This window comes from Culex quinquefasciatus, chromosome 3, assembly GCF_015732765.1.
Source record: "Culex quinquefasciatus strain JHB chromosome 3, VPISU_Cqui_1.0_pri_paternal, whole genome shotgun sequence".
NCBI lineage: Eukaryota > Metazoa > Arthropoda > Insecta > Diptera > Culicidae > Culex > Culex quinquefasciatus.
Window position 1 is genome coordinate 139,882,593 of NC_051863.1, and position 507,347 is coordinate 140,389,939.

Consider the following 507,347-nt stretch of genomic DNA (forward strand, 5'->3'; position numbering starts at 1 on the left):
TACGGTAGTCTAACTTGTACGTGCGTCAAACGTGTTCTGAACTGAAATCCCTCTGGCCAGTTGTCGCACTTACATCAATTTTCAGGGAGTGACAAGATAGCACGACAGGATTGAAACTTCTTTTATATGTAGAGTGACAAAAATTTTCGGAGCTTTTTTGATTTTCACTGAATATTTCAGGATTGAAATCGAATTTTGGGGATCTGTGAAGGTCAAAAGGTGAGGTATTGTGAGCTGCCCAAAATGGCGTTCTTAACTCAAAATGCACGTACGACAAGTTAGCACGACGGCGACGATATGTGCTCTACGGTTAAATTCTAATTGGAGTGAATAATAAATAAAAATATAAATATTTATTTTGAATCTAAAAATTCTGTCAAGTATAGTTTTTTTCTATATCCTAACTTAAAACATATTCTTTTGAACATGAACAGTTCTTGATTATTTTAAAGAAGTTTGATTTCTCTGATTTTGAGAAGATGATTTTGATTAATATCAATGGATTTTAAAAAGAAAGACCAGTTTCATGAATACAAAAAGATTTCAAAAAAAAAATGTCTGAGCGTTTTAACATCTTTCCAAGCATTGGCAGTTTAATTAAAATATTTAAAAAAGTTGTTTTAATTATTTATGTAACCAATTTTTTGACACTTCGGACAACTATAATTTTTTGTATTTTTTTGTTTGAATGAAACTTTTCAATGACCACATTTTGCAAAATTGTAAGGAATTTCCTGCTCATTAAAAAAATCAGGGATTGTCAAGCTTGGTCATGACTTCTACAGATAAAAAAGTGAATATTTTAAACAGAAAATAATTTAATGTGACTATAACTTGAAAACTGTGCTCCATAGGATTTTTATGATTTGCACTTTTTGATTGCAAATTTAATTTTATATTTGAAAATAAATAAAAAAAATGCTTTTTTCTACGTTATTTTTCGAAAAATTGTCGACATTATCAAATGAATTTCGACAAACTTGTGCCATTGCTAAAAAGATGCAATTTTTGTCATTTGAAACATATTCAAAAATAATGATTTTTTAAATTGGTTTTTCAGCCAAATTTAATATTTTGTGTAAAGACTGAAGTCTTTGCAAAATATCTACAACTTAACCCAATACACCAAATTGATCAGAGAATCCGTTCTCAAGATACACATTAATAAAAATTTTAATGGCTTTTTTGTATGGATAGCTGCCAAAATTGTATGGACAAACACATAGTGCTAAATATCTTCTTTGTTCATAGAAAAGGTACCCACAAAGTTTAATCCAAATCCAATCCAAAACAGAAATTTAGTAGGTTTTGTTAATTTATCGTTATCGTTATTTCGATAATTCTATCAGCGATAATGTTATCGACGATAATGGACGACAGCAATTTTTTATTTTTTTCCGTTTTTACCGTTTTTTTTTTCAATGTACTCAAATTTTTATTTTTTGCAATATGGGTGTCAAACGGAGCGAAAATTGTGGTGCATTTTCACTTTATCAGAGGCTTTTTTTTTTGAAAATACAAAAAAAATTGCAATAATGCGAAAATTTTAATTGCTTTTTCCCTCTACCTGATTGTTTTTACTCATATTTCCACAACAAAATATTTTTTTCGAAAATTCTTAAATTTTCATAATTCGCGAACCGAACGAAGCGAAATTTCAAATGCATTTTCACGATTTTAATTTTTTCTGTAAAAAAAATTTCACATGATATCGATTTTTATGGCAATTGTTCTAAAATTTCCGTATTTTGCAATATGGGTATCAAACGAAGTAATATTTTATGAACCATGTAAAATTTCACTTCGTTTGATAGCCATATAAATATTTTGAAAATTTGTGTATTTTCGAAAAATACGATATTTTGTGAAAATGAGAGAATTTCACAAACAAAGCTTCGTTTGAATCCCATATTGCAAAATTAAAAAAATGTTGGTATGTTCGAAAAAAAAAAGATATTTTGTGAAAATTGGAGTGTTTAATAAAACATCTAATATAGAGAAAAGGCATATAAAATATTGCTTCGTTTGATACATATAATGTAAATTATGATATAATGTAATATAAACTTGAGTATTTTTGGAAATATATGATATTTAGAGATTTTATTTTTTTTTATTTAAAAAAATACTCTAATAAAGTGAAAAACATGCACATTTCTTTTTGTTTGATACCCATATTGCAAATAGGAAAATTTGAGTTCTTTCGAAGAAATACAGTATTTATTGAACAAATTATTCTCAATATTTATACTTTGAAACTTACTGAAACTTAACAAATTAGTCATCTCCCGTAATCGACGATAAAATTATCGATATAATGATAACGATAAACTATCGTTATGGTTTGACGCGAATACTACCGACGATAATTTTATCGATTAACAACCTTGGGTTAAATCATAATTGGCGTTAACAAAATCTAATCAGTAATTTGAAAAAAAAAAATAAGAATCGAACATTTTTATGATATGGGTGTACAGAAATTCTTTTTTGCAATTCCGCTGTGAAACTGTCAACTTTTCCTGTCCTTCTGAAGAAATGAAACGGCCTACTTTTTCCTACCAAAAATAACAGAATCGAATAGCAACACTTTTCAAAATAAATGCTGAAAAGTTCTACTTTTCAGCACTGAAATGAGTGCTGAAAAGTTGAACTTTTCAGCACTTGTTTCGAATAGTAAAACATTTCAACATTTTTTTATTTAAACGATTTATTGGAAAAATACATGAAAATTTGACTAAAAATTTCATTCAATGGGTGTTTTTCGGAATTGCAAAAAATGTTGTATGGAACTCGTTGCAAAACTTGATTTTTTCAACACTCGTCGTATTTATCCAACTCGGTGAACCTCGTTGGATAAATGTACGACTCGTGCTGAAAAAATCCTCTTTTTGCAACTTGCTGCATAAACTACTATTTTGCAATTCCGTCGTGAAACTACTTACATTTCCTGTCATTCTTGAACGACGAAATAGCCTACTTTTCTGTACCAAAAATAACAGAATCGAATAACAACACTTTTCAAAATAAATGCTGAAAAGTTCTACTTTTCAGCACTGAAATGGGTGCTGAAAAGTTGAACTTTTCAGCACTTGTTTTGAAAAGTAACACTTTTCAACATTTTTTTGATTTAAGCGATTTATTGACAATATACATGAAAATTTGACTTAAAATTTCACTCAATCGGTGTTTTTCGAAATTGCAAAAAATGTTGTATGGAACTCGTTGCAAAACTTGATTTTTTCAACACTCGTCGTATTTATCCAACTCGGTGAACCTCGTTGGATAAATGTACGACTCTTGCTGAAAAAATCCTCTTTTTGCAACTTGTTGCATAAACTACTATTTTAATGTGAGTTCCGAATGATAGTAAAAAGCAAGCAATCCACTTTAACGACCCCCGGGGTTTTTGTGGTCTCTGTTGCAAATTTCTGCACATTTCTAGGTGCGAAGGGTATGTGTGGTGAGTCACTCAAAACCTCTTTTACGCAAATGGACCGACGTTTTACTTCCCCATCCGATAGAAGGCCAGGAGGATAAGGTGGGAATCGAACCCGCGCCCCTTAGCAACTTAGGGATCGGCAGCCGAAGCCGCTAACCATCGCGCCACGAGGCCCGAATGATAAATGATAGTAATAATAAAGTTCTCTTTTTAAGCCGTCGTTGACAGTCAAAAGCTAACTACCTCAAAAATGGTTGTCTCAATAGTGGATTGGCTATTTACACCGTATTTTACAGGCATTATATTGGGTTTTGAATTTTTGATTTCTATCAGAGTTATTCATTCGCAATAATTTTAATATTTTGATAGTATTAGAAGAATTTACAAACATAATGCAAAAAAAAAAAAACATTCAAAATAACAAAAAATGTTAAGCTCTGTAAATCTACTCAAATTAATTTAAAATTCCATCTAATCATTATTTAGGATAAAAGTAAGCTAGGAAATTAAGACCTGTGCTTTACTATAATTCTGTTCAGATAACAAGCCTTTAATCAAGCATATAATATCGCACTATAATAAATCAAACCTAGTTGCAAGGTAAACCAAACACCTGATTGGCCCACACACAAAAAAAAAACCTACTTAAGCATGGTTCCTGACCTCACATTTCATCAACCCAATTGTTTCACCTGCGAATGCCGCACTGTCAAGCGTGCTATAATTTACCACTCCACCACCGGTGTGAGTGCTATAATTTTTTGAATCGCGATTTAATGGGCCGCGCTGTGGTTTGAATTTCGGCACTGTCATATTTGTTGATTCCAATCTCGGAGGGACCTCCAACGCACCAATAGCCAAATCAACAAACGCTCTCTTGGTTGGTGGTTCTGCGTTACAAGATTTAATGCTATTGTTTATGGGTGCCATTTAGATTGTCAATTTGCGAGGGGGTAGAGAAACAAAAAATATCCTAACTAGATTCAGCCGATAATGATCTTGTTTCCAGGTGGAGCTAAGGCGTTAAAAGCTTTGACCCTTTGGGATCCAACTTTGTAATATCTAGTCTTGTACAAATTTAGGGACTTAAAATTATCTTCAAATCGAATTGAGTTGGTAAATGTTGAGAATTCTAATTTAGATGGTTCGCAGATTCGGTTTAGTTGTTACTTTTTCAAGACCGGTATCGAAGTCGGAGTTTAAAATCTTGAAAAGTCAGAGTCCTAAAACTAACTCCACAGTCAGGTTTCAAAGGGTGCAGGTATCCGTACACGCATGTGTCACCCACATTTCCACCGGGCAGCGCATTCCAAAGTCGGTGGCAGCTTCATACGAGGTAGCCAATTGACCTATGCTGGCACAGCACGCAAAGGCTATCAATTATGGTTCCACCTAATTTGCCCCCTTAGCGTGGCGTTAAGAATTCGACGACCGTACTTCCCGTACAGGTTTCGGTCCACCGCGCGGTCCAATTTGTACCTCCGAAAGGCCACCGCCGATGATTTATCGAAACAATCAATTTATTGAGCGATCGAGCGCACTTTTTTATGTCGAGGGAGACTTCAACGACTGAGGGTTCGTCGCCGGCGGCGAACCCCTCCTGAACAAACTGATTAATCGCGCTCTGCGTGTGATAGAACTCTCAAGAGGGGGCTTGGCTACTTTGTAATGGTGTTATTCTCGAGTGACTTCAAGTCATTGAGCCGGACCTGGGATAATCGACATCTGCTAGGGATCTAGTCTGATTAATTTATTCATAATGTTTGTGCAATAAACATGAGTCTATATTTTTTATTGCAACTATTACACACATTTTTCTAAAACTCAATCCCACTTCAAATAAAATCAATCTAAGCCAAGTTGCTACCCTCAATCCATCAGAAGTGCCTCCCAAGAACGCAAAATAAACACGTTCTTAATGAAACTCCCCCTTCTTAAAAAAAAACCGCTGTCCTTGAAAACTAAAGGTGTGTCTTTCTAAAATGTCCAAATCGTCCGTCTTTTGGCGGGTGTTCCCGGTGTGGTGGCGGTTAAATTTATTGCTTTTATTATTCAGTTGCGTTCACCTAAACGCCAAAATTAGAGTTTCTTCTCTTTGTCCGATGACAGCAGGACCGGGGTCTGGACGGGGTGGGCTTCCGCATGGCAGAACTTTTCGCACCGGAACGAGAGCTGTGTTTGCGGTTTTAGTGCCCCCTCTTGCTGGTGTTGGCACTTTTTTATGGTTGGTATAATTAAGAGATTTTTTTTCTTCTCTTGCTTTTGGGTCTAGCGCCAGGTTGGGTGCGAAATAGCTTTGGGGTGCAGACAAATGAGAGCAGTTTGATGGATTCTTGGGAGGTATTTTTATGAAGTTTAATTGACAAATGGCTGTTTTTGAAGTGATCGTAGAGGTTAATTAGTGCAAAACAATCCATATACAAACAAAACGATGAATAGAATACCAATGCTAAAAAATCTGTACGTGTATTTCTAAAATATGTTGAATTTTATTTCATATTATTGTCAATAATTCCTCAAAAAATCAGGGGGAAATAAAATATTGCTGAAAATATAAAATTTCCTTTAACAATCTTGTACAATTGATTGGACACAATTTGAAATACATTGTATAACGTTCAAATTTGTACGTTTAATCCTTAGCAAATTGGACAATATTTGAGTTTTTAAAATTTTGAATTTTGGGACCATTGATCGGAAAAAACTATAAAACTTTACGGATATTTTAAACATAGGTTCATTGATATTTAGCAATTTTTTTTTAAAGTAGCATTACTGTACTGTCCCTTTTGGTATTAATGTCCATTATGCATTTTCATGTATCTTGAGTTATTGATACAGTTCAGACTCGATTATCTGAAGGCCTTGGTAAAATTTAACTTCGGTTAATCGAATCAAGAAAAGACATTTTTTTCGTTGTCTTATTTTTTAATATTGACCTTGAGAATGACCCCAAAACTTAGAGTGTTAAAATTCAATATGGCGGCCAAAATGGCGGTGATGAATTATTGAAAAAATATTCTTTTAAATTTAGTAGGCAATCAATCATTAATATTTGACTAAAATGGGTTTGCAGAAATCGAATTTGATAGTAATAGTAATAAAAAATACGAAAATGTTTTTTTTGTTCTAATACGATTGTCCGAAGTCCCCTACTAAACCTGATAATCGAGTCTGGACTGTAAAGCAATTTGTGTTACTTCAAAAATTTTGCAAGTTGGACTCATTTTTTTTGTACCCCACTCGACCTTGACCTCACATGAAAAAAAGAGAAAGGCTCGTGAATAAAAAAAAAACTTGGAGATATAAGAAAGTTCAGGAAAAATGAGAAGAGTATTACACATATGATATTTTGGAAAGTAGGAGTTCTATTTGTTCCCACATGGCGTGGCTGGAGCAAAATATTATCACCATCGGAGATTTATACATAGAAAGTTGTGTTTTATCGGGCTGAATCAGAATCTATAAATATGAAAATATTCTATCGATGAAAATTGCGTATTCAAATTTTTTAAGGATTTTGATTTTTGGTACGGATTTTTGATTGATCTGGCCTTATAGGTGGATCGATCATTAAAAAATATTGTTTAATCAAATTTGTAAAGAAATCTCTCACCTTTAAAACGCTTATTAGAGTTTGTAAATCCGTTTTGATTGTCAAAAGATATTCCATTTTAAAAAACAACCATATTTTGGCTGATTCAAGGTCAAACGAAGTTCTCATAAAAGACGGATGTCTTTTATCTTTTCACAATCAAAACGGATTTACAAACAAAAGATGAGAGATTTTTCTTCAAATTTTACATAAAAAATATTTTTTATGGATCGATCCACCTATGAGGCCAGATCAACTAAAAACCCATACAAAAATTAAAAACCTTAGATTTTTTTAAAACGAAGTTTTCACCGATAGAATATTTTCATATTTAGAGATTCTGATTCAGGCCGGTAAAACACAACTTTCTACGTTAAAATCTCCGATGGGGTATCTTGGTTTATAATATTTTGTTCCAGCCACGCCGTGTTCCGTCTTTTGAAATAAATGCAAAAAACATAAATTCGAAAAAAAAACTTCTGTACATATTTTTGAATATATTTCAAAAGTAATTTAAAAAAACATTAAAAAGGCCACCAGTTCTGAAAATAAAACTATTTTTTTTATTTGATTATTTTCACTGAATTTCACGGCTCTTAGGTATAGTTTAAGTATAGTATAGTATAGTATAGTTATTAAAAAAATACGTTTTCATATGTATGAAAAAACTATTTTAATTGGTTCATTTGGTACAAGAAATGCATGGACAAAATTTTATTCAAATAAGAAAATACAATTAAAAATTTGATGATTGAAAAAAATACCGCAGTTCAGGAAAACGGATCTGCAAGTGAAATACATTTTTTTCAATGGCCAGAACCAAAATCGTGACATTTTTCCTTTCCATTTTGCTATATTTTCTAAACTAGTGAAAGTTTCAAAATTAAATTCGCTGGCAGTAGAATGGAAAAATCTAACAAGATTCTACAAAACGATTTAAAACTTCATAAAAATTTAATTGCGTTATGAAAAATAAACAAGAACAAAGTTTCATCAAGTTTTTTTTATTTATAACTTATCTTAATTTCTTTTATTCATAACTTATCTTAAGTTTTTTTTTCATAAAAAGACCCTTTAAACATATGACACACAATAGCTTAAGGACCATTAAAAAACTCTAGATATTTGTTTAAATTTCTGACCCATTTATTTGCACACTATTTTTTGTTAATTTTTTTTGGCTATCTCAAACAATTTAATCGCCGCTGTAAAAGCTTCGTAGGTGCATTGCATCTTGGTTGCATACATTTTGGCGTTAACTTGAAAGCTCTTGTGGATGTTTTCAAAAGCACTTGGAACATTTCGGAATGGTAGTACCTGATAGGGTGATTAATAATGAAACATAACATCTTTAACTCATAGGCTATTAAGCCATGTATTATTTTGAATTTAGTCAATTTTTGAAAATTTCTGGTTTATTTCTGGTTTATGGAGTCCCTAACAAGTGTAATTTCTTGTGATATTTCTTGGGCATGAAGTCAAAAGTGATGAAATTTCTGAGCTTACAAATTGCTAGAATTTCAAAATTAAGAAGGATAATGGAATTACAGTAAATAGAAGTCGTTGGAAAAATATTATTTCATAATTTCTGTTTTATTTTACTCGAACATTTGAGTTTATTAAAAAAAGGTAATTGTTCAATTGTGATTAATAATGCAACAAACTTAAAAACATGGTGAAAATAAAAAAAACTGTAAATTTTAAAAGTGTATTCAACGTTTTTTTTTTAGAATCGAATAAAGCCTGATTAAATATTTGCAATGGCCCAATAGTAAAAAGCTGTCAGGAATAGTTAGTCGTTGTTTTTGCGCAGATTTGTAAAATGTTATTTTAATTGCTTAAAATTTCTTCTTTTGAAAAAGGAATAGTCAAATATACAAGCTATTGTAAAATGAAGTTACTGTCCGTACTCGTTTATCTGAAATCCTCGCCAAATTTACTCCGGATAATTGAATTTTCAGACAGTCCCACTCTGACCTAAAATATGACCACCAACAATTCAACTCATTAACCACAACCAATTCAAATTATCTTTGGTCACTGAATTTAAATTTGTTATCAAAAATAAAAATTCTAAAGCATTTTTATACATGATTCGTTTATCTGAAGTATCTATTTAATCCTTTGGATATTTAAATATCGGATATGATATTTATTTTCAAATCTTCGGTTAGTCAGGGTTTCAAATAATCAAGTAGGGACTGAATAACTGTTCTTTTTGTATATTTAACATAACCTCATCCAATTGCCTTCATTTTCTTCACCACCTAAACAAAAAAAATCATCCCACTTAATACAACGCTTCTTCACTGATGATCTTACTAATCGAAAATTAAGTGCCTCTTAAGCGTCATCATAATCATGTTGCTTCACACCACCACCCCATACGAGTAAGTGTGCTGCACGGCCATCAATTCAAACATCGTTCAAGTCAAGCCCACTGAAAAAAAAAACTAAGGTGATCATAGTGATAAATCCAAACTCAACGTTTTTCCATTGCTCAACAACAAGCCCTGAAGCATCATCACCTGGGATAACAATCGCGCAGCGGTCTCCAGTCTAGTGTTTTTGCTTAATTCGCCACCGTTGAGCTTGTCTGTCGACTAGAGCGTCCAATTTCCCGGGGTTAAAAAATTCCCGGGAAACGGGAAATTTTTAACAAATTTCCCGGGAAATCCCGGGAATTCCCGGGAAATTTGAAATTCATCGAAAATTATTCTGATTCTGCTTCTGTTTTGTATTTTGCAACAAAGTTGTATAGAGCAGCAACTTTAATGTTCAAGATGAGTGTGAGGATCAATTAATGGCTTGACTGCTTTAAAAAAATCATACAACTTCATTAAAAAATATACAATTTTTTTTTCAAATTTATATGCTGTTTTTCACAAAATATCATTTAAGGAGTATTTTTTTTTTAATCAAATTTTAATCAGAAAGTAAAATCGCCACAGCGCCACAACCATAAAAATGCTTTTAAATTTATCACTGCGACTAGTTCGAGGGAATATGTTTAAGAATGACATTGACACATAAAGTTAAAAAAAATCATACTGAAATGAAGTTTTTCATGGCAAAGAACAAGTCTTATTGGTTTCAGCTTAAGAATAAGTGAATAAAATCATAGAATTCATCTTACAAATCGAACTTCTCGTGGTTTTTCACTTGGAACACTATTTCATGAAATCACAATATTTTTAAAAATGTTTGGTTACCTCATTCAAAACGGTCCGAAAAATCAGGGGGCCAAAAAAATCTAAAAACTACAAAATTTCAACAAAATTAAATATAAGTGTAATCAGTTGAAATCAATTTAAATTGCCTTCTTCTCAATTCTGATCTTAGCCGGAGGGTAGTAATAACTTATTTTCAAATGATTTAACATAAATTTTCGCATAAAAAAAGTTACCAAAAATATAATTGTTTCACAGTAATGCATTCTGCTAAAACGCTCGACCAGACCTAAAATAGTTTATTTTCATTCCATAATTGTAATTTTTATTGCCAAACAAATAAGCAAGATCTATTTCAAGATGTGAATGGATCAGAAAAAAATATCAGAAAAAACCTAAAAGAAAATGGATTATTTTCTGCTATGTTCAATATGAACAGTGGATTGACATGAATAAAATCAAGTTAGGTTCTCGCATTATTTTTTTGTAAATTTTCAAAACATTGGGACCGAAAAGTTAGGAAAATGTTTACTTCCGCTTGAATTTCGGGAATTCCCGGGAAATTTACTAATTTCCCGGGAAACGGGAAATATTATTTTTCGGGAAATCCCGGGAATTCCCGGGAATTTTTTTCCCGGGACGGGAAATTGGACGCTCTACTGTCGACAGTTTGCTTACACTTACGAGCTAATCTGCTGAAGGGGGCCCTCCAGCTACAGATTAGAGGAAAATGGGTCGACTTGGGTTTTGATGAACTAGTGCACACTCGACCGACCGGCCGTGCACGCGCGTGGATTACGCTTGGTACGTAATTTCCTGGCTCATTTGGTACGTTGGACACGCGCGCACGACACCATGGCAAAGTCCCACGTGCCACCAAACGAGCCCCCAAGAAACCCACAGTGGGTTAACGGAGGGCTTGACTTGAGTCGGATAAGGGGTTGTTGTGAGTTGAAAGTTTGAACACTGCGAAATTTGAAAATGAAAGGTTGAAGGGAGTTTTAGATGGTGTTAATTTTTTTGTTCATGACAAACGATTTAAGAAAAATTATTTTTTTCAACCCCGAAAAAAATCAAAATTCAAATCGACATATTTTGACCAAGCGCAAATTTGATGAGGTTTTTCATGCCATCAAAATGAGCCAAAATCTAGAATTCGAAACATCTTTTCGAGATTGGCACCAACATCAAACTGAAAAGAAAAGTATGTTTTGAATAAATGCTGAAACAATTGATATGATATTCAACAAATCGGGTTTTTTAGTTAAAAAAATCTCGTCTCCTGGAATTACTAGGGAATTTTAAAAGTTCAAGAGAAAGTATTTAGTTTCTTAAGTTTTCGGCACCAAATTTATTGGAAATGTTTTGGAAATATAACACAATGGTAGTTTTAAATTTAATTCAAATGGTTGATGTATTCAAAATTGGGAATAACTCTTGATTAGGAAACAGAGTTTACGTTGAATATCAACATTCACATTTTCATGATTGCAGAAACTTTTTTTTTAAACAGGCAAATGTATGCCTTTTAATTTTTTTAGCTGAGCCGAGAGTAAAAAAATATATTTTTGTGAAAATGTTTCGATGAAGATGTTTATTGATCATTTCTACGGATCTAAAAAAGTGTTTCAAAATACTTAACAAAAATTGTGAGTGAGCCGAAAATGACGAAACAAAAATATTTAAAAATAATGTTTCAAATAAAAATACATCTTAACGAATTTCAAAGAGACTCTGGATTGTAATTTGATTAGAAAACGGCGATTTGAGTTAAGAACAACACCACAAGTTAGATTGTTAAGGTAACTCATAAAACTCTAATGATTTACAATTCAATTAACGAGCTTACACCAGGTAGTATCTTGAAAGTTATTTTTTAAGCAAATCGTTATTTCCTCATGTGGCATAAAATAATAAAAAGAAACAGTTTTACTGCTAAAAGTCATGAAATCATTTTATTGGGTTCTCTTCAAACCAGACACTTTGATACAAATTAAATATTTCACATAAAAATATGCATCTTGAATCATTCAAAATTTAAAATATTGTACGATTTTTTCAAATGATTTTATTGGGGTTTTTTTAATCAGATCTAACTAGTTTTCAACAAATTTAAAATTTTCCTTTAGTTTCCCGGAATATTTGCAAAAAAAAACGTTGCCCGAAATCATTGTAACACCATTCCGGAGAATATTTTTTTAAGCCTGACTAGTTCTTTGAACTATTTAAAAAAAATTATTAATTTCTATGACTTTTTGTATTCTACATGACCAGTTCTTTAAAAATAAACCGGTTTCTCAACAAAAAAAAAAAAGTAGTTTTCACGGTGGGTAAGAAGGGGATTATTATGCAACTTGCATGCACCTCGGAAATTCCTTCTGGGGTTTGTTGGGGGGACTATTCTGAGTCAGAAAAACCGATTCCCAAAATATTCTGTCGGTGAAAACTGATTTTATCTCGATTTGAAGTTAAAAAACATAATATATCACCTAAAACCTCAAAATATGTCTAAAATCTCGGTCTAACTCTGGACAAAGAAGTTAATTTTCATCAAGATATCAATTCTTAGTTCCCAAAATATAATCCTGACATAGTACACCTTAAATCGGTCCATTACTTGAGTCCCAGCGTCATCAGGAGGTGTAAAATAGTGTTATTTGAAAAAAAAAAAATATTTTCAATTTACTCTGGTAAATCAACTGTCATGTCTGAATTCGAAAACTAATGTTGTAGCATTGTTGCAAACAAAATTAAGAACAATTTTGCAGAAAAAAGAATGACATTTTATCCATTTTCGGTAATGTTATGTCTATTTTAGTGAGAAAGTTGCTGCCAATTTTCAAAATTCTTCGATATTTAATCAATTCCTGTTATAAACAGCTACTATGATCATACTCAGTAGGATGTAACAAAAATTACATTTTGGCGGGCATTCAGGGGCTGGTTACGGTGGGCATACTGAGTCCAAATCCCAAATATAAGCTTGATTGAACTTAATAGGAGCTGTCGCTATGCATTTGAAATTTTCATAGGATTCAACTCGTAAAAAACATGTTTTTCAAAAATGTAGATTTTTTAGGCACTTTGGCCACTGAAGCGTTTATTGTCAACATCATTGGCGTGTAGGCCAGATCCTTGCGCATGTTTTGGTATATATAACATAGAATTGACGCACTCTGGAGCTCAGGCCTTCAAAGTTTTGAAATTTTTCGAAAAACGGATCAGCAGAAAAGATAGGCGACGCGCCAATCCATTTTGCTCAAAACTTCAATGTTATATATACCAAAACATGCGCAAGGATCTGGCCTACACGCCAATGATGTTGACAATAAACGGCCAAAGTGCCTAAAAAATCTACATTTTTGAAAAACATGTTTTTTACGAGTTGAATCCTATGTAAAATTCAAATGCATAGTTCCTATTAAGTTCAATCAAGCTCATATTTGGGATTTGAGCGCAGTACGGCCACCTTAACCAGCCCCTGAATGCACGCCAAAAAGTAGATTTTGTTACATCTTACTGAGTATGATCGTAGTAGCTGTTTATAACAGGAATGAGTTAAATATCGAAGAATTTTGAAAATTGGCAGCAATTTCCCCACTAAAATAGACATAACTTTACTGAAAATGGATAAAATGTCATACTTTATTCTGCAAAATTGTTCTTCATTTTATTTGCAACAATGCTACAACATTAGTTTTTAAATTTAGACATGACAGTTGATTTACCGGAGCAAATTGAAAATATTTTTTTTCAAATAACACTATTTTACACCTCCTGATGACGCTGGGACTCATGTAATGGACCGATTTAAGGTGTACTATGTCAGGATTATATTTTGGGAACTAAGAATTGATATCTTGATGAAAATTAACTTCTTTGTCCAGAGTTAGACTAAGATTTTAGACGTATTTTCGAGGTTTTAGGTGATATATTATGTTTTTTAACTTCAAATCGAGATAAAATCAGTTTTCACCGACAGAATATTTTGGGAATCGGTTTTTCTGACTCAGAATAGTCCCCCCAACAACCTCCAGAAGGAATTTCCGAGGTGCATGCAAGTTGCATAATAATCCCCTTCTTACCCACCGTGGTTTTAAAACAAAATTTTAAATTATAGCCAGTTCATTCAACAATCAAAACAGATAATTTTATCTATTTTTGAGATATTTAAAATTAAATTCTAACATAACCAGTTTTTGGTTTGAAAAATATGCTTGAGAGTTTTATATTCTATCAAGCGTTGGCCAGATTTACAAATCCGTTGGTTAAAAAATATTTATGAATTTTCGGAATGTTTTTAACATGCAAAATACTTTGAAAAGCAAATTGGTTTTTCAAAACAAATTTCTCTGGTTTTTGCATTCTTTCGAACAAAACTGATTGTTTGGTATAAGTTTTTTTTTCATAATTTTTAATAGTTTTTGAGTTCTTTTAACCATGAAAAGTTTTGTGAATAATTTAAAAAGAAATTTTTGTTAAATAATTTTTTAATTATTTGCATTTTTGCTATAAGTAGTTCCTTAAAAAACTAGCAGTTTAAAAACATTTTTGAAATATTTTTTCTTGAGTTTTTGCATTTTATTTTATAATGAGCAGTTCTTAAAAAAACATTTTTAACAAGAAAATTTCTTCTTTTTATAAATTTGAAAAAAGCAGTTTCGACAATTCATAAATTTAGTGATGTTTGCATTTACTCCTGTGAGATTAGGTTTTGAATAAAAAAAGCGGAGATGAAATTGAAAAAAATAAATAGATTTCGATGTTATATTCAGCCAAAAATAAATGCAAGCAATTCCTGCGATTTAAAAAGCAAAAAAATCGGCAACTATCGGCAAAATGTACCAGATTCCCCTAAAACATAACAACAACTTGTCGGAATTTTAAAAAATGTGCTTTGGAAAATCAACTATAAATAATTGAAAGTGAATAAAAAATTAGGAATTTATTTTCCGTTCAATTTATAATTTCTGAAAAGTCCTAATATAATTTACAACTATGCTGAAGACACTATAATGCTCATCAATTCAAAAAAAAAAATATTAAAAAGATTACTCAGCAGTTATGTTCCCACCAAAAAGTGCAGACAAACAAAACCTTCTTATTTTCTTATTATGTTGGTCCCGGTCTAACCTAGAGGTTAGGTCGATAGCTCAGTCCAGGTGTAGGAGTCGTCTCCCTGGGTCCTGCCTCGGTGGAGTCACTGGTAGGCAGTTGGACGCACAATCCAAAAGTCATCAGTTCGAATCCCGGGGTGGATGGAAGCTAAGATGTAAAAAGAGGTTTGCAAGCTTTTGGACACCTAGTTTCGAGTAGGAATCTCGTACCGTAAACCGGGGTGACTTTGATAGGATTTCAATATATTTTTTGAATATTTCCCAACTGGAATTTTTTCTCAAGATTATAATTTTTAAAACGTGTACTGGGGTAGGCCACACAAAGTTCATGCACTATTTCTGGAAAAAGTTATTTTTCTATAATGCTCAGAAAAATAGTTACGTTAAAAATTCTCATTTTAAATTCCGGGGTGACTTTGAAAGTCATAGTTTTTCTTGTTAAAATCAGATTATAGGTGTTCAAACTTCAATTTTACGTTAAATGAACCATCACTATAGTTGATGATATAGTTTTCAAGAAAAAAATCAATGTTTATATTAAGTTAACTTAGTTTTAAGGATTTTTAACAAAATACATATAAATTTTAGGTAAAGTTGTTAAAAAGTTGGAATTTTTCCTGAAATTCGTTAAATCTAGTATTGTTCATAAAATTATCGATTTATATTACATTTCAAACTAAATTCGAATCACGAATCACAAGTTTTCACATTTCATATGAAATTTGTTCAAATGAAATTGCCTTACATCAACTTTCATCAACATTTTCTTGATAATAGTTAACTAACTTTTTCAACCTTTCAAAATATCATGATAAGTTCTTCTTGAGGTACTTTGAGTACTTCTCTACCATGGTCAGTATGGTTCCAAACCATTCCGTACGAATTTAATTTGTACTCTTCATTTTGCGGAAAAATCTCAAACCTATCAAAGTCACCCCGGCTATCAAAGTCACCCCGTTTTACGGTAATCGAGAACGCCAAGGCAATGCTGTCGAGCGAATAATTTGATTTGATTTTGAGTAGCCTGTTTGCAATACATTTTAAACTTTATTTTTATTCAAACTTCCTAACGGAAACGCTTCTATAAAAATGCTATTCAAACTTCAAAAGACCAGCCTTCAACTTATCAAATCTTCATGTTTGAGTCCTCAACAAACCAGACAAATTGTCTCACAACAGTAGAAAATACTAAAAATTTCAAAAGAATATTATCATCACACTTCGATAACCAAATAAATCTGAATTGATTTGTAAATATTGTGGTACATTATTTCTGAAATGTTGTTATGATACCAAACTCTTCCAGAGTTCTAATCCAAATTGAAAGAACAAAAGAACTAATCCAACTAAACAACAATTTAAAATAACTTTGATCATGTTCTGTACCTGTTTAAACTGAATATTTCCGATCTTTAATCAATCTTGGTTACCAGGAGAACAAAATCACGGTCAATTTAACAAAAAAAACCCTCATTTTAATCACCAGCTAAGGAAACATGTGAAAATTGCAAGTAAAACAACAGTCGTCATTTCATTCGTTTGTTTCATATTTATTGAATCGTCTTCTTTACATATCTTCTTCTTTTTCTCATTTTTTTTCTCAACATAAGCTCACTATCATACTACATCGCTAACAACATAGATGTACAACAACATGTGCATTACGACGCTACTAATTAATCAGAGAGCGGTAGCTATAAACATATCAACATAAATACAAGTAACAAGTTTGCTTCTTTTTTTGTGCTGCGTTTTGCGATTTTCCTTTCATTTTTCCTAATACCGACGGGTTTTTTGCGTGTGAATGTGGTCGATGAAAGTGAGACTTGTGGAAATGAATTAGAGTAGAGTGATGGGGAGGCTGGGGGAGGAAAGCTTCTGCACGGCGAAGAACCGTTTATGGGAGCAAGTTGCACTGCAGCAGCAATTGAGCCAGGAAAAAGATGGTGTTGCATCACACCAAACAGGTCGAGTCGCGATCTTTTAAGGCAGTTGATGTTTCCTGTTTTTCCACCTCGGCGCCACTGACCCCTCCGGAGTCAGTGGGGTCCCATCGACGGGGAGGAAAAGTCACGGCTTTCGTAATCGAGGAAATTTCAGTTCAGCGAACAGGTCTTGTCCAAGTCCGAACCAGGCAAAAATGCTGCTTCCAATCGCTTTTGATATTATTTTTTCCGTGACTGAGCGTTCGATAAGTTGGATATTTACATAAAACTGGTGCAACTGGTCCTTCCGGAGTCAGGCTTGCGTGTTCCAACTCCGGTTGTAGCTTTTTCCTAGTTTGAGGATCCGTTCGTTAATTAGTAGTTTCATACAAATTTTGATCAATTATACCAAACATAACAAAAATAATCTTCAATTCGTTCTTTAACAAGAAAAATTAACAATTAACAGGAGAGTATCACAGTTCAGAACAACGAACGGAGCCCTCTTCAAGATGTTTGCTTCCCTAAAGCTCTCCTCCCTCAAAAAGCTCTCTCCCTCTCTAGTAAAAACAATGCGGGAAATGTCCAATGGCATGGCCGAGGTCCGTCATCGTCGGCAGGGTCGGTGTCCTCGGCTGACTGACTTAAACTTCTTCTTCTTCTGCTACAACTTCTTCATTAAAAACAACATATTTTTTGGTAAGAATAGGCTACTAACTCCTAAAACAAAAATGCCAAGCCAGGTTCTCCTAATAGTGGTCCCCGTGGCCACCGTGGTGCGCAACCGGGGCAGTCTTGTGGACGACGGCGTTGAAGCCGCTGTGCTTGTCGGCGGTGTAGTCGACGGTACGGACCGAACCGTCGGGCTCGACCAGCGAGTACTGGCCCTTCACGACGTCACCGTCGCGCGTCTCGTGCTGGCTCTTGACGTCGCCGGTGTGGAAGTCGTTGACGCCGTACTTGAACGCGTACTTGGGTGGGGCCTGGAAGAGGAGGGGAAAGAAAGAGGGAAATCGATAATTAGTATTTTTGAATTGTTTTCAATTCCGTTTTTGTCAATTCGAACATTTTTTATTATGGAGCATTTCCATTTGGACTACATTATACTTATTTTTTTTGGCTACGCATTTCAGCTGAACAAAGTTAACCGTAGAGTAACTCTTTACATTTTCCAAAAGGACTTTTCTTTGTTTTTTTTTATTTGGATAAAACTTTGCCCTTTGTCAAAAGAAGCCATTTTGCAACATGAGTTATTTTTTATACAAGTCTCCTTACAACTTTAAGGACTAGACATACAAAATGGACATGTGAATATACGAGAATATGTACCGTGTCGTCACACTTCCGGGAACTTACGCACTTTGATTAGTTCGCATTTCCGGTTTCTTTTTATTTTTGTTTTTTTTTTTGTTTGGTTTCGGATTCAGGTTGGCGTGGCTTTTTTTGTCGGTGGAGTTTCATCAGTGGTAAGATTGTTCCGGTTTCACCGGACTCCGGATTGGTTGGTAAGATTAGATTAGGGGGTGGGGACCATTACCTGGTAAGATTTTTCAAATCCTGACGTGTATGATAAAAAGTCAGTATAACGTATAGCTCTTTGTCCCGCCCGTGTGGATCAATCGGACCGCGCACTGCACTCACAATCCAGAGGTCGCCGGTTCGAATCCCGCGGCGGGCGCTCTAAAATTCTTTGTGTAAATATGGGTATTCGGCGCCGTCGCTCCGTGCCATACTTTCATACACTTAGGAGCCCAGGGCGGCGAAGTCATTGCAGATAAAAAGGAATACACTAGTGGTTGGTACTAGCAATGGTGGCCGACAGCTATAAAGTCAACTTCGTTATGTTTCTAGAGAAGAAATTTTCTGATTTATTTAGTATCTTCGGCAAAGTTGTAGGTTATAATTAAGACTTTATATAGAAAAAGGTACAGCGAAAAAAAATAAATTTTTAAGGAATGGCTCGAAAAATGAACTTTTTAATTTGACATCGTAGATCCACCATGAAGTATACATATCAACTCAGATTAAAGTTCTGAGCAAATGTCTGTGTGGACAAAAAATTGTCACTCGATTATCATTCGATCCGTCTTGGGTTCCCATAACTCTATATTCAATATCAGCAAGTTTAGTTAAGTTTAGTCTAGTCAAAAGTTATGCTAAAAAAACATTTTGACTAAGTTCGCGAAGATTGTAAAAAGAATGGTTTTTGTAAGTGTTGTTATACATTTTTATCCAATAATTTTGGAGAAAATCACTTCTTATTTTAAGAAATTGGTCATATCTCAAAATATTACTTTTTGAGAGAAATTTTTGTGTAAACTGTTCTCTACAATTTGATTGATTCAAATTTAAAATGCCATGGTGTAATATGGAAGAGAATTGAAAAAAATATTTTTGAACCTTTTTGGTAAGAAATTGCTTTTTTATGGAATGTTCTAAGTTTAGCATTGTTTTTTGTTCAAATTTTTTATCCGGGCAATCTGATGCTGTATTTTCATAACAATAAAGAAACTATTTTATGTGGTCGCATTGCGGTTTTCAATTTGGAATTGAGGTTTTTTCAAGGAAAGCTAAATATAAATCTGGTTAATATAGTTCGGAAACTTTTGAAAGGATGTCAAATATATAATCTCATGGCAAATTCATGCGAAATATTATGGATATGGACAAGAATCCATCAATTTTCAGCGAAATTTCTGAAGAAAAATCATATAAAATCAAAAAAAAGGAAATATTCAAAAAAAAAGTTGCTCTAGACACCCAACGAAATGTCGTGAAAGTGCCCTTATTTCATGGTGCCAAATCTCAGACCTGCCGATTTTTTTATCTTAAGTTTGTTCTAGGAAACACACCGTGAACAGCAATCCAACCAGCAAATTAAAAAAACAGAAAATCTAGGAAATTTTTTACAGCTTTTCGTTTTTTTTTCGGCGTTGCTTTTCCTTCAGAAAATATTTTTAATTTGTAAAAATATGAAAGATAAATCGTAAAATTTCAACTTTATCAAAAGTTGTGTAAAGTCATTTTCAGTTGAAAATTTGATTTTTCATCTTTAAGTGACTTTTAAAAACTTATGTGCCAACATTTATTTTTTTCAAAAAGATATATCTTCGGTACCTTAAATGGTGGTAGCATGGATTTGTTTTCCAAATAATTCTAATGTTAAGACTTGTCTCATGATTTATATTTTAAAAACATGTACGTTTTTACAAAAAAACAAAAACGTTACTTAATCCACCCTTAGGTGAGGGTAATACTATCCAAAATAGATACAAAAGAGCGGACCTTTCAGTGTTCTATCAACTTGATTAATTATTCATACCATGAGATTGGAAGTTAGATCTTCATAATTCAGGGCCCTTATGTGCTTGTAACTTTTGATAGGGTGGTCAGATCTACAATCTTTTGGACTCGTTAGAAAGGTCTTTTGATAACCCATTCAACGAAGGGTCGCATGACAGATCCGGACAACCCCAAGTAGCAATTCAAATGCTCCTAAGTTTTATCAGTTTTTATAAAACATTTGAAAAATGCGTCTTGCTTTTATAAAAGCTTTTATTAAGTCTTTTTGGGCTTAGCAAAATACTGTTCTAAAATTATCTTGAAAAAATCTTGAAATGTTCTCGAAGAACATGGAGCAAAGTTTTATTAATCTCTTTTTTATGTCCTTACAGTTATCTTGAAGAATATATTCCCAGAACAAATTGACTTGACCAAATCCGTATTAAAACCAAGTTGTTTAGGGAAAGCTTTATTCGAAATCTTTTTGTCTTGACTTTTCAAATGTCAAACTCAGTCTACTTTTAGCATCAAGAAGATCGGACGTTTCCAAAGTGCTGGGCAAGCTCTTTCATTAAATTTAAAAAGATCATACTGCATTCGTAATTGTTATGTGAGTTAGTGATTAAATTGTGTCAAATTTAGATTCGTGAGGTGATGAAACAAGTGTTGTGCTTCTTTGTGAGCTTCCGGCATTGAACATTGGAAGGCGTTTCCGAATCATCAAGTGAAAAAAGAGAAAAGTATTCTTTTCTGTTGTTATAAATAAATAAAAACGGTGAACTGAACGTAATCCTAGTTTTATTCAAATTTGACGAAAACTCGTTATTCACGAAAATGACGAAAATGTGCCAGCACATGTTTTTTGGATCTACCTCCAGTGGGCTAAAACTTGCATGCGCTACGGTCGCAGTATTATGAATTTTACTCTGGGTTAAAACTATGTCAAAGCTCACTTCAGTCTAGAACCCCTTGCTTAATCTTAAACAAGAGCTTTTCAAGAAACGTTGTTCTTGATCAAGAACATCTCCAGAAAAGATGTTTTTCTAATAGCTTTAAGTCAGAACAAATAGATTTAACGAATTTCGCCATGTTTAAATGAAAAAAAGCGACCTAGATGGACGCCATGATGCTGTTTACAGCTAAACAAGAAAAGTTTGCTTTAATTTTATGAAAAATGAGAGTTATTCAGACAGAATAATGTATTCGGTGTCTATTTTTTCGAGGTATCTCTAGAAATTGATTGGTGAAATTTTAATGGCATGGATATTCCCGATATGATTGAATCGATAATCAAACACTTATTTATATAATTATTATATTCATGTCACCGAATAAAGTTAACCATTTGTCGTTTAAAGTTTCAAAGAATAGTTGGATTTAATGAAGTAAATCTTGCACCCATATTTGCTTGATAAAATATAATTTATCCTAATCAAGAATAAACAAGTTTAAATCATGTTTTATTGCGGCTACCAAGAGATCTTCAATAAAGCTATAAATTTGATTAGCTTTAGAATAAGTTCTATTAGAGCTCTTGAGAGTATCTGGAGAGTCCGTTAAATATCAACAGCAATACTGTTTGGCTCTAGAACTCTCCTGAAATACGCTCTTGACAACCTCCTAAAATGGTCCATTTTACACTTATTGCTGCTTTAACTCTTCTTTATTGCTGCTTTCAGGATAAAGCGGTTTTTTGCTCGAATCTTTCCAGAGACTCTTAAAATATTCTTCCAGAGTGAATTAAAACGTAAATTGATACTTGGGAACGTTTTCATCATGACATTTGAGATCCGGCCTCTAATGAGCACATAAATAACACTTAAGTGACTATAACTTTTGATAGGGTTTTCAGATCCTCAATATTTTGAGGTTGTTGGAAAGGTCTTTTGAATACCTTTCTAAAGATGTATAACATGACGGGGGTTCGTACAAAAAAACACCCTTTTTACAATCTTTTGTTAAAATCGTTTTTTGAGCCTAACTTTTGAAGTACTTAACTAAACTTTATAATTCTCAATAGTGACTTATAGGACCCCAAGACGGTTTGATTGAGACCAAAATGGTCCAAATCGGTTCAGCCAGTGCCGAGATAATCCAGTGCAATTTTTTTTAATCAACATCCCACCACAAACACACAGCCATTTGCTCAGAATTTGATACTGAGTCGATATGTATACATGAAGGTGGGTCTAGGAGGTGAAATCAAGAATTTCGTTTTTCGAGTGATTTTATAGCCTTTCCTCAGTAAGGCGAGGAAGGCAAAATCAATAGTACTTTAAAAACAGTTTCAATGAAAATTGTTGTTTTAAAAACTGGGTGGACCTTGACAGTCACTGTGTATTTTTTTTTAATTTTGCCTAAAAGTGTGCGTATTCATTTCATTATGTCTATTTATCCATTGATAAGGTTACTTTGAATGTTTCATTCGAAAAATACACAATTAAATGTTTGTTTAACTAAGTTCAATAGCTTTTTATAAAATGTTTATAAATTTCAGGTTGATACAAAGTTTCAAATTAGATCATTAAAAATTGTATTTGTTATTTTTCATAAATAATATCAAATTTTTCAAATTAATATAAAACTTGTTCTACTGAAAATGGTTTTAAATCTCAAGATATTTTTTAATTGTATTTGACAACAGTTAGAACTTGTAAAATGATAAATAATTTTAACTGTTCTTAGCGTAAAATTGTGTTGTTTTCCTAATCATAATTAACTTACATTCAAAACTTTTGAAAAAATGTTAAAACTGCTTCATGATGTTTGGGTGAATACTGCTTCTTGATGTACTTTGATCACATCTCTTCCAAAGTCAGTATGTCCACATACCATTCCGTTTTTATTAAATCACACTTTGCAATAAAACACATAATCTTGTCAATGCCACCCCGCCATCCTTTCGATGTTACCCAGTTTTACGGTACCAGATTTTGCGCCATCCCCTCTAGTCCCCTAAAACATGTGAAAAATTGGATAATTCATAATTCCATTTTTAGGGAACTTATCTTTAAATTTTACAAATTTAAATAAACAAAATCGTACTTTTTCCGGGTACCTAATTTTATCTGAAAAGTTCTAATCATAACCTACAACTTTACTAAAAACACAGAAAAAAAAATTGATAAAATTTCACCTTGTATATTTTTTTGTTGCTACAATATTTTGCTAAATTTTAAATATTTTTATCTGCAATACACTTGGAAGGAAAATGTATTAGTTATTTGGAAAAAAATAGATTATAATTATCAACAAACTTTTTCATAAAAAGTTCATTCCTTCATTCCTTGCAGATAAAGGAAAAATTGTTATCTAAGCACTCGAAAAAAGGTGAATAAAGAAAATAAAGATATTAAGAGTTGTAGACTTTTTCATTTTAGTTTAATTAATAAATAATAAGGAAGTTTAAATTCCTTCTATACAGTTATTTAAATCAAGTGATATTTTAAAAAGCGTTGAAATTTGTCACAATGTTCCCCTCAAATCTACTCACATAATAATCCACATGCTCATCCTCGTGGTGGGCCGCGTACTCGTGGTGACCGTGACCGCCGTCCAGCGAGATACGCGCGATCTGTCCGTACTGGTGCTCGTCGACGGCGCCGGCTTCCTCCTCCGCCACGCCGTGTTCCGCTCCGTAGTAGTCGCCGTAGCTGCCGGGGTAAGCGGCCGCAAGCGCCACCAGACAAGCAAAAACTACAAACTAAAAGGAGCGAAAAAAAAACACCAAGAAAAACAATGTCAGTGGGTCTGCTGCAGCAGTAATTTGGTTATCGACGTCGTAGTTATGTTGGGTTATGTAAAGGTTGCTTTTGATCAAGATTGGAAAATTGGTTAATTATCTTGTTACTTTGCTGCTTTGCAGGGAGTAATTCAACTGGTTTGCTTTTATGGTTATAAGCCCCAACATCGAACTGGATGTTTTTATGATCATCTCGATTCGCGATAATTAAGTCGTGCATATTTTAAAAAGAAATGGAATATTGGATAATAACTTGGCTCCTGTAGATTTTTTTTTAATTTTATTAATCTTAAATCGAGCCCACGATCTATGCCCTTTTTGATGATTTTAAGCCCTCAGTGCAAAAAAAATTAAATTGCTATAAAATAATTACTATGACGGCAAACTACAGTGATTCCTTAAATAAATGATAACGGAAATGCAAATTTTAATTAGATGTAAAACATAAAAAAATGCAATTTTTCGACTGTTGCATATCTTTATGAATTTTCTGTATTGTAATATTTTTTGTGAAAGTGAAAATTTTAATACAATTTGATTTGTAATTTGTTATTTAGTCTTTTTTTGCCATTAGTTTCATTCATTCATGAATCAACTAATTTTTTGGCAATTTTAAAATCTTGTTGAGCAACTTCCTTACAAAAAATACTGAATATTTTTTTTTGTGTCGTGACTTGGGTTATTTTTATTGATTTAAACAAAGAAATGTTTTTTGAGGACGTTTAAAAACAACCGTTACTTAATCCACCTTTAGGTGGTTGGTGCCTTCCTCACATTCATAAAGTCAATACATTCAGTAAAAATAGCAACATTCCCCCATAACATGTTTAACAAATCAACTTTACTACTCATTTCTTTTGATAGGGTTCGCAGACTATCAATATTTCTGGCTAATCAGCAAGGTCTGATTAAAAAAAAACCTATCCAACGATAGTTCGCATGGAATATACAGAGAATATTTCAATCACAATATCTGAAATCCGGCTTCCAAAAAGTGTATAAATAACACTTAAGTGCTAATAACTTTTGATAGGGTTGTCAGATCTTCAATGTTTTGGGCTTATTGGAAAGGTCTTTTTAATACCTTTCTGAAAATGTTTAACATGATAGGGTTTCTTGCAAAAACCACCCTTTTTACAATCTTCCGGACATACGGCAAAATCGTTTTTTTTTTTTTTAATAGAGACTTATGGGATCCCAAGACGGATCGAATGAGACTAATACGGTCAAAATCCGTTCATCCAGTCCGGAGATAATCGAGTGACATTTTTTTGTCCACCCACCTGCACACATCCACACAGACATTTGCTCAGAACATGATTCTGAGTCGATATGTTTACGTGAAAGTGGGTCTACGAAGTCAAATTAATAAGATCATTTTTCGAGTGATTTTATAGCCTTTCCTCAGTAAGGTGAGGAAGACAAAAAGGTTATTTTGTGTTGGTCTAGATAATTTTATATGTTTAGAGAACTTCGAACTCTCGACAACCAAAACCTCATTTTTTGATTTCTCGAACAAAATCACCAAATTAACAACATGAAATCAATGTAGTATTTTAAGTAATAAGTTGAAAAAAAACAAAAAATTTCAGTAAATAGAGGAGATGCAGGTAAGACGGCCACCCTAATAGAAAACTCATTTAAAATAAAAATAAATCGCTTTTTTTACCCTAGTTAATTCTTTTTATGAATTACTTCTTCATAAAAATTATCAAAGAGATTTTTTGATTACTTTTTAGTGATTTAAACAGCACAATGTTTGTTGAACCTTTTTCCTCTTATTGGGTTAAGAGGCCAATGATTTTAGTGACTCAGATAACTTATGGAAAAATACATAAGTACTTAATGTTTGTATTAGATACTGATAAGGACATTTTTATTATCAATGAGAATTGAAAAACTTTAAGTTATATTCTCTTGAACAGTAAATATACCAAATACTTTTTTTCAGATTCATCTGAAACTGAGTCGCTGGTAATGAAGGTAAAAAAATGTAATAAAAGTAACTTTTGCTTTTTTATCAAAAAATATACAATATCATAAACCATTTTGTTAATTTCATCAATTTTAGTTGTTAAACAAGAGCATGGCTCCCCTGAATTTATTCAACAAGGTTTACCAGAAAAATACTTATCAGTACTGATATTTTTTGTTACAAAAAGTAGGCCATTTCGTATTTCGAGAATGACAGGAAAAGTAAATAGTTTCACAACGAAAATGCAAAAATAAATTTATAAAAATCCCAAATATTCAAACATTTGAACATTTCAAAGTATGTCTGATTCACTTATTACTATCAATTATTTTTAGCCCCACTGTTGAGCTCATCTTGATTTTAGTTGTTCACTTCCATCGTTTTTGGACAAGATAGCAACTCTTTTTTTGATTTTTTTTGTAATTCACTTTTGAACTGCTTGTTTACAACATCTTATAATCCACGATTTTATGTTTATTTTTTGCATTCCCAGCACTTGTTACAGTCTCTGTTTTTTTTATATATTTTCCAATCTTGAACTAAATTGCACTTTGCCCTAACCATTTGCTTCACAAATCTCCAAAGTCCTTCACTCCGATTTACCTTGAAGGCCATTTTTGCACAAATGTTATCACCAAGGACTTGTCCAACTGTTTTCACGACCTACGAAACGGGGGCACTGTTTTTTCACTGCGAACGGTCACTGACTGACTGATACATAAACCATTAAATTTCCACTCTTTTATATGGGTGGTGATCCACACTCCATCGCGGGGGGCTTCTGGGCTTCTCTCGCAGCTCTCCTGAAGAGCTTTTCGAAGGAAGGTGAGAGAGAAGCTGAGCGCGCGCGCGCGAAAGAAAGTGAAACTTATTTTTTCCACCTTGGAAAATAGAAGAAGAGAAAAAATGTGTGTGAAACGACTCAAAATAAAAAAAAGAGGAAAAACAAACGTGATCGTGTCAAAACGTTATTTTGTGCTCTTTTTTCAAGTTGGCTCTTACTCTCAGGGGGTTGTTTTGAGCGCAGCTGAGAATGGCATTTAAATTATTGCTATTAGTTAAGTTAATGAATGAGCTAAAAGTTGCAGAAGGACTAATAAGAAACTGAGGAATCACTTATTGTTTGGATTGTTTGCTTACTATTCAAATAGCCTGTGAAACACATTTTTTTTTTAATTTATAAGATAATGTCTTTTGATCTTTTCATCTGAGTATTTTTTTACTAAACAAGAATTTTTGAGTTGTTTCATCATGTTATTTTCAAAAAAAAATCAAAAAAAATCAAACCATCCACATTAATGACCCCCGGGTCTTTTGTGGTCTCTATTGCAAGTTTCTGCTCGAACCTAGGAGTCCGAAGGCTTGAATGGGGAGAGCACCCAAAACTCTTTCTACTCTAAGGAACCTTCCACCCCAGTGTTTGAACTGACGACCTTCGGATTGCGAGTCCAACCACCGCCAGCGATTCCACCGGAGTATGCTTGGTTTGGTGTGTTGTTTGTACTTATGGCATGGAGACGACTCCTACACCTGGAATGACTTGACGGCCTAACAACAACCAAGGCCGGGACCGACATTTTACTTCCTCATCCGATGGAAGGTTGCAGCAGATGGGAATCGAACCCAGAATCATCCGCTTACAAAGCGGACAGCGTAACCATTCGGCCACGCACTGCCATGTTATTTTATAAAATTAATTTTTACACTGCAATGATGGTCATTTTAAATTGTTCTAAAAATGCTGTAAAAAAATACAAATAAGTTATTAAGTCAAAGCTTACAAATCTGAAATTGTAATGCAAAAGATAAAAAAAATGTTACTTAATCGACCTAATTGAGATTTGGAGCTTTCCTCAGTTTAAATAGTATTGTTAAGGATACCAACTCTTGCTGAGCAAAAATCCGTATACTTTACCGACATGACACCATGGTTTAACAAAAAATGTCATGGAATTATTTAGAGAAATTTGGAATTTAGGAATTAGAAATATTTGTGTTAAACGTTTAAAAGTTTACGAAATATCAAGTTTGCTTTTACGAATAGTATCGTTGTCAGTGTTTTCACGAAAACATTTCTAGAGCTTTTATTGGAAAGGTCCAATAAATACAAGCACAACACAAGGTTTTCACAAGCTTTGGAAACCCTTTTGATCATTTATTTGATATTGCGCGTATTCTCGAAAAAGACACGCGGCATATCAGCCTCGAAACGACGCGCCGCACTTTCGGCAAATGCGCGCTGTCAAATCCCATACTGCGCGTTTTGTTTTTGTTGATCTTTTTCTTCGAATTGCATGGCATTGTTGCCGGGTATGTTTTTTATTGCACTAAAAGTGCAGAAAATCGCTAGCTACAGTGTCTGCGGCACATTCTGAAATGCCGCGCGGCGTGTACCTTCGAGAGAAACGGACAATAAATATGTTTTGTAAGGAATTTGAAAAGAACAATTGGGTCCTAAAATGAAGCTTAGATTGCTGATATTATTGTTTACAGCGATAAAGCTTATTTTTCTGAGTACAATGACCCTTTGTACGACCGCAAAGAGTTTAAAATGGATTTTTAAATCAATTTTGAAAAATTAACTTCGGTCCTTCTTGACAGAAATGTTCCTTCTTGAAAGCTCGTTCGTAGGGGACCATAGTTGATTCATCGAAAAAATGTTGTCTTGTCATTATTTTTTTTTGCATTAAAATGAAAAAAAAAATGATCAGAAATGGTTTTTGATCGTGTTTTTTACCGTTGTACATAAAAATTTACATAGGGCTTTAGTACCCAATTAATGACTATCAAGTTTGAACTGAGGAAAACCCGGAAAATTATGCAAGTTATCTCTTTAAAATCAAACTGACAGTTAAATAAAAATGTCTAATTAGCAAAAGCTTTGACCAAACAAAAAATTAATGATTTTTTTTAAAGTTGTTAAAATTCCGTACAAATCCGTATTATGCGAAAAATTCCGTACAAAAATTCCGGCCTGTTTAAAATCCGCGGAGAGGGTCGAAAATCCGTACGGTAAGGAAAAAATCCGTACAGTTGGTAGCCTTAAGTATTGTTGATAAAAAAGAACAACATTTGGCTTTTGACAAAATAACGTCAGGACTCATACTTTTAATTAAATCGGATACCGGAGATCTGGCATAAAAAAATGCAAAGTTGCAACTTAAGTGCTCATAAGTTTTGAAAGGATAAGGAGTTATCCTCAAAGTATGTCATGCAAAAAAGGGGGAACAACCTGCACAGTAAATTATTCAAGATATATTCCAATACATCAATTTTTACATTTGCACTCAAAGGGACAGTTTCAAGCTTTTAACAAATTTCGAACTTTAAGATTATAACAGACTTATAAATTTGTCAAAATTTAATTCTGAATTGTATTATACAATTTTTAGTAGATAAACTGCAGTTTTATTGAAGTTTGAAAACTATGTATACATTAAGGTATTCTCAAAACAAGGTAAGGTGTCTATCAAATTGATGTTAAAATATATTTCCTTGAATAATATAATCTTATATGGAAATGATGTATTGGAATTGTTTAAGAAATAGTTTTTTTCAGTTTTACTCAACTCATAATTTTTCGGTATTTTTTATCGATTATTCGAGTTTTTCCCCGTTTTCTCCCGGTGAAATGAAATTCCAGACTTTTTGCAGGGATTCCCCGAAGTTGGTTAATTATTTTTTCTCAAAAAAAAATAATAATTTCTGTTTATATTCATATGTTTTTTAAAGCGTAGTCATCAGTTTTTCATGTTTCCATGAATGAAACAATGTCATTGCTTAACCATTCTTCCAAAAACATTGCGAAAACTGTCCCTCCTCAACCCCATCATCATCGCTGCTATTAGAAATGCATCGCAGCAATATTTACGGACCTAATTGGCAGCGTGCTTGATTCATGTCGCAAGATCAACCTCCTCCGGCACACGATCAGCTGCTGTTCTGTATGACATGGTACCATTTTCCCAGACTCCCAAGACTCTGCTGCAAGCTCGCACAGAAAGTGCCGCGCGCGACGCGACTGTTTTGCGCGATCTTTTGTGTGACAAACCGTAATAACTGGTCTGTGGCTGACGGTGGCCACCTAGAATTGTCCCCTACTATGGTTGATGTGGTGCTTGCTTGCCCCAAACTTCGAACCAAGTTTAAACTAAATTTTATCAAAATTAAAATAGAACAAGCCAGAACATCGACCAACTCTGGTTGGCGTTGGCGGCGCGCTGCTTTTAATGAGTTGAGCAAACTTCTTCGCTGAGCTTATGATTGGCGACCTGGCGAAACTGCCACTCCAGAGAGTCTGCGCGAGGGGAAAATTATGTGTGTTGCAGAAACTAGCGTGAACAAAGCTCCAAATTGGTACCTGTTGAGGCAGCCGGCATTAATACGCGGCGCTTCTGGAGAAGAGAAGAAAAGATGAAGCACACCGTGGAGTGACATGACAATTGGCTGAAAATCGTATTGCACCTTGCCTCTCGAGTGCTGAGCAAACTTTGGAACACGAAGCTTGCAGAAAAAAAATCTATTTCGAGCACTTGGGATTTGAACACGAGCCTGTAATAACCATTATCAGTGTACTCATAATTGTTACTATTATTGGTAGCTGTGTTACATTTTATTGTATGTAATTGTATACCGGAGCAGTTGTGATCTCACACCTGAGAAGCAATTGATTGGTGCATCGATTACAATCGTTTTTTTCTGAAATTTGATACAAAAGTTAGAATTTTCTTTTAAATCTTCTCTGATTTACGGTAAAAAAAAATGATCAATTTGCAAAACTGAGAATTTCATTTTTAAATACTGTGTAGCCTTGTTAAATACTACCCTAACTGCCCATCATTGGAAAAACGGCTTATATCCAAAAAAAAGCAAAGCAATCCACTTTAACGACCCCCGGGTCTTTTGTGGGCTCTGTTGCAAGTTTCTGCTCATTTCTAGGCGTCCGAAGGTTATGTGTGGTGAGTCACTCAAAACCTCTTTTACGCTAATGGACCGACGTTTTACTTCCCCATCCGATAGAAGGCGTGGTCAGGCAAATCTCGTTTCGAAAAATGCCACCGGGTCCGTCTGGGATTGAACCCAGGCCATATTGGGGTTTGGAGGCTACCACGCTAACCACTAAACCACCGGACCCGGCTTATATCCACTTTTGTCAAAATTGAGATTTTGTTCCGAATGGTAGAGGGGAAATCACCTAAACCAGGCCTGCCCAACCTTTTTGGCTCAATCAACACAGTTTTAGCCGTCAAAATAACAATTGTCAATTTTTCAAGGTTTATTTGATGGAGTCGGTTCTTTTGAATGTGAGTTTTAAGGGAATAACTAGTCCGGCCCGCTGGCCGTATTGATTTTTGTAGTAAAATGTAGGTAAAAACGGCTTGTCAAAATATTTTTTCAAACTTTTTATCTAAGTTATGTCATCTGGTCATCTGAGATCCGATTTCATAGATAAAAGCATAACAAAATGGACAATTATAATTTTGACGACCAAAAATGTGATAGTTAAGCCAAAATGGTTGGACAGGTCTAACCCTTTCAAGCCTGAATTTTCAAAAAAATATTTTTTAGTCAATGATGGGAAAATGATTCTTATGACCATGCGAAAATTAGGCTAGTTTTGGAAAATTTGATATTTGGGTCATATTTGACCAGGGTTGCGAATGAGCGAGCGCTCACGGAAAGCGTGCTCGCTCCAGCTGGAGCGTGAGTTTTTATCAGGTAGCTCGTGCTCGCTCACGCTCACCGGAGCGTTTTGCGCTCACGTGAGCTGGTGAGCCAAAGTAAGTAGTTGATTTTCCCTGTTGAAGCATCTGCCTGTTTGAAACGAAGTTTCTAGAACTATCTCAGCACAGGCAGCAAAAACAAACAAGAAAGTGGTCAAACAAACAAAAGTAAGCAATGAAATAGACAAACCGAAATATACGTTCTATTTTAAATTCAGAATTATCCAAGGGACAGAATGATTCACTCTTGAGTGAGCTAACAAAGAGCTAACTCATTCTTATTGTAAAAATTCATTGACGCGAAGCACTGATATGTACAAATAATTAATTGACAAATTGTGTTTATTTCAAGTTTTTAGAATCCGGACTCAAAGCGGTTTAAAAAAAACAAAAAAAGAAAAAAAAGCGGAAGTGTTTAATATAATTGGGGGAAGAGGAGCCACCTTTTATGTGGTAAAACAAAACAATGACAATTTATATTATTTCATTCAAATGGGTTATTTCAAACACTAGAAATTTGGAGTTTCTTTTTTTGTGAAAAAAAAACTGTTTCAACAATTTACCCTATTTTCTAGAATAAGAAAGCGAAAGATTAACTTTATAAAAAATCATCAGCCGTTTCCAAGCACTGAACGATTCATTAAACGGAATGACTTTTTTTTAATGGTTGCCAATTCTGACCCGCACGCTGGAAAGGTAGTCAACAAACAGGTACATAAAACAGTTTAGTGTTATATTTTAATCAACCAATCACATAACATTGAATCGAACTTACTACAGCATAAATCATCTTGAATTTATACATTGTTTTGTAAGTTTTTATAAGGTTTTCAGTCATTTTTGTTTACGCGCTCATACCCTTCCCCCAGCAATTGTCTCTGCTTACCTTAACTATTGTTGAGGTAAGGCCGATTAATTCGAAAATATTTATATTTTTAACTCTGACTGTAGGTCTCCAATATGAGTTGACCCTTGCGAATCCAATTTATTATTCAAAAACATAGTTAATGAAAATAAGCTATTCCAATTAATATATAAAAAACAAGCCTTACCCGACAAACTTCGTTCTGCCTTCGTTTGTTGACGTTTTTGGCTTCAGCCTCCTGTGATCAAAATTTGATTTTTCATAACTTTTTCCATACAATTGGCCGATGCTCCGGAATCGGTTCCAGAGAGGCCAAAGTGTCAATTAGTTAGCGTATAAACCTTCCTTGGGCTTATACAAACCCAACGCAACAAAGAGCACCTCGATCCGACGCTCCGTGTTGAACTGATTCGCGTTCGAACAAAACCGTCGAAATTTTTTATATATATAGAAGATGTTCCTAAGTGATGTTTTCACTGACATGCTGCGCCTTAAGTTAAAAATCTAACTAGGGTTGAAAAACAAAAACTTTCTCAAAAATGAAAAAAATCGCGATTCGTTTCGCGATACTTCCAAAGTGAGCGCTCCGTGAGCGAAAAATGAGCGGGAGCGTGAGCTTGGGGCAAACGCGAGCTGAAAAAATCGGAGCAAACGTGAGCGTGGGCAAACGTGAGCTAGCTCGCGCAGCGCTCCTCCTCACGAATGAGCGAAAAATGAGCGCTCACGAGCGCGTGAGCGCGTGAGGATCGCAACACTGTATATGACCCATGTGGCTCGAAAGGTATCGCGAATACTAAATCGCGTTTTTCTCAGAATACATGATTCGACATAAAAGCCATTAAAATACTTTTTTGTCTTCCTAACCTACTGATAGCCTATCCTATAAATCACTCGAAAATTAACTTCTTAGTTCGACCTCCTAGACCTACCTTCACGCGTACAAATCGACTCTGAATCAACTTCCGAGCAAATGTATGTCTGTAAGTCCGTGCACCGAAAAATATGCACTCGATTATCTGTATTTTGTTCCACATTTTTAGAAAGGTATTTGAAAGACCTCCAATTAGTTTTAAATAGAAAATCTGACAACCCTATCGAAAGTTATGAGTACTTAAGTGATATTTTAGTAGTTTTTGGAGGCCGGGTTTCAGATATTTCGATGAAAATGATGTCCGGATCTATCATACAACTCTCCATTAATTGAATAAATAAAATACCTTTGAAATATGCCTAAAACATCGAAAATCTATCAGAAGTTGTGAGAACTTAAGTGCTTTTTGTACACTTTTTGAAGGCCGGATCTCAGGTATTTCGATAAAAATGGTGGTCAGGTCGGTTATGCAACCCTTCGTTAATTGGATAACTGAAAGACCTTTTAAATGAGCCTAGAACATTGATGATCTGATAACCCTATCAGAAGTTATGAGCACTTAAGTGATAGTTTAGTACAAGGGGTTTCCAGCATCGTGTCCGACTGGTCACTAATCCGGAATTACTTGGAACTTGATCAAGTAATTCTGTAATTCCGGATTTACTGAGTAATTCCAGAGTAATCCTGGTAATTCCTAATAATCCCAGTAATTCTGGTAATTCCAAGATTCTTTTTTGTTAAAACATGCTTCAGAAAATAATAAAATAATAAAAAATAACTGTTAAAATGATAATTTCGATAAACCTTTTATGATTCTATTTATTGCCTATTAGTTTTCATGTAAGAAACCAAAGTTATAGCTAGTACGGGATCATTCGGATTTTGAGTAAGTAATTCAGTAATTCCAGTATTACTCCGCAATTCGCAAATACCTAGTAATTCCGAAGTAATTCGTGTAATTCCATAGTTACTCAGTAATTTGTGTATTTCCCATTAATTCAAGTAACTACTAGTAATTCTTTAAAGGGAAGTCGGCAGTTATGGTTGTAAGAAGTACAGAGTGGATTCGGAATGTCCGCTAATTTGGATGCTCTCTAATTCAAATGTATTCGAATGAAAATGCACTCAAACGTCAAAATCCCGGGTTTTGAGTTTTCCGGAAAACGGGAAAAATATTTATTCCAAGGAAGTTTTTGAAAAAGTCACAACATCTATGTTTTCTTTAGATTTGTTATGTTTTTTAAGTTTTAAAGTTATAGAATTTGCTTAGTACTATTAATATCAATCTAAACAAGGATAGCAGTTTTTAGATAGCTTGAACTAATTTTTGTTGTTCTCTGTTGTGCTTTGAATTTTATATGCACCACATTTCTAATTCAAATTAAATAAGTATCTTATAAATATTTATTTATAATAGAGCGTCCAATTTCCCGTCCCGGGAAAAAAATTCCCGGGAATTCCCGGGATTTCCCGAAAAATAATATTTCCCGTTTCCCGGGAAATTTGTAAATTTCCCGGGAGTTCCCGAAATTCAAGCCGAATTATACATTTTCCTTACTTTCTGGTCCCAATGTTTTGAAAATTTATTTTAAAAAATAATGAGAGAACCTTAATTTTATTCATTTTAATCTACTGTACATATTGAACTTGTGAGAAAAAATCAGGTTGATTTCAGGTGTATTTCAGATAATATTTATTGTAAAACGGGGTTACAATGATAGGATTTCATTCTGTTTTTATATTTTTTTCAACTGTTAAGGTTTGTCTCAAGATTATTATTTTGTAAAACATGTACTGGGGTAGGCCACACAAGGTCCATGCACTGGAAAAAATTATTTTCAATAGTATTTGAAAAAAAAAATGGCGTTGAAAATTGTATTTATCATTTTGGGGTGAGTTTGTACAAAGTATTTGTTGTTAAATTGTTAAATACAGATTTAAAGTGTTCAAATTTTACACAATCACTAAGGTTGCTGAGAAGTTTTGAAGAAGAAAAAAATCAATGTGTAAATTTACTTAACTTAGTTTATAAGCTTTTTTACAATATACATATAAATTTCAGGTGAAATTGATAAAAAGTCAAACTTTTGCCTAAAAATCGTTAAAATGAGTTTTGTTGATAAAATTACGGTCTAGAACAAGTTATTTGCCATGAAAAACATATTTTCTGCATGATTTTTTTTTTTTGCTTTATGAGTCAACGTTATTCTTAAACATATTCCCTTGAAATGGTAACAGAGACAAATTTAAAAGCATTTTTATGGTTGAGAAGCATGGATTTTACTCACAGATTCAAAATTTGATTTAAAAAATAATACTTCTCAACGAAAAAAAAATCCAATTGATTTTTTTTGATTTGGTAGGAGTTGAAAGACAGCACATAAAATTAGAAAATTTCAATATTTTTATAAAGTTGTATGATTTTTAAAAGCATTCAAGCCATTATTTGACCCCAACACTCATTTTGAACCCTAAAGTTGCTGTTCTATACAATTTTGTTGCAAAATATCAATCAGAAGCAGGATAAGATCAATTTTCGATAAATTTAAAATTTCCCGGGAATTCCCAGGATTTCCCGGGAAATTTTTTAAAAATTTCCCGTTTCCCGGGAATTTTGTAACCCCGGGAAATTGGACTCTCTAATTTATAAATTATTTCTATATGACATGACTAAAACAGCTTAAAAAATTGGTTTAAGATGTCTAAAAAACAACAAATAAAATGGTACCAATTTATGTGAAATTTTAGAAAAGTTTAAACTTATAAATTGTAATGCTAATGTAATTTCCAGGCCAAAATTTGATTTTTGTTTAAGGGTGCACAGCAACGAAGGAAGTTGTTGTCTTCTTATTCCAAAATTGTCAAACTTACGGACCCAATCCTGCAACAACGCGATTGTAAAAATAGTCAAACTTGGTAGTAAATTACTCTGTAGACAGTACATATACAAAAAATATGTCGATAGTAACCGTAGTTTTGAAGATACTAAAATGTCTGTATCAAAAATCTGGGTGCAAAAGCTCTGGTTGATGTGCACCGTTAATTCCGGGAATTCCCCGTACAAAATATAAAAATTGTCGGGATTTGGGAAATCCCAGTTTTTTGAAAAAAAATATCCCGGGAATTTTGAGACGGGAATTACCGGGATGGACGCATTATTGCCAAGCACGTGGTTTTGTGCATTTGACAGCTGTCAGTCGATCCAATTCCAAAGACTTTTCTCAATATGCTGGAAGCTAGTTAGCAATTCAAGTTATTTTTATAAATTTTAGCAATTCTGCGTGGCTTCTGGTAATCCCAAGTAATTCTGGGAAATCAAAGTAATCCGTGGCATATTGCCAGTAATCCTGGTAATTCCATTTAGACTGGTCAGTAATCCTTTATGCTGGAAACCCCTTGGTTTAGTACTTGTGAGAAGCCGGATCTTAAACATTGTTGTTGAAAATGATGTCCGAATCAATCATGCAACCCATCGTTGGATGCGTAATCAAACGACGTATACAACGCTTCATAAATATAGAAGATCTGACAAATTTATGAAATGTTATGACCACTTAAGTGTTAATAATAGACTTTTTTGAAGCCGGATTTTGATGAAAATGAAAAAGTGATTTTCTTAAATGAAATTTAAGCAAAAAGTCCAGTTGAACACCAATTTTCCCCAAATTTTGGGAAGTTCTTTGAAAAAGAAATTAAAAATTGCTGCCCTTTTAAACCATATTGTACGTACAACCTAATATAATATATGAATGTTGGGAATGCATCAATGGATCAAGAATCGTTTTTTTTTAGAAATATCCCCTTATTCTAGCAATGCACAAGCCAAAACAAATGATCAAAAATTAATTCTTATGCAGAATTTGCTGAAATTTCCCAAAAAAATATATTTAAATGTACACAATTGAGTTTTTGGGGTTGAAACTTCGAAAAACTTGCAAAAATTATCGAAATCATCACCTTTTTAAATACAACTTTCGTGAAGTTCTGATAACTCGTGAAGCAAACATGCAAATCCCTTATGTATAAACATAAAAAAATACTTCTGTCTGCTATACAACTTTGTAGAACATTGTTATTCTTTAAACAATTTATGTGCAAAGTTACAAAAAACACGTTACTGTGGACTCTCTTGTTGTCGATATTGAAGGGACCGTCGAGAGCGAGAGTTATCAAATTATTGAATGAAATATCAAAGAATTTTATTTATTTATTGACAGCTGGAGCAATATTGTTATCTAGAAGATCGACAGCCAGAGAGTCGACTGTATTTTGAAATGAAAAAAATGTTCAGGTTGAAAAAAATTACCTCTCTGGGTTATTGCAGGATCAAAAAGAACATTAAACTTCGCATCAACATGTCTTTCGATTTTTTGACAGTTGAGCAACGGGAAATGGCAGTGATTTTAAAACTATTTTTTTTTAATTTTCATTTTTTGGTGAAAAAATTGTTGTTGGAAATTATTGTACGGCATCAAATCGGTGGTCCAATTTTACACAAAAGTTCCTTTTAAACCAAATGTCTATATCTTCACATTTATGAATTACAAGTCACTAAAAAAAATGTCCAGAAAAAATAAAAGGGTCGTACCGCCACACCGTCATGAAATATCGAAAAATGGACCTCGGATTTGTGATCAGGGGCAACTACTGTGTGAGTTGGCGGAAATTGAAATGAAAAGTGTGATAAAAGAAAAAAGTTTTTAATCTGAACCGAATATTTTAAAATAAGAAATAATGAATAGTCAGATGATTGGCTGCAGTACTTACGGCACTTGATTAGTAATTCAAACATCAAGCCTAGTCAATTGCTTAATTCATCGCGGCTGTTTCGAAAAGAAATTATAACAAAATGCAGCACTCAAGAAACTGCATTCACTTCAATGCAATAAAGTGCATTCCAAACGCTTCCGATGCGTTACGTTTGCTTGAGCTATATGAAATAATAAATTATTGATGTTTGCATTTTGAATTCAAATGCTCAGCAAAACTGAAAATTGATACACGATGGAAGCACGTGTTGCTGCTGCTAACATGCAACGTGACTTTTTAGCATATGTTTGATGAAGAAGAATCAAAATCTGTGTTTCGATTGATCGACAAACGATGATCGTCTAAAACATAATTCTAAAAAAACATTGCTTACATAAATCATCAACCAAAAATGTAGGTTTGAAGGGCCCCACCATCGATTCCCGGGCAGACGGTAATAACAAAATTCATGCCATTTCAATAACAAATAATGTTAAAATAACAGAAAATGTTATGGAATGTTCTTGAAAAATCCATTTTTGCATAAGAGTTTAATAACAGTTTATGTAATCATAACATAATTTGTTATTGGTCTGAAATCGGTTGAAATCCAAAACAACTTTGGAATAACATTTTTTGTTATGGAAGAATGACTTCAACTGTTATTAGGATAATCGGATTAGTTGTTAAAATAACAAAAAAAAATAACAAAGATTTGTTCGAAGAATAACTAAAAATATTATTAGTCTGGTATAACAATAACAATCCAATAACAAAAAAATCATAACGACGAATAAAAAATCTGGTTATAAATAACATAATATGTTATTGGCCTAGTATTTTCAAATATCAAAAAATGTTATTCCCAAGTTATTTCCGTCTGCTCGGGTTGCCAAGTTAAAACTTAAATGCTAGAAAATCATACATTGAGGAACCTTCACCCAATTATTTCCTCGAAACAAGCCAAATAAATTAATCAAACCAGTGAACCAATGTTGAACACGTTTCAATCAACCTTACGCCGCACTTGCTTGTACTACCTGACACCCTCGTACCAAACTTACACTACTGCTGCTGCGGGGGTGAAAAATTACAGGTGTCAAAACAAAGCCAAACACAGCTTAATCGACGCTGCATTGTAGTTACACAAGTCCCATTGTGTGTGTGATTTATAAAGTGGGCTCAAGAGGAAAATCGCTGTAATTTCCACTTCCTTTTTTGATGGTCAAATTTGATCAAGGCTTCGAAATATTTGGGGTTATTAATTGTGGTTGAGCTCACTCCACCCTCAATGTGATACGGTTTCTGATTGATAAATGCGCGCTCAATTACGCCCGGCCATAGACCGGATTCGTTATCAAGATCTTGTAAAATCACCGCGGCTTGATGAACTGACTTGATGAAGTAAGTACAAAAAAAGGTGATTATCAAAGGTGTGAACGCGTGAAGTATTATCCAATTAATGGTTGGGGCTTTTTGTGCTCACTTCAACCTGAATGCTAAGGTAATTTTCTCGCAGCGTTGCTGCGCTGAGTGGGTCTTTGGGTCGTCAATTCTTCTGCATTCATGAGTTTGTTTTTTTTTTTGTGAGTGGAGAAGATAGGAGGTATCTGAAAATTGCGGGAAAATTAGGTGATTTGCAGTGTTTTTACTCTGCCTTTTGAACAGCAAAAGTGCTGTTGCTCTATTAATAAGGCAGAGTCTTCATTTTGCATCGTCCTGTAAATTCAAGCTTCTCTTCTTCGATGGTTCCTGATTTATAACATTCACCACTATTAAAAACAAACATTTCGTCATTCTGATCGTTCCATTCAACCGCAATCATTTAGGTTAACCATGGCTAATAAGCTTCTTTCAGAGCAAACAAGAAAACTGGAGATCATCCAAGCTTCGACGCAAGCTTGGCCACAAAACAAGAGGAGCTTTGTCATAATCACCCCCGCCCACTAAGCACACGCTATGCTCTGCCTTAGAGCAGCAGCTGTTCAGAGTCAAAACCATCACCAACGAGTGTGTGTGTGTGTGTTTGCTCACCAGAATTACACAGAGCACATTACATAATCGATTACCATAACCTATAATAATCTGGTGGTGCCTTTTCCAGAGCACACCGTCTATCTCCGAGCCGGGCCGGGGAATGATCTCGGCTGGTAGTTGGCGGGTCTGCAGCACGCTTTCAACGAGCTTAGCATAGAAAAGAAAATAATTGCAAACTAATAATGCTGCATGCTGTCAGCACTAGAACAAGTGGTTAAGTGAAGGCAATCTTTTGAATATATGCAGAAACCTGAAACTAGAGAAAGAATTCTTCGGAAAATTTATAGGACTAGGAGGAGTTGATTACTATCACTTTTGACGTATGAAGTCTTACCATGAAATACCTAAGAACCTGTTACACTACACTAACTGACGTGAAATGAAACACATCTCACAAAAAAGTGATGTCTTCCCTGGAAATTGAGCCTATTTGCAGCACAGGTCGCGTGACAAAATGCGCAAATTGCGAAGGCAATCACACAGCCAACTACCGTAGCTGTTCCACGCAGTAGGCTTACCATAAATTGTAATGTTTATTTTTGTTAAAAGGCAGCGATGTCATTGTTGCACCGATGAAGTTCACTCATGTTTCCAGGTCTCATTATAAATATCGAACGAGGAAGATGAAGCCGTTGCGTCATCAGCTACAGTAAAGAGGTCCACTTCTAAACGTTACGATCGGTCGCAATGGTTGAACAACTTGCTGGCCCGGGCAACGGGACACCGATTCAAACACAAATATGAACAATTAACACTGGCCAGTCGATGATATAATTGCAACCTGATGGGTGAACAGTGTCCGCTGGGGGACAGTTTGTAGAGTGGCTTACCGGCTGCACAACCGGCTCAGTCGACCAGGTGCAATGAACGGTGCAAATATCTTAATCTGTGAGCCACTTGAGCAGAAACGAGTTCGAAGTCATGAGCATCGCGCGCCGATTTGCATAACCGATTGTCCCAGAGTGCGCTAACGTAGGGGTTCGTTCAATTTTAAATAATTCTGATAGTCTAGTTGAGGATTCCTAATTACTTGCAAATTTCTGTAATTGCATTGCGAGCAACTCCAATTGCATAAACATGCATCATATTTTGCATAATTTTCGCGGTTTTCTACCCTTTAATTATTTCAGGTGTGATTTAAACACCGCCAATTGCCACGCCTCAAAGTGGTTTCCGTTTCAATGACCTTGCAAAAGTGTAAAAAACACAAACTCAGATCCTTTCCTTCTGTTTGCTCCACGTTCAACTTTCAACAACATCACGCACCCATTGATTAGGCTTCCCGCGAGGTCCAAACCCACCGCTGGTCATCGACTCTTCGGAGAAGACACACTCGTCGGATGGCAATTTCTTCGACCTCTTCGCCTGAACTTGCTAATCACGGGTCTGTGCAGCAGCCATCGTTAACCACAGTTAAGCGTGATCCGGTTTCGCACTCCCCCTTTCCAAGTGGGGGTAAAACAACGAGGAAAACTCGTTCGGAAAAATGTGCAACTTTCTTTCCGATTTGTCGCAAGTCACAACGGCAGGTTTACGCGCATTATTTGATAAAAGTGGACCCTCTTAAAAGGTGTTACGTCAGGCCAGGACTGGTTCTGAAACGGTGTGGTGCGATTAATCTATGACTATCCGGTGGACATCTTAATTTGTTTTATCACTGTCGTAGTTAACGTTACTTATTAGTTATAGTCTCTTAAGTTAGAGGAAATGCCCATTTTCGCATTCACACTAAGCTTGCCGACCAATTCTCATCGCTTTTGCAGTTTTCCGTTATCAAAACACCAATTTCAGAGGAATCAATAAAAGAGAGTTGCTAAATATTGAGCTCTTTATTACTTGAAATTGTCAAAAACACGTTATATCAGCTGTAGCTTAAAGTGCTAATAGAAAAAGAAAGTGCCAATAGGTCGATAATAAAAATGCGATGAAAAAGGGTATGTGTCCCCTTTGTAAATATTTTTTTTTTTTTTTGAAATTAAATATGTCTTTATTGAACTTTCTTATAATAATTACATTTCATTTACATTCTAAGTGGTATGGCTACATGCTCTTCATCTTTGTTATATTTTTCGTTTTCTTATTAACTGTTCACATTCATTTATTTACTTCAAATTGTTTTACATTTTTGCATTGAATCGAATACACTTGGGTAAAAAAGAAAAAAAATCGCTTTAACAACTGATCCTAACTTAAAACTAAAAAAGTAAATTCATTGAAATATTCAAAATCATTAGAACGAGTAAACTACGAACTGTATTTTAAGATAAATCCTCCAAGCGTTCTTACTTGTTCCGCACGAGTTTTGCAACCACGCAGTGTTGTTGTCATCTCGATGAAAATGTTTAGAAGTTCTTGTGGTGAAAACAGGTCACTACTGCCTTCACCCGTTGATGTTGGTTGGTTTTCCCTCGGTTGCTGACTGAAGCCAGGAGGTGTTGTATTCTCTGCAACTTTTTGCCGCTGATTCAACGGCAATGGCTGCAGATTTGGAACCACTCGAACAGATCCCGCTCCAGGTGACGCCAAAGCAGGAAAATCCACGTCCGTGAAAGTTGGTGGTGTTTTGCGACGATTTGGTTGGTGCCTCGTCGTCGCTTGCTGCCGAATTTTTACAAACTCAGCTCGTTTTGGGCAGCTCCGATTCTTGGTAGAATGGTCGCCGCCGCAATTGAAGCATTTCGCTTCGATGTTCTCGTTGATTGTTTCGCAAGCTTGAGTTTTGTGCTCACCTCCGCAGGTTGCACAACGACTCTTGATGAAACAGTTTCTTCCACCATGTCCAAACTGCAAGCAATTCGAACATTGCGTCACGTCACGGTGCACTGGACGATAACGTTCCCAAGTCACGATGATGTTGAAAATTGCCCGAACTGCTTTCAGCTCAGACGGCGTTGTCGATCCTTTCTCGAGATGAACCAGGTACAGTTGATCACGATACTTGATGTCCTTGTTGTGTCTCGTCATCTTGAAGACTTCGATCACGTTCAACTTAAGAGTTTTGAGCTCTTCTTTCAGCACACTCACATCCATGTCGTACAGGCCTCGGAGGACCTGTTTCATGGGGCGTTTACCTGGATCGTCATGGCTGTAGTATTCAATCTTTGTGTTGTGCAGGAAATCCCGAACATAGTTGTAATCCTTTCTGGTAGGTAGCAGAATTTTTAGTCCATCAGCACACAAGCGAATGGAAGCTCGTAAAGCACCAGATTTGATAAACCCGGTCAGCCACTTTCGCACCGAATCCGATGACGATGTTTTCACAAAAATGGGTGGCAACTTTTCCCGTCGTTCAAATTCTTCCTTCTCGCTCACGTCCACAGGGAGGGTAGCGAACTGGTTTCCAGACGAATTTTGAGCGTCCTTGCTCAAACTGCCTGGCTTTGCAGGTAGCGCTTCGGCATTCTTTAGCTTCTTCAAATCTGCCGATCCTGCTGGTGAGGACCGCCTCTTTTTCTTGCCGTGAGGCATTTTTGCACTTTTAAGCACTTTTTTGGTTTGTGAGGGACGCACGTCTGACTCGCTTCTCTGCTGATCGCAGACTACCCCTTTGTAAATATATTTCGATGTAATTGAAATAATTCTTAATTTAAATGCAAAAATACTTTGAAATTTATTAAAATAACAGGAGGCAAAAAAATCTAAGCTATTGTAAGGGAGAGTGGGGGAGACCTGATCCCAAGTCTATATCTCATCAGCGCGTGAAATAACGTTTAGAACTAACTAAACAAGTTCCCCATTTCATGTAAGTGTCGGTCATCTTTCAATGAGTATTACTTTAAATTTAAACGCGTTACGCTAGTACAAATCCCCCCCCCCCCCCCTTCAATATCGGGTCGAAAAATCAGGGGGCAAAAAAAATATTTTTCAAAAAACTTTCAATAAAAATTATCATTTTTAGCATGTTTGGATTTATTAAAACATCTTTCGAATTTTTGAAAATTTTCGATTTACAGTACCGCAAAATATTTGGTTTCGCTAACATTTTAGTTTTCTTGAAAACTAATGATTGCAAACGAACTGAACTAACGTAAAAAGCATTTTAAAACACTTTTTTCATTAAAATCTTGAGACTATGGCTTGATTTTTTTAATTTTTACATGTTTTATTTTTTTGTCGACCCCAGCCAAAGCCGAGGGACAAAGACTCTAAAAAATATTTGCATCGGCCTTGTCAAAAAAAAAATATCAACTGTAAACACAAATTTATTAGTTCTTCACAAAATACCGTATTTTTTTCGAAAATATTCATATTCATATTATTTTTTTGACTGTCTAATTTTGGATTGTCGAGCTTAAGCATGATCCCTAAACTACGCTAAAGTGATTTAGAATTTGTATTTCCAAGATGGCGGCCAATATGGCCGGTGACGAAATATTGAAAACATGCATTGTATTATTTTATAGGGTACCAAAATTTTTGTAATTAAAAGACGCAACTTTTGGTACCATAACATCTATAGATCATCGCTGAAATTTAGTGAAAAAAGTCGCAGTTTTAGTGAAAAAAGTCAATTTTTTCCCGTTTTTGTCATTTTCCCATTTTTGCGCGTGGCGCGTCGAAAAATCCAGTTTTTATTTTCAAAACAATGTATCTCAGAGTATCGAAAACATAACTTCACCATTTTTTGATATATTATGTGAAATTTTCCGAGGAATCCGATAAAAACATTTTCAGACATAGGCTCTTTGGTCCCGAGACCTTCAAAACAGCATTTTAAGTTTTCATACGACCTTTTAAAATGTTAAGCTAGATTTTTGAAACTTCTTACTATTCTTCCCAAATAGCCAAACTAATCACCTTTCTTTTGCGTCTAGGACAGCTAAAATCGGATGAAATGGCGCGGAGATATGATTTTTTAAAAAAAGTGGTTTTTTGCGAAAATCGACGAAAATTGCCATTTTTCGAACCACCCTAACACGGCGTAGGTCACCCTAATGGCAAAACAAAAAAATACGGGTCTAATTATTTCGGCCAAGGATCCCCCAGAAAAAAAATGAGCTCGATCGGAGAACTTTTTTTTCGAATCACGCCTGTTTTCGTGGGGAATTGCTGTATAACACTTCGCTTCGTTCGATACCCGTTTTGTGAGTTATAAATATTTGAGTATTTTCCAAAAAGGCAGTTTTTTTTGTGTTTTACAAAAAAATAAAAATAACAAAGCAACAATTCGTACCAAATTCGTTAATCAAACGAAGTGATGTTTGGTGTAAATTTTGCACTTTATAAGTTTTTTTTTTTTGAAAATACTAAAATTTTCAGAAATACAGTATTTTTTCAAAAAATGATAACTACGGATTTAAAAATATGATACTTTATTAAAATATGAGTGTTTTACAAAAAAAAATATTATTAAGTGAAAATACATGCAAGTTTCGCTGCATTTGATGCCCATCTTGATAATTTGATTATTTTACAAAATAAACTAACCAGGAGAAATTACATGTGAAATTTTGCTCTTTTTATTAAATAGTAATCATTTTTTTTTTCAAGAAATACGATAATTTAAGAAAAAAATTGTATTTTACAAAAAAACACTTGAATAATGCATGCAAATTTTATCTTCGTTTGATACCCATGTTGAAAATTATGAAAATTTGAGTTTTTTTTTCGAATCGACGACAATTTTATCGATTTACAACCTTGATCTTGACCTCATAAATCTTAATAATCCCTTAAAACTCCACTTCCCCGTGATCTTACCTTTGATCGTGACCGGCGCCTGTAATTGATCAGTATGCTGCGAAATGTTGCTAATTGGTTCCTACTTTTCATCTGTGGTCCTTTGAAGGTAGGGGAGGAGGGGGACAAAAACTTTAAATAAAATTTGTGCCAGCCTTATTGAATTTGGCAAAACAGAAAAGATAAATGGGATCGATTGGTATAATATGTCCGTGTATTTAAAATTAGGCATGACATTTTGAAGGACCAATAAAACCTTCAAGTAAAATTTTAACTCACCTTAAAAATAATGCTTGAGAAGTCTTATAAATTTCTAATTATTATTTAGATTGTAACAATGTAATTTTAACGTATACACATAAGGGGTTTGCTTGTAACCATCACGAGTTATCGCAATTTTATATAAAAAAAAGTTTCTTAATCCACCATTACACCAGCTGAGAAGCAAAAAATTACAGAAATTCTGAGTACGCCATGAAATCGGACGTCCAATTTTACATTAAAGTCCTTTTGACACTAAATTTCGAAACCATCACCATTTCAGGCTGCAGATAATTAAAAAACATGTCTTTTTTCGAATGTTCAAAAATGGAAGGGGTCGTACCGCTCCTCCGTCAAGAGTTATCGAAAAGTGGAGCTCGGTTTCGTGTTCTTCTAAAAAGCCAAAAACTTGTCTTTTTTTCTATCAGACTAGTAGTAAATTAAACGGTTTGAAACAGAACAATAATTACCTAATCACTAACATGGCCTTAGCTGATCTCTCCGTTGTAATACTAAACAAAAAATAAGGTCCAAGTATAGCAACTACTAAAGATTGCAAAACACATCTGCATGACTTACTTCCCTTTGCAAACTTCTGTTTTTATTCCACCAGGTTGATACCTGGCTAATATTTTCCGGCAGGTAATGCCGGCAGCAGCAGCTCCGTTACGCGACTAAAACTCTCCTTTTTCTCACGTAATCGCCTTTACTACATACTCTGTTGACACCCAATCCGAAACCAGTTCACGATTAAAGGTCCATCACGAACTTTACAACCATCTGTCTCGGGCTCTCGCTGAGGAGACTTGATTCACATGCAAATGCCCACTTTCAGAGGACTGACTCCATTTCCCACGTCGTTGATGGTCACTTTGTCTCAGAGGTTCGCCAAAAAAGCAAGGAAAGTGTCCTTACGTTGAGGCTCAAACATAAGTCGTAAAACTACAACGAAACAATTTACGACGAATATCGACGTGTGTGTCAGCTCAGGCAAAAAAGTGGCAAAATTCATAACGCATTTCAGTGCCCAATTAACGATTTTTCGCACATGCGAGCGACGATCGTTTGCTTGTCAAGCGGTGCTAGACCGTCAATTTAACCACATTTAGCCGTCCATAACAACGCCCAACAGCGTGGTGCGGTGCGGCGGATCTTGCTGAACAAGCTAAGCGTTGTACTACTAACAAACACTGGTGTGCAAATTTATTTAGGTTTAGTATAATTGTTGAAAAAAATATTTTGTTAGCACAGAATAGACATTAAAAAAAAAGGAAAGCCTGGCATAAAAATTAAAAAAAAAATTAAATACTAGTGTCAACTAATTTTCACAATACCAAGTACAGAAAATGCGCTAACTAACAGGCTCGGTAGAGCCTGTAGGAAAGCAGCTATATGGACTTGCCCGTTTATTGATACTGGTTACACAGCGAAAGGAAGACAACTTGCTCGTTTAGTAATCACGGCAAGCCCCCCGAAAGCACACTTGCACTCACGTGCGTACTCGCCGACCGGAAAATCTTATGCGATACTGTTGTATTGATTGATTTGTGGTTCAGGGCGATTTTGTGTTCGAGCTTTTTCTAGTTTTTCAAGCTGGTATTTCTCCTTTACTTGAAAACCACTGTTTTTGATAAAAAGAATAAAGAGCCAACAAGTCAACGACCTTTGACACCATTCTGAACTCAAAATCTACAGCAGTCTCGTTCAAACCGTAACCCAGCAATTTATCTGCTAAACTGTTTTCTTGCCTCAACCACAACAACAGCTGTGGTTTGCCTTGAGATAAGACAGGTCGTCCCAATGAAGTCCCGACCCGGCTGTTTGCCATTCCACGCGATCAGTTTCGCGTCGACGTTCAACGAGCAATAATGGCTTTCGAATACACCAGCATAACCGATCCCGAGTGGCTCGCGACGAACCGTCAAACCGGCCAGGATGACTACATTTTGGTCAAACCAACGGACTACTCGAAGGTCCCGATCGCCATCCCAAACTGGGAACCGCTGCCTTGCTGCACCTCGACGATGTTCCGGAGGTACGAGAGTGAACTGCTGAACTTCCAGGTCAAGTCGGATGATGTGTGGATTGCGTCCTATCCGAAAAGTGGAACCACCTGGGTTCAGGAGATGGTTTGGCTGATCTGCAACGATCTGGACTTTGAAAAGGCACGAACCACGGTCATCCGAGATCGGTCTCCGTTTCTGGAGTAAGTTGCTGGTAGATTCGTCGTTTAAAGACTGATAAATCAATTTTAATTACAGAGTGAGTACAATCTTCGACATCGGCGAGGAAGAGAGTTCATTTGCGTTCACCAGCGATGCACCGAGTCCACGTTTCATCAAAACCCACCTTCCGGTGGCGCTGCTACCTCCGAACATCTGGACAGTGAAGCCGAAGATCGTTTACATCCGGCGTAACCCCAAGTCCGTTGCCGTCTCATACTATCATCACTCTGTCCGGGCGAACTTCAACGGCACCAAGGAAGCCTTCATCCGGATGTTCATGAAGGATCTTCAGTTCTACTCCCCCTTCCACCAGCACGTAATCGAGTACAACGAACTTGCGAGCTACGACAACCTGCTGAACCTGTGCTACGAGGACATGAAGCGAGACCTAAAGTCATCGGTAATCCGAACCTGCGAGTTCTTCGGCAAAAACTACTCGGACGTCGCGATCAACGAGCTGTGCCGACATCTGTCGTTCGAGTCGATGACCAACAATCTGGCGGTGAACTACGAAGATGTCTTCCCGGACGAGAAGTTCATCCGGGAGGGCATGATTGACGGGTGGAAGAAGGAGTTGAGCCCGGAACTGATTGCCGAAATGGATTTGTGGACGGAAAACACCGTGGTGGAGAAGTACCGACATTTGTTTAAGGTTTAGCTCTCGAAATAAACACTCGATTTCTTAAAAAAAAATGTCTTACCAAATCACTTCCAAGGTTTCGCATTCCCCCTTGAAAGGGAGTTCAAATTCAAAAAATTTGGCACACGTGTTACTAAACTAACTCATCATGTGTAGGGGCAAAAATTGCTCCATTGTTTACGCGGCTCATTAGAGGGCCCCGAAAGAGATGCGAAAAATCCGTGCCTCGATTAGTTCGACCGTCTTGGCGGAAAATTGCGATTCGTTTCGTCAAAATATGCCGAATAGTGAAGCGGCACTTATGTAGCTGCAACAGCAGGAGGTGGCACCGGTACGGTAGTATGGTGAGTTTACTAGGTTGTGGTAACGCGGATTGAAGGTGTTGGAACATTTGAGGTAGCAACACGTGGCAACATTCATCAAAATCGTTTTGAATAAAAAGAAGAGTAAAGCTCGATCAATTGCATAGATCTCGAAAAAAAACAAAAACAAAAACAAAAGCAAAAGAAAAAACAAAAACAAAAACAAAAACAAAAACAAAAACAAAAACAAAAACAAAAACAAAAACAAAAACAAAAACAAAAACAAAAACAAAAACCCAAACCCAAACCCAAACCCAAACCCAAACCCAAACCCAAACCCAAACCCAAACCCAAACCCAAACCCAAACCCAAACCCAAACCCAAACCCAAACCCAAACCCAAACCCAAACCCAAACCCAAACCCAAACCCAAACCCAAACCCAAACCCAAACCCAAACCCAAACCCAAACCCAAACCCAAACCCAAACCCAAACCCAAACCCAAACCCAAACCCAAACCCAAACCCAAACCCAAACCCAAACCCAAACCCAAACCCAAACCCAAACCCAAACCCAAACCCAAACCCAAACCCAAACCCAAACCCAAACCCAAACCCAAACCCAAACCCAAACCCAAACCCAAACCCAAACCCAAACCCAAACCCAAACCCAAACCCAAACCCAAACCCAAACCCAAACCCAAACCCAAACCCAAACCCAAACCCAAACCCAAACCCAAACCCAAACCCAAACCCAAACCCAAACCCAAACCCAAACCCAAACCCAAACCCAAACCCAAACCCAAACCCAAACCCAAACCCAAACCCAAACCCAAACCCAAACCCAAACCCAAACCCAAACCCAAACCCATATTGTTTATTATTGTTTATTGTTTATTGTTTATTGTTTATTGTTTATTGTTTATTGTTTATTGTTTATTGTTTATTGTTTATTGTTTATTGTTTATTGTTTATTGTTTATTGTTTATTGTTTATTGTTTATTGTTTATTGTTTATTGTTTATTGTTTATTGTTTATTGTTTATTGTTTATTGTTTATTGTTTATTGTTTATTGTTTATTGTTTATTGTTTATTGTTTATTGTTTATTGTTTATTGTTTATTGTTTATTGTTTATTGTTTATTGTTTATTGTTTATTGTTTATTGTTTATTGTTTATTGTTTATTGTTTATTGTTTATTGTTTATTGTTTATTGTTTATTGTTTATTGTTTATTGTTTATTGTTTATTGTTTATTGTTTATTGTTTATTGTTTATTGTTTATTGTTTATTGTTTATTGTTTATTGTTTATTGTTTATTGTTTATTGTTTATTGTTTATTGTTTATTGTTTATTGTTTATTGTTTATTGTTTATTGTTTATTGTTTATTGTTTATTGTTTATTGTTTATTGTTTATTGTTTATTGTTTATTGTTTATTGTTTATTGTTTATTGTTTATTGTTTATTGTTTATTGTTTATTGTTTATTGTTTATTGTTTATTGTTTATTGTTTATTGTTTATTGTTTATTGTTTATTGTTTATTGTTTATTGTTTATTGTTTATTGTTTATTGTTTATTGTTTATTGTTTATTGTTTATTGTTTATTGTTTATTGTTTATTGTTTATTGTTTATTGTTTATTGTTTATTGTTTATTGTTTATTGTTTATTGTTTATTGTTTATTGTTTATTGTTTATTGTTTATTGTTTATTGTTTATTGTTTATTGTTTATTGTTTATTGTTTATTGTTTATTGTTTATTGTTTATTGTTTATTGTTTATTGTTTATTGTTTATTGTTTATTGTTTATTGTTTATTGTTTATTGTTTATTGTTTATTGTTTATTGTTTATTGTTTATTGTTTATTGTTTATTGTTTATTGTTTATTGTTTATTGTTTATTGTTTATTGTTTATTGTTTATTGTTTATTGTTTATTGTTTATTGTTTATTGTTTATTGTTTATTGTTTATTGTTTATTGTTTATTGTTTATTGTTTATTGTTTATTGTTTATTGTTTATTGTTTATTGTTTATTGTTTATTGTTTATTGTTTATTGTTTATTGTTTATTGTTTATTGTTTATTGTTTATTGTTTATTGTTTATTGTTTATTGTTTATTGTTTATTGTTTATTGTTTATTGTTTATTGTTTATTGTTTATTGTTTATTGTTTATTGTTTATTGTTTATTGTTTATTGTTTATTGTTTATTGTTTATTGTTTATTGTTTATTGTTTATTGTTTATTGTTTATTGTTTATTGTTTATTGTTTATTGTTTATTGTTTATTGTTTATTGTTTATTGTTTATTGTTTATTGTTTATTGTTTATTGTTTATTGTTTATTGTTTATTGTTTATTGTTTATTGTTTATTGTTTATTGTTTATTGTTTATTGTTTATTGTTTATTGTTTATTGTTTATTGTTTATTGTTTATTAGTATTTTTGTTTTGCTCGCTGATTTTCCGGAAAGACAAAATTATGAAAAAAAATGCAATGGCCATATTTCAAAATAAATAATTTCAGGTTATTATCAAGCAAATATTTATATTGACGCAAGTTGAAAGAAAATGATGAAAATAAAAGTGCAATTGACCAAAAATTTCTTATAATAGTTATTCAATGCAGTATTGAAAACAATAAAAAAAAACACACAAATATTTCACTTTTTCATCTAAAAAAGAAACCCCAAACAATTATTCAATTTCCTCACTTGTCCAACCGTTCAGGCATGCACTGGACCTTTTTTACTCAGCACTCTGTCGGTGCTGGGCTTAATAAATCGTTGCCTTACACCATCGCTAATTGCGGATTAAGCGTACACGACTTTAGTGTCTGGTTTCGGCGACTGCCGACGAACGACGCGTTGAGTTTATGCCGGGGTTTGAACAGACTAGAAATTGTTGATTTTCCGGGACGTTAAAATGGGTCAGTTCTTTTACATAACCATTGATTTGATGTAATGATGTTGATTCGTAGACCTTGATATATTAAACTTGTTCAAAAACATACTTTGTAAATGATTACTTAGATTTTAATCAAACCCAAAATCTGACTAATACTTTCTTCTAAAACCTCACGTGCTCCACGTGTATGTTACGCTGGTTAAGGTAGTGCACTCGATAAAGATCCAGCGTTGCGCTGCGTTGACCGACCACAAAGTCAGCTGAACTGAGCTAACAGCAGCATCGTGATTGAACTGCAGCATAGAAAATGAGGGGCAGATGTTAAGTAACGACAACAACACCCAACACCCAACCCAACCCAACTATCCACGTAGAGAGCCACAGTGCAATTGGGTGCATCGCGATGCATCTTTGGCTCGAACTGACCAGCTGAGCGATGGATGACGGGCGAACTCGTAAAAATAGCTGTGCCACGAAATGTGTGCCATCGGAGAGGCTCAATCGACTGCCACAACAAAAAAAAAAACAGAAACAGTCAACATAAAACATCACCGACCTGATGACTGATTGGCAGCTGCATGGAGAGAAAGAACTGAAAAACGAACCACACACAAACACACTGATTCGCGGACTGAGGTTTGTGGTGGGTAATTGGGATCAAATTTGTGGTGTTTACTGCCCACGGGTGGTTAATTGAATGCGATTTTAATCACTTGATTGGTAAGATTAGTCTTGGTCAGGGGTTATTAGCTAAGATCTGATTTGATTGGTCAGTTTTAACGGCAAAAAATGGATAATGTTTGAAATCTCATAGTATAAAATTTTGTAAAAATTGCCACAGTTTATCTTTAAAAATCCAAAATTCATCAACCCCAGCGAATTCAACATCAAAGTACTAAAATTTGGTTGAAACTAACATAAGAAGGGCATTCCTATGGGAGAATTTAAAATTATGGTTCTTGTTTAAGCCTGCATGTCGACGTCGTCGTGCTATCATGTCGCACCCGCCATTTCGACGTTCCGCGAAAAACGCGTTTTAATGTTTGACCTTGAATAAACAAAAACGAAAGCACGCAATGTAAACAATAAAAAACACGTTTTGTTTGGCTGACCATTTTGTGCATTGTCCCGAAGTTTGGTTGAAGTTGGTTGCTGGAGTCCCAAGTCATAATTAAAAATGTTTACGGTAGTCTAACTTGTACGTGCGACAAACGCATCCTGACCTGAAATCCCTTTGTCCTTTGTCTCACTTACATCAATTTTCAAGGAGTGACAAGATAGCACGACAGGATTGAAACTTCTTTTATGTGTAGAGTGACAAAAATTTTCGGAGCTTTTTTGGTTTTCATTGAATATCTCAGGAATGAAATCGAATTTTGGGGATCTGTGTAAGTCAAAAGATGAGGCATTTTGAGCTGCACAAAATGGCGTTCTTAACTCAATTTGGCCCAAAATGCACGTACGACAAGTTAACACGACGGCGACGATGTGTAGATCAATTGGCATTGCACTATATTACACAATTGTGTTACAAAATCAAAAAGTTTTTGGAAAAACATCATAAAATTTAAAAATTAAGCCCCAATACGATATTTTATCAACAAAACCACATTGATTCACCTGTAAAAGTTTACTCATGCCTTCTCTAAAGTAAAATACAACGCGATATGTTTTTTTCTATCAAAAGTCCTCTGAAATAAACAAACGGTAAGTTCACCAAAAGTACGTTTAATAAAACTATTGGTGTTGATTGCAATAATAAAAATTTAAGCCATCATGTACGTGAAAAAAAGGGTTTTTCATAAAAAAAACATAACATTTGCCTTGTTTCTCATCGGAAACAGTGCCTTCGTGAATTCTTATATGTGCTACTATTTTTTGTGAGACGACATTCAAACTAGCCAATCGATCGATAACATTTTCTTAGATGTTAAATTGAACAGAAATTTCAGAATTGTATTTACATACAGTAAACCGGGGTTTCTTTGATAGATTTAAGATTTTTCCGTAAAATGAAAAATACAAAACAAATATGGAATCATATTGACCATAGTAGAGAAGTGTTCAAAGTACTTCAAGATTTTTTTTTTCATAAAATATTGTTATTTTAAAAAGTTTGTGAACTATATTTAAGAAAATATTGAGGAATTAGCATTTGTTTTAATATTCTCAAAGTGTCATTATTTTTCAATGAAAATGAGTACGAATCGGAAAACGGAATGCACTTTCGGATTCTTTGGAAAAAAAATTCACAAGGAGAAGAAAAAATAGTTTGTAAATAATAAATTTTATGCGTTTTTCAAACACAATAAGAAAAAATCTTAATTTTTTTTAGGCATTTCAAGTTAAATAAATTTCATACAAAATGTGAAAACTTTTGATACGTGCTTCAAATTCAGTTTAAAATGTAATGAATGAAAATGAGTAATGAATTAACTAATTTTCATAAATTTTAGGCAAAATTCAGACTTTTTAGCAATTTCACCCTAAAATTTATATGTTTTCTGATTTAAAGCATATAAACTTATTTAATAAAAAAAACATTGATTTTTTCCTTGTAAGTTTTAGCAGCAACCTAAGTGAACGATAAAATAAAATTTGAACTTTTTTAAATCATATTAAAACAAGAAAAACTTCATACCGGAATTTAAAAGAATAATTTTGAACGCAATTGTTTTTTATTAAACACTATTGAAAAAACATTTTTCGAAATATAGTGCATGGACCTTGTGTGGCCTACCTCAGTACATGTTTAAAAAAATAATCTTGAGACAAACCTTACCAGTTGGAAAATATTCCAAAAATAAATTGAAATCCTATTATAATGTCACCCCGGTTTACGGTACCATTCATAAATCACCAAATTTTATGAAGATGTGTATGTTAAAATGCATGATGAAAATAAGCATCTTTGGGTATAACAAATAAATATGAAAAGTTTACGTCAAATTAGAAGGCATCGTTAACATCGTCTAGTCTTAAAATATTTTTTTAAACTCAAATATTATCAAAAAAAAAAATAAATGCAGATCATTAAAATGTAAGTGTAACCATACAATCTTCTAGTACTTCAAAAAAACTTCAAGCTTTTCATATACTCGCACAGCTTTTCGCCGACCTAATCGCTCTTAGAAAGCTTTTGCGTCATTCACAGAGCTTTTATGTCGACTTCTTTCCCAGCTTTTATGCTGCGGTACACTGTGGGCCAGAGTATCTGCAATTATATGAAAAAATAGGATTTTTTTGAAGGCTAAGCCGTTGCAAATATTTTTTAAAGTTTTTGTCACATGAATCTTTTGATTTTATTGGAAGTAAGCATTTGTAATACCAATAAAATTTCTTTATTATACCTAGTTTTTTTTTAATCTAAAAACACATTTGTTCCCAAATTAATGAAAATTTAGAGCATAAGTCAAGAATGACTCTAAGGCGTCATCCATAAAGTATGTCACGCTCTAGGGGGGGAGGGGGGGTCTGAGCAAGTGTGACATTGCATGTTATAAGTATAGGAAATGCGTGACAAAGGGGGGAGGGGGGGGGAGTAAATTTTGGCTGATTTTAGCGTGACGTAGTTTATGGATGAAGCCTAAATATTGACAAAACAAAATCTTTATTTTTGTTTTTTTTACTTTATGTGCTGTCACTTTTGTAGCCGTTCATTTTTTTACAGTTTGGGCCATTGCATCGCATGAGTAAACCATTTGTATGAAATGGTTTAATAAAAACAGGCTAGGTCAAGCTTATTACATTCAAGACTCGATTTTCCGAAGGCCTTGGCAAAATTTCACTTTGGATAATCAAAACTTCGGATAATCGAATCACGAAAAAAAAAATTTTTCGTTGTCTTAGTTTTGAATGTTGAGCTTCAGTATGACCCTTAAACTACTATTAAGTGATTTAGAATTTTAAAATCCAAAATGGCGGCCAAAATGGCGATGATTAAATATTGAAAAAAAGCATGTTTTGATTTTACAGGTGATCAACCATTCAATTTTGTCAAAATCGGGGTCGCAGAACTTGAATTTGATGTTTAAAGTAAGAAAATAAAAAAAAAAACCAAAAATAATAATCGAACTTCGGATAATCTGGACTGTACTTTAATTTTAAAAAAATATGGTTCTGCTTAGGAGTTGATAATCCTGCCAAATTAACTAAAAACTTCTTAATTTTCCAGATGATTTTAAGAAACCATCTCCAAACTTACCCGAATGTTTGTCACCCAAATTTGCATTGAAAAGGTTCTGATCTGAGCTCTTATTTTGTAAAAGATTCCACAACCAACAATTTCGTTCAGGTTCATTAACATGCTGTCAACCAAATCTGACCCCTTAACATGACCAGAGAAATGTCACAATCATAACGTGTTCAACAGTCCAAACTTTTGCTTTGGTTAAAAATTTACGCGCTTTCGTGGAACCCGCGCGCCAGATGACTCACCTGAGATAAACTTTTGATCTCTCTTTCAACGTGAACGTGGAGAGCACGAGAGCGTGAGAATGAGAGAGTGTGTAAATAAACGAGAAACCTGCACGCGGTTCGCGGAACTGGACGCTTACTCATGAATGCATGCTGCCGGCCGGTCGGCAAATTTATGGGGATTGCCTCGAAAAAAGCCTCACCTGTGTGGCGTCAATGTTTGGAATGCTGAAGTGTTGCATGTGGTTGTCTTTCTAGGGGTGCTTTTGCAAGCACGACGCTGCATGTTATTATGATGAAGGCTTATTTTGAGGGGGATTCCCGCTGACGTTGGATGATTTGTGATATGTTTTGAAGAGTTATGCATTTATTATCGAATAGTTTGCATGAGTGAAAACCTCAAACATAATGAAATGAAAACAAAAATAGTATCAAATTTACAGTGAGTCAAATATTTGAACAGAACAGAAAATCACAGCACGAAAAGTAAAAATGAATCTCTGACTAGGGACTCGTAATCGGGCTGTATTGGATGAATTTGGATGCTTCAAATGGCAAAAGGTAAGGTTTTTTTATCCTCTATCTGACTATCAGAAAATTTGCCCTCGGGGGTCAAACTGGTTCTGGGAGGGGACAATCCTGATTATTTTACGGTTAAGAAATAGTTTTTTTGTCGACAAATTTTAATAAAAAAGATATAAACAAAATAAAACAACAATTTTCTAGAAAAGAGTATTCAAAAACTAATGATTTTAACCAATTTGTTATACAAGCATACACGAACAAGTTATCAGAAGTTAAAAACCATCACAAACTAGCTTAAATTACTTGTATTTGACACAGCAATAATATTTACTCAAAGAATTCACTCAAATCGATCAGATTTCGTAGTTTTATTGGGGGTACGGACAATTATTTGACCTCATTGTTTAACATACATACCATTTTTAACTCTGGGCCAAATATGAGACAAATCGTTCAACATTTACCCAGTGATACTCGAAGATGAAGTTTGAATGGGAAAAATCGAAAAAAAATATTTAAAAAAAAAACCTTACTCTCTTGCGGGTTTGTCAGCAGGGTGTGCAACTTGCATCCAAAAAATACCAAGAGAGATTCCTACTGGATTTTTTTTAGAACATACCGAAGCTGTTAAAAGTTATAGGCGATTTAAGAAAGTCGTTTTTGTATGAAGAATGATTTTTTCACCAACTTGAGGCTTGGGTATCAATGGGTTCATTCTAAACCGTGTTTTCTGGGCAACCTTAAGGAGAAAAAATAGTCATCGCTACTTTCAAAAGTGTCTTATAGGAAATGTTCTCAGCTTTTCAATGCTTCTTAGAGCGAAATGTTTCATCGCAAAATTTCTGAGATACCTTTATTTTAAGTTTTTTGCTTTAAAATTCTTTATTATTTATGGGAAACTTTACACTAACAGTAGGGTGGTCCAAATCCGAACTTTTTTGGGGCTACCCCCTGAAATCAAAGATTGACCCATCACTAGGCTAAATTCCAAATTTGAGCTCATTCTGACCACGGGAACCCCTCCCTCCAATCGCTTAAAGTTTGTATGGGAAAAATCGTCTAAATATATGGAGAAAAGCAACTGTTTTACTTTTTTACCTGTGGAAGGCGCCATAATTATCCGATTCTTACCATTTCTCAAATGTAGAACCTTCATTAAATTTAGAACAACTTTCCCGAAGACACCATATTTTTAGGATTTTTTCCCGCGAAGTTATTAGCGCCCAAAACTGACCTTTTTTGCGCGGCCAGCTGTAAGGGGCTACCTAAGGCTTCATCCATAAAATACGTCACGCTAAAATCAGCCAAAATTTACCCCCCCCTCCCCCCCTTTGTCACGCTTTCCCTATACTTATAACACGCAATGTCACACTTTCTCAGACCCCCTCCCCCTAGAGCGTGACATACTTTATGGATGACGCCTAACAACGATGTTTATTTCCAATTCGTACACGCACGTGCTCTCGCTCAGGTTCAAACTCTCTCACGAGCCTGCCTGCCTGCCTGTTTACCAACAAGCGCGCGCTGTTTCTCTGCTTGGACTTTTGTCGTCGTCGTCGTTTTCGTTTGCTATCCGCTGCGCTGCGTTCTTGACATGTTTATTATAATGTTGAACTAAAATACCAGGTTTGTCTGAGATATAAAATTTAATGTTATATGTGATCAACAAAATATATCATATTATATTAGTTCATCCATGAATCGTCATCTGTTCTGATCCAAACCTAATTGCAAACGTTTTGGATTTTAATTTATCTGCTTTTGTTACAAGAAGTACCATGTTTTTTTTTTAGATGAAAAAGGAAGGTATTTTCTTTAGATTTTTTTTTTTAAACTGAATCCAAATGAGTATCTTAAAGGAAGGCCGCAACTGCAAGATCTGAAAGTAGTTAACGATTGTGCAGAAAGAGATGTTTCCTGAATCGAAAAATTTACAGGTAAACTGACAAAAAATGATAAACAGTTGCAATATTTGTTGCAGGTGGTCTAGGAACACAGAAAGAAATTTCCAGAAAGAATATTTTTTTTTAAAAGAGTGTAAATGAAAATTTGCAGTAATAATTGTAAAATTGCCTTGATTTGTACTAAGTATATTTTTGTTAAAGCAAACTACCTAAAGGAACAACATTTATATTACCTGAAGATTTTTTTTTAAATAATTGAATCATTATCATGTTTCTTTAGCATATACGAAAAACTGCGTGTAATGCTTGGAAAAACAAACAAACCCTGTTCTCATGACATTTGCTGTAATTTTTAAATCGATCCTAAGCTGTCTTTTCTTTAAACTATTTTTTTCAGAGCAGTTTTTTTTTTATTTTTGTCATAATTTAAGAATCTTAATGCTAAATATATCTCAAAACAATCCTGCTATTTTAGTTGAAAATTATAATAAACATACCAGAAACGCAGCGCAGCGGATAGCAAACGAAAACGACGACGACGACAAAAGTCCAAGCAGAGAAACAGCGCGCGCTTGTTGGTAAACAGGCAGGCAGGCAGGCGAGCAAGCTCGTGAGAGAATTTGAACCTGAGAGAGAGCACGTGCGTGTACGAATTGGAAATAAACATCGTTGTTAGGTAGCCCCTTACAGCTGGCCGCGCAAAAATGGTCAGTTTTGGGCGCTAATAACTTCACGGGAAAAAATCCTAAAAATATGGTGTCTCCGGGAAAGTTGTTCTAAATTTAATGAAGGTTCTACATTTGAGAAATGGTAAGAATCGGATAATTATGGCGCCTTCCACAGGTAAAAAAGTAATACAGTTGCTTTTCTCCATACATTTAGACGATTTTTCCCATACAAACTTTAAGCGATTGGAGGGAGGGGTTCCCGTGGTCAGAATGAGCTCAAATTTGGAATTTAGCCTAGTGATGGGTCAATCTTTGATTTCAGGGGGTAGCCCCAAAAAAGTCCGGATTTGGACCACCCTAACTAACAGTTCAGAGAACTTATCAAATGATGTGTCTAAAGTGTCATTTGCTTATCAAAATGTGCAAAATAAGACAAGAAACAACTTTGTAGAAGGTTGCAAACCGCTAAACAAATGAAGTTTTAACCGAATTTTTTAATATGTTGGATTTATTCAGAAATTAAAATCATAAAACCGCATTAAAATATTATTTTTACAAGAACAAATAGATTATTACATAATTTTTGTGTACAAATTACACCGGTCTGCACTGATTCAGCTTGGAATTAGCTGCTACAACCAAAATTTTTACAGATTTGAGATTGATAGGGTATTACAAGTTTCTATGAATAAATATCATATTTCCTTAATCAAACATTAACGCTTGGATACAAAACATGTTTAATACTCGAAATTAAACTGTAAACTACTGTTGCAAGCTTAAGGAGAAATAATTTTTATTAGTATGAAATGATTGTTTTAGTTTTTTTGCATTAAATGATCAAGGAATTACCAACATCATAGAAGTTTATAAAACTCTCATCTTCAACCTAATCTTAAAAAAAATTCTTGATTTTTGTTCAAATAGTTTGGAATAGTTTGATTTTTTTGTTAAAATAATATTTAATTTTTGCTCAAACAAAAAAAATATAGCGGTGTTTTCAGCATTCTGATTTGGAAGACTCGAGTTTAATTGCTACTAATAAGTGCATTTTCAACAGAAAACATTTAATAAAATTTTATCTTTATTTTATACTCATGAAAATATGACTTTTGAAGCTTGCAACAGTAATATGTAGTACATTTTCGATTTTAAATCATATTTGTATTTTTGTTCCTTGTTAATGTTTGCTTAAGGAAATATCAAATGTACACAAAAAATATGTAAAAACTAATAATTCCTGTAAAACAAAAATTCAACGCGGTTTTATGATTTTAATTTTTGAATAACTCCCATATATTTAAAAACTCAGTTAAAACATAACTTTCAAAATGTTAAGCGGTTTGAAACCTTCTACAAAGTTGTTTCATGTTTTAAATTGCACATTTTGATGAGTAAGTAACACATGAAACACTTCTTTCGATAAGTAAAGTATTCTTAACTGTTAGTATAAAGTTTCCAATAAATAATTAAGGAATTTAAAACCAAAAAACTTAAAATAGAGATATCTCAGAAATTTCCCCCTTGAAACATTCCCCCTTCAACATTTCGAAGCATTGGAAAGCTGAGAAAATTTCCTATAAGACACATTTAAAAGTAGCGATGACTATTTTTTCCTGAAAAGTTTGTTCTAGAAAACACGCCGTGAAACAATTTCGCTCAAAATTTACACAGAAGCTTGAAATAACCCAAAAACGGTTTTTCGCTTTTGGAGCAGGGGCTTATTTTTTCTTGGCTCACTGTATAACGTCAGTATACCGTTTGACGTTCTTGACGTTCCGAATGAAACGTGTTTTAATGTTCGATCTTGAATAAACAAAACTAAAGCACGCAATGTAAACAAACACGTTTTGTTTGGTTAGCCATTCTGTGCATTGTCCTGAAGTTTTGTTGAATTTGGTTGCCGGAGTCCCAAGTTATAAAAACAATTGTCTACGGTACTCGGGCATGCACGTGTGTCAAACGCGAACTGATATTCCTTTGGCCAGTTGTCGCACTGTCAGCCATTTTCAGGGTGTGTCATCATAGTAATTTTTATTTTTAATCAGAGTGTTTTTTAAAATTCATACTTTGAAGGAATATTTTTCGATTCATGCGAAGACACCAAAATTTAAAAAAAAAATCATTGAGCAGTGATTTTAGGGGCACTTTGAGATTTCTAAATAAGAAACATTTTCGGTTTAAAAAAAATGTTTACCTAAGGGTCAAAAGTTACAGCCATTTAAAGGTTGAAAAAATGCAATTACAATTTTCAAGGGAAAAGTGTATGAGACCACCCTAACGTAATCCTAAACTTGCCCACTAAATCTTAATCTGTCCTCAGAATTGAGCCAATTTATCAAAATTAATTTAAATATCGATTCTCGCAGTTTTCAGAATACTAATATGTAAATAACACTACTATTATAAAGGATAAGAATTCTGTCTGTGAAGCTGATCATCACATTTAGAGCGTGTCTCTTTTAACACTTAAACGGTCGATATGTACTATTACAAAACGTAACCTAAAGGTGTTAATCTGTATTGTTTAGCATCAAAACAAACAACTTTCCAACCCAAAACACGACTCTCCTCCTAAATCAAGCACGTGCTATGACTAAACACAGCTCAAATGCTTCATTCATAGTTTTATCATATCTCGCACTCATTTTCTCTCTCGTCTCTCAAAATTCATTCGCGTTGCGGTCATTCACAATCGCGTCGCATTGTATCGCTTCAGCAGACAACCACCAGAACCAGTTGAGCCTTAACCGCCGGCGCGCGTGGACGTTTTTTCGAAACTAACGAAAGAGTTGAGTCCGTTAGCTTATCTTTCCCAAGCAGTTCGGGAGATATTGGGACAGCCTTTTGGTGTGAAGTCGTGTTTATCTGGGTAAGGTGCCGCCTCTTATCAGTAGCAGTGCAGAGTGATTAAGAAGAAGAAGAAGTTGTGGTGTGATAAGCGATCTGTTAGTACTGCAGTTTGGCAAAGGTGTCAATTGAGTTTTGGTTATGTTTTTAGGTGTGGCTTGAAAACATTTATTTTTGTGCAAATACGATCGGTTATTGAGCCATCAGAGTGATTTGTGTCAAATTGAATTGCAAGCACGTTGTGAATGTAGATTTGCGTAACCGAAATCCCTGCAAAGCCGAAATTGATCGCAAGATCTGCAGACAGCTCGTGTGACTCATCGTGAATACCTTACCTTGCAAAAAATCGTTCAACCCGTCAAAAAAAATGGCTAAATTCAGGAACGGCAGTGGTTACGAGTTTGTGATTCATTCGTGTCTGATCTTCAGCTGCTGTGAATGGTGACCATGATACTAAGAAGAAAGCAGGAAATATCTGCAATTACAGGAGTGTGTGACGGTGACGACAACGTCTCAAGATCTGATCCTCGAGACGGACAAAGATAATGGATTGTTTGTGATATGGTTGCGCAATCGATCATTCGTTACGCGAGTGGCGTTGACAGTTTTGTGGGTCAAGCGTATGGCCATGGGACAGGTTTGGCGATTGACAGAGTAATGGAAGTTGTTTAGTTTAAGGATGTAAAAAGCAGAGCTGTGGAGTTGGAGTCAGAGTCAGAGTCGGGTAGCGTCGAGTCTTTTTAGAGAACAGAAGTCGAATTCGTAATTAGAGTCAGCAAACTCTAAGTAACTGGAGTCGTTAAATCTTCAGAACCCGGAGTAAGGAGTTGTTGTTGGAATTACGGTCCGAATCTCTAAATTTTCAGAATCCGGGAGGTGCCGCCTGGTACCAATAGCAGTCCGAGTCGAAGTCGCTTCAAAAACAACTCGAATTCGCAGCCCTAATAAAAAAAACCAAAAGTTGTGTAAACTTGTATTTTTGTTAAAATTTTATGAGTCAGCAATTTAAATTTAATCAATTTGATGTCAAACTATGTTCTATTTTATGTCCAGAAGACCGTTCCCCAAAAATCGGTATTATTAAGACTTGAAATCATACAAAAATACGAAAATTATGAAATCAACAAACATGTTCCATTGTTTTCCTATACTATTTCAAAATTTAAAGGTTTGAGTATACAAAAATGGGAAATTTTCAAAGAAAATTGAGCAATTCTCTCAGATTTCGGTCTTCGATTATTTATGTACTTTTAAATCCGGATGAAACTTTTTCAGTTCCTTCGGTATGCCCAAATAAGTAATTTTGCACCATTAGTTTGTCCATAAAATTTTCCATACAAATATGGCAGCTGTCCATACAAAAATAATGTGTCAAAATTCAAAAATCTGTATCTTTTGAAGATTTTTTTTGATCGATTTGGTGTCTTCAACAAAGTTGTAGGTATGGATAATGACTACACTAAAAAAAATGATACATGGTTTAAAAAATTTCATAATTTTTAATTTAACTTTTTGTAACTAAAACTTGATTTGCAATAGAACAATTTTTTTTAATTTTTTTTAACGGTGCCCATCAACTAGAGCTTTTGCACCCAGATTTTTGTTACAGATATTTTAGTATCTTCAAAACTACGGGTACTATCGAAATATTTTTTTATTCATCCCCTAAAGTACTGTCCACCAAGTAATTTACAACAAAGTTTCATTAATTTTACAATCCCGTAGTTGCAGGATTGGGTCCGTAAGTTTGACAATTTTGGTATAAGAAGACAACAACTTCCTTCGTTGCTGTGCACCCTTAATTGTTTTTTAAATCAACACTAACATTTAGGGAAATAATATTAAATGTTAGGCCCTTTTAAAATGTTAGTCTTGATTAAAATTTTTGAAAATATTGTTTTCGAAGAGATCGGAATTTCACGAATGTTTCATATTTTAACATTGTAAACCGTACCATTAGCTGCTGAGATATCGATGTTAGAAAATCGTGGTTTGTTTGGGTGAGACTTAGAAAACAACAATTTTCCTGTTTTTAAACCTTTAGATGGCAATACCTCAGCAACATTGGGTCGTATCAACAAAGTTCAATAAAGCAAAATATAGAGAATTTTGTCAGCTTTTCAAAAATATTTTTTTCAAAAGTGGGAAAACACGTGCACAAATTTAAAAACATGAAAAACTGCGACTATTTTCAAAAAAGTTACCTAAAAATGGCTTTAATTTGAAAACGGTGCACTTTATCAAAATTTCACTAGAGTACTTTTTGATTGCAAATTTGATTTTACATCGAAAAATGAAGTTAAATTTTTTTTACGACCAATATTTCGATTTTTTGAAAAAATCAGTATTGATTCAAAAATTCATAACTCTGTCAAAGATTTTTTGCACAACCTGGAAATTACTGAAAAGTTGGCATTTGATGTCCCCAAACACATAAAAAAATAAAAATAATGTTTTATGCAAATCAAGTTTTAGTGACAAAAAGTTAAATAAAAAATCACCAATTTTTTTACCGTGTATCACATTTTTCAGTGTAGTCCTTATCCATACCTACAACTTTGCCGAAGACACCAAATCGATCAAAAAAAATTTTCATTGGATACAGATTTTTGAATTTTCATACATCATTTTTGTATGGACGGCTGCCAAATTTGTATGGAAAATTATAAGGACAAACTAATGATGCAAAATGGCTTCTTTGGGCATACCGAAGGAACCAAAAAAGTTTCAGCTGGATTAAAAAATACAAAAAATAAAATTAAATAAAGACCGATTTCGTAGAGAATTGCTCGATAATTAAAATGAAGATTTGAAGATTTGAAGATTTGAAGATTTGAAGATTTGAAGATTTGAAGATTTGAAGATTTGAAGATTTGAAGATTTGAAGATTTGAAGATTTGAAGATTTGAAGATTTGAAGATTTGAAGATTTGAAGATTTGCAGATTTGAAGATTTGAAGATTTGAAGATTTGAAGATTTGAAGATTTGAAGATTTGAAGATTTGAAGATTTGAAGATTTGAAGATTTGAAGATTTGAAGATTTGAAGATTTGAAGATTTGAAGATTTGAAGATTTGAAGATTTGAAGATTTGAAGATTTGAAGATTTGAAGATTTGAAGATTTGAAGATTTGAAGATTTGAAGATTTGAAGATTTGAAGACTTGAAGATTTGAAGATTTGAAGATTTGAAGATTTGAAGATTTGAAGATTTGAAGATTTGAAGATTTGAAGATTTGAAGATTTGAAGATTTGAAGATTTGAAGATTTGAAGATTTGTAGATTTGAAGATTTGAAGATTTGAAGATTTGAAGATTTGAAGATTTGAAGATTTGAAGATTTGTAGATTTAAAGATTTAAAGATTTGAAGATTTGAAGATTTAAAGATTTGAAGATTTGAAGATTTGAAGATTTGAAGATTTGAAGATTTGAAGATTTGAAGATTTGAAGATTTGAAGATTTGAAGATTTGAAGATTTGATGATTTGAAGATTTGAAGATTTGAAGATTTAAAGATTTGAAGATTTGAAGATTTGAAGATTTGAAGATTTGAAGATTTGACGATTTGAAGATTTGAAGATTTGAAGATATGGAAATTTCTCTTAAAGATTTCAATAAATGATAGTCATATTCTGGATACACTTCAACAATAAATTGATAAATCTTTAAAAAAAAAGATTGAAAATAAGCATGAAAAAGTAAAGTTAATAATGAAAGATATATTTTAGGGGAACAATCAAAATAATCCAATCCAAAGAATTTTCGTTAAAAATCCCAGTTATCAAGATTGCACAAAAAAAGTAAAATATAATAATTATCACTGCTAGCAAACAATGCCGGAATCCATATAACCACCTGTCCAAACGTCCAAACCACAACTCAACTGACAGATTATGTAGGTATTTCACCTGAAAAGAGACAATTAATCTCCTAGAGTTACTCTTACGAGCGATATCTCACAGCCACAGCCACAGAGTATAGAGTTAGGGTAGTGAGTGATTCATCTCGTAGCGTCGTTCAGCTTTGTTCCGATGTTCTACTGAAAGACTGATCCACACAACTTCTTCCACAACTTTGAGACAGTTAGTCGGTGATTGATGTGAAACTAAACGTGTCTTTTCTCCACTTCCTCAACTCTTCCAGATCCTAACCCTTTAAGGTTTCGTCAGCAATGTAAGTTCTTAGCTACGACGCAACCAAACAGAAAAGTGCCGTTTCAAAATGAAGTCATTCAAGCCATCATCAGTAGCCGCACAATCCAGAGTGTTAAAAAGTGAAATCCAAAGCAAACACCACCTGCCGTCATCGCCATCGCCAATGAAGCCGTCAACTGCCACCTTGTCTGTGATATTAGTGCTGTTAGTCGTCGTCCAGCTAGCCGGCGGCTTTAATCTGTCGCCCCAGCCAAATCATGTGTTCAAAGAACCCACCCTGCAAACGTTCCGGGAAAAGGTGCGTTCGTCATATTTTGGGTTCGCGCTCAACCTAAGGCCTGGAGGGTGAGTACCACCAATCAACAACTTGATTCATCCATAGGCCACGCTAAGTGGTGAGCAAGTTCTGGGCAAACAGTTGAGTTGAGGTTGTTTTTTTAGCCAGTTCAGGATGTGCGTAATGTGTGGTTGTTATCTTGGGGAAAAAGTGCACGCCCAAGAGTTGCATCGAATGCATTGCTGGAGGGTTGATATCTATTGCGCCTTGCAGCAATTTCTAGAGTTTTGTGTCAATCGTGCTAGGCCTAGTTTTTTTCATCACACTGCTTTGCAGGACTGAGAACTGTCAACTTTGCGCACTTTGCACCGCTTTAGAGTGCTGCGGGATAATTTTCATCACAGTTGGAAAACTGAATTTTCATCACACCATCAAAACAAAACAAGTGCAATACATCGACTTCTGACCACAATCTAGTCATCGAGCTGTGATGGCCGAGGTAGTTAAGTCATTAAGATGGTCTGTTAAAGGTTCTTGGATCGATTCTTGTAGTTGACACTTTTGGTTTTTTTACGGATTATTTTTTCTAATGAGCTCGAGGGCATAATTATATCGGCCATCTTGTAACCGTTGGTCACAGTTCTTGAATGAACCTTTACTTTTTAACTTAATTCCTCATCATACAACATTACACCCTACACTAGCAGCGAAGGGATTTGCGTACCGCTGCAATTAAGACAGGCTCGACAGCGCTGCTTCGAGACTGCATCAAAAATGGGTAAGATTGAAAATGGTGGAGTTTCCCTCTGGATAGATTAGGAGAGAGATGTGGAATTTTATCGCCGATTCCAAAGATCGGAGTCTTTTGCCATTCAGGCGTCCGTGTGGTTAGTAGAGTGTGACCGTGACCGTTTTCGTACTGGTCACGCTCTGCATTATGGAAGAGAAAGTGTCCCGGCGGAAGTAATTAATCCGCAGGACCTCTGCAACCCACGGTTTTTGGTCGGTCCAGGCCTGTGAGTGCGCAGTGGTCATTGCCTGCATCGAACGTCAAGGACCATCTTCGACTCTGGCGCGGAACGCGCCATCATCGTTAAGGAAGTTCCCCTCTCGGTTCAACCGGATCAGCCAGGTGCTGGGTTGGCCGATACCGTCACTGAGGGAAGACGCCTAGCCGCGCGGAAATCCAGCTATGCCCGATCGACATCCGGCAGCGGAATCCTGCCCGAAGCAGCAACAACTGCCATCAGCCGTTTTTTGACTGCAAAGATCCACCGTAGGCCAAGATGCCGGCGCAACACCGCTGCATCCCGGCACCGAAGACCACGATTCCACAGTCGGAACAATTCGTTGACCCTTTAATTACTTAGACGGTCCGAAACACTTTCTCTTGGCTGGACGAGCTTTCTGAACTTCCAAAAATAAAAAAATAAACAGCCTGCCATAGCAACGGATATCTTCGTCATCACTGTGAAGAAAAATCACTGTGATGAAAAAATACTGTGATGAAAATAATTGCGCAAGACTCTAGTAAAGTGCAAAATGCGCAATATATCATGCAGTTTATTTTCTGCACTTCCTACTTACCGCGGGCTTTGTCTTGGACAGAATAGATAAGAGGGAAGAAGTTCGTGATTGCTGGCTGGTCAGCTGGCCGAGAACTGACCAGATATGAGTGTGAATGAACTGTGAATTTTTGGGAGAATTGTTTTTATGTTGTATTTTAATTTTCTTAAGTGATTTTGGAGAATTTTAATGAAAACTCAAACAATCTGGTTTTGTTAAGTTTATTCAATGATAGTTAGTTAGCAGGATTAACGCAAAATCAATAAGTGCGAAGTGACGTTATAGCCTTTCGGGACCCTTTTGTGCCCCCAGGGAACTCCAACCGGTAAACCAATAAAGTCATCTGAATGTTGATGACTGAACTGCAAAAAATCACGATAAATTATTAATAAAAATATGTCTTGACTTATATACAATCACAAAACATAGAAACTATTACGTAGAGTATAAATTTGAATTCATGGAAAAGAATCAGATCATCTACAAATTGAAAATTAACTAAAATTAAAAAAAGAAGGCTCAACTATTTGGCTCGGCTTAGTAGGGGAGAGTGAGGAGACTTGATCCCCGGGGACACTTGATCCCAAGCCTGTATCTCGTCAGCATGTGGGTAAAACAATTAGCTTTGTTCTAGAAAGTTGTGCGAAATTAACTAAAACTCATTGTAGAAAACAAAGAAAAAAATTAAAAAATGTTAAGATTGAGTTACACACATTTTTCTAAAACGAGCTGCCAAAAACTTCCAAGAGATCTTTTTTCTTTGTTTTTAGTATGTATAGAAAACACTCAAAAATTATTCAAAAAAATATTTTTTATACATGAATTGTTTGATAAACTTATCAACTCCAAAACCCTTACGCATTTGATGTTAAATTTATCGTCATACTATTTTAACAATCAATTGTTTAAAAAAGTGCGTTTAGGGAGACTTGATCCCTGCATTTTTACAGTCACTGGAATCAGCCTCAAGATTAATTAACTGGGCTGGGTTTTCATACATAGTTTCCTTTAGTATAGTTGTACATAACTTACTGCAGTTTGAAACTTTTTTCAAAAGTTTTGTAAACAAAAATTTCCAGCTTTTGTAAACATGCCCAATTTTGGTCTAAAAAATAATATTTTAAGTTTTCAAATATTTTACATGCTAAACTTGTTATATTTTGAACACAAACGTGCATGTTTTATGTGAAATTGCTGTAAATTACAGAAAATTAAAAGTTTGGATGAATAAGAAACATTTTGCTTAAGTTTTCTTCAAAATGTTGAAAAGGGGATCAAGTTACCCCTAACATTTTTAAAATGCCGGTTTAAAATATTTTTTTAAAACGCTTGGCATGATTCGAAGATTTCATCTGATGAAATACCCTTATAAGCCAAACATAGATGAATGTTTAAGCTTTCAATTCATGGAAAAAGTTTATAGTTTTGTGATAAATTGACAGAGTTATGTGCGATACAAAAAAAGGGGATCAAGTCTCCCCACTCTCCCCTATTTAAAAAAGAATATACAAATGTTGTACCAATCAATGATCAATTGAAGTATTTTCAATCCCAACCAGCGATGGAATAATCATCATCAAAAGAAAGTCATTGGACGTTCATCAAGAGAAAAAATCCGAAGGGAGCATGACTCTCCTCTCTCGTGCACGAAAGATCGGTAAAAGAAATCTAAAAAAATCATCATCTTGATTATTCGGCGGAAAATCTCATTCACTACTACACCTGCAAGTTCAACGTCACACGTAGAAAAATGACTTGCCACATTTTGTAGATGGGCGACGTGTGTAAACATAGTGAAATAAATATTAAAGTGGTGCTGACAAGGAAATTCACAAAAAATCATCAGCTGATTTATTTGTCTCCTCTCTCTTTCGCGGGTGAAGAAAGTTCGCTAGCGAAATTTATTTTTTTGCGATTATTCCATCCCTGATCTCAACATAGTTATTTTTATTAAAGTTTTCATCCTCTACAAGACTCTAATTATAATAAGACTATCTAAAATTGTTGTTGATATTTTCATACAAGATTTCATGTTTAATAAAACAAAGCAATGAGTTGAAGAAAAGAAATAAATAAAATTTATTGATTTCGTTCCTTCAACATAATTTAAGATTTATTTAACAAGCAATCTTTAATCAAAATGCCGTTTTTTATTTGTTGCAAAAACTAAAGAATGTGTTTTTTATGTATCGTAACCAAGGCTGAAATTTAAAGGATTCTAATTTATTTGTCTAATATTATGTTTTAAAAAATAGTTACGTTGGATATTATTATTCCGAAAACCGGGGGTTGACATTGCTAGTCACAATTTTTCTTAAAAATTTCAGTCGAAAGTTGTGTAAATTGCATCAATTATGTTACACTTTGACCATTAGAAAAGTTTTTTTTTAATTTTTCATTTCAAAAGTTTATGATTCTTTTTTAATAAACTTACTTTATTGACATGTAATAAAATGCATATAAATTTGAGTTTTTTTTAAGCCAATAAAAAGTTTCTGGTTTGATCAAACTTCATTGAAATTGTTTTTTTTTTGTTTTCATAAAAATATGTTTTTTTTTTGTTATCAAAACAATCATTGTAGCATTCATAAAATTTCAAAAATAAAAAATTGTTCTGCTTAAAATGCCTATAATTTTGAAGATATTTTTTAGCTATTAACTTAGAAACAAATGTTTTTCCGAACTGTTGTTTTTAAGGCCGTTGCAAAAAAAAAATTGAAGCCAATGCACAGTGGTCCAGATCGCAAAATTAAGTGAAAAAGGGATTTTCCGAAAAATGGTAAAGTTTTGGAGCTTTGGTGTCTTCTGAAGAGTTGTTGCAAATGGAAAGGGGCAACTTTTGGTTTGGTTGGAAATTAGAGTGGTTCACTATTAGGGTGATTTTAAAATCTAACTTTTCAGGAATATTTTTGGGAATTTCTTTGTCTTGTAAAAAGTTGTTGGGCTTGCCAATCCAAGCAACTTTGTCGAAGACACCGAAATTTTATCTCGTAATCTCACCTTCTACGTCCAAATTTATAGTGCTAGATCTCCTCTTTCAAATGCAACTTGATGCTTAATATTTAGCTTGCGCCTTTTCGAGATATTTAAGAGCGAGTCCACGAACAGGGCATACCCCTTTGTATGGGACGTCGTTTGGACCTCACCAATCTGCCTGAATTTTTCAGGGGTTGTTTGTACATATAAAACTAGCATCTGGCCAAAATATGAGCACTCTAGGTCAACGGGAAGTGGGGCAAATCGGGACACAAAGTTTGAAGGTTCAAAAATGTCAAAAATCTTAAAAAGGCTATAACTTAAGCAAAATTCAATTTATTTTCAAAATTCAAAATGCATCTGAAAGGGCTTGAAAAATGCAACAAAATGCAGGGTAGAGCATCCCAATTGGTTAAATCTAAAGGGAGTTATTGGCATTTTAGTGAAAAAATAGCACAATTTTCAAACTCAAATAAAAAAGTGTTCCATCCAGATATCAACTCGGTTCAACCTGCAGCTTGTAGGGGACATCTGGGACTACCATCTGAGACTGAGAACGCTTTGGGTAAGGCAGTTTAACATATTAAATAGACACTTTTACTTTTAGTGATTTTTTTGGTTGTAAATTATTGCTCGGGGGACCCCTTAGATCCCATTTTCTGGTGATAATTTTATCATATTCGTGTTCCTGAGACAATTTCACAATAGAAACATGCATAAAAATGTTTATTTTGATCCATTTTAACTCTTTAAAAAATAAAAGTTAAACAAAATTAAGAACCTGCTTTTTTCTGGTGTCATCTAGTATCCTTGGAAACGAGCTTGATTTTCAATTAATGTGAATCGAAGATTTTTTTTTACTTTTATTTTGTAAAGGGTTAAAATGGATCAAAATAAACATTTTTAAGCATGTTTCTATTGTAAAATTGTCTCAGAAACACGAATATGATAAAATCATCACCAGAAAATGGGATCTAAGGGGTCCCCCGAGCAATAATTTACAACCAAAAAATTCACTAAAAGTAAAAGTGTCTATTTAATATGTTAAACTGCCTTACCCAAAGCGTTCTCAGTCTCAGATGGTAGTCCCAAATGTCCTCTACAAGCTGCAGGTCAAACCGAGTTGATATCTGGATGGAACACTTTTTTATTTGAGTTTGAAAATTATGCTATTTTTTCACTAAAATTCCAATAACTCCCTTTAGATTTAACCAATTGGGATGCTCTACCCTGCATTTTTTGCATTTTTCAAGCCCTTTCAGATGCATTTTGAATTTTGAAAATAAATTGAAATTTGCCTAAGTTATAGCCTTTTTAAGATTTTTTGACGTTTTTGAACCTTTAAACTTTGTGTCCCGATTTGCCCCACTTCCCGTTGACCTAGAGTGCTCATATTTTGGCCAGATGCTAGTTTTATATGTACAAACAACCCCTGAAAAATTCAGGCAGATTGGTGAGGTCGATGCGAGATGGGTATGCTTTGCTCGTGGACTCGCTCTTAAGTTTTAAATTTGCATCTTTTTTACATTAAAATAGCTGTAACTTTTGACCCTTAAGTCCAAATTGACCTTTCAAATAATCAAAATGTTTGTTTTTTAGAGCTCTAAAAGTGCCTCCAATATCATTTTTCTCTAAAACTTAACCCTGAATGGAATACCCGATTCGAGTGGTAGTTTTACAGTTCGCTCCATAAGGAATACATTGCTCACTACCAATCGCGTCGGGTACTCCCTTGCCACGTTCAAAAAACTGATTTTGGAAGGTTTGCACAGATACTTTCTATAAATTTGGTCGTAGAAGGCGTAGATTACGAGATAAAATTTCGGTGTCTTCGACAAAGTTGCTTGGATTGGCAAGCCCAACAACTTTCTAGAAGACAAAAAAAATCCAAAAATATTCCTGAACAGTTAGATTTTCAAAATCACCCTAATAGTGAATCACCCTAATTTCCAACCAAACCAAAAGTTGCCCCTTTCCATATGCAACAACTCTTCTGAAGACACTAGTGCGTCCATCCCGGGAATTCCCGGGACAAAAATCCCGGGATTTTTCCAAAACCGGGAATTCCCGAATCCCGGGATTTTCCATAATTTGTCCCGGGAATTCCCGAAATTGAAAAAAATAATCATATTATGGTCTGGATATTCAGATTTGGTTGGGGAAATAGAAGAACAGTTGAACACTAAGTAATCGATAAAATGCATTAAAATTTGTATTCGGCAAATATCAGCATTTATTTGGCTTATTAGGGAAAATTATTATAATTTTAGTTAACAGGTCCGCAAAATGCCTAGCGTTTTATTTTTTTCTTTTTAATGTTTTTTTTTAATAGAATGGATATATTTACGATTTTATATTTGAAAAAAAAAATCTCATGTGAAATTATTTTTAATCAAACACTGGCAAAAAATATCAAACAACGGCATCTGGGGCAAATAAGGACAAATGCTGTTTAAGCAAAAAAAAGTGCATAATATTTTGGATGACTTCGGTTAAAACAGGAACAGAACAAAACAGTTAGTACACCGACCTCCAAATGTATTGCTCTAAAATCTCCTGTACCTTTTCAGACTTTAGTCCCGATTTTTCCGGTTGCCGGTAGTAACTTGAAGTTAATTTGTAAAATATGTTTTATAAAATAATGAATTCAAAACTTATCTAAAATTTCTCATTTTTGGTATCATTTTATTTGATGTCGTTTTTGGTTTTTTAGACATATAACAGATTTTTTTAAAGCTGTTTTACTCATGTCATATAAGAAATTATAAAAGAAATATTTTCATAAAGATTTATATAATTTGAATCGTAAATGAAAAAAAATAAAATATTGGAATTGAAAATTGTAGTTGATTTAAATTCCAAAACACCACAAAGAACAAAATAGATTTTTATCAATTTTTAATTTCTTTTAGGCTATTTAAAAACTTTCGTCCTTGTTTAGATTGAAGTGTAGATTATCGCCAATTAATATTATTAAGCTAATTCTATGATTTTAAGCTTGAAAACATAACAAATATAATGAAAACATAGATTTTATTACTGATACAAAAATTTCCCGGGATCCCGGGAATTCCCGGGATTTCAAAAATATTTTTCCCGTTTCCCGGGAAATTTAAAACCCGGGAAAATTGGACGCCCTAGAAGACACCAAAGCTTCAAAACTTTACCATTTTTCGGAAAATCTATTTTCCACTTAATTTTGCGATCTGGACCACTGTGCAATGTAAAACTTGGACCAAAGTCGAGGAAAAGAGGAAGACAAAAAAATAAAGAAATATTAAAATTGAAATTACAACCTATGGATTCAACATTTGAATGAAAAATGGATTTAATTTTTTTACACCGGTCCAGTTCCAGTATCATTAGTTTTAAAAATTTCTATTATCAACGCAGGAAAATGCATTTAAAATTGTTTATCAGATTTCTACTTCCATTAAATTTTGAAGTTTTTTGCAAAAATAATTGTTTTGATACCTGAATTTTTGGCTCGATTTTCAAAAAAAAGAGAAGGGGATGGAGGGTGACTGAATCTTTGAAAAATATCTAAAAAAAAAATAATGATTCAAAACAGTTTTCGATCCATAAAAAATAATATTTTGAATGAAAAAAAGATTTTTGAAGAAAAATGTTTTTATCCCCTAATTTTTTTACCCTCTGACGCCCATGGTTTCTCCACAGCACTCACTCACTCACTTCAAAAAGCATTAGACCGATGCAAATATTTTTCTAAGTTGTTGTCCCTCGGCTCTGGCCGGGTCCGAGGGGGTGGAGGGGTTAAAAAAATATAAATATTGAAATAACAAGCCATACTTTCAACATTTCCATGGAAAAAGTGTTTTAAAATGCATTTTACACTAATTTAACTGTTTTGCTATCATTAATTTTTCAAAAATGTAAGATTTGATAAACATATACATAGATTATAAAATCCTACAATTCATGGAAAATCAGTAAATAACACATATTTTTTCTTGTTTACATGCAGCCATTTCCCAATAAATTAAAGTTTATTTGTAGAATTCTCTTGTATGTTAATTTTTTATTGATTTACTAAACACCACTACAGTAGCAATGTCTTAAAATGTCGTGATTCAATCTTCCAATCTCGCCCCAGACCCAATTCTACCCCTGCTGAAGGTAATCTTAAATATATCCAAAAATGATTTTTATCAAAAATGGTTAATTTGCACACACAAAAAACTTTGAAGAGTGTAATTAAAAAATGGATAGCTTATCGGAATGTTACTATGATTCCTGAATTTTTCGTTCATAAAACATATGGGCACCTGTAACGTTGCATCGTTTAATTGATCAGAAAATAAACCATTTGAAATACATTTTTTTTTAATTTTTGAGGCATTCAAAAATGCATGAAGATTTTAATGGACCAAATGATTTGTGGTCACTTTGGTTTTGAAAAAAAATCTTACTAAGTTCAGCTTAAATATAAAATACAAAAAAAATTTTATTCAAATGCTCCTTTCTGAGAAAACTGCTCAGTTTCGTACAATCGAGCTAATATTTTCAAGGGATTAGCATGCCCTTGAATTTTCGTTAAAAAAAATTACATCCTATCGCCATAACTTTTTTGTGCAAACTATTTGTTCAATATTCATATGTAAGCTTTTGAAACAAAAACTAACCAATATTTATTCCCGTTTCCCCCTCCTCCCCTGCCAGCGTGCTCGTTGGCGCACCCCGAGCCCAATCCGACCTGGCCTCGCAGCGCAAGCTTAACGAAACCGGTGCCCTGTACAAGTGTCACTATGACAGTGGCGAATGCGCGCCGTACTACGTGGACCGGATGGGCAACACCAACAACGAGAACGAACCATTTGCGTACAGCAGTGAAAAGAAGGACTTTCAAATGCTGGGCGCCTCCATGGACGGACATGGGGCCGATGGGGATCGTTTCGTAGTTTGTGCACCGAAGATCGTCACGGAACTAGTGGACTACTATCTGCTGCACGGGATTTGCTACGTAACGGATGGCACTGAAAATGGGGAACCCAAGTCGGTGAAGCCGATCTATCCGCTGAGAGTTAAAGGTTAGTCGAGTAATTGAACGCAGCTGTTCCAAATTCTAACAAAATGATTTTATTTTCCCCCAGACAAACAGCTGTACCGCGACCCGAAGCACAACGTGCAGTACTACAACTACATGTACGGCGAGCAGGGCCTGGCCGTGCACGTGACCGACGACGGCGAGGAGATTCTGATCGGGGCGCCAGGTGTGTTCAATTGGCGCGGCACGGTCATCCGGTACCGGCGCCAGATCAACGAAGACATGGGCGGCCTCAGCCGGCGCGATGGCGAACGAAACTGGGCCTGGCAGTCGGGGACGTCGTCGTCGGATGGTCGTCCCAAGCGGCAGATCATCAGCTACGTCACCGATGTGCCCAATCCGTACTTTAGCAAGCTGGACGATGACTCGTACTTTGGGTACGCCGTCAGCTCGGGCTTCTTCCAGGACAACACCAAGCTGCTGTACGTGGCCAGTGCACCGCAGATGCAGCTGCAAACGGGCGAGGTGTACATCTTTGACATCATCAACGCGGACTCGTTCCACGAGACCCAGATTAAGATTCTGTACACCTTCCCGGGTCAGCAGCAGGGCGAGTACTTTGGCTATGCTCTGCTGACGGAGGACTTTAACGGGGACGGGCTGCCGGATTTGGCCATTTCGGCGCCGATGCACAGCTGGAACTCGGACTACGAGAACGGAGTGGTTTATGTGTACATGAACGAGGGAAAGTTGAGCTTCCAGTTGCAGCAGATTTTGACGACCAAGTACGAACACGGGGGACGGTTCGGGATCAGTATGGCCAAGATTGGAGACGTCAACATGGATGGATATTCAGGTAACTTTTTTGATTTCTGTATTTTTTCACCGTCATTACAATTAAAATCATAAAAATGCGTCACCAATTTAATGAAAACAGCCATCACTTCTGTAACCTTAATTTAATTAGTTACAATACCAAAATGAATCAGCATGAAACCTTTCTGCTAGAAAGTGGAGATTTTTTTTTCTTCCACAATTTATCGATAGTTTTGTAATAATATCATAAATAGCTTATTTTAAAAATCAACGACAAATCTGCAGTTTTTTTTAAGGTTCAATCAGCGCCGTACCTAGGGGTTGGCGCAGTTGGCGACCGCCAAGGGCGCTAGCCCTTGGGGGGCGCCGAAATTGATGATTGTACAACATTTTCATGTCAGCTATAACATCCTTATTAAGTATTTGAAACGGAAAGGACGCAAATTTATAGAGAAGAATTACAAATAACTAGATAATTTGGTTTAAAATATAAAACAAATGAATTAGGGGCGCCAAAATCAATTGTATGAATATTTCTACCGAACAAAGAAGGGACGCTCAAGTGGCAGAAAGCTCGAGGATTTCTAGAAGAGCTTCTCAAAATAAATACACGTTAAAGTTTGGACCATTGTATAATGAAATTTAAGTCATACCTTCCAGACTAAAAAATTGTCTAACTATATGTTATTTTCACGTTAATTTGGCTGTGAATCACAATCAGCCAAATTGTGAAAAAAGTTGGTCATATTTCAAGCTTCTTTAAAATAGGAATTATTTTAACATTAAAACATATACCTTTCTTTTGAAATTTTCACATTCTCGAGTTAAAAAAGGCATTTGAAATATTTTCAACTCGATATACCCTTTTATAATCATCTTCGTGCAATGAAATTTTCCTACGCTTTTTCAAAATACTAAAGTTTTGAAATAGAAAAACTGCAGTAATTTTTTTCCAATAAGACCAACATTATTTTTTCAAAAAAAATGTTTTTCAGGTACACAAGCTGTTCTGAACATCACTTTTTCAATTTTAGCTTAACCGGTGTTGTTTACTTTTAAATCGTCTAAAATGCTTTGATAATGAAAAGCTATTCAAACTTTTTTCAGATAAAAACAAAACAAAATATTTTTTCAAGGTTTGAAAACGTTTGATAAGTTTTGCGCAATTTTTTTAAGAATATAAAATTTAAATTAACGAATTAAAATTATAAAAAATCCGATGAAAATTAAAATCAATGCAAAACATAATTAAAAAAATAAATTATGAAAAATATTCTCCAGCATCGTATTGTAAGATCGTAATCACTCAAAATGAATAAAAATTTCTTATCTTAATTTTTATCACCAAAAATAATGCTCTTATTGTTATCATTAAAATAAGTTTCATCATGAAATGCGCTGGATTTTGAATGATCTTTAGGCCTTTTCAAAGTTAATGTCGCCCCTCCCCCAACCCCCCTTCAAAATTGGTTTAAAAAATCAGGGGGCAAAAAATATATATTTTCATAAAACTGGAAAATTTCAACAGAAATAGAATCTAAACAACTCAAAACACTCTAAAATGCCTTTTTCTGCATTGATAATCATATGACACATTCCGCCGTGACGTTGCAACGCTTTGACTTTTCTTTTTTCAGTATTTTGGCTGTAACTCAAAAAATACATAGAAAGCCAAATTGTGAAAAAAGTTGGTCATATTTCAAGCTTCTTTAAAATAGGAATTATTTTAACATTAAAACATATACCTTTCTTTTGAAATTTTCACATTCTCGAGTTAAAAAAGGCATTTGAAATATTTTCAACTCGATATACCCTTTTATAATCATCTTCGTGCAATGAAATTTTCCTACGCTTTTTCAAAATACTAAAGTTTTGAAATAGAAAAACTGCAGTAATTTTTTTCCAATAAGACCAACATTATTTTTTCAAAAAAAAAATGTTTTTCAGGGTACACAAGCTGTTCTGAACATCACTTTTTCAATTTTAGCTTAACCGGTGTTGTTTACTTTTTAAATCGTCTAAAATGCTTTGATAATGAAAAGCTATTCAAACTTTTTTTTTTCAGATAAAAACAAAACAAAATATTTTTTCAAGGTTTGAAAACGTTTGATAAGTTTTGCGCAATTTTTTTCAGAATATAAAATTTAAATTAACGAATTAAAAATTATAAAAAAATCCGATGAAAATTAAAATCAATGCAAAACATAATTAAAAAAATAAATTATGAAAAATATTCTCCAGCATCGTATTGTAAGATCGTAATCACTCAAAATGAATAAAAATTTCTTATCTTAATTTTTATCACCAAAAATAATGCTCTTATTGTTATCATTAAAATAAGTTTCATCATGAAATGCGCTGGATTTTGAATGATCTTTAGGCCTTTTCAAAGTTAATGTCGCCCCTCCCCAACCCCCTTCAAAATTTTAAAAAATCAGGGGGCAAAAAATATATATTTTCATAAAACTGGAAAATTTCAACAGAAATAGAATCTAAACAACTCAAAACACTCTAAAATGCCTTTTTCTGCATTGATAATCATATGACACATTCCGCCGTGACGTTGCAACGCTTTGACTTTTCTTTTTTCAGTATTTTGGCTGTAACTCAAAAAATACATAGAAAAGGTACATATGTTATTACAGATTCGAAAAGTACATTAAATTTCCTATATGAAACAATGTTGAAACATTATTTTAAGCGAATATTCTATTTTTGATAGGGGAATGTGTAGCGTGACGTTGCAACGCGTGACTTTTTCTCAATCCTGACCCAATTCATGTTTCGCCACTAACTCTGCTCTGTTAATCGGCAAATTCAGAATTCTTCTTCCATTTTTAGTGTAAAATTGGCCAACAAATCGAAAGCAATCATTACTACTTACATTTCGTGACGTTGCAACGCTCTATTTTGGAAAACAGGGTTTTTCGTTGCGTTGCAACGTCACGAAATTTTGGTTTCAAAATAAATCATAGTTTTTGTTAGGCTGAACAACTGTAGGTTAAGATATGATTATAAGACATAAATAGACAGTACAAGGACATGTGAATTGATTGGCCCGCCCATGTTAGACCCTCCCCCCCCCCCTCCCCCTATACCGCTTTCACAGTAGCAGTACGATTTACGAAGTTTTCCAAAGCGTTTTCAAAATATTTTTTTGTGTTATTCCATTATCACGAAGGATAAACCCCCCCACCCCCCTCTCCCGTCCTCTATCCATGTAACGGGACGTCCATGCATTACGTAACGGCGTAATATCAAGGGGGAGGGTTCGAGGATTTATACAAAAAATACAAAAAAAAGTGTATTGGAAATGTATTACCACGGGGTGGAGGGGGTCTAAAAATATAAATGTTTTGTTACGTAATGCAAGAACGCTCCCTTAATATTTTATTGGTTTGGTGAATTTACAAAACACGTGGAAGTTTTAGAAGGGAGGTAAGGAGCTTCAAGTTTTTAGGAGGGCTGAAATTTATATATAAAGTGCCCATATCGTTTGTTCGTGGCCCCTAAGGGGTGATCTGCAAACAACGTAACTTATTTTGTTGACTTTTGTGCTTTGCTTTTAAAATTAAATTTGAGGAAATAATAATACTGTTTACCTGCACAACATAACATTTTTAATTGCGAACAACTAAACGTTGCATACAACTTATTTAAGTATGATAATTGAAAATTTACATCAATTTATCAAACTGCTTGTAAATTTGGGAGGGGCGCCAAATTGATGCATCGCCAAGGGCGCCGTGGACCCAAGGTACGGCTCTGACGGTTCAATAAAAAAATATAAGATGTTTTTGAATGCCCCTGACTTGAGACGCTTTCAAAAACACCCAAAAAGCAAAAATTGTACATTTTGTTTATTGGACCGTTTAAAAACAATCTCTAGATATCTGGATTAACATTTGAAAGGGGTGGTATGACATTGCTTTTACGACTTTTCTTCCCATTAAAACACGTGTAATGAAAGGCCTTAAAGAGCAATGTCGTACCGCCCCTTTCACATTTTGCTCTAGATATCATGATTTAAAAATGACTCATAATGTGTATGCATGACGTTTTTCCTAGTAAGGATACATTAAAGATTGTTTTTGCCCTTTAAAATTTACATCATACTCTTTCATTGACGTGGTGAAAGAAATGAGAGCAACCATCAATTTATATTAAGAATGATTTCATGTGACGAATTCTCTTATTCAGCTGGTTTATTTAAAACATCAACATGGTTTATTTTGAACATCACGAAAGTTGCTTAAACACTGCAAATATAGGGCCAATCTTAAATTTTGTTTCGGCCATTGTTTTATTAAAGATCTGAAAATGTTGACGCCATCCACAAATGACGTGGCATTTTAGAGAAGATGGGGGTCTGAAGGGTTTTGACGGTCCTTAATTTTTTTAGGAAAAAAAATTACAAGCCATGGCATTGTCAATTGAATGAAACAATGTTTAAAAATGCATTTTACACCTGCCCAGTTGTTTTGCAATCATTTAGTTTTCATAACATCGAAGTATTGACGAAATATTTTTTTCGCGAAAAAAACTATTTTCAATACCGTCATCTGGGGTAAATCGGGACACATGGGGCGGATTGAGGCCACTGTTTTAACCTTGTAACTGCACAATAATTAGATTTTTTGATTGGTTTCGGATAGAACAGATACATATTAACAAAAATAGTGCATCGATTTCCAAATTTCAAGCTTTTAAGTGCTCTAAAACCTATTCAGACTGAAGTCCCGATTTGCCCCAGATGATGGTACTATAGAACGGAATGTCACAAAAATTCCAAATGAGTAATTCTCCGCCAACTCACACAGCAGTTACCCCGACCGCTCTTCGATTTGCGTGAAACTTTGTCCTAAGGGGTAACTTTTGTCCCTGATCACAAATCCGAGGTTCGTTTTTTGATATCTCGTGACGGAAGGGCGGTACGATCCCTTCCATTTTTGAACATGGGAAAAAAGAGGTGTTTTTCAATAATTTGCAGCCTGAAACGGTGATGAGATAGAAATTTGGTGTCAAAGGGACTTTTATGTAAAATTAGACGCCCGATTTGATGGTGTACTCAGAATTTCGAAAAAACGTATATTTCATCGAAAAAAACACTAAAAAAGTTTTAAAAAATCTCCCATTTTCCGTTACTCGGCTGTAAATTTTTTGGAACATGTCATTTTATGGGAAATTTAATGTACTTTTAGAATCTACATTGACCCAAAAGGGTATTTTTTCATTTAGAACACAATTTTTCATTTTAAAATTTCGTGTTTTTTCTTACTTTGCAGGGTTATTTTTAGAGTGTAACAATGTTGTACAAAGTTGTAGAGCAGACAATTACAAAAATGTTGATATATAGACATAAGGGGTTTGCTTGTAAACATCACGAGTTATTGCGATTTTACGTAAAAAAGTTTTGAAAATGTTGATCATCGTTGATCATGGCCGTTCATGGTCACCCGCGACAGACACGGACGACGAAACAAAGAGAAACGCAAAAAGTAACTTTTTCAAAACTTTTTTTCGTAAAATCGCGATAACTTGTGATGTTTATAAGCAAACCCCTTATGTCTATATATCAAAATTTTTGTAATTGTCTGCTCTACAACTTTGTAGAACATTGTTACACTCTAAAAAATAACCCTGCAAAGTTAGAAAAAACACGAAATTTTAAAATGAAATTTTTTGTTCTAGTTAGTTACGTTAATTCTTCGTTTTAATTCCGGGGTGACTTTGATAGTCATAGTTTTTCTTGTTAAAATCATATTTAAGATGTTCAAACTGTATTTGTACGTCTAATGTACCATTACTGAAGTAGCTGATATAGTTTTTAAGAAAAAAAATCAATGTTTATATTTAGTTAACTAAGTTTATAAGCTTATTAACAAAATACATATAAATTTTAGGTTAAATTATCAAAAAGTCGTAATTTTGCCTGAAATTTGTGAAAACTAGTTTTGTTTATAAAATTATCGATAAATGTTACATTTTATACTGAATTCGAAGCACGAATCACAAATTTAACATTTTACATAAAATTTGTTCCACTGAAATTGCCTATAAATTTGGAGATTTTTTTAAATTGTGTTTAAAAAACACATATTTTTTTTAATTACAAACTTATTTAACCTTCTCCTAGTGGAAGATTGTCCAACGAATCCGAAAATGCATTCCGTTTTCCGATTCAAAATCATGTTCATTGAGAAATTTTATCGTTAACAACCTTGGTGAAATTGGTGAAATTACAACAATAACAAAAAAGGGTTGTGCCGTTACATTTGTGGCCATCAAATTTAATATAAAAATGTATGCAAAAACTAAAAGTTACATACAATTTTTCATCCCTCCTTACAGACATCGCCATCAGCGCCCCGTTCGAGGAAAACGGTGCCGTTTACATCTACCTCGGCTCACCCTCGGGTCTCCGCACCAAACCCTCCCAACGTCTGGTCCCACCCGCGAATGACCTGATGAACCCGTCAGCCCAACCCATGTTCGGCCACGCCCTCTCCCGCGGGGCAGACATCGACGGGAACGGTTACCACGATCTCGCGATTGGATCGCCGAACGAAGAAGCGGTGTACGTGTACAAGACCTACCCGGTGGTGCGGGTCTTCAGCACGGTGAGTTCCTCCAAGCGGGAACTTTCTCCGGAGGAAACGGCCTTCCAGCTGACGGCCTGCTGGCGGTACGAGTCCGCTACGAACATCCAGCACGACGTAAGCTTTGGGTACACGCTAAAGGTAGACAACCAAAATGGGAGGGCTCAGCTGAGTGACGGAAGTAGTTCGATCGGTGGGACTAGCAAGATCAACTACGACGATTTTTGTCAGGAGTTTGACGTGCGGGTTAAGCCATCGTTCGCTGATATTTACAAGCCGATTATGGTCGAGTTTAGCTACAAGGTGATCAGTAACATTCCGACCAACAGTGAGTTCTGCGAGCATTGCGTCATGACTGATCCTGCGGTGCCAAGTATGGTCACGGAGAAGATTTCTTTCAAGACTGGATGCGCTGGGGAGACGTGCATTGCGGAGTTGAATTTGAAGGCGGCTTGGGTTGATCTCAGGTAAGTTGTGGGATAACATGAAGTATTGATACGTGATTGAGTTATTCTACGTATTCCTTTTGCAGTTCTCCTTACATCATCGGCAGCACCCGCACCGCTTCGCTCCAGTACGACGTGATCAACACGGGTGAAAACGCCTTCTTGCCTCAGCTGAACGTGACGCTGCCCTCTTTGATAACCCTGGCCAAGCTACCGTCGCATTGCAAGCTCACAAACCTCAACGACGGGTTGAACCTGATGTGCGATCTCAACAACGGACTCGCGCTCAAGACGTACGCGTTGACTAAGATGATTCTGGTGTTGGACATGAGTCGGTTGGAGGGAAAATCGTTCTCGATCAACGCTGAGGTGTTCAGTACGAGTGAGGAGACTAACAAGGAGGATAACGCGCTGGAGACGACCGTGGAGTTGCAAGAGTTTAGCGAGATTGAAGTGGTTGGCAAGTCATCGGTCACGGAGGTCAACTTGCAGCGACAGAGCGGTAAGATCAACGTGACGTACCAGATTCAGGTGATGAACAATGGACCGAGCAGTCTGCGGGATTTGACGTTCGCGTTGAAGGTTCCACTGGTTTATCACAAGCCAAGTTCGGCGGATGTGCTGAAGATCGTCAGCTTCAACGACATCCACATCAACGGGTACTACAACTACAAGAACTTGGACTTTACCTGGACGCAGAACAACGTGATCCTGATCCCAAATCCGGTCGAGTACTCGACGCAACCTCCAGAAGTAGACAACCTGTACAAAGCCAGCATGGACTTTGGCCTCCTATCCGGCCAATCTCACTCGGACCCGTCTTCAGACGACAGCGCCAACTACCAAACCCGTCGTCGTCGTCGATCCGCCCCAACCTTCAGCGATCTTCACTTCAACAAGTACACAAACCAACTCACCCAGCACTCCCGCCCCCGTCGAAGTCTCCCAACCGTCAACCCGGACATCCTCAACGGCCTCCCAACCAACCGCACGCTCTACTTCAGCTGCGACTCGCCAATGTTCATCGAGTGTGCCGAAGTGAGCGTCCAAATCGCCAACTTCAAACCCGGCAACGTCCCGATCCTGATCGACCTCCAGTTCGAGCTGAATCTGGACACCGTAGCCGAGAGTTTCCTCGAGCGCGAGGACATCCTGGCCCTACAAATTCTCTCCGAACTGCGCAAACTGGAAGACGAGGAAGGCGTTGGCTTCAGCGTCGCCAAGAACAACCCCTTTACGGTAGTGTACAAGTACGCCATCGAAAGCACCCCCCTCTGGGTGTACATCGTGTCGACGATCGGCGGGCTGCTGCTGCTGGTGCTGATCTCGTACGGGCTGTACCGGGCAGGGTTCTTCAAGCGGACGAAGAAGGAGGAGTTTGAGAAGTTGCATCGGGAGGTGGGTTTTGAACACAGAATTCTCAAGTTTTTGCATTTCTAATAAATAAATATTTTTCAGAGCGTCCGGATGAACCAAAACCAGCCGGATACGGATGATGAGCGGTAAACACGTGATCAGAGCCGCCAATTTTCACATCACAAAAGACAGTGAGACGTTACCAAAAAAGTGCATTATTTTATTTATTTTGCAATAAGTGAGGATTAGACTGTAAGCGATTTTGAAGACAGTCACCCTTGGTGACACCCTTTTTTACAATTCTTGTAAATACGAAAAGACGTAGTATACCGGCCATAAAAGCATTTGTTAGATTTGTAGGACACGATTTCATCAGAATTTATTTTTAAATACTGACTAAGGAAACGATAATTTATTTTTAAAACTTTCAGTTCCTTTGGATTTAAGATAAATCAAGAAATAAAGAAAAATTTAAACAGTTCTAAACAGTTTTTATTTTTTTTAATTTGGAAAAAGAATATCGTCCAAAATTCAATAGAATTACATATCACAGCCAAATTTTCATGAAAAATATGATTTGCAAAATTTGAAAATGCAGCGGAGCAATTCTTTACAGGAAATGGATTTTATTTATATTTTGTTTATTTGGCTCAAACTTTCTGAAGTCCTTCCCTATGACCAAATAAGCCATTTTATTTGATTGGTTCACTCACATCTCTATTCAATTTTGGCAGCTGTCCATAGAAAAAATGATACGTAAATATTCTGAAATCTGAGCAATTCTCTACCAAAACCGGAAATGGATTTTACTTGTATTTTTTTATTTGGCTCAAACTTTGTGGGGGCCTTCCCTATGACCACATAAGCTATTTTGTGTCATTGGTTCACCCATACAAGTCTCCATACAATTTTGGCAGCTGTCCATACAAAAATGGTACGTAAATATTCAAACAGCTGTAACTTTTGACAGAATTTTCTGATAAATTGGTGTCTTCGGCAAAGTTGCAGGTATTGTTGAGGACTATTGAGAAAAAATAGGTACACGGAAAAAAATGCAATATTTTTCCAAAATTCATATTTTTTTTTATTTTCGAGATTTTTTTATATGTTTTAGGGGACAAAAATCCGCAACTTTTGAGCCATAGAGAAACATGGTCAAAAAATCTGCCGCCAAAATATGAATTTTTGAAAAAAATAGTGATTTTTGACAAAAATCGAAATTTCATACAAAACAATCGGACTAATGGTCCGATTTTCAATGTCTCTTAGACAATTTTATAGCAAATTTTCTGAACTTTTCAAAAAAAATATATTTTAAGAAATGGTCACTCATGGTCACTATTTTTAAAAATCTAAAAACTGCAAATATTTCGCTAAAATCAAACTTTCGGTGGCTATATCTTGAAAACGGAGCCCTTTATCAAAAAATCTTTGCAGTACTTTTTATGATTGCAAATTCAATTTTACATAAAAAAAATTAGGTGAAATTTTGTTTTGTACAAAATATCGATTTTTGTCAAAAATCACTATTTTTTCAAAAATTCATATTTCGGCGGCAGATTGATGAAACATTCGTAAAATTTTTCGATCTTTTCGAAAACAATATTTTCAAAATTTTTGAATCAAGGCTAACATTTGAAAAGGGCGTACTATTGAATGTTTGGCCCTTTTGAAAAGTTAGTCTTGATTCAAAAATTTTGAAAATATTTTTTACATTAGTTGCTGAGATATCGACATTAGAAAATGGTGGGTTTTTTTAATGAGACTTAGAAAACTTCAATTTTCCTGTTTCTTTTTGTTTAAGCCCCTGTATCTCATCAACCAGAGGTCCAATTTTCAATATCTCTTAGACAATTTTATAGCAAATTTTATGAACTATAAAAAAAAAATACAAATGGTCACTCATGGTCACTATTTTTATCTAATCTAATCTGGGAGGGGGAGGAAATGAGGATAGGAGAAAGGGAAGGTGGGAAAGGGATAATATGGATATATCATTTGATCAATAGAATATTATATAAAATAAGGGAAAAAAAACTTCTATCAAATAATGATAGATAAAATGGATAGATCTCACAAACTCCTGGGTCCAACTCGATATAACCGGAAAGTGTTGTTCCACAACGCCTTGATTGTTGCTCTTGGAAAACAGGCTGTTATCTCCACAATCCTCCTCATCAGCTGGAAAAAGACTTCTAATCCACCGGAACCGAAAAACCGCCAGAAAAGTTTCACTGCAGCAGAAGTCCATCGTAAAAGCAACTGCACCGGAACAGCAGGAACCATGAACCAATCCACATTGAAAGCGATCCACCAGAACTGAACTCCACTCGTAAATGAACTACACCGGAACTTTACTCCAACGGAAAACTTTAAAAAAAATCTTGAGGAAAATCCACTTCTTTGAAAAGAGAAAAAAACGCCAGCGAAAAAAACTTTCCGTCCGAACACGCGCGTAGGTTGCTTCGATCCTTCAATTTCCTCACTCATGGTCACTATTTTTAAAAATCGAAAAACTGCAAATATTTCGCTAAAATCAAAAAATCTGTAAAGTACTTTTAAATTGGAAATTCAATTTTACATTAAAAAATTACGTCAAATTGGTTTTTGCATGAAATTTCGAATTTACCAAAAATCATTTATTTTTTCAAAAATTCATAACTCGGCGGCAGATTTTTTGACCATGTTTCTCTATGGCTCAAAAGTTGCGGGTTTTTGTCCCCTAAAACATATTATCCTTAGCAAGATATTTTAACATTCTACGGTTCTAGAGAGCGTCAGTCTGGCTACTGCGCAAAGTGCGGCGGTCTGTTCTTAACTGTTGGTTGGCTGCGACTATAAAGCGCACTTTGATCAGCGCAACACATTTTACGACCACGTGTCACTCTAAGGTACCAAAAACCAGCATGGCATCCCGAGCATGCTTTGCTTATTTCAGATTTTTTGCAGCCACGTGACTTATTCAGATATGAAATCAAGCATGTTGATCGAGCATGTCAACAATTGAGCCTACTAAGGTACCTCTGCGATTTCCGCAACGGCGGGATACGATCGCAGCGGAATGATAATTAATCCTGATACCCGCAATATCAAAAAATCTCGAAAATAAAAAAAATACGTAATTTGGGAAATTGAGTTTTTGTGAAAAAAAAGTTGATTAAAAAATTTGCAATTTTTTTCTTCCGAGTACCTATTTCTTCTCAAAATTCTTTGGTCATAGGGAAGGCCCCCACAAAGTTTGAGCCAAATAAAAAAATACAAGTAAAATCCATTTCCGGTTTTGTGATCCGGACGTGATTGAAGAGGAGCTTCAACAGCTGTGTGAGTTGGCAGAGAATGACACATTGATGAGGGTTAACATGAAAGATAAAACCAAACTGCGATCGCATAAGTGATTCAAGGATTCTTTCAAAATCTATTAAACACCAAACACTGACAATGATAAACAAAAATTCAATATATTTTCTCGCGCCTTCAATATTTCTCTTTTTGCTGCTGTAATCTAATATCTGTACATAAAAAAAACTATTTGCGTAACGTGAACATAACAACTTGCTCGCCCGACACACTTAAGTGCTAATAACTTTTGATAGGGTTATCAGATCTTCGATGTTTCAGGCTCATTTGAAAGGTCTTTCAATTATCTAACTAACGATGGGTTGCATGAGGGACCCGGACATCATTTCCATCGAAATATCTGAGATCCGGCCTCCAAAAAGTGTATTAATAACATTTAAGTGTTAAGTTTTTAATACCTTTCTGAAAATGTATAGTATAACCACCCTTTTTACAATCTTCCGGACATACGCCAAAATCGTTTTTTTAGCATAACTTTTGAAGTACTTTACTAAACTTGCTGATTTTAAATAGAGACCTATGGGACCCCAAGACGGATCGAATGAGACTAATACGGTCAAAATCCGTTCATCCAGTCCGGAGATAATCGAGTGACAATTTTTTGTCCACCCACCTACACACATCCACACACACAGAAAAAAAAATCATGGTAATATTACATCTGGGAAGTGGTACATTTTTTATGTCAGAAAAAATGTGTAATTTTACCTCTAAAAATGTGTAATTTTACATCTTTTCTGGTGTAATGTCGCTTTTTCAGTCTAAATTGAGGTAAAATTACATCATAAAAGAGGTAATATTCAACCTTCCAAAATTACACCTTCCAAATTTACACAATTTTTTTCTGTGCAGACATTTGCTCAGAACATGATTCTGAGTCGATATGTATACGTGAAGGTGGGTCTACGAGGTCAAATTAAAAAGTTCATTTTTCGAGTGATTTTATAGCCTTTCCTCAGTAAGGTGAGGAAGGCAAAAAACAATTTTAAAACTCAAATATCATGAAAAAGTGCAAGCCAAATATTAAGCGCCAGGTTGCATTACTCCCATGTTCCAAAATATGGGAAATTCAATACAATTCCCTTATTTCTCAAGCTTGGGAGTGAAATTTGAAATTTCATAAAATGGCTTCAATTCAATTGTAAATATAACTTAAGTGGTCATAATTTTAGACCGGATTGAACAACTCACTTATTTTGAAGTTGATGTCAGTAATTGTTTGAAGTATCGATAAATAGTTCAAATTTCATCTATAAGAATGTATTTTCTCATGTATCCGGATGTTATATCATCATGTTATATATAATTGAAAGGTAAGGGAAAGTTATTCCAAAAGAGTCTAAAATTTTGAAGAATTGGCAACACAACTCGGCATTTTTTTAGCCGATGTCAGAAAATGCTTCAGTTTTGTCAAAGTGAGATAGATTTGGGATCTTGTGAATAACCTGTCAATAAATAACATTGAAAATTTCGGGTATAAATGGTATGGAATCACTAAGCAACCATGTGCACCCCTTACATTGCTAAATTGCAAATAAATGTGGATGCGCATGGTTGCTCAAGATGATTCCATACCATTTACACCTGAAATTTCCTATTTTATTTATTGGACGGGAATTAACAAAAAAAAACATTTCTGTCGATTGTAGCGCGTTCGAGGAGCCCAGATCTATCATACCTGGACAAAACTGAAGCGTTTGCAGACATCAACTTAAAATTTTAATTAAAGTTAAAAATGTCGAATTGTGTTGCCAGATCTCCAAAATTTTAGACTCTTAAAATGTCTTTCAAAAGTAATGGAAAAACTATTTATAACATGATAATATTTGATATGATTTTCGGTCATTTATCTAACTACCGGATTCAAGCGAAGACACATTATAATAAATAAAATTTGAACTACTTACCGAAACTTAAGCCAGTTTCTCATAATCTGTTATGAATCTAATTAATTTTACAGTTGAGTAAGCTTCTATTTTTTTCTCTATTCGAAATTGTTACCCATGAATTTTGCAATTTTACATAAAAGTCTTTTTAAGAATGAATTTCTATTTCTTTACGGTTTTGAGTTAGCAAATCATTGCAAAACTTTTTTTTAGTTGAAAAACAAAAAAAAATGAAAGGCTTATACCACTCCTCCGTCACGAGATTTGGATCAAAATTACCCCTTAGCCGGGACCATGGTGTAGGGGTAAGCGTGATTGCCTCTCACCCAGTCGGCCTGGGTTCGATCCCAGACGGTCCCGGAGGCATTTTTCGAGACGAGATTTGTCTGAGCACGCCTTCCGTCGGACGGGAAGTAAATGTTGGCCCCGGACTAACCTAAAGAAGGTTAGGTCGTTAGCTCAGTCCAGGTGTAAGAGTCGTCTCCCTGGGTCCTGTCTCGGTGGAATCGCTGGTAGGCAGTTGGACTAACAATCCAAAGGCCGTCAGTTCGAATCCCGGGGTGGATGGAAGCTAAGATGTAAAAAGAGGTTTGCAATTGCCTCAACAATCAAGCCTTCGGACACCTAGTTTCGAGTAGGAATCTCGCAATCGAGAACGCCAAGGCAATGCTGTAGAGCGAATAATTTGATTGATTAAATTTTCACGATAATTGAAGTGGATCCACGTCAACAACTGTGTGAGTTGGCAGAGAATGACCCATTGATGATGGTTAGAATGAAAGATAAAACTAAACTGCGATCGCATAAATCGTTCAAGAATTTCTTTCAATATCTATCAAACACCAAACATAGTCAATGATAAACAAAAATTCAATATATTTTCTCGCGCCTTCAATGTTTCTATTTTTGCTGTAATTTAATATCTGTACATAAAAAAAACTATTTGCGTAACGTGAACGTAACAACTTGCTTGCTTTAATACGCCTTCTTTTTCAAGTGCTAACTATTTCAAAGATGTTGTTGTGTCCAATTCTTAAAACTCGTCTCTTCCCAGACTGGACTTGAACTGGTGCGGTAACTCAGACTTTTTTGCAGGGCAAACAATCGGGTGTAAAATTTAACTTTTTGTTTTTGTTCTAATTTTCTGCTTCCTCCCGCGCCTTTGGTTCCAGTATATAACTTGTTTTATTGAATAATATTGTCTCATTACTTTCTCCGTCGACCTTTTCAGGACTCTTGTTTTTTTTTCTTCTTCAAGTTTTAGATTGTGTAAAATGTGATTCATTTTTGGATTTCTAATTTATTTCAGAATTCAATTCTACTACACACAGTTATCGACAAGTGGTCTTCTGAATGATAGAGAATGTTGGTTTATTTGCTAGTTTTCTTCAAGTTTTAACTACATTCAAGTTTCTCTGGTAAAAAGATTTTTTCTTATGTTTTTTTGCTTTTAGGAGCGATATCTAGATTGTTTCGATATTTGTTTGGAAAAAGGATCACGAAGAAATGTGTAGATGTGTGTAGGTTGTGCTTTTTTTTTGTTTTTCATTAAATACCATGTAATGCTGTTGCTTTATTAGATGAGATTTCCTAAATTCTACCGTTTGAAGTTGTGAATACATTGGATAAATGTGACCTATAGACGAGAGGAGTTGCTAAAAGACGAATGATGATTCTAAGTCGCAAGTTTTCACTACTAAGTTTCTGAAAAAGGCTGTGGAAATCCCAGTTTTAAGTACAAAATCTAACTTGTTCACAATTGAGGAGGCTTTTGAGGAGTTTAGTTCATGTTCGCACAATTCCAAGCATCTCAAGCGAATGCGTGTGGAACTTTTAGGGGAAAGATGCGTTTAAAAGTGCGCTTTGCTGACAACCTCAAGATTCCTTCGTTAAAACCTTGTTTATTTTTTGCTTTTGTCACGTATTAAGTGTATGGACTAACTTTTATTTTTCAAACCGCCAAACTGGATTTCTTCTTTTCCCAGTTTTCGTCTAAAATAGAAACTGTTGCTGTTATTCATCAGTCGATTGGTTGTGGTTGTTGACGCTTCTTGGCAGTTCTTTGGATAGGTTGCGTTCTCCTTCTTCACTTTTGCCAATTAAAAATCAGTGCTCAATCTTAATAAATCGCTAACTGCACCTAACTAACGCATGCCGATTGATGCTGCTGCTGCTGCTTCCTTCCGCAAAAAACTCTATCTCTATTACTCTGTGGGGGTGTATAATGAGTGGGGTTCGTTTCCTCTACCTCTTCTCCGATAATATGTTTCGATTTCTATGCTGATATCTGCTTTTCATTCTTCGTATATTGCCAAAAGCATCCTCTTTTTGACTTTCTTGATCCAATTAACCTTATGTATCCTATCTTCTTGTTTTCTTTTTTCTCTGTGGGGATTTTGTTACTTAAAATCTTCGAAAATGTACAACATTTGATTATGGTTCTAATTTATATACACAAGAGCAGCAACTACAGGGATATTTCAACATTCGAATTTTTCAAACAAGTTCAGATATCCAGATCAAAGAATTGCATTGATTGAAACTAAACTTTGCAGCAGTCCTTTACGTGAGTAATTCTGAACAATTTCTCAATTTCTTTGAGATTTTTAATTTTGTGTTTTTATTTTGAATGAAACTTTGTCCATGCATTCCCTGCGTCAGAAGAAGTCGTTTTGCAGTCCAGATTCGATTATCCGAAGGCCTCGCAATAATTTCACTTCGGATAATCTAAACTTCGAATAATCGAATCAAAAATTATTTTTTTTCGCTGTCTATTTTTTTATTGTAGAGCTTATGTATGGACCCTAAACTACGCTAAAGTGATTTTAAATTTTTGAATTCAAGAAGGCGGCAAATATGGCAGTTACGAAATATTGAAAAAAACATTTTAATATGTAATAGGCAATCAACTTTTCAAATTTGCATAAAATGGTGTCGTAGAACTCGAATTTGATGTTCAAAACAAGAAAAAGTAAAAAAATGAAAAAAATTCGATTATCCGAAGTCCCATACAAACCTTCGGATAATCGACCTTCGGATAATCGAAACTTCGGATAATCAAGGCTTCGGATTATCGAGTCTGAACTGTATCTGTTTTTCCTTACAAGGCTCTATTCAATTTTGCGGGCTGGTACACCAAAATGGGAATGTTCAATTCAATTCAATTAGTTTTTATTAGTAAATAATCAATTCACAATATCGTAATTTTATAACCTAATAGAGTTTTGGAGTACCTTTCAACTATGATTTGTACTATAGTTCATTTTGATGTAATTGGATATTCTAACAATGGATTTGCCAAGAGAAGCAAAATGGGAATGTGAATATTCGAAAATCTGTATCTTGAGAAAGGATTGATTTGGTGTATTCGGCAAAGTTGTATGTTATGATCAGATCTTTCCAGAAAAAAATAAGTACACGGAAAAATTCTCTATTTTGTTTTCTGACTTTTTATCACTAAAAGCTGCAGTCTCGAAACAAGTAATTCTCGAGATTTTTTGAAGGTTTAGTGGACTGAAAAAAGCGTTTTTTTTTTTTTCGCTAAAGTTTACGTAGTGCAAAATCTAGTACTGGAGGTATTAATTATCGAAAAACGTGATTTATGAAAAAAAAAATCCGAAAATATTGTCAAACAACATTTTAAAAATCATTTTCAGATGAAAATGAAACTTGCAATTGAAAATGACTTATTTTTTTTTTCAAGTGCTCTGATTTCAGCTATTTCGGGTCAATTATTTTGAAAGATAGCATTTATCTTAGAAACCAGCCTTCCGATCAATAAAGTCGTATTTGAAAATGATTTTTGAAAAAAGCGACATCATTATCGACTTTTTTTTCAAATTTATTACATTTTTTCAAATTTGTATTCCTCTGGTGTCCAATTTTGCACCCTTCTTGCAGAAAAGATGCTTACTTAAATTCCCTGATATAAATAAAAGTCTCAAAAATAAAAAAACGATTTTTACTTTTGTTGATAGTCAAACAAATATTTAAATCGGGATTTTTTTTTCGTGAACCCATTTTTTCTGTAACCTCCAGGGCTCCGTCGACGGGCTGATAGGCATTACCGAACCAACATGAGATGTTTTGCTGAAGAATTTGAAAACAACCCCTTTTTGTGGAAACATCTACGGCCTATTAACCCTCTACAACCAAACCCCGCCTCTAGACGGGCTTCGATTTAAAAAATCGCCAAAAATCCGTTTTTCAACCAATTTTTGATCTTCAAAAAGCATTGGAAAGAAGAACTTTTAAAATTTTGGAAAATTTTAGGGTTGGAAGTTTGACTTGTTTTATGTGACTTTGCCAATGTTTTAAAAAATGTAATTTTTTTAGGGGTCAACTTTGGCTGTGTTTTTTACTAACATTTCCTATATTTTAAGTAAAAATAAGTATGCAGTAATTTTTCTAGTGCCCCAGACTATGCCTCTACGCATTTATTTACAATTTAAATGATAATGGTTCCATTTTATAGCAGAAAATATGAAAAACATGCAAAAAATTGAAAAAGTTACTGTAAAAACATGAAAAAATTAGAGAGGCAAAATGTAATGATAGGAGGTGGTAGAGTAGGTCAGATACTACCAAAAACAAACATAAACTTAACAAGATAAATGCAAATTAAAATACTAAAAATGAAACAAGAAAAACATAAAACAAGAAAAGTAAAGTTTTTCGTAGAACAAAAGTTGCTCAAAATGACCTCCTGAACACGGGAAAAAATTTCGAAAATTTCGAAAAAAAATTGGGCAGTAGAGGGTTAATAAATGTGACAAAGTACATAAAACTTTCAAAATTGTTATTAATAATAAAAAAAAACAATTAATTTATTCAATATTTCAGGTTATCGAGGTTATTGCCGCCGAACTACCGCGGTGGAAAAAATAGCAATTGAAAGTTGATTTTGCTGTAATTTTTTCTTGCTTTGAATATTTTTAAAACTTTCAGCTTGAAACTCATTACAACCTTTGAAACAGCCAAAAATTTGTTCTCCGGCTGTCATGCGGCCATTTTCCTGCGGTCATATTAACGGTCTAATTATTGACACCCGTGATAATATGTAAACAAAACATAACTTCATAGCGCTTAAGATATTAAGAAATCGCTTCCAACTACCGGCAACATGTTCTTTTGCACATTAGTTAGTCACTCACTTGAAAAATAATCCCAAAGCACGTTTATACCTCGGCTGAAGAAAGCCGAGCGAGAGGCGAAGGCAAATAAAGAACAAAGGGTGGCAACCAACACCACCAGGTGCGCCTGTTGGAGTTAGCCAGTGATGCCAGGAAGCTTTCTCTATAAATGCTTCTTTTTGTGATTGTTAGCTTAAATTTCGCCACGAATGGCAGCATTAGGCAGTCACAAAAGAGCACTGAAAGAAAAAAGAACTAAGCTGAAAATTGAAAAATGGGCGTGGCCTAATGCATTCTCGTCTGGTTAGAATACATTTGAGAATATATTTTTTTAAATGCTTGTAAAAGGAATAGAATAACTTTTAGTAAAAGTGAAAATAAACAGAACTTTTCACAAAAAGTTGCTCTACTCTTTGGTGTTAATTTCAAGGAACACTCCAGATTATCCAGCATCATTCAAACACGACCGCTTATTTGGTTTAAAATGGGTATATTTCCCCTATAAAAAAATTCCCCTGTGCACGTTTTTAAAAAGGCATAAAAAAAACTTTTAAAAATGCTTGAGGTTTCTACTTTTCCGGGAATCAAAATTAAGGATCAAACACTATTTCAATTTATTTAAAAGTTTTGCAGAAAATACAATAAACCAGATATGTTGCATAATTTTGCAGAATACAAAAATAAACAATACAATTCTTTGAAACTGGAAATTTCCCAACTTGATACCATTATCCTAACTCAATTTCACGCATGCATGCATCCCGCTCTTTAACTCTATCAAAAATAAACTTTAACAATTCGATACTGTATCCGGTGCTCGTCGTTCGCGTTCCTTACAAATTTGGATTAAAAAGTGATGACGGGATAAACTCAATTGTCGTGATGTGTGTGTGCCCTAACTGTGCGTGACTCCTTAACAACTAACCCCGTGGTTCACCTAAAATCAGCACATGGTCTCGTTAAAGGGCGGGTCGGTGTCCTCATCGGTGCTACTCTTAATGTTCGACGACAGCTTGGCGATCTCGTCCTGCACCAGGTTGGTGCTGATGCACGGAATGGGCGCCGGTGCCGGCTCCCGCAGCGAGGCCGTATGCGTGTCGTCGGTGCTGGTCGAGCTGCTCTCCTTGAGCAGCGACATGACGGACTTGGTGCCGAGGACGGACAGGTTGTCGAAGAAGCGGTTCGATGGTTTGGGTTTGCTGGAAGGCGGGGCGAGTCGTTCGAGGTTTTCCGGGATCGATCCGGCGGCGGCGCCCGGGCCACTTTTGTCGATACTGAGTTGCTTCTTGAGGAAGCTTTGACGCGTCGTCGAGGTGGAATTGGTCGTGTCGGAGTTTTGGTGGACGAGCGACGCACTGCCAAGCGATGCCGTACGCTTGGTGAAACCTGTCCGGTCTTCCGGTGGGCCGAGATTCGCTGAACCGGCGAGCATCTCGATCACCGTCGAGTTGAGGCTCGTTTCGCCGTCCATCGAGAGGTCGTTCGTGATGGACGAGTTGTCCACGTTGATCGAGCTGTTGGTTTCGTTCGAGCTTTGCTTGATGAACCGGTACGGCTGCAGCGAATACTCCGTGTCCGTGCTCGAGTTCTTCTGCAAACTTTCGCACGACTTTTTGTAAATTCTCCCCCCATCAAACGACGACGGATTTAAGTATGACGATTGCAAAAACTGCGAATTCCTCGGGGAATTCTGACTGGATAAGGACACTGGGGAATTTTTTGAGTCTCGCATCGAATTCCGATTCGACGCCGACGTCTGCCGCTCATTTCTAATACTATAATGCTCCTCATTGGCACCCACACTCTCCGCCAGCGACAAAATGTTACTCTTCGAAGGCGTCACCGGCAGCTCGATCGCCGTCTCCCTCCGCAGCATCTTCCGACCCCCTCCATCTTCATGAAAGTCATCAAACATGTCGTCACTGTCTTCCACCGAACCTCGCGTCTGCAGAATCCGCTCCATCATCAGATAGTCGCTGTCCTCGCACTCCTTCAGGTGCTGTTTCTCGATCAGCGCCGCAAACTCCGGATTGCTCAACTCGTTCACGTTCTTCGGCCGGTCATCGGTGCCGCCCCGTGACGAAGTCGGTGAGGTTATCATGTGGCACACACTCTCCAGCTCGTCAGTGATGGACGTGTACTCCTGGTGGATCTGCAGCAACAGGTGGCGCCCCTTGGCCACCGGACGCTGGACGGCTGCTGGAGAGAAAGGAAAAGGTTAGTAAGGATTTTTAAGTACAACGGTAAAAAAAACACTTTCGCTCGATTCAGTCTATTTGACTGCTGGACTCAATTCGAAACATTTGCTCTTACTTTACTCCGCAAATAATGCCATTTTTCGACTTTCTTGGATTTATTACGTGTGAGGGTTGCCAAAGGTTTACTGCAGTTCTTTCAAACATTCGTCGGTAAGAACTAATAATGTTATAGACCAAATAAAAATACACTTTGAATATCAGGTCACAGCCCATGTCAACGATTTCCTACTTTTTTAAATGAACGAATATTGGAGCTAGTACTGCGGTCTTAAGTAATTTTCAAAAGTAGAACATCATTGAGATGGTTAAATTACCGTTGGACAAAAGGTCGAAGTCCCTCTACATCCAGTTCAAACATGGCCGAACCGACGACAACGAATACATCCAGTAGTGGAAAGGAAAGTGAAGATTTTCGAGGTTTTCCAGATGTTGAAATCAATCAGCTGAGCTGGTATAGCCAGAAAGAGCAAATTGGTAGTGGCAGATTTGCCGGAAATATGTTTCAGGCGTTCGAAAAGAGTGCGAAAATCTAACTTGAATTCGGAATTTAAATACTCCTAGATTTTAAATACTCCTAGAATTAATATATAAACTGATTGAACGTGAAATCACTTAAATTTTTCTAAATTGTTTTGTTATCAACTAAGAATTAGTTTTTTTTTTCTAGGGGGGAGAACATGTTCCGGTTGACATCTGTCAAGTATCTCACGTTAGCAGCTCTGCCAACGATGTAAAACGGTCTTCAGCAGATACTTTGAGATAAAGATTAGTACCAACGTGAAATTCTTGACAGATGTAAAAATGAACAGGATGAAACAAAGAGCTCGAAAAAAAAACGCAGTACCTAAAATTGTACGAAATAGACGTGTTATTATGATCTCTTATCCGACCGTATACTCAAGCAAAAGTTTATTTGTTTTGATTTTGATTGGACAGCATGCATATCCAGCGCCACCTTTTCTGCTGGAAGACGGGTCGAATCCCGAAGACAGCTAGAAAGATCACAGCTTCAAGAAGGATGTCGTGCCAGTAAATAAAACTTAGCCCATGAACTCCATGACTGAACAAAAGAACAAGACACTTGAAATTCACGTCTGTGTTTGGGAAGTGCATTTTCAGGGGGAAATGCTATGCATTTTGTGTACTTGAAGTTTCGGTGGTGGTTTTGGTTTTGGTTTTTGATGAAACTTTGTATACATTTTCTGATCTTTAGAACAACGAAAATTTTTAAAGTTTGGTCTAGAACAATTATAGAATATGAAATGAGTTGAATTAGCTTTAAGACGTGTAAGGACTTCATAATTTAAAGCAGGGGTGCCCAACCTTTTGGCCCTGCGGGCCAGATCTGATTTTTCTAAAGCAGAGGCGGGCCGGAACTAATGTTGGTTAAAGTAAAAAACAGTAAATATTTTTTTGCATAAAATTTATTTTAATAGGTTAATTGAAAAAAACAAATACATAAACAAGTGTTGTAAATAAGATTCAAATAACTTGATTTTAAGAAAGAAATACAAAGATTACTTTCAAAGATGTGTTTATTTGATTTACTTTTATTTTGTTTTGGACAAAATTGTATTGTAATTGTTTTTGTCGATTGAAATTTAATTCTCTGACATCATTAACTAACAAAAATAACAAAATTTCGTCGTTGCAAGTTTTTCTGCAAGTTTGAAAAATCAACGAGACAAGATAAAATTTCTTAAAACGAAATTTGGATTCAAACCTTCTCTACGAAAAAACATTTTTTGCGTTGTTGTGCACCTTTATACAAATATTTTACAAATGATTTTAGAATTATTTTAAAGACATGAAATTTAAAAAAATGTATACAAATATATATCTGATTCGTCATTTTTCAAATTTCTTAGAATTATTGAAGATTATGAAAAAAATGCTATCTGATTTCTTGACTTCTTTATATTGTATTTTTTTTATATTTGCAGCGATCTATATTTTCAATATGATTAATTTGCCTTTTTTAAGCTTTTTCACAGCAAAACTTTATCATTGAAAAGTTGCTCTGAAAAAAATAATAATTAATCAAAATCCTCAAAAAAGAAACAATTGAATTAGAAATAAAAATAGCCAAAACTTTAAGAAATTAGAATTCAGTGTCTTTTGCAATCTTTTCGCATATTCGCATATTGAAATGATAAGAATTGAATTCAAACATAAAGAATGTTTAGATGTGAAATAAAATCATTTAAAAAAAATACAAAGGCATAATCCTAACAAACGTTGAATTAGCAACATTATACGTCAAAAGCAAAATGAACAAATAAATGTTTTGTTATAATATCTTAAAAATTGATCTCAAGATATTTTTCTTTATTTAGACATTCAATTTATTTATAGAATATTTTATAAAGGGCCGGTCATAGAACTATTCTGAAAAGCCGTCACGGGCCGGATGAAATGGCTTCACGGGCCGGATCCGGCCCGCGGGCCGGACGTTGGGCAGGCCTGATTTAAAGTTTCAATAATACTCACGTTGATCATTCCCACTATCCGGCTCCGACTGCGTCACACTGTGCTGCCGCTTGACAAAGCTCAACTGGTACAAACTGTTCTGGGACTTGTTCATGTCGAACCCGGAAGCACTCTCGGAATTCCTCCTTCCTCCACCTCCTCCTCCTCCCCCAGCCGCTCCTCCACCACCCATCGAGCTGTTCCTCCGCCTCGCCGCGGCCGCCCTCTGCCGCAGTCCGTCAAAGTTGGCCGGGTCGATGATGTCCTCGCCGGATTCGTCCCCGATCAGCGTCCGATCGTCGCAGTTCTCCAGCGGCGTCAACGTGTCCTTGCTTTCCGTGCTGGCCGTGTCCTGGCGCACGTTCAGGAACGGGGTCTTTGCTTGCTTGCTGGTCGAACTGGCCACCCCCGCGGATTCCACCGGCGAGAGCGCTTTCGACGACGGGGGCAGGAACATTTCCGAGTCTTCCGAGCGCATCGAAAGCTTGCGCGGTTCGTGCGATCCCTGGCGTGGGTGAAGGGGGAGAGAATGTTAGAAAGGGATGACTTTGTGAAGGGGGAGATCTGCGCGTGTAGCAATTCTAAAGGAGTTGAGTGGCGGAGAAATAGGAGAACTACGCAAACGCTAATAGGTTCTGGTTCTACGGAATATATGCGAAAAAAGTTGGCATTGCAGTGAGTGAGAATCTAAAAATAGTTTTTTTTGTGAAATTTTCTGGAAAATCGATTTGTTTAAAACAATTTATTGATTAATAATAAACTAGTCAATAATACAAAGTGTAAACTAACAGGATATCGTTACCAAATAAATTACAATTACAATTACAATTACAATTACTTAAAAATAAAACGCATTTGATCCTAAAGATTATCTGATCGATTTTTGTATCTTTGGCAAATTCGCCGATTATTATTAGGTTCGGTTGTTTTCTACTTATTTTTTGATTTTGATTTTGAAATCCAAGATGGTGGCAAAAATGTTGGTGATGATATATTGAGAAATGCATTTGGTATTTTAAAAGATAATCAACCTTTCAATTTTTATTAAAAAGGGGTCGCGGAGCTTAAATTGTACGTCTTAAAAAACACAAAAAAAATGTGTTGTTCATGATTTGATTATCCGAACTAAAACATGAATGAATGACGATAACATTGAAAAAAGTCTTGTCAAGGCACATATTTAAATAAATCAATACTTTTATTTATCATACAGATCTTGAATTGCTTGAAAATTTGCATTATTCAACTTATTAAGCTGAAGAGTTGATTAAATATATATAAAATTAAAAGAAAAGGCACGATAACATCGATTTCCCACAAAAAATGTTTTATTTGCACAAAGCGCACAGTAAATACGCCGAAAGGGTTAGAAAAAGTCGGTGAACAAAAACAAGACACGCACACACACACACTAGGCAAAGGCACGTGGTGGTAGTGGAGTGGGTGGCAGCTAAAACGTGTGTGTATCACAACCAACAGGTCCAACAGTACTCACTGAATGGGTCTTTTCCGGCGACCGGTCGCTCTCATTCTCCTCCGGTACCGTCCTCACCTCAAAGTGCATCCCGTCGTCGAAGATGTACGCGTCGGGGCGAACCTCCGTCAGCGATCGGTTCATCTTCCGCCTCGGATTGACCGGATTTGCGGGGATTATGGGGATGATGTTGCTATCGGTCTCCGAGATGGTCCGAGCGCGCGAGTCGAACACGATTCCCGGTCCTACCGTGGGGACACTCGCTATGGCACCGATTCCACCCGTCCCGCTGACGTTGCTGTTGGAACCGTTCAGGTTGTCCTGGATCTGCGTGTGCGCGGACATGAACCGGTGGATAACCGCCAGGTGGGACAGAATCTGATCCGCTGATTCTTCTACCTTCCTCAGCCTAAACTCGATGTTCTGCACCGTGGCCGTCTGGATGTTCTCCTTCTGGTTAATGTCCTCGATCTTCTGCGACATGTTTTCGACCCGTTCGTCCGTGTTCTTGATGCGCTCCTCGGTGGACTGCTGCAGCAGAACGTCCTGCTCGCGGAAGTAACCCTCGACGCACTCCTCCTCAAAGTCGTACAACCGCTCCATGTCCTCCTTCTCGAGGAACAGCTTGAGGCCGTTGTCCCGGGACTGCTGGAGGCCTTTCGCCTTGCGCACACAATACTTGAGAAAGGAGTAAAAGTGGCAAAAGGCGATCAACGGCGGCGGGAGAACCGGCTTCTGCTGGTACTCCATCACGACGGTGAAACGCTGGAACATCCAGACCTGGGAAATGGAATGGAAGTTTATCAGATTGAATGTTGGTCATTCAAAATTGATTCATACCTGATGCGACACGGAGTTGACCTCAATGTAGATATTGTTGAACACCGCAATGAGCAGATTGATGAGCAAGATGTTGGAAATCAAGAGATAACCCGTCATGACGATGGGCGTAATCCAGTGACCTAAAATAGGAAGATTAATACACTAAAAAACAAATTAAATTTTCATTTTAAAAACGCACCCGTCACGCACATCGGCTGCGAGGGATCCTCCCCGCACGGTGGATCAATATGGTCGGCAAACACCTCTCCGTACAGCATGAAGTACGGCTGGTAGTACACCTCGCGGATCAACCGCCAGCTGGCGTCGTTGTTCGGGAACAGAATGGCCTGCCTGCTGACCCCGAAACTCATCAGCACCACCAGCAACAGCACCACGAAATAAATCATGTTCTTCACCATCTTGCCCATCATTGTCACCAGCGGTCCTGAAGGGGGGGCAAAAAAATTCGAAACAATTAAAAAATGCCAGCAATAAATCAACCCAGCCCAACTGACCGAGGTACTTGTTGACGCCCAGGATGTTCAGGATGCGCAAGTACCAGTAGATGCTGTCCACGCAGTAGATGACCCGGCCGACGTCCATTGTGTACGGCCGAAAGCGCAGCACCAGCCCGATGAGGAAGAAGATGATGGCGGCCGCGTCGCACGGGTTCCACATGTTCCACGCCCAGACGGAGAATTTGTGGCTGGTGAAAAAAGGGTGGAAGGAAAGAAGGGTAAATTTTAATATATGTCCGCATAGTATGAGTTGAATAATTGTCAAGTAATTTGAAATTGGAGTCGGCGAGGATGAGAATGCTGACCGGTTTCACCCAGGACCCGGGAAGAGCATACCACAAAGAGGATTCTGTGAACGGATCGCATTTCACAGAATCTACAGACTAGGATGGATGCGTGGACATACCGTTCAGAACGCTATGAGTTATGATTGCATTCAATGGTTTGTTAATAGTGTTTTCATTTTGAATGATGATAGGTGATTTTAGTGCGCTCATTGGAAAATGTAAAACAAAACTGAAAGAATTTTGCTTCAATTCTTTATTGTATTTGAAGGAACTTCCAATATTATTTTTACATTATTCTCTCATAAGTGGCTCGGCAAAGTCAGATCCCTTAAAAGAGTAAATATGCTCACTGGGAATACTGACCGGTAGGGGATGGGTTTCGACTAGCGGCGTGCTGGGTTTCCAATCCAAAGGTCGTGAGTTCGATTCTCGTACCGGGATGATGAAGTTTACGAAAAAGTTCTGATATTTTTGGGTATTTTTTTTCAAGAAGTAAAAAAAAAAATTTAAATGAAATATACGGACCAGTGCACAGTGGTCCAGATTGCAAAATTAAGTGGAAAATGGATATTCCGAAAAATTGTTCAGTTTTGGAGCTTTGGTTTCTTCAGAAGAGTTGTTGTAAATGAAAAGGGGCAACTTTTGGTTTGGTTTAAAATAAGGGTGGTTCACGATTAGGGTGATTTTGAAAATCTAACTTTACAGGCATATTTTTAAGGAACTTTTATGTCTTCTAAAAAGTTGTTGGGCTTGCCAATTCCAGCAACTTTGTCGAAGACGCCAAAATTTTAACTCGTAATCTACGCCTTCTATGACCAAATTTATTGAAAGCATCTGAGCAAACCTTCAAAAATCAGTTTTTTGAACGTGGCAATTCAGGGTTAAGTTTTAGAGAAAAGTGATATTCGGAGCACTTTTAGAGCTCTAAAAAACAAACATTTTTATTTGTTGACATGTCAATTTGGACTTAAGGGTCAAAAGTTACAGCCATTTTAAGGTAAAAAAGATGCAAATTTAAAACTTAAATATCTCGAAAAGGCACAAGCCAAATATAAAGCACCAGGTTGCATTTGAAAGAGGAAATCTAGCACTACAAACGCTGAAAAAATCTCAGAGGTGTTTTTCTCTTAACTCGAGATATTTTCATTTGAAAAAGTTTAATTTTCAAGGGAAAATCAGATGCGACCACCCTAATGAAAATCAAAAATTGTCCAAATATATGATTTTCCATGTAATTTTGCCCGCTGAATCTGAATCTGCCCTAATAATTATCGATTTTTGATCATAATTTGGTCATAAATGATAATTTTACATGGAAACCCAAAAAATGACAAAAAAACGATTTTTCGATACTTTGTCTTGATTATGAGGGCAGATTCAGATTCAGCGGGCAAAATTACATGGAAAATCATATATTTGGACAATTTTCGATTTTCATTAGGGTGGTCCCATATGGTTTTCCCATGAAAATTAGACTTTATCAATATTTCAAAATGTTATTTGACCAAAATATTCTCTACTGTTGAGAGCATTCCAGAAAAAAAAGTTACAATAATTATTTTTTTACCATAGAATGTTGGTGACATTTTTTCGAAATTCATTGCTTCTGCAAGCTTCTGAAAAATATATTTAAGAATAGTTCTTTTAAAGTGAGCAACTCTCAACGAAATCGAACATTTTGGTGCATATTTATTATGTTTTTTTTTTGGCCCAATGTGGAGTCCTTCCTTATGAAGCCATTTTATGTGATTGGTTCACTCATACAAGTCTCCATACAATTTTGACAGCTGCCCATACAAAAATAGTACGTAAAAATTAGAAAATCTGTATTCTTTGAAGGATCAATTTGGTGTTTTTGGCAATGAAGAGGTCCAATCTTCAATGTATCTTAGACAAAATTTTCTGGAAATATTTTGAACTTTAAAAAACATATTTTCAGAAATGATCACTCAGAGACACTTTATTAACCCTCTACTGCCAAATTTTTTTTCGAAAATTTTTATTTTTCCCGTGTTTAGGAGATCATTTTGAGCAGCTTTTGTTCTGTTTCATTTTTAGTATTTTAATTTGCATTTATCTTGTTTAGTTTATGTTTGTTTTTGGTAGTATTTGGCCTACTCTACCACCTCCTATCATTACATTTTGCCTATAAAATTTTTTCATGTTTTTACAGTAACTTTTTCAATTTTTTGCATGTTTTTCACGTTTTCTGCTATAAAATGGAACCATTATCATTTAAATTGTAAATAAATGCATAGAAGCATAGTCTGGGGCACTAGAAAAATTACTGCATACTTCTTTTTACTTAAAATATAGGAAATGTTAGTAAAAAACACAGCCAAAGTTGATCCCTAAAAAAAATTACATTTTTAAAAACATTGGCAAAGTCACATAAAACAAGTCAAACTTCCAACCCTGAAATTTTCCAAAATTTTAAAAGTTCTTCTTTCCAAAAATTGGTTGAAAATGGATTTTTGGCGATTTTTTGAATCGAAGCCCGTTTAGAGGCGGGGTTGGGTTGTAGAGGGTTAAGAAATCGAAAAACTGTAAATTTTTAGTTAAAACATAAAAATGAGGTAAGATTTAAAAAAATATATCACTTGGTGGCAAAGTTTTTGGCCGTAATTCTCCATGACTACAAAGTTTCGGGTTTTTGTCCTCCAAAAATATTTTGCTTTTAATTTCAAAAATAGAGGTTTTGTTTATAGTTTTTCTGAATAGTCCTCATTAATACCTACAATTTTGCCGAAGAAACAAAATCGATCAAAAATTCCTTCAGAAGAATAGGGTTTTCGAAAATTTACGTACCATTTTTGTACGAACAGCTGCCAGAATTGTATGTAGACTTGAATGGGTGAACCAATGTCACAAAATGGCTCCTTGGGCAATGAGAAGTCCCACAAAAAGTTTGAAAATACAAATGAAGTCCATTTTCGGAATTTGAGGAGAGTCCCAGAAAAACGAGTAATGGAGATTTTTGTTTTTTTTTTCATGTGACTTTGGCAATTTTACAATTAAATACTTTTTATGTCAACATAAGAATGCAGTAATTATCGTTGTGTAAAAAATATGATTTATGCAATTGACTACTACTTAAAAACAAATCATTCTATTTTATGGTAAAATGCTTATCACAAAAAAATAACCAGTAAAATATGAAAAACAAGAAAAGGAACAAGATAAAAGCAAAACAAAATATTTAAAATGAATAATGAAAATATAAAACAAAAAAAGTAAATAATTCTGTCGAATAAAAAATGGAAAAAATAACATTGAAGAGTAAAAAATTCACATTAAAATCAACTCAATTATATGTCTTTCAAGATATGTATCAGCAGAAATTGTGGCACCAGTCCGATTTGATCTCATGCAAACTTTGCTCAGAACAAACATTAGTCTAAACTTGAACTTAGCCAGATGGTATGTGCTCTTGTTTGCCTAGTTTAATTTGCAATGCGACACATCGCACTGGCATTGCTTGACTTATATTTGGCTCATCAAACAGCGTAGTGTAAACATCTCTTCCACTTCCTGATGACCCATAGCGGGGCGCCACTCGCGTGCTTCAAATCAGTTAAGTGAATTCATTTTCGGGGCTCCAATTTATTTTCTGAATATAAAAGACTTGCTCTTTTAGTTCAGTCATCATTCGAGCTCGATCGCCGCTTCCAACAACTTCAAAAATGTTCTCCAAATTGATTCTTGTTGCCATGCTTTGCGTTTGCTTAGGTGAGTACAAAACTTAAATATATCAAAAATTTAAAAAAATAATCAAACTCTCTTCAACAGCTCTAGCCGCCGATCGCAAACTCAAGGCTCGTGAAATTGAACCCGACACCTTCCAGCCGTTCCAGGCAGCCTCAACCGAGGAGGACAACTTCCAGCTCTCGGCGGAACACCGCGACTTCCAGGCACCGTACCATTACGAAAAACCTGCCGCCGACGAGCCCCAAGAACCGGTGAAGCCCATCGGGGACGTCGAAAATGATTATTTGCCACCACCGGTGGTGGTCATCAAGGATGGACCAATCGACGATTATCTGCCCCCAAATGTGGCCAAGCGGCAAGCGGGAAGATTTCGGGTGAAGCTGTGAGTGGCGTTTATGAAAAATTTTGTTTGAGGTGTTTTTTTAACATGGTTTCTTTTTTGAATAAAAAGTACAAAATCAACGAAAATTCTTGCTAATTTGATTTTTAAATTATCAACAATGGAATTATTAATTATTAACTTACGAAATGGCCACCGGTTCCGACGAGACGATCTCCCGGATCTTTTCACAGCCCAGCGTGGCGATGTACGCTATCGAGTACGCTTCCTGCCAGCTCGGGTAGGGCTCCATCCGGACCAGCACCGTGTACGTAAACAGCACCAGAAAGAACACGTACGCCATCTGCAGAGATTTCAGGAAGGAGTGGCGAGGGCGCATAATTAAATTCAAATTAATTACTGATTGCTGGAAGGGAGAGAGGGCCGAGACTTACCGAATCTGCCCAAAACTTGGTAATGGGCGCCGTGTAGAACTCGTAGAACTTCTTCTTCAGCTTCAGCGGCCTATGGCGCATGTCGTGGTCGTACATGTAGTCCTTATACTGGGTGTTCTCCGAATCCGTCAGCGAAACCTTTCCGAGTGGAGGTCGAAATCGATTAGAGCGGTTGAAAATGGTATGCTGAAGCAAGAATAAAGTTTCACACAATCAATACAATACGGGTAAAAATCACACGAAAAGTGACAAACCGTTCGAATTAGATTTGAATCATTTCAGTTTTGATGCACGAAGCCAACCAATTATTGAGAAGCGAAGTTTTTGAAAGAATTTTGCATTTTGAACCCTAAAATCACAAGCTACTTTACTGACCTTTTTTTAACAAAAAAAAACTAATTAGGAAGAATTTTGAAATCAAAGCCATGCCAATCGATGCTTAAAAAGTGTTATTATTATCACTATCATACGAAAATATCACTCGATAAAATGATTCCCAATATACTGAACTAGTGTCTTAAGTTTAATCAAACCAACATTGAGAGTTTAAAAAAAACTAACGATATCACAATAGACATGGAATCTCTAGCGAAGAATCAAGTCAGAAACTCTAAAGGAACAAATCTGATGAAACTAACTTTTGCCTTCAGACATCCGGTCAGACCTACCTATAAAATTTAATTTGCAAAGGTTTAGAACTAGTTTGTGCTAGGGACGTGAACTGATAAACTCTGTTGAGCTACAATGTTGTGTTAACTTGTAACAACTTAATGCTTCCAACAGTTTAATGTCAAATCAAGTAAACTTGTGAACAAACTGTTCCTAAAAATATTAATTTAAGATCTAATCTTCATTGATTGGCAACAATGTTTAATTGAAATTTTGAAATAAACAGCAATTAAACTTAATCAAACCAATGAAGTTAAGATTTACTACTAAAGATCAACTTAAATTTGCTAAAATATTAACTAATAACTCTAAGCTACAATAAATCTAAATTGGTGCCAGCTACAAATGAGACTACAAATTTTGTTGTGCATGATAGAGTTGTGATAGAGCTCAATTTCAACTGTGAACATAAAAAATAACAACTTATAACTCTCTTATAGGTTATGTGGGTATAAGAGTGACTTTTTCATAAAAGATAGATTTTGAACGATATTTCAACACAGTTAAATCTGCAAAGAACACCCCCACTCTAGAGCATCTCAATTAGTCTCAGTGATGCCAGCTGAAGGCTCATCATGACTGTGGATTAGTTAGACTTCAACCTGGAACCGAACAAATCAGCCCCTGATTGGAGTAAATTTCATTTAAAGACTCCTAACCAAATCCACGCCCCCCTGTGTTGGATGGAAATTAATTTAAAACGCTTTCCTTCGCCAGCAGATTTTCAACAGGTCCAGGTGGGGCTGGAGAAAGTTTTATTAGCGAGTGAGGGGTGGGGATAACGTTTTGAAGGGGACGTGGGCTGTAATAAATTTGAGTCATGGTAATTGCTCAAAATAGAGGCAAGCGCGAAAACGTAAGGACTAAAATTTGCCTTACTTTTGAGGGTTGGATCAAATTAAAGGATTTTGTTAAAATTAAGATTTCTATTTTTATTTAAAATCTCCCCTTGCATTTATGAATTATTTGCTTTTATAATACATTTAACCTTTTAAGATTTTCCAAAATTTTATTTTTTTCTTGTCACCCTAGTCTCTATGCAATTTCATTTACCCGGCCAGACGGTAATAACAAAATTCATGCCATTTCAATAACAAATACTGATAAAATATCAAAAAATGTTATCGAATCTTCTTGAAAAATCTATTTTTGCATAAGAGTTTAATAACAGTTTTTGTTATCAAAACAAAATTTGTTATTGGTTTGATATTTGTTGAAAGAAAAAACAACTTGGGAATAACATTTTTTGTTATGGAAGAATACCTCCAACTGTTATTGGGATGACCGTATTAGTTGTTAAAAAAAGATAAAATAATAACAAAGATTTGTTCGTAGAATAACTAAAAATGTTAAAAGTTAGCCCAATAACAAAAAAAATCATATCGACGAATAACAAATCTTGTTATAAATAACATAAAATGTTATTGGCCTAGTATTTTCAAATATCAAAAAATGTTATTCCCAAGTTATTTCCGTCTGCTCGCGTAGTCTCAGTATTTAGTATTTAGTATTTAGTATTTAGTATTTAGTATTTAGTATTTAGTATTTAGTATTTAGTATTTAGTATTTAGTATTTAGTATTTAGTATTTAGTATTTAGTATTTAGTATTTAGTATTTAGTATTTAGTATTAAGTATTAGGTATTCAGTATTTAGTATTTAGTATTTAGTATTTAGTATTTAGTATTTAGTATTTAGTATTTAGTATTTAGTATTTAGTATTTAGTATTTAGTATTTAGTATTTAGTATTTAGTATTTAGTATTTAGTATTTAGTATTTAGTATTTTAGTATTTAGTATTTAGTATTTAGTATTTAGTATTTAGTATTTAGTATTTAGTATTTAGTATTTAGTATTTAGTATTTAGTATTTAGTATTTAGTATTTAGTATTTAGTATTTAGTATTTAGTATTTCGGTAATTCTCCGCCAACTCACACAGCAGTTGCCCCGACCCCTAACTTTTGTCCCTGATCACGAATCCGAGGTCCGTTTTTTGATATCTCGTGACGGAGGGGCGGTACGACCCCTTCCATTTTTGAACATGCGAAAAAATAGGTGTTTTTCAATAATTTGCAGCCTGAAACGGTGATGAGATAGAAATTTGGTGTCAAAGGGACTTTTATGTAAAATTAGACGCCCGTTTTGATGGCGTACTCAAATTCGAAAAACGTATTTTCATCGAAAAAACACTAAAAAAGTTTTAAAAATTCTCCCATTTTCCGTTACTCGACTGTAAAATTTTTTGGAACATGTCATTTTATGGGAAATTTAATGTTCTATTCGAATCTACATTGACCCAGAAGGGTCATTTTTTCATCTAGAACATTTTTTTTCATTTTAAAATTTCGTGTTTTTTCTAACTTTGCAGGGTTATTTTTTAAAGTGTAACAATGTTCTACAAAGTTGTAAAGCAGACAATTACAAAAATTTTGATATATAGACATAAAGGGTTTGCTTATCAACATCACGAGTTATCGCGATTTCACGAAAAAAAGTTTTGAAAGAGTTACTTTTTGCGTTTCTATTTGTTTCGTCGTCCGTGTCTGTCACGGGTGACCATGAACGGCCATGATCGACGACGACCAACTTTTTCAAAACTTTTTTTCGTAAAATCGCGATAACTCGTGATGTTTATAAGCAAACACCTCATGTCTATATATCAAAATTTTTGTATTTGTCTGTTCTACAACTTTGTAGAAAATTGTTACACTATAAAAAATAACCGTGCAAAGTTAGAAAAAACACGAAATTTTAAAATGAAAAAAAATAATCTAGATGAAAAAATGACCCTTCTGGGTCAATGTAGATTCGAATAGAACATTAAATTTCCCATAAAATGACATGTTCCAAAAAATTTTACAGTCGAGTAACGGAAAATGGGAGAATTTTTAAAACTTTTTTAGTGTTTTTTCGATGAAAAATACGTTTTTTCGGAATTCTGAGTACGCCATCAAAACGGGCGTCTAATTTTACATAAAAGTCCCTTTGACACCAAATTTCTATCTCATCACCGTTTCAGGCTGCAAATTATTGAAAAACACCTATTTTTTCGCATGTTCAAAAATGGAAGGGGTCGTACCGCCCCTCCGTCACGATATATCAAAAAACGGACCTCGGATTCGTGATCAGGGACAAAAGTTACCCCTTAGGACAAAGTTTCACGCAAATCGAAGAGGGGTCGGGGCAACTTTTCTCGATTTCGTGTGAGTTGGTAGAGAATTACCACAGAGTAATCCAGAGGACGCACTGGCTTTTAATTTATGGTTGCGTTACGCGGTACATCGTGGTACATCCCCCCTTCAGGAAAACTGTCTGTAGGACACCATTAAATCTCAGTTCACTGGATTCGAGGCGTTACGTTTCTAAGCTTCTTGACAGTTGTTGCCGTATCAACAAACTCAACAAGAAAATTTGAAATTTATAATTCTTGTTGCTGCCCTCGCAGTGTTTCCAGAGTTTTTCAATCCGTTTTCATTGAACTTCTAAAGAAAGTAAGTTTCTTTTCATGAAAGTATAACAGCTTGCATAGAATTTTCAAAGGTATGTTTGCGCTGGTTTTTTCAACTTTGACTCTGGGTTTGTCATGTGGAGCAACAAAATAATAGGTTTTTATTTCCCAGTGCAAAGAATCAATGACAAGGTCCCGTGCCTCCCCCCGGAGTCGGGGCTTCTGATCTCAACACATTCTTTTGATTTAAGTCTTTGAAATTAAACAATTTTTAGCACATGGACTTGCAGCCATGAAAGTCACATTCATATTTTATTTCCACTCTTAACATAAAGTGCCACTCATACCTCCCAAAAAAGGGGTCAAGAAATTACTTTTCGAACAGCAGAACAAAAGAAAGGTAACCATTTCTTGAGCTTTTCTTCGCGCTCCTCTCTGGCTCGCTTCCGCTACCACTGCTGCAAAATTAAATTTTCTTGTCCCCCTTTCATTCAGCAGCGTACACCCTTTACAAACAAATAAACATTTTTTTCTAGCGGAGCTTTTCCGGACTGTCGATCTTCGATTTGGCATTGCCACCACCAGAATCTCCGTTTAAAATGCAAAGGAGTCGCACAAATCACGATTATCATGTGTCCTAGAAAGATGAATTTGAATCAATTTAGAAAAAAACATATATTTACTGCAAAGCAACTCACCATCAGAGCTGGTTTCAAAAAGAAAATTGATTTTGTTTGTGTTGACAACGGAAACCTAAAAGCTGCTACTAGATCGTTTGGATTTTTTTCGTAACGCCTGCATCGAGAATCAAAACGCCTGCTACCGTTACGAAGTCCAACAACAACAACTGTAACGCAGCCACAAAATTTAATGACTTTAGTTCGGACTGGTCCCTCTGGATTACTCTGTGGAATTACCCTTTTAGTTTTTAGTTTTTAGTTTTTAGTTTTTAGTTTTTAGTTTTTAGTTTTTAGTTTTTAGTTTTTAGTTTTTAGTTTTTAGTTTTTAGTTTTTAGTTTTTAGTTTTTAGTTTTTAGTTTTTAGTTTTTAGTTTTTAGTTTTTAGTTTTTAGTTTTTAGTTTTTAGTTTTTAGTTTTTAGTTTTTAGTTTTAAGTTTTTAGTTTTTAGTTTTTAGTTTTTAGTTTTTAGTTTTTAGTTTTTAGTTTTTAGTTTTTAGTTTTTAGTTTTAGTTTTTAGTTTTTAGTTTTTAGTTTTTAGTTTTTAGTTTTTAGTTTTTAGTTTTTAGTTTTTAGTTTTTAGTTTTTAGTTTTAGTTTTTAGTTTTTAGTTTTTAGTTTTTAGTTTTTAGTTTTTAGTTTTTAGTTTTTAGTTTTTAGTTTTTAGTTTTTAGTTTTAGTTTTTAGTTTTTAGTTTTTAGTTTTTAGTTTTTAGTTTTTAGTTTTAGTTTTTAGTTTTTAGTTTTTAGTTTTTAGTTTTTAGTTTTTAGTTTTTAGTTTTTAGTTTTTAGTTTTTAGTTTTTAGTTTTTAGTTTTTAGTTTTTAGTTTTTAGTTTTTAGTTTTAGTTTTTAGTTTTTAGTTTTTAGTTTTTAGTTTTAGTTTTTAGTTTTTAGTTTTTAGTTTTTAGTTTTTAGTTTTAGTTTTTAGTTTTTAGTTTTTAGTTTTTAGTTTTTAGTTTTTAGTTTTTAGTTTTAGTTTTAGTTTTTAGTTTTTAGTTTTTAGTTTTTAGTTTTTAGTTTTTAGTTTTTAGTTTTTAGTTTTAGTTTTTAGTTTTTAGTTTTTAGTTTTTAGTTTTTAGTTTTTAGTTTTTAGTTTTTAGTTTTTAGTTTTTAGTTTTTAGTTTTTAGTTTTTAGTTTTTAGTTTTTAGTTTTTAGTTTTTAGTTTTTAGTTTTTAGTTTTAGTTTTTAGTTTTTAGTTTTTAGTTTTTAGTTTTTAGTTTTTAGTTTTTAGTTTTTAGTTTTAGTTTTTAGTTTTAGTTTTAGTTTTTAGTTTTAGTTTTTAGTTTTTAGTTTTTAGTTTTAGTTTTTAGTTTTTAGTTTTTAGTTTTTAGTTTTTAGTTTTTAGTTTTTAGTTTTTAGTTTTTAGTTTTTAGTTTTTAGTTTTAGTTTTTAGTTTTAGTTTTTAGTTTTTAGTTTTTAGTTTTTAGTTTTTAGTTTTTAGTTTTTAGTTTTTAGTTTTTAGTTTTTAGTTTTTAGTTTTTAGTTTTTAGTTTTTAGTTTTTAGTTTTTAGTTTTTAGTTTTTAGTTTTAGTTTTTAGTTTTTAGTTTTTAGTTTTTAGTTTTTAGTTTTTAGTTTTTAGTTTTTAGTTTTTAGTTTTTAGTTTTTAGTTTTTAGTTTTTAGTTTTTAGTTTTTAGTTTTTAGTTTTTAGTTTTTAGTTTTTAGTTTTAGTTTTTAGTTTTTAGTTTTTAGTTTTTAGTTTTAGTTTTTAGTTTTTAGTTTTTAGTTTTTAGTTTTAGTTTTTAGTTTTTAGTTTTTAGTTTTAGTTTTAGTTTTTAGTTTTTAGTTTTTAGTTTTTAGTTTTTAGTTTTTAGTTTTTAGTTTTTAGTTTTTAGTTTTTAGTTTTTAGTTTTTAGTTTTTAGTTTTTAGTTTTTAGTTTTTAGTTTTTAGTTTTTAGTTTTAGTTTTTAGTTTTTAGTTTTAGTTTTTAGTTTTTAGTTTTTAGTTTTTAGTTTTTAGTTTTTAGTTTTTAGTTTTTAGTTTTTAGTTTTAGTTTTTAGTTTTTAGTTTTTAGTTTTTAGTTTTTAGTTTTAGTTTTTAGTTTTTAGTTTTAGTTTTTAGTTTTTAGTTTTTAGTTTTAGTTTTTAGTTTTTAGTTTTTAGTTTTTAGTTTTAGTTTTTAGTTTTTAGTTTTTAGTTTTTAGTTTTAGTTTTTAGTTTTTAGTTTTTAGTTTTTAGTTTTTAGTTTTTAGTTTTTAGTTTTTAGTTTTTAGTTTTAGTTTTTAGTTTTTAGTTTTTAGTTTTTAGTTTTTAGTTTTAGTTTTTAGTTTTTAGTTTTTAGTTTTTAGTTTTTAGTTTTTAGTTTTTAGTTTTTAGTTTTTAGTTTTTAGTTTTAGTTTTTAGTTTTTAGTTTTAGTTTTTAGTTTTTAGTTTTTAGTTTTTAGTTTTTAGTTTTTAGTTTTTAGTTTTTAGTTTTTAGTTTTTAGTTTTTAGTTTTAGTTTTTAGTTTTTAGTTTTTAGTTTTTAGTTTTTAGTTTTTAGTTTTTAGTTTTTAGTTTTTAGTTTTTAGTTTTTAGTTTTTAGTTTTTAGTTTTTAGTTTTTAGTTTTTAGTTTTTAGTTTTTAGTTTTTAGTTTTTAGTTTTTAGTTTTTAGTTTTTAGTTTTAGTTTTTAGTTTTTAGTTTTTAGTTTTTAGTTTTTAGTTTTTAGTTTTTAGTTTTTAGTTTTTAGTTTTTAGTTTTTAGTTTTTAGTTTTTAGTTTTTAGTTTTTAGTTTTTAGTTTTTAGTTTTTAGTTTTTAGTTTTTAGTTTTTAGTTTTTAGTTTTTAGTTTTTAGTTTTTAGTTTTTAGTTTTTAGTTTTTAGTTTTTAGTTTTTAGTTTTTAGTTTTTAGTTTTTAGTTTTTAGTTTTTAGTTTTTAGTTTTTAGTTTTTAGTTTTTAGTTTTTAGTTTTTAGTTTTTAGTTTTTAGTTTTTAGTTTTTAGTTTTTTTTTAGGGTCGATTTGCGAATACGTACAAAATTACAACTCGTCAATTTTTTTTATTATTTCTCAATCGAAAGACTTTAACAAATAATTCATTGATTAATAAAATAATACAAAGATCTGGGGTTTTTTTCGGGATCTCAAGAGTCTGAATGGACTCTAAACGATATCAAATTTTCTTTCAAACGATTGGACGACATGACATCCATAACTTAAACAGGGCCGTGCACAGGATTTTCGAAAGGGGAGGGTTTTCTCGAAAGGGGCGCATGGGGTGCTTGTTTAGATTGCGAAAGGGCACTAACAGTCAATCTTTAAACTCAGTAAATAATACTTTGGTATATTTACATATATTTTGCTGGTTCGAATCCCGCGGTGGACGCTCTAAAATTATAACTGTAAATATGGGTATCCGGCGCCGTCGCTCTGTGCCTTACTCAAACAGGGCGGCGAAGTCCTTGTAGTTAAAAGGAAGACAGTTGTTGGTCTAGTACCAGCCGACAGATGTAAAGTCAACTTCGTTTTTTTTTTTTATATATATATATATTACATTGGTGCAACAGGAGACTACACTTTTTGAATTGGCGCTGCAAATCGTGTTGAATAGCGTCAGGAGGGGGCGTAGCAGTAATTGCTCAAAACAACTTTTCATAAGTTTTCTTTTCTTAATATTAAGAGTAGTTCTCTACGATTTCGCAATTTTTTTTCACGATTTTTAACTTTTCATTTTTTTGATTTGGATGAAACTTTGCCATGCACCATGCATTCTCTGTGTCAAAAGAAGCAATTTTGCATCATTCGTTTTTTTTTATACAAATGTCCATACAATTCTGGGGGCTGGTCATATTAAATTTATATGCAAATGAATGAATTTCTATATCTTGACAAGGGATTTTCTGATCGATTTGGTGTCTTGGGCAAAGCAAAAAATCAGATTTTTTATGTTTTAGGGGACTAAAAAAGACACCTTCGGAGCTTTAGTGATGGTGCAAAATCTGGTTTACACAGCTAAAAAAGTAGTAATCCAGCTGCGTGTAGAAGGCCTGGGTGTAAAATAAATAGGCAGACACAAAAAATTCTAAGTGTTAATACAGGTATTCGGTGCCCTCTCCCCGTGCCATACCTTCACACTTAGGAGACCCGGGAGGCGGAGTCTTGTCGCAAACCGCAAGGTTTAAGAGGGCCACATTATATGGTGTTACGTCGATTCCGTTTTTTTTCCGTAAAATAAATATTGCATTATTTTATGCAATTTAATGTAATTTTACACCCTGAAATATGTAGCCCATCAGTATGGGAAACCTACCTGACCGAAATGTCAAGCTCATATATGCGTTTATCCTTACAGCTTTTCATCGGTCTGATGGCCGAGTGGGCTAAGGCGCCAGTCCTTACTGTTGGTGCTGGGTTTGAATAACCCCAATAATATTAAATGTTTATTTTGACGAAGGTGATGTGCATGCTTTCGCATGCGATTTTACCATCGGATTTTTTGCTGTGTAGGAGATATGATTTTTTTGAAGAAAAAAAAACGAAAAAGTGCAATTTATTTTGGTTTCTTTTCATTTTAAAATAATACTTCTGGAATTTAAAGTACTCCTAAAAAATATTTTTGAAGAGCCAAGAAATTTTGTACAATTTTCTCTCTGAAACTTTCAATTCGAGCAATTTGTTTCTGAGATACACAATCTCAAAGAAATCAAATCGATGAGCTTGATTTTGTGTTAACCCTTTGTTGCCCAATTTTTTTCGATTTTTTCACTTTTTCAAGTGGACTCAAACCTTGTCATTTTGAGCAACTGTTGTTTTACTAAAAACTTTACTTCTCTTGTTTTATGTTGTTTTTGTTTCAGTTTTAGTTTATATATTTGCATTTATCTTGTTTAGTTGATATTTGTTTTTAGTAGTATTTGGCCTATTCTAGCACCTTATTTGTCATGTTTTTACAGCCAATTTTTCATTATTTTTTGTATGTTTTTCATTTTTTTTTTTTACTTTAGAACAAACCATTATCATTTAAATTGTAAAAAAATGTCTCAGACTATAGACAATAGAAAAAAAAGTACAGAAAATATTGGTGAAAAACACAGCCAAGAAAAACAATCATTTTTTTAAACATTGGTAAAGTCACATAAAACAAGTCACACGTAAATTGGTTAAAACATTGATTTTTGGCGAATTATTAGATCGAACCCCGTCTAGAGGTGGTGTTGGGTTGTAGCTGGATAAACTGAAAGTGTTCAACTGATCATAACTCGAAAACTACTGGTCCGATTTTCAATCGACTTTTCTTTGCATTCCCTATGTCAAAAGAAGCAATTTTGCATCATTTGTTTTTCCATACAAGTCTCCATACAATTTTGAGGGCTGGAATGGGTATGTAAACGTATGAAATTTTGTATCTTTGGACGGAATTTTCTGAAAATCTGAAAAATTAGATGAGAAACTTCATTTTTGGGTCAAACATTTGTAACAGACTTTTTGAGTATAAAAAATGAAAAAAGATTATTTTGAATATATTTCTATCGATTCCTTGACTTTTCCGAAGAAACGTCCTGGAAAATCGATAAAAAGTAACAAAGTTGCTACAGGAAACAAAGATATATTTCGATTTACCCCAGAAAATGTTCCGAAAAGGCACCTCTCTCATAAACAAAATTAAAAAAAATGATAAAATAATTGACATATTAAAAAAATACTATCAACTCCTAAAAAGCACCATAGAAATGATGAAAATATTTTGAAAATAAGATTTCAAAGAAAGTTTCACAAGACGTAAAAAAATAATCAAAAAAAGTTAGCTTGAGCAACATAAAAATGATAAAATGTTGCGCCTTGTGATGAAATAAAAATGTTAAATAAAACAATTTGACTACCTCTTTGAAAATAAAATTTCACTAGAAGTGCCCTCATGAGAGTAGAGCAACATAAAAACAGATCAAAGATGTTTTGAAAATAGGATTTTACTAGCGGCGTTTTGTTAAAATAAAAACAAAATAAAATTTTTTTGACTATCGGCGCTCCTCTAGCTATAAAGAATGTTCAAAATTAGTCAAACAAAGTTTGCCAACCGGCGCAAAAAATTGTTGTAGCTAGAACGCTAAACAGAATTTTTATTTTTTATGTTACCGTACGCCAAACTTTGTTTGAGCGAGTTGTGGCGCTATAACCACGGCAAATAGTGTCCAGGGTATTCGTGGAAATACAATGTCCCATCCCAGAGGGTCCCGGAGTACCAAGCCTTCTTAGCATGGTGCTCCAAACGAATACAACCAAATCTTGGAGCGTATGGTGGTGTGTCCCCACGCTTCTTCCTCCCCTGTCGATTCAGAATTGTGTTGTTGTTCGAACACTCTGTGCTCAAACTCAACCCAATTACGAGTCTTCTCTGCGATACGGCTTTACGCAGTAGGCCTGGCCGCTTTTAAGCTGCTTTGGGCACCAATTATTAAAAAAAAAATCAATATTTTTACCAATTTTTTTCCCCACTCATAAGGGTGCCTCCAGTAAAACTTACATATTGAGAATTTACAATAACATATTTACGTCATAGGGGCGCCCCCATTCCATTTTCCATATCGAGAATTTGCATGATTTTTTTTAATTCGTAGGGGCGCCTCAAGTCAAATTTTTCATATCGAGAATTTGCATAATTTTTTTTTTAGTCATAAGGGCGCCCCAATCCAGTCAAATTTTCATGACAAAATTTGTTTGATTTTTTTAAAGTCGTAGTGGCGCCTCTAATTTAATTTTCATATTGAGAATTTTTATAAAAATGTTTAATGACCTTTGACGGGCGCCTCCAGTCAATTTTCATAATAAGAAATTGTAAGATTTTTTTTAAGTCGTTGGGACGCATCCATTAAATTTTTCATGGCAAAATTTTTCATGATTTTCTAAGTCGTAGGGGCGCCTCCTGTCAAATTTTTAATATTGAAAATTTGTTAAAAAAAAATTAAGTCGTAGGGGCGCCACCAGTTAAATTTTCATAATAAGAATTTGTATGATTTTTTTAAATCATAAGGGAGCCTCAATCCAATTTGCCATATCGAGAATATGCCTTTAAAGTCGTAAGGGCGTCTTCAGTCATATTTTTACATTGAGAATATGTATTAAAAAAAATAATTCATAGGGGCACTTCCAGTAAATTTTTCATATCAAGAATTTGCATGATTTTTTTAAGTCGTAGGGGCGCCTCCAGTCAAATTTTTATATTGCATGTTCGTATTGAAAAAAATTAAGTCTTAGGGGCGCCTCCAGTTAAATTTTCATAATTTTCATAAACATGTTTTAGTCATGGGGCGCTCCAGTCAAATTTTTCATATCGAGAATTTGCGTGATTTTTTAAGTCGTAGGGGCGCCTCCAGTCGAATTTTCATAACAAAATTTGTATGATTTTTTTGAGTCGTAGGGGCGCCTCCAGTTAAATTTTCCATATCGAGAATTTGCATGATTTTTTAAGTCGTAGGGGCGCCTCCAGTCAAATTTTTATATTGCATATTCGTACTGAAAAAAATTAAGTCTTAGGGGCGCCTCCAGTTAAATTTTCATAATTTTCATAAACATGTTTTAGACATAGGGGCGCCTCCAGCGCCTCCAGTAAAATTTTTTATATCGGCTTGAAAAAAAGAGTCTCTTTGGCATTTTAGCAACACAGCTAAAAAAAAATCGGCCCTTCGGGCCGAGGGGCGCATGGGGTGTAACTAACTTAATTTGCCAGGGGGGGGGTTAAACCCCTAAAACCCCCCCCTTGTACACGGCCCTGAACTTAAACTAAAACACGTTTAAATACTACAACTAGGTAAATTGAGGAAGGACGCCAATCTTGTTCGGGGGGATAATCAAAATTTTGTAAGGTTTACCACACACTGTTTAGGGCGGGGTGAATTGGGCACATCAGAAGTCACAATTTGCACAAGTGTACACAGTAATAGGTTAGGAAAAAAACAGAGTTCAGAGGTAAAGAAGGTGTAAGCAATAGTGAAGTAAGGCAAAGTTTGAAACAAGAGGACAGATTTTGAAAAGTAGAACAATAGACTTGGACGATCTTAGGAGGGGTCAACACCAGGGGAGAACTTGTTTAGTTGGGGGGCACCAGGGGGCGGGAGTTCTTAGTTACAAAAAGCAGACGAATACACACAAAACTTACTTTTCCATTTTCCTGCACTTTTGTATCTTTCATAGAGTACGCGTCGGACAAAAGCGCCTGAGAAGCGAGCGAGTTGAGGGGGGGTTGGGGCGTTTTCACGGTTACGGTTTTGATTGGAAAGTTCATTTACATGTTGTGTGGTTGTTGCACAGTGGTTGCCGTTGTCACACAAAGTCGGACAAAGACAAACGAACGATAGTTTTTGTTTTGCGATGAATTTCGATGGTTTTATTACATGTTGTATGTTTGTTTTAGTGTGGAGTAATTTTTTTTTGCGATCCAGAAAGGGGAAAAAGAAAGAGAAACAGAGAAAAAACTTTGTTAGACAATTTCAGAGTATGTGTGTAGTACGTGTGTGAGTGTGTGGACGTGTGAGTTTGTGCGTATGTTACATGTGTCTGATACGGATTAACATTTTCTAGATTCTAGGGGAGTTTGCAGAAACTGTAAGTACAAATTGGGACTAGCCGCGTGTGTTCTAGCAGGGCAGTCATGGCACATGTGGGGGTAGGGGTAAGAAGACTAGATGAAATCTTTATACAGGGAAAATTAGACCTAAACTATGTTTGCGTAGAGTTAGAAACAGCTATACTAGCGCAGGTTAAATATTCTCGCAATATTTACTGATACCCAGATGGTTTGACGCCTTTAGGAACATAGATGGTGTAATTTACCGTGATTAACAAATGGGGTTTCAATCAATACCTTTAGCCAATTTTGATTTAAGTATTTTTTCATTTTTTGTAAGGGGCAGCTTTCGCCTGTCGATTCGAAAAGTTTATATGAGAGATAAGAAAACAATATTCTTGCGTTTTCTTAACTAGTCTGGAAGTAATAAAAACCAAGCGTTCAAAATATTGCTAATATCAGTTTTTACAATTTCCTAAAATATGAAAATACTAATCTTGCCAGATCACAATTTTAAATATTTTTTGTGACTTTTATTTTGCCAAATATTAAAAAAATATCAAAATAAATAAATTGAACCTATCTTTTATTGAAACTAATATTGTAATGAAATTTCAAAATGTAACAAAAAATCTGGTTTAATGAAAAAATCAACGCGTTTCAAGAAGGTGTTTACATCGCAAACTTTAACATATTATAGAAAAAAAAATGTGGAATTGAATTAGCAGGATTCAAAGATACCATTTACACTCAAAAAAATGAGTTCGCGTAAACGTGAACAGCGTTCATGCCACCGGGAACCAGGAAGAAATCTGTTCAACTTTTATAGTGCATTGCACCATGAAAGTGAACAGTTTTCTTCCTGGTTCCCGTTGGCATGAACGCTGTTCACGTTTACGCGAATTAATTTTTTTGAGTGTAAATAAAATCTAGATTTTTCATAGGAACAGATAAATTGCGAAAACGGGAAAAAATACTTTTGTCACTAAAACTCCTATTTAAGTGTAATATTGATGAAATTACATAAAGAAAGAGCTCGATTGCTTGTTCTTTTTTGGGTACCAAAAGTTGCGTCTTTCAATAATGAAAATTGATTTAGATTTTCATATCCTTACAAATGTAATTTATTTCTTCACACAGAAAAATACTTTTTAAATAAACACCTGTCATGTTTACACTTTTTTCTAATAAATAAATATGCAAGTCTACAATAAAAAAATAAAGCCTTTAAAAACATAAATTTGATAATTGTAAAAATAACTTTAATTTTGATAGTCTGATAGAGACCGATTTGAAAATTAGGTTACGACTCTCAATATGTTTCACTACTTTCAATGAAAATTTGCCAAAAAAAGCGATGAAATTGAATTTAAAAAAAATTACGTTAGAAAGTTGCCCTGTTACTGTAATTTTACTTAGATTCAAGGGTTATTATTGAAAGTTTTGATGAAAAGATTAAAATTCAAGCGCACTTATATAAATCTAGATATTTTTAATGTAATTTGTTAGATTTTTCAGATAGAGTCCGAAATACTACCTGAAAAAATCTATGTCAAAAAACTCAAATCAGTTCAAAAAATCATAAAAAATATATCCAATGGAGGGAATACACAGAAAATACTGAAATGTTACATGAGAAATTATGTAACATTTTTGCATGTATTTTTTTTAGAGGAATTTATTATTCAAATGTAAATGTGCTTCATGTGAATTTCAATTCAAAATAAATTACCAGATATTTTGGATTTTTTCATATACAGTAAAAATTCATGGTAATAATTTTAACTGTTAATGGAAAATTCAAAATATTTGGTAATTTATTTTGAGTTGAAATTCACATGAAGCACATTTACATTTGAATAATAAATTCCACTAAATGTATTTTTTTTTTAAATGTTACATAATTTCTCATGTAATATCATGTACATCTGGGAAGTAATGTTAGAAAAATATTTGTAATTTTACTTCTAAAAATGAGTTATTTTACCACTTTTCTGGTACTATGTCACTTTTCAGTCTAAGTTGAGATAAAATTACATCATAAAAGAGGTAATATTCAGCCTTCCGAAATCACACCTTCCAAATTTACACATCTTTTTGCAGTGTATGTTTTTGATTTAAAACTTTCATTCAATTGCACCTAAGTTTACATTATTTTCCATGACACTTTAGGTTCATGGTTTGACATGATATATTTTAATTCTGTATTGTTCTGATTTAAAGAATTACACAAAAGGAATGTAGTAAATTTAAAGCTGAAATTCAAAGTTATCTGGTGTACACGTAAGTTTTGAATTTTTCCATGTAATTTGATGTAAAATCTCAAGCAACTAGCATTTCATAATGAAAAATCAGGAGTGTATAAAATAAATATTAATCGAACATGTTTTGTTTGTACTTGATTTTCTTTAAATTACAGTTAAATTTTTAAAAATTATTAAAAAAGCGCAAACAATTTTAAATTTGATTATTTTGACTTTACATTCTAATTTTTTGGTTATTTTTTTTTTAATGTAAACTTAATGAGGACAAAATGATAATACAGAAAATGATAAAAAATAACATATTTACAAAAGTTCAAACTCTACCAGTAGTCAGTGTACAAAAAGATGTGCAACACAGAAACAAAAAAAAATATGATCGTGATACCAAGCAGCACCAAAATGCACAAACATCAAGTGAGAACGTGAAAAGGGTAACTTTGAGAAATACAGAGAACAGAAAAAAGACATAAAAAAGCGCAAAACATTCTACAAGTGGCCGAGCCTTTTGAGTTATGTTAGGGAGGACAACCAAGTGCGAGTCCTTACTACAGAGCAGAGAGAGAGAGAGAGGCTACTCTAAAGGGGAGGTGAAGATAACAAGTGAAACGGAGTGTGTAAGTGGAGGTGAAAACCACGACTACTACAGAAGAAATTTGGAGCGATTGAGGGTGGAGGTGGGTGTTCAAGAAGGCTGTGTTGAAAGTCAACGAGTTCCAAGTGTTCTAGTACCTGCGCGGTCGACGTCGAGTTCTGATCGACAACAGGTTTCTCATTTGGAGTGGAAATCTCTAGTGCTTTCTGGTGAGGTGGAAATTTAAGGTGTAGGGGGAGGGGGTGGAGCAGGCAAATTTCGCGGGGTTCGATCACCAATTGCAGGGGAGGGGGATGTTTATATCCAACAAATTAACACCAAAATTACAAGTGATTACGAACGAGGTTCAACCGTAGTAAAGTGTTAGTATTGTGTGTGGGCAGAGTTAAAGAACGTCGTCCAACAAGAGTTTTGATTTCGAGGTGGGTTGGGTTTAAAAGGGAAGAGAAAACAGATTTAGATTCGTAATTAGGCTTCGAAAGTTTGAATGCGTCGAGATTGAGGCTCGAGTGGGTTCAGAAAAAAACGGGGAGAAGGGAGGGAGTGGGGCGGACTCACCTCTGCGTCCGGATTGTGCTTGCCGTTGTCGTCGTAGTCCAGACACTGGTTCTCGAGGTGTTCCTCCTCAGTTTGGGGCATCTTTTGTAGCTCCTCCTTCGATTTGAAGTCCAGCTTCTTGATGAAGGGTGGCACCAGTAAACCTAATATTACCTGTGGAATTATTGAAAATATTAAATTTTGTGGAATTTACTACAACTACTACTACTACTTTTCAAAAATGGTAACAAGTGTTATCCGTCTAGAGTTACCTTAAGATTAGTGTTCTTCCTCGTTCGCAGCCCGCCCATCCACAGATCCGCCAGGATGACCTGACTGCACGGGTGGGCCAGGATCGCCCGGTGGTTGGCCGCCACCGCCAGCGAGAGGCAGCTTTGGCTAGACCAGGACTGCAGTTCACACGTCAGCAACCGCTGGGCCCGTTCCGCATCCTGGCGGTAGCAAAAATCCAACAGCTTAAGGCCCTTGCTCTCGAACTCCTTCGCGTAACCGCGCAGCTCCTCGTAGATCTCCGTGTCCAGATCGTCATCCGCCGCTTCGTGGGCCATCGCTTTGTACAGCTTGCAGGCGACCAGCGATTTGGCCAGCGCTTCTTCGCCGTGCGTCCACATGAGCAGTGCCATCTGTTGTCGCTTGGTGAGCACCGCCCAGATGAGGAGTTCGTTAAAAGGGAACTCAAACAGTGCCATATCGGAGGTAACTGGTAGCAGTCCGGTCACCAGACTCATCGAGTTGACGCCGGCACTGCGCGCAAACGTCGAAGGTTTCCGGTGGGTGTTGACGTAGCTGTTCATGACCTTGGCGTAGATTGGCCGGAATTTCCGCCGCGTATAATAAGACCGATAGGCCCCGCCCATCAGTTTGTTTATCACTAACCCTATGTCGTGCAACGTGTAAATGTACCCTTTCGGTATATGTGGTCGAACGTCCCTCAGGATGTACCCCAGGGTGTTCGCTGGTCCGTGCTTTGTATTGTACAACTCTTCCAACCGTGGAATCGTCAGGAACTTTCGCATCGAGACTCCGTTCTCCAGCAGCAACTTCACAAAGTCTATCCGATCGTGCTCCAGCGCTTGCATCATCGCCTCGTCCAGCGCTCCGTGGGGCCACTCCTGGCCGTAGACAAAAATTTCCGACCGGGCAATGTCCACCCGGTTCCAGGTCAGCGCCAGGCTCAACTGCTCCGGTGGACTAAGGTGCTGAGATTTAAAAAGTGCAGTCAGTATGGTTTGGTCCAGCTCTTGCGTTTTGCCCTCGGGCCGATCCTGGATCCGGAAGATCGTGATCAGGTTCTTGTTCTTCGTGCAGAGCAGCAGCTCCTGGTACAGCTGCTCGGCCTGTTCAGCGCCCACCTCGAACGTTTTTTGGATCGTGCCGAGCAGGTAATCGTGCATCGACTCCAGCACGATCTGTTCGCCCGTATCGGACGCATATCTGAAAGTGAGGAATGGACTGTTTTAGAACGGGAAAACTTCCATGGTGTCTCAAAATACGTCATTCAATAAATGCATTAAAATTTCAAGTTTAAAGTAAATTTGCATGACAGTTCATGTTTTTTATTTGAAATTGAAAAATTGGCCAAGAACTTAGTTATTTTTAGCACTATCACATCATAGTGGAGTAGCAATGAAAGAATCATCATCAAAAGAAATTCGTTTCACGCTCATCAAGAGAAAAAAAACTCCTCTCTCGCGCACGAAAAATCGATAAGGTTCCATTTGAGCCCCCAAGCATGTTGTTGTTGTTGTTATTTCATTTATTTCTGGCAGCTTGAACCTTCTTGGTCATTCGCACCCACAAGCAATCCCCCCAAATTTGGAAGCAATTGGAATAAGGAGATCAGAGCCGTACCTTGGGTCCACGGCGCCCTTGGCGAAGCATCAATTTGGCGCCCCTCCAAATTTTTCATCATTTTGATATGGGGACCGTGGTGTAGGGGTAAGCGTGATTGCCTCTCACCCAGTCGGCCTGGGTTCGATCCCAGACGGTCCCGGTGGCATTTTTCGAGACGAGATTTGTCTGATCACGCCTTCCGTCGGACGGGAAGTAAATGTTGGCCCCGGACTAACCTAAAAAAAAGGTTAGGTCGTTAGCTCAGTCCAGGTGTAGGAGTCGTCTCCCTGGGTCCTGTCTCGGTGGAGTCGCTGGTAGGCAGTTGGACTAACAATCCAAAGGTCGTCAGTTCGAATCCCGGGGTGGATGGAAGCTTAGGTGTAAAAAGAGGTTTGCAATTGCCTCAACAATCAAGCCTTCGAACACCTAGTTTCGAGTAGGAATCTCGCAATCGAGAACGCCAAGGCAATGCTGTAGAGCGAATAATTTGATTTGATTTTGACTTAAATTTTCAGCGATTGCTTCAAAGAGTTTTAATAATATAATGGTAATTGATGAAATAAATATAACAGCTAAAAAATCCAACCACAGTTTAATTCTTTGAAGAATATTCAAATTAATGTTTTATTATTTTTAAACCATTTCAATCGATTAAAAAATATACTATTGGTTTCCAATACAGATAGGTTGTAACGAAAAGTTGATTTAGGATTAATGTTGACTGAAAATAGCAGAGTGTTGTTTTATCTTTTTAAGCAGAATTTGATCTGACCTAGCTTAAATTTCATGGTATCAGCAAACAATTTTCCTGAATTCCTGAAAAAATAGTTCAACTGATTAGAAAATGGATTCCTTTTGAAACTTGTTTTTGGATGGATTCCTTTGAAGCATTAGCATTAGCATTAGCATTTGGAGGACGCCCCACCACCGGAAGGCTCCACAACGCTTATCCCACTGTTTGGTATGGCTGTATTAGACCCTCATCCGGAACAATAATCCAACACGGTAGATACCATGTCTTCATCTTTTGATGAGTGTGTAATACAACCCAGGGCATAAGGGGGTCCAGGCCGGGTCCAAGCTATCCTCAAGGACTGGAAGGATCGTTAGTAAACACCTATCTAAAGTGCGCAAGGACCCCTACGTCACCTTAGTGGTATAGATGTTTGTAGGGAGGTTTTGGACTCAATGTTAATAGGAGAGGTAGAACCCTAGGATACACCTCGAAAGGCGTTGCGGGTTGGTTGTAACAGTATTCCTAATTCCAGTCTAGGCTCACCAAGTCGCCATGGCCTAGTGGTAAGCATTTTTGCTTACCAATCCAAAGGACGGGGGTTCGAACCCCGCTTCCAGCGACTTTGATTTTTCGTTCATATTCAGCATTTCAAGTATTTCTATGTCCTTAACTTTCTCGATGGGAGCAGATGGGAATCGAACCCAGAACCATTCGCTTACAAAGCGAACACTGTAACCTTTCAGCCACAGCTGCTCCTTGGATGGATTCCTTTGAAACTATTTTTTTCAATTTATTTTTGAAAACAATATTTCTCTTCTCTGTGACTGTGTTTTTTTTATATATATATAAAATTCCTAAAATTTGTTTGTTGAAAATTCATAGCTTCAAACAAAGGCAATCAGTTTTTACCTTTTAACACACTGAATTTTTTTTTTGTGTTTATTTTTCGACATCTAAAGTTTCTTAAAATTTTGTATGAAAACCATTACACTCAAATAGAGGGGGACGAGCGGAAGTTCGAAATTGTTTAGAACATTGGATGTTCAAGTTCGAATGAACCAATGCTTCTTTTATCTTCTAATTCAGGAAGTGTAAATTTTAACTTATCAAACATTCCAATGACTATAATTGGGAGAACTTAAAATAATGTGGACCCCAAAATTTACCTTAAAGCATACATGAAAAAGTCTATTTTTTATATTTTTGTTTATTATTTCTAAGAGGGAAAAGCCTTTTCAAGATAAGTATAATTTCCATATCCTCTTTCAAGCATAGCAATCCTCATAATTTATTTTTTTAAATTCTTATTAATTTAATTTCGCTGTATCAAGGTTATTTCCTTTTTTGATGTCATGGAGTAATTTTGTGTTTCGCTTAAACCTCAATATTAAATTATATTTTAGAAAAAAAAACTCTGGAAATCTTTGTAAAGTCCGTCAAATGTGAACATTCGGGTTTTCCTGATTACTATTTCTTCAATGAATATTTACAGTGGACCTTAAAAAAGAAAAAAAAACATCTTTAAATTGTTGTTTTGAGTCGCTGGGAAATTATATATCAGCTATTTTTTTTATTTTACAAAAATCTAATAACGAGTTCATACAACAAGTTGTATTGCAGATTCAGAAAAAAATCAAGAGGTAGATCATAGTTCCCAAAAATAATGAGGCTACTAATTAACGTTTCAAACTCTCGATTCCCGGGAAATTGAAAATTTCGAGAATCATCCTCTACACTCAAAGCTTTTAAAACCGTTTGTGTAAATTTGAAAATTTAGGCGAAACTACACTGGATAGCCCAACACATGGAATCCATGAAATAAATAAAAAATGTATGTGAAAGATAAGCAACTCTATCCATTCCATTAAAACATACCAAAACAAAAATTTTCAAGGAAAATGTTACAAACATTCTTCAAATTATTGTCCCTAGTAGCAGAACTAAGTGGAACTTTGTGTTTTCCCAAAAAATATTGCTGTTTTTGGAGTTGGAATTTTGCTTTGGTTTAAATTCTAATGGGTCCGCGATAATGGTGTTTCTGTAAATCAAAATTTTCAAGAAATTGAATAATATTTTACTTTTACGACTAAAAAGTTGGTGGGCATGCCAATCCATGCAACTTTGTCGAAGACACCCAAATTTTACATTTTCACTCTTGCTACAAGCAGTTGAATACAAGCAGCATAGCAAACCAGTTTTTTTTCAATATATATATTCAGGAATATAATATATTTAGAGCAATTTATGTGCTCTTAAAAAACCAACATTTTTAAGTTGAAAAAAAAAATATTTTGCTAGAAATTAAACAAAAGTCAAAGCATTTTTTGTGTTGAAAAATTCAATTTAAACACTTCCGTATTTCGAAAACGAAGGCCAATCTCAAGGCACAAGTTTGCATTTAAAACGATAAAAATATCTCAAATGCCATTTTCTTTAAACTTGAAATATCGTATTTTTTTATTTCAGATTTTCAAAAGAAATGTGTAAATTTCAATTGAATAGATGATTATATAAAAAAAAACTTCAAAACATAATAAAGCTTGATGGTTCCTGATGCTGGAAAAAAATGTGAAATTTAAATTGAATTTTATATACTGTAGTTGATATAAAATATAAAAAAAATATAAAATCTCTAGCTATTTCAAAGAATTGTTATAAAACTCCTGAACTTTTTGCCACTTGGGCGCCCCCTTTGATTAATGAATTTAGTGAATTTAATTTTAAATTTAATTCTGGTAGAATTATTCAAATAGTTGGTTTTGGCGCCCCAAGTGTTTAAGATAAAATAATATTTGTAATGTTCCGATCCAGATTATCGAGTTATTTTGTAGTCCTACTTTAAAATTTGGCGCCCCTTTTGTTCTGAATGCCTTTCTAGGATTTTATAATAACATGACAAATTTGTTCAATCATCGATTTCGGTGCCCCCCAAGGGCTGGCGCCCTTGGCGGTCGCCAACTGCGCCAACCCTTAGGTACGGCGCTGAAGGAGATATTTTAAAATCTTAATTTTCAACGCTATAAAGAATCTTCATAGCCAGTGTTGCAATTGAATGGTAGAAGAAGCGAACATTTGATAATCTATGCACCAAAACATCAGAAAGTATAGCGACCGTCACTACAGCATGTGAGATCTCTTTTTGTGTCTCGTGATTTCTAGCGATGGCCATCTCTCTCTATCACTCATCCCCTTGTACTCGATTGTGCGCTCTCACCGCTAAGTCTCTCAATCTCTCCGAAAACTGCAATGAAAGAACGCGAGTCGGCGATTAGGAGCCAACCACGCATGACGTCCCGTAATACTGCGCCTGCGAAATTGATTTTGTGGCGGCTTTTGTGGTTGAACGCTGTTGCAGTTGGACGATCGTGAGCGCGGGAATGAGAGAGAAAAGGAGAATGTCAAACGCGAGTGTGTAAACTCAAAGCGTGTTCGGCTATGTTCGGCACTAACAGTATCAATACGGAAAGAAGAGCAATTGTATACAATATATATGGGGCAGGACGCATGAGTACTCAGGTTTGATAATTGTAGTTGCTGAGAGCTGATAGTTTGATAATTCACAACCATGATCTAAGCCAAAAGGTGTCTTTGGAAAAGTTGTTGTATGTGAAAGTGGCTTTATTTTAAAACTATTGGCATGCAGGATGACACTCCTACAGGGTGTCAACCAAGCCCAACTTCTACTGGTGACCTTTTAAAGCATTGCTGTCTTAGGAAAAGATGTCAGGCTTCGTATTTCAATAAAATTTGGGCATGGTTTGAAGCCAGGGAAGACATCTACAACACCCACAGTAGAAAGCCGAGAGAATAGCTCTACAAAAATTAAATGGAAGAATAAACCTCTCGTGGGTGAACCATCACGAAATTGTGTTCATTTGTTCATTGAAACAGTTCATCCCTTTGAGTGGCTTATATTGGCAAATGACCATCTCATAGTCATCGAACTTCGGTGGCCGATACAGCAAAGGAGCGGTTCGATATGTCAAAGGTCTTGGGTTCGAGTTTCGATATCAGCACTTTTTTTTGGTTGATGAACTGTTTTGAAATGAACCCATGAGAATAACGCTCTCGTCAATCTCGGGATTTATATGATTTATATGATCTGTCTCTCATCTTACTGTCCTAGGTTAGTAATAAGCCAAGTATTTCTCGCCAATAACTGCAAATATAAGCAAATAATTATACTGAGCAATTCTCGCTGAAACCGTCCCACTAGATGCACATGTTCTCAAATCGTTACGGCAATGTTCTCATTCGATTCAGCGCACCAAAAAACCATAAAAACAACCTTCGAACCAATGAAAATGTCAGCCGTTAGCCACCTGTAAATAAAAACTTGTTTTGAACAAAAGATTTTTTCGAAAAAATGCCCTAATTTGAAGAAATGATATCTCCCAAAATACATTACCAAACATCAAAAACTTATATATCGTTGGAAAGGTAATCGCGAGGGCTTTTTATCGCACTTTCAAAAACATTTAAAAAAATATTTTTTCAAGGGTAATTTTCAGAATTTTTGGGAAACTTACTCTTAATTTCGAATTTTGACCGTGTTCGCAACCACTTATCGTTACGAAACCATTTTCATTCGAAAGATTGGAAGATTTTGCATAAAATTAACTTGAGAAAAGTAGTGTAATGAAATAGTTTTCTTATATTTATTAACGGATGAAAGAAATCGGTCAAATTTCAGTTAAAAATAATCAAAGCTCAGACTTTAGAAATGAGCCTTATTTACAGGCAAAACAATGCAGGATTGTATTTGAGCCGAATGTACAGTCATCTGAGGCAAATCTGGACAAATAGGATGAATCGGGAAAGTTATTTCAACTATGCTTTCACTCATTAGATCATATTTTTAATTTGTTTATGTAAAAGCATACATGAACAACATGTTTCTAAATTTTAAGCTTTTAAGTACTCCGAAAACTAATGCTCTTACTTAGACTGTAGTCTCGGTTCGCCACATTTCACTAAAGTAATATTTTATGTACAGAATTTGTTTTAGGAAGGTCTTCTTTATTTGTAATCGTGCACATAAAAGGGCAAAGTTGAAATCAATATTTTTTGATCAAGTTAAAATTTGGTGGGGATGTTGATACCATCAAAACAAACAAGAAACTCGATTTTCGTCACAATCGGACTACGCCCTTTTATTTGACAGCACCCCAAAGTTTCGATTTTTTGCAAACAATGTTAAAACCCTTTATTTTCAAACTGCTATGTCTCTAAAACCGCAAGCCGTACAAAGTCGAGCCAGAATTCACTAGAAAGATAATTTTACGTAGAATCAATAGGTGTAGTCTGTTTTTCAATTACAACTATTTTCATTGTACTTATGTTGCGCAAATGAAAACTTTATAATTGGTTTTCATATTTAGAGCAATTAAAATTAAAGTTGAATGAATCCCAACGTAGTCCGATTTGGACGAAAATCGAGTTTCTTGTTTGTTTTGATGGTATCAACATCCCCACCAAATTTTAACTTGATCAAAAAATATTGATTTCAACTTTGCACTTTTATGTGCACGATTACAAATAAAGAAGACCTTCCTAAAACAAATTCTGTACATAAAATATTACTTTAGTGAAATGTGGCGAACCGAGACTACAGTCTAAGTAAGAGCATTAGTTTTCAGAGTACTTAAAAGCTTAAAATTTAGAAACATGTTTATTCATGTATGCTTTTACATAAACAAATTAAAAATATGATCTAATGAGTGAAAGCATAGTTGAAATAACTGTCCCTATTCATCCTATATGTCCAGATTTGCCTCAGATGACTGTACATTCGGCACAAATACAATCCTACTTTGTTTTGCCTGTAAATAAGGCTCATTTCTAAAGTCTGAGCTTTGATTATTTTTAACTGAAATTTGACCGATTTCTTTCATCCGTTAATAACTATAAGAAAACTATTTCATTACACTACTTTTCTCAAGTTAATTTTATGCAAAATCTTCCAATCTTTCGAATGAAAATGGTTTCGTAACGATAAGTGGTTGCGAACACGGTCAAAATTCGAAATTAAGAGTAAGTTTCCCAAAAATTCTGAAAATTACCCTTGAAAAAATATTTTTTTAAATGTTTTTGAAAGTGCGATAAAAAGCCCTCGCGATTACCTTTCCAACGATATATAAGTTTTGATGTTTGGTAATGTATTTTGGGAGATATCATTTCTTCAAATTAGGCATTTTTTCGAAAAATCTATTGTTCAAAACAAGTTTTTATTTACAGGTGGCTAACGGCTGACATTTTCATTGGTTCGAAGGTTGTTTTTATGGTTTTTTGGTGCGCTGAATCGAATGAGAACATTGCCGTAACGATTTGAGAACATGTGCATCTAGTGGGACGGTTTCAGCGAGAATTGCTCACTATTAAATGGAGAAGACTTGATAAGCCAACTGCCCAAAATAAATAGCAAAATTGCAAAAATCGTTGAAAATATTGATTATTAACAGTTTAATAAATGATTAAAAACCCGATCGCCGACTATTTCGAGTCTACTTTGAGCGGTAGAACGCAATCATTCTCTTTGAGCCGTACTATCCGATTGGAGTGAGAGTGAGAGCAAAGAGAGAGTATTCATTAGCGATTGGTGTGCAAGTGACAAACGGTAGGAAACGGCCAGGCAGCCATGCCAGATATACAGATAAATCTGTATTTTACAGATTTTTCGATCCCAAAAATCTTAAAAATCTTTATATACAGATTTTTTTAAAATGGTTATATTTGAAAGTTTCAACAATTTAGTAATGAATTTATGCTTTAATATGATTAAATAGCTTAAATCTGATGTTAAAAATTTTCAAATGTCTTCTATGGCTTCAAATTCGACAAGATACAGATAAAATACAGATTTATTTTCAAGAAAATACAGATTTCCCGCAAAATAATCTGGCAACGTTGGGTCAGAGCAGATTTTTGTCGAGTTCGATTTGTGATCGCGAGTGAATGAGTCTTTTTGGAGCAATCAGGACCCTTGCATGTAAATTATTATGTTTTTTTTTTTGAAAATTCGGCTGAAAACCCCTTTTTTGGAAAAGAATATTTATTTCAGCGATAAACAATATGTTAATTTTTTTTTGTTAAAATAGTTTTTCGCCAAAATTTCGAAAAAATGTGATTTTGACACATTTTGACGATGCCGGTGTGCTCTTTTGTACTAAGCTTTTACACGGACACGGGCTTTTACATGTGTAACCGACAAATATGCAAACCGGCCAAATTTGCTTTTTCATATTTTTTTTTTGCGTTATTATGATTAAATTTTGAATTCCGTATTTTGAAACACCGTAATTGTTATGCTGAAAAAAAAAGTTACAGAAAAATCTAAGAAATTATCTCAATTACTTATGTACAAACGCGATCAGGTCGGCGGCCCGCCCGGACCCGTCGCAGACCACGACCGGCACCGGGGGGCTGTCGGTGACGTACTCTAGGACGGCGCGGATCGTGTTGGTGCCACCCTCGATTACCAAGCAGACTACGGGGGTGCTCGAGTGCGTAACTAGAAGTAGAGAGAGTAGAGGGAGGGGCAGGGGCAGGGAGAAAAAGAGAGAGGGGAAATTTAGTTGGATTAGCTAGCTTATCTTGGTAAAGAGCTATGCGCACATGCGACTATACACTAGGGGGTTGTGTTGGTGATTTGTGTATTGTACAGTTGGTTATGTGTGCTGGTACAACAGTCAATTACTTTAAGATGGTTGATGAATTAATTTGCACTAGTAAAACATCCAACATTTGGTGGTTAGACCAACAACGCTCAGCAGTGTAGAAGACTAGGGTAATAGAGCATGTTACTTGTGAGGGATGAAGTTGTGCTCATTCAATGTTCTAAATAGAGGTTCTGTAGAGAGTCTAATAGTTTGTTGTTTGTTTTTCCTGTAAAAGTAGAAATTTCCATACCATGCTGGAGCTTCGAATCTCATTTACACGAAGTAGCTCCCAAGCTGCCTAAACATGAAATGACCAACTCACACAAATTCACAGACAGCAAATCGTTTTTGATGAAGCCTTCGTCATTACTGTAGTTGGACAGCCCGTCGACATGCCTTTCGCCCCAGGACGTCCCGCCTTGCTCAGGTCTGAACTCCGATCAATCATTTCGGTATTTACCCTGCCAGGCCCTCTGGGGCTTCCAAACTGGCCTTCCAGGAATGCTTTTGAAGACTGCTCTTGATGAAATTTGAACAAGCGTTCTGCCGAAAATCAGTTCAATTTGAATATTTAGACTGTGTTTAGTTTGCAGGTTTCAGAACTTCTTCAATTTTGTTCAATTTTTACCAAGAACAAGCCCTTAAATCACACCCCATGATTCCAGCTCAAACTGTACTTGCCCACGTACAACGCCAGAACCACTTGCTTCCAGCACACATACACACACACACACAACGATGCCTCATCCAATTATCCTATCATTTGCTCCTTCCAGGGATACACGTCGACTGCTCCCGGCAATCTGTTGCTCGGTGTACTAATTAGCTTCCCCTTGGTCGGACACGGGGGTTTCAGGCGTACATCTCTAATCATGCAAAGCTCGTGGAGTTCCGTGGAAAATCGTTCGGACGAACATAGACACCGACAGATAGACATACACAGTACCACAATCATCCAACATTATCCACTTGCTGCTCCCTGTTCATTATTGCAGAGTTGTTTAATGAACTAGATTCAACTTCGACAGTGGGGAAAAGTTTGTAGAAACGTTTTAAAGTTTGATGAGCGTGTGGAACTTGTGGAAAAGCTAGCTAATTAAAGCAACAGTTCGGAAATGATAGGAAATAATTAATCACTCCATAGTGAAAAGTCGATACAATGTAAGCTTTGCCTAGTTTTGCCTTCCTCACCTTACTGAGGAAAGGCTATAAAATCACTCAGAAAATGAACTTCTTAATTCGACCTTGTAGACCAACCTTCACGTATACCTATCGACTCAGAATCATGTTCTGAGCAAATGTCTGTGTGTGTGTGTGTGTGTAGGGATGTGGGTCTGTGCACCAAAAAATATGCACTCGATTATCTCAGCACTGGCTTAACCGATTTGGACCGTTTTGGTCTCATTCGATTTGTCTTGGGGTCCCATAAGTCCCTATTGAAAATTATGAAGTTTGGTAAAGTACTTCAAAAGTTATGCTAAAAAAACGATTTTGGCGTATGTCCGGAAGATTGTAAAAAGGGTGGTTTTTGCAGGAAACCCTATCATGTTATACATTTTCAGAAAGGTATTAAAAAGACCTTTCCAATGTGCCCAAAACATTGAAGATCTGACAACCCTATCAAAAGTTATTAGCACTTAAGTGTTATTTATACACTTTTTGGAGGCCGGATCTCACTTAAATGTATGTAAACTATGTCCGGGTCCATCATGCGACCTGTCGTTAGTTAGATAATCGAAAGACCTTTCAAATGAGTCTAAAACATCAAGGATCTGACAACCCTATCAAAAGTTATTGGCACTTAAGTGCTATTTATACACTTTTTGTAGGCCGGATCTCAGATATTTTAGTAAAAATGATGTCCGGGTCCATTATGCGACCTGTCGTTAGTTAGATAATCGAAAGACCTTTCAAATGAGTCTAAAACATCAAGGATCTGACAACCCTATCAAAAGTTATTGGCACTTAAGTGTTATTTATACACTTTTTGGAGGCCGGATCTCAGATATTTCAATGATAATGATGTCTGGGTCCATCATGCGACCTGTCGTTAGTTAGATAATCAAAAGACCTTTCAAATGAGTCTAAAATATCAAGGATCTGACAACCCTATCAAAAGTTATTGGCACTTAAGTGTTATTTATACACTTTTTGGAGGCCGGATCTCAGATATTTCAGTAAAAATGATGTCCGGGTCCATCATGCGACCCATCGTTAGTTAGATAATCAAAAGACCTTTCAAATGAGCCTAAAACATCAAGGATCTGACAACCCTATCAAAAGTTATTGGCACTTAAGTGCTATTTATACACTTTTTGTAGGCCGGATCTCAGATATTTTAGTAAAAATGATGTCCGGGTCCATTATGCGACCTGTCGTTAGTTAGACAATCGAAAGACCTTTCAAATGAACCTAATACATCGAGGATCTGACAACCCTTTCAAAAGTTATTAGCACTTAAGTGTTATTTATACACATTTTAGAGGTCGGATTTCAGATATTGTGATAAAAATATTGTCTGAATCTTCCATGCGAACTATCGTTGGATAGGTTTTTTTTTGCCGATGAGCCAGAAAAATTAATGGTCTGCGAACCCTATCAAAAGAAATTAGTAATAAAGTTGATTTGTTAAACATGTTAAGGGAATGTTGCTATTTTTACTGAATGTATTGACTTCATGAATGTGAGGAAGGCACCAACCACCTAAAGGTGGATTAAGCAACGTTTTTATTTAAGTTTTGTCTTATAAAAAAATCGAAAAAAAAAATAAAGTTATGATACTCTACTTTTTCAATTCTGTCCGTCTTCATATTCCAATTACGTATTTCAAAATTATCCTATTCAACATTTCAACTTGATTTCAACAACCAGAGCTTCCGTAAAAGCTAATGGTTGAAATTATTTAAGAAATTTAACAAACCGTGACACTTTTTGAAAAATTCATATTTTTTGTTTTGATAATTGCAAAACGCTTCCATTTTAAAAATAGATACATACAGCATTCTAGCTGGGCCAGTTTTGCACCTTCCAAGCCATTTTTTTCTCGAGAAATCAACACAAGGAAGTTACCTTCAAGGTAGCCGTTCAAATCGGATTATTTAGTTCTCGCCTTTTGTCGAGGACCTTCTAATAGGCATTTCATAATCAAAGAATGATTTTAAATTAAAAACTGTTAAAAAAAACAGTCACAATATATAATTTAAAACAAATTCAAACATTTTCAAAATTAAACTGCCAAAAAAAATACTCAAAAAGTTGATATGGCGTCTCAAAAAGAAAACAAAAACAATTAGTCTCAACAAATAATTAAAAGCCTTGCAATAAAAAAAATACAAGTGTTTTTCTTATAAACTTCTTATAAATAATCATTATTTATTTAGATTTATATATCTTAATTATCCTTTTCTAACCTCAAACAGATAAAAAAAGTGAAAATCCAACAAAATATTACAAAATTATTCAAAAGAAAGAAAATAATTTCCAAACAACTATGCTTGCAAATAAGCGACAATTTCCAGAATTTGGCAAATTTTGGCAAATTTCCAACTTTTTCCCTACTTGAGTTGCCACTCTGGAAGTTACTTATTGTTTTCAACCGAATGAACAAATCTTTTTTTGGTTAATTTTAAGTGTGCCTTTTTATTGCTTTCCTCTCGAAAGAAGAATTTAGTAACGTTATCCTCATTACTTTTTTATGTTTTGATATGGAGAAAAGCTACAGGCGAAACTACGAAAAAAATATACAAATAGTATAAAATATTTAAAAAAAATTAAAAATTCTTAGATCAAGAAACTAAAAAAATTAAAAATTTCAAAAATTTCAAAATTGCATAATATAGGAATTTAGAAATTCAAAAATACGAAAGCTCAAAAATTTACAAATTTAGTAAATTTAAAATTTCAAAATTTTTTTTTAAACATTCAAAAATTTTAATAAGCTCAATGAAGAAACAAGGAAATTCTAAAATGCAATCATTCAATAATTCAAGGATTCTAGAATTTTAAATTAGAAAATTAAAAATATTGGAAATTATTTAATATTTATGTTTGTATTTTATTTACAGTCCAGACACTGACCAAAATGGCGGTGGAAAAATTTCAGCAATAGATTATCGAGGCTTTGGATACTGAAGTCTGGACCTAAAAAAAATATTTGGAAATTTTGAATTAAGAAATAAATTTTCAAGTGTTTAATTTTCAAGTGTGTAGGAATTATGGGTTGCAAAATATCTGTGTATTTATTATAAAAGAAAGTCTCCGATCACGACAAAGTGTTCAAAGCTTTTATTTATTTTCCTTAAAATTTATATTTTTGAATCTTTAAATTTAAAAAATTTGATTTCATGCATATTTTAAAAACAATGTTGAATTATTAAATAATAATGTTTTTTTTTTATAAATTTCGCATTTTGTAACTTAATTTGAACAACTTATTGTTTTTTTTTAATTTATTATTTTTGTTGCAAGTTTAAATGTATTGTAATTCCATTTATCTTCACATTTTCGTAATTTGGCTTTGTCTTGATTTTTGAAGAGCTTAAATTTTTAAAATCAAATTAAATTCATTAAAATTCATCAAATCTAAGAATTAAACACGCTTTTTTCAATTTTAATTTTTATATTTGGCAGCAATGTTTTAAATTTGCAAAATTCCAGTTTTTGAAATTTAATTTTTTAAATTTGTGGAATATTGAACACTAAAGTGCTCTTCCCTTAACGTACAGAATTTTTAAAACTATTAGTTTTTTACCCGAATTTCAATTTTATCCTGAAATCCAAGTGAACTTTCTTAAGATTACATCATTATTAATTCGAGAATGATCATGATTGAATAAAGGCATATTGATTTGACTCATGTTTTTGTTAGAGAAGAGGGATTAAGAAGAAATTGACCTATTTTCAAAAATCACATGGAAAATTATTGATGAAAGAATTTGTTTCATGTTTAGGTCTGTTTCCATTTTACAAAAGATCAAAAAAAATATTTTTTTGCAATTTCGTTGTGAAACTACTTACTTTTCCTGGCATTCTTGAACGACGAAATAGCCTACTTTTCTGTACCAAAAATAACAGAATCGAATAGCAACACTTTTCAAAATAAATGCTGAAAAGTTCTACTTTTCAGCACTGAAATGAGTGCTGAAAAGTTGAACTTTTCAGCACTTGTTTCGAAAAGTAACACTTTTCAACATTTTTTTGATTTAAACAATTTATTGACAAAATACATGAAAATTCGACTTAAAATTTCACTCAATGGGTGTTTTTCGAAATTGCAAAAAATGTTGTATGGAACTCGTTGCAAAACTTGATTTTTTCAGCACTCGTCGTATTTATCCAACTCGGTGAACCTCGTTGGATAAATGTACGACTCGTGCGGAAAAAATCCTCTTTTTGCAACATGTTGCATAAACTACTATTTTCATTATGTAGTTAAAAAAATATGAATCAAAAACAAACTTGGAATAGCTTTCTATCGTTTTCACATGATATTTTTTATTAAATTTATGAATATGAATATTTTTTTTCTGAAAGAAAGGCTTTTAAAAGCTATTTAACGGTACACATCAACCATAGCTTTTGCACCCAGATTTTTGTTACAGACATTTTAGTATCTTCAAAACTACGGGAACTATCGACATAATTTTTTATTCATCCCCTAAATTACTGTCTTCATAGTTATTTACAACAAAGTTCGACTATTTTTACAATCAGATTGTTGCAGAATTGGGTCCGTAAGTTTGATAATTTTGGAATAAGAAGACAACAACTTCCTTGGTTGCTGTGCACCCTTAAAATAAAAAAAATATTTTTATTTTTTTTTGTAGAAATAAATTATTAATAATTAAACAACACAATATGGTTATTTTTGGGTATTGACGATGGAAATTTATAATGATTAAATAATGGTGATTCTTAAACGCCTAACTCTCGAATGAATTAGACGTTAATGTCAATTGATTTGCTTTTCAAAATGTACACAAAGGTTCTACAAACAAATCGAACACTATATTACCAGGTACTGCAGATATCTAATAGAAATAGAGAGGAGTGACTACAAGAAAATCTACCAATGGGATCTCACAGGACGTGCACGGTGAGTGGTGATGAAGCACTCGTCTACGGCAGCTAAGGCAGCTGAACTAGCTATTAGTCATCATCAACTTCAATCTCGCTCAACGGATAGACACCAAATAAATGCAACACACAGCCACACGACTAAAGCCAATATCAACGACCTTTTTTTACCCTGTCCTAAAATATCATTTACCTTTATAATGGAAATTCATCAGCACCGAAAGTGCCTTATCTTGAAACGTCGAAGAAATAAAAGGTCGAGAAAAATGGAGAGCGAAATAAAAAGACAAAAAAGAAAAATTAAATATCTCGTCATTATCGCAGCAATTTTCATCCGTCGAAATTTCATCATATTTGGGTGACACACCAAGAAACTCCCACGTACGAGAGCACCTTCATGTCTGGAAACTTGGAGATAACAACGATGGGGGGAAAACACAGCAGCAGGAAGAACAACGCTTTCCGAATTCCAAAAGTGCCAACTGGAAAATCCTCCCTTCATCAGTGGTGCACATGAGTGAACAAACGGCCGTTGTGGGTCTATTTTCGCCCTAGGTGAACCTTTTTTGGACCCATTCGATATTGGTTAAAAATGATGAAAAATGAAAATTTGTTCTTATGTTAACCCAACTCAAATTTCAAATACTAAATAAAGTTTAAAATCAAAATAAGTAATCATTCTATAAATTTTATCAGAAAGAAAAACTGCCGTCCTCTTCTCCGAACATTTCCTCTTGTAGCTGGAAAAAGCTCACCTTCGTCGGTTCGTCTGAAAATATGTTTTCTATCACCGTCGAATCCCCACGGTCGTTATCTCGAGACAAAACACGGTCAAAAGCAGGAGAGGACGACGATCGGATGCAAAATACAGCGTCGAGCCTATGAACAGGGGTGAGGTAGGAAGGTTTTTGATTTATTGGAGGAGAGCGACCCCCGACCTGGCCGTTCCAATTTATTATCCTTTAAAATGGAGACTAACGGAGGATGCTGGTTTGCCGGAGTTGCCAGCGTCCCCTCCCGTAATTGGCTGGATGGCGCGGCTCTGACAGCCTTAATAGAATGCTTTATCGCAGTGCAGAGGGTATCTAGTGTCATGTTTTAGACAAAGATGGAAGTGGTATAATGGTTTCTGAATTATGGAAAGTATTTTCTGTGTTTTAACACTTCGAAAATAGAGCATCAATTGTTTGATTTTATTTTGTATAATTCTTTAAAATAAATCCAATTCTTCGAAAACAAAGCAATCCTGAGCAATTCTCCAACAAATCCGGAAATGGATTTAATTTATAAATTTTTAATTAGCTCAAACTTTTTGAGGGCCTTCCGCATGACCAAAGTAGCCATTTTGGGTCAATTGTTCAACCATACAAGGCTCAATTTTGGCAGCTGTTCATACAAAATGGTACGTAAATAACTGAAAATGTGTATCTTTTGAAAGAATTTTTTGATCGGTTTGGTGTCTTGGGCAAAGTTCTAGGTATTTATGATGACTATTCAGAAAAAACTTGTACACAAAAAATCGCTGAATCTTTAATTAGTTTTTTTTTGCAAAAAATATCATTTTTTTGAAACCACTATTTTGAATTTTTGAAATTTTTGGTATGTTTTAGGGGACAAAAACCCGCAAGTATAGAACCGTATAAAAAAAATGGACAAGGACTTAAGGACTTCAGTTTTTAAAAGTAACATAAAATTTGCAATCGAAAAGTGCTTACCAGATTTTTTGATAAAGTGCACCGTTTTCAACATATAGCCACTTAAAGTTTAATTTTAACAGCAGAATCCTGTTTTTTTTTTTTATTTTTTTAAGTGTCCATTGTTTAACATTCTTGAAAAAAAAATGAGAACTGTTGAAGATTGTACCTCTGGTTTCTAGTCTAGCTTCAACGTAGAGAATTGGCTCGACGAAGGTCTTAATGAAATTAGCAACAAAAAGTTGAGTGATGTGATCGTGCGCGTAAAAGTTGAGAGTGTTAACGCAAAAATGTAATCTTGAAAAAGTGTAATATACAAATAAGTGAAGTTTACTGATCTGTTTTGACTCTACGAGTAAATATCACAAAAATCCTGAAAGCCTAAACCGCTCGGGCCGTTCAGGTGGAAAGGAAATAAGAAAATTTAAGTTTTTGAAGTCTCCTCCAAACAGCCTTTCTAGTACCAATATCTCAGAAACTACTGGATCTATTTTCAATGTAAAAATTTAAACAATTGTGAATTTTTCTCTTAAAATTTGTTGAATGTTGATACAAAGACTAACTTTTCAAAAAAGACCAATTTTCAATATTACTTGATTTAATTACAAAATACATTTCACATTAAAAACTGAAGTCAAAAATTATGACTAAAATTTAGTTTTTTTTAAATAACAATTTTTGTCCTTTATTTCTATGGCATAAAAGTTGCGATTCTTTGTCACCTAAATAATATGGATTTTAAGAAGTTGAATTTTTGTGAAAAAAATTAAAAAAGCATCAAATTTTCTTTTCCGTACATCATTTATTCTCCAAATTGTTCTCATCAATACTTATAACTTTGCCCGATATACCAAACCGATAAAAAAATTCCTTCAAAAGATACACATTTTCGTATTTTCACATACCATTTTTGTAAAGACAGCTGTCAAAGTTGTATCGAGCCTTGTATGGGTGAGCCAATGATACAAAATTGCTTCTTTAATCATAGAAAAGGCCCCGAAAAAAAATTGACCTGTAACGTAAAGTATCCGGTAGGGTGTCATAATTTTACTCAAACCATTTACTTTAAAACCAGTAAAAATTTATAATGAAAGTGTGTTGAAATCTACAAGAGCTGAAAAGGCAAAAAATATAATTAAAATTCTAAGCCATATTTTCTTTAATTTGAAGCAAAAAGTTAAAGCAAGGTTTAAGGTTAGGCCGGATATTAAAAGGCTGATCTTCAACAAGTCGAAGTACAATTGGCCAAACTAACCAGCCAATTGCTTACTCCAGTTTATTTTAAACTAGAAAATAGAAATGATTTAGTCAATAATAAATTTTTTGAGATAAATTAGAGAAAATTACGATGAGTTTAATTACTAGTTATTTTAGTAAATAGAAATATATTTTATATACATTTTCACAATTATTGTTTGAAAATTCTTAAAAATAATTATGAATATAATTGTTATGAGTTGATTTTTTCTGTGAAATTCAACAAAAGAAATGGTCCATGTTTTAAATATCTAGCTTACCCTAGTTGTTGAGACAGGCGGGAAGATGCTCCTCCGGGCACCGTTTTCGTAAGCAGGGCAAATAAAACTCTGTTATTTTCCTCATGCTACAAAACTGAAAATATTTATTTCCTAATTAATAACACTCAACAGTTCACAATATTACATTTACTCACAGATTTGGTGTCTTTACGCAGCTGACCTGTCCAGCTGCGCCCGTGCTCCCGCTTGCTCAGATTGTTTTCAACTTCTGATTGAATGCCAAGCGACAGCACGGGCACCAGTCAAAACGAAAACAAAACGCTAATACTGACGTGATACAGGGGGCGTACGAGGGACGCGTTCGTCGCAACACTAGTTAAGTTCATGAAGATTTGAAGTTTGCTTTGAAATGATACAAAAAATAAAAATTACCGTAAAGGGTACATTTTAAGAGCATTTTCTGCATCATCAGTTTTACATAAATTTTTTACCAAATAGGTATGTGAATATATCATATAAATTTTATATATCATATACATTAAATATGCCTAAAATTGATTTTAATATTGAACTGATGACTTCGAAAAAGTTAAAGAAGAATTGTATTTTTCACAAAACCAATTGCAAAATCTTTCTAATATATTTGATTGTGCCTTAATTAAAAAAAAAAAAACTTATCAAAAAAAGGTTTACAAAGGTACCTAGTTCCAAATATTTTCGCAAGAGATCGTTGTCAACATAAACTTGGTCTTGAAATTTGCAAATTGCCTTTTTTGCCCTTATTATTCAATCACTTCCATCCACGTCCAAAATTCCGATAATAGATTCCACAATATGAAATCCGATACTCATGAACCGTTTAAAACAACATCCGCCAATCAAACGGACTGTTTGACACTGCTGTCTCCCCTTGAGTTAACTGCTCTGAAATCACTCATCGTTGGCAAAATTGACAGGCGATCTTTATCCCACCGTCATCGCCGTTTTGAAGCTTACATTGATTCTTCACGTTTTTCCACATTTTCCCAGGCAGTCTTGCTATACGCCCCCATCGTCGTGAATTAATTTTCCCAGGCTGGATAGGAGTGAGGTGAAAATTCCTCTGAAAAAGGGGGATTTCTGAAGAGTTGGATAGCATTAGAGTGGATCAAAATGCCATTCCTGGTAAAAATAAATCAAATAAAATTTAATTCAATTATTTGCTATATTTGCTTCACAAAATAAATTTAAAAAAAATATCAACGAAAACTTTTAAGTGCGGCCCTGTCCTTAACGCTCACCTATGGGTTCAAACTGGCACATAGGTGAAGAGGATTAGAGAATGGAAATCATTTCCACATTCCCCTAATACGTCGATAGATGGATGTGGAAATTTTGTAGCATTCCACGGAAAACGCTCCCTGGTAGTAGACAGCGCAGAGCAGCTATAGTAGAGGAAAATCCGTTTATGCATGTGTTTGCGATTCTAATTACGAGATGATTGATTTATTTGAGCTCCAGTGATTGGAAAAACGGCAATCAGCTAGAAAGGTTGGATGGTTGTTGGCCTTGCTATTAATGGCACGTGCCAGCATTGCGATGTTTTAATAAGTAGGGATTTACGATTATTAGCCGGATGCACCCGAGTTGCATAATGAGAGGAGCTTAGGGTATTATTCCCGGAAACAATTCACAGTTTACACTAAGATTCGGAATTATTTATTCAGAAAATATGGTTTAAAAAAATCCTTATCTATCTGCTCCACAGAAAACCAAACATTTTGAAAATAACATGACCTTAACTACTTTCTTAGAAGACCATCCAACTGCACTAGTTCAATCCACCACCAGTCACGTAAATTCCAACGATATTTTTCCTTTTCCCCAAAACGCAGCACAACATTTTTCCCGAATGTGCAGAACGTGATAATTTCCCTTCAAAACACCCAAGAGGAAAAGATACCGCCAGCAACCGTAGCACAATCGGAACCACGACTTCCCGCAAGACATGTCACTACTTCTGCCTTATAGTGCCAAATAACAAACGGCAATCGCAAGATAACACGTACTGCAAAGCAAAACTGCCATCATTGCATCACATTCACATACTTACAGGGTTGCAACTTCTGGTTCGATATGTACTTTTCCAGCTTCCGGCGCAGGATCAGCTCGGCCCCGTACCGGCCCTGGGAGCCGTTGTCCACCAGCAAGAAGTACGCGTGCCGGTTGTTGAGCACGGCCAGTTTGGAGCTGGAAAGTTGAAGAAGGAAGAGAGTTTAGCAGATATCTGTTACCTCTATTCTACTTAGTTCTCGAAAGTGGCTCATCAGCTAACTGACGTTCGAATTTATCAACTGAAATCAAATAGTAAATAGAAAAAAATGTGCAAATAATGTTTACAGACAGATATTTTTTACAAAAATATTACAGAAGATATAAAAAAAAACACATACATACGTAAGATGTCAGACAAATTCTTTGGAAACTGTTTAAAGAACTGGTCATATTTAAATACAATGGATTTTTTTTATCGGCTGCTATCTTAAAAGTATGTACAAAAATTATCATGTCTAATACAATACACATGTCTAATACATAGTAGAAAACGAAGAATAGAATTCTATGAAAGAATGGTAAATTGCACAAAACTTATTTCAAAAATATTACTTCATATCATAAAATTTATTAAAGAATTACTCATGTTGGTAAAAAATAAACAACTCACAAATAGATCACAAACATGTTTATTACTTATTTTTAAATAATGAAAAAACCTAATCATCATCAAGAATTCAGACTATAAATTAAACTTTTTTTGAAGGACTGCTCATGTTTGGAAGAATGGAAAATGTCGCATTCCATGGCAAACTAACTTCAAGAGAATAAAAAAAAACAAAAACTTAATCAACTACATAACAAAACAAAAATTGATCAACTCTTAACTTCCGACCAATTGTCCTTTTAACTTTTGTCCATTCGACCTAAGACCTATTGGCATTCGACCTTATGTCTTTCCACCTTTTGTCCTCTGAAAAAAAAAACGCGAAATTCAAACTTTGTTGAACATGATTTGTTTCTTGAAGTTATGCTGAAAAAGCTAAAAAAAATGAAAACCTCTTTTTGAATACATCCACGAAAAGTTATTACAAAATTTAAACAAGGTGTGATGCGTCATAGTACAAATTTAATATTACGCTGGCCAATTTGTAGCGGTGAATATCGCAAAACTTTATTTAAATTTTAATTAAAAAAAATGGCAGGTTAGAAATCAGACCAAATTTGTTTTGCTATGTTAGGGTGCTACAATTTTCCTTGATAATTTTTAATTTTAAGTCAGAATATCTTAGTTTTAAAGGAAAATAATTCGTGGTTTTTCGGACTTCGAAAGACGAGAATTATTGAATGTAACCTGGTTGGAGATACAGTCCAGACTCGTTTATCCAAAGGCACATCGGATAATCAAATCTTCGAAAAATCGAAACAAGAAAAAAATATATTATTTTCGTTGTCCTAATTTTGAATTTTAGATCGTGCTTAGGGACCATCCATTAACCACATGGACACTCTTTTTTAAACTCTAAATAAATGTTTTTTGTATGGAGCGTGGGCAAAAGCTGCCACATGTCTGGAAACATGTCTGCCCCTCCCCCTTACGGTGTCCACGTAGTTAATGGATGGTCCCTAATCGAGACTAGGATAATCAAGGCTGGACTGTATTTGAATTGCATTTTTATTTTTCAAATTTTACGAACTTTTATCCAATTTTTTTCAAAGGCAAAGATTTAGGGTTTGCAGAACTCTTATTTGTACTGAAAACAACTTTTTATAAAAATTTATTACTAATTTATTTATTATTAACGTGAAAAATGATTCTTATTGTTTTGATGAAATTTGAAGATTACACTAACCACACTGCCTACCCCAGTACATGTCTTAAAATAAAAATCTTGAAAAGACCTAAAGAAAAGACCTAACCAGTTGGAAAATATTCCAAAAATATATTGAAATCCTATCAAAGTCAACCCGGTTTACGGTACATTTCCACTAATTTTTTTCAATACCTGTGCTATTTGTGCTAGTCAAAACATCAATTTTAAACTCATTTAAATAATGTTGATACGCAAACCTCCGAAAATATTAGTGTTTTCAACCAATTTTTGATCTCTTAAAAGCATTGGAAAGAAGATCTTTTATAATGTAAGAAAATTTTGTGTTGGAAGTTGGACTTATTTTGTATGACTACCCCAATGTTTTTAAAATTAAACTTTGGCTGTGTTTTTAACTAACCCTATAATTTAAGCAGTAATTTTAAAATGTTCGAGACTATGCTTCTACACATTTTGATATTTTTTAAGAGAAACAAAATTGAAATAAAAAAAAAATGAATTTGGAAAAATATAACTATGAAAACTGGAACTAAATAGACGTATTTATTGTCAAATAAAACATGATTCAAGAAATCAGAAATCTATAAAATCATCGTTTTTAGGGTTTTTTTTTTACACGTTTCCAATGAAAGGTTATCAGTTGGGCTTTTAAGGAAAAACATTATGGCATTCAAAAACCTAGCTGAGTACACTTCCCGATCAAATGAAAACTTTGTAAAAATATAGGTTTTTTTTTGCAAAATACGACGAAAAACGCAATTTTTTTGGATCACTCCATTTCAGATTGGAGCACTTTGATCGCTAAACAAAAAAATGAAAAACGAAGTTGACTTTATAGCTGTCGGCCACCATTGCTAGTACCAACCACTAGTGTCTTCCTTTTTATCTACAAGGACTTCGCCGCCCTGGGCTCCTAAGTGTATGAAAGTACGGCACGGAGTGACGGCGCCGAATACCCATATTTACACAAAGAATTTTAGAGCACAAAAAAAAACAAAAAAATATCCACAAACCACGTGGACACTTTTTTGGAAATTTCAACACCCCAAATAAAACAAATAAAATCTTTTTTGAATTGAGCGGTCCCTTTGGATCCTTCCTGTTTGTTTAAATTCCTGTTGTTATAAATAAATCAGCAAAAAAATCGAAGTACAATTTTTGGCACTTCACCAACTATCAATTTAAAAATAAATTGCTTTTGAAAAATAAAAATAGAGTCAAACAATAAAGACGAAAAAAGTCGATTGCTTATCCCAAATTCATCCAACAACCAATACACAAACTTACCGCGGCGAGCTAATACTGTGACAGGGAACGTCCCGGTTATGGCCGAGCAGCTCGTGGTTCCGCTCCACGATGCCCCAGGGTGCGATACCGATGCTGACAACGCGTCCCGACCGCTGCTGGCCGTCCAGTATGAGTGCATCGCCGACCTGTTTCGTGACACCTGCGTGGAGATGAAAAAAGGGATATTGTTAACAAAAACGTGTTGCTATCAAAGTTAAATGCTGGGGTGGTTTAAACTTTCGAAATTGGTAAAGTACTAAAACGATTAAAACTATTCCGGACGGTTGAAAATTTTAAAGAGGCTACTCATTTACGCCCAACAAAGTAATTGATTCTCCCAACATTGTAACAACCCTGAAAATTTCCATCCAGCTTACGTCATCGACCATTGGAGCAAGCAAACTGGCAACTGTGTATATTGCAAAAGTTTTTAATTCCAGATAGTTTTCAGCAACTAGAGCATCTCACCTCACAGTGTGTCCGTCCCACGTCTGCGGGCTGGCCTGGAGAAATTTTCCCAGTACTCAGGTGACACCACTACCAACCGACCAACATTGGTACAAGTGCTCGCTTAGCTGGTATAATGGGATTACGGAAGTTTTGATCAAAAATTTCCGGCGTGGTAAAGTTGCTCCTTGTGGGTTAATAAAAATGGAAACTGATGCAGGAGTAGCAGGATCCGGTGAGGCACGTTAAATTTGAGCAACTCGTAAACTAATCAACTGATGATTGTTCGGGGGTAAAACTAAAAAATGACTTTATTAACTGTTGTGAACACCGAAAAACTAGACATGATCGGACAAAAAAGTGTCAGATAGGTAGCGAATCAATGCAGCTGAAGATTTTTAGAAGAAATGTATCAATAAAGTTTTCAACTTTAAAAGTTTCAAGGTTTCAAGGTTTCATGGTTTCAAGTTTTTAGTTTGTAGTTTTTAGTTTTTAGTTTGTGCAAGTTCTTCTCATTTTATGCTTTGATGCTAGTAAAAAATCATTGTTGAATAGTGAACATGCTGCTTAAGAAAAACAAATTCAGATGAATAATAAATCGGAAAGAAAAAAACATTTCGAAGATATCTTTCATTAATTAACACCAAATTGAAACAATTGACATTTCCAGAGATAGCTCAAACGAGCAAAAGACAAACCGACAGTCGGAAAATTTGTCACATGAATAAAACAAACGCCGGAAAATGTCACACTAAAAGAACAAATAAAACACCCCACTTCTCGCAAACAAAAAACCACACTTTTATGAAGATCGACGTCTTCATCCTCCACACATTTGGCACTGAATTCCAAATGAGGGTTTCTTCCTTCCACCCTGTACATCACTCTCCCTTAACTCCACCTCCAAGTTATTTAATCTAGTTAATTATACACGCTGAGTTTTGCGCTGATTGCGCTGCCGGTGAACTTTGAAAAAGTTCGCCAATCTCAGAAAGGGTAGGTGGGAGTGATGTATGTGTGGAATAACATCAATTCCAGAACCGGGGAAAACTTCTTCGATCATTCGAAACAAATACCGTTCATCGTCAAACATTAGACGGTGTTCCAGAATATGTATTTTTTGAACAAATTAGGTTTTTAAAGGAAAATAAAATATACCAAATTTTCACTGATTTATTTCAACAATATATATATTGTTTAGATAAAGTATTTTTTGGAACTCCGTGCTCGTCGATTTGAACTTTACACGAGGCGAGGTTCCTTACAAGACTGAGATTTATGGCGAGCAGCAGCCATTTTTGAAATCATTCGTACAAGTTTACGCCGAGCATAAAATTTACAGTTTATTATCCCTTGGTTCTATGTGTTCTCGAAACATTCTTGAAATTTAAGATAATCAAATAAGCTGAGAAGTCTCAACATTTGTAAGAAATTCAAGTGAATTTATCAACCTAATATACTAAGCTCCAACCAATCAATCTGATTAGCAAACCCAACCCCACAATGAGTAATTGCAGTACATACGGGATTCAATTAGGTTGAAAGTGCAGACGTTGAGCTTTCTTCTTACCTGTGTTGGTCCCGCCGGTGAAGATCCAAGCCCCGGTCGTCTTGGCCGCCTTGAGGAGTCCTTTCCTCAGCACCTGCAATTGGAGCCAGCAAAATGGCAATTGTAATGATTGTAAGGAGGGAGTGGGTGTGTGTGCGAGAGAGCAGATTTTCCACACGATTAGTTATTAGGGCTATGTAGACGCAGTAAAAAGTTACACAAAAAATAGCTTTCAACATTTTCTAACTGAGCAAATCATTTAAAAAAAACATGTTTTATTAAATTATCTTAACCCTAACAATTTTTTTGAACCTTTTTTACTGTGATAAAGCAAGACATTTTCCACACATGAAATCTCAAGATTAGCAAAGAACCGTACCTTCTTCAGCTTGGGTTGCAGATCGAAGTTCGCCTTGCCTCCCTGGACGGTGATGAGCAGCTTCGGGAGTTCCAGGTTCCACTCGCGGGTGAAAAGCTGCACCAGCAGCTCGGGCCGGGTGTCGTACGAGAGGCGGACGTACTGGAAGGAGGGGAAAGGGGAAGATTAAGTATAATTAATTATTGTGAATTAGGAGTAAGCGATGTTCGTGTTTATTCAAAAACTGTTATTTTTAAATAAGATTTTCTGTTTTTTTTTTTTTTGTTAGAATATGTTTTTAAACTTGAGGGTACAGCAACCAAGCTAGTGGTTGTCTTATTCTTCCAAAACCGTTGAATTTAGGGAACCATGAAATATTAATATATGTGCACTCCTATAGTCATTTAACACCAAACTAGGTACAATAAAGTTTAACTTTCTTAAAAATTACAATTCCAGTACTGTCCAGGGTTCAAAACGCTTAAACAGTCTCATTTTATTTGAAATTTGTTTTTGAATTTGATTCAAAATTTGTTTTAAAAAAAAACAGAACCCCTAAAAACATTTCAGTTTTAATGAATTACAAACACTCAATAGTTTTTGTAATCATATTTAACTGGCTTAATACTCAAACAGAAAATGAAATATTAAAATTTTAAAAGAAAAGACAGTTAATTTCTGGAATTTTGAGGAAAGTTATATTTTTAAAAGCAAATTATATTGCACAGAAACTCATATTTTGATGAGAGAACTTGTTCTAGAAACTAGAACGTTCTGAAAGTACCAAAGAACTAGAGCAAAATCAATTTTATTATTGTTATATGTGTTATTTTTCTTTAGTTGCTTTTTGCTAAAACAGTCTAACTTACTGGAAAACTTTGATGTTTAGAATAACTTGGGGTTCAAATAATTGCCAGGGTTGCGTTTCAATGAAGTTTTCAGGTTTATTTCCAGAAATGGTAACAACACTGAGTATTGTTGTTCAATAAATTTTAGTTTGATGATCAAATATTGAAAAAGATAATTTCAAATAATCTTCCAAGACGTAAAAGACTTTTAAATAACTAATGATCATTAGGGGAATTATGGAATGCATTATGAATTGAAATGAAATAAAGATTATTATTATTATTTTTATTATTAAATATGAGAAATGTCAGACGAAATGTTTATTATTATTATTATTCTTTAATATAGTTTTTAAGCCAAATTGATATCTAGATATTTGATAAAAAAAAATAACAGAAACAATTCAAAAATTATGACTAAGTAGTTTTAAAATCTGGCTTTATTTCAATTGCATTATCATGTGTTTACATAGTATAGTAATGAAATCTTCCAAAAATATTTTAATCTTTTAATCGAATTAAAAGTACCATGCTTCTCCATCGAAATGAGTTTCCTGTACATTAGGCCAGAGACGCATGATGCTTAATATTCAATAAATTTACAGAGCTCAGTTAATTTTTTTTCAAAATGTCGTATCGCAGAATTTTGTATGTCATAGAAAAATATATTCAGTTGCATGCTCTTTGATTCCGAGACCTTCAAATTAGTAAATATAGTTTTAATTTGATCTAAAGGTGTATTCAGCTATGTTTTCAAAATGTCTTAAGAGCGAGTTTTTCGCCTATGTGAAACAGATTTGGATGAAACTTTCAGCGTTTGTTTGTCAATACATGAGATGAACTCATGCCCAAAATCAGCCAAAGGGAAGTGGGTTAAAACGGGCATTGAAGTTTGAGGTCCTAAAAACATAAAAAATCTTAAAATTGCTCGCATTTTCGTAAAACTTCATCAATTCCAACTCTCTTAGATGCATTCGAAAGGTCCTTTGAAGCTCTTCAAAATGTGCCATAAACATCCAGGATTGGTTTGACTTTTTCTCATAGCTTCTGAAAATTACTGCTAATAATGGATGTTTTCAAAACCTTAACATCATTTTGCAACAGCCACCAACACCCATACTTCTTTGGGCCAAAAGTTAGGGAATTACAGTGTTGAAATTTTGGCCAATCGTAGTTTTTCTCATAGATTAACGATTATTCTATACCAAACATTTTAAAACGTTAACTGTTGCCCTGTAGGCCAACAAGACGGCACTTTTTGGTCTCAATTTGGACATATTCAGAATCCTCGGGAAATTCCACGTTAGTTTAAGGTGTTGGAGTTATGAATTTGATTCATAAAAAAAATATTGAAAAATGTTAGATTTAGTTAACCCTGTGATCAATACGTTAAATGTATCAAGTAAGTGAATCCCTGTTTACCCCTAATCCGACAAAATATTAAAAAATATTTTAATTCATTATAAATTAAATTTCCAACAAATTGTAGTAATCAATTTATTTATGGGAACAGAAAATGCAATTTCAAGTATTTCAATGCCAATGAAAAAAATTTCTAAAAATTATCCCACTGTGTTCTTTTTGTACTCAAAATAAAAGCAGGTTAAAGAGGGTCTATTTCCCAACCTTTTGAGAGATGAAACATCGTATTTCGTTGGGGGAACACCACCACACCCCTTGTTTTCGAACTCATATTTTCAGATTCCTAGTTTTTATTGAAATTCCAAAAGTGAAAATATATTAGTCGTCCAGATTGGTTGAGTTATGCTCGAGAACCAGCGAGTTGAAATGTTAAATAGCAGCAAATATGATGGTCCAAACCCTCAACCTGCTTTTTTGTTCTACATTCGGTTATACCTTGGTTATAGCCTGATGTTTATCAAAATCCTCATTTCCAAATTGAATCTCCGACCCCTTCATCATTTTATTCCCAAATTGTTCAAAGGGCGAAAAATCATGACTTCGTCTACGGTGAGCTCAAGTTTGCGGTCAACAAGGCTTGCAGGCAACATCAGATCCAAGAAGAAATAAAATCTATGACAGTTCCAGCAAAACGAGTCGAAAAATGTTTGAGAGGGGTAAAGCAGCTTAAGAGCCTTGAATGGCATCTCCCAAAAAAAATCTTGTGTATTTGCCTTTTGAAACGATTTCCATTTTTCCTTCAACTGGCAAAGATTGCTCTTACACGGAGTCCCATGTAGCCATTTGGCATGTTTTTCGTCTGAAGGACTTCTCTGATTGAATGAACATTTTCCAGCAAACCCCCATTTGAATTTAGCAAGAAAAAAATTCTGGAAGCGACGTCGACTGAAAGAATGATTACCTGTGCTTTGGTGGGATGCGCTCCGCCCTGGAACTCGATCGTCCCGTACGCGTCCGTTGGCTGGGGCCGAGTGTGCTTCTGCGGCTGCCAGACGTCGCCGGCCACGCCAGGTTCGATGCCCGGCACCGTTTGGTGCGTTCGCCGCTCCTGCCCGCAACAGCAGCTGAAAAAAGAGAAAGAAAGAAATATTTCAATGTAACCATGTGACATTAATCAAAAATCGTTTTTAGTTGTTTACTAAAACAAGGAATAAAAATAATTCTGGCCGGCAGCGAAATTATGGAAAAGTATATTTAGTATTCGATTATTTTTATTTATTTTTTGATAAGTTCTTGATTTCGAAACCGTTACTTTTTATGTTTTTCTCATTTTGTCTATGAAATTATATAATTTGCTCTAAATTTCTGGGGTCTGGGAACTAAACAATAAAACTGTTAACATTCAAGTTGTAGCTATCATGGGAAAATTGAGTTAAGTATTTAAAATTGCTCCGACGTCTTTCATCATATAATTCAAAACTTTCCACTAGCAAACAATAAGAAAAAGTCCCTCGCGAAGCTCATACTGTGAGGCAACTTGTTCAAACTTCGTCCTCAAACAGCTTTTAGCATGTCATTTCGAAGACTCTCTCTTCACGAAAAAGTTGTTTACGCTCGTTCTGTGAAATTTAAACGCACTTTCTGGGGGTGTGGTACTTAACCGAAGACAATTTTCCCCCGAGGCTATGTGGGCGAATTCTCGCTGGAATGATGAAGTATTTCGTGTATTTTATGTGTACACAAAATGCTGGCTTTTAATTGCACCCCGTGGCAGTACACTAATCTTTATTTGAAATAAAGATGTACAGCATTTGCTCGTGGAAAACTGGGACAGACGCGTCAAAAAGTAGATCATTTTGAGGGGTCATTCGTATATAACGTGGATTTTTTATTTGTGTTGATTACTTCAAATTGACTTAAATATGAATAACAAATTTGCATTCTTACGTAGTTTTTGGAAGATCCACAACCACAAGGAAAAATCCCGGATTACCAAGTACGTCAAGTTCTGGAATGCTCCAGATTGGTCGACTTTTCCCTTTCGCTGAAAGGATTGTGCGAGGAAAATCCCCGTTTTCCAAAGGAACAAAAGTGCGAAGCGAACGCAAAAGCTAACATAAACATAATTCTTCGCTCGGTGGCGTTGGCTTACGAGACTTTTATTGGAGAAGCTTTTCCCGCGGGAGCTTTTGTACGAATGGTTGGCTTGATGGTGGTGGTGCTCGTTCCAGTTCCACTCGATTTCTCAGGCGCTTGGATTAAGTCGACCAAGCTGGTTCAAGCTGATGTGGTGGTGAAAGCGGCGCTGCAGCACTTAAACCGGCATTAAGAATGATTTTCCGCTGCTTTCTTCATTCTTTTCAGGACGTCGCACAATTTAATATCCACCCCCGAGTTGACTTTGAAGATTATGATTGCATTGGTGAGGGTTTTTTCCTTCAGAAAGAAAAACGGTTATGGTGATCGAACTTGGCAAGCTTGTTCAACTGTGAATCTTTGGAGCAATAAATTGAAATTTTCATATTTGCAATGGATTTATGTCCCAGAAAGTGAAACAAGAATGTTTGTCAATATACTGCAAACAATAGATTTAAAAAAATAAACCCTTTGATATAATTTGATTTAAATTTTTCTTGCGGTCTTTTACAGTTGCTTACCAAATCTTTTAAATAAATTCTGTATTATATTATTCCTTTAAATTATTTAAAGTTTTTTTTAACGAGTTTTTCCACTCTTAAAACATGAGCATTTGAAAAATAGATTGAGCTCAGACATATTTTTAACAGTTTTATATTCTTACAAATCATTCATGCTTGCATAATTATTGTTTGTGAGGTTTTGCATTCCTTTAAGCATGATCAGTGTTTTATAAGTATAATGAGATTTTTATGTGGCAGCATACTTTTCAAATTATTCAAACTGATGGAATTTATGTCTTTTCTTTCACTATTTCAATCATGAACAGATATATAACACAACTCGACATTTTTAAAGTTGATGTCGAAAAATGCTTGAATTTCATAAGGGTAGATTGGGCTCCTTAAACACCCTCCAATCGACAGATTTCAATTTTAAGTCATTTTCTGCGAATAAATAACTTTTTAAATTTTGGGTATAAATGCTATGGAATAAACTTAAGCAACCATGCGCCTCTATTTCGACCCCCTTTGTTTTGCTACCTTCAGTAACGGGTGACCCACCTATAGCATTTTAGAATATTGAAAACATTTAAGAAATTTTAATAATAAATAATAAGGCCGTTGCAAATATTTTTCAAAGTTTATGTCGCCCCCCTTCAAAATTGGTCAGAAAAATCAGGGGCAAAAAAATATTTTTCCAAACAACTCTAAAATTTCCATGAAAATAGAAGTCTAACCAACTGAAAACAATCTAAGATGCATTTTTCTGCATTGATTATCATATTTAGCATGTTTGGGCTTGTTTAAAAATGTTTTGAATTTTTATGAAATTCCAATGTACAGCACCGCAAACATTTTATTTTTCGCAAAAAATAAAATTTTCGTAATACTTAGATATTTTGGAAACTAATGATGGTAAAACAATAGGGCACCTGTATGATGCTTTTTTTTTTGCATTCTTTCAGTGTTGCCAGCTTTAAAAAAAATATGCTGAAAAGTCGAAAACTCAAACAAAAATTTAAATAATTTTATATTCTTTAAAAAAAATCTTGTTTGTTTAAGAGCAATTCCAGCCCAAAACAGGAATTTTTTAGGTACTTTTTTCTCGACCCTCTCCGATTTCAATGAAACTTTGTAGACATGTTATCCTACGCTTATATAAGCCATTTTTGTGTATATGGAGCCAGTAACACTCGATAAAAGGAGCGGCAGTGGCTGACTGGTTACGGTGTTCGCTTTGTAAGCGAATGATTCTGGGTTCGATTCCCATCTGCTCCCAACGAGAAAGTTAAGAACACATAAATTTGAAATGATGAATATGCACGAAAAATCAAAGTCGCTCGAGGCGGGGTTCGATCCTACGTCCTTTGGATTGGTAAGCAAAAATGCTAACCACTAGGCCATGACGACTTGGTGAGCGTGGACTGGAATTAGGAATACTGTTACAGAGAGCGAGTTGTGGCGCTATAACCACGGCAAATAGTGTCCAGGGCATTCGTGGAAATACAATGTCCCATCCCAGAGGGTCCCGGAGTACCAAACCTTCTTAGCATGGTGCTCCCAACGAATACAACCAAATCTCGGAGCGTATGGTGGTGTGTCCCCACGCTTCTTCCTCCCTGTCGATTCAGAATTGTGTTGTTGTTCGAACACTCAGTGCTCAAACTCAACCCAATTACGAATCATCTCTGCGATACGGCTTTACGCAGTAGGCCTGGCCGCTTTAACGCTTGTGATGTTTCAATGCATTCTAATGCAATGGCGCACTACAAATGTTAATAAATGACAAGAAGAGTGCTAGGCGTCATCTAACCTAAGGCACTCTCCAGGATCCCTTTGAAAGATTGGCTGCGCTAGGGTCTGATTAGATTAGATTAGATTAGATTAGATATGGAGCCAGTAACACTCGATAATGACATTTGAGAAGGGCGTGAGTGTTTTCAATATTTTTGTATTTCGTAATTTAAATGTTGCTGTATCTCGAAGCCGTTGCATCGTATCAAAAAGTGGTCAAAGACAAACTTTTTGACAAACTAGGAAATTTGACGGGCTTTCCGAAAAAAATACACTGAAAGAAAAAAACACTCCACTTTTATGAGATTTTTTGATTTTTATGTTTAAAAGTCAAATTTGAAGGTGAGCTCACGATTTTTTTTCGCTCAATTTTTTTGTGAAAATAGCCTAAGATGTTACAAGAAGACTCACGAAAAATGCAGGATGGAGCAGCTCACCTAAAAAAATACAAAAATCATTTACTGAAACTGTTTTTTTGAAAAGTGCTCTAAACGTCAAAATTTTCAAAAGCCGAATACGGGAATCGATTTTCCAGACAATTTTACATAAAAGTCTCCATATTGACCATTGTCCTAAGTCCAATCCTTGTGAAGTTACAGTGGTTTTAAAAATAAAAATGTTGAAAAAATAGGTTTTTTGACGGTTTTTGGCAATTTATATATGACAGACTTGATTTTTCAGTCTCGGAAGTATTTTTACCGAAAAGCTCGTCCAATTTTCTATAAGTTTGTCTTTGACGACATTTCAATTGGATGTATGGGCTAACAGATATAAGCTAATTTATTATCCAGGTTACTATACCACACTGAAAAAATGTTATGTTTTCAGTTATGAGCAATGTAATTAGCTTATATCTGTAAGTTCATACATCCAATTGAAATGTGGTCAAAGACAAACTTATGGGAAATTGGGCGAGCTTTTCGGTAAAAATACTTTCGAGACTGAAAAATCAAGTCTGTCATATAGAAATTGCCAAAAACCATCAAAAAACCTATTTTTTCAACATTTTTATTTTTAAAACCGCTGTAACTTCACAAGGATTGGACATCGGACAATGGTCAATATGGAGACTTTTATGTAAAATTGTCTGAAGAATCGATTCCCGTATTCGGCTTTTGAAAATTTTGACGTTTAGAGCACTTTTCAAAAAAACAGTTTCAGTAAATGATTTTTGTATTTTTTTAGGTGAGTTGCTCCATCCTGCATTTTTCGTGAGTCTTCTTGTAACATCTTAGGCTATTTTCACAAAAAATTTGAGCGAAAAAAAATCGTGAGCTCACCTTCAAATTTGACTTTTAAACATAAAAATCAAAAAATCTCATAAAATTGGAGTGTTTTTTTCTTTCAGTGTATTTTTTTCGGAAAGCCCGTCAAATTTCCTACAAGTTTGTCTTTGACGACTTTTTGATACGATGCAACGGCTTAACATTTAAATTACGAAATACAAAAATATTGAAAACACTCACGCCCTTCTCAAAGGTCATTATCGAGAGTTACTGGCTCCATATACACAAAAATGGCTTATATAAGCGTAGGATAACATGTCTACAAAGTTTCATTGAAATCAGAGAGGGTCGGGTACAACCGATTCCCTATTTGACATGGAATTGCTCTTAATAAATTTGTGAGTTTTCCATTCTCTCAAACATTAACATTTCTTTGAATACCGACCTTCTGTCCATTCGACATTTAGCGCCTTCGAACTTTTGTCTTTCGACATTGTTTATTCGACCTTTTGATCACTTTCGACCTTTTGCCCATTCAACCTTTTGTCCATCCGACATTTTGTTCACTTTCGACCTTTCGTCTATTCAGACTCGAAAAGTTTCACTTCGAATAATCAAATCACGAAAAAAAAGTAAGAAAAATACTGTACAAACCTTTGGATAATGGAAACTTCAGATAATCTAGGCTTCGGATAATCAATTCTGCACTGTACATTAGGGTGGCTCGACATGATAGATTATTCAGAACAGAGCAATTCTCTACGAAATCGGTCTTTTTTCTTCAATTTTAATTTTTGTATTTTTTAATCCGACTGAAACTTTTTTGGTGCGTTCGGTATGCCCAAAGAAGCCATTTTGCATCATTAGTTTGTCCATATAATTTTCCATACAAATTTGGCAGCTGTCCATACCAAAATGATGTATGAAAATTCAAAAATCTGTATCTTTTGAAGGAATTTTTTGATCGATTTGGTGTCTTCGGCAAAGTTGTAGGTATGGATACGGACTACACTGGAAAAAAATGATACACGGTTGAAAAAAATGATGATTTTTTTATTTAACTTTTTATTACTAAAACTTGATTTGCAAAAAAACACTATTTTTATTTTTTTTTTATTTTTTGATATGTTTCAGAAAACATATAATGCCAACTTTTAAGAAATTTCCAGGTTGTGCAAAAAATCATTGACCGAGTTATGAATTTTTAAATCAATATTGTTTTTTTTTCAAAAAAATTTAAATATTGGTCGCAAAAAATTTTCAACTTCATTTTTTTTTTGATAAAGTGCACCGTTTTCAAGTTAAATCCCTATTTAGGTGACTTTTATGAAAATAGTCGCAGTTTTTCATTTTTTAAATCCAGTGCACATGTTTGCCCACTTTTGGAAAAAAAATACTTTTGAAAAGCTGAGAAAATTCTCTATATTTTGCTTCTTCGGACTTTGTTGATACGACTTTTAGATGCTGAGATATTGCAATGCAAAGGTTTAAAAACAGGAAAATTAATGTTTTCTAAGTCTCACCCAAACAGCCCACCACTTTTTAATGTCGATATCTCAGCAACTAATGGTCCGATTTTCAATGTAAAAATATGAAACATTTGTGAAATTTTTCGATCTTTTCGAAAACAATATTTTCAAAATTTTCAAATCAAGACTAATTTTTCAAAAGGGCCAAACATTCAATATTACGCCCTTTTAAAATGTTAGTCTTGGTTTAAAAATGTTGAAGGTATTTTTTTCGAAAAGATCGAAAAATTTCACAAATGTTTCATAGGCAAACATTGAAAATCGGACCATTAGTTGCTGAGATATCGACATTAAAAAGTGGTGGGCTGTTTGGGTGAGGCTTAGAAAACATCAATTTTCCTGTTTTTAAACCTTTGCATTGCAATATCTCAGCAACTAAAGGTCGTATCAACAAAATCCGAAGAAGCAAAATAAAGAGAATTTTCTCAGCTTTTCAAAAGTATTTTTTTTCCAAAAGTGGGCAAACATGTGCACTAGATTTAAACAATGAAAAACTGATTTAACTTGAAAACGGTGCACTTTATCAAAATTTCACTAAAGTACTTTTTGATTGCAAATTTGATTTTATATCGAAAAATGAAGTTGAAAAAATTTTGCGACCAATATTTCGATTTTTTGAAAAAATCAGTATTAATTAAAACATTCATAACTCGCTCAAAGATTTTTTGCACAACCTGGAAATTTCTGAAAAGTTGGCATTTTATGTCCTTTAAAACATTTAAAAAAAAATAAAAATAGTGTTTTTTTGTAAATCAAGTTTTTGTGATAAAAAGTTAAATAAAAAAATCACCAATTTTTTTTTACCGTGAATCATTTTTTTCCAGTGTAGTTCGTATCCATACCTACAACTTTGCCGAAGACACCAAATCGATCAAAAAATTCCTTCAAAAGATATAGATTTTTGAATTTTCATCAAGGGTCCTGATTGCTCAAAATCAACCACTCCATTTGCGAGCACAAATAGCAGGCGACGCGATACTGCCCTGATAAATTCCTACCGTTTGTCACTTTCAATTCATTCGCTCCCGAACACTCTCTTTTCTACTCTCCTTCTCTCTCTGATCGGCTCAGTCTCCGAACGGCTCAGGCAGGCCGAACCCGCCGAACGTCGCCGATCAATCTGAACTGAACACATTTTTTCTCTGATGCGCGGCGTTATACTCATTGATTTGAGTTGCCTAAAATCAATGTTATCAATTAAATTGTGCATTTAAAAAAACTTCCACAAAGAAAAAATCAAATTGATGGCAAACTGAGGGCGTGAAGACAAAAAGACTGCCGCGCTAGCATTTTGTGAGAATGGCTCTTCGCTGAGCATGGTAGTGTGTGAGTGTAGTCAAGCGACGGAGTAGGCAAAAATTTTCACGATGTATTTGTTCGCTGAGTGACAAGTTCGGGCCACTCGCTGGATGGATGCGAGTCTCATTCGCTCATGAATGCTAGCGGGTTGGAATAGGTGACGAATGGATAGGCGATGAGTGAGTGATTTCTATTCATTGAGCCGAAAATCAGGACCCTTGATTTTCATACATCATTTTTGTGTGGACAGCTGCCAATTTTGTATGGAAAATTATATGGACAAACTAATGATGCAAAATGGCTTCTTTGGGCATACCAAAGGCACCAAAAAAGTTTCAGTCGGATTAAAAAATACAAAAAAAAATCGAATGACCGAAATCCTAGAGAACTGCTCAACAGGCATTTTCCGGTTCCATTTGGGCCCCCAAACTAAATCTAAATTATTCGCTCTACAGCATTGCCTTGGCGTTCTTGAATGCGAGATTCCTACTTGAAACTAGGTGTCCGAAGGCTTGATTGTTGACACCTACACACCTACAGGTTGTCAACTTTGTCCTAACTTCTACTGGTGACTTTTTACAGAGTTGGTGTCTTAGGAAAAGTTGTTAAGCTACTTATTTCAAGAAATTTTCACATAGTTGGAAGACAGGGTGGCACATCAACAGGGTTTCAACCCATTTCTAGCTTCATTTAAGACCTTTTTGATCACTGTAAAGTGGGCGAATAAAGGTACAAATCGCAAATTAGGCCGGCCAAGCAAAAGGAGGATGAACAAAAATTTGTCATTTTTTCAAATAAAATTTCCTGGGAAATCCATTGCGCATGGTTAAAACACAGTTAAAAAAATTGCATCGTTTTCCAACTTTAAAGCTTTTAAGTGCTTTAAAAACAGCTGCTTATTCAGACTGTAGTCCCGATTCGCCCCAGTTGACGGTAAGCAAAAAGTCAAATAACGTCCTACATGACCAAATTAGCCAACAGACGAGCCTGCAACCTGCCTCCAACCGAGATAAAGCATTCTTATGGAACATCTACGGGGAATGGAGAGACATCTTAGGCCGCTATTTTCGGGAGGGGTGATGATAAAAAAGGGTCCATAAAACCGACGCTTCCCACTAATGCCCTCCTCTGCCGGGCAGGACTTTCAGTCTCAACTTGGAGACTATCTGACGATGATGATGATGGCGGTGATGACAGGCTTAAGGCTCTTTGCTTGTTGTTCTTTCCAACCTGACAACGCGTTGGTGGACAAATTTGAGGGGGAGTTCGGAGTAAATCAATATACCGCCATATCTTGATTGTTTCCATCATGTCAACCTCGAGGACGGCGCGGTTTTTAAAGGTTCAGGGGGCCCATTATGGGGTGGGGACAGACCACAATAACCGAGGCAATCAAGGGGATAAAGACATGAAAGCCCTAGTCTCAACGAGGGCGATGGAGCTTGGCAAAGGAATTTAAGGCATAGGTCCTGTGCAAACCGGAAGTGGTTTACTGAATGAGAATTTGTTGTTGTGGTTTTTGGGAAGCTAGGGATTCTTTTGTCCCCTGCTGTTGCCAATTATTAGAGCTAATGAAGATGCTGTTGGGGTGATGCTGGAGAAGTTTGTAGCAAATTTCATGTCATGAAAAAAAAAAAAAAAAAGCATGAGTTAAAGGTCTCCAAGATATTTTTTTCTCATTTTTGGACATTGTACGTCCCCCTTCCAAGGTAAAACCCAGTAGAGGTTAGTACTTATTTTGTAACAAAAAAATAATTTAAATTTTTCATCTTCAAACCTTGAAATATCTTCTTTTCCCTCAAAAGCACAACAAGACAGTTGTCACAACTGCCTTTAACCTGTTTCTCTCGAAGCTAAAAAGCACCAAATCCCAAGAAGCAAACAACACATCATATTTCTCGTTTTTTACAACTCTGCAAGAAGAGCTCAAAGCCCTAAGGCCAAACCCCTGCCACCACCTCGCGCCACCAACAATTAAAATCCAGTTAGAGCAGCAATTCTTTTCAGGTGGCATTAACGTCAGGACGAATCAAAACGAACGAGCTGGCGCAAGCTGGGAGAGAAGCTTTGTGGAAAGTGGAAGGAGAACGGTTGGAGTTAGCTGGGCACTGGGGGAAGCTCCAAGGCAATAAACAGAAAGCACAGCACAGAAAATGAAAAGCTTCTCTTGGGCGGTGTGTGACGACGACGACGACGACCCGGTATCAACGGGGGGGCATCGTTTGAAGAAGGGGTGGAGGTTTTATGTTTGGACTATATTTTTTTTCTTAAAAAAAAACAATCATATCCAACCAAGGTTATTTTCGTACCAGAAAAAAAATTAAATGAAACTTTTGCCTATAAAATATTTTTTCAAAAACGAACATTTCAGGATCCAACAAAGAGCACAGAAGCTCGAACTGCACGTTTGAGTGCTAATGCTCGTTTGAGTGGGATGTTACTGTGGCGCCAAGATAAATGGTTGTTGCTTAGCGCTGGTGAAGGAAGCGAAAAGAAAACGTTTCTGTTATTGAAGTATACGATGCTTACAAAAATCACGAGTGAACGCTCCGAAGCTTTGCAAATGATTGGATTGGATGGAAAAGTATACATGTAACATCAGGATTTTTATGGGAATCTACTTATTATTTCACCCGAAAGCTTTTCTACTTTTTTTTTTAGAAAAGAAAGAAGGATCAAAAGAAATTAATGTCATCAATTTCATCAGCATTTTTTTTTATTTGCATTTTCTAAAAATACCATTTGATGCGATGTTGAGTGAAACGTCCATGAGTTAAATCAATTCACCGTTTACTGTAACTAGAGGACGACGATTCTCGAGATTTTCAATTTCCCGGAAATCGAGAGTTTAATTTTGCAATTACCCTGAAATTCAAAGTTTTATGCAAACCAAATTTTATGTTCCCAATAATTCGAAAGAAATATAAGTTATTCATTATTTTTATAATATTATTATTATAAATTTGGCGGAACTCTTAAAAGAATTCCAAAGTGTTTATATAATAATAATTGAATGTTGGTTCCGATGCAAACCACTTTACACTTAAAAACTTTAAAATATTAAGGCCGATGCAAATATTTAAAAAAGTTTTTGTCCTCGGCCCTGGCCGAGGTCAAGGGGGCAAATTAATTAAAAATATAAAAATTTAAATAACAAGCCATAGTCTTCACATTTAAATGAAAAAAGTGTTTTAAAATGCATTTTACACTAGTTCAGTTGTTTTGCAATCATTAGTTTTCAAAAAATCTAAGATCTGACAAAAACAAAAATTGTATCGAAAAAAAAGATTTTGCATCGAATTTTTTTAAAAAATCTTAAGATTTTTTAATAAACCCAAACATGCTAAAAATGATTTTAAACGCAGGAGAATGTATTTTAATTTGATTTCAGCTGGTTGCACTTGAATTTTCATTGAAATTTTGAAGTTTATTGTAAAAATATTTTTTTTGCCCCCTGATTTTTCGGGCCAATTTTGAAGGGGGGGGGGGGGGTGACAAAAACTTTTAAAAATATTTGTACCAGCCTAAATTACTTTGAAGAAGATATTTTTTTTTTTGCTTTAACTTATTTACTTTTTTTTATTTTTTGGGCTGTCTTGTCATCAATTCTAGTTATTTGCATTTTAAAAAAACTTAATTTTACTAGGAAAATTTAAGATGCGTTCAGTGAATCGAACTTGAGAATCCACCAATATCCTTAACTGCTTTCATTTTATATTGTACAAATCGACGCTGTCGGGCTATCATGTCGCACCCGCCATTTCGACGTACGGAGAAAAACCCGTTTTAATGCTTGACCTTGAATAAACAAAAACGAGAGCACGCAATGTAAACAATAAAAAACACGTTTTGTTTGGTTGACCCTTCTGTGCATTGCCCCGAAGTTTGGTTGTATTTGGTTGCCGGAGTCCCGAGTTATAATTACAAATGTTTACGGTAGTCTCACTTGTACGTGCGTCAAACGCATCCTGACCTGAAATCCCCTTGGCCAGTTGTCGCACTTACATCAATTTTCATGGAGTGACAAGATAGCACGACAAGTTTGAAACTTCTTTCATATGAAAAGTGACAAAAATGCACGGAGTTTTTTCGGTTTTTATTGAATATCTCAGGATTGAAATCGAATTTTGGGGATCTGTGAAGGTCATAAGGTTAGGCATTGTGACCTGCACAAAATGGCGTTCTTAACTCAATTTGGCCCAGAATGCACGTACGACAAGTTAGCACGACGGCGACGAAATAGTGTCAAAATTCCCGGGAGACTCGAAAAAGTTTTCTAGGGATGCATATTTGTCCCGGGTATTGCCGTTTGTCCCCCTCTATCAAAGCAACTCAGATAAGTATTACTTTACCAGTTGAATAGACTCATTTGAGTGCTGAAAAGTAGAACGTATTATGTTTCGAAAAATACTACTTTTGACTTCTGTATTTATTTTTGAAAAAAAGGCAGTTACACAGTAAAAAATTGTGTAAATTTGGGAAGTTTAAAATTACTCCTTTTATGATGTACACATTTAAAAAAATGTAAATTTGGAAGCTGTCATTTTGGAAAGTTGAATATTACCTCTTTTATAATGTAATTTAACCTCAATTTGACTGAATAAGTGGCATTACACCAGAAAAGTGGTAAAATTGCACAATTCCAGAGGTAAAATTACACCTTTTTTCTAACATAAAAAATGTACCCCTTCCCAGATGTAATATTACTATGATTTTTTTTTCTGTGTAATATTGAAACAATTTAGACTGAAAAGGGCCTTTACAACAGAAAAGTGGTAAGTTAAAAAAAATAGAAGGAAAATTTTCCATTTTTTCTGAAATAAATGACTTACTCATTCCTAGTTGTAATATAACCATGATTTTTTTCACAGTGTACGTCATTCAAGAATGACAGGACAAGTAGGTACACAGGAAAAGATTAATTTTGGAAGTTTTACCAAATTTTATTTGGTTGGCATACCTTTTTTGGGTAATACACAATTACATGGGTGATTCTCCGCCAACTCACACAGCAGTTGCCCCGACCCCTCTTCGATTTGCGTGAAACTTTGTCCTAAGGGGTAACTTTTGTCCCTGATCACGAATCCGAGGTCCGTTTTTTGATATCTCGTGACGGAGCGGTACGACCCCTTCCATTTTGAACATGCGAAAAAGATGTGTTTTTTAATAATTTGCAGCCTGAAACGGTGATGAGATAGAAATTTGGTGTCAAAGGGACTTTTATGTAAAATTAGACGCCCGATTTGATGGCGTACTCAAAATTCCGAAAAAACGTATTTTTCATCGAAAAAATCACTAAATAAGTTTTAAAAATTCTCCCATTTTCCGTTACTCCACTGTAAAAAAATTTGGAACATGTCATTTTATGGGAAATTTAATGTACTTTTCGAATCTACATTGACCCAGAAGGGTCATTTTTTCATTTAGAACAACATTTTTCATTTTAAAATTTCGTGTTTTTTCTAACTTTGCAGGGTTATTTTTTAGAGTGTAACAATGTTCTACAAAGTTGTAGAGCAGACAATTACAAAAATTTTGATATACAGACATAAGGGGTTTGCTTGTAAACATCACGAGTTATCGCGATTTTACGAAAAAAAGTTTTGAAAAAGTTGGTCGTCATCGATCATGGCCGTTCATGGTCACCCGCAACAGACACGGACGACGAAAAAAAGAGAAACGCAAAAAGTTACTTTTTCAAAACTTTTTTTTCGTAAAATCGCGATAACTCGTGATGTTTATAAGCAAACCCCTTATGTCTGTACATCAAAATTTTTGTAATTGTCTGCTCTACAATTTTGTAGAACATTGTTACACTCTAAAAAATAACCCTGCAAAGTTAGAAAAAAACACGAAATTTTAAAATGAAAAATTTTGTTCTAAATGAAAAAATGACCCTTCTGGGTCAATGTAGATTCGAAAAGTAAATTAAATTTCCCATAAAATGACATGTTCCAAAAATTTTTACAGTCGAGTAACGGAAAATGGGAGAATTTTTAAAACTTTTTTAGTGTTTTTTTCGATGAAAAATACGATTTTTCGGAATTCTGAGTACGCCATCAAATCGGGCGTCTAATTTTACATAAAAGTCCCTTTGACACCAAATTTCTATCTCATCACCGTTTCAGGCTGCAAATTATTGAAAAACACATCTTTTTTCGCATGTTCAAAAATGGAAGGGGTCATACCGCCCCTCCGTCACGAGATATCAAAAAACGGACCTCGGATTCGTGATCAGGGACAAAAGTTACCCCTTAGGACAAAGTTTCACGCAAATCGAAGAGGGGTCGGGGCAACTTTTCCCGATTTCGTGTGAGTTGGTAGAGAATTACCCACATATAAAATATTTAAAAATGTGAACCTGATGAAAGTTCACCAAAAATTTATGCAATATTAAAAAAAAATGACACGAAATCTTTCCTCATTCCCTGATGAATATTACCATTTTTTTAAGTTGCTAAGTTAACGTCACATCAAAGTTCAACCTGTTTTGTTGGTGATGTAGAACTCGTTTTTCTTGCGTGTTTTTCGTTTGGAGGCTGTATCTCTGTAGGCGGTAGCAAATTTTTAGGATTTCTCAGATCTTAGATATAACTCGAAAACGGTGTATGACATCGAAATTAGTGAAACATACTTTTTGATTGCAAATATCAAGATGTTTATTTCAATTGCCAAAACTAGCAAATGAATTTTAACCAACTTGTGCCATTGCTTAAAAGATGGTAAACTTTTTAGAAGTCCTAAGCAATACACGGAGAGACCGGCCAGGGCAAATCTAAGAAAATTTTGGTTAATTTACCGAATTTCACAGCATTGCTTGCCGGAAACAATTTAACTAAAAGTATGGGTTTATTTCTTAAAAAAGCTTTTTTTCAACAATCGATTGTTGATTTTGTTAACCCGATATTGCTGACCACCAGTAACTAAGAGTAACTTAAAAAAATAGTTGGAATTGCCATTTTTGTTGATTAAATGGCCGAAAAAAAAATCTAGCAGTCGACTGCTAGAATATTTTTTTCAGAAAATTAAGCAGCAAATTATTAGTGGATTATAACAACACATTTCTTAATTAAACATAATTTATGTTAGTGTCGATATATATATTTTTTAATTATCTAACGATACAAGCCTATATTTTTAACTAATGTCTTATTTAAATACAGAGAAATATTCGTACATGTAGTCAATAATTAGCTGTTGTTAGCAATATTTTCATTTAATTTGCAATAAATTTTATAATAATGCCTCACAAATTAATGCTGGGTGTTTTTACATTCGCATTGATTCTGCCTAAAATTTTAACTTTTTGTACTAATTTGCTTTTTTTTTTGCATGAAGTTATTAAATTACTGTTAAAAAGCATAACAGCAAAACTTTTTATTAACTGTTATTATAAAACATGTAAAGTTTGATTAAAGTTTTAAAAAATTACGTTGCATAAATCTAAAAAAAAATATAAAAAGCATATTACAATGATGAACATCCAAAGATTTTCTTTTAATGATGATTCTTCCATCACTGATCAGAAAAAAAATATAAAAATTATGTTAAAATTTTCTAAAAAAAATTGCTCATTTAAGGAAGAAGAATCGCTCAAAAAGCATTTAGTGATACGTTTTGCTTTAAAACAACAAAAAAATGCATGAAATAAGATATTTTGTTTTCCAGTTGTGGGAATAAAAACAAATTTGAGAGTTCTGGAATCTAATATTCTATGGTCTGAAAAAAAATATTATGTGAAAATTCGAGAAACAATCTAATGAATTGCCCTAATAGCATGATTATAATATTAAATTGCCAATAGACAAGAATAAATGTCGTACAAATTGAACTAGACGAAACCCAGTCTTGGGAGGAAAAATCTATTTCCCACATGGCATCGACATCCCACCCACCAAGCAGGAGCAGGAAGGAAGGCGAAACTTCTAAAGAAGCCGGCAACCGTATTGAACCTCTTGAACAAAAGTGCCATTTATGCCGCACGCCGCTATTTCCCGAACCATGTGTGCGATTTTCCTCTTCTCAACAAAGAACCCGGAGGTTCGGAGATCGTTTTGATCGTTGGGGAAGAAGAAGCACACAAAAAAAACGCAAGTGGAAAATTCAATCGAGAATAGAGATTCCAGCATCACTTCGGTCTGGGAGTAAAGAACAAGTGCTGCTCTTTGCCGTATTTACCGACATTTAATGCGTTTAAGAACATTACAGAGTGTGCGGTGCCGGTTTGAGTTTTGCTCGGAATCGACGATACTCGACGCAGGGAAATATCAAACAGAGCTCGAAGGAGCAAACAGACTCTTCCTGTGTTCGCATAGTTCGAGCTGAAGATGAAAGTGGAATACCCACCTTACGGTTACTTCGGGGTGTAATGTTGCATGTTTATATGCCAGTAAGGAGGTGAGCAAGATTCTGCTCAATTATGCATGCAATTGCTTCGGCACACATACAGGCACACACATACACAGCAAACCAGATCATCGCCAATGAGCTGGAACGGGTGGGGTATTCAAGGGTGGTCTTGGATTACTGTAAGGTTTGCTAACAGCTAACGAAAAACGCAAACATTTTCAGACCATCCTTCAGTAGAATGATTGGAACTATATCAAATTTGTTTAAAAAACGTAAAAGTTCATTTAAGCTCGAAATTATCGGTAGTTTTAATGTCATATTATTTTACGACCATGTACACGCCACAATTTGTTCCACTTTTACTACATTCATTCAACAGCTCCCCGGGAAACCATTCCCGAGTACATCGGAGCGTACCCCCAACTGTCCAATATCCCTAAAAGTAGCCCTTTTAGAGGTGGTAGTCCCTTTACCATTTGCCATACCAATCAAAGCCAAAGTCATCCCCCGGCGCCCCAAGTCCAGAGGCCACAACGTCACATGATACTTCCCCCAAACCCCTTCTCGCTGGCAAACGATCCACCCAAGTCTGGCAGGGCGATTAATTTAATGAAATGTCTGTTTTTCCGCACGTGAGCACCACTTATGTTTTCATCAGCTCCGAGCTAAGGCAGGCTGAGACTGAGGATAATATTTGATGTTCTTTCCCTGATCCAACCACTTGTGTCTCATAACTTCGACCTTCCCCTCCCGCCCTCCAAAAAACCCTCACCACACCCGTGTTACGGCTGCGGGTGGAGCTGTTGTAACAGAGGTTACCACTTTACTACCTTCCCACCCCGGTCACACGAACTGCCAATAAAGTAGCTAGCGAAGAGATACCCAACCCATTTACCACGACACGGGCACATACCGAGACATACATGCTTACGGTGGAAACCGTGGAAAATCTGAGCGGTAACAGAAAGGATGGGTCCCCATGGAAGGGAGCTTGTGGGGTGTTTCAGGATAGATACTATTACTTCATATGATATAAAAATATTTTTGCAAGATATATTTCATTTTTTCTTAATTTTTCATTCAACTCTTGATTCTTAAAAAAAAAATGTTGAAAAGAGCAACAAAAAACATTTTTCAACATTGAAAATTGGAGCAATAGTTTCCGAGATATCGCGAGTTGAAAAGAGAGATTTATTTGATAACACTGTGAAAAACTCATTTTTCACAAATTTAAGATGCTGTTTCTCAGCAACCATCAGTCCGATAATCAAACACAAAAGAAGAAATTAGTTGTCCCTTGACCGAGACACGTAGCCTAGTGGTAACGCTCCCGCCTAGTAAGCGGTAGATCGGGGTTCAAATCCCGGCTCGGACCAACACAACTGGTGATCGTTTCTCTTCTGGATTCGATTGCTTAGTAAAGGGAAGGTAGTGTATTGTCACAAACTGGACCTTATCAAGACACCTTAGGAAGGTGACCTATGGAATGTTAACATTAACCTTAACATGTTAACATTAAGTTGAGAATGAAATTGCCACTGAATCCGCTTTCTAAATGCTGGCCCCGATACTCTTCAAGGGTGTTTCCCTCAGGAACAGGGAAAGATTTACTTTTTTACTTTACTTAAAACAAACTTGAAAAAAAAATCAGAAAAGTAATAAAATAATCTAAACCTACGACATCACTGAAGACATCAAATCTATCAGGATTCATTTTGTATGAAGAGCCCAAAAATTACATGGAAATACTATTTATGCAAAATGGCTTCATTTGTAAGATTTTTGTTTTGTCCGCTTCAGGATTCGAATCGGTGACCTCTGGATTGTTAGTAGTCACTAGAGCGTCCAATTTCCCGGGGTTCCAAATTTCCCGGGAAACGGGAAATTTTCAGTCAATTTCCCGGGAAATCCCGGGAATTTCCAGGAAAGTTTTAATCTTGGTTTTAATTAATATTATGCAACAATATTGTATAGGACATCAACATTAATGATTTAAATAAGTGTGAAGATCAATTAACAGCTTGACTGCATGTGAGCAGTTCTCTACGGAATCGGTCTTTTTTCTTTAATTTTAATTTTTGTATTTTTTAATCCGGCTGAAACTTTTTTGGTGCCTTCGGAATGCCCAAAGAAGCCATTTTGCATCATTAGTTTGTCCATATAATTTTCCATACAATTTTGGCAGCTGTCCATACAAAAATGATGTATGAAAATTCAAAAATCTGTATCTTTTGAAGGAATTTTTTGATCGATTTGGTGTCTTCGGCAAAGTTGTAGGTATGGACATGGACTACACTGGAAAAAAATAATACACGGTAAAAAAAATTTGGTGATTTTTTTATTTAACTTTTTATCACTAAAACTTGATTTACAAAAAAACACTATTTTTAATTTTTTTTATTTTTTGATATGTTTTAGAGGACATAAAATGCCAACTTTTCAGAAATTTCCAGGTTGTGCAAAAAATCATTGACCGAGTTATGAATTTTTTAATCAATACTGATTTTTTAAAAAAATCGAAATTTTGGTCGAAAAAAAAAAAAAAAAGACCAAACATTCAATGTTACGCCCTTTTGATATGTTAGTCTTGATTTGAAAGTTTTGAAAATATTTTTTTCGAAAATATCGGAAAATTTCACAAATGTTTCATATATTAACATTGAAAATCGGACCATTAGTTGCTGACATATTGACGATAGAAAATGGTGGGTTGTTTGGGTGAGACTTAGAAAACATCAATTTTCCTGTTTTTAAACCTTTGCATTGCAATATCTCAGCAACTAAAGGTCGTATCAACAAAGTCCGAAGAAGCAAAATATAGAGAATTTTCTCAGCTTTTCAAAAATATTTTTTTTTAAACTGGGCAAACATGTGCACTAGTTTAAAAAAATGAAAAACTGCGACTATTTTCAAAAAAGTCACTTAAATATGGCTATAACTTGAAAACGGTGCACTTTATCAAAATTTCACTTAAGTACTTTTTGATTGCAAATTTGATTTTACATCAAAAAATGAAGTTGAAAATTTTTTTCGACCAAAATTTCGATTTTTTAAAAAATTCAGTATTGATTAAAAAATTCATAACTCGGTCAATGATTTTTTGCACAACCTGGAAATTTCTGAAAAGTTGGCATTTTATGTCCTCTAAAACATATCAAAAAATAAAAAAAACTAAAAATAGTGTTTTTTTGTAAATCAAGTTTTAGTGATAAAAAGTTAAATAAAAAAATCACCAAATTTTTTTTACCGTGTATCATTTTTTTCCAGTGTAGTCCATATCCATACCTACAACTTTGCCCAAGACACCAAATCGATCAAAAAATTCCTTCAAAAGATACAGATTTTTGAATTTTCATACATCTTTTTTGTATGGACATCTGCCAAATTTGTATGGAAAATTATATGGACAAACTAATGATGCAAAATGGCTTCTTTGGGCATACCGAAGGCACCAAAAAAGTTTCAGCCGGATTAAAAAATACAAAAAAAATCGAATGACCGAAATCTCAGAGAATTGCTCATGTGAAATATCATTCAACTACAAGAAAATGTATATTGGTATTTTTTTATGAGAAATTTTAAACTTGCCTCTGTAACCAGTTTATTGAAATGAGAAAAAAAAACATGCAGAAATTATGTTTTTCATGACAAATAATGGTTTCAGCTCTTGAACAAATGGTAAAGCTTTTAAGTGTTGGTTATACTTAAGGCTACCAACTCTTGCTGAGCCAAAATCCGTATACTTTACCGATATGACACCATGGTATAACAAAAACTGTCAAGGAATTATTTAGATAAGTTTGGAATTTGGAAATTAAAAATATTTTTGTTAAACGTTAAAAGTTTACGAAATGTCAAGTTTGCTTTTACAAATAATATCGTTGTTATTGTTTTCACGAAAACATTTCTTGAGGTCCTATAAATACAAGCACAACACAAGGTTTTCACAAGCCAAAATTTGATCTGATATTGGAAAGGTCCTATAAATACAAGCACAACCTAAGGTTTTCACAAGCCAAAATTTGATCTTTTATTTAATGAATATGTTTTGTAAGGATTTTCAAAAGAACAATCATTGACAATCAAGTTTAAACTGAGGAAAACCCGAAAAATTATGCAAGTAATCCCTTTAAAATCAAACTGACAGTTAAATAAAAATATCTAATTTGAGAAAGCTTAGGCCCAATCAAAAAAGCAATAATTTTTTTTAAAAGTTGTTAAAATTCCGTACAAATCCGTATTATGCGAAAAATTCCGTACAAAAATTCCGGCCTGTTAAAAATCCGCGGAGAAGGTCGAAAATCCGTACGGTAAGGAAAAAATCCGTACAGTTGGTAGCCTTAGTTATACTCCAAACAACCCAATGTTTTCAAATATTTGAAGCAAGCTTTGAATATATTTTTGCATTTTTTGAGAACAAACAATAAAAAGTAATTTTTCAATGATTTTTTTTGTATTATTTAGGCCGTTGCAAATATTTTTCAAAGTTTATGTCGCCCCCCCCCCCCTTCAAAGTTGGCCTGAATAATCAGGGGGCAAAAAAAACATTTTTTCGAAAAGCTTCAAAATTTTAATGAAAACTAAAGTTTAATCAACTGAAAACCAGTTAAAATGCATTTTCCCGCGTTTATAATCATATTTAGCATGTTTGAACTCCTTTGAAAACATTTTAAATTTTCATGAAATATCAATGTTCAGTCCCACGAAAAGTTTTTTTTTTGTGAAAAAAAATCCGTCAATACTTCGATATTTTCAAAGCTAATGATTGGAAAGCAACTTTACGCCTGTAAAATGCATTTTAAAACACTTTTTTCATCCAAATATTGAAACCTAGGCTTTTAATTTCAATTTTTATATTTTTTTATTTTTTTGCCCCCCCCCCCCCCTCGACTTTGTTCAGAGCCGAGGGACATAAACTTCAAAAAAATATTTGCAACGGCCTTAAATGGTTTAAATTATACGATAATTTAACATCATTCCATAAAAAGTCTTCTATTTTTTCACATTTAACCCTCGAACACCTGTAGTTGCAACAGTGATCCATAATTATTTTACTTCAAATTGTAATTTCTTTAGAACTAGGTATTCAACCAATTGAATTAATTATTTTTGCACAAATTCGATTTTCATCTCAATTGATCATGGTAAACCAAAACGTAAAAAAATCTCAATTTTAATTTTCAGCTAAGGAGTTAATATTGTTTTGATGAAATAACATCAATCTGTTAAAAGCTTACCTAATTATAATAATTTAATACTCATTAAGCAAAATCGATTCCAAGTTGCTTCAAAAATTAATATTATCAAAAATAATTCTGATATCATAATTTCTGTTGATCTGATTAATTATATATAAACTAATCAATACATTTAATTGAACAAAATCATGATGAGTTTGTTCATTTATTATTTCTTAGAGCAATTTCAAAAAATAGTTCCAAAAATTTAAGAAAATGTATACTTCCGCTTGAACTACGGGAATTCCCGGGAAATTTACAAATTTCCCGGGAAACGGGAAATATTTTTTTCGGGATATCCCGGGAATTCCCGGGAATTTTTTTTCCAGGGACGAGAAATTGGACGCTCTAGTCGTCACCTCCTTCGTAACGGTTAAGCGTTGTTATATCTGAAATTAATAGTATTTTTGATAATTTATTGCACAGAATAATTAATTTTTGCGCTGTTCAACCAAACATTCCCCATATTTTTTTTATAGTAACTTTTATCTGAGGGCGGCCAACAAATGTTGACATTCTGTAATCGGCTCTAGCTTTTTGGCTATGGATTGTTCAAAATAAATTTCTGACAAGATAAAAATTCTGTAAAACATTTGGTGAATTTTAGAAAAAAAAATGTTAGTCAGTTTTCCATGATTTTTTTTTATTAAATAATCAATTCTTAATTGATGGTATTTTTTTTAATTACCATTTATTAAGAAATAATTATTTAACAAAAATCAAAGAATAAAAGAAAAACAGTTTTTAGCAAAAAAAAAAAAAAACAAAATGGTTGGATTATATTTTAATACTTTTAAAATATCTGAGATATTGCATGTTTGAAATATTTGAAAAAGTTGTTGAAAAATCTTACAAAACCTGATGCTGATGCTGATATGATTTCAATGCCAAAAAACAAAACATATTAAGTCAATAATTCGTATCATTCGAGTTATAAGTATTTTGTAAAAAAAAAAGTATTTTGGGAAATCAATATTTTGTAATATTTGTGCTTGGTCCTTCTTTCTCCTACCTTCTATATCTAGCAAATATTTAAATGCACTCCAAAGTTCTGCCTAACAAGTTCTCTTTTGTTCCATCTAAATTCCCGTATGCTTTTCTGGAAAACGACCAAACTAAGGATGGGAAATTTACCCACACAGTAAGCGATATAATGAGCAGATGAAATTTCAGAATCACTTTGTAAAATATTTTCAGCAATTATTTTTTTTGTGTAATCCCAGTTACTTGTAAAATTAAAAAAAAAACAAACTCTTTGTATTTTATTTCCAGGATTCTTCCCTTCATTTGCTAAGGATAAAAAATCGATTAAAAAAAATGTTTCTACGGTATCGATTTTTAATATTTAAAAGCATTTTTGTAGGGTCATCAAATGTGTTTGTAGGTTTGTATGGGCGAATTAATGATGCAAATGGCTTTTTTGATAAAAAAGGAAGTACTAACAGAAATTTAGTCAATAAAAAAACACAAAAAAAATCTAAGAAATTGCTAATCCTTGTAAGCATTACTCATCATGAATGTATTCGAGCATTTTCTTTCAAAAAAAAGGGCAAACATTGTAAACAAGAAATGTATTTTTTCTGCAAAAGTGTTAGATTATGAAGTTAAATTATTTAAAATTTACATGAGAAGTCTATTTCATGCTTTCCATTAAAAAAATCGTTATTACCTAAAACAAAACGACGTGTTAACATTAGTTTTAAATGGAGTGGAAATTCAAAATCCCTAGTTAAATGAAAATTATTTTTTGGACTGAAAACCTCAAAAACGGATTCGATTACAACTAGTGCAGGCGACTTTTTGAAATTTTGTATTTTTTTTTTAATTTAACCGCAGGATAATTTATAACAATCAAACATTTTATCAAAAAATGAAGGGCTGCAATTTTTTATTTTTCTTTATACTAATAATGCAGCAAATCAATTCCAAAGAATTTTTGGATCCTCAACTCTTCCAGATTTGTTTAACATTAATGGGCAATTCTCTACCAACTCACACGAAATCAGGAAAAATTTCCCCGACCCCTCTTCGATTTGCGTGAAACTTTGTCCTAAGGGGTAACTTTTGTCCCTGATCACGAATCCGAGGTTTTGTTAATATCTCGTGACGGAGGAGCGGTACGACCCCCTTCATTTGCGAAAAAAGAGGTGTTTTTCAATAATTTGCAGCCTGAAACGGTGATCAGATAGAAATTTGGTGTCAAAGGGACTTTTTTTTGTAAAATTGGAAGCCCAATTTGATGGCGTGCTAAAAATTCAGCAAAAACGTATTTTTCATCGAAAAAATCACTAAACAAGTTTTAAAAGCTGTACTGAAAAAATCCTCTTTTTGCAACTTGTTGCATAAACATTATGCACCAAGTTGGGAAAGAAAATTTTTACAGCACGAGTCGATTAGTATTTTGACCTTTGTCACACTTACATCAATTTAGTACAACAAGATTGAAATTTCGTTCTTATGAAAAGTGACAACAACGCATGGTTTTTAATTGAATATCTCATGAATAGTTCTGTTGATTGGAGATCTGTGAAGGTCAAAAGGTAGATCCTCTGTAATTACTCTTAGCTTTAAGTAAAATGTAATTACAAAAGCCGACTCGGTCCTAACCAGGTCCCCGTACCGAAAAAAAATAATTTTATGAAAAAAGGTTAAAAGGTGAGCTTCACAAAATGGTGTTTTTCACTCAATTTACTCAAAATCAACGTGCGACAAGATAGCACGACAGCGATAAACTGGGCACACCCTACGGCGCGGAACACCCTTTAATAACTTCCCCCTCTCGAGGGCAGAGACTAGCCCCAAAACTTCAAGTGAAAGAGCAGCTTGGTGCTCATGAAAACTTTCCGAACTTTTGCGAACAATTGGCGAGCGGAATGTGATTCATGCTCCTCGCCCGGAGGACTAAGTTATATGTTTTGTGAGAAGGAGAAGATATTCGTGCCGCAACCATTTTGCGAAATCAATTTCGTACTTGACTGCGCTGCTCGCATATTTCATTTTCTTGGTGCGGTTTTTCTAGAGATGTAACGGTCAGTTTGCAGTCGACGGAGCGTAGTTCGATGGGGGCGAATTATTTTTTTTGTGAGCTTGCGCGTCATCATAAAAATAACTTCCTTTATGGTGGGCAAGTGGGGAAGTTTTTCGAGTAGTTGAAAAGTGAACCGTTTTATGAAGTCACTGGGTCACTCAAGTTATGGAATCAATCACTTTTTTTTTGCTAGAAAACTTTATCTCAGATCAAGCAAAAAAAAAAACAGATTTGGATGTTTGCAAAAATAAATTCAATATTTTTTAAAAGAAGCATAAATCCCACATAAAAACTCTCCCTAGGATAAACTTTCCCTTTCTCGCAGAACATAATGAAGACAGCCAAAGTAGATAAATGGGGAAAGGTGAACGAGACAAGCTTGACAATGCGAGGTCGGTCTGAAAAGCTGGAAAGAAAAACTTCCCCGCAAACGGCTTCCCATTAATTCGAACGTACCTACACCGAAAAAGTTTGCCATTTTCAATTTCGGCGTAGCTACCAAGTTTCGTGAAGACGATGTGGGTGAAACCAGGTGCGATAACAAAATGCAAAATGAGCGCCGTTTGCGTGGCTTGACGGAAAAGTTGGACTGCCTTCTGAAAGGCAAATTTACTTTTTTTGTGGGACTTGATTTGATTTGCTTGCTTGATGTGTGGTGCAGGTTTCATTAGCAAGTTGATTAATTGCTATGTGCACAAATGTTGATGAAAGCTGCTATGAACGTTTCGAATTATGTTTTTTTTTGCTAATTATAATGAATCTAGTTTAGGGGAACAGTATTTAATTCCATCGAGCACCTAATGTTGGCATATCAGCACATTGACAGTCAATTACTGCTGCTAAAAGAAGTTTTCAAATAAACTCTACTAATAAATAGCTCAAAAGGAAATGAGCAAGCATGTGTCCATCAACATTTTTGCAAAATAGTTTGTTTAGATAGTCAGGAACCGCAAGTTGGACGGAACAAGAACCGGATTTTAAACCTGCGTATTTCGAAAAAAAATACTCCTAATTTCAGTTTTTCTTAATATGGGTATCAAATAATCGGGATTTTTTCATACATTACGAAATTTTTACACATTTTTTTTAAATACTAAAAAAATCACAAAACTATTTTACAATTTGAGTATCAAATTATCAATAATTTTGCATACATTTTAATTTAATACATTTCGAAAGTGATAACAAAAGAAATGGAAAATACTCAAAATTTTAACAAAACTACGTATTTTCGAAAAAATACAAATAAATTTAGGTTTTCACAATAGCCGTCTCTAATTATCAGGATTTTTTCATATATTTCGAAAGCAATAACAAAACAATTGGAAAATATAGAAAATTTTCAAAAAACTACGTATTTTCGAAAAATTACTTTAAAATTTGAAATACGTAGTTTTGTGAAATTTTTAAGTATTTTCAAAAATTTGTGAAATTGCTTTCAAAACATGTATGTAAAACAACATGGATGTATCAAAACATCCCGCTCATTTGATACCCACCCTAGTAACATTTTAGGATATAAGTAGGCCATTAAAGGCTTATTAGGCCGTATGAGGCTTTTCAGAGCCATGATAAAACCTGTAAGTTTAAAAATGTTACTAGGGCATATTGTAACAAAACTAAAGTTTTGAGTATTTTTTTCAAAAATACGTAGTGTTATGAAATTTTTTAGTGTTTTCAATTTTTTTGAAGAATTTCGAAATGGATGAAAATGTTCTGATCATTTGATACCCATATTGAAAAAAAACTTAGATTTTAAGTATTTTTTTCGAAAATACGTAGTTTTGTGAAAATTTTGAGTATTTTCAAAACTTTTTTAATTACATTTGAAATGTATGGAATCTACCCATTTTATTAATTGGATTTTTCACACAAAAACTAGAGTGGAAAAAACATCCATTTTTAAATTTTCTTAATATTTTTTATATATTTTAGAAGACAAAAAAATGTTAGCACAAAATGTTCTAAATTCATTTGAGTGTTGTCAATTTTTCGAAATGATCATTATTTTTATAAAAAAAAACAGAAAAAAAATTGTAAATTTAATTTGCAAACGAAATGAAATATTTTTTTGTTGAAAACGTGATTTTTTACCTGTAAATGTTAATTATCCAGCTTGGTAATGCTTGATAATAAATTCCGGGACAATTTTACCAGGAAATTGGCAATTTTTGTGCCTCTCAATTCCCGTGAAATTTGGTCGAGATTCCCGGGAATTTTGATACTCAATATTGAAGCTAGAGGGTGACGATTCTCGAGATTTTCAATTTCCCGGGAAACGAAAGTTGTATTTTGCTATTTCCCGGGAATTCCAGGGACACGGGAGTTTTTTTTAACTATGCAATAGTGCCAATAATTTAACAGAAATGTGATAAGTTTGTTACTTTTCAACCAATTTGGTTACAATTAGTTCAAACTTATTCAATGAAACGTTAATTTAAGTAGCTTTGTTTTATAGTTCACAGTTCTACATTTTGATATATTTTTTTTCTGAATTCTGAAGCTTTTTGCATGAACTTGTTATAAGATTTTTGAAAATTTTAAATTAGCTAATATATAATTTCCCAGTATCTTTATTTTTGCAATACGATAAATAAGGACTAAAAACAACAATTGAAAATCGTTTTTGCTTCTTGGGTCAACTGTAAATATTAAATCAAGAAATAGTTACCTGGAAAATATTAAATGGAAAAATATTAACATTTATCTGAGAAACCAGAATTTTAACAATTGGCGGATCTAAACTTTACAAAGAGTGGCAGAGTTATTTTTCCAAAATGTTATTTAATATTGAGATTGATGCAAAACCCAAAACTACTATTGACATCAAAAAGGAAATTACTTTGATACAGGTTTGCTATGCTCGAGAGATGATATGGAAATTGAACTTATCTTGAAAAGGCTTTTCCCTCTTAGAAATAATAAATAGAAATAATATTTAAAAAAACTTGAGTTTTACATTTCTGGGGTGTACTTGCTAGGTATGCCTTAAAGTAACTTTTGGTTACACTCAATTATAGCTATTGGAATTTTTGACAGGTTAAAACTTACACTTTCTGAATAAACAGATTATAGAAGCATTGGTTTATTAGAACTTGAATATCGATAATTGAAAACTCAATGTTCTGAACAATTTCGTTTTTTTTCAAAAAAAAAATCAAATTATTCGCTTTTTACACCTAAGCTTCCATCCACCCCGGGATTCGAACTGACGACCTTTGGATTGTTAGTCCAACTGCCTACCAGCGACTCCACCGAGGCAGGACCCAGGGAGACGACTCCTGCACCTGGACTGAGCTAACGACCTAACCTTTTTTAGGTTAGTCCGGGACCAACATTTACTTCCCTTCCGACGGAAGGCGTGATCAGACAAATCTCGTCTCGAAAAATGCCACCGGGACCGTCTGGGATCGAACCCAGGCCGACTGGGTGAGAGGCAATCACGCTTACCCCTACACCACGGTCCCGGCTATATTTTCAAATGTTTTTCTAATTAGTTTATATAATTTGGCTTTTATATTTGTATGAATAAAATTTCCCGGGAGTCTCGACAAAATTTCCCGGGAATCGAGAAGTCCAAAAATGATCGATTTCCCGGGATTTTTTTTCCTGGAATTCCCGCTCGTCACCCCCTAATTGAAGCAAACAAATATTTTTTACATTCAAAAATGAGATTTTTGAGAAAAGGTTATCCGGCGCAATAAAAAATTTTGTGGTGTTTTGTGGGTATTTTTTAAGAATAACTATTTCTTTTGAGAAGTCCTAAGCAACACCTAAAACTATGCCGAAGACATCATATCGATCAGAAAATCGATTCTTAAGTTAAAGATTTTTGAATATTTCAATATTTTAACAGTTTTCCATACAAGTCTCCATACAATTTTGGCAACCTTTAAGCATAGAATAGAGATAGGTAGAATTGCCACTTGCCGATTCCCCCTTGTAAACGTCAAGCGACACTGCCGACAGCACCACCACTGCTCGAAACGGGGAACTTCAGTCGAAATGCGCACTGTGCATTTGATGGAACTGCCCTGTGCATTCTGGAGGGTGCGTTTTGTTTGACAGTGACAGATGGAAAAAGGCTTGTTGACGTTCAGTTGGCAATCAAAAATGTGAAATGGTGCTTGGAAGCCGGATGAAAAGACGAGACTAGTGAAGGTGGTAGAACGTTAGGATTAGGCGCAAATTGCGGTGTAAGTTGGAGTGCGGAGTCTTTGCTGGAACACCACGACCACTTTTCTTCACTCCGAACGGCAAAATAGTCATTTCCTCTTCCGATTCTTTACTTGGTTTGACAGCGACAGCGAAATGTCAACATGACAAAACAGATGTTTTGGAGAAGTGAAAACGGGTGTCAACTTATTTGGCATAATCTTGAAATTTGGAAAAAAAAATTCTGATGCGAAATAAAAATCATTTAATCTTATTTAAAGCAAAATATCCTAGTTAAGGAATGCACTTATCTTGAATTTTCATAATTATTTTGATTTGTTTTCCATGTTTTTTTTTTAAATCATTTTACATTTTTAATGAATAATATATATGTGCCAACCAGTTCTCCACATTCTTGACAGTATTATGCGCAGGGTGTTGTAGTTCCCCGTTTCGCCGCTGGCATCAGTTAGGCAGCACAGTTTTGTCCCCCGGTCGGTAAATGAGTGGCAATTCTATCTTTCTCTATTCTATGCTTTAAGCCAATTATGCAAAATGACTTCTTTGGTCATAGTAAAAAGTACGAAAAGTACAAAAACTTAATTACCAAAAAATTGCTCATTCTTGGAAAAAATTCTCTTCAGTGAATCGTTGATTTCCCGGCTTATGTTTGGCGTCCGTGGGTTTGGTCAATTCAAAAACCAAAACAGTGTCGAAAAGTTTTTTTTTTCAATACAAGTTCAGAAAGGTTCCTTTTTTTGAAGCACTCATATAAGTGCAATAATGAACTTTTCAGCACTGTTATTTTTGGTGATGATAAGAATGCCATTTCATCACTACAGAATTATAGAAAAAGTAAATATTTTCGAAACAGAATTGCAAAAACAGTTTATTTTAAATCAATATCAATACTTTTTCGATGCAAAATATGTACAGTTATCAATTTTCATAAATTTTTTTTGCAATTTTATTTTCAAAAGTGATTATAAGTAAAACTTTCATCAGTTAAAATCCCTCAACGTTTCAGCAAAAAAAAAAAAAAACATATCTGCTACATCACTATCTTGAAACAAATTTTCACTTAAAATTTCAACCCTCAACATTTCAGCTCCTTTCGGATCAAAGGTGACAATCATCAATCACGCATGTAACCATCCTCTGCTTATCATTGCTCACACGTGGCAACATTTTCATCCCCTCCCCGAAAACCAGTGCCAGAGACATCAATATTAGTCCTCGAGTGCTCAACAAAACAGTCCTTTTGGGTCCATTATTCAAATGGGATCCCATTATGCCCAGATTTCCGTTTTCCTTGGTCGCTTTCCCTGGAAACAGCCACTGCCTCACATGTGAGAGATATTGCATGGGAAAACTCGAAGGAAAATTGTTATTCATGCACTGACTGTTTTTCCCCCAACCTCGACATTGTCGTCGGGGCCCGTCTGGAAAAGATTGAAAACTTCTTTCGGCTACACTATCCATGACTCCCCATTTCATCCCCTGTCAGCAGGAAGTGATCCTTCAAATCTGCTGGGAAGATTTTTTTTCTGTTTGTTTAGACGAACCCAACAAAGAAGGAAAAATCTATTTCGCAAATAAAGAAGCAAATCATTTGTCAGGACCCACTTTTCCAGATAAAAAAAAAAACGCGTGGGCGTTCTCACAAATGTCTGACCCTCTGAAAGAAAGAAATGTAGTTAAATGCTAAATCCCAACTCGAACGACCCTCTTTCGGAGAAATCTGCTTAAAAATTCACCAAGCGTGACGGATCACTGAATCGGGGGATAACCCAGGACCAGGACTCGCCAGCGAAAAACTTGTTGAAGTGTGTGCTTGCCAGAGGCCGGTCTAAATGGTCTCCTGGGGGGAGCAAAAAATGGCAGAGATTCTACCAGGGGAGGTCATTAATTTGATGGGAAAACTTGGCATCAAAGAAAGAGGTGCTCTGTTTTTCCCACTTGATGCATTCTACTTTGTTTTTTGAGAGTCACAAATGGTTTCCAAGAAATCGTTGTATTTTTGCCTTCCATACTGTGGAAAGGCAATAAGATCGTTCAAAATTAAACTTAATAAGACCTCGAATTTTTGTTTCTTTGTTTATAAAGGTCAAAAGTCGTCACGCTTTTTAAGCTAATAAATCAGTTTTTCAAAGAAAATTTAACAATTTATAATTTTCAAACAAACAGTTTCAAACAAAGCTCAGAAAACCAATTGCAAAACAGCATTTCAATTACCTTTTTCGCAGAAGTAATCACTAATTGAAATCGCTGCCAGCATCTCCATTTCGCACAAAGCGACCTGCACAACCAGGTCGATGCTGGGCAAACAGACTTCTCACTACAGCTGAAGGGATTTTTTCTCCGTCGACTTTTCCTAGCCCTTTCAACTTGGAGAGAGAAAATACTGCGGGGAAAAGTTTGCTTTTTTCTATTTGCCCCCCGTTTTTTCCGTTCTCCACAAGGGAAATGACAGGTGAAATGGAACTTTTTTTCACCTAGGTCGTCTCACTGGGCAAAGTCAGCAGCTTAACTGCTGCACACCAGCTAGTTGACACCCTACTTGGCCAGCGTAACCCCCTCTGCTCGACTTTCCCAGAGGAAAATTTAATAACAATGTTACTTTCAAATTAAACTTGCTTTAAAACCGTGACGACGTCGTCGGTTGGATCGTGAGAACATCTCCAAGAAGTTTAATTAAATCTTTCTCCTCGTTGGTTTGATGAATGTGTCACTTTATTAAACTCATCGGGATGTAGTCACGTCCTGACGCGCAGCTCAGCCAAGCACTTGTAAGGTGGGTCTCTTGGGCAGAGATCTTCTGTATCCCATTTTGGATGGAGGAGATGCTTGCCGTCGAAGGATCTCGGCGCAAGGATTGAGGATGCTAAAAGTTACTAACGAGAGTGCTAATTGCAACCTGTTGGCACTTGGAAAAGGCAAACCAGAGTGTGCCGTTGTGATGGCGATGAAATTATATGGTTGCATTGTTGGTAACTTTATATTGCTAGAATGGTGGCAAGAGATAAAGGAGTCACATTTTTTGCTCTTTTTTCTCGGGAAAGTCAACAAATTTTTTTAACTAATTTTAAAAAGTTTCTAGTAAAGGCATCTCGAGTAAAAAAAAATATTCGGAATTTCTATATGATTCAAAGTGTTAGATTTTTGCTATTGGCATACATTTCGAACATTTGCAATACGTGCATTGAGATTTGTTTTACCATCTCGATAAAATTGATGATTTTTCAAGGCATAAACCGCACTCTAAAAACTATAAGGAACAGAATGCAATAATTTGTTTCACAAATTTGTGTATAAGGCAATTTACAAAATATTGGTATTTGTATTATTTTGATTTGATGAGGTTTAGAAGATACCTTAAACCCGAAAATTATGACATATATCAAATATTTTATTTTTAAAAGAACTAAAACTTAAAATTATACCGAAAAATTGAACTTAAAGTTTAACAGATAAATTCTTAAAATATTTTTTATGTTTCAAGGTTCAAAAATTTAAAAAATAATGCCAAACAATATTTCAACAAAAAAAAAACAATTTTGGTTACAAAATTAAATTTGCAATCCAAAACAACTCTACGCATTTCATGATAAAGTGCATCGTTTTCATGGAGCAATTCTCTACGAAATCGGTCTTTTGTTTTTAATTTTAAAAATAATATTTTTAATCCGGCTGACATTTTTTGGTGCCTTTGGTATGCTTAATGAAGCCTTTTGCAGTTTGTCCGTATAATTTTCCATATAAATTTGACAGCTGTCCATACAAAAATGATTTATGAAAATGCAAAAATCTGTATCTTTTGAAGGATGAATTATACAGTGAAAAAAATGATACACGGTAAATTTTTTTTGGTAATTTTTTATTTCACATTTTGTCACTAAAACTTGATTTGCAAAAAAAAAACACTTTTTGTCTTCCTCACTGAGAAAGGGCTATAATCCTGCTCGAAAAATTTTGAAAACAGCTCGTAGACCTATATTCATGCATACCTATCGACTCAGAATCGAAAACTGAACAAATGTCTGGGTGTGTATGTGCGCGTGTGTGCGTATTCCACTTGGTGCTCGAAATTCTTGCCAAGTTTTTTCGGCACTAGCTGATCCGATTTGAGTCAAACAAGTTGCATTCGATCCGGTTTGGTCTATATGAAATCTATGTCCGGATCAATCATCTAACACATCGTTGGTTAGGTAATCAGAATACCTTTCCAATGAGTACAAAACCTTGCAGATCTGGCAACCCTGTCTCAAGTTATGACCACATAAGTGATATTTATGAACTTTTTTGATGCCGGATCTCACTTACAGGCATGTAAACTATACCCGGATTCATTATCCGACCCATCGTTGGTGTGGCAATCACGGCCACATGCTAAGATCACATTGAGAAGAGGTGAAAGAGAGACGAAAAAGGAACGATGAGGTCCTTATTTGAGTCTCGTTTTTATTACTCTCGTCCTCTTTCGTCTTGTCTTAGCAATAAACAGTGCGTGGGTTCGAAGCAGGTAAAGAACCAACGCGCTTGGAATAGTTTTAGTAAAATAAAAGCAGTTAGTTCTGAGCATCGACAGAGTTCACATCATTCAATATCACCACCCTCATCAAGGGCTGGCCAGTATGGCTGGCCCTAAATTCCCACAATGGTGGCAGCAACGGAAAAAACCCACACCGAGGTTTTTTTTAAAGTAATTTTGAAAGTGTTCCTGAGTTCCTGAGAAGTATTTCGCCGGCGACGGAAGTTGATATCAGCGTGGTGGAGCCAGAAGGACCAAATAAAGCCGAAGATCGAGTCTGCAACTTCATCACGGAGCCGTGGACATTTCTCAACGGAACAGCATTTCAACAACGTTGGCGTCAGTCATCAAAGGCAGGCAACAATTTAAGATCTATTTAAGGTATGAGAGTGTTTAGTTTAAAATTTCTGATTGGGCTTTCAAAGTGAATTAACTATTTTTGTTTGTAAATTCAGCAAATATAATCATTCAATCATCAACGAAGCTATTGATTCTTTTACAATTTTGGAAATCAATTTTTCATTAATAAAAGGCAAGGCAGCAAATCATGGACGGGTAAATTCCGGCTAAAGTCAGTCAAACTCTAAAAATGAGTCAATGATCTTCCATGTTAAAATTGCGTAAGACTAAAGTCCTTAAACTTAAACTGAACGTCAATGTACGACAGTCGTTACGGCAGGCAGGTTTGTGAACAAGTAGTTGCTTGGCTAAATGCAGACACACCCGTAGAGGTTAGTGTGCTTTCACAAATGATGTCCTGACCATCTAGAAATAGAGTTGGAGTGTATGCTGATGTTTTGCTGAGGTAAAATTTTCAGATACATTTTTGTTGTTTTGTTATAAAACAAAAGCTCTTTAAATCAATTGATTTCAACATTGTTAAAGATGACATAAAACTTCGAATATTTTTTTGTTTTTATTGGATTTCAGAAATGAGGTCTTCAATCTTAATTATGGGGAAGGGATGTCAGAGCAATGTTGCAAACAAGGATTGCTCTGAGTCTTCTTCTCATTTCAATTTGAAAGCAATTCAGAACAGGTTAGGTTAACATTCAACAAAACTGTTGATCGAAAGGAAACAAATTAATAGATTAAATTAAACACTCATTCAATACATACATTCAATAATAGGGAATTAGTAAAAAAAAGTTTAACAACTTTTTTTTTAGTATAGGGGTGAGTGATGTGGCAATCACGGCCACATGCTAAGATCACATTGAGAAGAGGTGAAAGAGAGACGAAAAAGGAACGATGAGGTCCTTATTTGAGTCTCGTTTTTATTACTCTCGTCCTCTTTCGTCTTGTCTTAGCAATAAACAGTGCGTGGGTTCGAAGCAGGTAAAGAACCAACGCGCTTGGAATAGTTTTAGTAAAATAAAAGCAGTTAGTTCTGAGCATCGACGGAGTTCACATCATTCAATATCACCACCCTCATCAAGGGCGGGCCAGTATGGCTGGCCATAAATTCCCACATTGGTTAGGTCATCAAAAAATCTTTCCAATGAGTCCAAAACATTGAAGTTCTGGCCACCCTGTCTCGCGATATGGCCACTTAAGTGATATTTATGTACTTTTTGAAGTCGGATCTTACTTTAATGTATGTAAACTATGTCCGGATCCATCATCCGACCAATCGTTGGTTAGGCAATTGAAAGGCCTTTCCAATGAGTCCAGAACATTGAAGATCTGGCAACCCTGCCTCGAGTTATGACCACTTAAGTGATAACGTCATGATTCGAAATCCGGACACTTAGTAGCGTATCATTTTTGTTATAGCTGGCAAAAAATCATGTAATAAGTTGGAAATGTAGAAATATCATCAGGATTTAGTATAAACAGTCAGTTTTAAGTGAATGCATGCAAAATATGTCTTTTCTAACCATTTTTCATCAGAATTTGAAAATTAAAATCACTTGTTGTGCTTCGAATCCCGGACACTGTTAAAAGCTGATTCGAAATCCGGACACTTTTGCTTCGAATTCCGGACACTCGAATTTGCTTATGAATCGCACAAATTTGGACTGAAATTATAGTGAATGGCATTCGTTAGGTCTCAAATAAGCTGTTAACAACAATACAATCGATAGTTTATATACAAATTTGCTAGAATTTAGGGGTCGTGCATAAACCACGTGGCCTTTTTTTGGAGAATTTTTGACCCCCCCCCCCTCCCCCATTATGGTTTTTCGTGGTTTCACGCCAAACCCCCCCCCCCTATATGGCCACGTGGCTTTTTCCTCCCAGGTGAAAAATCTTTAAAAAAACAAAATAAGTATATATTTCAAAAATGTTTATCCACAAATGATATACCGTCAGTGGTGGTGACTTTTGATCAAAAAACGATATTACTGTTGTTATTTCTACACAATAAAAATATTTCAAAATATATCAAAATAAATAATGTCGGGTAATGTTCCTGAATGAATGATTTACCAACATTTTCCCAGAATATGGCTAGTATAATGACACCGTTCATAAATCCCAATCGTTTTAAAATTAACTCAAACTCACCCTTTAGAGGGGGTGACATTGGGTCAAATACAAAACATTTTCATTTGTGTAAGTGCTGTAACACCATTAAAACCAATTTAATAATATATTTAAAAAAAAACAGAAATTCACATAAAAGTGTGAAAAAAGTATGACATCACAAAGTTTAAGGTAAATAATAACAGTATAACAATTTATTGAAATGGTACAGAAAGTAAAAAAAAACTCTCAACAAAACAAGCAACTTAGTAAAACATATGTATTCAAAATTATGGAATTGCAGTGCAATTAATAGCATCCAGAATAAATATGCTTTAGGAATTAAAGCTATTATGTTATTAAACAGCATTCATGATTTAATTAAAACGCGCTTTTAAATATTTTCATAAAATCAAAATTAATAATTTAAAAAGTAAAAAGTTTTGTTTCCGGAAAAAAATATTTTTTTCATTTTATTTTAAATAATATATCTAGTTATAGTTATAGTGAGTGGGTCTCGTGGCGCAGGGGTAGCGGCTTCGGCTGCCGATCCCGATGATGCTATGAGACGCGGGTTCGATTCCCGCCTTATCCACTGAGCTTCTATCGGATGGTGAAGTAAAACGTCGGTCCCGGTTTCTCCTGTCTCGTCAGAGGCGCTGGAGCAGAAATCCCACGTTAGAGGAAGGCCATGCCCCGGGGGGCGTAGTGCCAATAGTTTCATCTAGTTATAAAAGCTCCTTGTTAATATTTATTTTATTCCAAACATTCATAAAAATCCAAACTAAAGCACCTTTTCTTTTTAATTAAGCATGATTGATTACAATAATTCAGTGTGTCCAAAAAAAGTCGAGCTGTGTAATATTTTTTCTCCATACAAGAATCAGAGACAGGGACAAACATTCAATATTACGACCTTTTGAAATGTAAGTCTTATTTTTTTGAAAATATTGATTTCGAAAAGATCGGAAAATTTAACGAAAGTTTTATTTATAAACATCGAAAATCACACAATTAGTTGCTGAGATATCGACATAAGAAAATTATGAGTTGTTTGGGTGAGACTTAGTAAACATCAATTTTATGTTTTTAAATCTTTGCATGGTAATCTCTCAGCAACAAAATTCAAAAAAAGCACTTCAAAAATATTTTTTTCAAAAGTGGGCAAACATGGGCACTATTTTTTTTTAAATTAATGACAGCAACTATTTTTTAAAAAGTTACCTAAAAATAGCTATAACTTAAAACGGTGCACTTTATGAAAATTTCAATAATGTACTTTTAGATTGCAAATTCGATTTTACATCGAAAAATTAAGGTGACATTAAGTTGCGGTCGATATTTCCATTTTTTTTTAAATCAGTAATGATTCAAAAATTCATCACTCAAACAAATATGTTTTGCCCGTTCTGGAAATTTCTGAAAAGTTGGCAAAATTTAAAAAAAATAAAAATAGTGTTTTTTGCAAATCATTTTTTAGTGACAAAAAGTGAAATTAAAAATCAGCAAAATAAATTACCATTTATCAGAAGTCCTTACCCATACCTACAACTTTGCCGAAGACACCAAACCGACCAAAAATTTCTTCAAAAGATACAATTTTTTTTTAATTTTCATTGCTGCCAAATTTGTATGGGAAACTATATGGACAAACTAATGATGCAAAATGGCTTGGGCACCAAAAAAGTTTCAGACGGATTAAAAAAAAAAAAATTAAAGAATAAAGACCGATTTTGTATAGAATTGCTCGGCTGTACAAACAAAAGTTATGTGAAAATAATCGAAAAAACCGATTTCGTGTCTTTGGCAAAGTTGTAGACAACGCGTTCAAAATCATTCTTTTAGTCATGGACATCCAAATTGTTTAAGTCTTACTCTTACTTTAAATTGAATTTGCTATGTTTTGATAAATTTAAAAAAAGATTGAGCTAAAATTTGGAATTGATTTTTTTTTAGTTGTTTAAATAGGCAATTATCTACGATTTAAGATTTTTGATCCAACTTTTGGTTGCTGAGATATTACCTCAAAATAAATACAAAAAAAATATTAAATATAAGTTATTTTTTCAATATTTTCAATATCTTTGAAATTATTAACACTGGGACGCCCAACGCATGTCCAATATACACGAATACCCAAGCCTCCCTAAAACGTTGGAACGGTAACTTCACCTCACAGATTTTCGGGCTTGTCTCCGCGGATTTTCGGGCGATTTTTTTTAATAGAGCAAACAAAAGTTGGAACGACGTTTTTGATCGCATAAATTACAGATGTGATCAATTCGAGTTCTGCAAAGTTTAAAGATCATCTAAACATCCTTATAATTCACTCAAAAAAATGTCCCGGTTGGTTGAGTTATGCCCGAGAACCAGCGAGTTGAAAATACCGTTCCATCTTTTTGAAGGAGTTTTATTTATGTTGATCTTTAACGGCATTGTATTCGACTCGGTCCTAACCAGGTCCCAGTACCGAAAAGGACCTAATAAAAATAATTTTATGAAAAAAACGGCATTGTATTGAAATTTATTTCACAAATTGATATCGGCATTTGAAAATTAAGTAATGCTTTAAAACTTAAATTATTTTAATGTGTCTTTATATTTGAGTGGTTTTATCTCAAATATGAAGTTGAGGGTATAGTATATTTTATCAGCTTAAAGAAAAACTAATATTTTCAGGAAAGGGCACCTTTGGCCCCTATTTTTTTAATCTTTAAATTGATTAAGAAACAAAAACAATGTTTGCTTGAAGCTCGTTTTTTTTCTCTAAAAATCAAAAATGTTTGCCCTTGTTTCTCTTTGGCTCAACAGATGGTCCATATTAACATGTAAAAAAAAACTAAAAAAAAATACCTACAACTTTGCCGATGGATAGTAAACGTGTATTTTATGAAATGTTATGTAATATAACAATCCGAATTGTGTAACCCATGAAATAAGGAATACCTTTTAGACCAAAATATTCATCCAATTTTTTGGTGAATCTTAAAGTATGTATCGTTCGTTTTTTCGTTACTGGTTAATTTTTAATGTTAGACGTTTCACTTGCAAATGAATGAAACTGAAATTTTGTGCGATAATCCTGAAATTGGGGTTTTTAGTTTCTCTGTACTTAAAAAAATATTGCATGAGAGAGGAGATACAAGATATCTTGAGTTTGTTTTAAGTGTCAAAAGGAAATCTTTCGATAAAGATTCTTCGATCACTTATAGGACCAGCTACGGTAATTAGCTAAGATCTAAGATTTTGAAAATATTTTTTTTTTCGCCGAGAATCATTTTTAGACACTTCATTTATAATACATATTTAGTCTTTTGCCTTGTTACGAAAATCTTATAAAATTGCCAGCTATATTTATTTTTTAAATTGTTCGAAAATAGAACTATCGAAGACTACATCTACTTTCAATACAAATTTGCAAGCACATTTTTAGCTACAAGATACCATCAACAAAAAAAAATGTGTTTGCATTTTGGTACGCATTTTTTAGAGTATATTTACTTTTGATACTGAAACTTTATTTTTTAACAGCTTTTAAAAAAAGGTAAGACGTAGTTAAATGAGTATTAAAAAGTGTTCATTCAATAACAGGCTCAAAGCATTGATATGAATCTGCCGAAATATATAATTAATTTTGAATTGGAAAATATTGTGACATTGAAATATAAGTAATAATTCTAAACACAATAATTGTTTGCTTTTGAAGTGTAACAAAAAATGTATGAATATAAGTAAACTCAAAGCGCGTATTTTTTTCTTTTTTTTAAGAAAAGATTTTTTTTGAAAGGCCACGTGGTCAGCCGTCGACCCCCCCCCCTCCCCCCCATTGCTTTTCATGGTTTTTTTCGGTCGGATTTCGGACCCCCTCCCCCCCCTAAGGAGACCACGTGGTTTATGCACGACCCCTTAAGGAAATCATAAACATAAATTTCTGCTTTGCCTTCCCGGTGCTTCGGACGCGTATGAAATATTTCAGTTGAAATGTTTCGCATTTTTGGTAAACTTATAATTTTATTTTATTTAATTGTTTTGGCATTAACTACAGCGTTCAAACAAACTTTAAATGAAAGTTGATGTTAGAATTCATCAAATAACACAGTTTTGACATTCATAATGCGAACTTATATCCGAATAATTGATAAAACAGGTTGAAGTGTCCGGGTTTCGAAGCGTCCGGGAATTCGAATCATGACGTTATTTTTGTACTTTTTTTCAATGCCTAAGCTTTGTCCGGATCCATCATCCGACCCATCGTTGGTTAGGTAATGAGTCTTTTTAATGAGTCCAAAACATTGAAGATCTGGCAATGCTCAGTCTCAAGTTATGACCGCTTAAGTGACATTTGTGTATTTTTTTATTGAGAAATTATTGAGAAATGTAGATGGAATTTGTGTCTAAACCCATCATACCACCAAATGTTGGTAAAAAGTGAGGAAGGCACCAGCCACATAGGTGGATTAATGCAGTTTTTATTTTTTTCTGATATGTTTTAAGAGACATCAAATGCAAACTTTTCTGAAATTTCCAGAGTAGGCAAAAAATCTTTGACCGAGTTATGAACTTTTGAAACAATACTGATTTTTTTCAAATAAATCAAAATATTGGTCATAAACATTATTTATCTTAATTTTTCGATGTAAAATCGAATTTGCAATCAAAAAGTAATGTAGTGCAATTTTGATAAAGTGCACCGTTTTCAAGTTATAGACATTTTTAGGTTACTTTTTTGAAAATAGTCGCAGTTATAATTTTTTCTTAAATTAGTGCTCATGTTTTCCCACATATGGAAAAAAATATTGAAATGCTGAGAAAATTCTCTATATTTGCTTTTTTGAACTTTGAAATATAAAAAAAAATATTTTTTTATTAAAGAAAGAACGTTTTTGGTAATCAAATTTAAGTGATAAGTTGTCTAATAAAAAATAATATCGATTATGTATACTCTGTACCTATTAATATCTTAAAAGTACATAACCTACAACTTTGTCAAAGATATCAAATCGATCCGAAAATCCCTTCTTAGGTTTTAGAATTTCACATGCCCATTTTGTATGACCAGCCGGAAAAACTAATAGACAACTTTCTTCCCGATTTAAAAAAAAAGATAAAAATCTTGATGTTTTGGCAAATACTAAATTATTCTAAGTAAAAATTGTGAAAACTAGCAAAAATCTACCTCATTTTTTATGTTTTTAATTATGTTGAAAGGTTCTTCAAATCTCTGAATTGCAAATGTAACATCCTGAAACAGAACAGCTAAATTCTAATAAACACTAATTGAATTGAAAAAAAAATAATTATGTGGTTGGAATTTAGAAGCGTTTTATAATTTGGTTTAACATTTAATTTCAATTTCTAATAGGTTTGAAATGAACTAACAAAGCCAGCCTTTGAAAAATGTTTATCGAACATCCTTACTTAGAACACAAATTAAACTAAAGCACTAACTAGTGGATTCCAAAAAACATTCCATATTTGAACCCCCCAATATTGGACATCGTTTCATAACACTGACCTACAAAAATTGACAAAAATGACTCTGCAGGCTCAACCCGAGGGGAAGCATGAAATTTGAGGTTTGGGGGAAATTTTCCACCCCGAACTGACGAGCTTTGGACTGCGAGTCTAACCGCCGATCAGCGACTCCACCGGAGCAAGCTTGGTTTGGTTTGTCATTGGTCTTTATTCTTTATTACTCTTACATTTGGAATGACTTAAGGGCGTAACAACAACTAAGGTCGGACCGAGGTTTTACTTCCCCATCCGATAAAAGGCTGGAGTAGATGGGAATCGAATCCATGATCATCCACTTACAAAGCAAACAGCGTAACCATTCAGCCACGCCTACAGAAAAAAATAAACATAATAATCATCATGAGCAATGGACAAATTGCAGAACGTTTGAATTTACGGGACAGGTCTTAAATCACATCTGGTTTTATTTGTTGGCTTCAAAAGTGCTCGAACTAAACTTTTTATTTAACTATTGCTGTGCAACAATGTCAACCTTCAAAGCAAATGGTTAGTATCAAATCAAGCTCAAAATTCAATTTCCAGCTCAGCAGAGACATCCGATAACCCACTCGTTCAACAGTATCAACAGTAATAGTTAGAGATGAAGAACAAGAATTGAAACGATGGGAACACTTCTCGGAAGCTGCCATCGTACTACACCATTGCAATTCATGAAAGATCAAACGCACAACATCTGTTTTCAACATCAACCAAACACTGCTGCAGTGTGGAACTTCTCGGGTTTCAACATTGTTCAAATAGTAAGAGCACACCGATATGTCAGCTCCAAGGAGCAAGTTCTTACAGTCATACACGTACGCGGCAGGGTCTCGTCCCAGTTGGCAAACAAACAAAGAGTTATCACACTGCCAGGAGGAGAATCCTTGCTGCTGCTGATTTGAATTGGAAATACCCCGGGTTCCGTTGGTAACGACCTTTTCCCGGCGTCATGACCACGATTTGCAATCCCACTTGTAAGATTGCGCTCGCGACCTCCCTTAAGTGTCCTGAAGGTGGCCAGCACACTCCCTAACGATTCCAACGCTGCACTCGCAACTGCAGAGGTCGGAGACTATCGATTTTGCAATAACGAGCCCCCTGACCTCAACCCCGCGCTCCTTTTCTCACCGAAGAGCGGAAATTCTCCACCGGAAGCCACACACCGGGGTCTATTCTGGTCCGAGAATGGCAAACTAGGCCAAACTCATAAAGTGTATAATTTTTTCCCACGGTCCTCGGGGTTGGGCTGTGGTCGATAGTGTGGTGGAGGTGGCCTTGTGCACATTTTCTGCCACCCAGGCCGGCAGGCAGGTTGCACATTAGGGCACTTGGTCTATTTGTCTGGGACACTTCTTTTTCGACGTGACTCGAGCAGACCCGGCTTCAAGAGCACCGGAAAATAAGTGATATTGAGACCGACTTTCCGTTGGGGCACGTTTTCTTTCTTGGAAGAAAGGCATTGCTAGTTCTTAAGTGTATTTGGGAGGTGTCCGTTGTGGTAGATTTTGTGCCATATTCTCGGAAAAAGTTATTATATTAAATATTTCATTTAATCAGTTGTAAAATTTTGATGAAAATTTGTGTCTATAAATAGATTTGCAACTTTGTAAGAATGTTTTAACTTGGTTTAAACAATCAAATTGATTCATGCTACAATTTTGGAGGTTTAGAAGAACGATTTCCCCGGTTAATGTGTACTAGAGTTTAAAAATATGACTCTTTTTGTTGGCATTCAGGAATTTGTTCCGGTGGGCCAAAGCCCAAAAAATGAGGTTGTCAAAAGATACTTTCAAGCACTTTGGCCACTAATGCGAATATTTTCAAAATCAGTGACTCCATACAATAGTCCATACACTTTTTGCGAACTGCTCATTGAAAATGGGCACGTGGATATTTAAAAAATGGTATATTGAGAAGGGATTGCTTGAACGATTTTGTGTCTTCGGCAAAGTTGATGGTTCTAATCAGTTGGATGGTTCTATCATTTTAACATTCCAACGCCCAAATTTTTGCGAACAAAAACATCGTTACAACTTTTTTTTTCGCCAAAAATTCCGCGGAGGCAGTTTTTTTAAAAAAAGGTGGAACGCTGTTTTCGGTCGCAGAAATTACAGATTTGTTCAAATCAAGTTCTGCAAAATTTTAGGATCATCTGGACATTCTTACAAATCACTGGAAACAAGAATCGTCCCGATTGGTTGAGTAATGCCCGAGAACCAGCGAGTTGAAGTTACCGTTCCCCCTTTATTGGGAGGCTTGGGCGTCCGCGTAAGTTGGACATGCGTTGGGCGTTCCAGTGTTAAGAAAAAATAGATACAGGGAACAACCAAATTACTGATTTTAATCAGCTTATGATTTTCAAAAAAAAAATAAAATTATTTTGAGTGAAATGAGCAGAAAAGTTCACCAAAGTTTATTTTTAACAGTGACATTGAATCAATTTTTTTCGAGATATTGCGAGCTGCAAAGTGAAGACTAACTATAACAATCAGAAAAAAAAACATGTTTACAAAATTTAAACTTAAAGAAATTTCGATTTTTTTTGTATTTTTTAATCCGTTTCTTTTTTGGTGCCTTCGGTTTGTCCAAAAATTCATTTTGCATCATAAGTTTGTCCCTGGATACTGAATAGTGGTTCGCAAAACGGCCTCAATTTTGAACTGTCAAAGTGGAACCAATTTACTATTCGCCAAAAATAGAGAGTATTGTTATCGATCATTAAAAATTGTTTTTTTTTTTGCAAGAATGTAAAATGTGTGGCTTTTGAGGACCTGGAGTTGAAGTCGAGTCTTAAGAAAGTTGAAGGCGAGATCGTTCTTTTTTTATAATTATGAATGGAAGTTGTTTATGGAGTCGATGTGGTTGTATCCATCCAGAAGCTGTCTTTTTTGTTTGATTCCGTTTGAAACCCCACTGGTTTAGTGAAAATCTTCTCTGTTTGTTGGTTCAGCTTCGCTTCAGCATCAACTTCGAGAATTTACACATTTGCAGCAGTTCTTTGTCACCCGTAAAAAAGAAACACCTCATCTAACCGATCGAAACTTGAAAACACACACAATTTTTAATCAAAAACTAGACAAAATAAAACACATACTACTGATTAAAAAACAGCTCAGTTACGAGTAAGAAAAAAGTCATGCTTTTGCTTGAACAGCCTTCTACTTCGTAGATGTAAACAAAGTGGGATCATTCGAAAATCACGTTACGCATTCTCTCTATTCATCACCCAGGTTTGTCCATAAAATTTTCCATATAAATTTGGCAGCAGTCAATACAAAAATGATTCATGAAATTTTAAAATTGTATCTATTAAAGGTATTTTTTGATCGATTTGATGTCTTCGGCAATGTTTTAGGTATGGATGAGGGCTACACTGAAAAAAATGATAAACGGTAAAAAAGTGATGATTTATAATTTTACTTTTTGTCACTAAAACTTGATTTGCAAAAAAAAACACTATTTTGATTTTTTTTTAATTTCTGATATGTTTTAGGGGACATTAAATGCCAACTTTTCAGAAATTTCCAGAATAGGCAAAAAATCTTTGACCGAGTAATGAATTTTTGATTTTTACAAAAAGTCAAAATATTGGTCGCAAAATTTTTCGATGTAAAATCGAATTTGCAATCAAAAAAAACTTTAGTGAAATTTTGATGAAGTGCACCGTATTTAAGTTTTATTAATTTTTAGTTTTTTTTTTTTTTTTTAAGGTAGTCACAGTTATTTATATTTTTTAAATAAGTGCCGAAGTTTGCCCACTTTTGAAAAAAATATTTTTGGAGAGCTGAGAAAATTCTCTATATTTTGCTCTTTTGACCTTTGTTGACACGACCCTTAGTTGCTCAGATATTGCCATGCAAATATTCAAAAAACAGGAAAATTGATGTTTGCTAAATCTCACCCAAACAACTTTTTAATGTCAATATCTCAGCAAATAATGGTCCGATTTTCAATATTTATTTATGAAACATATGTGAAATTGTCCGATCTTTTCGAAAACAATGTTCTATTTTTTTTAATCAAGACTAATATTCCAAAAGGGCATAATATTGAATGTTTGGCCCTTTTGAAATGATAGTCTTGAAAATTTGTTTGACATAATCTTTTTTTTTTAATTTTTGATAGCAAATTTCATTCTGCATCCAAATTTATTTTAAATTTTGTTTGCCAATATTTTCAATTTCCCCCTCCCCTCCAAAAAAACGATTTTAAATTGAGCTTTTTTCCATTTCAAAAAATAAATGTATTGAGCTTGCACCCCCTGCAAGTTTTAACGTGGTTTATGGATGGCCCCTCCTTTGAAAAAAATTTAATTGTAGAACATTTTTGCCAATAACTGTAAAACGCAAATTTAATTTTGTACCGACTGTAATTTTGTTTGATAATATTTTATATTTTCGTATAATTTTTTTCTTCCAAAAATAATGTTTTTGGGAATAAAACTTAGAGTAACAAAAAGTCTAGAATAAAACGGTATTTTTCTGTTATCTCACAACTTTGCACAAGACAAAAAATCGTTCAAAAATACCTTCCAAAGGTCCATCCATAAACCACATGGACACATTCTTAAAAATTTATCCCCCTACCCTCAATTTACGCCATCAACTGTTTGAAGTGAATCATAGAATAATATTGAAGACTATTTACACTCATCGGACGGCGCCACAAAATTCTTTTATACATTTAGGATCCCAAGGCGGCGAAGTGCGTGTAGAAAAAAGAAAGACACTTGTGGTTGGCAAAAGTGGTCGACAGCTATAAAGACAACTACTCTCATATGTTTTCACTGAAAAATAAGTATAAGTTTGTTTATACTAAACAAGCTAAACCCGACAAACTTCGTCTTGTCTTTTTTCTTTTCTTGAAGTTTTTTACTTGTTTTCTTATTCAGCCTCCTGTGATCAAAATTTGATTTTACGCAGCTTTTCCCATACAATCTGCAGATTTTCCGGAATCGGTTCCAGAGTGGCCAAAGTTGTAACTTTTTGGCGTAAGAACCTTCCATGGACTTATACGAACCCAACGTAACAATGAGCACCTCGATCCGACGCTTCGTATTGAACTGATTTGCGTTCGTTCAAAACCGTCGAAATTTTTTATATATATAGATATATAGATCATGCATTACTCAAGTTATGAAACGTTTTGTTTTCCTCAAATATATTTGACTGTACGAAAAAAAAAATTCAATTACAAATTCAGGAAAAAAATTATACTAGTTTTCAACTTTTTTTTCAACTTGAAGTTTTAATCCGGCCCAGCAATTCATTTTGTAAGACTCTATCTCACCTCTAAAAAGATTACATCGGGGTTTTACACACTCGTTTTCGAAAAACAGGCTATAGTGGTTAAGTTGGCCCACTCTTCCCAAAGTGAAAATGCATATATTTTTTATGTTTTAGGAATCGTAGCCTCCCAAATATGAATAAAGTAACGTTGCAAGAAATAATAAGACACAATATACGTTTTCAAAAGACATGTATGCCACAGAAGTGGTCTGAACGTAAAAATAAAAAAAAAGATCATTTTTGATATAGTTTGCATCTAATACTTACACATCTTCATTTTTGAGGTTAGGGATGTACTTGATGCACTCGCGCTTCTGGAAATTCGCCTCGATCCAACTCCGTGCAGTGCGCTAGAATACAGAAGGAGACAAAACGACAAATCAGTAAATTAAAAAAAATAATGATGACGGTTGTTGGTATGTTAAATTCATGCCCAGCGTTTGTCTGTATTTTGATAAGATATCTTGCGGGTGTATGAGTGTTTGTAGGTGAGTTGATTTATTGCAGTTGTTCACGTGATTTTGCAAACACGGCGCGTGAGCAACCCGGCACATCTTAGCTGCTGGGTGAAGAAGCTTCCACGAATGCAACATCGGATTAGATCTACAGCTCAGCTACTTTTGTGCTACTGCAGTTGCATTCGCAGTCGGGCGGGGGAGAGAGTTCTGCAAATCCGCAAATGCAATTTGCTGCACCATTCGCTTCCAGTTACGTATGCGGACGTGTGCAGTTCGTACTAGTTGGCGTTTCACGTTTCGTTCCAAGGAAGAAGAACTCTCGGTTGATGATGGTGGGGCATCCCATATGTCACTGTTGAATGACTTCTTTAGTTACAGTTTGGAGTTAGCTGGCTTGTATTACTAGGAAATGCAGGAAATCATAGAAAGGCTTAAAAAAGAGTGCATGCAGGTGAGGCTGATCAAGATTATAGAGTTGACGAGCTCTGAAAGTTGAGATGATTTCATGCTTGAGAGAAAATCTTATTAAAAAGTGATTCTAAAAAAAATAACATAAAATTATAAATTGCAAAATCTTTACATCAGACAGCTCAAACCAAAATTCGTCTAATCCCCCAAAACCACTCTGAGCAATTCAAACACGCCCAGATAAGACTTGTCTGACGGTTGGTAAATAGAAGATGTTAGCATTTGCTCATCCCCAAAAGCTTCCCAAAAAACTGAAAAGTAAATCCACCCAAAAACAAGCAGCAAAGCAACACGTCGCTCTGGCAATGTTTTATTAAAGCTCAAAACTGAGTTGCCGTTGCCACCTCCCCCACCAATATTCCAAAGTGAAAACGAACGAAATTATTTTCTGCCGAGCTGGGGAGCTCTCCCCGCGTGGTTTGAAATACAATTTTCAATTTCCCACCGCATGTGGGTGGGCTGAAATGGAATTATGCATTTGCAGCTCGCTCCTCCCTGGAGGATGGTTTTTGGCAGTACTTTTTGCCGTCATTTTTTTTTTGGTCTCGGGTAGATGAGTCCACTTTGCAGAGTTTTTCCGTGATTTTAACATCAACAAAAACAGGTACGGAAATCAACGTTATCTGCTGTTTGATGATTCCGTGTTAATATTCGTTTGGGGAGGAAATTCAATATTTGTTTTTTTCCGGTTTGATAAGTGCGTAACTGAGGGGTTTGAATGTGGATTGGTAAGCAAGCCAGAGATGAAAATAAATTCGGTCTGTCAGCAAAAGTAAATTTATTTTGAGTATGAACTATGTTTGTTGGTATCTAATTGGGTATCAAGTACGAATTTTATTCCTTTTAGAACACAAGTTGAACAGCCGTTCTGGCAACTGATGGTTATTGATGGTAATAGACTGGTTTTTCAACAATATTGGTTTTTATTTTTTTATTTTTTATTTTTTGAGTTCAGATGATAATTTAAGAACAACCAATAAACTGCCGCTCGAAGTAAGTCCTTCCAATGTGAAATTTTGAGAATTTTGAGATAATAACGCAGTTTGGTTCTAAAGCATGCGAACTATCAGAGAAAGTAATAAAATGGCTGTGCATACAAAAATGGTACGTGAATATTCCAGACTATTCAGAAAAAAATGATAGGGTAGAGTAGTCATCAATGAGACACGGGGAACAATGATAAAATGGCTCTTACAAGTCGTAGTTTCAACCAATCAGGCTCATATTTTGGGGAAAGGTGTGTCTACTGAATACACGTCTGTCATAATAGTGGCTTTGGTTATGGACGCTCCCTTGCAAAGTTATTCATAAATGTTTGATTTTGGGGTGTAAAAGTAAATTATGACTGATAATTACATTTTCGCTCATAGGCTGCCAATAAAACAAAAACTAATATTTCTCCAAATTTCTTTCGTCATTTCATAGGGCATGAGTTGGGCTACAATGGCCTTTCATTAGATTTGACCAAAATTAAGAATATACCCAGAATCCAGGGCTGTCTCATTGTTCCCCACTCTTTTCAGCCCATGGGTAACAATGAGACACTTTGATTTTTCTTCATTAAACTTTTCAAAATCTAGGGAAATCATTCAAAACTGTAGAGGTCGGATCGATCTCATATTTTGGTCAATGTTAGAACACATTAAAAGAAAGAAATTGCAACAAAAAGCTCATTAAAACATGCTGATGAAAAAAATACAAAAATCGTTGAATGTTAAAAACCAAAACTGTCTCATTGATGACTACCCTACCCTACATTAAAACCGCCGATTATATAACAATATTTTGTTATCCAAACAGTTTAATTTTAGTTTTTTTTTTTTAATATGATTTAGGGACAAAAAACCGCAACTTTAGAGCCATTCAAAAGTTTTAACAAAAAAAATGCCGCCGAGTTATCTTTGAAAACAAGGTTTTTTTTGAAAAATATAAATTTTAAACGGAATTATTTTTTGAACTAAGTTTGAAATGTAAAATCAAATTTGCAATCGAAAAGTACTCTACACATTTTTAGTGAAGTGCACCATTTTCGAGATATAGCCAGGGTATTTGTCCCTATTTTTGGCCTACTAAGCAGAGCGCACTTTTAATTTGATGTATTCTCAAAGGCTGCTATTGGCAGCCTAGTTTGTTTTACATGAATAAGTTGGTTTTTTAATGCTTAAGCTCATTCATTTGTGGACCACCAATCAGTGAGGTACTCCTGGATATTAGCTCCTGAAAAGTGCTTAAAAAGTGCAAAAATGCCTCACGGCAAGAAAAAGAGGCGGTCCTCACCAGCAGGATCGGCAGATTTGAAGAAGCTAAAGAATGCCGAAGCGCTACCTGCAAAGCCAGGCAGTTTGAGCAAGGACGCTCAAAATTCGTCTGGAAACCAGTTTGCTACCCTCCCTGTGGACGTGAGCGAGAAGGAAGAATTTGAACGACTGGAAAAGTTGCCACCCATTTTTGTGAAAACATCGTCATCGGATTCGGTGCGAAAGTGGCTGACCGGGTTTATCAAATCTGGTGCTTTACGAGCTTCCATTCGCTTGTGTGCTGATGGACTCAAAATTCTGCTACCTACCAGAAAGGATTACAACTACGTTCGGGATTTTCTGAACAACACAAAGATTGAATACTACAGCCATGACGATCCAGGTAAACGCCCCATGAAACAGGTCCTCCGTGGCCTGTACGACATGGATGTGAGTGTGCTGAAAGAAGAGCTCAAAACTCTTAAGTTGAACGTGATCGAAGTCTTCAAGATGACGAGACACAACAAGGACATCAAGTATCGTGATCAACTGTACCTGGTTCATCTCGAGAAAGGATCGACAACGCCGTCTGAGCTGAAAGCAGTTCGGGCAATTTTCAACATCATCGTGACTTGGGAACGTTATCGTCCAGTGCACCGTGACGTGACGCAATGTTCGAACTGCTTGCAGTTTGGACATGGTGGAAGGAACTGTTTCATCAAGAGTCGTTGTGCAACCTGCGGAGGTGAGCACAAAACTCAAGCTTGCGAAACAATCAACGAGAACATCGAAGCGAAATGCTTCAATTGCGGCGGCGACCATTCTACCAAGAATCGGAGCTGCCCAAAACGTGCTGAGTTTGTAAAAAATCGGCAGCAAGCGACGACGAGGCACCAACCAAATCGTCGCAAAACACCACCAGCATACACGGACGTGGATTTTCCTGCTTTGGCGTCACCAGGAGCAGGATCTACTCGAGTGGTTCCAAATCTGCAGCCATTGCCGTTGAATCAGCGGCAAAGAGTTGCAGAGCATACAACACCTCCAGGCTTCAGTCAGCAACCGAGGGAAAACCAACCGACATCAACGGGCGAAGGCAGTAGTGACCTGTATTCACCACAAGAACTTTTGAACATTTTCATCGAGATGACAACAACACTGCGTGGTTGCAAAACTCGCCAGGAACAAGTAAGAACTCTTGGAGCATTCATCTTAAAATACAGTTCGTAGTTTACTCGTTCTAGTGATTTTGAATATTTCAATGGATCTATTTTTTTTAGTTTTAAGTTAGGATTAGTTGTTAAAGTATTTTTTTTCTTTTTTACCCAAATGTATTCAATTCAATGCAATTATGTAAAACAATTTGAAGTAAATAAAATAAATATGATCAGTTAATAAAAAAAACGAAAAATATAACAAAGATGAAGAGCATTAGGCCATACCACTTAGCATGTAAAAGAAATGTAATTATTATAAGAAAGTTCAATAAAGACATATTTAATTTCAAAAAAAAAAAAAAAAATTAATGCTTAAGCTCGTACATTATCAACATTTTGATAAAAATACCTTATATCGCAATAAAAGCACGAAAAACTAAAACACTTTTTGCCCCTATTTTGGGGATATTGCTCCTAGCATACGACCTTCTTTGTGCATATTTTCGGCCTACCTTCTGATTGGTTGAAATCTCTAAGCACGTGGCGAACTTTTTTGACGTACGGTTCAGCCCCAGCTCGTACAGTACAGCCGCACAAATTCGGTCGAAAAACATGCTAATTCATTGTGATGTTTTAAGCCACAAATCAACATTAGAATAATTGATTTCACTTGCATTACGTGCATAATTAGCTTGGACATAATTTATATCATTCTTTACGAGTTTTAAACATAACTAAACAATTGTTGCGTAGCCAAACAACAAGCCCGTAATATGCAAGAAAGACTGTAACTTGTGAAAAGCGCACACACACTGTCACAATTTGTAGAAATTTTAAATGAAATGAAAATAGAGCATTCTCTTCGAGAGACTTTAATCAGTTATTATATGGATTGGGTGGCAGTTTCGTGATTGTTTTTGCAACGGGATTGTGCAACCCACCAATAAATACATATTGCCGGAGGTTGGAGATTCGGGGGACGGCTCTCATTCGTGTGCTGAGCGATGAACGCCTTGACGCTGAGTGCCAAGAAGCGGTAAGCAAAAGTGGTGTAAATTTTTTGAACTAATGGGCAAGATGCAATTTGCTTAGAAAAATGTGAAGAGTGATATATTTATTGCATTATTTATAATTTAAGAGGAAAAAGTGAATTATTCTTGCCCACCAAAATGAAGATAATGACAGCACGAATCATTCTCAAGTGGCAGATCCCTGCCAGATTTGGTGAAATGCTCAATTTCGTTGAATTTAGTTTAGTAGACCCAAAATAGGTACTAGGTCCAAAGTAGGGACAAATGCCCCACTTAAAGTTGAATTTAAACTGAAAAAATACAGTTTTTCGAATATTTAAAGTAATTTCCATGATTGTCTATTCCTGTAAAAAAAATCAGGAAAGTTGAGAAAATTTCCAATTAAATTGCCTAAGAGAAAATGAAGATTGACCTTTTGTTGCTGAAAATTTGTATTTAATACAGCGCAAAGAAGAAAAAATAACCAAGAACCAGGTTTTAAAAGTCTCATCCAAACAGCCTTTTATTTTCTAGCACCAATATCTCAGAAACTATTTTCAATGTGAAAAACAAAACATTTGTGACATTTTCTGATTCTTTCGAAAAAAATATTTTCGAAATTGCGGGATCAACTCTAACATAACAAAAGGGCTCAGAATCAAGGGTCCTGATTGCTCCAAAAAGACTCATTCACTCGCGAGCATAAATCGAAAGCGACGCAAAACTATCCTGTTCGTTTCCTACCGTTTGTCACTTCCACACCAATCGCTACCGAATACTCTCTCTTTTGCTCTCCCTCCCTCTCTCGAATCGCCTAGTGCAGCGAATGGCTCAGAGAGGCTGATTGCGCTGTGTCGCTCAAAGCTGACTCAAAATAGTCTGCGATCGGCTTTGCTTTGGTCATTTTTTTAAATTGCCTGAAATCGATGATTACAACAATATTTTACAATTTTGTTGAAAGACACATTTGACGGCAAGTACAGATTTACGGCAATCTTTGGTAGTGATGGCCAAAAGAGCACCGAGTTGGAATTTTTTTAGATTCTCTCCTCTCTGGAACATATTCGGTTGTGACACTGGTCGACGGACGGAGTAGGCAAAGAAATTCACAAAGTATTTGTGTCGTGTTCGCTCACGAATGGTTGCGCGTTTCAGTCGGCAAAGATTCGATCGGCGATGAGTGCGTGATTTTTGATCTTTGAACCGAAATTAGGACCCTTACTTAATATTGACCTTTTTGATATGTTAGTCGTAAACATTTTAAAAATATTTGCAACGGCCTAATTGTTAGTTCCCTGTTTTTTTGGTTCATTTCATTTCGATATCGATAATTTTTTAAATATTTCAGATGTTAGATGTCAAAAATTCATCATGAAAAAAAACATAATACAATTAACGCAAAATAAAAAAATAACTATATAATTTAAATTTAGTCTGATTGAGACACCCGTGAACCTCGTTATTGTACAAGCATTTGTTTATATTTGCATCCCAAAAAGGGGAAAAGTTTAAAGTGCACGAGATGTTGGGGACCTTCAAGAGACTGTTTTTGCAATTTGCTGCCATGTTTAATTTATTGTAGCTGCTCTTGTGAATTTAGTATTCATTAGTCTTTTTTGAAATTTGTTTCAGTTTGAAATTTGAAGACATTTTTTACCGTGCAACATTGTAATATCGTGTGCACAGCGCTCAACGAGGCAAAATTTTACCACATTACACCTACAAATGGCACCTCGCTACGTAAAGCACCCTCAAAAGCGCTGAAAAAAAAAACACTCACACTTCTCAATCTACCACCACTAGGATGATGCTCCTCCCATGTGGTTGAAGAAGGAATGTGGTTTTCCGACCGCATGAAATGAACGACTGAGGAAAAACATGTATGATGGTGGAAAATGCATCGTGTTTTCCGGGGCACAAACGAGAGAGCGTTCCAGCAACACGCCTTTGTACACAACGCGAAGTGCACTAGCAGAGCTGTGGTGTTGTGAATATTTACACCACAAACATCGTCTATTCTATCATGGGGAAAACTATTTGGTGTTTTTTAGTGGAAGGGAAATCGCTCATCTTCTGTGTTCACTGGATTCCAAGAATAATTCATTTGAATTTGAAATATTTCATTTTCAACAAAATGAACTCCATGGAAAGACATTCCACTGACCCTTTTACAATTTCACAAACCACAAGAGATCTTTCCCTTATATATGCATGTAAAATGAGACAGACTTTAATGACCATGTCACCCTTTTTTTGTCCCATTCACTGCAAGTGACTTCTATGGGGATGACCTTTTTTTTTGTTCTCCTCGTGGAAAGGATAAAAGTCAAGCCTGTTGATTTCCTTTGTAGTGTAAATAATTAAAGTGTCAGAGAAGGCAAGAGAGCTCTCCAGCAAAGCAACATGTTACAATTCCACACGAGAGTCCTTTCGGCTTTATAGAGTGCCATTATGCTGCTAACGTGCACTATATGCTACAAGCTGTATAAGGAACACTGTGCTAACTGACAAAAAGGGAAGAAGGGCGGCGAAAGCCAAGGGAATAAACAAAGCAACGGAAAGGTCACTGGAGAGCTGAAATTGGAGAGGAGTATTTTACGATTGGTTGATGGAATTCAAATTGAGTTCAAGTGTTGTTTTGTTGACTCTATTGAAATCGAAATCGGTTGTTTGAGTTTGATTTAATGCTCTAGTCACACTAGTAGGGTAGCAGGGTACCACTTGATGGCTGTGTAAATAAAAGCTCTTTCGATAAGCTTTGTTGTGAAGTGCGGATATTGAGACTTGCAAATTGATGCTTTCAAAGACTTTTGTATTGTTGATTTTCTGATCGTAAAAATCTTTTATTTTTCAGAATGTCAAATTTACTTTTTGTAGATTTAGATGAAATAAGAAGTAATAGAACCTTCAAATATTGTAACCTTCATAAATTAAAATTGATTCTCGAAAATTGCCCTCATTTTTTGCCATCATCACTGAGGTAAGCTAAAATTCTGCTCGGAAAATTTACGTTTTATGAAACCGTCCTAGACCTACCTTCATGTGTACATATCGACTCAGAATCAAAAACTGTGACCATTAAATTTACTCAATTATCTCCTCAGCACTGGATAAACCGATTTAAGTCAAATTTGTCCCTTTCGACTTGATGTGAAGTAGTTCTAAAGTTATGTATAAAAATGTGTTTCCTATTTTTTTGTAAGTGAAAGATGCAACTTTTGGTACCCAAACATATATAGGTCATCACTCAAATTTTAGAGTTATCGCAGTTTTAGTGAAAAAAGTTGATTTTTTCCCGTTTTCGTAATTTTTGCTCGTCGAAAAACACTGTTTTTATTTTCGAAATATCATATCTCTGGAACGTACGGGTCGACATCTCCTATTTTTTTATATATTATGTGGAATTTTCCGAGGAATCCGATAAAAATATTTACAGTCAAAGGCTTTTTTCCAGACACAGTCAAAACGCCTTTTTAAGTTTTCATTCGACTTTTATAAATGGGTGGCTGGTTTTTACGGATCTCAAACTATTTTTCCTCAAAAGGCAAGCTAATCACCTTTCATTTGCGTCCAAGACAGCTGCAATAGGTTGAGATTTTTTGAAAAAAGTGGTTTTTGAAAAAAAATACGAAAGTACCCGTTTTGGGACCACCCTAGCGCGATGTAGGTCACTCTTACGGCAAAAAAAACGGGTCTTATTGTTTTGACCAAGAAACTCGCAAGAAAAAAAATCAGCCCGATCGGAAAACTTTTTTTTTTGTTTTTGCTCTTTTCAAATGGAATTGCTGAATTTGTATTTTGAGAAAGGATTTTATGATCGAATTGATGTCTTCGGTAAAGTTGTAGGTATTGTTTAGCACAATCTAAAAAAAACTTAGCTTTTTATTCAATTTAAACACAGCAAATTAAATTGTGCAAATAAACATTAATAAAAAATTTCATTTTTTGATATATTTTAATTGACAAAATTGTTATTTTTTAAGCTGTGGCACAAGTTGGTCTAAGTTGGCAATGATGCCAATTTTTCGAAAAAAAATATGATTTTTGAAAATCGTGTAAAAAGTAGAAATATTATTTTGATGGAAAATCGTATTTAAGATCGATAAGTGCTTTTTAATAAATTTTGATATCGTGAACCGTTTTGGAATTATATTCACTAAAAACTTATCTTGATAAAAACAAAATATAGTGGACTCTCTCGTTGTCGATATTGAAGGGACCGTCGAGAGCGGGAGGTAACAAATTATAGAACGAAAAATCAAAGCATGCTTCTTGAAGGACTGAAAAATGTATTGACAACTGGAGCAATATTGATAATGAGTAGATCGACAGCCAGAGAGTCCACTGTATCTGTATCAAAGAGTATATTTTCAAAAGAAAAAACGACAAGTGTTAAATTTTTATGTGACGATGACTTAGCAAAAATAAATCCAATCGCAGAATATGGAAATTTTTCTCAAAACCTCGCTACACAAGCCGATTGTTCCTTGAGCTATTTTAGGACTCTGGGCCAAATATGTGCAAAATCGGTCAACATTTACCCATTGATACTCGAGGGTGAAATTTGTATGGGAAAAATCGAAAAAATGAATGGAAAACTCAATTTTATTACGGTTTGGTCTGCACGGTGCGCTTCTTTCATCAAAATATTCCCAAAAGTGAGATTCTCATTGGAAATTTAATGCTCTACAATTTTTTAGAACATACCAAAGCTGAGCAGTTCTCCCAGATTTCGGTCATTCGATTTTTTTTGTATTTTTTAATCCGACTGAAACTTTTTTGGTGCCTTCGGTATGCCCAAAGAAGCCATTTTGCATCATTAGTTTGTCCATATAATTTTCCATACAAATTTGGCAGCTGGTGTTACAAAAATGATGTATGAAAATTCAAAAATCTGTATCTTTTGAAAGAATTTTTTGATCAATTTGGTGTCTTCGGCAAAGTTGTAGGTATGGAAACGGACTACACTGCAAAAAAATGATACACGGTAAAAAAAATTTGGTGATTTTTTATTTAACTTTTTGTCACTAAAACTTGATTTGCAAAAAAACACTATTTTTAATTCTTTTTAGTTTTTGATATGTTTTAGAGGACATCAAATGCCAACTTTTCAGAAATTTCCAGGTTGTGCGAAAAATCTTTGAGCGAGTTATAAATTTTTGAATCAATACTGATTTTTTAAAAAAATCGAAAAATTGGTCGCACAAATTTTTCGACTTCATTTTTCGATGTAAAATCAAATTTGCAATCAAAAAGTACTTTAGTGAAATTTTGATAAAGTGCACCGTTTTCAAGTTAAATCCATTTTTAGGTGACTTTTTTGAAAATAGTCGCAGTTTTTAATTTTTTAAAATAAGTGTACATATTTGCCCACTTTTGAAAAAAATATTTTTGAAAAGCTGAGAAAATTCTCTATATTTTGCTTTTTTGAACTTTGTTCATACGACCTTTAGTTGCTGAGATATTGCCATGCAAAGGTTTAAAAACTGGAAAATTGATGTTTTCTAATGTCGATATCTCAGCAACTAATGGTCCGATTTTCAATGTTAAAATATAAAACATTCGTGAAATTTTTCGATCTTTTCGAAAAAAATATTTTCAAAATTTTTAAACCAGGACTAACATTTTAAAAGGGCGTGATATTGAATGTTTCGCCCTTTTGAAATGTTAGTCCTGGTTTAAAAATTTTGAAAATATTTTTTTCGAAAAGATCGGAAAATTTCACGAATATTTTGTGTTTCAACATTGTAAATCGGACCATTAGTTGCTGAGATATCGACATTAGAAAATGGTGTGTTGTTTGGGTGAGACTTAGAAAACATCAATTTTCCTGTTTTTAAACCTTTGCATGGCAATATCTCAGCAACTAAGGGTCGTATCAACAAATTTCAATAAAGAAAAATATAGAGAATTTTCTCAGCTTTTCAAAAATATTATTTTCAAAAGTGGGCAAACATGTGCACTAATTTAAAAAAAATAAAAACTGCGACTATTTTCAAAAAAAGTCACCTAAAAACGGATTTAACTTGAAAACGGTGCACTTTATCAAAATTTCATTAAAGTACTTTTTGATTGCAAATTTGATTTTACATCGTAAAATGAAGTCGAAAAATTTTTGCGACCAATTTTTCAATTTTTAAAAAAAATCAGTGTTGATTCAAAAATTCATAACTCGCTCAAAGATTTTTTGCACAACCTGGAAAATTCTGAAAAGTTGGCATTTGAAGTCTTCTAAAACATATCAAAAAATAAAAAAAATAAAAATAGTGTTTTTTTGCAAATCAAATTTTAGTGACAAAAAGTTAAATAAAAAATCAACAAATTTTTTTTTACCGTGTATCATTTTTTTGCAGTGTAGTCCGTTTCCATACCTACAACTTTGCCGAAGACACCAAATTGATCAAAAAATTCCTTCAAAAGATACAGATTTTTGAATTTTCATACATCATTTTTGTATGGCCAGCTGCCAAATTTGTATGGAAAATTATATGGACAAACTAATGATGCAAAATGGCTTCTTTGGGCATACCGAAGGCACCAAAAAAGTTTCAGTCGGATTAAAATATACAAAAATTAAAATTTAAGAAAAAAGACCGATTTCGTAGAGAATTGCTCAGCTGTAAAACTCGACTCTGAAAAGTTATTAGCGATTTAAAAAGGTCATTTTTGTATGAAAAACATTTTTTTCACCAACTTTAGGCTCGGGTATCAATGGGTTAATCTCAAACAATTTCGCTCAAAATTTGCACAGATGCTTAAAATAACCCAAAAAACTGGGTTTCGCTTGTGGAGCAAGGGGTCATTTTTTTCTGGGCACCCAAACATGGAGTCACCTTTGCCAAACCTATTGTTTAAAAAAAGTATAAAAATAGCTCAAAATAAATGAATAATTTTTCAACTTGAAACTGGATGTGATTTCCATGAAATACAACACAGGCATTTTTGTTAGGTTAGGTGTTAGGTATGTCTTTCTTTTTTTAAATATTTTTTCATGTTGAATTGAAGCACTCCCAAGATTATGTCCCTCGAAAAAGTTTAAAAAATGCGATGAGCTAAATGCATTTTTTTGTAAGAAGAGTCATTTTAGGGGAAGACGGCCACCCGTAATATGTAAATTTAATTTGATGTATTATTAATTTTAAAGGATTTTTTATTATTATGACATATTTGTAGATAATGAAAAGCATTATCAATAAAACAATTCATATTTAATCAAAATAGCAAAAATAATTGAACAGTATGAAGTACTTACAAACTATTCATAAAAATCGCTTATTTAATATTGTTTAACTAATTTTGATTTACTTATTCTAATCGAAATACACAAACTAGTTAATTTGCATTAAGTCGTTTATTTTTTGTTGTCAAAATTCACAATTTTTCTTCACATTTGAAACTTGGTTTTTTGAATCAAAATAGTTATTATATTCAACCAATCTTGTAGATATTTTGGTGGACTTAGCAAAGTTATTAAGTAAATTTATAGCACTGACCGTCTTACCTCGCGTATTTCATAAATCAACGATTTCAATTATTTTATTAAAATTGCAGAAAAGAATTGAAATTTGTTTTTAGACCAACTAATTTATTATTTCCAAATGTTTCAAATTTATTTTTACAAAATTGATTTTGTTTAGTAAAGTGTTCGAAGTGTCAGAGGTCTTCAAACTTTATTTTGAATTTTGAAAACGAGATTCAAATTTTCAACTTTTATTTCCATCTTCTGTTTTTATTATTCAATTTTCAGAAATTGGATCCGATTTTATTAAAGTTGGCAGAGTTCAATCCATCATTTTTTCCTGATGAGCAAACTTTGCCTTTTCGAAATAAAATGTCCCATTTATTTATTTCAGCTCAGTGACAGCATCAACGGTGATGCACAAACATCCCGTCAAACGACAAATTTATTGAATTCCCACAACCCCATGCATTCTGGTGAGGCAAATATTACATCCCCCAGCTTTCCGGCGGGAACTTTTCCCATTGTCCAATGCAATTCGACGTTCTCGTGCTATCTTGTCGCTTTTGGACGTTCCGAGAAAAACTCGTTTGAATGTTTGACCTTGAATAAACAAACAATAGAGCAAGCAATATAAACAATAACAAACACGTTTTGTTTGGCTGACCATTCTGTGAATTGTCTCGAAGTTTGGCAGAATTTGAATGTCAAATGTTTACGGTAGTCGGGCATGTACGTGTGCCAAACGCGTTCCAACTTGAAATCTCTTTGGCTAGTTGTCGCACATGCAGCAGGATGTGTCAAAATATCGCGACAAGATTGAAACTTCTTTCATATGAAAAGTGACAACAATGCACGAAGTTTCTTCGGTTTTTATTGAATATCTCAGGATTGAAATCGATGGCGTTCTTAACTCAATTTGGCCCCCAAAATGCACGTGCGACAAGTTAGCACGACAGCGGCAAACAGTGATGAACTGCAACCATCCAACTGTTGATCTGGTAATAACCGGCAGGTATGCAACATGCAGTGCATCGTTTGTCAGTTGTACACAGAGTGGTACTGACTGTTTTCGACCGAACGGACAAGTTTTCATTTCGTCGTATTTGTCATCAGCAAACGGGAATGGGAGTTTTCGTCGAAAGTCATTTCGTCGAAAGGGACATTTTACCTTAACAATTTCAAACAGATGGACCACGTTCAGATCGAGCGGTTCGGCGGACGACGCCGACGACACCGTCGAGTTGTTGTCAAAGTAGAGGGAGGGGGGAGGCGGCGAGGGTGCCCTCGGGGGCGTCGCGGACCAATCAAAGTGCTCCAACCGGTGCAGCTTCTGGGCCAGTATCGGAATCTGGTGGCCCTGGTGGAAGCTGACGCTGCCGATGCTGCCGTTTCTTGCCTTTGCCATTGTGGTGGGTGGCAGCCACAATTCCGTGGTCGTCGGATATTGGTGCCACACTTCAGTCAGAAAGTAATTAAATTCACGTTATATTTTCTGGGCTGCGCGGGATTACCAGCACTCGAGAGAGATGGAAGGGAAAAGTTTTCTAAATTGAGCGTTTTTTTTTTTTTTTTTTGTTGGGAAACCCCACGAGGGAGTGGGGACATTTCAGTCTAGTCTGGGATTCAATTCTAGATCCTGGAAAAACTTCTTTGTCCCTGGTGAGTGCGCGCTTTCTCTCTGAGGGATTCAATTATGGGAACACGAGCGGAAAACGGGGGAAAATCTAATTTAAATGGTTTTGTAATCATGAGATTTTGATTGTTTTCGGAACGGCACGAGTTGCGGTGGCGGCAAAATGTTTCAGCAGGGTTTTTGATCAGTAAAACGATTTATGAATGAATTTGATTTTCTTGCATCAGCTCAAAATAAAAAGCATCAACAATGTTATAGAAAAGGAACAAAAAATTTAGTTTTTTGTTATGCTTTTGTAAGAAATTTGAAAACATCACGACCTATTCATGGAAATATGAGATTGTGTATCACTAAGATGAAGGCCGCACCCTAGATTTCGAGAGTTTACCATAAAATTTATGATTTCAAAGGTATTGTCCTACTGTTTACACGACAGTAAACACCAGCAACCTTCCCCGATTTCAACGCTCGTTGCCGATTGTCTCCCTTATCAAAATCTAAAAATAGGCATTCATGACTCAGTCAAGATGCCTTCTTCAAGCTCGCCACATTGCACTACACTTAAGCAAGCAAACTTTGCCACCCTCATTCTCTCCCACAAATCATTCAACACTTCTTCTGCTGCTATTGACCGTTTAGCAAACCGCAAACCACGTTGAATACATTCATTAGCACTTTATCGCAACTACCGCGTTTCAAATACACACGCAGAGAACTTCCACGACCACCACCGGAATGCCTGTCACTAGCGTGGAGCACAAACTTTAATTTGCACCCCAAAGTTGCTGAACTCCTCTTCTTTGCGCAGCTCCAGCTCCACTATCTCTCAATTCGCAACCACTCGAACAACTTCTCGGGAAAAGTGCCCCAGGACCGCGGAAAACTTTGTCTGGTTTTCGGGAAGATTCACGCCGTGGACACGGCCACACTTGAGTCCCGAAGAAGTTACGCGCCCGATCATCCCGTGGCAACTGGCGGTCTTGGACGGTCCGGATATGCCCGTGACTTTGGCTTAGCTTGCGTTAAGCGAAACTAGGGTAGAGGATTGTGAGTTTGCTGGGTTGAGTCGTTTTTATGTATAGCAAAACATTTGAAGAAGTAGGGTCGGAATTGTCTCACCTTATCCTAAACGTGAAATTCAAGTGTGATAATATTTGTAAACAAAGATATCATTGTGATGATGTTCTCTGGAGGGATGCATTATTTAAAAAAAATCCTGGTTTTAATGGTTAGTTGTGTCTAAATATTATATTTTAGAGCAGGCCAGATATTCAAATTTATTTACTTTTCGAAAAAGAAAAAAATGTACATTAGGGTGGTTCTGAAAGACATTTTCACAACAAAAATCACTTCGCGAAAAAGAAAAAAAAACATTTCACATATAAAAAATTTCAAATTAGAAGGGTTGCCAGTTTTTTAATAAATTTCAAAATAAATTCATTAAAATGTTTTAAAAAAATGCCATTTAACTATCTAATTGTAAATTTTACTAAGAATCGCTAATATGCACATTTTTATCTACCTTCCGTATAAATATTCCACCAAGAGTTCGATGTGGTCAATGTTTTATTTTTCTCATAATGAAGAACCAACTAGCCCATGTGTGGGTGAGCCTGAACTAGTATTAGTGCCGCTGGAAATCGTTTGTTTTGGTTTTCGGTCCAGAGCTGGGTTTGCTGGTTGTTAGCGCATATCACGTGCGAAATTTACGACCGAGCTGGCACTTTTGACGAGCTCTCCGACACTCCTAGCTGGAATCGGTAGTGTCGGCAGAGGAGGCTGTTTAGATTTGGGGCACAGATTTACGTGCGTGCGAAGATTTGTTACTGTTTTTTGGGGGTTTGGTGATGGCTCTCTGAACTGGTAGAGTAGTGATGAATTGGTATATTTAGTTGGCTTTCGGATTGATTTATCGACAGTTGAGGAAAATCGAAAAACGTTTTGCGTTTTACGTTAGCGAAAAACGATTTTTTTGTTTTTTTTTTTCATTATGAATGAAATTTTCGTTATTTTATACGCCAAAATGAGCAATTTCTCATCATTAATTTTTCCATGCAAGGTTCCAAACAATTTTGCAAGATATTCATAAAAATTGGCATTTAAATATTCGAAAACCTGTACCGTCATCTGGGGCGAATCGAGACTACAGTAGGGACAGCAGTGTTTAGAGCATTTAATGGTTTTAGATTTGGAAATGGATGTACATATTTTGTTGGGTTGAGTCTATGCTAACCGAAACCAACCAGAAAAATCGGAATATTGTGCTACTACATGGTTAAACTGCTGTGATTAACAATTCGCCCCATGTGTCCCGATTCGCTCCAGTTGACGGTATCTTGAGAATGGATTTTCTGTTCATTTTGATGTCTTCAGCAATATTAAGGTTATGATTAGGAATTTGCAGAAAAAATAGGTACACGGAGAAAAACAAAAAAAAAACGTTTTTTTTATTTGGCCTTCTACCATTAAAAGTAAAAAAAAAATTATTCGCTCTACAGCATTGGCCTTGGCGTTCTAGATTGCAAGATTCCTACTCGAAACTAGGTGTTCGAAGGCTTGATTGTTGAGGCAATTGCAAACCTCTTTTTACACCTTAGCTTCCATCCACCCCGGGATTCGAACTGACGACCTTTGGATTGTTAGTCCAACTGCCTACCAGCGACTCCACCGAGACAGGACCCAGGGAGACGACTCCTACACCTGGACTGAGTTAACGACCTAACCATTTTAGGTTAGTCCGGGGCCAACATTTACTTCCCGTCCTACGGAAGGCGTGATCAGACAAATCTCGTTTCGAAAAATGCCACCGGGACCGTCTGGGATCGAACCCAGGCCGACTGGGTGAGAGGCCAATGTCCAAGAACGTATTTTCAAAAAAAAAAATTAATAGTATTTAAAAAAAAAACGTTTCCTTACAAATTTTTATGTCAAAACCCAGGGTGACTCTAGTCACTCTATTCCTTACAAATTTCAGTCTAAAAGTGTACATATTGAATTAATGATGTCAAAATGACCAATGGTAAAGTTACTATGAATGTTTCGATTGAAAAAATCAAAATACATACAATATTTGTTTAACTTAATTCAATATTTTCATATAGAATGGGTATAAATTTTAAGCTAAGTTAATGCAAAGTACCATATCTGATCAAAACTCATTACAATTTGATTTTTTCATATTAATATCAAATGTTGTTATGCTACTAAAAATGCCTATAAATCTGAAGATATTTTTTTATTTCTGGTTCAAAAACAATTAAAACTTGTAACTGAAACACTCGTATAAACTTAGTGTAAATTTATTTTGGAAAATCGTGAGAGATCTTTAGGTAAAAATAAGTAACTGTGCCAATTTTGAGCCGAATCGGTAAGGGTTAAGGGTCGTTTTTTATCGAAGTTTGTGGGACAAAATTTGAAATTGTCAAGTAAAAGATTCTTGTGTAAAATGTTATGAAAAACAACTTTGTCGAAGACCACAACACGATCCGAGTTAACCGTGACGAGTTATTATCGATTTAAAGGTGACGTTTTCGTATGATTATTTTTTTTCACCAACTTTAACTATAAAAAGCAACCCTTTATTCCGGGGTGCATTTTCAAAATAAAGTTCAATACCTAAAAAATACTTATAGCTTGGAAACAAAATTGTTAAGTAATTTTCAATTGCAAGTCGGATTTTTTAGATTTTTTTTTTTTTCATAGTGCAGTCATCCCTCTTATTCGGAACAGTTTACAGATCGACCAATGTTCAAGAAATCATAGCAAATCTATAATTAAACTTAATGATTCGCTTTTACCTTCATTTGAAAGCTTTTCTTGCGATTTTTCGAATGCTGTATCAAACAACTACATATTTGAGAAAAGCTGCATTTGGCATGCTATTGACAAATTATCACAAAAGTGTTCCGAATTTGTGGGTGTTCCGAATACGTATATAAGACTGTATTTTAGTTTTTTTCTGTCAAAAAATTCATATTTTCGGTACCAGATTTAGCAGCATCCGAAACGCTGGCGCAAAAGATGCCTTTGTTAGACCTTTGAAACAAATTGGAATAAATATTGAATTAACTACGTATTAAAAAATACGTTTTAAGTCATTGCAAATTATATTTCCCCTTTCAAAAATTCTTAAATAAATTAAACGCTTTTCATTAAAAAAAAACTGGAAAAAGTTTCTTTCAGATAAAACAAAACAAATATCTAAAGAATATGCAAAATTAAAGAGGGTTACTCAGCAACCAATTTTGGATCAATAGTTGAATTCTCTATTACTATTTTATCATGTAAAACAATTCATGCATTTTTTTTTATCCTTACATTCTGTAATACTTTTATTATTTGTATCTACAGGGCTGTGGAGTCGGAGTCGAAGTCGGAGCCGGAGTCGGTGGAGTCGGGTCTTTTTGGAGTCGGAGTCGGAGTCGGAGTCGGAGTCGTCAAAACTCGAACAGCTGGAGTCGGAGTCGGAGCCGGAGTCGGCTAAATTTTATTAGCTGGAGTCGCAGCCGAAAATTTCTGATAACCCGGAGTTGGAGTCGGAGTCGGAGTTATCTTAAATTTAACAAATATTATGTTTTTTTTATTTTTCAGTATTTGCTATAAAACTGCTTAATTTATTAAACGTCTTATATTATGATCACTAAATGATAACCTGTTAATCCACTCTTACCCAAGTATGTAGTATCATCATAAATCAAACATTAAAAACAATATTGGTTCTGTAGTCTGAAATATTTAATTGATTCTCGACTGCTTCCTTTTGCCTACATTTATGTACCCTTTCAATTCAAATTTGACCAAATTTAATCTAGTTCTTTCTGAAAAAAGTACACACACAGTCATCTTTTACACCGATAGCGAATGTTTTGGAGGTTTTATGCGAATTTTTCATGAAAAAAGTTACGAGGTACACAAAAACATAAAAAAATAATAAACACTATTTATGGAAATCGAAAAAAAAATCACTGACAGTATAACTCTTCCAACAAATAATCAACGATTATAACAATCTATTACTTGGAACTCAACATGCACATTTGAGTAAAAAAAATAAAGTGTCGCGCTTAAAATATTTGAAATTGACAAAAAATATAAAAAAAAAGTTGCAACTAATTTTGAATTAATCATTGAATATGTTATATATATATATATCGATTGTCTTAATCAGGGCTGCGGAGTCGGGTCATATTTCAAACGACTCCGACTCCGACTCCGACTCCGGCTTTCTCAGACTAGCCGACTCCGACTCCGACTCCGGCTCCGGCTTTCAACAAATGGTTGGCTCCGACTCCGACTCCGACTCCAGCCTACCAACTCTAGCCGACTCCGACTCCGACTCCAGCTTTCATCAAATGGTTGGCTCCGACTCCGACTCCACATATTTTTAAATGTTTCAAAAGTTAGTCAACTATTATTACCTAATTAATTATTTTTAAAACATTGATAAATAGGATTATTTAAATACTCTCTAAGCGTCATGTTTTTCTCAAGAAAAATAAGTTCGAATCACAAAACGAAAAAAAAGTTTCCAGGTTACAAGTTTTATACGTTATGGAAACAGAGATCAAAAAATATCTTCAGTTTTAGAGGCATTTTGAGAAGAACAGTTTTGTAAGTAAATTTGGATTTATTTGCTTAACCTCAAATTTGCAAATAATGTATAAAAAAAGCTAATAAATTTAAATATTAAATTTTTATTTTTGAATGAATAATTAAAAGAAACCTGGCCTTAATGATCTATTGAATATTAAAATTCAATTTGCTCTTTTTCAGGCTGACATTTATAAGAAGCACAGTAACAGGCACCTTGTTTTTTAAATGACAATTTTAAACGAAACATTTATTTTGTTTTTTTTTTTTGATAAGTGAAGTGCTTCTGAGGACGCGCAGTCCTGTTTTCTCGCGATAATTTTCGTCTCTTTTGTGTCGCTGTTTGTGTACATGGGGTGATTGGTCATAATAATTAAATAATGCCTTCATAAGTGAAGTGCTTCTGAGGACGCGCAGTCCTGTTTTCTCGTGATAATTTTCGTCTCTTTTGTGTCACTGTTTGTGTGCATGGGGTGATTGGTCATAATAATCGAATAATGCCTTCATAAGTGAAGTGCTTCTGAGGACGCGCAGTCCTGTTTTCTCGTGATAATTTTTGTCTCTTTTGTGTCGCTGTTCGTGTGCATGGGGTGATTGGTCATAATAATTAAATAATGCCTTCATAAGTGAAGTGCTTCTGAGGACGCGCAGTCCTGTTTTCTCGCGATAATTTTCGTCTCTTTTGTGTCACTGTTTGTGTGCATGGGGTGATTGGTCATAATAATCGAATAATGCCTTCATAAGTGAAGTGCTTCTGAGGACGCGCAGTCCTGTTTTCTCGTGATAATTTTTGTCTCTTTTGTGTCGCTGTTCGTGTGCATGGGGTGATTGGTCATAATAATTAAATAATGCCTTCATAAGTGAAGTGCTTCTGAGGACGCGCAGTCCTGTTTTCTCGCGATAATTTTCGTCTCTTTTGTGTCACTGTTTGTGTGCATGGGGTGATTGGTCATAATAATCGAATAATGCCTTCATAAGTGAAGTGCTTCTGAGGACGCGCAGTCCTGTTTTCTCGTGATAATTTTTGTCTCTTTTGTGTCGCTGTTCGTGTGCATGGGGTGATTGGTCATAATAATTAAATAATGCCTTCATAAGTGAAGTGCTTCTGAGGACGCGCAGTCCTGTTTTCTCGTGATAATTTTCGTCTCTTTTGTGTCACTGTTTGTGTGCATGGGGTGATTGGTCATAATAATCGAATAATGCCTTCATAAGTGAAGTGCTTCTGAGGACGCGCAGTCCTGTTTTCTCGTGATAATTTTTGTCTCTTTTGTGTCGCTGTTCGTGTGCATGGGGTGATTGGTCATAATAATTAAATAATGCCTTCATAAGTGAAGTGCTTCTGAGGACGCGCAGTCCTGTTTTCTCGCGATAATTTTCGTCTCTTTTGTGTCGCTGTTTGTGTACATGGGGTGATTGGTCATAATAATTAAATAATGCCTTCATAAGTGAAGTGCTTCTGAGGACGCGCAGTCCTGTTTTCTCGTGATAATTTTTGTCTCTTTTGTGTCGCTGTTCGTGTGCATGGGGTGATTGGTCATAATAATCGAATAATGCCTTCATAAGTGAAGTGCTTCTGAGGACGCGCAGTCCTGTTTTCTCGTGATAATTTTTGTCTCTTTTGTGTCGCTGTTCGTGTGCATGGGGTGATTGGTCATAATAATTAAATAATGCCTTCATAAGTGAAGTGCTTCTGAGGACGCGCAGTCCTGTTTTCTCGTGATAATTTTTGTCTCTTTTGTGTCGCTGTTCGTGTGCATGGGGTGATTGGTCATAATAATTAAATAATGCCTTCATAAGTGAAGTGCTTCTGAGGACGCGCAGTCCTGTTTTCTCGTGATAATTTTCGTCTCTTTTGTGTCACTGTTTGTGTGCATGGGGTGATTGGTCATAATAATCGAATAATGCCTTCATAAGTGAAGTGCTTCTGAGGACGCGCAGTCCTGTTTTCTCGTGATAATTTTTGTCTCTTTTGTGTCGCTGTTCGTGTGCATGGGGTGATTGGTCATAATAATTAAATAATGCCTTCATAAGTGAAGTGCTTCTGAGGACGCGCAGTCCTGTTTTCTCGCGATAATTTTCGTCTCTTTTGTGTCGCTGTTTGTGTACATGGGGTGATTGGTCATAATAATTAAATAATGCCTTCATAAGTGAAGTGCTTCTGAGGACGCGCAGTCCTGTTTTCTCGTGATAATTTTTGTCTCTTTTGTGTCGCTGTTCGTGTGCATGGGGTGATTGGTCATAATAATCGAATAATGCCTTCATAAGTGAAGTGCTTCTGAGGACGCGCAGTCCTGTTTTCTCGTGATAATTTTTGTCTCTTTTGTGTCGCTGTTCGTGTGCATGGGGTGATTGGTCATAATAATTAAATAATGCCTTCATAAGTGAAGTGCTTCTGAGGACGCGCAGTCCTGTTTTCTCGTGATAATTTTTGTCTCTTTTGTGTCACTGTTTGTGTGCATGGGGTGATTGGTCATAATAATCGAATAATGCCTTCATAAGTGAAGTGCTTCTGAGGACGCGCAGTCCTGTTTTCTCGTGATAATTTTCGTCTCTTTTGTGTCGCTGTTTGTGTGCATGGGGTGATTCTTGGGGTGATTGGTCATAATAATCGAATAATGCCTTCATAAGTGCAGTGCTTCTGGGGACGCGCAGTTTTGTTTTCTCGCGATAATTTTCGTCTCTTTTGTGTCGCTGTTTGTGTCGCTGTTTGTGTGCATGGGGTGATTGGTCATAATAATCGAATAATGCCTTCATAAGTGCAGTGTTTCTGGGGACGCGCAGTCCTGTTTTCTCGCGATAATTTTCGTCGTAAATGATCGTAAAAATTTATTCCAACATTCAGTTTTAGTATTAACTCATCAAACTATCGGTTTTATGAAGAGTAAAGCGTCATTTATTTACTATTTTTGAAATTTGCTCGCGTTATCTAAATGGTAAAAACAGTAAAAATATACTTGTTCGCCACGCGGGTATGTTGCCGAAGAAAAACAGTCTGTTTAGCAGGTGTAGTAACAACCAGCCTTTAAGATGTAATTTATATTTGTTGGTTAGCGGTATTAATTCATTGAAAACATTTCTTTCTTACATTCAGTGATCCTTCAGCTTTCTAAGACCGCGAGAACGAACTTGTCGGGTACACTTCCTTGACCAAAAGGTAATCCTGTTCCGACCATCAATAAATCTAGTTAATAATTATTCCAAAGGCTTCAAATTCAAGTTTCTACGGCTAATTGCAACTTACAACTTGAGTGGGCAACCCTAACCCTACAACGGATTACTTATCGTATCGCGACTATCGGTCGACGGGCCTCCGGGTGACGTAGGACGGTGGCTGGGAAATAAACTTCATTAGTAACGCGGTTCGACCTAACAACAGTTCTCGATTGTGGCCGGCCTGTACTCTGCCACCTCCTATGCTATCCCTGCTTACCCGTGTACGTGTGCAAATGTGATAATCAAGTAGAATATTAGGTTTGCACTAGTTGATCGCAAGGAGAACTAAAATTAATCGAATTGCGCACACGCGGAGTGCTTGTACTGAAGTCCTTTTCAATACACCAATGTCTACTTCTTCTCTTCAGAGCTGTTTATGCTGCGCTTCCGTGGACCCTCTTCTCCGGTGACAGTTCAGCGTGAGTTGGGGATCGTCTGGAGCACACGTTACGTTCTGCTTGGTTACAGCGGTTTGCAACATTCCCCCTCCCGTGTGCTTCCGGATCCGTCTTCCGGTCCTGCTGAACGTCCAGGACAGCCAGCTTGGTTGCTGGTCGCTTGAGGACGCCGTCGTTTGTCTGCACCACAGCACGCCGCACTTGCTCGTCTTTTCCTCGATGAACCTCGATGATGCGTCCTCTTTTCCATCCGTTGCGCTTGTTCTCGTCGACTACCAGCACTACGTCACCTACCTCCAGAGGTTTGGTGGGTTGGAACCATTTGTACGTCTCGTAAGGGTGGGTAGGTACTCCCGTACCCAGCGTTTCCAGAATTGGTCCACCAGATATTGCGTGAGTTTCCAGCTATCCCGTAGAGTAGCGCCCTCGAGTCGCGTCGCCGATCTCGGTTGAACTATTCCTTGGTTACCGTACAATAGGAAGTGGTTCGGGGTGAGGGCATCTGTCCCTTCGTTGTCGAGTGGAATGTACGTGAGAGGTCGCGAATTCACGATAGCTTCAGCCTCCAGCATAACCGTCTCGAGTACTTCGTCGGTAGGGCGGTGAGGGTGTTTTTCAATCTCCCCCATGGCGGACTTAACAGATCGAACGAGTCTTTCCCAACACCCACCCATGTGTGGGGCCGCTGGGGGGTTGAAGTGCCACGTTGTCCTAGCGTTCGTGAATGTGACGGCGCAGTCCTCGTGAATAGCTTGTATCTGTTGGAGCAATAGTTTGTTCGCCCCCTTGAAGCACGTTCCATTGTCAGAATAGATTGCTGCTGGTGAACCTCTGCGTGCGACGAAACGCCGAATCGCCATCACGCAGGATGGGGTTGACAGGCTGTGGACGACCTCCAAATGGACCGCACGCGTTGTCAGGCACGTGAAGAGTGCGATCCAACGCTTCGCCAAGCTCCGTCCTTGTTTTACCAGTAACGGACCAAAGTAATCCACTCCGGTGTAGGTGAACGCCCTGATGTTTGGAGTCAGACGGACTTCCGGGAGTGGCGCCATCCGTGGTGGTTTTGGGACCGCCTTCTCATTCTTACAGTGTTGACAAACGCTGGCGACGTGTGAGATTACCCGCCGTAGGTGTGGGATTCGAAATTTCTGCTGCACCTCGTTGTACACGGTGGCGTGGTTGATGTGCTTGTACCGGCAATGGTAGCTGTCGACGAGGAGCAGTGTTAGGGGGTGTTTTCTGGGAAGAATGATTGGATACTTAGCTTCGAATGGGGCGGTTGGTGCAGCCCCAATCCTGCTGTTCATCCTCATCACTCCGTCGTCGTCCAAGAACGGCGATTCTTGATAAAGTGCGCTGCTTCTCTCGACTGGTTTGGCTTCTTGATCTGGATGCTCCTTGTTATACCGCAGAATGCAATATTCGTCCGGGAATGCCTCCAGTTGCACCTGGCGCCACAGCAAGTTTTCGGCCTGCAGCATTTCGTCGCTGGTCAAACTACCGCTCAGCTTTTCTCCCCGAAATTTCCTTAGTGATCGCTGAAAGTATGCTGCCGTTCGCACCAATTTTTGCCAGCAGGAAAACCGGGTCACGTCTAACAAAGGCTGTGGAAGCTCTCGATGATAATGAAACACAGCGCGTAATTCCTCGTTTGTTGTCCACTGTTTCTTGATCTGCTGAGGCCAATTCTCTACCGGCTGATTAAGGAAGTAGTCACACGCGTAGAAATGACCTTTCGGATTAAAATCCGGTCCGCTACTACCCCACTTCGTCGCGATGTCAGCGACGTTCAGCTTAGACGGTACGTAATGCCATTCATCGACGTTGCTACAGTTAAGGATTTCACCCACTCTACATGCCACGTAGGGGTGATAACGACGGCTGTCCGACGTAATCCATGCCAGCACGGTCGTTGAATCCGTCCAGATGTGACGACTTTCGATCGGCAGGTCCAGCGTTCCACCGATTGCCTCCAGCAGACGACACCCTATCACTCCGGCTTGAAGTTCTAAACGAGGGATCGACAGCGGCTTCAGCGGGGCGACCTTCGTTTTCGCAGCTACCAAAACGCAGCGAATGACTCCAGCTTGGACAATTCGTAGATAGGCTGCGCACGAGTAAGCCAATTCGCTTGCGTCGACGAAGAGATGAAGTTGGATACTTGCAGGAAGTTTGCTATCTGCTTCCCCAAAGAAACAACGTGGAATTTCCACTTCTCCTAGGCGTTTCAACAAACCCGTCCAGTCTCTCCACATGTTGTGTAGCTCGGGTGCAATCTTTTCATCCCAATCGGTACCGGTTCTCCAGATATGCTGCATGAGGATTTTCCGTGTACGATGAAGTGGGCAATAAAGCCGCAGGGTCGAACAGTGACATAACCAGGCGCAGCACTTGCCGCTTAGTGGGTGTGACGTTCTGCTCCAACAGTTGTTCGAGATCTTCTCTCAGTGTAGTGTCGAATGTGAACACGTCTTGTGCTGGTTTCCAGATCATGCCCAATACTCGCTCGACGTACGATGAAGCGTCCTCACAGAGCGACTTCTTTTCCAAGCTTCGCACTTCCCCTAGTTTCTGCAACACCTCCGCCGAATTTGACAAGAAGTTGCGAATTTCGAACCCTCCCTGTGCGTGCACGTACTTCACGTCTTCAACCAGCCTCAACGCGTCTTCAACCGTGTCTACGCTGTCCAAAAAATCGTCCACGTAGTGAGCGTTGAGTATTGCTTCGGCTGCCCTGGGGTGTGTGGCTTCGAATTCCATAGCATTTTTGTTCTTCACAGCTTGTGCTGTGCAAGGAGAACAAGTTGCACCGAAGGTGGCGACATCCATGACGTAGATCTGCGGTGGCTCGTCTGGATGTTCTCGGAACAAGAACCTTTGCGATTGTTTATCCTCGGGCACGATCTTAACCTGGTGAAACATTTCACGTATATCTCCACAGACAGCCACATGTCTCTGCCTGAACCTCAACAGCACATCGAACAACGAAGCAGTCATGTCTGGACCCTTAAGCAGCATATCGTTGAATGAAGTCCCTTTGACACGAGCAGCTGCGTCCCAGATTAAGCGAATCTTTTCCGGTTTTTTCGGATTCCGGACAACTCCTAGTGGTAGATACCAGACGCGGCTTGGATCCGTGGTCTCCAGCTCGTTTTGGGTGATTTTATGGGCATAACCCTTTGTTTCGTAGTCCTTGATGAGCTGTACTACACGTTCTTTCAGCTCCGGGTCCTTGCTCAGCCGCTTTTCCAGTGATAGCATTCGGCGGTAGGCCAGCGGGTAGCTGTTCGGGAAAGTTGGATTGTCGAACTTCCATAATAAACCGGTCTCGAAACCTCCATCTACTCTGCGCGTCGTTTCGTCCAAGATCCGTCTAGCCCTGGCATCTTCTGCTGATTCGATTGGTGTGGATACTGCTGCTTCGTCGACTTCGAAAAACTTCTTCATCAACTCATGCAGTTCCTGGTTCTGCATCTGGGTTTCCGTATGTACACATAGTTGCTCGACATCGGATGTAGTTTCTGCTTGTTTGCCGTACACGCACCAGCCCAGTCGTGTTCGCGACGCCACCGGTTCGTTGGCCTTTCCTTCGCGAACCTTTAGGGATGTCAACAATCGCGCATGTTCGATGCCGATGATGATTTTTGGTTCAGCATTAGTGTAGCTTTGCAGGGGCAGTTTCCGCAAGTGGGGGTAAACCTTCTCGAACTCCTCATACTGGAACGTTTGGGCTTGTAGCTGCAGTTTTTGTACCGTACGGACGTTGCTTAATTTGTACTGCCTTTTCTGTCCTCTGCCGGAGATGTTGACCTTTACGCGCTGCGATCCCCTTTCTTCGCGTGAGATGTTCCCGGTCCATCCTAGCCACAGCGATTCCGACGGTCCGTCAATATCGAGTTGTTGTGCTAGAGAAGCTTCCATCAGCGTTGTTTGACAGCCGTCGTCCAGAAAGGCAAACGTCTCGACCTTTTTCCCGTTGTTCTCTAATGTTACCGGCAAGTAGCGGAAAAGACAAAAACTGTGAGTCGAATGGTGGTTTTGTTGCACGACGTTCTGGTTTGTGCGGTTCGAACTTTCAGTTGGGTTGTTGGCCTTGGTGGCAGCTTCAGATGCTGCACGTGAATGCAACATGGGATGGTGTCCCAAGCGGCACCCATCGACGCCACATTCTCTACCCGCGCGGCAAGGCCACCTCCGATGAGGAATTAAGCAACTCCTGCACAGCCCCTTTGTACGGACGGCCTTCCATCTTCCGTCCAAGTCCAGGGCCTCGAATCGAGGACATTTTACGACATCGTGCTTTTCCTCCGAACAATACCAACAAGTACGTTTGTTGATCGTCGGTTTTGTCTGGTCCGAAGTCGTGGCGCTTGCTGGTTGGTCCCCATCTGTCTCGGAGTGCAGATACAGCTTTTGGTTGTCTCGTCCTGTCTTGTTGTACCGCTGTTGGGTTTGAGGTTGCGTTTCCTCCGGCAGCGTAACTTCCGATGCTGTATCTGCTAGTTCGGCCATGAATTGCCCAAAGGTGGCCAAATTTGCGTTCACCCAGTTTCTTTTGTACCAGGCCCACTGCATCTTCAGGTGTGGAGGAAGTTTTTCCACCAACTCGTGTAGCAACATTGGGTTACTAAGGTGATCCAGGAGCTGCGCCATGACTATGTGATCTACCAAGTTGCGAACGGCCATGCCGTAGTTTATTATTGACTGCAGATTTTCCATTGTTGGTGTGGGGACGTTTCGAAGCCCCTCCATCAAGGAGTGTATCAAAACCTCAGGCCGACCATACTGTTTTCGCAGAATTTCCATTACATGTGGTACTGATTCCGGCAGCTGTAGACGATTCCTCACCAGAAGCAGTGCGTGTCCTTTTAGGCATCCGGAGAGTCGGGCGAGGTTTTCAGCATCTGTATATCCACATGCCATCGTTGTATTGTAGAATGTGCTGGAGAAAAATGGCCAGTCTTGAGGATTTCCGTGAAAGTTTGGTAGTTCTCGCGGCATGACTTGACGTGCCGCTAATTGTGCAGCTGTTGGTGGCCTTGCAGGTGCCGGCGCTGGTTGCGGCGCTGGAGCAGGCCATGGTTGTGGGGCCGGATCTGGTGCTGGCTGCGGCGCTGGATCCGGAGCTGGTCCTGGTTGCGGCGCAGGAGCTGGTCCTGGTTGCGGCGCAGGAGCTGGTCCTGGTTGCGGGGCCGGCGCAGGCCATGGCTGCGGGGCTGGAGCTGGTGCTGGCTGTGGCGCTGGAGCCGGAGCTGGTCCTGGTTGCGGGGCCGGAGCAGGCCATGGCTGCGGGGCTGGAGCTGGTGCTGGCTGTGGCGCTGGAGCCGGAGCTGGTCTTGGTTGCGGCGCAGGAGCTGGTCCTGGTTGCGGGGCCGGCGCAGGCCATGGCTGCGGGGCTGGAGCTGGTGCTGGCTGTGGCGCTGGAGCCGGAGCTGGTCCTGGTTGCGGAGCCGGAGCAGGCCACGGTTGCGGAGCCGGAGCAGGCCACGGTTGCGGGACCGGAGCAGGCCACGGTTGCGGCGCTGGAGCAGGAGCGAAACCTGGTGGACCCGGCAATGGTTGTGGCGCCGGATCTGGTACATTCGTTCCCGGTGCGTTTGGAGTTGAAGTAGATACTGGAGTTGTAATTGAAGTCGTCGTCGTCGTTGTAGTGCCTAGTCCTGTTGACGTTACGGTCACGACGCCGTATGATGTACTCGCTGAGGCTGTAGTTATAGTTCGTTGTTCTTTACCGAGCCAATCCACAACTTTTTTCCTGCTCGCCCGGCTACTCAGTCTACTACGTTGATCCTCCTCGTCCTCTAGCAAGAGACTCATCTTCTGCCGATAATACTCGTCATCATCTTCGGCTCGCTTCCGGCGTATTTCGTCTTCTTCAGCTCGTCGTTTCAAATCTGCAGCTCGTTGTTCCTCGAGCTCCATCAGTAGTTGTTGCTTTCGTGATCTGCTAGTCGAAGTACTTAGTACCGATTTATGGGTGCGTTGACTTCCAACCTCTGTTTCTTCGTCTAGCACGCATCGGCTGCACCTCCAGCTTTTATCTGGGTCGATATTAGCATCAGACACTCCCAAACACTCGGTGTGGTACCAGTTGTCACACATATCGCACCCGAGCATTCGATTTGTCAGTCCGGAACACGAACATTTTTCGCAGATTTTGGCTGGAAACATTCTGCTCACGCTCACGGTTGACTGCTGGAGGCCTTATTGCTCAGATTGTCTTGCGATCCGGTGAATCTTAAAAGTTTGTTCGCCACGCGGGTATGTTGCCGAAGAAAAACAGTCTGTTTAGCAGGTGTAGTAACAACCAGCCTTTAAGCTGTAATTTATATTTGTTGGTTAGCGGTATTAATTCATTGAAAACATTTCTTTCTTACATTCAGTGATCCTTCAGCTTTCTAAGACCGCGAGAACGAACTTGTCGGGTACACTTCCTTGACCAAAAGGTAATCCTGTTCCGACCATCAATAAATCTAGTTAATAATTATTCCAAAGGCTTCAAATTCAAGTTTCTACGGCTAATTGCAACTTACAACTTGAGTGGGCAACCCTAACCCTACAACGGATTACTTATCGTATCGCGACTATCGGTCGACGGGCCTCCGGGTGACGTAGGACGGTGGCTGGGAAATAAACTTCATTAGTAACGCGGTTCGACCTAACAACAGTTCTCGATTGTGGCCGGCCTGTACTCTGCCACCTCCTATGCTATCCCTGCTTACCCGTGTACGTGTGCAAATGTGATAATCAAGTAGAATATTAGGTTTGCACTAGTTGATCGCAAGGAGAACTAAAATTAATCGAATTGCGCACACGCGGAGTGCTTGTACTGAAGTCCTTTTCAATACACCAATGTCTACTTCTTCTCTTCAGAGCTGTTTATGCTGCGCTTCCGTGGACCCTCTTCTCCGGTGACAGTTCAGCGTGAGTTGGGGATCGTCTGGAGCACACGTTACGTTCTGCTTGGTTACAGCGGTTTGCAACAATACTGATAAGTCCAGCCCATAGCACTACTGCTCGGCTGGCACGCGTACGATAAAAATAAACTATTTTAAATAATCAATTATCTATCTTTCCGCAGCCGGCTGCCTAAGATTAAAAAAATTTCAACCGATAAACAAAATGCTCATGGTCACATCACTGCCACTCGTGAATCCTGACCTCATACCCATCTACTAACCCCCTCAAAACTCATGTGATACTTTGTCGGAGAAGCAGTCGATTGGGCGGTCTCTATCACTCAAGTATCGGACTAACATTCCCATCCACTTCCCCGTGACCCTACCACTGGTCGTGGCCGGCGCCGGTATTGATCAGCATGATAGGGGCCTTTGAGAAGTTGCGAAGCGAGGAAAGATAGCACCCACTCATCTTCCACGGCTCGTGGATGTAACTTCTGGAGGTCCTGGTCAATAACGGAGTAGCAACTGCGGGTGGGCACCTATGCTTATGCTTATGCTTATGCTTAAACATTTATTTTGTTTTTTTTAAGACGTACATGGACATCACGCCATGGCTGAAGGAGATTATTATTGCAAATTAATGTATCTGAACAATTTCTTCGTGGAAAGGACACTTAAGAGGTCCTTTTCAAATATCAGTGACAAGGAAAATATTTTACCCTGGAATTTTTTAATTTATTTTAATTTTAAAAAATAATATACATTAAAAAAGAGTCGCACGATACTTCGTGAATCTTCACCTAAAACGAAGCTTTATGAATGATCTTGCGCCTCCATCCAAATATATGAAAAAAACTTAAAATATAATAAAAAAAAAACAAATATCCACAAGTAAAATATTTTCTAGTTCACAAGTATTTCATTTTTTTAAGGAACATTGATTTGCAATGATAATCACCTTCCGTCATATTGGCGTGGGACATACAGTATGAGAAAATTCTTACGGGTTGATAATATTGTGATTTCGTTTTTTTAATAATATTTGAAAAATAAATTAAAATCCTACATTTTTTTCCATACATTTTTTTATTAGTTCATTTTTGTACTGAAGTCTTGAGATTTGTTCAACGATGATTTGCAACGATATCAAAATAGTTTACCTAAAATCAACATCAACATCAACATTCAATGATTATTTCAAAATTAGTTGCAACTTCTTTTGATATTTTTTGTTAGTTTCAATTATTTTATTTGTTACAAAATTCTTTTTCGATTTCCAAAAACAGTAATTACTATTTTCAATCTTTTTATGTACCTTGTAATTTTTTTCTTAAAAAATGATTTAACTTAAAACCTCCAAGACATTCTCTATCGGGGTAAAAGATGACTGTGTGTGTTCTTTTTTCAGAAAGAACTGGATGAAATTTGGTCATATTTGAATTGAAAGGGCACATAAATATAGGCAAAAGGAAGCAGTAAAGAATCAATTAGATATGTCTGACTACATAACCAATATTTTTTTATATTTTTTTTAAATAATGATACTACATATTTGGGTAAGAGGTTATCATTTAGTGATTATAGTGAAATAACACAATTAGAGCTTTCCAATCACAATAAAAAGCTTCAAAAACATAATGGCATCTGATAAATCTCTAAAAAAAATGAAAAAATGGCGACGCATTGCATGCGACGTAAAAAACAATTAAAAACATAAGAAGTTTTGTTAATTATGCTGTTATATAGTAAATATTGAACAATAAAAAAAACATATTTTTTTGTTGAATTTAAGATAACTTCGACTCCGACTCCGACTCCGACTCCGACTCCGGGTTATCAGAAATCTTCGGCTCCGACTCCGACTCCGACTCCAGCTCTTAAAATTTAACCGACTCCGGCTCCGACTCCGACTCCAGCTGTTCGAGTTTTGACGACTCCGACTCCGACTCCGACTCCAGATCCCCAAAAAGACCCGACTCCACCGACTCCGGCTCCGACTCCGACTCCGACTCCACAGCCCTGGTCTTAATGTTTACTATTCTTCTACTAAAAACTGAGAATGTTGATATTTAGGCAAACTATTTTGATATTGTTGCATATTATCGTTGAAGAAATCTTAAGATTTAAGGATAGGATAGAATTTCAAGTTAAAAAAAATGTATAGAAAAATGATAGGATTTTGATTTATATTTCAAACATTATTCAAAATAATCAAAATCAAAATATTATTCAACCAGTATAAATTTTCTCATACTGTTTTTCCCACGCCATTTTGATAGATCATTGCAACTCAATGTACCTAAAACATTTTTTCTAGGAATGATAGCTTAAGGATCTCTAAGGAATTTCCGTGACTTTAAAAATATTTTAACTGTGGATTTTTGTTTTTTATCCAACTCTAAGTTTTTTCATATATTTTGATGGAGGCGCGACCATACATAAAGCTTCGTTTAAGGTGAAGATTCAAGATGTATCGCGCACCTCATTTTAAATGTATAGAACATTTTAAAATTAGAAAAAAATAAAAAATCCTAGCAAATTGAATTGAATGTTAAATCGATCATTAGGGCCAGCTTTCTTTTAATGATCATTCAAAAAATAACAATTAAAAATTTGAGCTTTTAATAAATTTAATGAAAATTTGAGGTTAAGTAAATAAATCCAAATATACTAACCAAACTGTTCTTCTGTAAATGCCTTCAAAACTGGAGATATTTTTTGATTTCTGTTTCAATAACGTAAAAAACTTGTAAAACTAGATTTTTTCCGTTATTTCAAACTTAGAGAGTATTTAAATAATCCTATTTATCAATGTTTTCGAAATAATAGTTAACTAACTTTTAAAACATTCAAAAATATGTGGAGTCGGAGTCGGAGCCAACCATTTGTTGAAAGCTGGAGTCGGAGTCAGCTAGAGTTGGTAGGCCGGAGTTGGAGTCGGAGTCGGAGTCGGTTGGAGCTGAAAGCCGGAGCCGGAGTCGGAGTCGGAGTCGGCTAATCTCAGGAAGCCGGAGTCGGAGTTGGAGTCGGAGTCGCTTGAAATATGACCCGACTCCGCAGCCCTGCTTGTTAAAATATAAATCACTTTTTATTTAAACTAAATTTGTAGTTTTATGCAGTTTATTACAAATTAAATCATAAACATGTTTAATTAATTTGTTTTAAATATGTGTCATACAACACTCCCTAATTATTTAACACACCCGTACAGGTTTTGTCTGAAGTTGTTGTTACTTACAGACCGTCACAAAGTTGGATGAGTAAGAAATATTCTGCCCAAGAAGTTTTTTTTTTATTTTGAGATGAAATATAGTCAGTCCTTCAATTATCAAATTGCCGTTTTTTTTTTATTTAAATCATAGAGTTTAAACTTTTGTGAAAAGTTGAGGATGCTTTACGAGGCACAAAGAAAATAGATCAAGACTCTCCACTCTCCCCTACAAATTACTCAAAAACAAAACCATCTCCTGCGTGCTAGAACGTGAATGATTCCAAAAAGATTAACCCTCCTGAACCTACTTAAATGCTTGTTTATGTGTACGTTGTTTTCCACTTTGCCGTGATTGATTTATAGCAACAAAACCAAATAGAGAACCACCCCCACATCTCACCGCCACCCGGGACTAGACCCGTCGAAAGGGCTTTCGTTATTGCCTCTCTGGTTGAACTTACCGGAAAGCCATTACTCATCGCAGTTTCCCGAAACTTGCTCCTCGCTACTAGGGATTGTATTTTGTTTAACGCAAAAAAGTTTTTGACTATCAAAACAAAATTCGGTTATTTATAATTCAATTGTTTTTTGAAATGAATTTTACATTTCCAAACCATATTTTCAACAATATCTACATTTAATCTTCTCACAATATATCATCCCCATCTGTTCAACCCGGGCTCAACCCGGGGCAAACCTGGCGAACTCGGTTGATATCGCGGGCAATAATATTTTATGGTTCAACAATAAACGCCCTTTGTAACGAGTCGAAGCGAAACCACCCACTGGAACCACCCAGCCCATTATCAACATCGATAGAATAACAATCACGGGAAACTCACCCCCCCATCGACACACACACACACAGTGTCACAAACCATTCACTGTTATGATTTGTCTCGTCGTAAAGCTAATGCTTATTTTATGACAACGACCTTTGTCGCGCACCACGCTTGTTATAAGCGAACTGTGGGGTCAATAGGGACGGCAAGAAGCTAATCGTATTAGTTAAAGTCGCCTTTGCTCCATTTAACCTCGCTTGACGGTAAAATAGGTTGGCACACAATACATGGCGATACACCTGATGCCCCGCGGGCGAGGTTTGTCAGTTGAACGGAAGCCACTTAATACTCACTTTTGTGTAGCTTTGGGCAGTCAATTGAGCTGCCGAAAAAAACAACTTGTAAAGATAGTGATCACGTGGGATTGATATTTAAGTAGTGGGAAACGACGAATTGGAGAGTTGTTTTTTTTTGATTATTGAATATGAAATAATGAAGAGGACTAAATCAATCTTTCATGGCATAAATTTTAAAAATTGAAAATATATTACCGGAAAATCAGATTTATTGCTTGTTTTATAACATTTAAAATTTGTACAATACCGTCATCAGGGGTGACATTGGGTCTGGGGGGTGAGATTGGGTCATACAAATTTCCACATTTTTGTATGACCCAATCTCACCCCCCAGACCCAATGTCACCCCTGATGACGGTAGTTCTTAAAATTTCACGATTAGGGTGTTTAAAAAAATGATTTTACAGAAATATTTTCGAATTATTCGGATTGCGAGATACAATTTTGGTGTCATCAAAAATGTTGTTTGGAATGACAAGCCCAACAACTTTCTAGAAAAGAAAAAAAAAGGTCCTTGATGGCAAGATGTTTTTGAACACTCCAATCGTGAACAATCCTAATTTTTATCCAAATGTAACTTTTGACTTGTCAAAAAATAAAAACTGATTGTAAAAAACGGATTTTTGAAGGTTCTCTCAAATGTTTCCTCTAAATTTGGTCGTAGAAGGCGTAGATTGCGAAATAAAATTTAGTTTCTTCGACAAAGTTGCTTGGATTGGCAAGCCCAACAACTTTCTACAAGACAAAAAAAAATCTCAAAAATGTTCCTGAAAAGTTATTTTTTTGAAAATCATCCCAATCGTAAACCACCCAAATTTTCAACCGAACCAAAAGTTGCCACTTACTATTCGCAACAACTCTTCTAAAGACACCAAAGCTTCAAAACTTCACAGTTTACCGGAAAATCCCTTTTCTGTCAAATTTTTCGATCAATTTTCAAAATTGATTTAATCGTTGATCGTGGACGACCATAGTTTCTTTGTACTCAGAAAAATAAGCTTAATTGTTGTGTGAAGTAAAATCTGAGGACCCAATTGCAAACAAAAATATATGATTGAAACTCATTGCAAAACATGATTTTCTCATGCTTTCGTCGTGTTAATTACAACTGAATCAAACAATTTTTAAAAATAAGACCATGATCAAAAAAGATCGACTTATGCCTAAGCTCAAAAGATACATAAATCAAAACAAACTATTTCAAACCTATTGAAAAGTAATTTGAAAAAAATAGTATTTTCTAAGAGTTTTTTTTCCCTAAATACTGTCCACGCTTCATACAAAAAATATTGGGTTTGAGATTTCCAAAAAAGTGTCCACGTGGTTTATGGATAGTCTCTAGGTCCTATTAAATAGTTATTTTTTTTTAAGATTCTATTGCATTTTCTCCGTGAAGAAGGCAAAAAGTGTTGCTAAAATGCATTGACAATAATGTTTGCGGGAATAAACTTTTTTTATGGGACTAAGGTCATCGCAAATATTTTTCAAACATTATGTCAAATTTGAATCAAGAATCTGTATCTCAGCAACCAGCTGTCCGATCAGCAAAACCTCAGCAGAAAAATTTGAATTTTTCTGCTTTTTCAAAATGTAAAATGTTTTCAAAGTGTATAAAGAAAATTCCGAAAATTAGTACCTGCCTAAAACTTTAAATCGGCAAATTTATAAAAAAATAGTTAAAGGTCATGTTGAACCGCAAATTCGATCTTCTTAAAAACTATTTTTTTGGGTTTTGTATGACCATATGTTTGATATTTAAAAAATCATTTTTAGCATTTTTTACTATATTAATTCTTAACTCCAGGGCCATATTTTGCACCACCCTAATCTTTTTCGCATAAGAAGCATAAGAAGTCCCCCAAAAACAATACGTAAAATTTCAAAATTGAAAAACATGTATTTTGACAATTTTGGTTAAATTAATGATAAATAATGAAACAAAAAATAAGGAATTTTTCTGTGATTTTTATATTTTCCAAAATTCTTAAATGTCTTAATAATCAGCTTCAACTTTGCCGAAGACACCAAATCGATTGGAAAATCTCTTCTCAAGACACACATTTGTGAATATTTGTAAAATCAAAATAAATGCATAAATGCAAAATGATTACTTTCGACACAGGGAATGTATAAACAAAGTTTCCTTCAAATAAAAATTCCAAAATTATAGAGAATAAATCATGATTGGAATTGTTTAAAAATATTTTTAAGATAATAATCTTCACCGGAATTTTAAGTTGTTTCCAGCTTATGGTTTTGCATTAAAATTTTGGATTTTTCCAATTTTGATTTCGCAACGAATAAAAAACTCAAACCAGAAATTTAGTCTAAGGTTGGTCACATTTCTTCAAAAAGCATCTTTAAAATGACATTTCTCACCCTAAAGTCGTTGAATCAACACTATCGTACCTCTGAGGACTCATCTGTCCACGGGGGGTGGTTCGGGCTGTTTGGTTAGGATTTCCCGCGCATATATCCCAGAGTTAGTGGTGACATTCGTCTGAATTGCGTCTGAAGCATGTTTCTCGATAAATATCTCTGCTCTCCAACGCCACCAGTGCAGCGATTCTCAACCTTCTTCTATGCTGGTACCCCCTCCCATGTAAATCAAGTAGGCCCGGTACCCCCGTTGAGAATCGCTGATCTAGTGTGTTAGTGCTGGAAGAAGCTCCAACTACCAGGACGGTTCGTGGTTGTGGTCTGTTGACAAAACTGTCAACCGGTTGGTAATTGTGATGCTCTCTTGGCTTAATGGCTATAATTTTTACATTTATTCTTCTTTTGCTGATATTTTATTCATTTTTCTTCCAAAAATCTTTTTTTTTATAAAATTTGTGTCAAATGCGTCAAAACAGCATAACATCAACGAAGTCCTCTGACACTCGCATGCTTTACGAAAAGCTCATCCTGTTCAACGCACACCACACGTTATGCTTCGCGTTGGCGGTGATGATGACGATGTCTCCCGTATGATCATAAATAAAGCTCACTAATGAACGGCGCGGTGGTTACCCAGGGGAAATTAGAGCCTGGCCTCATTTTTCGGCACTGATGGGCCCCAGAGTTCCAGCCGCGCGGTTCAGTTTGCGTGGAATTTCGTCGGTGTTTTCGTCGGTCGCCAAAAACGTTATTCATATTTAAACAATATGTCATACGGTTTTGTGGTGTTGTGGAGGTGAAATATGATGGAACGAGTTTTGTGGTGAGAAGCAATTTTTGGCTGTAATGTTTGCAGTTTATGTGGCATTACGTTGTTTTAAGAGGGGAAGTGAAGCTCAATCACACTTGTGATGGGACGTTATTTCTGATTGAAGAGGTTTAAATTAATGGATGTAACGATGTTGTCTGGATTCAGCATGGTTTTGAACATTGTTGGAGGTGTTTTTAAACTGTTTAAACTTTTTAGAATATCGTTAGAAAAAAATGGGATAAGTTGACAATCAATTTAAATAATGAAGTTGACTTTTCAAATCAATATCATTTGATGACAAAATACAACAAAAAAATCAAAATTCCATCCAAGAAACGTCGATTTTTGAGCATTTCTTTCCAAATATCCTCTCAAAAAAGTCCCTCAAACCAGAATCAACCAACAACAACTCGGAGAAGCGGGATTGCATAAATGATGAAAAGCAAGATGAAAATGCAAAATTCATCTTCTACTGCAACTGGTGCATCCAATGAAAGATGCAAAACTTTGTCAAAACGGCAAGAACGATGATGTTTCCGTTTTCCGGCACTGCACCATGTCGGTTGGTGGTGGGTTGTTATCAACTTTTGCTCCAAATTGCCGTTGGTTGTCTTAACGATTGTTGGCCAAGTTTGGCGTCAAGCAGGAGCTTGATGCTCAACAGTTCGTTGGAAAACAGAAGCTCTCAGTGTGAGCAGTTATGGAATTCTTTAGTCAACTTTGGATTTGAGCTAGTTGGTCTGAAGTTGAAGAAATAATTGGAAGATTGCTTGAAATTTATAATTAATTTGCATTGTATTCATTTAAAGAATTATTCAAGCAAGTTAATAACCAATAAAAGAAAGAAAATCATTCCAAACTGTTGGCATAATCGCCAGAAGATTGATCCGTTTCGCACGATTAAACACTCGTTAGCATGTATACTACGCAAACACAATCAAACAATGTGGCGTCGTGTACAACCGGCGATAATTGGTCAATTGTATTACAGCGATTTTCCACCCAACCGGATGACAATTCCACTTCATTTAACATAAGTTGGTCAAATCGGCTTTGCGAAGAATACTGTATACACTGACGGTTGAAAAAGTTGAGAAATCTAGCAAAAATAATTACGTTTAAAAGAAAACTGTTCACAAACTTTCAACCCGCACTATCACACAATTTTTTGCAGCAATGTTCTACGAAGAACCCAGAGGACAAGCCTGTGCACTCTGTGTAAAACGGTTTTCCGCAAGGCAGGCTTCTTGACAGACACACCAGTCAGCGGCAGTGTAACGAGCCACAGGCTTATCACCGCGTGTCGCCCCGTAAAGCAGTTATTGTAGTCACGTGTTGTGTGCTTCTGCACAGGACTTTTCCCATGACGACCGGACCGCACACACAGGGCCGAAGATGTAGGGGACTGGAAATTTAATATGTATCCTTGGCTAAAAGCTCTTGCTTTGTTCGTGTTTATTAGACTGTTTCAAGTATTAACATTTTTAAACGAAAAAATCAGTTTAAAAAGATGTAAAAACTGATTCCCTAAAAAAAGTCAAAATCATTTTAAAAATCTGGAGCAACATTTGAAAGGGGCGGTACGACATTGCTCTTACGGCCTTTCGTCCCATTTAAACGCGTGTAATGAAAGGCCGTAAGAGCAATGTCGTACCGCCCCTTTCAAATGTTGCTCTGGAAATCTAATTGAAACAGTATCATTTGAACCAACCAAATGTTTACAAAGTAAGCTCGTATATATCATTACATGCCATAAATAAATTAGCATCACCAAACATTGTCCTGCACTGCCTGCAGCAGCAGCAGCACGCAAACACCATTGTAGAATGCATATTTAACAAACAACTTACATCCCCTTTGTCCACGGAGTTTTGGCTTGGCAAACAGGTTGAGGTGAGGTTTCCTTTTCTTCTTGCAGACTAACTTGTGAGTTTACCTTGCGATTATTCAATTTAAAAATTACTTTGTCAGTTTAAGTTAAATCCCAACCAAATGTTTCAGATTTTTTAAAACATGAAATTGCGCCTTATTTTTAATTTGTTTTTATCGCGTGAAAACAAAAAGACACTGCAAAATGCGTACCGTAAACTGGGGTGACTTTGATAGCCCGGGGTGACTTTGATAGGTTTTTCAAATGCCCGTCAAATTAATATCTAAACATTTTTGAGAGTTTTGAGTATTGAAGCATTAAGAGATAGCTTATTATCGAACATTTATGCAAAAATGTGACTGTTACATTGCATGTATCAAAATTAGTGGTCAAATCAAATTTCTATCAATGTCACCCCGGGCTATCAAAGTCACCCCACTTTACGGTATCGAAGATAAAAAGTGTAATATTACAACAAAAAAAAACAAAAGATTTAGTCCCTAAATCCCTTTTAATCAATATTAATTTAAAATAAATTTTACAATATAGACAAAATACGTAAGCCAATGTATACTCTTTTTCAAATATTCGGCAAAAATAAATTTGTATTGAGCAACATTAAATTGAGAATATTTTAGCAATTTTAGTCAAATAGATTTTTTTTTTCGGATTCATATCAATTTAAAATTTTGGAACCACAGATAGGAAAAAGACGAAAATAAGAATCTGACAGTAATATTACTATTATAATGTTGAAAATAAGGCCTGAAATTTGAAGAAGCAAAATGTCACCTTTCCTTCGCCTTTTCTTATTGAAAAATTCAGTTGATTCTTGAGCAGAAATTTAAAAAAATCTTTGCATTGATAGAACAATTCTGGCAAAAAAAAATCAAACGATTGAATTTCACAGTAAATATCCATTTAAAAAAAAACACTGAGTCACATTTTGCATTATATTACCAACGTACTATAGAAACAAGCAACTATTAGGAAAAAAGTTAATCAATTTCCCAATTAAACGAACTAGAAATCAACAAGCTTGCTAAAATATTGCAGCATTGAATTCTACTTGTAAACGTAATCGATACACCAGGAATCGTTTCAATTTAATTATTGACTTATGATCTAAATATCAAAATTTGGTCCAAATATTTTCCAAAAATGCCAATGAAAAAATTGTTACGAACAATAAACAGATCTTATTGCAATTTTTTGGAGTAAAGTTAGAAAATTTGGAAAGATTTTTTTTTCTGAATATTTGAGATTCGTTTGTAGCATTCTGAAAAAGTAAGCTAAATTTAATATTTTCAGCAAAAAAAAAAAAACAAATTTCGATAAATCAGCATTTCTACGTTCGAATTGGAATGTATTATAATGGGACCATCCATAAACCACGTGGACACTTTTTGGAAATCTCAACCCCCATCGTGGACAATTGTCCATACAAAAAAATCTTTTTGTATGGAGCGTGGACAATCGCTCACCCCCCCCCCCTAAAGTGTCCACGTGGTTTATGGATGGTCCCAATATTACATTCATGTTTTTTTTTTCATGAATTTAATCTAAAAATTATTTATTATGAAGCATTTTGAAGCTTGCATTTTTTGAGGTTAGGTTCTAACATATTAATTTAACCCTCTACAACCTAACCCCGCCTTTAGAAGGGGCTTCGATCTGAATAATCGCCAAAATTCCATTTTTCAACCAAAAGAAGAACTCTTAAAATTTTAGAATAATTCAGGGTTGGAAGTTAACCATGTTTTATGTGACTTTGCCAATGTTTTAAAAACGTCATTTTTTTAGGGGTCAACTTTGGCTGTAAAACGTAATTTTTTTTAGGGGTCAACTTTGGCTGTGTTTTTTACTAACATTTCCTACATTTTAAGTAAAAATAAGTGTGCAGTAATGTTTTTAGAGTCCCAGACTGTAAACCAGTTTTGAGTGTTTTAAACTATTTCGACAATATTTTTATTAGGCCAGCCCCTCAAAGAATCCGAATTAATAAAAAAAAAATCTTCAAGTGTCACCTAATAAGCCTGCAATTTACAACTGACGATATTTCAGGAACTATTGGTCCAACTTTCAATGTTTAAATATAAATATGAAACTTTTGCGAAACATTCTGATCTTTTCAATAAAACTATTTCAAAAATTTTATAAATTGGTCTGAAAAAAATTGAAATAAGGAAAATTGTTTTTTTCAAGACCTTTCAAAAGTTGAGCTTGATTTTCAAATATAATTTTTTTGTTATTGAAAAGAACAGAAAATTTCACATAAGTTTCAAACATTGATTATGATTGCAATCGGATCAATAGTATCCGAGATATCGCCAGTTGAAAATTACAGGCTAACGCACTGTAGCTTAGAAGATTTATTTTTTTGTCCCCTAAAACATACGAAAAATAGAAAATTAATTTCAGTCAACTCTTGGTAATAAAAAATAAAATGAAAAAAATGGGTTTCCGTGTACCTATTTTTTCTTCAATCATAACCTCCAGCTTTGTCCAAGAAACCAAATCGATCAGAAATCCCTTCTCAAGCTACAGAATTGCATATATTGACGAACCTATTTTGTATGACCAGCCCTAAAAATTGCATGGCGAATTGTATGGAAACTCTATTATAAGTTTCATCCAAATAAAAAAAATGTGAATTTAAAATCGTGAAAAGAAATTGTGAAATCGTAGAGAACTACTCTTTTGTTTAAGACAAATACGCAAATTAGTGTTGGTGGTCAATCGGATCTTTTGTCATTTTGAAAATTAACTTTTCATAAACTCTTTTATTCAACTGCAAACTTTACATCCAAATAACAAAAACGAGTACAGGAGAAGGCTTTCAATCCGGCTCATTTTTTATATGTTATTAATTAACCATCACCAATGGATATAATGCAACCCAAAAATAAGCAAATTTTGAAATCTTACCATAAAACTGTTATAAAACATCGTAACTGAACAGATTCATCACCAACGATATTGGCACTCAGTGACCTGAAACGAATGTAAAATAATAAAACTTAAAGAAACGTGTAAATACAATTTTCAATTTAAATTCCACTTAACACAAAATATTTTTCAAAAAAATCACACACTTATCTTCGAGCTACAATAAGGGCTATCAAACTGACTATATTCAAATTCTCAAACACTGCATTCTAACTTGCAACGAGCAATAACCTGATCGAATCTGATGCCACCAGCTTTGCACAAGAAATATCCACATCTATATGGAGCACTGACGTCGAGACAGTTGACAGACTTCATAAATATTTACAAACATATCGTGCCAGCTCATCACCCAGACGCGTGCTCCGATCGGACTCACGCTTGACACCAGCTGGCTTATAAACACAAACTCAATGGCCAGTGATTTATTCATTCCCATTCAGTTTCCAGGTCTTGAGGTACAACAAGTAAACAGTTGTGACGTTTAACGATGAGTAAGCAATTTTTAACAGGTTTTATATTACATTTATTTCAATTTACATAAATATCATGCCCTTTTAAATAAACGAGTTCAGAGCTTTTTACACATAAAACAATTTTAAAATCCAGAAAAACCTGTAACATGAAAAGCTCAAAATTTAAAAAACCTCCACAAGGAAAGACAAATCGATTTAAGCCCCCCAAAAAAAACCGCCGCCGAGGAAAAACAACAAACAAACAAGGATCGTGTCCTTAAGCACATCTGTGACCTGTTTGGGGGAAAACAGAAAAGCAAACGAGAGAGAGAGAGAGAAAAAAAAGGATAGCTTGAATAATGAAGCAAAATAACATGGAAATTCGGCGCGTCCACCGAACGATATTCAGCAGCCGTCGCAGCCTGTCCATCGTTATCGAGGGAGGGGGTGTTGAAAATTTGGGAAAATGGGAAGAGAGAGGAAAGTGAGGGACATTTTAATAATCACCTGAAAGAAGGGTGATCGGCGTGATTGTAAACTTGAGGGGGTTCGGAAATCAACTGTGATAATTAATCAAGATTAATTTTGAGATTTTAAAGGCGAAATTCTGGAATTAACATTAAAATCAACAACCTTAAATTCAGACCAATCTTCACGGTCGAACAATCTCCATCTACATATTCATGACACAAGTTACAGACCAGAGGCCAACAACCCAACCACCACTACTATCAGCTTCCGTTTCATAATTAATTGTTGTTTGTTTATTCAAATTGATGCGATCGTGGCGAGGAGTGCATATGCAAATATTTAACCAGCCACGGATTATGGTTGGCTCCTGCAACTGGAACGCATCCTCTATCAATATATTGATTATTTAAGTAAAAATTACACTTCTACCACATCTCATCACTTAAAAAACATTGGTGTTTGTTGTTCGATTTTTTTCTTTGTAGCATATTCGTTTTATGCAATTTTCTTTTGTGGTTTAGTAATTTATTGGACTTAGTATACAAAAGTCAATTTATTTTTGCATGAAACATTTGAGTGGTTCTCTACGATCTAGAAAATCTCTTTTCTTTTTTTTTATTTGGATCAAACAAAAAACAATTTCCGGTCTTTTTTATTTTTTTTTATCATTTAAATTTCAAAAAAACGTACTTTTTTTAATTTTCGAAAAAAATATATGATTTAGAGAACTAAAAACACATCTTCTGAGCTATAGTGAGTGAAGGCGCAAAATCTGATTTAGGAAATATGCATTATAGAAATTTTGTTGTTTTTTTTTTTAATATCAAAAACCTGGAGAAAAAAGTATTAAAAATCTTTTTATAAAGCAAAATTGAATAAGAGCAATTCCATGCCAAATAGGGAATCGGTTGTACCCGACCCTCTCCTTTTTCAATGAAACTTTGTAGACATGTTATCCTACGCTTATATAAGCCATTTTTGTGTATATGGAGCCAGTTCCACTCGGTAATGACATTTGAGAAGGGCGTAAGTGTTTTAAATATTTTTGTAATTCGGAATTTAAATATTTCTGTATCTCGAAGCCGTTGCATCATATCAAAAAGTGGTCCAAGGCAAACTTGTAGGAAATTTGACGGGCTTTCTGAAAAAAATACACTGAAAGAAAAAAACCCTCCACTTTTATGAGATTTTTTGATTTTTAAGTATAAAAGTCAAATTTGAGGGGGAGCCCACGATTTTTTTTCGTTCAAAATTTTTGTGAAGATAGCCTAAGATGTTACAAAAAGACTCAAGAAAAATGCAGGATGGAGCAACTCACCTAAAAAAAATACAAAAATCATTTACTGAAACTTTTTTTTTGAAAAGTGCTCTAAACGTAAAAAATTTCAAAAACCGAATACTATAATCGATTCTCCAGACAATTTTACATAAAAGTCTCCATATTGACTACTGTCCTAAGTCCAATCCTTGTAAAGTTACAGCGGTTTTAAAAATAAAAATGTTGAAAAAATAGGTTTTTTGACGGTTTTTTGCAATTTCTATATGACAGACTTGATTTTTCAGTCTCGAAAATATTTTTACCGAAAATCTCGTCCAATTTCTCATAAGATTGTCTTTGACCACTTTTCAAAATAACTCGTTTTTTTGATGGTTTAAGCTAATTTACAATCCAGGTTACTATACTACACTGAAAAAATATTATGTTTTCAGTTATGAGCAATGTAATTAGCTTATATATGTAAGCCCATACATCCAATTGAAATGTGGTCAAAGACAAACTTATGGGAAATTGGACGAGCTTTCCGATAAAAATATTTTTGAGAGTGAAAAATCAAGTCTGTCACATGGAAATTGCAAAAAAACCTATTTTTTTCAAATGTCATTAACGAGTGGAACTGGCGCCATATACACAAAAATGGCTTATATAAGCGTAGGATAACATGTCTACAAAGTTTCATTGAAATCGGAGAGGGTCGAGAAAAAAGTACCTGAAAAATTCCTGTTTTGGGCTGGAATTGCTCATAACATAAAAAAATATATAAAAATTGAAATAACAAGCAAAAGTTTCAACATTTGCATGGAAAAAGTGTTTTGAAATGCATTTTACACTAGTAATGCTAAAATTGATTCTTAACGCCGGGGAATACATTTTAAAATGATTTCAGCTAATTGCACTTAAATTTCCATAGAAATAAAGTTAACATTCATTGAATTTTGTGCCTCATATTTGCAAAAAATCAAGCTTATCTTAAAAAACAAAGAATTATGTTATTCACACCTAAAACTTGCTTAGCAGTTTGAGGGTACTCATAATTTCAACTTAAATGTTTTGAGTCCTATTGAAGATCAAATTTCAATAGAATTTCAGAATATTGTTGAACAAGAGTTTTCATCAGATGATGTTTTTAATACGGATCTGAATGAAATAAAATCTATTATCAAAAAAATTAAAAATATGAAAGCCCCTGGTGAGGATGGCATTTTTTACATTTTAATTAAAAAAATACCTGAAGCAACTTTAAGTAGCTTGGTCAAAATTTGCAACAAATGTTTTGATTTGGCATATTTTCCCAGTAGTTGGAAAAATGCTAAAGTAGTTCCGATTTTGAAACCGGATAAAAATCCTGCTGAAGCCTCAAGCTATCGGCCCATTAGTTTGCTTTCATCTATTAGTAAATTATTCGAAAGAATAATTCTCAATAGAATGATGACGCACATTAATGAAAATTCAATTTTCGCTGATGAGCAGTTTGGATTTCGCCTTGGGCATTCAACTACTCATCAGTTGCTGAGAGTTTCAAATTTAATTCGAAGCAACAAATCTGAGGGCTATTCTACTGGCGCTGCTCTTCTAGACATAGAAAAAGCATTTGACAGTGTTTGGCATAAAGGTTTGATTGCGAAATTGAAAAGGTTTAATTTTCCGATTTACATCGTGAAAATTATCCAAAATTATTTGACGGATCGTACTCTGCAGGTATGTTATCAGAATAGCAAATCTGATCAACTACCTGTACGTGCCGGCGTCCCTCAAGGAAGCATTTTGGGTCCAATTTTATACAATATTTTTACTTCTGACTCGCCTGATTTGCCCCCAGGATGTCAGAAATCACTTTTTGCTGATGATACAAGCATCTCCGCCAAAGGTAGAAGCCTTCGTGTCATCACAAGAAGATTACAAAAAAAAGCTTGGATATTTTCAATTCTTATTTGAAAGAATGGAAAATTACTCCAAATGCTGCAAAAACTCAACTTATTATTTTCCCTCACAAACCAAGGGCTGATTTTCTTAAACCAAAAATTCATCACATTATAAGGATGAATGAGGTAAATTTAAAGTGGGAGGATCAAGTGAAATATCTTGGACTTGCTTTTGACAAAAACCTTACTTACAAGGATCACATTGAAAGTATCCAGGTTAAATGTAACAAATATATTAAATGTTTGTATCCACTTATAAACAGGAATTCTAGACTTTGTCTCAAGAATAAACTGTTAATTTATAAACAAATTTTCAGACCTGCCATGCTTTATGCTGTGCCGATCTGGACAAGCTGTTGCTTAACCAGGAAGAAAAAACTTCAGAGGATTCAGAACAAAATTCTGAAAATGATTCTGAAACTTCCTCCCTGGTTCAGCACCAGTGAACTTCATCAATTAGCCGAAGTTGACACTTTGGATGTTATGTCCAATAAGATAATTGATGCATTTCGACAAAAATCATTGCAGTCTTCAGCTGCATTGATCCGCTCCCTTTTCCCTTTTGTACATGTAGGACCTCCTACATTTGAAATCACTGAATAGCGAAAGCTAAATATTTCATGAATAAATGAAAGTTGCTAGTATTTAAAATTGAGGTGAAAAGTCATCGATTGTGATTGGACACTTAATAATATTTTAACTGAATGAATGTACATGGAAGAGAAAATCACAATAAATATAAATTAAAAAAAAAAAAAAATGTTATTCACACCTTTTGAAAAGAATTTAGCTTATTTTGAAATTTCGACAATGAGATAAGAGATAAAAAGATGAGAGACTGGAAATTAGAGATAAGAATTAGAGTTGAGATTCTCTGCCAACTCACATGAAATCGTAAAGGTTGACTTATTCCTTCTTCGATTTGCGTGAAACTTTATCCTAAGGGGTAATTTTGAAAATACAACAATATTTTTGAATCCTATACCACTTTTCGATACTAAACTGTCAAACAAGTGACACGTCATTAGATCGTAAATTTAAATTACTTTTCGAATCTGAAGAGTATTTTTTCCTTCTGAAACAAACAATTTCATTTGAATTTTTTTTTTCAGGTTGCCGGGATATTTTTTGAGTGTATCAATGTTCTACAATGTTGTAAAACAGACAATCCCATAAATTTAAAAATAAGGGATTTTCTTGTAGCCATCACGAGTTATAGCGAACCCCCAAAACAATGTTTTGGAAGTCATACCGCCCCTCTGTCACGATTTATGAAAAATGGACTACAGATTCGTGATCAGCGACCAATATTATCCATAAGGACAACGTTTCACGCAAATCGTATAGGGGTTGGGGCAACTGCTGTGAATGAGAGATAAGTCATAAAAAAAAGATGATAGATGAAATATGATATGTGAAAGATAAGGCGAAGTGACACGAAACAAGAAAAAAAGGATAGAAAAGATAGGCGTGAAATAAATATAAATCTAAATTAGATTATTTTAATCGAATTTAAATTAGTTAAATAAATTAATAAATCTAACATAAAAAGTTATATTTAATATTTCACCACGATAGCTGGAACCCATTTAAAGCTTAAATTATGGCACGACAAAAAGTGAGGAAAGTTTTCCACGTTAGCAAAAACCGGGCTTATAGATATATATAGAAACAACTACCGCACACACACACATCTCTCGCACGTTATCATATCCGAAGCCATTAAAACAGAGCTCCAAAAACCAGGCCAGGTGAAAAAGGGGGTCGAGTGTTTCGTCGAACTATTCAGCTTGAAAGTGAGACGGTTAATGAATACCACGTGGTATTCGCTCCGGGGCTGCTGCTGCTGCTGCTGTGAGAACACTGGTTTTTCACCGGGGGTTTTCGGCGTTTGAGGATAATTAAATTTCATCCCGCTGATCTCCCCGTCCTCGTCGCTTCACATCACGCTCTGTTTCATTATCCTAATGAGCGAGGACATGAATAATGCGAATGAAGCTGACGGAGAGCGTGCTTTAATTTGCATTTTTCAGTTGGGAAGTAGCAGGACTTGCGGGTGAGCGTTTAAGTTTATTTTAAGTTGCTTAATTTTTGACTAATTTTGGTCGGTTAGAAAATGTAGTGAATTTAATATTCCACGGAGAAAACCCAAATAGAACACTTTGATAAACCACACTATCGATTTTACGGCTCACCAGGAGCCAATTATGGGCAATCTAGCTCCCAATTACAGGGTTCATAGTCAATAAACAATAAACATCAGGCGGCTGCCTCCAACGCCAATTATGGTGTCGCTGAACCAATTCAAACTTGATTTGACGGCCTCTTCCCGTGGACATATAATAATCATATGAATTACAGCTCTATTTCTATAACTACAACGCCGGAGTGACACCACATGACAGACAGTTTACCCTGAAAAGGCAGTGGGAGTTTTGGGGGAGATTGTCCTGAATTTGACAAGACAAGACTGGATTTCAATCGAAAAAGTAGATATTCTTTTGAAATTGTTCCAAGAATTGCTTAAAATCAGGCTGCCAGATTTTCAGAAACGTTTTTCAAACTCTTAAAGCATTTTTCAAAACAAATTATTTTCAAAAAATCATGACTTTATTCAGTCTTCAACCTTTTTCACACATTCATTCCACCAAAATGCTCCTGAAAAGGATGTTCACAACGTCAGACCGGCCACAAACCACACTCACCCGCCCCGTGAAGGCTGGGGGGGGTTTATTTGTGTGCTTACATGGGGTGGTAAATGAATGTCTGTTTTACTCCAAACGCGCGCGCACCCAGGATAATAACCGCCCTTGTCGTGAATGGTGGGTGGATTTTCTCTGTACAAAAGTCGGGGTTGGGGGAAAATGTGTTTTTGCTTGACTATTCCCACATCATAAAATGTCATCGCCGGTATTCGGAACATACAGCAGGGTGGTCAAGAAGGGAGGACTGCTTACTCGTATACCGTGGCATTTTGTGTGAATATTTTATCCCGGTTTGGACATGTTTGTCACTGCGTTATTTTATGATGATTTTAGTCAGTATGCTGTGAAAACGTAAAGCCAATGCAGCATTTTGATTATGTTTCGTCAAAACATAACAGGCTTTGATTAGTTTGTGTTTGGTTTTCTTTGCGCAAAATTTTCTGTTATTAAACCTGAGTTTTTATTTCACGATTTTGCATCATAGTTCATAAGATTTCAAATAAATTTGGAAATGGATTGAAAAAATATGACAAAACTATTATTCTAGAACATCGCAAAACTCCTGACAAGTCAAATTTTATTGATTTTTGGAGCTCTTTCGTTTGGAAAGGGCAAATATGTTTAACTTTATTCCCCGAATTTTGGAGCTTAAATTCCCTCGGGATCTTCATGTGTGGTACTAATGAGCCAGCAGTAGGGTGCCCAGAATATGGGACTTTTTTTCAAAACCTCGCTCCACAAGCTGAATATTGTTCCTTGACCTATTTTAGGACTCTGGGCCAAATATGAGCAAAATAGGCCATTATTTACCCATTGATACTCGGAGGTGAAGTTTGTATGGAAAAAATCGAAAAAATGTATGGAAAGCCCAAGTTTCTTACGGTTTGGTCTGCACGGTGCGCTACTTCCATCCAAATATTCTCAAAAGTGAGATTCTTATTGGAAATTTAATGCTCTACAACTTTGTAGAACATACCAAAGCTGTAAAACTTGATCCTGAAAAGTTATTAGCGATTTAAAAAAGTTACTTTTGTATGAAAAACATTTTTTTCACCAACTTTAGGCTCGGGTATCAATGGGTTAATCTCATCCAATTTCGCTCAAAATTTACACGGATGCTTAAAATAACCTGAAAAACCGTTTTCCGCTTGTGGAGCAGGGGGTCATTTTTTCTGGGCATCCTAGCCAGCAGTTGTGGCAGAGTGTTTCTCAGCCTCAAGTTATTCCAATTGATTTCATCCGGATTCCAGATTGAAAGCTGACGTGCTAAACTAATTTTTAGACAATTTTCGAATTTTAGATTTCTGGGGATTTGAATTGCTTTTTTACATTTTTTTTCCTTTGTAATAGTATCTCAATTTTAAAATTAAAAAGCGAGTAAATACTTAAGAAGGTTGCATTTTTTCGCCACAACATACTTAATAATCATTTATAAAATTGAATTTATGTTTCAAAAGTTATAACTGTTTTATAATGCCACTATGAAGAAAAAAATCCTCTTAAAAGGGTAGAGCCCGGATTGGTAACTTTCACGAAATGAACATCAATTTCATCGGAAATTTCTTTTCAGATCAAAGTCCAGACCATGAATGATCTTTTGGAACAAATTTGACATTTATTGGATATGCAGTCAGGTATTTAATTTAGTTATTTTTCCGAATTTTGGCTTTTATTTTACATTTTATTCTTATGTGGACTATTCATCGAGAAAAATTATTATTTTCATACATAGCTTGGTTTGTATGGAAAATCTTCAAAAAATTGTCAATTCAATAAGAACAGCTTTTAGCAAAATTGAAATGCTTTGCGGAAAGCCGGATTGGCTCAGATCGCTCCCGAATTTCACAGGATTGTTTTGTGACCCGAAAATACCCGTTCTGCATATAGAGATTTTCAATTTCCCGGGAATTGAGAGTTGCATTTGATATTTTTCGATTTAAAACAATTACAATGTAACTCAAGAATATTTAGTCATAGTTATTCAATGAAACATCAGTTTAAGTAACCATATCGCCATGTTCATTAATTTGTGGTATTCTTTATACTTGTTGAAATAGTACATTTCGTATATTATTTTTTTTTTATTTGGATCAAACTTTTTGAGGGCCTTCTTTATGACCAAAGAAGCTTTATAGTGTCATTGGTTCATCCATACAAGGCTGCATACAATTTTGGCAACTGTCCATACAAAAATCTTACGTAAATATTCTAAAATCTGAAAACATTTGAAGGAATTTTATGATCGATTTGGTGTCTTGGGAAAAGTAGTGCGTATTAATGACGATTATTAAGAGATTTTTTTTTTCGATTTTTCAATCAACTTTTTTAGAATAAATCAATTTCCCAAAATCATTATTTCTTTATTTTTGATTTTTTTTTATTTTTTATGGGGGACAAAAAAAACCTACTTTTGAACCATAGATAAGTATGGACAAAAATGTTGCCGCAGAGATATGATTTTTTGACAAAATAAATGTTTTTTTTTGGAAAAACAGAATATTTCTCGAAAAAAAATTTTGACTTTAGTTTTAAAACGTAAAATTGCGAGATTTAAAAAAAAAAATTGAAAAAAAAACCTTACCAAAACAAACAATTTACAAGAATTCTCAGATATTGTATCTTTGACAGAAGCATAACTATGAACATGTCTTTAAACATTTTGAAAACACAATAGAATGAAATTAAACTCTCTACAACCTGACTCCGCCTCAATTTATCAACAAATTTTTGATCTTTAAAAAGCATTGGAAAAAAGAACTCCTAAAATTTTAGAAAATGTTAGGGTTTGAAGTTTAACTTGTTTTATGTGACTTTGCCAATGTTTTAAAAAATGTAATTTTTTCCGGGGTCAATTTTGGCTGTGTTTTTGCCTTCCTCAACTTACTGAGGAAAGGCTCTAAAACCGAAATTCTTAATTTGACCACCTTGATTTCTAAAGATTGAAGATCAAAAGTTATAAGCACATAAGTGCCCTGCATTATGAAGATCTGACTACTCAATCTGATGGTATGAATAATGAATCAAGTTGATAGAGCACTGAAAGGTTCACCCTTTTGTATCTGTTTTGGATGGCATTAACCTCTAACTGTGAGGAAGGCACCAACCACCTAAGGGTGGATAAAGTAATGTTTTTACTAACATTTCCCATATTTTCAGTAAAAAAAAGTATGTAGTAATTTTTGTAGTGTCCCAGACTATGCCTATACGCATTTTTTACAATTTAAATAATGATGGTGCCATTCTAGAAAATGTGAAAACAAGTAAAAAATTTAAAAAGTGACTGTAAAAACGTGAAAAATTAGATAGGCAAAATGTAATTATATCAGAATTGGCGAAATACTACCAAAAACAAACATGAACGAAACAAGATAAATGCAAATTAAAATATTGAAAAAAAAAACAAACAAAAAAATATTAAACTATAGAAGTAAAGTTTTTCGTAGAACAAAAGTTGCTCAAAATGTCCTCCTGAACAAGGAAAAAATAAAATATTTCAAAATTTTTTTTGGACAGGTACTTTACGTCATCAACACCAAAGTACCCGAGCAAATGTCCATCACGAAACCACTTCACCTTAATTTCCAAAACTAATGCACTACCCTAATGTCCAATATTGATTCTGCGGTAATTTTTCAAAAGGACGTAGCTTTGCTTGAAAACGTCTAAGAATACGTCCTATTGTAAAATTACTTTAGGATTAAGCGAGTAAAGAAATGTTTCAATTCTGCAACAGGTATAGAAAAGGGTATATTAACAGGGAAAAAGAAAAATCGAAAGTCTATTGACGGAATATTTTAACACCCCCTGATGTCCAACAGCATAGTATTTTTCCCGAATTCCCTATCCTAACGTCATTACCCTAACGTCCAACGATATTACGATATTTCACTGTTATGTCTAACAACAGGGTACATTACCCTTATGTAATTCAGTCACGTGAGTAAGAAGTCAGTTTAGGGACTGCCAGAATATGACGAAATATCTCTACTTCACATGAGTTTGTGAAAAATGTCTTGATAATGATGATTAGAACAGATAAACCAGATATTGTTTATGAACAATACCCTAAGCCACCCTTTTCACATTTTTGTTACCTATCTAAATAAATCCAGGACACTAAATGAGTGCAACGTGACACGACACAGGAGTATTGCTTAAAAAGCAAGTGAAAATAAGAGCAAAATAAGACACAATACTGCTGCTCCGAACAAAAGCACAACGAAATGGTAAAGAAAACTCTAAGCTCACAAAAAAGGGATAACGCTGCGTGAAAAACTTTTTTCTTATTCAATACTTATCCTGACGATGGGATTGTAACAGGGTAAGTATTTGTATTTTGTGCCTTTCTAAAACAAACCTAGTTTGAAAAATAAGCGAAAATATTAGGTCGAATAAAGGAACAAATAGCACAAAAAAAAAGGATACACGTCTCATAACAATCAAATAAACTTCAACCAAGGCTGACAATGTCACCAGAAAAAGGGACGGGAAAAGGAGTGAAAACGGGGGTTGGGTATTGAAAGAAAAACAAAACACTGCCAGCATAACAACAAACACAAACAAAAGAAACCGAACACAAACACATACACACACACAGTGACGGACGCAACACTTACCCGTGGCACAGTGATATTTATTAATCCCCAACAGATTTTCTTCAAGCCCCAGCGCAACCCACTCTGCTTCGGCTTCTTCTGGGTTCGATTGGGGGGTTGGTTTATAGAGTGCGGATGTGGGGGGGGTTCGGGGAAGAGTTGTGATATTTTTTTTTATTACATTTTCATTGGGTGGGGATTTGTTTGACGTTTGATGTGTTTCGTTTATTAATGTTTATTTTTGTTTTTGTTCCAATAAATTACACACACGAACATTGATTTGTAGAAAAGAGACAGAGAGAGATAGTAAAAGATACAATATAGTAGTGGCCGGGTGAGGAAGGAGAATAGTTTGATTGGAAGAGAAGAATAGAGAAAAAAAAAACAGCTAGCAGAATAAAATACAAGAGTAAAACTCGAATAAAGGGAGAAATTTCAAACATTGTGGAAGCAACATGAAGTGATCAACAATTTGCTGCAGGGTTGAGAGAAGCGGAGCTGAAAATGGGGAGACAAGATCTCAACACTTGACCAGGGGGAGATGGGTGGAATGATAAATATAAAGTAAAATGTGGGAAAACTTTTATCGCTACCGAGATTGTTTGCTGTTCGTCAATATTAGTTTGTTAATTGTAGCGTCCGGGTGCAGGTTCGCAGTGAGTCCAGGAAGTTGTAAAAAAATTGAAAATGTAGTTTAGTTATCGTACTAAACCCTTTTATTGCAAACAATTGAAGAATTCAGAATGCAGAAGTGATACTTCTTCTATAAATTTTGCAACACAAAGAAGAATGGGCGAATTTGGTCCAAGGATGTACACGAACGGGACCAACTTTTTTCGAAAGATCTCGCCGAGACATGAAAAAAAGTCTTCTGGACCAACTCTCTAGACCCCGGGGTTCAAAAGTTACAAGCTGTTGAAGTTTGAGCATTTTGGGTAAAAATGTATAAAAAATTGTATTTTTACTATTTCTAAAATCATTCATAAAATCTCTATTTTATTACGGATTTCGATCATCTTGACTTCATTCGAAGCGTATCAGCAAAAACTATTAGTTCTGATATGTCTTAGCATGATTGAAACATGAATTATCTTGTTTCTATCCGTTTGAAACGTTTGTGCAAGAGGTATACCATAGAAACATGTCGAAACATCAAGGGAGTCCTAGGATAACCCAGGACATTCCAACACATTAGCAAAGTAGTCTGCCATACTCACTGAAGCTATGCGGGTATGATCAGCGGTCAAAAACCGCCGACCTCTTGCTCGTTACGGCGGTAGATTCACCGGTCTTAACTCCCAGGAGTTCTCGGATGACTCAGAACATCCCAATAAGTTGTTACAACATTGCACTGTAGCCTTCCATACTCACTGAAGCAGTATCTGGTTTAAAAATCTTGATGTTTCGACTTGTTTCTATGGTATACCTCTTGCACAAACGTTTCAAACGGATAGAAACAAGAGAATTTTTGTTTCAATCATGCTAAGACATATCAGAACTAATAGGTTTTGCTGATACGCGTCGAATGAAGTCAAGATTATCTAAATCCATAATAAAATAGAGATTTTATTAATGATTTTAGAAACAGTAAAAATACAATTTTTATACATTTTTACCCAAAATGCTCAAACTTCAACAGCTTGTAACTTTTGAACCCCGGGGTCTAGAGAGTTGGTCCAGAAGACTTTTTTTCATGTCTCGGCGAGATCTTTCGAAAAAAGTTGGTCCCGTTCGTGTACATCCTTGGACCAGCTCCAATACAAATTTGCCCATTCTCCTTTCTAAACATCTCACTTTGTTCAAACTTTAATTCATATATATTGATTTGTTTTTTGCCTTTCTTACTAAAGAAAGGTATAGGTTTTACTTTAAGCCAGGACGTCATTTCCATCTTCGTAAATATGTCGATTCAGCATGAATTTTAATCGGAAAAATCGTCAAAAAATCACCCTGCATCGATTTTCGACGCTCTATCGATTCACCTTGACAGAACTCGTCTATCTCCAACCCTCGAATTTTAAGAAAATAAATTCCGTGGAGGTCGAGTGATGTTCGTATGTGGTAAAATTTTGCAAAATTTTGTGTCGCGCCGTTCTCAGCTCCCATATATCCGATTTCGATTCTTCTAAATGCAGATGAAAGCTAGTGTGCTGAACCTGGGCGAGTTGCCGCGCAAATTTCGAAATATCCATCTGTTTTCGGATGCGGCTAGACTTTTCAACAAAATACACAGTTTTCAAATGAAAATATGGTCAAATTTTTTCATTTTCATATCTTTTATTTATCTCAAAAATTGCATTTTTCGAGCCCTACAACCTCCCAAATTTTCATCCAGATTCATAATATGGTTCTGGAGTTAGAGCCGTTTGATTGACCTACCATAAGAAAAAAGATCCCTAAAAAAAGGTAAAAGCCCACCTGGTGACCTTCGCCAACATTTTTCATTTCTGATTTTATTCAAAATTTCTTGCTACATTCATAGTACAGACCATGAGTGAGCATCTGAAACAAATTTGACCTCGATCGGCAATCCCGATCAATTTTTAGAACGATTTACTTTTTGCCTTTCTTACTAAAGAAATGTATAGGTTTCACTTTAAGCCAGGACGTCATTTTCATCTTCGTAAATATGTCGATTCAACATGAATTTTAAGCGGAAAAATCGTCAAAAAATCACACTGCATCGATTTTCGACGCTTCGTCGCCAAGTCGACAAGTTGTCAAGTTGAGCTTCGAATACTGGCGCGAGAATGCTGGCGCATATATTTGCTGGCTCGACTTATACTCGTTAGTAGTAGCTTGTCTACCGATGTTTCCTACAACATGTAAGATATCGTAGCTTTTCGGTTTCTTTTGCCCTGTTTGTTTTTGCATAACTGTCCAATGTTTATTTAAAAACTTTTGTGACATAGGACATTCATCCGGCTACAATCTATTTGTTTTCCGTGTGCTCCGAAAATCGCCTTAAAGTAGACTTAATTTTTTCGTGATTTCTTAAGTTTATTTAACAGGGTTCATTGGATTCCAATAGGAGCTTTCTAAGCTTTTCATCGTTTATATCGTTTTCAAAGTTTTCAATGCTGGCGACGCCAATGGCTTTCTACCTAAGGTACTCGTGATTGAGTGTGTAGTGGTGCGGTTGTAAAAATAGCTATCTCTGACTCTGTCACATTCGTAGAAGCTGAATGGCTATCTTCCCTGTCACTGGCGCATGTGAAGCTTGCTATGCTCGCGTTTGTCATAAATGCTTGTTTGATTAAGAATATGTACGATTAAAAATATTCTTTTGGTGAAAATGGCGTTTTCTGTTTCTTTTGGAAATCATATCATTTATAATACTTTGCTTTCATCATAAGACTTTCTTCTTCTTCTAAACAAAGTCAATGTTATGAATTGAAAGAAGTTCTACCATCGTTATATTCTTTAGTAAGAAAGGCTCTATCTCACCCCAGGTGGGATTAAATCGGGTTTTTTTATTCGAAATACGAGTCAAGGTTGCAAGATCATAGGAGCTTGTGACTCTTATGATCTACAGAATACCTGATCAAATTGACACAAAAGTTGGTTCTAGAAGTATGGTAGCATAGTCATCAATAAGACAAATTTAGTTTTCAACTTTCAATGATTATTTCTATAGAGCAATTCCAGCTCAAATCAGGAATTTTTCTGGTACTTTTGCAACCGACCCTCTCCGATTTTAATGAAACTTTTTAGACATGTTATCCTAGGTCTATATAAGCCATTTTTGTGTATATGGAAGCTATTGTACTCAAAAATTACATTTGATAAGGGCGTAAGTTATTTAAATATTTTTGTATATTGTAATTTAAAAATTACTGTATCTCGAAACCGTTGCATCGTATCAAAAAGTGGTCAAAGACAAACTTGTAGGAAATTTGATGGGCTTTCTGAAAAAAAATGCACTGAAAGAAAAATACACGCCACTTTTATGAGATTTTTCAATTTTTAAGTTTAAAAATTAAATTTCAATATGATGTCACGTTTTTTTTCGTTTTTTTTTGTGAAAATAACCTAATATGTTACAAAAAGACTCACGAAAAATGCAGGATGGTATGTCTCTCCAAAAAAAATAAAAAAATCATTGACTAAAACTGTTTTTTTTGCAAAGTGGTCTAAACGTCAAAATTTTCAAAAACCGATAAAGAGAATCGATTCCCCAGACAATTTTACATAAAAGTTTCAATATAGACCATTGTCCTATGTCCAATCTTTTTGAAGATACAGCGGTTTTAAAAATAAAAATGTTGCAAAAATAGTTTTTTTGGTGGTTTTTGGTGATTTCTATATGACAGACTTAATTTTTCAGTCTCGTAAATATTTTTACTGGTAAGCTCGTCCGATTTCCCATAAGTTTTCCTTTTCATATAAAAATCACCAAAAACCACCAAAAAACCTATTTTCTCAACATTTTTATTTTTAAAACCGCTGTAACATCACAAGGATTGGACATAGGACAATGGTCTATATTGAGACTTTTATGTAAAATTAGCTGGGGAATCGATTCTCATTATCGGTTTTTGAAAATTTTGACGTTTAGATCTCCTTTAAAAAAAAAAACAGTTTTAGTCAATGATTTTTGTATTTTTTTAGGAGAGACATACTATCCTGCATTATTCGTGAGTCTTTTTGTAACATTTTAGGTTTTTTTTTTCACAAAAATTATTAACGGAAAAAAATCGTTACATCCCATTAAAATTTAATTTTTGAACTTAAAAATTGAAAATTCTCATAAACTGGCGTGTATTTTACTTTCAGTTAATTTTTTTTTTTCAGAAAGCCCATCAAATTTCCTACAAGTTTGTCTTTGACTACTTTTTGATACGATGCAACGGCTTCGTGATACAGTAATTTTTAATTAATATTTAAATAACTTACGCCCTTCCCAAATGCCATTTTTGAGTTCAATTGTCTCCATATACACAAAGTGGCTTATATAGGCCTAGAATAACATGTCTACAAAGTTTCATTGAAATCGAAGAGGGTCGGGTACAAAAGTACCAAAAAAAATTCCGATTTGAGCTGGAATTGCTCTATAGGGAATTCATGATCAAAAATTCGACCAAATAAAAAAAACAAAAAAAAAGATCTAGATTTCTTTGAAATTTTCCCTGGATCTAAGCTGGAAGTTGGAAGAATCAAGACGACCAATTAAAAATCTTTTCTTTGTACAATTTGTCATTAAAATACAACAACATATTGACCTGATACAAATTTGAGCATTGAACAATCCTAAACTTAGAGTTTTTCATTAAAAAGCTTTTTATTAAACTATCTTTTAAATCCTCTGTCATATTTCACCATTACATATTCAAACATTTTCAAATCAATCACATTGTAGAAAACAGTTTCCAGAACAAATTCCTAAATAAATTGTATTATAGCGTAAAATTTTCCTTGATTTTGGTTTTTCCTGGGAAACGGGAAAATAATTTAAAAAAAATCCCGAAAATTTCCGGAATCCCGCGAAATTTCAAAAAAAGTTATAACAACAAAAAATTGGTATTTTTCAAGAATAATTTTCACAATTTTGTAGCAAAAAGTATTAAAAAGGCTGAGAAAAGCTTTAATGAAATTTATGGAATTATCATTAAAATTTAAAATTTCCAAGATTTTCTATGAATCTTTGGCTCCAAATTTCAATATTATGGCGGGCGTTAATAATTAGAGTTCACGCGCGCTGATATGGCCGCAGAAGAATGGCCGCATGACAGCCGCAGAACAAATTTTTGGCTGTTGTCAAAGGTTGCCTTGAGTTTTCTGCTGACTTTTTGGAAAATATTCAAAACAAATCAGGTTGACAGGCAAGGCTTGATCGAAGTAGGTTGCGCGGCAGGTCGGACGCAAATTTTTCTGCTCGTGTCATTTTTATGAAGTTTTTCGGGTTTTTTTTTTTCTATCTGTTTGAGTAAAACCATAGTAATTCGAACGGTTTGTGAATGTTGCGGAACCCGGTGCGCGCCCGTTGGAAGAGAAGAAAAGTACTTCGTCTACGCCGGTAGGGGATTGTCTACGTTCGCGTTTGGAACAGCTTTCTGCCGGATGCCGATAGCCATCAAGTTCTGGTCCAAGATCTTCTCGACCCTTGAGGAGGCCCAGCAGAAGCTGGCCAACGTGTACAAGAGTATGGAGCTGTCTGACAGGAACATTTCGGAAGGACTGCGGGAAAATGCTACGGACGGGGAATCGGAACAACTCAAGAATGAAGCTTTTCAATGTTTTTCCACGAACATAAAAATTGAAGAGATGAAAATTTTCTGAAGACTCCGTTGTTTGGTGAGACCTTTCCTTTTAATACAGGCAATTCTTTCACTCATTCTGACATATTTACAACTCATTAAAGACAAACCACGCCAATCTTATTATATACGCGGTAGGGTGTTCCCTCGGTCGTTCGCTGTGAGTTGTGGATTGCCTGCTTCTCTAATGAAGGTTCGACTGAGGGGCATGCTTATTAATTTCTCGTCGCTCCATACCCTCAGTGACGTGATGGGAGCAAGGGCGTCTATGCGAAGTGTCCCTACACCCGCTACAAATTTCTGGCGCTTGGGGAGGGAAGAGGAAAACATTTTGATAAATGCGCCGGTATTTGTAGCACTAAAATTCGTGCAAAAAAACTTATGCACGTGGGTGTACAGATTACGGAGTAAAAGATGATCGAATTGTTCACCTAGCGCTCACATGTGTTCCAGGACCAAGTTGCCTGCGGGTATGGGGATCATACATACATACATACATAACAAATCAGGTTGACAGGCAAATCAACGCTGAATTTCAGTTCAATCTAGAGCGTCCAATTTCCCGTCCCGGGAAAAAAATTCCCGGGAATTCCCGGGATTTCCCGAAAAATAATATTTCCCGTTTCCCGGGAAATTAGTAAATTTCCCGGGAATTCCCGAAATTCAAGCGGAAGTAAACATTTTCCTAACTTTTCGGTCCCAATGTTTTGAAAATTTACAAAAAAATAATGCGAGAACCTAACTTGATTTTATTCATGTCAATCCACTGTTCATATTGAACATAGCAGAAAATAATCCATTTTCTTTTAGGGTTTTTTTCTGATATTTTTTTTTCTGATCCATTCACATCTTGAAATAGATCTTGCTTATTTGTTTGGCAATAAAAATTACAATTATGGAATGAAAATAAACTATTTTAGGTCTGGTCGAGCGTTTTAGCAGAATGCATTACTGTGAAACAATTATATTTTTGGTAACTTTTTTTATGCGAAAATTTATGTTAAATCATTTGAAAATAAGTTATTACTACCCTCCGGCTAAGATCAGAATTGAGAAGAAGGCAATTTAAATTGATTTCAACTGATTACACTTATATTTAATTTTGTTGAAATTTTGTAGTTTTTAGATTTTTGGCCCCTGATTTTTCGGACCGTTTTGAATGAGGTAACCAAACATTTTTAAAAATATTGTGATTTCATGAAATAGTGTTCCAAGTGAAAACCACGAGAAGTTCGATTTGTAAGATGAATTCTATGATTTTATTCACTTATTCTTAAGCTGAAACCAATAAGACTTGTTCTTTGCCATGAAAAACTTCATTTCAGTATGATTTTTTTTAACTTTATGTGTCAATGTCATTCTTAAACATATTCCCTCGAACTAGTCGCAGTGATAAATTTAAAAGCATTTTTATGGTTGTGGCGCTGTGGCGATTTTACTTTCTGATTAAAATTTGATTAAAAAAAAAATACTCCTTAAATGATATTTTGTGAAAAACAGCATATAAATTTGAAAAAAAAATTGTATATTTTTTAATGAAGTTGTATGATTTTTTTAAAGCAGTCAAGCCATTAATTGATCCTCACACTCATCTTGAACATTAAAGTTGCTGCTCTATACAACTTTGTTGCAAAATACAAAACAGAAGCAGAATCAGAATAATTTTCGATGAATTTCAAATTTCCCGGGAATTCCCGGGATTTCCCGGGAAATTTGTTAAAAATTTCCCGTTTCCCGGGAATTTTTTAACCCCGGGAAATTGGACGCTCTAGTTCAATCTGCTGATTTTTACACAGCGGTAGTTCGGCGGCTGTAACCTCCTGTCAGTCACAGCGAAGGAGAAAAGTGATTTTATCTCGCAATAAGCAATATATTTAAAATGCTTAAAAGAGTCTCTTTTTATTTAAAATGTTGAAAAATGTTTCCTAAAATTGTCAGACCTCCACCGTTTTGATTTTCGAGTATTCCACCGTTTTGATTTTCATGGCATGGGATATAATTTATCTTCGAACGTTGGAAACATGCCGCGTGTCTTTAGTCATCAAATGTACTGACTTAAAGAGTAAGTTTTATTTTTGTCGACATTTTTGAATCTAGTTTTTAATCAAATCAAATTATTCGCTCTACAGCATTGTCTTGGCGTTCTCGATTGCGAGATACCTACTCGCAACTAGGTGTTCAAAAGCTTGATTGTTGAGGCAATTGAAAACTTCTTTTTACACCTTAGCTTCCATCCATCCCGGGACTCGAACTGACGACCTTTGGATTGTTAGTCCAACTGCCTACCAGCGACTTGATGTTATCTTTAAAAACGTTTCTTAATCCACCTTTAGGTGGTTGGTGCCTTCCTCTCATATATATATAGTATTTTCTAAACAAATAACAGCTGGACAACGAGTTTAGGCAGAAGAAGCACTTAACATAATATTCCCACCTCTACCAACTCCGAGCAAGCCGCGTGTAATCGGCTCCTCATGAGCTTTATCGTGTTGAGCAATAATATCAGCCATCTAAACGTATTTTAGGACCCTATTAAAGTTTAATTTTAGGACCCAATCAACGGATTTTCGATCCCTTCAGAAAATCTCTCCCGCATTGGAAACGAATCCTTCTCACGGTTTGACAGCTCTACTGTCACGCAAAAAGTCAGCTTGATTTCAACATTTTTGTGGCTGCTCGAAGTTTCATTCAAATTAAAATAAAATCCTCCCAAAATGGTCAACAAAACCGACTCCAACGACCACGAGCCCACGGACAATAAGCGCAGGCATTCGACCTCAGTGACGGAACCGTACCGACGAAGCTCCACGGAGGAAATCTATACACGGTGAGTTTCAAACACATTTTGAAGAAGTTTATTTACATTCCAGTCTTCCGGCAGAACACGGTCGCTTTCGAGCAGCAGGAAGCGGCCAAACGCAGTCTGGAGGCCGACTCGAAGCTGTTTCACGCGACCTGCGATGAGCTGCACAAGTTATTTGACGTGATTGTGACGCTGAAGGAGGAGGGAGCGGCGTCGGAGGAGGTTCAGTGAAGATTGCGGAGAAGCGGATCGAGGGTTCGTTGGCGAGGAACCAACGGCGGCTGTGTTGAAAATGGCCCAGTGTGCGCACTTTTTGTACGAGAATTATAGGAGGAACCGGAAAAGGACATTTGAAACTGTATGAAGTGAAAATTATGAATGAAAAATAAGATGGTGAGAAAAAAAATCAATTTAAGTCGTAAAATAAAGTTGAAAAATGTGAAATCGGAAAACCTGTTTTACTGTATGGCTTATCGGCATATAACTATTAATGGGGTTATCTGATCATCAATATAACAGTCTCATTTGAAAGGTCTTTAAATTATCAGACTAACGCTTGTTCGGACGATGGATCCGGACATCATTTCATCAAAATATCAGAGATCCGGCCTCCAAAAAGTGTATACACAACACTTAAGTGCTCATAACTTTTGATAGGGTTATCAGATCTTCAATGTTTTGGGCTCATTAGAAAGGTCTTTCAAATACCTTTCTAAAAATGTATGATCAGACGGGTTTTCTTACAAAAACCACCCTTTTTAGAATCTTTCAAACTTTAGCCAGAATCGTTTTTTTAGCATAACTTTTGAAACACTTAACAAAACTTCATAATTGTTAAAATAGGTCTTGTGGGACCCTAAGACGGATCGAATGAGACCAGAACGGCCCAAATCGGTTCAGCCTGTCCGGAGATAATCGAGTGCATTTTTTTTCGGTGCACGGACTTACAGACATACACACGCACAGACATTTGCTCAGAATTTGATTCTGAGTCGATAGGTATACGTGAAGGTAGGTCTACGAGGTCGAATTAAGAAGTTCATTTTTCGAGTGATTTTATAGCCTTTCCTCAGTAAGGTGAGGAAGGCAAAACTCTAGCTTATTTAAAGAAAAATAGCAAGCTTACGTAACATTTTTAAGTATTCATTCAAATATAAATACAAATTAGGAATAACATCGCTTGTAATATAAAATGCTATTCATGATTATTGTTAAAATTACATGATATTCATTTATTGCAGATATGTTAACCAAATAAAAAAAGTTTCAATGTTCTTAAAAAAAAAAACAAAATACTTTCAAGTGTTTTTTTATTAGATTGAAACAATCTTACTTATTAACAAAGAAATTCGAATGAATTAAAAAAAAAACATTGATATTTATCAACCCGAGAAAACCGGGACAAAAAGGAAAAATTCCGGGATTCGGGAAATTCCGGTTTTGGAAAAATCCCCGGATTTCTGTCTCGGACGCACTAATATCAGTTTTGGTACAATCTAACAGAGATATGCCCAATTTCGTAAAATAAAAAGTGACATTCTATAAATTGTTTGGTTTAAACTTTCTTTCACAAGATGAGGGAACTTAAATTGGAGATAAATAATTCTTGAAAAAAGGCTGAACGGATATTCCTTAACAATCACCATTAAAATATTAAAAACTTCAAATCCTTTCCAAGGTTCACAAATCAATCCCAGCAACGTCTATTAATAGAATAAATCAGACATCAACCAAAGAGTAACGATCCAATTAACGCACTATTTCCATCCCAGGTCATCATCACCCCGGACAACCCACTGACGCGTCGTCGTTGGTTATGTCTACAGCTTCCGGCAAAAGGTTCCCTGCCAGCAGACGGAGATGAAGCCTGTTAGCAAAAAAAAAAAAGCGTGATTCTCAAACCAGATCCAGGACCAGGATTGCGCCGCTTCTGTGCAAGAGGAAACACAAACAAGCTCGCACTTGGCCGGATTCCCTCCTGGCTGCTGATGATGCGATGTTTGCCTTCCGAGGTTTGTAGTCCAATATTGTTGTTACGCGTTGGTGGTGGTGGTGGAGGGGGGCAGAACTAAAAATAATTTTGAGAAGAAATCCGCTTCAGGTGGTTTGCTCCAGGAAAAAACAGCTTTTGCTTGCGGGGGACGCCAAGGTGACAAAAGCAAACAATTTTAGAATTTATTTGTGTTTGCTAGCGAACGATTTTACGGCTCAATAATGGTTGTGGTGGGTACTCCACAATTTAATCTTGAACAAACTTATTAATCAAACATGTTTATTTTAAATTCAAACTATTATATTCAAATATCTGCAAGATATTTTTATAGATAACTGATAGAGAACTGTAGGCTCATAGAATATATTTTTTCAAACCAAAACTTGTTAACCTCTTAAAATCAGTGGACGACGTATTTCTTAATGAATAATCCAAAGCTCAATTTTCACGGTACGTCTCCAAGAACTAAAGCACCACCATATCATTCCGTTGTTTATTCATGACAATCAATTCGAGGCATGCAATATTCATGTATCTCTGTCATGAAGGCTAAAGCGGGGAAACTTTTCCGTTTCAACTTGAGTTATTTCCTCGAACCTTGAAAGGGCAACCCGGCAAGCTAGCAGCAGCTGGCTGGCTTCACTCGAATTAAAATCGTGGGAAAATGCCGTGAAAAAAGAATTGTTTGGCAAAATTGATTAACTTTCCACCTTCCACAGTTGTACTGTCCTTTCCGGTTCAATTCCAAGGTTAGGTTTATGTAGTGCTTTATTGGCGCACCTTTTTCCAGGTGTCTATCCGGGGGTAACCTCTATTATTCATGATAATCCCTTTGGCCTTTTGCAATCTCGGAAAAAGGGTTCTACATAAATTGGAGAAAATCTCGATCGAGTCAGCAAAACTAAAAACTAATTTCTGTTTTAATTCCCAGGAGAAAACTATGTGTTAATTACAATTATCAAATTTCATCAAATAATTTTCCAACTTTAATCCATCCATCGCAAAACTTTAAAATGATAATTTATTCAAAACGTTATGAGAACAGCACAGCACCTTTCCAAGAGATATGAAGATGTTTCCTCTAAACGCACCATTTTCAGAAAGAGATGCCTTTTTCCGGGTTGGGCTTCACCATCCGACAGCTCGAAACCATTTAATCTTGATTTTGAGTGAACTGGGGTCCTTTTTTGGGCGGAGGGTCGTCATGCCTTGGGCTTCCAGCCAGACAACCTTTTGTGCCGAATTCGGCCTGCCCAAATCGGAGAGACCCTTCCGTGGTGGGTTTCCTTTTTCGGACTACGACTGAAAGGGAGAGTAAATTTTCCTTTTTTTTCTCCCCACTCCTACTTTTAATAAACCTGCCCTTGTAAATAGGTCTTTTTTCGTTGAAAAGTGGCCTTTTTTGTTTTTCAAGAAATGTTTTACTCTCCTTTGGAACATCCTTTTCAGCGTTAGTGCAAAAAATATTGTCTGGTAGATTTTTGGCCCCCTTTTTTTGCTGTTGTCGACGACTGGTGCCATTTTATTCCGGGCCAAACAATCGTTTTTTTTACTTTTTTCTGGTAAACTTTAGTGAAATGGCGACTGACAATGAGGGGCGAAGAGCGTTAAGATCCTTCTGCTTTTAATTATGAGCCGCTTTCCAATTAGGTGATAATCTCTGGATTTGCAGGCAAAATGAATGGCACAGCTTGCAGGATTTGAATGGATTGCCATCAAGAGGTGGCCTTTGCTTTGAAACAAGTTTTTTTTTATGATTGGAGATTATTGCTTTTATTTTGCCAATTATGTTTCAAGGTAAAAAAAAGATGTAACAATAAACAATAACAATAAACAATGCAATGTCATTTTAAAAAAATATCCGATATTCTGATCTCTTTATTTTTATTTCAAAACATGTTATCCTGTCAGGTATTCTCTCTACCAGAGATTACACAGTATTTTGTATTTTTACATCGGTTTGCAAACCAAGAATTAAAATTAAGTTTTCATCACGAAGTATTTATGTCTGATGGAGGTTCTTAGTTCAAATAAAAATTTCAGCATTATTTTTTGCCGAAGATACCAGATCGATCCGAAAATTCATTCGAAAGATACAGATTTTCCACACCATTAAATGGACAGCTGCCACTTGTCTTGTATGAGTGAAACAAAGACACAATATGTTTTTTTTTTTGGTCATATGGAAGGCCCCCAAATTTTTTTAGAAAAATAAAAACAGCAAAAAAATCCAATTTCGGAATTTTGGGAAAATAGCTCATTTTGAATACACTGTTAAACTATTATTGATGTAAATATACTCGATGATAAAGCCAATTTAATATTTCAGTAGATTTTGGTACCACAGGCTGAAAATGACCATCAACTTTAGAAAAAAATATTTCTGGATTTCATTAATACTAGCCAATTTTGTGTCAGCAGCATAGCTGTAATAATATTATTTTTGTTTCAAAAATAAGAAAAAATGCTTGCAAATTGAAATTTTTATTAAATATTTTTTGGGGACCAAAAGAAGGGACTAACCTTGTGTAACGAAGAAGTATGAAAAAACATTGCTCGATTTATTTTTAATTTAATTTTGAATTAAATTTAAAATCAATTTTAATAAAATTATAATTTACATTTTCAATTTTATCTTTTATTACATTTTAATTGAAATATGTAATTATATTTTCAATCAGTTTAGTAGTAATAATTAATTATTAATATTGTTTAAACTAAATTTTGATATAATTTTTGATAAAACATCTCATGAAATTTTAAATCAAGTTAACAATTTATGTTCTTATTTAAAAAAAAATAAAAAGATGTTTCCTAACAATTTCTCCAAATCATCCTATAAGTAAAATCAAATTTACAACCGTTTTCAGTTCACAGCCATTTCAAGGTAAGTTATAGAAAAAAACGAAATCTTGGCAACTACAGAGTGACCACTTAAATCCCATTTTCAAATTCCCAACTTTTTCTAGACTTTTCCAGAAAGCTCAAATAATAGGCATTTCTTATCTAAAAAATGATTTCAAACAAAGAACTCTCTATAAGAAAACTAAATATCAGCCACCAAAAAAAAAATTCTAAATTAATTTAAAAAAAAAACGACAATTGGCAATTTTTGTAACACAGAAACTGAACAACATATTAAAAAAATACTTCAATAATGGAAATTCATTATTATGATTCAGAGCAGAGAAACAAAAATAAGTCCATGAAAAATATCAACTTCGTTTCATGACAAAAAATTAAAGATAACTGAATTTAAAATTTCATTCCTATTTTTTTTTAAAACTTCATCATCATTTTAAATCAAAGAACGATTAAAATATAATTGCTGTAATTATTCTAACAAGAATTTAAAAATATATCAAGGAATTCTTTAAAAAATGTTTTTGACGAGTTCCCTTTTTAATTTGCTACTATTGATATTGAATTTTTTAATCAATGCTAATTAATCTAGTGGTCAATATTTCAATGTTTCTTTTCAATGAAAATTCAGTTTTGTATAATTTTATGTTTTCCCACTTTATTTTAAGCAAATTGTTTGAAGGGACTATTTTTTTTTTAATTGCAATACCTTACTCAAAATTTCTTGGATTTTTTTTACAATTTCAATATTCTATTCATGTTTTCAAAATATATAAAAAAAATCAATTCTGGATTTTATTCGATATTTAAGTTTTCAGAAAACTTAAAATCAAGCTTTATCTATAGAAGCTAATTTACTCATACTCACAAAAAAAGTTCAAGGGCAACATTTGGAAAGAAAATATTTGAAATTACTCAATGAATTTAGTTTAACAATTAAAAATATTTAAAGAAAATCAATTGCCAAACTGAAGTTGGAATCTGTTTTCAAATACTAAATCTATGTGACAAAATGAAATAGAATCATAACTATAAGCTGGGCATTAGGCCCAAAAAAAGTTTCTGTAATTTTCCAATCTGTTTTAAAATAATGTAGATACTTTTCGATGGCAAATTTGGTTTATCTTCAGGTTTTTATTTAATTTGAATGACCACACAGCTTTACAGCTCAAAAGTTGCATTTTTGGTTTTATAGGAGCAAAAAAGACATAATTTAAAAAATAAGGATTATGGAAATTTAACTTTTTATGAATAGAGATTTTTCAAATTGATTTGATTATTTTTCCAAAGTTTGTATGGAGAATTAGTGCGGTTCGGTTCTCTTATATATTGCATGCAATTTTTGGGAGGTATGCATTCGGTCCAGACAAACTATTTTTGAAAAATTCAAAATTCACGTGATTCTGGGGCCCTCAAAGATAAAAAAAGCAACAAAGTGCACTGTTGATTAAATCTAACTTGCCCTAAATGTTACTTTTGGTGGTGAAATTGTTATAAAATATTTAAAAAAAATTTACAAGAAAAACATTTAAAACAATATATCGTAACAACAACATAAAATTGTAATTGAAAATTCAAATAATGTAATGTAATCATTTTTGAACAATGCTACAAATCTCAGTAAACAAATTGATATGTTGCTGAGCAAAACATAAAAACTTCAAACGAATACATTTACTTCTGAACTAAAATACACCCAAACGCTAAAGGTTGTCCCTTTATCTTCAAGCAGACAGCAAAAAATGACTCCAATTATTTTTGTCCTTGTTCCGTCATCAATCCCAATTTGCTCCGGGAAGTGATAATGATGGGACTAAATCGGACCTTTTTTTGAGACTTGAATTATGGCATCGCTCCAAAAAGGTCCTAATGAATGTCACAACACAAAAAAAAAAACTTTTCGGAACCTTCCTTCATGAATGAAAATAAGTACATTAAAATACGCTAAAAAGTCACCACAAGCGAACGGGACTTTGGTGGTACCTCAAAGCGTTTTGCCTATGATAGACAGCAGGAAAATTATGCGGTCCTCTTTAAAGGGATAATTGTGAAAGTTTGCTTTAAAATGCCATACATTTTTTAAATGTTTTTGTAGAATTCAACGAGGATCAACTTTCTCTGAAACAAAATGTCAAACAATGCAAAACGATTCAAATTCCATGCTCTAACCACCTTTGAAAACTCTCACATGTGGTTCGAGATTGGAATTTGAATCTTGAACCAAAATGTTCAAAAGTACCAACCAAGTATTCCAGTGTCAGTTTCCGATTCTGGCCTCAGCTCTTCTACTCGTCACATAGTTCAAAGCCCATCAACGTTCATCGGAATTTGTCTCGGTCTACGCCTGAAATGCCGTGTTTAGCATAACAAGCTCAGGTCTCGTCAAAGTTCTCAAAGCACTGGTCAGGATAGCGAATCAAAGTTTTCCCATGTAAACGGTTTTGGTAGAGCTACACAGACAGGGTAAGGTGGATTTCATGTTAGGTCGAATTTTAGGGGATGGAAGACGAAAATTTAGCATAGACAGAAATGAAAAGCCAATTGTCAGCACACGCAAGCCAAAAGCTCAACAGGATAAAAGGGGGCGTTGGGTGGGGTAGGGTGGAGTCGTCGATTGTTATTTTGAATAAATGAAGAAATCAAACAAATTTAAATAAGGTTAACTAATGTTTTGGCTTTCAGAAAAGAAACCACTCGGATATGAAAAATTACATAAAATAACAATACAAAGGTTTTGGGTGACTCACCACACATAACCTTTGGACGCCTAGAAATGAGACCACAAAAGACCCGGGGTACGTTAAAGGAAGCAGAAGTTTGGTTTTGGTTTTGGTTTTGGTTTTGGTTTTGGTTTTGGTTTTGGTTTTGGTTTTGGTTTTGGTTTTGGTTTTGGTTTTGGTTTTGGTTTTGGTTTTGGTTTTGGTTTTGGTTTTGGTTTTGGTTTTGGTTTTGGTTTTGGTTTTGGTTTTGTTTTTCATTGAGGTTTACTTTTATTTTTCATGAAAATTACAACAAATTATGGAAAGAAGGGTACATATTACAAGATCTATGCAATTTAGAGAGATTTTCCAATAAGATTTGAAAATATTCAAAAGGGTACAGCAGCAAATATTTGTAGAAAATGATTCATCCTGAGGAATTGCGAAAGGATTTCTGGGAAATTACATTCTGGGAAATCTATCTATTATAGAGATTGGGATATGTAAATGTGTTAAAAGCCGTTTGGAAGCTCCAAATCTGATTTTCATACAAACTTTTGAAAAGACGGGTATTTCTACTCGAGAAAAAAAACTAGTTTAATAGGTTAATTGAATCATAGAAAAATTAAAAATATAAATCCAACTCACTGCCACCGACTCCACCCTACTTGCAGAGCTTAAACAAGTCGATGAGGTCACGAACAAAATTAGAGAAATAGCTTAAACGCACCACACAACATTAGGAGGAGGATTGAGAGAGAATTCAAGCAATGCAGAAGGTGAGGGCAAAAAAGAAGAAGATTTGTTTTTGCAGATGTGGGGACGTTTTCCAAACTGAACCAAAAATCCAAATTTCAATCAACTTGGGTGGGAGAACGCAACGATATACTCTGCTTTCAAGGCGGAGATAGAATAGAGTGGTGGTGGGGTGGGTGAAAGGGGGGGAAAGAGATCAATTTTCGACAAGCAAAAAGCAGGTTTATGTTTCCACGTACCGGTTTGGCATTCCTTTTCTGTTTAAGCATTTTCCAGCGTCATGAAACTCTGTCTGTCTCACGTGGACTACACGAACGACAACCAATCTAACTCCAATCGATTCTCTCTCTGTTTCTTATGAATGATTATTTTCAGGGGAAATGATTTTGTACATCTGATCGACGGTTTGCTTATTTACAAAAAAAAATGGTGATACACCAAGGGGCAACCAATCGTTCGTTACACAAATTTTCCTCCCACCTCGCTCGAGGGAAAATGAAAATTAATTTTCTTCTTCTTGCAGCACTTCCAGCTCCTTTTCCAGACCCAGCCACACTTTACACTTCAAATGGACCGAACGAAATTGGGCTGGGAAGAGGCGCTTTCAAACACTCGAGCAGGAACCACACTTTTCCACTTTTCGTAATAATTAGTTGAGGCTGCAGCAGCTTTTCTTCGTCGGCGGGCCTCACTTTGCCAGCCTCGCTCGGGGCAATCATTTAATTTTGAGATGACTTTTCCCTCCAGCGCTAAGACCTCCCTCTCCGCAACTGGCTAATCCGAGGCGATTCTCGTGGAAATTTGCCTATTTTCCTTTGATGAGTGCCGGGGTTTTCCACTGTTGAACTACCTCCCGTCGAATAAACAAAACACTTTAAGGCTTCTTCGTCGTCGTTGTTTAAATTGGCTTCTTGGAATATTTTCCGTCTTTGATTGCGCGCTTGGCTTGTGGGCTTGGGCTTGAAGCTTTACACGATTTTTTAACCCCCCTCGAAAAGCTAAGATCGATGTGCGGGCGAAGAGTTTCTTCTGGGAAGCGAGTTCCACGATTGTTAGCGAAAAGATTGTTTCGTTTTTAAAATATAATTCCAAGCATTGATTTCCAAATCCTATTTCGATCTCAGCTAGATCCTTTTTCTTCAAACCTTTTCAGGATTCCCCAAATTAACTTCTGTTATGAAAATTTAGTCCAAACATTCTTTAAATAGTTGAAAATATGTTTAAAACTATATATTGGTTAAAATCATTTTCAACTTAAAATAATTAAAAAAAAACAGGTCAATTTCTTACTCATACTTTTTTGTTATTTGTGTTTCAAAATTACCTAAAAACTAGTGCTAACACTTTTTAACGAACAAAAATAATTTAATGAATCAAAAATGTAAAGTTAATTATAATCATTATCAAAATAAATTAAACTTTATGCCTATATTCAGCAAGAAGAACTTAATAATAGTTTTCTTCTGATGTTCAGCGGTTTGAAAAGATTGAATGAAACTAGACATACAATCAAGAAATAGAAAAGCTATCTGATTGTGCGCTGAAACAGTTGAAGAAAACTGGTAAACAACAATTAATAACTGACAATTTCTTTAAGTCATGATTTTAAAATTGTTGTGTCTTTACTCGGAAAATCGAAACTCGAGCAATTGGAAACCAAGAAAATCATCTTACAAATGATCTTTTTGCACATTACAAGAAAAACATTTTGCATTTTCAATATTTGAGAAGTATATTGAAAACTGCATAACAAATTTAATTCTGAAATATTGTTTTTGCAATTCCGTCGTGTAACTACTTACTTTTCCTGTCATTCTTGAACGACGAAATAGCCTACTTTTCTGTACCAAAAATAACAGAATCGAATAGCAACACATTTCAAAATAAATGCTGAAAAGTTCTACTTTTCAGCACTGAAATGGGTGCTGAAAAGTTGAACTTTTCAGCACTTGTTTTGAAAAGTAACACTTTTCAACATTTTTTTGATTTAAACGATTTATTGACAAAATACATGAAAATTCCACTTAAAATTTCACTCAATGGGTGTTTTTCGAAATTGAAAAAAATGTTGTATGGAACTCGTTGCAAAACTTGATTTTTTCGGCACTCGTCGTATTTATCCAACTCGATGAACCTCGTTGTATAAATGTACGACTCGTGCTGAAAAAATCCTCTTTTTGCAGCTTGTTGCATAAACTACTAAAAATCAAGTTTTGCAACGAGTTGCTTACAACATTTTTTTACAAATCCGAAAAACGCTTCTTTAATGGAATTTTATGTTAAACATTCATGTGTTTAGTAAATTCATCGTTCAAAACAAAAAAATATATAGAAAAATGTTACTCTTCGATACTGGTATTGAACTTCTCAGCACTGTTATTAAAAGGAAGGACATGAAAAGTTGACAGTTTCACAGTGGAATTGCAAAAACTAATTTTAAGGACTAGGCTAGTGGAGAAAATATTTAATTTAAAGCTGATTTTTAGATGTTCAAAGAAGATATAAATATATTTTGAGTCATAAGTTTCTCTAAATTGTTGTTTGAAACTTATCGAAAAAACAATAAGTATGTAATTTTGTAAAGATATCAAAACAATATTTTACACAACAAGTCGCAAAATGATTATTTTTGAAGGGCTAAAAACCGATTGCAATGAGAGCAATTCCATCTCAAATCAGGGTTTTTTTTAACTTTTCTGCACTGTTATTTTAGGTGATGATGAGTAGGCGATTTCGTAAAGTAAGTATTTTCAGAACGGAATTAGAAAAAAAAAGGTTTTTAGAACAATTTTCGACTGAAATGTTTAGTCAATTACCTTAACTTATCCAAATAAGGAATAAAAATCTTCGAATGATAAATGAATTTATAGTGTCTTTTTCGTGATTTTTTTTTTGTTATAGTGAGTCACTTTAATGTTGACTAGCCGCTTGTATTCAATTTATTTTAGCTTTTTATTTGAAAAATAATTTTGTTTACGATTTCGTTACAAAACTACTCATTTAACTCTCGAAAGACAAAACGGCCTACTTAGAATCATAAAAAGTGCGTTTCAACATCCATATGAATAACTGACCAGGGTACATCTAGAAATCTCAAGGTTGATTTCACCCAAAAAGGTATAAAATGTTTTTCTAAGAATGTTAAATATATGTATTTCATTTAACACATTTTTGACCATTCTTATTTGATAAAATCTAGCACATTTTTATATAAATTTTGAACAATAATACATGAAATAATAAAAAAAAATCTTTCGAATTATGTAAGATTTGAACACAGAAAACAATTCAAATACCTTCAAAATAATTAAAACATGTAAGCGATAAAACATCACAATAAATTAATACAAAACATGTAACAATCATCCGAATTTCGTCATTCGTCGTGGAACTGCTTCACATGAAGAATTTTTTCGCAAAACGCACATATCGACACAGAATAAACATCAACGGAGAGAAGAAAAAAACACTGAGATTGCTTTGGTTTCTGCTGCTGCTGCTGAGGGTTGAACGATTATTTTCTCTTTCTGGTAGCTCAATCAAAATACACCCACATTGAAGGCGCACAAACATATACATACAGAGCACACCAAAGCTTAATGTACACAATAGAAAGCGTCTTTTTCCCTCTTACACTTTTCCTTCTCTTTCTTTTTGGTCATTGCTAACTATTATTACTATTTTATTTGGTATTAGCCCCCTGGAGAAAGGTTGTTGGTGGTATCCCGGTTTTTTTTATTTTTACTTTTTTTTGGGGAAGTTACACTCAGAGACACAGAGACACATTTAATCGGATCTGAAACGGAAAAGAGAGAGAGAGCTTACAAACAACGGGGAAAAACCACTGTAAATTATTCGAACATGAGCGGGCACAGCTACATCGGCTAACAATAAAAAAAAGTTTAACATTTCAAAAGCAGACGAGCAAAGTGATGCAAGCAACAAAAAAAAATACTATTCATTAATAAAATATTCATGCAAAACAACAAAAGGAGACTAACAACAGGCGGAAATCGCTTAACAATTTGTTTGTGTGCGTTTATTGTGTATGGGTATGTGTGCGCGAGTGACCGTTGGCAATATGGAATTATAATTGGATTCTATTGTGGTGAGTTGGGTGAAAGCGTCCTTCCCCAAACAATTGCAATTACATCCCGGAACGGTGTGAATGTGGTGGGCACGACCACTAGTGGAGCGACGGCGTGTAAATTAAAGTTTTTGTGATGATGGCAGTTTGTGGAGGAAAGGGCTGAAAAAATTAATACAAATATGAAAATTACGAATGTCTGGGTTTGATATTAATTCAGTTTGACCGACGTGGGCCATGTAATTGAAAATTGATTCACTTTGCTGTCACTAATTTTGTTGTCAAATGATTTGATTGATGGACGCATTACATTAATTATCAAAAACTCTTTTCAATCATTGAAAGCATAAGTGCTGTTCAAATTGCATAGTTAATGTTATATTTGTAATGTCGAAAAATGCGGCCAATAGAAAATATGTTGGCTGAAAATTGAAAAAAAAAAACATCGGGAATTCCTGAGACAAGCATCTAACAAAGTGAACCACACCAAACTGAAACATTTTTGATGCCTTCGGTATGATCAAAGAAGCCATTTTGCATCATTAGTTTGACCATATAATTTTCCATACAAATTTTGCAGCTGTCCATACAAAAATAATATATGAAATTCAAAAATCTGTATATTTTGAAGGATTTTTTTGATCGATTTGGTGTCTTCGGCAAAGTTGTAGGTATGGCAAGGAGGTATATGCAAGGACTACACTGAAAAAAAAAGATACACGGAATTTTTTTTCGATATCTCAGCAACTAATGGTCCGATTTTCAATGTTAATGCATCAAACAGTCATGAAATTTTCCGATCTTTTCGAAAACAATATTTTTTTTTCAAGACTAACATTTCAAAAGGGTCAAACATTCCATATTACAACCTTCAATATTTTAACATTGAAATTCGGACCATTAGTTGCTGAGATACCTCAACTATCAAGGGTCGTATCAACAAAGTTCCAAAGAGCAAAATATGGAGAATTTTCTCAGCTTTTCTGAACTGTTTTCAAAAGTGGGCAAACATGGGCACTAATTTAAAAAAAATGAATAATTGCGACCATTTTCGAAAAAGTTACCTGAAAATGAATGTAACTTGAAAACGGTGCACTTTATCACAAATTCACTTGGGTACATTTTGATTGCAAATTCGATTTTACATAAAAAAAATATTGGACATTTTTTGCTATCAATATTTCGATTTTTTGAAAAACTCTTTATTGATTCAAAAATTCATAACTCGGTCAAAGATTTTTTGCACGTTCTGGAAATTTCTGAAAAGTTGGCATTTGAAGTCCCCTAAAACATATAAGAAAAAAATAGTGTTCAAATCAAGTTTTAGTGACAAAAAGTAAAATTAAAAATCATCAAAAAATTCCGTGTATCATTTTTCAAGTGAGTGAAATAAAAAATTACCAAAAAAAATTTACCGTGCATAATTTTTTTCCTGTGTAGTTCTTATCCATACCTACAAATTGGCCGAAGACACCAAATCGATCAAAAAATTCCTCCAAAAGATAGAGATTTTAGGATTTTCATGTATTATTTTTGTATGGACAGCTGCCAAATTTGTATGGAAATTTATATTGCTCATTCATGTATTATTGCTACAGATTTTTAGATACCTTGATACAAATAAGAAGAATGTTTGAAGTCTCAAACTAGCAACTTCCAAAAATGTGAATTCTAGAGAATTTTCAGCTTTCCCTATGACCAAATAAGCTATTTTGTGTGATTGGTTCATCCATACAAGTCTCCATACAATTTTGGCTGCTGTCCATACAAAAATGGTATGTAAATATTCAAACAGCTGTAACTTTTGAGTGAATTTTCTGATCAATTTGGTGTCTTCGGCAAAGTTGTAGGTATTATTGAGGACTTTTGAGAAAAAAATAGGTACACGGAAGAAAAAAAATGCAGATTTTTTAATCATTTTTTTTTCACTAAAACTCAATTTCCCAAAATACATATTTTTTTATTTTCGAGATTTTTTGATATGTTTTAGGGGACAAAAATCCGCAACTTTTGAGCCATAGAGAAACATGGTCAAAAAATCTGCCGCCGAGTTATGAAAAGCATTTTAAATGAGCCTAATATTCAATGTTTGGCCCTTTTAAAATGTTAGTCTTGATTTCAAAATATTTTTTTCGAAAAGATCGGAAAATTTCACGAATGTTTCATGCATTAACATTGATAATCGGACCATTAGTTGCTGAGATATCGTCATTAGAAAATGGTTGGTTATTTTGGTGAGATTTGAGAACTTCAATTTTCGTGTTTCTTTTTCTTAAAGCGGCTCTATCTCAGCAACCCGAGGTCCAATCTTCAATGTCTCTTAGACAATTTTATAGCAAATTTTCTGAACTTTTCAAAAAAAATATTTTTAGAAATGGTCACTTATGGTCACTATTTTTAAAAATTGAAAAACTGCAAATATTTCGCTAAAATCAAACTTTCGGTGGCTATATCTTGAAAACGGAGCCCTTTATCAAAAAATCTATAAAGTACTTTTCGATTGCAAATTCAATTTTGCATTAAAAAATAATGTCAAACTTGTTTTTGCTCAAAAGTTGCGGATTTTTGTCCCCTAAAACATATCAAAAAATCTCGAAAATCAAAAAATAAATATTTTGGGAAATTGAGTTTAACTGAAAAAAAATTATTAAAAAATTTGCAATTTTTTTTTCGTGTACCTATTTTTTTCTCAAAAGTCCTCAACAATACCTACAACTTGGCCTAAGACACAAAATTGATAAGAAAATTCACTCAAAAGTTACAGCTGTTTGAATATTTACATACCATTTTTGTATGGACAGCAGCCAAAATTGTATGGAGACTTGTATGGGTGAACCAATGACGCAAAATAGCTTATTTGGTCATAGGGAAGGCCCCCACAAAGTTTAAGTCAAATCAAAAAATACAAAAAATAAAAATGGTCGAAGTCGGCCAATTTCGTAGAGAGTTGCTCAATGGATAATTTGATTACTCTGTAACTATTTTTTTTCTGCATAGTCCTAATCATAACCTACAACTTTGTCCAAGACACTAAATCGATCAGAAAACCCCTTCTCGAGCAACAGATTTTCGAAAGTTTTCTAGGGACAACCCTCAAATTTTTATGGAGTCTGTATGAAGAAACTTATGATGAGATAAGTGCAGTGCTTCTGGGGACGCGCAGTCCTGTTTTTTCGCGATAATTTTCGTCTCTTTTGTGTCGCTATTTGTGAGCATGGGGTGTTTGGTCATAATAATTGAATAATGCCTTCATAAGTGCAGTGCCTCTGGGGACGCGCAGTCCGTTTTTTTCGCGATAATTTTCGTCGTAAATGATCGTAAAAATTTATTCCAACTTTCAGTTTTAGTATTAACTCATCAAACTATCGATTTTATGAAGAGTAAAGCGTCATTTTTACTATTTTTGAAATTTGTTCGCGTTATCTAAATTGTAAAAACAGTAAAATTATATTGATAAGTCCAGCCCATAGCACTACTGCTCGGCTGGCACGCGTTTGATAAAAATAAACCATTTTAAATAATCAATTATCTATCTTTCCGCAGCTGGCTGCCTAAGATTTAAAAAATTTGAACCGATAAACAAAATGCTCATGGTCACATCACTGCCACTCGTGAATCCTGACCTCATACCCATCTACTAACCCCCTCAAAACTCATGCGATACTTTGTCGGAGAAGCAGTCGATTGGGCGGTCTCTATCACTCAAGTATCGGACTAACATTCCCATCCACTTCCCCGTGACTCTACCACTGGTCGTGGCCGGCGCCGGTATTGATCAGCATGATAGGGGCCTTTGAGAAGTTGCGAAGCGAGGAAAAATAGCACCCACTCATCTTCCACGGCTCGTGGATGTAACTTCTGGAGGTCCTGGTCAATAACGGAGTAGCAACTGCGGGTGGGCACCTATGCTAATGCTTATGCTTATGCTTATTAGTCTGTATGAAGAAACTTATGATGAAAAATGGCTTGACTTAAGGAATTGATTGCCACATTTTTATACAAATCAAAAAAATACTAAAATTTTAATTTGATTTTTTTTCAACATTCTAGAAAACTCTTCTCAGATACAAAAAAATAATAAAATTAAATAGAAATATTTATAGAATTAACACCATCTTCTCATACTGTGCCTTTAATGAAGAACGAAATTTATTGCTTAATTGAATCGGTAACTAATTCACCAGTGTAATTAACTCGACTTCTGGATTCGTGAACAAGTCCAACATTGCCACTAAATCCCCCGGAAAATTTCCCCCTGAGGCGTTGTTTATCGCATTTCTGCGCCCTACTTAATTATCACACCCTTGGCACCATCATCCCTCGGGATCCTCAGCAGTACTCTAGATTCCAAACCTCACTGGGGAGGGTCTGGTTTACATGTAAGTCCTGAGACATCTCAGCCAAGTGATATTTCAGCTGCAGGATTTCCCTTTCTGCAACCACTCGGCGAACGAGCTCCACTTCAGCAGTAAGCACCTTCAAGAACGCCAGGCTCGTGCCCTCGGAACATCGGTACTGCGAGAGTAAATCTTCCAGATACAACAATAATACGTGGGAAGCCCTTTTGAAGTTTCCCACACATGTACACCATTAATACGGGATGATTTTCTAGAAGTACAGTACGACTGCGCTCGTTGGACAACAACGAATGTGACAATTTGAGACTGTTTAATTTGAAATATTGTTCAATTGAAAATGTTGTGCATTGAACCGAAGTTTGTCTGAATTTGGTTGCCGGAGTCCCTAGTTATAATTACAAATGTTTAAGGTAGTCGGGCATGTACGTGTGTCAAACGCGTTTTGACCTGAAATCCCTTAGGCCAGTTGTAGCACTTACAACAATTTTCAGTGTGTGTCAAGATACACAGCAAAAAAAGTAGTAATCCAGCTGCGTGTAAAAGGCCTGGGTGTAAAATAAATGTTGCGTTATTTAATGCAATTTTGTGTAATATTACACCCGGAAAAATGTAGCCCGTCAGTATGGGAAACCTACTTGACCGAAATGTCAAGCTCATATATGCGTTTATACTTTCCATTCTTCATCGGTCCTGATGGCCGAGCGGGCTACGGCGCCAGTCCTCAATGTTGGTGCTGGGTTTGAATCCCGTCGGTTGCAACTTTTTTTCGTGTTTACAAAAATTGTACATGCAGTGTGTAATATTAAGTGTCTTTTTTGACGAAGGTGATGTGCATGCTTTTGCATGCGATTTTACCATCGGATTTTTTGCTGTGTAGCACGACAAGATTGAAACTTCTTTCATACGAAGAGTGACATCTGTGAAAGTCAAAAAGTGATGGTCGAAAGCTGCACAAAATGGCGTTCTTAACTCAATTTGGCCCCAAATGCACGAGCGACAAGATAGCACGACAACGACGAAGTGTTAAATCACTGGGGTTCAACTGTACCAGCAATCGGTCAAGGGATTTTGAAGCCCACTTGGCTGCAGCTGGTGCCCGCGTGGGATGTCCAGCCAGGAACCGGGCTCCGGGTCAAGTTCCAGAACGTAAGCGGATTACGACGGGCTTGATGAGATTCGCCACTGAAGTGACAACCCTTCCTTCCGATGGTATCGTGTCACCCCAACGCGCCCACCAGGGTCCTTTTCGACTAGTTGGCGACGACGACGACGAGGACAGATTACAGCATATCGGGTGAAAGTGGGCTCCAGAAAAGCAAATGAAATGCAATTTGTCTTACTTTTCAGTTTGGTTGCGTTGTGAGGATTTGATAGTAGGCGTTTTTGGAGGGGAAATAGGAAAAAGTTCGAGAAAGTTTGGCCTGTCTGGACACGATAAAAAAGGAAAGCAATTTATTAACATTGATAGGCTTTGAATTTCAGAAGATTAAGTTTTGTCGAGATATTTTTTTATGGGAAAGGAACTAGATTTTTATTTAATCTAGTTCTAAGAATCTGCTCTACGAAACCATGAAAACTGTTCCAAATCTTAAAATTTGTTCAATGGTCTGGGAAAACCAATTTCCCGTGCATAATTTTCAATATCCTGCTCGAAACGAACTTCTCCTCCATCCGTTACGGTTTCCTTAGCTTCACCCATGGCTGTTGAAAAAGCTTGACGGGACTTCCCAGACATGTCCACAACGTTCGTGGAACAACCACACCACCCAACCAGCTTAGCCATCAACAGACTCTCCCCACTCTTCACAAAGCTGGTCAACCGCGTGGGCTCGTTATTCCGATGGACAGCACACCGACCAGCGGTAAACAAGATTTAGGTTTGGTCCGACCTTTGTTTCCCATGAAAAACCATTCCGGATCCCAAAACTGAAGTGAAAATCCCCACGTTTGTTTTTTTTCTCTCTTCCAAAAACCAGAGAACAAAGACATGCGGCCTCTGTGAAAAATTGCTGATCCTGTTGCGGAGACACGACCAAAGTGGATTTTCCTCGTCCGCACCACTCGATAGCGCTTTCCTCTCCCTCGGAAGTCTAATTTTCGTCACTCAGAGCTGAGGCCACCCCAACCTCCACGGACGAGACCAAGTTGGGCTGATCAGTTGAACACTGTTGAAATTGGGAATTTTTAAAAGCTTCTGATTTTCCACACAATTTTTCAAACTTTCTCACTGTGCACTTCGAAGGAAAATTACTTCAATCAAGCCCAGTGTCGTTTTGAGCGTTGGCGACGAGGGATTTGATGGCTTTGTTGAAGTTTTCTCTCTTCCTCCGCCGATATGACAGGCTGATGATGGCCCACCCAGGATAGGCAAACAATTTATCTACCTTTTAGAGAGCGTCGATAATGGCCGCAAGGAATGCCGCGGTCAGGGCATTCCTGCGAGCAGCATTGGCAGTTACATGACGGTTGAGTGACGGGATGGTTAATTGTAAGCTAGGAAATTCACACCATTGAAATTTAATATTTTAGAGACAATCTAAAGTTACACAAAAATTCCAGCAGTTTAATTTGGTATATTTGAGTAGATAATAGGTGAGGGCCTCGTGGCGCGGTGGTTAGCGGCTTCGGCTGCCGATCCCTAAGTTGCTATGGGGCGCGGGTTCGATTCCCGCCTTATCCTCCTGGCCTTCTTTCGGATGGGGAAGTAAAACGTCGGTCCATTCGCGTAGAAGAGGTTTTGGGTGACTCACCACACATAACCTTCGGACGCATAGAAATGAGCAGTAACTTGCAACAGAGACCACAAAAGACCCGGGGGTCGTTAAAGTGGATTGCTTTGCTTTGCTTTTTTGAGTAGATAAAAAATATTCATCTTAACAATAGAAAAAAATATTTTGGAAGCTTGAAAATTTGATTGGTTGAATTTTACCTCTTTTTTAGATTATACACAAAATAATTTGTAGCAACGTGGAATTTCACAGATGATAGTTTTACTAGTTGCTGAAGTTAGATTACACATTTTTTACACAAAATCTGTCACCATTCCCGGATGTAAGATCACCTTATTTTTTACAGGGAAACCATGTAACTTTTGTTTTTCTTTGTAGGCATATGGATTTTCTAAATAAAAGGAAACCATTATTTTTTCCAAAACAAAAGTACGTAAACGTTATCACTAAACAGTGTAATTTTACCTGCTTTTAATGTAGCTTTACAGGAATAAATTTGCAGCAAATCAAATTTCATAGACAAATTTCAAAACATCTCATCTCTTTTTTTTTTTTTTTTTTGCCTTCTATACACAGTAAAAAATTGTGTAAATTTGGAAGGTGTAATTTTGGAAGATTCAATTATACCTCTTTTATTATGTAATTTTACCTCAATTTAGACTGAAAAAGCGACATTACAACAGAAAAGTGGTAAAATTACACATTTTCAGAGGTAAAATTTCACATTTTTCTGACATAAAAGATGTACCCCTTTCCAGATGTAATACTACCATGATTTTTTTTCTGTGTATGTTTATATGTTCTACATTAATCTATGAAAAATAACACCTAAAAATATATAAATTGCCACCTTCCAATTTTCCACTCTCCACATTAAATTTTTGTTAATGTTTTTTGCGATATTTTGAAGTGCCCGCCAAATTAAAGCAAATGTATTATCTTGTACGACATTTTCTTACTTTTCCAGAATCTAGAATATAATTAAGTATTTTTAATATTTTTTTAAATTTCTTAACTGAACACACAAAAGACCTCATAGAATTGTGGGTCCTGTACCTGATCAGTTAAAAACTAAATTAGAAACCTGAAAATTTTAAATTCCGAAAATCATCATATTTGCATCCCAATCAAAACAAGAGAAAATGCATCAGTTGGTTGATTTTATGTTCACAGCAAATAAAGTAGTAATCCAGCTGCGTGTAAAAGGCCTGGGTGTAAAATAAATTTTGCATTTTTTTATGAAATTTTGTGTAATATTACACCCTGAAATATGTAGCCCATCAGTATGGGAAACCTACTTGACCGAAATGTCAAGCTCACATATACGTTTATCCTTTCCATTTTTCATCGGTCTGATGGTCGAGCGGGCTAAGGCGCCAGTCCTAACTGTTGGTGCTGGGTTTGAGTCCCGTCGGTTGCAACTTTTTTTTGTGTTTGCAAAAATTTTACATGCAGCGGGTAATATTAAGTGTCTTTTTTGACGAAGGTGATGTGCATGCTTTTGCATGCGATTTTACCATCGGATTTTTTGCTGTGTTCGCTACCAGCCAGGCCTCAAATCCCCGGCGCCAAATTTCATCGTTATCCGGTTGTGAAATTTGCTTTCTGCAATTCCATTTTCCAGCAGTGCCATGAAATTGTGTGCACAACTCGAAGCCACCGCGACCACCATCGGAACCGGTACAATGTGCCACATTAGGGTGGAGAAAATTTAATTAGGAATAGATTTTTTTGCATTCTGCTGTTTAAATTTGTTACTCCAAATGGAGTTTTTTTTTTTGCAGACATAAAAACATAAAATTGACCCCAAATTTTATTTAAATCCATATTTTCCATGCAAAACTATACAAATGTGAAAAGTATCACCCTAATACTAACCAAAACCTTCCAATGACATACATTTGACATGAGCAACAGCAACGGTACACAATTTGAGCATGATTGTGACCAACAGTCGTGGGAAACCGTGCCGCAACTAGAGCGTCCAATTTCCCGTCCCGGGAAAAAAATTCCCGGGAATTCCCGGGATTTCCCGAAAAATAATATTTCCCGTTTCCCGGGAAATTAGTAAATTTCCCGGGAATTCCCGAAATTCAAGCGGAAGTAAACATTTTCCTAACTTTTCGGTCCCAATGTTTTGAAAATTTACAAAAAAATAATGCGAGAACCTAACTTGATTTTATTCATGTCAATCCACTGTTCATATTGAACATAGCAGAAAATAATCCATTTTCTTTTTAGGGTTTTTTTTCTGATATTTTTTTTTCTGATCCATTCACATCTTGAAATAGATCTTGCTTATTTGTTTGGCAATAAAAATTACAATTATGGAATGAAAATAAACTATTTTAGGTCTGGTCGAGCGTTTTAGCAGAATGCATTACTGTGAAACAATTATATTTTTGGTAACTTTTTTTATGCGAAAATTTATGTTAAATCATTTGAAAATAAGTTATTACTACCCTCCGGCTAAGATCAGAATTGAGAAGAAGGCAATTTAAATTGATTTCAACTGATTACACTTATATTTAATTTTGTTGAAATTTTGTAGTTTTTAGATTTTTTTGGCCCCCTGATTTTTCGGACCGTTTTGAATGAGGTAACCAAACATTTTTAAAAATATTGTGATTTCATGAAATAGTGTTCCAAGTGAAAAACCACGAGAAGTTCGATTTGTAAGATGAATTCTATGATTTTATTCACTTATTCTTAAGCTGAAACCAATAAGACTTGTTCTTTGCCATGAAAAACTTCATTTCAGTATGATTTTTTTTAACTTTATGTGTCAATGTCATTCTTAAACATATTCCCTCGAACTAGTCGCAGTGATAAATTTAAAAGCATTTTTATGGTTGTGGCGCTGTGGCGATTTTACTTTCTGATTAAAATTTGATTAAAAAAAAAATACTCCTTAAATGATATTTTGTGAAAAACAGCATATAAATTTGAAAAAAAAATTGTATATTTTTTAATGAAGTTGTATGATTTTTTTAAAGCAGTCAAGCCATTAATTGATCCTCACACTCATCTTGAACATTAAAGTTGCTGCTCTATACAACTTTGTTGCAAAATACAAAACAGAAGCAGAATCAGAATAATTTTCGATGAATTTCAAATTTCCCGGGAATTCCCGGGATTTCCCGGGAAATTTGTTAAAAATTTCCCGTTTCCCGGGAATTTTTTAACCCCGGGAAATTGGACGCTCTAGCCGCAACCTGGTGGCAGCTTTCCTCGAAAATTCCGTACCAGTTTCGATGCGGTGGTAGATTATTTTGTTTGCTATTTTATGGAACAAAAAATTGCCTAAATAAAATCAGCAATTTTCATATTTTGTGCTCATCACAACTTTAAAAATAATAAATTTTTTTTTTATTTCAATGTGAATTTTACGGTGTTCTTAATAATACTTTCCAATTTGATAATCAATTTGCTATCAAAACAAAGTCAGTGCCAATAAAACCATTACCAACCAAACGATAACAAAAATAAGGGTAAATCCCAACACACGGAAAATCACCTCTTGAAACGCGAGGGCAAAACATCTTCATTCGAGGAGACACACGCAAAGGTGACACACGCGGAAAACCGCAAGGACGGGACCGCGACAACAACTGCGAAGATGGTGATGTGGTGGCACGTCATCACTTATGCAAAAAGGAAAGCCAAACGGTAATAAGATTGCCGCGTTCCTTTGAGTGTGTGTGTGTGCGTTGAAGTGTATTTTGGGGGTTGCGGAAAAAATCCTGTCTGGATTTGGGTGGAAGGCGTGAAATGCAAAAAAAAAACAGACTGTTTTCGTTTCTATTGATTTGATTTCAGGAAAAACATAAAATAACTTAAATAAATGTAATTTTACATTTTACATTTTACATTTTACATTTTACATTTTACATTTTACATTTTACATTTTACATTTTACATTTTACATTTTACATTTTACATTTTACATTTTACATTTACATTTTACATTTACATTTTACATTTACATTTACATTTTACATTTACATTTACATTTACATTTACATTTACATTTACATTTACATTTACATTTTACATTTACATTTACATTTTACATTTACATTTTACATTTACATTTACATTTTACATTTACATTTACATTTTACATTTTACATTTTACATTTTACATTTTACATTTTACATTTTACATTTTACATTTTACATTTTACATTTTACATTTTACATTTTACATTTTACATTTTACATTTTACATTTTACATTTTACATTTTACATTTTACACTTAAAAAATGACATTATACAAGAAAAGTGATAAAATTACACATTTTCATAGGTACACAGCATTTCTGACATAAAAGATGTACCTAATCCTTGATGTAAAATTACCAACGATTTTTTCTACTGTGTTGTGTTGATAAGAACTTGTATTCCCTCAAGAGTTAGCTTTCGACTCAAACTTTCCATTTAAACATCAACAAAGCCCTCTTTAACAGTGTGCTAAAATTCCCCCTTCTTACCATAAGAATTTCACATTTTCCCATCATCAAGACCAACACTAAATTATTCATTCGCAATAAATAAAGTCAAGCCACAGCATCCACCAGCCAGCCAGCTAGCTGTGAGCCTTCACGTGTTCCATCAAACAGGGCCCACCGCAGCTGATGCTAACTGATGTGGCAACAGAACAGCGACAACGATAAAACGAGGTGAAAAAAGCCTCCAAAGAATTGGAAATGAACTTTCCGGGTGGAGGTGTATTCCGGGCGGGATTTTGCGGGAAAACGAAGGACGTGAAAGTGAAAGGGAAAATGACTAACTGCCGTTTTCCAGGGACTTTCCCGCAATCGGTGAAAAAGGTGAAAATCCAGTCCTTTTATTTCCGGACACAAGCACCACTCTCGGATATTGAAAGGCACGGGACGAGGAGTAATTTTTGGTTCCTTCGCTTTTTTGTCGTGGCGGAGGTCGGAAACCGAATGAATTTCAATACCCGGGATTAAGGCCAGACCCCGGAGAGAGACTGGAGGCGACTGGAATTCGATGAATGGTTGGAATGACGGAATGAAAAATTCAGCACAAAATAAAACATCTCTGTTAGGGACTCGGAGGGCTGTGTGTAATCAAGTCTCTCGTTCCAAGGAAGGAGCAACCTTCCTGGTTTGCCTATATTGTAGGAGCAAGATGGAGATGAAACAGGAGCAATCAAGTCAAGAGTGTTTTCCCCGTAAACCTGTCGCAAATTGATTGCTTTGTTGTAGCGGTGGTGAATTCTTGGAAAGAAACATCAAGAGTGAAAAAGGTCATCGTTATTCTAAGACTTTAATTTGAACACATTGTTAAACTAGAAAAAATATAATTATTTTTGAAAACATTTTCGCATTTTTTTACTATAACTTATTGCTCATAAAATTTTTGGTCACATATTTATTATTGAGAGTTTCTAAATTGAAACCATTATCTAATACATAAACTCTTCTAAAATTATACTTATTATGAAAATAATTATAAGATAGAGAACCAAGAAAAACTGATCCCTGTATCGTGAAAATCTGATAAATTTGACAAAAATTAACCGAAAATTTCAAGATTTTTCGTTGAAATTGTTGTAGGGCGTTGGTAAAGTTTTAAATCTTCAGTTTCCACAAGGTTTTGCCTTTCTTACAAAAGAAAGGTTTAAGGTTTGCTTTTGGAAAAACGCTTTTTTCAGAAATCTAAAAAAAATCGTGCCCGGCGAGGATTCGTCCCAGGAAAAAATCCTATTACTAAATTGAAGGTTTAGATGCGCTCTTTCGATTGAATTTTCGCCCGAAACCCGGAACTCAAAGTCTGATTTTTGAGAGCTCTTTTTCTGAAATACATGGCCGATGTCTGTATCCGCTCATAAAAATTTGTGTCTTCCATCACTGGAAAACCGCTCGTAAAACCCACAATTTTTAAAAGCCAGATCTGTAGCCGTGGGGTCGGAGACGAACATTTTATTTTTCGATTCACAATTTTCGACCAGTAAATGTGGTCAAAGCCATTTTTAGAGGTATTTTTTGGACTATTTTACAGATAACACTATCAAATTTAAAGAATTCAGTTTCAAACAAAAAGCCATTCGAAAACATGCGCCATAAACTGTTTGGGCCCATAATTTGAAGCTTTTCCAAAATGTATTTCCAGAGATATAGCGATTTTAGTGTTTTTCGTCTTATTTTTACCCTATTTTTCCTATTAAATTTTTGGATTTATACAAAATCATATACTGAACATCAAATTCGAAGTCCCGGCTCGTTCTCGGTCGAAAGCTCGACAAGTCGTCAAGTCGAAGCTTCAACGCCAGCGCTTTTACGCTTGCGCGTTTTACGCTGCGCGTGAAAGTGTTCTTTCTGGCTTCTCATAATTGATCGACAAAGTGCAATAGCGATACATATTTTTTTAATCATAGACTAACATTATAGACTGAGTACCCTTTATTTTTTTTTCTAATAATGTCAATTTAATATGTTTTTCTTAATTAAATTTAAATGTCTTGCGACAAATAATGTACCTGTGAAATAAAAAAAAATGGCATTTGAGGTTTAGCCTTAAAAGATTCGAAGCTTTAGGTAAAATTCTCACTGGATGGTATCATTATGTTTTTGAAAAAAAAATTGCACCAATATATTACTCGGAGTTTCATCATTTTGTAAGAAAGGCTCTATTTCACCTCTGGTGATATTAAATCGGGTTTTACATCTTGCCCTAGTAAAAAGTCTAACATGATATTATTACCATCTAAATTTACCAATTTACCATAACTTTTACTAAATATGTTGATTTTTGTTTTTGGTTCATTCAATATTGTCTGTTTTTTGTTATAAAACATCTTTTAAAAGAACAATTTCATAGAAAAGAGCATATCTAGTTAAAAGCATCTTAAAGTTGAGAAAACTTTTTTTTACATGACCAATGGTAAATTTGAAATACTTAACAATCAAACTTTTTTTTTAGTAAAATCGCTGTATCTCGCCAATGGTTCATTTTAGTTTGAGGTCTACATTGATTATTAAGTAAAATTGTCTGGGGAACACGATGGTGATAAAATAAAACACATAAAATCATAAGGAATTGGTTAAAACTGATTTGTAATACTTAAAACGTTAAAATATAATATTAGTGGGCCTGTAAGGGTTAAAACAATTTTCTATAAAATGCAACCTGTAGAAAGTCTTTTGCTCAAATAGTTGCAAAGTTATGATTGAAAGATAAAAAAGTTTTTTAGAAAATCTTCAAAAAAGAGGGCAGTGCCAAAAATAGTGGGATGCTCTAATCAGCACCAAACTTGGGATTTCTGTTAATTATCGATAGATTAAAGTTTCGTTCCAAGTTTGGTCCAAATCAGTGAAGGTCGAGTCCAAAAGTGTTCTCAGTTGACCTGGAATGACCCATATTCAATAGCCTTGCCCTAAGAAAATGTTACATTTTTATTTTGAAAAATCTGTATCTTTTAAAGAAATTCTCTGATCAATTTACTTTCTTCAACAAAGATTTAGGTATTGCAGAGATTGTTCAGAAAAAAATGTTTTTCTGACATCATAATATAATTATTTTTTTTAGAAAAAAAACAATTTCTAAAAACCGTACTTTTTTAGTTTTTGAAACTTATCAAAATAAAGACAAAAACCTACAACAGACAAAATGTTTCCACCAAGTTATGGATTTATAAAAAAAAGAAAGATTTTGGAAAACAGTTGAAATCATAACAAACATATTTTTGAAATCCGTTTTGAATGTAAAATATTTAAATGTAAAAAAATGCCCAATTCTAATTTGTTTTTAAAAAAGGTGAGAAATTTCTATAAGTTTTGTTCTTTGATTTTCAAAAAAAGACAATAAGTTACTGAGTAAAGTAGAATAGATGCGATTTTTAAAAGACTTTAGCTCGACTAACTTTCGTCAGGTTTTCAATGTGAAAAAAACATCCGATCTAACCTAAAAAAACAAGAAAAACCTATTTTTCCCACCAAAACCCGGAAATGCGAACACCTGAAAATGTATTACCAAAATTAAAGCGGTCAGCCCTACTGCGTTGTGTTTACCGCAGAGAGGATACTGTGAACGGGTCACATTTCACATAATCTACAGAGGAGGAAGGATCCGTGGACATACCGTACCAAACGCTCCAAAACCGGAAATGATTTCGTTCCAACTTTGTGAGGTCCTTCACTATGAGCAAAAAAGCCATTTTGTGTAATATGCTCATACAAGGCTTCTTACAATTTTGGCAGCTGTCCATACAAAAATGGTACGTAAATATTCGAAAATCTGTATCTTTTGAAGATATATTCTGATCGTCTTGGTGTCCTAGGCAAAGTTCTAGTTATTGATGAGGATATTTTTTTATTTTTTTACAAACATTTTTTTCACAAAAAATCAGTTATCCAAAATCCCTATCTCGCTAATTTTTGATATTTTTAATATGTTTTAGGGAACATAAAACCGCAACTTTTGAGAAAAATTGCCGCTGAGTTATGATTTTTTGGAAAATAATGCATTTAAAAAAAATAAACTTTAGTCAATTTTTTATATGACTTGTAAATGTAAATCATATTGCAATCGCAAAGTACTTAACAGATTTTTTGATAAAGTCCACTGTTTTCTAGATATAGTCACTTAAAAATTAATTTTGACTGAAAAGATCCCGTTTTTCGAAATATTTTTTAAAGTGTCCAGGATTGTCCACTCCTGATTATTTTTTTGTTTTAAGTTCAGAAAATTTCCAATAAAATTTCCTAAGAGACATTGAAGAGTCTGGTTGCTGAAATACAACGAACAAAATAAAAAAAATAACAAGAAGAAAATTTAAGTTTTTTAAGTCTCATCCAAATATAAAATTTGGATTAGACTTAAAAAAAACTTCAACTTTCTTGTTTTTTTATTCGTTGTATTTCGACAACCAGAGGTCCAATCTTCAATGAAATTTTATTGGAAATTTTCTGAACTTCTTAATGCTGAAAAATGAAACATTTTTGAAATTTTATAATCCTCTCATTTTTATTAAGATTCCAAAATTAAGAATAACATTTCAAAAGGGCCAAACATTTAATATTACACCCATCATGAAGAGCTAGGCGTGCTTATAAAAAAAATGCAAAAAAAAATAAAACATCCTCAATCCCCTGCAATTTCCCACTTAATCATAAGGCTTCCACAAGCTGACCAACCCCCCATCGATCACTTTACGCGCCCGTTACGCCATTAATCGCCCCTGGCAGTGGGATGGAAAACCGGTCACGTAACACTGTAATAACTTAAAATTCACCATTAATATTTTCCAGCTTATGAAAGGTCCCGGATTGCGCCCCAACTCCTCGCGCGGCCCGGTACGTGACCCATTAATAACAATTTAACTTGAGTGACCGTTTCAAGCCGCCGTCGTCACGCGTTTGTTGTAATTTTTTTTTTCGGGAAAATGTCCCATCGTTTCACGCGCGGAGTCGAACTGTGCAGAAATTTTCCACTTCAAAATTCGCACTTAATTGGAGGTGTCATTTCAACTGCTGGCAATGTGACAATTTTCCACTCGAGTTTCCCATTTTTCATGGGTCGGTGAAATATTTTCACTTTTTTTTCGCACGAATGTGCCGCTTTGCTGGAAGGAAAAATGATGCACCCCAGGGAACACAAAAGCTGCTTTTGCTTCGGTAAAATGCGAATGATTTTCCAAGAGAGAAAATCGATTCGAGGTTGAGAATGGGTTCAGCTCGTATTTTTTTATCCATTTTCCAGACAATAATCGGGGGCAATTTCATTTTGCAATTATTCATGAGGATTGGAATTGATATTCATTGATTTATGGACGGGCTCAACGCATGGAGTGGATGGATTTTCCAGTAAAATTTATTTATCAATTTCAACTTGATAAATTTTAAATTTTATAGCAGCTAAGATGGTCACGATTGACTCATTTCGCCGCGATATCAACACAAAAAGGCTAACTCAATTCGCCACCCAAAATTTACCACTGAATCATTTCCCGCCCTAAAATATTTGTTTGTTTTGCGTGTCATCATTATTGCCTGCCAACATCCAATCGAGGGGTGTTTTTTGTGTGTCTGAAATCCGATACTCGCTCAATTAGATTGACACGTGTCCACCTTCGACCCACACCCACCCAACTAACATCCCTGTTATGGTCGAACAAACACACAATTGATTGGCGTTCGGTTCATCAAATACCACCCATCGACCACACAGACACACACGGAATGCCACGGAACCAACCACCTCCGAACTGGGAATAAAGCCGGTGTGCCGCCAAAGCCACACGAAATGTAATCAAATTTGTAACCATTTCCCGGCGTGTATACGGGGGAACCTTTGAGAGGGAAGCGAATTAGCGGGATCATCGTTTACTAAGGCGATCAACAATTAAAATCAGGGTGACCACTAGGGTGCCCTAGTGCTTAACACTTTTTCTTACCAATCCAACTCTGGCCCGAGAAACTTTTATTTTTCGTTTATGTTCAATGCACAGTAAGGGGGGGGGAAATCGAAAAAATGCATGGATAACACAAGTTTTTTACGGTTTGGTTTGCACGGTGCGCTACTTCCATCCAAATATTCCCAAAAGTTAGATTTTAATTGAAAATTTATTGCTCTACAACTTTGTACAACATACCAAAGCTGTAAAAATCGATCCTGAAAAGTTATTAGCGATTTAAAAAAGTCATTTTTGTATGAAAAACATTTTTTTCATCAACTTTAGGCTCGGGTATCAATGGGTTAATCTCATTCAATTTCGCTCAAAATTTACACAGATTCATTTTTTCTGGGCAAAGAACACCCTAATCTGGGCACCCTAATGCACAATGGTCCAGATCTCAAAATTAAGTGGAGAATGGATTTTCCGAAAAATGGTAAAGTTTTGAAGCTTTGGTATCTTCAGAAGAATTGTTGCAAATGAAAAGGGGCAACTTTTGGTTTAGAGCAGTTCTCTACGGAATCGGTCATTTTTCTTCAATTTTAATTTTTGTATTTTTTTTATCCGGCTGAAACTTTTTTGGTGCCTTCGGTATGCCCAAAGAAGTAATTTTGCATCATTAGTTTGTCCATATAATTTTCCATACAAATTTAGCAGCTGTCCATACAAAAATGATGTATGAAAATTCAAAAATCTGTATCTTTTGAAGGAATTTTTTGATCGATTTGGTGTCTTGGACAAAGTTGTAGGTATGGATACGGACTACACTGAAAAAAAATAATACACGGTAAAAAAAATTTGGTGATTTTTTTATTTAACTTTTTATCACTAAAACTTGATTTGCAAAAAAACACTATTTTTAATTTTTTGATATATTTTAGAGGACATAAAATGCCAACTTTTCAGAAATTTCCAGAACGGGCAAAAAATCTTTGATCGAGTTATGATTTTTTGAATCAATACATATTTTTTCAAAAAATCGAAATATTAATCGCATAAATTTTTCAACTTCATTTTTCGATGTAAAATCAAATTTGGAATCAAAAAGTACTCAAGTGAAATTTTGATAAAGTGCACCGTTTTCAAGTTATAGCCATATTTAGGTGACTTTTTTGAAAATAGTCGCGGTTTTTCATTTTTTTTAATTAGTGCACATGTTTGCACACTTTTGGAAAAAATATTTTTGAAAAGCTGAGAAAATTCTCTATATTTTGCTTCTTCGGACTTTGTTGATACGACCTTTAGTTGCTGAGATATTGCAATGCAAAGGTTTAAAAACAGAAAAATTGATGTTTTCTAAGTCTCACCCAAACAACCCACAATTTTTCAATGTCGATATCTCAGCAACTAATTGTCCGATTTTCAATGTTAAAATATGAAACATTTGTGAAATTTTTCGAACTTTTCGAAAACAATATTTTTCGAAAAAAAAATTCACGGATGATTCATATATTAACATTGAAAATTGGACCACTAGTTGCTGAGATATCGACATTAAAAAATGGTGGGTTGTTTGGGTGAGACTTAGAAAACATCAATTTTCCTGTTTTTAAACCTTTGCATTGCAATATCTCAGCAACTAAAGGTCGTATCAACAAAGTCCGAGAAAGCAAAATATAGAGAATTTTCTCAGCTTTTCAAAAATATTTTTTCCAAAAGTGGGCAAACATGTGCACTTATTTAAAAAAATAAAAACTGCGACTATTTTCAAAAAAGTTACCTAAAATGGATTTAGCTCGAAAACGGTGCACTTTATCAAAAATTTTGATTTTACATCGAAAAATGAAGCTGATAAATTTTTGCGACCAATATTTCGTTTTTAAAAAATCAGTATTGATTCAAAAAATCATAACTCTGTCAAAGATTTTTTGCACAACCTGGAAATTTCTGCAAAGTTGGCCTTTAATGTCTTCTAAAACATATATAAAAAAAATAAAAATAGTCTTTTTTTGCAAATCAAGTTTCAGTGACAAAAAGTTAAATAAAAAATCACCATTTTTTTACCGAGAATCATTTTTTTTCAGTGTAGTCCTTATCCATACCTACAACATTGCCGGAGACACCAAATCGATCAAAAAATTTCTTCAAAAGATACAGATTTTTGAATTTTCATGTATCATTTTTGTATGAACACCTGCCAAATTTGTATGGAAAGGTATATGGACAAACTAATGATGCAAAATGGCCTTTTTGGGGATACCGAAGGCACCAAAAAAGTTTCAGCCGCATTGAAAAATACAAAAATTAATAAAATTAAAAAAAAAGATCGATTTCGTGGAGAACTGCTCTTTTGATTTAGTATTATTAGCTTTTTATTAAATTTCAATATTATTGCTTAGTTTAAATTAAACATTACATATTTTAAAATGCTTAATTAAATCAGTATATATTGGCTGTTGGCATACAAATTTTGTTTAACATTTGAAAAGATGTAAAATTTACAGAAACCAGGCAAAATATCTATATCAATCATTTTAAACATAAAAAAAACAATTTTATTTTTTTTTACTTAAAAAATGGAATATGTGGTCTTCATGCCCCCTATCGGCCTGTGTGGATCAATCGGACTGCGCACTGGATTCACAATCCAGAGGTCACCAGTTCGAATCCCGAGGTAGACGCAAAAATTTCTAAGTGTTAATATAGGTATTTGGTGCCTTTCCCCGTGCCATACCTTCACACTTAGGAGACCCGGGAAGCGGAGTCTTGTCGCAAAAAAAACGATACACGGTGGAACCGTACACAAAACCGCAAGGTTTAAGAGGGCCACATTACAAGGTGTTACGTTGATTCCGTTTTTTTTTCATGCCCAAAACAATGTCCTTGATAAAATTGGTCAAAATTTTCCCTTAGTTCTGGCCATTTTTAGCAAAATAAAAAAACAGATTTGGTTATTGGCACTTAAAAAATTTTCGAACAAATTGTTGACTTCCTGAGGGGGTTATATCAATAATTTAAACTATCAACTTTCAATTTTTTTACATTTTAAAAATGTTTTTGAATAATACCACATTTCGTAGCTAAAATAATGTCCTTGATAAAATTGATCAAAATTTTCTCATAGTTAAAGTAAAATTCAACAATAAAAAAAAAAGATTATGTTTGGTGATTGTTTTTGAAATGTTGGAATATCACATGAATAACGCGATTAATAAAATGCCCTTGATCAGAAAATGTTTAATTCCTTAGAAATCCCCTCTCCTTCTCGTCGTTATCAGTACTCAATACGAGAGAGCCCAGCGGCACCGTAAACACTCTAGTCCGCGCTGTTGATCGAGCAAGATGAAAGTTACGTTCTGGTAAGCTCCCTTTATTATACGGAGAAAAAAGAGTTCCCAAAATCGTGAACAAGCGTTCATGAAAATGGGAACCACGAGCAAAGTGTTCAAATTTCATGGTTTTTCAAAATCGTACCATGGGATTTGAACACTTTGTTCGAGGTTCCCATTTTCATGAACGCTTGTTCACTCCCTTGTGGACCACCGATCAGTGAGGTACTCCTGGATATTAGCTCCTGAAAAGTGCTTTAAAAGTGCAAAAAATGCCTCACGGCAAGAAAAAGAGGCGGTCCTCACCAGTAGGATCGGCAGATTTGAAGAAACTAAAGAATGCCGAAGCGCTACCTGCAAAGCCAGGCAGTTTGAGCAAGGACGCTCAAAATTCGTCTGGAAACCAGTTCGCTACCCTTCCTGTGGACGTGAGCGAGAAGGAAGAATTTGAACGACGGGAAAAGTTGCCACCCATTTTTGTGAAAACATCGTCATCGGATTCGGTGCGAAAGTGGCTGACCGGGTTTATCAAATCTGGTGCTTTACGAGCTTCCATTCGCTTGTGTGCTGATGGACTCAAAATTCTGCTACCTACCAGAAAGGATTACAACTACGTTCGGGATTTCCTGAACAACACCAAGATTGAATACTACAGCCATGACGATCCAGGTAAACGCCCCATGAAACAGGTCCTCCGAGGCCTGTACGACATGGATGTGAGTGTGCTGAAAGAAGAGCTCAAAACTCTGAAGTTGAACGTAATCGAAGTCTTCAAGATGACGAGACACAACAAGGACAACAAGTATCGTGATCAGCTGTACCTGGTTCATCTCGAGAAAGGATCGACATCGCCGTCTGAGCTGAAGGCAGTTCGGGCAATTTTCAACATCATCGTGACTTGGGAACGTTATCGTCCAGTGCACCGTGACGTGACACAGTGTTCGAACTGCTTGCAGTTTGGACATGGTGGAAGGAACTGTTTCATCAAGAGTCGTTGTGCAACCTGCGGAGGTGAGCACAAAACTCAAGCATGCGAAACAATCAACGAGAACATCGAAGCGAAATGCTTCAATTGCGGCGGCGACCATTCTACCAAGAATCGAAGCTGCCCAAAACGAGCTGAGTTTGTAAAAATTCGGCAGCAAGCGACGACGAGGCACCAACCAAACCGTCGCAAAACACCACCAACTTTCACGGACGTGGATTTTCCTGCTTTGGCGTCACCTGGAGCGGGATCTGTTCGAGTGGTTCCAAATCTGCAGCCATTGCCGTTGAATCAACGGCTAAAAGTTGCAGAGAATACAACACCTCCAGGCTTCAGTCAGCAACCGAGGGAAAACCAACCAGCATCAACGGATGAAGGCAGTAGTAACCTGTTTTCACCACAAGAACTTTTGAACATTTTCATCGAGATGACAACAACACTGCGTGGTTGCAAAACTCGCCAGGAACAAGTAAGAACGCTTGGAGCATTCATCTTAAAATACAGTTCGTAGTTTACTCGTTCTAATGATTTTGAATATTTCAATGAATTTATTTTTTTAGTTTTAAGTTAGGATTAGTTGTTAAAGTGATTTTTTTTTCTTTTTTACCCACATGTATTCGATTCAATGCAATAATGTAAAACAATTTGAAGTAAATAAAATAAATGTGATCAGTTAATAATAAAACGAAAAATAAAACAAAGATGAAGAGCATTAGGCCATACCACTTAGCATGTAAAAGAAATGTAATTATTATAAGAAAGTTCAATAAAGACATATTTAATTTAAAAAAAAAAAATGAACGCTTGTTCACGATTTTGGGAACTCTTTTTTCTCCTTGTAAGCTTCAATGAAATAGCTCTAGTAATCATTCTCAGGACGCTGCTGTTGCTGTCCTTCCAAGCCGCGATCACCACCACTCTCTCGGTCCGGAATCATACCTGTGCGCCGTCCGGTTACACCAAGATTTGCATCCTCGAAGGTCTTCACTACAAACCGAATGCACCGCAGCAGGTGGTCCACAACTTCCTCCCGAATCCGACCCATGTAAGAATCGTCAGCGAAACTCGATCTGTTGGATATTCGACAGAAGTGTTGGACTTTAATACTAAACTATACGCGCTGCTTGGTCAACCTGCGATCTTGGAAGTGTTACAACATGCGGTGTGGAATCTGCAGATACCGCGAGCGCTCAAACGAGGCAGCTTCCCGCATTGCTACGTCAGGAATCTCACCGTGGAACCAGGCACGAACTCCCCAGCGCTAGTGCATTTAGATCTGACGAACAATTACTTGCGAGAAATTTCCAACATAGCTGGTTTGATTAACTTGGAGGTTCTCCTTTTGAGTGACAACATCATTTCAAGTATAGACCCGTCTACATTCGAGAACCTCACCAAGTTGCAACTGCTAGACTTGAGCTACAACGACCTCAACCATATCTCTATCGCCATCTTCCCGAAAAGCCTAATCCACTTAAACCTCTACAGCAGTCTAATCTCGTCACTCAACTACGAAACTCTAAACTACCCCTCACTGGAGGTCCTGAACCTCGAACGCAACGAACTCTCTCTCATCGATGGCCCCTCGCTAATCCTAGCGCTGCCCAACCTAAAGCTCGTCCGTATCGCCGGAAACCCCCTCCAGAAGTACGAACTCGAGCAAACCCTGCTCCTGTTCCAGAGGCGTAACATAAGCTTCCGGAACGAGGCGGACGAGGCGGCTTGTAGGTCCAGCGAGGATGTCCTCGAAGGAGTTTGCATCGTTCAGCCCAAGCCACCTCGGACTGTGGCGAAGGACGTGGCGATGAGCTTGGTGGTGGTTTTGGTAGCGATTGCGCTGGTGGCGACTCTGCGTTGGGTGATTCTAGCAATGGGTAGTGATAACGGAAACAAGTTCGTGGAAATAAATTGTAGTATAAGATTCTAGTGAAAAAAGAGTTGTGGTTTCATTCATGATCACAAACTATCCTCAGAATAGTTCGCAGCAAAGTGGATTCAGGAAACGTTGGTTATTCCAACATCGCTTCCTCGTATCCTTCCCTACTTGAGGTTCCCCAAAGCGTACACAGACCCCAGACACCTACGGCGCGGTGTTGTCATTCCGGAGGGGGACAGACTACCGAGTTTGCTCCCGATGGAAATCGAAGGTACGTGCCATGTAATCAATCCTGCTGCCGCCGCAAACCTCCGACAAGGTCAGGTCACATTTGCTCACCGGTTGAAAAGGTGAAAAGTACCGCCAGACTGCGTAAATAGGAATATCACATCGGCGGTGACGAAAACCTTAATTTTCCAGTTCAGTGGCTGATGTGGGCGGGCTGGGGGTTAAATTTGGGAACATCTTTAGCCAGTGTGTCTGAAAGTTAATTTTTTTGAAATTAAATATGTCTTTATTGAACTTTCTTATAATAATTACATTTCATTTACATTCTAAGTGGTATGGCTACATGCTCTTCATCTTTGTTATATTTTTCGTTTTTTGCTTAACTGTTCACATTCATTTATTTACTTCAAATTGTTTTACATTTTTGCATTAAATCGAATACATTTGGGTAAAAAAGAAAAAAAATACTTTAACAACTAATCCTAACTTAAAACTAAAAAAGTAAATTCATTGAAATATTCAAAATCATTAGAACGAGTAAACTACGAACTGTATTTTAAGATAAATCCTCCAAGCGTTCTTACTTGTTCCGCACGAGTTTTGCAACCACGCAGTGTTGTTGTCATCTCGATGAAAATGTTCAGAAGTTCTTGTGGTGAAAACAGGTCACTACTGCCTTCATCCGTTGATGTTGGTTGGTTTTCCCTCGGTTGCTGACTGAAACCAGGAGGTGTTGTATTCTCTGCAACTTTTTGCCGCTGATTCAACGGCAATGGCTGCAGATTTGGAACCACTCGAACAGATCCTGCTCCAGGTGACGCCAAAGCAGGAAAATCCACGTCCGTGTATGCTGGTGGTGTTTTGCGACGATTTGGTTGGTGCCTCGTCGTCGCTTGCTGCCGAATCTTTACAAACTCAGCACGTTTTGGGCAGCTCCGATTCTTGGTCGAATGGTCGCCGCCGCAATTGAAGCATTTAGCTTCGATGTTCTCGTTGATTGTTTCGCAAGCTTGAGTTTTGTGCTCACCTCCGCAGGTTGCACAACGACTCTTGATGAAACAGTTCCTTCCACCATGTCCAAACTGCAAACAGTTCGAACACTGTGTCACGTCACGGTGCACTGGACGATAACGTTCCCAAGTCACGATGATGTTGAAAATTGCCCGAACTGCTTTCAGCTCAGACGGCGTTGTCGATCCTTTCTCGAGATGAACCAGGTACAGTTGATCACGATACTTGATGTCCTTGTTGTGTCTCGTCATCTTGAAGACTTCGATCACGTTCAACTTAAGAGTTTTGAGCTCTTCTTTCAGCACATTCACATCCATGTCGTACAGGCCTCGGAGGACCTGTTTCATGGGGCGTTTACCTGGATCGTCATGGCTGTAGTATTCAATCTTGGTGTTGTTCAGGAAATCCCGAACGTAGTTGTAATCCTTTCTGGTAGGTAGCAGAATTTTGAGTCCATCAGCACACAAGCGAATGGAAGCTCGTAAAGCGCCAGATTTGATAAACCCGGTCAGCCACTTTCGCACCGAATCCGATGACGATGTTTTCACAAAATGGGTGGCAACTTTTCCCGTCGTTCAAATTCTTCCTTCTCGCTCACGTCCACAGGAGGGTAGCGAACTGGTTTCCAGACAATTTTGAGCGTCCTTGCTCAAACTGCCTGGCTTTGCAGGTAGCGCTTCGGCATTCTTTAGCTTCTTCAAATCTGCCGATCCTGCTGGTGAGGACCGCCTCTTTTTCTTGCCGTGAGGCATTTTTGCACTTTTTAAGCACTTTTTGGGTTTGTGAGGGACGCACGTCTGACTCGCTTCTCTGCTGATCGCAGACTAAGTGTCTGAAAGTTGTCAACTGCCACTTTAGGACTTTGTGAGGGACCTTTAACCTGGCGTAACTCGGGTTGATACGAGCTGTGGCGTCAACGGTGTCAATCGTGCTGGGATTTGGAAGCGATTGAATAAATTAAATCTTGTGGCACAGGCAAGTGTTCCGAAAGGAGTGGCTCAGCTCAGGGTTGTCACGTGCGGTGAAAGTTGCTAGTCATTACATATGCTGACAGTTCGGAGCAGTTGGAAAGTGTCGTTCAGAGTGGTAGAATCCCCACTTGAGTGAGATGTTTACTAATTGGGTATTGGAAACTTGTTGAGTAACTTTAAGTCACTTTGGTTCTGGAGCAGGGAAACACTCAATTAGCGCGATAGAATTCAAGTTATGAAGATATGAAATTCTATGCAAACATAACCGTTACATTTATCAAATTTCAGATTTATGTTAACACACAAAGTGCCTTCCGTTTTGAGTAATGATGATTTTACAGAACCAACAAGTCCTTGGAACTACCTATAATTTCCCATTATAACTCAAACGAGCCCCCCAGCAAGACGATTTGACGTTTCATGTTCTTTTCACGCCACCTTGCGTTGTATATCCAGACCAGACCAAACCACAGATTTATACGAAACGCTTTCCCAGCCATAAACCATTCCGAGATGTATAAAAAAACGTGAAGTGGAACATTTGCTTATAATTTATTGCAACCTCCCGAACCCGCCCTGCAGCAGAAGGTCCTGTCACGAACGCTTTCGCTCAACTTGGGCTGCTCGTTTCGTTTCACGTTACAATAATGTGAAAATTTGTACCACCCAATCCATTACACACACACAGATTACGATTGAACCCCCCTGGAAGCCAAATATGGGTGTATGCTAATGTAAATCACATCGTGAATGGCCTGCCACAGACCAATTATGGTTCTCAATGGAGGAAAAAAAATGTTGGGAGACACAGATTTTCTGCTTTGACTTTCTTTATTGTGATTTCGAATAACATGGCAAAAATGGCACTTCTTGGAGAGAGAAAAATCTAACATGTTTTTTTAACCAACGGTCGAAGGCTCTGCAGAGTATCTATTGAAACTGAAAGCTTTTCGCTTCTTCTGTTATGACAAGGATTTCACTGAGTGATCAACTTTGAGATAACATGGTAGGATCTATTGAAGCTGTAGATAAAACTGTCCATTAACCTTTTTTGCAACTTCTATGAATTTAGCTCTCAAAAAATAGAATTTCCTTTAATGTTTAGGAGAACCATTATCCGAAACCATATTTTATCATGTTTTTTTTTGTTACAGATTTTATTTAAAAAGGATAGTTGAAAACATAAGCCGGGTCCGGTGGTTTAGTGGTTAGCGTGGTAGCCTCTGAATCCCAGTATGGCCTGGGTTCAATCCCAGACGGACCCGGTGGCATTTTTCGAGACGAGATTTGCCTGACCACGCCTTCTATCGGATGGGGAAGTAAAACGTCGGTCCATTAGCGTAAAAGAGGTTTTGAGTGACTCACCACACATAACCTTCGGACGCCTAGAAATGAGCAGAAACTTGCAACAGAGACCACAAAAGACCCGGGGGTCGTTAAAGTGGATTACTTTGCTTTTTAGTTGAAAACATATTATGAAATTTCTAAAAAAAACTGATTTTTTTTAATATGTTTTTTCATTATTGCTATGACGTCATCCATAAAGTATGTCACGCAAAAATCGGCCAAAATTAATTTAATTGTGTATATTTCGAATTAATATTATGCAATCATAAAAAAACCTAACGTGACGTCACAGTCTCGCAACCCCCCCCCCTCCCCCCTTCGTCACATCTTGTCACACCTACGATAACCCCCTCCCCCTAAGAGCGTACGTACTTTATGGATGACTCATTTATTTGATTTGGAGAAAAGGTGATTCTTTTGTTCTATGAAAACTTTATAACTCTTCAAATATTCCTAAGATTTTTCAGTGTTTGTAGTGCAGGATCTGGACATTCAAACGCAAAATGGGACATAAAATTTAGCTTGCGCTATTTTTGAAATATCTAAGTAATAAAATTTAACATTTTTACATTAAAATTACTGTAACTTTTGAACAGTAGGTGAAAAGTATTTTATTTATCACCGCTCTCAAAGTGTTCAGAACAACACTTTTCTATAGAAATGAACCCTGAATTGCTACGTTCAAAACACAGATTTTTTATGGTTTATTCCGATGCATTAGATAAAATTATTCAGGCATCATCCATAAAGTATGTCACATTCTATGGGGGGGAGGGGGGTCTGAGCAAGTGTGACATTGCATGTTATAAGTATAGGAAAAGCATGACACAGGGGGAGGAGGAGGGTAAATTTTGGCTGATTTTAGCGTGACGTACTTTATGGATGAAGCGTTATAAAAAAAATCAAGCTTATTTTTTGAAATTTTGGAGCAAAAAGTTACAAAAAATGCTTTATACTTATGATACTATCTGAAATAATCAAATTATCAATCAATTTATAGTTTTTTTTCCTGAATCTGAAATTCAAATATAAAAAAAATATTTAAAATACTTTATTTGACTTAATATATAAATAAGCGTTGTACAATGTACGTATCAAGTACGTATCTTGCATTATTAACAATGGATTTTAAATGCTTTTTCAATGATCATTTCAATTTTAGTCAATAGTTTATTTCCCCTCTGATTTTTTTTTGTTACGTTTTTAAGGGGGGTGCACTAAAAATTGCAATGGCCTTACAAATACTATGATAAAATTTCGAAATATGCCACTTTAAGTTTGATTTCACCTCCGTGTACGCACGAGAGCAAGCAGCAGTGAAGTGCTCAATGCTCTATCGTTTTTTCGAAATCTTCCGCCGTAATCTACCGTGATAACCCGCGAGTTTGCTCCTGCAGCATACCAAAGGCCGGCCGTGGCCGTGGCAGTTCGAGTGCGGCCTCGAAAAACCAGCGAAGTTCGTCTACCGCCATCGCGCAGGGGAGCGTGGGCGCAGACGGCATCGACAAAAAGTTACTACATCCCGGATATGTTCCGAGATCACCAGTGCGAACCCGTTCCGGTACTTCCGGTGCCACAACCAGTGGCACATCAACATCCGCCAACATCCCCATCAGGAACGAGTTCCAGATGCTGAGCGATGACGAAGAAAACAACAACAACAACACCGACGGTAGCAGCACTACCGACGACGACGAATACGATGGACGTGCACGGAAGAAAGTGTCGACGTCAAAAACGCAAAACCCTCCAAAGGAACGTAGACCACCTCCAATTTTTGTTTTGGACACGTTGGCAGACGATATTGACGAGTTGCTGGAAGGCCTCGGGTATTGTCTGAAAATTGGTAAGTCGTCAGTGTAAGTTTACACATTCGACACTAAGAACTTCGACCTGGTTGTGGAGAAATTAAAGAGTAAAAACTTTAAGTTCTTCACATTCGACCCCGTGCAGAAGACAGCTGTTAAGGTCGTCTTGCAGGGGTACCAAGACCGCCCGAACTCCGGTGCCGGTATAACACCGCGTGACATAAAAGACCTTTCGCGGAAAACAACAGTCACAGGTACACACACACTGTACCTGTTGTACTTCGACCGCGGCACCGTCAAGATTCAAGACCTGCGGCGAACTAAGGCGTTGGACGGGTTTTGGGTAGACTGGCGGTTCTACTCAAAGAATCCGTCGGACGCAGCACAATGCCACCGTTGCCAGAAATTCGGCCACGGATCACGGAACTGCAACCTCCCGCCCCGCTGTGTGAAGTGTGGTGAATCACACCTCTCTGAGGCGTGTGCACTGCCGTGCAAGGCGGATTTGGGGGACAAGGCAGAGCAAACCAAGGCGCGCATCAAGTGCGCAAACTGTGGAGGTAACCATACCAGCAACTACCGTGGATGCAGCGCACGGAAAAACTACCTCGAGGAGCAGGAAAAGAGGAAGAAGAAAGCAGCAGCGTCCCACCCTCCTCAGCGAAGTACGAGCGTAACCGTGCCGGCAGCTGGACATCGTACGGTACCAGCAGACAACTCAGCGTTCCCTCCTGGATGGGGGCGTACATTCGCCAGCGTGGTCGCTGCCGGTAGCGGCAGTACGGCCCAGCAAGATGTCACCGGGGAAGATCTCTTCACCCTGCCGGAGTTCTTTGCTCTCGCGGGGGAGATGATGACGCGGTTTCGGAGCTGCCGGAACAAGGCGGAGCAATTCCTGGCCCTTGGGGAGCTGATGATCAAGCACATCTATAAAGGATAAAAAACTGTGATCTAGTTTTAAGCTTTCTCTATTTCTATCCACTTTCCCTTGCAATTTTAGTAAGTTTTTTCTTATTTTTTCTTACTCTTGGTGACGCCTTTATTTACAAGTAATAATTGTTCCAAAATGGATTTGGTGTAACACACAGCTGAAAGGAACTCCAAAACTCTGTTATGCACCTCAAAAGAACTTATTGTATCCTGATTATTCACTAATAAAACCGAATTGAATTGAATTGAAAGTTTGATTTCAATAAAAAATTGCAGTTTTTCGATTTTTTTTTATCACAGTGAATATTTCTTATAACATAATTTTCCAAAAGTATAGAAAATTATCGAAAATTTCGTTCAAGATGTATGGAAAATTGGACCCCTTAGTTTTTTTTAAGTTGCATCAAAATAGCCCTCTATTTGCTAATACAAATATCTTGGCAACTTATGGTCCAATTTTCAATGTTAAAAAATGAAACATTTCTAAACATTTTGAATTTTAAAAAAATGTATTTTGAAAATTTTGGAATCATGACTAACAATTCCAAAGGGCATGATAATGAATATAAGGCCCATTTGAAACACAAATCTTGATTCTGCAATTTTTTAGTTAAAATCAAACTTAAATTTTGAAAACTGTGTACTTTATTAAATTTTCTGTTAAGTTCTTCTCGAATGCAAATTTGATTTTACAGTTTAAACTGCAGTCAAAACATTTTTTTGGATCTACAAGATTAATTTGATTAATAATATTAATAATAATTATAATTTGAGAACTTGCAAAAGTCAGAAAAAAAATTCTACAATATATGTCTTTACATGTAAATGCAACAAGAAGAAAAATAAGATTATTGCCTTGTCAAAATTTAGGAATTGTCGAAACAATACAGATAATTTATTAAAAACATTTGTGTAAAAAGTTAATATGTTTTGTCGAGATCTCTTATTTTCTAATCAAGGAATATCTCTGCTTGACTTTCTACTTCTTTAAGCAACACACGTGAAAATGGTGAAAAAATCATGAACCATTTTTATCGCTATCTGACGGCTTTTTCACCGCTCGCCAAGGAATATAAAATGCTCGTTGGCACGCCAAGGAATGCGCCTGGTCTCTGCAGTCCTGGTCCCAGACGACCATCCTGCCGGGTTGGCTGCAGGACATCCTCTGTCCCTTACACACATTCACTCGCCAACACAAGTGGGAGAGGGGAAATGGTGAAAAGTGCCCCAGAGATGATGAAAATTTGAGCTTTTTGTTTTGCTGGCTCTTCTCAAGAGGCACTTTTCCCGGGCTCTCGTTTGGGTGATGTCGTGAGAATCAGGAATATATTTGCGAAACATTTCTCTTTTTTTTTTGGGTTCAGGAGATTAAACATTTAAGCAGAGTTTCCTAGCTGGGTCGGCACCCTAGTTTTGTGTTTCATCCGACGGAATAAATTAACTTCCAGAAGATTGAACGTAAAAGAAAAAGGAATTTCCGTTGTTGTGGCACTTTCGACAGCCTAAAAATGCAGGCTGCCAGACGATTGAAGGCGAACAGACTTTAAAATTGAACGTTTTATTTGAATTTTATAAATTTTTAACAATAAATCCGGTTTCAAACTAATCAAATGCATTAAAAATTCAAACTTTTCAGCTCTTCAAAAGCCGAAGAAAACAATAACTTTTCGGCATAATTTCAAAAAGCGCCCCAAAATTGCTCCAGGGGAAATAACTAACAAAGGTCGCGACGCTTCATAAAAGGGCTCTAAAAGCAGCTGAAAGTCAATTTGAAAGCTTGATTGCGAAGTGAGTCTCCGGGCATCATCATCCCATGTTTGGCGGTTCCTTGGGGGCAAGACTAGCTATTAGCAGCTTTTAACTTGATTGATTAAAACTCGATGGATTGACAATAGGTTGGATTGAGCAGAGTCTGTTTTAAAGAAAACATCTTTGGTTTTTAAGAAAGAGTAAATTATCTTTAAGCTTTTGATTTGCACAATTTAAAAAAGCTAACAAAAATACAACAAAAAAAATTATATTTGTTCAAAACTCCACATTTTAATTAAATCCTCTGCGATTATGGAAATCCATCAAACGCAGCCGTCTGTGGTGGATTGTCTGCCAATTTAATTAGCTCTCAACCCGCTAATAGCAGCTACCGAAATCAATTTAGAGCACATGAAAGCGATTCTGCTACTTTACCGTAAGGCAAATTGGAGTGCCTAGCATGTTTTGAAAACTGAATTTATTATTTATTTAGTTACACTTCGAATAAACAAAAACTCCATTTCTGATCCAAAAATAATAAAAGAAACGAATTATTTTCAAACAAAAAAACTAAGAAGTCTTTCCGTCCCCAGGTTTCCTTACGTCTCATATTTAGCATACATCCGATTATATCTGCACACAAAACAATAACGCTAAATAAATCTATCTGGCAAGCGCGCATCACCAGTTAAACATTCCTTCCTTGCTTCAATAATATTAAAAGGTATTTATACATTAAAATTTTTTTTAACGTGAAAAAATATTTGATTGATGACAACAATTTCCAGGTATGAAATGTTAAATAGTTTTATTTCGAACACTTAAAAAAAGGTTCAAAAATTATCATTGAAATTTTGTTGGACTGCTGAATACTGTTTATTTTTGCTATGAATTGCATTAGGGTGCTCACAATATGAGACTTTTGTTCGAAAACTTGCTCCACAAGCTGAATATTGTTCTTTGTGATATTTAAAGCCTTTGAGCCAAACATGGGCAAATGTGGTCAACATTTACTGACTGATAGGTACTATTTCATTTCAAAGGTCGAATTCCAAAAGAAAATGGATGGCTCAAACTCGGTTTACTAAAGCGTAAACGAATAAGCCCTCGAAACATTTTTTTCTTTTCGTAATAATCAGCCCTTTTATTAAATATTTTAGATTTTTTCTTAGCTCTCACGAAATTTGAAGATTTGACTAGATCGTATATGTGAAAACTGCAAATCTTTGGATGAATGATATTTCCGATTGTTAAATATATATTTTTAAAGCATTTTTAACGCTCCGTTAAATTTCCATTCAATTTTGTGTTTTCATACAGTGAAAATTACATTTTTTAAGCGTGAAAAATCCTTATCATGAACCTTTCCTAATGTGAAAAAAATGTAAGCTGCTATTTTTCAAGAAACTACTAATGCCAAAAATGCCAATACAATCACAAGTAAATTAATCTTTCAAAATTATTCACAGAACTGTCAATGTTAAAAAGAATGCAAAAAATCAAAGAAATTATTTTTTGAAAAGCCATTTTGTTTTCAAAGAACTGTTTTTTGCCTTCCTCACCTTACTGAGGAAAGGCTATAAAATCTTTCAAAAATTTAACTTCCTAATTTGACGCCTTATTCCTGCCTACACGTATCCATAACGATTCAGAATCAAAAACTGAACAAATGTCTGTGTGTGTGCTTGGATGTGGATGTGTGTACCGAAAAATTCCCACTCAATTATCTCAGCACTGGCTGAACCGATTTTAATCGTGTTGGTCTCATTCGATCCGTCTTGGGGTCCCATAAGTCCCTATTGAAAATTAGAAAGTTTAGTAAAGTACTTCAAAAGTTATGCTTAAAAAACCATTTTGAAGAAAGTCCGGAAGATCGTAGTTTTTGTAAGAAAACCTGAAACATCGAAGATCTGATAACCTATCAAAAGTTATGAGCACTTAAGTGTTATTTATACTCTTTCTTTGGATCGGACTACAGACACTTTGATAAAAGCAATATCCGAATCGATAATCCGATCAATCGTTTGTTGGATAATTAAAAATTATAATAATAATAATGATATTAAGTAGGTTGATCATTTTTATTTTAGTTTAGAAAAAAAAACTTATCGTTTATTTTTATAACATCAGATTTTCTAAACCTGGCTCATGTTTGAAAGAACATTAAAAAACTCCCAGAAATTATCAAAATTATTTGTTTATTTATTTATTTATCTCCTACACCCAAAGGGAAAATATATCTCAAAATCTGCAACAGTGGATTTGCTGCAGAAAATGTTATATTTTATTACATTTTTTGCAGTAAGCCCGTAGATCATTTTTGCCCGCGTGTAAACACGTCAGCGATCTGCAGTTCTCACCAACACATATAATGCAGGTGCGTCCCCGAGCAACACTCCAGAGAGAACATTATGATCGCACTCTGTCCCTCACAATTCATCAAGCGTCCATGGCGCGGTGGTAGCGTGTCGGATCAGCAACCTAGAAGTTGACGGTTCAATCCTCGTTCTGTTAAGATTTTTTTTTCTGCAATACAATCAATCTGCCGTCGGTAATGTCGATAATTGTCGGTAACGGGCAAAAATGTCATACCCCTATAACGCAAAAAATGCATGAGGACAGATTTCATGCAGATTCTGATATACTTTCATGCCGCCATGTATCACAATCATGCGACCGCCGGTTGGGTGTAATGACACATTCCCTATTCCCCGCAATTAACCTGGCCATGGTCTTCGTTTTCTAGATACACGAATGGTATTCCGGGTCTATAGGACCCAGAAATGTTTTCAGCTGCCAAAATTCGAGATTATAACCGATTTTGGATGTCTTGACCGCAAATGAAAGGCTAGGATGTCTACTTTCTGAATCCGACCGGCAGAACCGGGTTTGGACACCGTGGCCACCGGGAACCTGCTATAACCGAAAAAAGTCCTTTTTGAGGCCCCTACTTTGAGGACCTGTATCTCCGAAACGATTGCACATAGTAGGTTGCTTCCGGTTGCATTCGACAGATAATAACCTGAATTTTAAGCCCCAGAAAAAATAATTGGTCCATAGTGGCCACCGGTTCCGGTAACCCGGAACTTCCGGAAAACTTGATTTTTACAGTTTTGACATAAAACCGACACACAGACCAGTATTTTGAAACCGATTATTTTGTAAATCATTGCAGAAGGATACTATATACCACCCCTGACTGTTTGGTATCGGTTCTGGCCAACTGTGGCCAATCCGGAACCGGTTCCAGGGTACCACTAAAACGGTTCCAATAATTGTCACGCTAGAAACCCGTCATGTTGCATATCAAACTTCATGAAATTGCATGTTATGACCATTTGAGGTCATGCCGATGTCCTCTGACCCATCCTGGTCACTCCGGAACCGGTTACCGGTGGCCACTGGGGGACACTATCGGAATATGCAATGAACCCTATCATCCGACATATCAAACTTAATGAAATTGAAAGTTATGACCATCTGAGGTCATGCCGATGTCCTCTGACCCATCCTGGTCACTCCAGAACCGGTTACCGGTGGCCACTGGGGGACACTATCGGAATATGCAATGAACCCTATCATCCGACATATCAAACTTCATGAAATTGAAAGTTATGACCATCTGAGGTCATGCCGATGTCCTCTGACCCATCCTGGTCACTCCGGAACCGGTTACCGGTGGCCACTGGGGGACACTTGTGGAATATGCAATGAACCTTGTCATCCGACGTATCAAACTTCATGAAATTGAAATTTATGACCATTTAAGGTCATGCCGATGTCCTCTGACCCATCCTGGTCACTCCGGAACCGGTTACCGGTGGCCACTGGGGGACACTATCGGAATATGCAATGAACCCTATCATCCGACGTATCAAACTTCATGAAATTGCATGTTATGACCATCTGAGGTCATGCCGATGTCCTCTGACCCATCCTGGTCACTCCGGAACCGGTTACCGGTGGCCACTGGGGGACACTATCGTAATATGCAATGAACCCTATCATCCGACGTATCAAACTTCACGAAATTGAAAGTTATGACCATTTGAGGTCATGCCGATGTCCTCTGACACATCCTGGTCACTCCGGAACCGGTTACCGGTGGCCACTGGGGGACACTTGTGGAATATGCAATGAACCCTGTCATCCGACTTATCAAACTTCATGAAATTGAACATTCTTACCATCTGAGGTCATGCACTTGGGGACACTTGTGGAATATGCTAGAACCCTAACATCCGACATATCAAACTTCATAGAATTGAAAATTATTACTATCCCAGGTTATGCCAACATCTGTATCCTTCTATATCGCACAGCAAAAAATATGTGAATTTTGGAATGTTGAAAATTTGGATAACCACTTTTTTGAGTAATTTTACCTAAAAAATGTGTAAAAATGTTACCCTAATGAAAATTCACCAGAAACTGATGGAAAATCACCAATTCCTGATGTAATATTACACATATTTTTGACACGAAATCTTTCACTATTTTCTCATTACTATAGTTTTTAATCTGTCTATCAATATCAATATCAGTATCCTGGTACCCAAAACAACATGCCGAGTAGCAAGTTCCAAACATGTTTGGATTCGCATTTAGAGGATTTGAACGCCAATAGTGCAGCTTAGCTATCCGAGAAAATACCGATTTTTGCGTGTCTATAATTTCTAAAATATCAAAATCAAAGGTTAGATGAAAGAGTTTCTGCACCCAAATCTCGGCAACACTCGGTTTGAGAGAAAGACGGCCTCATGAAGTTTGATATGTCGGACAATAGGGTTTCTATTCCGCATATTCCACAAGTGTACACCAGTTGCCATCGGTAACCGATTCCAAAAGCCTGATAGAGTTAGGGGATGTTAGCGTAATTACCTTAGATGTAATATTGTTCAATTTCATGTTGTTCGATATGCCGTAATTGCATATTACGATAATGTTCCCCAAAAGCCACTGGTAACCGGTCCCGGAGTGGCCCTCAGTGGCCATAGGTAACCGGTTCCAGATTGATCAGGTAAGGTTAGTTGAAGTCGGCATAACCTTGGATAGTAATAATTTTCAATTCTATGAAGTTTGATATTTCGGATGATAGGGTTTCTCGCATATTCCACAAGTGTCCCCAAGTGGCCATCGGAAACCGATTCCGAAGTGACCAGAAAAGTTCAAAGAACGTTAGCATGACCTCAGATGGTCATAACATTCAATTTCATGAAGTTTGATACGTCGGATGATAGGGTTTACTACATACTCAGAGAGTGTCACCAAGTGGCCAACGGTAACCGATTCTGGAGTGACCAGATAAGTTCAAAGGACGTTAGCATGACCTCAGATGGTAAGAATGTTCAATTTCATGAAGTTTGATACGTCGGATGATAGGGTTCATTGCATATTCCGATAGTGTCCCCCAGTGGCCACCGGTAACCGGTTCCGGAGTGACCAGGATGGGTCAGAGGACATCGGCATGACCTCAAATGGTCATAACATGCAATTTCATGAAGTTTGATATGCAACATGACGGGTTTCTAGCGTGACAATTATTGGAACCGTTTTAGTGGTACCCTGGAACCGGTTCCGGATTGGCCACAGTTGGCCAGAACCGATACCAAACAGTCAGGGGTGGTATATAGTATCCTTCTGCAATGATTTACAAAATAATCGGTTTCAAAATACTGGTCTGTGTGTCGGTTTTATGTCAAAAACTGTAAAAATCAAGTTTTCCGGAAGTTCCGGGTTACCGGAACCGGTGGCCACTATGGACCAATTATTTTTTCTGGGGCTTAAAATTCAGGTTATTATCTGTCGAATGCAACCGGAAGCAACCTACTATGTGCAATCGTTTCGGAGATACAGGTCCTCAAGTAGGGGCCTCAAAAGGACTTTTTCGGTTATAGCAGGTTCCCGGTGGCCACGGTGTCCAAACCCGGTTCTGCCGGTCGGATTCAGAAAGTAGACATCCTAGCCTTTCATTTGCGGTCAAGACATCCAAAATCGGTTATAATCTCGAATTTTGGCAGCTGAAAACATTTCTGGGTCCTATAGACCCGGAATACCATTGGTGTCAGTTTTTTTTTGGTGGGCACTTCCGGTGGCCACCGGAAGTTCATTTTTGGCCAGAATGTGTGTCTTAGTAAGATACACAAAGTCACAAAATTTCAGATCTCTAGGTGTTTTTGGTCAAAAGTTACAATTACTTTTATAGTGCTACTGGGTCCTATAGACCCGAAGACCATGCCCGGGTTAATAAAAATCAAAAAATAGATGCATGAGTTTTTTTTTTAAACATGACTAATTCTACAGATTATTTAGAAGATAATTTTATTCCATTCTGGGAGTTTTTACATTCTGTCCAACTCAATAAAATAAAAAAAAATGATTTCAACAGTTTTTGGTATCTTTTCAACATGACCAGTTCATTTTATAATTTAAAAATTATTTTTTGTTTTATTACTATGAATACAAAGAGACGAGTTGTTCCTTTTAATTCCGCTATATATTTTTTAATATCTTGACATATACGTATTTCGTCTACTACTTGCAGACTTCATCAGTGTTCTGTTCTCGACTTTGTTTTCAAATAGTCGAGAACAGAACACTGATGAAGTCTGCAAGTAGTAGACGAAATACGTATCTGTCAAGATATTAAAAATATATAGCGGAATTAAAAGGAACAACTCGTCTCTTTGTATTCATAGTAATGCATTCTGCTAAAACGCTCAACCAAACCACAATTGTTTTATTATTTATGTTACTTCGCGAAACGATAGTTGTTTTACTTTTTTTCACTCAAAATGTGGTAGCAAATCAGATAAGAAATTAACAGAAATTGACCACTTTTTGTATACAAATGTTATGTGTTCTTACTTGAAAATAATAACATTAGAATTAGGACTTGTAAATTTCCCATAGCTCAATGGGACTTATAAGAATTAATATAAGAACAAATTACTAGTATCCGTATCACCCATAAGTACGAAGAACGACTGTGCATGTCCAGGTAGTAAGTGAAAGAGAGATACAACGAGATTCTGTTACCTATCTCGTTCTACCTAACAACAAGGATTAGTTTTAAATTATATACCTCAATAATGCAACAAAAAAATTGTAAAAATTTCTCAAACAAAGTTAAGTTCGGAGATCACTCCAAATCATCAGTTAATTGAGAACTCCTCATCCTCGCATTGGAACGAGCAGTCTCCAGCGGCCATCAGTCCTCCAGCAGTCGTCCGGGATCAGCAGCAGCAGTTTTACCATTGGAGTCGTCGGCAGCCAGAGCGTAAGTTCCTTTTTACAATTTATTTTATTTATTCATTTTTAAATTTTCAAATGAACTGTTCATGTTTGAAAGATTGCAAAAACTGTAGAAATCATGATTTTTTTATTTTGTTGAGAAACCAACTAATTTTTAAAGAACTGGTCAAGTTGAACAGAATGTAAAAACTGCCAGAATGGAATAAAATCATATTCTGAATAATCTGAAGAATAAGTCATACTTGAAAAAAAACTCATGCAATTATTTTTTGTTTTTTTTTTTTTCAATTGCGCACCCCTAGGAAATATGTCATTAGGAGATTTTCTGACTGAGGAACGTATTGTACAGCCCGACAAAATTAGCTTTCTATTGAAAAATAATGGATTATGATAATTGAAAGAGTTTAACAAAAAGACGTCCGTAATATGTTCAGTTGTTAACTTCCAAACGCTTCTAAGAACGAAGTTGAGTTCACAATTTTTTAAGATATTTTCATTTCAAAATTGAAAATGCATCTAAAAGGCCCTCATAAACGCAATAAAATGCAGGGAGAAGCATCCCAATTGGTTAAATCGATTCAAATTTATTTGAAAATCAAGTTCGTTTCTAAGGATATTAGATGACACCTGAAAAATAGCAGCTTCTTTATTTATTTTTTTACTTTCATTTTTAAAGGGTTAAAATGGATGAAAATAAACATTTTTATGCATGTTTCTATTGTGAAATTGTCTCAGAAACACGAATATGATAAAATTATCACCAGAAAATGGGATCTAAGGGGTCCCCGAGCAAAAAGTTACAACCAAAAAATTCACTTAAAGTAAAACTGTCTATTTTATATGTTAAACTGCCTTACCCAAAGCGTTCTCGGTCTCAGATGGTAGTCTCAGATGTCCCCTACAAGCTGCAGGTCGAGCCTAGTTGATATCTAGATGGAACACTTCTTAATTTGAGTTTGAAAATTATGCTATTTGATTCACTAAAATGCCCATAACTCAATTTAGATTAAACCAATTGGGATGCTTCTCCCTGCATTTTATTGCGTTTTTAAGGCCCTTTAAGATGCATTTTCAATTTTGAAATTAAATTGAACTTTGCTTAAGTTATAGCCTTCTTAAGATTTTTGACATTTTTGAACCTTCAAACTTTGTGTCCCAATTTGCCCCACTTCCCGTTGACCTAGAGTGCTCATATTTTGGCCAGATGCTAGTTTTATATGTACAAACAACCCCTGAAAATTTCAGGCAGATTGATGAGGTCCAAACGACGTCCCATACAAAAGGGTATGCCCTGTTCGTGGACTCGCTCTTAAAATAGGATTTTTTTTATTATTTTTAAATAGAACTGTCCTTATTGAAAAGCTTTACATATGTTGAGAAGACACCAACTCGCTACAATGAAAGTCTGAATCAATAAAAACTAAAAAAAAAACAATTTCACGTGCCAGATTTTTTTCTAGATTTTTCCGGGGGTCATTCACAAATACTGTAACCAAATAATCTCATACCCCCTGCTTTCAGAGCGAAAGTACATTTTGGTGGAAGGTGCGTTTTGAAATGTAAACAAACTAGAGTTGAGTAAATATTTATGTATATGAAATAAATTCACTCTAATCCGAGCAGAAAAAACTTGGGAATAACATTTTTTGATATTTGAAAATACCAGGCCAATAACATTTTATGTTATTTATAACAAAATTTGTTATTTTTCATTATGATTTTTTTTTTGTCATTTGATTGTTCGAACAAATCTTTGTTATTCTTTTTTGTTATTTTAACAACTAATCCGATCATCCCAATAACAGTTTGACGTATTCTTCCATAACAAAAAATGTTATTCCCGAGTTGTTTTGGATTTAACCGATATTAGACCAATAACAAATTTTGTTATGATAACATAAAATGTTATTAAACCTTTATGCAAAAATGGACTTTTCAAGAAGATTCCATAACATTTTCTGTTATTTTAACAGTATTTGTTATCGAAATGGCATGAATTTAGTTATAACCGTCTGCCCGGGAAAACAGTCGAAAAAACCAAAAATATGTTTTATTTAAGGCTTGCTAAAATGAAAACAGGTGAGCTCAAAATCACATGCAAAACTGCACAACAAAACTGAAAACGAAAATCCTAGAATATCACAAAACAACAAACGAACAAAAAAAATCTGCCGGACATCAAAAACACATGAAAGCAATGTTCCGCGTGGCGGCAAAATTGTGCTCTGAACTGGAACAGAACAATTTTTAAAGGCAAAGTTCTCTACTGAGGTACAAAACAGCCAGGGCGATGTGTCAGCGAGAGTGTCGGTACTTACATGCATCATGATTACAGCAACGGCAGCAGAGGTCTATCCATTTCCCAAAGGTACTGCCTGGGTGCTGGTTCCGGAAGGTGGGGTGGGCACGCACGGCAAAAAAAAGCTTCCAAACTCCGCTCACGAACTTGCCATTCAGTGATTCTTCCTTTTTTTATTGACGCGAACACACACACGCAGACACCAACGAAATGCTTTTTTCTCTTCTCTTTTTCTCCTTTTTTTGTTGGTGTGTGATCACATGTTTAGCGCGAGCATAATTTGCATAAGGGAAATGATTTTTCCGCCACCCACTTTCGTGGGTGGTTTTTCCGGGTCTGCCCTTGCCCTAGTGGGAACAAACACACACACGCACGTACTCTGGATCAGCGCATTTTATGAGCTGGTCGTAAAATAGCAGTAATTTTACTCTTCGGGAGGAGATTCGTACCACCCACCGCCGAGATTGGCTTTCAATCGGCGATTTTTTCCAAGCACCAGCATTAATCAAACATTTACACACATTTGCTCTTTCTTTTGGATTTTCTTTCCCTTTTCTCCAACGATATCACACTACAGCAGCAGCAGTAACAACACAGCCAGACTTAAGCTAGTACCAACACACACACACGCGCACTCAAGTAGTTGGCGATCAACAGAAAGCCAGACACACTCTAGGAAGTACACAGCAGCAGCAAAACACAACACAACCCCACTTGACCCTCCTTCTCCGCAGTGCAAAAATTTCCCACCCCCCCAGACCAGACAAACTTCGAAAACTTGCTCCAAACCCGCCTAATCACTCCGGAAAGCGTCCCAAATGACTCCGTTTTCGCCCAGCACTGACCCCCGTGACGGGTCCACACGGCCGCAAAAACCCCGGGCCGTCCACGACCCACCACAAAGAACTGGGACTCCGACTCCCTTTGGCTCCCCCGGGGGGGCAACAGCTACTGCTCCAGGAGCCCTTTCAACACACACACTGAGATCTAGTAGGCTACCGTCGCCACCGAGAGAGAAATGTCAAAACCACGTCCGACGTCGAGCACCGATTTGACCAGACTGCAACCGGACCCAGTGCCGAGCTGTCGAACGTCAAGAAGCCCCCGATTTTTGCCCAGCTCTGCGCATGTGTGCCGCGTTCCCCAAAATTTGTTCCCAGCGGCTCCACTTCGTGCTCACACCAACACAAGCGACAAGCTCCGATTGCAAACACGTGGCCCCGCGCGTAGCACCGCGCAAGCTGCGGTAAAACTTGTTTTTGTTTACGTTTTCAATTTGATTACGAACGACGCGCGCAAAGCGGAACGTCAAAAGCACGTTGTACGTCGCGGCGACGGTGCGGTACTAATACAGTCGAAGGTAGGCGCGCGAGTTCGCGCGAAATCGGCGTCGTCGTAGTAGTCGGTACACACGTCTGATCGTGGCGGGGTATTGCAGGCAAAAAGAACACGACGACGCGCAAGCTGTTGATACCGGACGGACTTCAAACACTGGGGCCGCGTCGCCGTTGTGTGCTGGAGATGTGAAGTGCGAGGCCGGCTGCTGCCTTGGAATGTTGCTAAATGAGAAGTGAGGCCAGAAAGTGTGAATGGTGAAAGTGAATCATTGAGGAAGCCTTGGAAGTGACCGAAAGTAATGGTGCCCTTAACTAGAAACCCGAATAGAATTGGCAAGGTGGAGAAGCTCTTAGAATTGTGAAACCTCTGCTTCATTCAAATTGTGTCAACTCAGGTAATGTAGTTGAAAGTGTGTACTTTCAGATGCTTTTTATGGTTTCGCGCTAAAATGTGCCATTTTGAAAACATGGCAGCTTGAACATATTTTCAAAATCACCTAAAAATAGGTATAACTTTTCAATGAATTCTCAAAACATTGTGCTGTCTTCGGCAAAAATGTGTAATTTTATATAATTAACAACTCTTCAGAACTTAGTAGCCCGCTAAAATGCTAATCTCTTGAGTTATCACCAAAAAATGCTTTATTCGACATTTTTTTGCTAAAATGGCGTATATCTCGAACAAATCAAGAGCTAGACATTTGGCATGTTTGACAAACTTTCATGAAATTTGTCTCTTTAAAAGAAAGTTATAGCCAACATACGACGAAAAAATCACAATTTTGAAGTTTATTGACTAAATAAGGTGGTACATTAGCTGAAATTATCTCAGAAATCTTCTTTGTTCAACTCATTTTATTTTTATTTCAAAATGAGCTTTTTTAATTGTTTTTTTGCCCAAAACATTTTGACAAATATGTTCAATTTGATAACAACAATTGATGACAATATTGACAAGCTCTACAATTGTTTAGATGAACTTGATAATGTACGGTAAAATCTAGTACAACTACTAAATAAGAAAAAAGTTTTTACTTTCAAAATTCAGAAATTTATTAAATTAATGGGTCATTCCCCGCCAGCTCACACAGCAGTTGCCCCGACCCTTCTTCCATTTGCGTTAAACTTTGTCCTAAGGGGTAACTTTAGTCTCTGATCACGATTCCGAGATCCGTTTTTCGATATCTCATGACGGAGGGGTGGTTTTTGAATATTCGGAAAAAGACATATTTTTCAATCATTTGAAGCCTGAAACGGTGATTAGATGGAAATTTGGTGTCGTACTCAAAATTCAGAAGAAAACGTATTTTTTATCGAAAAAACACTTTTAAAGTTTTAAAAACTCTGCCGTTTTGCGTTACTCAACTGTACATTTTTTTTTTTGAACATTTCATTTTAAGGGAAATTTAATGTACTTTTCAAATCTACATTTACCCAGAAGGGTCATTTTTCAGTTAAAACAAAATTTTCATTTTAAAATTGCGTGTTTTTCTAACCTTGTGGTGTTATTTTTAAGAGTTTAGGCCGTTGCAAATATTTTTCTAAGTATATGTCACCCTCCCCCCCTTTCAAAATTGGTCCGAAAAATCAGGGAGCAAAAAAATTTTTTTTTAAAAAACTTAAAATTTTTAATGAAATTAGAAGTCAAATCAACTGAAAACAATCTAAAATGCATTTTTCTGCATTGATAATCATATTTAGCATGTTTGGCCTGGATTAATTTTTTTTTTAAATTTTGAATCAGGGTCAATAGGGGCATTTTTTGGTATGATGAACAATAGAGTGGTCCAAATTTTAGGGTGGTTCAGAATTGATTGGATGACGAGATAGCGCTTCGCTGTCTTCAGAAAAATTGTAGGGAACACCATTCTGAGCAACTTTGCTCAAGAGCACAAAGCTCTATCTTCAAACGGGAAGTTTTTAGAGCTATTTTTGTAATTTAGGTTCAGGTGTTCATGAAAAAATGAGTTTTTGAATTTATCAACTCAGGCTTATGTCGTAGCGAGTTGCACAGAAAAAAAAGTTGAATTTTGGAATGTTGAAAATTTGGTAGGTTGAATATTACCTCTTTATTTGTGTAATATTACATAAAAAATGTGTAAAAATGTGAACCTGATGAATATTCTTCAAAAACTGATGAAAATTCATCATTTTCTGGGGTAAAATTTATCATTTATTTTGCCACAAAATCTGTCACCATTTCCTGATGAATATTACCATCATTTTTTTTTCTGTGTGGTGTCTTCTAGACATTTGCAGAGCTAATCAAAACACACATTTATCTTCCAAGAGAGCGAAAATCTGACCTTTTAAACGAAAGTTATAGCCAAAATACGACGAAGAAGACGCCATTTTGAAATGTGAATAACTTGTAAAGGTGGTGAAGTTTGACCTCGCTCTTTAAAGCATCTGAAAGTACACATTCTAGAGTACATTTGCTGAAAATATCTCGAAAGTCTTTTCTGTTTAACTAATTCAATCTCAATTTGAAAATGAGCATTTTTAACTAGTTTTTTGGCCATAACGTTTGATATAATGGACCAAAATTCGTTTTTCAAGAATAAAAATGTTCGTTTTGACATGCTCTAAAACTGTCTAGAAGGGCCCAAAAATACTGTAAAAGAAGAAACAAGTTTTAACTGAAATATTTCAAGAATCAACAGAATAATTAAATTTCGGACCATTGTGCATTGCTGCAAGATATCGACATTTGAATGTTCCTTGGATAAAATTATAGAAAAAATTCTAGACTTTTCAAAACAAATATTCTAGTGCACTTTTCCAAATTTTTTGAAAATTACTTTTTGATTTCAAATCAATTTTGCATAAAAAATAAAGTTACAAAGTTTTCAAAAAATATGATTTTTTGATCAAAAAAAAATGGCGATATTACCAAAAATACCACATAAAAAAAAGATGTTTCGTCATGTACCACGCCATGCAACCTCACCACACCATCGTTATCACGGTGATAATTGGCAACCATGTCCCATTAGGGTGTAATATCAAAATCGATTTTCCAGCACAGCAATTTTCCAGTTCCTTTTGGGGTCCTAAACAACTCCCCAAAGTTTGGGAATGATTGGTTTAGTCCTCGCTTTGCGCAAAGCGGTTCAATTTTCCATATAAATTTGTATGGGAAAAACCATTTTTTTTTATTTTGATACTTATAAAATCCACGTTTCACGTTTCCAACTTTCCCGAAGAGAGTATGGTGCTAGCTTGTCCCTGAAAGAAGCTACAGCGTCCTCAAAACTCGCCTAAAACGTGATTTTCGAGCAAAAAACACGTTTTAGACGAGTTTTGAGGACGCTGTATCTTTTTATAGGAGGAAGATAGCACCATACTCTCTTCGGGAAAGTTGTAGAGCACATTCCAGAGCATCCGAATATGAATCCGGTTTTAGTACAGCGTAAAACGTAGATTTTATAAATATCAAAATCCAAAAAAATGGTTTTTCCCATACAAATTTATATGGAAAATTGAACCGCTTTGCGCAAAGCGAGGACTAAACCAATCATTCCCAAACATTGGGGAGTTGTTTAGGACCCCAAAAGGAACTGAAAAATTGCTGTGCTCGCTAAATTTGGACAACTTTATTTTTTTCCATACAACCATATTACACCCTAATGTCCCATGTTTACACTTCAACTCTGTGCCTTTCAACACTTAAGAGCGAGTTTTTCACCGATGTGAAACAGGTCGTATCGAGGTGCTCCGATTTGGATGAAACTTTCAGGGTTTGTTTGTCTATACATGAGATGAACTCATGTCAAATATGAGCCCTCTACGACAAAGGGAAGTGGGTTAAAACGGGCATTGAAGTTTGAGGTCCAAAACACATGAAAAATCTTAAAATTGCTCGCATTTCCGTAAAACTTCATCAATTTCAACTCTCTTAGATGCATTCGAATGGTCTTTTGAAGCCCTTCAAAATGTGCTATAGACATCCAGAATTGGTTTGACTTTTTCTCATAGCTTTTGCAAATTACTGTTAAAAATGGATTTTTTTAAAACCTTAATAACTTTTTGCAACAGCCTCCAACACCCATACTCCCATAGGTCAAAAGTTAGGGAATTTCATGGACTATAAGCCTACGGTATTAACTTTTTGGCCAATCGCAGTTTTTCTCATAGTTTTTCGATTTTTCTAGAACAAACATTTTACAACGTTAGTTTTTGCCCTGTAGGCTGCCATAGTGACACTTTTTGGTCTCAATTTTGTCATATTCGGAATCCTCAGAAAATTTTACATTAGATTGAGGTGTTGGAATTTTGAATTTGATTGGAAAAAATGCCATTTAGAATTAATTAAAATATTTTTTAACAATTTGTTGGATTGGGGGTAAAACAGCATTTCGCCTACTTGATACAGCATTTGACGTATTGATCATAGGGTAAATAAGATCTATTTCTTTTTTCAAAAATGTTTTATTTAATTATTTTTAAATCAAAATTACAACTCCAATACTTCTAACTTACGTGAAATTGTCTGAGGATTCCGAATATGACAAAATTGAGACCAAAAAGTGTCACTATGGCAGCCTACAGGGCAAAAACTAACGTTGTAAAATGTTTGTTCTAGAAAAATCGAAAAACTATGAGAAAAACTGCGATTGGCCACAAAAAGTTAATACCATAGGCTTATAGTCCATGAAATTCCCTAACTTTTGACCTATGGGAGTATGGGTGTTGGAGGCTGTTGCAAAAAGTTATTAAGGTTTTAAAAAAAATCAATTTTTAACAGTAATTTGCAAAAGCTATGAGAAAAAGTCAAACCAATTCTGGATGTCTATAGCACATTTTGAAGGGCTTCAAAAGACCATTCGAATGCATCTAAGAGAGTTGAAATTGATGAAGTTTTACGGAAATGCGAGCAATTTTAAGATTTTTCATGTGTTTTGGACCTCAAACTTCAATGCCCGTTTTAACCCACTTCCCTTTGTCGTAGAGGGCTCATATTTGACATGAGTTCATCTCATGTATAGACAAACAAACCCTGAAAGTTTCATCCAAATCGGAGCACCTCGATACGACCTCTAGAACAAACCGAGCAGAATCTACAAATACTGCCTCTTAATTACCGTGCGCTGTGCCGCGTTTGTGTGTTTTGGTCGAACAAATGTATTCTTTCACAACCACACTGCCACGATTGATAATAAAGCGACATAACCGTCTATGAAGCCGGACAGCGGCCACAAAACCAGATAGCTCAGACGAAAGTTGTTGCCCAACAGAGTAGCTATACAGTGTCGCGAAGTCTTAGCACGCTCGTAATGTAAGTAAACGTACTACCACCACTATCAAAGTTTAAGCAAATAAATTAGCCACCAATTAAGTATGAATATCTTATATGGGGCGAAATTGAACAAGACGCCGAGCTTATAAACAAACATTCGGATAACATGCATCGTATAGTTGCTACCGTAGTTCTGTGTAAATTGAAAATAATACAAAGATGTTTGAAAAAGAGACAACACATCAAATGAAATTTGACAACATGTCGTACAATTTTAAAAAAGAAGCTTGAATCTATTTTTATACAGTGTTGGGTCAATTTACGTTTAAAATGCAGTTAAACATTAACGGGAACTTTTTACTAAAATTCAAATTTCTCGAAAAGGTTTAAAGTTTTCGCAAAACTAATCCATGTTACATGATTAAGATCGAAACAATCCACCAAATGACCGCACCCGGATTCACGGATTTCGACGGAACCGGTTCCGGAGTGGACAAGTGGCCACCTGGTTATGAATGTGGTCAAAAATAATTCCTTACAAATTTCATGGAATTTATTATGTAACATGATTGGGATCGAAACAATCCACCAAATGACCGCACCCGGATTCACGGAATCCGACGGAACCGGTTCCGGAGTGGACAAGTGGCCATCTGGTCATGAAAATGATCAACATAGACTCTTCACAAAATTTGAGATCAATCGACATAAAAAAATCTCAAAATTAATTTGAGTTAATAAAAATCAAACTTGATTTACTGGCAGCACTGCCATGATGAGCAAAAAAGCGCTCCCGGGCCATGCACTCTCCCTTTAAGAGAGACTTTTTAGACAATTTTTCATTTTTGAAAATAACACGTTTTTCCTGACATCAAATCTGTCCTCATTTTGAGTTGTAATATTACTATGATCTTATCACAACCGTAGACTACACCGCGTCTTTGCGTTAATTGGTTCCTAAAATTAAGCTTAACGGTGCACATCAACCAGAGCTTTTTTCGCCAAGATATTTGTTACAGACATTTTAGTATCTCTAAAATTATGGCAACAATCGATATAATGTTTGATCCATCTCCTAAAGAACTGTCTACATAATTTTTTATATTAAAATTTGACTATTTTTACCATCAGATTGGGTCTATTTGTTGACGATGTTGGAATAAGAAGACAGCAACTTCCTTGGTTGCTGTGCTCCATTAAATTGCTGATATGATTTTTCATGACGATGTAGCGTTTAAAAGAGATTTTTCAATAAATTAATTCTACCTTATAAATCTACCAAGCACAAAAGCATTGCCAGTTATAATCAAGGCTTCACAGAAATAAGATTTAGTTATTATCTAATAATCCTATTATTGATTTCATTGGTAATGCATAACTACCCCTTCCTTAAATCCGCATTCTGCTTGCAATGGAGCATGCATAATTTCTCACAATTTCATACGTACTCGGTGCTCGTGTCTTCAATTATGCATCCATCTATCTCTCTATTCAATGAATGCAATTCAACAGCTGATCACTATCTTTTCAAATAGCGCTAAATCTCACACAAAGGTTATGCTCATGGAGCTTTTTAAAATGTTAGTTCAGTATTGACAATGATGAATCATATTCTCCATTAGAATTCATCAATTTATAAAGAAGCAATTATTTTCCGTTGAACTACAGCAGGGGTTACCAACCCATCTTGGTGTATTTTGCCTTGGTACTTGGTTGCCAAGTCCATCATATTGAAGATCTGGCAACCCTGTCTCAAGTTTTGACCACTTAAGTGATATTTATATACTTTTTTGAAGCCGAATCTAACTTATCTGTCTTGAATTATCCGACCTATATTTTGATAGGTTATCAAAAGACCTTTCAAACAAGTTAAAAATATTGAAGATCTGGCAACCTTGTCTCAGGTTATGGTAATACTCAAGTGATATTTATAAACTTTTGAAACCGCATCTCATTTATTTGTATCGTTGGATAGGTTAACAAAAGACCATCTAAACGAATTAAAAATATTGAAGATCTGGCAACCCTGACTAAAACTATGTAAGTGTAATACATTAGAGTTTATTTGCAAAAGGCTGTCCTCGACAGGATTCTAAGATTTAAGTTATAGAAATCTGTTTAAAAGAGGTTTCACATATATTTGGAAGTTCAATTTAATTCTTGTTTATTTAGGGGTTTGTGAAAAAAAAAGTTTTTAATTATTTTCTGTTCAAAACATAACAAAAAAAACTGCTTTCGAAAGCTACAAACTAGTGACAACAAAAAAACCTTATTTCTCGAACAGTTTCCAAAGCTCTGCATAATTTGTGGCAATCCCAAAGCATGACCTGAATTTATAAGCATTTCATTCCTGGGAAAGCAAGTCCTGAATGTAGATGGAACGGGTTGGCATTGCCTCGGCATGTGCGATGGGATAAACGATATTGCTCACACATCATGGAAAGATAACAATTTGTGATCCTTGACGACCGCAGATATGAGCATATCTTCATGATTCGTGGAGCGAATCGAATGACTTTTGGGTCGTGCAACAATTTGGTTGCGCTGCGGAATGTAATATTGAGTACGGCTTTTTCTGCCATTGACCTGAAGGTTAAAATAATAAAAAAAAGCGAATCTCGATTAAATTCACTTTTGCTTGATTAAATTCTATTGTTGATGTTAGATAAAAATACACTTTTATCGTAGACATCCTCCTTTGCTGCCTGGTAAACATGCCAATATTTTCCTGAAATTGAATTTCCTGCATTCACATACACCCACACACCCAGTACGACAATCCCGGCCAACATTGTAGCGAAGCTAAGGAAGTCGCATCCTTGCATGCCTCCGCGCACCTAAAGATAACATTACATCATCTGAAGGATCTCATTTCCACCCGCTCCTAACCCCACCAGTGTCGACATTCTCCACCGTTCGCCGTCGACAAGAAACCGGAAACTATATTAAATCTACTTTTGCCATCATCCTCGTCGGTCGGTCGGTCGGTCGGTATCGTCGAGATCATCAGATTGGAAACTTTGTCCCGCTCTCTCTCACTTTGCCTTAACAATTTTCACCACCCCCAGTTGAAGAAAACACAATTCAATTGGCTGGGGGTTGTCGTGGTGGGCTTCAGTTAATTTTGTGAGGCCCTTTTTCTCTGTAGGAAGTACGCTATGTTTTTAATTTGATATTTTTTTAGTTTTAATCATATGAAATTTTATATTACGTTTTTAATTATTTAAATATGACTTATCTTAAAGAAAAATTAATGTTTTTATGACGTTCACAGTAAAAAAATTAAAAAGAACAAAAATATGATATTCCCTTTTTTCGTGTAATTTTACCTTAAAATAATATATAAAAAAATGAAATTCTACAGAAACTGAAAACAATTTCACCTGTTCCTGATGTAAATAAACTATGTTTGATCCAGAAATCTTCAAAGAATAAATCTGGTCAAAAAACTGTTAAATTTTCATTATTTTCTGTTAAATTTCTCAATTTAACACACTATATTGTTTCACTATGTAGCATTTTGCACAAAACTTTGCCATTCAACTTAATGCATTAAAGTTTATCATTGAAAAATACCTTTATTAATGGTCTTTTCGAGTTTTAAGATCTAGTATAACATATTTTGGGAAAATGATTTAGGTCGTTTATTTAGCTTGTATTGAATGCATTACCTCAATACTAGAGGCGAAAATAAATTTAAAGCTTTGCTTTTCAATTAAACATTTTAATAAAGAAAAGCTGAATTTAAAAAAAAATATTGGTGGCATTCATAATTCGATTTGAATTAGACTTTAGAATTTATTTTAATGTCGTTAATTTTTTTTTAGATGGTTCTGAAGCAGGGATGCCAGATACACAGATTTGTCTGTGTTTCACAGACATTTGAGCTTGTGTTAGAAATTTTTGGAGGTGCACAGATTTTTTTAAAACTAAAAATAAATTAATATTTTGTAAAAATATCAATCGAAACATATTTCGTTAGTCTTCAAATGCTTAAAAACTTAATTCTAGAGTTTTTTTGAAAAGGTCCTACAAACAAAATTGTAAATTTTTGCTTTTTGGGTGTTTTTAAAACCGCCTTGAGTTAGGGGTATTCAAAAACACCCACAAAGCAAAAAATGAAAATTTGGTTTGTAGGACCTTTTTTAAAAAAAAACTCAAGATTTTTTAATGGATTTCTATTACTGTAAATTTATATATTTGAATTTTAGACAATTGCACAGACATACAGTCATACCTCGGTTTAGCACCGCATATGGGGGATGCAAAACCGAGGCGTGCATAACCGAGGCACAGAGCTTAGGGGATTTTGGCTATATGGGAGACATTGGCTTTGATCGTACGAAAAATCATGCAAACATCAAACAATTATAGTGTTTTGGAATCGGGATGATGTCAGCTATCCATTAAAATTATTATTTCATGAACATTTTCACAAAAATACGTATTTTTCCTGTATTTCAAAAAAGCATTCTTTTTCTCTAAAGAAACCAAAAATATATTGTTATTGCAATATGGGTATCAAATGATCAGGTTTTTTTCATACATTTTGGATGTAATAACAACATTTTTAGAAAATACTCCAAATTTTCACAAAACTACGTCTTTTCGAAAAAATACTCAAAATTTCAATTTTTACTATATGAGTATCAAACGATCGGGATTTTTCATACATTTCGAATGTAATAACAACATTTTTTGAAAATACTAAAAATTTTCACAAAACTACGTATTTTCGAAAAAAAATACTCAAAATTTCCGTTTTTACAAAGTGGGTGTCAAATGATCGGGATTTTTTCATACATTTTGAATGTAATAACAATACTTTTTGAAAATACTCAAAATTGTCACAAAACTACGTATTTTTGTACAACTTTTCAAAATTTCAGTTTTTACAATATAGGTATCAAATAATCGGGATTTTTTCATACATTTCAAAAGTTATTAAAGAAATTAAAATTCTCAAAATTTTAACAGAACTACGTATTTTTGAAAAAAAAATTATATGATTATTTGATACCCACATTGTAAAAACTGAAATTTTTAGAAGATTTTCAAAAGTACGTAGTCTTGTGAAAATTTTGAGTTTTTTTCAAAAAATGTTGTTATTACATTCGAAATGTATGAAAAAACCTGATCATTTGATACCCATATTGCAATAGCAATATATTTTTGGATTTTCTAGAGAAAAAAAATGCATTTTCGAAATACAGGAAAAATACGTATTTTTGTGAAAATTTTCATGAAATATTAATTCTAATGGATAACTGACATCATCCCGATTCCAAAACACTATAATTTTTTGATGTTTGCATGATTTTTTATACGATTAAAGCCAATGTCTCCCATATAGCCAAAAACCCATAAGCTCTGTGCTTCAGTTAAGCACTGGGCCGTGCTTAACCGAGGCAGCTGAACGGTGCAAAACCGGGGCAGTGCAAAACCGAGGCGTGCAAAACCGAGGCATGACTGTACACAGACGTTTAAAAAAAAATCATGGGGCATCCCTGTTCTGAAGATAGTTATTTTAAATTTATTTTTTATTATCTTATGCTTTCCTAAACGTGTTTGTTGTTATTATTACGTTTATTTTAGAGGAGCCTCAAAGAGCCAATTTACTAAAACAAAAAGCAAACGAACCATGGCCAAAAAAGAGCCGTAAATTATTATATTATTCAAGTATTCCCTCAATAAAAATTTGAGCATTTCAAATAGCTTCTTGAACAATTTTACCAAAAAAAAACTACTAAATCGTAGCCCAAGAGACCTCGGAAAAAAAATTCTCCTGTCCCGAAGTATTCGAACGTTAAGGTTTGAGTAGACATCTTGATATAGAAAACGCCAAGACCTTTAGTTTGCAAGCGAATGTTGTCTTTTTTTTCAGTTAGCTTATAACAATCCAATAATAAACAAAAAAAAACACACTTTGCTTTAAAATAGATTTTTCATATTTTTTAAAAGAGCCAATGAGTCGTTCAAAAGAGCCGCTCATTTCAATGAGTGAGCGAAAATGAGCGGCTTTGCCACCTCTAGTTTATTTCCTTTTTATCAAATTTCAGCTGGATTTTTTGTTGCTTTATGCCAATATAATATAGTTCATTCCATAACATCTTTGAAATGTGCTCAAATCGATATATTTATCTTTTTATAGTTTGCAAAAATGTGCTGTGATTGTGTTTCCTAGCCTAGCAATTATTAATTGAACATTATTTCAAAGTTATTTTTTAAGAAACTAAAACTAAAAAAGTTGATTTAACAAAATTTAAAAAATATTTGATAAATTTTATAAATCTGTTGGCTCATTCCAGTTTTTATTCTTAATTTTAAACGAAACCTAGTTAAAATTTAAATTATGGTAGAGGAATTGCACTTATCACACTTTTTCGAGATAAAGAAAAAACACATTTCAATATTTTATTGAACAGATAAAATCAATTTAATTGCATATCTTTAATTCAATAATTTAAAAAAGCAATCAATCAATTGAAATTATTTCATAACTTGTATTTTAGAAATCATTTTAGCCATACAGTATTTGAAAAAAGTTTATTTTTTCATTTTTTAAAAGTTTATCATTTCTCAAAAACCTTTTTTTTCATTCAAATAATTTGAATTGTGATTGAAATAACACATTGTGAAGATTCTCAAAAGTTTGAGTCAGTTTCGCTTTAAATTTCCACAATTTTTTTCCACACTTTCTGAAGAAAATTGGTTACCCAATCTCCAGAGATTCGCTTTCAAAAAGCTCTCCGCTACTCATTTCGTTTCGGGAGGTCGTTTCCGGGGTACGAACTCGCCGAATTTGATTACGGACGAGTTCGAGCCAACTTCCGGAATTTGGCTTCTGGCATTATCCCTGCCAGCCTCTGCCTGCTGCAAAGTTGAGAAAAGTCTAAACAAGCGCCAATAGGTTCGCAGCACGGGCTGGAGTTGGGAAATTTCCACTTTCCTTAAATTGTTGTTGGCTTTGAAAACTCCCTCAAGCGAGGGAAAGCCCGTGATGAAGTGCCGAGTGTTGGCACTTTCGGAGATAATTCAACATGATTTTCATCTGGAAATACTTACCATTTTGTCCTAATTTATGCTGTTAACATTCTTTTCAATACTTGTCTGTTTTATTTTGTCACTCCTACTATTTTCTCGTTCAGAATTTATACTTATGTTGTGCTTGTATCTATGATTTCTTTTTGTGATAATTTTCCTGAAATAAACAAAAAGCAATTTCCACATTCACCAACAGTTTCATAGCTCAACTCAAACCTAAACTTTTGCAGCAGGTGTTTTCTCGAAAATGTTTTCAATTTTCACCCGGTGCAACCCCCAAACAATGCATTGGTGTGCTGCTTTTGCTACACCACAGAAGTGCAAGTGCACCAGATCGGTCCTGCAACTAGTTTCAAACGCCATTAGTGTGCTTCATTTGGCTGGAAATTTCCATTAAAATTCCGGGCTTCCAATTTAAATTTTCGGAATATTTTGCGCTTTTTGCCGTTCACGCTCAAAATTGTGCACCCGTGCACACTTGTTAAAACCACCCACAAAGGAAAGCTTCAAGAGCTCTGTTTTGTGGCGCAAAACAGCAACCCAAAAAATATCATTCAGATTGTTTCCAAACGACGCCATCAACATCGTCGTTTGCAGCAGAAACTCTCTGCGGGACGCCACGACAAGTCATTTCCATCACCCGCTGAGCGCAGGTGAAAATTGACTTTTCCCCTCCGCCCCCCTAATCTGTGGGAAAGCCATATGTTGATACTGCGAGGGCTTTGATTTTTTTTTCTCTAATTTCATATTCACAGCAATCGGAAATGAGCAGACTGCAGAACCCCGCCAAAGTCGCGCTGCGGCACAAAATGAAGGACACCCTCGGAGCGATGAGTGCCACGGTCAGGGCCGAGCAGTCGGAGATAATTACCAGAAAGGTATATCAACAAAATTGGAGTCGTAAATATAAGTGTATTATATTTTTGTATTAACATGTTTTTTTTAACAGATTCAAGAGTTGCCATTTTATAAAAACTGTAAAAGAATAAGCATCTATTTGAGCACTGAACGAGAGGTGAGCACGGTGGAGCTGATGAAGCAAATGTTTGCGGGAAATAAACAGGTAATTTTTTTTTGTTTTCAACTGTAGAGATATCGCAATAAAAGATAACAACTTTTGTAGCTATCTTCATGGATAGAAATCCGGTAACGCTATGTTGTTGAAATTGTTAACATTGAAGTGTTTTCAAAATTGTCAACAATTTTGTTCGATTTCGTTGCAAATGTTATAAAAATCAACAACATTGTTTCCAAAATTGTAAAGAATGTTGATGATTTTGGAAACATTTCAATGTTTACGAATTCAACAACATAGCGTTACCGGATTTGCTTAAAAGATTTCCATTCATGTCATACCACTTTGGACCATTTTTAAAATCAAGAAAACAATTCCCACAAAACATGCACTTCAATTTTCTTTTCCGGACCACTTTTATATGTTTAAAAATCCAAAGTTTTTAATCTTTAGATTGTCCGACTAATTTAAAAAAAATGAGTCAAAATCACGTTATAAAGCATAAATTGCTAATAATAATATTAGGGGCATTGAGGGTTAAAATGTTAACCTGGAATGGTCCATAACATGACGGGTTTCCTAACAAAAGCCATCTTCCGGATCTTCCGGATTGCTGGAAAAAAAATGTTTTTGCTATTCCGTCGTGAAACTACTTACTTTTCCTCTCATTCTTTGGACGATTTTCGATCACCTGTATTTTTATATTTACGGGTTTTGATTGATATTTTTCGGAGATTAAATTAAATCAACGAAAAATATCAATCAAAACCCGTAGACATTTCGTGTCATTCTTGAACGATGAAAAAGCTTACTTTTCTGTACCAAAATTAACAGAATCGAATAGCAACACTTTTCAAAACAAATGCTGAAAAGTTCTGCTTTTCAGAACTTATTTCGAAAAGTATACTTTTCAACATTTTTTTGATTTATAGGCCAATTGTCAAAATACAAACCTCGTTGGATAAAAGTATGACTCGTGCTGAAAAAATCTTCTTTTTGCAGCTTGTTGCATAAACTACTATTTTAGCGCTTTTGAAGTACTTAACTTAACGTTAGGGGAACCCAAGACGAATCGAATGACACCAGCCCGGCTAAAATCGGTCTGGATTCTCGGGATATTGGAGCGACAATTTTCGATTGACAATGAAAATAGTTAGTGAGGAAGGACCGAAAATACAAAAAATCACGAAATTCAAAGCAGGCCAAGTTGGAGAAGAATGACATCAGTAATTTGATGAAAATTTTAGAAAACTGTCCGTGAGTGTGACGAAACACCACTTGTAATTTGTAAATAACGACCGGAGGAATTTTCTTTGTATAGTCTACCAACTTTTTTCTAAATAAGATGAAATTTGATAAACTCTACCTTGAATGCCAATCCCACATCCAGCCCAATAAAACAATATTGGAACTTAAAGTACCATGCGTCTCCAGTAAAATTTACTGGATACTTATTTCTATGGAGAAGCATGGTATTTTAGAATCGATTGATTTACCGTCAGTGAGGGTGAGATTGAGTATTTTTTACGGATTTTACCATTTCTCAGGTAAATCTCAATGAAACTAAATTCTGTTAAAAGGGTTCTAAAAAATCTCGTTCCTAGAACAAATCCTGTCATTTTAGCAGCTGCCTAAAGTTGAGGTAAGTTTATGGCCAAAAATGACTTCTTAAAAAATCAACTTTTTAAAATTGTTGTTGGAATTGATCAAAAAGTACCCAAATGTTTGAAAATCTCTACTTCAAACATTTTAGCATGTCAATACGATTCCCTCGAACAAGAAACACTGTTAAATGACTTGTTTTTACCATATCTTTGTATTTTAGCATCATTTCAGTTTCATTTGACCCAATGTCACCCTCTCTAAGGGTTTTCAAACGATTGCCATTTAAAGTAGAGTCCATCAAATTACACCATATTTTGGGAAAATGTTTGTAAACTATCTAAGAACAATTCTACGATAAAAGATTCTCGATGTTATTTAAATTGTGTTTGATATTAAGAAATTACGAGAGGTGTATCGTTTTCGACCCATAGTCACCCCCACTGACGGTACTGAAATCCGATAACTTGTTGTTCAATAAATCATGTCTCAAAATCCTGTCAATAGATTTTCACCATTGTCTGAGATGAACGTAAAATACCCTCAAAATTCAAATCTGCAAATAAAGATATTATTTGATCAATAAGTGCTTTCAGCTACTCACAGTAAAAAAATGATGCTAATATTACATCTGGGAATGGTGACAGATCCTGTGTCAAAAAAGTGTAATTTTACATGAGTAAATTATGAAACTTTCACCAGTTTCTGTTGAATTTAACATTGTTCAACCAACCACAACCGACGGGATTTAAACCCAGCACTCACACAGAGCGCCTTAGCCCACACGGCTATCAGCCCGATGAAGGGCTGAAATGATAAACACCTACATGAGCTTGACATTTCGGACAAGGAGATTTCCCATCCTGATGGGCTACATATTTCTGGGTGTAATATTACATAAAATTCCATAAAATGATGCAATGGTTTTTACATCGAGGCCTTTTACACGAAGCGGAATTACTTGTATAATTGCTGTGTATGTTTTTAAAATGTCTTAGTAGTTTTCGTTAAAAGTCCAAACTTGCTTTTGCAATGAGGCGAGCTTATGTTGGTTCTTCCGTTCTGAAGATAAGTTTTTTTATCATGTGGTTTTTGCGTCAGAAAAAGCACCTTTTAACCACCTTATTCGTGTTTTGTTTTCTAAAATAACAATTTTTCAACCTTTTTTTATGAAATTGTCTAATAAATAAATTCAAAAATTGGTTTAAGTGCCTGATCTAACATAATAGGGCAGATTACCCTATATTGGGCTCCAATACGTGTAGTCAGTATTGCAAATGAGTGATAAAAAAGCTATCAATAGATTATCTCTGCATTAAAAATATCCGAGAGTATAGCATCGTCACTATAGCTTGTGGGATCTCTTCTTGTGTCTCGTGTTTCCCATCGATGGCATTCTCTCTCAATCACTCCTCGCCTTTTCCTCGACTATGCGCTCTCACCGCTGAGTCTCTCAATATCTCCGAAAACTGCAATGAGTGAACGAGAGATGGCGATTAGGAGCCGACCACGCATGACGCCCCTTCAAACTTAGAGACCCTAAATAGGGAGACTGGTCTAAGCTGGCTAAATCGATCTGGCAACGTATGTTTTGAGCTTGGCAACACTGATAAGTTTTGCTGGGCATAAAGGCAAATGCTCGTTTGGATACGTCAAACTCGTGTCTGTTTGGGTACGTCAAATTCACTTCGACCAGTCTCCCTATTAAGGATCTCTATTCAAACTGCGTTTGCAAAATTGGTTTTGTGGCGGCTTTTGTGGTTAAACGCTGTTGCGGTAGGATGATCGTGGAAGCGAGAATGAGAGAGAAAAGGAAAATGTCAATCGCGAGTGGGTAAACACGAAAACGTGTTCGGCTATGTTCGGCGCTGAGAGTTTTAATGAAGAGAGAAGAGCAGTTGTATTTGAGGCATGAATATTCAGGCGGGATAATTGTAGTTGCTGAGTGCTGATATTTTGATATTTTAACAACCCTGCGTACTACACGAACCTTCTACTTTGAATTTTACTAAACCATGGAAATACTCAAAATTAGTTTTAAACTGATACTTACAATCATTAGGATGCCAAATTCAACACGAGTTTCATACTTTTTTCGACCAGATGAGCCATAAAAAGTTAAAAAATCTTGCAAGCAAAAACCTTCCAACCCGTTGTTATTCTCACTAAATTAATCACGAAAAATCTTGTAAACTTGAAAAAAGCTGGGTAATTCTCTACCAACTCACATGAAATCGGGAAAAAGTTGCCCCGACCCCTCTTCAATTTGCGTGAAACGTTATCCTAAGAGGTAACTTTTGTCCCTGATCACGAATCCGAGGTCCGTTTTTTGAAATCTCGTGACGGAGGGGCGGTACGACCCCTTCCATTTTTGACCATGTGAAGAAAGAGGTGTTTTTCAATAATTTGCAGCCTGAAACGGTGATGAGATAGAAATTTGGTGTCAAAGGGACTTTTATGTAAAATTGTACGCCCGATTTGATGGCGTACTCAGAATTCCGAAAAAAAACATATTTTTCATTGAAAAAAACACTGAAAAAGTTTTAAAAACTCTGCCATTTTCTGTTACTCGACTGTAAAAATGTTTGGAACATATCATTTATGGGAAATTTAATGTACGAATCTACATTGACCCAGAAGGGTCATTTTTTTATTTAGAACAACATTTTTCATTTTAAAATTTCGTGTTTTTTCTAACTTTGCAGGGTTATTTTTTAGAGTATAACAATGTTCTACAAAGTTGTAGAGCAAACAATTATAAAAAATTTGGTATAAAAACATAAGGGGTTTGCTTGGAAACATCACGAGTTATCATGATTTTACGAAAAAAATGTTTTGAAAACCATTTGACATTTAACTAGTTAAAATTCACGCATTTTAAAAATTATCAGGTTTAACTCAAATTAGAATGTTTCATTAAACTTGTCTTCTCAATAAAACATTCTAATTTGAGTTGTACCTGATACATTTTAAAATGCATGAATTTTAACTAGTTAATTGTCATCTAAATTAAATCATTACAATGGCCGGATATGTCTTCAAAATCCATTAAACTTGTGAAATGTTCCCTTCAACAATTTTCCAAGTTCATTGATAAGCTCGCCACGTCTCATTAATCATTTCCTCCCCCAACAGGTGCGAGTGAAAGAAAGCGTCACCGGTTGCTCGTTTAGCATCGTGAAATGATGCATAACCCCAACAAACCTTGAATTCTGACGCGTCCGTCCACCCTACCTTTTGCGTCCTTCAGGATCAACCAGCCATCGTTTTCGATTAAGACATTGCGTGGTGTTACGTGCGAAGCATAATATTGCCACGACACCTTTTCTGATCCCGCCATCCATCTCTCCCGGAGGGGGCGAAATATTGGCGATGAAGTCTAGCGACCTTGGCAATTGGTTGCAGGGTTGGGAAAGGTTAAATTTTTTTTCGTTGGAAATTTATTCGAAACAACAGGTTTAAAAAATACCTTTAAAAAATATGTTTTAGAAGATTGTCTCTAAAGATTGTCAAGTAAAATGAAAATTGTGTATTTATAAAAAAAAATCCATCACTTTCCCACCTAATTGCGTGTACATTTTTCCCCATTTCATCGCAATAACTTCCATTTCTCTGTCTCTGCCCCTGCGGAATGTTTCATTGAGCTAACACGTGCCCACTTTTCTTTCCCGCCCGCCCACCCACGCACAGGTCTTTGTTCCGACGTATGACCGGACCACGATGCGAATGGTCCGGCTCGCCGATATGGCCGATTACGAGGGGCTGCCGAAAACCAGCTGGAATATCAAGCAGCCCGACTTTGGAGACGACACCCGGGAGGATTGTCTAGCAACAGGTTGGTGGAGAGATTTTATTTATTGTGGTAGATTTTCTCGAGGAATCGCTTCCGGAAATTCCGGCATGTTTTACGAGGGAGTCGAAAAAGGCATTTTCACTCGTCCCAAAATTTCTTACATTCGCAAATGAATAGCCAGAAGTTCATAAAAGCTCAACAATGTAACCCGCTTAACTCAAATGCAATCAAAATTCACTCCATTTAAAGAGGTGCCATCATCAAGCCACCATCATCAATCAAGCTCGCGTTCGTTAAGTACACCTACTTAACGAAAATTGCCCCATTATGGGCACGTGCACGCGAAAATGAAGTGAAAATTCCTTCCCGCCAATCGATCGTTTCCAGCTTCCCTTTCTCATAACAAGCAGAAGAAGGAAAAAAAAATCAAAAAATCCTGTCATCTTCGATTCGCGCTTGACACTGACAGAGTGCGCGATTTCCCAGCGTTTGACCTCGACAACGCGGCTCGGTTCTCCGTGATAATGATGATGGGTCGAGATGTGATGATGATGTTTAACAGCTTCTCAACTCTTCTCTTATTTCTTTCTCTCAAAGTCTGCAAGTGGAAAGGAAGTCAATGAGAAAAAATTATGGACCGTGTGAAGCAAAGACCGGAGCGAAGTAAAGAGCTTTCTTTCCAGATTTTGTTTGATGTCTAAAGAAAACGCCTGAGATTTAGGCAACATGAAGCGATCAAGTGGTGTTGTGTTGGAAATTTACTTCGCGGGCGATTACGTTGCTTTGAGAGAGAATTACCCATCTGAAATTTTAATGAGTAATTTTCTTACACTTAGCATAATGATTTCCTTTTGTATTTTTATTTGTGTTAATTTTTTTTATAAAGTTATTTTTATTAGGCCCTTTTGGTACCGGGATTTGGTTGAACCGAGTCCGCTTTTGTAATTATATTTTTATTAAAGCTAAGAGTAATTACACAGGATCTTGTGTGGAAATGTTAGTAGGAGGGTGAGTGTAACTTTGTGTGTACCATTTCTATGACCAAGACAGACATTTTGCATAATTATTTCGGGCCAACTATATTAACAAATCTGTATCTTGAGAACGGATTTTCTTATCAATCTTACCCATTTTTTAAATTTGACTTTTCACACAAAATATTAAATTAAAAATGACCTTATTTTGAATACAATGGATTTAAAAAAAGGCGATTAATGAACTAGTGCGTCCATCTCGAAATTTCCCGGGACAAAATTCACGGGATTTTTCTAAAACTGGGAATTCTCGGATCCCGGGATTTTTTATAATTTGTCTCGGAAATTCCAGAAATTGAAAACAAAAATCCAATTTTGGTCTGAAAAACAGATTTGGTTGTGGAAATAGATGACAAGTTGAATACTTAATAATCGATAAGAATTTTAAAGCATTATTTTTTTTATATACGTTTTACTTGTTGTCGCTTCCTGTTTTTATAGACATATAAAAAAAATCGAGCTCATCTAGTCATGTCATATAAAAATATTTAAAAGAAATATATGTGTAACATACTTATTTAATTTGAATCACATTGGATAAAAAGAATTGTAGTTTATTTAAAATCCTAAGCACAACAATGAACAAAAAAATCTATTTTAAGTTTCTTTGAAGCTATTATTATTATTGAGCTAATTTTATGATTTTAAGCTCGAAAAACATAACAAATATAATGAAACCATAGATTTCATGACTGTTTCAAAAATTTCCCTGGAAATTCAAAACCTGTGAAAATTGTACGCCCTATGTTGAACAAAGTAATTGGTCAAAATACATTTGACAGTGTTTCCAGTTTTTCGAAAAAACATCTTAAATTTTAAAAATCGTGGGAAAAAGAACAAAAAACATGTTATGACATAATTGTTTGATTTTAAAAAACGTTTTATAAGGCCCCAACATACTCAGGTATTGAGGTGGTGTAATGGTGAGTAAAATACTACCAACCAAATTTTGTTTTCAAAAAACTGAAAAGAACAATTGTCAATGAACTTTTATCAAAAGCAAATCCGGCAAATTGTCAAAATATCCTATAAAAATCAAAAAACAAAAAAATAAATAATGCTAGGTGGCTTTTACTTGAAAACGGTGCAAACAAACTATTTGATTGCAAATTTGATGTTACGTCTAATATTAATGTCATGATTTTTCTTCACTTTTTACCCCTTTTTTTTAATATATATTTTTTTTTGAAAAATTGGCAAAATTTCCAAATAAATTTTGACCAACTTATGCCACAGCTCAAATAATTGAATATTGTTTGTGAAAAGTCGAGCTAAAGTAATGTTTAAATTTTTTTCTAAAAGCTCAGTTAAATTTTCTAGAAGTCTTTTGCCAAATTGGTATCTTTGGCATAATCAGGGAATCATTATTCAAGATAGAGATTTTTTAATATTCAGCAATTCCCCAAAAAACCATGATTAAAAAAAAAGTTTTCCGATCGGGTTCAAACATTTTCTGGGGGTTCCTTGACCGAAATAATTAGACCCGTATTTTTTTTTTTTTTTTTTTTTTGCCATTAGGTAAACTACGCCATGTTATGGTGGATCAAAAAGTGATCATGTTCGTTGATTTTTGCAAAAACCACATTTTCAAAAAAAATCATAACTCGTAAGTGTAGAGATTCTATAATCTAGCCTTATATTTGAAAAGGTCGTACGAAAACTTGAAATGCTTTTTTGAAGGTCTCTGGACCAAAAATCCCATGTCTGAAAATAGTTGAATTCGATTCATTGAGAAATTTTACATAACATATCAATATATGGTAAAGTTTTCATACGACCTTTTCAAATGTTTGTCTAGACTTTTTAAATTTGTAACTATTTTTCCTAAAAATCTTTTCTAAAACCATTTCGTTTGACGAAAAAAAAAAACCATTTCGTTTGCGTTGCGACAGCTAAAACCGGTTGAAATAGCGCGGAGTCAAGATTTTTTTAAAAATGTGGTTTTTACAAAAATTGACGAAAATGGCTAGCCCTAACACGGCGTAGGTCATCCTACTGGCCAAACAAAGTCCAATTATTTCCACCAAGGAATCCTAGAAAAAAAATTGAACCCGATCGGAGAAGTTTCTGTGCCAAAAAAGAACCAAATCTTGTAAATTTAATTTAAATTTAAAATAAAAATAAAAAAAAGGTATACAGAGCAGTTCCATGTCAAATGGGGAATCGATTGTACCCAACCCTCTCCGATTTCAATGAAACTTTGTAGACATGTTATCCTAGACATATATAAGCCATTTTTGTGTATATGGAGCCAGATAATGAAATTTGAGAAGGGCGTAAGTGTTTTCAATGTTTTTGTATTTCGTAATTTAAATATTGCTGTATCTCGAAGCCGTTGCATCGTAACAAAGAGTGGTCAAAGACAAACTTGTAGGAAATTTGACGGGCTTTCCGAAAAAAATACACTGAAAGAAAAAAAACACTCAACTTTTATGAGATTTTTTGATTTTTAAGTTTAAAAGTCAAATTTGAAGGTGAGCCCACGATTTTTTTCGCTCAACATTTTTGTGAAAATAGCCTAAGATGTTACAAAAAGACTCACGAAAAATGCAGGATGGAGCAACTCACCTAAAAAAATACAAAAAAACATTTACTGAAACTGTTTTTTTGAAAAGTGCTCTAAACTTCAAAATTTTCAAAAGCTGAATACGAGAATCGATTCTCCAGACAATTTTATATAAAAGTCTCCATATTGACCATTGTCCTAAGTCCAATCCTTGTGAAGTTACAGCGGTTTTAAAAATAAAAATGTTGAAAAAATAGGTTTATTAGTGGTTTTTGACAATTTCTATATGACAGACTTGATTTTTCAGTTTCGAAAATATTTTTACCGAAAAGCTCATCCAATTTCCCATGAGTTTGTCTTTGACCACATTTCAATTGGATGTATGGGCTTACAGATATAAGCTAATTTATTATCGAGGTTACTTTACTACACTGAAAAAATATTATGTTTTCAGTTATGAGCAATGTAATTAGCTTATATCTGTAAGCCCATACATCCAATCGAAATGTGGTCAAAGACAAACTTATGGGAAATTGGACGAGTTTTTCGGTAAAAATATTTTCGAAACTGAAAAATCAAGTCTGTCATATAGCAATTGCCAAAAGCCATCAAAAAACCTATTTTTTCAACATTTTTATTTTTAAAACCGCTGTAACTTCACAAGGATTGGACTTAGGACAATGGTCAATATGGAGACTTTTATGTAAAATTGTCTGGAGAATCGATTCTCGTATTCAGCTTTTGAAAATTTTGACGTTTAGAGCACTTTTCAAAAAAACAGTTTCAGTAAATGTTTTTTTGTATTTTTTTAGGTGAGTTGCTCCATCCTGCATTTTTCGTAAGTCTTTTTGTAACATCTTAGGCTATTTTCACAAAAATTTTGAGCGAAAAAAATCGTGGGCTCACCTTCAAATTTGAATTTTAAACTTAAAAATCAAAAAATCTCATAAAAGTAGAGTTTTTTTTTCTCTCAGAGTTTTTTTTTCGGAAAGCCCGTCAAATTTCCTACAAGTTTGTCTTTGACCACTTTTTGATACGATGCAACGGCTTTGAGATACAGCAATATTTAAATTACAAAATACAAAAATATTGAAAACACTTACGCCCTTCTCAAATGTAATTATCAAGTGTTACTGGCTCCATATACACAAAAATGGCTTGTATATGCCTAGGATAACATGTCTACAAAGTTTCATTGAAATCGGGGAGGTTCGAGAAAAAAGTACCTAAACAATTCCTGTTTTGGGCTGGAATTGCTCTACTACATCGAATAATTTTTCATGATCAACTTTGAAAGTTTTTCTCTCTTTGAAAAAGTTTATCGTAGGGCTGAGCTGTAGGTTAGTCGAGATTAGTCGTCGACTAACAAGTTCTTTAACAAAAAGGTCGCCCTCCTTAAACAATTTGGCGCCCTCAGCAGGGCCCAAGAGAAGCTTTGCATTTTGCAAATTTGCCAGGTTGCCGATTTGTGCTGCGCCTTCTTGAAAAAGATAAAAAAAATGGGTCGAAAAGTACCTCAAAGTTTAAAAATATCCACTTCCAATATTGTAGCATAACAAAACGCCCAAGTAACATTTTTTCCAGGAGTTCTACAAGAGCTCTTCAAGATAGCTACAGCATAGCAGTTTGGACCGCGGTAGGATAAAACTCTCTTCAAGTACTCTTCCAAACTCCTGAAGAAGTTTTGAAGAGAATTTTATCCTACCGCGGTCCAAACTGCTATGCTGTAGCTATCTTGAAGAGCTCTTGTAGAACTCTTGGAAAAAATGTTACTTGGGCGATTCCTTTGAAAAAGTAGCACTGCTGAGTGACTTGATTTGATCCTTTCTTTGTATTTGAGCATTATTTTAGTTTCAATTTTCAAACGATTCATCAAATTCTTAAATTTTTTTGGAAAATGTTGGTAAACTATCTGAGAACAATCCTTCGTTAAATTTTTTCGCTATCATTTAAATTGTTTTTGTTGTTCAGAAGTAATGAGAAGTGTATCGTTTTTTGACCCATTTAAAAATGCTAGATTTTTATTTTAGTTATATTTCATTATGGCAAGATAATTGTAATGCGATGGATTTTAACCGAATCGTTAATATTAAGGAGAACAAGGCTTGCTTTTCAGTTGGTGGTAACATCTACAATAGCATCAGTGCAAAAAGAAAGAAATCCATAGTGTTTTTAGAAGATCCTAATAAACATATGAAACACAATAGTTTATAAGATAAATTCAAAAAATACTTTAGAAAACTGCTTAATTTGAGCGAGTATTTTCCTGTGATTTTGTAAAGTGCAGTATTACGATGTTGTCCCGTCACGCTACATTTTCTTATCAGGTACAATAATGTATATTTTAAATGAAATATTTTCGTATGAAAATTAATTATCTTCCCGAATAGGGGATTCATACTTGTACTGTTACTGTAAAACTGTTGCCGATAATCAAACCACATTGTATGATTAGTGCACGGATCTGGTTAGGACATAGTCGGCTTTCGCGGAGGGTTGTAAAATGATTAAGGACAAGACGGATAAAATATTTCTGTCTTTTTGACCCGAGAAAATTTCCTGTTATTCGGATTTGTCCAGTTTCTCATTGTTAAGGTGTGGTTTAAGAAAAAGATAGCTGTAGTGTTTTTTTGGTAATTTAAAGAAAATAGAGGTGCACAAAATGTTGGAAGCCAAGAATTACCCAACGTAGTTGTTATTTTATATGTAACCAACAAACAAATAACATATTCCAAGGAATTTGGTTCACCTTTCTTGAGTATACATTTTTTCAGTTTTTTACAATTATTTTCTTTACAAAAGATTAATTTATTTGAACTAGGTAAATGGTAACATAACTGCATTAAATTGCAAAATACTTTAATATGTATTTAATGGAAGTGGATCATTTTTAAATTTGAATGAAATTTTGTTGATTCGAACGACTGTTTCATTCTTTCTTTTGAAAAGCAGCAAATCGTCACTGTCGTGCTATCTTGTCGTATGTCGATTGTGGGTCGAATTGAGTTAAGAACGCCATTTTGTGCAGCTAACAATGCCTCACTCTTTGACCTTCACAGATCCCCAAAATTCGATTTAAATCCATATTCAATACAAACCGAAAAAACTCCGTACATTTTTGTCACTTTTCATACATGAAAGAAGTTTCAATCTTTTCGTGCTATCTTGACACAGCCTGAAAATTGTTGTAAGTGCGACAATTGGCCAAAGGGATTTCAGGTCAGAACGCGTTTAACACAGGAACGAGCTCGTCTGCCGTAAACATTTTCAGTTATAACTCGGGACTCTGGCAACCTAATTCAACCAAACTTCAGGACGATGCACAATTTTTGTTTATTCCAGGTCAAACATTGAAACGCATTTTTCTCGAAACGTCAAAAAGCGACGTACGACAAGATAGCACGACAGCGTCGAAATGTACAAATTTATTCAACGTTTTAATTTTCTTCCCCCTATTCTTTCCCACAGCCGGCTTGGACCTGATTATCCTTCCGGGAGTGGCCTTCACCCGGAGCGGACGTCGCCTTGGTCACGGAGGTGGATACTACGACCGTTTCCTGCGCGACTACTTTGCAAAATTTCCCAACCCAGAGGACGCTAAAGACGGCACCGCCAGCGGGACCAAAACCTACCTTGTGGGGGTCGCCTTCCGTGAGCAGCTGCTCCCCGAGGGCCAACTCCCGAGCGACGAGCACGATTTTCCACTAGATTTAATCGTCTGGCCCGGAGATGAATAATTCGAGACGAAGGAGGACGGTTCTTTCTTTTGCTCTGAGTGAAATAAAAGCGATCTTGAAAGACAAGTTGGTATTTATTGAACTGTGTTTGTGTGTGTGTTTTTAAATTTGTTACTCACATTTGCGCTTGTTTCTTCGTAACTAATTAGCAACTACTATGCACAAATAGCACCCCTAATATTTACAAATACTGCACCCGTAGTACTATTATTTTAGTGGCAGTGTTTTTTTTTCTTTACCTGTTTTAAATCGCTTTCGGTTATCTTATGGAACTAAATGACTAAATCACAATACGGTTAGAGCTTAAATCGAACGGTTCATTTGTGAATACCCGGGGAAAAGTTTGCCGACTCGAAATTCCTTCGCGAGTGGGGATTTTCCTATGAGGGGAGAGGGGTGTCTAATGGATTTTCGGGGACGTCATTGATGGGAAGTTTTCTTTTATTATTGTTCTTTTGGCTGTTTCCAGATCCCTACAAACGGTAAGGGAAACCACTTTTCTGATAATATTTTTCTCACTGTCAACAGAACTTAATTCAAGCTGAGATTTCGGAGAATTGTTCACCAGATTGTTTGAATTTTGCAGCGTTAAAGTTTTTGTTTTATTCTTGTGACAGTAATAAAAGTTTAAATTGAGAAGGTTACACAAATTATAGTTGAATATTACTTCAGAGCAATTCCAGCCCAAAACAGTAATTTTTTAGATACTTTTTTCTCGACCCTCTCCGATTTCAATGAAACTTTGTAGACATGTTATCCTACGCTTATATAAGCCATTTTTGTGTATATGGAGCCAGTTACAGTCGATAATGACATTTGAGAAGGGCGTAAGTGTTTTAAATATTTTTGTATTTCGTAATTTAAATATTGCTGTATCTCGAAGCCGTTGCATTGTATCAAAAAGAGGTCAAAGACAAACTTGTAGGAAATTTGACGGGCTTTCCGAAAAAAATACACTAAAAGAAAAAAACACTCCACTTTTATGAGTTTTTTTGATTTTTAAGTTTAAAAGTCAGATTTGAAGGTGAGCCCACGATTTTTTTTCGTTCAAAATTTTTGTGAAAATAGTCTAAGACAGGGGTGACCAAAGTATGGCCCGCGGGCCAAACGTGGCCCGCGAGGTGGTTTTTTATGGCCCGCGAACCCACTTTGAAAATTTTTATAAAATGGCCCTTTAACCACACGAAGTGATTTTAAATACAGTCCAGACTAGATTATCCAAAACTTCGGATAATCAAATCGTGAATATTTTTGTTTTCGTTGTCTTATTTTTAATTGTTGAGTTCAAGTATGACCTCTAAACTACACTAAAGTGATTTAGAATATTTTTATGCAAGATGGCGGCTAAAATAGCGGTGTTGAAGTATTGAAAATATGCATTTTTAAATTTTATCGGCAATCAACCATTCAAATTTGACTAAAATGGGGTCGCAGAACTCAAGTTTGATGTTAAAAGTAAGAAAATAAAACAATACGATTTTTTATTTGTTCGTGATTCGATTATCCGAAGTCTCATACAAACCTTCGGATAATCAAACTTCAGATAATCGAGGCTTCGGATAATCGAGTCTCGACTGTAATTTCAATATTTATTATTAGTTTAAGTTTTTTATGATTCTTATAATGTTTTCTTAATATAAAAGTAATGGTTTATCCATGTTTTGATTCCGACTATAACACAAATATTATGTTGAAAAATCATTTTTGGAAATGGGTTTCATAACAAGCAAATTTGACCAAAATACAACACTGTAAAAATAGCAAAATAAAAATGGTATCCCATACTAATTTAAAAGTTATTTTATTACGGGATGAGTCTCAAACTTATTTCCACTTACAAAACCTTCGATCTCGCGATTCGAACTCATGTCATACGAATCTAGTTGAAAAACATTGGAATCAGGCAGACCAAAATGTATTTTATAATTTTTATATAAATTTGAAATAGGATTAATGATTGCTTCGATGTATCATTATTGTCGCACTTTATTAAAAAAATGTTACAACATTTTTCAAAGTTTGTGTCACCCCTTTTGAAACATGTTTTGTAAAAATAATTACAATTTTAATCAAAATACAAGTGCCTTAAATTAAATATCTTTTTAAAATTTCATTATATTTCACGAATGTCTTCAGCCAAAATAAAATTAACTTCGACTTTGACCAGTCTATGGTATATAAATTTGGTACTAACCTTTTTTCAATGATTGTTGCGGGATGCAAATTGCAATAAAAACTTTATTGATACATAGTAATTTTTTGTTTTCTTTTTGGTTTTGTTGTGTGAACCTATTAATAACAAGCCTTGCTTAACAAAACTATTGGCAAAATGTAGTTTTTTGTTCTCTAATAATTTAATGAAAAATATGTATAACAATACGTGAAATTAAAAAAAAAATAGCTGGTATATATTTATTTTAGTTTTATAAATTGCAATTACGTAATGTTTTATATATAAAAAAACTATTTTTCACATTTGGCCCGCAAGCATTTGAAAGCTTCAAATTTGGCCCGCCATTCAAAAACATTGAGCACCCCTGGTCTAAGATGTTACAAAAAGACTCAAAATGCAGGATGGAGCAACTCACCTAAAAAAATACAAAAATCATTTACTGAAACTGAAACGTCAAAATTTTCAAAATCCGAATACGGGAAACAATTTTCCAGACAATAGATATAAGCTAATTTACTATCCAGGTTACTATACTACACTGAAAAAATATTATGTTTTCAGTTATGAGCAATTTAATTAGCTTATATCTATAAGCCCATACATCCAATTGAAATGTGGTCAAAGACAAACTTATGGGAAAATGGACGAGCTTTCCGGTAAAAATATTCACGAGACTGAAAAATCAAGTCGGTCATATAGAAATTGCCAAAAACCATCAAAAAACCTTATTTCTTCAACATTTTTATTTTTAAAACCGCTGTAACTTCACAAGGATTGGACTTAGGACAATGGTCAATATGGAGACTTTTATGTAAAATTGTCTGGAGAATCGATTCCCGTATTCGGATTTTGAAAATTTTGACGTTTAGAGCACTTTTAAAAAAATAGTTTCAGTAAATGATTTTTGTATTTTTTTAGATGAGTTGTTCCATCCTGCATTTTTCGTGAGTCTTTTTGTAACATCTTAGGCTTTTTTCACAAAAATTTTGAACGAGAAAAAATCGTGGGCTCACCTTCAAATCTGACTTTTAAACTTAAAAATCAAAAAATCTCATAAAAGTGGAGTGGTTTTTTCTTTCAGTGTATTTTTTTCGGAAAGACCGTCAAATTTCCTACAAGTTTGTCTTTGATCACTTTTTGATACAGTGCAACGGCTTCGAGATACAGCAATATTTAAATTACGGAATACAAAAATATTTAAAACACTTACACCCTTCTGAAATGTCATTATCGAGTTCAACTGGCTCCATATACACAAAAATGGCTTATATAAGCGTAGGATAACATGTCTACAAAGTTTCATTGAAATCGGAGAGGGTCGGGTACAACCGATTCCCTATTTGACATGGAATTGCTCTTCATGTTTTGTGTACTTATCTTGATGTAAAATTACTAATTTTTTACACAAAATCTGTCATCATTGTAATATTACCATAAGTTTTTTTTTTCATTAATTTTGAAAAGTTTTCTATTATTTTAGCTACAACTTAGTTTTTGAAAGATTCAAGAAAGATCAAATGGGTCATTCCAGATCAACTGAGTACACTTTTAGACTCGACCTTCACCGTTTTGGACCAAACTTGGAGGGAACGTTCATCTATCGATAGTTAACAGAAATCCCAAGTTTGATGCTGATTGGACCATTCCTCTATTTTTGGCACCACCCTCTTTTTTGACAATTTTCTAAATTTGAGTAAAAGACTTTCTACAAGATGCATTTTATAGAAAATTGTCCAAGGAATTCGAAAAAATAAAATTTTAACCCTTAAATACCCACTAATATTACATTTTAACGTTTTAGGTAGTAAAATTCAGTTTTGACCAATTCCTTATATTTTTATTTGTTTTATTTTATCACCATCGTGTTCCCCGGACAATTTTACATAATAATCCATGTGGACCTCAAACTAAAATGAACTATTGGCGTGATACAGCGATTCTACTGAAAAAAGTTTGATTTTGCGCTGCTCTCTGCCCTATGACATCAAATCCGAAATAAGTTTCTCACACATAAAAACCGATCTATGCTGGATTCATCCATTTTTGTTGAAAAGTACACCATGGACTTCCGAGTGCTGCGCAAAATCAAACTTTTTTTCAGTAAAATCGATGTATCTCGCCAATAGTTCATTTTAGTTTGAGGTCCACATTGATTATTATGTAAAATTGTTCGGGTAACACGATGGTGATAAAATAAAACAAATAAAAATATAAGGAATTGGTCAAAACTGAATTGTAAAATTTTATTTTTATCGAATTCCTTGGACAATTTTCTATAAAATGCAACCTGTAGAAAGTCTTTTGCTCAAATAATTGCAAAGTTATGATTTAAAAGAGAAAAAAAAGTTTTTTAGAAAATCGTCAAAAAAGAGGGCGGTGCCAAAAATAGAGGGATAGTCCAACCAGCAACAAACTTGGGATTTCTGTTAACTAACAATAGATGAACGTTCCCTCCAAGTTTGGTTCAAATCGGTAAAGGTCGAGTCCAAAAGTGTACTCAGTTGACATGGAATGACCCATATTACATATCTCGAGAAACTCAATTATAATAGCAAGAAATATCTAAAAAAATGTTCAAGTGTCCCTTCCAAATCAATTGAAACACTCCAATCATTGTTTAAATTGCATAGCATTTGACAAACTTTCAATTCTCCTTCCCACCTAAAAAAACACATTTTATCACATTTTCTTCAGAATATTTCAGTCCACCTTCCCAATTGTTATTTTCCACAGCTTTTCCCTTTCTCGTAGCTCTATTTTATTATTATCTCTTTAGTTCAATCAGCTGGAAAGAAGAGAGACACACAAAAAAAAAAAGTTACCCGTTTTCCAACATTGCACATTATCAACAGTCTGACGATTCTTTTGTCACCCTTCTTTGTGGTTTCTCGGAAAGTGAGAAAAACTCCCGCTGGTTGTGTTTCATGTTTCTTTTTTTTTCATTCCTGCTTTGACAGTGGAAATTGTCACTTTCAACGCGATAAGCAACGTGGTTCGGGTAATTAGTTTTTCGTGCTTTCCCCGTTCTCTAAGTGAAACTTTTGGCAGGTGCTGAAAACGAGCCATCAGCAACTAATGGATCAGAAGGTATTGAAAATTAATTGGTTTAGTTCCAGTGGCAGACGAAACTTTTGAAGGTGCAATTTTTTAGACACCCCAATTCCTTGTCAAGAAAACCACCCACTCTCACAAGAATTCTTCCCCTTCAAATCATGCTGCCAAACATGCGCTTGCCCCGGGTCAGTATCAGGCTGACCACCATCACCGACAGCAGGAAGAACACCACGCTGAGGAAGTAGAAGACCCACCGGCACCGGTTCCGGAACTGCTTTTCCTTCTTCATCTTGACGCGCAGCTGCTCGGCCCGGGGCAGGTCCAGCGTAAAGTCCGACTCGGGTCGGGTTGAGGGCTGCAAAGAGGAGGGAAAGAAAAAAAACGTTGTTGTTAGTTTTAAGATAAAAATTATTACCTGTTAATTTGTTTATTAACGGGAATCAAATCATACGGCTTTTGGTAACGTTTTCTCTAAAATTTAATATAGAGCAATTCCAGCTCAAATCAGGAATTTTTCTGGTACTTTTGTATCGGACCCTCTCCGATTTTAATGAAACTTTGTAGACATGTTATCCTAGGCCTATATAAGCCATTTTTGTGTCGAAAATAACATTTGAGAAGGGCGTAAGGTATTTAAATATTTTTGTATTTTGTAATTTAAAAATTACTGTATCTCGAAGCCGTTGCGTCGTATCAAAAAGTGGTCAAAGACAAACTTGTAGGAAATTGGACGGGCTTTCTGAAAAAAATACACTGAAACAAAAATACACGCCACATCTATGAGATTTTTTGATTTTTAAGTCTAAAACTTAAATTTGAAGGTGATGTCACGATTTTTTTTCGTTCAAAATTTTTGAGAAAATAGTCTAAAATGTTACCAAAAGACTGACGAAAAATACAGGATGGTATGTCTCTCCTAAAAAAAATACAAAAATCATTTACTAAAACTGTTTTTTTGAAAAGTGGTCTAAACGTCAAAATATTTGAAAACCGGCAGTGGGAATCGATTCTCCAGACAATTTCACATAAAAGTCTCCACATTGACCATTTTCCTATCTAAAATCCTTGGGAAGATACAGCGGTTTTAAAAATAAAAATGTTGAAAAAACGGGTTTTTTTGTGGTTTTTGACAATTTCTATAAGACAGACTTAGTTTTTCAGTTTCGAAAATATTTTTACCGGAAAGCTCGTCCAATTTCCCATAAGATTGTCTTTGACCACTTTTCAATTGGATGTATGGGCTTACAGATATAAGCTTTATTACATTGCTAATAACTGAAAATAGAATATTTTTTTCAGTGTGGTAGAAACCAGGATAGTAAATTTGCTTACGTAAATATTAAAACGATATAAATCAAAAAGCTGTCAAAGGCAATCTTATAGGAAATTGGACAAGCTTTCCAGTAAAAATATTTTCGAGACTGAAAAACCAAGTCTGTCCTATAGAAATTGTCAAAAACCACAAAAAAAACCCGTTTTTTCAATATTTTTATTTTTAAAACCGCTGTATCTTCCCAAGGATTGGAGATAGGAAAATGGTCAATATGGAGACTTTTATGTAAAATTGTCTGGAGAATCGATTCCCACTGCCGGTTTTCAAATATTTTGACGTTTAGACCACTTTTCAAAAAAACAGTTTTAGTAAATGCATTTTTCGTCAGTCTTTTGGTAACATTTTAGGCTATTTCCTCAAAAATTTTGAACGAAAAAAAATCGTCACATCACCTTCAAATTTAAATTTTAGACTTAAAAATCAAAAAATCTCATAGATGTGGCGTGTATTTTTGTTTCAGTGTATTTTTTTTTTTCAGAAAGCCCGTCCAATTTCCTACAAGTTTGTCTTTGAACACTTTTTGATACGACGCAACGGCTTCGAGATACAGTAATTTTTAAATTACAAAATACAAAAATATTTAAATACCTTACGCCCTTCTCAAATGTTATTTTTGAGTACTATTGGCTCCAAATACACAAAAATGGCTTATATAGGCCTAGGATAACATGTCTACAAAGTTTCATTGAAATCGGAGAGGGTCGGGTACAAAAGTACCAGAAAAATGCCTGATTTGAGCTGGAATTGCTCTATATCATTCAAATATAATGTAAACTTTCATTTATTAAAACTTGGTTCTTTAAAATTCATGTGTTTCTATTTAATGTGGACTCTACATTTGTCAATCTTCGTTATCTCAATGATGCTCCGTTTGTCGATAGCTTCTTCAGTTCCTTCAAATTGCATACTTCAATGCTGAACAATTCTTTGAGATTTAGGACATTTTCTATGATCAAAGAAATCATTTTGCATCATGGGTCATTCTTCGCTAACTCACACAGCAGTTGCCCCGACTCTTCTTTTTTTTCTTTTTTCTTCTGTAAAACTTTAAACTACGGAATAATTTCGGTTCCTGATCATGAATCAAAGTCCTTTTTTGGATATCTCGTGATGGTGGGGTGGAACAACCCTTCTCATTTTTAGGATTTTTACTAAGACAATTAAAAAAACATTATTCATGACATTTCCAGATCATCCAAATAGCGTCAAATTTTCAAGAGACGCAGCAAATATGCGTCCGATTTTCAATGTCCAAACATAAAATTACTGTGAACTTTTGCGATCCTTACAATATTTTTTTTCCAAGTTTTTAAATCAACCCTTATGATAGGGTTAGTGAAATTTCACGATTTCGCGGACAGCGTGAAATCCGCGAAATTATGCTTTTTCCGCAAAATCCCGTGAAATTTTATGTTTTTGTGAAAATGTTACGATTTTTCTCAAAATAATTTATCAAACTCAAAAAGGAATAAAAATAATCTTATGAACTGCTGTAGAATTAAGAGAGTGAATACCCTGGTTTAAATTCTAATATTGGGTTAGTTATTTTTGACGATTCATGGACGGCGTGAAATTCGTGTTATTTATCAATTTTCTCAAATATTTTTTTTTAAATAAAAACTTTATAAATATTTCATCCATAGAGACTATTTAATTAAATTTTATTAGTTTTAAATTAAAAAGCTTGAATCTATATGTATATCAAGTTGGTATGAACCATTTGAATAAATGTTCAGATTTTTTAGTTTTTTTAGAAACTAACAAAATTTAGTAATATTTTCATCCGCTGTACAGTCCAGACTCGATTATCAGAAGCCTCGATTATCCGAGGTTTCGATTATCCGAAGGTTTGTATGGGACTTCGGATAATCGAATCACGAGCAAATTTTTTAATTCTTTTTTTATCATTTTCTTGTTTTAAACATCAAATTCGAGTTCTGCCCATAAAATAATAAAATGCATTTTTTCAATATTTCGTCACCGCCATCATGGTTTCAAAATTTCTAAATCACTTTAGCGTAGTTTAGGGGTTATACAATATACAATAATAAAAAATTAGACAACGAAAATAATGATTTTTTTTTTTTTGATTCGATTATCCGAAGTTTCGATTATCTGAAGTGAAAGTGTGTTGAAGTGTATTTAAAATTTTAATGCTATTTTAATTGAAAGGTATATTTTTGAAAGAAATTAAAAGAATCAAGCTTTATTTTATTCACAATAAAATGAAGAGTATTTTTTTATTTGCAATCACATAAAAAAAAACATTTTTTTTCTGAGTCCTGGTTAATTTGAACGATATTTGTATATTTGGGTGGAGTATTCCCTTGAAAGTTAAAAAATACTACTTTTTTGTTTTTTTTTCTCATTTAGAATAAAAATTTCGATTTTGTTAAAAATTATATGATTTTTGCAAATTGATTTTGAATTTAGTTTTTGAAAACTGAGCCGAAACCTTAAAAAAATGTTTAATGGGCTAAATTTCACAGAAAATTAAATTTATCTTACTCATGCGACTGGACAACATTGTTAAATCTTGCTTTGATATGAAATTAAATAAAATGTTAAATAATATAACAGAGGCAAATAAGCGGAAACTTTTTAGCTTTATAAGTCAAATATTAAAAAAAAGCAGTTCAGTAAACGAGAATACGCGAGCCCTACATTTTGTTTCAAAATATATATAGAGCCTAACCATAATCCAGGTGGATTTTTTTTAAATAAGGAGATTTTTTATTTTGGTGTGTCACATTCAAATCAAGTGAGGATTTTTTGAAGTTATTGAAGAATAATATAGAATGAAGGAATAAAAGTAGTTTCTGTGATTTGAACATAGGATTTTTAGAGCTATTTTAACATTTTTCAAGTTCCGCGAAATTTGCGTGAAATGTGGTGTTTTGAAATTGAGATCCCCGTGAAATTTGCAATTTTCGAGCGTGAAAAATCACTCAGCCTACTTATGACTATACTGTAGCCTGTCCCATTTTGAGGTCATGTCGAGAAATTTTAGGTGCTCTCTTCTTAAATGATAGATTGTGATGTTAGGAACAATGTTTCTTATAATAATAAAAAATGTATATTTTTTTTTAAAACAAGGATACTGAACTTTTGAAAGAAGCACCCATTAATTAGTGCATTCATCATTCCCCACAGTTAATAACCCACGTCACCATTAAAGCATGTGTGCATTTTTTGTTCACACATCACCTTCAATGGAGGCCAAAATGAATCGTGATTTGAAATTGAATCGTCCCCCCATTCATGTCCAGCTCGCAGTCAGACCCGGGTAATTGATACCACAGGCTTCCGAACACGAAGGGCGCCCCGTCTTAAACGAGTCTGTAATTATTTCTGGCCACTATTAAATCATCTTTCCGGCGCATACAAGGGGTACAATTTGATTGAACTTGGACTTGGACTGTTCCAGAGCATCGAAACGTGTGTGTGGAACAGATGTTTGTTGTGTGTTTTGTGAATGGTTCTGTACTCCCCCACGAACCATTATCATCCATGGCTTTGATTACCCATCATTATAAAGGCATCCTCATCACGCTTGCTCGTGATCGACACAGTCTGGTGTGTGTATGTTGGAATTGCCATAATTAACATGTTTCGTTGCTTTGATAGAATATAACCTCCCGATTCTTTCGTACCATGCTCATGCTCACCGAAAAGCCCCCATTCATTAGATTCGGTTGCATTCACAGATTGTTGTTGTTTCTGTTGTTGCTGGAAGTGGAATCACGTTCAGTTTAATTGCTGTTATTAGGGGGCTGGTGCTTTGCTGGAATATTAATTTGGGTGGGAATAATATATGTACAAAACAGTCAGAGAACCGTAACAATAATTGCAATTAACTGTAACAAATCGGTTTGGCCGCTTGCATACACCTTTTTACGTGTGTCCTGTATGGTTTGTGGAGGAAGGGGTAATTTAATGGGTGATACATAGACTTGAATGCAGAACAAAAAGTCGGTGAATCGTGGTTTTGTGAGTTAAGTGATCTGTAATAGGCTTTTTATGCAAACTAATTTAGATTTATTTATTATTATATAAATGCTGCCTTTTGTTTTTTATTTGCACAAAACAGTCACATAAAGTTGAAAAAAAAAATCCTGGAGTTTTGTGTAAATCGTGCTAGGCCTCGATTTTTTATCACACTCTGTGCAGGACTGAGAACTGTCAACTTTGCACCTCGCTGGAGTGCTGCGGGATAATTTTCATCACAGTTGGCAAACCGTTTTTCCATCACACCATCAAAACATAACAAATGTAATTTGAGATCATTGAGATGGACTGTTAAAGGTTTCTGTATCAATTCCCGTAGTTGACACTTTTGGGTTTTTTGACGGGTTATTTTTTGCTAATGAGTTCAGTAAAAAACAGTTTTTTTGCAAGACTATACTGCCCATGTCCGCATAAATGTCCCATATGCAAAAACAGCAAGCTGAGAAAAACGCATTTGAAGTGTTAAGTTAAGTTTCCGCGAAAAAACTGGATTTCCTCCTGATTTCTAGAACAAAGTACTGGATGTTTTAGGCTTTTCTGAAAAATCACATTTTGAACCAAATTACATCATTAACTCAAGTGATAAAAATGCATGTGGGACATTTTATCTTCAATACTTCAGCACTTCAAAATTGTTTTTCCATCATTTGCGTAAAACTTTATCACGTTTTGTTACTTATATGAACCAGCCGCCTGGCGTTTTTGCACCAGGAACAATAATCCGATAAAAAATTGCACTGCAGGAGGTACGGAGTACAGGCCACCGGAAAATCCGGATTTTTGGAAAAAGTATCTGATTTATCCAATTGTGAACTGACAGGGGAGTTTGGGGTAATATGGACAGTGGGGGTAATTTGGACACCCCTTTAAAAATCACGTTTTCTTCGGATATAAAGTGAAAACGGCAATTTAAGTGATAAGGCTAGTACTAGTAATGGCCCAGGAGTATGGACAAACCAAAAAAGTTGGAATAGGTTAAGTAGTTTTGTAATAATATGTAAAAGTTTCCAAAGGCCGGTTGGCACTGCCTTAAATTCTAATATTTGAAGGTTAGGAAATAAGGTTTTGCAGGGGTTATATGGCAAAAAAGTGGTCATTTTTTGTTTAAGGGGGTTGCTTGGGCGATGCCTGAGGTATGTACGTATAAAAATTGTGCATTTTATCCATTTTTATCATCAAAAATAGCAAATTATGATAGAATATGCTATGGGGGTAATTTGGACATGGCTTGTGGGGTAATTTGGACATACCTGAAAGTCTACCTGTCAGGCAACAAAAAAATAACTTTCATGGTTGGATGAGTCTTTAAAGGGATTTAGATAAATTTAGAGGGATTTAATATGTCAAAACAATCAAAAAGGAATGTGAGCAATGAAAACTTTCACAAAACCCCTATTTTTTAAATTAAGATAAATTTATCCCAATATTCGAATTGATGAAAATCTGATAACTGTACATTTCGCGTTCAACAAGACTCTAATGTTGATTGCTTTTAATTAATTTCTTTGACATTTCTAATTTCTCTGCTGATTTACAATAATATTTAAATTTGAAGGGCTACATAATGTAAAATTTAAAAAAACGATATTTTCAGGCTAATAAATTCAACACAAAGATTGATTTATACAAACAAAAAAGATACCTAAATCACTAAAAACTATAATTGTGCCTAATCCAGAATCAATGTTTAAATCATTTCAGTATTGATGATTAAATTATGTATACTACACTGAACTATTTGTTATCTTCCTATTGAATTATAGTTCTATCACAAAATCATTATTTAAACCTTTGATGAAATATTGTGAGCAAAACAATACTTCAAAATCTTAAGCAATTACAAAACCAGGTTGAAGAATAAAAAACATGCTCAAAAAATCAAATGTTTAACTTATTCTTCAACATGTGTCCAAATTACCCCACAAAAGGTGTTCATATTACCCCACAAAGTATGTCCATATTACCCCACAAGGCATGTCCAAATTACCCCATAGGGGTGTTCATATTACCCCCACACAAAAATGTGGGGGTAATTTGGACACCTTTTAGTTTTTGCGATAAAAATGGGGTTTTCATCAAAATTTATTGAAATGAATGACATTTTTCCATCAAATATGGTCTCTATTATCCTCTGGTGTCATCCACATTCGTTTAAAATATCCATACAGCCCGTGACAGAGCAATTTCCTTAGGGTGTCCAAATTACCCCACACTCCCCTACGCTTTCTTCTACCATGAATAGTCATGCAAAACAATCCTAGAATAATATTAAATACCATAGGACCCGTCGGAACCGGTTCCACCGATCTCCGGTGGCCACATACGGAACCGTAGTGGGAAACAGCATAAACTAGTCGTGCGACGTATCAAACTTCTTGATCCCACAATACTATGCATGCATGTAATTGGTTTGCCCACACGAGTCTAAAAACATATATTTCGACGTCGTCGTGCTATCTTGTCGCACCCGCCATTTCGACGTTCCAAGAAAAAACGCGTTTTAATGTTTGACCTTGAACAAACAAAAACGAGAGCACGCAATGGAAACAATAACAAACACGTTTTGTTTGGCTGACCATTCTGTGTATTGTCCCGAAGTTTGGTTGAAGTTTGTTGCTGGAATCCCGAGTTATAATTACAAATGTTTACGGTAGTCTCACTTGTACGTGCGTCAAACGCATCCTGACCTTAAATCCCTTTGGCCAGTTGTCGCACTTACATCAATTTTCAAGGAGCGACAAGATAGCACGACAAGATTGAAACTACTTTCATATGTAAATTGACAACAATGCACGGAGTTTTTTCGGTTTTTATTGAATATCTCAGGATTGAAATCGAATTTTGGGATCTGTGAAGGTCAAAGGTGAGGCATTGTTAGCTTCACAAAATGGCGTTCTTAACTCAATTTGGCCCCAAAATGCACGTACGACAAGTTAGCACGACGGCGACGATTTGATCGATTTGGTCTCTTCACCAAAGAATTCAATGAAAACTGAGTGAAATTCACTCAGATCGGACAGATGCGTCCTTTACTTATTTCTGAGTAAGTTCGGTTTTGACTGATTGATTTTAAGTGGTTGAAATGTCAACATCGGTTAGACAGCTGGTTTTGACGTTTGAGTGCTTTTTAATAAAAGACGTTCGAATCAGCGAGCATTCGAGTTAGCGGAATATTTGAAATTTGGATGCATACAACTTTTAAATGTAATAGCTTTAATTGAAAAGCCATTTTTAAATTACATCAATCCAACTTTATATGACGCAAAAAGTATCGGAGACTTCAGCCAACCAGTTGATTTTTTTTGGCAACACTGCTTATGTTTGTTTACATCCAAGTTTGTGTCGCGTATACTTTTTAATCGATTTACGTTAGTAAATTCGCGTTTTCGTCCAATTTTCTTAATCACCGTTGATCCTGAGTGACCGTTCTGTGACGATCTGTTGGAGTACAGTGCATTGATTGCGGTTTACCTGTATGCTGCCGTTGTGAAACATCATCACTCCCGACCCGTACAAGATGGCCACCGAGTGCAAGACCTGTGAGGTGGAAATCACTGGGATCGAGAAGATGGTCTGCCGTAGCTGCGCCTCGGCATTTCACCGGTCGTGTATCGACGGCCTCAACCGTACCGCATTTGAGGCCATCGGAAAGTTCCAGAAAAACTGTTACTGGCTTTGTGATGGCTGCGCAGGTCGTTTCGACCAATTCGTACAGTCGATGGATGTTGATGAAGATTCGGGTCAAGCGACTGACGTCGCTAAGCTGAGTGAAGCGGTTGACAAGCTCAGCGGTATCGTGACCGAGCTCTCCGGTCAGCTGAAGGAAAAGAAGGTTGAGCAGAGTTACGCAAACGTCGTTTACCCGGGCTCAAAACGCGAACGAGAAGACGACGAAGAAAAGGAACCTCCGGCGAAGGTCAAACCAGTCTGCGGAACGCGCACGATCCAGCACCAGATCAAAACAGTGGTCAGTGAAAGGGATTTGTTCTGGGTGTACCTTGGTCGTCTAGATCCCTGTCATACCGACTTGGAAATCGCCGAAATGACCCAGGAATGTCTTGAGCTCTCTGAGCTACCCAAAGTGCGGAGACTCGTGAAAAAAGACGCAGACATCTCCAAGTTGTCCGTCGTGTCGTATCGAGTGCTGCTCCCAGACGACTTGCGGGATGTCGCACTTCAAGCGGATACCTGGCCAACGGGAGTTGCGGTTCGGGAGTTTGACTTCGATCTAGGACGGTCTCCTAGATTTCGCCGATTGTGAGCTGTTCGAATGTTCCAGACATCTCATCTGTGTTGCTGTCATGGGACGTTTTACCAAAAGCCGTTTGGAAGTGCCCCGTGCCCCCGTCACAGTTGAGCCAAACCATTCACCATCATCAAACTATTTTTCCGGTTCAGCTGCACGTCCCGGCCCTGTGTTCGGTCACGGCAACGGGGCCTTCCAAGCTGCCACCTCAGGCAAGTACACTCATCCGTTAAGAACCTCACCGCGCCCTGATGCGTTGTCACTTTCTAGTAAGCTGCGTGCCGTCGACGAAGAAATGCTAGCAGTCGCCGAGAGATGTGTCGCTGATGGTCCGGGACGCATGTACCGAGGCATTGAGGTTGAACCCCGCTTCCCCGTCACAGCCGTGCCCTTTACCACCAACGCGCTTTCCTGTTTGAGTTCGAGCCAGCACAGTCGTCCCGGCCCTGTGAACGGGACCAGAAGCGGGGTCAGCCGCGCACTGCTTTCAGGCAAGTACATGTGGTTTCCCAGAACTATTCTGCCACCTGATGTTCCCGAGGTTTTCAGCCAACGCTACGTGCCCACTACCGTACCGCAACCACGACTTGCAGACAATTCAGCATTCTCCGTCCCGGAACAGGAATGTACATTTCAATGTGCACGTGCTGAAATTGCTGATCTGCCGGACCACGTGGATTTTCCCTGCTTCCCCATCGCAATTACGCCGTTCATCACTGCCAATCACCGCTCTGATGAATCAGATACGTCGGGACGCACGCACCAAGGTAGTGAGGAATGCCCCCGCCCCCCGTACACAGTCGAGTCATCGCAACGTTCCAGCCCGGGTGTTAGCACGAGCCATCAGAGTCGTCCCGACCCTGTGTACGGACACGGCAGCGGGGGCTTCCGACCTCCACCCACAGGCGAGTACAATCAAATTAACGACAGTAGTCCCACACTGAATCATCAAAGTTTGCAGCAACCCAAAGGCACGCTGAGCTTTATTACCGTCTACTACCAAAATGCTGGTGGTATGCGTACAAAGACGAAGCAGTTTTTCCTCGCCCTGGCCAGCAGCGACTACGACGTCATTGCGCTGTCGGAAACATGGTTGCAGGATGACATCGTGGATGCGGAGTTGTCGTCAAACTACAACTTGTTTCGCCAGGACCGGAACGAATTGACGAGCGATCGCAGTAGGGGAGGCGGCGTGCTCATTGCAGTAAAGAAGGCGCATGATTTTACGTGCACACGTGTTCTTTCTGCGGGATACGAGCATCTCGAGCAGGTTGCGGTTCGGATTAAAGCCCGGAATCATACCGTCTACGTGTGCTGTATTTATATACGCCCAAACAGCCCTCCAGACGTCTACACCTCACATGGGACCGCCGTTCAGGAGCTTGTTGATCTGTCATCTAATGATGACTCGATTATTGTAACCGGCGATTACAACTTACCGCATCTCGCATGGACCTTTGACGTGGACGTAAACGGTTTCATTCCGTTGAACGCATCTACGGAACAAGAGCTGGCGCTGACCGAAAATGTTGTTGCAACGGGACTCCTCCAAATCTGCTCGCTGGCTAATGTCAACGGAAGAATCCTCGACCTTGCGTTTGTCAACGATACGCTCTCAGTCGAACTGATCGAGCCGCCCAAACCGATCCTCAGAACGGATCGTCATCACAAGCCGTTCATTCTTCGGGTGGACTACCCCGATATCCCAGGCGTGGCAACGAGAATCGAGGATGCTGAGCCGGATTTCAGCCGCTGCGACTTTGACCGTGTCACCGAATCCCTCAGCAGCATTGACTGGGATAACATTCTGCAAGATCAGGACTCCAATACTTCGACTACGATCTTCTACGACGTCCTTTACGAAATCGTGCGACAGTTCGTTCCCTCAAAGCGTGTCTCACGCAGCCGGACTGAGAAGCTTCCATGGTGGAATGCTGATCTGCGAAATCGTCGGAACATTCTGAGGAAAGCACGTAAAAGATTGTTCAAAGCCGGCACACCAGAAAATCAAACCGCTGTCGACCGTCTGGAAATCGAGTACGAATTGCTGCAAGACTCACTCTTTCACGATTACTTGAATCGGGTGCAAGTGGACCTGAAAGACAACCCATCGTCATTCTGGAAATACGTGAGGAGCAGGAAACGTACCAGTGTCCTTCCAACAAGGATTTCGCTCAACGGTTCCACCGCTGAGAATCCGGAGGACGCTGCAAACGTCTTTGCCGACTTCTTTAGTAGCGTGTACGAGGCGGATGCACATTCTGCTTCGAACGATTATTTGAACGACCTTCCAACATATGATATCTATTTTCCTCAACCAGAATTCTCACAAGCAGACGTAAAATCCGCCCTGGACGCTGTCGATCCATCGAAAGGTGCCGGTCCTGATCGGCTCCCACCTTCCTTCATCAAACGGCTTTCGGAGCATTTAGCTAAACCAGTCAGCGTAATTTTCAACCGCTCTCTGTCGGAAGGAACTTTTCCCGACGAATGGAAACTTGCAGCGATCACACCCATTCACAAAACCGGTAGTACTACGGCTGCTGAAAACTACAGGCCAATCTCCATCCTGTCCTGCCTGCCCAAAGTTTTCGAGGTGCTTATCCACGAGGGAATGTACTCTGCCGCCCAGGTAGTAATTTCCGAGTTCCAGCACGGTTTTGTCAAAAACGGTCCACGGTATCCAACCTGATGGCGTACGTCAGCGCACTGAATGAAAACCTCGAAAAGTTCAAGCAAACTGACGCGATCTACTTCGACTTCGCCAAAGCGTTCGACAAGGTACCCCACACGCTTATTATCGCTAAGTTAGACCGGCTGGGGTTCCCAAGGTGGCTGACAGCATGGATCCGTTCGTACCTTTCGGGGCGGTTTGGCTACGTCCGTCTCGGTGGCGTCCAATCGAGGAATTTCCCGATTCCATCTGGAGTCCCCCAAGGAAGCCATCTGGGACCGCTGATCTTCATTCTCTTCATCAACGACATATGCCAAAGATTGCAGTCTCAAAAACTGCTGTATGCTGATGACTTGAAGATCTTCCGTACCGTGGCGTCCACCATTGATTGCGTCGCTCTTCAACAGGACATCGACGCGATTCAGGAGTGGTGTAATCTCAACGGAATGAAGGTGAACCCCAGCAAATGTAAAAGCATCAGCTTCACCAGATCACTCGCTCCAATTCGGTACGATTACACCTTCGACCGCCACGAAATGGACCGCGTCTGCTCAATCAGGGATCTCGGTCTGCTGATCGACCGCAAGCTGAGCTTCTCAGAGCATGTCTCTTCCACAACAGCTAAAGCGTTCGCGTTGCTTGGATTTCTGCGTCGCAACACTGCTGAGTTCGAGAACATCAATGCCCTTAAAACGCTCTACATCACCATGATTCGAAGCATCTTGGAGTACGCTGTGCAGGTGTGGGCGCCGCACCACGCTAATCAACGTGATCGCTTGGAGAAAGTTCAGCGCCGTTTCACTCTTTATGCCCTTCGCCGTCTGCCTTGGAGGAACGGCGTTTGGCGGTCGAGCTACAGCGACAGATGCACCTTGCTGGAAATGGTGTCACTAGAAAAGCGGCGAACCTTTCTTCAACGGATGTTCGTCTTCGATGTTCTGACCGGTCGCATCGATTGCCCGCAACTCCGAGAAGAAATCACGGTGCATAGACCAACGCGGACGCTGAGGAACCAGCCCCTTCTGAGGATTCCCTTCCATCGTACTCTATATGGATACAACCGACCAATTGACCGCTGCTGCCGAATTTTCAACTCCGTATCTGACGAGTACGAGCCTAGCATGACCAGAGAACGTTTCAAACGTAAAATTCTAGCTCTTTGATCCGATGTGATATTTTTATGTTTTTTGACTGTTTAATTCTATGTTAGTTTTTAAGATATTCAGTCTGTGCGACTCTGGTCGAAGACGGTGAACAATAAACAACAAACAATAAACGACTGGTGTTCCAAAACATCTTCAAATCTTTTGCAATCCGTTCGAAGCCCCTAGAGAAATGAACCGAGGAAGACAACAGGGGCAGCTCTTCACGCAGTCCACCGCAAAATCATTGATTGGGTCTGATTCCGCTATAACTAACGGCTCGACTAGACACGGTCGACACCCGAGAATAATTTATGAGCCATAACTCGAAAACAGACGTTTCTGACCGCCGAAGCGTGTCGCCAAATATTTGGAGCCTCTTGTCAATTCAGAGGCTTGCTCTTTATCAGCTTCGATTGGACGTTGTTGGTGCGGATTGATTTGGGATTTTTTTTGTTTATTAGGTGCTGACGATGTCGCAGTCGTCGGATCTTCAACAATCGGGCAATCGACTTGCGTAAGTGTTTGATCACACACAACGGAAGATTTTATGGTGATTAAACAAATCGATTGGCATTGAGCGGTTTCAGGGTCACACTGATGGTGTTCTGTGGGGATTGATGAACAACAATCTGTTGACTTCTGGTTTTTGATAAATTTGATTAACATCTGATTATAGATTCTGAATTTTAAGAAGAATTCTAAAAATGGAGATGTTGAAGATGTCTAAAATTACATAACAAATCAATGTTAAACCTACAAAAAGCAACTGAATTGCTTCGTTTAAACAGGACTTAAGACATTTCTCGTAGCAACGATCGCGAAGAAACATTTCGCCATGGGTTGTGGGTGCGACGTCCTTGTCATTGATCCATCACTCAGGCTCAGACTTGTCACTCGTCGTCGCCGGGACCGTGATCAATGAACGACCAACAACCGCGCTCTCGCCAACTTGGCCGATTAAGATGATGAACCATCGCGATTGTGGCGGCGATGATACAGCAAAAGCAACCGACCAACGAAGTCAAGATGAGTCGGAAAGTCCGGTTCTGCCAGGTTCAGGTTCAGCTCTGACAGTTAAAACTAAGTCAAGGTCGACGGTTGTTTTTTTTATTTGCTTTATTTGCAATTGTTTGATCCTCCTCCGCGAGCTTGGCGCCATGTCATCGCAAACGAGCAGCTGTTTAATCAATCAAGCTTTTGAAGATAAAATCTTGGATTAAAACAGGCAAGAGAATATTAGGCTGGTTCAGAATTTTGGGTCAGTGAGATTTTTTATAAATTAAATCTGGAAACTAAGATTTAAGATGAAAAAAAAAGTTTAGATTCTTGGCTCAAAAATTTGGATTTAGCAGATCTCTAGAATTTCGGCTTTTTGATTTTTAAGATTTGCCGCCAAAAAACGACGGAAACGCCACGGGGCATAAGATTTAATGAAGTTTTTTTTCAAAACCTTTGTTTTCTTATAATATTTGTAAAACCTACATAGGAGTTCAAGGCTTTACAACTAAATCCTATCAACCTCCTCGAAGCCTTAAGAAAACCTTTGTTAAAACTTTGTTAGGAATTAGTGAAAAATGACATTTCATACGTCTTCATGCGTCTTATGACAAACAGATTTTATTCTGGGAAAAAATAAGTCTTCGTCTTGCCAAATGAAATAATGGAGTTGGCTGTCAAAAATGGCAATGTTGATATGATAGCATTATAAAATAATTTTAAAGCTTATTCCTCGCATTTGTTGGCTCAAATTCAGCTGCGGATGAAATTTTATCGATAAATGTGGGGGAGATAGCGCCAAAAAAAAGCATCTCGCTTCATCAATAATATTTCTTCTGCAATCACCGTTTTCAATGATTTTTTTTTATTCACAATTATTTTTTGCAAAAAATGTTTAAATTATGTTTGAACTTCTGTGGCTGTGCCAACGATGTCAGAAATTCATCATAATTGCGTGTTTTCATCAAATTCATGAGTTTTAATTTTTTTTCTGCCAAGATGGCGGTCCATCATACTCAATCAGAGCACGCTTCTAGCGCCATATTTATGCACTGCTATTTGGCCGCGATAAATGCTCTTTTAGGAGCTTATGGTTTTAAGTGAGCTTTTTACATGCCTAATGGCACTTGACAGCTACAACACCCTTGGTTTTAACGAAGCATGCGATAAAACCGTTTGGCGTGGCATTGCCATCTGGTTTTCAAGCCTCTATTAAAACTTTCATAAAACCTTATTGAAAGGCTTTTATTTTCACCAGGATTTATGTTCGAGACATAAAACCATGTTAGAACCTAATTAATAGCTCTTGCTTGTTGGTTGCGGTAAATGCCCAAATAAAACTATTAAGCAATTAAGATGCTACAATAAAACCTTAATAAAACTTGGTGGTGGCTAGTTGGTTTAAAAATGTTACTTGGGAGGGTTCGTTTTAAGGCTCATTTTATCAAAATGCTATTTTTCCTAGATCAGTAGTGTCCCAACCAATGATTTGTACCTATTATAAAGTATGATTTAACTTTTGGTTATTTTTGTTGAGAGCAAAAAATCTTGTTCAGGTGGGGCATGTGTACCATATGGATTTTTAGTATGGAAAAAATACGACTTGCTGCAAAAACATATTTTATTGGTAAATAAATACAAACATTTTCCACACAAAATATAGTGATATTATGAAAATTGACTATTTATCATGAAAGTAATATTTTTTCCGTGAAAACGATCAATTTTTTTGTGAAATTCCGTTTAGGGACCATCCATAAACCACGTGGACACTTTTTTGGGAATCTGTTACCCCCCCCCCCCCCCTCGTGGACAATAGTCCATACAAAAAAAAAACTTTTTTGTATGTATCGTGGACAATCGCTTATTTCAAAATCTGGTTTTTTGTATGTGTGGGTCGTTCTAACAGCACAACTGTTCTTGACATTGCCGTAGAAGACAATGGATATTGAGCCTCGGTGAAGCTCCGACAAGAATGCAGATAGGATTCAATTTATTCAATTCGTAAGTTCCGGTCTAACAGTCGGAATGTTTCATGATTTGAGACTTTGAATTGATCTAACTAAACAACCAATTTTGAAGAAAGTTTGATTGTTTCTTCCTCACAGCAGCGTTCAACACGGTCCTAGTGAGATCTGTCAAATTGTTTATCGTAGATTGCAATACACTGGAACGACTCTGTCCTTATGAGAAAATGTTCCAGCACGAAGTGATCACCCGCGGGTTCGTCGCTTTACATCATAGGTTAACGCGCTCAAATCTTTGAGCCGACTTGACCCGGCTGGGCAAAACTTTTTTATTCGAACCCAGTCCCCAATGAGTCCACCGCCGGCATCCTCGGCAAAACAATGCAAAATATCACAAGTCACAACCATGGTGGTCATTTGGTGGATTACGTAAGCGACTAACTGCTGCATCACCATTTCTCCGCCGCCGCCGCCATCGTTATGAGAACTGCCGATGACTTGAACGATCCGATCGTCACTTGATCCCGCGCGGGTCAACGCTAATCGCTCACTTTTGCTCGAGTGATATTGCACACCCGCGGGAGAAAACTGCACAAACCGACTTCATAACGCTGTGACGTCTGCTGGGGTCAAACGATGAGACCAAGTTGAAGTCAAAGTTTTTCCAGCAGATTCACGCGAGAACACACAACTCACTTCCCAAAGTCATTGAACTGCGCGGTTGCATCTTCAGGTGGGTTTTGCAAAACAAAATTTCGAGCAACCCGCTCGGTAAACAGGATCCCCGACTCAACCAAACTGGTTTATCTAAATATAGAGGACCTTGTCCGTCTTCCGATGACCGGCCAAGTCTGGGTGTCTGGGAGTGGAGAAAAACAAAAACGTTGAATAGCACGACTCCGCATTCGAAAAGCGAGAGGGTGTGTTGTTTTACTCCAGAATGATCTTCGGATTCTGATTGACTCAATTTGGGAGAGTGTTTCTACATACTAATCCGATGAATTGTCCTCGCTATGATAAGCCGTTAGAATCAGTTGTGAAATTTAGAGAAAGATCGAGAAACCTCTCAAAACATGCAGATTTCTTTCTGGCTTACTATTTGAGCAACTTTTTTGGCGAGAATGGAAGCCGGTTTTTCTGGCTCATTACCATTTTTCGCGAGACGAAAATCTGCGTGTTGTTCGTCAGGCTTAATTTGCGTGAGTTTTATTTTCGATTGCCGAATAAATTTGTTTGTTTGTTGATTGACTCAATAATATTTTTTTTAAAGACACGCACAATTTTGAAAATGTGACTTTACGAAATATTTTTCAATAATTATTTACCATGCACTGAGACTAAAATTCAAGCACAAGCATGATTGGTTGCCATTTGATTTTGTATAAGTCTAAGAGAAGACCAAATTTTTTTTGATTGAAATTGAAATCTGCTCAATTTTATTCAATTGATAATCACAAAAGCGAACAAAATATTTAGCTGTATCTATAATGTAGGAACTAGAAGTGCGACTTTTGTCTTTGGCCCATACCCATTATTTTGCTTGAATAGTCAAATTTTGTGAACAGTAGAAAACTAAATCTAAACCAGTGGTTAACTTAAGTTTAAAGTATTAGATTTCATGAATGTAAATGTGTTAAAAATTAAACTTTTGTAAAATTTTCTGATCTTTTCTATAAAAATTATATCTAATTTGAAAAATCTAGCTTAACAATTGAAAATGTCAACAATAAGTAATTTTAGCCCTTTTTCAAAGGTTACCCTTCATTCTAAAATTTCGAAATAATTTATATTGAATAGAGCAGAAAATTTCAATGCAGAAGTTTAATTTTTTTTTAAATTGAAAATCGAACCAACAGTTTCCGATACATCACAAATTAAAAAATGATGGCTGATTACTTGACACTGAGAAAAACTATTAATTCCTTGCTCTTTGCACAAAATTTAAACTTAAAAAGGCGCTAAAACGCTGCAACCAAAAGTCAACTTCAAATAATTTAAATTGTTCAAAAATTTGCCAGCTCTTCAAAGATATTGATTGCAGGTATGCTTTAACTTTAATAAGTTTTTTTTTAATATTGAAAAAAAAACTGAACATTTTCCGAATAATTTTAACTCAAAACGCTTATAACATGAAAACGGTGCACTTTATCAAACAAAAATTGTGATGTCATTTTAGATTGCAAATTTCAATTTTCATTTTTCTAAACATGATTTATGGAATTTAATTCGACAATTAAAATCACAACTACATCCAACAATTCCTACAAAAATTCTAATATTAAAAAATACTTATTTTGTGAATTAATTTTTTTTATTAATTTTTTAATAAGTTTTAGATCTTTCTACCTTTGGAAAGCATAAACTTTGTAAAAAAGTATTAACATATTAACAAGTATAAATTATATACATTTATTAAGTACCAAGTCTTTATCAGTATTTAAAAACACATATTTTCTGAAAAACGCAATTTTCACCGATAGAATATTTTGAAACGAACATATTCACAACTTTCTACGTATAAATCTCCTATGGGTGTTTTCGATTTATAATATTTTGCTTTATCCATACCGTGCGCTTTTCCCAAACGTGAAATTTATATGAAAATTCCTAAAAAAAAAAATAATAGGCATAACATTAGAAATGAAAAACGTTCATATTGTTTGTTTTTGTTTAAAAAAAAAATAAAAAGCGTGTTTTACCATGAACCGGATCTGTTTTTTTTTTCATTCAGTTATTTTTTTAAAATTTACAATGAAATTTATAAAACATTTATAAAAACATGATTTTGAATGATACAAACTTGTAGATTAAAAAAATGGCTTGGAATAAAAAAGATACCGTGGAACATAAATCAAAATAGCAATTCTCTACGAAATCGGTATTTTTTTATTGATTTTAATTTTTGTATTTTTTTATCCGGCTGAAACTTTCTTGGTGCCTTTTATATGCCCAAAGAAGCGATTTTGCATCATTAGTTTGTCCATGTAATTTTCCATACAAATTTGGCAGCTGTCCATACAACAATGATATATGAAAATAAAAAAAATCTGTATCTTTTGACGGAATTTTTTGATCGATTTCGTGTCTTCGGCAGCGTTGTAGGTATGGATAAGGACTACACTGATAAAAAATGATACACGGTAAAAAAAATTGGTGATTTTTGTTTTTCTTTTTGTCAGTTATCACTAAAACTGGGGTTGTTTGGGTGAGACTTAAAAAACATCAATTTTCCAATGCTTTGTATTGACAGCTGCCATATTTGTATTGACAATTATATGGACAAACTAATGATGCGAAATGGCTCCTTTGGGCATACCGATGGCATCAAAAAAAGTTTCAGCCGGATTAAAAAAAATCGAATGACCGAAATCTCAAAGAATTGCTCAATAATTAATAGATTCTTAGGTTAATAAACAATACCCTTCATTGTTGATAAAAACATAAGCAACGCATTCAAAACTACTGTTTTTACCTAAATTTTGTTCATGTTCCATATCACTATTCGCAATTTTAAAGCTCACAATCGGAAACGCTCTCTAATCTCAATCTTTCCTCCAAAATCAAAGGCAAAAATAGAAACACCCCAATAAATACGACAAATAGCACCACGCTTGCCAGTGCCGGTTGTGACCCACTCGACGGGGTGCGGAAAACCCGCCCAAGAAGACCTTAGGTGGCACTACAATGGAAAACACGGAGATATGCCGGCAACGACAATTTTGGCCCGTACTTGACTCCCCATACGGTACTCGGACACGGCTCGACAAATCTAGGTCAGCGAAGATAAAAGTTGATCGACCTAGGCGATTTAGGTGAGCCTGGCAGTTATTTTTATCGGGTTATTTTTGTGTCCTCCATGTGAAACTTGGGTGTTTGGAGGTGTTGTTGACCTTGGAGGAGGTTCGCAAGGAAAGAAGAAAATTTCTTTAAGATTCATTTTTTATTTGAACGGCATAGCATTAAATTAGTCATCGTGGGTGGCGTTCCGCGGAACCTCCAAACTCCCAAACCAGGCAGGTCAAACCTTCCGATATGCCCCGCACGGAACTCCGCCGCCCTTGGCACATTCGTTTATCATTGTGCTGCACCGCTACACCCGCAGCATTAAGGTCCGATTATTCCAATCACGATTGAAATATCCGTCCACGGCGATGCCACACTTAGTGGCTACCACTAAATCAATTAACCCGCGCACCTCACCTGATGGATTAGCGGCTGCGAGTCATCGGCTTTGGTTCAATACCAACCCGAGCCGCGTTCCGACGAAAGATATATAATTTCACAGTAGATTCCGACAGCTGATAGTGGCACCAACAACAATGGCGTGCATTTGGACAACGCTGGGGTTTCCGAGAGGTGGCGCTTAGAATGGTTCACTTCGATGCCACCCAGAACGCGACCCTGTTTATCGATACGATCAGTACACACTGACTGACTGACTGAGTGAATGACTGTGGTGGCACCATAAATTCCAAATGAGTCATTTGAGAATGACATTACAAATTTACGGAACTTGTCAGCAAAAAATACACGGTCATCGATTTTGGAGTGAAATTTTTGAATTTGAATTTGATTCAACTAAAATGTTTTCACTACAGAAATATTTTTTCTAAGCTCAATGCCCTCAGATCATCAAAAAACCTTCAAATGCCGGTTCAAGTTGTTGTTCAAGATACCTCTACCCAAATCAGTACTAACATACCAACAATGACCCTGAGAGTGCACAGCAATCCAAGAATTGCACAACTCAGCGGTGTGGAATTTGCCCCCCTGAAGTGCATCTTAGCTGATATTTAAACCCAAATAGTACCGGAGATTTCACCACGCACGAACTCGTAACCGCGAACATGTTCGATTTGGTCGCAGTTTATCACGTGCCGGTCATGCTGAACCTCCCGTCTACCCTATCTTAAGGCCTATACCCCCAGAATCCACCCCCTGTGCAGAGTGTTTATGGCTGCGAGGCCGGTTTCGCGAAGTTTATCTCGTCTGCCGGTCGATTTCGAAATGGTCAAGTTATTTTTTTTATTTCTTCATTTGGCCTCTACTGCAAGTACGGCCACGCGCTGGTATTCCGGTCTCAGTAGGCTACCCTTCAAGTATGGTGCTGAGATGAGGAAAACTGCATTCCACCCGGGCCATGCCTAATCTGTCGGTTTATGGGTCGCGAGGAAATACGCACATTTGCCGGTGCGTAGTAAGATCGAAAAAAGTGCGATTTTTTTGTATTTTTTTTTTAATTTTTGATCAAAACGTTTAATTAACTAAAGATTTTAACTACCGTCATCTGTAGCGAATCAGGACACATGGTGTGAATAGGGACAGATGTTTTAGCCTCATTACTGTACAATATTTGGATATTTTTGAATGATTTCGGGCAAAACTTTTTTCATACAATCATGATAACTCGATTTATCTACAAGCAACTTTCTTATGTTTATACATCAAAATTGTTATAATTGTCTGCTCTACAACTTTGTAGGACATTGTTAAATTCTAAAAAATAACCCTGCAAAGCTACAAAAAACACAACATTTTTAAATAACAAAAACTATACCAAAAAGTATATTAAATTTCACTTAAAATGACATGTTTCAAAAAGTTTTTACAGTTGAGTAACGGAAAATGGAAGAGTTTTTTTTAAATAATGTATTTTCGATGAAAAATACGTTTATTTCGGAATTTTGAGTACGCCATCAAATCGGACGTCTAATTTTACAAAAAATTCCTTTGACGCCAAATTTATATCTCATCACCGTTTCAGACTGTAAATTAAAACACCTAAATTAAACACCTCTTTTTCGCTTGTTCAAAAATGAAAGGAGTCGAACCGTTCCTCCGTCACGAGATATCAAAAAATGGACTCGGATTTGTGATCAGGGAGAAAAGTTACCCCTCAGGACAAAGTTTCACGCAAATCGAAGAGAGGTCGGGGCAACTTTTCCCGATTGCGTGTGAGTTGGTAGAGAATTACCCATACATAATTTTTTTTGATTTTTTTTATATGAAAATTTGAATTTTTGGTATTCTATCAATTCTCTACGAAACCGTTTTTTTTTTTAATTTTTGTCTTTTTTAATCCGGTTGAAACCTTTTTTGGAGCCTTCGGTATGCCCAAAGAAGCCATTTTTCATCATTAGTTTGTCCATATAATTTTCCATACAAATTTGGTAGCTGTCCATACAAAAAAGATATAATGAAAATTCAAAAATCTGTACCTCTTGAAGGACTTTTTTGATCGTTTTGGTGTCTTGGGCAAAGTTGTAGTTGTGGATAAGGACTGCAATGAGAAAAAAATACGCGGCAAAAAAAATTGTCACTTAAACTTGATTTGCAAAAAAACACTATTTTTATTTTTTTTTATTTTTCGGTATTTTTTATGGATGCTCCCATTCGTGGAAATTTCCGATCTTTTCGAAAGCAATATTTTTATTTTTTAAAGTCAGTTTTTCAAGAGTAGGCAAACATGGGCATTACTTTTAACAAATTTTTAACTGCGACTATTTTCAAGAAAGTAACTTTAAAATGACTATAACTTAAAACTGTGCACTTTATCAGAATTTCACTGAAGTACATTTTGATTGCAAATTCGATTTTACATCGAAAAATGAAGTTGAAAAATTTGTGCGATCAAAATTTCGATTTTTTTTAAATAGTATTGCTTCAAAAATTCATAACTCAGTCAAAGCAAAAAAAAATGTCCCCTAAAACATATCAGAAAATAAATAAAAAGTTTTTTTGCAAAGCAAGTTTTACTTACAAAAAGTGAAATTTAAAATCACATTTTTTTTTTCACCGTGTAACATTTTTTTCAGTGTAGTCCTTATCCATACAACTAAAACTTTGCCGAAAACACCAAATCGATCAAAAATATCCTTAATAGATACATATTTTCGAATTTTCATAAATCATTTTTGTATGGACAGATAATAAATTTGTATGGAAAATTATAAGGAAAACTAATAATGCAAAATGGGCATACAGCCATCCCTCATATTCGGAACAGTTTACAGATCGGCCATTGTTCAAAAAATCATAGAAAATCAATGATTGAACTTAATGATTCGCTTTTTCCTTCATTTGAAAGCTTTTCCTGCGATCTTTCGAATGCTATATCGAACAACTGCAAATTTTAACTTTTATATCAAGTTTTTGAAGAAAAACTTTTACCCTTGAAATCCACAAATTCGGAACACTTTTTTCTTACGGATGTAAACAAACTTTGGTTCTCTCCATGAGTACATAATTTTTACAAAATAATGACTTCAGGCACTGAAACCAATGAAACTCAAGCTTAGTGATGTTTTATACATGGTCTGATAACTTTTTTTGTGTGAAAATATCAGTTAAATTCAGGTGTTCCACAATTGTGGGAGGCACAATAACATCCCACAATCATGGAACAGGCAATTTGGAGGCAGTGTTTTGGTGCTCTGGATAAAATAGTCTTGAAATTAGGTTTTTTGTTCAAAAAGTACTACTTTTACCAGTGAAATAGCAAGAGAATGTCCAAATGAAGGTCCTAAAAATAGTAGGGTCGACAGAAAAGCTGCATTTGGCATGTTATTGACAAATTACCACAAAAGTGTTCCGAATTTGTGGGTGTTCCGAATATGTGGGATGACTGTACCGAAGACACCGTCCTTTTACCGAGAATCAGATTTTTTTTCAAAAAAAAATATTTGTGTGATAAGTGAGTGTATCCGGTTTGTTTTTTTTTATTTTCGAAAAATCCCCACAAACAAGCAGTGCACAAGCCACAACAATCGTCCAAGGGGTCATTCTTATGCAAAATTAGCTGAACATTCCGAAAAAAAATAATTTCAAAAGCACACGATTGAGTTTAAGGGGTTCAAAATTCGAAAAACTGGTCAACAATGGTCAAAATATCATAACTTTTTCAAAAAACTTTTTTGTCAAATTCTGATAACTCGTGAAGAATACATGCAAACCCCTTATGTCTATAAATCAAAATTTAGTTTTTTGTCTGCTTTACAACTTTGTTGAACATTGTTACACTCTAAATTGTAAGCCTGCAAAGTTAAAAAAACACGTAACTTTAAAATGAAAAATTTTGTTCTAAATGAAAAAATAACCCTTCTGGGTTATTTCAGATTCGAAAAGTACATTAAATTTCCCATTTAATGACATGTCTCACGATTTTTGACAGTTGAGTAACGGGAAATGGCAGTGATTTTAAAACTTTTTTTTTTTATGAAAAAAACGTTTTTTCGGAATTTTGAGCACGCCATCAAATCGGGCGTCTAATTTTACACAAAAGTCCCTTTGACACCAAATTTCTTCTTTTCACGGTTGCGAGCTACAAATCACTGAAAACCGTGTCTTAGTAAAAAACCAGATAAATGAAAGGGGTCGTACCGCCCCACCGTCACGAGATATCGAAAAATGGACCTCGGATCCGTGATTAGGGACCAAAATTACCCCTTAAAGCAAAGTTTCACGAAAATCGAAGAGGGGTCGGGGCAACTTTTTCCGATTTCGTGTGAGTTGGTGGAGAATTACCCATCTACAAAAAAGGGTGATATTTTGCATAACCTCAAAAGGCCGGGTCTTTTTGTTTACGTGCGAGAGTCGCGCCAGATGCGAAACGCCCGGTTGCCACATTGCTTCAAATGAGAGTCTGCATGTTTTCTGGAAAAGTCTGTATCAGGTATATATTTTTCCATAAACTTATTTTCATTATTACTATGTAAATGTGAGGAAGGCACCAACCATGGATTAAGAAACGCTTTTTTTAGTTTTTATTTATTCTTTTATTATTTTTGGTACTATTGATCCTCGGTCCTAACCTGGTCACAGCACCTAAAAGGACCTAATAAAAATAAGTCATGAAGAAAGCAAAAAAATACCGAAGACACCAAAAAAGTTTCAGCTGGATTTAAAAGATAAAAAAAAATTGATCAACCGAAATCTCAGAGAATTGCTCTTTGGCGAAAATAACAATTAAATGTCCGACAACATTGTTTTGAATGATGTTGAACATGCCAAATAAAAGGTATGTCGTCAGCTGTGTGCTATCTTGTGACATAGACCATTTTGGTCGAAAATGAGTTAATGATGACGTTTTGCTATAATTAACAAACACTACACGATGCTTTAACCCGATTTTGGAAACTCGCTTCCGTTTCCCGGATATCGCAATACACATTTGTGACATAGACCAATTTATCATCAAAATGATCGTGCACACTTGTGACACGTCATACATGTTGTTGGAAAATGTGGAAAATTTGTCTTGTTTTTCACAAATTTATGTTGGTACACACTTTCTAAAAGCAATGCAATCTTTAGTTTTTGAAAATATACTGATTAAGTCGGTTAATCTATTGATTTAAGTCTATTTTAGTTTGTATGGGAATTCTGTGCACACTTGTGACACGTAGTACAATTTTACTTTCGAAACACACTTGTGACACGTGCTTTTCAGACTTTTGATTACATAATTTACTGTATCTTTTAACTGGTGTAACCAAATTAATTGAAACTTGGAGCGTTTGTTAAGCGATAGTATACGAACCGATTGCTTCAAAAGGTTTGGCTCTACCATTCATAGTTTTGAAAATATTTATCATCAAACTTTAAAAATCGATTTTCTCGAATAGTACTAAATGGTCGTTGTCACAAGATAGCACACAGCTGACGATGTAGACAGAAACCCGCTTAAAATTGTGATTTTATTGATTTTTTTCATCAAAACACCTCCTGATAGGTAAAGGGTCAAATAATGGATAACGTACCCTACCTCACTGATTTTTTTAAGTTTTTAAGTTTACATTTTCTATGTCTCACCCAAACAATGTTCCAATTTCTGATGTCTATGTCTCAGCAACTAACAATCCAATTATCAATCTTAAAAAATTAAACTTTCGGAAATTTTCCGATCTTTTCGAAAAAAATATTTATAAAATTTTCGAATCGAGACTAACATTTCAAAAGGGCGAAACATTCAATATTTGAATTTGACCATAACGGATTAAGACGCTTAAAACCACCCACTAGCTTGTCGGAAGTATCGGTCAATGTTAGCTTTAAAAAGCTTAACACCAGAGTTGATCGCTTCAGCTTAACCCCATTTTTTGGCACGGACTAACATTTTGCAATTCTTCGAAACCAGTAATCATCGCCATCGCCGCCGCCGGTAGGTTTGGTCGATTATCATGATCGTTTGAATGAATGTATATGTTTAAAAGAGTGGATGAATGGGTAAACATGGCCTTCTCTTAATACATCATCACTATGCCTGTTTTGGCACGCCTTTACTAATGTTTTCAAGCAGTAGAGCAAAGTTGCGAAAAAAAAGCTCGCGATGTAGAGGGGGAGTCCCATGTTGCAAAAATGGACGATGCTGTCTGTGATGGACGAACTTTGCACACAGGAAAAATAAACACATTACTAAAATTGCATTCAAAAAATTATATTCGCAAATGCGAAATTTTATTTAAATTTGCAACTCTAGCTTGCAAATTGCAAATTGCAGAACAAAGTTCACTCTTTTTGAAAATTTTATGAAATTATGCTTTCTGTGTCAGTTAGTTACATATTTATTTATAAAAACTGAATCGACTTCATGCAGACCTATTTTTAACTGTATCTAATCGCCTTTCATTGCTCGATTGCATTGGTGTGAAAAACAAATACCTTCTTTTATTAAACTTTTCAGGTAGACCCACGCATTGGTTGGTCATGTTTGCGGGAAAAATTTGGACCCTTTCGAGGGTAACGCGTGCAAGTTACAAACTGGATTACATAGTAAAACACAATCGAATAACGCCCGATATTTGCGGTCGATGCGTTTGCACTATTGCAAGGTGTTAAATTGTTTTCAATGTTAAGCCGTGATTGGCCGATTAGCGGCTTGTGGGCTTGGAGTGATAAGAAGTGGGCCAGGTTCGCGCGTGCTTGTGGCGTCGTCATATTGGACACCTTGTACACATCATCTTCACAACGTGTTAGCATATTTTGCATTTCACCATTTGTATTACATTATGGTTTACCGAGTGATTAGAGCCGACATTGCAATATCCAATAAATTTTTTTTAAATTAATGTGCTACGAACTGAATAGAAAATTGTGTTTTATCATAAATTTTATTCAAAACAAAGTTAAAATGGAAAGTTTTATTATATATTTTCAACCATAAAATAGCAATAACTGATTTTTCGAAAAATAAGATTGATCCAAAGAAAATCGCTCTTTTTTTTCGAAACAGAAAAACAAGCACAAAAAAATACTATAGCTTCCTTGACGCCACCCACAGTATTATCCCGCAGATTCGCACCACATTGAACCGAGATTATTAACATTTATCACACGCGAGCCAAAGTTCAACGAACGGCAAACAGCGCCCGGGCGTGTTAAAATCAATGCCAACGAGAGAGCTGGTTATCGTCATCTTTGCCACCGTGATGTAACCAAAATCAACCCCGGCCCCAGGCCAGTTCAACTCGTTTTTATTTCTGCGGCGACACATTTCACCCGATTGGCGCTGGCCATTTTTTTCAGTGTCACCTACGCGAGCTCCACCAAACTGGAGTGACATTTATATATGGAAGTGTTATGATCGTTTTGGCGCGAATCCCACTGGCACAGATTTGAGCGATGATGAACTGGATTCGTTTCAAAGGTTTGTGTCTGTCAAAATAAACTATCTTAAAAATAAATAAGATATTGGAAAGATGTCGCAAAATTTTGTTCAGTTTAAACTCTCTATTGATGAGAAAAATTTAGCAAAATAAACTTGTCAAGTTACCTCCTACAGTTCAAAATAAAATGGAGTAAATATGACTAAACTATTTCCATTTTGGTACACAAAAGCACTTTGAGTTGGTCAAAAGCACATTGAGTTGGTCAAGCTACGAATATGGAAATGACCTAATGACCCACAAATCAAGAATGGTATGAACATGAATCATAACTGGAATGGCAAAATGAGAGCAGAAAGGAGAACACTTTGCAAGTGAAATTCTATAAATTAAAAAAAATGTGTCTGCTGAATATTTTTATAAACCACAACAACAACATCTATAAAATTAAACCTCTGTTGTTCCATCTTTCTTCTACAACTTACCAGTTCTTCTACACAGTCAAAAAAAAGCGTGTATTACAACAAAATAGTGGTAAATTTACATATTTTTAAATGGAAAATAACACATTTTTTCTAACATAAAAAATGTACACATTCCCAGATGTAATATTACCGTGTTTTGTTTTTACTGTGCAAGTGCTAACAAAATAAACATAAATGACTTTTATTATGGGAAAACTTAACTGTTTAGTTTATTATCTAGGAGTTTTAGAAGTTTTATTTGTAATGTTTTTGTGAAATTTCTAATTATTAGTGTTGCCAATATTGTAGTTATTTTTTTATTCTTTTGGTTTATGTATACTGCAATTCCCCACGAAAACAGCATGGAAAAAACAAAAGTGTTCGGATCGGGCTAAAAAATTGTGGGGGGGTTCCCTGGTCGAAATAATTAGACCAGTATTTTTTTTTTGGCCATTAAAATTTCAGCGAAGACTGGTACCAAAACATGTATAGGTCATCGCTGATTTTTTTAAGTTACCGTAATCTGGGGTGAATCGGGACTGCAGTCTGAATAGGGACAGCAGTTTTTAGAGCACTTAAAGCTTTTAAATTTGGAAATGGAAGTACACATTTTGTTGGCCTGAGTCTGTTCTAACCGAAACCAACCAGAAAAATCAAAATATTGTGCTCCAACATGGTTAAAAATGCTGTCCCAAGTCCCAATTTTTTTTTAGCGTGAAAAATCACTAAGTCTACTATAATAACAGTTCAAAACTCAAAGTTCATGTCTGGAGTTTTTTTTTTTGAAAAGGTACAATAAACCAAATTTTCAGATTTTGTTTTTTGGGTGTTTTTTAATACCCCTGACTTAAGGCGGTTTCACAAACACCCAAAAAGCAAAAACTGGAAATTTGGTTTATTGGGCCTTTTAAAAAAAACTCCAGATGTGTTTTAAGTTTGTCCAAAGTCAAGGTATTTTACATTGAAATAATCAAAAAAATCACATTTTTAAACTGGGCAAAAAATGGCAAACATTATTCATTTTAAATTGTTTTAACTTTTAATACGTCCATTCCAGTTGCAATTTTGGAGTTTTTTTGGAAAAAAATTGCCTCCAGATATTTCGAACCAATTTTGAAAGAGGGGCGACCTAAAACTAGAAAAAAAATTGCAGCAGCCTAGCCCTGCTAAAAAATTTCTCGAAAACCTAAAATATAATTTGCAATGGTCTTATGCTATACGTATTAGGCAAACGATTGAATTAATAAATTAGCATATGGAAAATCTCGATTTTGAAAAAAAAACATTCCACTGAAAAATTATTAAATATTTGTATTCAGCATTTTTTGATGACCCCAAGTCCGGTGGCGCAGTGGTTAGCGTGGTAGCCTCTCACCCCAGTATGGCCTGGGTTCAATCCCAGACGGACCCGGTGGCATTTTTCGAGACGAGATTTGCCTGATCACGCCTTCTATCGGATGGGGAAGTAAAACGTCGGTCCATTAGCGTAAAAGAGGTTTTGAGTGACCTACCACACATAACCTTCGGATGCCTAGAAATGAGCATAAACTTGCAACAGAGCCCACAAAAGACCCGGGGGTCGTTAAAGTGGATTGCTTTGCTTTTTGTTTTTTTTTGATGACCCAATCTCATCCCCAGACCCAATCTCACCCCCAGACCCAATGTCATCCCTGATGAAAGGTAGTTTGCTATTCTTCAAATCGCTTTTCACTGAATGTAAAAAAGTACCTTGAGGCTCATCGAACACACATCTAACCTAAACTTAAACCATGAAAACAACCCATTTGCCACATCTTTTTCGCGAAAGATAATAACCCTGCTCAACTGCTTCGTTATCTCTGCTAAACCTTTTATAGTCATAAACGCGGAAAATTTGCGCGCCGCAGCTGATCCTTCTTCGCCTTCTTCAGTTCATTAGCATTATGATCGGTTATGTCATAACAACGCACACACACACACATATTGGCTCGTGGCTGGCAGCACATTGTCACCTCTAAGCACGGCGTGATTTGTACTTGCGCGTGCTTGTCAGTAACTTCACGTGGTTCAATTCAGAACTCAACTTTGATGCACAGTAACAATCCAAAATTTTGACACAAAATTTTCACATTTATAAGAAAATTATTTTTGTCAATCTTTGCGTTACAGGAAAGATTTTTTACAAAATTATTTGGTTAAAAGCAACATACTTTTTTTTTGCACTGTTCAAAAAGAGAGTTCCACCTCAGGCCGTCCCCAAGTGTGTGGCATCTCACCTCAATAACCCTCAACGGCACATGCTGTAACACTCTGGAACACACACACACTCACAAAGGTGTTGTCAGGTTGGCCCACAAGTGCTCATTACTGCATTTGCCAACGAACGGATTGTGTCGAGTGGGATACATGGACGGATGACTGTCTAATGTAAATTATTAAATGGTTTGAAAAATTACACCGCCGAGTCAGTGAGTCTGCTGTGCGAGTGGTGTTGGCTGCAGTCAGCACGGGTTCACAACTGAGGACCTGGCCCGGCCCACCGTGAAGTGATGTTTACCGTTTTCTGGGTCGGCGGCTTTCTGTAAACAGATAGCCGGCAAAAGTTGGATAATGTAGTTAGGTTTTTGCCGAAATTTGACTCAAGTGTAAACAAGGATCCTCTCGAAGTTTTTTTACTATATTTCCTTGTGAATTCTTAGCCATTTCCTAATAGATTTATAATAAAAAAGTTATTGATTCAGATGAAACTTTGTTCACTACAATTCACTGTCTCCATTCGATTTTGTGGTCTTGTCATATAAAATGGACATGTGAATATTCGAAAATCCGTATCTTGACTCACTTTTTTTAAATCCTGTCACTTCAAAAGTTTAACACACTAGTTTTGGACATTTCAATAAGTTAAGCTTGTTGTAAAAAAATCAGAAGGGCAGACAATTTCTCAAATTCATGTTTAACATGAAAGCAGAACTCATAGTTTCTGAGATATATAAACATTTTTTTTTACAAATTTCAAACACTAAGCAGCTATATGTCAGCAACAAGCATTCCAGCAAAGACTATAAAAACAATCGTAAGATTTTTTTAAAGCTTTTTGAAATTATTCATGCAAATATGCTTATCCTTTACATAACATTTTGAATTTCGAAAATGATAATTAGAATTTCGAGCAAAACAATGTAAATAGACTAAACAAAAAGTCTGTCCTGCTTACGTCAGTGGATGTTAACATTAGGAACGAGCAGGACAGACTCTTTGTTTACACTTCGGCTTTGACCCATTTACATTGTTTTGCTTGATTTTTATTTATTGAGCAAATGTTCGACATTTTCCAAACAATTGACAAAGGAGCAATTTTCCTGGAATAACAAAAATGAATTGGGCGTCATCCATAAAGTATGTCACGCTCTAGGGAGGGAGGGGGGGTCTGAGCAAGTGTGACATTGCGTGTTGTATTGTACAGGAAAAGCGTGACAAAGAGGGGGAGGGGGTGGGCTAAATTTTGGCTGGTTTTAGCGTGACGTACTTTATGGATGAAGCCATTGCGTCATTGCCTTCCAAATTTCCATTTTATTTTGGCAGCAATCCAAACACAAATGGTATGTGAATGTTCGAAAATCTGTATCCTGAGAGGGAATTTTCTGATCGCTGTGTTATCCTAGGCAAAGTTGTAGGTATTTGTTAGGACTCTTGAAGAAAAAAATAGACGCACTCTACAAAACCAGTTTTTTGATTAACTTTCATCATTGAATGTTAAATTTCCAATTTGTAATCGAGAAGAATTCGACATATTTTTGGAAAACAGCCCCATTTTAAATTCGATTTTGAGAAAAAAAAATCAAAAATTTTTCGTTATGGAAAAAAAATCTATAAAGTGCCCTTAACTTAAAATATATTTTTTAAGTCAATAAAATGTTCCATAAATTTATCCAAAAAACTTTGTAGATTGGTCTTTTCGTTTCTGAGATACAGTCATTCAAATATGTAGAAACAGTAAAATTAAAAAAATTCAATTGTTACTCAGTTTCAATCAGTTTCAGAGATATCGACAATTTTCAGATGCCAATTTATCTGACACTAATGGTCCAATTTTCAATGTCACAAACTAAGTCTTTCGCCAAATTTCTAATCACCTCGAAACAAATATTTTGAAAATTTAAAATTAAGTGAGGGTCAACAATTAAGGGTACACAACAACAAAAGAAGTTGTTGTCTTCTTATTCCACGGGCCAAATTCTGCAACAATCTTGTTGTAAAAATAGTCAAACTTAGCTGTACATTATTTGTATAGACAATTCTTTAGTGGATGAATCAAAAATTAATCGATAGTTTCCGTAGTTTTGAAAATACTAAAATGCCTGTAACAAAAGTCTTAGTGCAAAAGTTAGGGTTGATGTGCACCGTTAAGTATTACATTGTCCTGAAAACTGTCCATAAACTAGTGGAAAGTGTTTTTTTTTAACAAAATCTTATGTTTTGGAAAATAAAAACAAATGAAAACTTCTCTGAAAAAATAAATTTGAAAAGTTAAGCAAATTCTCCCGTTGGATGTTGAGATATAGCATTGCAATGAATTAAAATTACGTAAAATCTGTTTTTCTAATGCTACCAATCGTCCTTAAATTTTTGATGATATCTTCATAGCTGTTGATCTGATGTTCAATTTCAAAACAAATATCTCAACCTTTAAAAAAGTCCCATTTTTTTCAAATCATGACTTCCATTTTAAAAGGGTCAAATAATTCGATTTAAGCCCTAAGTTATTTTATTTAAACTTTAACATACATAAAATCAAAACCTTATAGAACACCGTCTTCCCACCTTGTGTTCCCTTGAACCCTCAACCAACATGCATCCTTCCTCAGCCGCTAATGCAAACAAGCTTCCATGTAGATTGGTACGCAGCGATACCGCACGATTGATGAGTCCCATGAACTCCAACTTATCAGCACCCCAAAAACCTGTTCCACTACCTACTCCGCGTTGTTATCAAAAGCGCGGACCCCTCTTCACTATTCGCTGGCGTAGTTGGAAGCGCCACTCAACGACAACCTGCGCGACTTCTTCAGCCACAGTCAATGGCAAGGTCGTCAACTGGACCGCAAAGGCCGTTGCTTGGTGCGCGGTAGCAGTGTTCTGCAGCAGCAGTGCTTACTCCCATGAAGTGAAGTTGCACGCAAGCCGGGCCCGGACAAGTCGCTGGAGATTCTTCGAAAGATGCCGACGACGGTCCACCTTGACCTTCTTAATTTTTAACTTATTGTTGGGATGTGAGCAGAAAGTTGTTGGTTTATGGGGAAGTCGCGAAATTGTATGATATTGAATGGATTTATTAAAGAAAAAAAATCTAAATAAAAGAAACAATTTGAAGCTAACACGATTCAGCTACTATCAAGTTAACGAGCAATAAAGATTTCATCGCGAAATTTCTGCACATTTCACAGCAAGCAAATCTGACCTTTGTACAGGTACCGTACAGCACTGTTTCGCAACCCATATTAAATCTTCAGTATGTTTACCACGTTCGCAACATCAAAGCCAGCAATCCGCCAAGCATTAGCTGTAGTCACATACTTATGCCAACCTTTACAGAGTCAGCAAGCACTTTCCCCCCACATAACTGCTCTCTGAACTTCTTGGGAGCATCTTCAACCCAACACCGTTATTAATATGACAAAATTTGCCGCACATTTTTATTGTCACCGTCATCTTGAACCAACTTGGTATACCTCAATTATTCATAATCCTCTCCAGCATATCTCGCCGCACGTTGAAGCAGCTGCAAACATGCAACTGATGTCTCTATGCACATATAATCAAGTTTCGATGTCGAGGTCAACCTCGGATCCACCAGAGAGGGTGGGATGGCGGTTTCCCTCCTAGTCGCAATTTTCATCAGTCACAGGTGTCAACGAACCAATTTGGGACGAGTAGACCGCGCACAGTGTATTCCAAAAGAAAAATTGTCAAAATATAAGTTCGATTTATCGAGTCCTTCCAATGACATTGTAGCTTGGATGGCACGCCGATTTGAGTTGAAACAAAAAATCCAAATCAATTTCAAAATTAATACAATCAAATTTAATTCCAAATAACCCCATATCGTCACACCGTGCGCACTTGAACTACTCCTTCGACTACTGGACAACACAGTCCAGTGAGGACCCTCTCGAGCCGCCGACGACGTTGTGGGCATGCCGATACTCATGTTTTATTGAGTTGGCGCGATGCACCTTTCATGGGTCGTAAACTAATGGCATATCGCCGATACGTGTGTCGAATGCCTAATTAACGATAGTGAATCTTCGCCGCGTGTAGAACCGCCCAGCGGTTAACTTGTCCCGGGGGGAGGCGGATTGGCTGGTGGCCATGGACCATCATCGCTATATTTAGTTTTAGTGGCGACCACGCCGGCTTGTCGGCTGACCGATGCAAGTGCATGAGTATAGTGGACTCAGGTGGAACTGAGAAAATTGTTTGACTAAGCATTCAGCAGAGGAAGCAATTGTCCAGCCAAATTTTAGAAAACTGACTAAAAGGGAAAATGCTGTTACAAATTTTCGGCAAGTTAAAAGTTCTAAAGTACCAAAACATTGTCAAACATAGTATATCATTTCTATAAGAACAATGTCCGCAATTTTTTTTTTAATTCACTTAAAAAAAAGAAAAGGGTAATTCTCTAAAACTCACACAAAATTGAGAAAAGTTGCCCCCCTCTTCGATTTGCGTGAAACTTTGTTCTTATGTGTAACTTTTGTACCTGATCACGAATATGAGGTCTATTTTTTGATATCTCGTGACGGATGGGTTCAACAATAATATATTTCATAATCTTTCTTTTTTCTGGAATTAAACTGAGACACGTTTTTCAGTGATTTCTAGCACGAAACTGTGAATAGAAATATAGGGTAGAGGACACAGTTTTCACCCTGCTTCAGTTTTCGCCCACCTAATGGATTTAGCAAACGTATACCATTTTTTTGTTGAATTTATTATGCAGGTTTACATATTCATACATTTCTAGCTTTAATTGAAACTTTCCTAATGAATTTCTATTGTGTATCAAGTTTTTTATAAGCACTTAAAAAAAATATTTTGGGGCCGCCATATTTTTGTCAATTTCAACTACAGCGGGTAATAATGTTAATGAAAGGAAACAACTTATTTTGTCCGAAAATAATGTAAAAGCATAATTCATTGTTTCACTGTTTATCTGAATTTCATGAAAATCTAGTGATTTAAATGTTTGAAAAGTTTACCAAAGGTTATTACAATAAAATAATGAGGGGTATTTCTGGGGTTATGAAAAAATATGAGATCCAATTTTCGCCCAGGGCGAAATCTAGCATTATGTTTTCTGATTTTATCTAGAACCAGTTTTCGTTTACCATATAAACTTATATAATCGCGGCGAAATGTGCTTGAAAACATATTTGGAACATTCTAGATTCATTAATCAAAAAAATACACAATATCCTTCAAAATAGCACATGTGCTTTAATATTTTTATATTAAAGGTACTCGAAGATTTTTCTTGAGTCAATCCGAGAGCGAATTGTAATTGTGTGCCCTTATCTTGGGTGAATAGGACACATGAGTTCTATCAGGAATTTTGATTTAATCATATTTTTAATGAGTGAGAACATGTTTTGGTTTTAGTAAGAATAGACAGAAAACCTCAAAATTAGTAGGATATCTATAAAAAAAGGGGGGTTTTTGAACCTGATTTTTTTACTACAATATATATGCACATCATCGTTGTGAAACAATAACACAGTTGCAAGCTACCTCTGTCTTATGTTCAGTTTTATTATCGTTGATTAACTCGTGAACTTATCGTACCTTTTCTTCGAATCGCGATTCGCCGTCGGCCATAGTCCCCGCGCAGTGAACGAAAGTGAAGGTGTTCCCGTTTTTCACGTTTTTAGCAAAATTTCCGCCCGCCGTTTCGTACTAGACCTCACGAGCACCAGCGTACAGCAGCAATACAGTTGTGCTGTGTATCGAAAGGTCTTCCGAGGGGAACGACACTGCCAGCAAAATGGGATGCAAACAGTGCAACAAGAAAGTTTCCGATTCGGATCGCATCGTGTGTCGCGGATACTGTGGAGCTAGTTTTCACATGATTTGCGCCAAAGTGGATGCCCCGCTGCTAGACGCTATGGGGTTGTACCCAAATAACTTTTTCTGGATGTGCGATGATTGTGGTAAGCTGTTTTCAAACAGTCAATTTCGTCGCCTCGACAAGGACAACGACGCGGGCCCCAAGCTCGTTGAGTCGTTGAAAACGGTACAGAGCGATATTGCTAAACTAGCATCGACGGTCACTGCGCTTAGCGGAAAGGTCGAGGCGCAATCAGCAACAATGTCCACCTGGCCGACTCCAAGCAGTTCAAAGCGGCAACGGGACTCCAGCACGGACCCACCTGCTAAAGCTAGCATTCCGGCCGCATCACGTGGCAAAAAGGCTATGACGTCCGTACCCATCATCGCGGCGCCCGAACCCGACGATCTATGGTACATCTGGCTATCGAGTTTTCCTCCAACCGTAACCGAAGAAGACATATGCACGATGGTAAAAGAGTGCCTTTCCGTCGAAAACGATGATCCTGTCGTGGTGAAGATGTTAGTCAAGAAAGGAGCTGACATCGCCAAGCTCTCCTCGGTTACCTTCAAGGTCGGCCTTAGCCGGGACTATCGAGATTCGTCTCTGGATGCGGACAACTGGCCTGAAGGACTTGCGTTCCGCGAGTTCATTGATATGGACAAACGACCCACGGTGACATCTTCGGGGTTCTCAAAACGTCGTACGGAATAACTCTTGATGACTCGATCGACGTATCGCCCCGCATCGATGAAGGCCCTCGCACTTTACTTAACAATTTCTTCGACTTGAGACGTGACAACGACCTGACTGAACTGCATGTCAACAATTTTGACGCCGATTCACCGCCTATTGGACTAAGTGCTACTCTGACAAAGTCTACTGACTGCTGCCATCTTCTTGACGATCAACGACCCGCAGTTGCTGACCCGGGACGCTCAAACCCTCGCATTATGGAAGTCTCCAACTCTCCCGTCACAGTCGCGCCACCGCTCTGCTGTGACCCTTCTCGTTCCGGCCATCAAAGTCGTCCCGGCCCTGTGTACGGTACCAGAGAAGGAGACTTCCAAATGCCAAACACAGGCAAGTACATTTCCGCTTTCTGCAACATTTACGTGTTGGACCCTGATGCCCGCTTGATTTCTAGCGATGATCGTACGGCGCCAATGCACCTCAACGACCGGACAACGCCAGTGCAGCGCGACCTCCCACCGAGCTGTAGCTATCGCTACCAGCCACCGCCCCGTTGGCCAATGGACCCTGCTGACCCGGGACGCACGAACCTACGCATCATGGAAGACCCCGACTCTCCCGTCACAGTCGTGCCACCGCTCTGCTGCGACTCATCATGTTCCGGCCATCAAAGTCGTCCCGGCCCTGTGTACGGTACAAGAGAACGGGTCTTCCAAATACCAGTCTCAGGCAAGTACCACGATTACGACTGTTCTGTGTTAGACACTGATGCCCGCCTGATTTCCAGCGAAGGTTGTACGACGCCAATGCACCTCAACGACCGGACAACGCCAGTGCAGCGCGACCTCCCACCGAGCTGTAGCTATCGCTACCAGCCACCGCCCCGTTGGCCAATGGACCCTGCTGACCCGGGACGCACGAACCTACGCATCATGGAAGACCCCGACTCTCCCGTCACAGTCGTGCCACCGCTCTGCTGCGACTCATCATGTTCCGGCCATCAAAGTCGTCCCGGCCCTGTGTACGGTACAAGAGAAGGGGGCTTCCACAATGCGCTCCCAGGCATGTATACGCGTTCTTCCGTTCAGTCGATGCTCCCTGACGCTTCACAACCTTCCAGCTCTCAGCATTTCTCTGGCGCACCGCTCACCCAACCTCGCTTGTTGGCTCGAGATTCATCGAGCACTCAGCAATGCCATCTTTATTATCAAAACGCTGGGGGCATGAATGGCAACATCGACGACTACCTACACGCCAGCTCAGGAGAATGCTTCGATTTCATCGCCTTGACGGAAACTTGGCTTAAGGAGAACACGCTTTCCTCGCAGATCTTCGGACCGGATTACGAAGTATTTCGCTGTAATCGTGGACCAGACAACAGCAGGAAAACGGACGGAGGAGGTGTCCTTATCGCTGCACGCCGATGTTTCAAGCCACGCCGGATTTCCAAAGGTGCTTGGAAGGCGGTCGAGCAGGTATGGGTGTCTTTGAAGCTGTCGGACCGTGTCCTATACCTCTGTGTGGTCTACTTCCCTCCGGATCGTATCTACGACAAGGACCTGTACAAGACCCACCTCGATTCCGTAGCGTCTATCGCAGAACGAACGCGCCCGTTGGACGAAATCATCATCGTTGGTGACTTTAACCTGCCTAAATTGACCTGGACACCTTCTCATAACGGATTCTTTTACCCGGATCCTGATCGCTCTCAATTCCACCCTTGTGCACGTGACCTTCTCGCTGGTTACAACTTGGCTACCCTGCAGCAAGTCAACCATGTCGAGAACGAAGACGGTCGCCGACTCGATCTTTGCTTTGTAAGCGCACAAGATTTCGCCCCAGCGCTAATCGTTGCCCCGGCTCCGCTCGCTAAGATCGTCCATCGCCATCCCGCGCTCGTGGTCACCATAGACGGCCGTCACAGCTCTATGGCTCGAGATCGACCGGACACTGTAAGTTACAACTTCCGAGGTGCTGATTACGATGGGATGTCTCTGGCACTACGTAACATCGAATGGGGAAGTGTGCTGGATTCCGTCGACGTCGATGCCGCTGTCGATACGTTCTCATCAATCCTCCGAGACCACATCGAGCAGTTCGTGCCCAAGGTTAGGAAAATCATCTCGTCTCACCTTCCGTGGCAAACGCCGGAGCTCCGAAACCTCAAAACACAGAAGCGAGCCGCCTTCAAAGTCTTCTCCAGGTGTGGATCATTACCCCTTCGCGACTACTACCTCAGAATCAACAGCAGATACAAACGTTTGAGCCGCAGTTGCAAGGCTAGTTACCAACGCAGGAAGCAGCGCGAGCTAAAATCTAACCCGAAGAAATTTTGGAAATTTGTTGATGAGAATCGCAAAGAATCTGGGCTGCCATCGACCATGCACTTGGATAACGAAGAAGCTGAAAGCAACGAAGAAATATGCCAGCTGTTCGCCAAAAAGTTCGCGAGTGTTTTCTCAAATCAACCTTTAACCGAAGAGGAAATCCTAACTGCTGCCAACAACGTTCCCCGCTGCGCCAGGTCTCTTGCTGCGATAGACATCGACGAAGACACCATCTCAGCAGCAGTGACCAAACTGAAGCACTCTAGCTCCCCAGGTCCGGACGGGATCCCCTCGACACTGCTAAAGCGATGCTCATCGGTGCTTTTAGCGCCCCTGCTGCACCTGTTTCGTCTTTCTCTCGCATCCGGAAAGTTCCCGCGTGCCTGGAAGCTGGCTTTCATATTTCCAGTGCACAAAAAAGGCGACCGGAGAAACATCGAGAACTACAGAGGTATTTCCGCATTGTGCGCCGCGTCGAAATTGTTCGAGCTGGTGGTGATCGATCCCATCTTCGACCATTGCCGCCAGGAACTATCCAGCGATCAACACGGATTTTTCCCAAATCGTTCCACTGCCACGAATCTGCTCTGCTTCACTGAGTTCATTATTGAAAGCTTCGATAATCGTTCTGAAACTGACGCGGTTTACACAGATTTGTCGGCTGCGTTTGACAAGATCAACCACAGTATAGCCATCGCCAAACTTGAGAAGCTTGGATTCTGTGGTAGTCTGCTGGCATGGTTCGGGTCGTATCTTTCGGGACGCTCGTTGCGGGTAAAAATCGATGACGCGCTTTCCGAAAGCTTCGATGCCACCTCTGGTATAGCTCAAGGCAGTCACATCGGTCCGCTGGTGTTCTTGTTCTACTTCAACGACGCCAATTTTACCCTGAGCGGACCCCGACTTTCCTATGCGGATGATCTCAAGCTGTTCGCCAAGATCGACTGTCTTGAAGATGCCGAAGCCCTGCAACGCGATCTGGACAAGTTTGCTGGTTGGTGTGAGGCGAACTGCATGATCCTGAACCCCGAAAAATGCCAAGTGATCACCTTTAGCCGGAAGCACACTGCAGTTCTCTACAACTACAACCTGGGCGACACGCTGGTGCAACGAGTTGATCACGTCAAGGATCTTGGTGTCATACTGGATTCAAAACTGACCTTTAAGCAGCACATTTCCTTCATTACTGCCAAAGCATCCCGACAGCTCGGCCTGGTGATCCGTATGACTCGCCACTTCACCGACATCCACTGCCTGAAAACGCTGTTTTGCTCGCTGGTCCGGTCATCACTTGAATACTGCTCGTCGGTTTGGAATCCTCACTACAACAATGCGGTGTACCGGCTCGAGAGTATCCAAAGAAGGTTCGTCAGATACGCCTTGAGATTACTGCCTTGGAGAGATCCCCATCAGCTGCCGCCCTACGAAGACCGCTGCCAGCTCATGCATCTGGACACCCTCCAGCTGCGTCGTGATCTGGCCCGTGCATTGACTGTGTCAGACGTATTGACAGACAGAATTGACTGCCCTTCTCTCCGAGAAAAGATCAGCTTGACCGCACCTGCCCGCCAGCTACGTCACACGCCAATCATGCAGATTCCTTTCCGCCGTACCAATTACAGTGCCAACGGAGCTATCGTCGGACTTAAGCGGGCCTTCAATAAAGTGTCCAATGTTTTTGATGTCAGTTTGTCCCGTGATGTGTTAAAATCTAAGTATTTATCAGTGTTAAGACGACTGTTTTAGTTTTAGTTTTAGTATTAAGTTCATTTGGGCAACAAGTGCCTGTTGAGAAAATAAACAACAACAATGAAATTGAGTTTCGGGAACATGTTGTGTATCAATAGGAGACAATATTTGCTTAGCTTTGTGCCATAATTTCATCTGATTTATTGATTTTTGTCGTGGGCGAAAACTGGTTCCGAAGGTGGGCGAAAATTGGATTTAGGGGGGTGAAAATAAGCACTTCAGAGCACTTTATTGAAACGCAAAATTTCAACAAAAATGAACCCTTTAATGATAAAAACCAAGTGGAAACTTAAAATCAAGTAGTTTATCAACGTTCTACAACAAGTAGCACCGAAAACCATAAATTGTCATTAAATTCTCGTAAAATTTTCTAGATTCTCACTATAAAGTGGGCGATTTCTGGGTTCTCTACCCTATTTGGTGTCTGTGTGGTGTCTTTTGTGTGTTTTATTTTTTTTAAACCGATTTGTGAAATTTTGATAACTTGTAAAGAATACATGCAAACCCCTTACCTTTTTGACACTAAATTTCTACCATTTCACGGTTTCGAGCTACAAGTAACCCCAACGTCACGAGAAATCGAAAAATGGACCTCGGACTCGTGATCAGGGACCACAATTACCTCTTCGAGTAACTGTGTCAGTTGGCGGAGAATAACCCACGTAGTTTTGCTAAAAAAATGCTTTTTATCATCTTTTGGAAATTTCGAATCATTTGATCTATAAGTATTTTCCAATTCGAGATACAGCAATTAAGTATTTCCAGCAAGACATAGTTTTGTGAAAACTTCGAGAGTTAAACAATGAATTTATTGCAACCGGAATCTATAAAAAATGTCCAATCATTCGTTCTCCAGATGAGCAAATCACTACAAAATCTACAGATTTTGTGCATTTATATTTTTGTTTTTTTTATTTAGAAAATCTGTTTCTTTTGAATGATTTTTTAGGTTCGGTTTGGTGTTTTCGGCAAAGTTGCAGGTTGTAGTAATGAGGACTCTCCAGAAAAAATATGTGAAGGGAAAAAAAAATGTCAATTTTTTAAGTAACTTTTCTTTTACAAAAAAAAAAAACAATTTCCCAAAATCATTATTTTTTTTATGTGCTACCAAATATTAACATTCCAAAATCAAACTTTTTTTTTCTGTGTTGAAAAAAAGACGAAAAGTTGTGAAAATTTCCTCCAAAATTGCTGAAGTACAGTGAAATAAAGAAAAATAAATATGAAAATTGAACTTTTTGAAGTCTTATCTAAACAGCCATTTATTTTCCAGTACCAATATCTCAGAAATTTATAATACTATTTTCAATGTTTAAAAAAATAATCATTTCCCGCATAAAAAAGTACCATATAAAAACTTTTTTTCATATGGTAATTGAACTTTAAACTATATTGTTACTACCATTTCCAAAAATGTTTGACTACTATTTTAAAAATGGTAATTATATGGTTGGCATGAATTTTTACTATCTCACAAATGGTTTAACCATCTGGCATAAGGGTGGTTAGCAATGGTAACCTTAAAAACTCAGTACTATTTTCGTCAAAAACTGTTTGTTGTATGGTAAATAAATGGTTTAAGTACTATTTGGCAAAAGTAACCTTAAATCAAACATTTCACAAATAGTTTAATATAGTTAAATTTTAATTTTGGGAAATTGAAAAAACGATTTCACAAATAGTTACCATTTCTCAAAGTGTCATTGTATGATCCAATATGGTCATCAAATGGTAATTTTTTATCCGGGTTGTGATTTTTTCTGATCATTTTAAAATATTTCAAAAATTTGAAATCAACTTAAAATTTATTTTGATAGCATTTTTTTGTCAAAAGAAACTTGTTATTTTTTACCTTGCCACATAGGTTCTATGCGAATATTTTGAAATCAAATATTTAATAGATTCAAGCTTGAATTTAAGATTTACGAAACGAAGTTGACTTTATAGCTGTCGGCCACTATTACTATTACCAACCCCTAGGTCTTTCTTTTATATACAAGGATTTCGCCACCCTGAGCTCTCAAGTGCACGAGAGTTTGGCAAATTTATTCGACAAAATATTTTAGAGAAACTTGTTTGCCCACTGCATATTAAAATCCTTTAAATCAAGCAGTTATTTTTTTAGAGTGAATTAAAAAAAATAAAATCTATACAAAAACGTTACTTAATCCACCTTTAGGTGGTTGGTGCCTTCCTAACATTCATGAAGTCAATACATTCAGTAAAAATAGCAACATTCCCTTAACATGTTTAACAAATCAACTTTATTACTAATTTCTTTTGATAGGGTTCGCTGACCATCAATTTTTCTGGCTCATCGGCAAAAAAAAACCTATCCAACGATATTTCGCATGGAAGATTCAGACAATATTTTTATCACAATATCTGAAATCCGACCTCTAAAATGTGTATAAATAACACTTAAGTGCTAATAACTTTTGAAAGGGTTGTCAGATCCTCGATGTATTAAGCTCATTTGAAAGGTCTTTCGATTGTCTAACTAACGACAGGTCGCATAATGGACCCGGACATCATTTTTACTAAAATATCTGAGATCCGGCCTCCAAAAAGTGTATAAATAACACTTAAGTGCCAATAACTTTTGATAGGGTTGTCAGATCCTTGATGTTTTAGGCTCATTTGAAAGGTCTTTCGATTATCTAACTAAAGACAGGTCGCATGATGGACCCGGACATCATGTTCACTAAAATATCTGAGATCCGGCCTCCAAAAAGTGTATAAATAACACTTAAGTGCTAATAACTTTTGATAGGGTTGTCAGATCCTTGATGTTTTAGGCTCATTTGAAAGGTCTTTTGATTATCTAACTAACGATGGGTCGCATGATGGACCCGGACATCATTTTTACTGAAATATCTGAGATCCGGCCTCCAAAAAGTGTATAAATAACACTTAAGTGCCAATAACTTTTGATAGGGTTGTCAGATCCTTGATGTTTTAGGCTTATTTGAAAGGTCTTTTGATTATCTAACTAACGACAGGCGCATGATGGACCCGGACATCATTTTTACTAAAATATCTGAGATCCGGCCTCCAAAAAGTGTATAAATAACACTTAAGTGCCAATAACTTTTGATAGGGTTGTCAGATCCTTGATGTTTTAGGCTCATTTGAAAGGTCTTTCGATTATCTAACTAACGATGGGTTGCATGATGGACCCGGACATCATTATCATTGAAATATCTGAGATCCGGCCTCCAAAAAGTGTATAAATAACACTTAAGTGCTAATAACTTTTGATAGGGTTGTCAGATCTTCGATGTTTTGGGCACATTAGAAAGGTTTTTTTAATACCTTTCTGAAAATGTATAACATGATAGGGTTTCCTGCAAAAACCACCCTTTTTACAATCTTCCGTACATACGCCAAAATCGTTTTTTTAGCATAACTTTTGAAGTACTTTACTAAACTTCATAATTTTCAATAGGGACTTATGGGACCCCAAGACAAATCGAATGAGACCAAAACGGTCCAAATCGGTTAAGCCAGTGCTGAGATAATCGAGTGCATATTTTTTGGTGCACAGACCCACATCCCTACACACACACACACACACAGACATTTGCTCAGAACATGATTCTGAGTCGATAGGTATACGTGAAGGTTGGTCTACAAGGTCGAATTAAGAAGTTCATTTTCTGAGTGATTTTATAGCCTTTCCTCAGTAAGGTGAGGAAGGCAAAAAGGAAAAAAACAAGCCTCACTCTAACCGATGTTCTTATGATGATAAAGTATTATTATAAATATTTTCTCCTACCTCACTGAGAAATGAAAATCGTCAAAAAAATTGTATGCGTATGAGCGTGTGGGGATTTTTATCCAAAACACACTCTTGGTTGTCATGGCACTGGCTGAACCAATTTTGACCATGTGGGTCTCATTGGATATATCTCGAAAAATAATAATTATACTGAAAAAAGATTTAGGTAAAAGACTCCGGTCTTTTGTCACGGATTGCCAATAGAGTGGATTTTTTTAGAAAACGTGTCATGTTAATATTTTTAGAGAAGTATTTGAAAGACCTTTCTGAATAACTATATAAACTTAAATAAAAAGAGAAATCTGAGAACCTTATCAAAAATTAAGGTTAGCCATTTGTTCTAAAGACCTGTCAACCTTATCTATTGAAAATTCTCGTAGACTTGCGATCCTATTTTTGACTTCAAATCGCAGATTCTCCAATAAAAACAAATTATTTTGCAAAACACTTTAATTAAACTTCAGTTATTGAATTTCCTCTAATAACTCAATTGATCAACTTGAACTAAACTTAAGTCTATATTCTATACAAGCCGTTACAGAGAGAACGAAGCTAATAAATTGGATGTAGTCTTTACTGACCAAAATGTTCCAACCGTTACTGAAGTCATGCACATCAACCCAATAAATCACTCCACAAATAGCACACTGCCGAAACGGTCCTGTTAGGCTCGATTGGGCAATAACTCACCCTCGCCCTGCTGCAGCACCTGGACCAAAAACATACTTTCAGCACACATTACCATTTTCGATCTCAAAACCCCGCCACCAGACTGAAGCATTGGGACTAAAGTGGCCCACCGAAATCGAAAGGGACTCGTGATGTCACCTGATGGCGAGTTCGGCGCGATTATTATCGCATCTTTTCTTTCCTTTAACGGTGGACCTGGAGTGTCTTTTGGGGACACCAGACAAGGTAAAAGTAATCGCACAGCCAATTGGGCCCCCATCAAATTATGCAACCCACGAGATGTGTCCTGAGCTTTTGCTGAAGAGAACAACAATCGCAAAGTTGTGGAAAAAAAAGTTTGACTGAGAGTGCAAGCCGGTGCTGAGCGGTGATTGCTCTAGTTATTTTTTGGGAGGGCAAAGTAATGGTGTAATAAAATAAAACTTAACCCAAAAAGATAAGATGGTGCATTGTGTGTATGTGGAGAGAAGGTAATTTATGTTGTTGATACAGTGTATGGTTAATTTTATAACTATAATCATGATTTGCTGAAAATCACAGTAAAGTAGGTCAGACATTTTATGTAACTGTAAAAAAGAGAATTTTCTTGAAAGTGATGTTAAAATTCCAGTGTATTTATGTAATTTCAAAGGAAAACAATTAAAAAAATGTTATTTAATGGATATACGTCAATTAACTGTCATGCAATTTCAATCTAAACTATCGATCACCGAGATTTCCATCAAGACAATTAGATCGAGCCAATCCTGCTCATTCGAGCTGTTCGACCGTCCATCAAATGTGCCGCAAAATCCTGCAAATTGACGTTGAAAGAAAAACAGATAACTTTCCATTTTCATGGTTAACCGTTTGCGAAAGAGGCACTAAATAACTTTTTTTTATTGAATTACATCCACGTGTGCGCATCCAACGTGAGGTAAAGGTAGAAAGGCAGATTGTGGACCAATTTTAAGCTGTACTGCAGCTGGACAAAACATTAGGCTGCTACCTTGAGACTGACCACACTTCCATCTCGACGCTGTCGTGCTATCTTGTCGCACCCGCCATTTCGACGTTCCGAGAAATACGCGTTTTAATGTTTGACCTTGAATAAACAAAAACGAGAGCACGCAATGTAAACAATAACAAACACGTTTTGTTTGGTTGACCAGTCTGTGCGTTGTCCTGAAGTTTGGTTGAATTTGGTTACTGGAGTCCCGACTTATAATAACAAATGTTTACGAAAGTCGGGCTTGTACGTGTGTCAAACGCGTTCTGAACTGAAATCTCTTTGGCCAGTTCTCGCACTTCTCGCATCAAAGGATTGAAATCGAATTTTGGGGACCTGTGAAGGTCAAAATGTGAGGCATTGAGAACTGCAGAAAATAGCTTCCTCAACTCAGTTTGGCCCAAAATGCACGTGCGACAGGTTAGCACGATAGCGACGAGGATTGCTGTTTGCGGTAGCATTAGCCTGAGTTTATGTATGTTAATGTCGTATTTTCCTAGCGAAGAAACCTTTCGGTGGAACTTGCTGAGGTGAGGAACTGTGGGGTTAGTTGATCTCGTTGCATTTCCCATAAAACATGTTTTCGTAAAACTTTTAAAAATATTTCAAAACTTGTTTAAGAAAAGACAAATGTTTCCAAGGATTGCAGAAATAAAACATCCACGGTTATTTTTTTCTAAACTTACAATTACAAATATTTTCAAAGTATTATCCTTCGACTCGGGTGAAAGAAGAAGCCCAAGTAAAAGGTAAAGGCATTTAAAGGATTTCACAAACAGTCAGGATATGATAACAGTAAACCAACTATCAAAAATTCCTGAACTAAAAAAATAAAATTCTTACCAAAATTGATCACGAAAATATAAAAAAAACTGATATGCCTCTTTATGACAAAAAAAAAGAAAACCGAGCATTGACAAATTTAATCAAATTAGTTTACAATCGAATTAAACACATTTTTTATGCAATATTCAAGTTTTTGAATAATTATTTTATTTAAACTTATACAGCAATTCCATATAAAACCTAAAATTTGAAATTTTAAAGTGATCCGAAATTGGTCAGGAGGCTCCTTGGCCTAAATAACTGAAAACCTTTTTTTAATTTTGCCATTAGGGTGGTCTCAGCCAAGTTAGAGTGGACCCAAAAATGAAGCGATATTCTGAACGATATGGTGTTCCTGGCAAAGTTGTAGGATATCAGCATTTATTAATCACTTAATGTTGAATCCCAAAAATACGTTTTTTTACATTTAGTTTTTTTTATATGTCTAAGGAGACCAAAAAAACATATTTTGCTCTAGATTTCAGGATGGAGTTAAATATGGTAACGAGGATATGCGTTTTTGAATAAAATATTTTTAAAGAAAAAATCGAAAATATTGTCGAACCAAATTTCAACTTTTAAATGCATATTTTTTTCTTTAAAACCACTGCAAATTACCTTTGTAAAAATATTTTAGATAAACTTCGAACATTTTCTACAAGTTTCTTTTCTTGACATTTACATAGTTTATCGGACTGCTGGTTGTTACGATACGACCTCTTGAAGTTTAAATTTTGTGAAAAAAAATGCTCAGTGTCACTTTTTAAGTCTTCATTTTAAAACCCAGGATGAATTGCTCAGAAGCTATTATTTTCATTTCTAATGAAAAAAAAAGAATAAAACTGTTGTGAAATTTTCTGCTATTCACTATTAAAATAAATTAAAATCAAGAGTAATTTTTGAAAGGCCTTAGAACACTTATTTTGAACCTACTAAAATGCTAAGCTATTTTTTAATTTCTAAATTGATTTATAGAAAATAGCAAAAATCTTCAAAAGATATTGATGTTTAACATTGAAAAGCAAAAATCAGATATCTTGAGTTTAAAAATAAGGGCTAATTAGTTGACACTGAGAAAAACTGTTTTTTCACAAAACTTTAGTTTAGGTATCAGCGGTCTTATCAACAATTTCAATGTTAATAAATGAAATTTTTTGAAAACTTTCACAACTTCTATTCTGCAAGGGTGATTTTCCCAGATTATTTGTTTTTTTGCTGTATTTTGGATTTAAACATTTTTTTTAAATTTAGTGCGAATTTTTTACTAAAATTCATATCCCCGTTACCAGATTTGGCACCGGCCTAACTAAAACGCGAAGTATGCATTTTTTAACCTTTGAAAAAGTTTCATAAATAAAAAAAATGCAAATTTTAGGAATTCTACTTTCAGTGATTAAAATAAAAAAAATTAAATCGATTTTTTTCCTTGTACTTTTTTTTACTAGAAATCTATGATCTTGACAACATCATTTCCTGAGACACCAAGTCGAACAAAAAATCCCTTCTCAATGTACAGATTTTCGAACATTCAAGTGCCAATTTTATATGACCAGCCCTAAAATTTATATGGTGACTTGTATAAAAATTCCATTGGGCGTCATCCATAAAGTATGTCACGCAAAAATTGGCCAAAAGTTGGGAAAATATCTAATATAATTATGAAATCTGAATAATCTTGCCCACAAATTTTAAAGGTCGTATGAAACGTTAAAATGCCGTTTTAATCGAATCTGAACAATCTGAACCTGAACATATTTTGATTAAATTTGCCGGATAATTTTACATGACAAACTCGAAAATTGGACAAGTTTATTAACAAGATCCTGAGATACCACTTTTTGTAAACAAACGCGCGCGCACACGAGAAATTGCTGGAATATATATTTTTTTGTAAAATGGCCGTAACTCAAAAACTAAAGCAATAACCTACACTTATTTGGTTAACAGAAATGTTCGTAATGAAGTTATTTTTGGCGATGAAAAGTAATCCGTTTCGCCTTTACTAGAAAAAGCTAGTAGTTTCACAATAGTATTTAAAAAAAAGTTTCAAAAGTTTTTATTTTGTTAATCAATCTTTTGAAGTTTTCATTCTGAAAAACACAACAAATATTGTAACTTAACTACCGAGAAACTATTTGATTCTGCCTCGATCAAGTTTATAAAATCCGTCAAATTCACATCAAATTTTCAACAGAATCGATTAGGAAACTCTTGACCCCACACTCCCCTTCCTCCCTCCTTGCCACAAAAGATGCTGCTACTCAATCGACAACAATCGATCAATCGCTCGCTCGGTCGAGAGATGGAACGTGATTGAGTGCTGGCGGTTTTGTTCAATCAATAACATGCAAAGAAAAATACTGCGACCAAAGCCACAACCTCACAGACTGTTGCTGCAGATTCAAGTGTGAGCAAGTGTGTGTGTGCATTAGTTAGATCCTTCTTGAAAGGTCATCCTTCTGGTTGAATAAATTGACACAAATCAATGAACTGGAATTTTGAATGAGTTTCCAGTTATGAAATCTATGGATTGGAATTATTCGAGCGATATGAAACGGTATATTGAGAATGGCAGGAATACAAATGAGCTTGTTGTGGATTGTGTAACTTTGAATAAAAATTTCAGAACAGTTCTAAAAGAATAGTTAATGAGTTCATTCACGGTTTTGACATTAATCTCAAATTTATGAAGATGGTCACGTATGCATTCTATTGTCCAGAGCTTATCGAAATCGATGGCTCAAAAAAATAGATATACATATTCCGCTTGTTAAATTTAACTTAAACCTTGACTGCTAATCATCTAATGGAAGTTCCATCAAAATAAAATCCCACAAATGTCCATTTACCTCATGGCCGATCTAGCCAGCATCGAATCTTTTGAAAAATGTCCACTTACCCTTGAAAGCCATCAATAGCGACAAATTCGTGTTCAATTTGTTATCTTTGTCAGGTGACAAATTTGATGCGATTAACCTCAGCTGCTACCGGAACGTTCAATGCCTGCAAATCTTAAAATTCACCAGGACAGAAAACAACACCAAAAAAAACTTTGCAAATTACCATAATGAACAAATTGGCAGCATGTTTAGCAATGCGAACATGCGCCAGGTGTGTATATGTGTGTTAAGGGGAAGCAATTTGGAGCGTCTCAAGAACATAAGTTTATGTGTTCACGAACGGTGGCGACGACGGCGTGACAAGGTTGTGACTATACGTGATGTGTGCAAGTGGAACATCATCATAATTCACCTAATAAGAATTAGGTAAACATGGTATAGCTTCAGTACTGCTGCGGGCAAATGCATGAGCATGAAAATGACAATTTTCTGCTGTCGTCAAGCGGCTACGTAATGGTTTGAGTAGTTTTAATGATAAGTCTGTGTATAATATTTGTTCCGTACCAAAACCCTTACCGCAATGTTATTAACTTGATCTTGAGATAATTTTATATACGCACTGTTCACGAAATGAACAAAGAAATTAATTCGTTCTTATAGAAATTAATTAGTTCTATAGAATATTGAAAATTGGTGACACTTTGATCTCTAAAATCAATATTTCATGTGAATTGTTAAATGTTGATAAATGTTGTTGCTTTATTAGATTTTGTTTTTGCATCCAGACTAGAAACCATTAAAAATAATTTTCGGAAGTTCCACTGTTATCAGGGTGGCCACTCAAGTTCGGGAAAAATTCGGGAATTCGCCAAAATCCACAAAAAATCGGGAAAAAGTCGGAAATTCGTGATTTTTTGTCAAAAAGTCGGGAGTCCCGAGCATACTTGTTTGAACATTATTTTCTAACTCTTTAGTAATTTTATAATATTTTGTACAATTTTCAAATTAAACTCTCCCAGTTCTTCTTTAGTAACTTACTTTAAATTAAAAGGTACCATTAGCAATCTCAAACTTTAAGAGAATGAAAAAGCTATTTAAGACAATAAAAATCCTTATACAGTATGTAAAAAAAGTATTTACACCCCTTGGGCACTATGCACATTTTGTGATGAAACATGTAAACAATTTAATGTTGACATAAACCTAGTACTACGTTTTGTTCAGAAACTCATGCCGAACATTTTGCTGCAAAAAGCTCATGAAAAGATGTTTTCTATAAAAAGTTATATAACAAATACTATTACAAAAATAAAAAAGGTGCAAAAAAAGTTTGTACACCTTTCGAAAAATTAACATAAATAAAGTTATTTGTTGACAAATCACCATAAATCCAGTCTCCCAACTCCAAATAGGCATCCTTGACTGATTAAAAATAATTTGGATTGAATATAAAGTTTACTAATTACTTAGTATAAAAGTTTATATAACTCTGGAAATTCTATATAAAACTTATCTAAACTTAATTTTGCAAACTTTCAATTTAACTAAATGTCAATATATTACCATAGAATTGCTAAATAAGCATTTTGGAGTGGGTATAACACCGTTTTGGGGGTCTTTGTATCGCTAGAATAGATTTTTCGTTGGAATTTCGTACCAACCCGGAATTACGTCGTCGAAAATCCGCCGGCATCCGAACCGGTCCACAATTCACAAGTTAACCTATGTGGCATCGGAAAGGGCATAAAATTTCCGATCTTTTGATACCCAGACATCTAGGTTTTCTATAAAACCCACGTTTTTAAATACCTGGGCAAAAAGTAAGTTTGATCCACGAGAACAAAAATTACGAAATTCCATACATTTTTGGCAGATTGCTCAAACGAAACCATAACAACGTTTTTGCCTAGGTATTTAAAAACGGGTTTTATAGAAAACCTAGATGTCTGGGTATCAAAAGATCGGAAATTTTATGCCCTTTCCGATGCCACATAGGTTGACTTGTTAATTGTGGACCGGTTCGAATGCCGGCGGATTTTCCGACGACGTAATTCCGGGTTGGTACGAAATTCCAACGAAAAATCTATTCTAGCGATACAAAGACCCCAAAACGGTGTTATACCCACTCCAGAATGTTTATTTAGCAATTCTATGGTAATATATTGACATTTAGTTAAATTGAAAGTTTGCAAAATTAAGTTTAGATAAGTTTTATATAGAATTTCCAGAGTTATATAAACTTTTATACTAAGTAATTAGTAAACTTTATATTCAATCCAAATTATTTTTTTAATCAGTCAAGGATGCCTATTTGGAGTTGGGAGACTGGATTTATGGTGATTTGTCAACAAATAACTTTATTTATGTTAATTTTTCGAAAGGTGTACAAACTTTTTTTGCACCTTTTTTATTTTTGTAATAGTATTTGTTGGATCTGGTACGTTTCGCCGAATGTCGTTTCGCCGACGGTCATTTCGCCGAATGTCGTTTCGCCGAATGGTACGTTTCGCCGAAAGTCATTTCGTCCCATTCGGCGAAACGTACCATGCGGCGAAACGACATTCGGCGAAATGACCTTCGGCGAAATGACCGTCGGCGAAACGACATTCGGCGAAATGTCCCGCACCCGTATTTGTTATATAACTTTTTATAGAAAACATATTTTCATGAGCTTTTTGCAGCAAAATGTTCGGCATGAGTTTCTGAACAAAACGTAGTACTAGGTTTATGTCAACATTAAATTGTTTACATGTTTCATCACAAAAATGTGCATAGTGCCCAAGGGGTGTAAATACTTTTTTTACATACTGTAAATATTTTTTGCATTTAACACAGATTCATAATATTTTCTTATGAATCAAAAGATTTTTAATTAATTTTTGTTGAGCAAACAAGAGGTAACATCTAACTTAAATTAATACAAAGTGAATGAAAAAGTAATGTAAAATATGGCCTAATTTTATGCTTTTTTTAAATTTTGTCACTATGCATTGATTGAATATTTGATAACAGATTCTAACTTTAGTTTGGCAATGTTTTTTTTTCGTGGTAAATATAAATATTTCGTGGCAAACATTTCGCATAATTAGTGGTTGAACATAAAATCTTATGAGACCGATTTTTTTTATTGAAAAAAAATAAACAGTTAAATACTGACAACTTGATTCAACATTGATCAACATTGATTAAAAAAATTAACATCAAAATTTACAAAATCAATAAGGGAACCTGGTATAAACATTTTTTAAACGAATTCCTAGATATTGTTTTAAATTCTTTGAAAGATTCGTTCTTTGTAAATTAAGAATAAAATTATAAATACAGTTGTCTTTTTGCTATTTCCAGTTGAAACGAAGTTTCAAAAACTATACGTTTGAAAATGTTATCAATAACCATTGAAATTATATGACTTATAGTTTATGTTTCTGCTCTGAATCATTTTTGGAGTATTTTTTTATGTTTTGTTATGTTTCTTTTTCATTTGTTGATATTGACTTTTTCATTAAGAGTTTATTGTGTGAAATAATTTTTGAGATAAGAAATGCCTATTATTTGAATTTCTGGAAAAGTCGGGAAATTGAAAATGGGATTTGAGTTGTCACCTTGTCTTATCGATCCTAGTAATCAAGTTAAAAATCGATTCATAATGAACAATGTTGGGAAAATGTTCAAGAAACTCCACAATAGGGCGTCCCAAAAAATGCTTGTGTTCGGGCATGACAGGGCGTTTAAGTGAGAAAAATTGTATTTTTTAGTGAAAAAAAAAACTAAAAAATCAATCCGCAAAACGAGCCAAAAATTGCAGCCAAAACTAATGCACAGGAAATTTCACGAAGAACTTTTTGCATTTTTAAACATTCAATTTATGTCCACGCAAAGCCAAGATATTTGCATTTTATATAGTGACAAAAAGTGACGAATTTTCAAAATTCTAAGTGTACAAGCATTTTTAGCATAAAACATTGACAACTTGGTTTACAAACGGGAAGTCATATATTTCAGATATTTTTATTTTACTCGCTCAAAAACGATATTTGTTTAAACCATTTAATAAATAAACATGACGTTTTCTCACAAAGTGACGTAAACGACAAATAATCATAAATTACAATAAATTTTACTAAAGTCATTCACAAATGCCGTAATCAAACATTTTCTAATGCGATTTGCTTTTGTTGACTGAACTACTGGTTGCTAAGATACGGCCTCTTAAAGTTATAATCTTGTGAAAAGTCAGTTTTGCTCAGTGTCATCTAATTGGCCCTCATTTTTCAATCCACGTAATCTCGGAAACTATTTCCTTTCTTTTTTTTTATTTTTAAATATTTTATATTTTTTTGAATCAAGAGTTATTTAAAAGGACAACTTTTAAAATAATTTTTCAGATGTAATCAATTATTTTAAAATAAATTCAATGTTTATGATTCTTTCTTTATTAACGTTTTTTAAACTTCCAAGCTAAAATAACTTCTTGTACTTTTTGGATGAACGCGTAAGTCAAGTTTAAATTGACTTCAATTGGATGTAAAATGGCTGATTGAGGTGAAAACGACTCATCCAACTTTATTAGCCGTTGAGATTAAGTGTTAGAAAATTTATGATTTATCTTTTGAATAAAAACAAATCTTAGAGATAATTTTTATCATAGGTCCGATCAGCACTATATTAAAAAAAATGCAGGTTGTTTTTCAAAAACAAATTATTAAATAAATTTTGAAGTTTAGCAAGTTTCACATGTTTGAAACTCGATTGATTATTTTATTCAGTTGTTCATTGACCATGCATGTTTTTCCAAAAATAACATAAAATTAAATAACATCATTAAAAGCTTATACTTACGCATTCTATTGATTGCATTCGATAAAATGCTATCGAAGTAAATCAGTTTTTATTTCTGCGTAAATTAAAAAAAACTTTTATTTTTCTTCAGACATGAAAATTGGCAAAACATATTTTTCCAAAAGTTCATCAAATACAAAATGTTTTTTTTTTAATTAACCATAAATTGATCTTAGAAAATAAAATATGCCAATCTCTCAAAAACACGATAACGATGTCACTTCCCTACTGCAGATGAAAATCGAAATCAACCAACCTCAACTCGTTGGTGCATCTTTTTCCCCTCTGACCGCAGCCAAAGATAATGATAGCCGATGACACGGATGGATTTGGCTGCCTCGCAACGACCCGAAGCAAAACGATTCGTGCAATTACGTGTCCTTTAGGCGAGGGGGGATAAGGCAGATGATTTTCCACTTTTCTAAGCACTATGCTCGACCGCAGTAGCATTAGGGTCTCAAGGGAATCTCCGCTCAACCTCCCATGCTAAGCTTGACTTTGAGGAAAAACGGTTTGTTCGATTGCGCAACGAGAATAATTGCATAACGGATGCTACCAGCGACGATAGTACGCAGCCAAAAGAGGTTTTTTTTCTCTCTCCTCAACTGGGAGATAATAACTACAACAACATTGTCTAACCTCTTAAATGCAAAGGTTAGGCCAAAACCACAGACCAGAAGGCCACCAAAAAAAACTTACTCCGATTGTTTGGAAATGCCGAACGGAAACTTACCTGCAGGGGGAGAAAAGAAAATATGGCATGAATTAGTGTATCGCGAAAAGAAAGACAAAACATAATTAATCTGAATCTGCTTAACGAAGCTTGGGGAGCCGAGCAAGGGTGGCTTTCAATGCAAATTTCAAAGCACCCACGCGCCACCAACCCCTTGTAATGACCCATTGTGGAACCGAATTTGAACAACTGTCACCTCTGCCCACGTGGAATTCAGAGTAGAGAGTAGCTTTATTTTCCTGGCAAAGTGTGTGTGTGTGGGACATAATTTTCGGAGAGTATGCTTTCAATTTACGATAACTTACTAAACTCTACTAAAACCCTTTTTAAGTCACCATGATCATGACGTAAAAATATGTTTTATTAAACATTGTATTGGGTCTACTAATTCTTTTTTGTTCTAAATTACTAATAGGACAACTAGTGTTTAAAGTTACCGTCATCTGGGGTGAATCGGGGCGAATTGGGACAGCTGTTTTAGACTTGTTTTTGTACAATAACGGTTAGAGCAGCCACATCGCTGTCCAAATTTCAAGCTTATAATAGCTCTAAAACATGCTGTCCCTACACTCAAAAAAAATGAGTTCGCGTAAACGTGAACAGAGTTCATGCCACCGGGAACCAGGAAGAAAACTGTTCAACTTTTATAGTGCATTGCACTATGAAAGTGAACAGTTTTCTTCCTGGTTCCCGTTGGCATGAACTCTGTTCATGTTTACGCGAACTTATTTTTTTAAGTGTAATCAAACTGAGTCCCAATTCGCCGCAGATAACAAAGTGCTGTTTGGATAAAAAAATATCATTTTTTCAAAACATCTGTATCTCAGGACTGACAAAACAAATAAGATATATTCTCCAGTGACAAAAACAAAAATAAAATTCTTTTCTAGAACAGTTAAATTAAATTATGATTATGTTATACAAAAATTAAAACATTGTTTAAAATTGCATTCTTCGCGTCATTTGAATTTGATACAAAAAATTTGGATATTAAATACATATATACTTTCAAAGATTTGGTATTTGGCTCAAGTTTTTCCGCCAAATAAAGTGCATATTGATCAAATATATTCAAGTTATTCGATGTTTCTATGGAATAACCATTGTTTTACTGTAACCCGTTATCAGATATTCTTAGATGTAAGTGATGGTGGTTTAGGATTATTAGATGTAGATTTGAAATCGAAGGCTTTATTTATAAAAAATATTTTATTCTCTTATCCTGATGCTGATGAACCAATGGACCGTTTCATGATGGCACAATGTCAAAATACTTCTCTAACAAAAACAACACGAGAATGGCTGAGCGAAGTTTCGCGTATTGCTCTATAACAAGATTTAATTACAACTAAGTCAATTTATAGATTTCTACGATCAGAAAAAACTTTTGTACCAAAAGTGGTTCAAGAAAACCCTGATCTTGATTGGAAGCTTATTTGGGAAAACATTAGTAGTAATTTTTTGACTTCAAATTCAAGAGAGGCTCTTTTCTTAGTAATGAATGACGTCATTTGTACAAAATCTAAGCAGTTTAGAAATAACGTTAGAGGTGTAGAAAACAATATTTGTGATTTTTGTAATTCTATCGATACTACGGAGCATAGGATAAAATATTGTACAGGATCAGTAATTGTTTGGATTTGGCTGAAAAATGTACTCAATGTAAAGTTAAAAATTATGATCGATGATCCTGGAGAAATATTAGCAACGGATATTGATAGTAAGGATAGTAGATTGAAGGCAGCACTTTTTCTAATAGGCGAGGTAATTAGTTTTAACATAAAGCATTATGGTACACCAAGTTTTAGTAAATTTGAGCAATCTTTACGAGATCCACGATGGAACAACAAAAAACTTGTTAAAACACATTTTTGTAATTTTCTAAACATACTTTGAGGTATAAAAAATAAAAAACAGTTGATTTGAAAAAAAAACAAAGAAAGCAAAAAAAAAGATCCAGGAAAAATATCAATTTGATAAAATGAGCCCTCAAACGAACCCTAAGCCTTATTTTGCACTTTCAAAATATTATGAGAAAACAAAGATTTTGAAAAAACTTCAATAAATCTTATGCCCCGTGGCGTTTACGTCGTTTTGGCGGTTGTGTGGTAGTAGAAACAGCTAATTGCATTGCTAGCAATAATTTCTCATACTGGAAATAATCAAAATTGTAAAAATTACGGCCGTACGAGCTATTGTTCCTCTTGCCCCATATGGTCGTCTTGCCCCCACCTTCCCCTATAACCTTTAGCTTTGAGCATTTCTCTACGGAATCGGTCATTTTTCTTCAATTTTAATTTTTGTATTTTTTAATCCGGCTGAAACTTTTTTGTTGCCTTCGGAATGCCAAAAGAAGCCATTTTGCATCATTAGTTTGTCCATATAATTTTCCGTACAAATTTGGCAGCTGTCCATACAAATATGATATGCGAAAATTCAAAAATCTGTATCTTTTGAAGGAATTTTTTGATCGATTTGGTGTCTTCGGCAAAGTTGTACGTATGGATATGGACTACACTGAAAAAAATGATACAGGGTAAAAAAAAATGGGTGATTTGAATTTCACTTTTTGTCACTAAAACTTGATTTGCAAAAAACACTATTTTTACTTTTTTTTTATTTTTTGATATGTTTTAGAGGACATCAAATGCCAACTTTTCAGAAATTTCCAGAATGGGCAGAAAATCTTTTACCGAGTTATGATTTTTTGAATCAATACATTTTTTTTCAAAAAATCAAAATATTGGTCGCACCATTTTTTTCAATTTCATTTTTCGATGTAAAGTTGAATTTGCAATCAAAAAGTACTTTAGTGAAATTTTGATAAAGTGCACCTCTTTCAAGTTATAGCCATTTTTAGGTGACTTTTTTATAAAAAAATAAAAAATGACCGATTTCGTAGATAATTGCTCAATACTTTAAAAAAAACTCTACATTTGTACACATTAAATATGTTATGAATCTGATCTAACAGAAACCAAAAAGAGAGAAATCAATTTTTAAGAAACATTATGAATAGATTAACTATTCCCATTCACTCATGAGACCCTATATTTCCCTGTTCTCTTTGTTCCCAGAATAACGCTCAACACAGGAAACAAGTGACATTTTCGATACAAGCTGCAAAATACTTCCAATTCATCAGTCAGCCACTAAACAATGTAGCCAGCGTGACATAAAACGGAAATAACCGTAATTAAATTATCACCTCAGGCAACTATCTCAATAACTACTGCTACTTAGGAAGAGACTGCAAAAAACGCCATTCCACCAAGTGTAATGTCACCTTATCGGTGCGAAAGATTTCCCCCAAGCTGTGAATCTGTGTAATAAGCTTGCGATGGGCAAAAAAGAAACAAAAAAAGCTAAATAGGCATAACAAAAGCAAATTAATACCATGTTTCAGTGGCGTGGGAATTTCAGTTAGTCTGAGTCTGACACTGCGTGGAAGGTGATGAGAGAATCGGCTGTACTTGAGCGACATTGACGCCGGATCAGCTAATCTAATGATCTGATGTAAATGTTTAGTTTTGTTCGGAAACTCTTCATCATGTAGGGCTAAATGTCTTCAGAAATTGTTGACATCGACATCGAATCCTTGAAGCAAAAACCCTACAATTAAATCAAGTGAAGGTTAATGACCATTAAAAGGGTGATCGTCAGCATCATGTGTGTTTACCTTCTAAAAGTATTAATCAAAGTTACATCTAACCACAGAAAATAAAATAAACTTTTCGGCTCTGATTGATGCCAAGCCAAGAGTCAGTGCCACCAGTGCCATTTAATGAATCGACCTGTGCCACCTTTCGACATCGAATTCCAGCAGCAAGAGACTTTAAATATTGTTATTTGCTGACATCGAAAATATCCGTCGCCTAACGAATTGACTAATGCATCAAACTAAACATAGACACACAAAACCTCTGTTAATGATCATTTGCGATGCATCATTAAACCCAGCAGCAATACATTAACGGTTGATTCAGTCTTGAAATATCTTAATGGTATCAACACTTCTAAAACTCAGAAAATTAATTTCATAGGTCCAGAAAACTCAATTTCATAGGTTTTATAGGAAAAATATTTCTTCTACGGAGAGTTATAATTTGCTAAAGAAGCAAAGTAGATCAGAAGTCATTCTACATCTACATGTATTTATTCAAATTTACGCCATCCCTCGTATGCCGTACATCTCATGCCACCTGTTTCTCCAAGCTTGTGATTTTTTAGCCCGATGTACTAAACTAACACACCCCTAAAAATGTGTACCAAAGCGAAACCCCACCATGAATCATGCATCAATCCAGACCCCACCGTCATCGCACCCCAAAACATGTCCAACAACTCATCATGTATCATCAAGGTCCAAAGCGGGTCATGTTAGTCAGTAAGTCAGTAGTGCCGGAGGAGAGAAAAGTCAAGTCACAGTCCGACACGGCGATGTTCCACGCTGTCTGGCCGCTCGACGACCCGGGAGGAAGCGGCGTCCTCTCCTCCACACTCGTCACTATCCAACGCCAAATCAGAAAGCTCTGCGAATAGCCACCACGACGAGACATGCGGCGGTTTGACTTTGACCGAATTAATAAACATCATCATTACTGCACGCAGAAGCGGCAACGGCGACGGACGACCCCGTAGACCGGCACTACGGGGCTTTAACGGCGATGACGGACGATGATGGCGCGTGATGATCTGGGGGTCTGAAGAAGCGCAACACAACGGTCACACGACCTACGACTACTATTGACGAAAGCGGTGAGTTTTTTTAACAAAGTTTGAGGTAAAAAGAACTTTTGAGCTGATAACCGGAATACATTATAAGGATTGCTTTCATTAATACATAAACTCTCAGTTAATGAGTTTTACAAAAAAAATCAATTAAAAATCTGTTTATAGAAATTACTTAACTTGTTTGCTATAATGATTCGGATTTGTCTATATTTAAAAATGTGGTCCAGTTTTACCGGAGATATTCTGGTTTGGCATTTCGAAAAATCACATTTTCCACAGAACATTGCAGGGAATGATATAAAACTAGTAGGCTTTACCGAAATATTGCATCGTGCAGATATACATGATAAGACCAAGAACCCAGGGACGCCGCAACCGGTCCCAAATGGCAAACAATGGACATCGATTCGATTCAGTAGACTGGGGAATCAATGTTTAGCATAGACCTGCACTGCCCATGTTCGCAAAAACTATAGCATCAATAGTTCACTGTCCCCTGTTTACAAAATCTTGTACTTACAACATTTCATATAAAAAAAAAAAATTTAATCTCACAACGTGACGCAAGCAGCATAATCATACGTACAGCACTTATTTTGCGATATGAATAAATAAAGCTCTCATGGATCATCCCCAAAAAAATGTAAATCAATTTTGGGTATAGCGTCCAATTTCCCGGGGTTACAAATTTCCCGGGAAACGGGAAATTTTCAACCAATTTCCCGGGAAATCCCGGGAGTTCCCGGGAAATTTTAAATTTATTAAAAATTGTTCTAATCTTGGTTCTGAATCATATTTTGCATAAAAATTGAATAAAACAGCGACTTTAATGGTAAAAATAAGTAAATTCATACAACTATAAGAAAACTTATCTCAATTTTGCTTTGGCGGTAAAGGGTAAAATATTATTTACAGTCAAACCTCGCATAAGAGCGCCTCGCATATGCAACTTTGCATATACGAGTCATTCCACCTGATTCGGTTTTGTCGCAAGAGTTGCATATGCGAGGTACAGGGCTTATGGGATTTTGGCTATATGGGAGACATGGCCTATATTTTTATAAAAAATCATCTTAGCTATACAAATTTATTGTGTTTTGGAATCGTTATGAAGTCAGCTATACAGCTACACCAAATTTACAAGGTTTACGATGTTCTAGGTCATCCGAAACTTCCTCAAGTTAAGGTCATGTTTTCCCCGTCGTACAAGTATTAGGTAGGCGATTGTGACTGTGGTTTTTGACCTCAGATCATATCCGGATAGGCTCAGGGAGGTTAAGGGACTAGTCTAACGATATGTGGTGATGTTCTGGGTATTCTGTAGAGTCCCGGGAGTTACGGCCGATGGGTCTACCGCCGTTACAAGCTAGAGGTCGGAGGTTTTTGACCTCAGATCATATCCAGATAGCCTCAGGGAGGTCCAGGGACTAGTCTACCGATGTGTGGTGATGTTCTGGATCTCCTGTAGAGTCCCGGGAGTTACGGCCGATGGATCTACCGCCGTAACAAGATAGAGGTCAGTGGTTTTTGACCTCAGATCATATCCGGATAGACTCAGGGAGGTTCAGGGACTAGTCTACCGATGTGTGGTGATGTTCTGGATCTCCTGTAGAGTCCCGGGAGTTACGGCCGATGGATCTACCGCCGTAACAAGATAGAGGTCGGAGGTTTTTGACCTCAGATCATATCCAGATAGCCTCAGAGAGGTTCAGGGACTAGTCTACCGATGTGTGGTGATGTTCTGGGTATTCTGTAGAGTCCCGGGAGTTACAGACGATGGGTCTACCGCAGTAACAAGATAGAGGTCAGTGGTTTTTGACCTCAGATCATATCCGGATAGACTCAGGAAGGTTCAGGGACTAGTCTACCGATGTGTGGTGATGTTCTGGGTCTCCTGTAGAGTCCCGGGAGTTACGGCCGGTGAGTCTACCGCCGCAACAAGATAGAGGTCAGTAGTTTTTGACCTCAGATCATATCCGTATAGGCTCAGGGAGGTTCAGGGACTAGTCTACCGATGTGTGGTGTGTTCTGGGTCTTCTGTAGAGTCCCAGGAGTTACGTACGATGGGTCTACCGCCGTAACAAGAAAGAGGTCGGTGGTTTTACACCTCAGATCATATCCAGACAGTCTCAGGGAAGTTCAGGGGCCAGTCTACCGATGTGTGGTGATGTTCTGGGTATTCTGTAGAGTCCGGGGGGAGTTACGGCCGATGAGTCTACCGCCGTAACAAGACAGAGGTTGGAGGTTTTTGACCTCAGATAATACCCAGATAGTCTCAAAGAAGTTCAGGGACTAGTCTACCGATGTGGTGATGTTCTGGGTCATCTGTAGTGTCCCGGGAGCTACGGCCGATGGGTCTACCGCCGTAACAAGATAGAGGTCGGTGGTTTTTGACCTCAGATCATATCCGGATAGGCTCAGGGAGGTTAAGGGACTAGTCTAACGATATGTGGTGATGTTCTGGGTATTCTGTAGAGTCCCGGGAGTTACGGCCGATGAGTCTACCGCCGTTACAAGATAGAGGTCAGTGGTTTTTAACCTCAGATCATATCCGGATAGGCTCAGGGAGGTTCAGGGACTAGTCTAACGATATGTGGTGATGTTCTGGGTCATCTGTAGTGTCCCGGGAGTTACGGCCGATGGGTCTACCGCCGTAACAAGATAGAGGTCGGTGGTTTTTGACCTCAGATCATATCCGGATAGGCTCAGGGAGGTTAAGGGACTAGTCTAACGATATGTGGTGATGTTCTGGGTATTCTGTAGAGTCCCGGGAGTTACGGCCGATGGGTCTACCGCCGTTACAAGATAGAGGTCAGTGGTTTTTGACCTCAGATCATATCCGGATAGCCTCAGGGTAGTTCAGGGACTAGTCTTCCAGAATGTGGTGATGATCAGAATCTTCTAAAGAATTCCGGGAGTTATGGCCCATTAGTTCACCGCCGTAACACGACAAAGGTTGTTTGTTTTATAACTCAGATCACATCCGGATACCTTCAGGGAATTTTGTAGACTCTCTGGAGTTACGGCCTTAGTGTCCGTAACTCCCGGGACTCTACAGACAACCCAGAACATCACCACACATCGGTAGACTAGTCCCTGGTCCTCCCTGAGGCTATCTGGATATGATCTGAGGTCAAAAACCTCCAACCTCTATCTTGTTACGGCGGTAGACTCATCGGCCGTAACCCGGGACTCTACAGAAGACCTAGAACATCACCACATATCGTTAGAATAGTCCCTGAACCTCCCTGAGCCTATACGGATATGATCTGAGGTCAAAAACCACTGACCTCTATCTTGTTACGGCGGTAGACCCATCGGCCGTAACTCCCCGGGACTCTACAGATGACCCAGAACATCACCACATCGGTAGACTAGTCCCTGAACCTTCCTGAGGCTATCTGGATATGATCTGAGGTCAAAAACCTCCAACCTCTATCTTGTTACGGCGGTAGACCCATCGGTCGTAACTCCCGGGACTCTACAGATGACCCAGAACATCATCACACATCGGTAGACTAGTCCCTGAACCTCCCTGAGGCTATCTGGATATGATCTGAGGTCAAAAACCTCCGACCTCTATCTTGTTACGGCAGTAGACCCATCGGCCGTAACTCCCGGGACTCTACAGAATACCCAGAACATCACCACACATCGGTAGACTAGTCCCTGAACCTCCCTGAGTCTATCCGGATATGATCTGTGGTCAAAAACCACTGACCTCTATCTTGTTACTGCGGTAGACCCATCGTCCGTAACTCCCGGGACTCTACAGAATACCCAGAACATCACCACACATCGGTAGACTAGTCCCTGGACCTCCCTGAGTCTATCCGGATATGATCTGTGGTCAAAAACCACTGACCTCTATCTTGTTACTGCGGTAGACCCATCGGCCGTAACTCCCGGGACTCTACAGAATACCCAGAACATCACCACACATCGGTAGACTAGTCCCTGGATCTCCCTGAGGCTATCTGGATATGATCTGAGGTCAAAAACCTCCGACCACTATCTTGTTACGGCGGTAGACTCATCGGCCGTAACTCCCGGGACTCTACAGAAGACCTAGAACATCACCACATATCGTTAGACTAGTCCCTGAACCTCCCTGAGCCTATCCGGATATGATCTGAGGTCAAAAACCACAGTCACAATCGCCTACCTAATACTTGTACGACGGGGAACACATGACCTTAACTTGAGGAAGTTTCGGATGACCTAGAACATCGTAAACCTTGTAAATTTGGTGTAGCTGTATAGCTGACTTCATAACGATTCCAAAACACTATAAATTTGTATAGTTAAGATGATTTTTTATAAAAATATAGGCCATGTCTCCCATATAGCCAAAATCCCATAAGCCCTGTACCTCGCATATGCGTGCTTCGCATAAGAAACCCCCATATGAGTTGCATATGCGAGGTTTAACTGTATTCTATATAAAATTATTCTTTAAAATGAAAAGAGAGAGGAGCAGCCACCTTGGCTTCAGTCGTGTTGTCGTTCGTCGCGTATAATTTGAAGAAATTTTCGCTGAATTTGTCGTTTTCGTGGAATGAAAATAAGTGCAATCGGCAGAATAAGTGATAAGCTATTCGGGGAAAGTGGAGTTTTCTCAAATATTCCGGTTTTTATGTGGTTTTTCTGTGATTTAGTTTTGCGGAGTTGCCTATTTCTGCGATGTTTTTTTTTCTTCTCTCAGAATTGAGAGAGGGAAGCGTGCGTGTGATACTCTCTTTGGTGTGAAGATGACCAACCGATACACTGGTATTAGTGTTCAGCTCTCAGACACCAGAGGTGTGCACTGTGCTTGTGTATGCTTTGCGGTGGGAGAGAGTGATGATAGGTTGATGGTCGCGAATTGTAAATGTGTGTGGGTATTGAGAAACATCAGCCTACTGCGATAATTGATGTGATGTGCCTGTGTATCTGCTGCTGCTGTTTGTGGTGTCACCGTGGTTTGGGGGTGGTGTGGTGCAGCACTCACTGCAGCGCCAGCGGTGGGAGAAATTTGCTGTCAGTGTATTTTTTTTTATTCCCTTCCGCTGCATGCTGGCCAAAGGGTTCGTGCTCCACGGAACAGTCGGCGTTTGGGAGGCACTGGAGAGGCCGCGGTGCACCGGATTGTGTAGGCGGCGATAGACTGCTGTATGCTGTAGGGACTATAGTCGAACGGAGGGAGGATCGGGTCGGATGTTGAATACACGGAGCAGTAAGGCCGACGACAAACGGATTTGTGCGGTGCTGCAGTCGTCGGGCGGTGTGGTCGTGTTGCACCTGATTTCGATGCTGCGGCGGCGGAGCAATCTCCAGTCTTCAAGACCCCGGTGAGTTCGTTCCTTGATGACATCTCAAGCATGAGTGTGTGTGTGTGTGTGTGTGTGTGTGTGTGTGTGTGTGTGTGTGTGTGTGTGTGTGTGTGTGTGTGTGTGTGTGTGTGTGTGTGTGTGTGTGTGTGTGTGTGTGTGTGTGTGTGTGTGTGTGTGTGTGTGTGTGTGTGTGTTGAAGAATGAATCATGAGTGGGAGAGTAAAAACCATTTGCGAGTGAGATTTTTTTTTTCGCGAGTTATCTTTTTCCTTGGCACGAAATTTTACCCAATTTAGGGTACTTTGTTATTTCTTATTTTTGCAGTACACGCTGTTTTCATCATATTGATGTCTTTCAAAAATAATTTCAAGTCTAATTTAAAAATCTTTCTCACTACAATGTTGAAGTCTAAAAATGTAAATCAGTTTATGTGTGTATGAGAGTGTGAATGAGTTTTTTTTTTTGTTCTTTTTTCAGCCCAATAAATATTCAAAACCGCGTAAAATCTCCAGAATCGGTCGATAAATTCAAATCATATCTCATTGAAAATAATCGTTATAGGGTCATCATTAAATAATTAATTATACGCGTTCTTGGTCATTTTGCTGTCGTTTTGTTAGTTTGTCAACTGTACCTGTAGATTGATACAATCCAAATAATGTGATAAATTTTCACGGTGAAAAACGCGAACATTTAGGATAGACCATTAACGCGCGTTTTTGAATTTTTTGATTCGATTGTGAGCAGTGGGACCTCGTGGTTACTCTGCAACGTGTTTGTCGGAGCCTTTTATTTGATATTTTATTTTTCATAAGTCCTTCTTTTATCATCGTTGATTGGAAGGCACGCCGCCGGTTTAGTTCATTTAAGTTATTGTTTTAATTTCATTACAATCGGTTACGGGATGACCTGTTTTCTTTTCGTTTATATTCGTTGATCGTAATAATTTATTCCAGCTGACAGTTTTATTATTAACTCATCAAACTATCGATTTTATTAAGAGTAAAGCGTCTTTTATTTACTATTTTTGAAATTTGCTCGCGTTATCTAAATTGTACAAACAGTAAAAATATACTGACAAGTCCAGCCCATAGCACTACTGCTCGGTTGGCACGCGTTCGATTAAAAAACTTTTTTAAATAATCAATTATTTATCTTTCCGCAGCCGGCTGCCTAAGATTTAAAATTTTCAACTGATAAACAAAATGCTCATGGTCACATCACTGCCACTCGTGAATCCTGACCTTATACCCATCTACTAACCCCCTCAAAACTCATGTGATACTTTGTCGGAGAAGCAGTCGATTGGGCGGTCTCTATCACTCAAGTATCGGACTAACATTCCCATCCACTTCCCCGTGACTCTACCACTGGTCGTGGCCGGTATTGATCAGCATGATAGGGGCCTTTGAGAAGTTGCGAAGCGAGGAAAGATAGCACCCACTCATCTTCCACGGCTCGTGGATGTAACTTCTGGAGGTCCTGGTCAATAACGGAGTAGCAACTGCGGGTGGGCACCTATGCTTATGCTTATGCTTATGCTTATAAAATTATTCTTTAAAAAGTTTACCTGTATTGTAATCGTATATTTTCCTTAAGCAAGGTCTATTTCCAGTTGCTTCAGGAATTAATATTATCAGAAATAAATCTTAATATGAAATTGAGTTTTTTCATTTTTTTCAGAACATTAAAAAAAATCGGTCCAAAAAGTTAAGAAAATGTACACTTCCGCTTGAAAAACGGTAAATATTTTTTTATGGGAAATCCCGGGACGGGAAATTGGATGCTCTAATTGAGTATTTTTTTCACTTCAATACATTTTAGAAATAATTGTTATGTTTCTGGACTTAAATTATGAATTTTGATCAAAATAATTTTAATTAATTTGGCGCTTGCGTCAATTTGTAAAAAAATACCTTTTGTTTACATGAAATGTCATTAAGCATATCGTTTTTGAACGAGCAAATAAAAATATCCAAAAAAATATGAACCATTGTTTTTACTCGAAACGCAATATTCTAAGAATTAGTATAAATCATCACTTTTGTTCACTGAAACTGCCTTCTTTTCTCTAAAAAATATCATAAAAACTGAATAGAAACAATTCTCCAAACAAATATTGAAAAGTTTTACTTTTCAGCACTGAAATGGATGCTGAAAAGTTGAACTTTTCAGCACTTTATTTGAACAGTAGTACTTTTCAACATTGTTTTGAATTTAACTTGGGAATCCCAAGTTGGGATTGACTAAATACATGGACATTTGACTTATAATTCCATTCAAAGGGTGTTTTTTGGATTTGTAAAAAATGTTGTATGAGACTCGTTCTAAAATTTTAGTTTTTCAGTACTTGAAATATTTATCTACAACAATAATTGTTTCAGCCTTCTTTTCATTCAGAAAAAAATAGAATAGAGAGAGACATAAAATTCAGTTGACACTCAGCAGCCGAACAGATAGGTTGTACACTCATAAGTGCTCGCAGAATTAACCCCGTGAACTTGTTATCAAAATGGCCAACAGTGTAAAACAAAAGAACAACATTCCCACGTTTACGGATAAACGACCTCCAGTTGAACACATAAGGACGTACCCAGTTTCATCATCTGGACCATTTTACGTTTATATTAAGAAGCGACAAGTTTCCCTTAGTTTGCTTACTCTTGCTGACGATATTAACAAACGTTATCGATCAGTACAAGAAATAAGATGCCACAGTCCCGTAAAAATCCGAGTTTCATTTACAGACCGAAATGAAGCAAACGGATTGGTCAAAGACAAATATTTTCGCGAACAATATCATGTATTCGTACCATGCAACCACGTTGAAGTGGATGGAGTAGCGTATTCCGAAGATATCTCTCCATCTATGATGAAAAGTCTAGGAATCGGAAAATTTAAGGATTCTCATCTCAAGCCCACCAAGATCAAGTTTTGCCGTCAATTATCGAAATTTTCGGAAACTGATAATTGTTATGTTCCATCTCCCGGACTTCGAATAACATTTCATGGAAAAGTTCTGCCGGACTTTGTCCAATACAAGAACATCGTGATGCCTATCCGACCATATTTCCCAAAAGTGATGTACTGTATCAACTGTACGCAGTACGGTCACACGAAAAAGCATTGCTCTAGTAGTGTTCGTTGCTGCATATGTATGGGTGAACACGCTGAAGTTGATTGTTTGGAGGAAAGCAATTCTTGCTACAGATGTAAACAGCCCCACGATAAAATCTCCAACTGCCCGAAATACATCGCAAAAACCATGACTGTGAAACAAAACCTCAAGAAGATGCACAAACAAGCGTACATCGAATCCAAAAAACCACTACTAGCAGAATCAATTACTAGTGAACAGAACCCTATACCATCACACCGCGTCGTAGAAGTTCCTACTAACACAAATGTTTGTAAAACAACACCAGCTATATCTCGAAAACAAAAGAAATCCAACTTATCGACCTCATCAACACGAGCACCTTGCGGAGCCGAATCCGTACCCGCAGGACTGGTCAGCTTCGATCAACTCGTCGACCTGTTATGCAGTTTATTCGACATCGGCCAGCATTGGAAAGCGTTCCTGCAGCTCATCATGCCACAACTGAAATATCTGATGAACGAAATCGCAATTAAATACCCTTTAGTTAGAGCGTTTATAACTATATGAATATGTTCGATTAATAACTTTAACTCTGTATTATGATACCCGGCTCCGTAGAGGGTTTCCATTTGAGCCATCTAAATAAATGAATTAAAAAAAAAAAAAAAAAAAAAAAAAAAGACATAAAATTGGAATAAAATTTGCATTGGCCTTAGCACTTTTACAAATAAGTAAGAGTTGTACACTCAAACCCCGATGGTTTGACACCAACTGTTGTCAAACGAACGGGGTCACTTTTTAGTTTGACACCCCGTTTACACGGAGTTCACACACACTATTAAACGTTTGTTTTGGTAGTGTGCGTGAGCGCCTTGTAAAAGGTGACAGTTCGTCACTTTTTAGTTTGACTTTGACCAACCAACGGGGTACAAACTAAAAAAGTGTCAAACGAAAAAGTGACCAACCACCGGGGGTTGAGTGTAGTTTTTAAACCAATGCATAGTGTTCTGAATGGCAAAATTAAGTGGAATAAATTGATAACTCCTTTATTTGACGTCCTAGCCAAATGGTGTCTTGGGAAGAGTTGTTGTACTAGATAAGGACTATCTTTTGAAGTTATTGACATACAGGATGACGACCTTCCAAGGTGTCAACCAAAAACTAGCTTTGTTGGATTACGTTGTAAGGCTTTGGTGTCTTCGGCAAAGTCGCAGAAGAAAAAAAATATGGAAGTTTGTCGAAGGCGTCAAATTTGTAGCTCTTAATCTACTCGAGATATACGCCATTTTTGCAAAAATTGTCCGAAATAGCACTTTTTTATTGGTGATAACTCAAAATGTTAACATTTTAGCGGCCTACTATGTTCTGAAGAGTTGTTTATGACATAAAACTACACATCTTTGCCCAAGACAACAAAACAAGTTGAGCCTTTTTTAAGGAGTTATAACTGTTTTTAAGTGATTTTGAGCCTATTTTCAAGTTGCTATGTTTTTAAAATGGCGCATTTTGGCGCAAAACCGAACAATGCACCTGAAAGTACACACTTTAAACTACATTTTCTGAAAATATCTCCGTGTCTATCGGTGTCTAATTTAAATATCTCAATTTGAATTTGACGGTTTTTTATTGCAATGTTCCAAATTCTTAGTTGCATTAAAACCTAGGATTGCTTACTATAAATATCACACTTAATGTTATAGTCAACAAAACAACAACAAAACTTTCTTTAAAAATTAGTTTCAAAATGTATTATTTTTTAAGCCTATGACAGGATCTTTTTTACTTTAACCGTCTACAACCCAACCCCGCCTCTAGACGGGCTTCGATTTAGGGTTGGATGTTTGACTTGTTTTATGTGACTTTGCCAATGTTTTTAAAAATGTATAATTTTAGGGATCAACTTTGGCTGTGTTTTTTACTAACATTTCATATATTTTGAGTAAAAATAAGTTTGCACTAAATTTTGTAGTGTCCCAGACTATGCCTCTACGTGTTTTTTTACAATTCAAATGATGATAGTATCATTCTATAGCGGAAAATGTGAAAACCAAGCAAAAATTTTCAAAAGATAGTTGCATGAAAAAACTATAAAGGCAAAAGGTTATGATAGGAAGTGGTAAAATAGGTTAAATACTATCAAAAATGAACATTAACTAAACAAGATAAATTCAAAATAAAATACTAAAATTGAAACAAGTAAAACATAAAACAAGAGAAGCAAAGTATGTCGTAGAACAATATGATCTCCTGAACACGGGAAAAATAAAAAAATCGAATAAAAAATTGGGCAGTAGAGGGATAAAAAGCATGAGAGATACAAATATAATTCTAGGAAGCAACGTGATATGTTTTATATCACCTTTGAATACCGTAAAACGGGGTGACTTTGATAACCGGGGTGACTTTGATAAGTTTGCGATTTTCAACAAAATGAAGAGTACAATTAAAATACGTACGGAATGGTTTAGAATCATACTGACGGTGGTAGAGAAGAATTCAAAGTACCTCAAGAAGAACATTTCATAAATTTTTTAAATGTTTAAATAGTTAGTAAACTATAGTTAAGAAAATGTTGATGAAAGTCATTATTTTAAACTTCTCAAAGTGTCATGATTTTCTCAATGAACATGATTTTGAATCGGAAAACGGAATGCATTTTCGAATTCTTTGGACAATTTTCGACTAGGAGAAGGTTAAATAAGTTTGTAAATGTTAAATAATATGTGTTTTTGAAACACAATAAAAAAAAATCTCCAAATTTATGGGCAATTTTAGTTGAACAAATTTCATGTAAAATGTGAAAACTTGTGACTCGTGCTTTGAATTCAGTATAAAATGCAATATAAATCGATAATTTTACAAACAAAACTAGTTTTAACAAATTTCAGGCAAAATTCCAACTTTATTACAATTTTACCTAATTTTTTTTATGTATTTTGTTAAAAAGCTTATAAACTTAGTTAACTAAATATAAATATTGATTTTTTTTCTTAAAAATTATATCAGCTACTTTAGTGATGGTACATTTAATGTACAAATAAAGTATGATCAGCTTAAATATGAATTTAACAAGAAAAACTATGTCACCCCGGAATTTAATCTAAGAATTTTTAACGTAACTATTTTTCTAAACACTGTTGAAAAAACTATTTTTCCAAAATAGTGCATTGACTTTGTGTGGTCTACCCCAGTACATGTTTTAAAAATGATAACCTTAAAACCCCTTTTTAAATCAACTATTTTTCACCGCATACAGCAGCGAATCTCACGCTTTACAACTCGCCACAAACCTGACTGACGTCTCACAAGCCTCTCTTTCGGTGTGTCTCTTTCGGTTTCTATCCCATGCTCGGACGTGTGCATAAATAATAATTTTCACGCGCCGTGCCATCATCGTCGCCGGTTTTGTTTTTGTTAGTAGCCGGCAACCTACAGCAGTTTTGGAAAACAACAGAACATCGTTTTAATTGGACACAAATAGAGGTAAATGTTTAATTGGTCCCCGTCGTATTAATTTATTTTCCACAGAAGTGCCGTTTCGGGGTACTAATTACCCTACACGATTCGGAATCGTTCAGATATGGGTAATTGTTAATTAAAAGCTTTTATAGGTGGAAGAGAGTACGCGTCTTCAAATGGGTAGCATTATGTAACGTAATTTGATCAATGATTTTTATGTAACCTAAGTGATTGTTTATTTATTGAATAATGATATATAATCCTCTTCTTTAATCTTGATTAATGAGCTAACAGCCGGAGGCTGGTTCAGCTAATATATAATCCTGTAATACAATTGTCTTAAATGAAAGTGAGCTCGTCTATCACCTATAACTATATTTCATCTATTTGTTCTGATGAAAATGTTCAAACTTAACTGACTTGTTTAAATAATGTCAAGTATTTTTTTAACAAATTTGTTATTTTTTTTAAACTGCAATTTTTATTTTCCAAATTTAGCAAGTGTATTAGAAATTTTAGAATCAAAAACACAAGAAAGCTCAAACCAGGTGTTCAAACTCTCTCATCGACCGCTCACTTTTTGTATGGCACGTGTCTTCCCTCAGGCTGCTTAGTGCTTATGCACATGCCTGAAGAAAATTGAACCATTTACGGACGGGTCGAAGCACAGTGATTAATGACCTAATTCATGGAGACTAAATATGCACGAAAAAAATACTTCATCGATCAATTTTGCAATCGTACAAGCTGACAGGTTTAAATTATTTAAGAAGATAAGAGAATTTTGCAAAGCAAATGTTCAAAGCTCAATACAAGAAAGAAGAGTAAATCAGTAAAAAAAAATGTTTTTTTACTAGATGTAAAACTCAAATTTACTAATTTCATGTTTTACTCAATCTCCACCAAATTTGTTCAACTTTCTATCACGTTGCTTTATGAACGTGCCAACTCTATAAAAGCTCAGCATAAAAAGCTCACCAGCCGATGATGAAGTGATGCTTTCGTGAAGGCGAGAGGGTGAAAATAAAAACCAGATTTACTAGCAATCGTAAAAATTGCACTCTCATTAGGCCGATTAAATTCACCTCACTTTTTGTGCCGTAAAAGCAGCAGCAGCTGAGCGGGGTGCCGAAACGATGTCAGGTAAAGATCACGGCCAAATGCAGTGCTTTCCCTCGCCTTGACCACCCAACCCTCCCCTTGGTGTAGCAAGTAAAAGTCATTCAAAAAGGTGCAGATGAATGAATGTCTCGCTGGTAGACGAAATATCTTCGCTGGGTGGGCTAATTAAAAAATTTAACGTTCTTTTTCTTGACACTTTGATGTTGCACATTTAAGTATATTTGTTTGTTTTTCTCCTCTTTTTTGCTGCAAAGAAGAAGGCAATTGCTCGTTTTTAGTTGCAGCGAGAATGATGGGGAATTGGTATGAAATGGTGGTGGATTTGGGACAAATTTGTTAATTGTTTGGTGGGTTTTTACGGGAGAAAATTTAAAGGTCGCGCTTAAAATGAGCTTTTGTAGTTTGCAATCTTACGAAAATAGCTTGCTCAAGTGCAGTTGAATTCAGTCTAGCTGAAATGGGAAGCTGCTTCTTTTTTTTCATTTTTAGCAAATTAAAATGTCCTCAAGGTCCATTTATATATATAATTATATATAGAAGTGGACCTGAACCTTTTTGCTACTATTTATGTTGTAAAGAACATAAATTTGAAAATGACCCGATAAAACACAACAAGTAATTTAAGTCAATCGCAATTTTTTGTATGCCGACTATTTTGAATTGTGTTATCTGATCAGGATTTTTCTCAAAAATAAAATAAACAATTTGCGAATACTTTACCAATCTAAAATGCCTCTTTTTTAAAGCTTTCACTAATTTTGAAATCTATTTTTCTTTGTCCGTTTTTTCTTCATGTCAAAAAAAAAGAAATTAAATGATTTAACAATTTGTATCTCGTGAAAGATTTTTTTTCTAACGAATTGGTGTCTCGAGCAAAAATAATGGAAAAATAGAAAAGGCTGTTTCACATATTTTTGAAGTTTATGTTCCTAGACTCTGGCCAAAGTCGAGGGGGATGGGGGGTGCAAATCAATATTCAAATTGAAATTACATTCGAATTGAAAAAGTGGGTTCTTCATGATTCGTCCCGTTTTTCCCTAAATTGAAAAAAAAAATCATATTTTTGGATTGGAAATTCAGATTTGGTTGTGAAAATAGTGAAACAGTTGAATACTTAGTAATTGATAAGATTTTTGAAGTATTTACACTTTTTTTTGCATTATCAGCATAAATTTAGCTTATTTAGGGAAACTATTAAAACTTTAGTGATTCAGATTGAAATATTCTATCTATTTTTTATTATTTGGTATTATTTCAACATGTTGATGATTTTTTATTAAACATAAATTTCATATTTTATCATTTGTCTTAAGGTACAAGCCTTTAGGGCAAGTCAAATGTAACGACTTGATACAAATGTTGAAGCCATATTTTTAGCACAATGTTATGATATTTTGAACTGATTTCTTTGAAGACAGGAATAAAACAACAACAACATAATAATAAAAAAAATAAAAATTTCAATTGCAAGTCATTTTCTATGTTTCCGTTTCTTTTCTCTTTATGTTTTTTTTCAGATGTTATGTCTTTACATATCTTTTTTGGTTTTTTTAAAAGTTCTTCTAATCATATAAATAATAAATAAACAAAAAAAAACAATAATTTTAAAAACTTTTTCAATCTGAATCACATTGGAAAAAAGGCTCTGATTTACAATTCAAAGCACAACAAAGTACATAAAAATTAGCTTGTTGCCCTATTTGCAATCATTCTTTCTTAAAATATTAACAAAATTTAAAGTTTTTTAAGGGTGCACAGCAAGGAAGTTGTTGTCTTCTTATTCCAAAATTGTCAAACTTACGGACCCAATAGTGCAACAATCTGATTGTTAAAAATAGGGAAATTTTGTAGTAAATCGCTTAGTAGACAGTACTTAAAGGGATGAATAAAAAAATATATCGATAGTTTCCGTAGTTTCAAAAATACTAGAATATCTGTAACAAAAATCTTGGTGCGAAAGCTCTGGTTGATGTGTACCGTTAAGATAATATATTTGAAATAGTTTTTTTTTAATAAAGCAAAAAAGGTTAATTTGATTGAAATTTAAATTTCCGAATATGCATTAACCAATTTTTTTAAAGCATTGAATGGCCAACTCCAGAATACTTTATTGACACTTGTATTTATGAGTTTTTAGTTATGTACTTGAGTTTAAAAAGAGCCCAAGTTTTTATTTCAAATTTGTAAATAAATATTAAAAAAAAATAATCGAGAGTCGTTTAACAAGAGTATAATTACTGACCAAGATTTGTACCAATATGTTCATACTGAATCAAAGAAAAATCAAAGAAAATTGTGGACTTTAGAGGGTTAACCAAATTGCAGAGAGTCTATTAAATGGAAGCCGCAAACAGAGTACCCAGTTGCCGCTACAAACCAGAGTTAGAGGTCAGCCGCGAGACCGCAAGGTTGCTGCGAACCGATTGATTTATTTAGTCGGGATCGTTATTTGTCCAATAGTCCACCCCCGTGTCGGTGGCGGTCCGCCAAATTGCAATGCAAGCACCCAAGATCACAGGGGGTTCGCAAATTACCGACTCAGCATCACAAGTCACCGGCTGGGTGCTTAAGAATTTATTTGTACTCACGGCACCCGGCCGCCGGTAGGTTATTGATATACGCACAGATAGGCGAACCTCCCGCGCGACCACCAAGTGACCAACGGAGTGGTCGCGAGTATCGCGATCTGTTAAATACATACCACAGCGTGAGGTATAGGAATTATACCATAAATCATGGAGTAGCTTGGTTGGGTAGAGTAAGATCTCTCAGGCTTCTTGAAAAACTTGGTTTGAAAACAATTGGGACAAATTAACTTTTTTTGAATACCAAATGATAAAAAAATTATACTAAATAGATTTATAACTAAGAATTACGAACGAACGAAACCCTTAAAATTTTTGTCCAATTTTCATAACAACCAATCTCGATACGACAGTTTTTGCACCCTGTTTGGCGCTAAAATATCATGGACATATTTTCTTTGACAACCACAAATTTCACATATTCTGGTGTTTACCCTGGCAGTTGATGCCGTGTGGCATTTGTGGCAAATACCAATTGCAATTGCTGAACCCTCGGTAATTATAGTGCAATATGTGGGTGGTACTTTGAACTCGTTTGTCGAAATTTGCGCCATATAATCTGTCAAAAGGTGACCTGGTGAATGATCTCGGTTGACCGAAGCCGTGGTCAAGCTGAAGGTTTGAAGCCTAATTGCTGGAACGCTCTTGAACTTGAACTCAGCTAGTCAGATATGTAATAGATTGTTTGGTTTATTGTCAAAATATGAATTAAATTTAACATAACAAATACATTTAGTGATGTCGATACTAAATGTGATAATAATTAATCAATGAGGGTATAATTAAATTTAAAAATAACATGAAAAATAAATTTCTTCAGCAAAACTTTCCGTACACTTTTATAGCTGAAAAGTAAACAAACGAATATTACCTTGTATCAAAGGAAACAATAAACTTGTCAATTTTGTCGCTCTAACCCTTTTTTCTATTTAGTAACATGAAACTTTAGGTATCAAATCATTTATCGAGAAAAAACTAAAGTTTTCATCAATTCGATTTGCTTTTTAGCAGTAAATCAAAGTTTGCCAATATCCAGACTAGAAATTTAATTCAGTTTTAATCAAATAGAAATAATATTATTTTTTTATAATTTAAATTTAATCGTAAAAATTTTTAACGGAAACTGAAAATTTAAGCTTAGAAAACATTTTACAGCACTTAAATATTCAATGAACAAACCCATAAAACCAGATGTTATCGTTGGTCTTCAAAACCACTCTACCAGTGAAAAAAGTGCTTGAAACCGTAGTGGCTAACTTGTACGAGGGGCTAGACTTTTTTTTTGTTGTTTAAATTTAATCAAATCCAATTACCCATCAGCTGATTGCCCCAAGGAAAGTTGCCCTCTCCCAAAATCAAACAGACTGAAGAGAGCCTCCAAACGACGACCACTCACCGGCCACTACCCTTGAAAGTCAAGACTTCACAGTTTTCGTTAACCCTTGAAGGCCAATCAGCGCTTTTTAAAAGAGGGAAATTTAAAATCATATTTTTTAATGCATTTTTTTTCTGCGGGTTGGAAATATAAAATAATTATTATCAAAAAAATTAATTTTTAAACAAAGTTTATTTTTCACCATCACAATATCAGTTTAAAAAATCAATTTCAAGGGTTGAGCTATTACCTCTGTTGAGCAGACCGCGGTGAGGTAATCGGAGGTCCACCGCGATTATAATTATTATTTGCTGTTGTTGTTGTTCGCACAACTATTTTTTTTTCTCCCTCTGGCTAGGGTTTTGTTTTGTTTATAATCCATCACACGCCTTCGTTTGTGCATCGTGATTCGTTTAGTGTGGTCAAGCCCGGGGAGAGAAAGCCAGCACGTTTGTTTGTTATGCATTTAGTGGGCAACGGTATTTTAATGCGGCTGATAAGTGCATAATGCATAATATTTGCTCATTTTTTTTTGTGGGTAGCATTTTTTAGGAAGAATTGAGCATAATTGAACTTTTTTGTTAGCTTTTCGCGCAAGCCCTTTCCAGTGAACACAAAAAAAAATGATTTTAAATACTCTTTGATTAAATTTAAATCTAAATACTTAAAACTGTTCAAATATTTTAACAAAAACATCTTGAAATTCAAAAAAGCAAGCAGGATATTGCATAACAAAAAAATTAAAGTAAATAATTTAATTTATAAATTATAATTTAAATCCACCAAAATTTTCTTTATCAAATCTCAATTAGAATAGTTAACTGATTTATGAAATTTTTATTCAGTCGTTATTTAAATGTTTTATAAAATAAAAATTGGCTTTATTTTTTAGAAGGTTATGAAATTATTTGCCACGACTTAATAAAAAAATAAATAAATAAATAAATTATTCGCTCTACAGCCTTGCCTTGGCGTTCTCGATAGCGAGATTCCTACTCGAAACTAGGTGTTCGAAGGCTTGATTGTTGAGGCAATTGCAAACCTCTTTTTACACCTGAGCTTCCATCCACCCCGGGATTCGAACTGACGACCTTTGGATTGTTAGTCCAACTGCCTACCAGCGACTCCACCGACTTAATAACAACCCTAAAACAGCACATTTTCTACATGAAAGTGGTTTACATTTAAATTTTACATTTTGAACTGCAAAACAGGCTATGCTTTAAGGTTTTTGTCCCTCAGCCTCGATCGAGATCATGAACATGAAGGGGAACAAAAAAACTTAAAGTATAGAATTATAAAAATATTTTTCAATGAATTATACATTTTTTTCGGCAAAACTTCTGTCAAAAAATAATCAAATATTTATTTAGTGTCGTGATCTAAATATATCTTTAATATTTTCAATGACTTTTCAATTCCTTTTTTTATTTTTAGATTTTTCTTGTCTTCAGATATTTGAGTAAATGAAAATATGTACTTTAAATAAAAGTTGTATTGGCCTCATAGATTTTTGATGAAATGTGTTCTCAGAGCATGAAATAATTGACTATTTTTAATGTTAATAGTTAGTTGTTGTTAATTTCACCAAACAGCGCAGAAAGCAACTGGCACGAAACATCAATAAGTGACTAGCTGGTAGAAATAATAAAGAAAACAAACAACCGTCAACCCACGTCTTGACCCACTAGGGTGGAATCTAGTTATATCGAAAAAATTAAAATGATAAAAATCCAATCAGCAACACATTTTTTGGGTCCCTTTTAGGGTCCCAAACAACCTCCCAAAATTTGGGAGCGATTGGTAAAGCCCACGATTGGCGCAAAGTGAATGAAATTTGTATGGAAATTACTATGGAGAAACTTGCATTTTCAGATTTTTGAAATTACAAAATTCATGTGTTATTATTTTATGAAACTAACACCGTAGAAGTATAGCCCTGAATGTCCTGAACAACTCTTCCGAAGACAGTATGGTGCTAAAGTGCGTCACAAAAACGATACAGAGTTTTCAAAAGTAGTGTATTGAAATAATCAGTGAAATGCGCATTTTCTGCCAACATTGCTGAAGGAACCATGAAATACAGAATAATCACGATTGATCTTATATTTTGATGAGTCTTACGTAAAATCGTTATGAAGAAATGTTCAGAAGACATTATTTAGTTAAATTGCACCCCAATTCCTCAAATATATTATAGTTTAAGAAAGTTTACACTTGACTTGGCAGTGTTGGCAAAAAGCATGATTTTTACCGGGTATTTCGAGATGTCACTCTTGAACGCTCTGTAACTTTTGTTAGAAACAAGTTAGCACCATACTGTCTTCGAGAGAGTTGTTAAGGACATCGAGGGCTATACTTCTACGGTGTTAGTTTCATAGAATAATAAAACATGAATTCTGTAATTTCAAAAATGTGAAAATGCAAGTTTCTCCATAGTAATTCCCATACAAATTTCATTCGCTTTGCGCCAATCGTGGGCTTAACCAATCGCTCCCAAATTTTGGGAGGGACCCAAAAAATGTGTTGCTGAAGAAACCAATTTTCGATTCCACCCTATTGACCCACGTGCTCCAATGCATCGTTTTTTCAGGTGGGCTCAGGACTGACGATGACAGAACCCACAGTGAAGGAGTATATAAAGTAAACAAAATTTCACGCGACATTACAAAATACCCGCTAAACATTAACCCTTATCAGACAAGCTACAAAGAAAACAGTAAGAAAAGAGGAATTAAAATTAACAGGGAAAAGTTTAAGCAAGTATGAAATTTTTGGACAATTTATTTAAAATATATTAATAACCTAAAAAACTAAGAAAGTTGAAATACTTCAAACATAACAAACAAACAATTCTTCGACCTTATCATGGTAACATTGACAAATTTCAAGGACCAACCAATAAAGACAAAATCCTTCTTAGAAACCAATTTAAACAAATTACCAAAAGAGGGTTACCCTTAAGTAGCGACAACTCGATTAGTGTTTCGGACATGGGCGATGACGACAATGAGTCGAGACATGGCCACCGAAGCTAGACGGATGCATACAAGGGTTGGGTCGGCCGCGATGACGTCCTGCGACCGTCAACAAAGAAACTGAGGGGGTATGGAGATTCGCTTTTGATCCGTAGACAGGCAGCGCTGCACCGACTGCCGGAGCCCAAATAATTTATAGTCGACCAAGTTCATGCCGCTGCTGGATTGTTGCGTAATTTAAACAGTGTGAAAATTTACGACACAAGGTCGGGACATTGATCGAAGGCGAGAGATAGTATAAATAGAGTTGAAGTGCCCGAAACCTGCTTCAAGAAGAGGGTTGAAGCATAGCTTTATGCATATATGAGGGTGATGATGCAGGCCCCTGAAGTCGAGTACCTCGCACGTTGGCTACCTTGCGGGGGTTGATGCGTGTGGAGAGCAATTATGTTTCGTTCAACTCTGGCTGGGCTTGGTTGAGAAAGGTGATCCAGCGGAAATCACTTGAAGCTGAAAAATGTTTGCAAGACGACATTCAACTTATTTAAATCTCAAGTTCAAGTTTCCAAAACAAGCTTATTTAAATAATATTAAATTTATTTTAGAGTTTTTTTTGTGATTTGTGCAAGATAACAATAATTAAAAACAAACAAATTTAAAACGAAGCTGAGATCGAACCCTCCTCTTATTTCCTTTATTTAATTATTTTGACCACGTGGAACCTACACGGAGAAAAAAGAGTTCCCAAAATCATGAACAAGCGTTCATGAAATTAGGAACCTCGAACAAAGTGTTAAAATCCCATGGTACGATTTTGAAAAACGTACCATGAAATTTGAACACTTTGTTCGTGGTTCCCATTTTCATGAACGCTTGTTCACGATTTTGGGAACTCTTTTTTCTCCGTGTACATACAATTAAAAAAAATCGTTTCTATGGATAACAAAACTATCAACTATAATTCTGAATCATTAAATTATAAATTGAGTTACTAAGGGAACATCATGTAATTCCATCGAGCACCTAATGTTGTCATATAACCACATTGGCGTTCAATCACAGCTTCTAAAAAACATTTTCAACTGAAATCAAGTAATCAAAAGTTCAGTAGGAAGTGAGGAAGCAAGTTTCTTTCAAAAGTTTTCCGAAATCAATTGTATAAATTTGAAAGTTTTCTTATTGGATAGCAAAAGGACAGAATTCTTAAACTGCCAAACAAACGAAAATTTCCCCTTATTGATATAATATTTTTTAATAAAGTAAATTTGCCACCAAAACAAATACCATCATCTTGTAGGAAACTTTTTTCTGAACAAATTTGCGTTTTGAATCGTTAGTTACATCACTGCTGCCAGAATGTTTATGCTTCCATACCATTTGCATTGTTTTATAGCAGTAATTGTCTTGCAAAATCAATAATCATCATTTATTTGTCTATGTGACGTAAAGCATTTGAAATTAACCGCAATTAGTATATCAAATTCATTTATTATATTTTTTTAAAGATTTTGCTTAAAACCACGTCAAAGGACCATTTTATGATATCTCGTGATTTTGATTTCATGTTTGATCATAAAAAAAAAAGTTTTTTTTTATAATTTGCAGCATGAAATGGTGATGATTTGGAAATTTGGTGTCGAACAATTCTCTGAGATTTCGGTCATTTGATTTTTTTTTTGTGTTTTTTAATCCGGCCGAAACTTTTTTGGTGCCTTCGGTTTGGCCCTTCTGAAATGTTAGTCTTGATAAAAAAATGAAAATATTTTTTTTCTAATAGATCAGAAAATTTCACGAGTGTTTCAAATTTTAACATTGAAAATCGAACCATTAATTGCTAAGATACTACCTTAGAAAATGGTGGGTTGTTTTAGTGAGACTTAGAAAACATCAAATTTTCTGTTTTTAAATCTTTGCATGGCAATATCTCAGCAACTAAGGGTCGTATCAACAAAATTGAAAAAAAGAAAAATGTAGAGAATTTTCTCAGCTTTTCAAAAATATTGTTTTCGAAAGTGGGCAAACATGGGCACTAATTTAAAAAAAAATGAATAACTGCTACTATTTTCAAAATAGTTACCAACATGGCTAAAACTTGAAAACGGTGCACCTTATCAAAATTTCACTAAAGTACTTTTTGATTGCAAATTTGATTTTACATCGAAAAATGTAGTTAAAAATTTTTACGACCAATATTTCGATTTTTTTTTAAATCAGTATTGATTCAAAAATTCATTACTCGGTCAAAGAGTTTTTGCCCATTCTGGAAATTTATGAAAAGTTGGCATTTGATTTCCCCTAAAACATATGAGAAAATAAAAAAAAATAAAAATAGTATTTTTTGCAAATCAAGTTTTAGTGACAAAGAATGAAATTAAAAATCAGTATTTTTTTACCGTGTATCATATTTTTTCAGTGTTGTCCTTATCCATACCTACAACTTCGCCCAAGACACTAAATCGATCAAAAATTCCTTCAAAATATACAGATTTTTGAATTTCCATGCATCATTTTTGGACAGCAGCCTAATTTGTAAAGAAAATTATATGGACAAACTAATGATGTAAAATGGCTTCTTTGGGCATACCGAAGGCACCAAAAAAGTTCAGCCGGATAAAAAAACACAAAAATTTTAATTTAAGAACACAGACCGCTTTCGTAGAAAATTGCTCATGTTCATCAGAATTTCAAGAACATTTTATTTTTGAAGAAGTGATGATTTTGACCATTTAATTGGCCTAGTGATTGTTTTTCGTTTCAAATCAAAAATCAAATTATTCGCTCTACAGCATTGCCTTGGTGTTCTCAATTGCGAGATTCCTACTCGAAACTAGGTGTCCGAAGGCTTGATTGTTGAGGCAATTGCAAACCTCTTTTTACACCTTAGCATCCATCCACCCCGGGATTCAACCTTTGGATTGTTAGTCCAACTGCCTACCAGCGACTCCACCGAGACAGGACCCAGGGAGACGACTCCTACACCTGGACTAAGCTAACGACCTAACCTTATTATGGTTAGTCCGGGGCCAACATTTACTTCCCTTCCGACGGAAGGCGTGATCAGACAAATCTCGTCTCGAAAAATGCCACCGAGACCGTCTGGGATCGAACCCAGGCCGACTGGGTGAGAGGCAATCACGCTTACCCCTACACCACGGTCCCGGCTTCCCAGTTTTTCGTTTATAAATGTCTTTTTTTAGCCAGATTAAACTTGACCCAATTTGTTTAGTTATTTTAACATCAGAAAATTTTCATTAGATTCAAAATTTTGAAAATATTGTGTAATGAGAATGTTTAAAAAAATTTGATAGTACTTTTTTTTAATTGAAATCATCAAACGTTTTGATAAGAGTTAAAAGTTGCCTAAACAACCTTTTCAAAATATTTCTGACATTTAAAAGTAAAAGAAAAACTTCTCAGGTCTAACCAAAAAAAAAACATTTTTTCCGTGATTTATCATCAGTTAATAATGACTCTAAAATGAAATTTTCGGTGGTAGGAGGCCACAGTGTCTAGATCCGGTTTATTATAGAAAAAGGAGGGCATATTTAGCTTTTATTTGAGTCCAAAAAAATAAAATTTGGACATAAACTGTATTTTTGACGATTTTTTGTAGGAATCAAATTAACCCTCTACCGCCCAAATTTTTTTTTTTCGAAAAATTTTATTTTTCCCGTGTTCAGGAGGTCATTTTGAGCAACTTTTGTTCTATGAAAAACTTTACTTCTCTTGTTTTATGTTTTTCTTGTTTAATTTTTAGTATTTTAATTTGCATTTATCTTGTTTAGTTTATGTTTGTTTTTGGTAGTATTTGGCCTATTCTACCACCTAATATCATTACATTTTGCCTATCTATTTTTTTCATGTTTTTAAGTCACTTTTTCAATTTTTTGCCTGTTTTTCACATTTTCTGGTATGAAATGGCACTATTATCATTTAAGTTGTATAAAAATGCGTAGAGGCATAGTCTGGGACACTAGAAAAATTACTGCATACTTATTTTTACTTAAAATATAGGAAATGTTATTAAAAACACAGCCAAAGTTGACCCCTAAAAAAATGACATTTTTAAAAACATTGGCAAAGTCACATAAAACAAGTAAAACTTCCAACCCATAAATTTTCTAAAATTTTAAGAGTTCTTCTTTCCAATGCTTTTTAAAGATCTAAAATTGGTTGAAAACTGGATTTTTGGCGATTTTTTAAATCGAAGCCCGTCTAGAGGCGGGGTTGGGTTGTAGAGGGTTAACTTATAACAAATGGTTTTTAATATGGCCAATATAATTATTTTTCAAGGTTTTTGTCCCTTGGCTCTGGGGTTGAGGCGAGGAGGGGGGAATGTTTTAAAATTGATTTTTACACTAGTTCAGATGTTTTGCAATCATTAATTTTCAAAAAATGTATGATTTGACGAAAACAAAAATTTAAGTGAAAAAAAAAACTTTTTGCTGTAGTACAAATCAAAATTTTTCGAAAATTCACAGCATTTTTGAATAAACTCAAACAAGCTTAAAATGATTCTAACCGCAGAGGAATGCAATTTAAATTGATTTCAGCTGATTGCACTGAAATTTCCATTGAAATTTGAAGTTAAGGACCTAATAAAAATAATTTTATGAAAAAAAAGAAATTTTGAAGTTTAAAAAAACCCCTGCATTCTCGGGTCGATTTTGGAGAGGGGGGGTGATAAAAAAAACTTTTAAAAATATTTGTACCAGCCTAATGTATCACAGTAAATTATATTATCGACCATTAGTCCACTTTTAAATAAGCTTTATCTCAGATTGCAAGATATGAGCATCGCATTAACCTCACATGACACTCATTAATCGCTCTCCAAATTTTAGTGCAAGCAATTAAGTCGGCGTGAAGCGCCGAGGTCCCTCTGAAAATGGCATTTTGTGCAAGTAATAGAATCCTTTCAAAAGTGTCACGATAATCGCATAACTTCTTTATCTGCCACCAAGGTGTCCAAAAGTGTCAAAAGATGCCAAGGAACGATTAGGCTAATAGGTTTATTTTACTTCCGCAAGAACTCCAACTTTACCACCCACATTAACGGCTATCGGTCAGAGTGCATCAGTTCTGTCTCGACCATCATCAGCGCATCCTTGGCCTGCAAGATCCCAATTTCCATTAACACAGACACTTCTAAAAAACTCTGTCAGAAGGCTAGTTCCACATCCAGGCAGCACGTGCATTCGTGCGTATTGCGTGCATTGGACATTTATTACCACGCGATGCCAACAGTCAAGGTGCAAAATGATAGCAGTATTGCCAGCAACTTCTAATGGATGTTTTACGAGTGCCATTACAAAATGGACCACCGAGCGAGCAATAAATGGCCATTGTCTATTCCACGGTAATGAGCCTGGGCCCAGATCTGGCGGACATCGGCGCAGGTCATTGGCGATGACGCAAGTTAAAAACGCACTAAAAATTTCAATCATATCATAAAAAGGGGAACGACGCGTTTGGCGAGATCTTCAAACCGTACTTGTACAATGGCAAGGCTGTACAGTTGGTGGTGGTTTGCCCACAAGCGGATCGCTAGATGACCTTTAAACGATGCGAATTTGATGTGCGCGCATGATTTTTGTTTCGTTTTCGCAAAACTGTGTACGATTGATCTTGGACGTAACCAGGAATTACTTTTTGGTATAAACTCATTTTGCTATAACTTGAATCCAGATGAGGCCTCCGCTTGCCAGATCAATATTCTAAAGGAGTCATTACACTACCGCAAACAAACAAAAAATCTCGCAATTTTTTGTTTTTTGCAGATTTTCCAAACTCGCAAACAAGGCAAAATGTATGCAGACTGACGTTTGTACAAACAAATTCAGGCAAACTGTCAAAAACTGCGAGTTTGTTTGTTTGTTTGCCATAGTGCTTCTTAAGTAATTCGCCACCGACATGTTGGTCGCCATTTTGGATACGTATTTCCAGATAATTTTTAAGCAATTTTTGGGTCATTTTTGAACTTTACGATAATTTACGAAACTTAAGATCAAACGTGCATTATGCCAAATGGCATTATGTCAAATAACCGTCTCCCATTCAATTGCCATAATCAACCTGTTTGAAGAAGACTCTGATGCCTCGTCTGATTCAATGCTGTACAGTGCATCTCTTGAAGAGTCGTTGCGCTCGCGGAGGCAAATCTCTGCCAATCAAGCACCAATTTCAGCCATGTACTTTGCCACTTTGAACTCAGGCCAGACAGGTGAACAACAACAAGTAGACAACGTGCTAAAATCTTCAGTCATCACTCGAAAACTGCTTCAGACACGTAAAATATTGCAACACTTTTGTCACCAGTAACAAGATCCTTATCGAAGCTATCAACAGTTGTTTTCGTCCAACAATTGTCCCCGTTCACACACACATGATGGATGCTGAAACCTTGGCCACCGGCTGTCCAGGAGATGACGTCCCAAAATGTCTCAATCTACGCGCAATGAAGTCATTCAACTTAATCACTTTGCCAAAATGGACGTGAGACGTTGTCGGTCGCCAAACTAGGAGTGCGCCCCGGCGGTGGTCAAGAGATTATTTCATCAACTTCAACAAACTCGCCAAAAAGCGCACTTGTCCAGCTGGTGGCTATGGGCAAGGCTATAGAAAACAGCTGGTTAAAAGCTTGAGTGACAGCCGCCCCCTCGGGCTGCCTGCTACTGACTGGTGGTCAACTTGCAGAACAATCAGGTCAAATGTAACGGTGCGCCCTGCAGCTCAACTGAAACGGGGCAAAGGAAAAGGAGTTAATTTGTTGGACGCTTTCTTCTACAACAATTTAGCAGAGAGGCAATTGGATGACGTTTAACTACAATATTATGAAATTCTAGATTAAATTTTCAAAACAACCTATCCCTCATGGGTTTCCTATGCAGATAGGGCCTTTTGAAAATTTAATCGAGAATTGAAAACCATCTTATCCAATTTGGTCAGGTTCTTTTCAACTAAAGATAAAATAATTTGATTTCCCGACCCAAGAAAAGTGTTTCGGGAAATAGTAGAATTTCATATTATTTATCGTAAGATTTTTGGATTTGGAAAAAAATCCCAAAATTACTCCCTGCATATCATGACACCAATGCTATTAAAATGGCCGCTTGAAGCTTGTTTAACAGAAATTCATAAATATCGTTCCTGTGGGATCGGAGAGTGTGTTCGTAGAAGATTTATCCCTCGTTGAATCATAAATCACGGTCAGATTAGCTCCAAATTGACAAAATATTTGATTTTTGGCCCTCTCACAAAAAACACAAGCGTCTTGTAAAAAAAGCTGTGCTGCTAAATTATTTATGTTTTATTTATTGTTTTGTTTTTATTTATGCTTTGGCAATCAAGCTGTTTAATTTAGACTTGAATTTTTGCATTTTCTTCTTTTTTTTAAATTTACATCTCTAGAGCTTCTAGGTATTGTCTTTAAAATGTTTATAGAACATTAAAAAAAAAACTAGATTTGTTTGATCAAAATTCATTTAAAACATTTTTTTTTCATTCAAATTAAATTCATATCTTATCTTAGTAAATATATTTAAGAATCAATTTTGTTTAGAAATAATAGATTGGAAAATGACACCAGAAAATAAAATTTACCGTTTCGTAATAATAGGAAAAAAAACTTGGATTGTTGGGAGTATCCATAACTACATGGACACATTTTTTGAAAAGTTCAAATCTGAAAAAATCAAATAATCAATTCAAACAAAATCTTTATCATGTCTCTTGAAATAAAGAAAAATCAAATTATTCGCTCTACAGCTTTGTTTTGGCGTTCTCAATTGCGAGATTCCTACTCGAAACTAGGTGTCCAAAGGTTTGATTGTTGAGGCAATTGTAAACCTCTTTTTACACCTTAGCTTCCATCCACGAACTGGCGACCTTTGGATTGTGAGTCCAACTGCCTACCAGCGACTCCACCGAGGCAGGACCCAGGGAGACGACTCCTACACCTGGACTGAGCTAACGACCTAACCTTTTAAGGTTAGTCCGGGGCCAACATTTACTTCCCGTCCGACGGAAGGCGTGATCAGACAAATCTCGTCTCGAAAAATGCCACCGGGACCGTCTGGGATCGAACCCAGGCCGACTGGGTAAGAGGCAATCGCGCTTACCCCTACACCACGGTCCCGGCTAAATTAAGTTGTATGTATATTTGCAACACTATTTTATTAATATTTTGTTCTCTTTTGAACTTACTTCAAACATTAGTTCCGGCCCGCCAATGAACCAGAATAACCAAATCTGGCCCGCAAGGTCAAATCTTCAAAAGAATTCAAATATTAGTCTTAATAATCTGATAATCATCAAGGTGGTTTAACATACCAAATGTTTTAAATTTATCAAAATAAGTGTTAAACAATTAAAGTTTCAAAACATATTCTCAACAATATATTCTACACAAGTTCAAAAATATGATATGCAAGTTTTAATGATTTATGTTTTGTCATTAAAGTTATTGAAATGATTTTATCTGTTTCAGATATCGAAATTAACCTATTTGAATTTTTGGTTGCAAGATGATTAAACAAAAGCATCTACACAAGTTTAAAAATATGATATGCAAGTTTTAATGATTTATGTTTTGTCATTAAAGTTATTGAAATGATTTTATCTGTTTCAGATAACGAAATTAACCTATTTGAATTTTTGGTTGCAAGATGATTAAACAAAAGCATAAACAGAAGAAATAGGGTTTGAACCAATAAGTGACTTATACAGCGATTCAAGTGATTCAACGTCAAACCAGCAGGATCCAGAACAAAAGTTTTCCGAATTGACGGAAATTTGGCCTGGGAGTTCCTTTTCCAAAATAATTTAATCAGCATTTTTTTAGTTTGACGATTTTGGTGGTAAAACCCAAAAAAGGGTGGTCCCAAAAATGGCGTTTTTCGAGATTCCCGCAAAAAAAAAACATATTTTTTATTGAAGCTTGCCACGTTTTGAAAAAATTGTGGTTAGTTGGGCTTTGGATTAAAAATACTAAGACATTTATGAAACATACACACTCAGTCAGGAACGCTTTGCGCGGTAATTATTTTACCGAAATTGTTGTTTTTTTTTTTTGTTTTGTTGATATCATTAAAATTACTGAGATTTCAGTATTTTTTTCTAAAAAACCGTTCTTCAGTAATATTTTTTACTGATCTACTAAGTAAACATGTTTTCCGGTTATCTTGTGATTCTCGGTAATTTTTTATACCAGTAGTTCAGTAAATAGCATAGGGGTTTACTATGTTGCTCAGTATAAACTTATGTCATTTTCTTGTTGTCATTTTAAACTTTGCTGCAGTTCTTGGTTGTGCATTGCTTAAATTAGTGATGAAACTGTTGGACCCCTAGGAACAACCCTGGATGCGACCCTGGATGAGCGACACTTGTCGTCATCTCGTTGACATCCACGACCGGAAACCGGTTGTCATAATCCGCGAGCTCAAGAAGACACACGCATAACTTTTTAATAAATTTACGATCTTAATAAATGCTTAATTATTTGTCTCCACTCGCGTGTATCATTTGTTGTTGTACATTGCAACATTTTGGCGACGAGGAAAGTGAAATTACCCCGCAATTTCACCCGCGAAACGAACGCGCAGCACGATGGACAAGGAGTTTAAGGCGATGTTCCAGCAGCTGATGGAGTCGCAGCAGAAGCTCATCACCGAACTGGCCATGTCCCGGACGGCACCCCCGACGACGCCCGCGCCTGGTACGTCGACGACAGATGCCCGTATGGAAGCTCTTGCCAATTCCATGACGGAGTTCCACTACGATCCTGAATCTAACCTCACATTCGAGAACTGGTACGCCCGCCATGAGGATACCCTGAAGTGTGACGCTGCCGGTTTGGACGATGCTGCCCGTGTTCGTCTCCTGCTTCGTAAGCTCAGCGACGCCACCCACGCAGAGTACATGAACCACATTCTGCCGAAGATGACGAGGGACTACAAGTTCAGCGAAACTGTGGACAACCTGACGAAGCTGTTCGGCGCTCACGTCTCTCTCTTCTCCAAGCGGTACCACTGCCTCACGCTGACCAAGAGGGCCTCGGTCGACTTCCAGTCGTACGCCGGGCAGGTAAACCGCTGCTGCGAGGATTTCGGTGTGGCCCAGTGCAGCGTCGACGCATTCAAGTGCCTCATATTCGTGTGTGGCCTACACAATAAGCAGGACGCTGAGATTCGCACATCTCTGCTGGCGAAGCTGGAAGGAAACGCGAACATGACCCTGGACAACCTCACTGCTGAATGTCACCGCATCATCAATCTCCGCAAAGATGCGTCTATTGTGGAGGTCTCAAGTGACAAGTCATCGGTGAATGCGATCACCCACGGCCGTTCTGACAGCACACGACACTCATCAGCTGATCAGAAATCCGCTGCAACACGATCGCGCTCCCCTCACAACTCCAACAACAACAACCCACACATTAGCAGCAGCAGTCGTGGTGGCAGCTGCAAAAACAATAACAAACCACGAACACCGTGCTGGAAGTGTGGCGAGCTGCACTACGTGGAGTTTTGCCAGTATCTGAACCATCGCTGCCGGGATTGCAACCGGGTCGGTCACAAGGACGGGTACTGCCAGTGTGTGCGGTCGAATCCAGGTAAAAAGCGTCGCGAGAAGTCCAGCCAGCCAGTGCACACCAGGGGGATCTACGTGAGACAGCTAGCTGTTCACCGCAACCGAAAGTTTGTGACCGTGGTGATTAATCACGTCGAGCTTCAACTTCAGTTGGACTGTGCTTCCGACATCACCGTCTTCACGGAAGCCAGCTGGAACCGCATCGGACGACCACCAATGGAGCCACCGTCGCAGCAAGCTCGGACTGCTTCCGGACAGCCGCTGGACCTGATCGGCGAGATCGTCTGTGACGTCACGCTGAAAGGAGTGCATCGTTCAGGTAAAGTGTACGTGACCAACATTAACGATCTGAACCTTTTAGGCCTCGACTTCATCGATCTCTTCAACCTGTGGGATGTCCCCCTGAGCACGGTTTGCAACCTGGTGACGTCATCGAAGGACAACGTGGAGTGGCTGAAAGCGTCGTTCCCGCAGCTGTTTTCCGACTCACTCGGATGCTGCAAGAAGGCCGAAGTGAAACTTTACGTTTTGCCAGACGTTCAGCCAGTGTTCCGTGCCAAAGACCCGTGCCGTTTGCCGCCCTGCAGCCGATCCAAACCGAGCTAGAACGCCTCCAGAAGCTGGACATCATCTCGCCGGTGGAGTTTTCGGACTGGGCTGCCCCCATCGTTGCCGTTAAGAAAAAGTCCGTCAACGGTGGGCCAAACAAAGTGCGAGTGTGCGCGGACTACTCGACTGGCCTAAACAGTCTCATCCAGCCGAACCAACATCCGCTGCCATTGCCCGAGGAGATTTTTGCCAAGCTTACGGGTAGCAAGATCTTCACGCACATCGACCTGTCGGACGCGTACCTGCAGGTGCCCGTCGAGAAGGAGTCCAGACAGTACCTGACGATCAACACACATCTGGGCCTGTTCGAGTTCAACCGCTTGTCGCCCGGTGTCAAGTCAGCCCCTGGTGCCTTCCAGAAGATCGTCGAGTCGATGGTCGCTGGCCTCGACGGAGTGGAGGTTTACCTCGACGATGTGCTCGTCCATGGCAGAACACCGGAAGAGCACCGCTCACGTTTGCTGAAGGTCCTGGAACGCATCCAAGAGTGGGGTTTCACCCTGCGCATCGAGAAGTGCTCGTTTTTCATGCCGGAGATCACCTATTTGGGATTCATCGTCAACAACCGAGGAATCAGGCCGGACCCGTCCAAGACGTCCGCCATCTGCCGCATGCCACCCCCGCATGACGTCAGCAGTTTGCGTTCCTTCCTCGGTGCGATCAATTTCTACGGAAAGTTTGTTCGCAACATGCACGACCTCCGACACCCACTCGATGCTCTGCTGCGCAAGGATGCCAAGTGGGACTGGAACGAAAGCTGCCAGGAGTCGTTCGAGCAATTCAAGAACCTGCTCCGGTCGGACCTGCTTTTGGCGCACTACAACCCTGAGCTGGAAACTATCGTCGCCGCTGACGCGTCCAACTACGGCGTCGGCGCGTGCTTAATGCATCGATACGATGACGGCTCGATCAAGGTGGTGTGTCACGCGTCCCGGACGTTGACGTCGGCCGAGCAGAACTACGGTCAAGTTGAGAAGGAGGCTTTGGCGCTGATCTTCGGTGTTACCAAGTTTCATCGCTTCATCTGGGGACGGAGGTTCACACTTCACACCGACCACAAGCCGCTGGTCGCCGTGTTCGGGTCCAAGAAGGGAATCCCGGTTCACACCTCCAACCGTCTTCAGCGATGGGCGCTGATCCTGCTGTCCTACGAGTTTGACATCGAGCACATCTCAACGCAAGACTTTGGCTATGCTGACATGCTCTCGAGACTGATCGACGCGCGGATCAAACCGGACGAGGATTTTGTGATCGCCGCAATCCAGCTCGAGGACGAACTTGCAGCGGCCATGGACGAAGCACTCAACATCCTGCCAGTTACCTTCAAGCACCTACAAGTGGCCACAAGCAACGACAAGCTACTGCAAGACGTCATCAAGCATGTCCAATCTCGCTGGCCCGGGGCAATCAAGCTGGTCGATGCTGAACTTCGCCCGTTCTACGCGCGAAAAGACGCTCTCTCCGTTGTACAAGGATGTCTCATGCTGGCTGACCGCGTTGTCGTTCCCCAGCAGTACCAGCAGCAGGTGCTCAAGGCTCTCCATCGAGGACACCCAGGTCAAGAACGCATGAAGAAGGTGATGCGAAGTCACGTGTACTGGCCAGGTGTGGATCAAGACGTAGACGACTTCGTTCGTTCGTGTCACGCCTGCGCTGCAGTGGCCAAGGCCCCCACCAAAACTCTGCTGTCGTCGTGGCCCCTTGCAGAGCATCCCTGGCAGCGCCTCCACGTGGATTTCGCTGGTCCTGTCGAGGGTCACTACTTTCTGGTGATAGTGGACTCGTACAGCAAGTGGCCTGAAATATTCAAGACACCAACCATCACAACGAGGACAACAATCGATCTGCTTTTCGAAACGTTCGCTCGCTACGGGCTCCCAGAGACGATTGTTTCTGACAACGGTACGCAGTTTACTAGCTCGCTCTTCAAGGAATTCTGCGAATCGCTCGGCATCATCCACATCCGCACTGCCCCGTATCATCCCCAGTCAAACGGGCAGGCCGAAAGGTTTGTGGATACGCTAAAAAGGAGTCTGAGGAAGATCATGCCAGGAGCTGGGCATGACATTGGACGTTCGCTGCAAATCTTTTTGTCAGCCTACCGTGCCACTCCTAACAAGTCAGCACCTGATGGATTGTCACCTGCTGAAGTCTTGATGGGGAGGAAGCATCGCACAACTTTGGACCTGCTCAAACCACCGTCGGAACACCGGGCTGCGCTGCAGAGGAACCAGCGGCAAGAAGAGCAGTTCAACAAACGGCACGGGGCACGAAAGCGTGAATTTGGCAAAGGCGATTCGGTTCACGCAAGCACATTCGTTCACGGCAAGCTGGTCTGGCAAACTGGCACAGTAATCGAACGCGTTGGCAACGTGATGTACAACGTCTGGCTGGAAGACAAGAAGCGGCTCATCAGGTCTCACACGAACCAACTCCGTGCTCGGGGGGGCTCAAAAGTCGAGGCCTATCCGGAAGAAGCTGAGTCGGAGGTCAAGCTTCCTCTGCACATCCTGCTCGAGGACTTCCAGATCATCGAGGATCCAGTAGTAGCCGAGGATGAACAGCAGGTGCCGCCTGCACCACCGCAACGTCGAGCCAGGGTTCGACCACCGTCGATTCTTCGCCGGTCAACTAGGATTCGCCGTATGCCGGAGAGGTACAACCCTTACTTCTACACCTAAAAGGGGAGGTGTTGGACCCCTAGGAACAACCCTGGATGCGACCCTGGATGAGCGACACTTGTCGTCATCTCGTTGACATCCACGACCGGAAACCGGTTGTCATAATCCGCGAGCTCAAGAAGACACACGCATAACTTTTTAATAAATTTACGATCTTAATAAATGCTTAATTATTTGTCTCCACTCGCGTGTATCATTTGTTGTTGTTGTTGTACATTGCAACAGAAACAATAGTTTATGGCAAGAAAAAATTATAGATATTGGGTAAGTGCAATGTTTTCAAATAAAAAAAATACTTTCAGATCATGTCAAATCTCTTCTTGGAACTTAGGACCAATAATAATACTTTTTAAAATATCACATCTGGTTTTGGGCCTGCCTAGGAATGAACGACCTGGATACCCAAAAAATGTATGTTGTTTGAGAAATTGTTCTGAAATGTATGGTTTTTCAATTTGAAAAATTGAGTTATTTATAACAACAAGAAAAACAAAACTTTACTGTAGAATCCTTTAAAATCAAGCTAATACATTGGCAAGTTATGGTTTGCGAACTGCAAGCACATAATTTCGCCACTATTTGAAACTGTTGAATGATTATCATTATTTAAGTAATTGAAATCTAAAAAGAACATAGCCTACAGTTTTTTTTAACCAATCTAAAAAGCCAAACCTATTAAGTATAAACTATTATTTATAATTATTTGATCTATTCATCTACAGTCAGGTTGTTGTGACTTTCAAATTTGGGAAAAATATAATCTTTTTATTTTTGAAGATTCAGGTAAGATTAACTATTACGAACAAGCTTCTGATCACGAAAAAAAACTCGAAAACAAAAGACAATACTCACATACGAAACCGCAATCGCGTTCTTCCCTCCGATCTTCACCTTCCGTATCAGCGTGTGGTGCGGCTGCTGCTCCTCCCGGTTCGCGCCGTAGTACATCTCCCAGTAGCTTGGCTTGTTCAGGTGGTACTCGAGCAGCATCTTTTCCTTGTCCCCAAACAGCTTCCCGCTCTTGCCTAAACTTTCCATCAGAATCACCCGCTGCAGGGTAAAATCACTCACATCCCCGCCACTTTTGCCCAAATTATTCCCTCCACTGATTTCCGGCGGCTTGTGCCGCAACCGACCATCCACCAAAATGCCACCGTTTCCGGCACTGGCCGCGGCCATTTCCGCGGCGATCCCTGTCCCATGCCCACCACCATTACCACTAATCATTATCATGCCCGGAGGGCGGCCACCACTTTCCCTTCCCTCCTGCTGCGGGGGTACCTCTATTGACACTTTGCTAGGCCGTCGACCGTCACCGGGCCGCAGCTCTTCGTTGCCAAAGTACCCTCGTTGATACGCCATCTCGCGATGTTCCCGCTGAAGTCTCTGCTGCTGCTGCTGGTGTAACATCTGAGCCGTGCGGACTTCCTGCGCGAAAGGATTCGGAGCAGTTCGGTTCAGCTGGCGCACGTTGAACCCATCCCGCACGTAAACCGTCTCGAAGTATGAGGGTTGCGAGTTGGAGCTCTTGGGGTCTTCCTTGGGGTAGCTGGTCAGCGTCCGATGGGGGACTGCCGCGTAGAAAGGTTTGAGTGTAGCTGCGGAGTTGGACTTTTTGCTCTCCATCACTTCGTACTCGTTTTCCAGATGCAGTGAGTTGCTCCGCGATCGGTTCTTCTGTTCCACGGCGTTCTGCACCGCGAGACACTTGGCGTCTTTCGACATTCCCTTGCAGAAGCGTTTGATTTCGTTCTCATTCTTCTGGTTCATGGACTGCAGGTAGCCTTCCAGGTCGGACTTGAGATTCGCTATCTTTTCCTCTAGTTCGGCTTCCGCCGGAGTTGGTTTCGTGTGCTCGTTGCTTCCGTTTGTGTTTGCCTTCTGATTGTCACTTCGTTGATCTAGCAGCGTGTTCAGCTTACCCTTGATCTGTTCCAGAATGTTCCGCGTGTTGTGAAACTCCAAGTATTCCTCGTACTGGGATTTCTTGCCCGTTTTTTCATCTGCCGTTTTCTTGCTGATGGAGTAAATTTCGTTATCTGAATTTGATGAAGCAGGGCTTTCAAAGCCAATCAAGTTCTGCTGGCTGCTGTGTCGCATCCGAAACGCTTCCAGGTTTATGTCCGCCAGCGAATCATCCACATCCAGCGGCCAGATTGGACGCGGGATCGGCCCATCCGGACCTTCCACGATGTCCGTCAGTTTTTCGTTGCTCAGCTGCTTCGCCCGCATGACTGTCAGCTCGTTCGGTACGATCTCCAAAGCCGCCGGATAGTAATACTTCTCTAGTGTTCTACCACTCTTTGGGTCACCAATCGGCCCACCATTCTTCAGAATGCCCTCCTTCTTCGTGACCCCACTTCCAACTTCCGACGTTTTGTTTTCCACATCCGAAGAGTTCTTGCGTCCCCGATCAACCGGCTCGTAGTAAATGTGTTCATCCACTACGGACCCACCGCCGGCAAAGTAAATATTTGTACTGTAGTAACCGGACGAGCCGCTCTTCTCAGTCGAGTAGTGCGACGCAGAATTCACCCGGTCACGGCCGAGAGCCTTTCCGACGACCACCTCGGACTCGATTTCCCCCGTCGTGTCCTGGCTGCTGATGGACTGGCGCTTTTGACCTCCGGGCTCAACGTCTGCCGTTCGGATGATCTTGAAGGTGGTGGTGTCACCGCTGGATTTGGCACTGTAACGAAAAGAAAGACCAGAGGTGTGCTGTAAGTTCAGTGTGATTCAACCATTTTTGTGCGATTCGATCTACTAATTGATCAACGTCTCTATCTGGCCTCATTGCGCTAATTGCCACTGACGTTTAATGTAACACCGCACCCAAGTTTCTGAATGTTCCAATTTCGATGTTTTTCACTTGCGTTTCTTCAGACGATGTCCATTAGGATTGCTGATTCCAAAAGCAGCGACCTAAAGTTTAGTACTTGTGCTCTTTTATAAGGGAGATTGGGGTACTTAAGCTTACGCTGATTGATGCTGTGTTTTAGAATATTTTGTAAAATAAAATTTAATAAGGTACCTTAACTAAGTCGCAAGATGTTCCATTTCCCCTTAACCAATGCACTCGACCGAAGAATTGGCCAAAAATGCAACATGTTCGCTTTCATCCTCTGCTGATCGAGGCGAGTACCTGCGAGTGCAGCAAACCTTTAATGTACACTACCGCTACCGCAAGATCTGCCTCGCTCGTGCTTGGAGACCTTCTCGCAGCATACATGTTAGCGGACCACAAGTTGGAGGTCTGTCGTTTGCTGGAGTCGCAGGTTTATTTTTTTTCTAATGCTCTTTGCTGCACCGTGGCCTACATTTTGACGGCTGCTGCAGCATTTCTGCATTCACATTCGACACGGTAGAAAAAAGTATCTTAGATATTATAAGTTGATCAATTTTTATTGACAAACAATTGTTCTAAAAGTTATTTCATATTATCAGAAAATTTTACAATTTTTGACGTTGAATCATCAAGTTTTTCGACAGTGCGCAAAGTTCATTCGAGTACACGAGTTTTTTCGTGTGAATGTTGGAATTAAAATGCACTCTAGGAAACCGGATTGGAATAGTTGCACCCACTCTCTGGGCCTGAAGTAGTTCCAGAACGGGCTGGCCTGAGCCTGGTAGAAATCGGCGAAAGTCGATTTAGGGAGAGACCACCGGGGCAATAAAGCAATATATTTATAAAAAAGCGAGAGTGAATGTCAACTGCTGCAAATGCGGGCAAAACCAGATGATTTCTTGATTCTACAATTTCGAAATTCGATTTGAATTTTGCAAGCGTAGAGCTGGACTGGACTCGTCACGATGAACGGGTTTTTAGTGCTGATAACATTGGAGAACTAGTGAGAGGATTGGATGTAAGTGCGAATAATCAAATTCTAAATTCATCACATTTTTAGCTTCACTTGTTGAAAGCTTTGAAGTTTTAGTAATGGTTTTTTTTTTTCATTTTCAAGAGACTGATGTTATGACTAAAAGCCCTGAAGAATGTTGAAGCAAAAAAATTCTGAATACAATTCTTTAAAAAAGCAATGTTCAACAAATATCTCATCCACAAAGTCTTTTTATGTTAATTATATTTGTTTTGAATTGAAAAGTGCAACACAAACTTTTTGAAGAATTGAAAGGCAAAATACTTTAAATCATTTTTTAAACATTTACCAAATTATGTTTTCAGGTATTCATTGCAAATATAAGTAAATAAGAATCAGTCAAAGTCAAAAGTCGAATACCAACTATTTCCAATCATATTTTTATTCCCTGTAATAACAATTTGACTTTCAATTTATTTTGAGAGGAATTTTTCAGTAAACCACATTGGTGCTGCAAACCACGACTTGTGCTGAAAAATCTTGTTTTGCAACTTTGGCATACCGTCAATGGGGGTGACTATGGGTCAAAAAACGACACACCTCTCGTAATTTCTTAGTAACAAAAACAATTTAAATAACATCGAAAATCTTTTATCGTAGAATTGTTCTTAGATAGTTTACTAACATTTTCCCAAAATATGGTGTAATTTGATGGACTCTACCTTAAATGGCAATCGTTTGAAAATTGACCAAATCTCACCCCTTTGAGGGGGTGACATTGGGTCAAATGAAACTAAAATGATGCTCAAATACAAAGATATAGTAAAAACAAGTCATCCAACAGTGTTTCTTGTTCGAGGGAATCGTATTGACATGCTAAACAGGGGTGCCCAACCTTTTAGCCCTGCGGGCCAGATCTGACTTTTCTGAAGCAGTGACGGGCCGGAACCAATGTTTGATAAAAAATTGAAAAAGTAAACATTTTTTTCATAAAACTATTCTTATTAGGTTCTTTTCATGTAATCAAATGAATAAACTAGTGTTGCAAATAAGAATCATAACATTTAAAAATGTGTTTATTTCATTTATTTTCATTTAGTTTTTTTTATTATTCATTGTTATTGGTTTTTTAGATTGCTATTGAATACCCTGATATAATTAATTTAAAAATTAGTAAAAAAAAAAGGCAAAAACATTCAAATTTAACTGGTCGTTGCAAGTTTTTTTTTAAGCTTGATTATCAACACAACCATGTATAAAAGAAATCAATGAGGCTTGACAAAAATTATCTAAACGAAATTTGGATCCAAATGATTCAAGTGTAATGAAATAAAAAACAGTTTTTGCGTTGTTGTGCACCTTTATTGAAATAAATTTTATAAAAAAATTTAAAAGATTTTAAACACACCAATTTTAAAACGTGTAGAAAAATTCAATTTTATTTCACATTTTCACGAAATGGATAATTTTATTTTCTTGCGGCAGTTTTTCAGTTTGATGATTGATTCTGATATCATCAGTATAGAAATGATAAGAATTAAATTCAAACATGCAGAATGTTAGATTTTGAAAAAAAAATACAAAGCCAAATCCAAATAATACGTTGAACTAGTAACATTTTATTGCAAAAAAAAAAAACTAACAAAAAACCTAAATTTTGCTCGTTTAATTTTTGCTTGCATGTGTGAATATTTAATCTCAAGCTTTTTTTTTTTTTTAAATTAGTCACTCAGTTTATTTATTGAATATTTCATGAACAGTCGTGAGGCCGGTCATAGAACATTTTTAAAAAGCCGTCGCGGGCCGGATGAGATGGCTTCACGGGCCGGATCCGGCCCGCGGGCTGGACGTTGGGCAGGCCTGTGCTAAAATATTGGAAGTAGGGATTTTCAAACATTCGGGTACTTTTTGATCAATTCCAACAAAAAATTTAAAAAGTTGATTTTTCGAGAGGTCATTTTTGGCCAAAAACGTACCTCAACTTTAGACAGCTGCTAAAATGACAGGATTTGTTCTAGGAACGAGATTTTTTCAGAAAAGTCATCTTAAGATGTCCCTTGCACAACCCTTTTAACAGAATTCAGTTTCATTGAGAAGTACCTGAGAAATGGTAAAATCCGTAAAAAAATACTTTGACCCAATCTCACCCCCCAGACCCAATGTCACCCCCACTGACAGTACACTACCATTTTGATCATAAAAAGTCAGGCGAATATTGAGACTCTAAAATTTCATGATTTCGTTCGTAGTCCCCATGGAAATTTGAAACTTATTTTTTTAAATATTTTTTAAAGGTTTTGTTACAGATTTTATTTTTGCATCATCATTTTTTAATTAACCTTTTCAAGAAGGAGATGAATATTTTAAGAACATATTTATAAGACTTTATGTCTTTGAAAACGTTGAAGATAATTCAAGTTATATCGATCATCTTGGCCAGACGAGACTGTAAAATCTTGTTTTGATTTGGAATTCAAATAAAACGTTTAATAAATAAAATAAAAGCGAATCAGAGAAAACTTTTAAGCATTATTTTCCGTATATTTTGAATTAAAAAAATTATCATGCAGTTAAATACCCAATCATATTTTTTAAAATAATTATTCACTTTTTTATTATCATTGATTATGATCAGACTTCTTTAGCATTCAATTTTCATATTTGCCTCAAAATCTTTGCTTTAGTTCTATCCGGTGGATAATGTCATGTTACGAACAATCTAAAAAAAATAAAGATTTTCTTTGTGTGTCACGTTCAAAATTGAGAATAAAATTTATATTGGATTGAAGAATAATATATAATAATGTATAAAAAGTTCTTTCTGTAGAGTATCGTGCAAGCAGTGGTGATGGGAAGATGGATTTTTGTGGTGTTCTTTTTGTGCTGTGTTCGTGTTGATGTTCGAGTCATGCATGCAGTGGGGGGTCATTGTGGTAATTAATATTATTGCGCGTCAGTATCGTGTGGGCAGCATGGCCAGGAAGATGATTTTATTGTTGTGTTCGTTTTGTAATGTATTTGTATTAAAACCTAGCATGGCTTTTTGTGGTGATGGTATTGTTTTGGTGGTGGTGGTGATGGTGTTAAAAAAAACAAACGTTCAATTTACTAACATTGAGTCCAAAACCTCCCTACAAACATCTATACCACTAGGTGACGTAGAGATCTCTGCGCATTCTAGATAGATGTTTACTAACATACCTTCCAATCCCCGAGGTTAGCAAGGTACCGGCCAGGAGCCCCTTATCTTACTGGATAGTATTACACGCTCATCTAAAGAGGAAAACATGGTATCTCCCGTGTTGGAATATTGTAACCGGATGAGAGTCTAGTCCTATCATACGTTTAATTACAGTTAAACAGCAAGATAAGCGTTGTGCAGCCATCCGGAATTGTGCGACCTTTATTGCTAATGCTAATGCTAATGCTAAAAGTTCTTTCTGTAATTCAAACATAATATTTCCTAGGTTATTTTAACATTTTTAACGTTCCGTGGAATTTTCATGAAAATAGTGTTTTGGGATTATGATCCCCGTGAAAATTGCAATTTTTGAGCGTGAATATTTTTGGGGTGAATGTTCCTCGACTCTGACCGAGGGAGGAGGGGACGAAAAATCCAACATTTGAATAAAAAAACTGATTTAAAATGCATTTAATACCAGTCCAGTTGTTTTGCATTCATAGGTTTCCAAAAATGTCTTAGCAATGACACAAAAAAATTCTCACAAAAGGTTTTTTGAATTCGATATATTTTAAAAAAAATCTAAATATATTTAAACGATTTCAAATATGCTTAATATGATTTTCAACGCAAGAAAATGAATTCAAAATTGTTATTAGTTGATGAGACTTCTATTTTCTTAAGAAATTTTTAAATTTGCAACGGCCTTATGGTACATTACAGAAAATATGCAAAGGGTAAATTAATTTATGAAAATACTTTAGTTCCCAGACTTTTATGCCTAAACAATAAATAAATAAGCGTTATTCAATGTATTTTATAAAATTTACAAACCATTGTACAAGTATTTTCAACGACAATCTTAATTTTCAGCATTTTTTTTGATTCCAGATTATTTAAGGAATTTTTAAGGGGAGGGGGGACAAAAAACTTAAAATACAATTCGTCATGGCCTTGATTAATGGAAATTTAATATTATTGAAAAAAAGAATTGAAATTCATAAGATAAAGGTAAGTGTAGCTTTTATAAAATCCAAAATGTATTACCTTTTTAATGTAAAACTTCAAACGACCTTCATGCATATGGGACGCTTATGCGACCACGGGCCGTAAAGCCGTTTATAATAACTTTTTTTAATTTCATGGGTTAGATTGTTGAAGAAAGAAAAAGAGTCTTTCAATTTGCTGTTGATTCTTGATTTACTCATCGGATTCGAGCATGTAATTTGACTACAATTCAATCGCGAAATCCTAACAACTCATGAAAAACCTTCACAAGTTTCACTTTTCTTTCGGCGAGACAGATAACCGGGTCCGCAAACCCCACTAAAAACACCCCCCAAACGAAACCGAAACCTCTTAAATTCTCACCTAACGGAGATACTTCACACACTATCAACAACGCCAACAAGAGAAAAAAACGGCACTACCGCGTACGCGTCGCGACTCAACAACCGATACTGAACCATCCGAGCCACTCCAAGTTCACGGTGACCAACCACCGCTGGTCTAGCCAACCCACACACCGACCAACCGGCCGTCCGTCCAAGGTTTTCGGAAGAATTTTCCGACGCACACAAAGAAACTCGTCGTCTTTTCTTCATCTTGCTTTCGTTGTCGTCGTTGCGCGTTTTCTCTTCTCTCCGTACAGCTGGTTACCTTTCTTCGCATCTCACCGAGAGTCTCGGCTTTTCTAGTTCAAGTCATCAATTTCACATGAACTTACTGCCGAGCTGAGCCCTGGTATCAGTGAAGAGTCCCGCGTTGTGCAACGACGACTGCATGGATATAACCGTTGAACGATGTGGTTACGTCCGTAGTGCCAACTTGAAGTTGTTGGTACATTCGATGGATCGGGTCTTTGGCAATAGTACCGATGAGGAGTACAGGCTACCATAGACTGAAACCATGAACCACGTGAATACTTCTTCCTGTCATACAACTTAAAGGGTTTCAAGCTCAGTTAAAGATTATCATAATTAATTTCCCAATAAAATGTCGTACTTTTTTCAAGCATCACTAAACTATAACTTATAAGTTAAAACAACACTTTATAAGTCTATGCAAAGTCTTAAACATTAGTCTATGACTAACGCTCTCGTCTCCATCATCTTCCCCATCAACTAATGCTGGGGCATTGAGAGGCCCAATCTTCGCCATTTTCCCGCCTTGTTTTTACACTATATCGTACAAATCGTGCCCATTCAATTGCTCACTTTCTCCGCAAACGCAAAACGGCCGATGAACAACAAACCTTGGCCTGGCTCGCACATTTATCTTGCTACACACATCGTAGCGAACGAGTCGCGCTGCGTACGGCCTTCACTGCTCAGCCTCCTTCCCCCTACAGCTTCTGAACCTGGATCATCTTGGAAAAACTAGTTGAGTTGCCAGCCGGGCGGAAGCGGCCCCAATGGAACAAGTTCTGCAGAGGCCACTTTCGCAGTCACTTGGGGCTATGCTACCGGGCAGAAGGCACAGTAATAATTTGGAGAAAATATTAAATTAAGGTTTAAAAAATGAAGAAAAAAAAACATTTTTACCTGCATAGCAAGTTTTGATAGTGAATCACATTAAAAATCATGTAAAATTACACCAAAACTTTAAACTGCCAAGAAAGCACCAGGAAACTCGATGGAAATGAATCAGCCTCAGCGCAATCCAGTAGTAACGTTGGTTCTTCACCGCATAACAAACACTTTCGCCACATTAGACGGTGGTTATCTATGTCAGTGGTTGGCCTTCACCGGCCAAGCCTGTACGAAATACCTTCGGGCGGTGATGAGCCCTCTTAATGGGCGAGGAAGTGGATTAATTTGGGGGAAAATTGCCTCTAATCGATGTTCGCTTTTGGCCGATGAGGGCTTAGGCGTTTAACGAACAATGTAGCAAATTTGTTTGCAGGCCCTATATTCATGTGTTGAATGAATTGACACTAAAAGCTGATGAATTGAGAACGGAGTAATTTGAGAAGAAAAGAAGCCAAATTTCATTGATAATACTTTTTGTTTGTCAATGTTCCATATCTCGATATCCCAATAAAAACAAAATAAAAATGTTTAGTCGATTTCAAGCCCAGCCGATTCCTCTTCGATTTGCATGCCCTATGGAATAATGTTGGTCGCTTATCACGAATCCGCGGTCTGTTTTCCGATATCTCGTGACGGAGGGGTGGTACGACCCATTTCATTTTTGAACTTGCGAAAAAGACGTGTTTGCAATAATTTGCAGCCTGAAACGTTTTTATTTTTGAAACGCCTGTAACTTCCCAAGTATTGAACATAGAACAGTGGTAAATATGGAGACTTTTATGTAAAATTGTCTGGAGAATCGATTCCCGTATTCAGTTTTTGCATGTTTTGACGTTAAGACCACTTTGCAAAAATAAAGTTTCAGTAAATGAATTTTGTATTTTTTTAGGTGAGTTGCTCCATCCTGCATTATTCGTGAGTCTTTTTGTAACATCTTAGGCAATTGTCACAAAAATTTTGCATGAAAAAGATTGAGGGCTCACCTTTAAATTTGACTTTTAAACTAAAAAAAAACAAAAATCTCATAAAAAAACGTATTTTTTTCTTTCACTGTATTTTTTCGGAAAGCCCGTCAAATTTCCAACAAGTTTGTCTTTGACCACTTTTTTATACGATGCAACGGCTTCGAGATACAGCAATATTAAAATTACGAAAAACAAAAATATTTAAAACATTAACGCCCTTCTCAAATGTCATTATCGAGTGAAACTGGCTCCATATACACAAAAATGGCTTACGTAAGCGTAGGATAACATGTCTACAAAGTTTCATTGAATTCGGAGAGGGTCGAGAAAAAAGTACCTTAAAAATTCCTGTTTTGGGCTGGAATTGCTCGTTTACGATTTTTTTTTGTTTTGTTTACGAATTCGAAAACAGAGTTATTTGACCCAGATTATCACGAAGACATTTTTTTTTCGTGATTTTAATTCTTTGCAAGACATATCTCAGCAAACAAAAGTCGAATCAACAATATCTTAGAAAAAAAATCGTAAATAATTTTCTCACCTTTTCAAATATTTGGTTTTATAGATGGACTAGAATAGATACAACCATAAATACTTTTTTTGAAATATTTTTTTTTGAAATTTGAACCTAACCATGGATTTTACCTGAAAACAGTGCAGTTGATTCAAAATTCACAAATGTAGGGTATTTGTCCCTATTTTGGGCCTAGTACGTATTTTGGGTCTACCAAACTTAATTCAACGAAATTGAGGCTTTCACCAAATCTGGCAGGGATTTGCCACTTGAGAATGATACATGCAGTCATTGTCTTCATTTTGGTGGGCAAGGATCATTCACTTTTTCCTCCTAAATTAGAGATTAAGGACAAAATATATCACTCTTCACATTTTTCTTGGCAAATCGCTAGGTGTCCATTAGGTCTAAAATGTTCACCACTTTTGCTTACCGTTTGCTGACACTCAGCGTCACGGTTTTCATCGCTCAGCACATGAATGAGAGCCGTCCCCCGAATCTCCAACCACCGGCAATGTGTTTTTATTGGTGGGTTGCACAATCCCATTGCAAAAACAATCACTAAACTGCCACCAAATCAAAAAAATAACTGATTGAAGTTGCTTCGTCCATATTGGAGAGAAAAGGATATATTTTCGGTACATTTGACAATTCTACAAACTGTGCCAGTGTGTGTGCGCTTCTTGAATTTTACAGTCTTTTTTGCATATTACGAGCTCGTTGTTTGGCTACGCAACAATTGTTTAATTATGTTTAGAACTTGCAAAGAATGATATAAATCATGTCCATGCTAATTATGCACGTAATGCAAGTGAAATCAAACATTCTAATGTTTATTTGTGGCTTAAAACATCAAAATGGTTTAGCATATTTGTCGACCGAATTTGTGCGGCTGTACTGTACGAGCTGGGACTGAACCGTTCGTCAAAAAAGTTCGCCGCGTCCTTCGAGATTTCAATCAATCAGAAGGTAGGCCGAAAATATGCACAAAGAAGGTCGTATGCTAGGAGCAATATCCCCAAAATAGGGGCAATAAGTGTTTTAGTTTTTCGTGCTTTTACAGTGATATAAGGTATTTTTATCAAAATGTTGATAATGTACGAGCTTAAGCATTAAAAATCCAACTCATTCATGTATAACAAACTAGGCTGCCAATAGCAGTCTTTGAGAATACATCAAATTAAAAGTGCGCTCTGCTTAGTAGGCACAAAATAGGGACAAATACCCTATCATTGATTTCAAATTCAATTTAACTTCAGAAATCATTTTAGGATTATTTTTCGGCGAACTTTATTCTACTGGACAAAAAACTAAACGTCCGTCAAATGTCCCTATAAGTCAAATGTTGGCACTAAATCAAATAAAAAATAAAAATGATCAAAGGGGGCAAACCACGGGGTAAAGTTTGTCGATTTGAGAAAACGTCGAGAATTGTTCATCTTCAAGTTTTGAAAATATCTCGGGAATCCTAGAAATTGTATGAAAAAGGATTACTGTTCTTAGATATTAAAAATATCTTCAATGTATTAAATATCATAAGCAACATGTTCAAAAGAGTCACAATTTCAGTCAAAGCTGTGAAGTCTATGAGAGATAAAATTACCCTATTCGTAGGCTAAACTTACATAATTTGACGGCCAGTTTGAATAGTTCATCCGCCAAGTACACATTTGGTAGTGCTTTTCTAGGTCATGAATCTTGATATACCTCTATCAGAAATTCAATTCAAAACGGTTTATAGCTACCCGCTTTTATTTTCGCCGAAAGCCACTCATCAAAACGAAATCAAAAAGCCCACCCCCGCCCTCTCAAAACAAAAACAACAAACAATACAGCCGGGGACCATGAAACGGCCAAAAATTTAAAGCATCACGAAATATTGATAAAAGTGGCGTGGTGTGGTCTCTCGCGCAATTGTCACGAGCGTACTTGCGCACGTACTCGTCAGGAGTATATTCCACCCCAACTTGGAACATTTGCGCGTGCCCTCCAAACTAATCGAACCGGGTGGGCTCACGCGACTCGGTAGTTGTTCCTCGAACACTTGTGTGCACGATGATTCGAGGGGGTGATTCTGACATTGAAAATTCGTGCCTATTCTTGGCACGCACTTTGTCACTGATTTATTCGGTAATTTATACTTAATGTTTGTAAATGTTAACATTAGTGGACGATTTACAGCTTCAGCTGCGATCTCTGCCTCAATCTAGAAGTAGATTGTGACATACGCAAAAGGTCAGCAATATCAAATTCTATGGTGAGCAATTTAAGATATACTAAATTGCTTCATTAGTGCAATCAAGAGACCAGTAATCAACCATTCTAGTGTTCTTCAGAGAGGCGCCGTGTATCTTCCCCTAAGCGGACGTTCTACTTGACGTCGTTGATCAACAAACCGCAGACCGCAACCAAAGAATGACCATTGTGTACGTCCGCGTATCGGAGAGGTGATCTTCGAATTTCGAAACCACCAAAGAATCACCTCCGCCAAAAGTTACCAGCCGATCTTGACGTGAAGATTCTGGCCACATGCGAATGCCTTCGAATTAAATGGTTCCTTTTTATTTTCGAGATGGCTTTCAAAGCCTGCCGGCTGATAGAATTTGAGGGCCTAACCATTCGTTGTTCCATTCTAAGAAACCGATTATTACGTAAATAATAGTGTTATTGCAACACAACACTGGTCAGTGAGTTCGTCACGGAGGTGGAAGTTTAGGTTACCTGGTTTTGTTGGCAACATTCCTGTAAGAACATCCAGTAGTAATTATAGAAAAATCATAAAACTATAAGCCATGGATCACTGAAACTGAAGCAACAAATTTTCTCGGATTTGTATAAACTAGTCTTTATTTTATTTTTTTTTAACTTGGTGCATATCTGATGTTAATTTATTGTTTACTTCCTAGTTGTCAATCTTCGCTATCTCGATACAACCCCATATATCGATAGTTTCTTCAATCCCTTCGAACTGCACACTTTAATGCTCTTCTGTCCTTGATATTCTTTCTAGCTCGATGAATCCTTTTCTCGCTGGTCCCTTGAAGCTCCTTAAAAAATCGACTGTCAATATTTTCTCTTTGTTATAGCTTCCATCGACATTTTTCTTTGTGAAACGTAACATTGAATTAAGTTTGACATTTATTTGTTTTCATTTGCTGAACGTACACAGTAAAAACATGTGTAAGTTAGGAAGGTTTGAAATTACTTCTTTTATAACGAAATTTTACCTCATTTTAAACTGTGGTGGTAAATTTACATAATTTTAGAGAGAAAATTACACATGTTTTCTGGCATAAAAGATGCATCTATTCCCAGATGTCATATTTCCATGTATTTTTTTACTGTGTAGCCATGATTCTCTATCAACGCCAAGTATCAGGAAAAAAGTAAACGAGTCATCATTTGCATCGTTCTGTAAACTGATGCTTCTGTTCCTCGATGGTACCTTCAATATTGACAACCAGAGGCAAAAAATGCTAAAAATATAAAAATTGAAATAACAAGCCTAGGTTTCAACATTTGGATGAAAAAAGTGTTTTAAAATGCATTTTACACGCGTCCAGTTGCTTTACAATCATTAGTTTTCTAAATATAAACGGAATATATTTGTTTCGCGAAAAAAAAAGTTTTCGTGGGGCTGTACATTGATATTTCGTCAAAATTTAAAATGTTTTCAAGGGAGTTCAAACATGCGAAATATGATTATAAATGCAGGAAATACATTTTATCTGGTTTTCAGTTGATTAAACCTTAATTTTCATTAAAATGTTGAAGATTTTCGAAAAAGAAAATTGTGCCCCGATTATTCAGGCAGACTTTGAAGGGGTGACATAAACTTTGAAAAATTTCTTATTGATCAAATATTTGCTCAAAATCATTACATTTTTACTTTATTTTCTTTGAATACAGAAACTCCACACAAAAACAGCATTATGAAGACAAAATCAATAAAATAATGTTTATAAACTTACTGGATTTTTTGTTTTATTTCAGAATAGCCAATATTGAGCACATTTGAGTTCAGTTTCAACTATTCAGAGTCTGAACTATATTTCAACATTATAGGTATTAACTCAAAATCACTTCCCGAGCATGGGTAAATAACAAGGGAAATGCGTAATAATACCTTTCTCTGGTATCAATACCAAATTTTGGTATTCCTGGACCCTTTAAAATTTGTCTTAAGGATTATGCAAGAGCAAAATGTGCTATCATACCAATTTAAGGTATTGTTTTGATATTGCAAAATTGCAGAATTTGTCAATGGTCGAACACCACATATTGGTATTCTTTTGGTATTACAGTATTTTATCAAATTCCTCTGAAACTATGAGAAAATTATGACCAATTTTGACAAAATAATTAATTTTGCGCTAAATTGATGTCTCAAAGCGAATGCTTTCATTGAAAACCGGAAATTTCAAACTTGAGTTTAAACATTTTTGATATACCCCCTAAAGAAATGACTTGAAATTGTGGAAATTTTTTTAAGTCATGGTGCCACATGTTGGTATTATTTTGGTATTGAAAGGTTTCATCAAATTCCTCTGAAACTATGAGAATTTTTTTTATAAATTTTGAATATATAATTAATTTTGCGCTAAAATGACTTGAAACCCAAAAATGTTAAAGCTGATTTTAATTTTTTTTTATATACCCAATAAGATTTTTTTTTAAAGACGTCGAAATTTCTCTAAGTTGGGATAACCAAATACTTTGAAAAACGAGTTAATCGACATATTATTGAATTTTGGTGAATTTCAATCCAGTTTCATTTTAATAACACTTATTTTTCAATCTTGTTATTTTTTAGAATCTTTAAGAACTTCAAGCACAGGCCGTTCATCAATGACAAATGCATTCGATGTGGTGAAGAATATCACTAAGAACAACATGGAATCATCAGGTGAGTAGATTTGGCTGTTGCATATGGATCATTTCCGTTTTTTCACTAACTGCAACTGTTGCACTAAAAATAGTATGAAAATACCAAATTTTGGTATTTCTTGTGCAAATACCAGCGACCAAAATGTGCTCTTGGTTGCCCAGTAATAGATGGTAAAATACCATGAAATCATACCAAAGTCTTGTATGTGGAAGAGCACAACAATACCTAAGTTAGGTATTGTTGTGCTCTTCCACATACAAGACTTTGGTATGATTTCATGGTATTTTACCATCTATTACTGGGCAACCAAGAGCACATTTTGGTCGCTGGTATTTGCACAAGAAATACCAAAATTTGGTATTGCTCGGGTTCGTATTTTTTAGAACCCTTCGAAAGTTGCATGTTTTGGCGTTTCATACAAGTACAAAGTTCATGTATGAGACTGCCGGTAGGTTTTAAAATAAATTACATTCTAATGTCACTAACCAAGCGTGACTTGCGAGATTTCACGGCCACTGTCAAGTTCGTTGGCTCAAAACAAAGCTGTTTAATATTTACCATCAAGATTGAAAAACAAACCTCTGCCCTCTAATCCAAATAAAGATTCACAGTGCGAGGCCTTGATTCACACACCCCCGACGAACCAATCGGAATCAAAAGTCAATAAAAACATAAAAAAGAGCGCAACCAAATTTGTAATTCACAGCTCAACCTGTCGTCTCCTTTTGGGTATTCGAATCACGGGGTGCGTTTGATGGTGCGAACAAGAGTGTGATCCAAATTAAGATTTTTGGAACGTCTTTTTATGGCTTTTATTTTTTTTAACAATCTAAAGAGTTATTGCATTCTGGATCTCCTAATGAATCTAGATCTGAGGATTTTTACACCTGATATGCTCAATGCCGAACATGGTTGTTAACCTTGCTGTGAACAATAAGTTGTTGGTATGATAATCTTCGAATTCAGATGGAACAGAAGTGGAGAACGTTAAAATTTAACAAAATGCTGGTGAATATTTCTGAGTGGCGCCACGCAGCAGAGACACTTCACTTATTGGTGTGACCAATTCTCTAGCAAATCAGATAATTTATACTTTATTTAACAATTTGCAAAACATAGATTTTTATTGACACAAGTCGTATGCTTTGTTCAACGAAGCAAACCGAGTTGGAAAAATACGATATGTCGACGTTGTCGTGCTAACTTGTTGCACGTCGCTTTTTGACGTTCCGAGAAAAACGCGTTTTAATGACCTTGAATAGACAAAAACAAGTGCACGCAATGTAAACAATAACAACCACGTTTTATTTGGCACTGTCCCGAAGTTTGGTTGAATTTGGTTTCCGGAGTCCCGAGTTATAATTACAAATGTTTACGGCTGTCGGGCATGTACGTGTGTCAAACGCGTTCTGACCTGAAATACCTTTGGCCAGTGGTCGTATTTACAGAAATGTTCATGGTATGTCAAGATAGTACGACAAGATTGAAATTTCTTTCATATGAAGAGTGACAACAATGCACGGAGTTTTTTCGGGTTTTGTTGAATATCTCAGGATTTAAATTGAATTTTGGGGATCTGTGAAGTTCAAATGTACGATATCATAGCGCGACAACGATGAAGTGCTAAAATTTGAACTTTTCTGCACTCTTACTTTTTGTGGTGTGTGCCGTATCAATAAATCTTGAAAATCTCTACAGAAATTGTAATTTAAATTTTGTCAAAAAATCTGGCTGGCAACAAAACTCATTCCAACTTTTTGTGCCAATTTCAACCAAGATTTTCAAGCGATTTCCCAAAGATCCGTGGCGTCTGGAATGGGGACATCGAAATGATCAACTCAATTAATTTTATGTAACGCAAAGTTCATTAACGCAATATCGAAAGCGAAAGGTTTCGTTCTGTTTTCGATGTCGGTTTTGTTGTAAATATATTGGGGCGCCATACGACTCGAAATGCAGATCAATTTGGAGCCAAAATTTAAATGTACAAATCTGCCATAACATACTCTAAATCGAGAAAAAAAATAAAGTTCGAACGTGGGCTTGTTACATGGTTGCCGTTGATTGGAAACATGAAAACTTTCAATCACGCTCGTCCTAGTGGTAATCGGTGTAGCAAATCGAAGGCAAATCGACGATCCATCCCTTTTTTCGATTAGTGATGATGTTTTGGACGGCCTTGCCTGACTTGTTGTTGTTGTAGGCTAATTTGGGATCGAGAGAGAGAGGAACACGGTTGTTTGGTGCAGCCCCAATTTTTGATGCAAAAGGGGGTCGATCCAACTATTCAGAAACGGTTTTCAGCATGGGGCCTGACTGAACGAGTGGCCTTCGCAAGGGACGCATTGTTGGTGGGGTTTAATTTTGGGGGTGGAGTTTTTTCGGAGGAACGCATGCTGTTATTGATTCCTTTGTTGTTTGAAAATCATGTTAAATCCGACATTTCAATTCGGTTGCCCTTTTGGGCAGGTGAAGGTTGGTTGGTTTTGGGGGACGGAAATGACTTTGCATCTAGAAATGAAGTTTGGCAGTATTTCCGATTTTTTTTTTAAATAATCAAATCTGAACAAAAAAAAATGCGAAGTTCTATAGAATCACTCAAGTGTCTTTTGTGTCAAAACTACGTTTTTACTCACACTTTCTTCCTCTGGAACGTCCTGTTCAGCGTAGCAACCTTCCGGGAGCGCACACCAGTTCCAACGGCGCCACCTCCCCGACCTCCGTAATGGCCCGCTCCGGCACCATTCCTGACCACCGTCTGCTTCTCATTCACGACGACCGCCGCCGCAGTAACAGGTGCGGAACTTTTATGCTCGATAACTGCCTGCACCGGAATCGGTCCCGACACCGCTCCGGAACGCTCTGTCACCTTCACCGGCGCCGGCAGAATCTTCTCCAAATCAGCAATCGAAGGACCGTTCGGAAGTTTCGTATCCTTTGCGATGGTGGCGACGCTGTCGTTCAGCGTTTTGATCGAGTAACTGCCGGAGCTGCGCAGTTTGTTCCGGAACAGCTCGCCGAACCTTCGCAGGGGGAATTTCCGCGATGAAGACGGCGTGGCGGCGCTGCCCGTTGAGGAGATGTCCGGCGGTTTGTGTTCCGCCTCCAGCGGAGCGGCCTGGATCTCCAAGTGGGACCCCCCGGTGGTGGTGGAACGTTTGTCAATCCATGAGGACATTTTGAAAAGGGGGTTTTAGAAGAATTGGTGGTTCCACAGAACCGTAACGTAAAGCTGGTGAACCGTAAATGCGGGATTGCTGGATTGGCTTTGATGAGGGTTCATCGGAAGCAGAAACATTGCGGGAGGAGAGGGTGTTTGAAGGTTTGCTGTTGTGACACCTGTAAGAAATAGAACAAAATATCGTGTTAAAAGAGTTAAGTTTCGTAATTGGGTACTAAAGCCCTATGTCAATTTTTATGCACAACGGTAAAAAAACACGATTAAAAAACATGTCTGATCACTTTTTTTCATTTAAATGCAAAAAAAAAATTTTACAGGACAACATTTTTCGATGGATTAACTATGGTCCCCTTGGAACGAGCTGTCAAGTAGGAGCTTTTCTGTCAAGAAGGACCACGAGGTTAATTTTTCAAAATTGATTTAGAAATCCATTTTAAACTCTTTGTGGTCATACAAAGGGTCATTGTACTCAGAAAAATAAGCTTTATCGCTGTAAACAATAATATCAGAAATCTAAGCTTCATTTTAGGACCCAATTTCTGACTCACAAAAACATGAATTGCTAAATACATAACTTGTTGAATTTCCCAAATCGTGCTACTTCTCTACAAAATGTAGTTAGAGCCTCAACTTTTTGGTTCGTATTTTGTTCGTTATTTAAACTTAGAAAAAAAAAATGATCTTGCAATGGCTATCAATACCACACTGGATTACGGTACCACAATTTACCGTAAACTCAAATCAAACCTGAACAAAAACATCAGCTGACAGACAACCCGTACCAGGTTACAAATTTCAGTCAAGGTTGCGGGATCATGTTGCAAGTTGCGAGATTCAAATTGCAGCAAGGTTAACGACTCAAACCCACCCGAAAAAAAAACCCCACTGGAATTTACCCCAAATTAAGCCGGTTCACTGATCCGTTCGCAATCGCTGCTGCTGTGTCAAGTTCAGTAACCCCCCTCTGGTTCAGCTGTTTATTATCTAACTAACAACTTTTAGATCGTACATGAATGGAGGTGAGGCGAAAAAAAAGAGATACAACTGGTTTGAACTTCACCCGCAAGTGCATACAATCTCTGAGAAGGAGAAACACAAAAAAAAACCCCAACGATACACAATAAAACGCTCCAAATGTAGGCTAAACAAACACCTCGCGGGGTAATTCTGCAAGCTGCCGGCAAAAAAATGGATGGATGGTGCAACTGATCTGCCTTCCCCCAGGCAAGGGCCCGGTTGAAGCTCAACACCCGTTTAACCGCACGACCTCTTTTGATTAAAAAGCCATTAAGTTTAAATGCAACGCGCGCGGAGGCTGACGAACGTTTACTTTTGTTGCTACTGCTGCTGCTGCGTCTGCGGGATAGCCTTAATTTTAACACGCTCCAAATCACTCCTCAAAGGTGTCTAAACATGACACAATTACCGACCCTCCTTGGTTCGCAGGTTTTGGCGAGTGGCTCTCCCTCATTTTGGAAAATCGATGGGGAAGGTGAAGCAATAGGTTGATTCAGAATTTGAGATTCGAGGTGATATCTTTAGAAAATATTTTTGAAAATAAGAGTTTTTCCACGACTACCTCAAAATAAGCCTATTTAAATTTTGTTAAAAAATAATAACTAAAAATATTTCTAAGTTTTTTGTTTTTCTTTCAGTCTACCTTGAATGCTTAGTAATCGAGTAAACCGATCACAGCCCGGCTATCATATCTTGGCACATAAATGATAGTCTACACTCAAATTTTCTTTTTTTCTTTTTTTTTCGAAGACTGTGGATTTCAGCCAATAAAAAGGTAGGTGGGTAATTCTCTACCAACTCACACGAAATCGGGAAAAGTTGCCCCGACCCCTCTTCGATTTGCGTGAAACTTTGTCCTAAGGGGTAACTTTTGTCCCTGATCACGAATCCGAGGTCCGTTTTTTTGATATCTCGTGACGGAGGGGCGGTACGACCCCTTCCATTTTTGAACATGCGAAAAAGAGGTGTTTTTCAATAATTTGCAGCCTGAAACGGTGATGAGATAGAAATTTGGTGTCAAAGGGACTTTTATGTAAAATTAGACGCCCGATTTGATGGCGTACTCAGAATTCCGAAAAAACGTATTTTTCATCGAAAAAAACACTAAAAAAGTTTTAAAAATTCTCCCATTTTCCGTTACTCGACTGTAAAATTTTTTGGAACATGTCATTTTATGGGAAATTTAATGTACTTTTCGAATCTACATTGATCCAGAAGGGTCATTTTTTCATTTAGAACAAAAATTTTCATTTTAAAATTTCGTGTTTTTTCTAACTTTGCAGGGTTATTTTTTAGAGTGTAACAATGTTCTACAAAGTTGTAGAGCAGACAATTACAAAAATTTTGATGTATAGACATAAGGGGTTTGCTTATAAACATCACGAGTTATCGCGATTTTACGAAAAAAAGTTTTGAAAAAGTTGGTTGTCATCGATCATGGCCGTTCATGGTCACCCGCGACAGACACGGACGACGAAACAAAGAGAAACGCAAAAAGTTACATTTTCAAAACTTTTTTTCGTAAAATCGCGATAACTTGTGATGTTTATAAGCAAACCCCTTATGTCTATACATCAAAATTTTTGTAATTGTCTGCTCTACAACTTTGTAGAACATTGTTACACTCTAAAAAATAACCCTGCAAAGTTAGAAAAAACACGAAATTTTAAAATGAAAATTTTTGTTCTAAATGAAAAAATGACCCTTCTGGATCAATGTAGATTCGAAAAGTACATTAAATTTCCCATAAAATGACATGTTCCAAAAAATTTTACAGTCGAGTAACGGAAAATGGGAGAATTTTTAAAACTTTTTTAGTGTTTTTTTCGATGAAAAATACGTTTTTTCGGAATTCTGAGTACGCCATCAAATCGGGCGTCTAATTTTACATAAAAGTCCCTTTGACACCAAATTTCTATCTCATCACCGTTTCAGGCTGCAAATTATTGAAAAACACCTCTTTTTTCGCTTGTTCAAAAATGGAAGGGGTCGTACCGCCCCTCCGTCAATAGATATCAAAAAACGGACCTCGGATTCGTGATCAGGGACAAAAGTTACCCCTTAGGACAAAGTTTCACGCAAATCGAAAAGGGGTCGGGGCAACTGCTGTGTGAGTTGGCGGAGAATTACTCAGGTCTAATTTGGGTACAAATGAAAATTTCTGTGAAACATTGATAAGATTTTTTTATAATTAATTTTAATGATTGAATGAAAGCAAACATTTATGTAATAGTAACATTAAGAAGATACAGTCGATTTTCTCTGAGTCGGTATTACAGGGAAGCAATCGGAAAAGAAACAATGAATTAAGCTGTTTGAAGAAATTAAAAATGTGGATGAGAAACGTATAAAAATCATAGCTAGCTTCGAAAAATTATCTAATTAAATAATATTCTCATTCAATTTGAAGATAGTTTCTTAGAGATTTTATGAGATTTAACTGGTTTTATTCAAGACAAGATGAATTGTGCTGCATTGTTTTAATTTTGATCAAAAAAGTCAGGCTGTTTCAGAGTATTTACGATTTTCTCTGGATCCCATTAAATTTTCACGAAGTTTGATGATTTAATTTAATGGTCCCCGTGGAATTATTTTTTCAGCGTGAAAAATTACTAATCGTTATAATTTCTATTATATTTTTGACAAATATCTATGACTTTTTAAAGTTTTGTTCCAATCTGTGTTTGTGCTTTGAAGATTTGTTTCAAACTTATAATGACATTTTTTATAATGAAATTTTTGAATGCGGGGATGAAAATTTTTGATAATAATTTTCATTAAGCTTTAAAAGTTCTGCAAAATTTCGAAAATAACTAGAGGCCAGACTCGATTATCCGAAGTTTCTATTATCCGAAGGTTTGTGTGGGACTTCGGATTATCGAATTAAATTTTTTTTTTGTTTTTTTTCTTACTTAAATTCGAGTTCTGCTACCACATTTTAGTCAAATTTGAATGGTTGATTTCGTATTAAATTCAAAAATTATTTTTTTCAATATTTCATTGCCGTTATTTTGGCCGCTATCTTGGATTAAAAAAAATTAAATCACCTTAGAGTAACGTCATGATTCGAAATCCGGACACTTAGTAGCATATTATTTTTGTTATAGCTGGCAAAAAAATCATGTACCAAGTTGGAAATGTAGAAATATCATCAGGATAATGAATGCAAAGTATGTCTTTCCTAACAATTTTTCATCATAATTTTAAAATTAAAATGACTTGTTTTGCTTCGAATCTCGGACACTGATAAAAACTGATTCGAAATCTGGACACTTTTGATTCGACTTCCGGACAATTGATTTCGCTTATGAACCGCACAAACCGCTGTTTACATCAAAACAATCGATATTTTATAGACAAATTTGGTAGAATTTAAGGAAATCAAAACCACAAATTTCTGCTTTGCCTTCCCAGTACATCGGACGTCTATGACATATTTCAGTGAAATGTTTCATATTTTTGGTAAACTTATAATTTTATTTTATATAATTGTTTTGTATAGTTAACTACATTGAACGCTATAGTTAATGAAAGTTGATGTTAGAATTCATCTAATAACACAGTTTTGACATTCATAATGCGAACTTATATCCAAATAATTGATAAAACAAGATGAGGTGCCGGGTTTCAAAGCGTCCGGGAATTCTAATCATGACGTTAGTTTAGAGGTCATACTAAAGCTTAACAATCAAAAATAAGAAAACGAAAAAAAAATATTTTCGTGATTCGATTATCCGAAGTGAAATTTTGCCAAGGCCTTCGGATAATCGATCTGGACTGTATTATTATTTTATTAGTAGTTTTAATTTTTAATTTAAAAATATTATTAATATTTTATTAGTATCACGATACAAAAATGTGAAGAAAGTGTATAGTTAATTGAGAAAGAACACACGGATAGAAATCCTGTAAACTAATCCGGTTACTCTATGTTGTTAAATTTGTTAACATTAAAATGTTTCCAAAATCGTCATTTTTTTTTCAATTATGAACAACAATATTGCTGATTTCGAAAAAAAAATGCAGTGGACAAAATAAAAATTTGGAAGATTTTGGAAAAAAAAATCAAGTTTTACAAATTCAGCAACATAGTGCAAACGGAAGATTTCTATCTACACAAAATTTTCCAGGTTATTTTACCATTCTTTTTTGTGTTCCGTGAAATTTTGTGCAAACCGTAAACAATCTTGAATCGGTCTAATATACAATACCACCCGCTGGTAAGATCAGGTCTGAGGTAGGAAAGTGCAAAATCTTTAACTGAGCATTTTGCTAGTATGGTGTCACAAAGTGTTGTACCCATGATAGTTCGCAAAGTGGAGGTTTAGGGGTAAATTGATAAAAGATTCATCTAACAGTATGATAGGATTGTACTTAAAATAATTTTGAAAGAAAACCTCCCTTCTGGACAGAACTCTCGGTAAATCTCTTTGCTGCTATTTTTTTATAGTTCGGGAGTTATTATTAAATTTTAGCTGGTAAACCATTGAACTCTAAATCTATCACTTTTTAAGTTTTTTCACAACAGAATAAAATCTTTTGACTTGTTTTTCTTCATCAAATGAAACTATTATAATTTTGGATTTTTTTACGAATGCAATAAAAAAACAGAAATGATTTATCAAACAAAGTTTTTAAATTATTGTTTCAAACAACACATAACATCGCATTCCCTTCAACCCTGAATATTTGCACAGCAACACCAAATGATACAAAACCTGCGAAAAAAAGCGCAAGCACACACCAAAATCCAACTTGCAATAGCGAAATTCAAACCGACTTAACGATTATTGTTATAATTGTACCCCACATTCATTGTATGTATTTTTTTTACTTTACTTTTCAGGCTGCCTCTCACCACACACTGACTAGGCCAACATGGGTGAACCTGCTGCGAAATATTGGTTCAACAGGCGCGCAATGAAGTTACCCACCCTAGCCCAGCCATGCGATTGACACTCCAACCAGTCGATGGCTTTTGGTGGACCATCATCAGCCATACCACCTTCTTGGCATCACGTGTATGGTGAAGACAGACAGACCTCTTTAGCTTCATAAAATGTTTACATGAGATTTTACCAAAAAAAAACCAAAATCCACCTTCGCCTTAAAAACGAGCATAATTATCATGTGAATTCTATTTTATTTATTGATAGTCTCATGACAATTATCTCGTACAGCCCAGTGTGAATTTTGAATAATTATTATTAGGGTAATTCTCTACCAACTCACACGAAATCGAGAAAAGTTGCCCTGACCCCTCTTCGATTTGCGTGAAACTTTGTCTTTAGGGGTAACTTTCGTCCCTGATCACGATTCCGAGGTCCGTTTTTTTTATATCTCGTGACGGAGGGGTGGTACGACCCCTTCCATTTTTGAACATGCGAAAAAAGAGGTGTTTTTCAATAATTTGAAGCCTGAAATGGTGATGAGATAGAATTTTGGTGTTAAAGGGACTTTTATGTAAAATTAGACGCCCAATTTGATGGCGTACTCAGAATTTAAAAAAACATATTTTTCATCGAAAAAAACACTAAAAAAGTTTTAAAACTTCTCCCATTTTCCGTTACCTGACTGTAAATTTTTTTGGAACATGTCATTTTATTAGAAATTTAATGTACTGTTCGAATCTACATTAACCCAAAAGGGTCATTTTTTCATTAAGAAACTTTTTTTCGTAAAATCGCGATAACTCGTGATGTTTATAAGCAAACCCCTTATGTTTATATGGGTAATTCTCCGCCAACTCACACAGCAGTTGCCCCGACCCCTCTTCGATTTGCGTGAAACTTTGTCCTAAGGGGTAACTTTTGTCCCTGATCACGAATCCGAGGTCCGTTTTTTGATATCTCGTGACGGAGGGGCGGTACGACCCCTTCCATTTTGAACATGCGAAAAAGAGGTGTTTTCAATAATTTGCAGCCTGAAACGGTGTTGAGATAGAAATTTGGTGTCAAAGGGACTTTTATGTAAAATTAGACGCCCGATTTGATGGCGTACTCAGAATTCCGAAAAAACGTATTTTTCATCGGAAAAAACACTAAAAAAGTTTTAAAAATTCTCCCATTTTTCGTTACTCGACTGTAAAAAATTTTGGAACATGTCATTTTATAGGAAATTTAATGTACTTTTCGAATCTACATTGTCCCAGAAGGGTCATTTTTTCATTTAGAACAAAATTTTTCATTTTAAAATTTCGTGTTTTTTCTAACTTTGCAGGGTTATTTTTTAGAGTGTAACAATGTTCTACAAAGTTGTAGAGCAGACAATTACAAAATTTTGATATATAGACATAAGGGTTTGCTTATAAACATCACGAGTTATCGCGATTTTACGAAAAAAAAGTTTTGAAAAAGTTGGTCGTCATCGATCATGGCCATTCATGGTCACCCGCGACAGACACGGACGACGAAACAAAGAGAAACGCAAAAAGTAACTTTTTCAAAACTTTTTTTCGTAAAATCGCGATAACTCGTGATGTTTATAAGCAAACCCCTTATGTCTATATATCAAAATTTTTGTAATTGTCTGCTCTACAACTTTATAGAACATTGTTACACTCTAAAAAATAACCCTGCAAAGTTAGAAAAAACACGAAATTTTAAAATGAAAAATTTTGTTCTAAATGAAAAAATGACCCTTCTGGGACAATGTAGATTCGAAAAGTACATTAAATTTCCCATAAAATGACATGTTCCAAAATTTTTTACAGTCGAGTAACGGAAAATGGGAGAATTTTTAAAACTTTTTTAGTGTTTTTTTCGATGAAAAATACGTTTAGTCGGAATTCTGAGTACGCCATCAAATCGGGCGTCTAATTTTACATAAAAGTCCCTTTGACACCAAATTTCTATCTCATCACCGTTTCAGGCTGCAAATTATTGAAAAACACCTCTTTTTTCGCATGTTCAAAAATGGAAGGGGTAGTACCGCCCCTCCGTCACGAGATATCAAAAAACGGACCTCGGATTCGTGATCAGGGACAAAAGTTACCCCTTAGGACAAAGTTTCACGCAAATCGAAGAGGGGTCGGGGCAACTTTTCCCGATTTCGTGTGAGTTGGTAGAGAATTACCCATATTTCAAAATTTTTATAATTGTCTGCTCTACAACATTGTAGATTATTGTTACACTCTAAAAAATAACCGAGCAAAGTTAGAAAAAACACGAAATTTTAAAATGAAAACAAAATTTCTAAATGAAAAAATGACCCTTCTGGGTTAATGTAGATTCGAACAGTACATTAAATTTCCCATAAAATGACATGTTCCAAAAAATTTTACAGTCAAGTAACGGAAAATGAGAGAATTTTCAAAACCTTTTTAGTGGTTTTTTTTTTCGATGAAAAATACGTTTTTCGGAATTCTGAGTACGCCATCAAATTGGGCGTCTAATTTTACATAAAAGTCCCTTTGACGCCAAATTTCTATCTCATCACCGTTTCAGACTGCAAATTATTGAAAAACACCTCTTTTTTCGCATGTTAAAAAATGAAAGGGGTCGTACCGCCCCTCCGTCACGAGATATCAAAAAACGGACCTCGGATTCGTGATCAGGGACAAAAGTTACCCCTTAGGACAAAGTTTCACGCAAATCGAAGAGGGGTCGGGGTAACTGCTGTGTGAGTTGGCGGAGAATTACAAGAATTACCCATTAATAATATGAATAATTTGTTCATGTAAACTAAAAATGATTTATGTTCAGTACCTAGTTCTAAACATCCCAACATTCAAACTAACTTTATTTTTCCCATCGATTCCAAATGACCATAAGCCATAAATCTACCCAACTCCGCAATGACCCCTGGTTGAAAATAATACCCTTAATAAGAACCGCATTTATGTACCGTTGGCATAATTCATTTTTCCCCCGCATTCCGCTTCTTCGCCCAATTACACGATTATCCGATCTGAGCAGCATCGCTGCAGCTCACTGGCCAGCATAGAGCAGTCTCCCAAGCCGGCTGGTGCTGAAACAATGCCCCGGGGGCAGTCCAAAGATCGGTGGCCAACACCGATTGATCGCACAGAAGCTGAGTGCTTTCAGTGCCAGATCGGCCGCTCTCGGCAACATCTTATTTGCTCTGATGTAGATTAATTCTGGCCCGAATTGTGTTAATGAAGAGATGAAAATTGATTTTTAAGATCAACTGCTGATTAGACTTCTGGCGAGCAGCAGCACCCGGCCGGCGAGCAGCTGAGGTCGTTCTGAGGAATGCAAGGTGTCGGGAGTGTAATGTGTGTCTGGCATTTGGCTTAACCCTCTGCTGCTGCAATTTTAAGGTTATGTTTTATTCTTTATTTGGCTCGGTTTAACACACCTCACTTGCACACCCATTAGATTAAGGTCAATGACGACCGTCTGGGCACCTGCGCGATGTCTGTAGATTTTCGGGGTACGACAACGAGCAGGTTCACTTTCACACTGTCGTCGTTGTCGTGTTCTGTTGGTTCTCTGTGTATTTGAACACACCTAGATATCAGTTGCACAGATTGCAAAACCTTTAGCATCGATGGACATTGCACCCCACGATTTTTGGGGGCAACATTTCGCAACGTGGGGCACGCCACCCCAGATCAGGTTCCAGTGTGAGTTGTGGTTTTGCTGAACTCTCGTGCAGGACGATGGACAGGTAGCTGGTTTGGCTGACCTGATCCACATGTTTTTTTGTGAAAGGTGTGCTGCACCTATGAGTTTTGAACCTAATTTGGCAAGTTGTGATAAATTCGATCGGAGACAGTTGATATATGGGTAAACCGCTGGCGACAACACGTCCTTAATAGTATCCCAAATTCGAACTTTTGCCGCAAAGGAATGGATAAAAACGTTATCTGGGACACAATTTAAAAAAAACGTACAGAAATCCTCAGCTTTTGAATTTTTTCAACATTATTTTATTTAAAATTAAATTAATATGCTGTCGATGACAGCAATTTAAAAACTGGATCCATGCATCAAATGTATTTTAAAAATGTCTTAAATTTTAAGTATGATTAAATATATTTGAATTTATGTTAAATGTAAAATATAGTTAAATATTCGTATATTTGTAAAAATATATATTACGATTATCCGAAGGCCTCGTAAAAATTTTACTTCAGATAATCGAATCACGAAAAAAAATTTTTGGTTGTCTTATTTTTTATTGTTCAGCTTGAGAATGATCCATAAATTACTAAAATAATAAAGAATTTTTAAATCCAAGATGGCGGATATTTTTTTGTTCTTGATTAAATTATCCGAAGTCCCATAAATACAAACCTTCAGATAATCGAACTTCGGATAATTGAAATTTCGGATAGTCGAAGCTTCGGATAATCGAGTCTGGACTGTAAACGACGACTAAAACCATAAAATAAATGTGATAATTTGGTCATGGATGATGACTCAAATACCTATTAAACACTTCATTTTGGTATTTTTAAAAGTTTTTTTTTAATGTTATGCTTATGTTTAAATACAACACAACTGATCAGTTTTATTTTTTGAGTTTTATCATAATTAACTAGTAATACTAGAAGTTTCATTTCCAAATTTGAAAAATTCATTCTCAAAAACCGAATCAAATTTGCAATCGAAATAGTAGTTTATGCAACAAGTTGCAAAAAGAGGATTTTTTCAGCACGAGTCGTACATTTATCCAACGAGGTTCACCGAGTTGGATAAATACGACGAGTGCTAAAAAAAATCAAGTTTTGCAACGAGTTCCATACAACATTTTTTGCAATTTCAAAAAACACCCATTGAGTGAAATTTTAAGTCGAATTTTCATGTATTTTGTCACTAAATCGTTTAAATCAAAAAAATGTTGAAAAGTGTTACTTTTCTAAACAACTTTTCAGCATTTATTTTGAAAAGTGTTGCTATTCGATTCTGTTATTTTTGGTACAGAAAAGTAGGCTATTTCGACGTTCAAGAATGACAGGAAAAATAAGTAGTTTCACGACGGAATTGCAAAAAACAATTTATTTATTTTTATAAAAAGTGCCGTTCTTAATTTAAAACCACTATAAGGTTTATGTTTTTGATTTCTTTTCGTTTTTTTGCGTTATATTTATACTTTTTTAAAGAAAATCACAAGCCAAATTGAAAAAAAGAAATAATTTTATATGAAAATTAAATACGAAGTGAGGGGAATTAACTACCGTAAACTGGGGTGACTTTGATAGCCCGGGGTGACTTTGATAGGTTTTTCAAATGCCCGTCAAATTAATATCTAAGCATTTTTGAGAGTTTTGAGCATGTAAGCATTAAGGGATAGCTTATTATCGAACATGTATGCAAAAATGCGACCATTACATTGGTTGTATTAAAATTAGTAGCCAAACTAAATTTCTATCGAAGTCACCCCAGGCTATCAAAGTCACCCCAGTTTACGGTATCTACAGATCTTTTTAAAAGTTATGCTTGATTTTAAAATATTATTTGTTTTAATTTCCGCAGGTTTTCTTCTTTCAAGAAGTATTTTTCAAATTCAAAAAGCGAAAAAACTTTAAAATATAAACCAAAATGTGATTACAACTTGAAAACAGTACAGTTTCACAAAAAAATCGAATATTTTTCGATGGAAAATTCTATTTTGTTTTCGAAAATGTTTTTTTTTATTCATGCATTGTTTCGATATTAAAAAAATATTTTCAAAAAAATATATTCCTTGAACCAGATTTGCTCCATAATGCACTATGGCTTAAAAGATATAATTTTGATTCCCATAAAACATATTAAAAAAATCAAAAATTATAAAACAAGTATTTTGGGAGTCCTTTTTTATGAAAAACAGTAAAATAAAGAAATATGTAATTTATTAAGACTGTTGAATGTATTGGACAAAATTTCATCCAAATAAAAAATACAAATTTAAAAATCGTGAAATAATTTGCGAAAATCTAGAGAACTACTCAATACCCTTTTTTCATCAAGAAAAAAAGTACAGAAAGGCTTTTTATGGAATTTTCTCGTGAAAATTCTTTCGTTTTTTAACGTCAATGCATGACGAAAAAGCCTTTTTTCCTCGCCAAAAATGACGATGATAAAAAATCCTTTTAACAATTCCGTCGTGAAACTACTTACTTTTCCTGTCATTAATTATAGAACGGCGAATCAGCCTACTTTTCTCCACCAAAAATAACCTAATCGTATAGAAACACTTTTCAAAACCAAATGCTGAAAAGTTGAACATTTCAGTACTTGTTTTGAAAAGTAATACTTTTCAACATTATTTTGATTTTAACGGTGGCTTGACATACAGTATGTAAAAAAAGTATTTACACCCCTTGGGCACTATGCACATTTTGTGATGAAACTTGTAAACAATTTAAAGTTTGACAGAAAACTAGTACTACGTTTTGTTCAGAAACTCATATCGAACATTTTGCTATAAAAAGCTCATGAAAAGATGATTTCCATAAAAAGTTATATAACAAATACTGTTACAGGTGCAAAAAAAGTTTGTACACTTTTTGAAAAATTAACATAAATAATGTTATTTGTTGACAAATCACCATAAATCCAGTCTCCCAACTCCAAATAGGCATCCTTGACTGATTAAAAAAATAATTTGGATTGATTATAAAGTTTACTAACTACTTAGTATAAAAGTTTATATAACTTGGAAATTAATTTTGCAAACTTTCAATTCATCTTAATGTCCATATATTATTATAGAATTGCTAAATAAACATTTTGGAGTGGATATAACACCATTTTGGGGGTATTTGTATCGATAGAATAGATTTTTCGTTGAAATTTCGTAAACGAAACTATTGGCACTACGCCCCCCGGGGCATGGCCTTCCTCTAACGTGGGATTTCTGCTCCAGCGCCTGTGACGAGACAGGAGAAACCGGGACCGACGTTTTACTTCACCATCCGATAGAAGCTCAGTGGATAAGGCGGGAATCGAACCCGCGTCTCATAGCATCATCGGGATCGGCAGCCGAAGCCGCTACCCCTGCGCCACGAGACCCACCGTACCAACCCTGAATTACGTCGTCGGAAAATCCGCCGGCATCCGAACCGGTTCACGATTCACAAGTCAACCTATGTGGCATCGGAAAGGGCATAAAAATAACTTCCGATCTTTTGATACCCATACATCTTGGTTTTCTATAAAACACACGTTTTTAAATACATAGGCAAAAACGTTGTTATGGTTTCGTTTGAGCAACCTGCCAAAAATGAATGGACTTTCGTAATTTTTGTTCTCGTGGATCAAACTTACTTTTTGCCCAGGTATTTAAAAACGTTGGTTTTATAGAAAACCTAGATGTATGGGTATCAAAAGATCGGAAATTTTATGCCCTTTCCGATGCCACATAGTTTGACTTGTGAATTGTGGACCGGTTCGGATGCCGGCGGATTTTCTGACGACGTAATTCCGGGTTGGTACGAAATTCCAACGAAAAATCTATTCTAGCGATACAAAGACCCCCCAAACCGGTGTTATACCCACTCCACAATGTTTATTTAGCAATTCTATGGTAATATTTTGACATTTAGTTAAATTGAAAGTTTGCAAAATTAAGTTTAGATAATTTTTATATAGAATTTCCAGAGTAATATAAATTTTTATGCTAAGTAGCTAGTAAACTTTATATTCAATCCAAATTATTTTTTTAATCAGTCAAGGATGCCTAATTGGAGTTTGTAGACTGGATATATGGTGATTTGTCAACAAATAATTTTATTTGTGTTAATTTTTTGAAAGGTGTACAAACTTTTTTTGCACCTTTTTTGATTTTTGTAACAGTATTTGTTGTATAACTTTTTATAGAAATCATCTTTTCATGAGCATTTTGTAGCAAAATGTTCGGCATGAGTTTCTGAACAAAACTTAGTACTAGGTTTCTGTCAAACTTTAAATTGTTTACCGTAAAACGGGGTGACTTTGATAGCCGGGGTGACTTTGATAGGTTTGAGATTTTTCCGAAAAATGAAGAGTACAACTTAAATACGTACGGAATGGTATTGAATCATACTGACCGTGGTAGAGGAAAGTTCACAGTACCTTAAGAAAAACTTTTCATGAAATTTTGAAAAATTTTAAAAGTTAGTTAACTATAATTAAGAAAATATTGATGAAAAACATTATTTAAATCTTTTCAAAGTGTCATGATTTTCTCAATGAAGATGATTTTGAATCAGAAAACAGAATGCATTTTCGGATTCTTTGGACAATTTTCCACTAGGAGAAGGTTTAATAAGTTTGTAAATAATAAATATTATGTGTTTTTGAAACATAAATAAATAAAAATCTCTTGTTTCATAGGCATTTTCAGTTGAACAAATTTCATATAAAATATGAAAACTTTTGATTTTTGCTTCAAAATCAGTTTTAAATGCAATATTAATCAATAATTTTATAAACATAACAAGTTTTAACGAATTTCAGGCAAAATTCTGACTTTTAAACAATTTTGTTAAAAAGCTTATAAACTTAGTTAACTAAATATAAACATTGATTTTTTCCTTGAAAACTAAATTAGCAACCTTAGTAATGTTACATTTGACGTAAAAATAAAGTTTGAACACCTTAAATCTGATTTTAACAAGAAAAACTATGACTATCAAAGTCACCCCGGAATTCAAAATAAGAATTTTTAACGTAACTATTTTTTAAAACACTATTGAAAAAACTTTTTTTCAAAAATGGTATATGGACCATGTGTGGGCTACCCCAGTACATGTTTTAAAAATAATAATCTCAAGACAAGCCTTACCAGTTGGAAAATATTCCAAAAATAAATTGAAATCCTATCAAAGTCACCCCGGTTTACGGTACATGTTTTATCACAATATGTGCATAGTGCCTAAGGGGTGTAAATACTTTTTTTAACATACTGTAATACATGGACGTTTGACTTACAATTCCATTCAAAGGGTTTTTTTTTTTTTTTGAAATTGCAAAAAATATTGATTGGAACTCGTTGCAAAACTTGATATTTTCAGCACTCGTCGTATTTTAATGTACGGCTCGTGCTGAAAACATGTTCTTTTTGCAACATGTTGCATAAACTACTATTTCAGCATCCATTTGAGTACTTTAAAGTTAAACTTTTCAGCACTTGTAGCGAAAAGAAATACTTTTTGATACTGTTTTAAAGTTTGACACTTTTGTTGACGGCAAATATTATTCGGGAATCCCGAATCGGGATACCAACCGTTTATGGCCTACATATAATCACTTTGCTTAGAATAGTTAAGTAAAGTAAATTGAAAAGTTACTTGGAAAAAGTACGCAACTTACGGCCGTCATCTACAATAAACTTTTAAAACATGCTGTACTGATAGCTATGTAGTTGTTTGTTTATCATTGATATGGAAACGTCAACTTATCGTATATTTAGAAATCTAAACCATACGTCAAGTTTCTAATTTGATTAATTTTACATTGTAGAAGATCAAATTCGTTTCCATTGATTCAATTTCCTTAGCTAAGTGCAAATTTCTAAGCTTAGTGGTTGTAGATGGGCCATTATTTGAAGAATTCCTATTTAAAGGGTTTTTTGGGCAAAAAAAAAGTATTGAACTCGTCGAAAAACTTGATTTTTCAGCACTCGTCGTATTCTTCCAACTCGATAAACCTCGTTATATAAATGTACAACTCGCGCTGATTTTTATTTTCTTTGAGCAACTTGTTGTATAAACAACTATCGTTTGGTTAAATAAATATTGGCTCAAATAATTTATATAAGACAAAAAATGTACAGCTTCCAGACCTACTGCGTAAAGTGCACACAGCAAAAAATCCGATGGTAAAATCGTATGCAAAAGCATGCACATCACCTTCGCCAAAAAAGACACTTAGTATTACACACTGCATGTACAATTTTTGTAAACACAAAAAAATGGCAACCGACGGTATTCAAACCCAGCACCAACAGTATGAACTGGCGCCTTAGCCTGTTCGGCCACCAGATCGATGAATAATCGAAAGGATAAATGCATATATGAGCGTGACATTTCGGTCAAGTAGGTTTCCCATACTGATGGGCTACATATTTCAGGGTGTAATATTACATAGAATTTCATAAAATAATGCAAACATTTTTTTACACCCAGGCCTTTTACACGCAGCTGGATTACTACTATTTTTGCTGTGTACCGAAGAAATGATTTTACTTCAACATATTTTTGTTGGATGGTGCAATTCGACAATCGTTCGGAAATGATCAACTTTGCATTACACATTGATCAATCAGGAAGATAAATTTACTTCGAAATCGCTGACATTTAGGATATCATGACACCGTAGGAACGCGCGTGATCCCCGGAGTTTCGCAGAACAAAGGAACACACATCCACCACGTCCACCGTTAAAGGCTGGCCTGGCTTATGTCAATCGATTACGTAATCACTTCGGAAAGTCCTTTCGTCGCCGTCGTCGTCGCCGGTCGACAGAAGAAAGAGCGTGAGAGATCCGACAACGAAAAACGCCAACAACAACAGAATTACTCAGGCAGCATCTGGCTAAGCCGCCAGGTGAGTGGGTGTTCCATATTTGGACACCACGCGATCGTACTCTCTCAAGTGCATATCCACCTCCCAAGTACATGCACTAAATGCTTTCACCCCCGTCGTTTCTGACACAAAGTCGAACGCAACGTAACGTAAATCAGATCAAACGTTGCTGGGACCATTTGGAGAGACCAAAGTCGAGCAGAAACAACACTCAAGTCACGGAAACCGCGCGCTTGGTATCATTGGCTGACACACTAAGTATGGCTTCCTTATGACCAATCACGACGTAATGAGGCTTCTACTGTTACGGATGTGTCTTCTGAATGGTACAAACAGACAACAATGCAATTTAGTAACACATTTTCAGTAATTGCGTTACTGTTATGCAGAGTAGTTGGGGTGCAGCGAGCTCATCTCCCGGAACACGTGAAGATGTCGATCGAGCACTGTCAAACAGGGTGGTTCTAATGTACCAATCTGCAATCTTTTTAAGAACGATTACACTTCCAGCAATTTGTTTACAGTAGGTTTACATCTGCGCGAGATATTCAGCACTTCTGGGTCATCACTGCTGGGGGAAGGCTAATGACCACTTTGCCCCGACAAGTCTGCCCACCACCATCGCACACAGAACCCTCCTCTGCGATGACAGATGAGTCGCGTCTGCTAAATCCACACATTGAACAGACACCGTCGTCCATACGTAAAACAGCATTTCTGTTGTTGTTTCACGACCAGACATGACCGCCGCTGCCGATACAGCTGAGGGTACACCTTGTAGTTGCAGGCAGGTCTTGCTTGCTGTTGTTACTGAAGATTATGCAATATTTGTGGGTAAACAGCACACACACACAATAACTTGGCACGGCTTGGCGGCTGCTGCTGCACTTGAAGGTAAAGCGACGAACCTCGGCAAAGTTGTAGTACATGTGAGTTCTTCAATCGAGCCCGGGATAGAGATGCACTGCCAGTCTACTCCAAGGGTCGACAACGGCGTGCATTGTAAGAGGAAAGGGTGTTGGCACCTTGAGAGAGAGACCGGCTTGACTTGCAAATTGATGAATTAGTGGGTAATAGCGTCTAATCAACGAGTTCATTCACAACTTTATTATGATAGCACAATGAAAAGGTGTGCTTTTCACGCTGCATTTATAAAAAGTTGTGGGTTATAGACAAGAATGCATATAAGTTATAAATTTCCTTGTGATTCAAGAAAACAAAATTTAAGAAAAAGGAAAATTAAATCCAAATCAACATTTTTTAAAAAAGGTGGATAGATGCATAAAATACTTCCTATATGCTAACATTATATTTTTTACCAAGAAAACTTCATGTGCATTTTGTATAGGGAAATATGTATTTCAGAAAAAAAAACTGCCCTAAACTCAAAAATATAAACAATAAGCATATGTTTTCTTCCAAAAAAAATTTTTTTTGTTCCTGAATTGTCTGTATAAGAGTAATTCTCTAAAATTGTAGGTGTATAGTAAGGGCTTTTCAGAAAAAAAAATGATACACGCAAGGATGGAATAATCGCAAAAAAAAAAAACATTTTCGCTTGCGAACATTCTTCCCCGCGAAAGTGGAGGCGAAACACGCAAAAGAAAATCGCTCTCGTACTTCTCAAAGAAAATCAGTCAGTTGGTGATTTTTTTGTGAATATCCTTGTTAGCACCACTTAAAATAATTTATTTCGTTTTGTTTACACACATTGCCTATCTACAAAAAGTGACAGGTCATTTTCGACGCTTGACGTTATACCTTAAAGTGTAGTCGAGAAATAGATATTCTGCCGAATAACCAAGAGATGGTGATCTTTCGAGCGCGATAGAGAAGAGCCATGTTCCGTTCTCTTGATGATCGTCAAAAAATTTTCTTTTGATGATGATTTTTTCATCGCTGGGTACACGGAAAGAAATTTCCCGAATTTTTATTTCATATTTTATTACTAAATTCCCAAAAATAAGGTATTCTTTAATTTTCGTTTTTTATGTATTCTACTGAACTAGTTTTGCGCAAGGGTTTTGCCAAAATCGGGAAATTATGAAAAGTTTGTGTGTGTTTTTTTTAAAGAAAAATGATAGTGAGAACCATCAATAAACATCGTTTACCCTTCATAATGACAGGTGTGGTTTAAGGGAACGTTCATAAATCACGTGAAGGACGAAATAAATGATTTGTTGATTTTCGATAATAATAAAATTGATAATAATATTGATAATATTAATTGTGAAATCATTATTAATATTAGTAATTATTAAAATAATTAAAATGATTAGTTCATTTATTTTTTGAAAGTATTACGAGATCGAGAATAACAAATAAATTTGGGTGTTGCAAAAATCGGGGAATAAAATAAGAAATTAATGCCAAATTAAAAAAATATATTTTGAAGTCAAAGCACCCCCACAAAAATAATGTTCAAGGGTTGAGAAAATTGCCATCAGTCTTTTTTCTGTTTATGAGACTGAGATGTATGTTTAAAGTTAGTGACAAAATTAAATAAGTTTTATTAAAATTATTTTTCAATTTGCGATGTCTCGGAAACTATTGGTTCAATTTTCAATGTAAAAAAATTAAACATTTGTGAAATTTTCTGCTTTTTCCAATAAAAGGTTTTTTTTCATTTTTGAAACACTTATTTGGAAAATTTAAAAATGTTGGCCTTGATTTTTATATTTATAAAATATTTTAATTGAACAGAGCAAAAATTAAACATAAATTATCACAAAAGCTCATTTTTTTAAAGTTGGAAATCGAACAAACAGTTTCCGAGATATCGCGAAGGCTAGGCTAATTGGATGACACTGAGAATCATTCTTTTTTCTCAAAATTTATAATTCAAGAGGCTGTATCTCAACAAATCGCAGTTTGATCAACAAGGTCAAAATTGTTCTTGTAGGAAATTTTCTCAGCTTTTCACAAATATGTTTTGCGAGGGAGGATTTCTTCCAAAAAACGAGAATTTCCCCCGTAAATTTAATTTTTACATTTTTTGATTCAGATAAAACTTTGTGTGTACTAATTCTATGACCAAATATGTCTTTTTGCATCATTGGTTCGTCCACACAAGTATTGATACAATTTTGGCTGCTGACCATACAAAAGGCTAACATAATATTCAAAAATCTGTATCTTGAGACCGGATTGCCGATCGATTTGGTGTGTTCGAAAAAGTTGTTATTAGAACATTTCAGAAAAAATAGTGAACTCTTTTTCCAATTTATTTTAATTCTTCTATCTAGGAAAAAAAAAGTAGCGCGATGCAACCATAATCAAATAAGTTTGATGTTTTTTTTACATATCGTCAGTTGTGTGCTATCTTGTGACAACGACCATTTAGTACTTTTCGAGAAAATCGAATTTTTAAAGTTTGATGGTAAATATTTTCAAAACTATGAATGGTAGAGCCAAACTTTTTGAAGCAATCGGTTCGTATACTATTGCTTAACAAACGCTTCAAGTTTCAACTAATTTGGTTACACCAGTTAAAAGATACAGTAAATAATGTAAACAAATCTGAAAAGCACGTGTCACAAGTGTGTTTCGAAAGTAAAATTGTACTACGTGTCACAAGTGTGCACAGAATTCCCATACAAACTAAAATATGCTTAAATCAATAGTTTAACCGACTTATTCAGTATATTTTCAAAAACAAAAGGTTGCATTGCCTTTAGAAAGTATGTGTGTACAAAAATTTGTGAAAAACAAGAAAAATTTTCCACATTTTCCAACAACATGTATGACGTGTCACAAGTGTGCACGATCATTTTGATGATAAATTGGTCTATGTCACAAGTGTGCATTGCGATATCCGGGAAACGGAAGAGAGTTTCCAAAATAGGGTTAAAGTACCTTGTAGTGTTTGTTAAGTATAGCAAAACGTCATCATTAACTCATTTTCGACCAAAATGGTCTATGTCACAAGATAGCACACAGCTGACGATATATTTAAGATGACAAAAAATGCCATCATCTGAGCTGTGGCAAAAATTGGTAGAAACCCTGGCAACCTTGTCTCGAGTGATATTTATGCCCTTTTTGTAGATGGATATCACTTAAATGTATTTAAACGATGTCCGGATCCCTTATCCAACCCATTGTTGGATAAGTAATCGAAAGACCTTTCCAACGAGTCCAAAATATTGAAGATTTGGCAACCATGTCTCAATGTATGTCCACTTGAGTGATTTTTGTGTTTTTTTTTATTCCGTTATTGGTTAAAGTGAGGAAGGAATCAACCACATTGGTTGATTAATTAGATTTAAAATCAAATTTGCAATCGGGAAGTACATAACATTAATTTTGATATCGTGCACTTTTTTCAAGTTAGGCCATTGCAGTTATTTTTCAAACAACTAAAGTGATGTATAATACGTTTAAAAATACTCTTCTCATTAAAATTTGGCTAGAATTTTATTTTGTTTGCCTTTTATTATTTTTCCCCTTCCCTCAACTTTGGCAAGAGTCGTGGGAAATAATCTAAACAAATATTTTAAACGGCCAAAATTACTTTATCTAACAATGTTAAATTCTCAGCAGATTTTTTTTATTGAAAATACCATAAAATTGCAAGAAAGCCTCCCAAAAAAGTGGATTTTTTCCGGTTTTCTAGAGCAAAGTACTAAATTTTATTGGGTTTTCTGATAGTTTACATGATTTCGAACCAAACAGCATCATTACCTCAAAATTGACGAAATTACATATGAGATTTTATACCGGTCTGGAAAAAAACACTTTCTAGAACGCAACCAACGCCAACAACTAATTAAAAATGCAGAACCATTAGTCATTCTGCATTTGTCTAAGAATTTAACGAAACATTGCACCGGAGTGATTCATACCAGTTTGAGCCAAGTTCACACAGACTAGCTCACCACAATCAAGCATAAATCAAAGCCTTATGCCAACATTTCCATAGTCCCTCGTACCCCCCAAAATCACCGATAATGTTTTCATAGTTTCGCCAGGTTGAAGTGCGGTGTGGTTTGTGGACCCCTCCCCGAAAAAAGGGCTTCCAGAGCACAAATCTAAATTTAATAGCTTTAAGGTTACCCCGACGACGATGCCGCAGTAGGTCGTAAGTAGGTGTACGCTGCACAGAGCTTTGCATTTATTTATTTTTTCGAGTAATGCATATATGTACGGTATGTGGTGCAACATATTTCGGTGCGAGCATTTTGCAATCGTTGCGTTTTTTATTAATTCTGTGGTGCCTTGGGGCACTGCATGCGGTATGCCGGACAGTTACCCCTCCGTAACCTGTTGAAAGTACGATAGTTCTGAAGTGGTCCTAAAACGGGGGGCCCGGTTTGGTGGCGGCTCTTCAGTGCTGCCCTTTGGTTCTACCTTCGGCAACAGCGACGCTGTAGATTCGTCATTTTAATGGCCTGCCCGTGTACCCCAACTAGCTTTGGAGAATAAATCAACCGGCTGAAGTCGGCGCGATATCTCTGCGTGGAGGACTGTTTCTAGTGCAGACTGCAGTTCAGCTGGTTCAGATCTTGGGCAGGTTCGGTTCTACTACGCACCACTAAGAAGTGCAGTCATCAACGAACTTTTTACTACCAACTTGACTTGACTTGACGACGACGGTGCTCGCATGCAGATTGGAAAAGTTAAAGTGTAAAGTAATGGCCGGAATAATTGCTCGCATATTTATTTGCGGTTGTTTCAAGAACTGCTCGAGCCATGGCCTAGTGCCAGTGCTGCTGCTGGAATTTATGGTACAGTTGGGCTCTAATCTGCCCGATGACAAATCGTGTAGTTCGCTCAACCTGTGTGCACCGGCAGCTACTCACCGAAAGACCATCTTTGGAGTAAATTAAACTGTGGTGATGTTGTTCCACGGAGCGAAAAAATGCTGTAGAATGATAAATGTTTGTTTGGGCTGTAATTTTTCTCTATGCGGGTCGTAACGTTTGATTTCTTACGGTCCGGTACAGTTTATGATGTAAATGACCCCAAGTTTAAAGAACGTAGTGTGTTAGGATGATAAATTTAATGTGGCATTGAAAGTATAAATTTGATGAAGGTGATTGGTGTCCTTCTCTGCTGGTTGATGAGTTGTTATGAGCTGAAAAAGCTTTTGAACTGCTTGTTGAGTTTGAAGTTCACAGTATCGACAAGCTCAAAATTAAAATAAAATAGTCATCATTGATACCCTTTGGTTTTATGTTTTATAGATATTTGATTTTTTCAGCTAGAGTTATTTCACGATGCGACAGATTTAAAAGAATGAGACACTCTGTGAATAAATACTTTTCTAGCACATAATCCTCATCTTGATTTGTTTCGTAGCAGTTTTTTTTACTGAGAACATTTTCAAGCAAATTTAGCAATTTTAAACTTTAATTTTAAACCACTAAAGCCAAAATCTGGGAAACTTTCTTCATTTTTGCCAACACTTCCAAAAAAAGCAAAATTTAACAGAAAAGTATTTGAAATTTATCAAATACTTATTTTTTAAATGAATTACTTTATGGTTAGTTCTCTACGATTCCGCAATTTATTCGCGATTTTTTAATTTTCATTTATTGATTTGGATGAAACTTTTTCCATGTCAAAAGAAGCATTTTTTTCGTACAAGTCTCCATACAATTTTGGGGGCTGGTCATACAAAATTAGTATGTAAATGTATGAAATTCTTTATCATTAGAAGGGATCTTCTGATCGATTATGATTAAGGTTTTTCGAAATAAACAGGTACACGGAAAAATCCGATTTTTTAACCTTTTTATCTCTAAAGCTTTAATTCCCGAAATTGGTTTTTTTTTTAATTTTCGGTAGTTTTTATATATTTTAGAGAACTCAAAAAGACATCTTCTGAGTCATATTGTGTAAAAAATCTGGTTTAGGGGATCTGTATTTCTGAAAAATCGTGTTTTCAGGAAAATATCTAAAACCTGTACAAAATAATTATTTTATTTTTTTCAAGCAAAATCGAATTTGCAATCGAAAAGTACTACACATTTTTTAATGAAATGTACCGTTTTCAAGTTATAGCTACTTTTAGGTATACACCCTCGTTTTTTCATATTTTGCATTTTAAAAATACTTTTTGAAAGAAAAGCACCTTTGAAAAATATTCTTGAAAAGCTGAGAAAATGTGTTGCAATTTAGTGCGATAAGTTTCTGAAATACTCACCTCGCCTCATAGAAAATTGTTCATTTTTTTTTTTCAAAAAATCAAATCTCCTGAACCAGATTTTTCAACGTTACATTAAAAATGTTTATTTGGGAATTTAATTTTAAGTGATAAAACTTCAATAAAAATCGGTTTATTTTCCGTGTACCTTTCTTATGACAAGTCCTAATCATCACCTACATCATTGCCGAAGACTTCAAATCGATCAGAAAATCCCGTCTCCCATTTTGTATGACCAGCTCCCAAAATTGTATTAAGACTTGTATGGAAAAACTAATTATGCAAAATTACTTCTTTTGACAATTCTCTACCAAGACCGGAAATGGATGTTTTTTGATTTTTTTTTATTTGGCTCAAACTTTGTGGAGGCCTTTCCTATGACTCAATTTCCCAAAAAATTACAAATACAAATTAAAAAAGGGCGTAGCGTTGAAATTTTGAACCTTTTAAAATGTTAGTTTTGATTCAACAAATTTGAAAATGTTGTTTTAGCGAAGATCGGAAAATTTCACGAATTTTTCTTTTTTTAGCATTGAAAATCAAAGCCCTTCATCAAAAAATCTGTAGAGTACTTTTCGTTTACAAATTCAATTTTACATAAAAAATTTAGGTCAAAAAAATGTCATGTATAAAATTTCAATGTTTTCCAAAAATCACTATTTTATCAAAAAATCATAACTCGGCGGTTAAATTTTTGATCATACTTCTCTATGGCTCAAAAGTTGCGAGATTCGGTCCCTTAAAACATATTTAAAAAAAAAACCCTCGAAAATAAAAAAATACGGATTTTGGCAATTTTTCCGTGTACCTATTTCTTTCTGAATAGTCCTCGACAATACCTACAACTTTGCCAAAGACACCAAATTGATCAGATAATTCATTCAAAAGTTACCGATTTTCTAATATTAACCTACCATTTTTGTATGGACAGCTGCCAGCTTGTATGAAGACTTGTATGGGTAAACCAATGACAAAATGGCTTCTTCGGTCATAGGGAAGGCTAACCACAAAGTTTGAGCCAAATTAAAAAATGCAAAAAATAAAAATGATCGGAATCGGCCAATTTCGTAGAGAATTGCTCAAGGATGCAAAATTTAACATAAATTTGCAAATTGTCTAATGTTTTAAAATCAACACAAATTTATGTTTTGAAAACATTACACCCAAAATTCCGAGTCGAGAAAATCGTTCCCTCCCCCCAAAATCGAGAGAATAATTCTACCAACTCACACCACCATATCAAATGAGTTCATTCGTTAATTGAAACAATAAATCTCCAACAAGTGTCATACATCGACATCTGACCACTCTTTGGTCACCAAGCTGTAGTGGCCGAGGCAGTTAAGTCATTGGGTTAATATGTCAAAGATCTCGGGTTCGATTCCCGTAATCGACACTTTTGGTTTTTTTGTTTTGACGGATGAACTTTTTGTGCAAATGAACCTCGAGAGAATAATTCTCTCGCCCATCTCGAGCTGTGTTCTCAATGTCCGTAAACGGTACAACTATTCTCTTGTCTCAATGCCATTATTCTCTCGGACTGGCGCTGCCCAGTTTTGAGTGTACATTTTGATGAAATTGATACTTTTTTAAGAACTTAAATATTTTTATTGGTTTGACAAACACACCGAATCGATCATAATCTTCATATTTTCAATATTTTTAAACAATGGATGTTGTCAAAAAAGATGGATTTTTCTAGATATATTTTTACAAAAGTTGAATATTATATAAAAGTTTAAATTAGGAATGTCTGAAGAAACATTGTTTTCTGCAATCTGTCTGCTGTCCCTGATCCCTTAAAATTCTCAGAGATATTAGAATTGAAATAAATATGTTGCCTCAAAAATAATAATTATTGTCTAAATTCTTTGATAACTTGTATAAACATAAATAAGTAAGACTTATGGTATCAGTAGTACACAATCAAAGAGTCGTGGGTTCAACTTCCAATTTGTCATTATCGAAAACTGTAAAAGCTTCAAGGTGCCATATTGATGCCATACAGTTCAGGCAAAAAAAAACCTAATTACCATAAATGCTAATCGACCAATTAAAATTGAAGGTCTCGTCTTCCTAGTTCATCATCCCGAACCAAATCCGTCGCAGATCATCCTTCTTGCGCTTTTATTCAAATGTATTGACATGATCTTTCCAAGCCACAAAAGTTCAATCTAACCACCATCACTTTTCAAGCAGCATTCAATGGCAAGCCGAAAGGTAATGTTTGTTTACCTAATCCTCTCAGTACCTTTTTTAATTTGCCGCGTACAATCCAGGTGAATCCCAAAACCAGCGGCGACGGCGGCGGCAAGATTGGCATCTGAATGGACGTACCAAAAATGCGCTCCGGAAGGTCATCGTCACCGTCAAAGCGCGGAAAGCTTGAAAGCGCTTATTGCTGCAAAGTCGTGCACGCGTGCTCTTAATTTCGACGACGACGGTTGGTGGAAGATGTGCTATCTCTTGGTTGGATCGGTGTTCTAAGTCTAAAATTCTTATGAAATATTGTTTTTTATTTAATTTTTCATGAATAAATAATGTTTTTTGTTTGTTTGGTATACAAACTCTATAATTAAGAACAATTTAAACAAAATAACAATAAATTTTTTTTATAAAATAAAAAAAAAATTACATTTGTTGTAAATTGTTAACAAAACTCCAGAGAATCGCGACTTTTAATAGGAAAGAGATGTGAACGATTGGCATTGACACATGATGCAATCGGCTTTCGTTGAGGTGTCATCGTGCACGAACCTTTTAAGCAATTTAGTAGATCAATGTCGCGTGGTTATTAAGCAGATTCGACAAAGTCATCACTTAAGAAGATAGAAGCGTTTAAATCACGATTTTCCTGAACGGATATTTGAGATTGGAGAAAAAAAAGTCAATTAAATTTATGGATGCAAATACCCCAACATTATTTTAAACGTTTTTTTTATGGTAAACCATACCAGCAATTAGCCGATTGACTGATAGTTATGCACAACGCTCGATTAAAAGCACCAATTTCAAGCTCCCGTTAGACTCGTTCTCAGTGTCCGCCGATTTTGAGAGCAGAAATCAATCGATAACAGAAATTCGAGAGAAAACAATTAAGCACTATTAGACACCTCTTTCAGAGCAATTCTAGCTAGCAGTAAATTTAATTGGACCAAACCAACAAAAAAAATCTGCTGTCTTCACCATTGCACATTACACAATCATTAGCCAGCAAACAAAAATGGAGCACAAACACAGCACGAACACGTGGGTTTTCCACTATTTTTCAATGCGTATGCCAAGGTGCCCCAAAAATTTCTGGTTGTTAAAAGCAAAAGCAAACCCACAGATGGCCCGGCCACCCACCTTTAACAACCAGTTGTTGTTGGAGTGGAGCATCATCAAAGAGGGAGGTGAGCCAGACGGGCAATCATAATTTACAACATATGTGCAGCAACGATTTATTAATGGCAGTTATTTGAAAAATTATCTGCTAGAACAGTACGCGACCGTACACGGTAAAAAAAAACGAGATTGAAAATGAGCATCTCAAAAGTCGTAGTCGATGGAGTCTGGTACTTTTAAAGTCGGAAAAATCAGAGAAGCCGGAGTCAGCTATTTATCAGCTACTTTGTATGGTAGTTATTGTTGGAGATGGAGAAGGAGCTTTTTGCCTTTAATTTATGCATAAATGGCGGTTATACGGTTTTCGAGAATTTCAATTTAAAAAAAAATGACAAAAATATTCGTTCACACATTTTAAGCTAAAATAAGTCAAATAGCATAAATTATAGCCTAAAAAAAATAAAATAAAATTATGCTCCAGCGAACTCTGAATTTTTTTTTTCAACTGTGCTATCTTCAACGCTGGAAGCATTAGTTTAGTCTTTCCTTTCCAACAAATTCTTCTATAATTTCGACGTCGTCGTGCTATCTTGTCCAACCCGCCATTTCGACGTGCCGAGAAAAATGCATTTTAATGTTTGACATTGAGCAAACAAAAACTAGAGCACGCAATGTAAACAATAACAAACACGTTTTGTTTGGCTGACCATTCTGTACATTGTCCCGAATTTTGGTTGAAGTTGGTTGCTGGAGTCCCGAGTTATAATTACAAATGTTTACGGTATTCTAACTTGTACGTGCGTCAAACGCGTTCTGACCTGAAATCCCTTTGGCCAATTGTCGCACTACGTCAATTTACAGGGAGTGACAAGATAGCACGACAAGATTGAAACTTCTTTCATAGAGAGCGACAAAAATCCGCGGAGTTTTTTCGGTTTTTATTGATTATCTCAGGATTGAAATCGAATTGTTGGGATCTGTAAAGGTCAAAAGGTGAGTCATTGTTAGCTGCTCAAAATGGCGTTCTTAACTCAGTTTGGCCCAAAATGCACGTGCGACAAGTTAGCACGACGGCGACGATTTGGTTGCTAAAGCTGAACATAACGAACTTGAAAACAAAACTTTCAAATTGAAAAAATAACAGTAATTTTTATCAAAAAATCATAATTAAGGTTGCTATCTAATTTGCATCCAAACGGATTTTTTGGATGATTTTAGAAAATAATTCTAGCGTAAAAAAAAGAAAACTTCAATTCAAATTTCCAAAAAAAAATCAATATTTTTAAACGAGGAGTATGACAAAATGCTTTAGAAATACATTGTTAAAACTGTGCTCAAGCAATAAAAAAACTACAAAATATCATTAGTTTTTGATATTTTTTCCCTTTCCTGGTCTAATTCGGATCTACGATCCCAAAATTTAAAAAAAATTGTTAAAAATCGAAAAGTGCACTATTTGACTGAAAAATTATCCCGATGCTTAACATAATTTTTTAATATTTTTTCGAAAAGAACCTCTTTTTAACATAATCAACCTAAAAGGAGAAAAAATAAAAACAGAAGAAATTCAATACTGTCAGTTGGGATGACATTGGATCTATCTGGGGATGAGATTGGGTAAAAGTGTTTTTTTTTTTTGCGGATTTTTCAATTTCTCAAGTTCAGCTCTGCTAGCGGGAATTTTTCAACGACTGGCTCTTCAGACTCTTAATTGAATGGAATATGTTTATTCAATGCAATTAAACTAGTTAATAATTTAGTTAAGTTTCCCTGGAATATTTTTTTTAATGATTAAAAAAAATCTGTCTACAAGTTTTTAAGGTTCAATCGACATATAAAATAAATTTGAAAAACCAGGTAAAAAAATCGAAGAATTTCAAATTTCAAGGTATTTTATTTGAATGAGTAACACGAAATTATCATGACGCCAGTTATGCAGCTGTTATAAATTTGCAATATGGTTTAGAATTTATTAACATTTTCCTATTATTTCTGTTTTTGAAAAATTAAAATAAATCTCTTGGAACAAAATAAACGATTTACAATGTTCAACAATTTATCTATTGAAGCAGAACTTTTCATTGATAATTGCTAGGCTTAATGATTTTTCACGCTCAAAACTTTAAATTTAAAAGGAAGCCTTATTTTCAAAACTCAAAATTTCAAAAATAACCTTAAAGTTTATGTAATGATTACAGAAAATACTATTTATGCTTCATTTAATATTATTTTTGCATTCACTTTAGATTTTCTTGACCAATTCCGTTCAAATAGTACTTTATGCAACAAGCTTCAAAAGGAGGATTCTTTCAGCACGAAGAGTGTTGAAAAAATCAAGTTTTGCAACGAGTTCCATACAACATTTTTTGCAATTCCGAAAAACACCCATTGAGTGGAATTTTCAGTCAAACTTTCATGTATTTTGTCAATAAATCGTTTATATCAAAAAAATGTTGAAAAGTGTTACTTTTCGAAACAAGTGCTGAAAAGTTCAACTTTCCAGAACCCATTTCAGTGCTGAAAAGTAGAACTTTTTAGCATATATTTAGAAAAGTGTTGTTATTCGATTTTGTTATTTTTGGTACAGAAAAGTAGGCTATTTCGTCGTTCAGGAATGACGATATTGCAAAAATAAATGTAGGGCATGGCATATGGGCATGTTCATTTATTAATTAGTTTATTTCAATATTCGACTAATATAGCAAAACATTTATCTCTGATTTGCTTTCATTTCATCAATATTATATTTAATTTTCTAATTCCAAATCCAAAAAAATAACGGTCTTTTCTGGCCGAAATGATTAAAATAACTTGAATTCTCTGCGACATTTAGCATTTATAAAAGTTTTCGTCTCCCTTTTCAAAAGTTTCATTTAATATCAAATGGTAAAAATAATATAATCTGCAACGAAATTTTCAAAGTATTATTCAAGAACAAATCGGAAAGCAAAAATTAGTATAAAAATATTTAAAGAAAATTCATAAATATTTTGCAATCTTTCGGCAGAAAAATAAAAGAAATTATAAGTTCCATTGAATATTCAACCTGAAAAATTAAAATATATTAGGGAACCATCAAAACGAGTTGTCATATATCATGATTAACTCATCACTCTGGAAAAATACTGAAATATTCTAAAAATGCCTTATTTTTAAAGATCAAAAGTAATAATAGTAATCGAATTCAATTACCCTTATATTTTTCTTTGTTAGTAATGTATTGTTTGCTTCCTTATTTTCAAAAGATTTTAAAGGGAAGGAATTGCACAACAAAATTAAATTTGATTTTACATTAGCGATCAGTGTTACGTAGATGTGGAATTTACATGGAAGAAAATGTAAATAGGAGCATAACATTTTAAATCACTTATTTGATTAAAATGAATGATTTGAAAATTTTGAGAGTCACAGAAAACTTTTAAAACCTGAAAGTTTTGTTTACAAACCTACTTAAGAAAATAAACTATGTTCTGGGAATTTATTTTCACAGCATTGAAAATAAATCAAAATTGTTATTGTTGAAGATAAAACCATAAAAGTGATTTTTTTTCAAAGTACATGTTTTGTAACCATTTCATGTTTTTAAAAAGTTTTTTACGAACAAAACGAAGTTGACATAATCTAGCTATCAACCACTATTGCTAGTACCAAAACTAGTTTTTTTCTGCAAGTACTTCGCCACCTAGGGTATGTGTATGAAAGTACAGAATAAAGATTGTGAAAATTTCTTGAAACATTTTTTCTACAAATGTTGCCACAACACTTTTGCACTGGTTTTATTTTTTTTTTCACCCCTGGTTTAAAGTGTTGTGTAGGAGACATCTTAAGAAAACGTATTGAGTCAATTTTCAATCGATTGGCATTAAAGGTAAAATTAATCAAATTCCATAGGTTGGAGTTTGAGGAGCGAAGCAAAACAACTAAATTTTGAATTTAAAATTTAATTATCAAAATATTGTAGCATAAAGTTTTACAAAATTCTGCCCACAACATAACAATTATGCTTCTGTTAAAATTCTGGGAAAAAATAAAATTCTGCATATTTTACGTCTAGCTTTTTAGAAAATATGGTGTGGAGGGACTCACCAAAAATAATATTCACCTTACTGCAGACATTAAATTTTTACTGCTAAAGTTCAGTTTTTATTTCAGCAATAAAGTATTTGATTCATCTCTAACCTGCAATTCACAATCCGCTTCCGATCCTTAATTTTCGCAGCCAAATTCCAACCTTTTTTTATTTTTTTGTTTTCTCACGCCAAAGAAGTCCAACCACCAGTATCGCACGCTCGTCCAAGATTTCCTCCGACACGATTCGGAGAGCCGTTCCAAAATACTAGTTTTACTGCACCACCGACGTTTCCTTCCCAAACCCGGCTCTATTTTCCATCCATCCACCCCGGCTTCAAACTTTAGCAGCACCGATGCACCCCATTTTCCTCTCTATTTCTCATGTTTCCTTTTTTTTTGTTTGTGTTGATTTGTGCTGTTTTTATCTATCTTTTTCGGTTTTAATAATTCCACCTTTCTCGGATTTAGCACACTTCTCCGCTAGTTCAGCCCGGATTGGGCATCAAATGTTTGAACGTGTATTGATTGCGATTGTTCGATTTCACACCGGCGGGCCATCCCCAGGCCAGAACGGTGTCAATCCGTGTGTTGCCAAACGGCCTTTCTCGTAATTGGTCAACAACTGTTGTAAATCATCGTATGCACTTACACTGCTCAACTGCACACAAAACTCGACGGTGGCCAATTACAGAGGCCTGGCAGCCCAGCCCGAGGCGGGGTGCGGTGGCGTCCAATTAACACGAACCGGTCAGCAGATGCGCCCCACACGTGTGACTCCTCCGAAAAAAAAAATCTTCACTAAAAAGCTCCGCCAAATCAAAACATCCAAATCTCTTCAATCACAATAAAAAAGCTGCGCGATTTATGCGAAGATTTGCGCTCGCGCGCGATCAACCAAAGGTACACAAAAACACAAGGAATTATGAAACAGCGCCGTACACTTAACAGCACATCACAAATCACACCTGAGTGGATCGCGGAGGATCGCAAAAACGAAAAGAGACTTTAGCACCGCAAGCGACGAACCCCACGCGGTTGACCGCAAAACAATCCGTGCGCGCGTTCGCGAATTCTCTACGCGAGGTCCTGCCGAAAAGGCCAGAACTTCAGATCACAAAAAACCACAGCACCAGCACCTGGCGCATGCAACGACGGTCGATACCGAACTGCCGAACTGTTGTGGCGGTGGAGGTCTCAACGGAGTGTTCAAACTCAGCTGAGCTGGTTGAAGTCGGCGCAGGCTGCTCAGCGAGTTTGGAGCGGGTTTGTTGTGGATCGCGCTCTGGGCGAAAAGTTTGGAAAAAAACGCAAAATTCCATCGACGGGCCGAAAGGAGACCTTAAAAAGCTTTAACCCAAACACATACGAGCACGTTTGTGGCGATCATATGGGTTGATATGAGCGCAGTAGCGTCGTTGTTTTGGTAATTTCTGAAAAGTTAAAAACTAAAAACTAAAAACTAAAAATTAAAAACTAAAAACTAAAAACTAAAAACTAAAAACTAAAAACTAAAAACTAAAAACTAAAAACTAAAAACTAAAAACTAAAAACTAAAAACTAAAACTAAAAACTAAAAACTAAAAACTAAAAACTAAAACTAAAAACTAAAAACTAAAAACTAAAAACTAAAACTAAAAACTAAAAACTAAAAACTAAAAACTAAAAACTAAAAACTAAAAACTAAAAACTAAAAACTAAAAACTAAAAACTAAAAACTAAAAACTAAAAACTAAAAACTAAAAACTAAAACTAAAAACTAAAAACTAAAAACTAAAAACTAAAAACTAAAACTAAAAACTAAAAACTAAAAACTAAAAACTAAAACTAAAAACTAAAACTAAAAACTAAAACTAAAAACTAAAACTAAAAACTAAAACTAAAAACTAAAACTAAAACTAAAAACTAAAAACTAAAACTAAAAACTAAAAACTAAAAACTAAAAACTAAAACTAAAACTAAAAACTAAAAACTAAAAACTAAAAACTAAAACTAAAACTAAAACTAAAAACTAAAAACTAAAAACTAAAAACTAAAAACTAAAACTAAAAACTAAAACTAAAAACTAAAAACTAAAAACTAAAAACTAAAAACTAAAAACTAAAAACTAAAAACTAAAACTAAAAACTAAAAACTAAAAACTAAAAACTAAAAACTAAAAACTAAAAACTAAAAACTAAAAACTAAAAACTAAAAACTAAAAACTAAAAACTAAAAACTAAAAACTAAAAACTAAAAACTAAAAACTAAAAACTAAAAACTAAAAACTAAAAACTAAAAACTAAAAACTAAAAACTAAAAACTAAAAACTAAAAACTAAAAACTAAAAACTAAAACTAAAAACTAAAAACTAAAAACTAAAAACTAAAAACTAAAACTAAAAACTAAAAACTAAAAACTAAAACTAAAAACTAAAAACTAAAACTAAAAACTAAAACTAAAAACTAAAACTAAAACTTAAAACTTAAAACTTAAAACTTAAAACTTAAAACTTAAAACTTAAAACTTAAAACTTAAAACTTAAAACTTAAAACTTAAAACTTAAAACTTAAAACTTAAAACTTAAAACTTAAAACTTAAAACTTAAAACTTAAAACTTAAAACTTAAAACTTAAAACTTAAAACTTAAAACTTAAAACTTAAAACTTAAAACTTAAAACTTAAAACTTAAAACTTAAAACTTAAAACTTAAAACTTAAAACTTAAAACTTAAAACTTAAAACTTAAAACTTAAAACTTAAAACTTAAAACTTAAAACTTAAAACTTAAAACTTAAAACTTAAAACTTAAAACTTAAAACTTAAAACTTAAAACTTAAAACTTAAAACTTAAAACTTAAAACTTAAAACTTAAAACTTAAAACTTAAAACTTAAAACTTAAAACTTAAAACTTAAAACTTAAAACTTAAAACTTAAAACTTAAAACTTAAAACTTAAAACTTAAAACTTAAAACTTAAAACTTAAAACTTAAAACTTAAAACTTAAAACTTAAAACTTAAAACTTAAAACTTAAAACTTAAAACTTAAAACTTAAAACTTAAAACTTAAAACTTAAAACTTAAAACTTAAAACTTAAAACTTAAAACTTAAAACTTAAAACTTAAAACTTAAAACTTAAAACTTAAAACTTAAAACTTAAAACTTAAAACTTAAAACTTAAAACTTAAAACTTAAAACTTAAAACTTAAAACTTAAAACTTAAAACTTAAAACTTAAAACTTAAAACTTAAAACTTAAAACTTAAAACTTAAAACTTAAAACTTAAAACTTAAAACTTAAAACTTAAAACTTAAAACTTAAAACTTAAAACTTAAAACTTAAAACTTAAAACTTAAAACTTAAAACTTAAAACTTAAAACTTAAAACTTAAAACTTAAAACTTAAAACTTAAAACTTAAAACTTAAAACTTAAAACTTAAAACTTAAAACTAAAAACTAACTTATAATGAATCCTACGCTACTGCTTAAAAATTTCTTCAAGATATACTCACAAGTTAGTATAAAACATACACAAGTTCGTATGTTCAGCGGCAGCATTGGAGATCCACATACCGGCTATCGTACCAGACGTGCATAAATTGTTTATTTTATGCTCTCCCTCTCATTCGTTCTTTCTCTATCGTGAGAGCGGGAGAGCTCCAAACCACTCCTCTCCTAAACGAAACCAAAAGTGATCTCCATCTGATCGGTCTGCCGAGGGTAGGACGACGACGACGAGCGCGATCACAGATTACCTCACCCTCAGCAGTTCGTCGTCGTCGTCGTCGTGAAGATTCCTTCGTCGTCGGACGATCATTAGTGACGCGTCGCTCTTCAGACCAGTCACGATCAGCCGGTTGCGAAGAATCGATGGAATTGAGAGATGAATGCTGCGAAGGATTGTATCGTTCTCTTTGGAATGGTATTCAAAAGATGCTCTGAAGCTGCTTTTGCGACTCGAACCCGCGACGTATAGATTTTTAACCTAGCATGGAATCGCAGCACCACTTGAATGCAGAAAAAAGGTGCTAAATGGCCTCCAGAAAGAGAAGAATTACTCGAGAAAAAAAATTGAAACTTGCGTGGGAGTGGATTGTGTATTGGATTGGTGGAGGTGTTAAAATCCTGCAAAATCGATATGACTTAAGAGTGATAATACTGAGCTGGCTGGGCGACCTGGAGGTTATGCAAGTGCCAGCGATGAAAAATTGCATGCATGTCTTACTTTTTTTGCAGGATTTTCTTTTGTGGTTTCCTTCTCACTTTTGCAGTGATTTGTTGCAGCAGATTTTGTTCATTCGTGTGGATTTTAAGAATGTTTGCGATATTGTTGCTTTCCAAACAAAACTTACCTTAAATAAGACCTAATTGTTTTATTATTTAACTGTTCACTGAAAATTCCATTAAACGTACGATTTTATCGATGGAAATTCAACTAAAATATGAAATTTAAATTTTATTTTCTTCATAGAGTGTACATAAAAAGGTGGATCAAATCTAACTCTTCACCGTCCATAGCTGGGCAGAATGGTATGAGTGTGAGTTTACTTGCCGTACGATGTATATTGGTAAAGTATTTTTATCAGTTATTGTTTTTTTTTTAAACTGTTTGCCATTTTTGCTTTTGATTTGACCAACATATTACGAGAAAGTTTGCTTTTAAAATACATTAAACAGTTTCTTCTTGTTTATTTATTTATTTTTATTTATTCTTTTGGTTTGTCTACAATCTGAATAGTCTAGTTAAAGAATCAAGACTCAAAGGTAGTGGTCCAGACTCGTTTATCCGAATTATCCGAAGTTCGACTATCCGACGGTTTGTATGGGACTGAATCGAAATCGAAACTGAATCGAATCGTGAATAAAAAATCATGTTTTTTGCCTTTCTTAAAAAAAGAAAGGTTTAACCCTCTACTGCCCAAATTCTTTTTTCGAAAATATTTATTTTTCCCGTGTTCAGGAGGTCATTTTGAGCAACTTTTGTTCTACGAAAAACTTTACTTCTCTTGTTTTATGTTTTTCTTGGTTCATTTTTAGTATTTTAATTTGCATTTATCTTGTTTGGTTTATATTTGTTTTTGGTAGTATTTGGCCTGCTCTACCACCTAATATAATTACATTTCGCCTATCTAATTTTGTCATGTTTTCACAGCCACTTTTTCAATTTTTTGCATGTTTTTCACATTTTCTGCTATAGAATCGCACCATCATCATTTAAATTGCAAAAAAATGCGTGGAGGCATAGTCTGGGACACTACAAAAATTACTGCATACTTCTTTTCACTGAAAATATAGGAAATGTTAGTAAAAAACACAGCCAAAGTTGAACCCTAAAAAAATTACGTTTTTAAAAACATTGGCAAAGTCACATAAAACAAGTTAAAATTTCAACCCTGAAATTTTCTAAAATTTTAAGAGTTCTTCTTTCCAATGCTTTTTCAAGATCAAAAATCGGTTGGAAAATTGATTTTTGGCGATTTTTTAGATCGAAGCCCGTCTAAAGGCGGGGTTAGGTTGTAGAGGGTTAAGGTTTGCTTTTGGAAGAACGATACTCATAAATCTTTGAAACAAATTATTGTTGTTGTACTATGGGTATCAAACAGTCGTGATTTTTTCATACATTTCGAAAGCTAAATTTTTTTAAATACTAAAAAAATACATACTACGTATTTTTGAAAAATACTCAACATTTCAGTTTGTTACAAAAAATCACAAAACTACGTATTTTCAAAAAAAGACTCTAAATTTCAGTTTTTTTTTCCAATATGGGTATCAATTAATCGGGATTTTTCATTCACTTCGAAAGTTTAACAACAAATTTTAAAAATACTAAAAAAAATCACAAAACTACGTATTTTCGAAAAAACATACCGTCAGTGGGGGTGACATTGGGTCTGGGGGGTGAGATTGGGTCAAAGTGATTTTTTACGAATTTTACCATTTCTCAGATTCTTCTCAATGAAACTAAATTCTGTTAAAAGGGTTGTGTAGGGGACATCTTAAGATGACTTCACTGAAAATATCTCGTTCCTAGAACAAATCCTGTTATTTTGGCAGCTGTTCAAAGTTGAGGTACGTTTTTGACCAAAAACCTCTCGAAAAATCATTTTTCTAATATTTTTGTTGGAATTGCCCGAAAACTACCCAAATGTTTGAAAATCTCTACTTCAAACATTATAGCATGTCAATACGATTCCCTCGAACAAGAAACACTGTTGGATGACTTTTTTTTACCATATCGTTGTATTTGAACATCATTTTAGTTTCATTTGACCCAATATCACCCCCTCTAAGGGGTGAGATTGGGTAAATTTTCAAACTATTGGTATTTAAGGTAGTGTTCATCAAAATCCACCATATTTTGGGAAAATTTTAGTCAACTATCTAAGAACAAATCTACTTTGATAGATTTTCGATGTTATTTAAATTGTTTTTGTTATTAAAAAACTACGAGAGGTGTATCGTTTTTTGACCCACTGACACCGACGGTACTCAATATTTTAGTTTTTTTACATTAGGGTGTCAAATGATTGGGATTTTTTCATACATTTTGAAAGTAATAATACAAGTTTTTAATAAACTCAAAATTTTCACAAAACTACGTTTTTCGAAAAAAAAAATTGTCCAAATTTCGGTTTCCACATCATTGTTGTTTGAAATCGGAAAAAATGTTGACGATTTTGGAACCATTTCAATAATTACGAATTCAAAAACATAGAGTTACCGGATTTGCCTATAGGATTTCTATCCGTGTATAAAATTATAAAAACAAAAATCAATGTTTAATCATCGTCATCTTGGAATTAAAAATTCTAAATCAATTTAAAGTAGTTAAGGGGTGATACTTCAAACTCGACAACCAAAAATAAGACAACGAAAAAATCCTGATTCGTTTAGCCAAAGTGAAATTTTTCCAAGAGCTTTTGATAATCGAGTCTGGACTGTACTCAGCCAGCTGAACCTCGCGTGCCATATTTGTCTAAGAATTGCGGACCGCATGGAAACATTAAAAAAAATGTCTTCAGCTGAAAATAGTGGCACTACAAATACTTCCATAATCAATCTAAATAAATATTTTCGTTCTTCTTTCCATCAACACATCTTCAAATTAAAAGATTTTAAAATTTTGGGTTAATAATATTTCTTTGTATCTATATACAAATATATCTTGGATTTAATAATTAGCTTTGAAAAAAATGCCACTGTTTTCAATATTAAAAATAGTTTTAAAAAATTGATTATTTTAAAATAATCATTATTAAATGTTGCTTTAAAATGCAGACCGGACAGGAAATGTAAAATTATCAAAACATACATAATATTGAAAACAATTATAAATTCTGTACAAAAATATAAGCAGTACCATCAACTGGGGTGAATCGGGACTACAGTCTGAATAGGGTTTTTGAAGCACTTAAAAGCTTGAAATTTGGAAAACGATACACATTTTTTGTTGTTCTGGATCTGTTATATCCGAAACCAATCAAAAACATTCAAATGTTCAGCAGTAACAAAGCTAAAACAGCTGTCCCAATTCTCCCTATGTATCCCGATTCGCCCTAGATGAAGGTAGTAGAACTTTTCAACAATTGTATTGGAAAGTGAGTTTTTTTAATGTGATTTGAATAAACACATGGACATTTCAGTTAAAGTTCAATTAAAAGGGTGTTTTTTAAGGAAATACAAAAAAAAATATTTAACTCGTGGCAATACTTGATTTATTCAGCACTCGTCGAATTTTTCAACTCGCTGTACGACTCGTGCAGAATAAATATTCTTTTTGTAACTTGTTGCATAAACTACTATTTTAAATAAGAATCGAGTTTTAAGTGTAAAGATTACTACTTAAAATTTTATAAGGCACACTATTTTAGGTTCCACATTTTTTCATTTTAGTTCTCCTCTTTTTCAATATGGAATCGGAAAATTCTTTGCTGAAATCACATTTTGCAAACGAATATTTGAACCTGAATGAAAATCATCAACTTTACAGTTAGAAAAATATCTTCTTTATTACGATAAATATGAAAATTCGTCGCTAAAAACACGACTTTCAAGAAAATGCTTGCAGTGAAACCACCCCTGAGTACAAACAAAAAAACAAATCTAAACCGACTCCAGCAGCAGCGCAATACCCTGTCCGCCTCCGATGCAGGCCGATCCGATGGCACGCTTCAGGTTCTTGCGCTTCAGCTCGTGCACCAGATGACCGGTGATGCGTGATCCGGACGCTCCCAGCGGATGTCCCAGCGCGATCGCACCACCGTTCAGGTTGAACTGGTTGGAGTCGAGGCCGAGCGCTTGAATGCAGGCGAGGGTTTGGACGCCGAACGCTTCGTTGATTTCGTACAGATCGATGTCGCTCTTGGACAGTCCGGCCACCTTGAGGACGTTCTCGATGGCGGGAACGGGGCCGATGCCCATGATCTCCGGCGGCACTCCGACGGTACTGTACGCAACGAGGCGCGCCAGTGGGGTCAGGTTGTGCGCCTTGACGGCTTCTTCCGAGGCCAGGATGACGGCGGCAGCTCCGTCACAGATTCCCTAAAATGCAATTAGATGTGTTAATATTTGAATGATAGTAGATTTGAGGGAAAAGTTCTTACGGAGGCAGTTCCGGCGGTAACGCAGCCGTTCTTCTTGAACAACGCTGGCAGCTTGGCCAAACCCTCGGCGGTAGTCTGCGGACGGGGATGTTCGTCGACAGCAAAGTCAACCTCCTTGCCCTTAACCTTCAGCTTGAAGGGCGTGATCTCATTCTTGAACACACCCTCGTCGTTGGCCTTCTTCCACAGCTGCTGGGAACGCAGCGCAAAGGCGTCCACCTTATCACGAGGGATCTTGTGCTGCTCAGCCAGATTCTCCGCAGTCAGCGCCATCGGAAGCTTGCAGAACGAGTCGCTCAGGCCAACCCACAGGGCATCCTCGAGCGCTGGGTTGGTACCGAGAGGAATTCCGAAACGAGCTCCCCGCACGGTGTACGGAGTCTGGCTCATGTTGTCCACTCCTCCGGTCAGCGAAATCTTCGCCGAACCCAGGATGATGTCCTGAGCTCCATTCACGATCGACTGGAACCCAGATCCACACAAACGATTCACTCCGAGGGCCGGCTTCTCGATTGGAATTCCGCAGTGCAGTGACACGTGACGAGGCAAGAAAGCACCATCCGAGGACGACAGCACCAGCACCTGACCAATGTTGACCGAGTCGACTTGATCTGGCTTAACGCCGGCAGCATCCAGGGCTGCCTTGGCCGCAGCAGTCTGCAGCTGGGTGGCATTCGTGTTCTTGAACGCCCCTCCAAAGGTGCCGAAAGCCGTACGCTTGGCTCCAACAATGAAGACTCCTGGAAATCAAACGAATAATAACAATCTCAATAATATTTAAACAAATACCTAGGTCTTATCAACATCCAAATGTTTAGCAAATAATCTTAAACCTAAAGACTCAGCAATCTCTGAATCAACCATCCAACCCAACACAGTTAAACATCAGCGAGTCCAATACTGCTTACATCTCAGCCAGACAGCTCAGAAAAGTAGTCGTAATCGGACTTTGACCCAATAACAGCACTATGACTTTGCACGACGACTGAGCATCCCCATCGGTCAAGCGGACTTTCGACTCAGGTTATAACTACATTCATCTACCGGGAAGCCGAGTATCTTCTCCATTGTTCAAAGATTGCGGGCATATTTCGTACGTTATATAAACTGATAAGATTACTGAATATATATTCTAGGATGGTGAAAGTTATACTTATCATACCGAAAGCGACATACCTTTCGTCAATGCGGCCATTGTTCCACACCTATTTGGCACTTAAACTGGTTCAAATGAGACAAAAGACAAAGTAACTTCACTAGTTACAAATTAAAATGTACAAAATTGCAATCTCTTTTTCTAATTTCAGCTAAAAACTGAAAATAAAAAAATGACACGACTTGCACTGCGGTCCAACGAGGAATGAAGCATACGTAAGTAAATTATTATACCCCGGCGATACATTGGAATGGATGAACACCAACCTGATGAACCGTTGGCGACGGTACAAATACAGATGTAATGTTGCTAGAGGAAGCTAGGGTGAATTTGTCCTATTGAAGTTTTTATTTTTTTTTGTAATTTATATTATTAACTTATATGTTTTTAAACTATTTTTATAATGGTTTTGTAATATCTGTTCATTAAGGTCTCCAAATAAAACTCAGTAGCTATGATTTTCTAAGCCTATGTAAAATAAATGTGTAACTGGTTGCATTCTACCACCCAAAACTGGCAGCGCTAGTCCGAGAGAATGATGGTCTCGAATCGAGAGAATAGTGGTACCATTCACGGACGCAGAGAACACAGCTCGAGATGGGCGATAGAACTATTCTCTCGAGGTTCATTTGCAAAAAAAGTTCATCCGTCAAACAAAAAACCAAAAATGTCCACAACGGGAATCGAACCAGAGACTTTTGACAAACCAATCCAATGACTTAGCTGCCTCGGCCACCACAGCTTGGTGACCAAGGAGAAGTCAGAAGTCGATGTATGACACTTGTTGGAGATTTATTGATTCAACTAACGAATGAACTCATTTGTTATGATGGTGTGAGTTGGTACCATTATTCTATCGATTTTGGCGCTGAGCCCTCAATAAATTTTGAGAGAACGATTATCTCGACTCTGAATTTTGGGTACATGAACACGAATTTCATTGAACATCTAGAGTTTTTTTTTAAAGGTCTTTATAGGACCTCTTTGTTCATAGGACCTATTTAAAAAAAAACTCAAGATTTATTGATCGATACAAAATATCAATAGCAAGTCGGATCATATAACCATTTTTATTGATATTTCTAATCTAATAATCTAATAGAACACAAGCGCAGCCAGTCCGAAGAAAGCATCCTGGAAGAATATAACCATTTTTATTGATATTTATTATAAAATTCTCTTTAAAAATCTTGCTTCTAGAGACTTTTTGTACTAAAACTACGCCATTAACCGATTTAAAAAAAAAATTCAAACATTCATTCTATTCCATAAAGGCCAGTTTTGTTTGTGCTGGATAAAAACAAACATGTTTTTGATAAACTAACTAATTTAAAAGTACCGCGTAACTGATCGAAGCAAATTTTATAATTTTTTTTCTCGAATTACCGGAAAGAAAAGTTGTGATAAAACTAGAAGAAATCAATTACTTTATCTATTTTCTATTTTAACCATAACCATGCAATAAATCGCTATAAATTTGAACAATGTTCATGCTTTTTTATATTTTTAAAAAAAATGAGATAAGTAAAAAATGACATAAAAAAAACTGTAATTTTATAAATTTCTAGCAATAATGCTATTTCAAAAATACTGGTTTCTTTATTAGGAGTACATCCGGAGGCCTTGGAAAACATTCACTTCGGATAATCGAAAAAACGTAAACAAACCAAAAATAGATCAGAAGAGGGTGAGGAAAAAGAGAGAGAGCAACATTTTTGCTTCTCTCCCCAAGTAACCAAACAGCACTAAAACAAGTCAGATTGCAGCA

General features: G+C 35.9%; 7 protein-coding genes across 30 annotated transcripts; 3 read left to right on the forward strand and 4 right to left on the reverse strand.

Annotated features, from left to right (window-relative positions):
* Positions 1-16,850: 16,850 nt before the first annotated feature.
* Positions 16,851-26,961, reverse strand: LOC6047940 (cuticle protein). The gene is made up of 3 exons (XM_001864890.2): positions 26,852-26,961; positions 24,025-24,234; positions 16,851-18,232 (listed from the first exon to the last, which is right to left on the reverse strand). The coding sequence occupies exons 1-3, from the start codon at positions 26,861-26,863 to the stop codon at positions 17,999-18,001; spliced, it is 456 nt and encodes a 151-aa protein (XP_001864925.2). The 5' UTR covers positions 26,864-26,961; the 3' UTR covers positions 16,851-17,998.
* A 21,327-nt stretch (positions 26,962-48,288) lies between these two features.
* On the forward strand, positions 48,289-49,316 carry LOC6047936 (luciferin sulfotransferase). Its single transcript, XM_001864889.2, has 2 exons — positions 48,289-48,639; positions 48,695-49,316. Exons 1-2 carry the CDS (start codon positions 48,302-48,304, stop codon positions 49,314-49,316), a joined length of 960 nt encoding a protein of 319 aa, XP_001864924.2. The 5' UTR covers positions 48,289-48,301.
* Positions 49,317-62,795: 13,479 nt separating this feature from the next.
* On the forward strand, positions 62,796-86,231 carry LOC6047939 (integrin alpha-PS3). Its single transcript, XM_038263642.1, has 7 exons — positions 62,796-62,883; positions 67,001-67,356; positions 76,511-76,878; positions 76,942-77,691; positions 84,003-84,717; positions 84,783-86,094; positions 86,155-86,231. Exons 2-7 carry the CDS (start codon positions 67,079-67,081, stop codon positions 86,200-86,202), a joined length of 3,471 nt encoding a protein of 1,156 aa, XP_038119570.1. The 5' UTR covers positions 62,796-62,883; positions 67,001-67,078; the 3' UTR covers positions 86,203-86,231.
* Positions 86,232-96,875: 10,644 nt separating this feature from the next.
* On the reverse strand, positions 96,876-319,783 carry LOC6047935 (transient receptor potential cation channel trpm). 21 transcript variants are annotated; one of them, XM_038259303.1, is made up of 23 exons: positions 318,700-319,783; positions 244,538-244,603; positions 201,938-202,020; positions 155,574-155,736; positions 152,424-152,564; positions 152,066-152,138; positions 150,049-150,208; positions 146,988-147,124; positions 141,917-141,955; positions 135,344-135,500; positions 125,673-126,855; positions 125,422-125,574; positions 125,001-125,069; positions 121,600-121,656; positions 109,376-109,405; positions 108,738-108,875; positions 108,489-108,646; positions 103,966-104,156; positions 103,650-103,895; positions 103,469-103,590; positions 102,650-103,408; positions 101,176-101,659; positions 96,877-98,626 (listed from the first exon to the last, which is right to left on the reverse strand). In XM_038259303.1, the coding sequence occupies exons 2-23, from the start codon at positions 244,556-244,558 to the stop codon at positions 97,371-97,373; spliced, it is 5,820 nt and encodes a 1,939-aa protein (XP_038115231.1). In that variant the 5' UTR covers positions 244,559-244,603; positions 318,700-319,783; the 3' UTR covers positions 96,877-97,370. The 21 variants fall into 21 exon arrangements, with proteins under 21 accessions (XP_038115218.1, XP_038115215.1, XP_038115235.1 ...); XM_038259295.1 differs by lacking the exons at positions 244,538-244,603; positions 318,700-319,783 and adding exons at positions 256,007-256,081; positions 273,595-274,183; XM_038259294.1 differs by lacking the exons at positions 244,538-244,603; positions 318,700-319,783 and adding exons at positions 256,007-256,084; positions 273,595-274,183.
* Positions 319,784-320,107: 324 nt separating this feature from the next.
* Positions 320,108-346,034, forward strand: LOC6033585 (5-formyltetrahydrofolate cyclo-ligase). 4 transcript variants are annotated; one of them, XM_038263274.1, is made up of 5 exons: positions 320,108-320,250; positions 333,056-333,178; positions 333,250-333,363; positions 338,608-338,752; positions 345,719-346,034. In XM_038263274.1, the coding sequence occupies exons 2-5, from the start codon at positions 333,065-333,067 to the stop codon at positions 345,985-345,987; spliced, it is 642 nt and encodes a 213-aa protein (XP_038119202.1). In that variant the 5' UTR covers positions 320,108-320,250; positions 333,056-333,064; the 3' UTR covers positions 345,988-346,034. The 4 variants fall into 4 exon arrangements, with proteins under 4 accessions (XP_038119202.1, XP_038119203.1, XP_038119200.1 ...); XM_038263275.1 differs by lacking the exon at positions 320,108-320,250 and adding an exon at positions 320,292-320,313; XM_038263272.1 differs by lacking the exon at positions 320,108-320,250 and adding an exon at positions 320,325-320,412.
* Positions 346,035-351,365: 5,331 nt separating this feature from the next.
* Positions 351,366-464,961, reverse strand: LOC6033584. The gene is made up of 3 exons (XM_038263337.1): positions 464,277-464,961; positions 446,596-448,432; positions 351,366-351,569 (listed from the first exon to the last, which is right to left on the reverse strand). Exons 1-3 carry the CDS (start codon positions 464,816-464,818, stop codon positions 351,366-351,368), a joined length of 2,583 nt encoding a protein of 860 aa, XP_038119265.1. The 5' UTR covers positions 464,819-464,961.
* Positions 464,962-503,803: 38,842 nt separating this feature from the next.
* On the reverse strand, positions 503,804-505,789 carry LOC6033583 (3-ketoacyl-CoA thiolase, mitochondrial). Its single transcript, XM_001843959.2, has 3 exons — positions 505,600-505,789; positions 504,424-505,163; positions 503,804-504,361 (listed from the first exon to the last, which is right to left on the reverse strand). Exons 1-3 carry the CDS (start codon positions 505,616-505,618, stop codon positions 503,924-503,926), a joined length of 1,197 nt encoding a protein of 398 aa, XP_001844011.2. The 5' UTR covers positions 505,619-505,789; the 3' UTR covers positions 503,804-503,923.
* Positions 505,790-507,347: the final 1,558 nt, after the last annotated feature.

What these genes read in the sequence shown, in the direction of transcription:
- LOC6033585 (XM_038263274.1), top strand. Translation starts at nt 333,065, where the DNA reads ATGAGCAGACTGCAGAACCCCGCCAAAGTCGCGCTGCGGCACAAAATG. An exon ending in CGGAGATAATTACCAGAAAG is followed by an intron (nt 333,179 to 333,249) that starts GTATATCAACAA and finishes TTTTTTTAACAG; the next exon opens with ATTCAAGAGTTGCCATTTTA. An exon ending in TGTTTGCGGGAAATAAACAG is followed by an intron (nt 333,364 to 338,607) that starts GTAATTTTTTTT and finishes ACCCACGCACAG; the next exon opens with GTCTTTGTTCCGACGTATGA.
- LOC6033584 (XM_038263337.1), bottom strand. Translation starts at nt 464,818, where the DNA reads ATGTCCTCATGGATTGACAAACGTTCCACCACCACCGGGGGGTCCCAC. An exon ending in ACGTTCCAGAGGAAGAAAGT is followed by an intron (nt 448,433 to 464,276) that starts GTGAGTAAAAAC and finishes TTTTCGTTACAG; the next exon opens with TGCCAAATCCAGCGGTGACA. An exon ending in ACGCGATTGCGGTTTCGTAT is followed by an intron (nt 351,570 to 446,595) that starts GTGAGTATTGTC and finishes TCCTCTTTGCAG; the next exon opens with CCCTCAACCCGACCCGAGTC.
- LOC6047936 (XM_001864889.2), top strand. Translation starts at nt 48,302, where the DNA reads ATGGCTTTCGAATACACCAGCATAACCGATCCCGAGTGGCTCGCGACG. An exon ending in GATCGGTCTCCGTTTCTGGA is followed by an intron (nt 48,640 to 48,694) that starts GTAAGTTGCTGG and finishes TTTTAATTACAG; the next exon opens with AGTGAGTACAATCTTCGACA.
- LOC6047935 (XM_038259286.1), bottom strand. Translation starts at nt 215,867, where the DNA reads ATGGCAAAGGCAAGAAACGGCAGCATCGGCAGCGTCAGCTTCCACCAG. An exon ending in ATCTGTTTGAAATTGTTAAG is followed by an intron (nt 202,021 to 215,630) that starts GTAAAATGTCCC and finishes TCTGTATTCTAG; the next exon opens with CGCACTGCACGGAGTTGGAT. An exon ending in CTGATCGCGTTTGTACATAA is followed by an intron (nt 126,856 to 135,343) that starts GTAATTGAGATA and finishes CCTCACTTTCAG; the next exon opens with ATATGCGTCCGATACGGGCG.
- LOC6047939 (XM_038263642.1), top strand. Translation starts at nt 67,079, where the DNA reads ATGAAGTCATTCAAGCCATCATCAGTAGCCGCACAATCCAGAGTGTTA. An exon ending in CTATCCGCTGAGAGTTAAAG is followed by an intron (nt 76,879 to 76,941) that starts GTTAGTCGAGTA and finishes ATTTTCCCCCAG; the next exon opens with ACAAACAGCTGTACCGCGAC. An exon ending in TTGAGAAGTTGCATCGGGAG is followed by an intron (nt 86,095 to 86,154) that starts GTGGGTTTTGAA and finishes AATATTTTTCAG; the next exon opens with AGCGTCCGGATGAACCAAAA.
- LOC6047940 (XM_001864890.2), bottom strand. An exon ending in ATGAGCATGTGGATTATTAT is followed by an intron (nt 18,233 to 24,024) that starts GTGAGTAGATTT and finishes CTCCTCTTCCAG; the next exon opens with GCCCCACCCAAGTACGCGTT.
- LOC6033583 (XM_001843959.2), bottom strand. An exon ending in TTACCGCCGGAACTGCCTCC is followed by an intron (nt 504,362 to 504,423) that starts GTAAGAACTTTT and finishes ATTGCATTTTAG; the next exon opens with GGAATCTGTGACGGAGCTGC.